At 42.7% G+C, this 576,716-nt stretch overlaps 1 protein-coding gene, 1 long non-coding RNA gene and 1 pseudogene across 4 annotated transcripts; 1 reads left to right on the forward strand and 2 right to left on the reverse strand.

The window, feature by feature from the left end:
- Window positions 1-54,067: 54,067 nt before the first annotated feature.
- OTUD7A (OTU deubiquitinase 7A) lies at window positions 54,068-421,846 on the reverse strand. 3 transcript variants are annotated; one of them, XM_078078987.1, is made up of 14 exons: window positions 421,622-421,846; window positions 236,880-237,006; window positions 209,762-209,857; window positions 207,515-207,669; window positions 144,842-145,024; window positions 139,050-139,268; window positions 107,674-107,775; window positions 103,883-104,010; window positions 102,948-103,060; window positions 83,980-84,107; window positions 81,298-81,447; window positions 58,345-58,459; window positions 58,102-58,186; window positions 54,068-55,821 (listed from the first exon to the last, which is right to left on the reverse strand). In XM_078078987.1, exons 2-14 carry the CDS (start codon window positions 236,921-236,923, stop codon window positions 54,388-54,390), a joined length of 2,952 nt encoding a protein of 983 aa, XP_077935113.1. In that variant the 5' UTR covers window positions 236,924-237,006; window positions 421,622-421,846; the 3' UTR covers window positions 54,068-54,387. The 3 variants fall into 3 exon arrangements, with proteins under 3 accessions (XP_077935113.1, XP_077935114.1, XP_077935115.1); XM_078078988.1 differs by lacking the exon at window positions 421,622-421,846 and having other exon boundaries at window positions 209,778-209,857; window positions 236,880-236,916; XM_078078989.1 differs by lacking the exons at window positions 54,068-55,821; window positions 58,102-58,186; window positions 58,345-58,459 and adding an exon at window positions 69,514-69,646.
- Window positions 421,847-436,189: 14,343 nt separating this feature from the next.
- Window positions 436,190-437,348, reverse strand: LOC118528053 (large ribosomal subunit protein uL4-like; annotated as a pseudogene).
- Window positions 437,349-449,945: 12,597 nt separating this feature from the next.
- Window positions 449,946-479,997, forward strand: LOC144382745 (uncharacterized). The gene is made up of 4 exons (XR_013450135.1): window positions 449,946-450,019; window positions 451,398-451,527; window positions 478,911-479,057; window positions 479,909-479,997. It is a non-coding gene; the product is annotated as an uncharacterized LOC144382745 (long non-coding RNA).
- The last annotated feature ends 96,719 nt before the right edge of the window (window positions 479,998-576,716 follow it).

Consider the following 576,716-nt stretch of genomic DNA (forward strand, 5'->3'; position numbering starts at 1 on the left):
AGGATTGATCAATATAATTCACCTTATTGGGGCACCTGGGTGGCTTAGTTGGTTAAGCATCTGCCTTCGGCTCTGGTCATGATCTCAGGGTCCTGGGATTGAGCCCCATGTCAGGCTCCCCGCTCAGCAGGGAGTCTGCTTCTCCCTCTCCCTCTGCCCCTCCACACTGTTTGTGCTCTCTCTCTCCCTCAAACAAATAATAACATCTTTAAAAAATATAATTCACCTTATTAAGAAGCTTTTTAAAAGAAGAAAACCAAAAATAAATTTTTAATTAATTAATTTAATTAATTAATTAAAATAGAAAAATAAATTAAAAAAGAAAACCATATGATCCACTTAATAAAAGTATAAGAAACACTTCCCAGGATTCAGTATCTGTTTATGATGAAAAAACAAATTCTCAGTAAACAAGGAATAAATGGGAATTTTCTTAACATGAAAAGGGCATGTACCAAAACAAAAACAAATAGACCAAACCACCGAGAGTTAGCAAATATTTAATTGTGAAAAACTGAACGCATCTACCCTAGGATCAAAAACAAAGCAATGATATGTTCCCTTACTACTCCTATTCAACATTGCACTGTAAATCCCAGCCACTGTAATATGGCAACAACAGCAACAACAACAACAAAAAGGAAAGAAAAGAAAGAAAAGACACATAGGTTGGGAAGGAAGAATTTGCCTTTATTTGCAGATGACACAACTGAATATGTAGAAAAATTCAAAGAATCTACAAAAAAAAAAACCCAAAAAACAAACATAAACAAAACCAAAAACCTTCTAGAATTAATACAAGAGTTTAGTTGGGGTATAAGATACAAACTCAATATACAAAACCCAATTGTATTTCTGTATTGTATTCAATTATATTTCATGTATTGTATAATAGCACTGTACAATTGGAACTAAATTTTTTTCAGGTTACCATTTCAAAAAGCACACACACAAAAATGAAGTACATAGGTCTAAGTGTGCCTAAATACATACAGGATTTGAATACTGAAAACTACAGAATATTGATGAAATAAATCAATGAAGACCTAAGTGGACAGTTACACTGTGTTTATGGATTGGAAGATGCAATAATATTAAGCTTGCAATTCTCAACAAATTTACTTATATGTTTGGTGAGATCCCAATGAAATTCTTAACAGGCTTTATTACTGATATTGGGAAACGGATTCTAAAATTAATGTAAAGGAACTAGATTAGGTAAGAGCAGGACTGAAGAAATTATATTACATGGATCCAAGACTTATTTTCATGACATAGTAATTAAAACAGTATAGTACTGGAATAAAGATTAAAAAAAAGTAGATCAATGTAATAGAATAGATAGTCCAAAAATAAACCCATGTATATTGGGCTCAAATTTAGTAACAGATAAAAAGAATCATATACCAAGACCAAATGAGATTTATCTCAGGGATGCAAGGTTGGTTTAATGTCTGAAGATTAATGAATATAATGCATCATATTAATTGACTAAAAAACAAAAGTCACATAAACATCTTGAAAATCACTTGGCAAAATTCTGCACCCTTTCAAGAAAAAAAAAAAAAAACACTCACTAAACTAGGAACAGAAGGGAACTTCCTCAACCTGATTAATGCATCTATGACACACCCACAGCTAGCATCATAGTTAATGGTGAAAGACTAGATGCTTTTCCCCTATGATCAGGAACAAAACAAGGAAATCTGCTCTAGGCACTTCTATTCAATATTGTACTGGAGGCTCTAGCCAGGGAAATTGGGTAAGGAAAAGAAATAAAAGGCATCTAATTTGGAAAGGAAGAAGTAAAATTATCTGTTTGCAGATGACATGATCTTCTATGTAAAAAGTCCTAAAGATTCCATTGTGCTAATCTTTAGGACACACACACACAAAAACCCCTTTAGAACTAATTAATGAATTCAGCAAAGCAGCAGGATACAAAATCAACACACACAAATCAGCTGCATTTCTATATACTAACAGTGAACAATCCAAAAAGGAAATGAAGAAAACAGTCCCATTTACATTAGCCTCAAAAATAATGAAATACTTAGGAATAAACTTAACCAAGGAGGTGAAAGACTTGTACACTGAAAACTACAAAACAGTGTTTAAAGAAATTAAAGAAGATATAAATAAATGAAAAGGCATCCTATATTCACAGACTAGAAGACTTAATATTGTTAAAGTGCCCATACTACCCAAAGCAGTCTACAGATTGATTGCAATTGCTATAAAAATCCTTATTTCAGAAACAGGAAAAAATCCTAAAATTCATATGGAATGTCTAAGGGCCCTTGAATAACAAAAACACTATTGAGTAAGAAAAACAAAGCTGGATGTCTCATACTTCCTGATTTCAAAACATACTACAAAGTCGCTGTAATCAAAACAGTATGGTACTGGCATAAAGACAGACATACAGACTAATGGAACAGAATAGAGAGCCCCCAACTAAACCCTCCCATATATGGTCAAATGATCTTCAGTAACAGGGCTGAAGTTACACACAAGGGATAATCTCTTCAACAAATTGGGTTGGGAAAACCAGATATCCACATGCAAAAGAATGAACCTGAACTCTTACCTTACGCCAGATACAAAAATTAGCTAGAAATGGATTAAAGACCAAAATGTAAGACACAAAACTATACAACTCCTAGAAAAGAAACATAGGGGGAAAGCTTCATGACATTGGATTTGGCAATGATTTATTGGATATGATGTCAAAAACATAGGCAACAAAAGCAAAAATAGACAAATGGGACTGCATCAAACTTAGAAACTTCTGCACAGCAAAGAAAAAGTCAATGGAATGAAAAGGCAACCTATGGAATGGCAGAAGATATTTGCAAATCATTTATCTGATGAGGGCTTAATAACATCCAAAATATATAAATAACTTCTACCACTCAACAACAACAACAACAACAAAAATAACCTAGCTAAAAATGGGCAAAGGATTTTTTTTAAAGTTTTATTTACTTAAGTAATCTCTACACCCACCGTGGGGCTTGAACTCATGACTCTGAGATCAAGAGTTCCTTGCTCTTCTGACTGAGCCACCCACATGCCCTGGGCCAAGGATTTGAATGGATATTTCTCCAAAAAGGATACACAAATCGCCGATAAGCATATGAAAAGATGCTCAACATCGCTAATCATTAGGGAAATTAAATAAAAACCACAATGAGATACCACTTCACACCTGTTGGGATGGCCACTACCAAAAAACCCCCCCAGAAAATAACAAGTGTTGGCAAGGATATGGAGAAATTGGAACGCTTGTGCACTGTTGATGGAATGTAAAATGGTGTAGCCACTGCGGAAAATGGTATGGTGATTCCTCAAAAAATTTTAAAAAGGATTACCGTATGATCCAGTAATCTCACTTCTGGATATACATCCAAAAGAACTGAAAACAGGCCCTCAAACACGTATTTGCACACCCAGATTTACTGCAGTATAGTATTCACAAAAGCCAAGAGTTGGAAGCAACCTAGGTGTCCACTGACAGATACATGGATAAAGAAAATGTGGTATATACACACAGGGGAATATTACTGTCTTAACAGAAAAAGCAAATCCTGTCATATGCTACAACATGGATGAAACTTGAAAACATTGTGCTAAGTGCAATAAGCCAGTTGCCAAAAGACAAATACTGTATTATTTCATTCATATGAGGCATCTAAAAGAATCAAACTGTTAGAAAGTAGAATACTGGTTTCCAGGCACTGGGAAGAGGAGGGGGAAGGGAGTTGTTCAATGGGTATAGAATTTCAGTTTTGCCAGATGAAAAAGTTCTAGAGATCGATTGCACAAGAATATGCACATAGTTAACAACACTGTACTCTACACTTAACCGACTGAGCCACTCAGGTGCCCCCTTGTACTATACACTTAAAAATGGTTAAGATGGTGGCACACTTGGGTGGCTCAGTCAGTTAATCATCTGACTTCTGCTCAGGTCATGATCTCAGGGTCCTGGGATCGAGCTCTGAGTTGAGCTCCCTCCTCAGCGGGGAGTCTGCTTGTCCCTCTGCCCCACCCTCCTCTCCCTCTCTCTCAAATCAATAAATAAAATCTTTAAAAAAACTGTTTAAAATGGCAAATTTTCTGTTATGTGTTTTTTACTACAATAAAAAAATCAAGTCCCTTGGATATTTGTGCAATGTATAGGGATAAAAGAGTAAATTAAAAAAAAAAAATGTGAAGAGAGCTAAGCATTTGGAGGAAATAACCATGTTTGTGGATGGGAAGGCTGAGTATTTCAAAGGCTAAATCTCCATAAATTGATCTACTGATTTAATGTAACTTTAATCAAAATCGTAATTTTTTTTTTTTTTTGGTGGAACTTGAGAAGCTCATTCTAAATTTTATATGGAAATGGTGCAAACCAAAAATAGCCAAAATATTCTTGAAGAAGTATTGGAAGAAAGTGGGAAGATTTGCTGTACCAGATTTCAAACTTATTATAAAACTATAGTAATTTTTTTTTTAAGATTTTTATTTATTTATTTGAGACAGAGAGAGAGAGAGCATGAGCAGGGGAAAGGGGCAGAGGGAGAGGGAGAAGCAGAATCCCTGCCAAGCAGGGAGCCTGATGCGGGGCTTGATCCCAGACCCTGAGATCATGACCTGAGCCGAAGGCAGATGCTTAAACTGACTGAGCCACCCAGGCGCCCCTATAATAATCCTGACAATATGTTACTGGCAAGACTGGCTATATAATTTGCAGGACCCACTGCAAAATAAATATGCTGGACCTCTTATTCAAAAATTATTAAAAATTTCAAGGCAGCAATAGGAGAATTTTAAATCAAGTGCGGGTCTCTTCTGAACATAGGGCCCTGTGTGGCTGCATAGGTTGCAAGCCCATGAATTTGGCCCTGGTTATTGGCTCAAAAATGTAAAATAAACCAATGGATCAGAATAGGGAGCCCCGAAACAAACCCAGGCATATAAACTCATTTGACTTATGACAAAAGGTGGCACTGCAGAGCAGTGTGGACAGTCATCCAAGTGGAGAAAAGTGTAGACTTAAAAAGATGAAAAGTCTGACACCAGCTATAACATGGATGAACCTGGAGAACATGACGCTGAATGAAATAAGCCAGTCACAAAATGACAAACATTGTATGGTTCCACTTACACGAGTCACCTAGAGTAGCCAAACTCATAGAGATGGAAAGTACAATGGGAGTTACCAGGGGGCTGGGAGAGAGGGTGGGGGGTGGGGAGGGGGAGGATGGGGGTGGAATGGAGAGTCAGTGTTCAATGGGTAGAAAGTTCCAGTTGGGAAGATGAAAAAGTTCTGGAAATGGATAATCATGTAGGTTGCCAAACAATGTGAATGAACCTAATGCCACTGAATTGTACACTGAAAAATGACTTAAATGGTAAATTTTATGTTATGTATATCTTAACACAAGTTTTAAAAAGATGAAAAGCAAACAATATAGCGCAGAAGAAAGTATAGAAGAGTAGCTTCATCATCTTGGCTTAGAGAAAGATCTCTTAAACAAGATCCAAAAAGCACTAATGGTAAAGGAAATGTTGGATTATTTTGATTCATTAGAATTAAGAAAATTTTCTTCATCAAATATGAAGATATTATGAAGAGAGTAAAACATTAAGTCAGAGAGTGGAAGAAGATATTTGCAATACATATAACTGGCAGAAGGCTCATACCCAGAATATATAAAGTACAATAAGAAATCAATAAGAAAAAAAGAGAACAGTGAGTAAAATGGAAAAATGGGCAAAATGTTTGAACAGGACAATAAACATATAAATGTTCCTTCACCATCCAAATTAAAATCACAGTGAGCTAGCTCCATACACCAATAAGACTGATCATACCAGGTGTTGGTAAGTATGTGAAGTCCCAGGAACTCAGAACACTGATGGAGGTATAATCACTTTGGAGAATGGTGTGGCAGTGTCTCCTAAAGCTGAAGATTTGCACACCCACGAGCCTGCAATTCCACTAGGGGCTACAAACCTACTAATATGTGTGCATGTTGAAGCCAAATGCATATGCAAATATGTTCTTAGCAATATTTGATCATAGCACCCGCTGTGGACTCACTGTTCTTGTCCTCCAAATCCATATGTTAAAACCCTAATCCCCAATGTGATGGTATTTGGAGATAAGGCTTTTGGGAAGTGATTAGGTCCTGAGGGTGGAGCCCTCATGTGGGATTAGTGCCTTACACAAAAAACAACACAAGAGATCTTGCTTCTCCTTCCTCTCCCTCCCTCTGTCAGGTGAGAACACAGGGAGAAGACAGACACCCATCTATAAATCAGGAAGATGGCTCTCACCAGAACCCGACTGCAGGCACCCTGGTCCTATACTTCCCACCTCCAAAACAGTGTGAATAAACGTTTGTTGTTGAGCCACCCAGTCTACAGTATTTTTGTTATAGCAGCCTGAACAGAGACAGTCCCCAAATGGGAACAATGGAAATGTCCGTCCATAGTGTAATGGACTAAAACAAAAAAAAAAGTATACTCACACAATGGATTTTATACAGCAGAAACAGAATGAACTACAGATGCACGCAGCAACATGGTTAAATCTTAAAAGCACGTAATATTGAGAAAAAGAAGCTAGCTCTAAAGTCACACATACTCTGCATGATTCCACTGATACACATTTCACAGACATGAACATCTCACCCTTATAGGTGTTCCTGCTATTGCAGCAAACTGATGCAGGTTCAGGTATAAATCTTCCTGGGGATGCCAGGTGGCAGAGATCCTAGGAAGGGACCGGGATTGGGATGCATCTGATCTGAGTGTTAGCTACAGAAGGATTTGCTTTGCAATAACTTGCTAAGTTGACTATTTATATTCTAAACATTTTCTGGATGTATATTATATTTCACAATAAGGAGGAAAAATAGAAGAGAGGAGAGAGATTAGGGCAAGCGTGAAAACGTACTTTTGCTGAAAAAGGAACATGGAGGAAGTGGAATGGAGATGTTTCCCCCATCCCTGGTTCTTTTGTGTATTTAATAACCTCTTGCCTCTGACCTACACAAAAAGCTCTGTGCTGGCCACCTGGACCAGACGCGGTTCTCTTCTTTAGGGGACATGTTTTCCTGCTTCTTTGTATGCAAGGTCATTTTGAAGATTTTGTTTGTTTATTTGAGAGAGAGAGAGAGAGAGAGCGCGCGTGCACACACACACACACACATGTCACAGGAGTTGGGGGGGAGGGGCAGAGGGAGAGGGACAGGCAGACCCCATCACTGAGCAGGGAGACTGAGGTGGCCCCAGCCCAGGACCCTGAGATCATGACCTGAGCTGGAGGCAGACCCTTCACTGACTGAGCCACCCAGGCACCCCTGTATGCAAGGTCATTTTAATTGGCCGCCAGATATTGTGACTTTTACCACGTTGATGCTTGATATTATTTTATTCTTGCAAATCTTCTTGAGCTCATTTCTGTGATGCAATTAAGTTACTTAGAAGTCCTTTGACCTTTCTGGGTCTTGCTTTTATGATGTGTCAGGTGGGCTTGGAGCTGTGCTCAGTCTAGGCGAATCCCTGAGTATTCTACCCAATGCCTAGTGAATCCAGGATTCCAGCGTGACTGGTGGGAGCCCTGGGTGGGCACCAGGCACAGTGCTCTCCTCCCCTAGGGTGGGCTGCACGGGCATGCGCTGAGTTCTGGAGTAGACCTCCTGCAGATCGCCAGGGCTCTCTTGCAGCAGCAGTCTCCTTTTTGGTCTCCCTGGGCTTCCAGTCCCATCTCCTGAACTCGGGGAGTCCTCTCTATGCTCCTGGGTTCCCCTGTCTGCTCTGCACCCCTGAGCGCTGTCAGGTGGCGAGCGGCCTGTCGTAGGGCTCACCTCATCTGTTTTCCACCTCCCAGGGGCCACTGTTCCTCCTCGCCAGATGTTCTGGTGCTCCCCTAGCTTGTCTGGTTGTGTTCTAGCTTCAGGAGGGAGGATAAATCCAGACTCCGCTTCTCCGCCCTGGGTGGGAGGGGAAGGCAGAGAAGGCTGGTTTGAAAGTGGCAGCAATGACAACATAGTCCGCCGACGCGAGCGATCTGGTAAGAATGAAATGTTGAAGATGCAGAGGAGGGAGAACTGGGAAGCAGTGTCCATGAGTGGAGCGTGGGGGGACATGGGTGCCCCGCTGGAGAGACGCCATACCCTGAGGTAGGACCTCCCACTCTTGGGACAGGAGAGAAGACTCTGGGCACAGTGCAGTCAGGCAGAGGTCTCGGAACTTTTTTTTTTTTTTTTTTTTTTTTTTATTTGAGAGAGAGAGTGAGAGAGAGAGAGAGCACAAGAGGGGGGAGTGGGAGAGGGAGAAGCAGACTCCCTGCCGAGCAGGGAGCCCGATGCGGGACTCGATCCCGGGACTCCAGGATCATGACCTGAGCCGAAGGCAGTCGCTTAACCAACTGAGCCACCCAGGCGCCCGAGGTCTCGGAACTTCTGTCTGCCGCCTCTCTCTTCTCAGCGGGGAGGAGGCCCGAGGAGAGAGGAGATGGCCCGGGGAGTGGAGAGCTAGCGGACCAGGGGATCCTGTGCCCATGCCACGGAGTTCTAGACCTGCTCTGCGTTTCAGACGTCAGGCTGCTGCACGTGCCCAGGGCAGGGGATCAGGACCTGCACGTTTGATCACCACGGGAACACGATCCCCTGGGCTCACCCCATTGAGATTCGCCTTCAGAAAAGGCGCTCTTTTTCTCAAGCCCCAGTGCTGGGCAAATCTGTCTGGGGCCTGCCCTGCTGGTCTGCTCAGGCCTGGCACCCCCAGGGCCTCCATCCCGCAGGCCTCTCTGCTTAACTGGCCAGAGAACAGCCCACTGGCTTGGGAGAAGCCAGAAAACCTCAGCCAGCATCTCGGTCTTGAAATTTTCAAGAACGTGTCCAGACTGAACAGCGGGAGTCTCTGCTGGGAAAATCGAAGTGACCTCAGCTGCCAGTGTCAGTCGACCACTCACGGGAACAGTTTGGACGGCGCTACCTCTCTCCCCTTTCTCCCTGGACTTCAGCACAAGGCTGTCCCTGTAGAAGCCCAGAGGATACCTACCCCCCCCCACCCCCCTGGGCCTCTGGCCTCCTGGCAGCTGGTGGCCTGGCTTCTCGTGACTCGATGCTTCCATGACTTGGGACAGGCCCAGCTCATGTCCCAGGCTCTCCACTCCCTGGACCCATGTGTCCCTTGCCAGGCTGACACTGAGGTCCTCTCAAGGTCTCTCTCTACTTGAGCGCAACACAGGGCTGTGGAATGCCCATCTTTCCTTCTCCTACCCTCGTCCAGCCTTCGAGCTCAAGACTACAGAGCCTTTGAAAAGTCCCAGTGAATGTCACCTCCAAGACACACCCACACTGGGCACTCAGCCGGCAAGGTCTTCCTGAGCCCTGGTCTGGATGCAACCCTGCCCCTGTGTGGCTGGAGGAGGGCCAACTCCCGCTGAAGTCCCGGGCTCCGAGCAGTGGAAGCTGGCCCCTGGCCAGTCCTGGCAGCCTCGGCACAGCCACCCCCTTGCTGTTCCTGTCCCTTGGGCAAGCTGGTCTTGCTCTTAGGTGACGTCCGTCATGCAGTCTTTTGACCCCAGATCACCAGGAGACACAGACCCTCACATTTCTTTTTTGAGCACCTGCTGTATACTGGAAAGATTCTGTAGGAACCGAGGGGGGCTGGAAGGATGACCGACTCGTCCTGCTCCCGAGAGATTACCATCTGCGGAGCATGAAAAACCTGTATCATCAGGATGATTGGCATACGCAGAACCTGTGACGCTCACGGAGCCAGTGCTACCGTGTGCCAGGCTCACGCTTCGCATCCATGATCTCGTCTCAGCAGGCAACTGATTATCCCCATTCTCCGGACGGGGAGAGCGGGTTCAGAGACTTAACTGCCTTGCTCAGGCTCACATGGGCAGACATGGAGCTGCTGACATGGTAAAATGCCACATCAGTGACAGCAAGGGACAGGCTTCGAGGGCGCACGGAGGAGGTGCTGTTGAGCTGGGGATGAGCAGGACTTGGGAGGAGGACAGGAAGGAAGGACAGACAACAAACAGCACAGACCAAGGGAGGTACGAATCAGGGAGCTTGCCACTGACTGAGCCTGGACCTGGTGGTGGAGGGGTTAGAGGGCAGGGGAGGCCTCTGGGTCCTGTGGGTAAGCCATCAAGGGTCATAGGAGTGTCAAAGGGACTTCTGAGTCAGGGATTGACATGCTCAGAGCTACCCTGGTGCCATAGGGCTGGCTCTGCGGGGGCCTGAAGCTGGTTATAACCAGAAATCAAAAACAGGCATGTTGGTGAGTCAGTGGCTGGGAACACACAGAGAAGCAGGCTTCTTCCCCCAGCCCTGCAGACTGGGCAGCCGCCCACGCCTCCCTGCCCCGGGACCACAGCACTGACCACGCCGACCAGAGGTAGCAGCCTTTGCTTGCCTGCCTGGGTCCAACCCAAATGCCATCAAGGAGCAGCTCACAGGGTGCCTTCCTGCACGGGGTCCACCCTCACTGTTGTGTCTAGACAGCAGACGCTCCGGTCCTGTGGGGGGTCAGGGTAGGGGGGACCGGCCAAAGCTACGTCTGAACTCTTGTTCAAAACCACAGTCAGGGCGGGCTTGTCGGAAAATATTCCTTTCCTTGAGACATGGAGCCTCTTTGAATCAGCCCAGCCACTTCCTTCCTGTGTATATCTTACGCACGCCGAGGGTTGGGGCGGGTTCGGTTTGTGCGCCTTGTTGCTTCTTTCAAGTTTTAAGTCCACGTTTTGTTCCTTTGTGAGTTGTAGGCTGGAGGGGGGGGGGGCTGGTTCTAAGGGGCCTTTGTCACTGGAAAGGACACTGGGGACGCCTTGGGTTTTCTCTGAAAGTTAAAAACCCCTGGTTGTGACAGTGACAAGGACAAGAGTCTCTTTAGGGACACACTGAGCACCCTTCACTGTGATTGCAAGCTTAATCTTAAAAAGGCTCAAGAGGCACAGAGGACAGGGAAGGGACATGAGGGACCAGGGAAGCTGGGGTGCTTGCCAAGGTCTCCAGCCTTCCAAGTCCAAGCTCTCTCCTGGACATCGCAGGCCATGTCAACAGCCACCCAATGCCTGTGGCGGCTGCGGGGCACGGTCCCCGCCCCTTGACCTTCAGAGCCTGACCTAAAAGTATCTGTCGCCCGTTTCCTGAGAAGTCAAGGGAACTTTGGCTCATTAGTTTTTCTTTCTTTTTAGGTAAACAGAACGTAGGACTTTCTCAAACTTCTATGGCTGTGACTCACAGCAGATGGTACAATTTACGTGGCCACGCCACACGCACACGTATTCACATGTATACACACGTGTGTGCATGTACATGTCTACACATACATGTATCTGTAATGGATACAATTGTCGTAAAAACATCCTACGTGTGACACACTCAGCCCCCATGTGCTGCGCCCCCCTTTTTCTGTGCGTGTGTGCAGACACGCACAGATGCATACACACATCCACGTATATGTACATCTGATACCATTTTTACAAAACAGCTCGCAACCTACGCTGAGACACACTCTGCATGTAACACGCTCCCATTTTCAACCGATCGCCTCCCACTGAGCTTATGTCTACACATTCGTGGGTCCCAATCTGATGTTTGGCAAACACTGAAAGTAAAGGAGTTGTGTTTGTGGGGCCTCCATCGTCCCGGCACCAGCCGACTGCGTCTCTCAGTTACCTCGTGTGGCAGGAAGCACAGAGCTTGGAGGTGCTTCTAGCTAATTCTTGAGGGGACATCAGGCCTGGAGGCTCCTCCCACCCCCTGGGCCAGGCCACTGTGGGGCTGCAGCGGGATGGGTAGGAGGAGTTCAAGGTGGGACAGTGTCAGGTCGCCCAGGGACCCGGGGCAGGGGCATGGGACCCTGGAGGCTCTGTTCAGAGAGGCGTGGCTGAGGGCTGCTAGAGCTCCCTGTGGCTGTGGGCCCCTGCATCTCACTTCAGGTGACAACGTTACCAGTCTGGGAAAGAACCTGAGGAGCCCTTTTTAATAGTCACTACCCTGCGGGGCACTTTGGGCAGTGATGGCGCTGAATATCCGGCTTCCGCCCCCCCGGAGCTCAGCCTGCCCAGGCTGCAGGGACCGGGGCTCAAGCCTGCCGCAGGTGAGGCCTCCTGGTGGGTTCTGCAACTGCAGGGAGGGTGGGGGTGGCCGGGGGCACAGAGTGCAGGCTGCCAGCAGCTGGGCCAGCGGTGTGGGTCACCAGCCCTGGTTTCCAAGGCCTTCTGGGGTATACTGGTTTTCCCCTGAGCCCTTACATGGACTGAGGGCAAGGGCAAGAGGGGATGAATGTTTATCATCTTTCCGTAGAAAGACAGTCACAAGGGTAGGTTAGGGATACACCCCAGCAGTTTAATACCCCCGGGGCTCCTGGGAGGCTCCACACATCATTGCCCAGAGCGGATGCCTGGCAGGGGAAAGAATCTTGGAGTGCTGGTCCAAGGGGCCGGGCAGGTGACCAGGGTGGGGAGCATGTGCGGGGCAGCTTAGGTTCCTCTCCTTTATCTTGCCTCTCTGTCTCAGGGTTTGCTCTGGGTGCCCTGGCAGCCATCTACAGCTCCCCCAGTGGGAGCGGGGTGCTGCTGGCCTAAGGGTTGCTTTAAAGCCCTAGTGTCTGTGGGATGGGGGCAGGCAGGGGTGTACCCCAGGAAACAGTCACAAGAGGCAAGCTCTGGGATCCCCCATTCACCTTAGCCCGTCTCCCTGCAGGTTTAGTAAATAAAAATACAAGTTGTCCAGTTGTATTTGAATTTCAAAGGAACAATGAATAAAGTTTTAGTGTAGCATGTCCCCAATGTCCCCTGGGTGTCTCTGGCAATACTACCGTCCAGACCCTGGGCTCTGTGGTTGGGCCTTTCGATCTGAAGTCTGCAGGGGCTGGGCCCTGAGGCTGTAGGCCTGGGACAGCCAGGATAGGCCACCAGGCAGCAGAGCCCATGTGCAGAGCAGACGTGGGGAGACCAAGCCAGGGGAGCTGGACCCCACAGGCCCTCAGAGGAGCCTGGAAAGAGAAGCTGGGTGTGCTCCAGAGGGCTTACAAACCCTCACGTGCGTATGCCGTGATTTCCTGTCACTTCTAGGAAATTTACCCCCACCAAGCTCACGGGAAAATGTCTCTGTTCCCCCAGATCCTCTTCCCCACTAGCATCCTGACCCTATGGTAGGGCACTGGTCACCAGGTGTTCTCTGTGGGGGAGCAGAAGACGTTCACCAGCTGATCCCTATGCACACCACACCAGAGAAGATGGGGCTCTCTAGTTGTCCTGGGGGGCACCTCATTCTGTCCTGACTTCTAGGACCTCAGGACATGAGACCGAGGGAAAGCAAAGATTGGGCACAAGAGGGAAATCCCAGGGATAGACACAGTCCTGACAGAAAGGCCAATGTCTTTCCTGCTCCCACACTGGGGCCAGGTAACCTGCTTTTCTCACTAATAAGTTGGCCTCAGCTATAGGAGGGACTCTAGTGGTAAAGCCCAATTTAAAAAAATTCTGTGCTGGGGTTTACAGCCAAAGGCCATTTAGTGATTGTGTTATTCAGGACTTTTTCCATTTGTAATTGCTTGAAGGTACAGTCCAAATTAGCTGCAACAGGAAAAGGAAATTCACTGGCTTTGTAACTGGGTGGTTAGCTTCAGGCATAGTTGGATCCAGGAACTCAAATTGTATCTGTTGTCTATCTCAATTTCCATCTCTCTCTCTCTGTGTGTGTCTCTGTCTCTGTCTCTCTCTCTCACTCTCCATAATTCTGTTCTGTTTCGTCCCCTTTCTGGCTTCTTCCTCAGGCCAGCACATGGTGGCAAGCTGACGATCCACAGCGTGGGCGTGGCCTTGGGTAACAAGTCAGCTGCTTACCAAACCAGAGTGTAGGCAGAACTGGTCCTTGGTGCTCAGGCTGGATACTGGAAACTTCTAACGCTGACCCCATGGGGTCCTCCTCTCCTTCCAGGCCTGTGGGAGATGACACCTCTGGTCCCTCGCAGTTAGGGGGGTCATGTGACGGGGTCTGGCTGTGCGCTGTGCACATTGTGAGCAGAAGGATCACCTGTCACATTTAGGGGGAGGCATTTTCTGGCCAGTGTGATTCTCCAGGCCCCTCTTCCCTTGCACAATGAGCAGCTAGGAGGTCTGCGGTGGAGACAGCCACAGAAGGAGAGCAGCTTGGATAGCCCACTGCCACCTGGATGATGCTTTTCGTAGAGTTGCCCAGATCTGAAGTGTACTGTGCGTGAGGGAGAAATACACCTTTGCTGTGCTCAGACTTTAAGCTTTGGAGCGGTTTGTTGCTGCAGCATACGGTGGCCTCTCCTAACAAATATACGTTGGTGGTCTGTTAGCAATTTTCGGGCCATTTTCGGGCCTTGCTTTGCAGCGAGATGGCCCCCGGTCTATTCACGCTTTCAGCGTCTTGGGATCTACACCCCTGCCTTCCTTTTCTATCAAATATTCCTGCGCTAGCTCATGGAGGCGCTAACTGGACTTCATGGCTAATGTGGGTTAATTTTGCCCACCATCCTCTTTTCTTTAAACTATAACCAAACCGAGCCTCCTTCAGGGGCCTCTCCCCTGGACCTTGGCGGCGCGGTTCCCTGCACAGGGCCTTCTCCCTAGGCGCTCACATGCCTGCCCCCGGGGGGACCTCTCCCAGCGTCTGGACCCCAGCCTGGTCTCTCGCAGCCGGCTGCACATCTGGGACTCCCTTCGGGGCTTGCCTACTCCCCACACACTGGGGGCTCCTGGAGGGCAGGTCGGGGTCCGGCCTGGCCACGCGTGCTCAGGGACTTGTTTCTGCGCAGCGATCCCGCTTCAGCAGAACTTCGCGGCCTTCTGCCTGTGGGCGAGTCACTCGGGCCCAAGACCCCGCCTCCCGCCCCGCCCCCGCCTTTGTCGGGGAGCCCAGAGCGCCCAGGGACACCCTGAACCCCACGCGCACGCAGCCGCCCCTCCAGCCGCAGATGCGGCCGTCTGGCAGGCAGCGGGAGCGGGCGGGCCGCGCTGAGCCCGCGGCCTTTCACCGTCGGGGGAAGCGGGAACCGCCGGGCGGGGGGAGCGGAAAGCGCGAGTCAGAGCGAAAGCGGCGGCGAGGTCACGGTGACCTGCCAGGGAGGGCGGCGCCTGCGGGAGGCCGGGGAGACGCCCGCGCCCCGGGTCTCCCACCCCCACCCCGTCCCCCCGCCGCTGCTCCGGGGTCCTCGCGCGCACCTGCCGCAGCGCACCCGCCTCGGCTTTACCCAGAACCTATTTTTAAGCCTGGAGGCTGGCTGGAGACCAGTTTTGCAAAGAAGGGCCTTTGATTAAAAAAAGGTGCATGAATGAAAGAAAAAGCAAGGGACATTAGCGTAGGGACCGCACTGACCACAGAAAACCCTTGATGTCTTTGCGGTGGCTCCGGGGACAGGGCGGCTAATTCACACGTAATACCACTGGCTGAATACGTCGCTGTCCCAGGGAGAGGCGCTGGCGATGAGGATGCGGCTGCCGGTTGCTGCTTGAACACCCACTGTGTGCAAGGCACTTTGCCGACCACTTTACATGCATCCTCTATCCTGACAACGACCGCAGGGGTATAGTTACTATCCTAACAACATCTCTTTTAATTGAAGAATAAGGGATGTCAGTCCTATGACCTCCGGTAGCAGATGTAGACTTGCTTGTCTTCAATTTCGTCCTTAACAGACTTTCCCAGTCACTATGGCTGTGAGGCAAACCACCCCAAAGCTTAGCCGCTTAACAATGGCAACATTTGTTTTGCTTATGAATCTGCAATTCCCTGGGGGCTCAGCAGGGAGAGCTGTTTTAAAGACCCCACCTGCCCAGAACCTTCTGTGCCCCTGGCTACCTAGGCCTGGTTTTTGGGTCTCACGCTGGCTGCCAGGGCCTACAAAGCCCCTTTGTATTGGGTCGTTCTGTGCCCTAACACCGGAGGGGACTGGAATCAGGAGGCTGAGATCCACAGAGAACAAATGACCAAATCCAAGGCATCCAAAATTACTTAGCGGTTACATTAGCTACAGGGCAGACTTAGAAAGGGGGCAAATTGGTACCAGGGGCTTCTTCATAGCATGCTCACTTTGGTTTCTGAAATGCTAGTGCCCATGGTGTGGGGCCGGCCTACAGTCTTCTGATTTACATTCAACCTCAAACAACCCCAGCTGGCCCCTGGAGCTGGAGGAAGGGGGTGAGGCTCAGAGGGGCCCTGCTGGGTGTCAGTAGCTGGGAGGGGAATCCCAGGCCCCCAGGGCCCCACCCCCCCTTCAAGCCACCCCCCCTCCACCCGTCCTGCAGGATGAGTCTCTCCATAGAATAGACCTGAATTTTATTTGTCTAGACTTGATTTTTTTCTTCTTCTAATTCATTTACTTTTGTTTTTATTCTTATATGCATGTTTTTTAAAACACAGTCCTCACATCTTATTTCCCTTTTTCTAATTTCTTATGTTGATGACTCATCTCATTTTATTAATTCCTTCTTGCTTAGTAATGAAAGCAGGCTCTAGCTGTGTCCCCTAAGTTTTGCTGGGTAGTATTCTCATCATTCCTGTCTATGTAATTGCAGTTTTGATCTCTTCTGTCACCTGACATTCATTTAGGAGGGCATTTTTTTATTTTTAAGTTTCAAGTGGTTAGATTTTTAACACTGAGGTTTGGTTTACACATAGTGCTTTTAAAAAATTAAGCTGTAGTCATTCACTTGTACATTTATTGCTTTGAGGTTTTAGACCCTCAATACACTTTCTGCTTTTTGGTATTCACTGAGGTTTTCTCTGTGGCCCAATATATAATCAATGTTTATAAATATTTCTTGAATGCTGGGAAAGAAAGAGGTTTGTTTTTATGTAAAATTTGATGTGGACATGGCTCACAGGTCACTAGCCTATGACCACAATGTAATGTGCATATCCCTCTTATGCCCAAATTATACCCAAATTATGAAGGCACAGCCCCCTCCCATGCCCTATCCCATTGACAAAGGCAAGACCCCCACAAAATATGGCCCATCTCCCCATAGGAGTGGAAAGAGTGTTGGGCACTTGTCCAGCCCTAAGCCACACTTTGTCATCTGAACCCAGCAGAGGTCCCTTTGAGCTCCAGTGTGGACTCTAAGACTTTTTCCTCAAGCATAGGTGACCTCTGGCTGTCACTCCATGGCCCAGAAATTTACCAGATTGCTCAGGAAAACTTGATTCTTTAGCTTTAGTCCTCATTTCCGACTTTAGGAGCTCAAACCCAGTCCCAGGGACCAGAGAGGGAACATCTGCCTTCTTGTCCCCTCTACCCCACCCACTCGCCAGCTTCCCCAAAAGACTCCTGGTCCCCCCACATAGACTCGTCCATTTAAAAAAAAAAAAGTTCACGGGGCGCCTGGGTGGCTCAGTTGTTAAGCGTCTGCCTTCTGCTCAGGTCATGATCCCAGGGTCCCGGGATCGAGCCCCGCATCGGGCGCCCTGCTCCGCGGGAAGCCTGCTTTTCCCTCTCACACTCCCCTTGCTTCTGTTCCCTCTCTCGCTGTCTCTCTCTCTGTCAAATAAATAAATTAAAAAAAAAAAAATACTGGCAAACCTTTAAAAAAAAAAAGTTCACATTTGTTCGGCTATCTCTGAACAAATAATAACTGTGCTGGGAGGGGAGGTGGGGTGTTGCTTTCTCCAGCAGTCTGTTAAATCAGCAGGCTTGACCATGCTGTTCAAGGTCTCCACATTCTTGTTGCTTTCAAACATACCACCTTTGTCAAAGAGCCTGAGAGCTAAGGTACAACTTCCCACCACAATTGCATTTTTGCCAATTTCTCCTGGTGTTTTAAAAACTTTTCATTTTATATATTTTGATGTCATAGCATTTCACATGGAAGAAGGATAATGGAATTATGATTTGATTTATAACTTTCATCATTAATATGATTTATATCCTTAGGCAAAATAAAACAATCTTCTTTGCCTTATTTTAATACTTTTGTTTTGGGTTTTATTTTCTATGATTAAGAAAATTTTTGATATCTGTCTGTTTCACTTGCTTGCTGTCTGCATTTACCTAGCACATTTTTGCCCACCCCTTTGCTTTCATTGCCAAATGCATATTGGATATCTCCTGTATGCTCCATGGTGTCTCAGGGCTGGGCTCTGCAGGACAGCCTGTGGCCACCGTCCTTGTGTGCATGAATCCCATCCCACACCGTAGTTTTAAGTGTGTCTCTTATAAACAGCACGTGGTTTGATACTGTTTTTTGAATTAAACTAATAGTTTATGTCCCGTTACAGAGGTATTTGACCTATCTGCATTTGTCATTGTAACTGATACCTTCGGTCTTATTTTCGCCATGTTGTTTCATGCTTTCTGATTTTTATCCTTTCTTGCTCTTTCTTTTGCTTTCTGTCTTTCATTATCTGGGTTTTGTTGTCTTTGGTGGTTATCTTCTCCTGTGTCTTGGAAGGTATCTTCTCTGCTTTTTTTCTGTTCTTAGGGTTCTTTTAGATTATGGCCTGTATTCATAAGGATGCATTTAGAAAAGATTTCTCCTCACCTGGTGTCTTAGCCACTCACTTCTTGGCCCTTAAAAGAATAGACTGGTGTGTATATCTAGATCACTGGCAGGGAACATTATTATGTTAAATGTTTTGGGTCTCAAGAAGAATTCTCAGTATTCACATTCAATTCTGTAACTAGATTCATAGTGATGATTTGGGTTGGCCTCTTCTTATAACTGGTTTGTGTGCTCACTGTCAACCTTTGACACTATATTTTTCTCATTTTTTAAAACATTAAGTTGCTTTTTACCTTATTCAACTGGAGCTATGTCTACAAGAATTTTTGGTGGTGTGTTTTCTGAGAAAGCACTTGCATTTCTAAGAATCCCTTCCGTTGTTCTTTTGCACATGAGATACAATGTAGCTAACCATATAATTTCTTATAGATTGTTTGTGACATCGGTATGTTGAAACCTAACCTCCAATGTGATGGTATTAGGAGGTGGGGCTTTTTGCAGGTGATTAAGTCATGAAGTAGAGGCCTCATTAGTAGGACTAGTGCCCTTATAAAAGAGACTCCAGAGAGTTCCCTCATTCCTCCTGCCATGTGAGTACCCAGTGAAAATATGGACATCTATGAACCAGAAAGCAACCCCTCAGCAGATACTGAATCTGCTGGACTTTGAGCCTCCAGAATTGTGCGAATAAAATGTCTTTTGTTTAAGCCATCTGGTCTATGGGATTTTTTTTTTTCTTTTACTTAGGTGTAATTCTTTTATTTTTATTTTCTTAAATTTTATTTTCTTTCAATTCAATGAATTAACATATACTGTGCTATTAGTTTCAGAGGTAGAGTTCAGTGATTCCTCAGTTGCATATAACACCCAGTGCTCATGACATCACGTGCCCTCCTTAATGCCCAAATGCACTAAGGTATTCTTGGGCTAGAAGCATTCCTTGAAAATTTTTAGAAATAACATTACTGTCTCTGCTGTTCTGTGCTGTAAAGAAGTCTGAAGCTCAAGGCATTTTTATTTTTTTATATGGAGACTGTTTTATTTCTTGTTCCTGCCTAGATATTTTGAAGGATCCTGGAGGTGGGAATGTAAAATACTATAGCCACTCTGGAAAGCAGTTTGGCAGTTTTTATAAAACTAAATGTGCTTGTGGTTTATCAATGTTATTGGTTGTTTTGTCTAACCAGCGTTTTGCCTCATTGATTTTTTTTCTATTGTCCTTCTATTTTAATTTATTGATTTTAAATATAACAACTTTATTGATTATTGATACATAATTCTCATGCCATACAATTCACACTTTTAAAGTGTACAATTCAATAGTTTTAGTATATTCACTGAACTCTGCAACTATCACCATCATTTAGAATATTTTCATCACCCAAAAAAGAAACACTATACCAATGAGCAGTCACCCCATTCTTCCATCCCCCAGCTTAAGAAAATGGCTGATCTTTTTAGATTTGCTTACTCTGGAAATTTCGTATAATAAAATCATACAATATGAGGTCCTTTGTAACGGGCTTCTTCCACTTAGCATAATAATACAAAATTCATTCATGTTGTAGCATGTATCAATACTTCATTTTTGTTGCAAAATAATATTCCATTGTATGGACATACCACATTTATTTATACATTCTTCAATCAATGGACATTTTGTTTTTTCCCACTTTTTGCCTATTATGAATAACATTGTTCATCTTATTTGGAACTCTTTCAGTGTACAAGTTTTTGTGTAGGCATCTATTTTCATTTTTCTTGGGGATAGACCCAGGAATGGAATTGTTGGGCCATATGGGATCTCTGTTTAACCATTTTAAAACCTGCCAGATTATTTTCCAAAGTGGTTACATCATTTTACATTCCTGCCAGCAGTGTGTGAAGGTTCTGATCTCTTCACATCTCTGCCAACACTTGATTTGGCTGTTTAATTCTAGCTCTCTAGTGAGCATGAAGTGGTATCTCATTGCGGATTTGATTTGTATTTCCCTGATGGTTAATGATGTTGAACATCTTTTCATGTGCTTATTGGCCATCTGCATATTTTCTTTGGTGGAATATCTATTCACGTTCTTTGCCCATTTTTAATGAGGGTATTTGCCTTCTTGTTGTTGAGCTGTCATAGTCCTTTATATATTCTAAATGTAAGTCCCTTATCAGATATATGATTTGCAATTTTTTCCCTCCCATTCTGTGGATGTCTTCTGACTTTCTTGTTGGTGTCCTTTGCAACACAAAGTAATTTTGGTGAAGTCCAATTTATCTATTTTTTCTTTCATTGCTTTTGCTCTTGCTGTCATATCTAGCCTACCCCAAGGTACTGAAAAGTTATTCTTATTTTCCTGTAACAGTTTTATGGTCTTAGGTATTTGATTTAGTTCAGTGATCCATTTCGAGTTAAGTTTTGTGTATGATATGAGGAATGGGTCCAACTTCATTCTTTTGCATGGATATATCTAGTTGCCCCAGCACTATTTGTAGAAAAGGCTATTTTTTTCCCCCTGGAATTGTCTTGGTACTACTGTCACAATCAATTGATCATAAATGTAAGGGTTTATTTCTGAATCTAATTCTGTTCCTCAATCTATATGCCTGTCTTTCAGTCAGTATGACACTGACTTAATTATTGTAGTTTTAGGATCAGATTACCAACTTCTGCAAAGAAGTCACCTGAGATTTTGATAGGAGTTGCATTGAATCTCTGTATTAATTTTGGGAATATTGCCATCTTAGCAATAGTGTTTTCCAATCCATGAACATGGGATGTTTTTCCATTTACTTAAATCACTTTCATTTCTTTTAACAATGCTTTATAATTTTCAGAGTAATTGTGCTTCTTTTGATACATTCATTCCTGAGTATTTAATTCTTTTTTGATTCTATTGTAGATGGAATTGCTTTCCTAATTTCATTTTCAGATTGCTTGTTGCTAATGTGTAGAAGAAATACAGTTGATTTTTGTGTATTGATCTTGTACCCTGCAACCTTGCTGAACTCATTTATAAGTTCTAATAGATTTTTAGTGGATCATTAGGATTGTCTACATACAAAATCATGTCATACGCAAATTGGATAGTTTTACTTCTTTTCCAATCTCAATGCTTTTTATTTCCTTTTATTGCCCAATTTCCTAGCTAGAACTTCCAGTATAATGTCAAGTAGAAGTGGTGAAAGCAGACATCCTTGTTTCTGGTCGCAGAAGGAAAGCATCCAGTCTTTCACCATTAAATATGATATTAGCTGTGGGGTTTTTGTAGACATCTTTTATCAGGTTGAGGAAGATCTCTTCTATTTCTGGCTCATTGAGTATTTTTTTTTAAGATTTTATTTATTTATTAGAGAGAGAGAGCACAAGAGCACAAGTGGGGTGAGGGGCAGAGGAAGAAGCAGGCTCTCCAGTGAGCAGGGAGCCCAATGCGGGGCTTGATCCCAGGACTCTGGGATCATGACCTGAGCCAAAGGCAGAAGCTTAACCAACCGAGTCACCTAGGTGCACCCTTGTTGAGTATTTTTAATCATGAAAGTGTGTTGGATTTTGTGAAATTCTTTTTTTGAGTCTATTGAGATGATCACATGATTTTTGTCCTTTATTCTATTGACACGGTACATTACATTAATTGATATTCAGATGTTAAAACACTTTTCATTGTTGGGCTATATCCCACTTGGTTACTATATTAGTTCTCCAGAGAAACAGATAATAGGATGTGTGTGTGTGTGTGTATTTGATATTTAAATATAGACCTAGATCTCTCTCTCACCTGTCAATCTATTTATCTATGTTTTTTGATGTTACATTTTATATATATTTTTATTTTGTGTATTCTTTAACTATTGTAATTATTTTTACTACTTTTGTCTTTTAATCTTCATACTAGTTTTAAAGGCAATTAATCCTTTACTATATATTTACGTTTTTCAGTGAGATTTTTACTTTCATATGTTTTCTTGTTACTAATTAATGCCTTTTCTTTTCAACTTAAAGAAGTCCATTTAACATTTCTTGTAAGCTTTTGCTTGTCTGGAAAACTCTATTTCTCCTTCAATTTTGAATGATAGCCTTGCTAGGTAGAATATTCTTGGTTGGAAGAGCACTGCAAAGTTTCTGCTGAGAAATCTACTGATAGTCTTATGGGGGTCTTTTGTAAGTATAAGTCGCTTTTTTCTTGCTGCTTTTAAGACTCTTTTTTTTTTTTATTTTTGACATTTGAATTATAATGTGTTTTCGGGTAGGTCTTTTTGTGTTCATCTTATTTGGAACTCTTTCGGCTTTCTAGATCTCAGTATCTATTTCTTTCCCCAGGTCAGAGAAGTTTTCATCCATTATTTCTTCAAATAAGTTTTCTGCCCTCTTTTCTCTTTCTTCAGACTGTGAATGTTATTCCACTTGATGTTGTCCAATAAGTAATCTTTGCTTAGTTTTTTTCTTCTTCTTCTCCCCCTCTCCTCCCCCTCTCCTCCTCCTCCCTCTCCTCCTCCTCCTCCTCCTCCTCCTCCTTCTTCTTCTTCTTCTTCTTCTTCTTCTTCTTCTTCTTCTTCTTCTTCTTCTTCTCCTTCTCCTTCTCCTTCTCCTTCTCCTTCTCCTTCTCCTTCTCCTTCTCCTTCTCCTTCTCCTTCTCCTTCTTCTTCTTCTTCTTCTTCTTCTTCTTCTTCTTCTTCTTCTTCTTCTCCTTTTGTTCTTATTGGGTGAGTTGCACTGTCTTGTACTCCAACTTGCTAATCCATTCTTCTGCTTCATCTAGACTGCTGTTGAATCCCTCTATTTTTCAGTTCAATTATTGTATTCTTCAGCTCTGTAACTTCTGTTTGGTACTTTCTCATATTTTCTGTCTCTTCATTGAAGTTCTCACTGGGTTCATCTATTTTCCTGAGTTCAGTGAGCATTTTTATAACCATTACTTTGAAATCTTTATCAGATAAATTACTTATCTCCATTTCATTAAGGTTTTTATCTGAGGTTTTATCTTGTTCTTCTGTTTGAAACATATTCCTCTGTTTCTTTATTTTGCTTGATTCTCTGTGTTGGTTTCTTTCTTTCTTTTTTTTTAAAGATTTTATTTATTTATTTGACAGAGAGACAGAGAGAGAGAGGGAACACAAGCAGGGGGAGTGGGAGAGGGAGAAGCAGGCTTCCCACAGAGCAGGGAGCCTGATGTGGGGCTTGATCCCAGGACTCTGGGATCATGACTTGAGCTAAAGGCAGATGCTTAATGACTGAGCCACCCAGGTGCCCCTCTGTGTTGGTTTCTATACAGTAGCTAAAACAACCACCTATCCCAGTCTTGAAGGAGTAGCCTTGTGTAGGTGATGAAACTTATCATTTAATTTTGCCCTACTTTCTGGTTGTCTCTTGAACTTCTGTGACTGTCTAGTCAGCCTGATTTATTCTTAATTTGTCCCAGTTATTGAGGCTGTGCCAACACTTGTGAGTGTTCCAGAAGGAGGGGTCTCAGTTAGCACCTAGCTTCTGGCTGATTGAAAGCTAGACCTTCAGGCAGCAGCTTTTAAGATATGCAAATATATATAGTCCTTTGGGACCACAACTTTAAATTCTGCTGGCCTCCAAACCAGGCAATCTGGAGGTGTTCTTTTGGCAAAAATTGCAAAAATTGGAGCTCCAGCTGAGTGTAAGAGTTCCTTTGTGGTAGATATCTGCAAGCTGATCTGTACTGAGGCTCTCTTTATCTCTCATAACAGTTTGTTTTTTTGTTTTAAAGTATAGCTTTTCTGATATTAATATAGCCACCCCAATATCTTGAAATTGCTCTTTACATGGGTATATTTTTTAAATCCATTTACTTTCAATCTAGCTGTATCTTTGAATCTAAAATGTATATATTATATATATGTCCAACTATACATTATGTACATATCATTTTATGTAATTGCTTTTTAAACCAGTTAAGAAAAGAAAATGAAAAATAGACATTTTATAGGATCTTTTACAATTAAACAATATAATTACATAATTATCTTTACTAACACTCCTTGTCTTTTGTGTAAATTCTAGTTACCCTCTGGGATAACTTACTTTCATCTTGAAGAACTTCCTTTAGTATTTCTTGTATGGGGGAGAGGTTGCTAGAAACAAATTCTCTTGTTTTTTGTTTATCTGGGAATGTCTTTATTTCACCTTCCATTTTTGAGAGCTTTCCTGGATATAGGTTGATGGTTCTTTTCTTTGATCACTTTGAATAGATTAGCCCACTTTCTTTTGGTCACCATTGTTTCTGATGAGAGTCAGCTGCTTATCTTCTTGGGGTTCGTTTGTAAGTGATACATTGTTTTTCCCTCGTTGCTTTCAAATTTTTCTACTTGTTTTTGGTTTTCAGCATTTTGGGAGTTCCTTGTGCTTCTTGGATGTGTAGATTATAATTTTTCAATAAATCTGGAAGTTTTCAGTCATCATTTCTTTGGGTATTTTTCCTTTTCCTTTCTCTCTCTCTCTTCTCCTTTGTTAAAAGAGAAACTGAGAAGGGGTGCCTGGGTGGCTCAGTTGGCGTCTGACTCTATTTTGGTTCAGGTGGTGAGATCAAGACCACACTCCCTGGGGAGTCTGCTTGAGGTTCTCTCTCTCCCTCTCTCTCTGCCCCTCCCCACCATACTCTTTCTCTCTAAAATAAATAAATAAATAAATAAATAAACTGAGGCACATTAAAAATTTGGAGTGTTTATTTTATTTTATTTTATTTTATTTTTTATTTTTTTAAGATTTTATTTATTTGCGAGAGAGACAATGAGAGACAGAGAGTATGAGAGGGAGGAGGGTCAGAGGGAGAAGCAGACTCCCTGCTGAGCAGGGAGCCCGATGTGGGACTCGATCCCGGGACTCCAGGATCATGACCTGAGCCGAAGGCAGTCGCTTAACCAACTGAGCCACCCAGGCGCCCTGGAGTGTTTATTTGAGCAAACATCAATTTGAATTGGGCAGCCCCAAACCAAAAGTAGTCAGGAATGCTTTGCTGACAGAAGTCAGAGGAAAGACTTTTATAAAGAGGATATGGAAGTAGAGCAAAGAAATTATTTGATTCACTATGGCTTATGTAGTTGCCTTATTTGGGAAAACCTAGTTACCTATTTGTGGTTGATTGTTCTTAAATTTCATTTTCTCGGAAATGAGTGCATTTATAAAACTAACTCTAGCTTAGGTTTTGATTTGCTTGCACAAGCTATCAAGGCAGAGAAGCCACCTCAGTATAATGGCTTCCTTGTTTATTTCCTTCTGAGACTCCCATTACAGTAGTCCCCTCTTATCCATAATTTTGTTTTCCATTGTTTCAGTTGCCTACATTCCACTGCAGTCTTGAAGCAGGTGATCATCCTTCTGACATATCACTGAAGGTCAGTAGTAGCCTAACACTACTTCACAATGCCTACGTCATTCATCTCAGCACATAAGCATTTTATCTCTCATCATCACAAGAGGAGTGAGTACAATACAGTAGATAGGGAGAGAGAGAGAGAGACCACATTCACGTAAATTGATAATTGTTGTATTTTATCATCAGTTATTGTTGTTAATCTCTAACTACACTAATTTATAAGTTAAACTTTATTATAGGTATGTATGTATGTATAGGAAAAAACATAGTTTATATAGGGTTCAGTGCTATCTGCAGTTTTAGGTATCCAGTGGGCCATCTTGGAATGGATCCCCCATGGATGGCAGAGGGGTTGAGGGGGAGGTGCTACTGTACATGTATATTGCTGTGCTTAACAGTGTCCCACATATCTTGGGGGCTCTGTTTTTCTTTGTTTATTTTTCTCTTTTTTTCAGTTTGCATGTTCTCTATCGATCTATCTTTAGCTTTGTTAAAATTCTTTCTTTTGCCAGTTTAAATCTACTGTTGAGCCTCTCTAGTGGAAATTTTATTTTCTTTATGTTACTTGCCAACTCCAGTATTTCCACGTGCTTTAAAAAAAATTCTATCTCTTTATTGATATTCTCTATTTGATGCAACATTGTCATCATACTTAACTTCTTTAATCATGGTTTCATTTTGTTCTTTGAACATATTATAATGGCCACTTTAAAGTCTCTGCTAAATCTGACATTTAGTCACTGTCACAGGCAGTTTCTATTGTTTGTTTCTTTCCTAGTGTATGGGTTTTGCTTTCCTGTTTCTTTGCATGTTTCATTACTTTTTGTTGGGATATTTTGGATAATATCTTGTAGCAACTCTGGGTACTGGTACTCAACTCCCTTAAAAGGCTTGCTATTGTTATTGGCACGTTTATTTGTTTAGTGAATGGTTGAATTATTTTTGTAGAATTTATTCCCCCCTGCTGTGTTAAGCCTTTGATATTGTTGTAATAGAGTTGGGGACAGCCTTGGGTATACCCACAGTCACTCTGTAATGACCATGGGTTTGGCAGTGCTTTTTCTGACTGTCTCTTTCTCTGACACCACCCAGCTATTATGGTCCACTAATTGCTGGCTAATTGCTATATTATTCTTAACAATTACTCTATAGACTCATCCAATCAAATTATGTCTCCTTTCAAGGAGTGGTTCTAGGTGTCAACGTTTGTTCTGATACTACATAGACTCCCCCTAGGGTTTCTTTCTCAAGTTCTCTGCTTTCCCACCAGGCAAAATCTCTGAGCCTTGGCTATTGAGGTGGGGTGGGGAAAATGATGTACTTTTCTTCAGATGATATCCATACTTTGGGAGCTGGGTGCCTGGTAGATGGGGTTGGGCAGTGACCTCTGTGTTTCTGTTTGCCTTTCCTAGTATGGAACCACCACCTTCCAAGGTGGGAAAAAGGTATTTGGGGTCCCTGTATTCTCAGTAGCACCATGTCCAAAGTGGAAAATATACCCATGAGTGGGGGCTGTGCAGAAGGGATCTCCCACCTCTCAGCCATAGTCACCTAGAACTTAGCCTCAGGCAGCTGGAGGTAGGCTAAGAAGTGCTGACCTGTCCTTCCTGGGAAGATCCTGTAGGTCTCCAAGTGGGAGCCCCAGTGAGAAAAGAGCAATGTGTTCTTGGCTGCACCAACTGGAATGGAGATTCTGTCTTCCTGAGTTGGGAGGGAGGACGGATGAAGCAGGTTTTGGTTTAAATACTACAAACTCTCACTGTCCTTACTGAGTTATAGTAGATTTTCTTGAATACATGTTTTTTTCACTGGCTATATATCCTTGGGATCACTACCCGACACATTAAGAAGTTGTTTTTTTATGTCTTGCAGTAGTTTCACTGAGGAGCAAGTCCACAGAACTCCTCATGTTGTCATGCTGGAAGTCCTTCACCTCTTCTAATATAAGAATTTAATGCTGTAAATTTCCCTCTCAACATTGTTTTAGCTACATCTTGCTTCTTTAGATAGGCTGTGTTTTCTTTTTTTTTGTATTGGTCAGGGATCTCCAGAGAAACAGAACCAATAGAATATCTATATATCTATATCATCTAACTATAAGTAGATCATGGGCAAATCCTATATACTATATCTCTATTTTGATATTCTATATCTATCTATCTATCATCCAACTATCTCTCTCTCTCTCTCTATATATATATGTATATATATATATATATATATATATATATATATATATATATATAAAGAGATTTTGTATATGGTATTGACTCATGCAGTTACAGAGCCTGGGAAGTCCCATGATCTGTTGTCTGCAAGTTGGAGACCCAGGACAGTCAGAGGCATAGTTGGAAGATCTGAGACCTGAGAGCTGATGCTATAGATTCCAGTTTAAGCCAGAAATCCTGAGAACCAGGACCAACAAGGTCAGAAGATTAACACTACAGGTCAAGGAGTCAAGTAGAGAGTGAGTTCAACCTTCCTCTGCCTTTTTGTTTTATTCAGGTCCTTGATGAATTGGATGGTGCCCACCCACGTTGGGGAGGCCTTCTGCTTTATTGAACCCATCTATTCAAATGCTAATCCCTTCCAGAGACATCCTTGCAGACACACCCAGAGATAATGTTTAACCAGATATATGGGCAACTCAGCCCAGTCAAGCTGATAGATAAAATAAGCCATCACAATTTTTTTTTTTAAAGATTTTATTTATTTATTTGACAGAGAGATAGACAGAAGAGCACAAGCAGAGGGAGTGGCAGAGGGAGAGGGAGAAGCAGGGTCTGCACTGAGCAGGGAACCCGATGCGGGACTCGATCCCAGGACCCTGAGATCATGACCTGAGCCGAAGGCAGATGCTTAACCATCTGAGCCACCCAGGCGCCCTAAGCCGTCACAATTTTTATTCAGTTCTGTGTATTTTAAAATTTGCTTTGAGATTTCCTCTTTAATGCATGGAGTATTGAGAAGTGTATTGTTTACTTTTCAGTCTTTATAGATTTTCTTGTTGTGTTTTTGGTATTGATTTTTAGTTTGATTCCATCATGGGCAGAGAACATACTCTGTATGATTGTCTCCAAATTTTAACAGAGCAGATTATTCACCTTAATGACTCCCTCACTCTTTGAATGTACAACAGAAACTCAGGTACTGTAGGAGGAAGTTTCTGAGTGAAACGTAGCTTCGTCTGTGCGAGGTTCAAGAGCTGTCATTGTGTTCTGTGTAAGCAGCTTCTGGGCTGCAGCAGGATGAAGGCAGAACCCTGGGCAGTGGGGCCCAGACCAGGCATCTTGTTATCCATGTGGGGCCTGAGCCCCCGAGTCTCAGAAGAGGGTCCCTCTACTGGCACAGTGTGTCGGACTCACGGTTGGTCCGGTTTGGTCTGCACCCTGCACACACTCAGTGGTGAGTATGGGAGTGGAGCCAGTCCTCAGTCACTGGGAGGAGCTCACCCACATGCCCACGAGGCAGTAGAAGGCTGGGTCTTGGCTGGGAGGCCTCAGCTACCTTCTGGGTTTGCAGGTGGGTCCCAGACCTCCAGTGGCTGAGGAAATCCACCCATGGCAGCCCCCTGTCCTGGGTGGCTTGGCATAGCCAGGGTATGGAATGTGAGACACAGAAGACAGACTTGGTTATGGGGCCAACTTGGAAGGGATGAACCGGAACTCGAGGAGAATGAGACAGAAATTGAAGAATCATGCTGGAGTGTCTTCCTCTCTCCCCTTGCCCCCTAAGGTACTGTTGGGGGTGGGCAGCACTTGTCACCTCTTCAGGGCATGCTGGCCCTGCTCCTCTGTTCCCCACTGGGGTGTGTGGCTGAGGTCGGTGGCCATGTGGTTTGTGTCTGGCCACTCTTGGCTCTGCCCACCTCCACTCCCTATGGCATCAGCAGCATCACTCAACATGTGTTTGTATACACGTAACTCAGTGACTCCATCTGTAGGATTGAATCCTGCAAATGGACTCACCGTCAAGTGAAAACAAATGACAAAGGGGTTCACGGCAACGGTGCTTGTGACAAAAGTCAGGAAAACACCTAAAGCCCATGGAACATGGGACAGCTGAAGTACAGCTTCATCTATTCACACAATGGCATGTGTCTGCCACTGGAAAGCAGGATTCTGTGCATCAAGATATTTTGGTATGTGCTCTGTAAGCTCCCATGTGTAGGAAAATGCTGGCCTAAGTATCCCCAGACATGCTCACACATGCCTGGACATCCAGAAGACACACGGCACACTGCAGGCAGGGGCTATGGCCGCGGGGGGTGGGTATCTGCACCCCGATTCCCTGCATCACTCGGCTTCCTTGAACTAAATCAAGATTCCATCCCCTTTAAGCCTGCTTTCCATGTCCTTTTATGATACGTGTTTAAAATCCATCCACAACTTTATAAAAACATCTCTTTGGGAAAAAATGAGCCTGGGAAGAAAGTGTGAGTTATGAGCCCTGTTTTTCCTAAAGACTATCCACTTTCACCCTACTGTATGCAAGTCATTTCCAGGAGCCACTTGGGAATTTCCTGTTTATTTACCGGGGATTCCAGACAAACCCAGACTCCAGCTCTGCACGGCACGGCCAACAGCAGCCTTGGCCCGACTTGCTGTCTCAGCTGGAGCTAAGAGCAACTCACCTCAAACCTTCCCACACTGCCTGCTCCTGCCTGCTGTGGGCTCCAGGCAGCTGCGAGGGGAGGCACCAGGTGCCCCAAGACCAAAGGGAAACCCCCTCAGGATGCCTTCTATTTTTTTTTTCCTAAAGAGAGAGAGAGAGAGCACAAGCAGCGTGAGCTGCAAGCCGAAGCAGAGGGAGAACCAGGCTCCCCGCTGAGCAGGGAGCCTGACGTGGGACTCGATCCCAGGACCCCGGGATCATGACCCGAGCTGAAGGCAGATGCTTAACCGACTGAGTCACCCAGGTGCCCCCAGGATGCCTTCTAGTAAGGGGATCTCATGAGAATTTCGGCCTGCAACTGGGAGACATGCAAAGATGACCTGTTTTTCCCCCCTTGACCTCTCAAGGGCAGAGATGCCGGCGTGCTATGGCGACAGAAACGTGCCCTCCCACGTGGGCACAAACATGTACGCCCTCGGAGACCCACAGACACCTTCACACATGGAGACACACCGCCAGGCACAGAGACACACAGGTGCTCACAGACATGGACCGACAGACACACACACACCCTAACGGACATTCACAGGTGCACACGGACACCCCCCCCAACAGACAGACAGATACACACATACCGACAGACACATACATGTACACACAGGCGCCTGACACATGGGCATTGCCTGCTGCCGGCTCTCATCGCACGGGATCTCGGCGACTTTTCTCAGACGCTGCTTGTGAGGCCTGAGGCCCCTGAAGGGTTAGTTCTGCTCTGACCGTCGACCCATTTTTCAGACCCAAGTAAATAATTTCCCACAGCCAGAGGGGAGTAGCCTCAGTGTTCCAGGGGCTGTGGGGTCCAGAGAATCTGAGCGGTAGACAGCCCCTCCGGAGCACGGAGCCATTGGGCACGTCAGCCAATGAGTCCTGGGCTGCTCAGGCCCACAAAGCCCCCTCTGCCAGGAGGCCTGCCAGGAGGCCTGCCAGAGCAGGTTCCACATTCCCTTCCTTTTCTCCCTGCTTTGCTTCCTTCACTCAAGAGAAGGCCCTCTGCTCAGGCAAGTCAGATTTGAGGACACTGGGTCATGAATTCTGGGGATGGAGTTTTCATAATGGTTTAATGGCCACATAAGTGGGGGAGGGTCCTTCTTCCACCTCTGCCCATGTGGTTGGTGAGGACACGTCCCTCAGGAGTCAGCAGGTTAGGGTTGCCAGAGAAAATACTGGATGCCCACTAGTTATAGACTGAATGCTTATGTCCCCCCCTCTCCAAATATTCATGTTACATCCTAATCCCCAGTGGGACGGTGTTAGGAGACGGGGCCTTTGAGAGATGATTAGGTCATGAGGGAGCCCTCATGCATAGGATTAGTGCTCTTATAAAAGACCCCAGAAAGCAGGCTGGCCTCTTCTGCCATGAGAAAGCACAGGAAGAAGACAGCTGTCTATGAACCAGGAAGAAGGGGCTCTCACTGCTGGTGCCTAGATCGCGGGACTTCCCAGCCTCTAGAACTGTGAGAAATGAATGTCTGCTGTTTATAAGCCACCCAGGCTGTGGTGTTCTGTTACAACAGTCTGAGTAGACTCAGACACCAGCTAAATTTGAGTGGAAGTTCAATGGAAAAATTTTTTAGAAGTGTGTCCCAAATATTGTACATGACATAACGAAACTAAAAACTGTTCGATGTTTATTGGAAATTCACATTTAACTAGGCAGCTGTACTTCATTCCTTCTTTCTAAATCTGCCATCCCTCCCCAGATCCTTCTCTCTGGAGGCTCACTTTTCTTCAGCGAAGTAGCCGACTGGAGAGAGGCTGGTGGGCCGTACGCTTGCATGGAGGCCCGCAAGCCCTCTCTTCCACAGGACGTCTGCCCCGCTAGGACATAGCTCCCGGTGTGCTCCCTCCCCACCCCGGGCACCGTTTGCCTCGCGAGCTCTGCACATGCTAACAATTCAGTCCTCCCAGCAGTGGTGCTCTCAGGTCTGTCCAGCACAGTGCTCTTGAAGCGTGCCCACTCCAGGGGCTCCTTCTCCCTCTCTGTGCTCCTCCCTCAGCAGATGTTCACTGAGCACTTCCTCGACTCCGGCCCAGACGGTGGTACGAGGCGGTGCCTGGGGAGCCCTGTCCTGTCCTCGGGGAACCTGCATGCCAGGGTGGGGCATGGGCTCTGCAGTTCACGAGCAGGGTGGTCAGAAGGTATAGAAGGCCCCCAGGAGCACCAGCTGGCCTTGCAGTTCGGCTCCGAGCCAGTGCAGGGGGAGGACACACCTGCTGGATCTGGAAGGGGCAAACCACCCCCCTACCCCAGGACTACTAACCTTTGCCCTTCATGCTGGACCCATCGGTGAATCTTTTCTTCCAGCCTTTTCCTTTCCTCCAGGAGGCCATCTTAGAGCAGGAAAGGGCCACAGGGTGTGGCTGGTGAGGAGGGGATTGAATCCAGGGCTATCCTCAGGTGTATTCCTCTCCCGGGGAGGCCAAGCTCTTATAGCTCTCTGAAGATGGTCCAGGAGGAGGAGCATCGCAAGCCCATTGCAGACCCTAATGGCTGCTTCTTGCAAACCTTTGATCAATTAGGTGGCCTGATGATCCATGCAGACCAGTGCAGCTGGCTTTAGGTCCTTGAAGGCTGGTGTGGAGATGGGGGAAGGGGGCATCAAGGCAGCTCTGGTCCTATCTTGTCAAAATCTCCCCGATGCCCACACATGTGGGTAGAGTCACTGGCTTTTATGGGATGGATCTGAGTTGAAATTTTACATAATGAGCTTTGGCCAGGCTCAGGGAAACCTCAGTGGTCTGCATGGAAGAGTATGCCCCTGTGGCTGGGGTAAGGGCACCTGGTTATAGAGGATGAGAGAACCAGAACTCATCAGAGACCACTGGGGTGGGAGGGGCCAGAGTTGAGCTTCTACCAGCAGGCCTAGCCATGGAGCTACTGAGAGTATTGTGAATGGGGAGTGCCCAGACCTCAGCTAGTCCCTGGTCACAAAGCACTTCCCCGGCTCTGTCTTCTCCTGCCTTTCCCAGCCCCGCGTTGGGCTCCCTGCTCAGTGGGGAGCTTGCTTCTCCCTCTGCCCCTCCCCCCCCCTTTTTGCTCTGGCTCTCTCTCAAATAAATAAATACATAAAATCATTAAAAAAATAAAAAATTAAATATTAAAAACAATATCTGTGCCTTTGATTTATATTTTGATTTACTGAAGTAAAAGGAGAACAGCATTCAACTAGGAAGGGTTGTGCTCATAATCAATCTCTTAAAGTGAAGAATGTCGTTCTCTCCCTTTGTACCTGCCACGGGCTATACAATGTCCTGAGAGGATTCATAATGAGAAAAATGTCGTCACTACCTCTAGATCTTACCTTGGGGGGAACGAAGGAGAAAGCACGGGCTTTTCTCTTCTCAAATAAGAGGTCTTAATTTTTCTTCTTGTTGAAAATTTTAACACAGTTTATTTTGAATGTATTGCTACGGTCTATGAATATTTGCATCCTCCCCCAAGAGTCATATGCGAAAATCCTAATCCCCAAAATAATGGTATTAGGAGCTGGAGTCTTTGGGAGTAGGGTGGAGCCCCATGATGTGATTAGCACCCTTGTAAGGGGGTCCCAGAGAGTTCCCCGCCGTCCACCTTGTGAGGATGTGAGAGGTCTACAACTCGGAGGAAGGCCTGCACTTGACTGTGCTGCTGTCCTGACCTCTCAGGCTTCCAGCCTCCAGAACTGGGAGCCATAAATTTCTTTTTTTCTTTTTTTAAAAGATTTTATTTATTTATTTGACAGAGAGAGACACAGTGAGAGAGGGAACACAAGCAGAGGGGAGTGGGAGAGGGAGAAGCAGGCTTCCCGCGGAGCAGGGAGCCCGATGCGGGGCTCGGTCCCAGGACCCTGGGACCATGACCTGAGCCGAAGGCAGTTGCTTAACGACTGAGCCACCCAGGCGCCCAAGGGAGCCATAAATTTCTGTTGTTTATAAGCCTCCCAGCCTGTGGTGCTTTGTTATGTAGCAGCCGGCATGGACTAGGACATTTATCCAAAGCATGGATTTTTGCAGCTTTCAGGTAAAGTCCAGCATTTTGTTTATATAAAGCCTATGAGAAGAGAGGCCAGAAGTGATAGTCTCACTTGGAATCATGACAGCACTGATTCAAGTCTTGGCTCACGCCCTTCCCAGTCAGGGCGTAGCATCGCCGGGCATGCCACTGGTGATTTTCCATCCAAGTTTGTTCCACAGCTGGGGGGTTTCTGCTCTAGTCATGTGTTCTTTAACATCTTGTGTATTAGCAAAATCTTCAATCCGGCCGTCTTTAGGGGCTTCTACACTAACATTTTATGGAATTCTTCTTTATAGAAATCCTTTTTCTGTACTGTCCACAAAAACTATTAAACTCAGTGTTAGTACAGTAGTGTATACTAGTAAGTGTGCGAGGAAGAAGAAAGGTTCTTGGCCACCAATGAGGAAATGTGTATTTCTACCCACTGTCTCTTAAATGCTACTTCTTATTGTAGGGGATGTATGTACAAGTTCACTCGCAGAAATGTGGTAAAGGACATTTACCTCTGTATCCTGGTGGCAAAGAGAGCTCTCCGTCTTGGGCAGCTGACTCCCCTCCAGCCGCCTGCACCTCCCAGCTTCCCATGACACAGGCTGAGGGAAGCAGAGATGTGTGCTACCTCCTTCATCTCCCCTCCCGGCCTGATGCCTGGAGCCAGAGAAGCCACAGTCCGGGCCACTACTACGCCCTAGAATCATCCATTTCTCTAAGGAACCCTGATTCCTTTTGCTGGAAAATGGTATTTAAAAACCAAGATCTGGGTGCTGGGTGTGCTCCCTGTTCTTGGGGTGTCGCTGCTTCTAGCCCCTCCCAGGGGACGGACCCAGGAAACATGTCTGTGTCCCAGCCCATTTACACGTACATACCCTTCATAATTTCTCTCTCTGGCCCTCTGTGCGCACATTGAGCTAAGCATGCATTCACACAGATATCTCAGATTCTGTGGCAGCCCCTAAGGAAGGACTCATTCCCGCCTCCCTCTGCTGATCTGTAACCTCCCTCTCCAACAGTGAGACGCCAGGTCCCGCCATCCACCGTGCGGTCACCTGTTTGTTCAATCCCAGCATACGTGGGAAGCAGTTTCATAATTGTTTATCTCGTGAGAAGCTGGAGCAGTGTTTAAGTACTGTTACTTATGTCTGCAGTCTTTCAGTTTCCGGTCAAAACACCATTTTCCTAAGTCACTTAGGTCAGCTGCTTTCCACCCTCCCCCTCCTTCCCAGAGGCCACGTCATACATTTGTAATATGGTCAGAGTCTGTGGTTACAGTCTGCATTCCATCCTGGGATCCCCCAACCTCCTTTATGTGTTCAAAATTTGCATACAGTGCAGTCGGCAATATGCAGTTCTATGGGTTTTGACGAATGCAAAGTCTTGTATCCACCATCCCAGTCCCAGGCAGAACAGTTCCATCGCCCTAAAATTCCCCTTTGAAGTCAGCCACTTCGTGATTCCCCAACCCCAGCAATGACTGATGTGTTTTCTGTCCTTACAGTTTTGCCTTTGGCAGATGTCATGTGAATGGAGTCATGCAATATATAGGCTTTTGAATCTGGCTTCTTTCATTTATGCTATAAAAAAAAACCAGTTTCAAATTCACCAAAATCTTAGTCTTGTCTTTTATCTCCCTGAAAGTAGTAAACATCACTAGTTAAGAATCTGTGAGTGGTATCTTCAGTATCTGGAACTTGTGTGGGCCTGTTTCTATTGCTTAGTGTTTCTGCTAGTTTTTATTTGTGTTGGTTTGTCTTCTTGACTGCTTGGTTATCTTTTATTGTTAGTCAGATATGTGCAAAGCTGTTTGTAGAAATACTTTGAAGGATAGGATAATGTTATTGTCTTTTTACGGATAATTTCCGATTGTTTCTGGCAGGTTCATGGCATCCAAGATCCCTTTAATTCAATTCAGGAATTGAGGTCTCCTGGGCCACTCTGATGACTGAAGCCAGGCTGTAGTCCCTATAAAGACTAATTTTCTTGCTTCTCCTAGAAAGCAATCCTTTGATCTCTCAGACTAAAGAGTGTCTCACCCCCACTACTGCTTTTATTCTTTTTTTTTTTTTTAAAGATTTTATTTATTTGTCAGAGAGAGAGAGCACAAGCAGGGGGAGTGGCAAGCAGAGGGAGAAGCAGACTCTCTGCTGAGCAAGGAGCCCCATGCAGGACTCGATCCTAGGACCCTGGGATCATGACCTGAGCCAAAGGCAGATGCTTAATCATTGAGCCACCCAGGGGTTCCTAGAGCCTTTATTCTTGATGGATCCCAAACTTTGATGTTTCCACTCTAGTAGAATTGGTAGTCATCCCTAGACTAAAAATGGCCCCAAATGTCATTCTTTGTAATCCTGTTGATAATCTGATGTCTTTTAGCAGATGTTTCTTATATTTTATGTAGCTTTTCCAGTTGGATAGATTGGTTGGATTGACTCATATTACTCAGTTCACCGTAGGAGGGGAGGCTCCCATACTTTTTCTCAGGCAAGCTCTCCAACCAAACCATCCAACTTCTCAGCTGACCTTTCAGTATAAGCTTGGCATCTGGACTCCTTCTTCACTCTGGATCACTGAGACTCATTTCCAACAGAGATCCATGAATTGGATCTGAGGAATGGTCTTGCAGGGTGCCTGGACACACTAACAGTCTGTGTTTACACCCCTGGTATGCGTGGGCATCATCCCAGGGGTTCTCTGAGGTGAATCCTGGTGGACCTGTCAACTTACCTCCCTCCTTACCTTCACAGGGACCCCGCCCAGGGATTGTTTCTCTTTTTCCAGAAAATTTATCACCAATATTTAAATTTTCAAATGGAAAAGAATAAGTATTTCCACTATTATGCCATGCATACTTTTGAGTGACACTATTGAAGGCTATCTCAGGAGTTGAAAGACTGAAAATGGTAAAGTCACTTCTTGAAGCCTTGGAAGGTGTCTTTGTCCCTTTCAGCTGCTAACAAGATACCGTAGCTGGGGGGTTTAACAACAAACATTTATTTCTCTCAGTTCTGGAGGCTGGGGAATCTAAGCTCAAGTTCAAGCAGATCCAGTCTCTGATGAAAGCCCTATTCTTGGTTTTCAGATGGCTGTCTTCTTGCTGTGTCCTCACATGGTGGTGGTGGGGTAGGTATAGAGCGGGAGACAGGCAGAAAGACTGGGAGAGGAGGCTCTCTGGCTTCTTCTTATAAGGTTACTAATCCCACCATGGACTCCACTTGCACGACCTAATCACCTCCTTAAAGTCCCACTTCCAAACACCATCACACTGGGGGTTAGGATTTCAACATATGAATTCTGGGGTGGGGTGGGGGACACAGACATTTAGTCCATAACAGAAGGGAAAGACTAAGGATCATTATAACTATTACCCTAAAGCTTTCAGATGGGGACCACCAACCAACATTCCAGATCACACTCAGGTTCTGTCCAAGGGCCCTTAGCCCTCTCATTCACAGTTCTTCATTGTCCATCCTTCAGCGTCCAGAGCTGATGGGCCTCAGTACACCTCCAGCAGTGGGTTCCCAGTGACTTTTCCTTTGAGGTCACAAAGCACCTGTCACAATGGCTCCCAGAATCACAGTTAGCCGTGGCAGGAAATAATCATGGGCATTAACCAAGAGCCTTGGGTTTTTCTCAGGGTGGGGAGGACGTGGAGAGGTGCTTCCAAAAATATTCAAATAGGCCCTAACCTTGAGGCTATGAAAACCACCTTGAAAGCATTTTTCCTCTGGTGACAGCAGTTTGTGATTATATCCATTGCATTTTCCTTTGATAGAAATACTCCTCATGGTGGTAGTCCTGAGGCACCTAGAAAAGGCTTTTTGTACACATGGTACAAAAAACATCTAACTAATGGAGTTGATTATTTTTAAGGAAAAAGTTGTTTTTGAGGTCGATGCCTTTCGTGTTACTATTCATTCCTATTTTTCAGTGGCGAAATGTATGGACTGGGTATATGCCAAAACCACTTGGTGGTGGCAAAGAGGCTGGACTTTATTTTATAATAAAGTGTCAAGCGTTAAGTCTAAACTTTTTAAAAGATTTATTTATTTATTTTAAAGACACAGACAGAGAGAGAGAGAGGGAGTACGTTCACGAACGAGTTGGTGGAGGGGCAGAGGGAGAGAGAATCTCAAGCAGATTCCCCACTGAGCGTGGAGGGTGGGGTGGCTCCATCGAATGATCCTGAACTAAGCACGTGTTCAACATCACACTGATGTCTCAGACTCAAGAGTCGAAATCAAGAGTTGGACACTACTTAACCGACTGACGCACGCAGGCGCCCCATAAACTTCTGATTTAACTACTTTTGTGGGCACCGTGGTAGGTTATAGGTTTCTGATCAAGGGTCACAAAGTGAAGCAAAATCTAGACCTGCAGAATCAACTGGTCAAGGCTTTGGATTTGAAAGAAGTAAGTTGTTGGTTTGTTAAAGACAATTTACTGATTCCCCCCTGCCCTGTATAAAAAGAAAGAAAACATTGAAAATCCTGTTGTGGATCTTCTGGCGCTCCTGATATCTAAAGAGAGGAGAGTGTAAGGTTCAACTACCCCTCAAAGCCACAGACCCAGCGTGGCGGCCCCACCACCAGGGGGCAGCACGTGGCTGACCTTGGCTGAAACACTGCTTTGCAGGTCTGTCCATCTGGAGGCAGGCGGTGTATTTTCATACAAAAATCACACACACATGGCTTCAAATTGGATTTAAGTGTGAAGGGCAGAATTAATATATATACTACTGTAGAAATTTAAAACTATTAATCAACAGATTTAGAATTAGTAGCAAATCCAAAGGAAATATTAATACCCCATTTCAGTCACTCTGAGATGGGTGTAATTCACACTTCCCAGGACCTTTAGCATGATTTCTTTACTGGCTTAAAATACGTAGAAAATGAGGGACGCCTGGGTGGCTCAGTCGTTAAGCATCTGCCTTTGGCTCAGGTCATGATCCCAGGGTCTTGGGATCGAGCCCTGCATCGGGTTCCCTGCTAGGCGGGAAGCCTGCTTCTCCCTCTCCTACTCCCCCTGCTTTTGTTCCTTCCTCGCTGTGTCTCTCTCTGTCAAATAAATAAATAAAAATCTTTTAAAAAAATAAAACATACCTTCCCTTGGGCTTTTAAAAATAAAATAAAATAAAATATAAAATAAAATAAAATAAAATAAAATAAAATACATAGAAAATGAAAAGCAGTTAAAAGCCCTCCAAGACTGAGTCTAAAAAAGATTACTTTCTGTATTTTCTTTTCCTACTATCATGTGGGTTTTTTATTTACCACTTAAATGCAGCTTTGTGGACCCTAAGAAAAAAGCTGAAAGTCCTGCAAAAGAAACAAAGCCTTTTTGATAGCAGATGAGTCGACAACCACACACCCAAACACACTTCCAGGCACAGTTTTGTTGAGGTTAGCGTTCATTGTCCCCAGAATGTATGGCCACCTCTAGATCAGACATCCCATTAGCAACACAACTGTTGACCTGTTCACCCATGGCACAGAGCAGACCCAGTGACTGAACGGACGTCAAGTTCTTTACAGATTACAGAAGGTCCCAGATAAGAGAAGGAGGAACAGTGGGGCTCAAGGGACAGCCACCAGCCAGGGTGATGGGCTGCACCAGGGACATCTGTCTGGGCACCAGCGTCCTCACTCACATTCTCCTGGTCCACACAAAGTCCTCTTGGGCCCAGCACCAAGACTTCTTCATTGTCACCCAGTAGTACTCTGCCAGAGGGACCTGTCTGCTCCATTGGTGGACTTAAGCTGTCAGGTTCTAAGCTCGTCTTTCCTGCTGCAGATGTTTGGCAAACATCATCCCTACGCCATTCACCTACGCCAGGAGATTAGACACACGTGATGTTGCCAGGGTGGAGGGTAGGTGTAGGTGTAAGCTCGGCCGCCAAGAGGAAGGGAACAGGCGGGAGGCATGAGGCGGGGGAGGGGGGCAGGCGGCACAGGTGTGTATAAATACCAGGCACTGTGCTTCGTGCACGTGCCCAACTCAGGGGTGTGAAACCGTGTGTGTGTGTGTGTGTGTGTGTGCGTGTGTGTGTGTGCCAAGAGCAGATGTCCACTCGGGCTGCTCCAGGTCGGTGGGGGCAGGTTGTAAGGTGGGAGCTCTAGCATGGGCAGCAGAAAGAATGGACAGGGTACATTCACGGCTCTGGTAACCAAAATCATTGGCCGGTAGGATTGTAAAACCATACAGTTTATGTGGGATACTGGTTGGAAATTTCTAATGTTAAGTGTGCACTCATTCTGTGATCCAGCAGCTTCGCTCCTTTGTAGCTATCCAAAAGAAATGAGAGCTTCTGTCCACAAAATGCTCACCAGGGCTCGTAGTGACTTTATTCATAGTAGCCCCAAACAAGAAACAATCCGACTGTCAGTTAACAGGAAAATGGATACACAAATTGTGGTGCAGTCACAGAACGGAATACTGCTCGGTGGTAAAAAAAAAGTTGTAAACTGACGCAAGATTGTACATATTATGAGATTCCATTTGTATGAAGTTTAAGAATAGACAGACTAAATCTGAAGTGAGCTGTACGATAGCTGCTTTGGGGGGTGGGGGGTGTGCTAGGGAGGGCAGGAGGGCCCTCTTAGGGGTGATGAGATGTTCTGTGTCTTGATCATGATGGTGGGGGTGGTAACCGGGGAGGATACATTTATGAAAAGTCATTCCACTGTACGTGGAATTATAATTCCAATTTAATTATAAAATTAAATTTTACTGTGCATAAAATACACCTCAACCAAATTAACTTTATTAAAAAACACTTGTTTGGAGGCAAAATTCCTTAGGTAACCATAGAGCGGTCACAGCTGTTCATGGAATTTGCAGATCTGAGCCACTTCACAGGTCTGGAACCCCTCGGCTAAAGGTGAGCCAAGCCCCCTTGAGAAAAGACCCTGTGTATTACCCTGGTCGTCTCTTGTAAATCTCCTCCAGATTCCCCCAAGGGTCTGTGACCTTTCCCAAGGGTGGCTGTGCCCTGGGACAAAAAGACTTGTCTGGCAAGGAAACGTCTATTCCCATCTAATCACTGGGGGACAGGAATACCTTCATCATTCAGGGTACTCGGCACTGGCTCTGAGTTGTCACCGATTTGGGGGACCTGAAAATACCATGGTGGCCCTCTAGTCAAGGCGGAGGCTTGTGGAGGTCAGAGGACAAGAAAAGTTTTGTCCCAAGCATGGATATCCATGGGACTGGTGGGTCCGTGGGCCTGACCTGTGTGTGTTTCCCATGCATAGTTGGAAGAGTTCCATTTGGCAGCGGGCAGGGGCCCCATGTTGGCTTTCCTGCCTTGAAGTGAATGCTTTTTTGGTAGGCAGTGGGATGAAGGTGAAAGTTCTGGAATTTCCCCCTGCCTACTATGATAGTAAATCAAGGGTAATGAATCGTCCATTCTGGGGGCATCTCAGAGATTGGTGGTGCTATCAGGGACTTGAGAGGTTTAAGGGAGGAGGTTCCTAAGATAGCCCTTGACCCTCTCCTGTTTGACCTACACGGAAGATGCGGGCATGCTGCCGGAAGGCAGTGGGTCACGGTCAACTTACAACTGACAGGTCCCTTCGCTTGCCGCTGCTGATGAAACACCTTTTCTGGGCACTGGTGGGAGACTTTGGTTCTCTGCGTCGATCTGTAAGAACCACCAGAAACAGTTTGCGCCTGTCCAGAAGTGCCAACAGGTGCTCTCTCCTCCTGCCGGTTTTCCTGCTCTCTGCCATAATAAACCTGGCAGAGATGCCACAGAACACCGTACCGGACCTCATTACTGACCTCATTATGCTGATTGCATCTGCCTCAGTAAGACACGGACCTGGGAGAAAAAGCTCCACGAATATTCAGGGCCCTGACACCTTGGTGAATTTTCGGGGGACCGTATAGCACTTTTCAGGACACCCCATCAAAGTGAAAAATACATCATTTTACCTAAAAAAAGAAGCATGACACTTGCTGAGATGTTTGGATTTTGAAGGCAACCTATGTGCTCTTTGGGTGTGCTTTCCCAATGCATTTATTTACCAAGGAATGAGTAAGGCCTCCAGTTGTGAGTGGGACCCCCTGGGCCTCATCCCCTAACGGACCCCATGGTGATCAAGTGTTCACGGCCAACAGCAATGCTGTAGAGAACCCCAGTGGGCGAATCACAGCACAGACTCTAGGGCTCTGGAACAAAGCCATGACCTCTGCTGCATATAACTACTCTCCTTTCTAAGAAACAGCCTCGGGAATACTGCTGGTCCTTGTAGGGATGGCACAGCTGACCAGCGGACATCAACTGACTCCGTAATCCTCAGCTGCCCATCATGGACTGGGCGCGATCTGACCCGCCCACCTATAAAGTCAAGCACATACAGTTGTAACCTGTCATCTAGCAGAGACGGTACCTAAGAGGCTGTGATCGAGAAACCCCAGAAGGCACATGTCACTTGCTTGAGCAGGTGGCTCAGACCCTGTGACATGTTCTCTTGCTTCTTGCCTTCTCTCCCTCAATCTATGCCTCATGGGCAGTTCCTTAAGACCAGATGGCTGAGCAGGCCTGCTTCCAGATGGTTCTCTGGGATGTGCTGGTTCCAGCTGAGAGCAGGCTATGAGAGATACACCCCCCACCCCCCCGAGTCTGGAGTGTCCTTGAAAGACGGTGGAGAAGGGAAATCATCCTAGTGGATGAGACTTGAGCAGAACAAATGTTTTTCACTTTTCTGGGCTGAAATACAGCCAGAAGAATTAACCTATACTAGTAAGTCTTAACAGGGGATGATCCTCCTGTCCCCAACTTGAGGACATTGGCCATGTCGGGAGGACATTTTTGATTGTCACATCCGGGTGGAGGGCATGACTGGCATCTGGTGGTCGAGGTCAGCCAGGGATGTTGCTAAACATCTTACAATGTACACAGACCAGTTCCCTTCAGAAAAGAATTATGGGACCCCAAATGTCATTAAGGGCACTGACCTATACTGGGGCAAATACTTTGATTGGTCAAGAACTGGGAAGGAACAAGATTCAGAGACTGGTGACAAGGTGGTATGGGGACAAAGGGAAGACGTCTGTTGATGGCTTTCTCAAAATGTGCATAGAGCATGAAGAAACTTGTGCCCCGTGTTTATGCTCATTAAAAGTACCCTGTGCCGAGAAGACTGTTAAGAATCAGGTGAACAAGACGGCATGTTCTGGGATGTAAGCCAACCCTTTCCCCAGCCATCCTGATATTTGCTCAATGGGCCCCTCTACAGAGACCCTGGCTGCAGGGATGGAGGCTCTGGATGAGCACAACCACACACCAAGGCGAGCCTGGACACTGTCACTGCTGTACCACAGTGCCCTCTGACCTCAGAGAGCAACACAGAGCTCATTGATCGCGATGGCCAGCCAGATCCCTGGTGGCTGGCTGCTTACGCTAGATCCCTTCCATTCTGGAGGGGAAGTGATTTCCCTTCCCTGAATAGATGTTCTGGATTCAGATTTGCCCTTTCTGCAATGCTTCTGCCAAAAATGACCATTCATGGACTTAGTGAATGCCTTGTTCACCATTATGGTGTTTCACAGGTTGCTTCTAAAGATTTTATTTATTTATTGAATAAATAAAATAAAGCTCAGCAAGCTGAGCTTCTGACGGAGCACAAATTGTTATGGAAAGGAGGCAGAGAGGTTTATCTTCTTACTTTCTTCCATGCTCGGTGTGTGTATATGTGTGTATGCAAACACACCCATGTGCAGTATATGCAAACACACGCATGCGCATGGGTCCACATACATGTATGCACGTATTCATACACACGCGTGTGCCCAGATAGACGAGAGAGAGAGAGCGAGTGTGAGTGGGGGGGGAGGAGAAGAGGGGGAGGGAGACAAAGGGGGAAAGAATCTCAAGCAGACTTTGCACTGAGCGCAGAGCTGGATGTGGGGCTCGATCCCACGACCCTGAGATCGTGACTTGAGCTGAAACCAAGAGTCGGACGCTTAAACCAGCGAGCCACCCAGCCACCATGGTGTTGCTTCTGATGAAGAATTTTGGTTTTATAGCAATGGGATCATGCACATGGAATTCACTTACTACATGTCCCACTGACCCAGAAGCAGCTGGTCTTCTAGAGCTATGGAATGGCCTACTGAAGATTTCCTTATGAGCCAGCAGGGAGACAGCTCCCGGAAAAGTGGGAGTTCTTTCTTACAGAAGGAATTTATGATTTGATTCAGCAGCTACCATATGGTGGCGTCTGTCCTGTGGCCAGGCACGCGGTCTGGGAAACAAGGGGTAGGTGTGAGAGTGACCCTTGTCACCGTTATGCATCATAACCAAGAACCTATGCTTCCCTGCCCATACCCCAAGCTCTTCTGGTTTGTGGGTCGTAGTTACCAAGGAAGGAGTGCCTCAACCCAGGCTACACAGCGGCATCACTGGACTGGAAGCTGACACTGGGCCATTTTGGGTTTCTGCACTGGCGGGGGGCGGGGACTTCATTATCCAGGAAAACTTGAGCTGCTGCTAGCCAGTGGGTGCTGATGTCTGAAATCCAGGGCGCTCTTCTGGGACCTTTATTGTACCCAAAATACAAGTTAATGGTAAACTCAGCAGGACTGGTGAGGATTTGGACCCTTCAGAAATGAAAGTTGGGGTTATCCATCAGGTAACGAATCCTAGCAAGCTGAGCTTCTGACGGAGCACAAATGGTTATGCAAAGGAGGCAGAGAGGTGTGTCTTCTTACTTCCTTCCATGCTCGGTGTGTGTATATATGTGTATGCAAACACACGCATGTGCAGTGTATGCAAACACATGCGTGTGCATGGGTCCACATACATGTATGCACATATTCACATGCGCGCGTGTGCCTAGACAAACGTATGCCGAGGACTTGCTCTTTCCTTTTGCTTCCAGTTCCCGTCAGCCTTGTCCTGGCAACACTCCTTCACTTGGCAGCTGCAGTTAGTTCCTCAGAGGGCCCTGTGGAACCACCCACCCCCGGAGGTAGCAGCCACTCCTCCGAGATGGGAACCCAGCCCTGCGGGGCTCCTCCTCTGGGCTCTGAAAGCACCAGCACCCAGCAGGGAGCCTCCCTTTGCAGAGGTCTGAGGCCAGCTCTGTGGAGCCCACCCTCTGCCCTTGCAGCTTTGAACAACCCGGCCTCTCGGCCTTGCTCCCCAGCCCAGCCCTGCGCTGAGCTGCTCTTGCTATGTGATCTCTGTGCTCCCTTTTTGTGCGTTTTGGTCTACCGATACCTGTGCGTCCAGTTCCCCAATTTCTTTTTTCCCGAGATGACACACAGACTCCTTGACTTGGTTGGGGACTTGGAGCTCCTGCTCTCGAGTCCCTTGTTTTAAGAATAGTGGCCTGGCTTTCTGTCTCCCAGTGCAGGGCTCCCACACCATCCCATACAGTGCCGACGGGAGAATCTGCCTTTCCTCTGGAATTCTCTGGCCGTCCTGAGAGAACTAGGAACATTAGGGCCAGGCATGGACGAATCTTATTGGCCTTAATGCTGATCCCAGGAGTGTGTAGAGGCCATTGGCCCAGAGAGTCCCATAGGCCCGCTGAGCGTCTTTCCTCTCCTTCCGTCCATGCTAACTCACACTGCCCTGCCCCCACTCCAACCCCAACCTCCCACGGGTGAGATGAAGACTCGTGTGTCAGATTCCAGGAGGCCGACTCTGAGTCCGCTTTCATCCTCTATGCTCCCTGCTGTCCTTTTGTTTATGTTGCCCCCTCTGGCATATACAGGCTAAGAAATATCCTGTTGATTTCATTCAGATAGAAAGTGTCATGATCCTTTTTAAAAGGAGGGAAATTTTTTCTCTTATACGATGAAACTGTGATAACTGGTTTACATCTCATCTGATTTAAAAAATACTAGTGTGAATGCATGCCTGATAGAATCCTCCCCCTCTGGGCCATAAAGCTTTTTGTAGATATTTTACCAGGAACACAGGAGTGAGCAAATAATTGGACCAACCAGTGCTTTACAAACATGTTAATTTTATTGAGTAGGCATGAAAGCTTCTCTCTGTGTCAAGTAATGGAGAAGCCGTGTCACACGGATTACAGGGCTATTTTTACTTGAAATAATCTTTCATAAAAGAAAGAAATGAAATACAGTTCTTCTATAAAAAGTGCAGTAGTCATTACTGGAAGTTTTCCAAAATGAAAGCAAGATTTACTACATATTGCAAAAATTGGTTTAGTGCTTTAATACTTAATAAAGTAACAACCCAACCACCAAAGACAGCTCTTATAACAGGTTCCTTCTCCAAGAATGGACCAGGTGGAAAAGTATATTTGCATTGAATTAGAATGAACACTCCCAGGTAGAAAAGGGCTCTGGATAACTTGGTCAAAGTAACGGGATTTATGACCCGTTTTTGCCTCAATGTTCTCTTTCGTCCACAGTAATCAAGTAAATTGGGGAAACAAAGCAACATATTTCATCCCAAAATGGGTCAAATGAACCAAAAAAAAAAAAAAAGTAAGGGAGAGAAACAGAGAAACAACATTCACTGACTCCCATAGGCCAAATGCATGTTTGAAGGAATAAAGCAATTACACTTCAACAACCCTTGATTAAAACAAGACCAACTTAATTGAAGATGATGGTGAACAGCATTCAAGCTCCGCAGATGAGGCTCTGAGCAGATTCAGGCCAGCCTCCCTGTACCTCTAGTAGCTGAGGTGATGTGACTGAGGACCCAGGCTTTATACTGAGGCTCCAGGCCATGGCTGATCTCCAACCATGATCATGGTTGTGTTACTAGTTTTGGTCATAAATTAGTGGAGACAAGCTGCCCCACTTCCTCCTGCCAAATTGTAATTCCAAATCAGGTGTTTGGATTCCATTCCATGCAAGCGGGAAGAATGTGTAGGAAGAACTTAGGCAGACCACAGGGCACCTGCCACGGAGAAAGGTTTGAGTGGATCAAGGGGGCAGCCCTGGGAGAGCCCATGTTCTGAGTATTGGCAGGAGTGCGCCCCCAAGCTTGTTAGGGCAGCAATGAAAAGGACACTGTTTATTTGGCAATTTAAGCAAAGGGACACACACGTGTGGGTCCACTTCCTGTCTGCTGGGCAGGCGCGGAGGGAGTATTATGAAGGGGACCTCACATCCGCACCATGAGGGACCCTAAAATATGGCACCCAGAGAAATGACAGCAAAAACCATGGAAGGGGGTTAAAGAGAATGACAAAGCCTTTTAACCAGGCTACAGTAGGACAAAGGTCCGATAAGAAGCTTATAACAGTATTTTGCCAACAGTATTTATAACTTAGAGGAAAACACATTTGGCCAAAGGACCTGGAAGTAAACACCAAGGTTAGGTAGTTGTGAAAATCATCCTGCAAGGGTGGGCAGTTCAGAGGAGGAACCATCCTTCCCCTGCTGGTGAGTGAGGTCGCCTGACTGCATTTGAGCCCCTCCTGCTCTGGGGGGCATGTGTTGTTTGGCTCTGTGGTGTCAAGGCTCTGTCCCTCCAGCACACGCCCACCAATGATGGGGGGGGGAGACTCAGAGGGGCCTTGGCTCTCTGCCCCTGCTGCTTCCAGCTTTGTCAGTCCAGTTACCCATGGCTGCCCCCCTTATTCTGCGTAACAAGTTCTTCTCCCTCTGCAGGCCTGCTTTTGGTGACAGGAGAATGGGTCCTGCTAGTGGTCAGATTGACTCCCTTCCCTGGCCTGGGTCATCCGCTGCCACCTGAGTTTGTTATAGGAAGGAATGCCTGTCTCCTGGGAGACACTGTGGAGGAACAGTGGGTGTCCAAAGGGCTGGTTACAAGGGACTCCCTAGAATGGTCTAGGCCCACAACGACATCATGGAGGTCCATCACAGTGGGTCTGCGCCCTGTAGGAAAACTGACCCTGCTGCAGCTTGTTCCAGAGAGCTTTCTGGAGACAGTGGGGTCTCGCAGCTGGGGGGAGGGCCCCCGGGCAGGCCTTCACAGAGACAGGAAGAAACCCGCCACAGTCAGGTCGATGTGCTCACTCTCATATCTGGCATCATGGACCGCAGGCCGGAGAAGCAGCCAGTGCTCCTTTATCAGCTACAATTTTCCCTACTTGGGGACAATAGTGGACTATGGATCTGATAAAGGTTGAAACTGGTATTATGAGGCTTAATAGTTATCAAATAACTGATTTCATTTCTTTTCTTCAACAAATATTGATCCAGTGCCTAATACGCGTCAGGCACTGCTGTAGGCACCAGGAATAGAGCAGGGGCAAAACGGACGAAAATTCCTGCCCACATGGAGCTTACATTCTACGGGGGTTGGAGGAAGGACGTAAAGTGAATGAATAATTCATATGTGCCCCACTCAAATGGCAATAAGCACACAAACAATGCACAGGGAGGTGGCAGGGAGGGGGTGTGTGTTGTCCTTTTAAATAAGTCAGGGAAGGCCTTCTTGAGAGTGACATTGGAACAAAGACTGGCAGATAGTGAAGGGGGAGGCAGGTGGCTTAGGGGGGAGAACATTCCAGGTGCAAGGAGGAAAAGCATATGCAAAGGCCCTGAGGCAGGCCCATGTTGCTGGGACAGAGCAGCTAACAACGGAGAAGGAGAAGGTCAGAAAAGTACTGGAGTGGGAGTGGTCTTTGTAAGGATTTGGCTATTTCTTCATTGAAAGTCATCCTCCACTGTTTGTAGATACTGTCAAACAGCTGGTTTTACTAACTTGTCCTCATTAAATTAATGGGTTGCTTTGGTCTTGAGCAGATTCAGCCTATACTCTTAAAACCAACTGGTACTCTTCACTTTGTAAAGAACTGATTATAGATATATGTGTGTATATATGTATACACACACATACACATATGCATGTACACACATATATGTACTAAGATGCTCTGTTGGGTGAATAAAAAAGCATAAGCCATGGGCATCCTTCTGTATATACACAACTGAGGCTGGCGGAACTCCTTCTTTTGCAAGAATCGAACAGTAAAAATGCACATTTCAACAAATGACTTTGCAGAATGAATAGAAATAGTGACATCGCTAGGACTGTTTGGTGAGAGGGGCTTCTGTGCTGTCCCTGGGGTGTTGTGTTAAGTCAGCCCCTTGGAGTAAAGCATATTCATACTGCAGAGCCTGCACATGCCAGGCATTTCGGAGGGTGCATGCAGGGCATCTCCCTCTCTCGTCTCTACTGGAGCTGGTGTGGTCCAAGAAGGACTGCTTTTGGGGCTGACTACATAACTAACAGGCCATTCTGAACACCGCTTGGAGCCGAAAGTGCCAATCTTCCAAAACATTGCACCCTGGAAGTGCTCCATGCAGCCTGGGGGGGCCTCCTCAGGGGGAGTGGGGGAGTCCCCATCATGCATGCCCTGCAGGTCTTTCTAGGATCAACTATCCTGGACCCACCCCATGTCAACCCACCGCGCTGTCAGAAACAGGCTCTGTGCTGCAGAGTAGATATGGGGGATGGGGATGGGGGTGGCTGTGGATGAAGGGATGAAATTGAGCGCCCCCTTTCTGCCCTGGAGAGCCACACCAGAACGGCGGGGGGGGGGGGGCAGTACGAGTAGAAAACAGTTTATAGTCAGGACTGAATGGGGAGGTGGTGCCCAGGGGTCTCCAGAGAGCCACCACTTTAAGGCTTTTTGGAAGGGGGTACCTTCTTTCTGGAGCCAGGAGTGCCAGCCACCTCTGGGCCTTTCCACGGTGTGTCTGCCCTCAGGTGACAGCAGAGCCAGAGTCTAGCCAGAGCAGAGGCTGCCTCAGCAGCCCAGGGGGTGATGCCACAGCGGCTGAAGTCCGGCAAGGCAGGGCTCACTCAGCCATGGAAACGCACTGTTGTCTTATTTATTAGAAGCATTGAAAGAAAGAAAAGGAAAAATTAAAAAAAAACACTGGAGGAACTTATTTTGTTAAGTCCACACCACGATGAGGAGAAAGGAATCGTGTCATAAAGAAAGAAACCCCAAACGTGCAATAGATGCCTTCAGCTTTTACTCCAGGTCTTGTAAGTAAACATGAAAGACTCATAGAAATGGAACTTAACACACACATGGGTTTGGCAAAGCCTTTTTTCCCCCTCGCACAAATTTCCCACCACTGAGAAGTACAGCCCTTTTTTTCTTAACTAATGGGAAATATATTTTGATAGGTTAACTTTATTTTTGCAAAGTAGAGTGGTTTGCAAAATAAGCTTGTAGATGCTAAGGGAGAGGGTGAGAACCATGTGCACCGGGGGTGTGGAGAAACCTTTTATCTCGCGTCACCAAATTCCTGATGGTAAGCTACTAGAACTAATGAATCATTTTGGAAAATATTAAATTTTTAAAGTAACAGATCCAAACTTTTCAGAACTCCGCTTGAGCCACTGGGTGGTAACAGGTAAGAGAAAGTCTGCAGTAACTTGGTGAGTATAAAGTATTCATTTAAGAGGAAAGGTGCAGTACCAAAATCCATGGACAGAACAAAAAAATCAAGCTTCCAATAAAAAAAGAAAAGACATTTACATATTCCCACTTTCAGAGGGGATGTGAGCAAATAGCAAAAAGCACTTAAACCCAAGAGCCCACAGTGTGGAGCCCCTTCCCACCTACAGTTACCCGTCCAAGGGGACAACCCTGTGACAACATAAGGGCGCAAAATATTGCTCTGCGGCATATTCTGGAAATAATATAAAAATAATTTCTATGGTACAGTTTAAACCTGGCTTGTAAAATTTCACCGTAACATAGCATAAAATCTACAAACAGAATACACTTAAAAACACCTTCCTTTAACAATACATTATTTAAAAAAAAAATCATACACCCAGGTAGCGCATGTGCGGGAACTGTGAAGTAAATTACTGAAACAACCTCCACTGGGGTTCAGAAGTATCTAGGATCCTTCTGGAAACTTGCGGTCACTTAGAGACATCTGACCTTCCTGGAAAGGGAAGTTTGGCCAGATCAGAAAGGAAGGCCACTCACAGGCAGGGTCTGCCATGCACTCCGAGTCCAGGACATATGCTCAGGTGGGGCTTTCAGCCTTTCCAGAATCCGGACTGGTTTTCTTCCTTTTCTCCAGTGCCTACAAGCCACTTAACCTTTCCCTGATCTACCAGGGGCCCCCAAGTCACAGAAGGATATTAGAGGACCTCTTGGCCCACATGTAAACAACACAGCAGTTTCTAATAGTTACTGTTAGCCTGACAAACTAATTTGGTTTGAGAGAACTCTGGCCAGGGACCAGGTCTAAAGAGCTCTTTTGAACAACATGGAACGTTCCTGGTATACTGGACTAGTAAGTTTAATATAACAGTAGGTTCTCTCACTGTTTCAATACTGTTTAGAGGAAGGGATCCAGATCTTTCACAAAAGGAAACAGCTATTTGTAAACGATGTGGACAAGCACCCACAGGCGCCCTGGCATGCTGAGCCACCTCGTGACCACATGAAGTTGGGGGCCTTCCATGTGCCTGGAGAAGCCACCATGGTGGTCAGTAGCTGGATCTCAGGCTTTTATTCATGGCACATCTATCCGGTGGGGTGGGGTGGAGGGGACTTTGAAATTCAACGAGATAGAACATGTCACCATTTTAAAAAAATAATACCTATGGATTACACTCCCTGGTTTCGAAGGTTCTCCTCTGGTATTACAATGGACCATGTTTATTCTCAGCTTGCCCCCCGCCCCCTACCTTTTTTTTTTTTTTAACCTGGCATGAAAAAGATAAAATATTTGCATAGCCAGTTTTGGAAATTTCTGGTTGGCTGTTTTAACATTAAAAAATTAAAAAAACACCATAAATTTACTTTATGCCTTTTTGACTTCTTGTGCACATGGGTTTGGTTTCAGAATGCACAATTAAGCATTTTCAAGGTTGGCTGTCTCAACCTTCTAAGAGTGAGGGGCGGGGCCAGAGCCATAGCCGGTGTCTACATGTGATGCAATACTTCCTGTGACCTCACAGCTTTGGATGGCAAAGCAATTGCTCAGCATGACACAAGTAATCAGTCCAAAAAGCTGCCACAAACCCTCTCGATGAGAGATTTTTAAAAAACTACTTTTTTTTTTTCTGAGTAACAAAAGAAACCCCAGTAATATGAGGGACATGGGTGTTAGTAATTACCACAAATTGAAAGTATTGTTCCGCATGAAAAGTAAAACTTCCAAAAAATTTCTCCAAGATTCTATTTAATAAATAATTTTAAGGAACCACTTATGCAAAACTTGAATAAATTACTGAAAACTCCACGTGCTGTGTAATAATTAAAAACAAAAAGGAATTACAGGAGATACTCAAACTACTATAATTCTTCAAACAAGTAAAAAAAAGTCCCCCCTTTTTTTGTTTTTTAATTTATTTTTCTTTTTTTTGCTGCTCTTTATGTCAGAGGGAAAAGCATCCTTTCTGGAGAAGGAGAAGCTAGCTCCAATGAAGAGATGGTCTACCTCCTGCATTTTCTGAGGATACACCCACAGCAAAGCTGGGCGCTATCTCCTCTCTTTCTTAGGATTATTAGAAGCGATTCTAAGGCTCTCGAAGGTTTTAAAAGTATTCTTTTGCTAGTGAGGATTTTACCCATCTTATCCGTATTTCTTGGAAACAGGATCTCTCCTTAGTGAGGCAGATTTAACTCCTCAGTGTCCTTGGCCAAGAACGGTGTTCTCCAGAGGTAATCTTGGAAGGAAGAGGCTGCATATTGCTGCTCAAAACAGGGTAGCTAAGGACACATTTTTTTTTTTCCTCAAGAAATGTAGGAGGCACCAAAAAAGGGACCGCTCAGGGGTGGGGCTGCCCCCTCAGTGTGTTATGGAGCCACAGGCAGGGTTACCCTGCCCTGTAGAGGGGACCCCAATGGGAGTGGCGCCCCTTTACCTGGCTGAACCCAGACAGATGCAGGTGGAGGTGGGGATGGGCTTCCTTCCCGGCTTCCCTCAGCCTCTTCCCTTTGGAAAGAGGCACAGGCCGGGTTTCCAAGTAGCCTAGTGTGGGGGCTTACACAGTGACCAAAAGGTCAATTCCTCGCCTCTCTCTTGGGGCACCGATGATCACTTCCTAGGGGCCCTCCGGTGATAGTTCACTGTGAAAGTGTCTTCAAAGGAGAAATGTGAGCAGGCTGTCATCTTTGCTCATACATGGGCAATTCCAAATAGTGAGTTCGGAACCTTGCTTTTTGGACCCAGGGTGTCTTTGGAAAGCTCCTGTCACCTGAGCTGCCCGGCACCGGGAGCGATCACTACACCTCACCGCGCGCCCTGCGAGGTAGGTTGTCCCGTTGCCCATCCTAGGACGCCTGCTGCTTTGATGGCAGTGTGAATGTTGCTCGAGCGGGGGGGGGGGGGCGTGGGAGGAGGTTTTGCTTATGGATGGAGCTGTGTATTCCTAAAGGGCCACCGCGGCCACCAGAGCGAGTCAGCGGGCGGCACAGTGCCTCCTGTCCTCCCGGGACTCGGGAGGGGAAGCAGGTGCGTACCCGCAGCACGCCGCCGCCGCCGCACTCCCGGGCTGCGGCTTTGCTTCTAAACCCTGGGTGGTACCGACCGCACACGTGTGACCGCTAACGGGAAGAGGTCAGTCGCCGGGGTGGGGGCGGGGCGAGGAAAAAAAAGCAAAAAAAAAAAAAAAGGTAAAACACTCCCTTCTAAAAACAAAGGGCTGCAAATTTCTTTATTTCTTATTGAGGAACAAAAATACTCTTGCAATGGCTATTGAGTTTCCACAGGTACGAGGCAGATGCTAGCTAGCACACCCACTTCCAACAGTATGACTTGTTTCCTATCCGTCTACTACCTGAGTGGCGTCAGTGTAGGTTCAGGCACCATTAGGAACGTTTGACCAAACACGTACACAGCACTGACAGAGGAGTCGCCGGCCTTCCGGTTGACCAGGGCATGTAAAAAAGACACCGACAGAATGGAAAAGAAATCCTTTATGGTAAAAGCTGGCGCGCGCGGCGCACTCAGGGCCGGGCCCCGCGCGCCTCGCGCCGCCGCCGCAGCTCCTCGCGGTAGCAGTACGAGCAGTAGTGCTCGGTCTCGGCGCGCCCGTAGAACGCGCAGTTCTCGCGCTGGCAGCGCCGCTGCGCCAGCCCCGGGCCGCCGCGGCCGCACTCACCGTTCGAGCGCGCGGCCGGCGCGTCGGCGTCGGCGAACTCCAGGCCGTCGCGCGCGGCGCCGAAGCCGTTGGTGTAGGTCTGCGACTTGTGCTCGGCGGGGCCGGCAGCCCCCGCCGCGCCGGGCAGGGCGCCGGGGACGGCGCGCGCCAGCGACTCGACCGTGTTGACGGTGCGCAGGGCGGCGGCGCGCGCCGGGCTGTAGCTCTGCGACGACAGCGAGCGGTTCTGCTGCGGGTACGTGGCGCACGGCCGCAGCCCGCCCACGGCCGGCGCGCACGCGTCGTCCCGCGCGCCCGCGGCCTGCACGTGGATGACGCTCTGGCGCGCTGGCGCCGGCGGGCTGCGGCCGGGGAGCGGTCCGCTGGCGCCCGCGCGCCGCGCGCCCCCGCCGCTCGGGGAAGCCGCGCCGCCCGCCGCCGCCGCCCGCGCCGCCCGCGCGCCCGCCGCCGGCCCGGGGCTCGGGCGCTCCTTGAGCTTGAGCACCAGCTGCGTGGGCGGCCCGGCCGGCGGGCCCGGCGAGGCGCGCTCGGCACCCGGCGCGCCCTCGGTCTCTGGCCTGCGCGGCGGCCCCTTGGCCGTGGAGGCGGCGGCGGCCGCGGCGGCGTCGCGGCGCCGCTGCTCCTGCTCGGCGCTGAAGCGCTCCTGCGCGCTGGTCAGGTAGTAGCCTATCATCTCCTCGTGGAACTGGTGCCGGTGGCTGGTGAGCAGCAGGCCGGCGAAGATGAACTTGCGCTCGCCCTGCATGGCGGCGCGCAGGATGTTGAGGCTCAGCTTCACGTCCGTGCTGTACTTCCAGGCGTCGCCCCGCGGCCCGCCGCCCTTTTCGGCCGGCGACGCCCCGGCCGCCTTGTCCGTGGGCGACGGCGTGGTCTTCTCCGACGGCGACGTGCTCGCCGACGCGCCCGACTCCTCCTTGCTGCCCTTGCGCGACTTGGTCTTCTTCTCCTTGCCGCGCTCGGGTGCGTCGCCGTTCTTGCCGTTGGCGGAGTTGGCACGGCCCATCTTGCCGTGCACCAGGCCGCCCAGGCCGCCCATGTTTTTCTTTAGCTTGATGCCCAGCGTCTTGCTGAAGCTGCCCAGCTTGTTGGCCACAGAGTCCGCGCGGGTCTTGTCCTTCTCTTTGCGCTGCTTCTCCTTCTCCTTGTCCTTGCCGTTCTTGCCATTATTGCTGTTGGAATTGCTGCACACCGAGTCCCGGTCCGAGTCCAGGGAGTCGGCCAGGGACTGCACGTCCTCCCCCACTGAGGCTGTTGGGGATTCCGGTTGTGCCAGAGGGGCCTGTAGCGGGAGAGGGAGGTCAGGGAAGGAAGGAGGTTAGAGATGAGCCGTCCCCACGTGGGACCAACAAAGGCAGACCACCCCAGCTCCCATGCTGGGGTCTCACTGCCCCAATCCAGGATGCCTTTTTGGTGAGTTCAGGTTGCTGGTAGCCTGGAACCCCGAGGCGGGGAGTTTGGGCAAGGTGCAGATACCCACCTGGCTCTGAGCTCCAGAGCCTCTCTACATTTTAGACTTAACCATGCCCAGACTCTGCCCTTCTAACCCTGGCTAGGCTGGTCTATGACCAGACACAGGTCCCAGCCGGCTTCTAGAGCGAGAGGCCTGGTAAGGATCACACTTCACCTGCATCTCTCCTACAAATGTGTCTCACCTATTCGTTCCAGGCAGGGGATAGACATCTTGCCCTCATGTTGCAACAAAAATGCTCTTAGTTCTGGGGATGACCATTTTACTCTAGGGGTTCCTTTCTCAGATTGGCAATGTGGAGTGTTAAACTGAGGATTCTGAAATAGGACCTGGGCTTAGCAGGAAAGATGTTACCATTCCCAGAGAAAGGGGACCTAGGGTGTGAGGAGGGAGCATCTCTGTGAACACCTTGGACAAGGCCCACTGTCAGCCAGTGAGGAGGGCAAGGCCAGTGTGGACACCTGGTCAGGACCATGGGGTAGGTGGAGAGCCTGAGAAGGGCGATGAGTGGAACCTGCTGCTGCCTTGTGGAGGTTCCTTGAGGGAGAATTCAGACAGCATCATTGGGTGAACACCAGGGACCTCATACTAGAAGCTGAGTGGCAGGAACTGGTGCTCACCCCTAAATGGGCTTTTCCTGGCCTCTAGGGGAAGAGCCCGGGAGAAGGCCCCATTGTTCTGTCATTTTATTTTTGTCCCTTCCCTCCCCAGGCAGGTCCAGGAGAGGGGTCCAAGAGACCTCTTGCAGCCAAGTCCCCAGAAGCAAGCAGGAGCCAGCCCCCACCACCTACCAGCCTGAAATTCCTTCCTTCCTCTTCCCACCCTGTCCTGGGTCTGGAAGGAGGTAGAGGTCTCAAAATGGTTTGTCAGTGACACAGAAGGGCAGAAGCTCAGGGGTTTGGCCCAGGAAAGGGGGGTGTGGTTGGTGCTGGCAGTGCCCATTGGTGGGAGCCCAGTGAGTAAGGAGCCCTGGCTGAAATGTCCTCGGGCTGGAAGGGTCGTTGCCAGGCCCTGAATGTGACATGGGGGCCACCATGGCTTGGCAAGGAGTCCTGCTCATTGTGGTGCTGAGCTGTGTCCCAGCCCAAGAGCCTCCTGATTCTAGATCTAGAGCTGCTGCCTTCACACCATGTGTGTGTGCTAGGAAAGAACACCCCGGCAACACTGGCATTATCCAGGCAGTTGACAGGTCACTGTGGAGGTTAAGAGGCAGGACTCTGGAGCCAGGCTGCCACCAACTGTCCCTTGTGTCCTCAGTAAAATGGGATATCAGTACCTGCCTCCAGGAGCCCTATGAAGATTAAATACAGGTAAAGGCTGGCGTATGAAAACATCCTGAGCAGTGCCTGGCATAGCCCCGTGACTGACTCTGGGCCAGGCACCGCCCTACTGCCTTCCTCCGGTCACTCCTTTGATACTGCTTATGAGTCCCATGGCATGGCCAATGGCCAAGTCTACTGGTGTCTGAGGGGGGCTTTTTTTTGTTTTTACAAATCCCTTTCACTGAGGGTTCACTACTGAGATAACAAAAACATCAATCACTTAAAGTGAATCCTTAGCATCGGGAAGCAGGGACAGAGCAGACTCTCCCTGGGGGGAAGGGGGCGCGTGGGGGCGGATAGGCCCTCTTCTCACTGCCCTCCCAGAGGACGGAGAAGGAGGAGAGAAGGGGGCGCTGAGGAATTGCGCTCCCGGTTCCCTGACTTTTCCAAGGACCCACACACAGTTTATAATTAATTCGCTCCGCTGCAGCACATCGTGTTCCGATCTCGGCTGAGATAGTTTTGTGTTGTGACTTGCCTACGGTTTTCTGAGTGGGTGTGTTTATTCCTCTCCTTCTGGAGAAAATAAAGGGACCGAAAGAAAAAAAAAAATCCCCAACAACCATCCCCTAGCCGGAGCGCGCGCCTACATAGAGCAGCAAGCACGCGTGCACACAGGCGCCGGCTAAACCCGAGCCACTTCTGGCCAGAGCCAGGGCGGGTGGGCGGCCGGGCGGGCGCCGGGGAGCCCAGCCCCCACCCGCGCCGGCGGCGAGCGAGCGGCCAGGACCCAACCAGCCGGTCGGGGCCGGGCGCACGCCAGGCTCACCCGGGTCTCCGAGGGGATCCGGATCCACGTCACATTCATGTAGCTGTGCAGAAGGTTCAGCTTGGCTTCGAGCGACAGGATCAGGCTGGTGAGAGAAGAACACCGAGTGAAACGCGCCGCAGCGGGCCCGCGCTCGCCCGCACGCACCCCGCCCGCAGGCCCGCCAGCTGTCCCAGGAGGAGGAAAACCGGGCGACCGCCGCCCTTTAGGGCGTTGGGGGAGGGACGCGGGGGAGGGGCTCACTGGGCCAGCCGGGCGTTATCGTTGTCGTCCTTCCCCCACTCCCAGTCCTTCCCGGGGTCCACTGCAAAGTGCAGAGGCAGCAGCTTGTGCTCCGAATCCGTCAGGGGGATCACGGCTGGAACAGAAGAGAGAAACGCGGTGCCAGGTGGCCCACGGGCGGGCCGGGAGGCTCCAGGCCCCAGCAGCCCCCAGGGAGGCCAGGAAAGGGAGTCCCAAGCCCAGGGGTCTCCTTAATTAAGGAAACCGAACGGAGACGAACACAGACCATCTGTGCCAGCAGGAGCGTTAAGACCACAGGTGTCAAAACCACTACTGATAGTTTAGAATACTCGGTATTTATTGTGGACATGGAAGAGCAGCTGGAGACATCACCGGCACTCTGCTAACGACTTGGGGCTGTCAGAAGGCAGGTACCGCGGTTGGGCAGCAGACAAAAAAGGCCGTGGCTGTTTCTGTAATTTTGGAGGAAGGACCCAAGCCGGGCTCTTGGTCACCTCACGGTGTACAAATTAGGCAAGTGAGGGCTGCCTGCCCATCTGCTCATTTGTGAGCTCACTCAATAATTCTGCATCAGTTCGGGGAGGGGGGGGGGTGGGTGGGAGCTCCCACAGGGAGCTCACCGGTAGCAACAACAAAATCTCATAATCTCTGGTGGTGTTAAGTACCCTGCAAAGTAAACAGCAGACTCGTGGGGAGCTAGGGCAAGCCCTTCTAGGGCGGGTCGGGGCGGCTTCCGAGGAAGTTACGTGTAGGCGGGAACTGCAGCGAGGAGAGACCTCACCCAGGGACCCATTCACCACAAACACTCCTGAGGGAAACGCCCACCTGGGGGAAGTCTTGGCGCATCTCAGAAAGGCTGGGGCGGAGTGGGGTGTTCACAGGGTTTGCCTGGATCTGCTAGAAGCTTCCGCGCTGCTGTGGGACCCAGTGCCCAGTGAGAACAGAACAGCTTGAACAGCTTGCTCCTCCCCTGGGTTTACCCTACCTCCGCCTCCTCACTCTGTCCGCCCCCCCGCCCCCCGCCCCTTGGTGGCCATGAGCCTGGTGTCATTTCCCATGATTCATGGCAAGGGTGTCACGGCAAGAACAAAAAGGCAAATAAGTAAATAAAATCTATGACTGAATACCATTAAAAGTGGACTTTCTAATAAAAAAAAATTGCAAACGCCGACTCTGCTGCCCTCCAGTGTTGCTAAGGAGAAAATATGAGCACAAATAATCCTCTACTACGATATAAAGGAAACACTACTTTGCTGGGGCGGGGGCGGTGTTTCTGTTTAAAGTGGCTGGGGACTGGCAGTACTGTGCTCTGGTTTGGTTGGTCAAGGGCAACTGGGTTCTGCCTTGACATGGCCATGACACACAGGCTGCCTCTCCCGGGGCTGAGCTGCAGGGTAGTCACACTGGGGGAGGAGGGCTGCAGGGCTGGTTCAGGACCTGCCTCCCTTGGGCCAGCCCAGAAGCCTGTCCGACAGTTCCACAGCTCAACACAAAGGCAGAGAGAGAGTTGGCCTGGCTTCCCATCCACTGGGAAGGGGTGGGGATGGCAGTGGATCCTTCTGTAGACACTTGCTAGGGCAGCACAGCTCCCTGGGGTGCTTGATAAAGCACTGATTCCAGGCCCCCATCCAGATGGCCAAACCAGAGTGTCCAGGAAAAGGAGCCAAGGACTATATTTTAATTAAGCATCCTCTGTGCTTTTTAAAATCATGAGAATTTGGAAAACATTGTCCTAGAGCAGTAATCTGTTTGGAGTAATCACTGTGGGTACACCTTGGGCAATTTGGGAATGGCTGTCCACTCCCTTCCCAGGGGAGGGGTGCTACTGGGAGGTGTCTGCCCAGCCCCCAGCACTTAACAGGTGCCTGGCTGCATGGATGGCATGAGAGCAGAAGCACCGTGGGAGGTGCTGGGCAGTGTGGTTAGCTGTGGGCGGCCTTCTCCCCACACCCCTCCCCATCCTCCTGTATGCTGAAAAGATGGCAGGGGTGAGCTTCTGACTTCCCCACTTGGAGAAGGTCTGCTTGCCAATCAGGAACACCTGTTCTAGACTTTATTTGCATGAGAACCAAACTTTTCTCACTATGATTTTGGTTTGTTTGTTCCAGGTAAACCAACTAAAGTAGTACAGATCTACATGCCCCTCAGCCTCAACTCCCTACCACGGGGCTCCTGGGAATTTTTATCCTCAATGGTTGGATTGAAACTGACTCCCTGGGCTGCCCCCTGCTGAGCAGAAGGTTGGACTCAACTGAAGTTGCTAGAGCCTGACCACCTAGCAGGGTCTTGGCAGCCTCTCAGCACGAATGTTAGTGGGGTAGGGGTCAGGTACTCAGAGAGGTTCTAGGGACATTGCAACACAAAAGGCATCTTCTCTGCAGAGCGTACAGCTAGGGCATGTGGGCGAGGGCCAGGGCTGCAGGGACCGAGAGCCCAATCCGTAGCTGCACAGTCCAGGAAGGCCTTGAGAACAGGCCCTACCTGCAAGCATTAGCTGCTTTGGATGCCTCTGCTTCCCACTTTACACATTGACTTTTCCCAATTGGAAACCTGGCCTCACCCTGTGAGATATGTAGTGATGTGACGGCTTGCCCTCTGGTGGCAGTGTCAGGAACAGCAAATGCTTTTCAAAATAAGCCAGCAAATTCTTTCTTTCCTTGAAAAGGATCTCCTATCTTTTAACCTGAAAACATACAGACACCATCTCAAACCAGCCTGGACATATTTTCAGTACTTATTTTCCAAAAATGAATGGACACTTCTGGTTTCTGTTTCCAGGAGAGTGTGGTGCTATCATTACAACAATAACAACAAGCTAGACAAACTGCAGATACACAACTTTCCTTTAACCCATTAGAGAGCAGAAGTCCCAGGGGAACCAGCTAACTCCAAATCTAAGGACAGCTGGGTGCATAAAGGAGAAATGGACATGACTTTCACTGGGGCAGATTCAGTGGGACTGCAGTAAAAAGAATTCAGCTAAAAATTGTTGATAAATTGGTAAAGGAAGAATGTAGCCTAGTGAAAGAAAGAATATTTAGAACCCTGGGGGCTACAGATATAAGGGAAATTCAAATGTACTTGTCGACCCCTTTTCATGGGACCCAACCTGGTGCTCATAAAAAGATTGGCAAGAATTCAGAGAAAGTGTCCTCCATAGATCTTTCTCTCCTATCTATACTAAAGAACAAAAGCTTAAGTTGGGAGGGCAGGGCAACAAACACTGTTGGCCTTAGGGCACTGGGGTCTTTCCCCAGTGAAGCTTGAGGTGGAAGGAGGAAATAAGAAAAAAAAAAAAAAACCCTCTTTTTCCCTGGGGGAGGGGCAGGAACACACGCTGAGCCCAGAACTATAGCTGGGGGAGGTCACTCCCTTTTCAAGATCCAGGGACACAATACCTGCCTAAGACAGAAGCTTAATTAGATTAACAAAAACATCCCCCTTCCTGCTCCCATTTTCACACCCAGGCTAACAAGCTGCAAGTAATAGCAGAAGAGGGACAAGAGTTTGAAGGAAGGGTGCAGCAAACAGCGAGAAAAACCTTCTGGCAAAATACAGCATATCACTAGTGAAATCTGAAGGCTGAGTGCACTAAGGGTAACCAAAGCAGCAATGAAACCAAAACCAACCTCAAGTCCTGACTAGACTGATGTAAACCCCACACTAAAGACCTAGCAAAAGGTAAGGCACCCTTAGTTCCAAGAATCAAAATGATGTACCTTAGTCTTTACTGTCCTACTCAAGATGTCTGGCTTTCAACAGAAAACTGCTAGCATAAGAAAAGACAAGAACCCCCTCTTCCCCAATATGTTGACAAGAGACAAAGCATTTGACAGAACAAGACTCAGATATGATACAGGTATTGAAACTCTCAGACATGGAATTTAGAATAATTGATTAATAAGTTGAATACTCTAATAGAAAAGGGGATACCATGCAAGACTTGATGATTAATTTCTCTCCAGCAGAGAGAAGAAATTTACAAGAAAGAATCAAATGGAAATGCTAGAAATGAAAAAACACAGTAAGAGAGATGAAGAATGACTTCAAGGGGCTGATCAGTACACTTTACACAACTGAGAAAAGAGTCTGTGAACATCAAGATGTGTCAATAGAAGTTACCCAAATTGAAACACAGAAAGAAAAAAAAGAGTTGGGGGGGGGTGCACAACAGAATACCCAAGAGGTGTGGGGCAATACCAGACAGCCTAAGATCTGTGTTAAGTATAATCCCAGAGAGAACCCAAGACAAGGGATATTTAAAGAAATAATGGCTGACAAACATTTCCACTGTGAATGACAAATACCACCATAGAGCCAAGAAGCTAAGGAAAAACCAAGGAGGAAAACAATACCACCACCAACACCACCAAAAATAACCCTACACTTAGAATATTTAAGCTGTTTAAAACCAAAGACAAAATCATAAAGGCAGCAAGAGGAAAAAGGCACATTACATACAGAGAAACAAAGATAAGAAACACAGCAGACTTTTCATGATAAAACAGGTAAGCCAGAAGACAACAGAGTGACATCTTTAAAGCACTGAAATAAAAAACTGCTCATCCATAATTCTATACCCAGAAAAAATATCTCTGAAACATGAAGGAGACATACTTTCTCCAACAAAAATAAAAAAATTAATTGCCTACAGAACTGCACTAAAAAAAAATGTATATATATTGCACTAGGAAATATTAAAAGAAATTGGAAATTGTTTAAGGGGAAGGAATATGCTATCAGTAGAAACCTGGATTTTACATAACAAAATGAAAAGTAAAAGAAGTGGAATAAATGAATATGAAAATAAAACTCATTTTTCTTCCTTTCAATTGTTCTAAGAGACTAAGGTAAAGAGAGATGCAGTGTATTATGTGTTTATAGCATATGTAAAAGTAAAATGCTTGACGGTAATGGCACAAAGGATGGGAGGGGGGGATTGGGAATAAACTGTCATAAGATCCTTATACAATACATGAAGTAGAATATTACTTGAAAATAGAATCTAATTAATTAAAGATGTTTATTGTAAACTCCAGGGAAATCACTAATAATGAAAAATAGAGCCATAGTAAGTCAATAGTGGAGATAAAAAGGAGCCATCAAGAAACTCATTTAACCCAAAACTCACTTATCCAACCATATGATTATTACCATTAAATGTCAATAGTCAAAAAATACCAATATAAAAGCAAAATTGTCAGAATGGATAGAAAAAGCAATACTCAATTCTACTGACTACAAGAAATTCATTTTAAATATAAAGACAGAAAAACTAATGATGTACTATATGTTGGCTAATTGAATTTAAATAAAAAATAACAAAAAAAAGGAAAAATAAATAGATATGAAGACACAGGTAGGTTAAAAGATATTCACTAAGTATAAAAAAGCTAGAGTGACTCTGTTAATGTCAGACGAAGTAGACTCCAGAAGCAGGACTGTTACCAAAGATATAGAGAAACATTATGTAATGATATAGGCCCAATTCTCCAAGAAAACATCACAGTCCTACATGTGTGCATGCTCTTAATGACAGAGCTTCAGAGTACTAAAAGCAAATATTAACAAAAATGAAAGGAGAAACAGACAAATCCATTATGGTTAGAGACTTCATCATTTTTCTCTTAGTAATTGACAGAATAAGTAGATAGAATATCAGCAAGGATGCAGAAGACCTGAACATCATCAGAGAACTTCAATGAATTGACATTTATAGAATGCAACAAGAGCAGAACACATTATTTTCAAGGGTACATGAAATATTCACCAAGATAGAACACATTCTTAGCCCACCTTACAAATTTAAAAGAATAGAAATCATAAAAAGTTTGTTCTCAGACCATTACTAAATAAAACGATAAACATATAACAGAAGATATTTGGAGACTCCTCAACTATTTGGAACTTAAACAACATGCTTCTAAATAATCCACGGGTCAAAGAGGAAGTCTCAAAGGGACTTACAAAAATAGTTTGAACACAATGAAATGGAAATACAACATATCAAAATTTGTGTGATGTAACTAATCTGTGCTTAGGGGAAAATTTATGCAACTAAAATGCTTATATTAGATAAGAAGAAAAGTTCCCAGTTTGTAGTCCAAATTTCTGCTTTAAGAAGCTAAAAAAAAAAAAAAAAAGCAAATTAAACTCAAGGTGGGGAGGAGGGAAATAATAAAGATTAGAGCAGAAATCAATGAAACTAAAAAGAGAAATAGACAAATCAGTGAAATCAAAAGCTGTTTCTTGGAAAAGACACATAAAAAACAACAAAAGATTATCCAAATTCATATTTTAAGAAGTTAGGATAAACGGTAGACTAGGCTTTTAAATGATCTTAAGCTGTTAATATTCCTGCTGGTCAGTACACGTTTATCATACCTTAAGACCACATTTTAGAATGTTGAACTTTTCATTGTTAGATGATTGTAGATTTAAATGGAGTTGTAAGAAATAATGCAGAGAGATCCTGTGTACCCATCCCCTAGGTGCCTCCAAGCTAACATCTTGTATAACTGGAGTACAATATCACAGCCAGGATATAGACCTTGGTACACTCCATTTCTCTGCAATTGTCTTTCTCTACAATTCAGATTGTATAAATTTTCCATGCATTCATTTGTGTGTGTGTATGTGTATTTGGTTCTATGAAATTTTATCACATGTGTAGATTTGTGTAATGCTCTCAATCAAGATACAGAATGATTGCATCACTACAAGGGTCCCTCGTGCTACCCTTTTATGAACACACCCACTTCCTTTCAGCACTTCATTCCTGTTCCTAATCCTTGTCCACCACTGTGACGGATGATTTTATATGTCAACTTGACTGGGTTAAGGGGTGCCCAGATAGCTAGTAAAACATATTTAGCGTATTTCTAGAGGAGATTAGGATTTGAATTGGTAGACTGAGAAAAGAAGATCATCCTCACCAGTGTGAACAGGCATCATCCATCATTCAGGACTCAGAACAAAAAGTGGAGGAAGGAGGAATTTGCTCTTTTGCTTGAGCTGGGATATCCAGCTTCTCCTGCCCTTGGACATTGATGCTACTGGTTCTTGGGCCTTCAGACTCCAATGGGAAATTGTACCAGTGGCCCCCACTTCTTGGGCCTTTGGACTCAGAACTGAAATATACCCCTGGCTTTCCTGGTTCTCCAGCTTGCAGATGGCAGGCAGATGGTGAGACTTCTTGGCCTCCAGAATTGTGTGAGCCAATTCCTAAAATAAATCTCTTCTTATATATATCTGTGTATATCCTACTGGTTCTGCTTCTCTGGAGATCGATGATTAAGAGAACCACTCATCTGTACTCCATCTTTATAGTTTGGCCATTTCAAGGATTCTACATAACTGGCATCATATAGTATGTAATCTTTTGGGATTGACTTTTTTAATTCACCATAATTCCTTTGAGATCCACCCAAGTCATTGCCTGTATCATATTCATTTCTCTGCACTGCTGAGCAGAATCCCACGGTATGGATGTACCATAATTTCTTTAACCATTCACCCAGGAAAGACATTTTTTTTTTCCCCCAGGAAAGACATTTGGGTTGTTTCCAGTTTTGGGCTATTACCAATAAAGCTACTACAAACATTTGTGTATACGCTTTGGTGTGATCATAAATTTTCATTTCTTTGGGATACAATTTTTTTCTTCTATGTCTGGGTCATATGGTAAGTGATATGTAGTCTCATAAGAAACTGCCAAACTGTTTTCTGGAGTTTTACATCCCTACCAGCAACATATGAGAGATTTGGTTGCTCCACATCCTCTCCAGCATTTGTTATTATCACTTTTTAAAATTTTAGTCATTCTGATAGGTGTGTAGTGATAGCTCATTGTGGTTCTAATGCTGAACATCCTTCTATGTGCTTATTTGCCATCTGTATCTCCTTTTCGGTGATATGTCTGTTCATGGCTTTTCTCCATTTTTTAATTTGGATTGTTTGTTATTCTTTACTGTTGAATTTTGATAGTTCATTGTATACTTTAGATACAAATCCTTTGTTGATATGGGGTTTTAAAATAGTTTCTCCCACTCTATAGCTTGTCTTTTCACTTAATAGTTGTTGTTTTGTTCATTTGTATTCTTTTTTTTTTTTTGTGGAACAGAGGTCCAATTCATCAGTTTTTCCTTTTTTTGGATCATGCTTTTGTGTCATGGCTAAGAGCTCTTTGCCTAACCCTGGGTCCTCATATTTTCTTTGAAGTTTTATAGTTGTACATTTTATATTTATTCTATGATTCATTTTGAGTTAATTTTTGTATTATTAAGACTCAGATTCAGGTTCATATTTTTGCTTACGGATGTCCAATTGCTTTATCACCATTTGTGGAAAAGACTCTCCATCCTCCATTGAGTTGACTTTGTTCCTTTGCCAAAAATCAGCTGAGTACATTTGTGCGGTGTTATTTCTGGGTTCTATATTCTATACCATTGATCTGTGTGTCTAGCCCTCAGTCAGTACCAGGCACTATGTCAGGAGCTCTATATTCATCACTTAAAATTCTTTCACCAGTTAAAGGATTCTTGTTCCAATTTTCCAGAAGAGGAAATGAAGGCTCTGGTACATAAATAACTTGCCCATGCCAAAGTTAAAGTTGTGATTTAAATGTAGGTCTGCCTTACTCCACAATGTACAGTTCTTTTTTTTTTTTCTATTATGTCACACTGCCTTTCTCTGAATTACCTAAAGTTAGTTCATTGGGAACATCTAATCTTATTCATTCTTTATTCATTCAACATTTATTAAATACCTCTCAGGTGTCTTGATGCTAGAGACACAAAGATGAATAAGATATCATGTCTGGCTTCAAGATGTTCAGGATCTGAATGATGAAGAACAGGGACCCTCCAAAAAGCAATCTTCGTTGTCCCCTTTCTCTCCCTGCTCCCACCTCCCACCACGGCCACAGCTCTGTTCTCTGTGAACAGGCTCTGGTTAGCCTGCTGTAGAGTCCCTGGGGGGACAAGGACTTTGCATTCTTGTACCTCTGGGAAAAATCAGACCCACTTTATTAGGATTTGCTTCATGAAACCTTGATCTGCAAAGCAATGGCAGTCCTTTACCTCTGACTACTACAAGAAAAGGGGTTAGTTCCTGGTGGATGAGCCACCCATAGCCTCACACTCCAAACTGCCCACTGGTTTCTGATGGGGCAAAGGTTTCTTTCCTACAGAACTTTCCCCCAGTAAAATGTCCCCTGAAGAAACTCTCTTAGTGGACGGACCTCAGGTTACCAGGAAGTTGTCCATTTTCTCTGGTCATATGTGGTACCACCAAGGACTCTAATCCTGGGGAGCAGGCTGCCCCTAGTGTTGCCTGTTCAGGCCCTTGGTGGATGGTGCTGTGTCATTGTGAGCACACCATGCTGTGTCTGTCCCTTCCAGTCTAGCCTGGCCACACTGCTGCTATCATTATACAGTTCAGGTACTTGGCACATTAAGTACCCATGAAGGCTTTCTATGAAAATCAAATGGATTCTTGGAAGGCAAGCTGAACTATGTGTAGGTAGGAGGGACTGGAGACCACGGGTGGGGCAGTGGGAACAGATTGTCCCAATGGGGAGGGTTTCTAGCACCAATATCGTTTAGAATTGTAGGCCATGGTGATGATGCAAAGCATTCCAACTTTGAGTCGGTTTTATTATTGTTTTAAAATTCTCTCTAGACAGTGCCCCTCCTTACTGTATACCCTGGGACTGGGTGCTCCCACTGACCCATCCTGGTACACCACTGTGTGAAAGAGAGAGCCAAGGAAGACTGGAAATAATCACTGTAAGAGCCCAGGAGAGTTTACACTTTGCATGGGCTTCGCTCCATTTGAAAGAAGTTAAAGGGGAACTGGTAGCAGGCACATTAGAGGTATGACACCTGGAAAAACAAACAACACTAGAAAGACGGTAACAACAAAAGGTGTCTAGTGCTTACTGTGCACATTCTACATGGAGTTGACTCATGTGATCCCAATGATCTGTGGAACCACCTTGCAGAAGAGGAAATGGAAGCCCAGAGGCACTAAGTGTCCTATCCTGTCATCCAGGTAGTTACCAAACCAGGATTTTAACTCAGGCCACTGGATTTCAGAGTCCCTGTCCTTCACCTCTGAGCATGAAGCTGAGGAATAAGGTACATTTGTGCTTTCAGTTAAAATGGTTCAGGTATGTCTGCAACATTTATAAATACACATATATATATATATACACACACACATACATATAAACTTACATATATATAAATTGACTTTTCTACTTACTGAGTGCTTCTATCTGATATGCATGTTCACAATTTTGTGAATAGCTTCAGCTGGGTCAGTGTATCTCTGAAGCCCATCTACCAAACCCAGTGTAAAAACCTGTGAGCTGTAGCAGAAAGGAGCCCAGGACTTCAGTTCACCGCGCAGCCCTACTGAGTGGGTCAAGAGAGGGAGCAGGACTGGGGATGACTTTTGTCCCACTTTCACTAAACTTCAGGGTTTTGTGAAAGTCAAAGGAGGTAGTGTATGGGGGGCGGGGTTTGGGAAAAGGCAAAATGAAAAGCTAAGTGTGATAAATCCCTCATCTAAGAGGTATCTCGCTATGGTGGAGGACTCTTGAAAATGCCTTGGGAGACGCAGAAATTTTTGAGGGCCATGGGGGAGTGCAGCCCACCCTTTGTCCTCACTCGCAGACCCCACCTCCTGGGACTATCAGGATGGGTCAGGATGGCTCTAAGGCATTCATGGTTGAGTCATTTTCCTCTTGTCTGTGACTTCTGAGACAAAGTCTGGAACAAAATCTGCTCAATGAGATGTAAGAGGAAGTCAGCTGGAAGATTCCTAGTTAAAAGCAACACAAAGGAGGGCCAGGCTCTTTTCTGACCTCCCCATGTTTTACGTGAGGATATAATGCTTGGAGCTACAACAGTCATATGACCAATGAGGGACAATTACGGGACAAAAGGCAACAAGCCAAGGAGAGTGTATAGACAGAAAGGGCCCAGGTCTTTGATGAGTGTCAGGTCCCAAATCAACTGACTGCTGGTCATCAGATTTCTCATTACATGGGACTCTAAACTTCTTTATTCTTTGTGTCATTGTGAGTGTTTTCTCTTACTTGCAGCCCATATCCTCCTGAGATGGAATCTGGTTCCTATGATGTGGCACTTTGAAGGGAGGAGGGACATGGGGAGTGAGAATCCCACTGCTTGGGGACAAAAAGTCTTTGTCTCTGTGAAGCAGGTCCAAGATGCACAGGTGAGCAGTCACCCATTGTTTCTGTGGACACAGAGCTCTGCCAACCAAGGTTGTAATGCTAGGAACATAAAACAAACACATAAAACAATCATAAGATGATTGTATTGCTGGCTATTGCTTGTTGCTTTCCGGTCATGGGTTACATGATGAGCTCAGGCTAAAGGTAGCGTGTTGGAAAGTAGAGGATGAGTGGGAGATACGGCCTGGCCTCTGCCTGGGGGGCTGGGGTCTCTCCTGTACAACTCCCTTTAGGGATAAAAGGGGCTGTGTCAGATGGTGGGTGATATCCTGCCCTTAAGGCAGATGCCAGCCCCCTGAAGATGGAGCTGGGCAGGGTACCAAGTTCACAGGTCACAGACACAAATTCTCCAGCTTAACGTTTATACGTAGATATGGTCTTTGGCTTGGTCAGTAGTCTATGGAATAAACTTGCTATAGACTGAATATGTCCTCCCAAATTCATATATTGGAACTTAACTCCTAATGTGATGGTATTTGTAGATGGGGCCTCTGGGAGGTGATTAGGTCATAAGGGTGGAGCCCCCATAACTGGGATCAGTGCCCTTGTAAGAAGAAACACAAGAGAGCGTGCTTTCTGTCTCTGTCTCCCTCTCTCTGCCGTGTGAGTACAAGAGAAGGCAGCCACCTGCAAACCAGGAAGAGGTTCCTCACCTGACATGGGATCTGCTAGGGCCGTGATCTTGCACTTCCAACCTTAGAATTGTGAGAGATAACATTTCTTTTGTTTAAGCCACTCGGTCTATGGTACTTTTTTATAGCAGCCTGAATGGACTCAGACAAAACTGGAAAAAATGCAGATTGGAATTCAGGGAATTGTACTGCCAAAGAAATGCTCAGGCTAAGGAAGCTCAACCTCTGGGCTCCTGAACACCCAGGGTGGGTGGTGACAGTCTCAGCCCCCAGTGAGTGTCCTTGGTGCATGCACCAGACATGGACCTCAGGGTCTTCTCATGCTGTCATGCTGGCTGACCAAAAAGCTTGCTCCCCACGTCCAGAAGGACAAGATAGACAGGTGCCCCATGCTTTGCTTCTCTCCCCTCTTCTGAGGGGGGTTGGGTGGGGAGCAGTGTTCCAGCAACACATGCCCAAGGACCACACATAGAACCTGTAGGTCCACAAAGAGCCCAGTGCAGCCTGATGGAGAGGCCTGCAACATGATGTGCAGATGGGGCTGGGGCTGATTCAGGAGTCAAGGGAAATGGTGGCTGGTATGCTCCTGGGGGAGTGCTCTTCATGTGCCATGGAAGGCATGGCTGGGGAGCCAGGTGTCTGGCCTGCTGTGGAGCTCAGGAGGGGACAGGGTAGGGCTCATCAGGGGGGAGATGACATCAGGGCACATTCCTGCTTTCTTGTCTCTCTAGGCCCTCGGGATTTCTAGTCAGAAACTCTCGGCCAGTTCTTCCCACACAGTTGACTGTAGCTAGTATCCCTTTGGAAGCCAAGGACAGAGCTCCATAGCCTTGAAATCCTTCCTGCAGATCCTGGCTACCTGGTGGCTCTTTGCAGGGTTTGTGGGTCAAGAACCAATGTTAAAAACAATGGCCCTTGTCTAGTCCCCAGACCCTGGGGTGCAGGGGTCTGAGCTAAAATTCTAGATGTTCCCCACACCAGTTCTTCTTCCTCTTTCTCTGTAACAAGAAGCCTTTGCAGACAGGGGCTTCCTTCTAGGGGGCTGGGCTCTGGGCTTTAGGAAGAGCAGCAAAGGAACGTGGCTCGCAGTTCAGTGAGGCTGGCTGCAGACCACAGGGGGAAAGCAAAGCTGTGCTTTTTCCTCCTACCCTGAGCTTTATCTTTCAGTGGTAATCTGCAAATTGAGAAAGTGGTTAAAGAGAAGGGAGGCTAATTGCAAAGACAATGAAGGTAATTTGCATTTCTTAGGCACCTTCTGGTTTCTAAAGCCTTCTTGCTACTGTAAATTTATTTGATTCTTATAATGTCCTATAACTGGTGGGTTGTTCCATATTTTCTCCATTATTGTACTGAGACAGGTACACAGAATGGCCAATTTATTTGGAATATGATAAAGTGACTGAGTCAAGATCACTTTATTTTGGATTACTATATTTACAAAATTATATTATAAAATTCATTTAAATGGGATACTTAATAGTCATAACATGTGAAGAGAAATTTTTACTTAACAAGAGATGGGTGCTGTTTATTATAGACCAATCCTGTAAGAAAAACCATGGTTTGTTGTCAGATAGATTGGAAAGGAAATGTTAGACTCTATTTGGTTTGGGCAATAATGAAATATAGATCGACACTGAATTTAACTAAGAGCTGTGCATCGAATACAGATTAAAAACTGCTTTCATGAACTGTTATGTGGGGTTATTCTGTTTGGCTCCACAAAATCCCCAAATGACTCATTTTTATAAATACGGTATATTGTTTCTAAGTGGCAAGAGATAAAGTTTCAAGCTGCTCTTTGCAAACACTTTTTTCCTGCAAATATCACATTTTGGGGTGTACTGAGTAAATGAACAGCAAATCTGTAAACATTGGTCTTAGTTGTCTGGAGCTGACTGATGGCTGTATGAGCATCACCGCCCATGTCCTTATTCACATTGGCATCCCCCCTCCATCTGTGAGCAGTGGGATTTTTAGAGACTGCAGTATACTGCTTTCTAGGTAGTCTGAGTGGGAGGCCTGAAGGGACAAGGGCAGAGTTCCTTGAATTCTCTGTGGCCCTCAGGTTGTTTGCACTTAGGAGGAAAAAAAGTATTTAAATAATTACCTTATATATTGATTATTAAAAAAAGAATAGCCCCGAGTTGCCAGGTGCCAGATGCTGGTTTATCTCAAGCAAGATTTGATTTGGGGTACCACTTCCTGTACCCCCCTCTCTGGGAGATGCATGTTCCCCGATGACCACCCTCTTTGGTCAACTCTCCTTTTTGGAAGGCACACCATCCAACCTGTCCTAGCAACCCTTCATCAATTACAACTGCTCCCTGGGGAGCAGGGATGGTCCACCCTTCCTCAGTTTCCTCCTCTGTCAGGTGTGGATAGAAAATGGGGGGGGAGTTAATAGTTGTCCTTGGCAAGGACCTAGAATGGCACCTGCACACAGGAAGTGCATGCAAGTCCTGGTGTGACTATGGGGTGCAGAGCCAGCCCCAATGAGAATTTTACAGAGTCATTTGAACATGTGGTGGCAGGGAAGCCCACAGGTGTCACGCCCGTGGGCCCCGGAGGATCCTCCCTGCAAGCTGAAAGACCAGGGCCCAGGGTGTCGGGGGCAAAGGACTAACATCCTCTCTTGGAGAAAGCGTGGATATGGAAGCTACCAAGAAAGGACACATCATTTTTATTTTAAGTCTTAAAATGGATTGGAAAAGCCTCGCACACTCAACTTGCCCACACCTGACCAATCTCTCCAGCCCCCAACCTTCCCTATGCAAGCCCTTGCCTCTCCCCAAGAACAACCCTGGTCTGCAGGACACAGGAAGACTCTTGCATTTGAAGGCAGCTGACCTCAGCAGTGGGTGAGGAGTGGCCCAGGTGAGGCAGAAAGAGCTCTAAGAGCAGAACCTTTCAACAGGGAAGACAGATGGGAGGTTTAACGAATGCCTTTTGCATTTTTAAGCCTTCAGGAGCTTGCACACACAGATGAGACATGCCGGGCCAAGCAGGAGGAAAGGCGTGATGGGAAGAAAGGAACCCCATGTCACAGCCTAGAATACATTTTTTCCCTGATTTTGAGGCTCCTAGAACATTGTTCCTGAGACACAAGGACAAGATGGCTGCCCACTGGGGCCTGTGATGACTGTATCTGTTGGCTTCTGTCCTGGGGTGCTGGGAGGTCTTGGGGAGCACCCTCCACAAGGTGCCCTTTGTGTGAGGCAGGGCACCATGGTGGCTGTGTGATAACCACACTCGACAGTGAGGGGACCAGCAGGTATCCTGGAGCTTGACCTTCCCAATCTCACATCTCCCACCTCCCAGCCGACTCAGACTGCAGTCTGGGCCGCTTGCTCCTGAGCTTCCAGCCCCACTGTGGTCTGTGAGCCTCCTACATTGATCTCATGCTGGAAACTGCAGTGTCAATGTGGTTTCCATGTCCTTCTCCTCGCTGAGATGCCATGTGACTCGAGGGCACAGGCTGGGACTTCGTTTCGTTGCTCCAGCATCCTGCGTGGCATGAGGGGACACTGGGGGCATGACAAAGAGCCCCATCAATGCTGGCCCTGGGCTCTCCTCCAGGCTGGGGACACTGGTGCCTGAATTTGGGGCACCTGGCATTGGAGTTCATAGTGGCTGCCTCTCAGCCATCTCTGTAGGAGCCCAGGTCACCTGGTGAGAAAGGAATCCAACCCCAGGTACTCATACCAGGTTAGCCCATTTAACCGTCCCAGTCACAAGTTCCTGGAAGGTGTGCCATACATTCTCAGGGAATATTTGTTGAAGAACATCCATGCAGCTCAGGTCCACAGGGTTGTGCAGGAGACACAGCCTGCCCCCTGACCATGGGCCAGATCTGGCTCTCAGAATGCCTGGAACCCATGGCAGGGCTTTCATGCCCTCAAACATGTAGGTGGCAGTCCTGCCCTTTGCTCTGTGGGACCACCAGTGGGTTGCCCTCTTTCCCTGGGGTGGAGTTGTGAGGATTAGCCACATTCCAAATACCTGCTGGGCCGTGGTTCAACTAGAGCTTGCAGAAAATTACTTTTTGAAAAGTCCACCATCAGTTATAATGGGCCCTAGGATCCCTCCACACAGGCATCTGGGTATTGAGGGGCCAGGGAGCTCATCTACACTTAGTCAACTACTGATGGATGCACCATCTGTTGGTCAAGAAGGTGATGCCGACAAACTGAACCAGAAATGTCCAGACTGGATAAACTGAACCCAGAGGTTCTGCTCTTTGAATGGTCTCTTGGGCTCTGTATACACCAGGCACCCTCTCCTTCTCTTCTCCACTTAGCGATGCCCTCTCACCCTCAGCCTTCCAGAGCACACATCAATTCATTCTCAGCTCTGGACACCTGGGCCTCCTCCGTGGGGCTAAGGGGGCTTCTTGCCAGGGCCAGGGCTAGCCAGTGCACATCCCTGCTTAAAGTGGGCTCTGCTGGGCTTGCCACATGGTTTGTTCTGCGAAATGCCACCTCCGCTGGGCGGCACCTTCATCTCTCCCCTCTGAGCTGAATCCCTGGGGTCCTCTTGGTCTCAAGGTTCCTCTCCATGTGACTGTGCACACGCTGAGGGTAGGTGCTGCCTGATCACTGCACCTCCCACGTAGCATTTGCACAGTCAATGCTCACCCAGATGTACTGAGCGACAGCTGACTATCTGAATTGCCCTGGGGCAATCAAATCCTTCAGTTATTGGTCATAACACTCTAGTCAGGAAGGATATCAGGACAGAGCAAAGGAAGTTCCAAAGAGAGGCGTAATGCACAGCTTGCAAGTGGGGAGCAGGTCATGGCTAGGTCTTCCTGCTGACGCTGCCCTTGCTCCATGCACCTGACTCTGGTTGGCATCTGTTTGGCAGCCACGTGTGATGTGAGAGAGAACCTCTCTGCCCCCAGCATTGGGTTCAGGCTGTGGGAAGAGACAGGCCTGATGGTGAGGGGACAGGAGAGGAAACTGGGGGGATTCCCTAGGCCATATCTCTCCCTCTGGCCTCCTCCCGTGGACCAAGACCACAGAAGATTGGCAGAAGCACACTTTGGTCTCTCACCAGTGAGCAGGCATTTTCCTTTCTACCTTCTATAAAAGTTACAGTAGGCATTTTCTTTCTCCTTTTCTTTGCCTTTAAAAAAACATTTCAAACAGAGTTTGAAGAAGTCCCAGGTAGGAGTCAGGACATCTAGTTCAAGCCCCATCTGCTGGTCGGGCCAGGTGACCTGTGCGAGTCCCTCCTGTGTGGGGCGCAGCGGGTGCTTTGGGCCGGCTGACCTTCTTCCCAGCTCCGACATGCCCTCATCCTGGACGTGGCGGTTCTATGGGGAGGGGGCAGGTCAGAGGTGTGCAAGGCACCTTCCGTTCCACTGTTTATTTCCCATTAGCTCTGGTTCTGGGTTGGAAGCCAAAGTAAGATGTCATTAAATCTGACTGGTCCTCAGTGGAAGCAGAAGTGAGTCACAAGCTTTGTAATGTCTCCACTCAGGCACCCAGCTGGGCACCCCGCAGGGCAGTGTGTGTGTGTGTGTGTGTGTGTGTGTGTGTGTGTCAGGAGAAGGGGTGGGGTGGGGGATCAGAGCTGGGTTTCACCTTCCAGGTAGGTGGCCTGGGAGGAAAAGATCTTCTATAAACATCTGGGACACTGCTGATGGGTCAAGGTCTCACATGGGAAAGAGATCCCAAGAGATCTGAGAATAAGCACAACTGTTAGTTGCTCCCAATAAACTCTGAAAATACACTTAAAATTTTTTTAACCATGTTTTATGGTATTTGCTGATTTGTGTTTAGACTTATCCATTCACTTGGGCTTGAAGACTTTCGTATGCTCATTCTGTCTGTATTAGTTTGCTTGGGCTGCTATAACAAAACAACACAGACTGCATAGCTTGAAGAACAGGAATATATCTTCTCGTGGCTGTGGAGGCTAGAAGTCCAAGATCAGTGTCAGCAGGGATTTCCTTCTGAGGCCTCTCTCCTTGTTTGTGGATGGCTGTCTCCTGCCTGTGTCCTCATGTGGCCTTCCCTCTGCGTGTGTCTGTGTCTTAATCTCTTATAAGGACACCAGTCAGGTGGATTAGGGTCCACCCACATGACCTCACTTTACCCCTCAAAAGGCCCAGTCTCCAAATACAGTCACATCCTGAGGAATAGGGTTAGGACTTCAACATATGAAGTCAGCCCTTAACAATGCTGTTGCTTCTCCCTTCATGATACGCGGGGAGACCTCAACTCAGAGCAAAGTCCCCTCACCAGTTCACTGAGGGAATGCGGGATTCAGACTGATCCTTTCCAGCTATTTGCCAGTTTCCAAAGTTATGTGTGGCACCAAGCATCCTGCAGAGGCGATAAGTGAGCCTTTCTCTGAGTATCATTATGAATTTGTGGACTGGAGAATCTTTGTCATATTTCTGCCCATTCCAGCTATGATACTCACTCACTGTCCCTCTTATCCTGGGGGAGCCTTGTCCACTCAGCCCAGGAATCCTTCTAACACCACCCTGGTGGTTTCTGAGGATGTCTTATTTTCTTCCAGGACAAGATGCTCTGGGATCTTTGTGTATACTTCCTACCCTGGATCTGGCCATGCTCTCAGACACAGGTGTTTGGGGGCAAACTGGACCTGCTTTATGCTGGGGACGGTGGCGGTGGCTTGTCCTGCATGGAAGGTGAAGAGGCTACAGGGTGGGACAGAGGGGCTTAGACAAGTGCCTCACTTGTCCCATGGGGCCTGCCAGATTCCAGATGGTTGGAAGACAATGAACATCCTTCCTATCTACGCCACCTGAGCTGGGTTTTGGTTACCTGCAGCTGAAGGGGTTCTAACAGGCACCAGGGAACCCTATGAATGGAAAGAGAGGCATGGCAGGACAGGGCCAGGGAGGAGAAAGATGGTTTTCCTGCTAAATCTCCTAAATCTCCTCTCCCTCAGCTGCCCATCCTGTGGGCAAGGACGCTAGCTGGGGTGGTGACTTTAGCATCTGCAAAATCTTCCTGTTTCCACAAAGGTGCTCTCTGGGGTCAGCGTAGCAGCCTGAAAGCACAGAGATACAGAGACTTTCTTTAAGGATGGAGTGAGAAGCCCTAGTGCCTGGCCAAGTTCTCAGTTCAGAAGGGTTTGGAAGACCATGGGTCCAGAGCTGCGCTCCTGTCTGAGAGGGTCCTGGCACAGGCCCAGTGCTTGAGGAGAGAAAGCCTCTGAACACGAAACTGCCAGGTGGCATTCAGATGTGGGGGGCAAAAGACCGTCTAGTCAGCTGCCTGGCCCCGGGTCTGGCTTGCAGCAGGACCCCCAATGCCTCCCCCTCCTGTGGGGGCACTGGCCACTGGCAGGACAGCATGGAGCATGCACCACCCTTTACCTGTGGCTGCCTCTGCACCATGAGATTCAAAAGAACTGAGTGGTGCTGCAGGACAGCCTGCTTATCTCTGCACTTAAAGAGAATGGGTTTTCTTTTATGGAGTGGGGCACTGATAGCCTCACGCACCACGGCTTTTTAGGGCATAGAGAGCCCAACAGCCAACAGTGATTTATTTCCAGATAAGGGCCCAGTTGGAAAGAATTCACTTCTGTACTTTTGCCTTTCTCCAGATATAAGGTACTCATCACTGCCGAAAGAAAGAGCACAATCCAGATGGAACTGCTAAAACATCACATTGCCCCCTGATTCAGAGCTGGCTCACCAAACCCCCACTAAACACCTCGCCCCCTCCTTCCTTTGCTGTACTCCCTCCCTACTTAGACTGCTCTGCAGCTGGGAAACTGCAGGCGTGGAGCTCAGTTTTGGTTATCAAGAGGCCAGCACAAGTCCTTGGGGAAGGCTTACCCTTAAATGAAAAGTTAAATTTTCATGAAGAGAAGGTATTTGGATGTGATGGCTGGAGTGGCAGCACCCATTTTGTGACCATGAGGATAAAACCACAGGATAATAATGGTGGAACAGGGAGAGGCTGGGAAGCTGAATCCCTGAGAACATTTAGAGCAGCTGTGCCAGCCCTGGACAACCCAATTCAGGAAGGACTCCCTGTTATAGAGGTGGCAGTGGCCCCTTTCCCCTGTGAGGCCCTTGCAGCCCAGTGCTATTCAGAACACATCTTCCCTTGGGGGCTTATAGCATGGCTTTCTGTGGTTGTTTCCATTTTCCTTGGCATTATAAAGGCTGAGAAGAGAGGCTGAGTCTGTTCCTTAGATGGGCTCCTGACCTCTCAGCTTCTCTCCAGTACCCCCAACTACCAGGCAACAGTAATAACCGAAATGCTAGGATCTGGTATTTGCAAAGAGGCCCCTGCAGTGTCTGCTGTAGGCCAGGAAAGCAGGACAGCACCCCTGAGGAGCCCGGGGGTTGGCTTCCTCTGGTGATGGCTCCCTTGACAGGTCCTCTCTATTCCTCCCACCTTCAACAGATCCTTTTGAGTGGGACACTGGGCACTAACGATGGCCAGGAAGGGATAGAGTCAAGACCTTTAGGTTTATCTTTGAAGCAACACTGAAGGATCAGGAGACAGGTCTGCCTTAGGATAGGCAATGCTGTTTCCTAGTGATTATTCGCAAGGCCACTGAGGACTTCGGTGCATGGAGGGACTGTCCTGCAATGGTCACTTCATAGTTAAGTGGGGATGTCCTTCAGTGGGGGTGAGGGGATCAAGGGCAGGGCAGGGAAGGTGAGTGGGTTCAGCATCTGGGGAGGTGGGTGTTACTGCCCTGGCTGACAGACAGGAGGTAGGCTGGGAGGTCCCACAGCAACCCTCGTGCCACACAGCAAGGAAGCAGCAGTGCCCAGGCCTTTCCACGCCCACACTCTTACAGCATGTGCTTGTTGTACCACAGCGACGCTCGTTCAGCAGCCCAGCACTTCTGCTCAGACCTAGTCTGTCCCCTACCAGCCTCTGGACATCACACACAGCCTCCAAGACTAGTTCTAACCCACCTCTCTCTTAGTCTCTCTGTCTGTTCTTCCAAACTGGAATAATTGCTCCCTTCCTGAATGCAGCTCGCGCCTGCTTGGTGTATATCCCGCCTTGTACTATGGCTTGGTGGGGTTGCCTGTCTCCCCTACAAGGTAGTGAGAGCCCTAAGGCAGGGATGCCATCATCTTTGGGGCCCCCAAACCTGAATGTAACAGGAGCTTTCCATGCATTTACTGAACTAACCCTTGGCCCCCAAAGAAATGCTGCAGGACCATTGAACTTCAGGCTGATATGAGGTACAGGGAGCAGGGTCACTGGCTTGACAAGGGTGCCACAGGGGACATATTGCTAGCAATACTTAAAGCCTAGAAGTCTGCAGAGCACTTGTGTTCTCTCCAAATGTATGAAGGTCTGACATGCTGCACAGAAGTACCCAGCCGGTGGGAGCCACTTATACATGCTTTGCTTCTGCTTGTGCAGAAGGTGGCACTGGAGTATTTGCTCTGCGGTGGATCGTGGGGCCTGGATGGGTCAACGTGCAGCGCTGGCCACAAGAGGACAGTGGAGGCAGGGACGCCCACCACTCTGAGGAGTAACCCAGTGGGCGGAGCTGCAGCAGCCCAAGGCACAGCCACACAGAACCAAGGACTAGGACCAAAACTCACCTTTGGGAAAAGTAAGTTGTGAGAGGTGAAACCACTCTCACCTCTGCAACACTCCCCTGAGAGAAGTCAAGTGACAGCCCCTCCACCTTCATCCTTTTATTGAAGGGCACCTGCATATTCACCTTGAAACACCAAAAAGCAGTATCTGGAAGGCCTGGAAGAAAGCTCGATGCCTTCTGTGAGGAGGGGGCTGGGCATCTGAGTCCCCTGCTCAGCAACTAAAGATGCCAGCCCTGGGACTTTCATCTTCCCTGACCACAGAGAGTCTCTGGACAGAAGGGCCTAGATCTTGGCTGGGATCCCAGGGCCTGAAAAAGGCCCCCCACATCGCCCAAGGGCTGTGGTAAGCATTGAGAAACCCACAAAGGCCAAAAGGCTGAGAGACTACAAAAAAGGCAGAAATGCCTCTCAGGCCTTCACGGCTAAATATTGCTTTCTGTGACCCAAGTGAGATGTCTGTAAATGGTGTGGAAAAATGATGTGATATTCCCATTACAGCTGCAGCAACCCTGCTCTCCTTTTCCTTCTGGGACTCACATCGCTGCATGATTAGCCACCACGCATTTCCCAAGACCACATCCAAAGGCAGGGACCCTGAAACCGTCAGTCCTGCCTGTCTTTTAGTCTCTTGGGGGATTCTCTGTCTAAACCAGAAACAGGAGTGACAAGAGGATGAGTTTCCCCCTCTTCACTCAGCTAGTCAGTAGTTAACACAAGAAAACAACAACCATTCCAATCAGAATCCCACCATTTCCACAGCAAAGACACATATCGCACTGATGGAAGACAGGCTCCACATGAGTGTCTGACTGGTGGCCTGGAATTGTGCAGTGCACAGCCTGTGCAGCTGGCCTGGTGAGCCTGTCTGCAGCATGGAAATGACTATTTGTGGGAAACAGTTGTAACAGTTTGAAAGAAAATATCAACATTTTGATTCAAAAGCTTACTCTAGAGCAGAGCTTGGCAAAGTTTTTCCACAAAGTGTTAGTTAGTAAATATTTTAGGCTCGTCAGGCCACACAGTCTCTGTGGCTACTACTCAACTTTGCCCTTGTAGTGCAAAAGCAATAGCCACAGATAATACATCAGTGAATGAATGTGGCTGTGTTCCAATAAAACTTTATTTACAAAACCAGGCAGTGGGCCATAGTTTGCTGACCCCTGCTCTAGGGACTTAAAAAAAATTACCTCTAAGATGAATTATATCCACATAAAATATATATACATGTGAAAGGGGAAAATAGTAAAGGCTCTTTAAGTGTGGTAGGAATTATTAATTTGCTTTGTATTTTAAATTAAAAGTTGTCTTTGACACCGTTATTTCCAATGATAACATTTATACATACATACCCATTTATATGCCATAGGCACACAAAACCCCTCACTGTGCATGGGTGTGCTCTCCATGGAGGACCCCACTTTCTGCCTCCCCGTGCCCTCCGATGCCCACCCCTGCCCTATACATTGTCTCTCAGGTGGCGGCAGGCATACCTTGTTCTCTTTGCTGATCTCTCTGCTCCATGGACACAAGGGCAGAGAAATGCGCTTGATCGTAGGCAAGAACCAGAGGAGAGCAGTGGCATCTGTTGGGAGGCACCTCCAAGGGCAGGTAAATCCCTCCGAATGGGATTGGAGCAAATGCTGTGGACAGAAATGGTGAGGGCATGTGGAGCCTGAAGGGTACATGGGTGGCATCCCTCACCACCCTGCATGATGTGGTGGGGCAGAGGGAAGGGAGGGTGGTCTCAGACCATGGCCTTAGGTGTCAGCCGCTCCATCCACATGGCAGTAAGCTGGGTGTTGCCCACCTGGCAATGGGTGAGGCTCACAGGTACCAGGGGGATGAGACCTGCAGTCCCATGCATGCCCAGGGAACCCCTCACTCCCTCCTGCCTCCATGGCAGAGGAGTGGCTCTTGTCAGGCTGTGCCCTGGGGACAAGTGGGACAGGGGTGAGGGCTTTTTGCTGTAATCTTCCCAGGGACAGCCTGTTGTCCTGAGACCTGCACAGGTGACCAAGAACTCACAATGGTCAGCAATGACATCCACTGATGACTGCCTGGAAATCCGTGTTTTTCTGAATGAGCTTCTTCCTCTCCGTGTATCCATGAAAGCATTTGTATACAGAACAAAATCTTTGTTTGCTTGTTCTATATTTTGAGAAGCTATTCTGTTGAGTCCAAAGGAACCAACCAGAAAACTCCAGAACCAAATTGTGAGTCAGATGGGAAATGAGAGATGGGGATTGGCTCCTTTAGCAACTGGGACATAATCATGTTCATTCCCTTACTCATCAAAGAGAGGGAAGAGAGACTTAAACCCTCACTGAAATAGAATAACTCCCAGAAATATCTGCCTTTGTACAGCATATGCTTTTTAATCATAAAGAACTTTGCCTCTTGGCCTTGGAATCAGTGACTCACTCACTGTATTTCTGTGAGCTGAATGCAACAACAATCAGTTCCATGAGGCTTTTGAGGAACTCTTAGGTTTCCTTCTACCCACCCTGCTTTATCCACATTGGTTTTCTTTTTTTTTGAACAATCTGAAAAAGTTTTATTTTTGTTCTTTTACTTTAAAATCTTTTATTGGAAGCAATAAGCATATATTGAGGAATGTGGGCTCCAGTATTAGATCACGTGGGTGTTAATACTATGTAATTTTCTTTTTATTTTCCTAACTGTGCAATTTTCTTTTTTTATTTTCTTTTTAATCATTATTTGATGTACTATATGTTGGCTAATTGAACATAATAAAAAAAAAAACCACATTGGTTTTTGGTTGTGTTTCTGCCCATGGGCTGAGAGGTGGGGTAGGTCCACTTTCAAGAGGGCTGTACTCTTGAGCACAGGTAGGATGGAAAGAAGCATGGACCCAGCCTTGTAGGATCTGATGGGTACAGGTTCATGTGCCCAGGGACCCCAATGAGAGTCCTGGCTCTGCACCCAGAGAGGCTGAAGACCTCAGCAGCCCCTGTTGCTGGGCTGCACAGGGAGGGAAGTGGCGTTGGGCAAGACCAATGTACTCCCAGCTCCCTCCCACCATGACAGCCGTGGCCCCACTGGTCTTCTTTGGCAGTTGTGATTTAGCATGAAGACCCTCATCCTGATTTGTAGGACTCTCTGGAAGCCCCACGACTTTTGTTAAGGCTTTGGTTTAAATTTAAGTTAGGCTGGAGGGATAAGTCACTGTCTGGCATTCGCCTAGCAAGGAGACCTTTTCAAGAAGTGAAGAAAGGGAAACATGGCGCCGAAAGGGACTGGCTCGTGTTGGTAATGGAAGTGAAGGGAAGGTGAAAACAGTGTGGGAGGGGCTGGAAATGGGGAGTTTTGTTGAGAGGCTGGGGCAGTTGCACTGGGGATGACCTTTCTGGCCCACCTTCCCTGGCCCCTCTTCTTTTCCTCCTCTTTAGGTAGCATGGCTGCCTCATGGACTTCTCAAGTGGCCTTGCCCCTCACTCTGGCAGAAAGGCTGCCCTGGGTTGGCCTGGTTCCTCCAAGGCCTTAGTCGAGGGCTGGGGCACATCGTGTAGCCTCTCTCGGCTTCAGTGTCCACCCTGGGAGGGTGTGGGGAGGGCCGAGGGAGAGAGCACATGCAAAGGGGCAGTGAAAGCCAGTGCTTGGCTCTCGGCGGGGGGGGGGGGGGGGGGGGGGGCAGGCAATAAGCAGCCCTTGCTGTCCTTTCCTTCTTCTTCTCCAGTCCCAATTCTGCCCTGTGACTTCACGCTTTCTGTCTTTTTTTTCCCTTTGACATACATAGGCTGCAGAGGGTAGGAGGGGACTAGAGTGGCTGGTGGCCCTGGGATGAGGCCTGGCACCTGGAGGGGTGTGGGCTGCCTGCCTCACTCTGAGCACATGGGTGGGGGCTGGGAAACCCTCTGGATTTAGTTCCATCTGTCACTCAGACAGATTTCTCATGGCCACCTGCCATTGACACAAAGTCTAGATGGATGGGTGGGTGACCAAGAGTAACCCCTCCTGCCACTGGGGAAAAAAAGAAACACATCAAGTCGAGGAGAAATGAGAAATACTACAATCTTCATCCATACAGAATAAGGCTCTGTAGCTTTCTGGGATCCTCAACTCGTACATTAGGCTGTCTCTTCCTTAATTGGGATGTTATGTTTTCTGGGTCATGCATCATATATGGCTGTTTTATTAATGTATCAACTTACCTTCTCCACCTGAGTCCCTCAGCATCGTATCTGCTACGACAACTATTGGTCTTCTTAATATATGGGCGAGGACAAACACATGGAACTCCTCTAGACTCTCGTACACAGGGTCCTCAGAGTTGTCCACACTAGGAGACAAAGCAAAGCAAGCCTGAGTTAGGGTGGGGGATGTTGAAGACAACACCCTCCATCTAGGTCCTAGGACCCTGCCTGTTGAGGCCCACGGAGGCCACCTCCCTGCCACGCCACCCACTGATGGCAAAAACACAAGGCCCAGCTCCTCACCCCACCCTGCGGTAGTCTCAGGGGACAATGGGAGAGAAGCTTCTGGTGATGGCTGCTGGCCACCTTTAAGACAAGATCCCCCTGGCGACAGAGGCAGCCCACCCAGAGCACATGGCAACATGGGGACTTGTTATCTGGAGGCATTTAACAAGGATGCAGTGGGGGCAGGAGGGATGGAGGCTTCCTTTTTTGGGTCATTCCTATGTCCAGCAGCTTGAGCTGAAGCCTTACTCATCAGGAGCACAAGTGTATCTGTGCACGTCAGGTGGGCTGGTGGGGTCCATTGCTACAAAGATCTGGGGCCTTTCTAGGAAACACTCCCCCCAGAACAGACGAGGGCAGTGAGAAGGTTGCCTGGATTTCAATCCTCAGACCAGGAGGGGAGCGACTCTGACCCAGGCTACTTGGGCCCTCCACAGCCCACACCCCTGAATCATGTCTGAGGCTCAGGGAAAGAGTTGGCTCCAAGAAATGCATTCACTTAGACTCAAGATATTTGGATAGAAGACTGTAGCCTTGATGTCCTTCAACAACCCGGCCACCCCGAGGGAAGAGCCCATTGAGACGAGAGAGTTAGAGCTCACAGCTTGATGGGGCCTCTGCAGCACCCATGGGGCCAGCCAAGGTGGCAGCACCCACACAAGACCCTCAGGTGGCATCTGGACTTGTTCTGGAGCACTTGGAGGATGCCCAGGATTCACTGAGGGAGGTCTGTGAGCATGGGAGCAGGCAGGGCCAGAGCTAGCAAGTGGGGCCCTGCTGGAGAATCCAGGGTGGGGGGGCCTGGGGAAACAGCTGTACGTTCATAGCCCACAGCTAACTGCTTGAATTACTTCTAGAACAAAAACTGTGACTCTTCAGGAATGCATCAACGACCTGGGAAGTTTTTTTTTAAAGATTTTATTTATTTATTTGACAGAGAGAGACACAGTGAGAGAGGGAACACAAGTAGGGGGAGTGGGAGAGGGAGAAGCAGGCTTCTGGCAGAGCAGGGAGCCCGATGCGGGGCTCGATGCCAGGACCCTGAGCCGAAGCGAAGGCAGACCTTAATGACTGAGCCACCCAGGAGCCCTGGACCTGGGAAGTTTTGTTGTTGTTATTGTACCTATTTTTTTAAAGTTTGTTTGTTTGTCTGTTTATTTATTTTTGCTGACTCAAAATGCTTCACTTTTATACTTAAAAATACTTGACAACAACCAAAAGATGACAAAAAGTTGTGCATATAGTATAAATTACTTTTTGGTTTGTTTGTTTGTTTGGAATCATTTGAAAGTAACTTGCCAGCCTGAAATCCAGTACCTTGGAAAAGTTTAGGTGCATATCCTACGAACAGAACATTCTCCTACAAAACTACAATACAGTCATCAAAATCAAGGGTACGTCCAATCACTAACACACTGATCGATCTACTCACCATGACAGACCCTGGTCACAGTCTGCCAACTGTCCCCAAAATGCCTTTTAAACAAAGACTCCAGCGTGCCGCTTTTAGCTGTGGTGCCTGGTTAGACTTCTTTGGTCTAGAACATTTCTCAGGGGTTCCTTGACTTTCGTGACTTTGACACTTTTGAAGACTACGGGTCTGGTATTCTGTAGCATGTCCTTAGTGTGGGTTCCTCTATTTCCTGTGATTAGATTGTACTGGATTATGCTGTGTCCTTCTTACAACGTCCTATCAGGTGGCCTGGGCCTTTGGACTATCCCATTATTGGTGATGACTTGGACCACTCCCCTTGGACCATCTACCAGGCTTCCCCCTACAGAGCTACTCATTTTCCCTTCATCATTAATAAACATTTTGTGAGGAGGAATTTCGAATCTATGCACATATTCTACTCCTCACCAAATCTTTATACATTTATTGGTATCACTATGGATTCCTGGCTTCTATTTCATTCAATGAGTTATAATCCATGAGTGGTGATTTTGATGCTCAGACATGCCCCGCTTGGGTTAGTGTGGCTCATTCAAGCTGTGTCCTTGTAACATAGCCCCATCATTTTTCAGAGGGCTTCCTAGCCTTCTGACACAAGAATATGGTCCAGATTCATCTTTTAAAATTTTTTTTAATTTGGGACGCCTGGGTGGCTCAGTTGGTTAAGCCTCTGCCTTCAGCTCAGGTCATGATCCCAGGGTCCTGGGATCGAGTCCCACATCGGGCTCCTTGCTCAGCAAGGAGCCTGCTTCTCCCTCTGCCTGCCTCTGTCTCTCTCTCTCTGATAAATAAATAAAATCTTTAAAAAAAATTTTTTTTTTAATTTAAATTCAGTTTAATTAACATATAGTATATTATTAGTTTCACAAGTAGAATTTAGTGATTCATCAGTGACATTTAACACCCAGTGCTCATTACATCACATGCCCTCCTTAATGCCCATCACCCAATTACCCCATCCCCCCCCACATCTCTCCTCCAGCAACCCTCAGTTTGTTCCCTAGAGTTAAGAGTCTCTTATGGTTGTCTTCCTCTCTGTTTTCATCTTATTTTTCTTCCCTTCCCCATGTTCATCTGTTTTGTTTCTTAAATTCCACATAGGAGTGAAATCATATGATAGTTGTCTTTCTCTGACTGACTTATTTCGCTCAGCCTAATACCCTCTAGTTCCATCCATGTCATTGCCAATGGCAAGATTTCATTCTTTTTGATGGCCGAGTAATATTCCATTGTATATATGTACCACTTCTTCTTTATCCGGGTTCATCTTGTACCTTCTCTGCTTCAGCCCTGGATTCAGCCATTTCTCCAAGGAGTTGTTTTTTGTTTTTTTCTTTTTTTAAAATAGTGGATAATGTTGTTTAGAAGCCAAAATATAATCATCACTTTTGGGATGTCATTGCTTCTAGACTCAGTGAATGGAGTGAAGGCACATGTGTTTTGTGTGTACACTCACATATGTACACAGATACTTTCATCTGTCATCTCTCTATTAACTTGGAGTGCACTGATACCTCCCATTCCAATCCAATACCCCAATGTTAATTCTACTCATAACTCCCTTCTCCAACAGTGAGAAACCTGGTTTCTATTTATCTAAACTATTTCCTTACTTGGTCAATCCCCCCATATGTAAGCAATTCCCCACCTCTGTTGCCACCCCGCCCCCAAGTTGTCCTCTTCACCCTACTGGCTCTGACACTCTGGCTTTGGTCCTCTGGGTCCTATCAACACCCCCACCTGCCCATTGCAGATGCTCACCTTGCTTTGCCACACTATATGGCTTTAGGACTTAATTTTTCAGGATGGCAAGAGAAGTGGATGAGGAGTATTTTAAATACACATACACATGCCAAGTCTAAACACAATGCTTGTGGATGTGCTTTTAAAAATATCCCAGATGATTATCCTGTCCAGCCACAGCTGAGAGGGAGGCTACTGGGTATGTGAGGTTCAAGTGCTTCCAGAAGCTGCTTGCTTGTCCCTGTCACACAGTAAGTGCTCACAAGCAAGTGGACAGCTGAACAAGATAATAAGTAGCACGGACAGGAGGGAACACAGAATTACAACCTGCATACTCAGAGAGAAAAATATCTCAGTTAGAAATGTGGAGTGTTATTCCTTCCGTAATCCAGTGGATGGAGAGGTCAGCACTGAAAAGAGATGAGGCATCAGAGAGTCAGATATTAATGCTGAGAAGAAGGAATGGCAAGGGGAGGGGGAGCTGAGAGCAGTTCTGGATTCTCAGTTGCACCTTCACTCCATGACAGAACACTCTGATGTCTAAATAGCTACACAGAAGGGGCCTTGCTGCAGCAACAGTGCAAGGGTTGCAATTACGAGACACCACTGTACTGCCACAGCATTCTGCTCATGCAAAATTTGAAGCAGAGCCATTGTATTTCAAACTGAAAAACCGGCCAATATTTACTGAGCACTTACTATATGCTGGAATGGTAAAAGGCACTGCAGAGGCCCTCAAGTAAGATCTGTCCCTCCATCTGTCTAGCCATCCATCCATCCATCCATCCATCCATCCATCCATCCATCCACACACACATCCATCCGTCTGTCCATCCACCCACTTGTCCATACACATACACATCCATCCATCTAACCACCATCCATTCTTCCATCCATCCACCCATTCACTTGTCCATCCATCCATCCATCCACCCATCCACCCATCTGTCTGTCCATCCCTGGTTCTGTGCCAGGGCTATAGCACAGAGTTGGGAGAGGGTGATGGAGAAGAGCCTGGAGCACGGTGACCTTTCTCCACACTGGTTGTGGGGTTGAACAGGAAAGCCAAAGATCAACTGTGAACCTTCAGTGACCCAGAAGCTGGCAGAGAAGGTCCCAGCTGCACCCTAGGGGCAGCTTGAGAATCATAATGTCCTTCCCTCCTTGCTTCTAGCTGCTTGCTTACATGTTTTAGGGAATGTGTTTGAACTGCGGGGGGTGGGTGCTTGTTCTGCACTTACTCCTCAACACCGCAGCCATGCTCCAGTACTTCTGGAACCTTGGTGTCTGATCCTGTTCTGTTGAATTCAGGCTGAGAACATTGGCTCAACAACTCCTCAGGCTGTTCTGATGTGCAAATGGGATCATTTCTGGGATGAGACTTTGGAACTGTGACCTGCCCATGTGAATTACTGTGATTGAGCCCACTGGCAGAAATCAGCTCTAGTGAAGCCAATCCTGAAAATTCTCTCCACTTCATACCCAGAGGCTTAACATCTTCTTGTGAGCTCACTGAGAAAATGTTAGACCTGGGATTGTAAACAGAATCTGGCCTTTGGGAAAAGACAGGTAAAAATCCCTAAAATTGGTGTTTACTGGTAAGAAGACTAACATGCAAGTATAACTACTTCATCCTCAAAGTGACTGTGCATGCCCCCAACAACTTCCTAATGTCTCTGTGACATAACACACACGCACTCATCACCCTCTTCTGCAACATTACCCAAGGAGAGAGAAGTCCTGAGAATAAGGCCACACCAACCACCTAGTGAAAAGCCCCTGGGGAAGATGGGGTGAAAGGTGACCAGGGCACAGGCCAGGTTGGGAGCTTCCTCCAGGTAGGCATGAAGCAAAGATGGTGGCGTGAGGTCCTGATGGTATCTCAAGGTCACAGAGGATGGTGGCAGGAGTCAAAAATACTGGGCAGATTTGGGGGTGCCCTGGCTTAAATGGCAGCCACAACCCTTGGAGACCACCCAGCAAGAGCCCATGTCATGGACAAGTAAGCCAATCTGGGTGGCTAACAGGGTCTCACCCAAGGGCAGTCACCAGGCCACACAGAGGGGCAGCTTGGGCACAGGCCTCCTAGGATCCTCCCTGTGTCCCACACCACACCTCCCATTTTGCTCAGGAAAATCCTGATTTATGCATCTGGAGTGGTTGGTACTCACCCTCCCCCCACCCCCCGGCCAATGCACCAGTTTAGATGTAAGTTGTGTAGTCACCCCATCTATGGAGACATAGTCGCTGGTTTTTGGTGTACCCTTCCATTTAAAGATATAAGATCAAGATATTTAGATTCTATACACATACATATACCCTCCTCTACCTCTAGGTGTAAGGGCATTACTATTCTGACCCTTACTCTTCCCTCTTAATGGTGCATCTCAGAGATGCTTCCAGCACAGTATGTGGGTCCTTCCCCCTCTCACAACGGCACAGCACTCCCCATGCATGTGTCACCAGCTGCATTTCTGAGTGGTGGGACTCAAGCTCCTCCCCCATGCAGGGCTCAGAGCCATGACAACACCTTTGATGAATTGCCATGTAGACTTAGGGGGCTGGAGTTGAGGAGCCAGGGCCCTGAGCAGAGCTGAGGCCAGCCTGTGCCTGCTGTGGGGACCAGGGACTGTGTCTGACTAGAGGGCAGCCTTTCAAGAGATTTCCTAAGGCACAGTGTAGGCAGCAGGGGCTCTGCTAAGAGCTATGGCCTGGGAAGCTAAGAATGAAGAATGGTTGCACTCCTGGCACTCTGAAGGGGCCAAGTTGGTCTCGGGCTCTGACAGGGGCTCAACAGCAGTCAGGTGGCTTGGGGGTGAGGACTCATCTTATTCACTGGAATCAATAAGCTGGGGTCAATCGTGTGACAAATATTTACTGAGTATCTGTGATAGGCGTAGCACCGTCCTGGGTGTGTGTGTGTACGTACACATGTATGCACACGTATGCAGGTCTAGGGGTGGAAACACTCAATTAACAGGTGATCAAATAAGAAACTACCAGGTATTAATAAACTCAATGATAAAAAGGTGGTTTCTTTAGACAGGAAGTTCAGGGAGTCACCTGATAGATGAAGAGTCGACTTTAGTCTTATTTCTAATTAGAAAAGTCTTTAAAAATTAGACCTGGATTCTACATCTTCAAACATGAGAACTAAGGATGTTCAAATGTTTTCCTGCTTGGTTTGCTGGTGGAGGTCAGAGAACTGTAAGGAATACTCATAAGAAAGCTTCCTGTCCAATGAGAGGCAAGGCCCTGGCTTTGGAGTGCCAGACTGGGGTGTGGGCACCTCACAACAGAGAACACTACTTATTTTTCCTTAAAAGACTCAAGTTCCTGAGACTGTACATCATGAAATCATTTAGGATTCCAGGTATTTCTGAAAACGGCAATAAAGAAGAAATGCAGTAAACACACTACCAAATTGGGTAAACATAGCAATGAAATTGCAGAAACAACTTCAGAGGGAAAGCAGAATGAGAAACACACAAGAGAAGTGGGGAACCAGGACACGAGATGCCCTGTGGGGGCTGCCCAGGGGTCCTCGAACTGGCCCCCTTTCCTGTGTCTCTTTTTCTCCCTGCTTTAATAGCCTATCAGCCTCCACTTAACCTGTCTCACCAAACGGAGAACAAATAAGCTTTTCACAAAAGTTATTTTTATCACAAATCTCAAGATAAGTTGTTAATTCCTGCTCTCCATACCTGTTTCACATTTGTTAAGAGCGTGGATTTATGTTTTTGGTCAGTTCTAAGTTTGGATTCTGGCTCTCTCTTGTGAGTTGTGGGACTTTGGGAACTGACCTAATTTTCTGAATCTCGGCTTCTGGATCTGTCATTGGCTATGCTAATGACGGTTTCACAGCCAGCCCTGCTAGACACATAATGTAACACGTTAAGTGTGTTCAGTAGATGACACGGCTCTAATTCCTGCCTGACAATGCTGTCTCTCCTCACTTCCTAGGAAATCCAGATCCTTTGGGAAGCCCACAGCTCCCTACTCTGGCTCCCAGCCTGCCAGTCAAAGGGGTGAGCACCGGACCCATAAGAGGAACAGCCTTTTTTCCCTGCCTTCTAATGGGTCAGGTCTGGGTGCTGGTGTCACAGGACCTAGGCAGGAACATCTCCCCTGGCTGTGTGTGGCAGCACAAATGGTCACCTCTATGTCTGCTGGTCCTGGGTTCAGCTCTGTATGTACATAGAGCATAGCAACAGGTGCCCAGCCCTGAGCTGGGGTTGGAAGAGAATCAAAAAGAACCATTGGGTTTGGCTGGCCATCAGAATATTGCAGTCTGAAGGAGGAGGCAATATAAAACATATATGAGCCCTGGATGAGGCAGGGGCTCAGGACAGGGTGATGTGCACAGCAGTGCAACATTTCTCTGGGCAGAGCACAAACAAGTGATAATTTAAAGAGACAATGCAGAGGTGCCCTCTCCCTTAGTCCTCTGAGATGTGGGGTCACAGACACAATCCATGTTACCGAAGAGTTTAAAACACAATAAAGTAAATATATCTTTTGAGAAAGTAAACTTTGAGAGGATTATAAACACATTCCTCCTTTTCCTAACCCATAGACCATTTCCCGCACAAAAATAGCTGGATCCCTTTCATGATCTTTCCATTATCGACAGCAAGTAAACAGAATGAACGTAGCAGCACCTAGAAATCTGTCTTCAGGGTTATGACTTCCCAAATTTTGAATCAGAAAGGCATTCTGGAGTTTCTGAGTTGTTGCTGAGAGTCCAACAAAACACATCAAACTTTAGGGGAGAATTTGGTGCATAAGTTACCTTGGGGAGTCAAAGATGTTCTAGAACAAGAACATTGCCTTTTGAATGGAAATATCAGTTCAAGGGAGCTGCCCTTCCTAATGGTCTCCAAGTGAGGAAGACCATGCACATCAAAGGGAATTCCTGCACGGACAGCCCCATTATTCACTCGGATTAGTTTTAATACAATAGGAACATGTAAAATTCTTGGCACAGGCTGCATACCCCCAATAAGTGTGGGAGCACAATTGAATCTTTGCCAAATCATACAACTTGTTACTATGGATCTGGCAGGATTAGGATTAAGAAAATGCTCAACTGCTAAACTTGGTGGGAATGTCTTCTGATGTGTGTGTACGGATGGGGGATGCAAGTGAGGATCAGTGAGGACACAAGTTGCCAAGGCCCCTCTCAGCCTACCTTGTCTACCCCACCTGCTCCGTTGATCTAGAACTCCTGTTTCATCTGTCACAACAAAACCTCTAGTCTACCACCTTGTGTTTGACTCTTGTTGCTGCGAAGATCAAATAAGAACATTCCACCCCTCCTCTCCTCCTGAACACAACCCTCCCACCTAGACAGAATGCATGGAAGAGTTACTGGAAGGTTCTGGAAGGTAAATAGTAGAAGATAGATTGGGAAAGAAAACTGAATTTACATTTTTTTAACCTCTGGTATTCCCAGAAGCAACATATCCTGAAACCCACAAGTGGGCACTGGTGAGGGGACAGAAGGTGTCCTCTAGTTTGAGAGTGAGGAATGGGAACTCCTAAAACTCAAGTAAAGCATAGAAATCCCCATTTTTTTCTTCTCCCCTTTCTCCCATCCTCCAACTCTCAAAAGCCACCGGGAGCCATGAATCTAAAAGAGAGGAACCCTCCTCACTGATCAGTGGAGCTGTGATGCCAAGAGGGTGGGGAGAGGCGAACCCCATTTTGTTTAATATTTTCCCCTCTCTGTCCTCTTGGCCATTTGGCCCAGGATACAGGTGCAGTTATGGAACTGTACGGCAGAGTGCTCTAACTAAGGCCCTAGAACTCTGGCTGGAGCACAGAAAATGGAGTTCTAGAGAACCGAAAAGTACCTGGAAGATCACGGAAAGGGAGAACTTGGGAAAACAACCCCATGAGGTTTTTATGAATTCCTGGACTCCCCAGCCCCCAACCCTGAGCTGTACATGTATAGGTTTGGTCCTAATTAGTATACCAAAGGCTCTGAGGACTGACTGAAGAGATTGTACCCAGGTCACAGACGGAGTAATGTAGCTGAATTAGGACTGAACTGACATTAGAACCACAGCCCAACAAGTACAAAATACACATCCTTGTAGAAAGCACATGGAATCTTCACAAAGTTAGACCACAGGCTCACCTCTTCACAAACTTTGACAACTTTAAAATAATTTAAATCACACCAATTATGTTAATAGGCCATAATGCAATTAAACTAGAATAAGTAAAGAAAGACAACAAAAAATCTGTTACACAATACACTTTTAAGTAATTCAGTGGTCAAAGAAAAGTTCTTAAGGGAAATTAGAAAATATTTTAAACAGAATAAAAATATAAATCCAACATATCGAAATTTGTTGTATGCACCTAATCAGTGCTTAGAGGGAAATTTATAGCCTTTAAATGAATGAGTTCTCAAATCAATAATATAAGTCCCCACCTGAAAAAAGTAGAGAAATTAGAGCAAAATAAAACCAAAGCAAGCAGAAGGAAGGAAACACTAAAGGTAAGACCAGAAATCAATGAAACTGAGAACTAAAAAACAATAACCAACTAAACCAAAATTGGTTTTTTTAAAAGATCAACAAAATTGATAAAACTTTAGCAAGGCTGACAAAGTAAAAAGAGAAAGACACTAACTGCTGAATTTGGAAAGAATGAGGGAATATCACTAATGATCCCCAGAGACATTAATAAGTTATAAAAGGAATATTACTAACAATGCTATGCACATAAATTCAACAACTTAGATGAAATGAAAAATTTCTCAAAAAGAAGCTACCCAAATTCACTTATTTCTACTTTCTATAAGTATTAAATAAATTGAATTTATCATTAATAGCCTTCTGAAAAGGAAATTTTTGGTTGCAGATTGATTCACTTGTGAATTCTCCAAACATTTAAAGAAGAAATATCTCTAGTTCTGCAAAATCTCTTTTAGAACATAGAAGAGATTAATGCTTCCCAATGTGTTCTCCTCCAAAGCTAGACACAGACAGTAGTATATAAAAAGAAAAACTATATTCGAATAATCTCTATGGCCACAGATGCAAAAATCCTCAATATAATATTGCCAAATTGAATGAGCAAAATAAAAAAGTTCAATACACTAAGAGTTCATCTCTGGAATGCAAGGCTGGCTCAATAGTCAAATATCATTCAAGGTAACCCACAATATTAATTAATTAACATTAATTAAAGAAGAAAACCCCCTACATGATCATATTAATTGATGTAGAAAATTTATTTGATAAAATCCAACGTTAATTAATGATAGAAACTCTTAGCAAAAGGAATAGAAGGAAACTTCCTCAACCTGATAAAAGATATCTACTAAAAACCTGCATTAACATCATATTAATGAAAGATTTCTGACTAAGATTGGTAACCAGGAGAGGATGTTCTCTCTTACCATGCCAATTCAACATTGTACTAGAAGTCCCAACTAGTGCAGTAAGTCAAGAAAAACAAAGGCATAGAGGTTGGAAAGGAAGAAAAGAAAACTAGCTCTACTCACAGATGATATGAATGTCTATGAAGAAAATCTGAAGGAATCTACCAAAAAAACCTCATAAATGTAATAAATGAGTGTAGTAATATCACAGGATACAAAGCCAACACAAAAATCAGTCACATTTCTATAAGTAGCCATGTACAATTGCAAACCCAAATTAACACACACATACACACACACACACACACGCTATCATTTACAGTAGCTCCAAATGGATTATTCAGATATAATTTTTTTAAAGATTTAATTTATTTTATTTTTTATTTATTTTTTTAAAGATTTTATTTATTTATTTGACAGAGAGAGACAGAGACAGTGATCGAGGGAACACAAGCAGGGGGGAGTGGGAGAGGGAGAAGCAGGCTTCCCGCCGAGCAGAGAGCCCAATGTGGGGCTCGATCCCAGAACCCTAGGATCATGACCTGAGCTGAAGGCAGACGCTTAATGACTGAGCCACCCAGGCGCCCCAAGATTTATTTTATTTTAGAGAGAGAGAGTGAGAGAGAGTGAGCGCACACATGAGCAGGGGGAGGGGCAGAGAGAGAGGGAGGGGAGAAAGAGAATCTCAAGCAGGCTTCCTGCCCAGCATGGAGCCTGACTTGGGGCTCAATCCCATGACCATGAGATCATGACCTGAGCCAAAATCAAGAGTCAGATACTTAATTGACTGAGCCACCCAGGTGACCCTCAAGTATAAATTTAATAAAACACATATAGGACCTGTATGCTGAAAACTATAAAATGCTGATGAAACAAATAAAAAAAAATCTAAATAAGTGGAGAGACATACTGTATCACTCCAACCCATGGAAAAAGATGTGTTAGAAGACTCAACATTGTAAAGATTTTCATCTTCCCCAAATTCATATACAGATTTAATGTAATACTAATCACAATCCCAGCAGGATATTTTTCAGATACAGATAAGCTGATTCTACAAATTTATATGGGAAAGCAAAAACAAACAAACAAACAAAAACAACCCCAAACTAGAAATACTAAAAAAGAAGAAACTTGGAGGAATGATGCTACTCAATTTTAAGACTTATAAAATGACACTGATCAACAGGGTGATATTGTCAAAAGATGGACACATATTTCAACGGAAAATAACAGAGAATGCAGAAAAAAATACCTACAAAAATAATACTAATTAACTTTTGACAAAGGTTAAAGGATTTCAATGATGAAAGAATAGTTTTTTTCAAGAAATGATATTGGAAAATTGGACATCTATATGCAAATAAACGAACCACTCATCTGTTCCCCATCATGACAGTTTTGCTTTTTGGATAATGTCATATAAATGGAATCATACGGGGTGCCTGGGTGGCTCAGTCAGTTAAGCATCTGCTTTCGGCTCAGATCGTGATCCCTGGGGTTCTGGGATCGAGCCCCGCATCGGGCTCCCTGCTCTGTGGGAAGCCTGCTTCTTCCTCTCCCTTTTACCCCTCCCCCCACTCATGCTCTCTCTCTCTCTCTCTCTTTCAAATAAATAAATAAAATCTTTAAAAAATTTCTAAGAATCTGTAAAACTGTATTTGAAAGTGGTTGTACCATTTTCTGTTGCCACCAACAGTGTATGAACGTTCCATTTGCTCTGCATTTTCACCAGCACTTGGTATTGTCAATACATTTTCTTTTCAACCTTCTAATACATGTGTAGTGGGCTTTTCATTTCCCTGATGGGGTTTGCATTATATTCTTAAAACTGAGAGGATCCTGGTTTACTCCTTGCCTCCCAAAATTGTAGTGGTTGTGTTGAAAATTGCTTGGTAATAATTCATTGTAAATGCATTTAAGACAATTCCTCTCAATAATTCATTATTGACCTAATGTTTACAAAGGTTTTCAAAATTTGAGAGGTGAGTAAAGGGAGATTCAGGGAGGCTGAATTGGAAAATGCCTTTCTGTACATTCACAGAGCAAGACAACTGATGGTGGAGGTTTAGTCTTTTGTTAGCAAGGGCTGGGATTCAAATGGTATTCCCCTGAAACACAACTGGAATTGGACTAGAAAACAGAGTCATTATTCCATTACCCACAGAACTAAAGGTGGGAAGGCAGCAAGAATCCAATTCTCCATAACAATGGAGACAGACTTCTGAGCTAAGGGACAGGGAAAAAACAGGGGACCTGAGAGACAGAAGATCTGAATTTGAACTATGGCTCTGTCATTCAGTACCCTGGACAAGTCCTTTTCCATCCTGAATCCAAGTTTCCTCATATGGTAGATGAAGATTATAATCTTTATGTCACAGTTTACCGTGATGGCAGAATGAGACTGTGTATGTAAAAATGCACAGCACATGGAAGGCAATTAGTAGATGTTAAACTAATGAGTAAATCTTTTTCAGAGCTTGTAAAGATGAAGAAGTTGAATATACTTTGCTTTGGGTTTCATATAATTGTTTCTTATTTCAATTAGCCAACCTGAACTGAATGCCAGGAAGCGGATGTCTTTCTGTCTAACCTCTTCTCTGATGACATCATTCAACTCATGAATTTAGAGTTTTATACCTAGGGAAACTACCCACCAAGGGTGAGGTAGAATAAAGACAGATTCAGATATGTCAGGACTCAAAATTTCTAACTGCAGTGCACACTTTCTTAAGAAGATACTGAGACTTGTCACAATAGATGCTCTGGGAAACCCCAGGGCTGGGATTCAGACATGTCTCGGTCTGTATTCTAGCCCCACCCATTACAAACTGGAGGCAAGTCAATTAATCTCTCTGAGCATTCATTGCCTAATTTATAAAGTGGGGATAATGTATGCAAGGCAGGTAGGTGCTCAGCAGACATTCATTTCTTCCTTTCTCTCCTCCTCAGCTGTGCCCAGCACAATCAATGAGCCATTTTTGTGCACCATTTCCACAGGACTAGGCTCTGGAGGTCAGGCCACAGAGTAGAAAATGTAGTATCCTTGGTGTAAAAACTAACAGAAGGGATTTGCTCCACAATCAGAGAGACTCCTAAAAGCCCCAAAGCGCTCAAGACTCAAAGAAATTAATTGCTAAGGGTGGAATATCAGGCATGGAGATGAGTCAGTGGGAAATCTGGGAGAAGGAACACATTTCAGATGTCTGGAATGGGCCTTTACAACACACCCTATAGGCAGCAGGCATGCCAACTTACAGAAGAAGTGTGACAATGTCTTAATAAATGTTATTTTTACTGTTGTAAAAGTACCCCTTTCCAAACACCTTCAGATTTGTGATTTTACCACTCCATACCAGTAACATCTGAGTATGTAGCAGACTGCTTTAGTGTCTACAGATCCTTCCACTCCTGTGTACTTGTCCCTTTGCAATGTGACTTTGCCCCTCCTCCCATCAAGGGTGGAGTCTACCTCTCTGCCTTGAGGTCGGCTTGACCATGTGATTTGTTTTGGCCAATGGGACATTAGTAAAGGGATGCAATCAGAGGCTTGCGAAGCCCCAGCAAATCAGGGGCTGTCCTCTCTTCCAGCCCTGAGACTGTATTGTAAGGAGCCTGGATCTCCTCAAAGATAAAAATCCATGTGGACAGAGGCCCAGGGAGAGGTAGTTCTCAGCCTCAGAACTGTGATGTGAGACTATCTTGGACTATCTAGCCCCACTGAGACCAACTGCCAGATGACTGCAACTCCTCAAGTGGCACCAGGCAATTCCAGTGAGCTCCAGAACGTGAGCAAACCCGGTGGATGCTGCCTGGCAGGGATGTTACTACCAAATGCATTTTACGGATGAGCAAAACTGAGGCTCAGAGAGCTTGTGAGACATGCCCAACATTACATGCCCAGCTTGGGACTATAACACAGTGCATTTAAGTCTGGGTCTCTGGTCAGGGTCCATCAGGCAAGGCCCTCTTACTTGCTCTCCTTTCGCGGTTGCCTTGAAACTAGATGAAGTGCCCAGAGGCCTTCACTAATTGCTGTCAGAGATTTTTTTTTAATCACTTTTGGAACAAATAACTAGGTTCTTCTGATTGCACACCCTCTTTTCCCAGAGTGTGTAGGGCCTGGGGCTGCACGTGCAAGTGGAGGATGAGCAACCAGACTTAGGGTGGAGGTGTTTCCTTATTTCCTCCCTGTCTTCCTGCTGGGGAGCATCCCTCTCCCCTTGCTCCTCACGTGGGTTCGAGCACCCGCAGGATGGCAAGGATGGTGATGGTCAGACAGGGCTATAAAAGCCCCAGCAGCAGCCCTTCCGGAGGGGTGCATTCCACGTGTGGTATCTCAGCGGGTCCCCGGAACAGCAGTAACAGTGGCAGCCCCAGCACAGAACATCTGATTTCTCTTATTTTGGCTATGGGGAAATGGCTACATTTTGATTTGCAAGCATCAGAGGGAAATCGTCCAGCACTTGTGCCCTGCTCAGAAGCACCTGCCTCTGCCTGGGCTCGGCTCTTCACTGTCGATGTCTGTGGGCGCCGTTGTCTGTCTTTCTCGTGTATCTGGAGTACAACAGGAAGCCCATACCCACCTTGCCTTCCTGGGGCCTTCCAGGGTGCCCTGCTCTGTGATCATGTACTTGGGGGCACCAGCCCTAAGCAGCCTGTCCATGGTGGCTATCGGGCTGGTAGCCTGCCCTGCCTGGATGCCAACCTGGTCTACACCCATCTCCTTGGGCGAGCAGTGGACATGCATCTCTGCCTCCAGGGTTTCTTGCCGGGGTTCTGCCAGTGAGCCTGGGGGCCAGCCGCTGTGAGTTGTACAGGAAGAAGAAAGAAAGAGGGCCAAGCTCATCCTTGAGTCTGCCCTTTCAACCTCTCCAGATACTTAACCTCGTAGTGTTCTGGGAAAGTGATGGGTTTACAAAATGACACCAGGCCAGTGTCCATGTCAGGGAGCAGCAGAATGGGGTCTGTCCCCACCTGTGCCAGTACCAGGGGCCAGAAGCTGGGCAGGGAGCAGGACAGAGAGAAGGGCCAGAGCTGCTGGAACTGCTACACTTGTCCCTCGTCCCTGGGAACCAGGTTTCCAAATGAGTCAGGTGTGGGAGGGAACACAAAGAAAGCCACGTTAGTCTTTGTAACCATCATACTTGCAAACTCATTCTCTCTTGACTAGCTCTCTCCTATCCCCAGGATGAAATCTGGAAAATCTGTGTGTCACTTCTCTTCTGTTCCATGGGCTACCAGGCCCCAGCCATGCCTCTGTTTCTCATGTCCCTGCTCCTCACTCTCTGGCTACTGTCTGTGGCTCCCCATGGGGTTGGTACAAAGTCCTTCTTGACTCTTCTTTTGGGTGCTCACTGGGCTTGGTGGAGGTCCAAATGCTGACCCTGTTTCTATGGAAGTGCTTTTGGGGGTCTTCAGGCCTTCCCACAGCTGTCTCTGCCCTCAGTTCCCTGGACAGAGGTGGTGGCACCCCAAGCTGGTGGCTTGTGACCACCCTTTTGGCCTGGCTTCTGGGGTTTACCCTTGTTGTTGGCAGAGTCCTCCTCCTGAAGACGGCCCATCTCAGGCCTCGTCCCAGGGTTCAATCCTGGTGCTCGGGAAGCATGCATTGCCCCTAGGACTCCATAACCCCCCCATGGCTCTGAGGACCTGGGAGCTGGCCAGCCTCAGCCTTCGGAGCCTTGGGGCAGACATCAGGTACCAGTCTCTAAGGCCCTCAAGCCCCAGGGATGCCTCACATCTCTCAGCAAAACGTGAGGAGGGAAACCTCTTCCCTTTGCCCAGGGAAGACAGAGGCAAGATGCAGAGGTACTGGTAACTCACGGAAAAGATGTCTCTCTTCTGGATTTCTGAACCCCAAGGGAAGGTGGGACCCCCATGGCAGGGGAGCCCTTCCTGGACGGAAGAAACATACTGGTATTCTCTGCTAGCTTGACTGCATGAGAGCGATCCAGAACGAAGGGAAATGTACAAAGACCCAGTGACAGAGACTAAAAGCTGGTGTCTCATGTATAGCACACACACGTTTACAAAACTAACATGTCAGAACCAAAATAGCCTTGTTTCTAGCAGCTCCTTGCCTCCTTTTGTGATTTACCTGCTGCTGTGGGATCTGGGTGACCAACCAGAGCCCAAACACGGCCCTGTGGGCTACAGACATCAGGACAGACACCTCTGAGCCCTGGCATGGGAGGGACCATGGGGGCAGGATTCGAGCTCTTGGAACCATGAACAATTCAGGAGAAACTAGCCATGAGGACTTGGGACACCATCTTGAAGAGAATTTCCTTGCTGTGGTCTGTGCAAATGGACGGCAAATGGGGGTACTCCTAAGGTCCTGGCAGGTGTCAGAGTCCCCACCTGCCTTGAGTGTTGTCCACCCCTTTCCAACACCTTCCCCGATGGAAGAGGATGCTGGCAGCTCATGTGATGCTTGTCTGCTCCTCAAACCTTCTGGTCCAAGTTGTAGTGGAGGGGACTAAAAAAAACCCCAAGGGATCCTGAGAGGAGGCGGGACGTTTGGAGGTGTGTGATCAGTACAGTTGGGTTGGCAGGGCTCAGCAACACCAGAGCACTCTTCTTGGGAGCTGGGCAGAGTGAGTAGCTGCGCCAATGCCTTCTGTCTCTCCCCCGTTTCCCCAAAGCGTAAGGGAACAACAGAGAACAGAGCTGCTGCCCATCACCAAGGAGGCCTCTCTGCAGTGGTCCTGCCCCGACTGAGCTGGCAAACCTGGGTCCCGTGGGAGGGAGATGGGCATGAACACCAGACACCCCACTCCTTCCGCCCCCACTCAGCTCCGGGCCCTCCTGGGTTCCAGGGAGCAGGAGCGGAAGCTGAGGCCTGATCAGCTGTGTGACCACGGGCCAAGTGCCTCCTGGATGGGAGGACTCAGTGGACACAGTATATGGTGATGGCCACATATTATTTTACCCCCTACCCCCTCACCCCCAAAGACACACTGGGCTAGAGTCAATCCACGTGCATCTATGGAGTGTCTGCCCTGTGGCAGGTGGCAGAGAGGCAACGATGAAAGGGATGCTAAGGAATTCTTCACACACATCTCAGGCATGACTCAGCATGGAAAAGCAGAGTGTGGAGTTTTCAGGACTGGACTGAGTCTTCAGAATATGTGTCCCCAAAGATAGACTTTGGTGCGGACACGTGACATTGTTAAACTAAAGTGACAAAACCACCCTGTGGGAATCGTGTTGATGGGTTTCCATACCAGAGGGCTCATCTTTGAGGGTCCTCGATATAGTGCCCAGCCTGGGAAGCCCCCACACCTGGCTGCTGGTGGCTGAGGACCCCTGAGGCGGAGGTATGGGGCCAGGACATACTGCCAACATGGGCTCTCTACTGGGGTCTGATCCCTTCTGGGATCTTCTCAGTGTCAATGCTCAGGCTTTCTTATGTTTGCCTGAGACTTTTTCTAGGGGTGACAACTTGTCTCTCGGCTTCCATTAAGTATGAACGAAAGCACACATGTGCCTTTCAACTGCTGGGGCCACAGGTTGGGTGGCTGCCTTGTTGGGCCACACGCTTTATTCTCACGCTGGGACATTTCAGTTGTGTCTGCAGGAACAAGCCGCTCCCTGCACGTGGACAGGAAGGCGCACGGCACCTCTGATGCTCACGCTGTGCTCACTTAGTGACCTTTTGCTCTCAGCGTGACTTCTTGAAGCCAGAAATTAAATGGATACTTGGAAAAAGTCCAAACCCGGCAGCTTGAGGCTTCTGAGCCAGGTGAGTGCAACAGCAGTGTGAAGGGCCTACCACGTCACACGCCCCCTACAAAGGCTGACTGTCCAGCGAGTCCCCTTCCCACTGCAGCCTGCAATGGGGAAGGGGCGACACTTGCAACCTCCGTGCCTCTACCTGCAAAATGTACGTGCAAGCTGTGTAAAATTTCCCCCAAATATCTGGCAGGGGTCCAGCCCTGCCCCACAACTCTGCCCTGTGTCCTTGAGGAGAATCTAATGTCTGAAAGCGGGAACCTTTGTATCTCCCCGAGCCTGGGGTTACCACGTGCTCCCTCGAAGAACTTCCCATGCTGGGCGGCCAGGAGATTAAGGTGAGCACCGGGGAGGGTGAGGGGCCGCACTTACCCCCCGCCTGTGCCACCGTTCTTGCTGAAGTGCGTGCGTGGCTCGCTGGACGCCAATTTCAGCAGCTCCGTCCACTCCCGCTCCCATTCCTCCTCGGTGTACAGCAGCCCTGACTGGCACAATGGAAGCCGGCTCAGGAGGTGGTGGCCGGGCCTCCTTGCCCGCCCCCGTGCAGGTGAGCCTGGCAGCCCCGCAGGACCCCCGACCCCCCGGCTCAGTGCAAGCCCGACCAGCGCCCAGGCTGGGCACGCCTGCTAGTAGCCGCTGACTCTCCCCGTTTGCTCTCAACCACATTTCTTCAGAACCCCCCAATCTCCAATTTCAATGCTGTGGGGAGGGGTCCACCCAGCAGCAAGGGTCCTGCCAGCGGGGTGTGAATGACCAGACATTAATCTGCATACACCAAACTCAGGGCTGAGCACTGAAAAGTTTAAAGAGATGATGGGCCAACTTCAGTCTGAAAGCAGGCAGATCCTTGTAGGACAGCAAAGTGATAACGTCCCCCATCGTCGGGATGGTGGGATTCTCTTTGGATTGAGAACATACACAGGAGCGGGGCTGTAGGCTGTGCCAGAACCACCTTGCGGCTACACCCGGCCTTCCAGTCACCACCAGTAGTGACCACACATAGGGGGCTGTATAATTCGTCCTCAAGCCAGGACACCTTTCGACAGTGAAGGTGGTTGGTTTTCATAATTATGCAAGGACAGGCGGTGTGAGTAGACATAGAGTCACTGTGTGCCCGGGGCTGAGCTTTTGTAATGGGCACCTCTTCAGTTGGTTTAAATGAGGGAGGCCTTCCTAGTCCCAGAAGCCATTGCTGTCTGATCTCGCAAGACGGACTTGGCCTTGGGGCCCAGCTCTGGACTCCACCTGTGGCCCATGGCTGCGCTTGGTATGGGTCTCGGGCTCTGGACACACCAGCGGGTACCAACCTCCTTGTTCTGCTGCGTCTGCTGCCACCTCCACCTCCGCTTTAGGGCTTCTCTTTCAGCTCCTGTCCTCATCATTGTGTAGAGAGCTTTCCGTAACACAAGGTCCCGGTCGTGAAACCCCCACATTCCTGCAGCAGGAGAGAGACAGGATGTGAGGACGGGGACAAGCCAGGAGGCCACTCAAACCACCACAACTTACCGGGACCAGCCTCCCGCATCTGCACAAAGATAACGCATCAGTCAGCTATTCATTTCTCACGATTAGCTAGCCATTCCCCTCTGTTCTCTTTCCCCATTTCCCATTGAAGCAAGCTGGTGAATGAAGGAGTATGCCCCTTTCTCAGAGAAAAAACAGTGGGTGAGATCACATGCTGCGTCTCCCTGGGACCCTTGGCCAGCTACTTTCAATCTCTCAGGTTTGCTTTGAGGGACCTAATGTTCACTGTCCAACTCTTGTATTTGAGTGAGAGATAGTCTCTGTGGATAAGCTGGTGACGTGTCCTCACACAGGGCCTCAAGCCAGGATGGCAATCAGACCCTGGCTTCATCTAGGCTTCACCTAGACATCTGATGTCTCAGCCCTAAGGCATCTTGACCTCCTGAGACACAGAGCATCAGTGGGAACCACGGCAAACATCTGGACCCAAGAGTAAGTACCTGTTTTGGGGGGAGGTCTTTCTCCCTTACCCCCTCCCCAGCCTGTGCTGGGTGTTGAGGGGTTATATAAGGAACATCAGCCATCTCTGAGTACATTCGTGGGACACCTCAGATGTGGTCAAGAGACCCAACAAATGGAAGAAATAGTAATGAGAAGTGCAGGTCTGGCTATGGGGAAAGAATGGGGGAATCCATCCATCCATCCATTTAATTAAATGGCATTAATTCCACTTAATTAATTCCAAACTTATTTCATAATAGGGGTGAGACACCATTCTCGGTTTTGGGAATACCCACAGCAGCAATCAGGACAGACTAAGTTCCTAAAATCTCACAGAGGGCACACTGAGGGAAGAGGAAGCAGCCATCGACTTAGCACATGGCATACGCTGTCAGGGGTAGAGCACCACACAGAGAGATGAAGCAGGACAGGGTGTTGGGCGGCAGTGGTCATGGCATGAATGGAGACATCAGGGTCTAGACTCGAGAGGGTGAAGGAGGGAGCTGAGTTGCCAGCCCAGGCAGAGGGGAAGGCAGGGGTCAGCCCCAAGGGGCGCCCATGAGTCATACTTGAGAAAGAGCAAGTGGGAAAGGTGGCTGGAGGGAGGATCCAGGGGACAAGGTGGAGAGTGAAAAGGTGGACTTTTAAATGAGCTGGGAGCCTCTGGAGAGCTTTTAAAAGAGGAGTGACCTGCACTGACCTAATCTTTAAAGACTCAATCTGGCCACGCATCCTTTCGTGCAAAGATATGCAATAAGCAGGGGCTGCTATGGGCTTTCCATCAAGTGAGGCTTTTGCCTTTTTTTACAACATAGATGAGGGAAGTGGCCATTCATGCTCCTTTTATAAACAGGCCAAGCTGATGTTACTCATCCCTCAGCCCTGCCTGCAGTGGCCTCTTGGGACTCTCCCAGGCATGGTAAGTCCAGCCTCAGTTCCCCCGGCTCCATGTTTGGCTCTCTCTTGCAGGAAGGGTCTCCTTGCCCCATAAATGTTTGCTTGCAAGCTTGGCTCTACGATTACTGTCATTTCTGTGGGTGTCCCACAACCCTAGGTCAAGAAGCATTGCTGGTCAGTGTGGCATGGCTCCTTTGAACGGTCAGGTCAAACAGCTAAACCCCATGAAAGGAAAACAAAGTCCCAGGAGGAAAGAACCACCTGGCGATGAGCTCCAGACCCCACTATGGCCTCGCCGGAGCAAGGCTGGCCCACAGGATGCTTTCTCTTCTCAGGCAGACGGGAGCCCCACTACACTCCCTGGGAAAATGCCTGTCCTCAGACCAGACCGCGGTGGCACGTGGCCTGATTTGTGGCTTTGCTCACCTGTAATGGTGCACACTGCAGTTTCTGAAGGACAAAGGCATTTCCCTTTGTACGAGGCTGATGTGTGACACAGATGAGAGATTTCTTCTTTTATGTCCTTTCCAGGTTTTACACACCAACAAGGTGAAAATGTCCCACAATAGGGGACTAGTTTATACATTATGATGAAATACGACACAACTACCAAAAACATGTTTTTGAAGAACAATAGCATGGGAAATTCACGATAGAATTTTAAGGGGAAAATGCTGGATTCCGCACGGCGAACATTGTGCGGTCATAATTTCACTGGAAGAAAAGGCAAAAGATAATATGCCAAAACATTAAAAGTGGCCACTGCTGGGTGGTGGGATTGTTGATTTTTATTTTCCTACCGTGATGAATGTGAAACACGTTTGCAATGCCAACAAACAGAAATGTGTTCGTTGTGAAATGGAAGGCAAGCAGGGACGTGGGAGCCTTTGTGTTCCCCACCACCCGTTGCCACGCCTGCAGAATGCGGAATGTTCCCCTTGCTCTGGGGCTCCATTCTCCCCCGAGCCTCTCAGGCCCCCTCCCAGACCCCATGCATTTCACCTCTGTGGGTTTTAGTCTCACCTCTGTCCACCTCTTGCTGAACAGGCCTCACTACAGGGCCGAAGAGAGGTTTGGGGTCCGGCCCTTGCTCTGGGTCCCAGCATCAACCGTGTTTACCTGGGGAGGTGAGTTTGACCAATATTCTTGGTCAAACTCGCCAACTAAGAATATTCTTATCTTAGGGTCCCATCTGTGGAGAGAGACCCTTTATTCTAGGACTCAGGAGGATAGCTGGCTCTGAGGCCTGGGTCCCTGGCACAAATCCAGTCCTGTCTGTCAAAACTGATTCGGCTCTGTGTATAGAAGGATGGATCTAGAAGGAGTAATTGAGCTTCCAGAAAGTCTGCCATGACCCCTCAGTTATTCAAATAGTGCCAGCAATGCTTGTGCACCTGCCGGTATGGGTTTTTGCAGCCTGGAAGCTCACATCTCTGCGGAAGTCTGCTGACTTCCCTGTTGTATATTTGGACTATGCTGATTTGCCTGTGATTTCACCAACTATGTCTTTTTGTCAGTCCCCAGGTGATCCCCCTGTTTCAACAATAAAAATCAACAATCCCACCACCCAGCAATGGCCACTTTTAATGCTTGGGCGTATTATCTTTTGCCTATCCTTCCAGTGAAATTATGATCTCACTATGTTCACAGTGTGGAATTCAGCATTTTTCTTCCTAAAATTCTACTCAACCTATGTCTTTTTCTCAGTACCCAAGTGATTCCCCTACGATTTATCCAAGTGATTGACCCAAAAACTATGTCTTTTTGTCAGTCCAAGTGCATGGACTGCTATCAATGTGGTGGCCCCACACCATCCAACCTAATGTACTGCTCCCCAAACTTCCTGCTCAAGCCCAACCGAGCTCAGCCCTGCTTCCAAAGATCCTGTTAATTCCTGCCTTCCTTCCATGGAGTCTCCCTACCTGGGATGTCTTCTTTTAAAATCTTTCGAGTCCTTCAGATCTCACCTCCTCCAGGAAGTCCTCTACACTATAATCTCTAATTCCCATCCCTGCCGCTCATGATTAGGCCCCTTCTATTATATCAGGTCTTTTCTCACGTGTGCTCTGTGTCCCCACCAAGCCTGTCAGCTGCTTGACCAGAAGGGCTAGATTGTTGGCTACATCCCTTGGGGACTGTTCCAGATGAGTGATGTGCATGGCTCTACTTAACATATGTCTGCCCTGAGCAGAACCAGCCTGGGGCACTGCCACCCTGTCTCTGCTGCGGAGCTTACCCAGAGAGGCTGCGTGTAAAAGGCAGTTCCCGTCCCCTGTAGTGGCCAAAGGAAGAAGCCGTTTACAGCTCGTGCACACAGTGGACCACCAGTTCAGGCGACCTGAAATAGAAACTCACTTTAGAAGAGAATCCCAGAATAGATCGTTAAGTGTTTCCTAAGTAAGCATAAACATCAGCAGATGATTTTTGAGAGGTTCTAGAGAACTTCAGTGGGAAGGTAGAGCATTATGGCTACTTTTAAATAAAATATAGATTTTTTCCCCTCTAAAATAAGAGATGACCAAATCCTCCCATTAATTAGCAAGAGGATTAAGAAACCCAAGGGTGAAGGCTTTTCTCCTTGAATCTGGGACCATTTTACACAAAAAATAAAGTTTATCTTTGTGCAATCTCCTTGAACACAGTTTCCCCTTCTGGAAGTTATTTGTTTGTTTTGCACCATCCTTTTTTGATGCATACATACCTCCGAAAGTATGGTTTATGTTTAATTTAACAGATCAAAATCATTATAGCTACTTAGATATATTCCTGTTAAATCTCATTAACACATCTTGAGACTTCTGCTTCCAGGAAGAGGGAGCAGACATACTTTCCCCTATTCTTGTACTAAGTACAACTAAAAATCCTGGACATCATGTATAAAATAACACAGGAAGACTGAAAAGTGGAGAGAAGAGGCAGACTGACCAGGAAACTTGGGATCTGAGAAACAGCATGGTAGTAGGCTCCCTGGAATTTCTTTTTTGCCCCCAAATCCTAGACCAGGTACTGCAGAAGTTGGGAACCTGGAGACACCAATGGGGGTAGACAAAGGAACCATGCTCTCTCTAGACAGGATATCAGGAAAGGGGCAGCTTAGGAAGATAGACAATAACTGCTCTATTTCAGTGAAATGCCACAGAAGAAATTGTAACTCATTATCATCCCTGCTGGCAGAGGCCAAGTGGGGAGCCAAAACTTCCAACCTTACCGGGCAGTAATGAGTCACTCACCACCCGCTCCCCCAGTGCCAGATGGTGTCAGAGAAGGCTAAGCACACAGCCAGTACTTCAGCCCTGCTGGGGGGTAAGCTGGACTCCACCCCCTACCAACTGAGAACATATGGGGAGCCTGGCCTTTCCCACCCATCTGGTGGTAAGAAGGTCCCATGCTCCCTCCCAGCAGTACCAGGAAGCCCATTCCTCCACAGGCGTCCAACAGAGCAGAGCAGAGAACCTGTGCCTCCACCCTTATCTGGCAGTTATTACCAATCTAGAATTCCAGACCTCAGATGAACCGAAAGGGAGAATCCATCGGACCTGCAGTAGAGAATACTAAAAGGATTCGGTAAAGAATACTTCAGAGTGCACAAAAGTAATAAAGGGGCTTGAAAGGGCAAGTATGTTGGTAAATGGAAATAAATATTGGCTGTTTAAAGCAATATCAGAAATGCCCTTTTTTGAGGATTAAAGTATATGTAGAATTAAAACACATGACAGCAATAACACAAAACACGGGAATGTGTAATAAATGACATAAATCCAAAAATCCTTACATTGACCAGGAAGTGGTAAAAGTGCCAACTTATGGTAAATTCTAATAGCTCGAAGGTACATTTTGGAAACTGTAGAGTAACCACTAAAGGAATAATAAAAGAATGTATAACTGACAAGCTAGTAGAGGGGAAACCAGAATAATAAACATTCTTAAATAATTCAAAAGAATAAGAGAGGAAAAAAGAGACACAATAACACACAAAAAATAAACAGCAAGATAACAGATTTAAACCAAAATATACCAGCATTTATATTAAATGTGAGTGAACTAAATACTTTAATTAAAAGACAGATTGCCAGCCTTGCTTAAAAAAACAAGTATATGCTGCTGACAGAAGACACCATAAATATAATGACACAGAAATTTAACAGTAACTAGGTAGACAAAGACACACCATTCAAAAACTAAGCAAAAACAAAGTTGGTGAAGTCCTATCGATATCAGATGAAGGTGAACAGGATAAAGAGGGATACTTCATAATGATAACACAGTAAAGTCAAATGGAATATAACCATTCCATGTCACATGGAATATTTTCCAAAATTGACCACATAATGGGCCATAAAAAAGTGTCAACAAATTTCAAAGGATTTGAAATAATTTACACTATGTGCTCTGGCTATACTAAAAATAAGCTAGAAATCAATGAGATAACCAAGAAAAGTAGTCAGCTTGGCCTGCCATAACAAAATACCACAGACTGGGTAGCTTAAACAACAGACATTTATTTCTCACAGTTGTGGAGGCTGGAAGTCCCAGATTGAAGTGCTGGCTGATTTGGTTCCTGGTGAGAACTCTCTTCTAGGTTTGCAGGTGGCCCCCTTCTTGCTGTGTCCTCATATGGTGGACAGTGAGCTCTGTTCTCTTCCTCCTCTTATAAGGACACTAATCCCATCACGGGGCCCCATCCTCACGATTTTATCTAAACTTAATTACCTTTCAAAGGCCCTACCACCAAATACCATCACACTAAGGATCAGAGTGCCCCCATATGGATTTGGGGGGGGACACAAACATTCAATCCATAACAGTACCTTAAGACAGTTTGTTTACTGAATATGGCTGTCCCCAAAAGCAACCATCCCCTCTCAACTGCTTCCTAGGTAATGAGCAAGATGAACAGGACTAGGGGTTATATAGACCTGTTTTGAAAATTCAATTCCTCCCTGGCCATTTCTGACCATGTTGCTTTTTTCTTGTCTGTAATGGCATCCCCAGGCTGGCCTGTTTAGCACACTTTGTGGGTGGTGGTTTAACCAAAAGGGAAACTAGGGGATTCAGACTTAATTATGGTTCAGTTTTATAAAAACGCTTTTGTCCCTTTATGGCTGACCTTCGTGGATGAGAGGTCAAGCTGTGATTAGGAAGTGACTGAGAACAAAGGGTAAGTTACAGGCACTGTGGTGGTGGCGTTTGACAATTTTGTGAGGGAAGACAGGAAGCAACAACCCAGCATGTGGGGAAGGAACATCTTAGACCCCAGAACATATCAGGGAGGTGGTACACTGATCACGTTTTATTTCTCAGGACCACCCAGTAGGCTTCCACAAGAAGAAAAATGCTCCCATGGGATCTCCCAAATGCCGCACATGCCTCAAATGTAACAGTATCCTTCTCCTGTGATCCAGAAGTCCCAGGTTTTCTGCCAGCATCCATGAAACCACAAAAGGCAAGTTTATTAGCTTTCAAGCAGAGTAAAATTTTGGACATCTCACAGTTCTTGGCACAAAACAGAGTTTTTCTAGAAGCCTCATAAAATACAAAGTTTATCTGGATGATAATCTTGCCAGGTAGAGTATTCTTGGTTGTAGGTTTTTTTCCTTTCAGTGCTTTGAATATATCATGCCACTGTATGGTCTTTGTAACATAGATTTTTAATTTGGGGAATGGAATATAATAGCCACCTCTTGGGGCCTTTAACTTTTTGTGGAATTTCAGTCAAATGAGAACGTTTATAACAGATATTTTCAAGAAGTTGTGAAAATATTTAATTGAATTTTTTTTTTTTTAAGAAAGAGAATTATACTAATAGGATTGGAAAGTTGGAGGGGCATTGCATTATTTACATTCCAGCAAGCCATCTGTTATTATTAAGAATTAATCTTAACAAAGGGTGTTACTGCTTTCAGTAATCAATAATGAAATATGAAGGGCAAGAACTGAAGTATTGCTGGAAGTTAAGGCCCTCAAAAGTACATTTAGTTCAGAGTTGGAGAGTTACTGTCTAACAGATTACCACATTAACAAGGCTTAATATAATAAACCGTGTCAGTAATGTGTTTGAGCTGGATAATGATCTGCTCTACAGTGCTTTTTGGTTAAGATTCAGTAACTGCATTTTAATAAGTGGTTTTACTAATATAACATAACTGTATCCTTAATTCTAAATGAAAAACATGTATTGAAATTAACACTACAAAATTAAATGGACAAGCCTCTATTAATGATGATGCTAATGCTTATGCTAACAAATTGGCGTATTCTGACCACTTGCAAGTCATCTTATTAAAGCTAAATGAGAAAGGCAATTAAGGGCCTTAACTGACTGTGCCCCTGGATCACCGGTCAGAGACATAACTGGAAATAACATGCCATCACTTGGTAACTTCTTTTTTTCTAGGTTGTGAAATAGCAACCCGTCTCACCTGACTTTTTCCAAGGCCTTTTAATAAACCTCCAGGCTGGGAGATATTAAAACTGGGTTGCCACAAAATGGAAGAAAAATGACAAGATTCTTGCTTGCATGGCATAAGAGAGTAGCTGTAACACCTGAAAGCCCAACACATTTAATGTTAAAGTGGGATGGCCCCATGCATCCTCTGAAGCTGTTCCAAGACCCAGTGGGTGCAGGGGTATGAATAGAGAAACAGGGGAAGGAATATGCTAATGAGGAGGTGATCTGCATTAATGGGCAGACCCTGTGGTTTGCCCATCCAATAGCTTTCCCCTCCCATCCTTGCTCACAGAACCCTGCTGTGACAAATTCCTTCCCTGCATTCCATGCTCCTTGCCAGGGACCAGTGTTGCTGTGGCCACATACTGTCCCTTGACCCGTGGGGCAACTACTGGCAAAGTGTTGTTCATCCTTCAAAAGGGACATAGACAGGGCCTCTCCCTCGCTTCCCTGGATGATGTGCAAGGATGTCACCAGATGCATCTCTAGCCACGTTGCACCCTGAATGGAGGCAGCACTGACCTGCTGAAGATAGGCAGAAAGTTGGGTGTACCTGGGTCCTTGAAGACACAGGGAGCTGCCAGCCCTGCCATGAGCGTCCCTGTCCCCAGACTTCCTGTTCTGTGTGGTAATGACGAATTCACAGTTGATGGTCCTGCTGGCTGGGTTAGTGTTTCCTGCTCCCTGCGGGGCTGACCATGAATCTCCCAGTTTTGTGTGGGGGTGCATATTCCCATTTTACAGACAAGGAAACAGGCTCAGGGAGTCATGGGGCACTGAATCTTAAAGGGCCCATTTCTCATCTAGGGCAAAATCAGATCCTGAGCAAAGCTGTTCTAATTTAGTTGGACGTGGCTGAGTTTGTTGGCAAGCTGGTTTCAACTTCTGTGAGCTGGTATGATTTCAAAAAATATATTCTTCCATAAGCAGTGGAGCTGAAGCTCAAGTTTGTTAGTCTGAAGTCATAGACCCAGTCTTTCTACTGTGCTTCCTGAGAAACAAGGGTTGCTCACTCTCCCTTTTCTGCTCTTGCTTGTTTCTCTCATTCTGTTTTTATGGTGAAAATTTTGAAGAGTGCTGAGGGTAGTACACCCATCACGCAGAACCAGGCCCCTTGCAGACCCTCTGTCATATTTGCTTCAGCTTGTTCGTTTTGATGTAAAAGAAGAAAAAACTAAAGATCAAGTTGAAGTTCCCTTGATGTGTTTCCCCAGTTTTCATTCTCATTCCTCCCTCCCCATCAGTACCACTACATGAATTTGGTGACCTTTACATTATATAACATAAAAACAGGTAAATTCAAGGTTGAAAAATGTGTGTCGTGCATGAGGCTTCTTCCTCTGCCTCTGGTGTCCACCTCAAAACCATGTTATTTCCTTCTTTTTTCATATTCCTTCCTCCCTCTTTCCCTTAGTTTCATCCCCCTATGCTTCTGTCTTCCCCCACCCAGCACCACTCTTTGGCATTGCCAGTGTTCAGGCAGAGTAGACTCGTCCCCTTTCTTTCCCCACAGGGCACACAGATCAGAGAGTCCACTGTTCTGACCTCTCCTTGACCTAGCCACTCTTCCAGGAACTGGAAGAGTAAGCCAGCATCATATGGCCCCTAGGGAGAGGTAGTGGCGAATGAATCCCATTGGGGTCATTCAAGAATGGGATATGAGATAATAGGCTGGGACCCTTGAAAAAATTATCATGAAAAGCAAAAGAAAAGATAGGGGGATGTTCTTTAAAAGAGGTAAAAAAAAAGATATAAACAAATGCAATGCAGAAACTTTGATTGGGTTTTGGAATGAAAAAAAAATTTAAATGAGATTTTGGGGCTAACTGGGAAAATGTGAATATGGGCTCTATATCAGGTAGCATTTGTTATTTTTCTTAGGAGTGGCAATGTTCCGGTTTCATAGGAGAATTTTAAGATACACATTTGTAATACACATGCAAATGGTTCAGAAAAAAGTTATGTTTATATAAAAAAAGAGATAAAGCAAATGTGACCTAACTCTGAAAATTGGTGACTCTTGCTGCAAGGAATATAGGTACTAATCTTTTAACTTTCCTGTAGATTTAAAAATGTTAAAAACAAAAAGAATGCCATGTGGATTTGTTTCAGTTTTACACTTGTAAATGGAGATACTTTGTTCTGGTGCCAAAGACAATATCTATGTAAATTAACTCATTTGTCTTGATTTAGTTTTAAAAAAATTGGTTGAATTCAGTTAAACACACTTTGGGGGAATCTAACTGGTACAGTTACTAGTTCCACTAAATTTTTCTCCTCTTCAATAGATGAGTTGGAATTTTTACAGTTTGGTTATAATTTTCAAATTTTTCAGAGGCACAGAACCCTGAAGCTTACAGGTGATTTCTCTGATGTGTCTCAGGTCAATCCCCTTTTGCATCCATGCAGATAGCATTAATAAATCATCATCCTTTTCAGGGCAGACATGCTAATCAATCATTAGAAACAGAAGACCTGCTCATTCCTTTCAGTTCAGAGCTATGTGCAATAATGACCAAGTGTTTCACGTTGACAACGGGGACATAATGAATTATTCACCCATAAAGCAGGCTTTGGAAAACCTACTCTTGCAGATCTGAGGCCAGAGAATGAGATACTCAAGGGCTCAGAGAGGTTGCCAGCAGAGTGGTTAAGCAGAGGGACCTTGGAACTAGATTTTCTGAGCTCAAATCTCAGTTCCACTACTTCTTAGCAGTGGGACCTTGGACAAGTTACTTTGCCTCTCTAATGTCTCAGTCCCCTCTTTTGAAAAATGGGGATAATAATAGTATTGATCTAGTAGAATTTTTATGAACAATATGTTATTCAAAACTTGGGAAGCACTTAAAACAGGGCTTGGCATATAGAAAGTACCATATACATGTTTTTGTCAAAACAGGTTCAAAACCCTGGGTTAAAGCAAGGAAGGTATTTATGCATAAACTAATGAGTGAATAAATGAACCACACCCTTTGGATTAAAAAGTACCTTCACATACTGAGGCCCTTTTGGGGGTAAGGATAGTTGCTTTTGCATTCATGGAGGAGAGGTCTAAGGGAGGCTCTTTCCACTCAGACCGCACAGAGCTGCTCAATGAGGTTAACTGGGGCACACTGAGGTGAGCATAGGAAACAAGAGGAACTATTTAGGAGCTTGTATAGCAATGGGCGTTGCAGCAATACTTTTACTGAATTTATAGAAGTGATGAGGGAGCAAAAGGCAAGCTGAGGGCAAAGCACAACCTCCCCACCCCCGAGGTGGGATATGTGTGACATTCCTCAGGCACTCCTGACTGCCCAAGAACAAAGGAAAAGGAAAAACAAATGGTTAACTGATAGAGATCACAGCCAAGCAGGACATGAGTCTCATCAGTTTGCAACTGTCTTAATGATCTATAAGAGAAAAAGCAATCTCCAGAATTTCCTAGAGACTCAATTTCCTGGAGTCCTAACATCATCTTCCCCTCTATAGGATAGAAAATCTTATATAATCAGTCACTCCTCACAAGCCCAGTACAGCCCTTTCTGCCCACAGGTTCCCCTCCTATAATAAAAACACCCTTTTTTGCACCAAAAACATCTCAAGTATTCTTTCTTGGCCATTGGTTCCTGAACCCCACTTCAAGCCACATCAGGAGTATTGGTTCAGAGTGAATTGAAAGTTGTAAAAAAGTGGTCCTTCAGTACAGATGGCTTGAGAAGCCTTGTTTAGAGGTCCCCAGAAATGCAAATTACACCCCTGAATCAAGCAGGTATCTACAAACAGCATCTTAATTTTTTTTTTTTTTTTGGCCAACATTCACTGTTGAGCTTGTAGTATTAGGAGAAAGAGGCTTTTTAATGAAAAAAGTTGAGTAAATCTAAGGGAAAAGGAATCACATTAGGAATATAAGAAAAGAGGAGGAGCCAAGCTGTCCTTACAGGTATGGAGTCCAACAGACCGAAGAAAATGACTCTTCAGGAACACTGAACTATTTCTTATATCCCTACAACCTCCCGTTGATTTTTACTTTTGTTAGTTATTCTCTATTTCTTTGCCATACTTAGAAAATCCAATTTGAAATAAGATCTCATGTGCATGTGTGTAGAACAGCAAAGACAGTGGGAGCTGAGGCTTTGTTTTCAGTCACTGGAAGAGAAGTCCCTCCCTGAGACAAGTGGGAGAGACAGATTTAAAGAGAAAAAAGGAATCAGAGAAAATAGTCCTCCTTGTCAACACTCCTTTGAAACGTATATCCAAGTCTGAGATAAAGTGTGGTAAATCCCCAGTGACCAAAAATAAATACGGAATGAAATTAGAAATATGTACCAACCCTGTGTCTCCTGTAGGTGGAGACATTTTGCCTGTTTAATCACTTCACGAGAATCTGAAAAAAGGCTTTGAGATTCTGTGCTGTGGGGAATTGGGACCAGGGAACCCTCACCCCACATGAGGTTAGGACCCTCAGAAACTACCTCCTAAGTGCAAGGATTAGAAATAATTTTCCCCCTGGCAAAGGAAGCTGAGAGGGAAATGTGTCTCTTCTAGATTGGGCTTAGCAGAGAAATAAAAACAAACAAACAAACAAAAAAACCAAAACCAACCAAACAAAGAAACAAAAAAGCCAACTTCTTCCAGACATGTTGTGGCTATTGACTTGGCTCTTATTTAAGCTAAAACTGATTTGTGGCTTGAATGCCTAAGCAAAGAAATTAAACATAAAGATTGTTTATAGGATGGTAATGTCCTTTGGGAATCTAGCATAAACAAAGAAACAAACAAATATATCACTCAACATAGTTGACAACACCCTCAACTCAGACCACCAGATTCCCACGGATAATATCCTGCTCACAACCTCAAATTACAGGGCCAACAGGAAGGCAGCCATCTTGAGAAAGACTTATAGACACAAAATTATAGATACCTACAAATTTGAAGCTAAAAACGGTCAGCTAGAGACTACAAACAAATATGCTTAAAATGTTGAAAAGACACAAAGGAAGGAAACAAACATTTCCGAAGAATAAGAGACAGATTTGGAAAACAAAAATAGGACTTTAAAATGAAAGGGGATAATATATAAGACTGTTGAATCACAGACCTGTACCTCTGAAACAAATAATACATTATACGTTAAAAAAAAAAAAAAAAGAAGATAGTAGGAAGGGAGAAACGAAGGGGGGGGAAATCGGTGGGGGAGACAAACCATGTGAGACTATGGACTCTGAGAAACAAACTGAGGGTTTTAGAAGGGGGTGGGGTGGGGGGATGGGTTAGCCTGGTGATGGGTATTAAAGAGGACACGTTCTGCATGGAGCACTGGGTGTTATACGCAAACAATGAATCATGGAACACTACATCAAAAACTAGTGATGTAATGTATGGTGATTAACATAACATAATAAAATAAAATTTAAAAAAACAAAAAAATGAAAGGGAATAATAGAAATAAAAAAACACAATCAATTTTATATTGAATTAGACAATGTTGAAGAAAAAATATATATATGAAGATAAATCAGAATAAATTATCCAGAATGCAACTAAGAGGGGGGGAAAAAAAAGAGAGAATATGAACAACAGGCTAGGAGACATGAAGAATATACTGAAAAGCTCTAACACTGTCTAACTGAAATGCAGAGGCAATACTGAAGAGATCCTGACTGAGGAATTTTTCGGAAGAAATCTACAGAGATAAAATTCACAGATTTAATAAGTCAAAGACATCCCAAACAAGAAAAATGAAATTAGTTCATTCATTGACATATCCTAGTGAAAGTGCAGAATATAAGACAGAGAAAATATCTTGAAGTAGAATAAAAAAGTAATCTTGAAAGGAGTAGCAGACTGACAGCTGATGTTTTCAAAAGAACAATGGAAAATAAGCCAATGCAATAATACCTTCAATGTGCTCCATGAAAATAACTGGCAACTTCTGTCCAGCAAAAATGTGTTCCAAAAATGGGGGTAAAAGAAAAACATTTTAAGTCTCAAAAAAGTGGAGAAAGTAAAACCAGCAGTCACCCAAGGAAATTCTAAAGGATGAACTTCAAACAGAAGGAAGAGCTAATACACATGAAGAAATGAAGAGAAACAAAAATGGTAAATATATGGGTAAGTCTAAATGAACACTGTATAAAACAATAATAATAATGTCTGATGAGATTAAAAGTATAGAATTAAAATAAATGATAATAACTTATAAATCAGGAAAAGGGGGTGTGTGAATAAAATTAAACTAGTCTAAGTTCCCTGTTTTGTCTGGGTATAGGTTAAGATGTTGATGAATCTGGGGTGCCTGGGTGGCTCAGTCGTTAAGCATCTGCCTTTGGCTCAGGTCATGATCCCAGGGTCCTGGGATCAAGCCCCGCATCGGGCTCCCTGCTCCACGGGAAGCCTGCTTCTCCCTCTCCCACTCCCCCTGCTTGTGTTTCCTCTCTCACTGTATCTCTCTCTGTCAAATAAATAAAATCTTAAAAAAAAAAAGATGTTGATGAATCTGATATGTGATTCATATGTATGTTTTATGAATTAGGGTAACCTCTCAATAATAGAAAAAGGAAAAGAATGAAATGATTAAAAAATATTCCATGCAACAAAAAGAGGGCTTATTAGGGGAGGAAAAAACCTCACATAGAAAAGGGACAAAGAGGGGCACCTGGGTGGCTCAGATGGTTAAGCGTCTGCCTTCAGCTCAGGTCATGATCCCAGGGTCCTGGGATCGAGCCCCACATCGGGCTCCTGGCTCAGCGAGGAGCCTGCTTCTCCCTCTCCCTCTGCCTCTCTCCCTGCTCATGCTTTCTCTCTCTCTCTCTCTCTCTCTATCTCTGTGTCTCAAATGAATAAATAAACTCTTTAAAAAAAAAAGGGGACAAAGAGTAGTTACATTAAAAATAAATGCATGGGTTAAAGACAAAAGTTGTTAAAGTGATTTTAAGAATAAATCGACTACATACTGTTTACAAAAGATACATCTAAAACATGGGACTACAAAAGTACTAAAAGTAAAAGTATGGCAAATTGTGCATCAGGTCAATTTTAACCTAAAGAAAGCTAGGGTAACAGATAAAACAAACTGAAAGGCAAGAAAACATTACTAGAGTTAAATAGGCTCTCTTCATAATGTTTAGCAGCTCAGTTCATGAGGAAGACATAACTTTAGTTGCTGTAGCTAATAACACAGACTTTACTGGATTTGAAAATGCATAAGAATAAGAAGAGATATGAACAAATGCACAATCACAATGGGAAATATCCATGCATCTCTCAGTAATTAAGAGATCCAGTAAAACATAAATAATATATAGACTTGAAAAACATAATAAATGACCAAATGTACATATAAAGTAATGCAGCCCATAATAGAAGACTATGTTATTTTCAAGCAGACATAGAACATTAAAAAGACAAGAAGTCTCAACAAAGCCTCAACAAATTTCAAGTCATATAGATCATGCACTCTGACTATAAAGCAATTAAGGAAGAAATCAGTAATACAAAAGTAACTAGAGGGGGTGGAGCAAGATGGCAGAGGAGTAGGAGACCTGGATTTCATCTGGTCTCAGGAATTCAGCTGGATAGGGATCAAACCATTCTGAACACCTACAAACTCAACAGGAGATCGAAGAAAAGAATAGCAGCAACTCTCTGAACAGAAAAGCGACCACTTTCTGGAAGGTAGGACGTGCGGAGAAGTGAATCCGAGGCGATATTCGGGAGGATAGACGGTGGGAGGGGGGCCTCCGTTGGCCGCTTCTAGCAAGTGATAGAGCCGCCGAGCACAAAATCGGGACTTTTAGAAGTCAGCTCCGCTGAGGGACGTCACTCCGGTGGCTAAGCGGGGGGTGGAACCCTCGCTGGGACAGTGTGGTCTCAGGACCCTCGGGGTCACAGAAAGACCGGGGGTGCCTGAGTGCGGCAGAGCTCCCAGGTATCGGAGCTGGGAAGCCGGCTGCAGAGATGGAGCCGAGGCGCGGGCTCTCAGCTCGGGGTTGTCATAAACCGTGATCCGCGGCACAGTTGGGCCACTGCTCCTCCAGCAGGGACCCAACAAGCGGCAGATCCGGGGAGACTCCCCTTCCTCCCCCGGGAGGAGCAGCGCGGGAGCACACTGCAGGGATCTGCTGGGTTTGGAGACTCCACACCGAGTTGGGTGCCAGAGATAGAAACGCTTGGTCACAGGCCGGGTGAGCACGGAGTGCTGCCGGAGACCGGGGAGATGGGAGTGATTGACTGCTTTTCTCTGGGGGCTTACTGAGGAGCGGGGCCCCTAGTTCTCAGCTCCTCCGGGGCAAAGATTGGGAGGCCGCCATTTTCACTCTCGGCCTCCAAAGCTGTACGGAAAGCTTGTGGGGAACAAAAGCTCCCGAGAGCAAACCCGAGCAGATTACTTAGCCCGGACCTGGCAAGGGCGGGGCAATTCCGCCTCCAGCAAAGACATTTGGGAAACACGGCAACAGGCCCCTCCCCCAGAAGATCAGCAAGAACAGCCAGCCAAGACCAAGTTTACCCATCAATGAGAACGGCAGAACTCCAGCGCTAGGGGAATACACATAGAATCCATGGCTTTTTTACCATGATTCTTTAGACTTTCAAAGTTAATTTTTTTTAACTTTTTTTTTTTTAAAGATTTTATTTATTTATTTGAGAGAGAGAGAATGAGAGACAGAGAGCATGAGAGGGAGGAGAGTCAGAGGGAGAAGCAGACTCCCCGCTGAGCAGGGAGCCTGATGTGGGACTCGATCCCGGGACTCCAGGATCATGACCTGAGCCGAAGGCAGTCGCTTAACCAACTGAGCCACCCAGGCGTCCCTTAACTTTCTTTTTTTTTTTTTTTGAATTTTTCTTTTTCCCTTTTTCAACCAACATCTTATCAATCCCTTTTTTAAAAAATCTTTTTTATTTTTCATTTTTTGAGTCATATTCTATCCCTTCATAGTAGTTAACCTTATTTTTGGTATATATATATAAGTTGTTCTCTCTTTAAAATTTTGGGATACAGTTTCTTCTAACAGACCAAAATATAACCCAAATCTCTAGTGTATGGCTTTGTTCTAGTCTCCTGCCTGATCACATTCTCTCCCCCCTTTTTTTTTTAAATCCTCTTCTTTCTTTTTTCAACCAACTTCTTATCAATTCCTTTTATAAAATCTTTTATAATTTTCATCTTTATAGTCATATTCCATCCCTTCGTCATATTAACCCTTATTTTTCTACATATATAAGTTTTTCTTTCTTTAAAATTTTGGGAGGCACTTTTTCGGGGCACCTGGGTGGCTCAGTTGGTTAAGCGACTGCCTTCAGCTCAGGTCATGATCCTGGAGTCCTGGGATCGAGTCCCGCATCGGGCTCCCTGCTCGGCAGGGAGTCTGCTTCTCCCTCTGACCCTCCTCCCTCTCATGCTCTCTGTCTCTCATTCTCTCTCTCGCAAATACATAAAATCTTAAAAAAAAAAAAATTTTTAAATTTTGGGAGGCACTTTCTTCTAACAGACCAAAATATGCCCCAAATCTAGTGTGTGGCACTGATCTATGCACCAGCCTGATCATATTTGATCATGTTCTGTTTTTTTTTTTGTTTTGTTTTTGTTTGTTTGTTTTTATCTTTTTCTTTTTTTTTTTCTTTCTTTCCCTTTCTTTCCCCCTGGTTTCAGGTCTTTTCTGATTTGTTTAGTGAATATTTTCTGGGGACATTGGTACTCTGTTAGCATTTTGTTCTCTCATTCATCTATTTGCCTCTGGACAAAATGACAAGATAGAAAAAGTCACCTCAAAAAAAAGAACAAGAGGCAGTACTGACTGCCAGGGACCTAATCAATACGGACATTAGTAAGATTTCGGAACTAGAGTTCAGAATGATGATTTCAAAGATACTAGCTGGGCTTGAAAAAAGCATGGAAGTTAGTAGAGAAACCCTTTCTGGAGAAATAAAAGAACTAAAATCTAACCAAGTCGAAATCAAAAAGGCTATTAATGAGGTGCGATCCAAAATGGGGGTGCTAACTGCTAGGATAAATGAGGCAGAAGAAAGAATCAGTGATATAGAAGACCAAATGATGGAAAATAAAGAAGCTGAGAAAAAGAGAGATAAACAACTACTGGATCACGAGGGCAGAATTCAAGAGATAAGTGATATCATAAGACGAAACAACATTAGAATAATTGGGATCCCAGAAGAAGAAGAAAGAGAGAGAGGGGCAGAAGGTATATTGGACCAAATTATAGCAGAGAACTTCCCTAATTTGGGGAAGGAAACAGGCATCAAAATCGAGGAGGCACAGAGAACCCCTCTCAAAATCAATAAAAATAGGTCAACACCCCGACATCTAAGAGTAAAACTTACAGGTCTCAGAGACAAAGAGAAAATCCTGAAAGCAGCTCGGGAGAAGAGATCTGTAACTTACAATGGTAGAAACATTAGATTGGCAACAGACCTATCCACAGAGACCTGGCAGGCCAGAAAAGACGGGCGTGATATATTCAGAGCACTAAATGCTATATCTAGCTAGGATACTATATCCTATATAATACAGGATACTATATCCAGCCAAGAATACTATATCCAGCTAGCCTGTCATTGAAAATAGAAGGAGAGATAAAAAGCTTCCAGGACAAACAAAAACTAAAGGAATTTGCAAACACGAAACCAGCCCTACAAGAAATCTTGAAAGGGGTGTTCTAAGCAAAGAGAGAGCCTAAAGTAACATAGACCAGAAAGGAACACAGACAATATACAGTAACAGTCACCTTACAGGCAATACAATGGCACTAAATTCATATCTATCAATAGTTACCCTGAATGTAAATGGGCTAAATATCCCAATCAAAAGACACAGGCTATCAGATTGGATTAAAAAACAAGACCCATCGATATGCTGTCTGCAAGAGACTCATTTTAGACCCAAAGACACACCCAGATTGAAAGTGAGGGGGTGGAAAACAATTTACCATGCTAATGGACACCAAAAGAAAGCTGGGGTGGCAATCCTTATATCAGACAAATTAGATTTTAAACCAAAGACTGTAATAAGAGATGAGGAATGACACTATATCCTACTTAAAGGGTCTATCCAACAAGAAGATCTAACAATTGTAAATATCTAGGCCCCTAACATGGGAGCAGCCAATTATATAAGGCAATTAATAACAAAAGCAAAGGAACACATTGACAACAATACAATAATAGTGGGGGACTTTAACACCCCCCTCACTGAAATGGACAGATCATCTAAGCAAAAGATCAACAAGGAAATAAAGGCTTTAAGTGACACACTGGACCAAATGGACTTCACAGATATATTTAGAACATTCCAGCCCAAAGCAACAGAATACACATTATTCTCTAGTGCCCATGGAACATTCTCCAGAATAGATCACATCCTAGGTCACAAATCAGGTCTCAACCGGTACCAAAAGATTGGGATCATTCCCTGCCTATTTTCAGACCACAATGCTTTGAAACTAGAACTCAATCACAAGAGGAAAGTCGGAAAGAACTCAAATACATGGAGGCTAAAGAGCATCCTACTAAAGAATGAATGGGTCAACCAGGAAATTAAAGAAGAATTAAAAAAAATCATGGAAACCAATGAAAATGAAAACACACCTGTTCAAAATCTTTGGGATGCAGCAAAGGCAGTCCTAAGAGGAAAGTATATAGCAATACAAGCCTTTCTCAAGAAACAAGAAAGGTCTCAAGTACACAACCTAACACTACACCTAAAGGAGCTGGAAGAAAGAACAGCAAAGAAAGCCTAAACTCAGCAGGAGAAGAGAAATAATAAAGATCAGAGCAGAAATCAATGAAATAGAAACCAAAAGAACAGTAGAACAGATCAACGAAACTAGGAGCTGGTTCTTTGAAAGAATTAACAAGATTGATAAACCCCTGGCCAGATTTATCAAAAAGAAAAGAGAAATGACCCCAATAAATAAAATCATGAATGAAAGAGGAGAGATCACAACCAACAGCAAAGGTATACAAACAATTATAAGAACATATTATGAGCAACTCTATGCTAGCAAATTAGATAATCTGGAAGAAATGGATGCATTCCTAGAGATGTATCAACTACCAAAACTGAACCAGGAAGAAATAGAAAACCTGAACAGACCTATAACCACTAAGGAAATTGAAGCAGTCATCAAAAATCTCCCAAAAAACAAAAGCCCAGGGCCAGATGGCTTCCCAGGGGAATTCTACCAAACATTTAAAGAAGAATTAATACCTATTCTTCTGAAACTATTCCAAAAAATAGAAATGGAAGGAAAACTTCCAAACTCGTTTTATGAGGCCAGCATTACCTTGATCCCCAAACCAGACAAAGACCCCATCAAAAAGGAGAATTACAGACCAATATCCTTGATGAACATGGATGCAAAAATTCTCACCAAAATACTAGCCAATAGGATCCAACAGTACATTAAAAGGATTATTCACCACGACCAAGTCGGATTTATCCCTGGGCTGCAAGGTTGGTTCAACATCCGCAAATCAATCAATGTGATACAATACATTAATAAAAGAAAGAACAAAAACCGTATGGTCCTCTCAATAGATGCAGAAAACGCATTTGACAAAGTCCAGCATCCTTTCTTGATCAAAACTCTTCAGAGTATAGGGATAGAGGGTACATACCTCAATATCATAAAAGCCATCTATGAACATCCCACAGTGAATATCATTCTCAATGGGGAAAAACTGAGAGCTTTCCCCCTAAGGTCAGGAACGTGGCAGGGATGTCCACTATCACCACCGCTATTCAACAGAGTATTAGAAGTCCCAGCCACAGCAATCAGACAACAAAAAGAAATCAAAGGCATCCAAATCGGCAAAGAAGAAGTCAAACTCTCACTCTTTGCAGATGATATGATACTTTATGTAGAAAACCCAAAAGACTCCACCCCAAAACTGCTAGAACTCATACAGCAATTCAGTCAAGTGGCAGGATATAAAATCAATGCAGAGAAATCAGTAGCATTCCTATACACCAACAACAAGACAGAAGAAAGAGAAATTAAGGGTTAATCCCATTTACAATTGCACCCAAAACCATAAGATACCTAGGAATAAATCTAACCAAAGAGGCAAAGGATCTGTACTCAGAAAACTATAAAATACTCATGAAAGAAATTGAGGAAGACACAAAGAAATGGAAAAACGTTCCATGCTCATGGATTGGAAGAACAAATATTGTGAAGATGTCAATGCTACCTAGAGCAATCTACACATTTAATGCAATGCCTATCAAAATAGCATCCACTTTTTTCAAAGAAATGGAACAAATCATCCTAAAATTTGTATGAAACCAGAAAAGACCCCGAATAGACAGAGGAATGTTGAAAAAGAAAAGCAAAGCTGGCGGCATCACAATTCCAGATTTCAAGCTCTATTACAAAGCTGTCATCATCAAGCCAGTATGGTAGTGGCACAAAAACAGACACATAGATCAATGGAACAGAACAGAGAGCCCAGAAATGGACCCTCAACTCTATGGCCAACTGTTCTTCGACAAAGCGGGAAAGAATGTCCAATGGGAAAAAGACAGTCTCTTCAACAAATGGTGTTGGGAAAATCGGACAGCCGCATGCAGAAGAATGAAACTGGACCATTTCCTTACACCACACATAAAAATAGACTCAAAATGGTTGAAAGACCTCAATGTGAGATAGTAGTCCATCCAAATCCTAAAGGAGAACACAGGCAGCAACCTCTTCGACCTCAGCCACAGCAACTTCTTCCTAGAGACATGGCCAAAGGCAAGGGAAGCAAGGGCAAAAATGAACTCTTGGGACTTCATCAAGATAAAAAGCTTTTGCACAGCAAAAGAAACAGTCAACACAACCAAAAGACAACCGACAGAATGGGAGAAGATATTTGCAAATGACATATCAGATAAAGGGCTAGTATCCAAAATCTATAAAGAACTTATTAAACTCAACACCCAAAGAACAAATGATCCAATCAAGAAATGGGCAGAAGACATGAATGGATATTTTTCCAAAGAAGACATCCAAATCGCCAACAGACATATGAAAAAGTGCTCAACATCGCTCGGCATCAGGGAAATACAAATCAAAACCTCAATGAGATACCACCTCAAACCAGTCAGAATGGCTAAAATTAACAATTCAGGAAACAACAGACATTGGCGGGGATGCGGAGAAAGGGGAACCCTCCTACACTGCTGGTGGGAATGCAAGCTGGTGCAACCACTCTGGAAAACAGTATGGAGGTTCCTCAAAAAGTTGAAAATAGAGCTACCATATGATCCAGTAATTGCACCACTGGGTATTTACCCCAAAGATACAAATGTAGGGATCCGAAGTGGTACGTGCACCTCGATGTTTAAAGCAGCAATGTCCACAATAGTCAAACTGTGGAAAGAGCCAAGATGTCCATCGACAGATGAATGGATAAGGAAGTGGTATATATATACAATGGAATATTATGCAGCCATCAAAAGGAATGAGATCTTGCCATTAGCAACGATGTAGATGGAACTGCAGGGTATTATGCTGAGCAAAATAAGTCAATCAGAGAAAGACATATATGACCTCACTGATATGAAGAATTCTTAATCTCAGGAAACAAACTGAGGGTTGCTGGAGTGGGGGGTGGGGTGGGAGGAATGGGGTGGCTGGGTGATAGACATTGGGGAGGGTATGTGCTATGGTGAGCGCTGTGAATTGTGTAAGACTGTTGAATCACAGACCTGTACCTCAGAAACAAATAATACATTTTACGTTAAAAAAAAAAGAAGAAGGTAGCAGGAGGGGAAGAATGAAGGGGGAGGAAATCAGAGGGGGAGACAAACCATGAGAGACTATGGACTCTGAGAAACAAACTGAGGGTTCTAGAGGGGAGGGGTGTGAGGGGATGCATTAGCCTGGTGATGGGTATTAAAGAGGGCACCTATTGAATGGAGCCCTGGGTGTTATATGGAAACAATCATGGAACACTACATCAAAAACTAATGATGTAATGTATGGTGATTAACATAACATAATAATAAAAAAAAGTAACTAGAAATATTTAATGTACTTTCCATAGATTTAGGAATCAAAAAACACCTCCAATAATTTATGGGTCAAAGAATAAATCAAAATCAAAGTAAGAATATTTTTGAACTGTACTGTAACAAAAATGTTACATTTCAAAGCTCATGGAATGTGGCTAAAATAGTAACCTGAGGAAAATTAAGAATCTTAAATGCTTATAAGAGAAAAGAAGAAAGGTTAAGAATTAATGACTTAAGTATTCATCTCAAGAAGTTAGGAAAGAAACAGTAAATAAACCTAAAGTAGAAGACAGTAATATAGATCAGGAGTCAGTAAACTTTGGCCTGTTGGTCAAATCTGGCCAGTAGTCTATTTTTATATGGACTGAAAATGAAGAATGACTTTTATGTATTTTAAAGGTGTGTGTGTGTGTGTCTGTGTGTGACAGAGAGAGGGAGGGAGGGTGGGAGGAGTATTTGTAGGAGAGATGAGGAGAGAGAGAATAAATATGTGATAGAGAGCTTATGTGACTGGCAAAGCCTAGAAATATCCCTCAGATATGAATGGGAAAATATGGCATTTTCAGACCAGCAAAAGTAGAGAATTCTTTGCTATCTGACCTGCACATTAAAACAAAACAAAAACCATAGCATACTAGCATGGAATAATGAGTCTAAATCTGTATGTACCTAATAACATAGCTTCAACGTATATAAAACAAAAGTTGATAGAATTGAAGGAGACATAAGAGAAACCCATGATCACAGGGGAGCCTTTAATACCCCTCTTTCAGTAGCTAGTAGAACAAGTAAACAAAAGCTCAGTTAAAGATAGAGAAGATCTGAACAACAAAAATCAACAAAATTGATATAATTAACATATATAAGGGGTGCCTGGGTGACTCAGTTGGTTAAGCATCCAACTCTTGGTTTCAGCTCAGGTCATGATCTCGGGGTCCTGGGATGGAGCCCTGTGTCGAGCTCTGTGCTCAGCATGGAGTCTGCTTATCCCTCTCCCTTTGCTCCTCCCCCCTGCTCGTGCTCTCTCTCTTACTCTCTCTCTCTCTCAAGTAAATAAATAAATAAAAATCTTTGAAAAAGTTAACATATATAAAACACTATATCTGAGAAGGGCAGAATTCAATTTTTTTTCAAGTTCATAGGGAATATTTTCCAAACTTCATAAAGCAAGTCTCAACAAAATTTAAATGTCTGAAATCATTCATTGTATATTCTTTGAATATAGAAGAAGTAATGTTGGAAAAAGAAAACACTAAAAAATCCCATATTTTCTTAGATATTAAACAATATACTTCTAAATAATCTGTGAATCAAAGAAAAAATTGCAAGAGAAATTAGAAAATATTTTAAATTGAATGATAAAGAATAACCTATCAAAAAATTGTAATATTCAGCTAAAACACTGTATAGAGAAACACTTACTGCTTTAGAGATGTGTAGCATTATATATCACACTGCCAAAGAAAATGTAATGGCATAAGCTTCCATCTCTTGAAGCCAGAAAAAAGAGTAGCATATCTAACCCAAAGGAAGAAGATGAAAGAAAAAAAACAAAGAGCAGAGATTACAGGTTACAGATTACAGAGAAACAGGAAATAAATGTACAGTAAAAAAGCCAACAGAGACCAAAATAGATTCTTTGAATAATTAGTACAATTTGGAGGTTTCTAGCAACATTATTAATGAAAATAAAAGGAAATTACTAGGTATCAACATTGGAAATGAAAAAGGAGGCATCATCAGAGATCCTGTAGACATCCATGCTGTTTTGGATCCAAAACCATCAAGATGGGATTCAACCCAGATATACCACTGATCCAAGTGAAGCTGCTAATGACACATGAGAAGGTTGGGAAAATTCCTTTGACCATAATATATTATTTTTTCTTTTCAAATTTTTTTCAATTCTAGTTAGTTAATATGTAGTGTACTATTAATTTCAGGAGTAGAATTTGGTGATTCATCACTTACATATAATACCCAGGGATCAACACAACAAGTACCCTCCTTAATACCCATCACCCAACATCAATGACTAAAATGAAAAGACAAATAATATGGAGCAACCAGAACTCTAGACAGAAGAGCAAATTGGTACATCCACTGAAAATTGTTATAAAGCTTAAACGTGTAAAATCCCATGACCTAGCGATATCACTCCTAGGTACATATCTGAAGAAATATATACATATGTTCGCCAAAAAAATCTATAAGAATGTTCACAGTAGTACTGTTTGTAATAAGATACTGGAGACAACCAATGTTATGGATGAATGTTTGTATCTCCCCCAAAATTCATATGTTGGAGCCCTAATCCCTAGTAGTATTTGGAGATGGGGCCTCTGAGGAAGTAATGAAAGTTAAATGAAGTCATAAATTTGTGGCCCTGATCTGAAAGGATTAATGTCCTTATAAGAGACACCAGAGAGCTTGTTCTCTCTGTCTCTGCACATATGTACTGAGGAAAGGTCACATGAGGACACAGCCAGAAGGCAGCTGTCTACAAGCCAGAGAGTTCTCACCAAAAACCGAATTGGCTGGCAGCTTGATCTGAGACTTCTAGAATTGTGAGAAAATAAATTTCTGTTTTTTAAGCCACCTAGTTTCTGGTATTTTGTTATGGCAGCCTGGCCTAAGAAACCAAATGTCCATTAACAATATAATGGATAAATAATTTGAGGTATATGTATACACTGCAATATGAGATAGTGATAGAATGAACTATAATTACACTTAATATGAATGAATCTCACAGGCTTAATAGTAAGTAAGTGAAAGAATCCAGAACCTCACACTTTCATGGTTCCATTTATATAAAGTTCACATAGAGGCCAAATAAATCTGTGCTGTTAGAAGTCCATTTTCTTGATCTGAATTTCTTGACAGGAGTCCTCGTTAGAATGTGTTCTGTTCTGCACTTAACTGTTTTCACACTTTTCCATATGTGTGTTATGTTTCGATAAGGAGTCAAAAAAAAAAAAAATGAAGGGGTGTTGAGCCTAGCTCTGGAGACTATGACGAGAGAGAGAGCTGAATGCCACTGGCACCAGAAAAGACATTTTGAAACCAAAAGAAAACGTCCAGGGGGTGAGATTCCTGAGAGCTGGTGCTTGCTGGATGAAAGACCCTTGGAAAGCCCCAGTTTGCAAATATTTCCATTCCACATTATTTTCCCCATGAAATGCAAGAGTGTTTCTGAAATATTGAAGAGGCACCTTCAATAAACACAACACTATAAAGTCTATAAAAATAAGACTAAGTCATAAAATCACTAATACGTACTGTCACTAAAATATACTTCAACATCACATTTTTCCTATTTCTACACGAGTTACTGATAGGCTGGTGTCTCATAGATCTAGCCCCCACCAATTTTATTTTGCCACTTTTTAAATCATGAAAGTTCTATTTTCTAACCATTCCTTTGACACTTTCCTCACTTTCTTTTTACTTCTAATATCTGGATTACCAAATGGAATCCCTTTTGGTGCTTTCTTTTTCCTCAGAAACAAATAAAAATGAGAACAGTGACCATACAATAGTGATAATGAATATTTTTTGATTGTACGAAATCTGCTCACTGGATATATCACATGAGCTTCACTGATCACTACATATTATGAGACTATAGGATCAGTTACCACATGTCAGAATGAGGAGGGTTTGATGCAAAGATTGGGGACTGTTGTAATTTGTGGGACCTTCTTCACTTGGCCTCCTTATCTGATGTTTCTGCTCAATGCCATCAGCAATATGACTGAGTGACTTTGCTGCTTACTTCATATTTGGCCTCTCAGAGAGCAATCCCTTAGAGATTTTCTCTTTGCTCTATTAAGGAAATCAAGAAATCATGCAATTATTATTTTTTTCTTTTCAAATTTTTTTCAATTCTAGTTAGTTAATATGTAGTGTACTATTAATTTCAGGAGTAGAATTAAGTGATTCATCACTTACATATAATACCCAGTGCTCAACACAAGTGCCCTCCTTAATACCCATCACCCACTCAGTCCATCCCCAGCCCACCTACCTCCATAAACCCTCAGTTTATTCTCTATCATTAAGTGTCTTTTATGGTTTGCTTCCCTTCTATTTTTTTCCCTTCCCCTATGTTCATCTGTTTTGTTTCTTAAATTCCACATACGAGTGAAATCACATGGTATTTGTCTTTCTCTGACTGACTTATTTCACTTAGCATAATACACTCAAGCTCCATTCACATCATTGCAAATGGCAAGAAAGAAATCATGCAATTATCTGGAAAATAATTTGTCAGCAGAAAATAGCCTGAGGGAAAAGGTTACAGTTTGCAAGGTTGTAAGCAGAGCTGAGGAGGTGTCCTGGAAAGGCCAGGGTGGGCGGCACCTAGAGCCGGGTTCTGATGGCTCTGCTATTTTATAGGCTGGGTGCCCACAGGTGAGTGGAGGTGCTTCTCTGAGTCTCCCCTTCCTTACCTGTAAAGTGGAAATCATATGAGCAGCTGATGGGAGATGTGGAGGTCATTAATACCAATACTGTACTTAGCACACTGTAGATATTACACAAATACATGATGGCTGTTATTATCAAAAGCACAGTATCGTAGCGCTTACTCCACCCCATTCCAGATGACCATATCTTTCAAGAGAGCCCAGTAAGAAGGCCTGGTTTCCTCAGAGGATGCAAAAACATGCTGTTTTGGATCTGACACCATCAAGAGCGGGATTCAACCCAGATATACTACTGATCCAAGTGAAGCGGCTAATGACACAGGAGAAGGTTGGGAAAATTCCCTTGACCATAATATATTCTACATGATTTAAGCTCCCATTCTGGAACTTTAAGCATAGGGGAATTGTCAGAATGCAAATAACAACACTGCATCTGTGGTAAGCAGACTTCTAAGGTGACCCTAAGATACCCACCTCCCGGGGAGGGATCCCCTTCCCTTGAGTGTGGGTGGGATGCCACCCCCATGATTAGGTTACATTTCCTGGCAATGTAAGGGTTTTTTTTAGAGGTCATTAGTTGACTTTTCAATTGACCTGAAAGGGAGATTATTCTGGTGGGCCCGACCTAATCAGATGACGACCTTAAAAAGGATATGGTGGTCAGAGAGGCAGGAAGTCAGAGACAGGAGAGAGAAGAAAGGAAGAGAGGGGAGGAGCGAGGAAGGCAGAGAAGGGGAGAGGGAGAAGAGAGGAGAGAGATCCTCTTGCTGGTCTTGAAGAAGGAACCTGGCATGTTATGAAGAGGGCCATGTAGGAAGCACCTAGGTCTCTAGAGCTGTCTCTATTTGCCAAGAGCTTCCCCTAACAAGAGCTATCAAGCAAGCTGGAACCTTAGTTACTTAGCTGCAAAGGTGGGGTCCTGGCAGCCCCAGGCTCCCCAGTGCTGGGAGGAAAAGGAGCAGGATGACCTAGAGAAAGCATGACCTTCTGATCCTGAGGGACACCATGACATTGATTTATATGCATAATCCTGAGCCTGTCACAGCAGGCCAGGTGAGGCGCCCTGCCCAGAGGTGGGGGGACAGACTGTAGCTTTTAGAAGCCTTTGGTAGGATTCCATTCTCATCCTCCAGAACCTCTAGAAGATAGATTTCTTCCATTTTTTTTCTGTCCACTTCATGAATCCAATGTAAATAGCACCATCTCCCCCCAATTATTAAAAGCCTTCCAACATTCTCAGCAACCTGAGGCTTTATATAAAACAGGGAAAGCACCTGACGTTTCAGGGGGTGGGAATGCTACCTGAAAAGGTGCTTATCTTATACAATTTACATAATGTTCTTGCCCAGATTCTCATTCTTACCTTCCTATATGCCACCATGTTCACTTGCTAGAAAATATGTCATAGGATTGGTCACTAATGTTGCTACTAGGCCAGGCAGAGGATGCTTTGGAAACCAGCATGTGTCTTAGATATCTCATTATCCTCAAGAACTTAAAACAAATAGTGATTCAGCCCATGAACTGCTCATCTACCTCAAATGGGGCACACCATGAAGGCATACTCGATGAGCAGGATCTGGTTCGTGTCAGATCCCAAGCAGCTTTCCTCTCCTGGGGGATGGGGGCTGCTCTCTACCTGGTGGTGGGGCATTCCGGCATCCCAGGAGAGGAGCCTCAGGGGTGTAAATTCACCAGCACAGCCAGAAGTCATCTTCCCTCTGGGAAAAATCTTGCGCATCTTCAAGTTATCTTTCATCTAGAAGGAATGGCGTATACCTAGAAGTAATCTTTCTGGGTCTGAGAATTAATGCCATCTTAAATGGGGCATCTTCCCTTCATTCAAATTTCTTCTGGAGAATGTATCACTTTCTAAATCTCTCTGTAGCCCACATAGTTAGTCACACTTGGAAGGTAACTGAATCATGACAAAATTTAGTATCTGGCTAGGGGGATGGAAGCCATGGCTTAGTGGCTTGATTTCAGTTGGCTTCCGGAAGTCAAGACTCTTACGCAGTTGAGAACATTCCTAGGACTGTCAGTCAGATGTGACCACCCTGGGAAGATGACCCAGCTATGATAAATGCCAGTGCTTTCCAACCTCTGGAGAACCAAAAATGGCTCGGTGCTATTCTAACATCTCCAGCCAGACCCAGGTTGGGATGCCCACGATTAAGGCATTCTTCATACAAGTAGTCTGATTAGGAACATGGTACAAAGTTCCTATTTCTAGCTTTGACAGAGCGGTCATTCAATCTCCTCACACAATAACTTCACTTAAGAACAGAAGACAGACACACAAACGTGGGAACTGGCACTGTGAATGGAAAAAAGCCCACAAAACTTGAGTGCCTGCAGAGAAGAAAATGGCAGGTGAACTCTGTCGAGGGAGGCTGGTGGTATTATGGGTGAGGAGCGATTAGTCACTCATTCTGCCTTTTCCAAGCAATGTTCCTGATTCATGCACGATAATGGGACCAATTAACTCGAGCTTTGTAACAGATGGTTACCACACAGTTTAAAATAAGATGTCATTTTGCTCAACACCCACGAAGAAAATAAAACGTGACAAGTCTCCAGGAGCAAGGCGAGCACATCTTGCCCTGAACGTGACCCTGTAATTCTTTTTAATATCACTGCCCTTATGGAGAGACCCCCCCCACCCACGGTCACTGATCCCCCTTCTCTGGGTCTTGCCTGTGCTTCTGCAAGTCCCTCCCCCGGGACCGAAATGTTTTTCTCTGTGTCTGTCTCCCTAGCATTTCTGTCCGGCTCCAGACCCCTTCATCTACCCGGTATTCAAGACAGAGCAGAATTGTGCTGGGGCTATGGTGGGAGCTTGCTATGAAAGCTCACCTCTCCCCAGGGATTTCTTCTCACACTGCTAACTCCTGCATCTATATCCTTAACCCGGGCCTCTCCTGACCTCCAGACTCTCATGTTCAACTGGACAGCGATGTCACAAGTCTCACCAGGATCTCTGACCTAGCCTGCCCCTCCTGACCTGTCCATCATCCCCAAACCTGCCCCTCCCCCAGGGGTCTGCATCTCCCCACGGCACTGTCGTCTACCCGCGTGCTAAGGAAGGGCAACATTCTTGGGGTCATGTTTGACTCAGCTCTTTCTGCCATGGCCCACATCCAGTACATCAGCAAGTCCCGTGGGTCCACCTTCAAAGCAGATCCTGCTTCAGTATCTAGCTTCTTCTTGTGACTTCCACTGCTACCCCCAGGGCGCTGGCTACCCCTCCTCCCCTGAACTAAAGCAGCTACCTCCTCCTTGCTCTTCCTGCTTCTTCTCTTGCCCCCTTAGACTCCATTCTCAACAGAGCACAAGAATGCATCAAATGCGAATCTAAACATGTCACTCCCCTGTTCAAAATCCTCCTGGGACTGCACCTCCGACCTACAGTTAGTCCCCAGGGCTTACAATGGTTCCCTGGGCCCCTGGCTACCATTCCCTTGCCTTCCTTTCCAACTCCTCCAACCCCTGTTCCATCTGCTCCCATGCCTGGCCTTCCTTACGTAGTGTGCAAGCCTTTGAGGCCAAGCCCCTTCTGCTGGGAACACCAGAGCCAGATGTCTCCATCCCTCCCTCCTCCCTGCCCTCCAGAGGCCTGCCTTAGTCTCCCTCCCTTCTCCTCGTACCCCCCTACCTTGCTTCCTACCCCTTCCACAACGGTCCTCACCGCCTCACTTCACGTTTATGGTCTCCCTTTTATCGTCTTTCTTCCCTACTAGAATTTAATCTCTGCAAGTGCAGGAATTTCACCTGTGTGGTTTAGAGTCATGGCCCCAGCACCTGCAATGAGCTGTTTCATGGGAGCACAGGGTTGTGTTGGGTGAACTCGTCTTGGTTTGGCAGCTCTCACACATCTCTGACTCGAAATGTAAAAAAGTGAGGCTCAAGAAGGCCAAGTAATGGGGCCAAGTTCTCCCACCTGACCTGGGACTTGGCCACGTTGGGCTGACTCAGAAGCCTTTGGAACATCTGCACATCCCACCACTTCCCTGGCAGATCTGCTTCAATCTGACTATCCTTCCATGGAGCCGAGACTCAACACCACAAGTCAAGGGGGTCCCTAAATATTTTTTGACATCTGTATTTCAATTTCTCAGGTATGCAGTAACTACTATATTACACAGACATGCCTCTGCCCTTTGGGTTCACAGGCCCGCTGAAGCATCACACACCATCTTGCCCACAGTGGTGGGCTTCTGGACAAGGTACCAGAAGACCCATGATCTTGGAGTCTTCTTACACATAAGTGAAGCAAGATAACCCGATGGAGAAATTTATGGTTTCTTGTATTTTCCATGGCAGGTAATCATTAAAGAATGAAAGGCATTTTCCCTTCATCTCTCAGGTCAGCACTTGTATGTACTGAAGACCTGTCCTTTTGTTGCTTGCAAGACTGTCATGGGGTGGGAGGAAGTAGGTTGTACCCTGCAGGGATTTAAGGCCTGGGAGAATGGCACTGTGGGTTCTGTGGGAGGTGAGGACTGGCACCCCACTCAATACAGAGGCCCCTCAAATAGATGGGCTGCCCCATGCCTTAGCAGGCACTGAGAGAGTAGAGCCAAGCCCCTGTGATGGACCAGGGGCAAAACTGAATGAAGGTCAATTTATTCCCAATTTTCTGGACCACATAAACCCCGGTTCCTGCAGTCCCAAGGGCAGGGAAAGCACCCCCCACCCTGGGACTCTGTGACAGAGATGATATTTCCTTCCCAAGACAGCTAGAATTATGCCTCGAGCAAGTGGATTTTTTTAGACATCTATATCAATCTCCCATGTATATAGTAGATGTACAACACATGTATATCAACAGCTTATCCACAACTGTCCTGAGCATTAAATTACTACAAGGAGGAATTTGCACTTTATACCTGGCAATACTGAGCAGCTTTCTCAAATCACTGTTTCATGGTAGAGCTCCATCTTCCCCATGGACATTAACAGTGGTGCCTGAACAACAGGAGCACAGCCTGGGTGGGAGAGAATAAGTCTGCCTCCTAGTGGGCCATACTCATCACCCAGATGGGTTGGGGGGCCATCTGGGGCTCACCTGACATAAGCCAAGGTCCTCACCAGAATACGGGCACAGAAAGGGCCTGAGGGATGATCTAGTCCACACCCCTGCTTGGAAGGTGAAGAAAGAAGTCAAGAGAATTCATATGGATGGCAGGCTGGGGTCAATTCTATGCTAAGGAAATGAACACATTTATTCTTTATGCCTACATTGTTTTTCAGTTTCTCATTTCCCTGTGCTAGGCAGAACCCTGATGTTCAGGCTCTCGCTGCTCCAGGGGCATTTTCCCAAAGTGGGGGGGCGGGGGGGTGGGCAGCCAACCAGCCTCCCCAAGGCTTCTTGCAGCATGGATGGGGTGCCTTCCCAGTGCTGGGTGGGGATCCCTGCTGCCCGTTCTCTCCATCCTCTTGGCATGTGACAGAAACAGTGTTGAATTTAGCGTCTTCACTTGGTAAGTTTGGGTTCTTAAAAGGTGCTTTCCAAGGCTGGATGGTTGGAGTACAATAGTACCCTTTTAAAATACAAATCCAGAAGGTAAGATGTAAGTGATAAAAATGTAACATATGGAAGAAATAACAGAAAAGACATTACAAAGAAGTAAAGGATTTTGCTAAGCATGGCAGGGTTGAAGGAGGGAGCTCTCCCGGTGCCAGAGGGGGGCGCTGCGCCCTTTACCAGGACTCCACCTTCAAAGGAAGCAGCCACCATTACTGGTGCTACCAGCCATTGTCAGGACCTAAGGTTATAAAGTCCCAGCTGGGTAGCAGTCGAGAGAAATTAGCTCACGAAACTCTTTTCTTTCTTAACCTATACCAATTCCCGCTTCTGTATGAAGAGTGAACCCTTTGTTTAAAATCTCGTATCTGAATTATTCACATAGAAGCATCTTTAAAAGAGCCAGCCTCCATAGCGAGTGGTTCAGGATTATTGCTAATCCAGGTGAACTGTTTTGTGACTGTTGATCAGTGACCGTGAGAGAAGACAGAGCAGGGCTGTGGGTGTCAGTCTTTGGGTTGCTTTTGACAGCTTTATAGCAGCTGAGGAAACAAGTCATCTGCAGTCACAACATCACATTCAGTGAGTTATTGGGAGTGCGGACCCTGTTCTCAAACCAAGCATCCCATGGGTGAGGCTCCCCTGAGTCCTGTGGCTGAGACCAGTCACCAGGATGCTCAGCACAAATAAGGCCCCACTAACCACCATCCCTTCCTTTGTCTATGTGAATTCTGTGCTTTCCTTCTTGGAGCAGGTGGATGAAGATGTTTCCTGGATTGTTCTACAAGAAATGGAAGGAAGCCAAGTATACACAGAAGCTTGGATCTGGTGAAAACACCCAAGTGTCAACTTCCTGGATGCTTCCCATTTGCCCTGCAGATCTGTGCTCTCTCTACTCTGCACCCACAGGCCGACCTGCACGGACCCCAGCAATGGGCTCTCTGCTCTTTGCCCTTCTGCTGGTGAGAGGCACTGGTCAGAGCCTGGATGGTGGAGGAAGAAGGTGGTTGGAATATTTATTTTTTCAGAATCTTTTGTCCTAGAAGGCACACCTTTTATAAGTAGCTTTCTCCATCAGCTACTCTCACTGTTTGCCTCTTTGTTACCAGGATTGGTAGGAAATGACTGGTCCTTCTGCCAATGTTAAGATTGTACCAACTATAGACCCTTCTCTTCAGTCTTCTGCAACACTCCAAAGGCTTGGGCATTTTCAGTTGTGTCTTGGTGAAGAGCTGAGATAAGCCTGATTCCCTGACAGAGCAGAACTAGTTGACTGAAGGCCTGAACACACCGTCTCTTCACCATGCTCAGTCAGAGGCTCCCCTTCCTATTCCGCTGGGAGGTGCCACACAGGAGCACCTCCAGGTGCCAGGCCTTTGAAGGGCATAGAAGTCTTCTGGACGCATGTCCAAGAAGCCCCTGAACATGTGATTTTGCAAAGATATATAATGAAAATGGTTATGAGTAAGATAGGATATTTGCTCTGTCTCAGGAAGAACCTACATCTGCTTTAGACATTTGTTTTGAACTAATTATTTTGTCCTGAGGAACTCCAAAGAAGACAAGTCTGGCTTGCTCCCCAGATCTCTTCCTCATTGGGATGTCAGAAGACACGCCAAGAAAAAGGGGGAGAGTGAAGTCAGGGTTTGTGTCTCTTCAACCTGGAGGCCGGGAAGGCTGGGAGGGCAGGAGATGACAGCCACACAAGGCACATGCCATTTCATACTCAAATGGCTTCACCGGGCCGCCACCTGTCTTCCCATCTTTGCAGGAAAACAGAAGCTCAGGGAGGTTACTAACTTGCTCATGTCCACAGGAAGTGACGGTCTCCTATTTTTCTCAAAGCCCATGGTCTTGCCTTTCATTCGACACCCACGGGAGGGTTACATGGAAACAGGAGAAAAGTAAGGCAAAACCACAGAGAGTCCTCTTTAGAGGGGGCCAGCCTAGGCAGGTTGGGTCTGGGAACAAAGGGAAAACTCAAGGGGTCTCAGCACCACACTGTCATCCACCCCTACTGGCCGGTGCTGGGCTGGAGCAGAGCTTGTCTGCAGAGCAGGGGGTCTGCTGCAAGTACCTGGAGTCTGAATTGAAAACACTTGAGTCAGACAACATGCCTCTCCCTTGCTCCCTGATCTAAGTCAGGCCAGCCTCGCTTGCTCCCTGAGCTCAGGCAACATGGGCCTGCCGGGGGCCGGCCACTCACCTGCCTGCTCCAAAGCCACCATGGTCGCCTGCTCAATCAAGTCCCGTTCGATGAAGCTCCTGAAGTCTTCGCTGTACACGCTCAGATCTGGCAGCTGGAATGTGTAGATGGGCATCTCCAGGGGGAACTGCTCATTGTTGCACTCACTCGCCACGTGGGACCGGGCCAGGGAGACGATTGCCGAGCTGGCGTGGGAAATCCCCCGGGAGAGTCGCTTTTCTGCGGGGGGGGGGGGGGGGACAACCACAGGAACTGAGTGGGGTGGGTGCGTGGCTCTGCGAGCATGCATGCACACACACACGTGCACGCACAAAGACGCTCCCACACGTGTCCACATGCACACACACACTCGCCCGCACGCCTGTCACTCTTCCTGCAGGCCTCCCTGCTGCTGAGCTAACATTACCACCACCTGGCATATGGCACTTACTCACTCTGAGTCGTGAAACCATTCAGAAAGAGGCGAGCTGCAGGTCTACTACGCAAGTACACAGCAGCATCACGAAAGATCACCAGTCTTGCTTTTTTGGGTCTTAAGTTACATCTAACTCAGTTCAACAGAGCTGCCCTGGGCTCGGCAGAAGGCCACAAGCCACACTGCTTTGTTTTACATATTCATATACTTAAAGCAAGAAGCAATTGGTTCAGGCTTTCCCCATGTGGCTTGGGTTGTAAGAGAGGTTACTTTACTAAAGGGACTCTGATAAACATATCCCACATGACGATGATGCCCCAAATACAAACATACAAAACCATCACATCTGCTTCTCTCTCTTTTTTTTTTAAAGGTTATATTTATTTCAGAGAGAGAGAGAGTGCACACATTAGAGAGAGAGAGAGTGCGTATGAACAGAGGGGAGCAGCAGAAGGAGAAGCAGGCTCCCTGCCGAGCAGGGAGCCTGATGCGGGGCTTGATCCCAGGATTCTGGGATCATGACCTGAGCTGAAGGCAGATGCTTAACCAACTGAGCCACACAGGAGCCCCTGTTTCTCTTCTCAGTTTGCCATTGACACAGCACTCAGAAAGTGCCCGTCTACTCTGGTCTTATTCTGCCTGGAGTTTCCAGCCGAAGGGTGAGAAGTTTAGTGAAGAATTCCTCTGATATACCTAATGTTGCCCCGTGAAGAAAATCATGTGATCTCAACGCCACAGCAAAAACACAGATGTCTTTGTTCTCTTGGCACTGAAACATACTTGGCTTTTTAAGCCCTGCTCTTAATAGCTAACATTTACCATAATAGAAGAAGTCTTAAATACACGATGTTAGGGGGACACTTTCTTTTTGCAATCAATATTTGTAATAATGGAGAATTCTTCTAGCAAGGCAGAACTTTTCTTTCAATTTGCTCAGGAAAACAAAATTCAAACTAGTGTTTGAATGAGTGTTGTCTAAGCCCTGTGGCAAATTCGTAAGTGTATCCACTCAGGTCATGAGGACTGCCACTTCATTTCAGATTAGCCTGCGCACTGATCAGGCTCTGCGCGTAAGCTGATGCCACGCTGAAGCATGTCCCTGCCCACCTGAGCTCACAGAAAACCCACGCTCGTGCCTTCAGCCGGAAGGAGAGCTCCCTACTTCCCCACGTGCAAGAGCAGTGGACAAAAATGTCATTAAAATCATTTTGCTACAGCAGACTAAAAACAAGAGGCTTTTGATCCTGGGGTAAGTTGGTTTTAAATTTAAAGTTAATTCTCAGAAGCCTCAAGTATCTGGGCATTAAACTGAGTGGTTGAGTCCCGCAGACAGAGTATTTTTAAAATGAGTAGTTTTGATTCATCTTCAGTTGGATTCTGAGACCATGATGACTAAGTTATTTTGTATTTGGAGGAAAGGCAAAGAGAAGTTAAACCACACCGGCCATGAGAAAGAAGAGACATGGAGCACGTAGGGCCTGGCTTGTCTACCACTGGGGATGGCCCCGTTGCTTCCTGCACTTGGTCCACATTCTCGAGAGCAGGAGCAGAGGAGACTCCAAGTCCTTCTGCCATGTTCTCCAGGTCTCACAAGCCATGCTGATGTCTCACCTCTTGCTGCAGACTACTGTTTCTGTATCTGGGAAAGTAGGAACTGCCTCACCCTTTGGGACCTGATGGAGATGGACATCAGACATTCTTTAACACCCGAGGTGCTACATGACCCCACAATCCACTGGGCAGACTCACGATGCTGCTCTCAACAGCTGGAATCTGATGGGCAGGGTCATCCATACTCCTTCATGGCTTATCATTCAGTACCTCTTTGTCAATCAATGAGATGCTATTAGGACCTTAGGAACATTGTGATTTATAGTATAATATGATGCTATTAAGCAGTTCCAAATATTAAATATTTGGAGTCTGAATGAAAAAGCCTTTTGGGGGGCACCTGGGTGACTCAGTCAGTTGAGTGTCCCACTCTTGGTTTTGGCTCAGGTCATGATCTCAGGGTCCTGGGATTGAGCCCCTCGTTGGGCTCCTCAGTCAGAGGGGAGCCTGCTTGAGGATTCTTTCTCTCCCTCTCCCTCTGCCCCTCCCTCTGCTCACTCTCTCTCTAAAATAAATAAATAAATCTTAAAAAAAGAAAAAGTCTTCCCCACCACCACCTCCATGAATGCATATATGTAATCACACACAGATACACACACACATTGATTTTTTAAACACGAACTCAGTGATCCTTCTTTTAGAGGTATAAATGAATTGTTTTACAGGAATGACCATGTTCAGAGTTATGCCCCAGAGAAATACAGATATTAAACAAAAACACAGTGAGAGGACGCACAGAATTCTGCAACTATTGACAAAACCAACTCAAACTGATCTGTGATTCAGGCCAGGGGAGGTGTTTTAACTATATTTTCTTATTTTCTGTATTCTTGATGCTCTGGCATCTGGGGTATCCCTGACTGGGGAGAGGCTTTTCTTACTAGGAATAGCTAATTCTGAGAGCAAATGACTCATAGGAAAGGAGCATGCCTTTCTTATGCAAACCAACCAATCCAGAGCCCATACTCTGAACCACCTCTTCTATCTGGTTCTTACACTCCAGCAAGCAATATGTCTCTGCACCCCAGGGCAAGGTACAAGACCACCAAAGATAGCTCCTAAACCCCAGAGAGCCTGCTGAAATTATTCAATCTTGGCAATCCTAAATCTGTTTACCCTGCCTTGCCTTTTCCAAGGAAATCAAAATAAAACTCATGGCCGTATTTTTCCTCTCCGTCCCTTCTGCCTCCTGACCAACCTTGGTGCTTCCCCATGTGGTCCTGCATAGTGTGCCATGCCACCTGCTTTTAGGGAACTGTGAGTCTAACAGCTTCCTTCATGATATTCTTTTCCATGTTTGCCTATCTTATCCTATCTGATTAAAACAAATCCTAGGTATTTTAAAAACAGGTGTACAAACCTTTTCTGAAAGGGACAGATATAAGTACTTTAAGCTTTGTAAACCAAAGCCTTAGCCAATGCATAAATGAATGGGCATTGAGGGTGTTTCAATAAAAACTTTATTTAAAAAACAGACAGTAGCCAGAGTTGGCTCATGGGCCATTGCTTGCTGACCCCTAATTTATAATATGGAGACATTCATTTTCCCTGTTAGTGCATGCACTATGATTTCAAGAACTCAAGTAAAGGATACATATATCTAATTCAGAAACTATAATTTCTAATTTTTAAAAAGTACATAGGATTGTTCAAAAAACTCAATTAATGGAATTATGTGACAGACTTATTTTTTTCAGTTACATTTATCAGGCTCTGAATCCATCAACCTCTCTGGAAGCAGAGAGGAGGGTCCTTCTAGCCTCCTCAATGGGAGGATAAAATAATGGGTTGGTTGGTTTGCTGCCAGTCAAAAACAGCAGGGGCAGCCATATATACATACATATTTAGAAAACCCAAGATATTCTCCTAGAAAAAATGATTAATATTATAAGAGAATTTCTGTAAATTACTGCATAAAACATAAATATGGAAAAAGTAAGTCGCTTTTCTCTATGTCTAAAATCTTAGAATCTGACTAAATGGAGAGGCATATTTAATGTTCTTGAGTGGGAAAACAATATTACAATATGCCAATTATTCTTAAAATAAAAATTCAATCCAATTCCAACCAGAATTCCAAGCTTAAGTTTTATATGGCAGAATAAAACCTCCAAAAATAGTGAAAAATTTTTGGAAAAGACTATCAGTGAAAGGAGTTGCCTTAACAGAAAGTATAGCATATGAACTACCAGAGTTAAGGTAACAGGATGGGTGACCGCACGGATTGACAGAGTCTGGAAACAGATCCAAATATATTTGGGAATTTAATATATGGCAACGTTGGCATTTTAGTTCAGTGGGTAAGGAATGTTTTATTCAATAAATGTGCTAGAGTAACTCACTCTTGATCCAGAAGAAAGCAAGACTAGATTCTTTCTTATTACTTATAAAAATTTCAAATCAATCAAAAGACCTAAGAACAAAATTTTAAAAGAATATAGGAACATATTTCAGTAACTACTCCAGGAGACCTTCTAAAGACCCTCTAAACCTCTCAGCCATGAATGCATAGTAATAGAAACATTTTGTGTGGCAGAATATTCTGTAAACAAAGTCATAAAGCAAATGATATACCGGGAAAGACATACACATATAAAAATATATGTTCCTAGTCTTAATCACAGAGGATGCTACACGTTGATCAGAAAACTGAAAACAAATCAATAGAAAAATGGGCAAAGTATGGGAACAGGCATGTTGCAGAAGGGGAAATCCAACTGGCTAACAAACAAATGACAAGATGAAAGTTAAAACAAGACACCCTTTTCCACCCTTCACAGCAGAAAAGCAATGTAAAGCCATTACAAAAACGTCCAGTGCTGGCAAGAGTGGAGGGAGATACCTCATTTCACACATTGCAAGCAGAAATGCGTCTGGGAAAAAAGTCCTGAAGTTATTGAATTAAACATACACAGGTCCTGGCACAGCAAATCCACTTTGGGAACACTAACCTAGAGAAATAAAAGCACTAGTATCTAAGATCACAGGCATACAGTTGTTTATTTTAGCATTGCTAGTAGTATCGAAAACAAGCAAAACAAAAAAACCCAAGAAAAACCAGAATAACCATTAATACAGGATTGGTTTAAAAATCATTGTAGGCTGTGGAATAAAATATTGAACCTCTACTCATGATTTACTGTTCAGTGAAACAAGTGCTCTGAGAAGCATTATGTGCATTTGACCCTGATGCATTTTGAAAGAGCCCAGGGAAAGCAAGGAGGAGACAGACGAGGATGTAATCGTTGGTTATTACATCAGTGAGATCTAGGATGGGTGGGGAAGAAAACGCTGAAGTTCTCTTTATATATCTTTGTACTGTTTCTTTCATCACGATAAACACATCTGACTTCTGTAATTAAGAAAAAGAATAGAGAAAATGGAGCCCGCGGGGCAGTGAGCTGATGATGAACAGATCTGGAGACCCGGGGGGAAATAAGTGAAGGGACTAGAGGTGTTTGGCTTGGAGAGACCAGGGCTCCAGGAGGAGAGCTGGCCTTTATCACGTGGGGTCCTGGGGAACTGGACTCCTCCTCCTGCTCTTTGGAGGCAGAGGGAGGAGCCGGAAACGGAAGCTGCAGTGGACGTTTCAGCTTGATGTGCGCGGAGAGCCCGATGTGTCCGCAGCCCAGGAGAGGTGATGACCTTGCTGTTCTTTGCACCCTCCACCCCCTCCACCCCCCCCCCCCCCCCCCCGCCCAGCTACCCCATGCAAGCCATGGCACTCTGGGGAAGCTGTTCCTGGCCTCAGCCCCTCACCAGGTACCTTGGGCGATGTCGTCCTGTCTCTGCAGGCAGGGCCGCTCCACCTTGTGGCCGGGCTGGGGCGGCTCTCGCTCTGGCTGCTTGGGGCACCTGCCCTCGTTGAACACATGCGGCAGGTTGGCTGTGTGCACTTGTCGGAGCTGCTCATAGTCACTCAGAGCGGCAGTCAGGTCCCAGTTTTTGCCTATGGCCAAGAAATGACAATATTAAGGATCTCACTGTAGGAAAAAAACTGCAAGAAGGGTTCCTCATCAGCACGTTGACGAATGAACTTTCCACCAGCAATGCTCGTTTTTTTCAGAGGGGTAAAGTGGCCTGATGTGTAAGTAGAAGTTCACACCTGCGACTGACGTCCATCTGAAATACGTGACTGTATTTACTCTCATCGCCTTTAGATTCATGCACACACGTCAAAACATTCTATTCCTAATTATCATGGCTTCCTCCACCCCTTTGAAAAATTAAGCTGTAGAGCTTACTCTCTGAGAGAAGCAAAACATAAACTAAATTTAAAAAATCAATAAAAAGAATCCCCAAATTTTCTTTAGGCTTTTGCTTCCAGTTTTACTTCTCTTTTTTAAGCTTAATACGGGAAAAGCAGAAGCTTGGGACGTATTCTCTGTGTAAAGCCTCAGTGGGAGGCAGACTTCAGATCTCTTGACCTTGAACTGGGGGAGATGCGAGCCGGGACTGGGGTCCTGGCCTGGGACAACTCTAAGCAGGGCCCCTGGGCACGGAGATGGGTGCCGGGTGTTGAAGGGGACTCTTTGCAACCCTAGGGGGAGCTGTTGTGGGGGCTGGAGCTCTGTGGGGCTCTAATTCTGAGTCTGAGTCAATGGCCTTCTGATGGATCCACGGAGGCATTGCACACTGCATTCGATTCATCAGGCATCATGAGCTTTTTACAGACAAAGAATTAAAAGCCTAGCTTTCATTTTAAAGAGCAAATAAAATCTTATCCTTTCCCGGTTAACTTCGAAGTGCAGGTATTAACCGTATTGACCTAATTATATGCCGAATTATGTTGTATATACAGTATCATGAGGCTTTGAGCGTATAAAATAATATCGGGACATCCTTTTTTTTCCCCTTCCACTTCTAGTGCAGACTTGATACTATCAATCATCATATGGCCATTGGTAATTTAATCACATGTTTTTTTTTTCTCCATAGTCAGCTAACAAAGATGCAATAGTTGCATCTTTGCACCATCTTAGTGGGTAAGAAAAGCAAACTAATCTATCTGGGTCACACAGCAGAAAAAAAACAGCAGGAGCTGGTGTTTTTGTAAGTGATAATAAACAGGGGGTATTGGTGTAATGCAGCTGACTATTGTTAGTAGCAAAAGTGGAGGATGGTGGTCGTGGCCATGGGGCTGGGGTGCTGGCCATGACAGGGCTGGTTTTGGGAAAGGAAACTGAAGCAGAAATGTCAGAACACACTCTCGCTCTTACACGGGACTAACAATCACAGTGTACACATCCTACCTACATGACCAAAACCTGGCATTTTCAAGTCTAGTTGTAGTGACTATCAAAGGAGCATTAATGTTCCAAGAAGACAAAGATAAGACCCTGCCTTCAGGGAAATTATGCCTTAGCAGGGGTGATGACCTGAGTGGGCACCCTGCTCTAAGGCATGGCTGGTAGGGGGCAAATGCCCAAGGGAGGGTCAAACCTGCATGGAGGAGGAAGGTCAAGGAGAGGAGAGGTGGAGGAGGAGCATTCCTGATGCCAGTTCCTATCACAAAATGCAGACATTCCAGCATGGATGTGTGTATTAGCAGTAACATCAGCATGACGAATTCTGGTTGTGAAGAGGGATGGGAGAGCAGGGAAGCAGCACACGTGGAGCCCCTGAGGAGCTCCAGGTGCAGCCAGGGGTGTCATCCTCCCCAGGCCCCAACAGGACACAGGAACTACTCTGCCATTTCACAAATAGAAAGTGACGCGTAGTCTGATTACAGCATTTAGCCGCAGTTCCTCATTTGATATATCACGGTGTTTGCATGTGGGCCCTCCAATCTGTTTTTTTCCCGCTGAGCTGCATCTCCCATGCAGGGCTGCCCTGCACACAAAATCTGGTCCTGGCAGGGCCGTGGACCCTAATCCTGCTGGTGGGGCACTGTTATGGGGAGCCAGCCCACTCCCGCCCTACTGTGCTTCTTCCGCCCAGTGGAAAGAGTCTTTCCTGCTGCTTCTGCCTGTTCCCTACCCTTCCCAGAGCCCCCCATCCATGGTTCCCACTATAAGGCATTTGGGCCCAAGTGGGAGAGCAGGCCTCGAGTTATGTGTAGCTCCAGTAGGCCAGGCTGCAGCCTCATCCTGCAGGACAAGGGTGTGTTCCCATTGCATGCATCTGTTAGAGGATCAACTCGGACCACACTGACAAGGCAGGTGTCCCACCATCGGTGAAGGACCGTACATTCTGCTTTTCTCCCCAGTGACTTCTCACTGCTGATCTTCTGGCTTGCTCATGCCTCCTCTGCATTCTCCTATTGCTGCCTCATACTCACGCTCACTTAGCTATGCACCTGACCTGTATTCTTAACCAGTGAGCATCCTGGTTCTAATTGTGCTGCACCTCGTCACAGAGATTCAATCAATGTTAAGTGAGAATGAAAATGGAAGGAGGAAGGGCGGCGGCACTGTCCACAAAAGCCTAGCTCCCAAATGCTCCCTTCAAAGATTTTAAAGAATTCCTCAAGGAGTCAGTACTTCAGTGTCCACGCATGTGGAAAGATTGCTGATGTGGGAAGAAAACAAGACAGACGACAGACACATTCATCAATCGTTTAGAGAGTCAGAGCCCCTCAAGATATGCTTCCCACTCTGTACAGTTCCCCAGATGGCAGCTCAGGAAAACCAGGAGTGTAAATGGTGATTTATAGACACATGGACCAGGGAGGCCTCAGTAGTTAGCTTGGCATCGGTGGGTTGTACAAGTTGTATCTAAAAACAGGACATCTAGGGGATAGGGATGGGGTGGGTCCCTGGTGGCCTGGAAGTAGGGTTTGGTGGTCAGAGATCACATGCATCAAGCTCCCCTTTCTTCTTTTCCATTCCAAGTCTCCAAGAGTCCTAACTAATGTCACCCAGAGTCGGGATGGCCTCACCACCACAATGGATGGGCCGAAGCCCAGATGGAATCGATAGGCTGAGTGATCATGGTGGCCATGGGCTGTGTGTGTCCCTGAAGCCAGGACACTCATCTCGAGGAAGGAATTGGTTCAATGGAACAGTCAGGAACACAGGCTTTGGGGCCTGGGTCCAGCCCTGGCTCCACCTTGTAGCTATTTCTGTGACAGTGAACATGGCATTTTACCATGCGAAACCTCAGATTACTTTTCTGTACAACTGGGGAGACTAAAATCCATCTAATGGGAATTCTTAGGAAGGTTAAGTGAGACTAGGAGGTAATGTCTGTAAAGTTCTTAGCACATGGTGCTTAGTGTTATGATCATTCATTACAAGTTTCTGCTATATCTAACTTCTATCACTTGTGATTGAAATCCAGTTAGTAAGTGGCAACTGAGATTCAAATCCAAGTCTGTTTGATTAAAACCCAAGCTTTTGAGGCTATAGTTCCCTCGAACCTGGTCTTGTTTAGGGCATCACCGCTTATGGTTATGGACTACCTTTCAGACCTCTTCCCTGCCTTGCCCATCCATCATGACCCTTGTCTTCTTCTCTTGCATCCCTCACTCTCGCCAATGTTTTCAGCTGCTGCGTCCTTAACTCTCTTCCCCACGCACTTACCTGTTCCATGTGAAATTCTTATTCAGGTGTCACTAAGTCCATCTCCTAAACACAGCAGGCCATCAGGCCCATGGGAAAACAGCAGAAGGCTTCACTAGGACAGGGACATTTAACAGTCCTTTTTATCTTACACTCTGAATACTCCATGTCCCCTTTTCTGGCTGCTTGCCTTTTCTTGCCCTTAAAACACATGGGTTCCCCCCATTTTTACTCTTTCTTTTCTTCTCTTAATTTATATCCTCTTTTTGAAGGTCAAGTCCATCTCTATGTGAATAATATTAAATCTAGTTATAATTTGTACCCTAAGCTTCAAGGCCAAATATCTAACTCTGGCAGAAACTAGTTGACTATCCAATTTCTAGTCTCCTCTAATTCTTTCTGCACAGAATGCTGATTTATTTGAGATTGCAATTCACACAGCTAGAAATACTCATTTTTCTCCTTTAGCCAACCTGAGATCTTCAAAATATGTTTCTGTTCTATCTCTCTGTGCTTACTTTGTTTCTTCTTCTGGCAATATTTCCTCCAGGCAGCAAAACAGTATGACTATATGAAAGAAGACCTCAACCCAGGGAATAAGGAAGCTGCCTGTTATTTTTTTTCTTTTTGGCTATGCCTCAGTTTGTGCTTATCACAATACAGTAGGTTTTCGGATTACTAACAAGCACAGGTTTCGTGGTAAGTACCAAAACCTCTTGTATAGTTTACCGATGAAATATTCTGTGCTTTAAACTTCTAATTCATTTGATTTACTCTTAAGAGGAACATCAAATGAGGTCAGAGCTCAAGTTAAATTTAACATATGCATTTTGGCTCTCAGTGAGGTGTGTGCTGCTTTAATTTAGCACAAAAGTATCACATTAATGCAGGGAAACTATAAAGCAGAGACACATAAGCTCAAAGGAAGATGTGAAACAGGAACTGACTAAACTCAGGGGGAAAAGCAAAAAAGAGTCAAAAATCCTTTCTGAAATGAAGTTAAATTATATGGGAGCAAAGAAAAAACAGACCACAGACAGGACCATAAAAATGAAAAATAGGGTTGGCTCAGTTGGTTAAGTGGCCGACTCTTGATTTTGGGTCAGGTCATGATCTCAGGGTCATGGGATCGAGTCCCACGTGGGGCTTCACACACACAGTCTACTTGAGGATTCTCTCCCTCTCCCTCTGGCCCTCCCCATACTTGTGCTCTCTTTCTCTAAAATCAATCAATCAGGACTCTGAGAAACAAACTGAGGGTTCTAGAGGGGAGGGGGTGGGGCAATGGGTTAGCCTGGTGATGGCTATTAAAGAGGGCACGTACTGAATGGAGCACTGGGTATTATATGCAAACAATGATTCATGGAACACTACATCAAAAACTAATGATGTAATGTATGGTGATTAACATAACATAAAAAAAAAAAACTAATGATGTATGGTGACTAACATAACATAATAAAATAAACAAAAGGAGAAAAAAATAAAATCAATCTTTACAAAAAAATGAAAAGCAAAGTGGAAAAAGTGAAACAAAAAATAAAAGCTTACAGAGAAATGGTAAATATAGAATATAGGGAAAGACATACAACATACACATAACTGGAGCCTAAAATATGAAATCTAAAATAATGGAAAAGAAAAAAGAATTTAAAAACTATTTTAACAAAGCAAACTTCTGATACAAAGATTTGATTCTATATATTGAAAGGGCACACTGCATAAAACGAAGTTGTCTTAGTTTAATCAATACCAAGATAGATCCTTATAAAATTATTGTGTCTTAAAGATAAAGAGAATTCTTTGAATATTTAAGCAAAAAATGAGGAAAATCAGGCTGGTAACATACTTGTTGGCAGCCACATTCAATGCCTGAAGTCAGTGGGGTCACATCTACAAGATACTGAAAGAGAGAAAGAAGTGTGGGCTAAAAAATCTTTATGCCCATCGAGGCTATCCTTTCATGTATAAAGGCTGCAGACAAACCATTTTAAACATGTACGAGTCCAGGAAATATTACTCAAGTGGATCTTCCTTGAGAAAACTACTAGAGGATGCGTTCCAGGTAATCAAGAGATGAATGGGGGGTTGGCAAAGAGACAGGCAGCAGTAAATTTATTTAACTGTATATCTATGAAAAAGCAAAGGTACAGATACAAGCGCAAGAGGAGAAAGTCAATAGACTGCTAAGCAAAAATGGTACAATCAACAGAGTGGTAGAAGGCAGAAAGTAGAATCAACTGACAGTTGCCTCAGATAGGCTACATGGGAGCACAAAATAATATTTAGAGTTGAAAGATCAAATACAAATACGTAAACATTTTTAATAGTACAGAGGTGAATGCCAAAAACCAGAGAAAAGATATACTACTGATTAAATTGGATGGGAAGAGACAGAAAAAGAGGAGGGAGGAGGAGGGAGATACAAGCTAATTTTATTGAGGCAGATCATAGGAACAAATATTGTCTAAAGAAAAAAAGGAAATGGGATGTTACATAAAGGTAGAACTTTAAAAAGTAAATCACTAGATAAAAAATGCAACTTTTCTAAATATCAGAAATATATTTTTAAATAAAAAGCTAGTAAAATATATTGAAAGACATTTGAAATACTTATACATAAAAATAGAAAATATGATAGAACTAAGAACCACCATATCTGTCAGAGGTCAATACCTTTAAACAGACTTGATGCAACTCTTTAAATAAGAGGATTTTCATATTATTTCATGAAGCAAAGTCTAACTATTTGCTGTATATAAGAGACCTATTGAGAGCAAAGTGATTCAGAAAGGTTGCAACTAACAGGGAAGGACAGAGGTGTATCAGGTTTACCAGGCAAAGATAAAACAACAAAAACAAAAAGCAATATAGAGGACATGATCTTACATCAAACAAAGTAAAATTCAAGCCAAAAAGCATTATTTAAGATGAGGAAGGCCACTTTATAACCCTAAAGGGTTCAAATCATAATGGAGATGTATTAATCATGCTCTTTCTTTTCTGTAGTTTTGAGGTCTTGCTGACCCAGGAGGCACTGCCCTTCTCAGGGCTATCTGATTCTTCATGATAGCAAACTACCTCCCTGCAAGTGTGCCTTTTATGTGCAAACCAGATAATCCAAACCCCTCACCCCAACCATGTATGATTAGGCTTTCACACTCAGGGCAAATGCTCCCGTCTGCTGATCACCCAGGGCCAGGTACAACTTGGGACAGCCTCTCCAGCCTGGAGCCTACTAAAATTCAAACTAGCCAATCCTAAAACTGCTTATCCTGCTTACACTGCCTTACCTGTTCCTTCCTGCAGAACCCACACTAAAGGTTCTTGCTCATATTTCCCCCATTCCCTGTGCTTCCTGACTGACCTCGTACTCCTCTGTGTGGCCCTCGTGGCATGCCTCCTGTTCCTAGGGAACTTCCTCCTTCGTGACAGTGATTTCCAGGCCTGTGTGTCTTACCAGACCTGATTAGAACAAATCTCAGATACATATTAAAACAGAAGACATAAGAAGCATGAATATATACATACTAAATAGAAAAGTAGAAACTTTACAAAGCAGAAATTGCCATGAAACACTGAGATAAACACACTACCTTTACTATTAACAAGAGAATGCCATAAATAGCAGGATAGATTATAATGTGGGAACAAACAGCCTCCAAACTCTTGAGGCCATAACAACGAAGGCTTGCTTTTTGCTCAAGCCATGAGTTGGCTGTGGGTTGGCTGAGCTCTGTCATACCTTCTCATTTCAGGATTCAGGTGGACAGAGCAGCTGGTCTTAAAAACTGACTATCAGTATGACAGAGGGACAAAAAGCCCTGGAGTATCTCCCATTAACAATCAAATACATTGGCCCAGTAGTGACCCCTCACTACTGTTCACAACGCATGGCTCAAACTAGGCACAGGGTCCCATCCAACCACAGGAGCCAGGATGGGCACTTCTCCCATGCACACACAAGGGGGGGAGGGGTCAGATTATGGTACATTGTCCTTCAACAGTGCTAATGACTAACACAGGATGTAAAATTAACATACACACACAAAAGATAGCCTTGGGATGCCTGGATGGCTCAGTTGCTTAAGCGTCTGCTTTCGCCTCAGGTCATGATCCCAGAGTCCTGGGATCGAGTCCTGCATCGGGCTCCCTGCTCAGCGGGGAGTCTGCCTCTCCCTCTGCCCATCCCCTCCACTTATGCTTGCGCATGCTCTCTCTCTCGCAAAAATAAATAAAAATCTTAAAAAAAAAAACCCCAAACCAAGAAACAAATACACCGAGAAACCATTTTACACATATCAAAGTGGTGAATGCAAAAGTTGGCAACCCCACCTGGTTACCAAGTTTGTTGGTAAACAGGCTCACTCATCCACCTGCTGCTAAAAGTACAGAATGATATAACCCCCACACAAGACAATTTCCCAGCATTCATCAAAATTACAATGCATTTATCCTGTGACCCAGGATATTCTATCGAAGCAGGTCTTTTCAAGAGTACTGACGAGCCTGATGTAGAAAAATCCAAGGTCATTTCTCTGTCCCCCATCAGAAAAGCTCTCTCTTCTTGACTTACTCTTTCTGTGGGGAGGAAAAGGGAGGGATCTAATGTACAGCATGGTGACTGTCATTCTCTTACTTCTAAGACATTGCACGCCCCTAGTCATCCTCTTATTTCAGTGGCTGCTCTACTCCTTTCCCTTTAACAGCACTTCTTCCTCCTTCATGAAATCCCTAGATGTTGTCATTCTTCAGTGCTCAGATCTGGGTCAAACTCTGTTGGGAGGTATTTGAAAGACATTTTTACTTCTGACTTAAAGGACTGTAGACTTAAGAGGAGAGCTGACCTGTGCTGTTATTCCCTGATCTTACTGACTGGAATTGCAGACATGATACCTGGAGCTGTGGCAATCATCTTGCAAACATGAGGTAACAAGCATGAAAAGGCCAATTGCTAAGAATCCTGAGTGAGGGGGAAGAAACCCTGAATAAGAATCTGGACAGATTACTGCCAGCAACTCCCCAACTAATACAGAAAAAAGAGAGAGGACAGAGGCCTACACTGAGACCTAAGTGTTAGGCATGAATCTGACAGGACACTCAGGACGGGATATAACTTGGGACTTGGAGGATGATCAAAGGTGCTCTCATTTAGGCTGAGACCTGAAAGAAGTGTGAAAGCTATTCTGGCAAAGACTCAGGAACAGGAGGAGCAGGGGGAGTGGGCTGGGAAGAGGACAGCACATGAATAAAGCTGTAAGTGAAATGACCTGGTACATTAAGGCACTGAAGGTAGTTAAGATGAATACGGGCCCAAGAGGAGCCAGGAGAGGCTGCTTGGGAAGGATGCAGGAGGGAAGATGGAGGTGTTGGGACAGAGCGCTCCTTGAGGCGTCTTGTGAAGTATGCTCTGGGGTTTGGACTTTATCCCAAGGGCAAACATGAGTCACTGAAGCATTGCCAAAGGAGTAGGGCTTGATCAAATTTTTATAGAAAAATAAAGTATTTGCATTAAAAAATTACTCTGGCTAAATAGCAGAAACTGCATTAGAATTGGGGAAGCCGGAGGCAGAAAGAACATTAGGAGGGACCTGTAGCAATACAGATGAGAAATGAGATGGCCTGGCCCAGTGACAGTGAAGATGGAGAAGAGGGGGGTTCTCCTCCTTGCTGGACTGGAGGGAGAGGGAGAGGCGAAGGCAGGTGTCTAGAATCTCGCGGACTGCTCAGGAAATGGCTGGCTGAGTTACGGTAATCCACATCTGGAAGATTACTCAGCCATTAAAAGAATGAATTTGCATATACAACTGATTTGAAGGGATTTCAGTGAAGTAGTTTTGAGTGAGAAAAACAGTATGATGACAGTGTGTGCACCATAATCACCTTTAGTGACACAAAGCAAACACAGCTCTGCCTGGTCCACATCCAGCATCATCATGCCTTAGCATCCAAGGTCAATTTTGCACACCCCTGCTGCCTTTGCACACCCTTGCTCATCCCAGGAGAGAAGTGTGAGTAAATGCTCCTGGAATTCCCTTCTCAGTAGAGTTCTGGCAACAGCCTCCAATGATAAGCATTCATGCAAGATTGATTGGAAGGCTGAGCACAGGCTGGTTTTCTACGGAAGGTTGCAAGCAGATGCCTGAGCAGAAAGCAGATGGAGATTGGCTGTGGCTTTGGGGCAAACTCCTGAGAAGCATCTGCTTGGCAATCCAGCTGCTGGGGTGGGTTGGGGGGGTGTCTTGTGATTCCTGAGGCTGCAAGGACTTCCAGTGAGCACCAGTGAACCTCCCACTGTGAGCACAGCTTCTCTGATTTCATGTGCTTTCTTTGGTTTATGAACATCTAGTTCTCTTTCCTACTTGGAATACCTAGAATGACTTCTGTCTTCTTTACCAAATGCTGATGGATACAGAATTTGGTACTGGAAATGGTTCTAGGAAAGCAGAAACACAAAGATGAGACTAGTTCTCTGATGCTGTAGAAAAGCCAACAGCTGTTATCAATGGACACTGTGATGCAAAGATGGGGTATAAGGACTGTGGTGGGTGAACCTCCCTGACTGCACTGGGGAGCATGTAGGAAAAACAGTCAGCAGTAGGACAATGAGCAGGAAAGACTGGATTTTGAAAACCGGAGAATGCTTCGTGGGTTCTGATTAACCTGGGGTCCTTGACTCTTCAGTTTCCAGAGCCTCCTGATCAGCAGAAGCAGCCCCTCCTCCCTTGACCAAGACTAGTATCCCTCCACCCATTGTCTGAAGACCTGGCAATGACATCTTCTGAGCAGGTGTGTTTCAGGGAGACATCCAATTCACCTTAAAACCCAGGTCTCTTAAAAGTTTTCAGATTCATGACTAGGAAGATGGCCTGGGAGAAAGTCCCATACACATCAAAAGAATTCTAAGGTTTTTGCCAGGAGAAATCTAGAGTGCATAGGATTAGGTTTTACAAATGTTAAACTGAGAATTGACCAAATGTGCCAATGGCAGAAGCAAAAGACTCTGGACTCCGGGAAACAAATTGAGGGTTGCAGAAGGGAGGGGGGTGGGGGGATGGGGTAACTGAGTGATGGGCATCAAGGAGGGCACATGATCTGATGAGCACTGGCTGTTATATGCAAATAATGAATCACTGAATATTACATCAAAAACTAATGATGTACCACATGTTGGCTAATTTAATTTAATAAACAAAAGGTGCAGAGTCTGGAAATGAAGGTTTGGGTACTGGGTGATGGCAAGGGGAGCAGGGCAGGTGCCACGGAAGAAGGTGTTACAAACTCCCCAACTGGAGTATGCAAGGGGCAGGATTCAAGATATGGTTTGCATATTTTCTCCCTTGCTTTGTTACTTATCTTTAGGTATATATGAATCAACTCATGCCCTTCTTCCTTCCTTGTCACATAACATAAAGTAGGCTAGGTGTGATTAAGCTCCTAATTTAGTCTTCAAGTTATAGTTTACCAAAGATGGGTCATGGTCTCAACCAGGTGAGGAATGAACACAACTCAAGATGGGTTTGGGACGTATGGGACTTTGTATCTCCTGTAGGTGGTGAGAAGTGAGCACATCTTCAGTTGTATGGGGGAACTGGCAGGATGTGATGTTATTGTGGTTGCTTGTTAATATGGATCAAAGATATGTATGGATGAGGATATGAGCAAAGGGATGGAGAGTGCTAGAGAGTCCACCGCCAACTCAGTCACTGCCTTCCCTACACTCCCTTTTTCATTTTCCTCTGCAAAGTAGGGCAGAAGCCTGCAGTGACATTCCCAGAACTGCTTTCCTGATAGGCTCCAGGTTCTAAAGGAGAAGCACTCATGCAAGGTTTGCAAGGCTGCAAGAAGGAGAAGCCATCATGCTCCAAGGCCAGCTGTGGGCAGCTCCAGTGAACCCCATACTCAGTAGCTTGTGAGTCACAGCTGCTTCTAGGAGAGTGCCTACAAAGGAGCTGCTCTGTGCTTGGTGTAGTATGTAGCAACAGCAGCAGCGTGGCCCCTCTGACATTCCTGAAGTTGACAGTGACTCCCAACTCACCTGCTTCTCTCTGTGGCATCCCTGACTTTTGTTTCATCAACCCTTCCAATGGTGGTGCAAGCCTCTAAGTGCCAGTATTAAAATTAAAATGCATCTCACTTGCAAACCTAAAGTGTCTTAGGTGTTCCTAATAGAGCTTGGCTCTGTTCATACATGTATATACATATGTCTGTCTCTCTCTGTTTAATATATATTACATATGTATCTGCAGATGATTATTTGAGCTTGGGGAAAAATATGGAAGGTTGTTAATATGGGTTTCTAGTAGTTGGTGATGATATGCATAGAATGGAGAAGGAGGGGGTAGGGCAAACAAGCAAAAAGGATTTTCTAGAAACAAATGATATGTATGTTATGATCCCATTATGCAAAATTATGTATCTGTGTGTATGTGGATGAACATATTAAAATTGAGAAAGGTAGGTGGGTCTAGAGTAGACATTCTGCAGGAATTCTGAAGGACGAGGCTATACTGGTCCACCCTATACCCTCTCTGGGGAGGAAGTTTTGCAGCCAGTTACTATTATGTGATTGTCATCTAACCCTTAATATTACTCATACCTATTTGTCCAGTTTCTTTCCTCCAAGATAGAAGGACCACGGAAGTGCAGGGGTATGGAGAGAGACCAGAGAGACTATGCAGAGGGTGGACGCTGTTCGGCAGGAGCCATCAGCCTCAGCTCTGACAGTTAATTTTTTTAAAATGAACTAAACTTTTTAAAAAATTGAAGTATAATCAACATACAGTGTTATATTAGTTTCAGGTGTACAATATAATGATTCAACGATTCTAAGCATTTCTCAGTGCTCATCTCATTAAATGTACTCTTAATTCCCTTTATCTATTTCAGTACCCCCTCCTTCCCTCTGGCAACCACCAGTTTGTTCTCTGTATTTAAGAGTCTTTTTCTGTTTGCCTTTTTTTCTTTGTTCGTTCATTCGTTTTGTTTCTTAAATGCCACATAGGAGTGAAATCATATAGTATTTATCTTTCTCTGACTTACTTCACTTAGTATTATACCCTCTAGTTCCATTCATGTTGTTACAAATGGCAGGATCTCATCCTTTTTATGGCATACACACACACACACAAACACACACACACACATACATGCCACATCTTCTTTATCCATTCATCTATGGATACGAGTACTTGTGTTACTCCCATATCTTAGCTATTGTAAATAATGTTTCAATAAACATAGGGATGCATGTATCTTTTCAAATTGGTGTTTTTATACTCAACAGTGAAAAACTGGGAGCTTTCCCTGTAAGATCAGGAACAAGAAAAGGATGTCCACGCTCACTACTTTTATTCAACATAATACTAGAAGTTCTAGCTATAGCAATCAGACAAGAAAAAAATAGGCATCCAAATTGGTAGAGAAGAAGTAAAACTGTTGCTATTTGCAGATGACATGATACTATACGTAGAAAACTCTAAAGATTCCACCAAAAACTACAAGAACTGATAAAGGAATTCAGTAAAGTCACAGGATACAAAATTAACATAGAGAGATCCGTTGTATTTCTATGTATTGATAATAAAGTAGCAACAAGAGAAATTAAGAAAATAATCCCATTTACAATTGCACCAAAAATAATAAAGTACCTAGGAATGAACTTAACCAAGAAGGTGAGAGACCTGTACTCTGAAAACTATAAAACACTGATGAAAGTAACTGAAGATGATATAAACAAATGGAAAGATATTCCATGCTTATGGAATGGGAGAACAAATATTGTTGAAATGTTCATGCTCCCCAATCTACAGATTTAATGTGGTCCCTATCAAAATACCAACATTTTTCACAGAACTAGGACAAATAATACTAAAATTTGTATAGAATCACAAAAGACCCTGAATAGCCAAAGCAGTCTTGAAAAAGAAGACCAAAACTGGAGGTATCACAATCCCAGATTTCAAGATATACTACAAATCAAAACAGTGTGGTACTGGCACAAAAACAGACACACAGATCAAGGGAATAAAATGAGTTTAACTTGGATGGAAGTCTAAATTCTATACATACAGTGTAAATAGCTCAAATATTTATAAATTTAAAACATGGCTATGGTGTATTAAATGTCAAGTCCTGATATGACTGAGAACGGGGTTTTCTACACACACGCCTCCCAGGGCTGTCCGTAAAGCAGGCATTCAGTCCTGATGTCCTGCGATTTAACCCATGTGATCAGAGGTGGGTGCGTGAGGGTGCAAAGAATAGCAAGTGTCAGGCATGAGGTTCTGGAGCTTACAAACAGAGCATAACTTTTAAGTATTTCCAAATGCTTGGGCTCTCTACACTCAGGATGCAATTCATCTAAACAGTGATTATCACAAGATGTGATAAACCATTTTCACAGTAGCTGAAGGACTATCTAAACTGGACAGTCAAAAGCTACAGGACAGGGATGGCTCCCATGCTGCACCCTTAGGAAAGCCATGGATCCAACGTGTGGGCTCCCAGTTCAGGCAGGTACCCATGGGCGCTGATGATATAAATATGAATGAGGACCGATGTGTGTTTCTTAAGAGCTGACAGAGCAAGAGGTAAAGACAGGCATGCAAACACCTGCTGTGGACCAAGGTAAGAGAAGTCTGTATGGAGAGCTGGGGGTCTGCAGAGGGGACCATGTGCCCCATTATTTGTGAATGAGGCATGGAGGTTCCCAGAAAAGGAACAGGAAGGTCAGTTCAGGGGAAGAGCATATGCAAAGGCTCAGAGGCTTGCAAAACCAGTTTCTGCCCCACAAATTGCACAGATGTGGTGGGGTTCCAGGGAGGTGGGAGCTGATCAAAAAAAAAAGAAAAGAAAAGAAATGGCCATGAAGTGGCACACAGGAGCTTTATGGGGTGATGCTTGCATGTGGAAAGTTTCTCACAGGAGGAGGCTGTGTACCAGAGACCGCGTGGGTGTTTCTACTCAGAAGGGGAGGAGGGCAGGGGAACTCCCAGGAGAGAGGGGGGCAGAGGGGAGGCTTCTGTGTCCAGGTGATGTCACTCAGCAGCACCATGGGGAGTCTGGGGCAGAGAAGTCCAAGGGCAGCAGCAGCCTGGGCTCTCATAGCCACAGGCTCTATCTTATCAATGGCCAGCAGATGCTGGGGGAAGATTCACGGTGAATGCAAAGCAGGAAGGCTCTCAATGTATAAAAAAAATCTGCTTAAGTGGGCTATGTTTAAAACAAATGGATGTGTGAAAGTTTTGAGTTTGGGCTGGCAGGTTTGGGGCGAAGGGGACTCAGCCTGCAGGGAAGAAACAACCAGCTTTGGAGCCAATACAGAGATCTTTGGCTCATTCATAAAACAAGAGGTCAGCAGGGCTGCCCCACAGAGTTTGACCCTAGAGGACCAAAGTGATACTCTCTCGGGCGGAGTTCTAAAAATACATGTTTTGATTTCAAAGTCTGAGATGGATTTTGTAAAAATATCACTTGTTTTAGAGGACAAATAGATGAATTCCGTGGCTGGCTGTGCCCAGTCACCCACCCTGCCTTGGTCCCTGGTGTCTAAGCAACACCATCCCTACCACTGCTTCCGTGGGGGTGGAGACCTGTCCCCATAAAACCTCGTGGTGCAGAAAGTAGAGCTACCTTGTGGCTCGGTCTTCTCTGTAGCCAAGCCCCCCAAGCTACTCACTCAGGCAGCAGCTGAAGCAACTTCATCAACTCAAGTCAGGTCTTCCAGCCTTTAATCTTAAAATCACATTTTACAAAGAATCTGAACACTGATGTTCATAAAGTCAAAGATAGTTAAGTCAACTGCTAAAATAAAAGATTCAGTTCTGATAATTAAGGGGTGCTCTGCTGAGATTGACGGCCACCTTCTAATTTGGGGACTGTCCACCCTGAGTGTGCATCCTCACTCTGCATTCTGTGCCTTTGATCTGCACAGTATTTAAGAAAGAAATGCACTTCATTCAGTTAATCTGTTTCAGTTAAAAATTCCTGAGGCAGCTTTTTAAAACTGAAATCAGACTGAATCCTGAAGATCTGAGAAATAAATCACGGTCTGTCTCGTGGAGGTTGGCCAACCTGGGGAGAGTCTGGTAGACACCAAGAAGAGTCTTGATTATTTGTGGTTTCTAAAGAAATCCTTCTAGCTCTTTCCATCCAATTCTACCAGGAAGCCTGCTAGCTTTCCTCCCACAGCGTGTATATACATGCTAACAATGGAGACTACCTCAGCTATGGGGTCCAGGCTTCACAAAGCAGCCAGGTTCTTCCCTGGGGAGCTGGGGGGCTCTGGAGGAAGACCGGCCCCGCTGAGCCCCGGCATAGTCAGACACCCACCATGGGCAGTTCATCAGTCCACACAACTGAGACAGAAAGGCTGTGTGGCCTCCCAGGATATTTTCTGCTTGTTCAGATTCAGTGAAATCCTGCCAGGACGCTATGTCTACAAAACGGTCCAATCATAACGATGTAAAGATCGGGATTCTGGGCAGCAGGGCCTGCCCCCTGGTGGAGAAGGCAAGGTGCCCAGGAGAAGCAGGACAGAGCTGGAGGCAGGTGCAGAGCCCGCTGTGCTGTGTAAGGCCTGTGTGTGCACCCAGCAGGCATTCAGGGGGTGCTTACTATGTGCTGCTTTAGTACGCTGGCACCAAATAGCTCCCTGATAAGGTGAGAGACTCAAACAGGTAAGAGTCCTGTGCTGTTCGGAGGATAGCATTCTCCGTCATTAGAACAGCAAGGTCAAACCCTGCGGGGGCGGGGGAGGGGGCTGCGTGGCTGCAGGTCCACGTGAGCAAGGTGGCCTGTGCACAGATTGTGCAAGGTGGGGTGTGGCAAAGACGCAGGATTTGATTTTGGGAGAGACTAGACCCTTGGTAGACTCACAAGCTGCAGAAAGAATGTTCTGACATTCTTTTTTTTAATTTAAAAAAATTTTGTGGTATCACACGCAGCGGAGTGAATGCCCAGATCCGTGCTCAGTTTGAGGACTCTGGTCGAGTGCACGCACGTGTGTAACCACCGCTGCCGTCCGGAGCTGGACCGCGTCTGTCACGCCCAGGAGGGTGTTGTGTCCCCTTCCAGCCAATGCCTCTGTGGTGGTTTCCTGCTGCTGGGTAATGAACGGTCACACAGATAGTGGCCCGGAGTCCTGTGGGCTCGGCGGGCTTCGCTGCTCTGAGTCGCACAGGGCTGCGTTTCTTTCTGGAGGCTCCAGAAGAGCACCCACTTCCAGGCTCATTCCCGTTGTGGCAGGATTCAGGTCCATGCGGCGATAGCATGGACTCTTCAGCTCCTTGGGGGCTGTCAGCTGAGCGTCATCAGCACCCCCAGAGACCACCTTGTTCCTTGGCCCATGGCCCCTTCCTCCATCTTCAAGGCAGCAATGGCGGTCAAGTCCTCTTCCCACTTCGAATCTCTCTGAACTTTCCTTCCACGTCTCTCGGAGTCTTCTGCCTTCCTCTGTTGCTCTCAAGGGCAGAAGATTATCCCCCAGATAGTCCAGAAAAATCTCTCTATTGTAAAGTCAGCTGATTAGCAACGTGCATTTCACCCGGGAAGCCCCTCTGCAGCAGGACCTAGATCAGTATCTGATTGCATATCAGCGAACGGGAATCCCGGGGGGGCATCTTTGGAGTCCTGCCTTCCGCACAGCCCCCGTTTTTGAGCTCCTTCTAAATGGAGTCACGCAATATTTACTTTGCTGTGTCCGGCCTGTTTGCTCCGATTAAGATCTCTGAGAGTCACCCATGTTGTAGCACGCACGAAGAGTTCATTTCTTTTTATTGCTGAGTAGTACTCCATCGTATGGATACACCGCACTTAGTTTATCCATCTACTTGTTGAAAGGTTTGTGGGTGGTTTTGAGATTTAGGTGATTATGAATAAAGCTGCTATGAACCTTCATGTACAAGCTGTTTTGTGGACACATGTTTCTTCAGTAAACACCCAAGAGGAGAATTGCCGGATCAAGGGGAGAGTGTATTCTTAACTTTATAAGAAACCGCCAAACTGTTTTTTAAAGTGGTTTTATTATTTTGCTCTCTTACCAGCATTTACTCCACATCCTTCTACCACTTGGTATTGTCAGTCTTCTTAATTTTAACCATTTTGGTGAGCGTGTAGTCATATTGCATTGTGGTTTTAATTTCTATTTCCCCGATGACTGATTTGAAAATCTCTTCCTGTGCCTACTGGTCATTCACCTATCTTCTTTTTAAAAAGTCTTCCACTCACTTTTATATTGGGTTATTTATATTTTTATAATTAGTTTGCAGTTGTTACTTACATATTATTTATATATTTGTAAATTATATTATATATTTATAAATTACATTATTTTATATATTTATAAATTATGATTAATTTGTGGTTGTTATTTATACAAGTACTTTATCAGATATGTGTTTTACATCCCAGTTTGTGGCTATTATCTTGAGATTGTCTTTGGAATGAACATTTTTTATTTTTAATGAAATTCAATTTATCACTTATTTTCCCTTTCATAGTTAGTCCTTTTTTTGACCTCTCTAGAACATGTTTGCCAACTCCAGGGTCAAGATTTTTTTCTTCCATGCTTTCTTCTAGAAGCTTTATAGCTTTTTTACATTGAGATCTATAACCTATCTTCAAGTAACCTGTATGTATGGTGTGAGACAGAGGGTCAACCTTTTCCTGTTCCACCTGCCCTCCCTCCCTCCTTCCCTCCCTCTCTATATTATTTTATAGTTATTCCAGCACCTTTGGTTGAAAAGACTTTTTCCTTTCCCTTAATGAGTTTTTTTTTTTTTTTTTAAACAACCTCAATTAATGGCCAGCACGGGGCTCCACCTGGACTCTTTCCTGTTCCACCATGCACTGCTTGTCTCTCCTGACCTGAGCACCACACCGTCCCGATTACTGCAGCTGGAAGTCAGGCACTGTGGTCCTCCAGCTCTGCTCTCCCACTGTAGGGCTGTCCTACCTCAGGTCCTCAGAGAGTCAATCAATCCCAATCAAATTCCAGCACTTTTTTTTTTTTTTGAGAAACTGATAAGCCTATATTTTAAAATTTCTATGGAGATGATTTATATTTTACATTTCACTTTTTAAATTTTTTATTTAAATTAAATTTAGTTAACATATAGTTTATTATTAGTTTCAGGGGTAGAATTCAGTGATTCATTGGTTGCATAACTCTCTCTCTCCCTCTCTCTGAGAAATAAATAAAATCTTAAAAAAAATAACACCAAGTACTCATCACATCAAGTGCCCTCCTTACTGTCCATTCCCCAATTACCCCATCCCCCCACTCCCTCCCCTCCAGCAACCCTCAGTTTGTTTCCTAGAGTTAAGAGTCTCTTATGGTTTGCTTCCCTCTCTGTTTTCATCTTATTTTATTTTTCCTTCCCTTTGCCTGTGTTCATCTTAAATTCCAGTTGGCAGTCTGAAGAAGGGAGCAGAGGGAAGACAGCAGCAGACTGCGGTGCTTGGACTGCGGGTCCTAAAGGTGAGGCTAGGGCTTCCTGCAGGGGAGCCAAGCAGCAATTCCTGAGGCTTGGCTGTGCAGGGTCAGTGAGAGCAGCAAGACTCTCAGGCTTTCAGAAAAGCAGGATGTTTCCTGCTGCCCATGGCCTGGGCTCAGATGGGCTGGTGGCCCTGGAAGTTCACCTGGGACACAGCAGTTATGGGGGCCTGGGGAGCCTCATGGTTCTGCAGCCGTGACACTGTCCTCAGCGGAGGCTCAGGCTCTGGCCCTGGTGAAGGAGCTCCACGGATCTGAGCTGTGGGTGCTCCTGAACATTTCAGGCAAGACCTATATTCAGAAAAGTGTCTGCGAACAACCGCCAGAGCAGTATGAAAGGGAGAGCTTCACCCAAGGTACATGACGTCAGGCGCCGGCTCAGGCAGGTGCCAGCAACGTGGCTCCGAGGAAACTCATGGCTCCCACTCAGGAATCTACAAGAGGAACCCCAGGGCTAGGTCAAGCCGGGCAACCATGCTGAGGGCCTTGACAAAGCCACATCCCTCACCTCTGTGCTTTGGGCTTTGGATAGGCTGGTGGGCTGGAAAGTAGGTCCTGCCTGACATTATCAGGCTCGCATGAGCTATCACAGCAGCCAGAAGCTTCTGTGAGCAGAGGCATGAAGAATAGGGGAGCCTAGGAGGATTGCAGGGCTGAGGAGGGTGGAGGAAAAGGCTCTGCCTCTGGGTGCAGTGTGCCGAGGATGTATGGTCAGATCAGGAGGAAGCCGAATCTTTTATATTTGTCTGCTTCTTTGCTTTCGCTTTGATTTTAGTTTTTTTTTTTTTTTTTTGTGGGAAGGATTTGCATATTGGGTGAGAGGTAGAACTCACTTTCACTCATTCACTTTCTCATTCATTCATTCATTCACTCTTTGAATATCTACTCTGTGTCAGGTGTTGGGCCATTTCACACATGACATCTTCTTGAATTCCTAATGGCAATCTTGCAGTAGTGGTATGATGAGGATGTCTGTTTTAGCATTGAAGGAAGCCAAATAGCTTAAAGAAATCAAACAGTTTGCTAAGCTCACACATGCAGAGGGAATGCCCCACCTGGAACTGAGAACATCTAAAATCCAGAGCTCACTCTCTGAATGATGACTTCCTGCTGCCTCCCATACCAGAGCTGGCCAATCTACAGGCCTGGGAAGTGGAGAAGGAAGACAAATATTGTTCCAGTGTCTCAAGAACAGGAGCTGGCGTGGAATAGTTTCATGCACATATTAAGTTCAGATTTTACTTTTATGTTTTGTGTATTTCCCAAATTACCTGCCAGTATGGTAGAAAGAGACAAATTGAATTCTTAATTTCCATAAACAGAAAATTGTACATAAACTCAAAAATTATGTGTGCATTCTTTAAAAAATATATACATACATATAAATGTTTGCAATGTTTTCAGTCCCTCCTGAAGCATTTAAAAACTCTTCCATTTCTCTTCCCATCCAGATGAGACCCTCCTACCTTGCTCTCATTGATATGATGCCCCAAGGGGAGCATCAGAGAGAACAGGGAGGGGCTGGGACACAGGATCTGAGGCACATGCAGGGGCAGGGGCTGTGACTGATCTGTAGCAGTGCACTGGGATGTGGTGTGTGCATGTGCTGTGTGCACAGGATACTATACATGTGGGGATAATACATGGGGTGGGGGTAGAGCAGATACGGGGTACGTCTGTGCTATGTGCATATGTAGTGAGTGTATGTAGTATGTGTATATTGTGTAGCCTGTGTGTGGAACGTGCTGATTCTGCATGTATTTGTGGTGAGTGTAGCATGTGTGTTGTGGTGTGTTGGGGTATAGAGTGTGTGTGGATGTATGTGTGGTATGCATGGTTTATATGGCATGTGTGTGGGGCTGCAGAGCATGTGTGGTACATGTGATTGGTGTGTGATATATATATTGTATGTTGTGTGTGCATATTGCGTGTGAAATAAATGTGAGGCGCCTGGGTGCATGGCGTGTGTGTGTGGGGGGGCATGTGCCTGTGTGTAAAGTGTGAATGCATGTGAGATATTTGGACACATGTGAAATGTGTGCCCCTGTGATGTATGTGCATGTTCTATGTGTATTATGTGGTTAGCATGTGTGCTCTGTAAAGTGTGTTTGTGTTGTGTGGGGAGAGTGCATCTGTGATGTGTGGTACATGGCATGTGTGGGGAAGTGTGTGTCGTATGGAATGGGTGTGTATCTGCGGTGGGGCATGGGCGTCCAGGACGAAGAGGGTGGTGTGCATGAGTGTGCTGCACGGTATGCACCCGTGGCAGGTACAGGTGGTTAATGTGCACTGTGTGGGGTGTGGTGTGTGTCATGGGTATGTGCTGTATTGTATGTGAGTGCACAGGCTCCTGAGGGCAGCCTTGGTTCCCCAGGTGGCATCCCAGCTATCAAGGACCCTGGGTAGTGAAGAATGTGGGAGATACACTGGACACAAAGGGGTGTACTGGGAACAGTGGCCATGCACTCAGTCTCATGAGGTGACTGGCATTTGAAATCCAAGCTGCCCTCTTCTGAAACACAGACCCAGACCTCCTGGGCAGAGCAGTTGACCGATTCTCTTCAGCAGTCCGGGCCTGCATCCTGGGTGCGGGGCTGGGGGCAGTTCTAAATGCCTACTGGCCTTAGCAGTATGGAAACTGTGCAGGTGGTGAGGGGTTTCCTGGTTGGGAAAGCCATTAGGGAGTGCTCTCATGCTCACCGACCCCATCACTGATCTCCTGCTGGGAACTCAGGCCTACAGTCATGGAACAAACGGATTAAAGCAGAGAACAATCAATTATTTTTTCAGACTCATTTTCTGAAATGGCTTAATCAATGCCTCAGGCCAAGCATTCGGTCGATTACGTGAGGAACTCCAGTGGCTATGCTTCTGAGACACGGCCACAGTGCTGTAAGGGGGAGTCCACAGGCCTTTGCTTCTTGTGAGCAGGGCCCTCCCACCGCACTTCCTTTCTCCAGCCACTAGGGAGCCTGTGCTGACTGCAAGGACAGAGATTGAGGAAGGATAAGGCTCACATTCCCAGCACTGAATTCTGTCTAGTGCCACCCTGGGGAACCCACAAGTGCCGCCATCACAAAGGCGAGAGTATCAACACCAACAGGCCTTTCTGGATACTGCTGGAGTCCAGTCCCCACTGCAGCAGAATATTATTAGGAACAAAGCTCATTTACCTCAACCAAACTTAAACATCTAGTTGTTCCAAACTGTGGAAAGAGCCAAGATGTCCATCGACAGATGAATGGATAAAGAAGAAGTGGTATATATATACAATGGAATATTATGCAGCCATCAAAAGGAATGAGATCTTGCTATTTGCAACGACGTGGATGGAACTGGACGGTGTTATGCTGAGCGAAATAAGTCAATCAGAGAAAGACATGTATCATATGACCTCACTGATATGAAGAATTCTTAATCTCAGGAAACAAACTGAGGGTTGCTGGAGTGGGGGGTGGGGTGGGAGGGAAGGGGTGGCTGGGTGATAGACACTGGGGAGGGTATGTGCTATGGTGAGCGCTGTGAATTGTGCAAGACTGTTGAATCACAGATCTGTACCTCTGAAACAAATAATACAATATATGTTAAAAAAAAAAAAGAAGAAGAAGAAGATAGCAGGAGGGGAAGAATAAAGGGGCGGAAATCAGAGGGGGAGACGAACCAAGAGAGACGATGGACTCTGAAAAACAAACTGAGGGTTCTAGAGGGGAGGGGGGTGGGAGGATGGGTTAGCCTGGTGATGGGTATTAAAGAGGGTATGCTCTGCATGGAGCACTGGGTGTTATATGCAAACAATGAATCATGGAACACTACATCTAAAACTAATGATGTAATGTATGGTGATTAACATAACAATAAAAAATTAAAAAAAAAAACCCATCTAGTTGACCTGCAACCACAATCACTGGTTTGGCTCCAGTGAGCTACACACATCCTAACATTCTAGTCATAGCTGCTGTTGGCTTGCGATGTCTAGCCCAGTGCAAATGCAGAAGAGCTTATACTTCCTCTAAATATCCCTCCTGCTAGAGCTACAGGGCTGTTGTGGAACTTTGCCTTACTATTTTACACTCTTCACTTGCAAAGCCCTGGTAAGTGTACTTTAGGCTCAGGGAGATAGAGACAAAGTAGTGCAGAGTAGGGCAGGTTTGTAGAGGTGTCCGTTTTTAACACACACATGAGCATGCACAAAGGTAGAGAGCTGGAAAAATATTAAATTCCTTTCAACATGGGAAGTCACTTCTTAATACTAGTGGTACATGGAGTTGTTTAAAATAAACTGGTCAGGAGGTAGATGGCTAACAAAATTAACTGTATTTTCTAACATGACTAGCAAAATGCAAACAAAGGTAGATAATCTATGCTCATCGTTTTGAGAAAAATTTCCTCTTGCAAAAATGTGGAGGTCACACAGTGGAATTACACACCCTGAGCAAAAGCCATCTGTGTAAACTACAACACTACAAAGATATAAAAACTGATGCCAACAGCTGTCACATTAACTATCTAATGTACAACTTCTGTTTCGGAAGTCAGCAGTCTTCTGTTCAATTTGGCAAAAAGAGCTACAATCTGGGGCGCCTGGGTGGCTCAGTCGTTAAGCATCTGCCTTCAGCTCAGGTCATGATCCCAGGGTCCTGGGATCGAGCCCCGCATCGGGCTCCCTGCTCAGCAGGAAGCCTGCTTCTCCCTCTCCCACTCCCCCTGCTTGTGTTCCCTCTCTTGCTGTGTCTCTCTGTCAAATAAATAAAATCTTTAAAAAAAAAAAAAAGAGCTACAATCTGAGGATTGGGTAGGTGATATTTACAACCACTCTTTTCCACACGTGAGTTAAGAAATAATATTTTATTTCACTATAGAATGCTGACATCAACCAGCTTGGGATTCTTTGATAGAAAAAGTCATACAAAAAAGTATAATATGCTTATTCCAATACTGGAACATTTATCAGTGATATCACAGTAAACAAATTCAAACTATACTCTGAAGTTTTGTTTCTGGAAATGGAGGACTAGGTTGTTTCAGACAAACACTCACACTGGAATAACTAGGAAACATGGCGGAATGTAAGTAGGAAGCTGTTTGATGACATTGGGGAGTACAAAGGCAGTAAAGAATTTTAAGGCTGAGATCCTGGAGGGGATGCAAGATGAGAGAGGTGAGCCTAGCCCTGGAAGCCACCTCCCCATTGTGGATACCGCCAATGATAAAAGCTATGGCCGAGAAGCTGAGAAGTTGAGCAGAGCTTTCAATAGATTTTCTGGATCTGGGAAGACAAAACCCCAAATTCAGGTCCCACAAAGAAGAACAGATCCTGGTCAACACCCCAGGCTTTCACCTGGGAACCTAGAGAGCTAGACCCAAGTCAGAGCGAACTAAGAATAGAGCATCCATAGCATGGAAATAAGTCTAGTTTCAAATCACTTAAATCCCTACTTGGCTTAAAGTGGTCTTGAACTGATAATACCCCCATCCCAGCTGTCTTGAATAAGCAAATTTAATCCTCTCTGGAAAAAAGATAAAATCACCCAGAGCCTAAAATTATATCTCAAAATTTTAATATATAATATCCAGCACTCAATTAAAATGATTAGGATTATGAGAAATCAAGGCAGGACAGAAAAATAAGAGAAAAGCAGGCAGTAGGAGAAGAAAAACAGGAGATCTAGACAATGGAGTTATTAAATATATACTTTAAAATAATTATAAATAATATGTTGAAGTTAAAGACTTTTGGCAGGGAACTGGGAAATATAAAAATAAGCCAAGTGGAAACTCTGGAACTGAAAAATAGGATAACTAAAAATAAGAACTTGGTGGGTATGTTTAAGAGCTGACTTGGTACCCATGAAAAGAGAATTGATAAACTGGAAGATAGGTCAGAAGAAAAACTCCGGTCTGAAGCAGAAAGACACAGACAGACAGACACACAGACACACACACTCAGAGCAGGGCACAAGGGTGGCAGGTAAAGGATATAAGCACAAAAGCATAATAAGCACAAGCACAGACAAAGACCATAGGACCCAAAATATGTATAACTGAGTCCCGGAAAGATAGAATATAGAGGATGGGATGGAAGCCACACTTAAAGAAGATAATGATAGAATTTTCTAAAATTAATGAAAGATAGGGGCACCTGGGTGGCTCAGTCGTTAAGCGTCTGCCTTCGGCTCAGGTCATGATCCCTGGGATCGAGCCTAGCATTGGGCTCCCTGCTCCACCGGAAGCCTGCTTCTCCCTCTCCCACTCCCCCTGCTTGTGTTCCCTCTCTCACTGCATCTCTCTCTGTCAAATAAATAAATAAAATCTTTAAAAAAGAATTTAAAAAAATTAATGAAAGATATCAAGTCACAGGGTCATAAGTAGTATGAACCCCAAGGAGGAAAACATAAAGAAAACACAAGGAGGCAATTTATAATAAAACTGCTAGAAACCTAGGATGAAGAACAAAATTTTAGAAATAGTGACGAACAAACAAACAAAAAGACATATTACCTTCAAATGAGCAATAAGAAGGTAGATAGTTGACTTCCCAATGGAAATAATGAAGGCCAGAAGAAAATGGAATGATATCTTCAAAGGGCTGAAAGAAAATAAATGCCAATCTAGATTCCTATATCTTGTAAAAGTTACCTTTCAAAAGCAAATGCAAAATGAAAAAATTCCAGATAAACAAAATCTGAGCGCATTTATTGCCAGTGGGCCACACTAAGGTAAATACAAAAGGGTGTTCTTTAGGTAGAAGGAAATGAACCCTGTCTGAAGCTCAGAGATGTGGCAAAGCATAAAGAGCAATGGACAGTTTTTCTGTGTTTAAATTGAGTACTGACTCCATACAAAATAGTATTTCTTTAAGGGTTTAAAATAGAATCCAATTATGGGACACCATTAGCATAAAAGGCAGGAGGGGGTAAGTGGAATTAAATTCTAAGTTCTTGAACCTGAAGTGTGATAAAAGTACTAATTTAAGGGAAACCACTGTCAAGGATGCATGTTGCAATCTTTGTAGTTCCTGCTAAAAGAATAGTAAAGGGATGTATAGCTAAGAAACTACAAAGGGAAAATTAAATAATAAAAATTTTGACTTCTACAAAATAAGGCAGAAAAGATAAAAAAAAGAAAAATAATAGATAGGACAAACAAAAATAAAACGGTGAGATGTTAGATCTATAACCAAATATATCCGTTATCACATCCAATGTAAGTAAACTAAATACTCCATGTTAAAGACAGATAATCAGCAGATTTAAAAAAAAATATATAACCAAATATATCCGTTATCACATCCAATGTAGGTAAACTAAATACTCCAGGTTAAAGACAATCAGCAGATTAAAAAAAAAAGAACTCTAATTACATATTGTTTAGAAAAGCTACATCTTAAATACAAGGTGTCAGAAAGGTTGGAAGTAAAAAGATAGAAAAATATATAGTGCAAACACTAACCAAAAGAAAGCTAATATAGAAATACTAATATAAGAAAAGGAGGTTTTTAATGAATCTTTAATAAAGATAGAAAGTGAAAATTTAATAAAGATAGAAAAAATATTTATAATGATAAGGGGGTCAATCCAACACAAGATTGAATGTATTTAACCTCAAAGTATATAAAGCAAAAGCTGACAGAAAATAAAAGAGGAATACACATGTCCACAATCACAGTTGGAGATTTTAATCAAGTGCTTTCAGTAACTGAGAACAGGCAGACAAAAATAAATCAGTACGGATTTAAATGCAGCCTAGTGCTGGCTCCTCAGCAACGGGGGATCTTACAGTTCACACCACAGGCATGTGGCCCTTGTGTTTCAGTTGTCGTTTTGGGTGTGTGGGACAAGGACCTGGAAGCTGGCACCTCCAGCTACTCTCCCCTTCATTCTCTGTCTAAGTCATAAACTGAATCCAAAAATGGCTCATTGTATCTTTATCAGCTGAACCAGTGTGTGTGTGTGTGTGTGTGTGTGTGTGTTAGACAAAAATCAATAACAAGAAGATAATTGGAAAACCCTCAAATTCTTGGGAATTTAGCAGAAATGTCCAGCCTTCAATATAAATACCTGAAAAGAAGAGGCTGAACTGAACATCAATAATCTAAGTTGGGGGTTGGCAAATTATGGCCCATGGCTGATTCCAGCCTACCCGTTTTTGTACAATGCATGAGCTAAGAATAGCTTTTAAATTTTTAAATGGTTAAAAAGAGAGTATGTGACAGAGACCATATGTGGCTTGAAAATAAATGTACTTACTATCTGTCCTTTTGCAGAAAAATGTTTGCCAATTCCTGATCTAAGTATCCATATTAGTTTTTAAAATAGAAAATTTAATAAAAATATAATGGAAGGAAAAAATGGAATAAGGAATAGGTAAGACAAAGAAAAATAGTGAATGATAGATCTATAACAAAATATATCAAGAATTTATAAAGATCAGAGCTCAATGAAAGAGACAACTAACAATGGAAAGAATTAATAAAGCCATAAGGTTATTCTTTGAAGAGACTTAAATTATCAATAACCCTGGCAAGCCTGATCTCTCTATATCCATCTCCACCTCTATCTATATGCAAAAGAAGGCAGACACACAAGAATATACACTGTACGATTCTATGTATACAAAGTCCAAGAACAGGGGCGCCTGGGTGGCTCGGTCGTTAAGCGGCTGCCTTCGGTTCAGGTCACGATCCCAGGGTCCTGGTATCGAGCCCTGCATCAGGCTCCCTGCTCAGCGGGGAGCCTGCTTCTCCCTCTCCCTCCCTCCCCGCTTGTGCTCTCTCTCTTTCACTCTGTCTCTCAAATAAATAAATTAAATCTTAAAAAAAAAAAAAAAAACAAAGTCCAAGAACAGGAAAAATTAACCTAAGATGTTAGAAGTCATGACTGTGGTTATTTCTGGGGAGAAGGAAGGTTTAGTGACAGAAAGATGGAAGGAAAGGGACTTCTGAGCTGCTGAAAATGTCATAGTTTTTTATTTGATAGCAATGATGGTTGCATAGGTGGTACGCTTTGTGAGAATTCATTAGGCTGTATACTTACACTTTTTATAATTTCTGTATGTATGTAATACTTCAATAGGAAATTTAAAATATCACTTTTTGTATCAAATTTCAAAGACTTTGTATGTCTTATTAGGTTTACTTTGAACCAGGTTTTGCACATTGTCACATGGAAGGTGGTTACTTAGAATATGTACTTGATTTTAAAAAGCTATTAATACAAAATTCACAATTTCTCTAGAGTTTCCCACATTCAGAAGTTACTTGGCAGTTAGCTTAGTTATTTGGCAGTTAGTCTTAGGACTCTATTCAGAGAGCACCCCCATGTCCCACCTTCCTGTTCAACCAAGCAGGTCTGTGCATTACTTTCACTGGGGCTTGTCACTGAAATACTTTGTTTTGTTTAGGAATGTAAAATACTGTTTTTCTGTTGACTTATTATCCTTTGCTAACCCAAAAGGCCTTACCTTTACTATTATCTGGTCTAAGATATTCCTAAACAGAGCAAATATATTAAAATTTTTTGTCAATTAAGAAAGATATTAATTCATAACAAAATAAAATAAGCATATTTATAAATATAAATATAAAAATATAAACAAATATGTAGTTTTATACATTTGTACCTTTTAATTAGTCTATTATGATTCACTCAGTCTAAATTTGACACCAAATTAAAAGCAGTGGTATTTATTCTTATAAGCCTGATTATTATTACTAAAATAAATCATGCATGAAAAAAAAGGAAGTATGCTGAAAGCTGCAAGATCATGACATGAGCATTAACATATCACAACAAATGTGGAGAATGCGTTAGAGAAATATCCATGACTAATTAGGCAGATGATGCATAGTCATAGAAAACAAAAAACTTTCTAAATATCAGGGGAAAAAAATGAATTTGAAACTAGCATTTTTCAAGTGCTTCTCAGTAGTCTATTGGGTTCTTCCCAGATCGACTTTGGCACATGTAGTCCTCTACAGTAAAATGGGATAAAATTACGGTGAATGAAAGGCACAAATTGCAATTTGTATAAAATATTGATAACTGTCCTCTACTAAGACCCCGTTATGTGCCATTATAGTGCTGTATGTACATTATTTCATTTAATCACACCACTATTTAGTAGCTATAAAAGCTGAGGCTAAGAGAGTCAAATTCCTTGTTCCAGCAATCCAGCAGGCCAAGAGGTTGGGGGACTAGAACTTAGACACAGAATGGTCTAGCTGGCTTCAGCCAACTTCACAGAAACACTTCAGCTACCCAACACTCCTATTGGCCCTGATTACAATTTCCCTCTCCTGCCAACAGTTGTTTCGATCTTCTCCCCATGTGTGATGGCCAGACTCCAAGACAGCCTCCACTTTCTGTTATTTATACCTTTGCGTAGTCTCTGCCACATTCTACCAACAGAATATGGCAGAAATGATGGGATGTCATGTCCAAGATTACATTATAAAATATTGTGGCTTCTGCTGTGGGAATGTCTGTCTGTCTGTCTATCTTTCTCTTTTTCCTCACTCACTCTGGGGAAAGTCAACTGACATCTTACGAGGACACTCAGGCATGTAGTGAGAAATGGAGGTCTCCTGCCAACCATGAATGAAGGATGGAGGCCTGTTGGCTACCATGCAAGCCTAGAAGCAGAGCCTCCAGCCCCAGTTAAGCTTCAGATGATTCAGTTAAGCTTCAGCCAAAATTTGACTGCAATCTCAGGAAAGACTCAGAGCCAGAAAACCATCCAGCTAAGCCACTCCTGGATTCTTGACTCTGGTGATTTAAGCATCCATAAAGCAGTTAATATGATACACTATATTAATGAAATGAAATATAAATATCATATAATCATCTTAATAGATGCCAAAAAAGCATCTGACAAAATTCAACATCCTTTAAAAATGAAGGAAAGCCTGTTATTTGTGACAACATGGATGAACCTGGCGGGCATTATGCAAAGTGATACGTCAGACAGAGAAAGACAAATACAGTTGATTCTTGAATAACATGGGTTTGAATTGTGCAGGCCTACTTATGTGTCGAATTTTTTGATAAATACAGTATAGTACTATAAATGTATTTTATTTTCCCTATGATTTACTTAATAGTTTCTTTTCTCTAGCTTACTTTAATTTTAAGGATACAATATATAATACACATAACATACAAAATATGTGTTAATTGACTATTCATGTTATTGGTGAGGCTTCTGGTCAACAGTAGGCTATCAGTAGTTAAGTTTTGGGGGAGTCAAAAGTTATACATAGATTTTCAATATGGCATGTTGGCATCCCTAACTCGCATGTTGTTTAAGGGTCAGCTCCTACATGGCATCGCTTATGTGTAGCATCTTAAAAAAACAGAACTCACAGAAATGGTGAGCAGAAAAGTGGTTGCCAGGGGCTGGTGAGTGGGAGAAATAGGGAGAGGTTGGTAAAGGATTCAAACTCTGGGTTATAAGATGAAAAAAGTCTGAGAATCAAATGTATAACATGGTTACTACAGTTGATAACACTGTAATGTATAATTAAAATTTGCTAAGAAAGTAGAACTTAAATTTTCTCATTAAAAGTTTTGAAAGAAAAGAAAAAAGGGTAAATATGTGATATGATGGATGTGTTCATTAACTTGATAGGGGAATCCCTTCACAATGTACACAAGAAAATCTTGTAATTTTATTTATCAATTAGGCCACAATAAAGCTGGAAAAAAATTCAAGGTCATAAAGATTTTCTATGCTTTTTGTTAAAGATTTTTGAGTTTTAGGTGTTACATTTAGGCCTCTCATCCATTCTGAAGCAATCTTTGATATAGGTATGAGATACAAGTATGAGATACGAATCAAACTTTCTTTTTTTTTTTGCAAATGAATATCGAATCATTCCACTGTCATTTGTTGAAATGATTATCCTTTCTGCACTCAATTGCCTTTGTATCTTTATTTTCAGTAGTCTATATGTGTGAGCTATTTCTTGATTTATCAATCCGTTTCATTAATCTATTTGTCTATCTGTGTGATAATTCTACACTCTTTCGGTTACAGTACCTTCATAATGCATCTTAATATCAGATACTGTGAGCTTCCAACATTTTTCTAATTTTTCAAACTTCTTTTGTTTTGTTCTAGGTCCTTGCATTTCTCTATGAATATTAAAGTAGCTTTAAATCTCTATAAGAAAAAGCCTGCTGGGATTTTGATTGAGATTGCATTAAATTTAAAGATCAATTTGGAGAATAGGTTGGAAGATGATGGCAGGGTAGGAGGACTCCAGGCTTGCCTCATCCCACAAATACTACTAGATAACTCTTAAGTCATCTTAAATACGCCAGAAATCAATCTGAAGACTGGTAGAACAAACTCCACAACTAAAGGTAGAGAAGAGGCCACATCGAAGAAGGTAGGAAGTGTGGAGACATGGTTTTGGAGAGAAATGGGTCATGGCCACTATGGTAGGGAGAGAACCATGGTTGCAGAGAAGGACAAGAGATAGACTAGCACATAGGGGAGCTCATGGGGAAAACAAATACCCATGCAATCGGCTTAGAAAGTGAGAGGGGCCAAATTTTGTGAGTTCTGGCAACCAGTGGGGCATAAAGCCTGGAGTTTTAAAGGTCAGCAGGCTTGGCTGAGATAGAGCCCAGAGGGCACTGCATTGCTCTTTGACAGAAGGCAGGCAAACAACCTGTGGACATACAGTGTGGAAACTGATCTGAAGAGCACCTGGGGCACATAATGGGGAGGTTATTCACTCATCTCAGAGCATATCCCAGAGAGGCAGCATTTACAGAGAGATCCCTCTGGGGACAAAGAAACTGGCAGGTACCATTTTCCTCCCCAGCCCCTTAACATAAGCATAGGGTTACCTGTGGGGACCAGTGAAGCATCAAATTTGCTATCCAACTTGTTTACACCAAGCCCCACCCTCTCATGCTCTGGTGGAACTACCCTTCCAGTCATACTTGCATCAGTCCCAGCGTAGTGGGTGCCCTCCTCCAGAAGACTGGCTCAACCCCCTGCTTAAACCATGTCTCCCAACTTAGGAGTTTTAGAGAGCCTCGGTTCTGGCAGTGGTGGCGACAGGTCTCCTTTCACAGACCAGAGCACACCTAGTGAAAACATGCCACATTCAGGCCAGGGACCAAACACTGCCCATAGCAGGTAGGGAGAGCCTCTGCAGATGACTGGCCTGAAGAATTAAAGTGGCCAGGACAAAACAGGAGAGCACACATGGCACACATTGGAGATACTCCCATAAGTGCCAGGCCCTTGGGAACAGAGAATACTACATAGCAGGGCACTAAAGGACCTCTTCTTCATACGGCCAATACCCTCAAGAACAGGAGATATAGTTGACTTTCCTAACACACAGAAACAGGCACAAAGAATTAGACAAAATGAGAAGACAGAGAAATTTATCCCAAATGAAAGAACAGAATAAGGCCATGGTGAGGGATCCAAGCAAAACAGATATAAGTAATATGCCTGATGGAGAATTTAAAGTAATGATCATAAGGATGCTCACTGGACTTGAGAAAAGAGTGGAAGACATGAGTGAGACTCTTAATACAGAGATAAGGAATAAAATAGAGATAAAGGGCTCAATAAAATAAGAAACACATTTGATGGAATGAACAGCAAGATGGAAGAAGCAGAAGAATGCATTAGTGACCTAGACCACAGAGTAATGGAAAGCAATCAAGCTGAACAAAAGAGAGAAAAGAGAATTATGCAAAATGAGAATAGACTTAGGGAACTCAGTGACTCCATCAAAAGTAATAACATTCATAGTATAAGAGTCTCAGAGGAAGAAGAGAGATAAAAGGGGGGAGAAAATCTATTTGTAGAAATAATAGCTGGGGGCTCCTGGGTGGCTCAGCCGTTAAGCGTCTGCCTTCGGCTCAGGTCGTGATCTCAGGGTCCTGGGATCGAGCCCCACATCGGGCTCCCTGCTCGGTGGGAAGCCTGCTTCTCCCTCTCCCACTCCTCCTGCTTGTGTTCCCTCTCTCGCTGTGTCTCTCTCTGTCAAGTGAATAAATAAAATCTTAAAAAAAAAAAAAAAAGAAATAATAGCTGAAAACTCTCCTAATCTGGGGAAGGAAACAGATATCTGGATCCAGGAGGCACAGAGAAACCCCAACAAAATCAACAAAAGCAGATCCACACCAGACATATGTAATTAAATTTGCAAAGTATAGTGATAAAGAAAAAATTAAGAAGCAGCAAGACAAAGGAAGACAGTACCTTACAAGGGAAACCCCATATAGCTAGCTGCAGCTTTTGCAACAGAAACTTTGAAAGCCAGAGAAAGTGGCATGATATATCCAAAATGCTGAATGGGAAAAATCTGCAGCCAAGAATACCGTAGCCAGCAAAGTTATCATTCAGAATAGAAGTAGAGATAAAGAGTTTCCCAGACAAACAAAAACTAAAGGAGTTCATGACCACTAACCCAGCCCTGCAATAAATATTAAAGGGGACTCTGAATGGAAAGGAGAGACCAAAAGTGACAGTATGAAGGTAGAAAACATAAAAGCAGTAAAAATGAATATTTCTATAAAACATCAAAGGACTCACAAAATAAAAGCATGTAAAAATATAACAACATGTACCTCAAGTGTGGGGAGGACAGGAATAAAGAGTGGGCTCAAACTTAAATGACCACCAACTTAATATAGTCTCATACATGCAAAAGAGGTTATATACCTAATGGTAACCATATATCAAAAACCACTAATAAATATGCAAAAAATAAAGAGAAAGAAATCCAAATATATCACTAAAGAAAACCAGAAACCATGAAAGAAAGTAAGATAAGGAGAAAAATCTTCAAAAGCCACCACAAAGCAAATAATAAAATGATAATAAATACATATCTATCAGTAATTACTTGGAATGTAAATGGATTAAGTGCTCCAATCAAAAGACATAGGGTGACAGAATGGATAAAAAAGCAAGACCTATCTATATGCTGCCTACAAGAGACTCATTTTAGACCTAAAGACACCTGCAGACTGAAAGTGAGGGGATGGAGAAACATCTATCATGCAAATGGATATCAAAAGAAAGCCTGAGTAGCAATACTTATATTGGAAAAAACAGACTTTAAAACCAAGACTGTAACAAGAGACAAAGAAGGACACTATATAACAATAAAGGGGACAATCCATCAAGAAGATAGAACAAATGTAAATATTTATGCACCCAACACAGGAGCACTCAAAACATAAAAACAGTTAATAACAAATATAAAGGAACTAATCGATAATAATACAATAATAGAAGGGAACTTTACCACCCCACTTACATCAATGGACAGGTCATCTAAATGGAAAATCAAAAAGGAAATAATAATGGTGTTGAATGACACACTGGAACAGAAGGATTTAACAAATATATTCAGAACATTCCATCCTAAAACAGCAGAATGCACATTCTTTTCAGATTCACATGAAAAATTCTCCAGAATAGATCACATATTAGCCCACAAAACAAGCCCCAACAAATTCAAGATCAAAGTCATATCATGCATCTTTTCTGACCACAACACTGTGAAACTAGAAGTCAACCACAAGAAAAAATCTGGAAAGGCCACAAATACATGGAGGTTAAACAACGTGCTACTAAATAATAAATGGGTCAACCAGAAAATCAAAGAAAAAATCACCTGCGGAAACAAATGAAAATGAAAACAAGATGCTCCAAAACCTTTGAGATGCAGCAAAAGTGGTTCTACGAGGGAAGTTTATAGCAATACAGGCCTACCTGTCTTCTGTGAATAAAGACAGCTTACTTTTCCTTTTCAATCTAGATGATCTTTGATTATATTTTCTTGCTTGACTGCACCAGCTAGAATCTCCAGGGAAATGCTGAATAGTAACTGTGAAAGTGGGCATCCTTGTCTTGACATTAGGGAAAAGCATTCTTTCTTTCAGCAGTAAGCATCATTATAGTTGTAGGTTCTTTTTTTGTTTGGTTGGGGTTTTTGTTTGTTTGTTTTGTTTTGTAAATGCTCTATATTGGACTGAGGAAGTACCCTTCTATTCCTAGTTTTCTGAGAGTTTTTTTTTATTAAGAATGCATGTTGGATTTTGTCAAAGACTCTTTCTGCGCCTATCAAGATGGTCATATAATTTCTGGTTTGGGGCTTGTTAATATGGTGAATTACACTGATTGATTTTTGAATGTTTTGCATTCTTAAGAGATAACCACTTGGGCATAATATGTTATCCTTTTTATATATTGCAGAATTCAAATTGCTAAAACTTTGTTGAATTTCCACATTGATCTTCATGAGGAATATCTAAGTACAGTCTTTGTTTTGTTTTGTATTAGCATAATACTGGCCTCAAAGAATGAATTGGGAATCTCCTCTTCAGTTTTCTGGAAGAGCTCGTGTAGAATTCGTATAATCGCTTCTTTATATGTGTAGTAGAATTTACCAGTGAAGCAATCTATGCCTGCATTTTCTTTGTAGGAAGGCTTTTTTCAATATAAATTTCTTGAATATATACAGAGATATCCATGTTATTTACTTTTTCTTGCATTAGCTTTGGTAGTTGGCAACTTTCAAGGGATTTGTCGATTTCATGTAAGTTGTGATTATTGGCATAGACTTGTCCATAATATTCTTTTATAATTCTTTCAGTACTTGTGCAACCTATACTGAGGTCATCTCCCTCATTCTTTATACTAATTTGCATCTTCTTTTCCTCCTGATTATTTGGCTAAAGGTTTATGAATTTTATTGATCTCAGAGAATCTGCCCTTGGTTTTATTGAGTTTCTCTATTTTTCTGTGCTCTATTTCATTAACTTCTGTTCCGCTATTTATTATTTAACTTTTTCTTTAACATCTTACTTTGGGTTTAATTAGCTCTTCTTTTTCTAGCTTTAAAAAAAAAAAGGTGGAAATTGAGGTCACTGATTTGAGGTCTTGATTCTTTTCTAATAGAGGTGGTTAGTGATATAAATTTCCACCAAAGTACTGCTTGTTTCTTCAAATATTTCTTCCTGTACCCCCACATCCCTCTTTCCGGGACTCCTATTACACATATTTTAGACTGACTATACTTTTCCCACAGCTCACTGATGCTTTCTAAATCTCTTTAATCCTATTTTCTCTGTTTCATTTTGGATAGCTTCTACTTCTTTGTCTTTATGTTCATTAATCTTTCTTCTATGATATCCAATTCACTGTTAATCCTATTGATTTATATTTCTTCTTAAACATGGTAGTTTTAATTTCTAGAGGTTTGATTTGGGCCTTTAAAAATATCTTCTATGTCCTTATTTAAAGTTTCAAACATATAGAATGCAGTTATAATAACATTTAATCTCTGTCTGATAATTCTAACATCTCTGTCAGGTCCAGGTTGGTTTTGATTCAGATAATGTCTTCTCATTATGGGTCATACTTCCTTGCTTCTTTGCATTCCTGGTAACTTCTGATTGGTTGCCAGACACTATGAATTTTATATTGTTTGGCGCTGGACAAGTTTATATTCCTATCATATAACTATTGCTGAGCTTTGTTCTGGAATGTAGTTACATTTCTTGGAAACAATTTGGTCCTTTTGGGTCCTTTTTTAAGGTTCGTTAGTGAGACTAGACCTGTTTTTATTCCTGGGCTAATTATTCCCCGTATTGCCTCTTACGGAGGCAAGACCCTTTTAGATGTTATATTCAGAGCTTTTCCAGTTTGGCTGAGGCATACAGGTTCTTTTCTTGGCCCTGTGTCTGCAGCGGGTGCTGTCTCCTCTAATCCTTCTAGTTTGTTCTCTCCCCAGCTGCACATAGTTTCCACACACACACACACATTGAGCAGCAGAAGTAAACCCTCATTAACTGCTAGAGTTCTCACTGTGCAGCTCTCTCCTATCTTGTGCTCTGACATCAAACTCTGGTCTCCTTCACTCCCTAGACTCTCAGTTCTGTCTCTTCGCATTGGGGAATCTGCCACACTCCATGTGGGTTCCTTCTTCCAATACCACATCCTGGAAACATTCTCAGGGCAATCAGGTGGGCAACCATAGGATTAACCTTGTTTGATTCTCATCTTTTGGGGATCACTGTCCTCCAGTGTTTTGTTTAATATGTATTGCCCTTTATTCTTTTTTCAAACATGAGGGTAAAGCCACTTCCTGATATTCCATCTGGTCTGGAAGCATGTTTCCTGGTGCTTTCTGTTTTAAAACACTCTATTCTGGCATTTTGACTTAGGTGGAGGAGTTAAGATGGAGGAGGAGTAGGGAGACCTTAGGTTTGTCTCATCCCTCGAATACAGCTAGTTGGCTATCAAATCATTCTGAACACTTGAGAAATCAATTGGAGGTCTGAGAGAACAAATACGCCAAGTCTACAAGTAGAAAAGTGATCACTGTTTGGAAGGTAGGAGTTGTGGAGACTTGAATCTGGTGTGATATAGCTGAGATTACAGGAGAGGGGAGGGAGCCTGCTTAGGAAGGCTACTGCAAAGCATTATAAGCAGCAGAGCACAAAATCAGAACTTTCAGAAGTCTGCTACAGTGGGGGATATGCCTGGCTTAAAGGTGTTCAGGTGGTGAAGTGAGGCAGAATCCCAGGTGTGACAGCATGGTCTGAGGATCCCCAGGGTTGCAAGAAGAATGAGTGATGCCTGAGTGCTGCAGAGTTCCCAGGCATAGGAGTGTGGCTGAGAACAGTGAGTCTAGGTGCTGGCTTTCTGCTCTGTGTTACCATAAACTGAACCGCTGCGTGGTTAGGCAACTGTTTTCTTGGGACAGGTCTGGCAAAAGGCAGAAGCATGGTGAGACCCTCCCTGGGAGGAACAGCATGGGTCCCTGCCATGGGAGTCCCTAAAAGTTGGGAGTTTTGAAACTCAGTTGTGTGCCTGAGATAAAAACACTTGGAGACAGGCAGGGTGAACACAGAGTTCTGATGGAAACTGGGGAGACAAGAGTGATTGACTGCTTTTCTGTGAAGGCTCAATGAAGAGTGGGGGGTGCAAATTTTCAGCTGAGGGCTAGAGAGCAGGGCGCAGCCATATTCATCCCACCCATCAGTAATAAAAGCCTTCAGGGAGCAAAATAGTACCACCTAGTGGAGGCCAGAGCTGCATATACCAAGCCTTGCCTCCCTGCGCTCTGGAGGTGCATCTCCACTAGGGCAAATCCACCCAAAAATCACAACAGGCCCCTCCCCCAGAAGAGCACCACAAACAACTCAATGGCACCAAGTTTACGGATCATAGAGGGCTGCAATGTTTCAGGGGAAAATAGTATCTAGCCCCTTTTGTACTTTTATTCTTTATTTTTTTATTGTAATTTTTTCATTTATTTTATTTTTTCAATTCTTTTTATCCTTTAAAAATTTTTATTTTTATATATACTTTGTGTATTTTTTACTTTTTGTTTCCTTTCATTGTATTTTATTTCTCTCTCTCTCTCTATATATATACTTTTTCTTTTTTCCTTTATTTCTTATCTTGAGATCTAGTTTCTTCTAACAGATCAAAACACACCCAGGACCTAGTTTTTTTTGTTCTGTTGTTGTTATTATTTTGTTGTTTTTCTTTCTTTTCTTTTCTGGACAAAATGACAAGATGGAGAAATTCATCCCAAAAGAAAGAACAAGAGGTAGTACTCACAGCCAGGGATTTAATCAATACAGATATAAGTAAGATGTCTGAACTATAATTTAAAACAATGATTATAATGATAATAGCTGGGCTTGAAAAAAACATAGAAGATACTAGAAAATCCCTTCCTGTAGAAATAAAAGAACTAAAATCTAGTCAGGCTGAAATTAAAAATGTTATAACCGAAATCAGTCCCAAGTGGAGGCCATAAAAATGAGGATGGGCGAAGCAGAGGAGTGCATCAGTGATATAACAATAAAATTATGGAAAATAATGAAGCTGAAAAAAAGAGGGCAAGTAAACTATTAGATGATGAAGGTAGACTTAGGGAACTCAGTGATTCCATAAAATGAAATAATGTCTATATCATAGGAGTCCCAGAGGAAGAGCAGGAAAAAGGGGCAGAAGGCTTATTTGAACAAATTATAGCTGGGAACTTCTCTAATCTGGGTCAGGAAACAGGCATTTATATCCAAGAGGCAAAGAGAACTCCCCTCAAAATGAACAAAAACAGGTCAACTCCATGACATAGCATAAGGAAACTTGCAAAATACAAAGATAGAGAATTCTGAAAGCAGCTAGGGAGAAGATGTCCTTAACCTACAAGGGTAGACACATAAGGCTGGCAGTAGACCTATCCACAGAGACCTGGCAGGCCAGAAAGGATTGGCTTATATATATAACGTGCTAAATGGGAAAAATATGCAGCCAAGAATACTTGATTCAGCAAGGCTGTCATTCAGAATAGAAGGAGAGGTAAAGAGCTTCCAGGACAAACAAACTGAAAGAATTTGTGAACACTAAACCAGTCCTGCAAGAAATATTAAAGGGGACCCTTTGAGTGAAGAGAGAGATGAAAAGTAACAAAGACCAGAAAGAACAGAGGTAATCTACAGGAACAGCAACTTTACAGGTAATACAATGGCACTAAATTCATATCTTTCAATAATTACTCTGAATGTAAATGGACTAAATGCCTCTATCAAAATACAAAGGGTAACAGAATGTATTAAAAAAAAACAAGACCCATAGATATGCTGCTTACAAGAGACCCATTTTAAACCCCAAGACAACTCCAGATTGAAAGTGAGGGGGTGGAGAACTATTTATCATGCTAAAGGACATCAAAAGAAAGCTGGAGTAGCCATATTTATATCGGACAAACTAGACTTTAAACCAAAGAGTGTAATAAGAGATGAAGAAGGACACTATATCTTAATAAAAGGGTCTATCTTACAAGAAGATCTAACAATTGTAAGTATTTATGCTTCTAACATGGAAGCAGCCAAATATATAAATCAATTAATAACAAACTTAAAGAAACTCATTGATAATAATACAGTAATAGTAGGGGACTTTAACCACCCCATTCACAGTGATGGACAGATTAAGCAGATCAACAAACAAGGGCTTTGAGTGACACACTGGATCAGATGGACTTAATAGATATATTCAGAGCATTTCATCCTAAAGCAGCAGAATACGCATTCTTTTCGAGTACACATGGAATGTTCTCCAGAATAGATCACATACTGGGTCAGAAATCAGGAATCAACTGGTACAAACAGATTGAGATTATATCATGCATAGTTTCAGACCACAATGCTAGAAACTTGAAGTCAACCACAAGAAAATATTTGGAAGGACCACAAATTCATGGAGGTTAAACAACATGCTACTAAGGAGTGAATGGGTCAATCAGGAAAGTAAAGAAGAATTAAAAAAATACATGGAAGCAAATGAAATGAAAACACAAGAGTTCAAAACCTTTGGGATGCAGCAAAAGTGTCCCTAAGAGGGAAGTATAGAGCAATACAGGCCTTCCTCAAGAAGCAGGAAAAGTCTCAAGTACACAACCTAACTTTACACTTAAAGGAGATGGAAAAAGAACAGCAAATTAAGCCTAAATCCAGCAGGAGAAGGGAAATAATAAAAATTAGAGCAGAAATCAATGATACAGGAATAAAAAAAATAGAACAGATCAATGAAACTAGGACTTGGTTCTTTGAAAGAATTAACAAGATTGACAAACTCTTAGCTAGACTTACTGAAAAGAGAAAGGATTCAAATAAATAAAATCATGAATGGAAGAGGAGAGATCACAACCAACACCTCAGAAATATGAACAAGTGTAAGAGAATATTACGAGCAACTATGTGCCAACAAATTAGGCAATCTGGAAGAAATGGATAAATTCCCAGAAACATATAAACTACCAAAACTGAACCAGGAAGAAATAGAAAATCTGAACAGACCCATAACCAGCAAAGAAATTGAATCAGTAATCAAAAATCTTCCAACAAATAAGAGTCCAGGACTGGATGGCTTCCCAGGGGAATTCTACCAAACATTTCAAGAATAATTAATACCAATTTTTCTGAAACTGTTCTAAAAAATAGAAATGGAAGGAAAACTTCCAAACTCATTCTCTGAGGCCAGCATTACCTTGATCCCAAAACCAGACAGAGACTCCACTAAAAAAGGAGAATTACAGACCAATATCTCTGATGAACATGGACCCAAAATTCTCAACAAGATACTAGCCAATGGGATCCAACAGTACATTAAAAGGATTATTTACTATGTCCAAGTGGGATTTATTCTGGGTTACAGGGGTGGTTCAGCACTCACAAATCAATCCATGTAATACACCACACTAATAAAAGAAAGGATAAGAACCATATGATACTCTCAATAGATGCAAAAAAAGAATTTGACAAAATACAGCATCTTTTCTTGATAACAGCCCTCAACAAAGTAGGGATAGAGGGAACATACCTCAAAATCATAAAGGCCATATACAAAAGACCCACAGCTAATATCATCCTTAATGGGGAAAAACTGAGAGGTTTTCCCTTAAGGTCAGGAACACGACAGGGCTCTCCACTCTCACCACCGTTGTTCAAATATAGCACTAGAAGTCCTAGCCTCAGCAATCAGACAACAAAAAGAAATAAAAGGCATCCAAATCGGCAAAGAAGTCAAACTTTCACTCTTCGCAGAAGAAATGATACTCTATGTAGAAAACCTGAAAGACTCCACCAAAAAATTGCTAGAACTGATACAGGAATTCAGCAGTCACAGGATATAAAATCAATGCACAGAAGTCTGTTGCATTTCTATACAGTAATGAGGCAGAAGAAAGAGAAATCCAGGAATCGATCCCATTTACAATTGCACTAAAAACCATAGGATTCTTAGGAATAAACCTAAAGATCTGTACTCTGAAAACTATAGTACACTTATGAAAGAAACTGAAGAATACACAGAAATGGAAAAAAACATTCTACACTCATGGATTGGAAGAACAAATATTGTTAAAATGTCTACACTATCCAAAGCAATCTACCATTTAATGCCATTCTTATCAAAATAACATCAGCATTTTTTCACTGAGCTGGAACAAACAAATCTAAAATTTGTGTGGAATCAGAAAAGACCCCGAATAGCCAAAGTAATGTTGAAAGAGAAAACCAAAGCTGGAAGCATCACAATTCTGGACTTCAAGCTGTATTACAAAGCTGTAATCATCAAGACTGTATGGTACTGGCACAAAAACAGATGCACTGATCAATGGAACAGAATAGAGAACCCACAACTGGACCCTCAACTCTATGGTCAACTAATCTTCAAGAAAGCAGGAAAGAATATCCAGTGGATAAAAGACAGTCTCTTCAACAAATGATGTTGGGAAAACCGGACAGCCATATGCACAAGAAACTGGACCACCTTTTTATTCCACACACACACCAAAAACCCTCAAAGTGGATGACAGACTAAATGTGAAACAGGAATCCATCAAAATCTTAGAGGAGAACACAGGCAGCAACCTGTTTGACCTCAGCCACAGCAACTTCTTGCTAGACACATCTCCAGAGGCAAGGGAAACAAAAGCAAAAATGAACTACTGGGCCTTCATCAGGAGTCCTTTCCTTTGCATGGCAAAGGAAACAATCAACAAAACTAAAAGGCAACAGAATGGGAGAAGATATTTGCAAATGATGTGTCAGATAAAGGGCTAGTATTCAAAATCTATAAAAAACTTATCAAAGTCAACACCCAAAAACCAAAAAAATCCAGTCAAGAAATGGGCAAAAGACATGAATAGACATTTTCCAAAGGAGTCATACAAATGGCTAACAGACACATGAAAAAATGCTCAACATCACTTACCATCAGGGAAATGCAAATCAAAACCATAATGAGATACTACCTCACATCTGTCAGAATGGCTAAAATTAACAACTCAGGAAACAACGGATATTGGCAAGGATACAGAGAAAGGGGAACCCTCTTATACTGTTGGTGAGAATGCAAAATGGTGCAGCCACTCTGGAAAACAGTATGGAGATTCCTCCAAAAGTTAAAAATAGAACTACCCTATGACCCAGCAATTGCACTACTAGGTATTTATCCAAAGGAAAAAAAAAATAGTGATTCAAAGGGGCATATGCACTCTAATGTGTATAGCAGAGAAAATTGCCAAAATATGGAAAGAGCCCAGATGTCCATCGACAGATGAATGGATAAAGATGAATGGATATACATGTATGGCTTAACCATAAAAAAGAATGAAATCTTGTTATTTGCAACGACATGGATGGAACTATAAGGTGTTATGCTAAGCAAAATAAGGCAGTCAGGAAAGACAAATACCATGTGATTTCACTCATGTGGAATTTAAGAAGCAAAACAGATGAACATTGGGGAAGGGAGGGAAAAATAAAATAACATAAAACAGAGAGAGAGAGAGACCATAAAAGACTCTTAACTCTAGGGAACAAATTGAGAGTTGCTGGAGGGAAGGAGGTGGGGGGAAGGGGTAATTGGGTGATGGGCATTAAGAAGGGTATTTGAGGTAATGAGCAATGGGTATTACATGCAACCGGCGAATCACTAAACTCTACCCTGAACCTAATAATACACTATATGTTAACTAACCTTAATTGAAATAAAAAAAATAAAACATTCTATCCTGGAAAGCTTTGTACATATTCAGAAGTATACAGAAGATTACAATGGACCCATGCGCATGCATCACCCAGTTTTAATGAATAATCAACTCATACTAATCTTGTTTCATTTCTAGTCCCACCCATTCGCCCACCCTCCAAATCTCAGCTTGATATTTCATACATCAATATTTCAGTGTGTATATTTTTCTTAGTATAACCTCCCCAGAACTAATTACCAATAATTCCTTAATATCATCAAATACCCAGTAAGTGCTGTGTTCAAGTTTCTCATATTGTCTTATCATCTTTCTTTTTTTTTAAGATAGATTTATTTATTTATTTATTTATTTTTTACAGAAAAGTCAGTTTTTTCCTTTTGGTTTTTGTTTTTTTAAATTTTTTATTGTTATGTTAATCACCATACATTACATCATTAGTTTTTGATGTAGTGTTCCATGATTCATTGCCTGTGTATAACACCCAGTGCTCCATGCAGAATGTGCCCTCTTTAATACCCATCACCAGGCTAACCCCTTAAGATTTATTTATTTGAGAGAGAGAGAGAGAGAGAGAGTGAGAGTGGGGGGAGGTGCAGAGGGAGAGAATCTTCAAGCAGACTCTCTGCTGAGCATGGAGCCCAACACAGGGCTTGATACCAGGACACTTGAGATCATGACCTGAGCCAAAACCAAGAGTTAGATGCTTAACTGACTGAGCCACCCAGATGCCCCCATTTTTCTTTTTTTTTTTTTATAGTTTGCTTGAATCGAAATTTAAGTAATGTGCATACATTTTGAATGGTTGATGTGTCCTTTAAGCCTTTTTAAATTTATAATAGGGGCTGGCAAACTATGGCCCACAGGCTGTATGTCTGCTCTAGCAAATAGTTTATTAAAATACAGTTGCACCCATTGTTTCTGGCTGCTTTCATGCTCCAACAGCAGAGCTGAATAAACTGCTTGGCCCATAAAACCTAAAACATGTATTATCTGGCAATTTAAAGAAAAAGGAAACAAACTCCTGATCTGTGGAATTTACCCCAGAATTTATTTCTTGAAGAAACCTACAGCCTAGATTTAGCTATTGCATACTTGTGTTGTCATAGAACAAGTTCCTCCATCCTTTGTATTTGCTGTCATTTGGTGACTATATAGGGTTTTGATCAGACTCAGGTTCTTTTCACTTTTAGCAAGACTTTCATAAGTGCTGTTGGTACTGCTATTAAGAGGCATGTAATGGCTGATAATCTCTTTTTGTGATATTGTCAGCTACTGAAGATCCCTGTCTAGATTCAATAGAGGTTACAAAATAGTGATATTATAATTCTATCAGCCCTTCTTCTTAAACTCAAGTATTTATAAAGAGAACCTTCCTCTCATTAACTAGTTACACAGTGATACTAAGTGTTATTAGAAGGGCAGGACAATGCTTATTTTCCTTTATTATTATCTCAGTTTTTCAAAATAATGAGTTGGTTCCTTAGCATCTTCCAAAAATTATCAATGAATTGTCTTTCAGTTCCATTACAAATTCATGTATGTAAACATATTTGATGTGTTTAGAACCATACAATTATTATACTTGTGCTTACTGATGTTTCAGTTATCACACCTCTGTCTATGGGAGCTTCTCCAGAGTGGCTCTTGTCTTTTTGATAAGACCAGGTCACATATGAAAGCTTTCCTACTTTCTGGTCACAGGGTTCCTGGCTCAGCTGACATCTTGCCCAGAACTGGAATCAGACATTTCTCCAAGGAGCCCTGACTCCTTTTATGAGAAATGATAAATGGCACCCAAAATTTGGACACTAGAGTTGCTCACTGCTTAGTTGATTGTTGTTTCCAAGACTGTAGTGAACAGATCTAGGAAATATCTATTTTTCAAATAAAATACATCGTGAGTCCATATTAGCAATTTCTTTTTTTAAATTTAATTTTATTATGTTATGTTAGTCACCATACAATACATCATTAGTTTTTGGTGTAGTGATCCACGATTCATTGTTTTCATGTAACACCCAGTGCTCCATGCAGTACGTGCCCTCCTTAATACCCATCACTGGGCTAATCCATCCTCCCACCCCCCCTCCCCTCTAAAACCCTCAAATTGTTTCTCAGAGTCCATAGTCTCTCATGGTTCATCTCTCCCTCCGATTTACCCCCCTTCATTTTTCCCTTCCTTCTCCTAATGTCCTCCATGCTATTCCTTATGTTCCACAAATAAGTGAAACCGTATGATAATTGACTTTCTCTGCTTGATTTATTTCACTTAGCATTATCTCCTCCAGTCCTATCCATGTTGATGTAAAAGTTGGGTATTCATCCTTTCTGATGGCTGAGAAAAATTCCATTGCATATATGGACCACATCTTCTTTATCCATTCATCTGTTGAAGGGCATCTCGGCTCTTTCCACAGTTTGGCCATTAGCAATTTCAATTCAAATTAAGGACTATAAAGAGGTGATGTCAGCATCATGGTGGAATAGGACATCTTGCATTTTTGTCCATTCCCCGCTCCAAGAATAATTTCCCATTCATTCATGGACAAAAGTGCCTTTGTGGCAACTGTGGGATCCAGGAGAAGTCTCACCTACCCATGTGTTGGGTAAAAGGCATGCAGACCTCAGTCCCAGCTGTGGACTCTGCCATGAACCTTTCAGCTCCTCTTGGCTACAGTTTGAGAGCCCATGTGAAACACTGTTTTAGATATCACCCATGGATGAGAGAACCTAGAAATCCAGGTTTCTAGAGGAGAAGTTCCAGCACAACGTTGGAGCAAGAAAAAACATATGGACTTGGTCACACTGGAAAAGATTAGAGGAACAGTTTGACTTTACCTGCATCATCCCTTCCCCAAGGCAGCACAGCTTAATACCAAGAGAAATCCTCTTGGTCCATGATTTCTCCCACAGGGGAGAGCCAGATTATGTACGTAAGCACCAGCTTCCCCTGCTATGTGGGACACTGCCAAGGAGGCTAACCTGATCCAGATTATTGAGTCATGAGCTGCATGACTGGGTGGTGGGAGAAGGCTGGGAGAGTGGCAGATAGGACTCTTAAGGGGCATTAAAGGGATGTGGATCCCACTAACTGCCTTATGGACTCCATCAAAAAGCCTGCCCATGAGCCACTGGAAACAGCTCACCTATGGATACCCCAACTGGCCAATGGGCACCCCGAGCACTGGTGAAAGTGAGCTTTGGCAGATGGCTAGTGAGCACACACAGAAAGTTGGCTCACATCTGCACTCTAGGAAGAGATCTGTCTGAAAACCAGAACTTGAGCTTTAGCACTGCCTTTGAGAAAGCAAAAGGGAGGCTTGTCAGCATGGCAGATCAGAAGTCATACAAGCTCAAGAATTCTGCCACAAGAGGGAGCAGGAAACATGGAGCAGGTGTATCCACAGAAGGTCTGAGAAAGCCTCAAAATCCTTAGCTTGGTTGAGGGAAGGTATTTCTCTCCTGAAGGCAGTGAGTAAAGACTGGAGGAGGTGACTGCTACTTCAAATGTGATGACAGTAATGCAAAACTTCAAGGAACATGAAAAATCAAAGAAATATTACACCACTAAAGGATCATAATAATTTTTCAGTAACTGGCCTCAAAGACATGGAGATCTTGCAACTTAGCTGATAAAGAATGCAAGACAGCTGTTTTGAGGAAACCCAACAAACTACAAGACACACAGAAAGATAATTCAACAAAATCAGGAAACAATATACAAACAAAATGAAAAGTTTAACAAAAAAAAAAAAAAGAAAGAAAATCATAAAAAAGAACCAAACAGAAATCCTGGAGCTGAAGAATACAATGAATGAAATGAAAAATGCAATAGGAAGTGCCAACAGTAGATGAATCAAGCAGAAGAAAGAATCTGTAAGATAGAAGACAGAATCTTTGAAATCATTCAGTCAGTGGAGTACAAAGGAAAAAAGGATTGAAAAAGAGTGAAGAAAGCCCACATGATTACGGGATAAAATAAAAAAAATAATTTGTAAATTATTAAAGTCTCAGAAGCATAAGGGAGGGAGAAGGAGACAGAAAATATATTTAAAGAAATAATGGCTGGAAATTTCCCAAATCAGGAACAAGATTTGGATAGCCAATTGATGAAGCTCATAGGTCACTAAACAAAATCAACTTAAAGAGATTCTCTCCAAGACACTATAATAAAACTGTCAAAAATCAAAGATGAACAGATAATCTTAAAAGAAGCAAGAGGAAAAAAAAGTGTGTAACTCATAAGGGAACCCCCAAAGGGGTGTCAGTGGAATCAGCAGAAATCTCACAGGCCAGAAGAGAGTGGGATCGTATATTCAAAATACTGAAAGAAAAAAACTTCCAACCAAGGATACTTTATGCGTGGTAAAGTTGTCTTTCAGAAATGAAGGGGAGATAAAGACTTTTCTAGACAACAAAAGCTGAGGGAGTTCATCACTGTGAGACCTGCCTTACGAGAAATGCTGAAAGGAGTTCTTTAAGGTGAAATGAAAGGATACTAATGAGTAAAATGAAAAAATATGAAAATATAAAACACACTGGGAAAGGTAGGCTTATGGTCAAATTCAGAATAGTCTAATGCTGTAATATGGTAGAGTGTTACATAGAAAGATTAAATGACAAGAGTATTAAAATAACTATAGCTACAATATTTTTTTAATGAATACACAATATAAAAAGAGATATTATGACATCAAAGACACAAAAGAGGGGAGTAAAAGGGTAGACTTTTTGTATATGATTGATGTTGCTGTTATCAGCATAAAATAAATTGTTAATAAATATAAGATGTTTTACTACATCTGTATCTTTGGGGTAAATACCCAGTAGTGCAATTGCTGGGTCATAGGGTAGCTCTATTTTTAACTTTTTGAGGAACCTCCATACTGTTTTCCAAAGTGGCTGTACCAACTTGCATTCCCACCAACAGTGTAAAAGTGTTCCCCTTTCTCCACATCCTCTCCAACGTTTGTTGTTTCATGCCTTGTTAATTTTTGCCATTCTAACTGGTGTAAGGTGGTATATCTCAATGTGGTTTTGATTTGAATTTCCCTGATGGCTAATAATGTTGAACATTTTTTCATGTGTCTGTTAGCCATTTGTATGTCTTCTTTAGAGAAGTGTCTGTTCATGTCTTCCACCCATTTATTGACTTGATTATTTGTTTTTTGGGTGTTGAGTTTGAGAAGTTCTTTACAGCAGCTATGTCCACAATAGCCAAACTGTAGAAGGAGCCGAGATGCCCTTCAACAGACAAATGGATAAAGAAGATGTGGTCCATATATACAATGGAATATTACTCAGCCATCAGAAAGGATGAATACTCACCATTTGCATCAACATGGATGGAATTGGAGGAGATTATGCTAAGTGAAATAAGTCAAGCAAAGAAAGACAATTGTCATATGGTTTCACTTATATGTGGAACATAAGGAATAGCATGGAGGGCATTAGGAGAAGGAAGGGAAAAATGAAGGAGGGGGAAATCAGAGGGGGAGACAAACCATGAGAGACAATGGACTCTGGGAAACAAACTGAGGGTTTTAGAGGGGAGGGGCATGGGGAAATGGGTTAGCCTGGTGATGGGTATTAAGGAGGGCATGTATTGCAACTGGGTGTTATATGCAAACAATGAATCATGGAACACTACATCAAAAACTAATCATGTACTGTATAGTGACTAACATAACATAATAAAAAAAAAAACTTACCTTTTACCTCATTAAAATTAAACCCTGATCTTCCAATATTAGACATGGAAGGAGAATCTCTGGTGAGGAGGTATAGCCAGCTACTGTTATTCTATATATGTGTATGATGCTTACAGCTTTCATTTAATATAAAATTAATAAATATTCATTGTAGAAAAAAAAATTTTATGTAAGCCTCATGGCAATCAGAAACCATAAAACTACAGTAAATTAATAAAACATAAAGAGAAAGGAATCCAAGCATACTACTACATAATATCAATCCATAAAAGAAGGCCACAAAAGAGGAAGAAAGGAGAAAGGGAGCTACAAAACAGCCAGAAAACAATAAGATGACATTAGTAAGTCCTTATCTATCAATAATTATTCTAAGTGTAAATGGATTAAATTCTCCAATCAAAAGGCACAGAGTGGTTGGATGGATAGAAATCAATACCCAACTATATGCTGCCTATAAGAGATTCACTTCAGTTGCAAGGATACACATAGTTTACAAGCGAAGGGATGGAAAAAGATATTCTGTGGGAGTGGAAATCAAGAGAGAACAGGGTAGCTATACTAATACCAAGTAAAATAGACTTTACACCAAAAATGTAACAAGAGACAAAGAAGGTATTATATAATGGTAAGGGAGTCAATTAATCAAGAAGATATAACAGTACTTAATACATATGCACCCAACACAGGAGCATCTAAATACATGAAACATAAACTAACAGATTAGAGGGGAGAAAAACAACAACAAAATAATAGTAGGGGACGTCAATTCCCCACTTTCAACAATAGATAGATCATCAGACAGAAAAACAACAAGGAACGCTGGACTTGAATCATACTTTAGATTTAGTTGACCTAGCAGTCATATACAGAACATTCCATCCACGAGCAGCAGAATACACACTCTTCTCAAGCACACATAAATATTCTCTAGGATAGATCATATGATAGGTCACAAAAGAAATATTAACAAATTTAAGAAGATTAAAATAATACCAATTATCTTTTCTGACAACAGTGATATGAAGCAAGAAATCAACAATAGAAGAAAAGCTGGAGAATTCACAAATACTTAGAAATTAAACAGCACAGTCCTGAACAACCATTGGGTTAAAGAAGAAACATAAAGGAAATGAAAAAGAATCTTGAAACTAATGAAAATGGAAACACAACATATCAGAACCTATGGTATGAAACAAAAGCAGTCTTAAGAGGGCATTTTATAGTGATAAATGCCTGCATTAAGAAAAGAAAGAGATCTGAAATAAACAACCTAGCTTTATACCCCAAGGAACTAGAAAAAGAAGAAATACTAAGTCCAAAGTTAATAGAAGGAAGGAAATAAAAATCAGAGTGGAAATAAATAAAATAGACATCAGAAAAACAATAGAAAGACCAATGAAACTAAGAGCTGTTTTTTTGAAAAGATAAACAAAATTGACAAAGTGTTAGCTAGACTTACCAAGAAAAAAAAAAAAGAGAGAGAACTCAAATAGAATCAGATATGAAAGAAAAGACATTGCAACTGATACCACAGAAATACAAAGAATCGTACAAGACCATATAAACAGTTATATGCCAACAAATTGGAGAACATATAAAAAAACGTGGATAAATTGCTAGAGACATAAAACCTACCATGACTAAATCATGAAGAAATAGAAAATCTGAACAGATCAATAATGAGTAAGGGGATAGTTCAGTAATCAAAAACTTTGCAACAAAGAACAGTCCAGGACCAGATGGTTTCACTTGTGAATTCTACCAGACATTTAAGGAAGAAATAACACCAATCTTTTGAAAACTTCCAAAAATCTGAAGAAGAGGATATACTCCCAAACTCACTTTATGAGGCCAGGATTAACCTGATACAAAATTCAGATAAGGACACTGCAAGAAAACCAGAGGTCAACATTCCTGATAAATACAGATGCAACAATTTTCAACAAAATATTAGCAAACTAAATTCAGTAGTTCATTAAAAAGATCATACAACATGATCATTTGAGATTTATCTCTGAGATGCAAGGATTGTTCAACATACGCAAATCAATAAATGTGATACACTGCATTAATAGAATGAAAGATAAAAATCATATGATAATCTCAATAGAGGCAGAAAAGCATTTGACAAAATATAACATCCTTTCATGGTAAAAACTTCCAAGAAATTGTGTATAGAAAGAATATATCTCAACATAATAAAGATCCTATATGATAAGCCCCATAGCTAACATTATACTCAACACTGAAAGGTTAAAAACTCTCCTTTCAAGATCAGAAACAAGGCAAGGGTGTCCATTCTCACCACTTCTATTCAGCATAGTGCTGGAAATCTTAGTGCAATCATGCAAGAAAAAGGAATAAAAGGTTTCTGATTCATAAAGGGAAAAGTAGCACTATTTGCAGGTGATATGATTATATATATAGAAAATGCTAGGTACCACCAAAAAATTGTGGCTACACACAAGCTTGGTCTCACCTTCCCACAAACTCAGTGCTCCAAGGGGAGCCCCAGACTTGAGGGGTGTCTGCTAATGGGATAAATGCAACCCAGAGGAATGAGGGCAACTGAGGACCAGTAGCTAGAGGACCCTCCTCAATTCTTGGTGCCATGAGCAAACATCCCATTCATTCAGACTATAGGTCACCCCTGAGCTTTTATATGAGTACAGCATGGCTGATCAAGTGGGCTCTTAATAATGAGAAATGGCCACTCCAATCCTGTCCTTGATCCATGTCTTGGAAGCAACCAGAGGCCGTCTGTGAGACTGATTCCCCAAAGCATGCTTGATCATGGTGGGAATTTGAAGGAATAAGCTCACTGGGAGGCTGATCCCATAACTTACTGACGCAATGTACAGGCACAGATGGCATTTCATGCCATTTGCCCATTATCCCTTGCCTGGAAAGTAGCAGAAATCTCCTTACTGGTTTAGAGATATAAACGCTAGTGCCACCAGTTGCTACCATGAGGACTGTGGCTAACTAATGATCCCCTTTCCCTCTGACCCTCATGCTCCTCATGCTTTTGGCAGGCATAGTTCTTCAAGCAGAACCATAGACAATTAGGATTTAGAAATGGGATACAATCTATTTTGCACTCTAGTCTCATAATGTTTCCTGTGACCTCCCTACTTCCCTTCAGTGCTTCTCACTGATTAAAAGGTAACTTCTCTGCATGGAACACTAGGCGCTTTGAGATGTGTCCATCCACGCAGTCTCATCTATCTCCTGCCATTTCCCCTCCAGTCATAGTCTGTGACACAGCAATACTGAGCTCCTTCTCTGATTTTTATGCTTCCATACCTTTGCAAATGCTCTTCCCTCTGACTGGAATATGCAACCTCCCTGCCTTACAAACACACACACACACACACACACACACACACACACACACACACACACACCTTTCTGCCTAGTAAATTCCTATTCCACCTCTGAGCCTCAGCAACCTATGGTATCATCTTGGACCACCCTAAGCTGACCTGGGTTCTCCTCTTGGATCCCTCATTTTGGCCATTTACCTGACTGTGATAGCAGGGGGTTGTTAAGTAATTGAGGGCAGAAGGCACAGCCCTTCCTTCTTCCACACTGGATCTCCAACATCCAGGTCAGAGGCCCTCAATACATGCTTGCAGACTGACCACATCATTGTTTTTGCTTAAGTATGAGTTCTTGATATGTAGCATCTTCCCCTTTCCTGCCCCAAATTTTTAATTGATTTTGGTTTGCATAGCTACTTTTTATCTTAAAAAATGTTTAACTTTTATGACTCCAATTCTGAGCCACAACATCAGAGGATCTTCCACCAGGGGATGTTGTTCTCTTGACCCTCCCTCTTCAACACAGTTAATTTCAGTCCACATTACTGACTGCACTGGGCGGAAGCCTCTTAGGAATGTGCACATCAGCAAAGCAAGGTGGAAGAACTCCAAAAGGTGGGGGCTATGGGATAGCCCAGGTGGAAATCTCCATTGAGAAAGACTGTCTTGGACATGATTGGCTTTCCAGAGAGGAAACATTTCATTTCAAGTAGCCAAGATGGGACAGCTTCTTGAGTAAAGCCAATAAAATAGGCCAGTGATGGTACCTGGGGTTACAATCTACCCTAATGGAAAGGAAATGAGGGAAATAAGATCTACTTCATTGATTAGCATCCCAAAAGGAAACTCCTCACACATGGTTGTAATGGATCTCAGTTTGTTTCAAGAGTATTTAAACACTCTCCCCTATCTAAAGAGAGTATGTGTCTTCCTAAACGGGGCCAGACCAGAGGAGTCATCTTGGAAGTCTGATCCTGAACAGGATTTTTTTATTTTTGGCTGTATTATTTTAAATATGTCTAGTGTAATGGCAGAGCTCTCCCCAGTGGCAGCAGGACAGCAGGGAGAGCAATGAGTGTCTTCATTATAGAATTTCTAGACTCACTGGCCAGAGCCCTTCAGACCTTCTCCTCCTCTTAATTCCTGCTTAGGATTCAAGGTCGCCAAGCCACTTTTTCGTTCCCACCCAAGGATGATCCCACTCAAGCTTTCTAATTATGCAAACCTGAAAAACTTACAGCAGTGAATTCTAAATAGGATGGCATGTGTTCAAGACTGGGCTTCAGATCTAGCTTGACTGAAGAGAAAGAATGCTCTGATTACACACACCTGGGATATCTGGCCTTGGAACACTTTTCTCATTTTAATTAAAAGAGTAACTATTCTGAAGCCTACCTCAGTTTCTTGTGTGTTTAAGTCCTGGGTCAGTGACAGCAACTGGCCAGTCTTCAGGCAGAGTCCCCTTTGGCTCCCCTACCACTTCCAATTTCATCTTGTCCACTCTGCTGAATGCTCCACAGACAACTATGTGGGTTTGTTATGGGCAGATCCCATACACAGCTGGTGGGCTAATGTGAGAACTTTACTAAACACATTCTTCTCTCTTCATCCCCTCCCCCATTTCTTGGGTGTACTCTTTGGGGCATTATTACAGTTATCTAAGTCAGCAGCTGCTGTCCCCAATTGTGGAAAAGTTTTCATAGGCCAGATGTAAATGTTAATGGAATAGCCTGTCAATATGACTGGTAAGTTACTGGGAGTTACCTCTCGTGTGAGCTGGACCAAGAAAGGACGCCAAATGCAAAATTCCAAACCATATATACTTTAAATCTAAGGGGCCCAGGATTGCAGAAGAGGTTATATTCCCCCATAAACAACTCTAAGTACTTTAGTTGTCAAATTTCAACTCAACTGGTAAATATACATGCATCTTAAAGTATGTGGACAACTTCCATATATATATTTTGGAGAATACAATTTAACTTAGTTGCCATTATTTTCCTTAACTTTGCAAATTCCACAAGGATTCTGAAGGATTATACTAGGGACATGTGAGATGTTAATTTCCAATTAATATTCTTCCTAAATGCAACTTGGCTGTTTATTTGAGGATTTTTTTTTTCTTTGGGTCGCAACAAAAGTAAGGCCTGGGTACACTGAAAGATATCTTGGTAGAGCTTCAAGGCGTAAGATTCATGGTTATTATAAAAGCATGAGAGTTGCTTTGTCTTTGAGAAGGGAATGGACGCTGTATAAACAACTCATGTGTTTGGCCACTCAAAAATCTTTTTAACTAGCTTTTAGCATTTTTAAAGTGGCCAGATAGTGTTTGGCATCTGATCGTTAGCTATTAGTTCTATTTTTTGAATGGTTTTGTGGTCTATTAAAGTAATATTTTATTTGAAAAGTTAATTAGCCACATCATAAAATGGGTTACTAAAACATCCCTTTGGTGATTAGTTAAAACTCTTTTGAGTGCATACAGCAACACAAAGTGCTGTTATCCTCTAGAAGGACAGTGGGCATGAAGATAAATTGTAGATATTTTTGCAGAAAGAACCTGGCATTGAGTGACACAATTGGGTTCAAATGCTGGTTCTGCTATGTTCTGGATGTATAACTTCAGGGAATTTTCTTAGCTTCAGCTTTCTTGCCTATAAAATGGGAAATCTAACACTTTTCTAATTCACTGTGTGTATTAAATGAGACATCACATTTAAAGAGCCTAGAGTCTGGCATATAACAATGCAACATAAATGCTAACTACTATTGTCAATGTTATTGTCTTTGATTTTAAGAACATCTAATTTAATGAGAAAATAAGTATGTGATTAATTATAAAATAAGACAAAATCAAATATATGTGACAATAGAAGTCTACAAAGTTTGAGGAATGGCAAAGAATGACCAATTAATTCCAGCTCTTGCTGGAAACTTCTTTCTCCAGATAGCTATGTCATTACTCTCTCATGCCTCAAATCTTTGCTCAGATCCTGTTTTTATTAATGAGTCCTTCTCTGACAACCCTAATTAAAAATTGTATTCACATCTATACCCCCTTTCCCCTCCCTCTGATACAGTTTTCTCCATAGCACTATCCACTAAAATACTATATAATTTATTTATGCTACTTATTGTCTGTCTCCATGAGGATGAGGATTTTCATCTGGTTGCTTATTGCTGTGTGCCCAGCAGCCAGATCATCCCACTGAGGGACTGGCATGTACTGGGTGTTGGAGGGACACAGTGAGCGAAACCTGCTATCGTCCCTGCTGTTGTGGAGCTCATACACCAACCTGGAAGAGGAGTCCAGTCTCAAGAGTGAGGCAGAGTGTGTGCAGAGAGAGTGGGCAGCACATGACCTGAGCTTAAGCTGAAGCACAGGGGTGGATGGTGTGTCTGGGGAAAAGGATGGTGAAGAATTTTACCAGAGACGAGGTGGACGGGATGGAATGGGGCCCAGGTTGAAAGGAACTGAGTGCCATGTAGAGGAGTTTATTCTACAGGTAACAGGGGATATCAAAGGATTTGGGGCAACAGAATCATTCAACCCAAACTTATTTCAGAAAGGCCACTTAGCCAACGTGCAATAGGCAGATGTGAAGGGATCAGACAGCCACGTAAGGATGCACCCTTCACCGGAGGCAGATCAGTGTGCATTTTCTCTGTCCTTCTGTCCTTCTATTCTGCTGTCCCTATCCTGTCTTTTTTTGCCAGGGTCTTTATCAACCTATGTTATTTTTTCTTCTCATTGGCTGTCCTCTGCTCTATTGTGATTCCCATCACTGTATGTGTGTTTTAAACTTTTTATTTTGAAATCAGTAATTAAAAACACTCACAAGAAGTTTAAAAAACAGTGCAGAGAGGGCCCATGGACTTTTTCACCCAGCTTCTGCCATCACCGTGTGGTTTTACCCTTAGCAAGATCACAAGGAAAAGATTTCATTCTTTGAAACACTGGCTTTTGGAAAAATCTTGACCCAAATAACTCCCACAACTGAAAGAGCCCAACATCCATGTGTAACCATAGTCTCTCCACTGGTAAAGACAGTGGACAGGTTCTATCCTAGGTGAGCTGGAGCAAGGACACTGCACCCCATCTCCCCTGCTGAAAGCAGCAGGACACCAGGACAGAATGCATGGAGCAGCTGCTGGGGGACTCAGAGGAGTATGTGAGAGCAGGCAGATGGGGGAAGAAGACCGTAATTCAAAGTACCCCAGAACTGGTGGTGAGTTGATCACTTTTTCTTCCAGTCTCCCGCATGTGAACTCCGTGCAGCCCCAAACCCAGAAGTGGGCATTAGCTCCAGGAAAAGCCCTCTAGCTCTGGCCCCAGAAGCAGAAAAGGGGTCTCTAATGTTCAGAGAGTGTGTAGAAACCCCTCTTTTGTCTTTTTTTCTTCAAAAAATTTTCTCAGTTCTCTAGTGCCCCAGAGCTGAAGCAATTTTGTGGCAGCAATGAGGGATGGCAGGAAATAAAAACTGGGAAACAGGGAAATCTTCTTCTTCAATCATGGGAGTTATGGTCCCCAGAGGTAAACCCCGTGACTTTTTTTTCATTTTGGATTTTGATTGCTTAGTTCAGACCTAAGCACAGTCAAATCGAATCTGTAGGAATGTGGGAATAAACAAAGCTCAGGGACCCAGCACTATTGAGGAGATTACAATGAAGCAGAAATTTGGGAAAGCAACCCCTTAAAGTTGTTTATGAACTCTTGGGTTTACCCCTGAGCTGTACATGTATGAATCTGACTCTAAACAGATCCCAGAGGCTTTGAGTAGTGAAATATGGGACAGACTACTGCCCAGGTCTCAGACTGGCCACTAGGTGGTACACATATGAGACAGATCCAAATAGAGTTGACCTTGGAACCACAATGCACAGAAGTCTTGGGGAACCTGGAACTTCTGGTCTGAAACCAACTGGGGCAATTTAAAACAAAAATAACATGTGCCATAATTTTAAACAACAACTATAGTCTCAAAACATAATCTCCAAAATGTTTAGAAATACAATCCAAATTTACTCAGCATACAAAAAAACCAAACAACTCCCCCCACCAAACCAGACATTTCAATAGCAATACTGAAATGAAATTGATATTGGAATTACCTGACAAAGGCTTCAGAGCAGTTATTATAAATATTTTACAACAGAAAAGGACACTCTTGAAAAATAGAGAGCCTCAGCAAAGAAACAGAAAAAAATAAAGAATCAAGTGGAAATGTTAGAAATAAAAAAAATTCAACAACCAAAATAAAAAACTCACTGGATGGGATAAGTAACAAAATAGAGCTGACAGAGGAAATAGTAAATTTATAAATAGATCAATAGAAATGATCTAATTGGAACAATAGATGATAAAAGACTGAGAAAGTGAACAGAACTGTAATGATCATGGGGCAGTTGGTTAAGCATCTGGCTCTTGGTTTTAGCTCAGGTTATAATCTCAGGGTTGTGAGACTGAGACCCAGTTTGGGCTCTGCACTCTGTGAAGTCTGCTTTTTTCTCTCCCTCTGCCCCTCCCTCTTCTCTCTCTCTAAAGTAAATAAATCTTTTTTTTTTTTTTTTTTAAGAATTGTAGTGATCTGAGGACAATAATAAACTCTAAGACTCCTATCATCTGAGTCCCAGAAGAGAAAAATGTGGAGTACAAAAATCTTTAAATAATAGCTGACAGCCTGGTTTATTATTACAAGGCAATCAATATAATCTGTTTTATTAGCAGTTTAAAGAAGGGGAAAAAAACCCACTTAATTATATCAATTGACATGGAAAATGCATTTGAAAAACTTAACACGTATTCATGATAAATCTCTCAACAAAATAGGAAAGGACTTTCCTCCACCTTATAAAGAACATCTACAAACACCTACAGCTAGGGCACCTGGGTGGCTCAGTTGGTTAAGTGACTGCCTTTGGCTCAGGTCATGATCCCGGGGTCCTGGGATCGAGCCCCACACTGGGCTTTCCTTGCTCTGCAGGGAGCCTGCTTCTCCCTCTCCCTCCCCCTGCCACTCTCCCTGCTTGTGCTCTCTCTCGGTCAAATAAATAAATAAAATCTTGGGCGCCTGGGTGGATCAGTCGTTCGGCGTCTGCCTTCGGCTCAGGTCATGATTCCAGGGCCTGGGATCAAGTCCCACATTGGGCTCCCTGCTCAGCGGGGAGCCTGCTTCTCCCTCTCCCACTCCCCCTGCTTGTGTTCCCTCTCTCGCTGTCTCTCTCTCTGTTGAAAAATAAATAAAATCTTAAAAAATAATAATAATAAATAAATAAATAAAATCTTAAAAAAAAAAAAGCCCTACAGCTATTCTACATAACGGTGAAAGACTGTTGGGGGGTACGCTTCCATCCTAAGATCAAGAACAAGGCAAGGATGCTTTCTTTCACCACTACCATTTACCTTCTTCCTGGAAGTACTTGCCAGTGCAATAAGTCAAGAAAAAAAAATAAAAGGCATACACATTGGAGTAAGAAATAAAACTATCTCTATTCAGAGACAACATGACTGTCTATGTAGAAAATCCAAAGGAATACACACACACACACACGGTGTGTGCACACGTGTGCACACATGCATGAGGGTGTATACATACACATATACCTTAGGACAAATAATTGAGTTTAGCAAGATTGTAAGATACAAGGGCAACACACAAAGATCAATTATATTTCTCTGTACTAACGACGAACAATTAGAAACTGAAATTAAAAAAAAACCAATACCATTTACAATAGCTCAAAAAACCCCTATATATAAATCTAACAAACATGTATAGGATCCATATGCTAAAAACTACAAAATGCTGATGAAATAATTCAGAGATGAAATAATAAATGGGAAGTATGGCTACACTGACTTTATTGATTGTAAGGCAAAACATAGGATTGATTTACAGATTTAACACAATTCCAATCAAAATCCCAGCAGGATATTTTAGAGAGAGACATAAGTTGATCCTCAAATTTATATGGAAAGGCAAAGGAAAGAGAATAGTTGAAACACTTTCGAAAGAGAAAAATAAGGTTAGAAGAATCATGCTGACTTTGACTCACCACGAAGCTACACTAATCAAGATGGAGAAATACTGGCAGAGGAACAGACATATTGATCAATGGAACAGAATCAGCATCAAGAATTAGCTTCCCACAGATACGTTTAGTTGGTTTTTGAGAAATGTGCAAAGGAAATTCAACGGAGGAAGGATAATCTTTTCAACAAATGGTTTTGAAACAATTTGAGCCCCGTATGTATACAAATGGACTCTAGCCCAGATATTCTTAAAAAATCCACTCAAAATGAGTCAGAGATCTAAAGTAGAAAACTTTTAAGAGACCACCTTGGAGAAAATCTTCACGACCTAGGGTCATGCAAAGGTTCTTAAACATGTCACCCGAAATATGATCCATGCAAGAAAAAATGATGAATTGGACTTCCCCAAGATTAAAAACTTTTGCTCTGCAAAGGCTACCGGCAAGAGGATAAGAAGTCAAGACACAGACTGGAGAAGAATATTTGCAGATCCCATCTCTGACAAACGATTTATCCTCAGAATATATAAAGAACTCTCAAAATTCTACTACAAGAAGTCAAATGACTCCATTTAGAAATAGGCAGAAGAAGTGAATGATCATTTCACCAAAGAGAAGATACATATGGAGAATAATAACAAAACATTTAACATCATTAGTCAGTGGGGAGATGAAAACCAAAGTGATGGAGAAATACCATTCCACACCTAGGAGAATGGAGAAAATAATAAGAAAGAAAAGAAATACCAAGTGCTGATGGGGACGTGGAGCAGCCAGAACTCTCCTACGTTGCTGGGGAAATGCAAAATGGTTCAGCACTCTGGAAAACAGTTCGGCAGTTTCTTGCAAAGTGAAACATACAGTTACCATATAAGCCAGCAAATCCCACCCCTGTGTGTGCACCGTGGAAAAATTTAAATGATGTTCACAGAAGCCCCAGTTGTCAAATACACATTTGAGAGCAGCTCTAGTCATAACTGCCCCAAATTGGAAGCAACTGAAACGCCCTTGCACAGGTAACCGGATAAACAAACTGTGGTCCATCTCTAGGATGGGTAGCACTTAGCAATAAAAAGGAACAAACTGTTGACATGCACACCTTGCATGAATCTCAAAATAGTGATGCTGAGTGAACAGAAGCCAGTTTCAAAAGGTTAGGTTCTGCATGACTCCAGTTATATGGCATTCTTGGAAGAGACAGAGCGAATATGACAGGAGCCAGAGCAGTGGCTGTCAGTGGACAGGGTGGGAGAGGGCATGACGATCAAACACAGCAGGGAGGCAGATGGGGGGTGGGGGCCGAGGTGGTTCTGTGTCTGAGACTGCTAGTAATAACATAAATCTATGCATCATTCTTAGAACTATACCCCAAAAGGTCAATTTTTTGGTATTTTCATTTAAAAAATAAAATTAAGGAAGAAAAGGGCTGACAACTCTCGTTTCCTACTTAAGGCTATCCAGATAATTCAGAGCAAGTCAGTGCTACTGCAGCAACGAACAGGATCTTTGTCGACTGCTTTTGGAACCTCTGCTACACGTGGGTAACTCCAGCAAGCATTTGGCATCACGGCTTCAAATGTGCACAATCACCCTGGAAGGTGGGTGAGGGTTAGGATTGATATACAGGAAAAACTGAGGTTAAGGGAAGAAAATAATCTGCCCTCTGTGATGCAGAGCCAGTAAGTGGCTGGGTCTGGGTTTGGCCCCAGCTCTCGCTGCCAACCTCACTCTGCACCTGCCTCTCTGCACAGCTGCTCACTTCAGGGAGGAAAAGCAGTGGGACTGTCAGGGAGGGGATCGACAATCGGCGTGCGGGGGGTGGGGGTGAGAATCGCACTTCGATTTATGTGCATCACAAACATTCGCTACGCATTTTTATTCTGAACCCTGAGTTTGTTTGAAATTCTGGGAGCTTCAGGGAAAGTTAAAATTGACACTGTTGTTGCTGGCCTATTGGCATTTTCTCAGAGCCCTTGAAGAGGTCGTTCTTAGTTTTCCATGGGATTTGAATAGTTACCTCCACCATCATACAAATGTGTAGCAATCCATATTGCTTCCTAAGTGAACTAAGGGATAATTGTGACTTAGAATAACTTAACCAAGTATTAGCTAATTCCATAAACAGCAGTTTATACATTTGAAGCCAAGAGAAATCATTTACAAATTCTCTCACACATTTGTTTGTTCTGAGAAGTTATGACAGGCTCTTCCCACCTCTCATCTTTACCCCACCACACACAAGTACACAAAAAGATTTTAAAAATACACAAAGTAAGTCCATTTTAGAGCCTGAGACAGAAATTGCACATTTTCCACGTAACAAACGATATCTACACTTAAGGTTTAAGGAGGAGTTCAGCCTTCTTGAGTATGAATTACTACCATCTATTTACTGGCTACTACATGGTTTTCCTTCGCCTAAAGTATTTTTGTCTCAGCCACGATAGAGATAAGAAATGTTCAGGTCTCCAACAAAAGTGTTCTCTTCAATGTTCTATTATTTCTGCCCTGTTATATATTTCCTTTAAAAAAGTAATTTCTGATAAATTTTGACTATCTTTAAGCTTTAATGCAAAGCAAAGCTGAACTAATAATGCCTTCTGCAGTTTTACTGTAGAGTGCTGAGTTATTGATTCCATACTCAAAATAAAGCCAAGAATAACACAAACTATTTCATCATCAACACCTTTTTTTTTTTTACTCTTAATGAGCCCAGTCCCACCACCGTCAGGTAACAAAAATCTTCTTATCTTTTTTCACCAGTTCGAGGTTCTTCTGCCCAGGAGAGTGGCATGGGGACAACAAGGCCCGCTTACCTTCCAGCAGGTCTCTGGCCAGACCAGGTTCTGCCCCCGTGGACCGAACAAAGTCTGACAGGACTGCGTCCATATCAAGAGTCATAGGATCATGTAGAAGGGCTGCCCAACACTCAGCCGAGGTGGGGTTTGGAAGCAGGCTAGAAACCATCCATCTGCAAGAAAGGAGAGAGGCGCCACAGTGCTGTAAGAGGAGAGGTAAGTGGCAAAAGTGCACGCGAGTGAGCACGCATGCAGAGAATGGAGAGCCGAAACCATTTCTGCCCGTGTGGGACAGCGGCCCCATTCTTCAGGTAAGACACTGAATAAAAATCAAACCCAGTGTCATCCCTCTGAGCATGCTATATGAGCCTGGGGGGCAGAACCAACTCCAGTGCTTCAGACCTTACATTTTGTCCATTCCAATGACAGCTGACTGAGAAGAAGGTAGACCAGCAATTGGAGGACTAGATATTTGTCCAAAGGATACAAACACAGTGATTCAAAGGGGCACCTGCATCCCAATGTTTATAGCAGCAATGTCCACAATAGCCAACCTACGGAAAGAACCCAGATGTCCCTTGACAGATGAATGGAGAAAGAAGATGTGCTATATATAGACAATGGAATATTACTCAGCCATCAAAAAGAATGAAATCTTGCCATTTGCCATGATGTGGATGGAACTATTATGCTAAGTGAAATAAGTCAGTCAGAGAAAGACAAATACCATATGATTTCACTCATATGTGGAATTTAAGAAACAAAGCAGATGAACATAGGGGAAGGAAGGAAAAATAAAATAAGATGAAATCAGAGAGGCAGACAAACCATGAGAGACTCTTAACTATAGGGAACAAACTGAGGGTTGCTAGAAGGGAGGGGGGTGGGGGGGATGGGGTAACTGGGTGATGGGCATTAAGGAGGGCACTTGATGTAATGAGCAATGGGTATCATATGCAACTGATGAATCACTGGATCCTACCTCTGAAACTAATAATATAGTACATGTTAATTAAATTGAATTTAAATAAAAAATTTTAAAAAAAGATAGGCTAGATTGTTTAAAAAAAAATCAAACACCTACGTACATATTGATTAATTTGGGGTTACTAGATTTCCAATCCTCTTCCAAGTTAACCAAGCACGCGACACTTCCACAGTGTAATGGCGTTGCCCACTACATCCCAATTACGGCTTTATCAGTGAGCCAACCCACTCCCTCGATTCTCACCCCCCTCTTGGCTCTTAGGAAAGAGTCCACGCAATCCAGACCCAACTGAAGTACCAAACCTGCTGAAATGACTGCTGAGCTATCTGTCATCTCTCCAAGAATCGTTGTAGTCATAGGAACAATCCAACAAAATTCATAAGGATGCGAGATTTCCCAGGTGGAACGGTCCCAGTTAGAACCATACAAGAGGCATCCTGCAGCTTGATCACAGAACGCACCCACCAATTTTGCTGGAAGAAAGCAACCAGCACCTGGCCTGGGAGGCTCATGCTGGGGAACCAGTGCTGGGCCAGTGGTGGATACCTGGTCATGGCTGATAAATTGGAAATGCATCCCTGGGTTTGCATACGTAAGGGGTGGGCAAACGATGGCCCACGGGCCAAGTGGGAGCTGCCATCTGTATTTGTACATAAAGTGGTACTGGAACATAGTCACATCCATTCATTCACATGTTGTCTCTGGTTGCTCTTCACGTGGCTGAGTTGAGCAGTTAAAACAGAGACCACAAGGCCCACAAAACTAAAAACATGTATGAGCTGGACCATTACAGAAAGTTTGCTGAACCCACTGTAGATTTTATACTGATATAAAAGCCCATGGAAAATGTTATACTGGTATAAAGTAAGCATCTAATTAAGTATGTAATTAATTTTACCTGATGTGGGGTGGATTTAAGTCCCATGCTATTGATGAGTGTCCTTGTTCCTTCTTCCCAGATAAGCACTCGGATGCTCTGCTCTGGGGGCCAGATTCTCTGACAGATGATGCTACTTCAGAGCCAGGCTCGCTGGCCTAATCTGACCCGCCACTCTGACCAGCTGTGACATGCTGCCTACCCTCTCCAAGCCCCTCTGTGCATTTGTAAGACTGGTGGAAATAAGCTTATCTAAGGTTTCCGACCATGGGGAGGGGGGATCAGGCAGGGAGGTGTGCAACCTCAGAGCTGTTCACTGTTTTTATGCCATCTTGCACGTGGCTCTCATGTGGGTGAAATTTTTAGTCGGTGTTGCTAGAAAGTAAGAAAATTCTTTGACCTGATGTATACGGTACCAATTAGGAGATTGCTTTCTTCCTTCTCTCCGTGGACTGGAGCCTCGACTGGGAGGGGTCTTCTTTTGTCACTCTTCCTCCTGGGGGACAAATCAGAGAATGAGAGCACGTTATTCTCATTTGCAGGCAGAAGGTGAAAGCTTTGCTTCTTGTCACATGAGGCTGCATCTGAGGCCAACTGTTTGCGGCGTGCTGCTGCCCTCCTGGGCCCGACAGGCACCTTCCGACCGGCCAACTATCGGCTCCTGTATTCATGGGGGCTTCTGCAAGGGAGGGGGCATCTCAGCTTTCCTCATTTTAGCAAGTATCTATATTTCAATGAGTATCCTGTTCACAATACAAAGCTGTTTTGTTTTTTATTTTTTTATTTTTTAAAAATATTTATTTTAGAGAGAGAGAGAGCAAGAGCATGAGGGTGAGGGACAGAGGGAGGACAGAGAATCTCAAGCAGACTACCCGCTGAGCACGGAGTCCGATGCAGGGCTTGATCTCCCGAGAGATCGAGTCAGACGCTTAACTGACTGAGCCACCCAGGTGCCCCTACAGAGCTGTTTTAAACCTTACTACGAACACCGTATTAATACACTGAACCTTAGCTGTTTTTTTTTTTAATTGTGAAAATATACTCATAACATGAAATTTACCATCTTAACCTTTTTGTACAGGTCAGTGGCATTAACATTCACACTGTCATGCAAACATCCCCACCGTTATCTCCAGAACTGTTTCTTCTTGGCCCACTGAAGCTCTGTCCCCATTAAACACTCACGTCCATTTCTCCCTCAACCCCAGCACCTGGCCACCACCGTCTGACTTTGTTTCTGAATTTGACCATTCTAAGTGTGTTGTATAAGCAAATCATATGGTATTTGTCCTTTTGTGACTGGTTTATTCTGCTCAAGCATAACGGCTTCAAGGTTCATCTGTGTTGTAGCAGGTGTCAGAATTTCTTTCCTTTTTAAGGCTAGTCTTGGTCCTTGAGTGCTGCTGTAACACAATACCAAGACTGGGCCGCTTAAACCACAGACGTTGATTTCTCACCATCTGGAGGCTGAGCAATCCAAGATCAAGGTGTCAGCAGAGCTGGTGTCTGGTAAGGGCCCACTTCCTGGCTTGTAGATCGCCACCTCGTTGCCATGTCCTCATGTGACTGAGAGAATGAGCTCTAGTCTCTTTTTCCTTCTCAGAAGGACACTAATCCCATCATGGGGGCTCCATCCTCATGACCTCATCTAGACCTAAGCCCCACCTCCTAATACACCACATTGAGGGTTGGGGCCTCAACATCTGAATTTTGGGGGGACGCCCAGATGCAGTCCACAACAAGGCTGAGTGATAGCCCATTGCATGGATATACCACATTGTGTTCATCCATTCATCTGTAGCTGGATGCTTGTGTTGTTTTCACCTTTTGCTTATTGGGAGTAACTGAGTCTAAATCACTTTTCCACTTTTACAGGTAGGTCACCATGCTGTGACCACGACAAGCTTTCACCAGTGTTAAGAGTACAGGTTTATGCCCACACCACCTCCTCTGTACCTTGTCCTCCATGCAGAGATCAAAGAATGGGGTTAAAATAATTTTTTTTGCCACATTAAAATATAAACATTTGCACAGCAAGATGTTACTCGGCCTATCCCCCTGAAGACTCCTTTTTTTTTTATTATTATGTTATGTTAATCACCATACATTACATCATTAGTGTTTGATGTAGTGTTCCATGATTCATTATTTGCATATAACACCCAGTGCTCCATGCAGAACGTGCCCTCCACCAGGCCAACCCATTCTCCCACCCCCTCCCCTCTAGAACCCTCACCTTGTTTTTCAGGGTCCATCACCTCTCATTGTTCATTTCCCCCTCCGATGTCCCCCCCTTCATTCTTCCCCTCCTGCTATCTTCTTTTTTTTTCCTTAACATATATTGCATTGTTTCAGAGGTACAGATCTATGATTCAACAGTCTTGCACACTTCACAGTGCTCACCATAGCACATACCCTCCCCAATGTCTATCACCCAGCCACCCCATTCCTCCCACCCCACCCCCCACTCCAGCAACCCTCAGTTTGTTTCCTGAGATTAAGAATTCCTCGTATCAGTGAGGTCATATGATACATGTCTTTCTCTGATTGACTTATTTCGCTCAGCTTAACACCCTCCAGTTCCATCCACGTCGTTGCAAATGGCAAGATCTCATTCCTTTTGATGGCTGAATAATATTCCATTGTATATATATACCACATCTTCTTTATCCATTCATCTGTCGATGGACATCTTGGCTCTTTCCACAGTTTGGCTATTGTGGACATTGCTGCTATAAACATCTTGGTGCACGTACCCCTTCGGATCCCTACATTTGTATCTTTGGGGTAAATACCCAGTAGTGCAATTGCTGGATCGTATGGTAGCTCTATTTTCAACTTTTTGAGGAACCTCCATACTGTTTTCCAGGGTGGCTGCACCAGCTTGCATTTCCACCAACAGTGTAGGAGGGTTCCCCTTTCTCCACATCCCCGCCAACATCTGTCGTTTCCTGACTTGTTAATTTTAGCCATTCTGACTGGTGTGAGGTGATATCTCATTGAGGTTTTGATTTGGATTTCCCTGATGCCAAGCGATGTTGAGCACTTTTTTATGTGTCTGTTGGCCATTTGGATGTCTTCTTTGGAAAAATATCTGTTCATGTCTTCTGCCCACTTCTTGATTGGATTATTTTTTCTTTGGGTGTTGAGTTTAAGAAGTTCTTTATAGATTTTGGATACTAGCCCTTTATCTGATATGGAAGACTTTTTTTTAAAATTTTTTATTGTTATGTTAATCAACATACATTAGTTTTTGATGTAGTGTTCCATGATTCATTGTTTGTGCATAACACCCAGTGCTCTGTGCAGAACGTGCCCTCTTTAATACCCATCACCAGGCTAACCCATCCTCCCACCCCCCTCCCCTCTAGAACCCTCAGTTTGTTTTTCAGAGTCCATCGTCTCTCATGGAAGACTTCTTTTTTAAACCTAATACCCCCACTGCCACCAAGGCCTCATAGTCATGCAGTGTGGTGACACGGGAGGATGGGCCATGGGGATACGGGTTCCTGGCCAGCTTGGCCACACTTACCCCACTTGCCCCTGCCACCTCTTCTAGTGCACTGCTGGGCCCCTCAACCTTCACGAACCAATGCACCCACCCTGCCTGGTTCTATTGGTGTGAGGTTCAGGGGGGCCACATCCTGGCTCCACAATCTGGCAAATACCTGTGCATCTTGGCCCTTGGTCCTTGGCCTCCCCTGAGGGTCTCACCCTGTGAACAGGTGAACAGGTGTGTCAAGCTGTTTTCGCTATGACTCTGCCTTCGGAGAGGCAGTGCAGCATGGGAGTAGAAGCTGGGCCCTGGAATCAGTCTCTTGGTGCCGAAGTGGCCCCATTACTACTTCCTGTAGAGCCTCAGGCCTGAGCTCAGGCCCCTCCCTGCACAATACAGTGCTTTGACTAGGTGAGTAAGGACCCTTTCTGTTAAAATATCCCAGGGTTTGAAATGTCTCAAAAAAGAGAGAGAAGCAGAGGTTTCCAAATGCTATGTGAAAAGTGATGAAAAATAACACTGAGAGATTCCTTCTCCTCTGTTATTCCTACCTGCGTCTGCGTCTGCCACTGTCGGCTTCCGAGCAGCCCACGACAGACTCACTGTGGGTGTAGCGTCTCCGTGGTTTATGCGGCGGGTAGAGTGCACACCTGAGGGGCAGCAATGTTCCCCTAAGTGCTTGAGAGACGGGTCTTAACAGGCCCTATGGGGGATGGCCAGCGGCCAGCCATCTTCCTGGGGCCACCTGTGTGCCTCCAGGGAGGGCTGCACTCTTGGCTCTGGTCACACACCCCCAGGACTGTGGCGACTGTCTGAGAATGAGAAGAGTCACTACACAAGCCTGAATACCAAATCCCTGGCTAGGCATTTTCCTAAAACCCCATTTTGTTGAACATCTTCTGTAGTGAGTAGGTATTCTTATTCCTCTTTACTTGTGAGGTTATAGAGGTTTGGAGAAGGGGAGAGCTCTGGGGGGCACTGCTGGGACGTGCCGGGTCTCCCCGTGCAGTCCTCTACGTCTTGCTCCAAGAGTGGTCCATGACCCTTCACCTTCCCTTCAGGCAGCAAGGCAGGGCCGACCATGAGCACGAAAGCACAGAGGCCCTTCCCACGCCGATCTCTGTGTCCCACAGCAGTCTGGCCCGGCCTGGCCTGCCCCTCTTCCAGCCCCTGGCTCCCTCGCTCCCAGGCCCTGGACCCCCTGAGGTCACACTCCGGGGAGAGCTTCCTGTATACTCCCAAGTGTGTTCTCCTGGCTGGCTCTCACTGAGAATGTTCCTCATGTGGTTCCCATCCGAGTTCTGCCTCCCTGTGACAAGGCTGTGTGCCTGGCCCCTGTCCAAGCCCCAGCCGTGCTCGGTCCCAGCGGGGTCCCCTTAATTCCTGTGATAGCGTAAGATACCATGCTACCCACCCACAGACCAGAGGGGACAAAAGCCATTGCCACAGGTCTTCCTAAAGTGCGGATCTCTGTGGCTCTGTGTCTCTGTACTGGGCTCTGGCGCGTCCATGCACCTGTACACGTGTGCACACACACACACACACACACACACCACACACCCACACGTCAGCTGTGGAGGGCTGGGGGAGGGGCTCATCCACGTGGGGAATCACATGAGGCGATTCTGACGGGGGCTGTCCTATTCCACACTTTGGGAAATATTGCCAAAACTGAAATATTGCTGAATGCACTGTCACATATTAGGCTTTTGTTCTTTATGAAATAGGAAGGCTAATGTCAAGTTTACAAGCTTTTATAGGCTTAAATAACCAAATGAAGCAAAGAACCATCCACCTTCCTAGAAAGCACTCCATACATTTATGTAAAAGAACTTTGTTTTGATAAGTTAGTTTAAGTAAATATGGGCATGACTATGTGACTTTGTTCCCTTCCCCTCAAGAGGCTGAGCAGGGAAGGACCCTCCTTCTTAGCTCGGCCACATTCTAAGTGCCAACCCTGACCAGGCTGATGGCTGATCTCTATCAGACAAGGCAGGGTTTACGGGAGATTAAGTGAATTACATGTCTGTGAAAGAGCTCTGTAAACAATTATGGGCTATACAGATATTTAAGATCATCCTCTTGTTATCAGGGGGTCAGACCCAGGGCCTCTGAGACAGTGATTCTCAAAGTGTGTTCCTCAGGCCAGCAGCAGCTTCCTCTGGGAACTTGCTAGAAATGCCCATTCCCAGGCCCCACCCAGACCTGTTGAATCAGAATCTCTGCAGGGAGGCCCTGCCAACCGGTTTTACATGTCCTTCAGGGGGTTCTGCTGTGTGCTGAAGTCCCAGAAGCACTGTTCTCAGAGCTGTGAACTTAGGTTGCCAATAAACATTTCGAAAAGAGGTAAAAATAATGACACAGCATCAGAACAAACATGGTCACATTTTTTTCCTTTATAATTGTCTTCTCTTCTGTTGATTTCTACCTCCCCATTTCCCTAACCAAAGTTTTATTCCCTTCCTTCTTCAGCTGAAACACAGAATTGGCCAAATTTTCAGAACTCAGGCCTCCTTTCAACCAACTTCCTGTTCCACACACCGCCCCCCCCCCCCCCCCCCGCCCAGACCTCCCTCCAGGGCAGTTCTGGCTGCTGGTCCAGGACCTGATGCCCAGCCCCTGCTGAGACTCTGCTCTCCTTCCCAGTCTTGCTCATAGTCCCCATTCCCCACTCGGTGTTGTCCTCTCTGGCCATATTAACCCTGTTGCACAGGCTCATGCAGGGTCCCTGTCTCCCTGCACTTAGGGCTACTGCTCTTAGACCTCAGTCCCCTGGCTTGGAATCACTAGAGTGTTCACGCTGCATGGGTCTTCTGACTTCAATCCCACCTTCTCTCCAGTACCTGAGGTGGCTGCCTTCATCTATCATTCAAGCAATGAGCATTCATTGAGTTGCTATTCTGTCTAGTTGCTATTCTAGTGAGTGTGTGAGACTCAAACACTGGGCACCATGAGCAACCTGGGCTCCCCCAGGAGCTTCCCAGGGAGCAGAGAGAGAGAGAGGCAGAAACAGGTGCAGGCCTTAGAGGCTGCTGGATTTGGGCCTAACCAGACAGAACACAATTTTAGGAAACAGGTGCAGCAGGAGAAGACTAAAATTGCATCAGGATCGATTTTTCGTTAGCTTCATTTCAGTGGAGCCTAAAGAAAACACATCTCTATTTTATTTGTCTGCAGATGTTATAACCAGAGACTGGAAGGTGGCAAGACGGGATGGATGAATCCAGACTGGGAGATGGAGGCAGAGGTTAGCGGTCTGACCACAGGGGACAGACAGAGGAAGATCGTGGGGAGAATGAGGGCCTGAGGGTTATTCTCCACCTCCAGAGCCACAAACAAGCTAGTCAATGCCTTGTATGTCATTGTATGTAACATCCATTTATCCCAACACAGGGATTGCTGTCTGAGCACTTGAATCCAATTCGTTCTCCTTTCTGCTCTCCAGGCTTCACAGTACCTGGCACCCAGCAGGACCAGGACTAGGGTGAGGAAGCTGAGGTACTTGCCAGGTGCAAAACTTAAGGGGCTGCAAAAATCTCAGAAATCTAGATAAACAGCAGTTTGGTATAACATTAAAAAAAATCAAAGTGCAAAAATATTCTTGATGAACAAAATATCAATATTTTAAATGAAGGCAGGATCAGTATGACTAACTCTTCCTTTTGCCTTAGGCTCCAAATGGTGGGCAATCATGGGCACACATCCAGACTTTTCTGGTATCTCTGAAAAGACTCCTTAAAGCATAATCACAGTACCACCATCATACCCTAAATTAACAATCCTTCCTGAATGTCATTAATATCCAGTGTTCAAATTTTCCAAAGATCTCAAATGCTACACATGTACATATTTTTAATTGTTCAGTTTGTTGGAACCAGGATTCAAATAAGGTCCATGCATTGTAACTGGCTGATAGGTCTTTTTTTAATTTATAGGTTTTGCCTCCATCTTCTTTTTCCTTAAGTTTGTTGAAAAAGCTTGATCAAGTCTATTAAAAACAGTTTATATATAGTTTTCTCTCTTTTCCTTAATGCTTCTGGAGTTTGAGTCTTAATTTAACTTTTTTTTCTCATTGCCAGATTATAGAGAATTCACCCATGTTTTCTTCTACGAATTGAAGGGTTTAATTTTTTATATTTAAAATTCTGATGCAGTTGGAATTGATCCTGGTGCATCAAGTGAGGAATGGATCCAATTTTATCATTTTCTCTATGTCTTTCCGACTATTCCACCACCACTTACGGAAAAGCCCATCAGTGAGTAAGCCCCACTGATTTCAGATGCTTCCCTTATTATATACCAAGTTTGCATATACAATTGGGTCTATTTCTGTATTTTTCTGTTAGATATATGCCTAGGAATTCATAAAAGGTATCCTTTTTTCCCATTATGTATGTTAACTGGTTATCATATTAATAAACAAAGCTATTGATTTGTGGTGTTAAATTTATATACTGCTATTTTTCTAAATTCCTAATGTTTTTAGAAAATTTTCCATAGTTTTTCCAGATATACAAGCATATCAAATGCAAACAGAGATTGTGTTACCCTCTTAATTTTCAACTCTTAAATCTCATTTTCTCTTGCCTGAGTTGACTAACTCAGTATAATAGTAAATATTAGTAGAGGTAATGGGATCTTTGCTTTGCTCCTAAATTTAGGAGGAATAATTTTGGTACTTCCACATGGAGTAAGATGGTGAGTGCTGGCTTTTGAACTCTGTATGTATGGTCACATACCTATACATATGTTTAGAAAGTATCCATATACCTTCGGGATGTCTGAGGGGCTCAGTCGGTTAAACGTCTGCCTTCGGCTCAGGTCATGATCCCAGGGTCCTGGGATCCGAGTCCTGCATCGGGCTCCTTTCTCAGTGGGGAGCCTGCTTCTCCCTCCACCTGCCACTCCCCCTGCTTGTGCTCTTTCTCTCTCTCTGACAAATAAATAAAATCTTCAAAGAAAAAAAAAAAGTATCCATATACCTTAATGAGTGGTCTTATCATGAATGGATGTTGACTTTCACATGACTTTTTTGTTAAGATCTATTAATATGAAAAATTCTATTAATGGACTTAAATACTGAACCATACTCATATTTCTGGAATAAACCTTCTTTAATCATTCATTGGTATTTCTTTTTTTATGTGGCTTTTGATTTAGTTTGCTAATTTTTATTTAAAATTCCTACATTGATGGGGCGCCTGGGTGGCTCAGTCAGTTAAATGTCTGACTCTTGATTTTGGCTCAGGTCATGATCTCAGGGTCATGACATTGAGCCCCATGTCAGGCTCCACACTGGGTGAAGAGTCTACTTAAGATTCTCTCTCTCCCTCTCTCTCTGCCCCCTCCCCCCCATTTGTGCTCTCTCTTTCTCAAAAAATAAAATAATAAAATAAAATAAAATTCCTACATTGATATTAATGCATTAGCTTGATACATGGTTTTTATTTTTATATGCAATCTTTGTCAAGTTTTACAGTCAACATTATATACACAAAACAAAATTAGAAGTTTATTTTCCTTCTCAACTCTCTTGCAATAACCCAAGTAGCATTGGGATCATTTGATCTTTGAAGGTTGGGCAGATATTCCCTGTGAATTGATCTGTTCTTGAGGCTTCTTTTGGGGTAAACCCTTTTACAACCTTCTCTATTGTTTTTCTATGGAAATAACTCTGTTTAGACTTTCTACCTCTATAGGATTCAATTTTGTTAGATTGTATTTTCCTACAGATCTATCCATTTTATCTTGGATTTCAAATTTATTTGAATAGAGCTGGACAATGAAAGCCATTCTTCCCATGGGTTTGAATCCTGTCTATGTCTAAATGAGGAAAGTAACTACTACTTGCTGGGTGCCCACAATGACAACTTGTTGGGTGCCCATGATGACAACAGCTGTACTGAATGTTGTATGGGCGAGTTAACTACCATACAGACAACAACTCCATGAGCCAAAAAGCTTTGTTTCCTTTTATTGAAAAGCAGAGAGCCCAGTGGCAGCCCTACGATTCTCACACAGACCCACTTTGATTCACAGGTCACCACTCACCTTCCCTTTACGATGGTACAGGTGTCTTCAAATGCTGTCAAGTCAAAATGCCTGGTACTTTTGAAATACCCTATGTGCACAGATGCATGATGGGAAGCGAAACATTTCCTTAGTTGACATTCAATTATACCTTTTAATGATTTTCTCACAGTATGGAAAGATGGAAGAAAAGTCTCTCCTAAAATTTTTATTTTGGGGAATAGTAGTGAGTATAGGATCTCCTGAGGTTTTCTCTTGTGTGCACTGAAATAATATGTGGGGAGCCTGGGTAGTGCAGTTGGTCAAGTGACGGACTCTTGGTTTCGGCCCAGGTCATGATCTCAGTGTCCCGAGATCGAGCCCTGCATCAGGCTCTGTGCTTAGTGTGGAGTCTGCTTAAGATTCTCTTCTCCCTCTACCCACCCTACCTCTCTCTCTAAAATAAATAAAAAATCTTTGAAATAATAATCAGTGAAATATCTAATTCTTCAGGGTTCTTAATATGAAAGCAGGTGTGCAACTGTCATCATGCTCAAGGCTCATGGTCCCCAAAGATTTACAGACTCTTCTTTCCATGCTACTCCTACCTTGAACTCATATTAAAGACTAGGCAATTCTTAAAGAATGCACAAGGAATAATAACCACTAATATTGACAATGTATATTTGAACACGGAAGTTAATTTTTAAGGCCATGACATAGACACTCATTGTGACTTGTAGAGAACAGCTACATCCTTGCACCTGTGTAATGTGCCTACAAGAATGATCATGTTCCGAGGGAAGTTGGATGTCAGAGGCATTATCTCATCCTTGCAAATCTGCAGCAAAGCTTCCCTGCACAAGTCTAAGCCTCCAGCACTGGAATTCTTTCAAGACTCTACTCCCTTGCTTTGATGGATTTATGTTTTTATTCTCCAGGCCCATAAATCTAAGCTGTCACACTGGAATAAAACATGAGTCTGAACCAGACCAATGTGCCATCAACAAGGGTTTAAAAAGATCTCACAAATCATAATCAAGTTTATATTTCTACTATTTATTTCATCATTTTATTTAGCTCCTCTTCTGGGAAAAGACATGTTTCCTATCAGGTTAAAAGAGCCTAAAGGGTCAGACCCCCTCTGTACCCCTCCCCTTGTTATCATGACAGGAGAGGAACACTTTGAACACTGCGTCTAGGTCCTGGGCTGCTATCTCTGCCTGTTTGTCTCCTTTTCTCTCTCCTGGAGGGCAGAGTTCATATTTTATTTGCCTTAACATCACCATAAGCTGAAATATACCAGGCGCTCAATAAATCTGCTGAGTGAATGAATCAAATGATATTGAAAATATTAAATCCAACTTCCTACTCCATTTTGATGGGTAGACATGAAAATAACTGTAATTCAACTCAGACTGGGATAAATATTATACTATTGTTTATGTGAAAAATCATTAGAATACTAGAGAGGAACAGTTCTTTCTGACCAGCAAAATGAAGAAGGCCGAAGGTAAGATGAGTTTTTTAGAAGGATTTAGGAAGACTGAAAAGACATTTCAAGCTGGATGAGCACCACAGACAGAGACCAAGAGGCACAAGAACACATTTGCATGTCCAGGGGCCAGTTGTACAAGGAGCAGGAGAGACAGTGGGCACAGAGACTGTAGGTAAAGGTTAGGGTCAGACCCTGTGGGCTATCAGGATAAGTAGCTGGACTGTAACATGACGCCAGTGGGAAGCCACTGGAAGTTTCTGAGGAGAGAATGGACATGTGCTTTGGGAAAACAAAGACAAAAATTTGGTAACAGTGAAAAATGGATCAAAGGCACATAAAGAAATGGAAAGGTACTCATTCATTTTCTTAGATGTTGCCCATCCTATACCCATTCCTCTACTGCTGGTAGAATCCTGGTTTATCATGTAGCAGTGGAGAACTCTTGATTTTCAGAGAAGATTGAATTCTAAGCAGCAGGGGATGAATCAAAATGGGCCCAGACCAGTCATTGCTAATCTTTTCCACTTGACCTGGGATTCATCAGTTTCGACGTAGCCATAATGAATGATTCAGGTCCATGTGATGGATACAGAAGTCAACTGCACTGAGTTTATGAGTTTATGGTTGGGTTTAGACTTACCTGATAGAAAGGGATAGGCTTACTTACAATAGTCTTTTCTTATTTTTCCTTTCCTAAGCAAGGAAATAATATCTGCAAGTATACCCATCATCTTAGGACTATGGGGAAGAAAGCCAGAGGACAAGACCCAACATGCAAAGATGGTAGAAAGCTTATCCCTGATGGCATCAGTGAACATTTGCACCAGACCTAGACTACCCCTCTGGACTTCTGATTATTTTTCTCATATAAATACCTATTTGTTCAAACCAAGTAAATCAAGTACTTGGTTACTTGTAGCTAAACTTATTCCTAGTTGGTACATGAAGGTAGAATAATTCAGATGTCAGAATTAGAAAAGAAGTAACAGAAAAAATCATAGGCCAATGTCATTTATAAACATATATGTAAAATAAAAGATTAGGAAATGAATCCAAACTGTAGGAAAAGACATAAAAAGACAAGACCATCTTGGCCAACTGAGTTCATACCTGCAGTGCCCCAAGCAGTAATCCAACCAGTGGTTTTGTTCATCTGCATAACTAAGTGTGGGTGTGCGGAGGGAACACACTGACCAGGGAACTCAGCAGATGTAGATCTGCCTGATTTGGTTCCTCAAAGGAGGAATTTTGCCAGCCCTAGGGTTTGGTTTGCCCACACCCAGGCAAGGAGCTGAACCATAGCCCCCACTGTGGGGAGTTGTGGAGAGTGTCTTCCAGCCCCATCTGATCACAAGGGCTGGGGATGACTCCTGGAAGGTGGTCAAAGGTACAAACTTTCAGTTATAAGGTAAATAAGTACTAGGGATGTAATGTACAACAAGAGGACCATAGCGAATACCTGCTGCCTGATATACGGGAAAGGTGCTAAGAGAGTAATCCTAAGAGTTTTCATCACCAGGACATTTTTTCCCTTTTTTTCTTTCTTTTGTTTTTATTGTATCCATATGAGAAGAATGATGTTAGCTGAACCTACTGTGGCAATCATTTCACGATATATGTAAATCACACCAATCACACCAATATGCTTTAAACTTATACAGTGATGTGTGTCAATTATTTCTCAATAAAACTGAAAAAAAAGTAATGATCCCCAACTTCTAAGAATTATCCTACCTAATAATGAAAAGTTTAGGAGCAATTCTGTCAAAGTTCAGAACAAACCCATGACTAAATATTAGAATAAATATGAGCATTTTAAATGGCTGGAACAAGATCAATGTACAAAAATCAATATCTTTTCTACATACCAACATTAGCCAACTAAGCATGGAAAAAAAATTAAAAGATCATTTTATATTAGCCAACACCAAAAAGAAATTCCTATAATTACCTAGGGATAACACAACAAAATGAGAGAAACATTTTTGTTTTTATTTTGGTTTGCAGAATACAATCTTTGTTGAAGAAAAATAAATGGATAGGAAGACTATATTTTTAAGATGACAAATTTCATATTTATAATAATCAATTCCAAGCAATCCCAACAGAAAGTTTATGAAAGTTAACAGTTTCTAAAACTTAGAAGAATAAATAAGCAAGAAATTCCAAGGCAATTTTGAGAAAGACCAAAGTGGATGCAAAAGTTTGTCCTATCTCATATCAAACATAAAAGCACTGGGATTAGAGCAGAGTGGCCTGGGGGCAAACAGAGTCACACAGACCAATGGATGAGGGCAGGCAATGCAGAGACATGTCCCTATGTGTGCATGTGTGCATGAGCATGAGAGACAGAGAAAGAACTAGGGGGAGGAGGAAGGAGAGAGAGAGAGAGAGAAAGAGAATGAGGAGGAGGAGGAAGCAGAGAGAGAGAGAGAGAAAAGGAGGGGGGGGAGGAGAAAAGGGAGACAGGAAGAGAATTTGATATATGAATGTGGCAGGCGCTGTTAATTCTCTATCTAATACCCATTCTCCTTGTTAGTTCACAGCTAGTTGCTTTTGTTCCTGGCTGCAATGTACTCAGCCCCATCTAATAAGTCATGATTGGTCTAAGCCAATCAAGGCAATTCTGATTTCTGCATCACCAGCTTTTCTTGCAGCTGAAAGTGTCCAGATAACCAGTTTCTTCTCTCTCTACAAGTAGCCCCAAAATTGCAAAAAAAGAAATCTGCTGGGCTACTTTAAGTGAACATTTTGCTTTTCTAACAAAAGGGGCATGCAGAGAATTCCCTATTCTCACCTTGAAAGGGATGCAAAAGGGAAGCTATGCCTATGATCATGAGGGAAATGTAAAGAGAACTTGAGGGGCGCCTCGTTGGTTCAGTTGGTGAAGCATGCGACTCTAGATCTCGGGGCTGTGAATTCGAGCCTCACATTGGGTGTACAGATTTCTTAAACTAGAATTTTTTTTTTTTTTAAGATTTTGTTTATTTGAGAGAAAGTGAGAGAGACCACAAGCCAGGGATGGGTGGAGGGCGAGGGAGGAGCAGACAGGAGTCTGCTGTGGGGCTCAATCCCAGGATCCCGGGATCATGACCTGAGCCGAAGGCAGCCGCTTAACCGACTGAGCCACCCAGGCGCCCCTAAAACTAGAATCTTGAAAAAAAAAAAGAAAGAAAGGTGCTGCCCTGACATCACCAAGCAGCCACCCCGAGGCTAGCACTGACTCCGGACTCTCTGTTGAGTAAAAGAAGAGATATTTTCAATGAAGCCCCTGCTAGTTAACTTGCCTGTCATTTGAGGTTGATAGCATGGCTATCTGACAGAATGATAACCGCGGGGAATTTCCCAAATTTGTGGAAATCCAGGGCAGGGAAAGGACAATACTATAAAATAAGTAGGCAGTACATTTGGAAAAAATAAAATTAGACCCCTTACATCCTATCATTTGCCAACAAATTCCACATGAGTTAAATACATATAGATAAGAAATAAAGCGATAAACGCACCAGAGAAAAGTGGAGGCAAATATGCTTATGACCTTGTGGTAGGAAAGAGCGCTGGAGGACCTGCTTGAGATTGACCATATCCCGTTCCTCTTCCTCAGGGCACACATTTCGAGATTACATTTCCTGGTCCCCATGCAGTTGTGTGTGGACAAATGACAAAGTTCTGGTCAATGGAACCTGACATGGAAGTGATGTGGGCCATTTCTAGGACTGACCCTAACCTCTCCCCCCACTGGATCTTCCACTTCTCTCTTATCTCTCATTTGCTAGCTCACTAGAGAGGATTCCCTGGGAAGTCTGAGACCCTGGTGGGAGATGAAGCTACTGCATGGGAGTGTGAATCTGGGCTTTCCATGCTACACACATTGAGCTGACATGGCAAGAAATAAGGCTGTATTGTTTCAACGCACTGGGATTTGGGGGGAATGTTTGTTGTAGCATTTAGCCTGCCCTAACTAATACAGGAAGACTTCTTAAGGCAAAAATGCCCATAAAAGAAAAACTTGATAACACTAATAATAGCCAAAGCACAATCAATAAACAGACTTCTGAATGACAAAAAATACCATAAAAATGTTAAGGAGAAGACATGAAAAATATATAATGAATAGGGGGTTGGCATTCGGAATAGATGATGAACACTCCCAAATGATTAAAGACACATGGACCCTGGGGTGCCTGGGTGGCTCAGTCGCTAAGCGTCTGCCTTCAGTTCAGGTCATGATCCCAGGGTCCTAGGATTGAGCCCCACATTGGGCTCCCTGCTCCACAGGAAGCCTGCTTCTCCCTCTACCAGTCCCCCTGCTTGTGTTCCCTCTCTCACTATGTCTGTCTCTGTCAAATAAATAAAATCTTAAAAAAAAAAGACGCATGGACCAATAAAAAAGCAGCAAATTACATGAATGTGCAATTTAAAGGAGCCTAAATGACCAATCAGCATGTGAAAAGATAATCAACCTTAGTTAATAAGGGAAATACTAAGGTAACCATAAGCCATGCCTACCCACCCTTTACCCAGAAGACACCCAGAAGGCTCCCTTAAAAAATTAAGTTTGAAAACATGATTCCTGATGAGATGAATTGGGTACTTTTTTTACACTACTATGGGGGTGGGGAGCTATATCGGCTAGCAATGAGGTCAATTGAGGACATTTTCTTTTTCAGTGTCTAAATTTTTTTAATGTGCATACCCTCTAACTCTACAGTTCTGCCTCTCAGTATCTTCCTTAGAGTCAACCTTGCTCTATATAAGGATGTTCCTTGCAGCACAGCTAGAAATATAAGAAACAGTTGTTTGTCAGTAGGAGGATGGCTGAATCAAGTATGACCCATCTAGAACACGACCAATCACATGGGTGTTAAAATGGAAATTTCTCTAAGGCACATGAGAACATCTATGTATTATAGTGTGATTTACAACTGCTAAAAGGAGAAAAAATCCCATGTGGACAAGTGTCTGAAGGAGGTACACCTGCTGACTCTAAAGACCTCTCAGCAGTGTGGGGCTGTGGGAGGGAGTGGAGTGGGGTTTCTACTTCTACTTAACAGCCTTCTAAGCTCTTTGCCCTTGTGCTCATGTAAGACACTGTATCTTAAGCATCATTGTCCACTGAAGCTATTGAATAAGATAAGCAAGATACAACAGGGGGCTGCACTGAAGTGTGGAAGCAGAAATGAACAGAAAAAGAAGAGAAAGGTCCAGTTTGGTTGGCCATGTGTTGGCAGTTGAGAAGGAAAGGAGATGGTGTATAAGGGCATAAACCTTGGAGAAAGGTAGAGCCAGTTTTGAATTTTGGCTCTGCCATTCTCTGCAAGTATGGTCTTTGGAAAGCCACTAAACCTCTTTGAATCTATTTCTTCATCTATACATGGGGAAGATGCTACATCTTTCTCAGAATTTTATAAGGTTTAACGGAACTTAAAGAAAAATCTATCCATCCATCCATCCATCCATCCATTCATCCCTCTATCTCTCATCTATCTTTGCCCTGTCATAATGATGGACACAGAGCAGAGCCTCAATGACTACTACTTTATCTTCACCCCTTTTTCTTTTCCCATTATTCCTTTATTTCTCCATTTCTTTAAAAAAAAAAGATTTATTTATTTATTTATTTGAGAGGGAGAGGGAGAGAGAGAGGGAGGGGAGGGGCAGAGGGAGAGGGAGAATCTTAAGCTGCCCCCCTTCTGAGTGCAGAGCCTGACTCAGGGCTTGATCTCACAACCCTGAGATCATGACCTGAGCTGAAACCAAGAGTCAGATGCTCAGCTGACTGAGCTACCCAGTCACCCCTATTTTCCCAATTCTCTAATCAACTGCTGTTAACTGCGCCCTTGCTCTATACTAGGTGCCAAAGATACAACCCCAAATCAGATATGGTCCCTGCCTTTGAAGAATATTGAGGTTAGTGGCCTAAAAATATTAAAGAAGCAGTTACATCACACAGTGGTTAGTGCTATTAGAGAGACAAGATGGCAGAAGCTCATGGGCAAGGAAGCTGCTCTACACTGGAGTGGAGGAGAGAAAGACAGTGACTCTGAGGAAGTTATCTCTCATCAGAAAACCACTGTAGAACTAGGAACTGTGTAGGTTAAGAGGTAGAGGGCTGGTCTCTGTGTGGGTGTGGGGTGGGGGCAGTGTGGACAGAGTCAAAAAGATAGAACAGGATGTGTACAAACCTGGAGGACAACAGAGCAACAAGGACTTATTCCAGAAACATAACTAAGTTTACAAAAATTCATACAACAGAGACCAAAGATAACCTAAATAAATGGCAAGATGTACTGTTTGCATGGGTTGTAAGATACAGTAAAGATATCAATCATTCTCACATTGATCTATGAATTCAATGCAATCCTAATTAACTTTCCAGCAAGATTCTTTGTAGACGTGAGCAAGCTGTTTCTAAAATGTATATGGAAAGATAAAGGAGCTAGACTGGCCCAAACAATTTTGAAAAAGAAGACAATGTTTGAGGATTCACACTACCTAATGTAAAATGCATTATAAACCTACACTGGTGAAGATAGTAGGTATTGGACAAAGGTTAGACACACAGATCAATGGAATGGAAAATAGGTAACAGCTTTTCACAAGGGTACAAAAGCAAACCAATGCAGAAAATACCAACTTTTCAACAAATGGTGCTGAAAAAATGGACATCAATATGCCAAAAAAAGAAAAAAGAAAAGAAAAAGAAGGAAATAAAGGAAAGACAAAGAAACTCAATCTACATATCACATAATATATAAAAATTAATTATAAATGGATCACAGGCTACATATACATGTGTATTGAGGTGTCCATTTGCTAGTGTGCATATGTATGTGCTTGTATATGTGCATGTATATGTATGTGTCCCTGTGAATCTATTCATGTGTTCAGGAGTGTGTGTGTGTGTGTGTGTGTGTGTGTGTGTGTGTGTAAGGGGTGAGGTGGGGAAAGCTGTCTAAGAGACATTTGAGAGAAATACCAGTGGGCTGCACATTTACACTTGGAAGTTTTCAGCATGCTTACAGTAAGTGAAACAAAGGGAGCCGATGCCATAGTTTTTTCTATTAAAAATTATTTAAATTTCACAAGTACAGGACAATTTCAGCTTTTGGAGTTTCGTTTTATTGCATTTTATTTATTTTTTATAGGCCCATATTAGTTGAATATCTATACATGCTAGTGACTGGTACAATTCAGCGTGTTTTATCTAAATGTCTATCTTTCCAAATAGGATAGGCCAGTTTATCTAGACAAATAAACAAACCAAAGAAAAAAAGAAAAAAAAAATACCCCTATGGATGACATTATCTTAGATGACTCCAAAAACTTTAAGTAGATAACATTGAGATAAATGGATTTTTAAGAACACATCCAGCTTTCTATAATTAATTATCTGGCAACTTTGTGACCCAAAGTGTTACTCTACTAATTGTTCTTCTTGAGTTACCTGGGTTTTAAACTTTAGTCACTAGAAACACCTGCCTTAAGGTACAAATTCGTACCAGTATGCAAACAAAACTAGGACAATGTACTTCTACTCCCTGGTTCGCATTGCTTCATCTTTGAAAAAGGATAGCAGTTCCTATTTTATGTGGTTGTGTGGCAGTTATGTAACACGGTGCTGGGCTCACAGGGAGCACCAAAAAAGCTTAGGTATGATTATGATTGTTACTATCTATTTACTTCTTTGCCAACATGTTCTTAAACGAATAACTTTGGAAACCTAATAAAACCCTCTGGAGTACCACTCTTTCAAAAATTTGCTTTTGGTAATTTTTGTATCATATTAAAAGAATTTATAATTTAAAAAAAGGTGTTTCTATATTGAAATAGATGAATATGAAGTTCAAGTTTATAGGATCAGCTGTTTGAGTCAAGAAAGAAAATGCCTCTTAAAGCAGAAAAGATATATGTATGTCCACACTCCCCTGAGGAAAGAACGCTGAAACCAACAATTTCACCCAAACACTAAGCACTGGCTTGAGACTCAATGAGAAGCATTGCAGCTCTGGAGGAAACAGTCACAGCAAGTCTGAAGCAACTGATTTCCAACAAAAAAAATTCTTTTGCCATTGGTCAAGAATGGAGTATTTTTTTCTGAACTGCACACTGTCCCCACAAATAAGCTGCCTCTGAGTTCAGCCCCCTCTAATCAACTGTCAATGATGTAATCACAGCTGCCAGAAAAGGGGAACCAACACGGAACAGGAATCAAGAAAGGAAGATTATCTTTTTAAAAAAAATATTTATTCATTTATTTTTGAGAGAGAGAGAGAGCGCGCGAGCAAGCATAAGTGAGGGAGGGGCTAGAGAGCGAATCTTTAAGCAGACTCCCTGCTAAGTGTGGAGCCCAACGTGGGACTCGATCCCACAACCTATGAGATCGTGACCTGAGCTGAAACCAAGAGTTGGACACTTAACCTACTGAGTCACCCAGGCTCCCCGAAAGGAAGATTATCTTAAAGATTATTAAAGAATGGGGAAGAGGGAGAAGGAAGATGAGAAGCAGAGAAAGAAATGAAGGAAAGCTCAGTTGAGAAGCACATCTCCAAGTACAATCAACATTATACATTTCATCGATGTTGTATCAGTTAGCTATTGCTATGAAACAAATTACTCCAAAACTTAGTGACTTAACACAATGTATTTATTGTGTCACAATTTCTATGGTTAGGTATCAGGGTGTGCCTAGCTGGGTTATTTGACTCCATCTTTCCTAAGTTGTAACTAAAATGTTGGCTAGGGCTGCAATCTTGCATGGAGGCTCAACCAGGGAAGGATCTCCTTCCAAGTTCACTCATGTGGTTGGTGGCAGATTCATTTCTCGAGGGTCAATGAACTAAGAATCAATTTCTTGCTACATGAGATTTTCCACTGGTCAGACTGCAAGGATTAGAGAGAGTATGTGCATGAGGGAACTTCCAGTCTTTTGTATCCTGATCTTGGAAGAGGCAGCTCATCATGTCTGTTGTGTCCTGTTTATTGGGTGCTATTCACTAAGTCCAGGCCCCACAAAAGGACAGGGAACAACATAAGGATGTGGTTGTCAGGAGGCAGGAATGATTGGAAGCCATGTCAGAAGCTGCCTACCACAGATGCCCCTGCAGCATCTACATGAGGGCTCCAATTCATTGTGCAAGCCAAAAGGCAGCATCTTGCGATGGTGCTACATGATCACTTATAATTTGTCAGCCATCATTTTTTTTAGATAATTGTTACAGAAAAATTTATTCTAAACTTGAAAAAAGGCAAAATGGTGATTTCTTGAATTTTTGATATCCTGCTAAAACACTGACTTATTATAAGCCTGTTTGATCCTATTCTGAAACTCTTGAGAAGTGTCACAACTACTTATCCAACAATTAACAACTGATAAAGATGCAGAGGGTCTATAGCTCTGTAAAATTAGAGACTAACTTGCAGAAATTAATAAATTATTATGATTTTTATTGCCCTCAGTTAAAATGTAAACCCCAGATAAGGTATTATTTTATTGCCCTCTAGAGAGTCAGCTTAACTTAGCATCTTATTTCTGTATTTCTTTTCCAGTTGACTTTATAAATTCTAGTTCCTCAAATGTACTTGGAGCCAAACCAAGTTTGCTTTTTTCTGTAACAATTATCTAAAAAAAATGATGGCTGACAAATTATAAATGATCATGTAGCACCATCATAAGATGCTGCCTTTTGGCTTGCACAATGAATTTGAGCCCTCATGTAGATGCTGCAGGGGCATCTCTTTTTGCTGGTTCATTATCAATGAGTAAAATTAAGTTTTGTATATGCTAACAAATGATTTTGTGTGAGAACTGGGCTTTGCATGTTCTAGGAATACCCACAAGGTACAGAGGAAATTTAGCAAAGCACTGGAAAATGATCCCTGTAGAAACTGCTCCCCTGGCATTATCATAACTGGCCAACCCACATGCTTACGTTCGTGGTGGCACAATGTCCATGTGGATAGCAGTCCTCTCTGGTTACAGAAGATTCAAGAACTGCCCCTGAGTATGTAAGTCCCTTAAGAATTGATATTCATTCTGTCTCACTGGGGACTGTGCCTCTTTTATATGGCTCAGCACCTGGGCTTTGAGGAGGAGGCCATGAAGCAGAGTCCCGGTTACTAGGGTTTCCTGATTGGTGATGCCAACAAGCCCACATTGAGGTACACACACTGCCATGGGTCTACAGAAAAAGCCACATACATAAATCCTACCCATGAAGGTGCAGCTAACATGGAGAAATATGTTGACCCAGGAAAGAAAGATCTAGAATATGATACACTATATACTTTAAAGTATCAAAACCTAAATGCTCTCTCTGAATTCCTCTGGGAGACTCAGTCCACACAGATTCTTGGAAGACCACAAAGAGACAAAGGACACAACTGCATTCTAGAAGATTCTATGGTTTGAAAGGAAGCTATAGGGGTGGGGGAGGTTCGGATCACATGGAAGGGATGCAGAGGTAAGAATAGTAATGACAGGGCATCTGACCTTGGCAGGGAGACTGGATCTAGATCTGAGTGAGTAGGGAAAGCCTGGGCTGTGGCTCTCAACCTGAGCCTGGGTACCCCTGGGGCACATCAAGTTTTGTCAAGGGGACATAAGTGTGGAACACTTTCAAACAATCAATCTTCAAATTCTCACGTCTGTATATAATCTATCCTAAAATTCATCTGTGGGTAAGATGTCTGCCCTCCAGGTTCTTCTTTCCCATACCCTACATCGCTCTGGAGTGGAAACCTCCAGATGCCACACAAAGGGACAGCCAATGAGTCTGGGCACATAAAAAAAATGTGAAAAACAGACCAAAACACCAGGTCTCCCCAGGAGCCTCTCTGTCATCCATCTCATTAAGAGACTCTTCTCGGATATATTTATTTTGTATTTAATTATGCTGTTTTGATTATCTGTATACTAATCAATACTATAAACAGCATCAATAGCAAGCCCCATGGAATATATTAACATATGTATGTGAATATATATAGGTCTGTGTAACAAACATACACAAATATGCAAAAAACAGGTGACAGAATAATCAGTGAGTGTCTTTCCTTTTCTTAGTGAATGTCTTTCTAGAAGAAAATTATGATAAAGTTTTGTGGGGAAGGTGGAATTTCTATTCCTATTTCTATATGAATTCAAGGAGGAAACAAAATGGTATAAAATTTCAAAGTGAAGGAAGAATCCATGTATTCTGTATTTTGGATGGGTGGTCTTATATTTGACTGTGTATATTTTTATATATTTATTTATTTTTAAAGATTTTATTTGAGAGGAGAGAGAAAGCAAGCACTTGTAGGTGTATAAAAATATATACCCCGACTGTGTATATTTTTAAAAAATGATAGGTCTGAATAAAAAGTACAGCATAGGAAATATATTCAATAATATTTAATTGTAATAACAGTATATGGTGACAGATATAAGTATACTTATCACGGTGAGCACTGTGTAATGTATAGTGTTGAATCACTATGTTGTATACTTGAAACTAATATATTATATGTCAACTATACTTCATAAAAAAGTGACGTATCGGGGTGCCTGGGTGGCTCAGTTGGCTAAGCGTCTGCCTTCGGCTCAGGTCATGATCCCAGGGTCCTGGGATGGAGCCCCCATGTTGGGCTCCCTGCTCAGCAGGGAGCTTGCTTCTCCCTCTCCCTCTGCCACTCCCCCTGATTGTGCTTGTTTGCTCTCTCTCTCTCTTTCTGTCAAACAAATAAATAAAATCTTAAAAAAAAAGTGACATACCTATGCTGTTTTAAAATGTCATTATTTACAATATGCTAGAAATGACATCTTTGTCCCTATTTAAATTTATAATGCAAAATGTTAAATGTGCACTCAGATGTGCACCCACAAGCACAGGATGTCAAGACTAGCTGAGGGACTACCTGGGTCACATGCAGACCTACCTGTGAGTATCAGAAGAAAGGCTTGTGAACACAGCCAGCTAGCTCCCACAGTTTCTGGAGCAAAACTGGGTCCCAGGGGAAAAGCCTCTGGTCTGATGGAAAGGCCAGGAGGGGGTCTGAGGGCCAAGGAACGACGGCACAGGAGGAAGCTCAGGTGGGACTGGGGTTAACCAGCCCTGTCACCCAGCTGGGAGGTAAGATACAGCTAGTGGCCAGTCTCATTTCTCAGTGAGTCTCAAGTGCCTTTGGTGGGCACAATGAGCTTTAATTCTGGGCACATAAAAAAAATGTGAAAAACAGACCAAAAATAATAAATTACAGCTTTCAGGGCTTGACCCAGGGGATACAACCCCACCCACCACAAAATGACCTCCAGAGCTGCACTATGCTATTTCACAGTGCAGTTGTTCATAATAACTGAGTCAAAGTGTGTGGGAGGACAGGGGAAAGGGAGCTGAAAGTCACTGCTCACTATGAGCTACGCATGTGCATCCGCCTAGGCCCTCACACTTACAACCATGATTTCTAGCATTCTTACCAGGTGTCACAGCTCTGGGTACTTCTCATGAATTAACTCACTTTGTCCTCACTTGAGCCCTGTGTGGAGGGTACCACCATCACCATCCCCATTTCAGAGATGAGGAAACTGAGGTCTACAGAGCTGATCCACACGTAGCCCCCAGCCTGGCCTTGGTGTAACTCAAGCTCTATGGATGGAAACCACATTGGCACATCCCTGGCAGCCCCAGTGGACAGGAAACCTTAGCTCCATCCTTGGGAGAGGAGTGGCTGAAGTGTTGCTGCTCACCCTCCTCCGCCATCTGCAGCTCCCACTGCTCAAGGAGCAAGTGTGGATTTCAATGTGTTTCCATTTAAAACAGTTCAAAGAAAACATTAGGACATTGAGAGGGACAGCCCCATATTGGGCCTCATGGGCTTTGGCGTTTGCTCTATGCAGCTCTCTTCTGCCATAACTGTGAGAGTGGACCCTGAGGGTCAGGAACGGGTCTTCTATGTGGAATCCCCAGTGCTGAGTGCTGCTAGATGCACCAGTAGAAGAATGAGGGTAGAAGAGGGAGGTGCCCTTCAACACTCAGTACCTGGAACCAAGGGAAACACCATCCCTGTCAGATCTACCCAAGAGGACTACTGTCCCCACTGGGCAGATGGGAAACTATGGCCATCCAGCTAGAAAATGGGGAGTGAGCACCGGATCCCAGACCCTAGAACCAGAGAGGCCATGGGTTAGGGTTTCACATAGATGGAAGGACAAACCTGTCTCACCCAGCACACCCATACTTTTGCTCCACATTTGACACCAATGAGCAGAGCCTGGTTGCCCAGGGAGACATCAGGCCCCGGGTTCTGCTGTCCTTCTCACGGCCTGGGTGTGCCACCTAGCCCCGGGGCTGCTCCAGGACCCATATTCCATCCTTCCTGGGGAGGTTACAGCTCACTGTGTGTGGGCGTGATGTGGAAAGACATGGTGCCATGATCACACCTGCCACAAAAAAACATGAGCTCCTGGGACCCAGGTGGGACTTGGTGTGACTCTCGGGGCAATGCCTGCAGGACCCCCAGGAACAAGGAAGTAAAGCGAGCATGAAGACGGAGACTCAAGGACTGACCCAGGGCCACCAAGGAGGTCCCCCTAGGAAGGCCCAGGACCTGAAGCCTTGGGGAGGGGCTTCACTATAGGGGGCTTTTTTCCTTGGCTTCAAGCTGTTTCCATGTCAGTCTCAAGCATGCAGGTTAGGAGTATGCTACTCATTTAAGACCAGATAACTCAGGTTTCTAAGTGGACAGAATTTCACAGAATGCACTTGAAGAACAGAAAAAAGGCAGCCCTGATATTTCCACCCACACAGTCAAAAGACACCCAAGTGATTTCCTCTGTGTTTATGCAGAACTGCAGATTTGATCTTTAACTGTGCTTCACTCAACCTGTAAACTATTATGTTGCCCACACCACTGTCCCTTCTCCGAGGAGCTCATCAAGGGGACACAGAGACAGGCAGAGGATCCCTGGCATGCGAATGGCTAAAAGGGAGGAAAACAGAAGGAGGAGGTGGTGAGCCTTCTGGGGGACTTCGGGTTGGTGCCCACGCAGAGGTGTTACCTCCGGGTCTTCAGGGCCCATTCTCTGCCCCAGCTAACCTCAGGCTGGCTGGGCTGGCATCACCCAGAAAGCAGGAGAACAGGTGACACGTCAGGGCCATCCCTCAAGCTCAGCCTAGCAAGCCATAAGCTAGGAAACATGCTGGATACAGCATGCATGCTTCCAGAAGCCCTGCTTTATGAAAGCCAGCCCTCGTGGGGAAGAAATCTAAGCAAGTAACATTTTCAGAGGAAGCATTTTTCAGATACTCTAGCTAAAAATGTTCTCCAAGGGCAATCTTTTTTTTTTTTTTTTTTTTTTTTAAGACTCAGCCTAATCCATGCCTGTGTGTAGCTCAAAAACTAACATGTATATTCACAAGCTATTTTCTTGGTAGAATTTTCCAAAGATTCTCAAAGAAGATTCCAAGGCAATGGAGCCCAAATAAAGCCATAGTGACCTGATCTAAACAGAAAGAAACCTAATCATCTTCAAACAATCAGTTGCTAGTGACTGAAAGGCAAAACTGTCAGCAGACTAGGGAGATCCAGGCCTAGCCAGGGGAAGGAGCCACGCAAGGAAGAGTGTTAGAAATAACCAGAATGGCGGAGTGGACGCCATTAGGGTGCTATTCACTGACGCATGCTTCCTGTTGTGATGATGTCGCTTCTCTATGCTACCTTCTAACTTTAGGGACTTAAAAATACGACCACTCACATCCTGGGGTACCTCTGCCCCGTCATTCAGGTTTACCAGCATTTTCTGCCAAAGGTCTTGTTCAGCTTTTGGGGATTACAGGAGATCTCGGGAGTGAAGCAGCATCCGGAGGCACGCAGCCTGTCCTTCTGCCGCTGTTAATAATTAATAGCTAATACTTGGTGAGGCCAAACGTGGGCTCCATCCCTACCAGACACCCCACGCAGTGGTTACTCGTTGCCTCCTAATTTTAATCATAAGGACACTGAGGGTTTATGAGATGAAATATTTGCTCAAGGTCACCCAGTGAGTGTGTGTCAGAGACGGGATACATACTAGACATGCATCCAGACGGTCTCATTTCAGAGTCCTTCTCTTGACTGCTTCAATATACTCCCTCGTGTGGCAGCTCACAACCGTGGAAAAATGAAAAAAATAATGAAACCATTCGACAGGGAAGGAAGACCGTGGTGCTGATGAACTGATTAGTTAAAAATCATAATACAACCTTCAGTGGATGCTAAAACGGGTGAAAATGAGCTAGACAAGAGAATGTTCACCTGGTCTCAGAGTTCACCCCAGTGATTACTTATTAATTACAAGGAATAAAATAACAGTAACTTTATAAAGGACAGCACTGGAAGAAACCACCTGAGCCAGGTGAACAAACTCGTCCTCACCAACACCAGGTCACACTGACATGCTGAACCCACGGATGTGATGTAAACACACAAAATGTAGGCCTGGACCTAAGCATGAAGAAACAGCCAGACAAATCCAGACTGTGAGACTCTCCTCGAAACAAATGGCTTAGGTTCTTCAGAAATGTCAAAATCACAAAAGATAAAAGCAAAAGCAGTGTTTGGCTTCGATTTAAAGAGACATAACCAAATTCAGGGCATGATGCTTAACTGAATGCTAGATAGGGGAAAACAGCTATGAAGAATATTTTGGGGACATCCAGAGGTATTTGAATAGAAACTATATGTTGGATAAGATTACTTTATCAGTGTTAAATTCCTCAGTGATAACGGTGCTACCATTTTGAAGAAGAAAGCCTATGGATGTAAGAGATATTTCTCAAAGTATGTCATGATGTCTGCAACTTACTTTCAGATAATTCAGAGAGAAACACTGAACACACACATATATAACACACATGAGTACATATTCCATGTGTGTATATGTGTGTGTGTGTTTGTGGGTAAACAACTGGTAAATCTGAGTGAAGAATATATGAGTGCTCACTTTCCATTTTTAATAGATAGGAAATTTATCAAAATGAAGAGCAGACAAAAAAATAAATGTTTGTTCAAGGAGTCATAAGGCAAAAGAATTGCTATGCTATTAATCAACTAGATAAAAACAGCATTTTAAGACAAGAACTAAGAGGAAACATTAAAAAGGAAAATATGTGAAGGTGAAAGACTACTTTTGTTTAGATTACTCTTATAATACTTTACAAATCAATCACGATAGCAACAGAGGGCAATAGAATTACTTCATAAATTTTGTACCAGTATTAGTGTAAATCAAATCACTTTTCTGTTGTTCACTACAATCTTTTTTTTTTTTTGAGAATAATGTTTATCATTCTAAATGCAAATTCTAGTGCAATATGAAACTCATTTCATAATTCTTTCTCAATGGATTTCAGGGAATAAATAACCCTATCCTTGGCTTTAGATCGGATTTCAGGCAATTTGCTCCAAGGACCAGTACAAGTTGGTCTGCTGCTGGAGCTGTTGACTGCACGTGCCCCCGTGGCACAGCTGCTAGGGGCCCAAGAACATGGGACTTACTCTGCAGACACCGTGATGCTCTGAGGTGTGTGGCAGTCAGGCATCCAGGGTGGCACGGCACCGTCCCGGCTGGAAATGGCCCATTGTTGCCCCCGTAGATGGTGTGACACTGCAGCCCCTGAGAACCCTGGAAAAAAGACGACAAGGATAAAAAAAGAATGTTCATAGTTCACGAAAAGTGAGAATTTAAAATTTAAGTTCTAAGGATATATTTTTTTATATTTTAAAAGTTAAATGTAAATATTTCAAATTTAAAAGTGATTTTAAATATTCAATATGAACTTGAAACGGTCTTGATAGTGAAGCCCACATCCCCGAATCCCCCTTCTTAACACACCATCCCACTCTTTAATTTTGAAATGAGCGCGGGCATCTGGAGGTAGGTCAGGATAAATGGGAAAAGTCCCCCAGTGGGTGACACTGTGGGTGAGAACACACGAGACGCTCATGCGCTACGCTGATGTTCCAGGAGAGGTGCACAGAGCTTCCCAGAGGGCCTCGCACACCAAAGCCTGACTTCTGACATTCCATGAGAATCTCAGGTGGCGTGGTCTATGAGGAACCCTGAAGTTAGGAAGCTATTCATAATCGCCACCTGGACCATGGGGAATCTAGGCGGTCATGGTGATCACCACACCCCGGTCCTGGCAGGGTGCGTTGTGCTCCATACGAAGGGCTGGGTGTCATGAACAGCACTGTGAATGGAGAGGGTCCCTGTTGACCACACCTCAGTCCAGGTGGGTACACTTTGCTCCGCAGTATCTTGACTCCTGAGATCCACTCACATGCAATGTGGAGTTTTCTTGCAGGCGTCGGAACCCTAAGATGCTCTTAAGCTTGGAGGCCTGTGAGTTCACAGGTGAGGGGAGGGAGCTGGGTCACATCTGTGCACTCTACACAGACTACCACATGGGGTACTGGAACCTCGCTTTCCTATTTGATCACACCCAGGCTCTGGGTCAAGTCTGAGGATCCTGCCTGTGTCTATGGAATGTCTATGGTGTGCCCTGAGGCCTGGGATGGTATGCCCTGTCCCTGTAGTTCCTAAATACCCTGGGGCTCCAGACCCCTGGCTGGCTTCCCCTTTGATATCTCCCACCCAGATGGAGAAATCACAAGTCTTCATAAGCATCACTGCTTTACTTTCAACATTTCAAAGCTAATGCAATCACTCTCTCTTTTTGGTGTTTTTTACCTTTTACTAAATATATTTTGGTCTTGGGCATCCCTTCCCACCTTGAATTCCACTCTGCTACTTGTCTTGTTGCTCCTCATTCTTTCCGTAACACTGCTTGTAATAGTTTTGCCTACGCCTTATATTTTTACCTCTTTAGGCCATTTTTTTTCAGCTGTGTCTTATCTGATACCTTATAGATAAAATTTAATCCTTTACTCAATTTCAGTCCTTCACTCCAATATCTGTCCTTTAACTGGGGAATTTAACCTGTTCTATTTTTATTTTTTGTAGCATTAAGAGTAGGGTAGGGAGATGACTGGTATATTTGGACCTTTCCCCATCATCTGTTTTAGTGCTTTCTACTTCTCAAATTTTATGGTGTTATTTTCTTTACTGCCTTCAGCTGACTTGATTAGTCTTATTTTTCTTGTAATATATTTTTTAGAAGTTATATATCTTATCTTTCCTTCTAGTGTTTGCCTTTAATTTGTTACACACAGGTGTCTTAATTTTTTTTTTATCCTGAGAATTGATGAACAGATACAACCTTTAATTTCCACACAAGATAAGACCGTTAGTTCAATGCAATTCCCTTCTCTTCCTTTGCTATCTGTTATATTTTGTTAAAATCATTTAAAAAAAACTCTGAATTGCTTTTAATTTTCATGCTTCTAGTTTCTTAGGGATCATTTCTTAACAATTGCCTTAAGCTTCATGGCTACATTGTTAATTATTACAACATGTAATTGTGTTTCACTGTTAATTATTCACAAATAATTTACATATCTCTTGTTTCTCCTTTAATTTTTTATTTTACTACAGGGAGTTTTTGAGTAGCTCTTTCAAAATTGTTTCGCAGATAATACATTTTCTGAATTCTCAAATAGAAATGGGAAGAGACGATATGTAAAAGAATGAGACTCCATAGTCAAAATAATCTTGATAAAGAAGAGCAAAGTTGGAAGTGAAATAGTTCCTGATTTCAAAACTTACTGCAAAGCTACAGGAATCAAAACAATGTGGAATGCATGTAAAGAGACATATGAGGATTCTATCTGGGATAGAACGGACAGTCCAGAAATAAACTCTCACATCTATGGTCAAATAATTTTCAACAGGAGTGCCAAGACTATTCAATGAGGAAAGGACAATCTTTTCAACAAATGGTGTTGGAAAAACTGGATATCCACAGGACAAAGAATGAAGCTGGGTCCTTACCTAACACCATATATAAAAATTAACTTGAAATGGACCAAAGACCTACAAATAAGGGCTAAAACTATAAAACTCTTAGAAGAAAATTAGGAGAAAAACTTCGTGATGTTGGATTTGGCAATGATTTCTTGGGGATCAAAGCTCAAGCGACAAAATAATTGGACTTCATCAAAGTTAAAAAAAACTCCTCTGCATCAAAAGACACCATTAACAAAAAAAGGCAATCCACAGAATGGGAGGAAATATTTACAAATCATATATCTGATAAGGGATTCATATCCAGAATATATAAAGAGCTCCTACAATTCAACATAAAACCCAAACAGCCCAATTCAAAGATGGGCAAAGGACCTGAATAGCCCAAAGAAGATATACAAATGGCTAATACGCACATGGAAAGATGTTCCATATCACTAATCACTGGAGAAATGCAAACCAAAACCACAATGAGATACCCCTTCACACCCATTAGAATGGCTATTATAAACTTTTTTTTTCAAAAATTACAAGTGTTGGTGGGGATATACAAGAACTGGAACTCAGTGCATTGCTGATGGGAATGTAAAAAGGCCTCTAAGGAAAACAATACAGTGGTTCCTCAAAAAATTAAACATAGAATTCCCACATGATCCAGCAGTTCCACTTCTGGGTATATGCCCACAAGAACTGAAGGCAGGGACTCGAATGGATATTTGCAGAATTATTCGCAATAGCCAAGTGTGTTGGGATAGGCATATAAGGGGCGGCTTTATTTCTTAGTCTTCCTGAGAGCTTTAAGAGAAATTTTCTTTCCAGGAAATGAGTTTTAATTCATATACTGATCACCAATTAGTCTGTCAATCAAGAAGATATACAAAAAAGCCTCAGGCCTGCTGGTAGGCAGTTTTGTCCTGTTCTCTAACGGAATCAAAACTTGCCACATGTCCTGGCTAAATTTTCAGGAAATTTACATTCAGGAAAAGCCTGTGACAACTTCTATAAATAAAGGGGAGATTTTCTTTTTGTACCATCAGATATTGTAAGCGCAAAATATGTCCATAACAAAGGATGGAAAGGTCTGGTAGGTCGAAGTGCTTTTCAAAATGCAAGTTCCTCTAGAGGGAAATGCAAGAAAATTTCTAGTGATTGAAAACTAATACAGATCAGAAACACAATGAAGAGAGGGGAAAGGCTATCAGCCAAAACAAAGGGAAGGACCAATGCTTTGTGGGAAGTACTGTCCTAGGAGAACAATAATTTCTAAAATAAAATAGCTATTTCAGTTCTGTATCTTGGTTTCCAAAGGTGGAATGTGGCTAGATTGCAGACATTATCATAATAAGGCTGGCGGTGCCTTTCATGACGGCCCCCGACTGCAGACAGAGGGCCTGGGAGTGTGCTTGGAAACCGAGGACATACCACATGTTTGGAAGCTTCTAGATGAGAGCCTAGAATAACTCCCACATGAAAGCAGAAAGACAATGTCCCTGCGGGATTCGCCTCCCTTTGCCCCACCTCTACTCTGTTGCAGAGTCCCCTGGAAAAACATCCGGGATGACCTGGGATTGGTACCCGCCGAGCCCCCTGCCAGTGGTGTGCAGTCCTGGGAAGCCATTTCAACCACGGGGCTCAGAGGGTTCCAAGGCTCCTGGTGAAAACTGACCGGGACAGGCATCTGAAAATGCTCTCGGGACGTGAAGGGGCTCACAACCGTACGGGGACGCTATTCTAAGGTAAAAAATGCAGGCACATGGGGGGTTGAAGATGAAAGAAGGCCTGCTATGCCCCAGGTTTGGCTGCTAAGAAACCTCAGGAACAAAGTGGGTAGCATTCATCCAGCAGGGGGGCCAAGGCTGGTGGTGGCCCAGCGGCTGCCGGAGAGACTCCAGGGACCCAAGGAGGTGTGAGAACGGCTTATCGGGCACAAGAGCTCTTTCTGGACGACCCAGAGCCTGATCTTCCTGCTCCTTCTCTTGTCTCCAATGCCCACCTGGATTTTGTTGTATTTTTTCACCTGGTTCCCTCCCTGCTACTTATCCGAATGCCCCTGACCCTTCACAAGCCAGGGTCCCTTCGAGCCCCATTCCCCTCAAGAAGCCTTTGCTGCTCATTCAGCCAGCAAACCTTTGATGAGCACCTACTTTACCAGGAGTTGCCGGCAGTAGGGCAGAAATAAAGCTGGCTGGTTTTTGTCCTGGTGTACCCTGCGGCCTGAAACAGGAGACAAGCAGGAAAACCAATACCTGCCGATCATCGTGACCCTGAGTCCAGGGGAAGCCATGGTGCTTTGTGCCACCTGCCTCAGGGGCCAGGGGACTTTCAGACAGAAAGAGACACAGCCTGGAACGGAAGTCCTACAGAATTCTCAAGAGAAGTGGGGGACAGAACGAGTGTTGGTTGAGGGCTTATTCTGTGTCACCCCCTGGACGAGTGGTTGTAAATCCTCTCAGGTAATCTCACAAATACAGCTGAGGAAAGGGGCTCTGGGGGACACACAGTCCTGTCCTCCCTCTGCCCCCAGGAGGGCCTCCAGAGGCCACTCTCTCACCCCGTGGCCTTGCCTGGCTCTGCTCACTCATGGGCCCGCAACCCATCCTTTACCTGCACATGCTGTCTGCTCTGCCATCAGATGTGGGAGCCGTGTGCCCACCTGGAGAGCCCACTGGGCAGCTGCAGAAGAGGAAAGCTCAAAGAAGAGCTAGCCAGGGTGGCTCAGAAGGGTGGGTTCAAGCCTCCTGCTGCCGGCCGAGGAGTGCCTGCCACCCCGGTGAAGCACAGGACCCAAGGAGGTGATAGGTGATCCAGGGGACAGCAGCCTCGGTTGCTTGGAAGGGGTGGGTGTCTGGCGTCTGGGCCAACTTGGAGGGCCTGGAGCCAGGTGGTGGTAGCCCTTGAGAGCAACCATAGCAAGAAGAAGAAAAAAGGAGGGAAGGAGAGATGGGAAGTGTTGCTGCTCTGTGAGAGGGTCTCTTATCATGGGTCATGGGGCCAGGCGTCCACTTACTCCTTCTCTGGGGAATTGTCATTTCTAAGATCGTGTTTACGTTTCCCAAGAGGAAGAGGGGGCCATTACCCTCCCAGGCTTCCTGATCCCACAGCTGGCCCCACTCCTCAGATCTAAGATGGATGGTCCCTTTTCTTTTACCGTCTTCTTGCTTTGAATTTGACCTTCACATGGACTCAGAGGCCCAGTGGTGGTGGGTCAAGGTGACGCCAGGATTTCAGAGTGGGACTTCTCCCTCCCCTTTGCCCTGACTGCGTCTCATGGAAGCTCCTTCTTGCCCTTGACCATCATTTGTAAAGGACATTCCCCAACCTTTACTGTCAACCAGTAAATTTTTTGTGGATGATCTGCAATTACCCTGTTTATCTATTTACTGATATGTGATTCAGTGAATATCACTAGACTGGATGTCCCATGCAGGCTGGGACCAGTCTTCCTGAAGCCTGGTGCACAGAGGAGCCAAGCATGGGACAGCGCAAGGAGGCCGGGGGGCCTGCTCTGCGTCCAGAGCTCCTTCTAGTACACCTGACTCCTTTTCCGGTGGGTTCCATCAGGGCAGAAGACATCATGACAACCCACAGGCACTCTTCTCTGTAGAATCTGAAATAAATTTCCTCAGCTCTTTAGAACCACGGCTACCCCCTGCTCCTGTCCCAGCAGGCTCACGAAGCCGGCATGGATCAAGCTGCCCTCAACAACTTCCCGTCCCTGTAACACTCGAAGGCATCTCCCATGGGTGCATCCCAACTTCACATTTCACTATTTATTATCTTGAAACGTCCTCTACTTTCATCACAGGCAGGTGTCTTGCTTTTCTAACTCCATCGGCCAGCAGGGCCAGAGTTTTATCCTCACACAAAACCTCCAGGGTGCAGAAGGCGTTCTGGAAACAGTAATGAAGAAAGTCCCCGACTTCTAATGAGAGCAGTCAGCCTCCTTTATGAGGGTCTCATTCCAGTGGAGGCCACTCTTCTCCCACCAAATGGGCTGTCAAAGCTAGCGACGTTGGCCGTTCCCCAGCCCCGCCTCCCTGAGTCACCGCAGAGCCCCATCTTACAACTCCCAGAACAGGTGAGTCAGCCTGCCCAGGACAACACAGCAAAGTGCCCAGCTGTGACTCCTGGCCCCTTCACTCACTCTGTTCCTGCCCTTCCAGGTTGGCCATGCCCATGGCAGTTTCTTTTAGTTCTGAAGGTGGCAATCTACAAATGCTTTATTAGCAGAAGGAAACAAACAAGCTTGAGGCATGGGTGTGTGTGTGGGGGGGAAATCCTCCTTTCCCCTCAAGGGCATCATTAGACCAGGAAGGCAGGTTAAAACTGGATGAGAGTAGACCCCAGGGCATCAAGCAGGTTGGAATCCAACAAACGTGATCTGCGTCTGGGCAGTATAAGCAGCCAGACCTTGAACTCCTCTTACTTCTCTAGAGCTGCCTGGAGTTGGGCAGGTGCGAGGCCACGCGATATGCAGCGCTGCTCCACCTCAGGAAACTGGACACTGTGGCCCAATTCCAGGATAGTGGCAAATGTCACATCTGCTGGTCTCTGGGGCCTAGATGTTGCCCCTTGTCACCTAGAAGTGAAGCCCTTCAGCCCCTAATTGCTTCCCCTTCCCGGGTCCAGGAGTGGGACAGGACCTACAAAGGAAAAATGTCTGAATACCTCCCCCTCCCTTAACATAAGATTCCTTTTATTCCACAGCAGTCCGGAGAGCTCAACGGGAGCCAAGCATGGGGGTGTGTGTGGGGGGCACACAGGGTCCTTGGCTTCCCACTGGGGAGGGAGAGACCAAGGGGCTGCCTGAACAGGGAACAGATGGCACAGCTCCTGAGGTGGGATGTGGGAGAGCCTGGGGCGGGCGCTGAGCCAGACACTGTCGGTTCCATTAGTTCTGTGACCTCAGGGGAGTTGCTTGACTCCTGCGTGCCTCACCTGAAATGGGGATAATAATAGGACCTACCTCATAGGGAGATACTCGGTATGAAATGGATTAAAACTGAATACACATCTTTGTTTTCATGCACAGCTCCCTTCTAGGCTCCATCGGACATGGGCACCTGGCCTTTGGGTCCCTCCTGCCACCTCCCCTGTGCTGCCCAGTTCACTTCCTGGGCAGCTCTTCTCTACCAGCTGGGAGAACTACACCAGCCCCTGTCATCCCGAGCCTAAAGGCCCTGCTTTCCTCCCCTCTGCCTGGATCTGGGAGCAGGACTGGATGTTTGGGCCAGCCAGCCTTCTCATCTCCCTCTCCCCCTCCAACCTTCTCTCTGGGTAGAGGTTAAGTGAGCAATGCATTACTTAGGCCCTATGCAAATTAAAGTTGAGACTCCTCCTTGTAGGAGATTCCCAGCCTGCAAGCACTTCTCTTCAGGGAGTTCAAAATCACCTCCCCTCCTCAGTGGAAGGCACTGTGCCTAATGGTGTCTAATGACATCCAATGGCATTAGACTGTGGAGTCAGTGCTGAATGCACTTAGGAAAATGCAATGTTCGTAGCACGTCACAACCTTACTGGATGGGCTGAGCTCTGGCTACATTAGTATTCTTTCTCCACCTATAGGTTTAAAGGTAAATTAGGGGGCGCCCGGGTGGCTCAGTCAGTTGAGTGTCTGCCTTTGGCTCAGATCATGATCCCAGAGTCCTGGGATTGAGTCCCGCATCGGGCTCCCTGCTCGGGGCATCTGCTTCTTCCTCTCCCTCTGCTGCTCCCCATGCTTGTGCTCTCTATCAGATAAATAAATACAAATCTTTTTACAAAATAAAGCTCAATTAGACTCCAAGTGGCACTAAGTGAGCAGTGGGCTAGGCCAGTTCAGGGTCAGGCGAGCCTGGGAGCTGGAGACAGAGGGAGGCCAGGCATGAATGGGCAGGGCTGCTTTCTCCTCTTCTGGGGTGAGAAAGCCCACTCATAAGCAGGATGATGGCCCACAGGGAGCAGAAGCAACATTACAGCATTGTCCTCCACCCAAGTCAGAGCCTAGCACTTAGGTAGGTGGATCTGGGGAGCTTAGGTGACTGAGGTGCCAGGCAGGCTGTGACTGTGATTTGGGGACAGGATGGCCAGCACAGCAGTCTAGAAGCAGACCTGACTGGATGCAACGCCATCTCAAGACTGATCTGGGGCCTGGCACCTCCCCAGCGAAGTCACCCACTGCAGGGAGGGTCCTGCAGGACCAAGCTGTGCCTCCATGTGGCCACAAAGGCCCACGGTCGCTAGTTTTAGGGCTCTGGAAGCAACAGCAGACAAGGTTTTGAGAAGAATCAGAACTACATCTGCTTGAAAGTGAAGAGTTTTCTGTTTGACCTTGAAGCAGAAAAGAACTTTTTTGAGTGTCTCTGATGTGCTAGCCACATTCCATTTGCTTCATCCTTACATTTCACCACAAATCTACACCGGAGGGGCAAGCATGCCCTCTTTAAATACCACCTCTCCTATGCCCAGAGGAGCTGAGCAACCTGCCCAAGGTCACACTGCAGTAAGTCACCTAGAATCTGAAGAGCAAATCAAAGCTCCTGCTTTAACATTATGCCACTTCTTGAAATGCGCAGAGATGCTAATGATGCTCTTTCTCTTCACTTTGTGAAGGCCCTGTCACCTTACTCCCCATGTTTCCTGGAGCTCCCAAGGTATTTTGCGCACCTGGAAGGTCCTTCCCTGATAACCAAGCCCAGAGTCCTGCTACTGCTGCTCAAGAAACAAGCTTTACCTGAGTTTCCCACAACAGCAGCTAAACGTTCTTTCCTAAGCTCTCGCTCCTCCACTGGGGATATTTTCTATTTCGAAATGGTTGAAATTATGCTATGACAATTTCATCTCTTATTCAAGATGAAAAATTTTTTTTCATATCAGCAATGAAAATGGTCTATTGTTCTTCATTTTTGTTGTTTTTGTTGTTGTTGTTGTTGTTGTTAAACTGGGAAATCTTCACATCAGAGCTAAGCAGCTGAAACATGTTTTACTCTAATACCCTGGCATTTTTCAACTTTTGGTACCTTGCGGTTGTTTCTCTAGTATTGTGACCTGTTGATGCTTCTGTTAAAAGGCAGACCGGGAGACCAGGCTCCTCATGGTGACCGTCCCAGAGAGGCCCCTCCTTCAGGCCCCCATCCCATCACCTCCAGTTCCTCTGCTTCCAGATGACCCAACCCACCCTGCACTGAGCAGTGGTTCTCCAAGTGGGGTATCTGGACTGTAGCATCAGCAGCACCCAGAGACCTGTTAGAAATGCAAGTTCTCTGGGGCACCTGGGTGGCTCAGTCGGTTAAGCATCTGCCTTCGGCTCAGGTCATGATCCCGGGGTCCTGGGATCGAGTCTCGCATCGGGCTCCTTGCTCAATGGGGAGCCTGCTTCTCCCTCTGCCTGCTGCTTCCCCTGCTTGTGCTTGCTCTCTCCCGCTGACAAATAAATAAATAAAATCTTAAAAAAAAAAAAGAAAAGAAATGCAAGTTCTCTGGCTCCACCTGGACTTGCTGAATCAAAACCCCTGGGCATGCTGCCCAGCAATCTGGGTTTTCACAAGCCCTCCAAGTGGAGAACCACTGAGCTGGAGGCTAGACAGAACCTGGGAATGACCTCCCCCAACAATCCTCTCCTCTCTTTCTTTGCTTGCAGTCTCAGGAGCTCATTCTTTCTTGTTTCCCAAAAGACCCACTTTCTGCAATTATCCCTTCACTCCCCCATTCCTGCAAGCTCTTCCTCTCTACTTTTTCCTCCCAGCTTGTTTCAAACTTACTCAGGAGTCCTCTTCTTGAAAAAGCATCTTTTGCATGACCTCCTGTCCCAAACATTCAACTCCTTCTCTTCCTTCCTACCTATGTTACCTTGGCAACTTACCTTTTTGAGCATCACAGTCTCTAGGAGTAACAGTACCTATTAAACAAGCTGGTTCTAAGAGTTTAATGAAATAACATTAGTAGAAGGATGTGCTATGAGGGTTAATTCTAAGAGGCCTGGAATTAGCTTGAGCTGCTTTGCTGAAGTAAGAGATGTGCCTGGTCAAAATATAAAATGTGACTAATATTGCTGTCTTTTACTCATGGAGCCCAAGTGAGTTCAGGGTAGGCTGTGCTAGTTTGTTAGTATCATTTATTGATAATAATGAAACTAATGGCTTGTATTAGTTTCAGTGTGAGGATGGGGTGTGTAGGATAGGGAGGGGGAGAGGGCTCCGATATTGGGGCTGGTCTTTTAGTGATAATGTGCTTACATGACCACTAGGGTATAAGAAGCTCCAGCTAAACTTCTTTTGGGCTGTTTAGTTTGGGTAGGTTGGTGGTTCAGGGAAAGTACATCTGGTATACCCATGCAGAAGGAGGACAACTGCAGGGGGCCTGTGTAGACCTTGGCCTCTCCAAACCCCTTGCTGATAGGCAGTCTTTGGCTATGATGTAGGTCCTTACCTCTGTGTTTTTTGCTGTATCATATCCTTTCTCAGCAATAAACTGTAGATTCATAAGCATTGCCATTTGGAGCCCTGCTAATCTTCTTTAGCAACAGAACCCTATCTGGCTGCCACTATTACTATAGGCAACATTACGGCTATCTTTCCTTCTGCACTGTTTTCAAACACAATTCCTTGCTGAACTGCTCACAAGAATTGTTGGCCCTTGGTTTCTTCATCACTTACTCCATTCTATGCACTCCCCTATCCTCTACCTAAATCTGGATCCCATCCTTACTACCCAGTTGAAATCACAGTCACAAACGTCACCACCAAGTCATGGCCCTTTCAGCTCTTAGTTAACACAGCTGGCCGCAACTACTCTCTTGGACTATTCTTTATACTTGATACCATCATTCTTTATGATCTGATTATTCCTCCTCTTCCCACCACTTTAGTTTGTCTCACTAATTCCTTTTTCTGACAAACTATGGGTATTCTCCTAGATCTATCCTTGGCTCAGCTCTTTCCTTCAGATAACTGATCATACTTATTCAATGTTCATAACCACCTATGTTCAGATGGCCCCCAAGTCTCTCTCTCTAGTCTTGCCTTTTCTACCCTTTGGTCCACAACTCCCTGATGGTATGTTCACATGAACATCTCACCGGTACCTCAAAGTCATTATAATCTATCTTCCTTGAAAAGCTCCCTGTTCACCATGTCAATCAAGACTTAAATATTAGATTCTCCCTCAACTTTTCCCTCTTTATTTCAGTGGGTCCTTTACGTGTCTTTCTCTGTGAGTCAGTCTTTCTTTCTTTTTCTCCCTTTTTCTCCATGTCTCTCACCCCTCCTTTCTTCTCCCCAGCTCCAGCAATCACACAATCCTGACACTGATAGAAAATGCCCTTCTGCTTCCCCTGTCCGTTTTCTTGATGCCACCATCACTGGGTTGCCTGGCTTCATGCAGTGGTGTAACAGGATGGCTTGAAGACTCTCCTCTGACTCAAAAGTATGATGAGAAAGAGAATATCTGCATCACAGTGTCAAAGTATCTCCCACAAGGTATTTATTAATTACAAATGGTAACTTTGCATTACAGAAACTTCGCAGAAAAAACCTTAATCAAGTGATGGAGGTTAATGAAATAAGCTGAATATTTATTTGTGTTCCCCCTCCAAAAATCATGTTGCAACTCTAAGCCCCCAATGTGATAGTGTTAGGATGAGGGGCCTTTGGGTGGTGCTTAGGTCATGAGGGTGGAGCTCTCATGAATGGGGTTAGTTAGAGCCATTATAAAAGAGACCCCAGAGAGCTCTCTTGTTCTCTTTCTGTTATGTGAGGATCTTAGGAGAAGTGGGCAATCTGCAATATTCCTCAGGAATACAGATGCAAAATCCTTAAGAAATATTAGCCAATAGGTGGCGCCTGGGTGGCTCAGTCGTTGAGCGTCTGCCTTCGGCTCAGGTCATGATCCCGGGTCCTGGGATCGAGCCCCGCATCGGGCTCCCTGCTCCGCGGGGAGCCTGCTTCTCCCTCTCCCACTCCCCCTGCTTGTGTTCCCTCTCTCGCTGTGTCTCTGTCAAATAAATAAATAAAATCTTTAAAAAAAAAAAAAAAAGAAATATTAGCCAATAGAATTCGGCATATATAAAAATAATTATACACCACGACCAAGCAGAGTTTATTTTAGGAATTCAAGGCTGGTTCAAAATCTGAAAATCAATTAGTATAATCCACCATATTAACAGACTAAGAAGAAAAATCACATGATAATATCAACTGATACATAAAAAACAATTTTTGACAAAATTCATCCCCTTTTCCTGACAAAAATTCTCATAGAAATAGGAATAGAAGGGAACTTCCTCAGCTTAAAGAGCATCTACAAAAATCTACAGCTAATGTTATACTTAATGTTATACTTAGTGGTGAAAGTTGCAATGCTTTCCTCCTAAGATTGGGAACAAGACAATGATGTCTGCTTTCATCACTCTCATTTAATGTTGGTGTGATGTTCCAGCCAATGCAATAAGGTAAGGGAAGGAAATAAATGATATACAGATTGGAAAGAAAGAAACAAAAATGTTGCTATTTCCAGAGGACATGATGTTCTATGTAGAAAATCCCAAGGAATCTACAAAAACTCCAAGTACTAATAAGTGAGCACAGCAAGGTCACATGACAAAAGATCAACACACAAAAACCCATGTATAGGTTTAACTCTATGTTAGCAATAAACATGTAGACACTGAAATTAAAAATACAGTATCATTTATAATCACTCATTAAGGAAATGAATACTTAGTTGTAAATCTTAGTATAGGACTCATATTCTGAACACTACAAAACACTGATGAAAGAAATCAAAGATTTAAATAAATGAAGAAACATAATGTGTCCATGCATTGGAAGACTCAAAATACTAATGGTGCTAAAATTCCTCAAATTGATATACAGATTTAATGAAATTCCTGTCAAAACCCAGCAAGATTTTTTGTAGACATAGACAAGATCAATGTAATACACTTACAGGGGAAGGCAGTGGCAGTGGAATAAGAATAGTTAAAATGATTTTGAAAAAAAAAGAATCCAGAGGGAGAGATCAATCTACCCAATATTAAGGCTTACCACATAGCTACGGTAATCAGACTGTGGCATAAGTGGAGGGCTAAACATGCAGATCAATGGAAAAGAACCCAGAACCCAGAAGCAGAGCCACACAGATATGCCCAATTGATTTTTATGATGGATAATTCAACACCCAGTGGTTATTCTTTCCCTTTCCATCAGAGCTCTAGTGTCTGATTTCTAGAAGGAAATTACTTCCTTCTTAGACTTCTTTGCTCTGACCAATGAGAACAACCCTTCAGACATGATTTGGCCCACAGGATAGAGAAGCTCAATGCCTTGATTAATTGAGACCCATTTTGTCCCATTCTAGTTTCTGCACCTTCAGAAACTCATATGAAGTTACTAGTTAAGCAACGGCTTTTGCTTCTGCTTAAACAGCTGTTTTTTTGTTTGCTTTTTTGATTTTTACCTTTCGATGTAAACTCACCATTCCATTTCTTTTTTTTTTTTAAGATTTTATTTATTTATTTGACAGACAAAGAGACAGTAAGAGAGGGAACACAAGCAGGGGGAGTGGGAGAGGGAGAAGCAGGCTTCCCGCTGAGCAGGGAGCCCGATGCGGGGCTTGGCCCCAGGGCCGTGGGATCATGACCTGAGCCGAAGGCAGACGCTCAATGACTGAGCCACCCAGGTGCCCCTCACCATTCCATTTCATCAGTACTAATTTTCATTGTGTTAGATTGGGCACACCACAATTCCCGCCTATCAGAAGTCATCTTAACTCCTTTTGGCTCCCAGTTACCTGCTTCCCTGTGTATGTTTGCCAATTCCTGTCCCTATAGCATTTTAAAATGGCTAGACAGGAAGGAAGGCATAGCCTTTTAACAAACTACTAAAGACCAATTTCTAGGCTTAACTAAACGACTAACAGATAATGTGTTCTTTGTTTATAGTAATTGACAATGGTGAATCCTATCTCATTAAATTGACATCCAGGCTACATTTTTCCATTGTTATTATAGGACTGTCATGATGAATTTATAAGCACAGTATTACAGCTTGAAGGGGCCTGCGAAATAATCTAAAATCCAACATCCTCATTTTATAAATGGAAAAAAACAGATTCAGAAGTGAACTGACTTCTCCAAGATTAACAACAGGTAACTAACAGCTTAGTGATTTGGATCCAAATATTCTGATTAAAATATGGTTCTTTGTGTTTTTAACCATTACATTATGCTTCCTCTTTATCAAATGAATTACCAAAAATCAGATGTTTGATGTCTCTGGTCCTCCCCTACAAAATCTCCATCCAGGAAGAAAGGGAGGTAGAGCCTAGCTGGGCGCTACCAACAGCACTTCAAGCTGTGACTGTTCACCAGATGCCCTCTTTTCTTCTAGTCCCCTGTCCCAGAATAGTATGTAATATGGACATTACTGCCATAATTTGCAGAATCAAGTTTCTATCCCTCCTCTTAAAACTCCTAAAAAGTTTTTATGTGCAATATAAAAAAAAACCAAAAAACAAAAAACTGAACTAATTGAAAAACAGAGCAGATTAATGGTTGTCAGAGGTGGGGGTGGGAGGTGGACAAGATGGGTGAAGGGGGTCAAAGGGTACAAATTTCCAGTTGTAAGATAAATAAGTTCTGGGGATCTAATGTACAGCATGATGACTACAGTTAACAACACTGTATTGTATATTTGAAAACTGCTATAAGAAGGTAGATCTTAGAAGTTCTCCTCACAGGAAAAAAATGTGTAACTATGTAAGGCGATAGATGTTAACTTTGTGCTAACGATTTCTTTCTCTCTGTACATATCAAATCCTCATGTCGTACACCTAAAACTAATATAATGTTATGTATCAGTTATATCTCCAAAAAACTGACAAAAAGGGTTTATGAAAATTCTTGGGGGTACTATCAGAGAAAAATCTCCTGGATATATTGTTGATTTTATACATGAATTTTGCAACACATCTGTAATCAGCACCTGGTTTTTGGGATAGTCTACTTTATCTTCTATTTCTATACATGGTGTGGGGAAATGACCTACTAATTTTCTTCCTGATTTATACTAAATGATGCTAACAATTTATTAAACACTGTTTTCCCACTGGATTACATGTGAGAGCATGAGGTCTGGTTTGCCATATGGCACCCAACTGCCTCATCCTGAGTTAGTACCAAGGCATGCCGTGCACCTCGCATGTCAAATTTTTATTCAAGACAGTATGGAATGCGCCTTCTACTTCTGAAATATTATTTCAAAGAATTGTGATATTTGTTTAAAAATTGTAAGTTCTAAATAAATGACAGCATATGCATAAAGTAGAACATATAAAGACACTGAATTACATTCCTGAAATTTTAAATGCCATAGGGAAATACTTAGTGACTAAAAAAATCAAGAGAAAACCACATATATGGCATTGCCTTAAAAATGTAAAAAATGCATTTATTAAAAAAACCAAAAGAAATTATGGTAACATATTATAATATAGCCAAATCTGCCAATCGATTTCTATATCATTCTGGGATTCCTGTCTGACTTTAGAAGGCCTCCTTGGGCAGTCTGCTAAACTTTCGCTAATATTTGTATAATCTGACTTTTTACCCTACATTTAGATTTAAAATTCATCTGGAATTTACTCATCTACATGGCATATTGTTGGCATCTAATTCTATTTTCTTCCAACATCATTGATTAAGACAATATTTATTTAATAAGATAACTTTTCCTGCTGAGTTATAGTACATCTATACTTCAATCTGCTTGTATAATTCCAGTGATTTTTATTTATTTTTTTTATTGTGGTGCCAGTGCTTTATTCTTTTGTCTGGTATAGCTATGACATACTTTAAGTATATAACATAAGTCCCTCTTGCTATTCTTTTCCAAGCATTTCTTGCTAATATTTGTGAATTTGGGCTCAGTAAAAACAAAAATCTAGGGTACTGATCAAAGCTGTATATTATATATTAATTTCAAAAGGATTGATGTCTTCAAATTTTGTTTTCTTATCCATAAGCAAGTATATCTCTTATTATGTAGATTTTTAAGTCCTTTAATTAAAAATTCATACTTCTCACGCTTCTTGTTTTTAGTATGCATTCCTATAGCAAAATGCAAATAAAATATGTACAAAGTAGAAAAGAGATTGGGAAAAATTAAACAGACTTCCTAATGTACAAAAACCTTACACAGATAATAGAGAACAATAGTCAGAGGACAGTAGGCAAAAGCCATTCTTGTAAAAGAGGGATGGAGGACAGCTGATAAGGGTAAGAGGGTATGCACCACCTACCACACATCACAAGCAATGAAGGAAACGCAAGGCAAAACAAAGTACTTTTTTTTTCTGATGAGATTTGTAAAACTTAAAAAGAATCTCAAACACCCAGTGGTGGCGGAGATGTGCACTTCACACATGACTGATGGAAGTGTAAATTGAAAAAGAACGTGCCAGCATATACTAAGCATCAAAATGCACATGCCCTTTGAATCACACTTTTAAGATTTTATCCAACAGAAGTTAAGAGTTCTAGTACAGCAAAAAAAAACTATATATAATAGGTTCTGCCACCCCCAGCATTATTGTGACAGCAAAAGTCTGAACATTATCCATAGGGGAGTGAGTGTTGGTATAAATTTTGCTATAGCCACACAGTATTGTAATGAGCATGTCATTCTGAAGGTTTACACCTTTCTTCCTTAAATCGTGTTTTCTTGGCAGCTTTCCCCTTTAAGGCTGACTTACACTCAGAATCAAAGAAATCATCCCCCAGCTCTGAGTCTCAAAGGCTGGGTTTTCTTAACTCCTTAGTAAGAGTTTTGTCTTGAAAGCCAGGCTTATTGGAGACAGAGAAAGCAATCAAGTAATTGTCTGAATTCCAATAGTGGAGCTTTCCAAGGCCTTTTGAGGGAAACGTACATCAGCGACTAAAGAGAACTTTATTAACTGTCAGGGACAGGGAGGCCCCAAGACTTCAAGATGAAGGGGTGGAAAGCCCATTGCTTCCAGTGACTCTGGCAGGGAGAAAGTTGGGGGAGGGGCACCAGGAGATACAGGCATCCTGTGCTCTTTCTGGGCCAAAGAACCAGGTGGGGAGGATTGCCAAGAAGATAAAGGAGCAAGTAAAAGCAGCAGTGGGATGGAAATTATATTATACTTTGATCTTTTTTTGTGATTATGGGAGAAGATCTGTCTGAATCTAAGCAGAATGCAGCAGTATAATGGGGTTTTGCAGAAAGACATTTATAAGAGAGAGAGTGAAGGGAAGGGGGAGACAGGGAGAAAGAATGAGGGGAAAGAGGGAAAGAGAGAGACACAGAGGAGGAGACAGAGGGAGGGAGGGAGGGGTGGGGGGAGGAAGGGAGACAGAAGCTAAAGGAGAGAGTATGGACTGATACATGAATACATATTCATTTATAATAAATACAAGGAATGAAAATGTTATCCGTCATAAGCTTTTGAGTGACAGGATTATAGATAACTGGTACCATCTTTGCTCTTTTATGTGTTTTCTGAATTCTCCCTAATATAGTCATATACCACTTTTGTGATCAGAAAAACATAGACATTAAAACAAACAAAAAGGCATTAAGGCATTTAAATCATTTTGCTATTCATCACAGAGAAGTCGTTTTTTTTTTTCCTAGTCAGGCTACAACCAAACTAGCTGAATGATTCCAAACCTAAATCCACAACTGAATGTGTGCCCCAGGTACATATCTTGAAAAACTAGTACCTGCAAATGAAGTGCCAAGACTTGAATTTTATTAAGCTGCACTGTCATGGGAATATATATGCCTGAAAAGTGGGATCTGGCTCTCAGAGAAGCAGATTCCCGCCGCAGGCCTGTCCTCCCACCATCATGTTTGGTGTCTATGGATTGGCCTCCAGCAATGCACGGTGGTGCAGAGAGGTAAGAGCAAGTCCTCAGGCTGGGGGGAGACTAGAGGGAGAAATCAGAGGACAAGACTAACATCTGGGCAGTAACAAAGAAAGGAGCACCTTCCCCAGTTTGTGGTTCAGGGCCCCAAGATGCTCACCTGTTCTGGGAGGTAACACTATAGAAAATCACTGGGTTTACTTCTTGGGCTGTGGAGCCAGCGCCCCTGTCTTGCTAACAGTGGGCTGTTCTGGCTGTGGCCTTGTAAACACTGAGTAAGAGAAACACAAACATGAAGAATGCGTAGTTATCCTTGTAAAATCCTTTGTTTACTTCTTTGATCTAATCAACATGGGGAAATAGGGCTTCAAATGAGAAACCTTGAAGATGAAAAAGGACCTCAAATGTGGACACTTGACCATCATACTTGCTCCAGAGTACTGGTTAGCAAGTGAAGTCCTCAGTGTCAGAACAACAGAGTATCGATTACAATGATATGGCTGCCCTTGAATACAGCCAGCCCGTAAGGATGAAATAAGATAATTTAACAAAGCGAGATTCCAGTTCCAGGAAAAGATGAAATAGACAAACTTTCACCTATTCTTATTACTAGAAACAGCTTAAAACTGGGTTTTCTATACTAAAACAAATAATCAGACAAAAGCAATAAATAAATCTAGGAATTCTGAAAGGTAGAGAGTAAAAGGCAGACTGGCTAGGGACTCTGGGGCCTGGAAAACAACACAATGGTGAGGTCCCTGGGTTTCCTTTAGACTGGATGCTGGGCAAGCAAGCAACTTGGCTATGCCAATGGACACTCTAAAAAGCAGCCTGCTCTCTCTGGCCAAAGGACAAGAAAGAGGCAGCCTAGCAGGATGGAAAAATTTTAGGCAATGACCACACTACACTAACCAAATACCATGGAAAAAAACTGTGACTCTACCTCACCCCTCAGTGGGGAGCCTAGACTTCCACCCTTGTTGGGCTGAAATGAGACACCCCTATCTCCCCAACAAGGGTGGTGTCAGAGAAAGTCGAGAGGCAGGCCTTTCATCCTTGTTTGGTGGTAAGAAGACCTTCTCTACCTACACTGTCAGCAGTAGCTATATGGGGAGGCTGAAATCCCATCCCCATCCAAAAGTAACAAAGCATTCTTCTCTTCTCTACCTAAGTACTGTCTGTAGAGACCAAGTGGGTAACAGTATGAGGGATTTCCCCCTCCTTGAAGCCAGGGGAGTAGCAGCTGAAGCCCAGTGGGAAGCCTGGACTTCCACCTCACCCCAGAAGTTACAAGGTGTCCCTCCTCACTTCCCTAGGGTGTCCATGGAGGTGGAATGGGGAAGTTGGTCTTCCATCCCCACCTGGAAATAACGAGGTGGCACACTCCTTCCTCTGCCACCCTGTTGTCCAAGGAAGACTGCTAAAACAGAAATTTTAAATAGGATTCAGAATCTCATAACAATATGCACGGTATAACTGAAAATCACTCATCACACAAAGAACCAGGAAAATCTCAACTTGAATGAGAAGAGACAGTCAATGGATGCCAACATCTATGTGACACAGATGGTGGGATTTTCTGACAGAGGTTTTAAAGCAAATATACAAATGCTTCAACAAGCAATTACAAGTATGCTTGAAACAAATGAGAAAATAGAAAGTCTCAGCAAACAAACAGAAGATATAAAGAAGAACCAATGGAAATTTAGAACTGAAAAAAATACAATAACCTAAATGAAAAACTTACTGGATAGGCTCAACAGCAAAATTAATAGGACAGAGAAAAGAATCATTGAACTTAAAGAAAGAACAATAGAAATTACCCAATCTGAACAACAGAGAAAATAGAAAAAAATTAAGTGAGGCTCAGGGACTTGTGCATATAGCAAAAGACATAAAATTTGCATCCTCAAAGTCTCAGAAGGAGAGGAGAAAGAATCTGGGGCTGAAAAAGTGTTTGGAGAAATAATGCCTTAAAGTTTCCCAAATTAGGCAAAACACACAAACCTACAGATTCAAGAACCTGAGCAAACGGGAAACATTATAAATCCAAAAAAAAAAAAAAAAAAAAATCTATGCCAAACACAAAATAATCAAACTCCTGGAAAAAAAAAAAATCTTGAAAGCAGAGTGAGACAAATGACATCTTACTTAGAGTGAAAAAACAATTTAAGTGACAACGGATTTATCAGAAACCATAAAGACTAGAAGGAAGTAGAATAACATTTGTCAAGTGCTCAAAGAAAAGAACTGTCAACAGTTCTATATCGTGCAAACATACCCATCCGGATGAAGGGGAAATTAGGACATACTCAGATGAATAAAATCTAAGAAAATTTGTCGCTAGGAGACCTACCTTAAAAGAATGACTAAGGAATTTCTTAAAATGGAAAAGAAATCAACAATACCAACAACAACAACACCCCCCCCCCCAGCTTACAACATCAGGAAGGAAGGAAAAAACAATGGAAAGAGTAAAAATTTGAGTGATATATTTTCCTTCTTTTCTAAATTATATTCAGTGTTTGAAGCAAAAATTATAACTTTGATGTGATGATTCTTAAAGTACCACATAGAGGAAATATTTAAAATAAGTATAAATAGGAGAGGGTAAGGGACTTAAAAGGAGGTAAAGTATCTATATTTTATTCAAATTGGTAAAATATCAACACCAGTATACACACAATGTAATACGTGGAGAAATTACTAAAAAACCAAAGAACTGACTCATACTGTGTGTTCTATAACCACAGTGGAATCAAAATTGGAAGTCAGTAACAGAAAAAAAATTTAAAAAGCCTTTGAATACTTGGAAACTGAACAACAGACTTCTAAATAATCAATAGGTTAAAGAGGAAGTCTCAAGAGAAATAAAAAAAATATACTGAATTGAAAGAAAATAAAAATACAACATAACAAAATTTTTAAGACACAGCTAAAGTACTACTAAAAGGTAAATTGTTACAGCACTAAGAGTAAAGCCTCTAATCAATAATCTAAGCTCCCACTTAATGAAACTAGCAACGTAAACACACAGCCAGCAAAAGGGAGAAAATAATAAAGAGTAGAAATCAATAAAATCGAAAAGAGCAAAACAATAGAGAAAAATCAATAAAACAAAAAGCTGGTTCTTTGAAACCATCAATAAAATCGACAAACCTGTAGCAAAACTGACAAAGAAAAGACACAAATTACCTATAATGAGAATGAAACAGGATATTGCTACAGATTCTCAGACACCAAATATTACAAACAACTGTATACACATAAGCTTGGTCACTTAGATGAAATGGACCAATCCCTTGAAAAGCACAAACTACTACAACTCACTCAACATGAAATAGATAATATGAATATCCCCCTAACTATTAAAGAAATTTAATTTACAATTTCAAATCTTCCTAAAGAGGAATATCCAGGATCACACTGTTTCTGAAGAATTTTGAAAAATACAGCCACATGCTTAAAAAGAACGCCAATTCTATACAAGCTCTTCCAGAAAACAGAAAAGTAACACTTCTCAATTAAATTAATAAGCCCAGCATTATCTTAATACCAAAATCTAAGAAATATACTATATAAAAAGTAAATAATATTCTTAACAAATATAAACACAAATATTATTTATATATCATAAATAATATATAAATAAGTATGATAAATAATAAACCCTACTTGGTCATGGTATAAAAAATACATATGTGTATGTATGAAATTATATACATATAAAACCAAGTCAGATTTACTCCAGGGATGCAAGTATGATTCAATATTTAAAAATTTATCAATGTAATCAATCATATTAACAGGCTAAAGAAGACAAATCACACAATTACATCATTCATGACAAAAACTTTTGGAACATTAGGAATCAAGGGGAATTCCTTCAATGCGATACAGAATTATGCAAAAATACTAGAGCTAACATAGTTAGTGGTGAAGGGCTGAACATTTTCTTTTTTTTTTTAACTTTTTAAAAAAATTTTTTTTTAAGGTTTTACTTATTTGCGAGAGAGAGAATGAGAGACAGAGAGCATGAGAGGGAGGAGGGTCAGAGGGAGAAGCAGACTCCCTGCCGAGCAGGGAGCCCAATGCGGGACTCGATCCCGGGACTTCAGGATCATGACCTGAGCTGAAGGCAGTCACTTAACCAACTGAGCCACCCAGGTGCCCGGGCTGAATGTTTTCTAACTATGATTAGGGTCAAGGCAAGATTTTTCTCTCGCCACTTTATTCAGCATAGTACTGGAAGCCCTAGCCAGAGCAGTAAGACAAGACAAGGAACTAAAAGACATACAGATTGGAAAGGAAGAAATAAGCTGTTCCTATTTGCAGATGACATCACCGTCTACATAGAAAATCCCCCAAAGAAGCTACAGAAGATTCCCAGCATAGGTCAGTTCAGCAAGGTCACAGGATACAAGATCAATACACAAAAATAAACTGTTACTCCTATATGCTAGCAATGAACCCATGGACACTGAAATTAAAAATACAATACCATTCACAATCACTCAGTAAACAGATGAAATACTTGGGTATAAATCTCACAAAATGTGTACAGGACTTGTATGCTTCAACTGTAAAACACTGATGAAAGAAATAAAAGAAGATCTAAATCAACAGAGAGACATACTGTGTTCAAGGACTGGAAGACTCAACATTGTAAAGATGTCTCCCTAAAATGATGTATAGGTTTAATGTAATTTCTATCAACCCCCAGCAAGATTTTTGTAGATATAGACAATATATTATATAATTGATATGAAAAGACAAAGAAACTAGAAGATCTAAGCAATTTTGGAAAAATAAAAATATTATGGGATTAATCACTCTGCCTGAATTGAAGACTTATTACACAGCTGTAGTTTATTATATGGCTACTAGATCAACAATACAGAAGAGAAAACCCAGAAATAAACATACACAGGTACACCAATTAATTTTTTTTTTGCTTTAGCTGCATTTTTAAACAGCTTTATTGAGATATAATTCACGTACCATACAATTATCCCATTGAAAGTGTGGAATTCAATGATTGTTGTAATATTACGTTATTTTTTTAAATGGTGGAAATAAATACGTAACATAAAATTTGCCATTGTAACTGTTTTTAAGTGTGCAATTCAGTGGCATTTAAAAAATATGGAGCACTTCAAGAATTTACATGCCATTCTTGTACATGGCCTACAGTCATTTTCTCTGTATCACCCCTAAGTGCATGTAGTGCCAAAGCGAGTCCTGGTCCACTGATTTTTGATAAAGGTGGAAAAGTAATCCAATGGAGGAAGGACAGTCTTTTGGGCAAATGGATATCATTTGCTGATTGCATAGCCATTGGCCCAAAAAAAAAAACCAACCCAAAACAAAACAAAACAAAAAGCCTCAACCTCATATTTTATACAAAAATTAAGTAAAAATTGGGGCGCCTGGGTGGCTCAGTCATTAAGCGTCTGCCTTTGGCTCAGGTCATGATCCCAGGGTCCTGGGATCAAGCCCCGCATCGGGCTCCCTGCTCAGCGAGAAGCCTGCTTCTCCCTCTCCCACTCCCCCTGCTTGTGTTCCCTCTCTCGCTGTGTCTCCCTCTGTCAAATAAATAAAATCTTTAAAAAAAAAATTAAGTAAAAATGGGGATTACAGTTTCATATGTAAAACACATACCTATAAAATTGTTAGAAGAAAAAAAAATTGGAGAAAACCTTCAGGATGGAGGGCTTGGTGACAAATCAAAAGCCAAAAATCAATAAATTGGACTTTATCGACATTAAAGCCCTCAGCTCTGGGAAGGACCCTGTGAAGAAGGCAAAACGACAGGCTGGGAGAAAAGGTTTGCAAACTACATGTCTGACAAACAACTCCTAGCTAAAATATATAAAGAATCTCATCATTCAACTCTAAAAGACAAACAATCCAATGAGAATGTGGGCAAAAGCCCCAAAGAGGCTATATATAAAGAAATGCTTTTATCTCTGCTCCTGTAGACAGTATGTAAATGGAGCACGAAATGATTCAAGAGCAGCACCCCAGGCCCTGCCGCCAGGGGAGGCTTGCAGATGCAATGCAGAAAAGACTGCAGAGAAGGACACCAACAAGGGATCAAGGTCATGGTGGCCCGTACTACAACTGGGCCTTTCTCAGCAACAGCTGGACAGAGACACCATGAAACTTCACAGAGACAGGGAAAGGGACTCACAGGAACCTCTCAGCACTGCTGGCACCAAGGCATAACCAAGAGGGGCAGACAAAGCCAGCCCCAGCTGCTCAAAGCACTGAAATCTGAACTTGAGCCAATCGGAGCTGACATGGAGACTTTTTCTTTTCTTTCTTTCTTTCTTTCCTTTTTTTTTTTTTTTTTTTTTTTTGCGGTTATGGCATCTGCTTTCCAAGAGTGCTACATGGAATGAACAAGGTCCCTGGTGGTCCCAAGTGCCCAGGTCATGGATTCCATGATGTGTGTTAATGAGTGTTGTATAGGCGTGTTGTGCCAGGCACTGGGGAGAGAGACAAGGTGTTCTTGCTCGCTTGTGTTGGCAGGTTTCCGAGAGTTTAGCTCAGTTACTTCATGGCGCTGGTGCCTTGGCATCCATTTTGTTTGGTCAAATGGTCTGCAGGGCCCCTAACTGACACCAGCCCCCTCTTGCAAGCACATGTCCTAGATAGCAGTCTGCAGCGTCACAAGCAAATGCAAGTTCCTGATACGACTTCTCCAACAGCCCTTGTGATAGACACTCTCTGCCATCTTCCAGGGCTTCCCCTCCTGTGCCCCTTAGATAAGACCCCTGTGGAACTGAACAAAACCCTGCTCTTTTTGGTTTGATTGGAACAATCTGGCCTTATTTCAGCATTCCCTAAAGCATTCCAGCCACCAACCCTAATATGAACCCATGAGCCCCAGGTCCTGCTATTTTCTCTCCCTTTGTCTGCACCCTTCCTCGACCTCCCCTTTTGGCCCCTAGAAGCATGCATGTACTTCCTCCAGGACCTGTGAGTAACGAACTCTATTTCAGTTTCTCTTGTGGTCTTTGCTGAATGTGACTTATCATCTGCCATCCTCTGGCTCCACTTAACAAATGTTAATTTAACAAAATTAAAATCATGACACAGTAAATAAGGGAGAAAGAGTTAAAACGGCCAGGAGCACCTCTCGAGAGGGGTGAAATATAAAAGTGGGTCAGAGAATGCCCAATACCTCAATTCAGAAGGGTGTGGCGAGCAAGGCAGAGGTCCCCCTCAGGCACGGCACGCCTGGAAATGGACCTTGAATTAGGAAGGAGGGGTCAGCTCTGCACTTCCTTCCACCCACCCCAAAATGAGCTGGTGCTACACACGTGTTGGCCTTGTGTACTAACCATGTCTTTTATTTTCTGTACTTGATGCTTTGACATCTTGGGGCCCTCATAACCCTGAAGTTTGGGACAGCCCTTCCCAGAGTTAGCCAATTCCTAGAGATAGTCAAGAACTCACCCTCAAGCGTGCCTTTCATGTACAAACCAACCAATCCAGAGTCCACACCCCAACCACTTCCTCTATGGAGGCTACTCCAAGCCACCATCCACCTGCCATGATCCCCCAGGACCAGGTACGAGACAACCAGAGCCAGCCGCTATGCCCCAGGGGCCACTGGAATTACTCACATTAGCCAATCCTAACCCTGCTACCCTGCCTCACCCATTCCTGCCCATGGAAACCACAACAAATCCTCTTGCCCACGTTTTCCCCTCACTCTGCCTCCTGACTGACCTTGGCACTTCCCTGTGTGGCCCCCTGTCGCATAGTGTGCCCCCTTTTCTTGGGAACTGTGGTTAACAAACTATTTTTTGAATGGCAGTCATTTCCTGATCTGTTGGCCTTACTATGCCTCAAACTTTCTATTAATACTATATTCTAAAGCAACTTGTACTTGGGATTATGACAGTTAAACTTCACATACTCAGCCTCTTTTTTATAACATGATTCCATTCTTCACAAGATTTTTGGTTGCTCCTCCAACAAGTTAAAGGGGATCCTTTTGAATATTGATAAGGAAATTAAGCCAACTCCCCAGACTGGTCTCCAGAGTGTGCAAAGAAAGTCAGTGCCTGCCTTAGAGAGTGAAGTTCAGTGGGGCCAAGTCTTGCCTGGTACACAGGGTGAGACCCAGCATGGGGAGCCGTGGGGGATGACGCTAGGTCCAGAGCAGAGTTTGGGAATGCTGAGTATCCCACCCATTCCGTCTGTAGTTCAGACGAGGTCACACACACAGTGCCACGGTGACCAAGACAGGATGAGAATGCGCAGTAAGGAAATGAGCCTCAGGCTCAATGTTAACTGGCTGGTTTGTGAGCTGATGAGCGTTTGATTTTCCAAACCAGTAATGGGACAAGTCCATCATGCAAAGGTGTGACGGAGGAAAAAGGCTGTTTTTCCAGCAGGCCTTTGACTTCACGGGTAGGCTCTCAGTTACTCCTTCAGGGTATAGACCAGGATGATGTCATTGCTTTGTCTACACTGCAGCCGGTCTCCTGGAGCTGGCCTTACTCAACAAGCCGTACAGGGCCTCTGGCTACCATGACATCTGAGCATCTCACTTTCTTCCCTGTGCTTTAAAGCACACTGCCTCGTCCTAAATCCCCTGCTCAAAATTGTTTTTCCTTCGTTTTTCCTCCCTCTCTCTTGCCTTACTTCTTATCACTAATCTCCATAATTCTGCCAACTCCACTTGCTATAAATCATTTTGAAGTCACCTGGTTCTCCAGGGGGAATAAAATCTAAATTGCATGATGATATCTGTAATACCTACAAAGCCTTGAAAATAGGAAAATACAAACTCAAGAATGGGAAAGCTTTTACCTCTCTAACACTCCTTAGAACGAGGTATTTTTCTTCCTAGCAAAGTTGCAAAACTCCACTCATTTTAAGCCTGAGAATTGATCCCATGGTTGGCACGGAGGTTTAAAGGACATATGAGAACAATACATGTTTGAGACAACTGGGAATAATGCACTTTGTGTCATCTCCGATTGGGGTGCATCAGCTACATTCTTTGAGGCTCTCCCTGTGGGTAAACTCTGAGTCACTGGGAGGCCACGGACCAGGACAGTGGCCCTAAAGGGGATTGTTCCTCCCTCCTTCAGCGGATGGGTATTGTGTTTCTCTCTCCATCTCCTGGGCAAAGACTTTTTGAACATTTACAAAGGTATGGCAAGGAAGGACAGCTATGCAGCAGGGCACATGGTGGGGTCCTGCCCAGGAGGCCCATCTGGGACACCTGACATGAGTGTGACAGATAGTGGGTGCTAAGTAGGAGTTAGCTGCCCAGCTAAAGACTCCATGACATGGGGAATGTAATCAAAATGTAACTTAATTTTTGTCTCCTTCTGACCTCCTATTTTCAGGAGGGAATTCAGCTGAGGAAATTCAGAAGAGTTGTTTTTTCCACTGGATGGGAATCTGGAATACCCCCTGACTTACAAACACAGTCTGCATCCTAAGTGGAATGAATTTTGTCCACCGTGTTAATTACACCTCCATCTCTCAATCTTCATTTAAGGTAAGCCTTCTCTTCCTGCCCCTCTAAGCCTGGCCTGGGGGCTCTTGCCTGCTATAAGGGGTGAGCCCTGGCATAGTTTGCTAAATTTGAGGCAGGGGAAGGGAAGTTTGAACTGAGGGTACCCCAGACCCCACCTTATGCCCCTGGGCCTGGCAGAGCTTTTCAACTAGGAAACATCATTAATAGGGTGAAAGGCAAACCAAAGAAAGAAAAGTTCCCTGACATCCACAGAATCGCGAAAGAAGTTAATAAGAAATAGTTAATCCAACAGAAAAATGGAAAGATATCTGAACACTTCAGAAGAGGACACCTGAATGGCTAAGAATCAATTAAAATTTGCTCAGCCTCATCAGTTGCCACAAAAATTAAATTAAAATCACAATTAGATACCTGCCAGATCTAAAACCACTAAAACAAACAAAAAACCAACTGTTGGTGAAGATGTGAAGCCACCGGCCCCTTCCTCCAGGGCTAGTGAGAGTGTAACTGGTTCAGCACATTCGGAAGACTACTTGGCAGCGTCTACCCAAACCGATCACACATACACCCTTACGACCAACAATTTCGGCACCTGGTATATACTCAGCCACAATGTGTACACACATACACCAAAGCATTTGCAAAGTATTTTCATAGCAGCATTACTCACAAAGCTAAGAACGAGAAGCAACCCAAATGAACACCAACGGGAGAATGGATAAATCGGTATATCTGCACACATGGACAAAGAGTATATATAAGTAGCATAGTATGAATGAATAACCTGCTGCTACATACAACACACTATTTCATTCATCACATGAAGTTTTCAAATAGCCTACAGCCTAGAAGTCACAACAGTGGATAGTGTGGACTGAGAAAAAAGGGGGTGATGGGGAAAAACACAAGGGGGCAGAATGGATTTTTTGGTCTGAGTGGTGATTACAAGGGATATTTGCATTTCTATAACTCATGAGACTGTACATTTTGATGTGTGTTTTTCTGTAGGTACGTTATATTTCAATAAAAAAGATGGGCAATAAAAATCTGTTAACCATAAAAGAGCCCTTATGTAAACCTAATAAATAGGCTCACGAAGGACTTCTCCTATCCAACATCTGTCTACACACATTTTTGAAAAACAGCCTTCAAGGCACGTAGCTGGACATTTGCTAGCATGCTATTGGTCATTTCACTCAGCCTGAACACTTTTATCCACATCAGCAAACCACAGTCTGCACCTTCCTCCAAGCCCTTCTCCCCACAGCCAGATACATCTTTAAAAGACACAAATTGTATCACATCATTCTCTGCTTGAAACCCACCAACAGCTTCCCACTGCATTGGAATAAAATCCAAACTGTTTCTCAGCCTTTAATGTCTTTGTCTCTCTGTCCTGCACGACCTGCTATGCCCACTTCTCCGGGCTGACCGGGCACCAGGGCTGTCCTGGGTCAGCACTTCGGGTCTGTCTCCCCGCACGTGCGGGGTACTTTCCACACCCTTCCCTGCACTTGTGACTGGCTTTGCTGGAAGAGCCTCCCGTGCTTCCCAACCTTTTCCTTTCATGCCAAGCATCTGCATCAATTTCCCCACTGCTGAGAAGCCTTCTTTACTCCGGTCTAAACTGCCCTCCCCTTTATTTTATCACCACACTAATTACTAATTCTGGAGAACTAACATCATCGGTAATAACATTACCCAGCCATCCATTCATCTGCCCACTCAGCCTGTGTGTGTGCCCTCTGGAGAATTTAAGTTCTGGGAATTTGCCTGTTTGGTCTCCCTGGGACCTAGCACACAGCACAGTTCAGGGTCATAGCTACTCAGTAAAAGTATGTTGAAGAACGTTAGGAAAATTATAAAGGCAACTAACCATTCAATGTATTCCTCTGCTTTACACGGAGCATTGCCTCCTAAACTCCAAAGCGAGCCTGTCTTGAAGAGTTCATTGCCATTGCAACAAAATTGCACTGAGTTCTTCCTGGCTCAGCAGTGGTACTGAGGTACACTAAGACATGGACACTGCGCACATTTTAGTGGTGGAGTGAGACACAGATTACCGCAGTTCATATTGGTTTGTGAGGAAGTTATATAATTGTAAAAAATATTATGAAAATGAAACCAATCATTTTTTTGGGGGGGGTGTCAGAAACCCAAGAAACAACCAGAGGAAAAGCATTTAGAAAGGTTTACTGGTAACTATTCTGACCTACTAATTTTTTTACAATGTTGCTTAATTAGGGAACCCGGGTGGCTCAGTCGGTTAAGTGACAACTCTTGATTTCAGCTCAGGTCATGATCTCAGGGTTCTGGGATTGAGCCCCGCAGTAGGACTCCCTGCTCAGTGGGGAGTTGGCTTGTCTCCCTCTCCTTCTGCCCCTCTCCCTGCTCTCTCTGTGTCTCTCCCTCTCAAATAAATAAATCTTTAAAAAATATTGCTTAATTATTTTAATAATGCAGTTTAACACCTTTATTCTGTGGTCTGAAATATTACATTGTTGAGATGCACCTGCAGAGAAAACAGACTAAACAATCCTGTATGAAATGTGAGTGGGCACCACCCTCACAGGAAGAAACAGGGCAGAAAGGAGCAGGGATGAGCAAAATGTTCACACTTGGATCAACAAGAGCGCCATGAGAATGTCCTGTGGGAAAGAAAGGACGTGCACTCTGATGGTGCTCAAAGACCTTTGCCACTGATCACGAGGACACGCTGGACGCAATGTGAGGACCCAGCAACGAGAAACACTGTTAGGAAATCTGGTCTATCGACTTCAGTGGAACATTTTTCAGATATTAAAAATTATCTAGGGGCGCCTGGGTGGCTCAGTCAGTTAAGCGGCTGCCTTTGGCTCACGTCATGATTCCAGGGTCCTGGGATCGAGCCCCACATCGGGCTCCCTGCTCGGTGGAGAGCCTGCTTTTCCCTCTCCCTCTGTCTGCTGCTCTGCCTACTTGTGCTCTCTATCTCTGTTAAATAAATAAATAAAAATCTTTATAAAAAAATTATCTAAAAAATGAAGACAACCAAATGGCATGTTCCCTGTGACACACTTTGTTTTGTTTTATTTTTATTATTTTAAAAATAATTTTATTTTTTATTTATTTTATATATATATATTTTTAAAGATTTTATTTATTTATTTGACAGAGAGAGAGACACAGCGAGAGAGGGAACATAAGCAGGGGGAGTGGGAGAGGGAGAAGCAGGCTTCCCACCGAGCAGGGAGCCCGATGTGGGGCTCGATCCCAGGACCCTGGGACCATGACCTGAGCCACAGGCAAAAGCCTAACCGACTGAGCCACCCAGGCGCCCCTTTTATTTTTTTTTAAAGATTTTATTTATTTATTTGAGAGACACAGAGATAGTGAGAGAGATAGCGAGAGAGAGCATGAGTGGGAAGGAGAGGGAGAAGCAGGCTCTCCCCCACTGAGCAGGGAGCCCAATGTGGGGCTCAATCCCAGGACTCTGGGATCATGACCTGAGCTGAAGGCAGATGCTTAACCGACTGAGCCACCCAGGCGCCCTGTTTTGTTTTGTTTTAAAGACAATTTATCTATTTATTTAAGAGCAAGTGAGAGAGAGAAAGCATGAGCTGGGGAGAGGGGCAGTGGGAGAGGGAGAAGCAGACCCTCCGTGGAGCAGGGAGCCCGATGCAGGGCTGGATCCCAGGACTCTGGGATCATGACCTGAGCCGAAGGCAGACGCCTAACCGACTGAGCCACCCAGGGGCTCCTCTGTGATGCACTTTGTAAAATCTGCACATATGGACACAGAGAAATCTAAGCAGGTTACTTCCCTCTGAGAGCCACCCGGGGGCCTACACCATTTCACATGAACCATGAAGATGGCAGAATAAGTCGCATATACACCATTGTGATGTGGTGCAAATGGCTTTCTTTGATTTAATGTTGCCTACTTCGCTTTACATTTTTTTCATTTTGAAATAATTCCACACATACAGAAAAATTGCAAAAACAGGACAAAGAATTCCCATTTACCAATATACAACTAGACACCCCAAATGTTGAAGTTTTATATTTATTTAATCATTCTTTCTATGTATGAGTTTAACCTAAAGATCCTATTCAAGTTTCACCCATTGTCCCAACAATGCCCTTTGTTGCAAAACACTTGTTTTCTGGTCCAGGATCCCACATTGTATTTCGTGTTTATGTGTCTAATCTAGTTTTTAAAAATCTGAAACAGCTTCTCAGTGTTTGATTTCATGACCTTGCCATCCTACTTAGGTATGGAATGTCCCTCCATTTGGGTCAGTCCTGTGATGCCTCATTATTAGCGTCATTGTACATTTCTGGCAGGAATACAACAGAAGTGATGCTCTGTCCCCAGCCCCCAAGCACCAGGAGACAACATGATGCCTCCTGGGCTCTATTTGGGCTCATCCCTGATGATGCTGATTTTGATCTCTCGCTTACATGAGGATCTGTCTGGTTCCTCCACTATAATGTTACTATGTCTTCATTTGTAATTAATATTACCTTGCATGGAGACACTCTGTGTAAATATTCTACATCTCATTGAATTTGCCTCCACTGATTGGCACTCAGTGATATTCTTGCCTACAACAGTTAAAACTTAGGTGGTTGTCAAATGGTGATTTTCTAGTTCCTTTCCTTCTTCTACACTTATTAGCTGATATTCCACTATAAGAGAGGTTTTCCTTACCCCCTTCCTATTTATTTCTCTATTTATTCCTTTATTTACATTAGTACAGACATATGCATTTTTCTTTACTAAGAATCATTATCTATTTAATAAATAATAACTTGTTGCTATTATGATTAGTTTGAGGCTCAAACTGTCCCAGTGTCACCTGACTTGCCCCCATCGCTCTTTGACGAAGTGTTTTTTCCTGAAGTTCTAGTTACGTAAAAAACACCATGCTTCTCTGACTCTCTTCCCATGGCACTCCCTATTTCTTTGCTGGATAATTCCTATTGCTCTTTATTAAAGAGCCAATTTAGTAAGTCTCCCCAACTTCTCTTACCCTCCCTTCTCAAATCTTGCTATGACCTCAATACCCTCAATGCTTCTCTTCCATCCCGTACCCTGCCCACTTTTTAGGCTTACGCAGTGGGGTCTGTGACTTAAATTTCTTTCTTACCCCTGTAAAGAACCTATCTGGTCCATATGAGGTGCTCAATAAATAAATGTTTGCTGAATAAGTGAATAGGGAAAACACAAAACAACAGTGGAAACCCTCTTATTCTATACAACTTGTAATTCTACAGGGTTCTATATATTTTATCAAGTCTCATAACTTTGTTGTTGAGATCTTCCATATCCTTGCTAAATTTTTTCCTGTTGTTTGAAGTTACTGAGAAAGCCAGATTAGTCTCTCACTACGATTTGCATTCTTCACGTGCTGAGACTTGGGGCATAATGTTTTAAATTCCCTCTTCAGTTCTGGTCCCAAGAGATTCCCTTTCTCAATAACGTGGATGTGTAACATACATCTCAAAGAAACACATCCCACACTCAGCTTCAGAGAGTCTGATATTTCTTTGCAAATCAACCTTCCTGGAATCTTCCTGTCTCTGTTCAGGGCAAGCTCATGCTTCCCTTTCTCGTGGCCAAACACTGCAGGAGTCACTGCGAACATTTTCTTTCCCACTCCACATCTGGCCCATCGGCAAGTCCTGTTGGGTTCTAAATACAATTTGAACACGGACCTGCCTGCTTCTCACTGATTCCCCTGCCCCCATCCTCATCCAAACAAGGTCTTTTCTCACCTGCATATTTATTGCAACCGTCTCCTCACTAGTCTCCCTGCACAAAAAGGCTGACCTGACCCCCTCCAGTTTCAAAACAGCAACTACAGGGATCTTGCTAACCCTAAGTGGGGTTAGGGTTAGCAAGTCCCCCTGCCCAGGACCCTCCAATGATGTCCCATCTTACTTAGAGGAAAAGCCAGAGTCCTACAAGGCCCCATAAAGCTTCTGATGACGTGGTGCTTGGTTCCACTCTGATCCCATCTGCTTCTCCCCCTTCTCTCCCCACCAGCCACACTCTTCCCGGATGTTTCTTCTTCCTGGGACAGACATCCCTCTCCCGCCCTCGGCTCCATCCTCTCCTCCTCCAGATCCTCACCTCCTGGTGAGGCCTCCCCAGACCCCCTTCTCTAAATGCTCATTTCCCCTTGTGGGTCTTCACTGCTTCAAATCTCTGTTCTCTGCTTTACTTGTCCCCTTCAGCACTGATCACTCACAATCTATACATTACACACATATATTTTTTGGTCCATTTCCCCCATTAAAACATAATTTCCATGAGGACATGGAGTTTTGCTTGTTCACTAATACATAGTGCCTGGCCCAAAACAGGTACACAATACATCCTTTAAAAATTAAATTGAAATGCAATCAGTTCTACATCTGAAAGAGTGCTTCTAACTTCTTATTGCCCTTTTCTAGCTAAAGGAACAGTTTTCAGGATATCTAGTGCAGCATTCTTTGGAAATCTATGGCGTGTTTTCTGTCTAAAAGGAAAAATAGGTGGACTTGGGCTGCTCTTCGCCTATTAAATCAGGTTGAAAACCTGTCAAGGTACTGCTCATCTCTAAGCAAAGGGAATCCAACAACATCATGTTAGGGACAATCAGACAGACCCATCTGTCCTTTTTTTTTTTTTTTTTGCTTTTAAGCTTAAATACTAATACATTTTGTACGCAGAGAATAAGAAGTATAGCTGATCCTTGTAAAGGCTTAATGACAATACAGATGTTAATGATAAATAATTAAAATATTCTAAACAGAGAAAGAATTGTGGAGGAGTTTACAGCTACTCACAAGACACTACCAGACAGGTGTTGCATGATTCACCCACATTTTACAGACCGTTTCAGTAACGTCCTTCTGTGTCACATCCAATAAAGTGGCTATTTCTATATAATCAGTGTATGTTATCTTGAGGTAATCAGGGTGCAACAGTCCAGAATTAGACAGCAGCTAGTTTTACAATGGGGCGGGGGAGAAGGTATGAGAACAATATCATTAGGTTTAAGTGAAGTCCAAGTCGATGCTGCTTCAAACGCACATTTGGTAAGAGCTCCGGGCCTCTGGGCCACCACTTGTGTCCTGCACAGTCAAAATAAGTGGCCTCAGGTAATTTCTTCCATTTTCATGTTCCTGTTCTTTTCTACATCAATATGCCTTTTGTGCTCTCCTCCCTCAGGGCACAATCTTCAGGTGCAGTTAGCCTCTGAAAGCATTTTTCGAGAACACAAATTGAAAAATCAAGTCAAAAAACCTTACTACACATTTTCTCCAGCGTTCTCTGTGAAAGTCACTAAGAATTTCGTCGAACACAAGATAAGGTAACGATTTCTAGATCAATGTGACCATTACTTGGTTTCCTTTTTCTGCCCATGAAGTTAACATTTTATGTGAAGTTACTGAAGGACATGGAAAGAATCATGTGACCACCCCACAGAGAAGCCAAGCCCCGGCCGCCGAGCACAGCGTGCCCTGATACAGAAGTAAAGGCAGATGCTCTGCACTTCAGCCTCCACATCGAACCCGGGGTTCCCTGAGGTCATGGCTGGTGTACTTGTCATCAAATTCCCCACGTGTGACTTGAAGTATGTGCTCAATAAGTCTGCTGACTGAGTGAATGAATACATAATGGAAGAAGAAGAGACAGGACTTGGGGATGTAAACAGTTGTTAGACCCCAGTGGGTGGCCTCAACCTGTGGGAAAACCTCATCCTTCGTTCCTTGTGTGGATTCTGGGCGTTTAGCCCAGACATACTCTGGGAAACAAAAGGCTCTGTGATCTCTCTGAAGTCAACGAAGGGAGGGAAGAAAGCGGTTCACCCCCAGAACCCACGGCAGGAACGGGGGGTGGGTGTGGGCACGGGGGTCTGACTGGTAGGGAAAGGATGGCCCCAAAAGCACACCCGTGCCTTCTCACCTCAGCCACCCTGGAACCGCTGTGAGGTTTCTGGGGCTGACGCAACTCCCCACTGGAGAAAACCTGGCTGCCTGGCTCCCCACAAGAAGGATGTACAGATTACACAAAGCTGCTTGGTAGATGTTCACGGAGTTCTCAGAAAGTGGGCAGCTCCTCATGGAGGCCCACTAGCTCGCTCCAAAAGCTCCCGTGGCTGGAAAGAGCAGGGGTGCGAACATGCTTCTGAACGCACTTGCAGCTTGGATGCACGGCCGCGTGGCGAGGTGTGACCGCTGGAGCGGTGGCCCTACAGGGAGGGCCGCGACAGAATGAGGCCTGCAAGCTGCCACCACCCAGGGAGCATGAGGACACCAGACAGTTAAACTTTGCTCCAGAGCCTTGCGATCTTCTCAGAATGTTTTCCTTGTGATTCCTTGTGGTTATTATTTTTTTTAATCACCTAAATCACACACACCCGATTATGTGTGTAAAAACTTATGTGGGGGCAAAGAGTGAAAACATTCCTGATGGCGGAGGGAGCCTACAAGGAGCCTGTCCAGGGTCCACCAGCAGCTGTGGGTGGGGGGCTGCAGGACACTCAGGTGAAAAGGACCCCAGTTCCACCGTATCCACTCCTAACCTTACGGGTGACAAAACAGGCCTGGGCAACATGAAATGACACCCCAGGGACAGGAGTACGCATGAAGGACCCAGGGCTTTCAGCTGGGGGTTGGTCATGGAGCTCTGGGTTCCTGATCCCACTGTCCTGTCAGCTGGGACCCCAGCCCCTGGTCTCCTTGACAAAGCGTGTATGAGAATAGAGTAGGAAAGATGCTGCTGGTCAGCGGCCCCTGGAAGTTCCTCAGTGCTGCTGAAGAGGGAGTTGGCTTGTGTTCCCAGGACAATGAGTCCCACGGTGGGAGGCAGGCCAGTCCGGGATAAAGGAGGCAAGGAGGCAAGGACCAGGGGCCCAGCCAGAGAGGAGGGGAGACCCTGCAGCCCCTCAGAAGCCCATGATGGCCGGGTGAGGCCAGGAGGCCATGTCAGCTGCCTTCTCCTCTCAGATCCCTCGGCCTGGCCTGCAGAGCACAATTTACCTTTGATGGTGGTACCAGTGTTACTGAGGACACAACACACTCCACCCCTCACTTGTACGACATCGTGGCAGGGGTTAGGGGGGTTGGAGGGACAGGGAACTTCAGCTAAGGGACCAGCCTTGCAGAAAGAAATGCTGGTCCTGCCTCCTTCTGGACCTTTCCTTTATAAGCATATAATTAACTTAGCAAGGTTATAATTAAGATCATGTTACATATAGTCTTGGGTGGCTTGCTTCTCATAACCACGGCTGTTTTCCCATGCCGGCAGACAGAGCTCATTCATTTCCCCCTGGCCACAGAACTTTCCATTGCGTGGATGTACTAGGATTCACTGAGTTGCTCCCTTGCCTTGGGCTTTGTCTTATTACAAAACAAGAGTGAAATGGAGACCCTTGTCCAGGTGTCTTGGCCTGCACAGGCAGAAACAGCTGTAGGAAAGATTCCTGAAAGTGGAAGTGGTTGTTAAAATGGAATTAGATGTTAGGGACGCCTGGGTGGCTCAGTCGGTGAATCATTTGCCTTCAGCTCAGGTCATGGTCCCAGGGTCCTGGGATCGAGTCCCAAGTCGGGCTCCCTGCTCAGCGGGGAGCCTGCTTCTCCCTCTGCCTACCACTCCCCCTGCTTGTGCTCTTTCTCTCTGGCAAATAAATAAATAAAATCTTTAACAAAATGGAATGAGATGTTAAATTAGACACTAGCACATGGTCCTTCGTGAATCACACGGAAAAAGAGTGTTTAACTGAGTGAGGTGATGGATGTTCATTAAACTTACTGTGGTCATCATTCCACAATACATACATATAGCAAATGCTTATGTTGTACACCTTCTACAATGTTATATGTCAATTATATCTCAAAAAAACCAGAGAAGATAAATTGCACTAAAATTAAAAAAAATATCATATGCCAACTTACCACCACCCACGAACCGTGTGAGTGTCTGTCTCCCACACCCTCGCCAAGACTGGGTATCTTCAATCTTTTAGATATTTGCCAACTAGGTGAACAAAATGTGGTACCTCCGAGTTTATCTTTTTTTAATTTGCACTTCTCTGATTATTCATGGATTGACAAACTTTTCACTTGTTCACAAGCCATTTTTGTTTCTTCTGTGAACTGCCTGTGTATATCTTCTGATTAATTTTACTTGTTTATTTTTCTTATTGATTTGAGGTGCTCTTTGTGTATTATGGATATTAAATTTTTCATTAATTTCTTATCAGCGGTTGCTTATCTTTTCCCTTTTTATGATCACTTTCACCCATGAAAGTAGAGAATTTAATTAAATAAAATCTGCCTTGTTTCTCTTCTACATTTTGTAAGTTTTGTGGCTTGCTTAGAAAGCCCTTCCCCCAAAATAAAGGCTATTCTCTGATATTTCTTTTTAATAGCTCTTGTAGGGTTGCCCGCCCAAATGCTCATACCTTAATACATCTGGAATGAACATTTGTATGTATAAGTGTTTAGGTAGTGAATTGCTTCCATATGGATAACGAAGTGTTACTTCATGGTCTAGTTACATGGTCTACCTTTTCATCACTGATTTAAAATACCACATTTATCATACACTAAATATGCCTTTGATGCAATCCTAAGACAAGGAGTAGGTGGTAAGAGCTTTGGTGGGGCAGGTGAGGGCTTCAAGGAACTGAGATTCAGTTTCTGTTGCTCACAGAATGGGAACTCACGTAGAAGCTAAGGCAGGTGGTTACCTGTGAACACCTGAGATGGTATCTTCTACAGTCATATGACAAGGGCTCGCTTGGATGGCGTCATCGACCATCCTTGGTCCTAAGACCAAAGGGAATGGAGTGACTGACTTTCCCTGAAGGACTGTTCTCTGGATTATGGTTGTTCTAAGACTGATCCACACATAGCTGCCAACCCCAAGGAGGCCACAGTTTTCAATGCCCCTCTTCTCCAAAACGGGATGAGCCAAGACCAGGAGAAGAGTAGATGGTGTGGTCCCTGCTGCGAAGCACTGGGGCCAGGTCAAGGGTAAGGGGCCCTTAGAGCCTCTGCCCAGTGGAATTCTAGAATTTCTATGGCCAGTGACTGCTACTTTTCCCCCATTTTAGGAGTGCTCACTGTGGTTATGCTGTTCTGTTCCACCACTATGTGCAAGGGGTGTGGGGAGGTGTGTGTGTATGTGTGTGTGTGTGTGTGTGTGTGTGGTTTAGTGTGGTATGTGTGGTTGTGTGTGTAGTATGTGCAGTTGTGTGATTGTGTGTGTGTGTAGGGGTTGCTGGGTGCCAGCTAATTTGCCTTTTAGTCCACAGGTCTTCAGAGTAAGAGAAGCAAAGCAACTCCTGGATGGACATCATATAGATTTCTGTATGCAAATGTTGAAAAATTACATTTATTTTACATTAATTAGTTAAATTAATTATGCAAATGAAAAAATTAAAAACAGAAATCCTTGACTTTGAAGTTGATGGGACTTTAGAGTTGTCTCTCATGGGGAGCAATTACATTTGCTATTTGTGTGAAAAGACTGAATCAAATATTTGGTGACCAGAAAGGTGGGCTGTGGTGGACATTAAAACTGTTCACTAATATCCGAGTTTCTTCTACTTCTGGGACTCAGAAGAATTGTACTTGCTGGCTTCCCTGAGGCTATACATGGAAGATATATATATATATCTTGGCCAATGAAACACGAGTGAGGTGATGTGTGTAATTCTGAGTCAATACATATAATTGTTGGGCCTCAACTCAGCAGTCCTTCCCTTCCTCCTGTCACCAAGCCTGGTGACATTCCAGATGGCAGTTGCTCTGTCAGCCTGCGTGAGAGTGACATGAAGCAAGCTCCTAGCAGACCCATGAAAATAAACCTCCGTGGGTGAAGCCTCTGAGATTTGGGGGCTGTTTGTTACTGTATCTAACTTAAGCTAATTGATATACCAAGTATTTCCATTCATCTCCAGGGCTTCAAGTATCTCTATACTGATGATTCTCAGATTTATAATTTTAGCTCAGTCCATACCCCTTGGGCTAGAAACTTTTTATTTCCATCTTGAGCTCCTTTCTCTTCTCTCTCTGCACTCTTCTCAGTAACTCTTGTCTCCTAAAATATCATTTATGCATCAGTGTCTTCCAAATTTCAAATGCTCCAATTTAACACCTCTCCAGGACACTGTACTTCATTCCCGCATGGTGCTTGCATTAGCCTGGACTCTTGAAACTGAATACAAACACTGTCCCTGTCTCCTGAATTTTACTCTTAAATCGACCAGTATTGCCTAATACAAAAAGGACCTTTGAAAATGTCAAAGCACACACACACGCGCACACACACACACACACACACAGTGAAAGAAAGTGTTTACATTTTCTTTCCTCACATAAGTAGCAAGGCTGGAACAAATGTAATAATTAAAAAGAATAACCTGTACAGTATATATAACTAGGAAAGAAAGGAAAGAAGGGGAGAAAGAAAGGTAGATCCAGCTTTATAATGTCAAACAGAAAATGCAAAAATTGAAAACAGAACGTTATTGTATATCATCAGTAACCTTCTTCAACAATCACAGCTGAGAAGCAAGCAAAAACTGAAACCAGCCATGTTCCTAAGACATATATTCCTCAAGGAATACACCCTTGAGGACACTGCTCATGGAAGGCCCATGAGTCACCAGGAAACTGCACTGGGAGTCCCAGTAGCTGCAATGAGTCATGGCACCCACCAGCCAAGAGCAAATTCTGAAGGAGATCTGAATGTGAGGAGCCGATGGTGGCAGGCCAATGCTCTCTTTGTCAACACTTTGGAATGGGAACCATTTTCAAGGAAAGTTGTCTTAATCTAAGATGGAAAATGGCAACAGTAACAGAAAAACACCCTTGACCTGTCTCAGTACATCTTATCAAGAGACATGGAAAAGGTCTGAAATCTCCACTTACCATCTCCCATCAAGCTTATTTTGACCTGTAATCAGAATGGTGAGGCCAACTGTGATGGAGATGGGAGGCTATGGGTTGGGGCCATGCCATCTTGGGCTGCCTCCAGGAACACCATGCTAGGTCCAGGTGCTTGCCTGCTTCCCTATCAGGTCTCAAATCCATCATTTCCCCACCTTTAGCACAATATCCTGACCATCCAAAATCTCCCACCGTGGTATTCCATACTCTTGGTGGGTTCATCCCTCCACCTCACCCTCATATCCCCACCTTTCCCATCTTCCCACAAGATAACTCCAGCAGCTTTGTAGGGCTGCCTCTGTTTTGTACAAGTTCCTGCATACTCCTAGGTCCATTTTTAGGCTCTCCAGTTCTGTGGTGCCTATCCCACATATGAATACCATATACTTACAGTCACTATTAATCTAAAACTTTGATTTCTACTAGATAATCTACCCTCCTTATTCTTCTTTCCACTTGCCTTGGTTATAGACCTTCTATTCAATAGAGTTTGTTAAGTTCCATGAGAAGTCATGCTGAAATTTGGGGATTTAGATAGCATCTGGAGGTTGACTTGTAAGGAACTCTCACCCCAATGCACCAAGTCTTCCTATCTAAAAATGAGGTGTATCTCTCATTCATTCTCCAACCTGGTGCCAAGTAGCTTCAGTCTGGCCATTCCTCCAAGACTGTTCTTGCTAAGACCCACAAGACAGCCACATTTCTAATTCCATGGGCTTTTCATTCCTCATTTCATTAGATCTGTGTGTAGTGTTCAATGCCTTTGAGGAGGCCTTCCTTGAACATTCTCCCTTATTGCCTCCATAACACTTGCTCTCCTGATTTCCTACTACTTCTCAGCCTTCCCCTTCTCAATCTTCTTTGCTGGCTTTTCTCTAACCTGTAAATGACACATTCCTTGGAGCCCCACCCTGAGCTCTTGCTTATACTCTCTCCATACATGCTTTTAGCACCCATGGCTTGAAATACCATCCAAATGCCAACAATTCCCAAATTTATATTTCCAGCCCTGAACTATCTTCTGAACTTTACTTCAGTCTTGTCAATCTGACTACCTACATGACATCTCACTTGAATATCTCAGTTACCTCAAACCTAATGAGACTACAAACACATTCTGCTCTCCTCATTGGATTGGCCATTCCTCCAGTTTTCCCCATTTGTGAAGGGTCTTTTTTTTCCCCATCTACTTAAGTTGATCAAGCCAGGATCCTGGGAGCCATTTTTGGTCTTCTTTCTCCACAGCCAGTGAAGTTGTTAATCCATAACTCATGTAAAGTCCACAATTTAATGATGGGATTTCTACCTTCAAATGACCTTAAGTCCACCTGCTTCTTTCCATCTTAGTCTCTACCCATCTGCCCCAGGCACCCAGCACAGAGCAGCTGGGGTGACCTCCTGCTTCTGCTCTTGGTTCCCACCCCCAATATAGCAATATATAGCACATAGCAACCTGCATGATCTTTTAAATTGGATCATGTGTATAACTAATGAATCGTTGGACACTACATCAAAAACTAATGATGTACTATATGCTGGCTAACTGAACATAATAAATAAGTAAGTAAGTAAGTAAGTAAGTAAATAAATAAATAAATAAATCGGATCATGCATTTCCCTCACCGTAAATTCCAAAGTGGAATTTTACATATGGAATGAAAATAGAAGCTCCCCTCCATGACCTAGGTCCACTTGTGATCTAGCCCTGCTTCTCCATCTCCCTCTACGCCACTGTCCTTCATCCATTATGCTCCTCCCCACCCCACCTTTCTTCCCTCAACCGCTCTAAGTAGTCTTCCTCCTTGCTTGCCATCCTTCCTGTACTGACTTGCACACATCCGTCAGGTCCTATGTCATTTGCTAAAAGATTGTCCCTGATTAACTTACCTAAATTAAGTCCCACCTGTTTTTTCTCATAGAACATACTTTTCTCCTTTACTGCTTCACATTGATTGCAACTATGTGCACGTGTGTGTGTGTGTGTGTGTGTGTGTGTTAATATCTTTATCCTTCATTACACAGGAAGCTCCAGGAAGGGTTGGGTCATGTCTGCTAATCTCCATTGGGAACCCTGCAGTTGGCACAATGCCTAGCACACAGGCACCTACAAAGTGCCAAATAAGCACCAACATATCTGTTTATCACATAAATAGATAACTGAAGTTTGTAGCTCTGATGCCCCATAGTTCAGCAAAAACAGATGGACTGTTGGGCCTGGGTTGTGTCATAGCTCTGACATTGACTGTCAGGAGAAAGAGGAGATAACGCACTGACGTCAGCGGCCAACAGTCACATTCACAGTGACTCACGTGACATCGAAGCTTGCTCTCAGACTACCTGGGAAGGCACTTCATTGAGTGCTCAGAACAATGGGTGAGGATAGGAGCTTACTGAGTGTGGCCCTTTCATGATTTTCCTTTTAGAGCTAAAATAATATAACAGATCCAACACCTAGTTTACCTTCAAGGACATTCCTTGTGGCACCTGGAGAAGCAAACAAACAAAAATAAGTGCAGCTAAAATTGGGTTTTATTTTCATTCTCCACTTTCAGATTTTAATCCCCCATTTTCTGTACCCTTAATCCCATCTTGCTCACCTTCCTGGTGGAAGCCTGCTCACCTGCTTCCCCCAGGATTGCAATCTCGAGCACCCTCCCATAAGCACAGCTCACACCCTCCCTCCTGTAAACCATGCTTCCAGTTACAGCCATCCATCCACATCTGCTCTATCATTTCCCTCTTCCTTTGCTCATTCCTGAGGCCCCTGCTGGTTGTCTTCTACCCTTATTTCTTTCACCAGGTCTCAAGTATGCTTTATTTTTCCTTTACTCCCTCCCCCATAATATTAGTAATCCCTGCTATGGACTAAATGTTTGTGTCTTCCCCAAATTCACAGGTTGACATCCTAATGGCCTCATGATCTTAGGAGGTAGGGGCCTCATGACCTCTGTCCACCATGTGAGGACACAGCAAGAAGGTGGTGTCTGCAAACCAGGAAAAGAGCTCTCACCAGAACCTCACCCATGCACCCTGATCTCAGACTCCCAGTCTCCAAAACGGTAAGAAACAAATTTGTAATTTTTAAGCACCGAGGCTATGGTGTTTTGTTATAGAAGCTTGGACAGTGAGATATAATCCTTCGTGTTTACAGTTCTTGCCTTCCATACAGTATTTGACTCTTCTTTCCTTCTCCAGACTGCCTGTCATCTACTGCCTCTGAGCTGGCTCTTCCCCTTGTCTCACTGCCTTACTGCAGACCTCTATCACACCTTCCTTGTGAGAGTTCCTCCGTCCATTCCCAAGGCTAAAATACCCTCTACGTATTTGGCTCTGAAATGTCTACCTTCCAGCAAGCAGAGCGATTCAAATTCAGCTCATTTTTCAGTTGTCCGCTGGGAAATTTTATGTCCTGGAGCACAAACTAGAGCAACCACACTAGACAATGCAGGGTCAAGCACGACTCCTGCCAAGGGCGCAGTACAGATCAGGCTTGGCGGGGGTGACCTGGACTCAACCCCAGCACTGCCATCTCCTAACTGTGTGACCTTGGCCAGGATTCTTAGGCTTTCTAAAACTTGGTGTCATCTCGCACATGAGAGTGTCATGGGACTGCTATCATCATGCAGCGCTCAGCCACGGGTAGGCAGAGAGTGGGCCTTACAGGGTCTGTGGGCAGGACAGTGACGGCAGGCATGAAGGAAGGGGTAGAGATGCCCACACGTAGTTCAAGCTCAGACATGTGATATTTTCTGCCCTGGAGGAGAATTAAGAGGTTCACTGATCAAGTTACTGAAATGTCCAAGGAAAGAATAAAAAAATATAAAATATACTTAGGACTGAATCTAAGGTCCCCTTTCTCCCTAATGGTTGCAATTTTCTCTTCAACCTAAGGATTTCACAGTAGGTGCATGACATCAAGCTGTTGGGCTAGTGCATCTGTGGCATAATTTGGTCAGGCTGTGATGCAAGCCCCAGAAATTGATTTATCAGTTTAAATACCATTACTATTTGAGGGGCGCCTGGGTGGCTCAGCCAGTTAAGCATCCCTCTTGATTTCAGTTCAGGTCATGATCGCAGGGTCCTGGGATCGAGCCCGCTGTCGGGCTCTGTGCTTACTGGGGAGTCTCCTTGAGGATTCTCTCTTCCTCTCCCTCTGCGCTTCCCCGCCCCCTCCTGCTCACGCTCTCTCTAGCACTCTCTCTCTCTAAAGTAAATAAATAAATCTTTAAAAAAATATTACTATTTGATGTTTTAGCCAAATGCAGTTAGATCACACCCTTTTTTATCCTTTTCTAAGGGAGATCCCTTTTTACATTTCTATAGAGCTTTTCCATATTCAGAAGTTGGGGGATATATTCTGATTTTGCATTTTAAAGGAGTAAGATAAGCAGAGATGTTTATAGCAGCTTATTCATAACTGCCAAAACTTGGAAGCAACCAAGACACCCTTTAGTAGGTGAATGGATAAATAAACTGTGGTACATTTAGACAATGGAATATTATTCAGTGCTAAAAAGAAATGAGCTATAAAGCTACTAAAAGACATGGAGGAAACTTTAAATGCATATTGCTAAGTAAAAGAAGCCAATCTGAAAAGGCTACACACTGTATGATTTCAACTATGTAGCATTCTGGAAAAGCCAAAACTATGGAGACAGTAAAAAGATCAGTGGCTGCCACCGGGAGGGTTGGGGGGAGAAAGGGATGAACAGGCTGAACATAGAGGACTTTTAGGGATACTATAATGGTGGATACATATCATTACACATTTGTCCAAATGCATAGAATGAACAACACTGAGAGCGAACTCTAATGTAAACTATAGACTTTGAGTGATTATGATGTGAAAATATAGGTTCATAATCTGGTCGGGGATGCTGATAATGGGGGATGCTATGTGTGTGGGAGGGGGCAGAAAGTACAAGAACTCTCTGTACTTCGCTCTCAATTTTGCTGTGTACCTAAATCTGCCCTAGACAATCAAATCTACTTAAAAAAGAGTAAGATAAGAAATTATTCCCAATGAAAAGATAAGTAAGCACATAATCCCATGAACACAGCCATTTCCCCTCCAGTACCCTTTCTTGAACACGCTGTAGTCCTCTGGGGAGCAGAATCCCAAACAGGAGGAGGTGAGCCAGGACAGGAAGAGTATAGGCCAGGCCAGACTCTTTTCTCCTGTCTTCCCTGAAATTTCTTCTTTGAAATTAAAATTGCATCACAAAACAGAATAACCATCCCCTCGGACTCTCTCCTGCTCCATGGCCAGTTTCCTATGGCCATTTTCTTTACGTGTAGACACCCTGTACTGTTACAGAAAAGTCGCCACTGACTGGTATGCGGGCGCAGAGCTGAAACTGACTGCGAGCCCCTGGGCTGGAGGGAACTCTGAGAAAAAGGAGGCTGAGGGATGCCCAGAATGGCCCAAGGGGAAGCCAGAGCTGCGACAGCGTGTCCTGCCTCCAAGTTAAATGTGCTTTCAATTATGCCATGCTGCATACTTATGTCAAGGAGGGGATAAATTTAGTTGTATAACTTCAGCTTAATAAGCCACTGAGACATACAATTCATGTTAGAAAGCTATTCGTAACATATGGCTAAAATAACCAAGGAGTTGAGTCTTGGAGAAGAGCAGTCCAGTACCTGGAGAAGGTGCTACACACATTCCGAAAGCAGATTGAACCAGCATGTTTGTTTTCTTTCATAAAGGTGGCTCTACCAGCTACAGCACTGTCCTTTGTAAAATACTGTGGGGCAATGTTCCATTAATAAAGGTAGATGTAGTGCAATGGCTGCATTTTGTCTTTCTTTCCATTTCCCGCTTCCTTCTCCTGGGGCTTTTTCTCACAGAAATTTGCTCCCAGGGTTACCCTCCATTTCCTGAGCTGCATTTTCCTTTGGGTATCAGTCTGTGTGTTTTGCTATGGCTGCAATAAATCCTACCCAACTGCAGCCCACGTGTCCTCCTTGCAACTACAGGCACGGTCTAATTGTCCTTCACATAGCAGCCCAAACACAGCCAGTAGAACCTGCTCAGTCTGCTGTGAAAGGCTCCTCAAGTGTATTTGGCTTGCCATGGAAGGCTCTAGAGTCCAAGTTTCAGACCTGACTCAGGATCCTGCTGGCTGCATAAACCTGGCCAAGTGGGTGACCTGAGTTCATGTTTTACCTTTTTGGATTGTTGCAAGGGTGAAATGAGGTCAACACAAAGGGCTCAGGGCAGATGGTGCTGATATGACCCACCCTCCCAGACTCATCATGGGCCACTTGTTCTCTGGGCTCAGGATACTCTTCCTGCCCTCATCCTTCCCCCCACAACATTCACATCCTGCTCCTCTGCCCAGCATATTGTTATCAGCTCCTCAGAATTCAACTTAAATACCACTTCCTCCAGAAAGCCCTCCTGGGCTGCACACACCAGGTCAGGGCAGCCTCTTGCTCTCTACCCTGAGCGTACCCTTGACTCATCAGGGAGCAGACACTGCATCTGCCATGTTCACCACCGTCTCTTCAGCATGAAGAAGAGCCCAGGCAAACCAAGTGCTCAACACACATCTGCTGAATAAATTAAAAGTCACGGCTGGAACGGTCACCCTGGGAGTCAACTGTAGATAGGATACTGTTTGAGTGCTCTCAAAAAGAACTCAGGGCTCAAGTCTCAGCCACGTGTAGAGGAAAAAAAATCAGAAGTTGAGAGAGAGGGGGAAACACCAGCAGGCCATCCAGACCCAGAGCATCCAGAGGAAGACTGAAAACCACAGGGTTCAGAGACAGGACAAAATGGAAAAGTTGATTGCATTTCAACAAGGGCAGAGGACAGCATAAAAATGCCAATTCTTTCAAAATGAATGCAAAACTGGAAGGCAGTGTCAGTCAGAGTTCTGATGTCTTTTGGGGAACTGGATATAATGATTTTGAAGTGTGAAGGAAAGAACTGATAACAATAGTAACAACATTAATAAAAGAAGTGAGCATTTTTATACTTGTGGTGGCAGTGGGTGAGGGTATAAAAAAAAAGTCAAGACTGGCCACAACTTGCTAATTACAGACGCTGGATAATGGGCACATGGGGATTCAATATATTTTTCTGTATACGGTTATAGATGTTCAGTATTTTCCATAATTGTTAAAATATTAAGTAAAATGAGGTCAGTAGGAAACAAAAAGGAGGCATTGTCCTAAACTCTTTACATTTATTAACACATTTCTAAGAGCAAACAAGAAAACTGAAGAACGGAATAATAGTAAGGGAGGGTTTACTTCCCCACAATGCTGAGCTAATCGATATATTATGACTCAAACGTGTGCCCCAAGTGGCATTTCAGTTCCCAGGGAAAAGAGTGGTCCATTTAATAAATGCAGCTGGTAGAAAATAGACTTACACCCCACCCCCACGCCTCCAGAAATAAATTCCAGATAAAGATTATGAATGTTAAATAGTTAACTGTAAACATATTACAAGAAAAATGGAATAAAATGTTTGTATGACTTTGGCATGAGGAAGACCTTCCTAAGCAATGCAAGATATCCAGAAATTACAGACAAATAATAAAAATATTTAGCCACATAAAGTTTTTAAATAAGGCAGAAAAAAATATAAAATGACATTAGTAGACTTAGTAAAATAGGTGTAACATATGCCTGCAAAACAGTAAAATCCCTCTAAACAAAGACCTGCTATACACTGTTAAGATAAAGATCACACAGTGACCCAACAGAAACTCAGACAAAAGACATGAACAGGCGGTTTATAGGAAATAAAATGCAGAAGGCCAATAATGCATGAAAACGATGTTTGTGTGAGCATTAGTCATGAAGAAACAATGCAAACTGCCAATGTAATAGAATTTTCAGGCAGACTGGCAAAAAAACCTAGTGAGGACATCTGGAGACAGAGGGACTATAGGGAACTCTGCACACCTTTGCATTTTTGGTGGGAATGTGATTTTCTGAGCTCTTTTTAAAAAGTGATCTAAAAACATTGATTCAAATTCAAAATAGAAGAGCTTAGAAGTCCCATTTTGGGAAATATTGCTTACAGAAGTAAGTCAATAGTATATTAGAAAGTGTTCAGTGATATCAAATTAGAATTTTTGAACTGGCAGAAACTGAGAAAATCAGAGTGCTTCTCAACGAAGAACAATTGGATACATTGGATGTGCTCTTATGCTAAAAAAATGAATCAGATTTGATTTGTTGATCTGGAAGGACATCTGTGATGTATAGTTTACCGAGAGGAAGCTTCAGAGTTCCATGTATTGTATAGAATCACAGACATCTGGTTGTAAAAACAAGTACAAAAGACTCTTCTGTACTTACAAATATGAGCACAGGTGTAGCTAGTAATTTCTATATAATATCTATTAGCCAAGGGAAGTATAAATTGGGGGGTATTATTAATATTTTCAAACTGATTTTTCATTCTTTCACTGGCTATAAAAACTTCTATTACTTTTGTGACAAAAAATTAATCAAGAGCATTTTTGTAAAAGGTGACATTTTGCCAGGGAACCCAAGGGGGTGGAGGGAAGAATTTCAAGGAAGAGATAAGTGGTTAAGTAAGAGCCAATAAAGATTGAGCCTCAGGCGAGGTGGGTGAGCCTGGGTACCCCAGGAATAGGCACAGAAGGCGGCGGGGGTGTGGCTGGGGATTTGGGGTGAATGATGGATTCCATGGGTCAGAGGCCCCTGCTGGACTATTATTTCCTATCTCGGTAACTAGCATCTTGACTGTAAAGGGGTGGGGAAAAGAATTTGGTTGAAGATGAAGACCTGAGTATGCATTCAGCCAGAATGGAGGGAAGGGGGGATACCAAGCCCTGCCCTTGGCCCCCACCATCACCCCAGCCCCAGCAGTCTGTCACAATTTCAGGCAGTCCTAAAGCATTCCTATTGAGCAACACAGTGAGCCCGAGAACAATCTGTGAGGACGATGGGCTAACTAGCAAGTATCAAGCTTTCCTGGGAGGAAAGGACCAGTGACCACCTGCTGGCTGGGGCTGTTCCCAAGGCGCATGCGTGTGCCCCCTGCTGCCCATCTTTCTCTGCGATGTAAAGCATGTGAACCCTGAAATCCAGGAGGAAATAGGAAGCATAACCCCAAAATAATTTTGTCTTCTGGGACAGTACGTGCAAGCATAACCCCAAAATAATTTTGTCTTCTGGGACAGTACGTGCATGTGGACCCGGCAGCCTGACCCTGGTTCCGAGAGGCCCAGAGAGGGCACAGGTATGATGCGGTGGGTATCAGGTAGGCCCACACCTGCAACATTTATACCTTGATGCTCTGACCATCTGGGAATGGAAAATGCAAGAAGTCTCCCTAGGTTTAAGACTATTCAAATTGTTCCTCTGATGAGGATTTTAAACTTCTATTGACATCTCCCGGCTCCCTTAAATCACTCCTGCACTGTTACCAAGCTCTCACAGAAGACACGTTGACTCTGATCAGGGACTGTGTGTAGTGGTCTCTAGGGAGGCTGCAGACCACTCTCCACTGGGTGGGGGCTTCAGAAAGGCTAGGGACTTACAACACACACATTCCTAAGGGGCAGCCCAGACTTATCAAAGGGGAACTTCTGAGTGTGGGGTCTGGGAATATGTGTTTTTACAAGCACCTGAAGTATTTTTATCCCACTCACATTGGATCAAATGTCTTTGGAAATCATTGAAATACCTTATCATACTGACAATGTATTGAAAACCAATGTAGGAACCTGATAAACACCTGTACTTGGCTGATTTCTATAAAAAAGACAATTAGAGGTTCAGTGTCTTTTAGTCATTCACTGTTGTCAGTCTAATACTTAAAATGATAGATTCAGTTTCCCACAAAACTGAATTTTCACCTATGTCTGTCCCCTCCCTCAAACAAAACAACCCCCCCCCAAAAATCCCCAAACAAATTAAATGGAGTATATTAAAAGTGTTCATAGGGCATTGTAAAATCCAGGAGGAAGATAGTTACAGCATCGGCTCACCTTAGACTTTGATTTGTTAAACCTGCATGCTGTCATTTCTATGGAAGCATGAAAATAAGGAACACAAGGGCATATAATTTTCAAACAACTATAAGGGAAAAAATGCAATTCCCACATTTGTTCACCAGTATCTTTTGAGTTCCTACCATGAGTCAGTCCCTATTTAAGGAGCTTGAGATGTGTCCGTGAACAAAACAGGCAGAAACCCCTCATGAAGTTTCTTTTCTAAAAGAGGCAGAGAAACAAACACATGATACCATGATCAGGGCATGCATAGGATGACAGAAGGTGACTAACTGATCGGACGGAGACGAGATCAGGGTCAAGTGTAGGAGGAGGGCTGAGGGTGTAATTGAGGACACGTTACATGGGGTGGTCATGGCTCACCTTCACTGAGAAAGTGATTCTGGAACAAGGACGTGGAAGGGGTAAGGGGGTGAGCTGGGTGCATGGCCAGGGTGAGAACAGTTCACCCTGGGAGAGGCTGGAGGGGCCCTGACCTGTCAGAGGAACTGCACATGGACGGGTGAGTCTGGAGTACATGGAGCAAGGGTGGTGGTCTGAGCTGAGGCCCATGTAACGTGAGGGGAGCAGGCCCAGCAGGCTGTGAGGGTCCCCCTGAGTACCACGGCATTCACGGCTTTCACTGTGTGAAACGAGGAGCCGAGACACAGGCTTTCGAGCTGAGGCGTGGTATGATGGAGCTTCCATGTTAAGAGGCTCACTCTGGCTGCTGCTTAGTGAGCAGATGGTCGGGGGAAGGTGGGAAGTGGGAGGAAGGAGAGAAGCAGAAAGATGCGTCAGGAGGCCACTGCCTTATCCAGAGGAAGGAGGAGAATGGTCTGGGTGAGGCGGCGGCAGTGGGGGTGGTGAGAAGTGGCTGAATTCTTGATGTATTTTGAAAATCGATTTTAAAAAGAATCTGAAAGAAGGCAATAAACAAGAAGTGGGGAGCAGATGTGAAACAAGGAGAAAGCACAAAATAAGATGGGTAGATTTAAGCCTAAATGTGTCACTTAATTAAATTAAATGTAAAGACGCCAGATGCTCCAGTTAAAAGCAATAAACTGGCAGACTGAATACAAAAATTCAACAATACCCTCTTTATAAAAGACAGATATCTAAAAGGTAAAGATACAGAAAAGATAAAAATTGAAAAGGTAAGAAATGTACTATGCAAATTATAATCACCAGAAAACTGGTGTAGCTATGTTATCAGACAGAATAGATTTGGGGGAAAAAAGCATTTACTAGTGATGAAGAGAATCACTTCATAATGATATAATCAGACATAATAAGAGTAGGGACATAAAAGATTTGAACATACTACTGACAAACTTTATCTAAAGGACATATAGAATTATACTCCCAAGAGCTGCAGAATACAATGTGGAATCTTTACAGAATATTTATCATATTTGAGGACATAAAGCAAATCACAAAGAAGTTCAAGGATGAAATCAAACAGACGATGTTCTCTGAACATACTACAATTAAGTTAGACAGATAACTAGCAAATCCCCATAAGTTAGGAAATTTAACACATTTCTAAATAACCCATAGGATTTGCTTCAACATAATACAGGATGTTGGGGTGGCAGTAAGCAAGGCATAGAAAACACAAGACTGGACACAACTTGATAATTATAGATGCTGGGTGATGGGTACATGGGGATTCAATATACTGGTCTGTGTACATTTATAGATATTTAATATTTTCCATAGTTAAATGTTCAAAAATGTAAGCAAAATAAAGTCGGCAAAAAAAAAAAAATCACTAGGAAAAATACAATAACCCAAGAGTGAAAGAAGAAATCACAACTGAAATAATAAAATATTTTGAACTAAATTATAATGAACAATTTCATATCAAAATTTGTGGGGTACAGTGAAAGCAATAGTTAAAGGGAGTTTTATTGCTTTGGGGTGCCTGGGTGGCTCAGTCGGTTAAGCAGCTGGCTTAGGCTCAGGTCATGATCCCAGGGTACTGGGATCCAGCCCAGCATCTGGCTCCCTGCTCAGTAGGGAGCCTGCTTCTCCCTCTGCCCCTCCCCCCTTTCATATTCTCTCTCTCTCTCAAATAAATAAATTTTAAAAAGGGGTTTTGTTGCTTTAAATGTACATGCAAGAAAATAAGAAAGACCAAAAATTCATAGGTCAAGCAGCCATTTCAATAGGCTAGAAAAAAATCAGCAAAATAAACACAAAGAAATTAGAGGGAAGACAATAATCAAGATCAGAAATGCATAAAACAAAAGCAAACAGATGGTAGACAGGATCTATCATTAATTTTATGAAAAGAATACTACTACTGATAAACCTCTAATATGAATACCTATGCAGACTGGCAAATACAGACAAAATGGCCAAATACCAAAAAGAAAGATAAAACTCAACAAATTGACTTTAAAAGATAGAAAACCCGAATAGTTCCATAACTGTTAAACAAATCAATACACAAATGTTTTTTTCCTTCTAAAAAAGGACCTCCAGGCCCACATCGTTTCCTCAAAAATGTACCCAGTCTTATAAAATTTAATCTGGGTACAGAATAAGAGGGTATAATCCTCAACTCATGTTATGAAGCTGGCACATAATCTTGGTATAAAAGTGTGGCAAGGGTAATAAGAGGGAAAGAAAAAAAAATACAGGGTAATTTCAGTCACAAAGATTGATGACATACACTTATTACATATCATGGCAAACTTGGGCTTATCACAGGAATGGATGTATGGTTTAGCATTATAAAATCAACTACATCAACAGATTAAAGGAGAGAAATAAATAAAAGAATCATATTTCAATACATGAATGCAGAAAAAAACATTTTAAAAGCCCGACACTCATTTAAGATTTTATAAAACTTAGAAATAGAAGGAAATTTCTTTAACTTGATAAAAGGTTCCTTACAAAGAAAAAATAGCACAAATAATATTCATATTTGTAAAATGTCAAAAGCTTTTCCTACCACAGTAAAACAATTAGATCCAAACATATAAATAATTAAATTACATACTAATAGCCTACATTAAAGCTGCAGTTAGAACATTTATTTCAATTAGAAGTCAGAGATTGTCACACTCATTAAAAAAAGCAAGACCTAACCCTATGTGATCTTTTAAATATAAAGACACAGGTAGCTTGAAAGTAAAAAGATGGAAAAATATATACCATGCAAATTATGAGCACAAGGAAGCTAGAATGACTATACTACCATCAGACAAAATAGACTTCAAGGAAAAAAGTATTACTGGTGATAAACATTTCATTATGATGAAAAACACCAATTCACCAAGAAGCCATGACAATGATAAATATGTATAAATATATAACTTCAACATATATAAAATAAAATATATCATTAAAAGGAGGTAGACAGACAGGCAAATCTACAACCATAGTGGATGATTCACAATCTCTTTCTCAAGGAATTGCTAGAACAACCAGGTTAAAAAAAAATAGTAGTAAGGATATCTATATCTGAACAACAGCATCAACAAAAATTACCCAGCTGTCATTTATGGAACACTCTACCTCAAAAACTGCAGAGTATCAATTCTTTTCAAGTGCAGAAAGAGCATTTGTCTCTTGGTGAATAGGCCATATGCTGAGTCACAAGACACATCTTCATAAAACTCAAAATGCTGAAATAGTACAGAGTACGTTCTATGACAATAGGATTAAATTGCAATCATTACCAATAAGGAATCAAACAATTCTCAAATATTTGGAAACTAAGTTACACATATGTAACTAACTCATGTATCAAAGAGGAAATCACAAGTAAAGTTAGACAACCTTCCAAACTGGAAGATAACACATAACATATCAAGATGGGATGAATGAGAAATCACAGGGAAATGAGAAAACACTCTAAACCTGAAAATACTGAGAACATATCAGAATGTTGCTGATGCAGAAAAACCACTTTGAGTGAAATTTATGGTATTAAATGCATGTAAGAAAGGAGCAAATGCTTAAAATCAATGATCTAGGTTTTCACCTTGAGTATTTTTATTTTTTTTATTTTATGTTATGTTAATCACCATACATTACATCATTAGTTTTTGATGTAGTGTTCCATGATTCATTGTTTGTGCATTACACCCAGTGCTCCATTCAATATGTGTCCTCTTTAATACCCATCACCAGGCTAACCCATCCCCCCACCCCCCTCCCCTTGAGTATCCTTTATATGATAAGCAAATCAACACCAAAATAAGTAGAAGGAAGGAAATAACAAAGAGCTAAAATTAGTGAAAAAGAGAAGAAATAAGAGAGAGAATTATAAAAACTAAAATTTGGTCCCTTGGAAACGTTAGTAAGATTGATAAATATCTAGCAAGATTGATGGGGAAGAGAGAAAGGAAATAAAAGAAGGGACAGAACCTCAGTTTCTGGAGACATAAAAAAGGATAACAATGAAATACTATGTACAGTATAATAATTTAGAAAATTTAGATGAAATGGACACAACTTAACTAAATGAGCTGTAAGATGAAATAGAAAATCTGAACAGCATATTTTATTCTGAATCTGTGTCTGTTATGGGAATTGTATTCATTATGAAAATATTACTTTAAAAAAAGACAAATGATTTCACTTACAGATTTTACCAAACATTTAAGGAAGGAATAATACCAAACTTACATAAACTCTAAAAATAGGGAAAAATGAGAAATACTTCCAAACTTATTGCACAAGGCCAGCCAAAATTAGAGAAATTACCAATCAATAACCTTCATGAACACAGACATAATCATTCATAACAAACTACGAGTTAAATCCAGCAACACATAAAAAAGAATCATGTACAGAGGTTCCTCAAGAAGTGAACAATAGAGCTACCCTATGACCCAGCAATTGCACTACTAGATATTTATCCCAAAGATACAAATGTAGTGATCTGAAGGGGCACCTGCACTCCAATGTTTATAGCAGCAATGTCCACAATAGCCAAATTATGGAAAGAGCCCAGATGTCTAATGAAAGATGAGACAGATGAATGGATAATGAAGATGTGATATATATATATACCATATATATGTGGTATATATATATATATATATATATATATATATATATATATATGGTGTATATATATAATGGAATATTACTCAGCCATCAAAAGGATGAAATCTTACACTTACATAAACGTGGATGGAACTGGAGGGCATTATGCCGAGTGAAATAAGTCAGTCGGAGAAAGACAATTATCGTATGGTTTCACTCTTATGTGTAATATAAGAAATAGCACAGAGGATCACAGAGGAAGGGAGGGAAAACTGAATGGGAAGAAATCAGAGCAGGAGACAAACCATGAGACTCTTTTTTTTTTTTTTTTTTTTAAAGATTTTATTTATTTCCTTGACAGAGAGAGACACAGCGAGAGAGGGAACACAAGCAGGGGGAGTGGGAGAGGGAGAAGCAGGCTTCCCGCCGAGCAGGGAGCCCGATGCGGGGCTCGATCCCAGGACCCTGAGATCATGACCTGAGCCGAAGGCAGACGCTTAACGACTGAGCCACCCAGGCGCCCCAAACCATGAGACTCTTAACAATAGGAAACAAACAGGGTTGCTGAAGGGGATGTGGGTGGGGGGGATGGGATAACTGGGTGATGGGCATTAAGGAGGACACGTGATGTGATGAGCACTGGGTGTTATATGCAACTGATGAATTACTGAACTCTACATCTGAAACTAATGATGTACTGTATGTTGGCTAATTGATTTTAAATTAAAAAAAAAAAAGAATCATGACCATAGTGTATTCCATAAATGCAAGACTGGGTTACAATTCAAGAACCATCAATATTATTCACCATACTAAGAGAAAAAAGAAAGAAACAGATGACTAAATTCAACAGGTATTCATGATTTTTTAAGAAAAAATCCTGCAATCTTAGAATTAAAAAAAACTTCCTCATTGGATACAGTACATTTATAGAAAAAAATCCTACACCTAACATACTTCATGGTGAAATATTGTATTTTTCCCTTTGTGGTTAGGAACAAGATTAGCACATCCAGTCTTTTTTTTCTTTAAGGTAGGCTCAACGCGGTGCTTGAACTCATGACCCTGATATCAAGACCTGGGCGGAGAGCAAGAGTCAGTTGCTCAACTGACTGAGCCATGCACCTGCCCTGCACATCCAGTCTTAATACTTGTAGAGGAGATCTTAGCCAGTATAAGGGAAGAAGGTTAGAAAGCAAAAAGTAGAAGTTTCTTTATTTGCAGATGACATGAATATCAGTGTAGAAAATTCCAAAATCTCTACAACTAATAAGTGCACTTAGCAAGACTGAAAGTTACCAGGTTGATATACAAAAAAATCATTTGTATCTATATATATTAAGCAGTAAACAGTTCGAAAGTGAAATTAAAAGAAATCAATTTACAATGGCTTTGAAAAACATGAAATAATAAAGAATAAATTTAATAGAAGATGCCAAGGCTTTCTACACTGAAATGCAAAACTCTGCTGAGAGAAGCTAGAGAAGACATAAATAAATGAAGGGATATACACTGTGAATTCAACAAGTTAATATTGTGGGTCAGTTCTTCCAAAATTGATCTATAGATTCAATGCAATTCTATTAAAAAATTCTAGCAGGCCTTTTTGTAGAAACTGACAAAATGATTCTAAAAATTAAATGAAAATGCTTTTGACCCACAATATCTAAAATTATCTTGATAAAGAATAAAGAATAGAACTTCGAGAGTTACTATGAAGCTACAGTAGTAAAGACAGTTTGATGAGGGTATGAAGGTAAATATGTAGAGCAACAGGGCCAGAGTCCATAAACAGACCCACAGATATGCTAAGACACCTCAGAGGTGAAGGGGAAGACTTCACAGATGATGCTTGGAAGAGCTGCATTTTCATACAGAAAAAGAATGAACCTTAATCCTACCTAACACCACACATGAAAATTAATTCAACATGGACCACACAACTAAACATTAAAGCTATAAAGCTTTTAGAATAAAACAACCTAGGGGGAGGTAAAGATATCTTAGGACATAGAAAGCAATAATCATAAAAGAAAAAAGTCACTATGCTAGACTTTATCAAAATTCAAAAACTTCAACTCATCAAAAAGCACTATTTAGAAAATAGACAAATCATAACTAGGAAAAATACTCATAAGACATATACCTGACAAATGACTTATTTACATAATCTTTTAGAAACTTCTATGACAATAATGAAAGGACAAACAACCCATTCTTTTTCTTTAAATTCAATTAGCCAACATATAGTACATCATTAGTTTCAGATGTAGAGTTCAACAAACCCATTTTTCTTCAACTGTCCTGCCAATTCAAGTGAATCCAATAAGCCTTTCTGATCACCCACGAAGGACATGGCAGTGTGCAGGGGAGGGTGGAGTTACAAAGGCTGTATTTTATCACCTTCTTTTCTTAAAGAGTTAATCTCTCAGGTACATTGATGGGAATACTAAAAAAAATAGACAGTGGGACCTTTTGGAAAAAAAGCGTATTTTTATTAAAAAAATAAAATGTCTTGGTTTGTGTGACTTTTCAATTTTCCTTTTTTCCTTTTTTTTTTTTTTCAATTAAAGTATAGTTGACAAGCAAGGTTACATTATTTCAGGCATCAACTCAGTGATTTGACAATTCTATGTTTGTTATGCTATGCCCACCACAAATGTAGCTAGCCTTGTGTAACCACATAATGCTATTTCAATACCATTGACTATATTCCCTATGCTGTACTTTTCATCCTCTTATTAATTCCATAACCAGAAGCCTATACCTCCCACTCCCCTTCACCTCTTAACAACCCAATTTTTTTTTAAGGGCAAAAGATTCCAATCTTTTGGAACTTCAAAGGAAGATCTAGAAATGGGCAATAAGTGCTCAATATACTTAGTTATCAGGAAAATAAAAATTTAAACCACAAATAGTTATCACTTGATACCCACTAGAATGGCTAAAATTTAAAAATGTGAAAACATCAAATGTTGGCAAGGATGTGGAACATCCAGAACTTTCTTATAATGCTAGAGGTAGCACAAAAATAATGCAATTAATTTGGTAAAATATATGGTAGTTTTCTATAAAACTAAGCATACACCAACCCTATGATCCAGTAACTCCACTCCTAGGTATTTATCCAAGAAAAACGAAAACATGTGTCTACACAAAGACTTGTATAAGAATGATCAAAGCAATGTTATTCACAATATCTCAAAGCTGAAAACAACATGTTCAATGTTGATCAACAAGAGAACAGGTAACTGATTTTTGGTATATTTTTACAATGGAATACTTACTACTCAACAATAAAAAGGAATGAACCACAGATACATGAAGCCACATGGATGAATTTCACAGAAGCTGGAAATAAGAGAAATCAAAGTGTATAGTTCCTTTCACAAGAAATTTTAGATTTGGCAAAATGAATCTATACTAAAAAAATTTTAGAAAAATTATTGCCTTTGGGGGTATTGACTGGGGCAGAGCACAATGAAACTTTCTGGGGTGATAGAAAATTTCTGTATCTTTTTTTTAAGATTTTATTTATTTATTTGACAGAGCAAGAGAGCGAGAGCAGGAACACAGTCAGGGGGGGTGGGAGAGGGAGAAGCAGGCTTCCCACCGAGCAGGGAGCCTGATGTGGGGCTCTATCCCAGGACCCTGGGATCATGACCTGAGCTGAAGGCAGATGCTTAACGACTGAGCCACCCAGGCACCCAGAAAATTTCTGTATCTTGATAGATGTTTCATTTACATGGGTATATATATTTGTCAGATTTTTTGAATTATGTAATTAAAATGTACATTTTACTAATGTAAATTTAACTCAAAAATACTCCCACACAAATACCAAACTATATAGCTGGTTTATTCTTTTCCTTTGGTACTTAGTAACAATTCTGATAACACTTCCTGTATACTTTAGATTGAGCAATGAGTAAATGTATTAAGGGTATTGAAAGCAAGGTGTCTCACTACTGGTAAAAGGAGTTACAAATATGGAACCCATAATGCAGGCTGGAGTTGAAAGTATCAATATAAACTCTTATTTTTTTGATAGATGGATAGTTACATATATATATATATACACACACACACACACACACACACACATATATATGTATATATATATCTGCTTCTGCATTCATTCTGTTGTTTTGGTTGAAGTACATGGAGAAAATTGGGTCACATTTTCAAAAATTCTAACATTTACTTTGAAGCTCAATTTTATCACTGATAACAAATACTATTAATTGTTTTCCTTTAAGTGGCAGTTTCACTTCATCATTTTTGAGAAAGTATCTGTTAAATAACAAAGTTTAAGTAAACATAGATCATCAGTCATTCTTTCAAGTAAAAATCCTGCTCCATGGAAACAGTGGCTATATAACCCAACTTACAACTCAAAACAACTGCATTGTCCTTTGTCTCAAGACCACCATCAGGGATGCCTGGGTGGCTCAGTCATTAAGCAGCTGCCTTTGGCTCAGGTTGTGATCCCAGGGTCCAGGGATCCAGCCCCACATTGGGCTCCCTGCTCAGCGGGGAGCTTGCTTCTCCCTCTCCCACTCCCCCTGCTTGTGTTCCCTCTCTCCTGTGTCTCTCTGTCAAATAAATAAATAAAATCTTAAAAAAAAAGAGACCACCATCATATGCAGCAGAAGTACTCAGAATATTAAAATGATTTGTATTTAAGAAACAAAACAGATGAATGTAGGGGAAGGGAAGGAAAAATAAGATAAAACAGAGAGGAAGGCAAACCATCAGAGACTTTTTTTTTTTTTTTTTAAGAAAAAGGCAGACACTTAACGACTGAGCCACCCAGGTGCCACCAGAGACTGTTAATGACAGAGAACAAACTGAGGGTTGCTGGGGGGGGAGGTGGGTGGGGGGATGGGCTAGATGGGTGATGATATTAAGGAGGACATTTGTGATGAGCATTGGGTGTTGTATGTAAGTGATGAGTCACTAAATTCTACTCCTGAAACCAATACTACACTATATGTTAACTAACTTGAATTTAAATTTTAAAAAGTTTGTATTTAAGGATTTATGCTTAATAAAATTAATAATTTGTACTGTTCCATCAGGGACATTTCTAAAGGAAATTAGCATTTATTTTTATGCAAAATGATAAAGAATACAATAACTACTGGTATATTTTGATGCTGCTGGTTTGATTTGTGTTGTTTCTAGCAGTTTTATCACCACTGTTTTTTGTATAGTCCGTGCAAATGTCAACACAGTGAAAAAGGCAAATAACATGTTAATATTATTATAAAAATAATTTTGACCTTGTGGATCCCCTGTAAGCTTCTCGGGGAACCCAAGTGTCCGCCAACCACACTTTGAGAAGTGCTGGGGTAAGGGTATGAAGGCGGGAGTCCCGCAATAACTGGCTGATTTCCTTACTAGTCTCACAGGAGGGATACCTGGCTGGCACACAAGAAGATATGTAGGTGTAAGAGAAATCTGTTTAAGGAGGGGTGGGTTGGGAGACGAAAGGAGGTGGCAGGAAGAGAGAAAGGAGAGTAAGGGAAGATGGCCAGAGGAAAGGACAAGGGGCATAGGATGGGGGAGGGAGGAAGAGCCAGTAATATGTGGTTCCAGAAGCATCAGCAAATATAGGAAGGCTTCTTGTTCTATCCGAAAATGAGCAAGAATGCTACAGGGCAAAAACTTCCATGGGCCTTTCCTGTCAATTAGTATCAGATTGAGGCATCATTGAAAGGAAAACCTAAAATTTGGAGTCTTTAAACAACAGCACTAGTCTCGACCATCAATAAATCTTCAAGTGAGAATGATGTTTTAACTGAAATGCTTCCCAGTCTCACCTGTTGGCTTGTTTTCTGGCCAGTGTGGACTGAGGTGTGTCCCGGGGTCAATCAGTAACAGTCTGGCAGCCAGGGAGCAAGGGGGCTGGGGGTGCGACGTGGCTGGTATTGTCTGCTATCTGCTGCGCATGAGGATCCGCTGCCCAATCAAAGGGGTCATGGTGACATGCACCATCTATAGAGTCAGGTCACACAGCAGGAGGGCAAAGCAGAGGACTCCAGGTCTCATCCCCGGTGGGGACTGTGCTGGAGATGAGCAAACCCTGCCGCTTCCCCTTCTCTTGACTTCTTTCCCTGCCCAGGAAGCTAGCTGTGTTTGTGTGCAGAGGAGGGCCCGAGGGCGCCTGCTTCCAACCAGCAAACCCCTGACCAAGGGCCTCATGGTGCCTCTGTGGCTTTTTTTTTTTTAAACACAGGAAAACTCTTTGACAGTTTACCTTTTTCCTTTTTTATAGTTTTATTTTTTATTGTCACTTTCCATCATTATTTTATCTCCCTCTTTACCTGCTAAATGGGGAGCATAAAGTTCCAGTGCAAACAAAGCTGTGAGGATAATCAATGCCTTAAATAAGCCCCCTTTCTGCTTCTCAGGTGCCTTTTGGGGCCCCAGAAATGCCTAAAAAAAGTCTTGCCACTGGGATCTCAAAGAAAGCTGTCAAATCAGTGCTGATACCAAAGGCCACTGTCCTTGTTCACAGGACAACCCATGGGCCTCAGTTCTCCATCTACCAAAGTTGTTGCAGGTCAGAGCAACAGAAGCAGGCTGCTCTCTCATGTCCTCCACTCAGTCCCTTCTGAGGACACAAATGCATCAGACCCCACTAAGCCCAACACACATGCATACTCCATTTTTAAAAAAATTTTTATTTATTTATTTGACAGAGAGACACAGCGAGAGAGGGAACACAAGCAGGGGGAGTGGGAGAGGGAGAAGCGGGCTTCCTGCGGAGCAGAGAGCCCAATGTGGGGCTCGATCCCAGGACCCTGGAACCATGACCTGAGCTGAAGGCAGACGCTTAACGATTGAGCCACCCAGGCGCCCCGCATACTCCATTTTTATTAATCCTGAACCAGCCAGAGTTCTAGAATAACCTGTGATTATGCAAGATAAATGAATTCAATGAGATTGGTTAAAGTTTACCAACATTTGAGATTTTGACAAAACCTCTGGCTCTACAAGGCAGCTACTGCAGGCCTAACTATTGTCCAGCACCCCTCTTGCTTCTAAGAAGGGTATGCACAAGAAAGTATTTCAGACAATGTGCTGGCTATATGGAAGCCGTTGCTATTGTTCTATGTTATAGAAATGATGGTAGGAGACCGTTCTTGTCCTGAAAGCAGACTTTTCCAGCTTCCCTCAAGGAGCAACTGTAATGCCGGAACAGGGGGGAGACTGAGCAGAGACAGAAGGCAGGGGCACATATTGCATGAAAGTTCTTTACCCTCCATGCCTGTCCATATGAACCTAACCTCACTGCAGTATTATATTCACTCCTGTACCCCATCTCCTGCTCCTGCCTAGGGCAGAAGCAAATCTCCTTAATGTCCCATCTCCAGGCACTGTCCCAGGTGCTGAATCTCTGGGCCTTTGGAGCAAATGTGGCCAGGGTTATAATTCTTCCATGCCAAAGCCTGGGCAAGTCACTTAACTCCTGCTTCTGCAAATGGAGGATAGGAATGTCACCTTCTTTACAGGGTTACCAAAGAGATGAAATAAGACAACATATGTGAACATGTCAAGGGTGCTTGGCACAGAGGAAGGATGTGCTAGAGGCTAGACCTTACTGCATCACTTCTAGTGCCGCTGGCTGCCCCTGCTGCCCATGGAACACGATGGTCCAGGGAACACATGCAATATTATTTCAAAGAACCTCAGGGATACACACAAACATGAGACAGACTAACCAACAATGTAAGAAGGAGTTTGGGGAACCCGCCTCCAGGACATTACTGGCCTGTTGAACATTTTCCTTGGAATTCTACCATGTTCCTGCCCCTGAAAAGACAGTCTCTGCCCCAAGGCATAAACCTAAAGTACTATAAAATGTCAATTCAGTTTCTAAATGTACTTACAGATCACTGTAATCTGGGCAAAATATTATCCACATGATAAATTAGAATTTAATGAGGAAGATCTTTAAACTAATTCTGTCGAATGCTCTGAGCCTTTACAAAACAAAGACATATCCTCTGAAATAAATGTGAGAATGTAAATCAGCTCCCACAAATACTGCTGACCCACTGATGATCCTTAGGACAGACAGGGCAAGCATTGTGCCTGACCCCAAAGCAACGGCCAGATTCCAACTGGAAGCAACTGCAAACATACGCACTACCAAGTGGTTTGAAGTATTTTAATGGAATCCACAAAAATTAATGTCTTTGATTTTTACTTTATACGAATCCAAAAAGGCAGGTTTTGTATAATTTAACGTTGGCAAATTATCAAAATGGATTGAGGTCCTAAAAGGTCATGCTGTGAAGTTCAAAAAACTACTTCAAGATAGCAACTTCCTTTTCAATCTATCTAGAAATGTGGGAATGGCAGAGTATAATTTGGGTAAAGAAAAATACCATAATGTTGGTCATACAAAACAAAAAAGAAAATCCCACAAAAAACCCCAGGAAATAACAGCTCCTTTCCTGCCCAAGTGTGCTATCATCTCCTTCTGAACACATGGCCAGGGATGAAGCTGCTATGCAGGTCAGGAGATTCGGATGGTCTAACGCTTCACTGACTTCCACAGGACTTGGGTCCTTTACCAATCTGGGCCTCCAGCTCTGTGAATTGTATGTACAACCAGACAAACTCTACAGAATCCATCCCTCCTTCACATTCTCTCTTATGACTGTATTTTATAAGCCTCTTGCATCTGCACCAGAGCCGTGTTCCCCTCTATGGTATGCGAATGCTGCTCAAAGCAGAGTGCAGACATGTAGTTATTTATAAAGACTAGGGATTTCACTGGAACATCACACAACTAAAATGCTCTAAAAATATACACCAATCAACAATTCACCCAGAGTTGGGGAGTTTTCTTGATTCAGCTCAAGCCTTCCCTCTGAGCTCCAGACCTGGCACTAACTGCCTCTTTAATGTCTCCACCTGGATGAAGCATAGCTATCTCAATTTTGGCATGACCCTGACAGAAATAATCAAATCCCTTCCCAAACCTGTACCCTGTTCAGTGTTCCCTATATGGAAAAAAATGGCAAAGCCCTTCCCACAAGGCTTCTGGATGAATAATGGAATGATCTGGAGGAGATCTTAGAGGTTCTGATTTAGCCTGGGCTTCATCCCCAGTGATTTTGATGTAATTAGTTTGGGATGTTGTCTTGGCATTGAGATTTCTTTAAAAGCTGCCCCTCCCCCAGGGTCGAGAATCACTGTTCTAGATATTTTTAATTCCCAATTCTCTAATGCGTCTATTACTCCTCAAATGAATGGGCCTTCAATCTTAGAAAGCTCTCAACTGCTACAACCTTCCAAATAGGGTCACTGTCACTATGGTCTATATGAATGAGGTGCCTTTAGGGTCTGTGCAGTCTAGTAGCTCTGCCTCTTCAGCCCCAGGGTCACCCAGCACTATAGACTCTCTTGTAATGCTGATGAGTTCTGTGTGCATATTCAAATCATCTGTGCCCTTTAGAAGACACTGATGCTCAGAGATTCTGAATCAATTGGGTTGGAACCCACTGATACATTTTTTAAAAGTTCCCCAGCAGATTATGATGTGCAGCCAGGATTAAGTACCACTTATTTAGTAGGTTGGCAACTATACCAAAGAGAATTACTAACTTCTGCAAGGTATCCAATGGCCATGTGTGCCCCTGTGTCTGCCACTTCTCAGGACCTCCATTTTGCTGAATGTGTCACTTTTCATACTTCACCCTCCTTCTTGCTTCTCTAATTGCCTAGTCTAACAGACTATGGTTCAACATATAGGCCATGATTTTTCATATAGGATTAATGCCTGGCACATCCTCTCCTCCACTCCACTCCACTTATTCTGCACTTTACTAAAGCATCTAAACATTGCTGGGAAAAAATCTTAATGCTGATGACTAGACTCTCTTCAAATTTATACCATATACCTCAGATAAGCACTCAAAACTTCCAAACTGTTATATTTCCTCAGAAATTTCACTTTCCCACTCTCCAAGATGTCGATTTCATAGTTGTCCATTCCTCTCAAATCTTCAAAAACCTCTCTCCTTTCAGGCTCATCTGGTGACTCTGCCACCTAATCTATGTAATGGTTTGTGGAGAACCTTTTGATCTTTCCATCATCAATTCAGCTTCTGTACCATCATCCTTCACTTTCCTCTTACATTAGTACCTCCCTCTGTATGCTACCCTCTTCACCTACTAAAGATTACTAAGGGATGAAATCCTCCAAATATCCCATTTCCACTGCATCATGAGTGGATGATTTGATTATGCTTTCAAATTTCTCATCCTGAAGACAGACTTAATATCTTCCTTCAGCTCCCTCTTCTTTTCCTCTTCTCTTTGTGGCAACAGTCTTTGAAGATTTATCTGTACTCTGTCACCAAATGCTCAATTCTTTACCCTTCATTTTGTAAATACATTTGCACTGGGAATAGAATTTTAGATTTTCAGGTATGTGCTTGAACGCACTGAAGTTATCAACCCATGACCTTCTAGATCCCAGGGATGCTGTTCAGAGACATCCATGTTCATGGATCAGAACATTGTTACTATCGTTAAGATGACAGTAGTTCTCAATTTGATGACCAGATTCAGTGCAATCCCCCACCAAAATCCCAGCTGGCTTTTGGCAGAAAATGATAAGCTGATCCTAAGGTTAATTTGGAAATTCAAGGAACCAAGAATAACCAAAACAATCTTCAAAAAGAGAGGATTCACATTTCCTGATTTCAAGATTTACTACAAATCTAAAATAATCAAGACAGTGTGGTATTTGCATAAAACCTTACATTTATGGTCAACTACTTTTTGAAAAGGATGTTAAGACAATTCTGTGAGGGGGGAAAAGTCTTTTCAACAAATGATGCTTGGTTAACTGGATATCAACATTCAAAAGAATACAGTTGGAGGCTTATCTCACACCATACACAGAAATTAACTCAAAATGTATCATAGATCTCCTAAAAGTAAGAGCTAATACTATAAAACTCCTTGAAGTAAACACAGGAGTAAATATTTGTGATCTTGGGTTAGGCAGTGGTTTTTAGGTACAACATCAAAATTACAAGCAACAAATTAAAAATAGATAAATTGGATTTCTTCAAAATAAAAAAATGTTTTTGGTTCAAAGGACACCATAAAGAACGTGAAAAGACAACCCCACAGAATGGAAGAATTTTTGCAAATGGAAGATATTTGCAAATCATGTATCTGATAAGAGACTTATACTGGAATATATAAACACCCTTGCAACTCAGTTATAAAAAGACAAATAGCCAATAAAAATATAGCAAAAGATTTGAACAGTCACTTCCCCCAAAAATGTATACACATGGTCAATAATCACATGAAAAGATGTTCAATGTCATTAGTCATTAGAGAAATGCAAAACAGAACCCCAATAACACTTCACACTTACTAGGATATCTATAACCAAAAAGACATGATAACAAGTGTTGACAAGGACGCAGAGAAATTGGAACCCTCACATACTGCTGGTGAGAATGTAACATGATACAGGCACTTTGGAAAATAGCAGTTTCTCAAAAGGTTGAAGGTAGAGTTGTCAAATGAACCAGCAAGTTATATACCCAAGAAAAATGAAAACATACTTGTATATGAATTTTCATAGCAGTATTATTCACTATAGCCAAAAAGTAGAAACATCCAAATGTTCATCAACTGATTAATAGATAAGTATGTGGTATCCATACAATGGAATATTATTTGCAATAGCAAGGAATGAAGTGTTGATACCTGCTACAACATGAATGGACCCTGAATATATTATTCTAAGTGAAATAAGTGAGTCACAAAAGATACTATGCATTATATGATTCCATTTGTATGAAATGTCTAGAATAGGTAAATTTATAAAAACAGAAAATAGATTAATGGTTGTCTAGAACTGGGGGGGCGATTGGGGAGTTTTTGCTAATAGGTATGGGATTTCTTTTGGGGGTGATAAAATGTTCTAAAATTAAACTGTATTGATGGTTGCACAAATCTGTGAATAAACTAAAAACAAATGAACTGTATATTTTAAATGGGTGAATCTTATGATATATGAATTATATCTCAACAAAAATAGTTTTTGAGAAAGTAACAGTAACAACCCAATGGAGAGGTCTAATTTGGCAGCAGCTGGTCGTGGTATGGTGGCAATGGTAGTGGCTTCTGGGCATGTACCTCAAACCCTCAAGGAGGGGAACCTTCTGTCTGCCCACAGGAGCTGAGCTCACAAGGGTCTGGAGCAAATAATCAGGTTTCTTTTTTTCTCTCTGACCTTCCACTACTTGACCTCTGACACAGGTGAAGTCATGGGAAGTGTAAAACAGTGAAGACATACTAAAGCCCTAGTTTTCCAATCAGAGGACCTTGAAAGAAGCCAAGAGAGTCAGAAAATGTCAGGAAAATTGTAAAGAGGAAGAGTTCAAGAAAGTAGCCCCATAAATGATATATGACCTTCTGGCTCACCTCCAAGCTGTGCATGCATGGATAACCCTGATCAGAACAGCAAAGACTTTGATAATAGAACTATAGGATTAACCTCCATCTATGTCCCACACTTAACACTGAGTGGTGCATATGCTGGAAAGATCCAAATAGCATTGTAAAGTTTCTGAAAACAGACTTGACATTAGAACCACATTCCAATGAAGAAGTGCCAGAACTTGAAGCATGAACTTAAACTGGGTTGATTGCCTGCTAAAACAAACAAACAAAAAATTGACATTCACCTTAGAATTAAACAAGACCCACAGATGTAGTGAAAAGAAGGGCCATATGCACCCCAATGTTCATAGCATCAATGTCCACAATAGCCAAACTGTGGAAAGAACCGAGATGCCCTTCAACAGATGAATGGATAAAGAAGAAGTAGTCCATTTATACAATGGAATATTAATCAGCCATCAGAAAGGATGAATACCCAACTTTTGCATCAACATGGATGGGACTGGAGGAGATTATGCTAAGTGAAATAAGTCAAGCAGAGAAAGTCAATTATCATATGGTTTCACTTATTTGTGGAATATAAGGAATAGCATGGAGAACATTAGGAGAAGGAAGGGAAAAATGAAGGGGGGGGAATCGGAGGCGGAGACAAACCATGAGAGACTATGGACTCCAAGAAACAAACTGAGGGTTTTAGAAGGGAGAGGGGTGGGGGGATGGGTTAGCCTGGTGATGGGTATTAAGGAGGGCACGTATTGCATGGAGCACTGGGTGTTATACGCAAACAATGAATCATGGAACACTACATCAAAAACTAATGATGTACTGTATGGTGACTAACATAACATAAAAAAAAAAAAGAATTAAATAAGACCCAGATATTCATATCATATTCCAGCATGTAATCCAAATTACTTGGTATATGAACAACTAGGAAAATCTCAACTTGCAAGAGAAAGACAATCAAAATATGTCAACCCTAAAATGACAAAAAGTCCAGAATTACCAGACAGATGCAGCTAGTTAAACCATGATCCTAGAAGTGAGGACAAACAAAGACATGGAAAGTCTCAGCAAAGAAGTAAAATATACAAAGAAGAATCAGATGGAAATTTTAGAAATGAAAAATATAATAACTTAAACAAAAATATTGATCAGACGGGCCCAACAGCAGAATGGAGGTGACAAAAGAAAGATTCATTGGCTTTCAAGAGAGATTTATAGAAATTGTCTAGTTTGAACAGAGAAAAATACTGAAAGAAAATCAAGAGATTCAGGCACCTGTGGGGGGGTGGTATTGATCATTTGTGTTATCAGAGTTCCAAGAGAAGAGAGCCTGGTGCAGAAAAAAATATTTGAAGAAGTAATGACTGACATCCTCCCAAATTTAGTGTAAAACAAACTTACGGGTTCCAGAAACTCAAGGAATTCCAAACAAAATGAAATCAAAGAAATTCAATCCCAGGCACATTATAATCAAACAGCTGAAAACCAAAAACAAGGTAAAAATCTTGAAAGCAGCCAGGAAAAATCACTGCATTTATGAAGAGAACAATGATTTGAATGACTACAGATTTCTCATCAGACATCTCAGAGGCACAACATTTTTAAAGGATATAAGGAAAGAACTGTTAACCCAGAATTCTACATGCGGCATAAATAACCTTCAAGAATGAAGATGAAATGCAGATACTCTCAGATGAAGGAAAATTAAGGGAATTAGTCACTAGAACAGCTCTAAAAGAAATGCCGAAGGCAGTTCCTCAGACAGGAAGAAATGACATGAAAGGGAAACTTAAAACTTCAAAACAGAGAAGCAATGGAAATGACAAATATCTGGGTAGATTGTTCTTCGTCATTTCTAGAACATATCTATAATGATTAACAGCAAAAGTGACAGCACTGCCTGATGGGGTTTTTAGTGGATATAGATGTAAAAATAAGACACCTACAAATAAAGGTGGGGAAGTTGAGGATCTATATGGTTGTAAGTTTCTACATTCCACATAAAGTGGTAAAATATTAATTCTATACAGAATTTGAAAGGTAAGTATGAATACTGTAAGTTCTAGAGAAATAAAAATTATACAAAGAGATCAAATAAAACATAAATTAAAATGGGAAGTACCAGAACTTGAAAAAAATATACTAAAATACTAAAAAATATTCAAGTATTTCACCAAAAGACAGGAAAAGAGAAACAGAGGGACAAAAGGAGAGAACAAAAAGAAACCAAATAATAAAATTGTCAACCTAAATTCAAACATATCAATAATTACATTAAATGCAAATGGTTGAAATAACTCCAATTAAAAGACATGGATTACTGGAATGGATTTTTTTTTAAAAAGATCCAATGACTCGCTCTCTCCGTGTAACTTGAAAAATAATGACAGGTAGGTCAAAAGTAAATGATGACAAAAATATACTATGAAAATATTAACTGAGAGAAAGCTGGTTATACTAAAATCAGATTTATTAACATCCCAGATACAATTGACTTCAAAGCAAGGGGAATTAACAGTGATTAAAAGACATGTTATGTAATGATAGAAAATTCAATTTAAAAAAAAAAAAGAAAATTCAATTTACCAAGAAGACATAACAATCCCAAATGTGCAGGCACCAAAAACAGAGCTTCAAAATATATGAGGCAAACACCACTTTAATATAGTGCAGCAGTTTCTTATAAAATTAAACATACACTACACGTCACCCAGTGATCCCACTCCTGGGAATTTATTTGAGACAGAAGGAAACATAGTTCCCCCCAAACCCTGTACAGGAATGTTTACAGCCACTTCACCTGTGACAGCTAAAAGTGGAAACCTCCTAAATGTCCTTCAAAGGGTGAATGAATAAACAAATCATGGTACCCCTGTACAATGGTACACTATTCAGCAATAAAAAGGAATGAACTATTGGGGCACCTGGGTGGCTCAGTCAGTTAAGTGTCTGACTCTTGATTTAGGCTCACAATCTTGGGGTTGTGAGATCGAGCCCCGCTTTGGACTCTACAATCAGTGGAGACTCTGCTTGAGATTCTCCTCCACTATCCCACTCTCATTCTCTCTAAAATAAATTTTTTAAAAAAGGAATTCTGAGCGAAATAAGTCAATCAGAGAAAGACATGTATCATATGACCTCACTGATATGAGGAATTCTTAATCTCAGGAAACAAACTGAGGGTTGCTGGAGTGGTGGGGGGTGGGAGGGATGGGGTGGCTGGGTGATAGACATTGGGGAGGGTATGTGCTATGGTGAGCGCTGTGAATTGTGTAAGACTGTTGAATCACAGACCTGTACCTCTGAAACAAATAATACATTATATGTAAAAAAAAAAAAAGAAGAAGAAGAAGATAGCAGGAGGGGAAGAATGAAGGGGGGGAAATCAGAGGGGGAGACGAACCATGAGAGACTATGGACTCTGAGAAACAAACTGAGGGTTCTAGAGGGGAGGGGGGTGGGGGAATGGGTTAGCCTGGTGATGGGTATTGAGGAGGGCACGCTCTGCATGGAGCACTGGGTGTTATACGCAAACAATGAATCATGGAACACTACATCAAAAACTAGTGATGTAATGTATGGTGATTAACATAATTAAAAAAAAAGGAATGGACTATTGATTCACATAACATGAATCAATCTCAATTGTGCCATGCTGAGTGAAAGAAGCCAGCTGACAGACTGTATAATTTCAAATATATGACATTCTGGAAAAAGAAAAACTTAGGGACAGAGAACGGACAAGTGGTTTTCAGGGGTTGGGCACAAGAGAGGGTTGACTGCAAAGGGGCAGCGTGAGGGAGTTTTGTGGAGAGATCAAACTGTTCTGCATACCCCTTGTGGCAGTGGAGATGAATCTATATGTGTGCTAAACTCCTAACTATATACAAACATAAGCCGATTGTACAAAAGGCTAAGTTTGGAAACAGGATTAAAAAATTTAAAAGCCTGTAACAGAGAAGTATCAAACTAACAAAAACTAGGCTTCCACCTTAAAAAACTAAAAAGAAGAGCCAACTAAACACAAAACAAGGAGAACAAATGACATAATGATGATAAGAATACAAAGCAATGAAATAGAAAACAGAAAAACAAAATAAAAAAATAAAAAATTGTTTCTTTGAGAATATTAACAAAACTGACAAGTCATTAGCCATGCTGACCAAGAATTCAAAAGAGAAGCCACAAATTACCAAAATCATGAAAGAAGGAGAGGCTACTAGTACCAAATCCACAGATATCAAAAATATTATATGGGAATACTATGAACAACTTCACACAAAAAAATTTAGAAAGCTCACATGTAATGGAGAAATTTTAGATATACACAAATTACCAAAGATTATACAAAAAGAAAACAGAAAACATGAATAGACCAATAAAAAGCAAAGAAACCGAATTAGTCATAAAAAATCTCCCCACAAAGTTAATCCCAATCCAAAACAGCTTCACTGGTGCACTCTATCAAATATTTAAAAGAAAAATAATGTCAATCCTTCACAAACACTTTAATAAAGTCCAGGAAGAGGGACCACTTCTCAATTCACTCTCTGAAGTCAGTATTACTCTGACATCAAAGCCAGATGTAGACATCCCAAGGAAAGAAACTACAGACCAATATCTTTCATGAACAAAGTCATAAAACATCCTTAGCAAAGTATGAATAAGCCAAATTCAGCGACATACAAACATTTATATGGCATGACCAATTTGGCTTTATCCCAACAATTCAAAGTTGACTTAACATCTAAAAATGAATAAATGTAATACAGCATATAACAGAATAAAGGACAAAAAATATAATAATCTCAGAAGATACAGAAAATGCAAGGAAAGCATTTGAAAAAATCCAGCATCCCTTCATGGTAAAAATTCCCAGCAATCTAAGATACAAGGGTACGTCCTCCATCTAATAAAAGGCATCTTTGAAAAGCTGGTAGCTAACATCATGCTTAATGAGAAAAGCTGAATTCTTTGCACCTAAGATCAAGAACAAAGCAAGGAAGTCCTGCTCTTGCCCCTTGTAATCAGCAATGCCCGGAAGGCGCTAGCCCAGAAGAAGCACAACAACAAATTAAAGACATCCAGACTGGAAAGACATCTAAACTGACTGTGCTCACAGATGACATGAGTTTACATGCAGAAAATTCTAAAAAATCCACAGAAAAACTAGCAGAACTAATCCATAATGTAGCAAATTCAGAGGAGGGTAGTTACTAAAGGGTGAACAAGAAAATTTCTGGGGAGCTGGTAAGGTTCTCTTTCTTGATCCAAGTCCTGGTTTATTCAACTGCCTATTTGTCATCTCCTTCAGATGTCTCACAGCATCTCAAACTTAATATGCTATAGATAATTGATTTTACTCCCAAATCCGCATCCATTCCCAGCTATCCATCAACTGTCTCCCTTCCCACTACAGGACACCATGAGTCACCTGATTGCTCAAGTAAAACACTTGGAATTATCCTTGATTCCTTCCTCCCCTTACACCATATATATAATCATCTGCAACTCCAGTGGGTTCTACCTTGAGATACATGGTGAATCCACCGGCTTCCCTCCACCTCCACTACAACACTTCTTCTCCATCTACTATCATTTCTTGCTTTAATAAATGCATAGCCTCCACCAACAACTTTTAAAATGATTCATTGGGATTTTTAAAATTTTAATTCCAGTGTAGTTAACATACAGTGTTATATTAGTTACAGAGGTACAACATAGCGATTCCACACATCACCTGGTCCTCTAGAAAACTTTGTTTTAAGTAATCATTTTGATTAATTGGCTAATTAAACATTTTTCTTTTCAAAAAAATAAATAAAATGATTTCATTGGAACCTTGTTTCTTCCCCCTCCTTACTCCCTTGCTTAAAAGTAACCAACAACTTCACAATGTTCCAAGTTAAAAGTCACTGACTCAGCTCCAAGAACCTTGGAGCAGATGCTCCTCTCCAATTTCCTCTTAAGCCTCTCCCACGGGCCATGTCAGTCCTGTGCTTGTCCTTAGGATTTGCCAAACTCTATCGTGCCTTGGCGTATTCATCGATGCTCTCTTGCTGCCTGGACTCTAATATATTCTCCATAACGGCATCTTGTTCAGGACCTTTTTCTCACTTTCCACAATCTTTAATAACATTTTTTAAGTGTTGACTTATTTACTTGTATATTATCTGTCTTCCTCTGCTAGACTAAAATTGCATGAGGGCAAGGTTATTCTTTTTTTTATTCACCACTATGTGCCTTGCTTTTGTATAATGCCTCACAGGTAGCTGGCATGGTGTTTATTCATGCAAGTGCACAGTGAATAAAGGAATAAATCAATAAATCAAAGAGTATTGGGGCATACTCAGATATTACATCCAATGATTCTTCATGCATTGCATATACCAGGGGTTCCAAAACTTTGCCACACATGAGAATCACCTGGGTAGCTTTTAAAAATCCCAATACACAGGGGCACCTGGGTGGCTCAGTTGGTTTAAGTGTCCAGCTCTTGATTTTGGCTCAGGTCCTGGTCTTTGGGTCCTGGGATCGAGCCCTGCATTGGGCTCCATGCTCAGTGCGGAGTCTGCTTGAGATTCTTTCTCCCTCTTCCTCTGTCCTTCCTGCTTGTGCTCTCATGCTCTCTCTCTAAAATAAATAAATCTTTAAAAAAATTCCAATACACATTTTAAATCTTATACCTATTATGTCGTAATGGTTGGGGGTTGAGAGCCAAACATCAGCACTTTTTTTTTTTAAAGATTTTATTTATTTATTTGAGAGAGAGAGAGCAGAGCACAAGAGAGAGAGCACGAGTGGGGATTGGGGGCAGAGGGAGAGGGAGAAGCAGACTTCCCGCTGAGCAGGGAGCCCGACACGGGGCTCCATCCCAGGACCCTGAGATCATGACCTGAGCCAAATGAAGACACTTAACTGACTGAACCACCCAGGCGTCCCAACATCAGTACTTTTGAAAGTTTCCCAGGTCATTCTGATATGCAGCAAAGTTGGGGGATCACTGACACATACCCTTTAAAATAAAAGCATGGAGTAGTAAAGTCTTCAAAGGAAAAACATAATCCTTGCATTTACATCATGTATGTATGAAGTTAAAATGGCTCCTGCAATGTACTTTCTAAGCCCAAACACCATAAAAATGTGCTATGCTAGGTTCTAACCATGGTAAATATTGACTACCACTTTTCTTTGTTAATTTGCATTGAATTCAAGAAGTAAGTCTGTATATAATGTCAAGTAATATGATGTAAGCCCTTGTTCCAATACGAATAATGTTGAAAGTGGTGTTTTTGCTGTAGTATTTTCTTTTTTTTTTTTTTTTTTAAAGATTTTTTTTTTTATTTATTTATTTGAGACAGAGAGAATGAGAGAGAGAGAGCACATGAGAGGGGGGAGGGTCAGAGGGAGAAGCAGGCTCCCTGCCGAGCAGGGAGCCCGATGCGGGACTCGATCCAGGGACTCCAGGATCATGACCTGAGCCGAAGGCAGTCGCTTAACCAACTGAGCCACCCAGGCGCCCCTGCTGTAGTATTTTCAACTCGTAGCTGATTTTATTGCTTAATATTTGACACCACATGGCCATTATAATTACATGTATATACATATGTGAATTCCATAAATATTTAATTAACTATTATTTGGCAGGCACTCTGCTCCATGTTATAGAATTCAGGAAACTGAGGATGCAGTTTTACTGATATAACACATTTACATGTTGACAGTTCTAGATGATGAGTGAGACATGATTTGACTGAATTCATTATCTGGTTGGTGTACCCACATCTTTCCCACCCAATCCAGTTCAACTCCAGGTTGCTCTACTTACTATCCTATATAAATTTAGGTGACTTTGCTAATCTTTGTGTTTCAGTTTTTCATCCAAGAAGTGAGAAGAGGGGCACCTGGGTGGCTCAGTCAGTTAGGCATCTGCCTTCGGCTCAGGTCATGGTCCCAGGGTCCTGGGATTGAGCCCCATGTTGGGCTTCCTGCTCAGCAAGGAGACTGTTTCTCCCTCTCCCTCTGCCTGCCACTCCCCCTGCTGGTGCTCTTTCTCTCGCTCTCTCTGTCAAATAAATAAATAAAATCTTCAAAACAAACAACAAACAAAAAACAAAAAGTGAGAAGAGCAAGCTGGATGCTAGAGCTTTTGATAGGTTTAAATCACGTGACATAAGCAAAGTTATACTATCTAATATATACATGTTTCTAGTCAATCAACAGAGGCTCATGTACATAGGCTCTCTGCCTTCCCTGCAGCATTTTTTTAAATTTTTATTTTAATGTTATTTTTTTAAGCACATTTTTTTATTATGTTATGTTAATCCCCATACATTACATCATTAGTTTTTGATGTAGTGTTCCACGATTCAATGTTTGTGTATAACACCCAGTTCTCCATGCAGTACATGCCCTCTTTAATACCCATCACCAGGCCAACCCATCCCCCCACCCCCCTCCCCTCTAGAACCCTCAGTTTGTTTTTCAGAGTCTATCATCTGGGAGAGGCAATTTCTAATCTAACAAAGTCTGATCACCGGCATCTTTAAACCCACAATACAAAGAAATGATTATCAGCAACTCCACTGTTTAACTGTCAAAAAGAAAACTTTGCATTAGTCCTACTGAAACGAAAGTATACGCATGATGGGTAAAGGGCTGGAAGCAAGGCCAAGAAGAGATGAACCGTACACAGCCATACATTATGAGAGAGCATAGTGAGAGGCTTCTTTTCTGCCCCAGACAGAGCCTTCTCAGTGGTGCCCTGCAGAAACAGGTCCTGGAGTTAGCGGCGGCACAAAAGATGTCAGCCTTGGTGGAGGGCTGCCCATACTGAAACCATGTTGGCCATACTGAAAACCATGAGTCAGCAGGAAGTTCAGGTTAGCACAGGTGCTCTCTGTAGCCTGGGAATAGATGCAAGCAGGCTGCCTGCTGCCTGCTGGGTTGGGGCCAGCCCTTAGAGCTCCTTAGCCAGCCCTTGGCCCTCCCACACCTCCACCTGCAAGTCTGTGCCCAGGAGTCTCTCTCCCGGCTCTTCACCACCATGTTAGATGTCCTTTATCATCAGGATGTTCCAACACCTTGAAAAATACTATCCTCTGAGAAGGAGAAAAATAGAACTAAGAAAGACCAACCTGGAAGACAAGTGCATGGCCATCTGCGTGCAGCGAGCCACTTTGGCTGGAATCTGCCACCTGGAAATAAAGCTCACGCCTGCCAACGAGGATGTGGTCATATCAGGCACAGAAAGGAATAAGATGTATTTCCAGGAGGGCAGGTCTCAGATACTCACTGCTAGTTGCTGATTACAATGTCAGTCTCCATATATTACCCAGCACACATTTTATGGAAGCTTCAGAAGCGATCCTGGGTGTTCAGGAGAAACTATCAGCCCCGTAAATGAATTTGGGGGAGGAAGAGATATTTGCACTGAAACAGCAAAAAGCTGGTAATGCTTTTCTTCCTTATTAAGTGTCAACCAACACAGGAGGACCGACGGACCACCCAGAGCAGTATCCGAAGCTGTCTGCAGCCTCCTTGTGGGGTCAGGCCATTCTACCCAGGAAGGATGGCCTAGGTAACCTTCTCAGTAGGATGATTTTGATTAACAAGAGTATCATAAATGGTGATGCTACTGGAAAGAGAGACACAACTCCATATACAAACACAATTGTCCTCTCCTCTGTCTTACATAACGCACGTGCATACATGCTCACACATGTGTCTGTGTACACATACATACACCTTTCCTCTCATTCAACCTTTAGCAACTCCGAAGTTCTGGAGAGTCTGACTAAATAGTCATCACCCTTATTTGCTTTCTTGAAGACACAGCTGCTTAAAAAGATAAAATGCCAAAATATATGGGCCCAGTTACACTTTGAAGATCACCTGGGTGGATTCATTTAAAATAACCACGTACTGGGGTGGAGCAAGAGTACGACACAGGAGGAGTAGGAGACCTGGATTTCGTCTGGTCTCAGGAATTCAGCTGGATAGGGATCAAACCATTCTGAACACCTACAAACTCAACAGGAGATCGAAGAAAAGAATAGCAGTAACTCTCTGAACAGAAAAGCGACCCCTTTCTGGAAGGTAGGATGTGCGGAGAAGTGAATCCGAGGCGATATTCGGGAGGATAGACGGCAGGGGAGGGGCCTCCGTCGGCCACTTTAGGCAAGTGATAGAGCCCCGGAGCACAAAATCAGAACTTTTAGAAGTCGGCTCCGCTGAGGGACGTCGCTCCAGTGGCTAAGTGGGGGGTGGAACCCTCGTGGGACAGTGTGGTCTCAGGACCCTCGGGGTCACAGAAAGACCGGGGGTGCCTGAGTGCAGAAGAGCTCCCAGGTATCAGAGCAGGGAAGCAGGCTGCAGAGAGGGAGCCGAGGTGCGGGCTCTCAGCTCGGGGTTGCCATAAACCGTGATCCGTGGCACAGTCGGGCCACTGCTCCTCCAGCAGGGACCCAACAAGCGGCAGATCCGGGGAGACTCCCCTTCCTCCCCTGGGAGGAGCAGCGCAGGAGCGCACCGAAGGGATCAGCTGGGTTTGGGGACTCCACATGGGGTCGGGTGCCAGAGATAGAAATGCTCTATCACAGGCCAGGTGAGCACGGAGTGTGGCCGGAGTCCGGAGACTGACTGCTTTTCTCTGGGGGCTCACTGAGGAGCGGGGCCCCGAGTTCTCAGCTCCTCCTGGGCAGAGATTGGGGGGCCGCCATTTTCACTGACGTCCTCCAAAGCTGCACCGATAGCTTGCAGGGAACAAAAGCTCCCGAGAGCAAACCCGAGCAGATTACTTAGCCTGGACCGGCAAGGGCAGGGCAATTCCACCTCCGGTAAAGACATTTGGGAACCATGGCAACAGGCCCCTCCCCCAGAAGATCAGCGAGAACAGCCAGCCAAGATCAAGACCATGAGAACGGCAGAACTCCAGCGCTAGAGGAATACTGCACATAGAATCCATGGCTTTTTTACCATGATTCTTTACTCTTTCAAAGTTAATTTTTTTTAACTGTCTTTTCCTTTTTTTATTTTTTGAATTTTTCTTTTTCCCTTTTTCAACCAACATCTTATCAATCCCTTTTTTAAAAAACATTTTTATTTTTATTTTTAGAGTCATATTCTATCCCTTCATAGTAGTTAACCTTATTTTTGGCATATATATATATATATATATATATATATATATATATATATATATATAAGTTGTTCTCTCTTTAAAATTTTGAGATACAGTTTCTTCTAACAGATCAAAATACACCCTAAATCTCTAGTGTATGGCTTTGTTCTCGTCTGCTGCCTGATCACATTTTCTCCCTCTTTTTTTCTTTTTTTTTAAATCCTCTTCTTTCTTTTTTCAAATAACTTCATATCAATTCCTTTTATAAAATTTTCTATAATTTTCATCTTCACAGTCATATTCCATCCCTTCATCATATCAACCCTTATTTTTGTATATATATGTTTTTCTTTCTTTAAAATTTTGGGAGGCACTTTCTTCTAACAGACTAAAATACACCCAAAATCTAGTGTGTGACACTGATCTATGCACCAGCCTGATCATATTTGATCATATTCTGTTTTTTTTTTGTTTTGTTCTGTTTTTGTTTGTTTTTATCTTTTTCTTTTTCTTTTTTTATCTTTTTCTTTTTTCTTTCTTTCCCTTTCTTCCCCCCCGGCTTCAGGTCTTTTCTGATTTGTTTAGAGTATATTTTCTGGGGACGTTGTTACCCTGTTAGCATTTTGTTCTCTCATTCACCTTTCTCCTCTGGACAAAATGACAAGACGGAAAAAATCACCTCAACAAAAAGAACAAGAGGTAGTACCGACTTCCAGGGACCTACTCAATACGGACATTAGTACGATGTTGGATCTAGAGTTCAGAATCATCACTTTAAAGATACTAGCTGGGCTTGAAAAAAGCATGGAAGTTATTAGAGAAACGCTTTCTGGAGAAATAAAAGAACTAAAATCTAACCAAGTCGAAATCAAAAAGTCTATTAATGAGGTGCAATAAAAAATGGGGGTGCTAACTGCTAGGATAAAAGAGGCAGAAGAGAGAATCAGTGAGATAGAAGACCAAATGATGAAAAATAAAGAAGCTGAGAAAAAGAGAGATAAACAACTACTGGATCACGAGTGCAGAATTCGAGAGATAAGCGATACCATAAGACGAAACAACATTAGAATAATTGGGATCCCAGAAGAAGAAGAAAGAGAGAGAGGGGCAGAAGGTATATTGGAGCAAATTATAGCAGAGAAGTTCCCTAATTTGGGGAAGGAAACAGGCATCAAAATCCAGGAGGCACAGAGAACCCCCCTCAAAATCAATAAAAATAGGTCAACATCCCGACATCTAAGAGTAAAACTTATGAGTCTCAGAGACAAAAAGAAAACCCTGAAAGCAGCTCGGGAGAAGAGATCTGTAACTTACAATGGTAGAAACATTAGATTGGCAACAGACCTATCCACAGACAGTCCTTTCTGGCCTGATATATTCAGAGCACTAAACGAGAAAAATATGCAGCCAAGAATACTATATCCCGATAGGCTGTCATTGAAAATAGAAGGAGAGATAAAAAGCTTTCAGGACAAACAAAAACTAAAAGAATTTGCAAACATGAAACCAGCCCTACAATATTGAAAGGGGTCCTCTAAGCAAAGAGAGAGCCTAAAAACAACATAGACCAGAAAGGAACACAGACAATATATAGTAACAGTCACCTTACAGGCAATACAATGGCACTAAATTCATCTTTCAATAATTACCCTGAATGTAAATGGGCTAAATGCCCCAATCAAAAGACACAGGCTATCAGATTGGATTAAAAAACAATACCCATCGATATGCTGTCTGCAAGAGACTCATTTTAGACCCAAAGACACCCCCAGATTGAAAGTGAGGGGGTGGAAAACCATTTACCATGCTAATGGACATCAAAAGAAAGCTGGGGTGGCAATCCTTATATCAGACAAATTAGATTTTAAACCAAAGACTGTAATAAGAGATGAGGAACGACACTATATCCTACTTAAAGGGTCTATCCAACAAGAAGATCTAACAATTATAAATATCTATGCCCCTAACATGGGAGTAGCCAATTATATAAGGCAATTAATAACAAAAGCAAAGAAACACATTGACAATACAATAATAGTGGGGGACTTTAACACCTCCCTCACCTAAATGAACAGATCATCTAAGCAAAAGATCAACAAGGAAATAAAGACTTTAAATGACACACAAGACCAAATGGACTTCACAGACATATTCAGAACATTCCATCCCAAAGCAACGGAATACACATTCTTCTCTAGTGCCCATGGAACATTCTCCAGAATCGATCACATCCTAGGTCATAAATCAGGTCTCAACTGGTACCAAAAGATTGGGATCATTCCCTGCCTATTTTCAGACCACAATGCTTTGAAACTAGAACTCAATCACAAGAGGAAAGTCGGAAAGAGCTCAAATACATGGAGGCTAAAGAGCATACTACTAAAGAATGAATGGGTCAACCAGGAAATTAAAGAAGAATTAAAAAAATTCATGGAAACCAATGAAAATGAAAACACAACTTTTCAAAATCTTTGGGATGCAGTAAAGGCAGTCCTAAGAGGTAAGTATATAGCAATACAAGCCTTTCTCAAGAAACAAGAAAGGTCTCAAATACACAACCTAACCCTACACCTAAAGGAGCTAGAGAAAAAACAGCAAATAAAGCCTAAACCCAGCAGGAGAAGAGAAATCATAAAGATCAGAGCAGAAATCAATGAAATAGAAACCAAAAGAACAGTAGAACAAATCAACGAAACTAGGAGCTGGTTCTTTGAAAGAATTAACAAGATTGATAAACCCCTGGCCAGACTTATTAAAAAGAAAACAGAAATGACCCAAATAAATAAAATCATGAATGAAAGAGAGATCACAACCAACACCAAAGAAATACAAACAGTTATAAGAACATATTATGAGCAACTCTATGCCAGCAAATTAGATAACCTGGAAGAAATGGACGCATTCCTAGAGATGTATCAACTACCAAAACTGAACCAGGAAGAAATGGAAAACGTGAACAGACCTATAACCACTAAGGAAATTGAAGCAGTCATCAAAAATCTTCCAACAAACAAAAGCCCAGGGCCAGATGGCTTCCAAGAGGAATTCTACCAAACATTTAAGGAAGAATTAATACCTATTCTTCTGAAACTGTTCCAAAAAATAGAAATGGAAGGAAAACTTCCAAACTCATTTTATGAGGCCACCATTACCTTGATCCCCAAACCAAAGACCCCATCAAAAAGGAGAATTACACACTATATCTAAAACTAATGATGTAATGTATGGGGATTAACATAACAATAAAAAAATTAAAAAAAAAAAAGGAGAATTACAGACCAATATCCTTGATGAATATGGATGCAAAAATTCTCACCAAAATACTAGCCAATAGGATCCAACAGTACATTAAAAGGATTATTCACCACGACCAAGTGGGATTTATCCCTGGGCTGCAAGGTTGGTTCAACATCCGCCAATCAATCAACGTGATACAATACATTAACAAAAGAAAGAATGAGAATCATATGATCCTCTCAATAGATGCAGAAAAAGCATTTGACAAAGTACAGCATCCTTTCTTTTTATTTTTTGTAATTTTTTTTTTTTTAAGATTTTATTTATTTGTGAGAGAGAGAATGAGAGACACAGCATGAGAGGGAAGAGGGTCAGAGGGAGAAGCAGACTCCCTGCTGAGCAGGGAGCCCAATGCGGGACTCGATTCCAGGAATCCAGGATCATGACCTGAGCCGAAGGCAGTCGCTTAACCAACTGAGCCACCCAGGTGCCCCATACAGCATCCTTTCTTGATCAAAACTCTTCAGAGTATAGGGATAGAGGGTACATACTTCAATATCATAAAAGCCATCTATGAAAAACCTACAGCAAATATCATTCTCAATAGGGAAAAACTGAGAGCTTTCCCCCTAAGGTCAGGAACACGGCAGGGATGTCCACTATCACCACTGCTATTCAACATACTATTAGAAGTCCTAGCCACAGCAATCAGACAACAAAAAGAAATCAAAGGCATCCAAATCGGCAAAGAAGAAGTCAAATTCTCACTTTTTGCAGATGATATGATACTTTATGTGGAAAACCCAAAAGACTCCACCCCAAAACTGCTAGAACTCATACAGGAATTCAGTCAAGTGGCAGGATAGAAAATCAATGCACAGAAATCAGTGGCATTCCTATACACCAACAACAAGACAGAAGAAAGAGAAATTAAGGAGTCAATCCCATTTATAATTGCACCCAAAACCATAAGATACCTAGGAATAAATCTAAGCAAAGAGGCTAAGGATCTGTACTCAGAAAACTATAAAATACTCATGAAAGAAATTGAGGAAGACACAAAGAAACGGAAAAACGTTCCATGCTCATGGATTGGAGGAACAAATATTGTGAAGATGTCAATGCTACCTAGAGCAATCTACACATTCAATGCAATCCCCATCAAAATACCGTCCACTTTTTTCAAAGAAATGGAACAAATCATCCTAAAATTTGTATGGAACCAGAAAAGACCCCGAATAGCCAGAGAATGTTGAAAAAGAAAAGCAAAGCTGGCGGCATCACAATTCCGGACTTCCAGCTCTATTACAAAGCTGTCATCATCAAGACAGTATGGTACTGGCACAAAAACAGACACATAGATCAATGGAACAGAATAGAGAGCCCAGAAATGGACCCTCAACTCTATGGTCTACTAATCTTTGACAAAGCAGGAAAGAATGTCCAATGGAAAAAAGACAGTCTCTTCAACAAATGGTGTTGGGAAAATTGGACAGCCACATGCAGAAGAATGCAACTGGACCATTTCCTTACACCACACACAAAAATAGACTCCAAATGGTTGAAAGACCTCAATGTGAGACAGGAGTCCGTCAAAATCCTAAAGGAGAACACAGGCAGCAACCTCTTCGACCTCAGCCGCAGCAACTTCTTCCTAGAAACATTGCCACAGGCAAGGGAAGCAAGGGCAAAAATGAACTACTGGGACTTCATCAAGATAAAAAGCTTTTGCACAGCAAAAGAAACAGTCAACAAAACCAAAAGACAACTGAGAGAATGGGAGAAGATACTTGCAAATGACATATCAGATAAAGGGCTAGTATCCAAAATCTATAAAGAACTTCTTAAGCTCAACACCCAAAGAACAAATGATCCAATCAAGAAATAGGCAGAAGACACGAACAGACATTTTTCCAAAGAAGACATCCAAATGGCCAAAAGACACATGAAAAAGTGCTCAACATCGCTTGGCATCAGGGAAATCCAAATCAAAACCTCAATGAGATACCACCTCACACCAGTCAGAATGGCTAAAATTAACAAGTCAGGAAATGACAGATGTTGGCGGGGATACGGAGAAACGGGAACCCTCCTACACTGTGGTGGGAATGCAAGCTGGTGCAACCACTCTGGAAAACAGTATGGAGGTTCCTTAAAATTTTGAAAATAGAGCTACCATATGATCCAGCAATTGCACTACTGGGTATTTACCCCAAAGATACAAATGTAGGGATCCGAAGGGGTACGTGCACCCCGATATTTATAGCAGCAATGTCCACAATAGCCAAACTGTGGAAAGAGCCAAGATGTCCATTGACAGATGAATGGATAAGAAGATGTAATATATATATACAATGGAATATTATGCAGCCATCAAAAGGAATGAGATCTTGCCATTTACAACGACGTGGATGGAACTGGAGGGTATTATGCTGAGCGAAATAAGTCAATCAGAGAAAGACATGTATCATATGACCTCACTGATATGAGGAATTCTTAATCTCAGGAAACAAACTGAGGGTTGCTGGAGTGGAGGGTGGGGTGGGAGGAAAGGGGTGGCTGGGTGATAGACATTGGGGAGGGTATGTGCTATGGTGACCGCCGTGAATTGTGCAAGACTGTTGAATCACAGATCTGTACCTCTGAAACAAATAATGCAATATATGTTAGGAAAAAAAAAAAGAAGAAGAAGATAGTAGGAGGGGAAGAATGAAGGGGGGAAATCGGAGGGGAAGATGAACGATGAGAGAGGATGGACTCTGAAAAACAAACAGAGTTCTAGAGGTGAAGGGGATGGGAGGATGGGTTAGCCTGGTGATGGGTATTAAAGAGGGCACGTTCTGCATGGAGCACTGGGTGTTATGCACAAACAATGAATTATGGAACACTACATCAAAAACTAATAATGTAATGTATGGTGATTAACATAACAATAAAAAATTTAAAAAAATAACCACGTACTTGTTCACTCAATCAATAACCGTGTGATGGAGCCTATTTTAGGGGTTCTGCACTTACCAGTGAACAGACAAAAGTCCCTGCCCTGGTGGAGTTTATATTCTTGAAGGCAAGACAAATGACAACCAACAGGCATGAGAACTACAAGTGAATTCAACAACGAGTCTGTAAGTGCCATGAATAAAACAGAATAAAACATGAATAAAACAGAGGACCCCGCGTGCTGTGCAGGATGAAGGTGGGGTGGGGGAGAGCCAGTGAAGTGAACAAACAGCCTCACCCAGAAGGTGACGTGGTCACAAAAGTTTAAAGAAGATGCTGTGGTTAGCTGTGCGAACATCTGGGAGGAAAACATTATTTGAAAAACTCATTTTTTAAGCAAGAAAATGTGATTTTTTTTTTTAATAGAGTACACCACCCTTCTAACTCAATCCTAACAAACAGGCTGTTCATTCAGCGGGGCAAAGACTTGCTCCTGGTTGCCTACAGGAATAATTTTAGAAATGGTTAATACAGCAGGGCAGGGAGCAAGAAAGAGAAGAATATAAGTTTGGGAGCCCCTTGATTTCTCAGTTTAGTTGTTTGATTTCCAGCAGCAGTGCATTAAAAGTTTAGTTTCAGTACAGAAGTCACACAATTAATATTTGAGGTAAAACAAACTTAAAAACCCCCGGAAGAATGCTTCCAGAGGAAAATGTGCACGTGGGTGGATACAACATGTCCCACAGCCACTCAGACATAGACGCTTGCCGTCCTACAACACAGAAGAGCTAGAGTCAGGGTTCAAGGGCAAGCAGCGCTGGGGTGGCCTCTGACAGCTGCCCCAGGCCACGTCTCCTTGCCACACCCACAAGCATAGCTCCCAGCAGGGCCTGAAGCCCCCCTGGGCATGGCAGAAGCTTATTCCATAGAACACTTCCAAAGTGTGCCTTGAGAAAATGACAAACCTACTTTTAAGCACTTGGGCTTTGCAGGAACGTTGGAAAAGAGCCAAGCCCACAGTGGGGTTTTGTGATGAGGTCACCTGGAGAACACAGACTTCACATAAAAGTCTCCTGGCAAACCAGGCAGGTCTGGTCTAGAAACTTAAAAGCTAACACACACACACACACACATGCATGCACATACACTCACGCAAACATGCATGCACACACACATTCACAGAGGCACGCATACACAGTCACACACATGCACGCACACACACACACGCATACACACACTCACACACACACACATGCATACACACACTCTCACACACACGCATGCATACACACACATGCATGCATACACACACTCTCACACATACACAGGCATGCACACACACACCCAGGCATGCACATACACTCACACAGACATGCATGCACACACACATTCACAGAGGCACGCATACAGTCACACACATGCATACACACACTCTCACACACACACACGCATGCATACACACACACATGCATGCATACACACACTCTCACACATACACAGGCATGCACACACTCACACACACAGGCATGCGCATACACTCACACAAACATGCATGCACACACACATTCACAGAGGCACGCATACACAGTCACACACACAGTCACACACACACGCATGCATACACACACTCGCACACACACACATGCATACACACACTCACACACACATGCATGCATACACACACTCTCACACATACACAGGCATGCACACACTCACACACACAGGCATGCGCATACACTCACACAAACATGCATGCACACACACATTCACAGAGGCACACATACACAGTCACACACGCATGCACACACACACGCATGCACATACACTCACACAAATATGCATGCACACACACATTCAGAGGCACACATACAGTCACACACACATGCATGCACACACACACGTGCATGCACATAAACACACAAACATGCATGCACACACACATTCACAGAGGCACGCATACACAGTCACACACACATGCATGCACAAACACACGCATGCATACACACTCTCACACACACACGCATGCATCACACACTCTCTCACACATACACAGGCATGCACACACTCACACACACAGGCATGCATCCACTCACTTTCTGGCAGAGTTCTGGAACATGCTGGAGCTGTGTGCCTGAGGACATCTCTTCCTTTGCTCACCTTCCTCTGAGACAGCTAGCAGTTCCCTTGCATTGGTGGCCAGGCTGGTTTTGAGGGCACCCCTGGCATTTGAAACCCCAACTTGGGCTTCCTGGCTCCGAGCAGCTCCTGGCGGGTGGCTTTCAGAACCTGGGGTTCTGGCTGCCTGCTAGCTATGTGCCTGGAGAGCCTAACAGCCCCAGTCACTTCCATGGGGCGGGGCTGCCTTGACCACCTCGTTGAGTCTGGCTTGGGTTGGACTGGGGCTGGCTTCCTGAGCTCCCTGATAGAGTACAGGTCTTGCTCTCCCTAAGCTCAGGAGGTGTGGGCTCTTCTCACCGTGGTCCCTCCTCAGGGGGCTCCAGAACCACCTGGTGAAAAATGGCAGCCATTTCACCTTTCCTTGAGTCCAGTTTTAAATATTTTATTTATTTTAGAGAGAGACAGAGAGCATGAGTGGGGGGAGGGGCAGCAGAAGCGGGGGTAGAAAATCCCAAGCAGATTCCTTGCTGAGTGCAGAGCCCTACGTGGGGCTCCATCCCAGGACCCTGAGATCATGACCTGAGCCAAAATCAAGAGTCACACACTTAACCGACTGAGCCGCTCAGGCTCCCCTCCTTGAGTTCAGTTTTAAAATCACCATCAACTACAGGAAATGCATTTTATAGGAGGGTCAGGGAACTTATACATGAAATAGAAACTACCCTCACTACCCTTTAGGGCACATGTATTTTTTTCATTCTATTGTAGCTCATTAAAAAAAAAAAAGTGCTGGTTAAGATCTACCAAATGGATTTCAGGCCCTGGGGGTCTCCTACAGGGTATCAAGTCTGACTTGAGCTGATGAGGGGTTATCTGCTGACCCAGCTGATGCCCGGTGACAGGAAGGAAGGCCTGAACTGTACCGGAAAAGGGGGACAGAAATGAACGAAAGGCCCCCAGAAGCCAGTCCCTCACTCTTTGTTACAGACTGAATGTTTGTGTCCCCAAAATCCACATGTTAAAATCCTAACCCCCAATGGAAGGTATTAGGAGGTGGGGGCCTTTGGGAGTTAAATTAGATCATGAGGGTCAAGCCTTCGTGAATGGGATCAGTGACCCTGTAAGAGACCTCACAGAGCTGCCTCACCCTTTCCACCATGCGAGGCTATGACAAGAAGTCAGCCGTCTGGGAGACCGTCTTCCTCAGAACCCGACCATGTGGGTGCCCTGATCTCAGAATTCCAGCCTCCAGAACTGTGAGAAGTAGAAGCCACCCAGTATATAGTACTTTGTCATAGCAACCCGAACTAAGACACTCCTACTACATGAGTTTGTAATGAGGCTGAGAAGGTTCTCCTGAGGGCAGGGGTGGAGGCTGCCCACAGCTAGGAGCCCAGCTCCCAAGCCAGCAGCAGGCCCCGGAAGACTCAAGTGGATGAACAAATGAATGCCTTCAAGGTAGAGAAGTAGTATATCCTCCACTTAACAGCATTTTTGCTGACTTGAACTTCGCTGACCAGGGATAATCAATTGATTTTTTTATGCATAAAGCATTAGCTAAGGAAAGACAGCATTTCAAAGTTGGGTTTTGTGCATATATATATTTTAATGACCCTGAATGTACTTCTTTATAAACACGGTGACAGGTAACACTAAAGGTGTATTATTTGTGAGGACATGTTATAAGTGGTTACCATGTATTCTTTTATATCATTGCCCCTACTTACCTTATAAGATACGTCTCATCACCCCCAATTCACAGATAAGGAAAGTGAGGTTCAGAGAGGTGGAGTCACTTGCTCACGGTCACACGGCTGGTGTGAAACCTCCCAGTCTGGCTCTCAGATCTACACTAGTAATCACAACACAATCTATCAGCCTTGAATGACAGTTTGTTATATGATAACGATTTGTCTGGTCCTTATTCTAGGTTCCTGGGAGGTAACCTCTAAATCCTTGGGTTTTCCTGAGTGATGGGAGTCTTTGTCACGCATGGTGGGCCCCTTGGATCATACTTGCCTTTATGCTGACAAGATGACTCAGGATAGGGGCTGGCCAGAAGACCAGGCCACGAAGACCAGCCACCTGATTAGGGGGTTGGGGCTTTGAGCCAGGAGTCAGCCAAACCTACCAAGCTCCTGGGAGGAAAACAGGCTGGAAATTGAGTTTTATGTGGCTGATGATCCAGTCAATCATATCTTCACAAGGAAAGCCCAACAGAAACTGTGGACACCATGGCGCAGGTAAGCTTCCCAGCTGGTGAGTACATCCCTATGTTGGGTGGGTGACATGCCCTGACTCCACAAGAAGAGGTCACAGAAGCTCCCAGGCCTCACCTTATATGTCTCCCCATTTAGCTTGTTCTATTTGTATCCTTCATAATAAAACTGTAATTTGTAGTCAGCTGGTCAGAAGTGCAGGGGGCCTGGGGAGTACCCACCTTGTGCTTGGTGTCTGAAGTAAGGGACTGTGCCCCTAACCTGTGGGGTCTCTGCTGACTCTGGGTGGTCAGCATCAGAATGGCACCACAGGATTGCACAGCCACACCCAGCCATCTGATCCAGAGAAGGAGGAATCCAAGGGAGGAAACTTCAGATAAAATCTGTTGAGCATTAATGGGGAAACTGACCAAAAAAGGAACCCTTTCAGAGATGTGTCCTAACACTGCTGGACTGCAGGAAAAGAAATGCCTCCAGTCCAAGCATAGTGTTACAGCTTTACTGTGGTCAGCCTCCAGCAGGGACATCCTCCCATTAGAAGCGCTTGGGACAGTGGCAGTCTCATCAACAGTGGGGACTTGCTTTGCTCTACTAAAACTTCGACCAAATTAAAGTCAAATGACCATAAAACTTAGGAGCACTAAGGAAAAAGTCTTGCACCTCTTGTGCACCAAACAGCTTTGCAATGTGCCATGACTGCTGAGGTCTGCAGAATCTGAAGGGTCCTTATAGCACCCTTCAGGGAATGTGTGCTTTGTAAGCTGAAAGCTTAACATCAATTTGTCCCTAAAAGTGGTCATTTAATTTTCCAGTAAATGGAACTGGGCTTTAAGTGTATACTAGGAGAGCTTGCTATTTAATAGGTTCCTATTGTTAAGCCTTTTATGAAATGGAGCATCTTCTTATAAAGCCATCTGACCTCTTGTCTTAGTTCCCCTGGGCTGATGTAACAAAATACCATAGACTGAGCAGCTTATATTCCACAGAAATTTATTTCTCATAGTTCTGGAGGCTGAAAAGTCTAAGATCAAGGTGACAGAAGACTCAGTGTCTGCTGAGAGCCCACTTCCCAGTTCATAGATGGTGCCTTGTCTTTGTGCCCTCACAATGCAGAAGAGGCAAGGGAGCTCTGTGGGGTCTTTTCTGTAAGATCACTAATCCGGTTCATGAAAGCTCCGCCCTCCTGACCGAATCACCTCCCAAAGGCCCCATTTACAAATACCATCATACTGGGCATTAGGATTTAACACATGAATTTTGGGGGGATGCAAACTTTCAGCTGATAGCACTCTCTTAATGGCTAGTATTCCATAGGTTCAAGGTAAATGTCTAACCATAATTAAATGTGATCCTTGCCTGGGGGGTGCCAGGGCACTTGTATGGTCCCCGGAGGGGCTGCAGGGTTGTTGAGGTCTCAGTTAGAGCACCCGCGTTGGCCAGGCCATGAAGGAAGGCCCCTCCTCACCCCCCGTCCATGAAAGAGGCTGGTCTGTACTGCACAAGGCGGGACAGAGTGTGTAGACGGCAGCACCCGAAGCAAGGGTTTGGTGCCAGTGCAAGCTCTTCTGCCCTTCGGCTGGGGTCTGCGGGTAGCCAGACAGGGGTCCCCACCCCGGATGCACACTAAGCAACATCTCACAGCAAGCCCTGGAGTAAGTGGGAGGGGAGGGGTGGGTTCTGCATAAAGGGGGTGAAGCAGAGGCGTTCTGGGGCCAGACCACTCTGGCAGCTGTACGCTCAATGGCCAGAGGCAGAAGCCAGGTCAGAGGACAGTTGCAGCTCTAAGAGCAAAGAACCCCAACCTAAGGTGGTAGAGACCGAGGCAAGAAGGGGGACAAGCATCGGGAGGTGAAGCAGGTAGCAAGGGCGGGCACTCTTGGTCATGAACAGAAGGGTGGCAGAGGAAAGGAAAAAGGAACCCAGGACTCCTCCCCAGTCTCCGGTTTGTGTCTTGAGGTGGGGTATGGAGAGGAGAGCTCTTGGGGGCCACGCAAGAGGACTCCCTAGGAGGGGCAGACTGGGAAGAAAGGGGGCGGTTCTTTGGCGCAGTGTAGGACAATGGAATCTAAGGGTGTGCGTCTTAGGAAGAGGCCTGGGCTGGAGAGATGGACACGATGGAGCCATTAGCAACTTGGAAATGGCAGAAGGAGCAGACATTAAATCTAAGGACAAGAGTCCAAGAATATGCAAAGACAGAGAGACACAGAGAGAGACAGAGAGACAGAGAAATACGAAGGAGCTTAGGGGCACACCAAAGGAGCTTAGGGGCAGTCCTAGCCCCGTCTGCAAGGCTCTTCTGCAGGAGCTCCGGGAGTTATGTTCACAAATAAAACCACAGGGAATGACAACTGATGAGAAGAACTATGTCATGGGGGGATGGGTTGACTGGGGGGTTTCATTTGCATCCCCCGAAGTGATGGGAAGGACTGGGACTACCAAACTCACTCACCACAAATTACATTTCAAAAAGAAAAACAGAAAAGAAAAAGATGTTTCACTTATCTAACAAATGAAGCTCAAGTTGAAGATGCCAAGCACCACACACAGCGCACTCACCAGCAAGAAGCAGTGTTCTACCAACCAGGAGGTGGCCCTATCCCTGGGCCTGCTCACCTTATGTGTGTGGGTGTTTGTGTGGACGAGGGGTGTCCTGGCAGCTGAGGAATGCACACATTATACACACACACAACTGTAGGGAGCATTCCTTTCTTCCTCTGCCCTCCCCCTCCGCTCTGAAACCAAGAGTCATGCTTTCACTATTCAGTTTTGCAATTTAAACATGGTCAATGAAACGTAGATCATGGTGGATGTGAATTTGGAGTAAAAAATGCAATGTTTCAGCACCGGAAAAGGAGAGCTACACAGACAGGGACATCTGGGGAAACAGCTATATCTTAAATGGATAAAATCTACTCGGAGAAAATAAGAATTTATTTTAGGAATTTTTAATACATTTAAACATTTCATTTCCACGGAAGAGTTGGAGTCATTTTGAAAAAAAAGAAAGAAAAAAAAGACTCTTCCCTTTCTAACTCCCTTCTAGATTCACTGTCAAGGTCTAATACTGCGTGCTTTCCTAAGCCAAGTGCACTGACGAACCCGGGGCCAAGTGCGCCCCCTGGAGTCTCTGCTGTGACTCAAAACCACCACCTGGCCTGGACCTCCTAAAGGCAATCCCCAAGAGGAGTAGTCATGACAGAGCTAATGCAATCTGAAAAGTAAGTTTCATCGATTTAAGCTTCCACTCCCGGTCAGCTAGGCAACATATGCATGTACCCACATTTTTAGAGGCTGCATGAGAAACCCTTACTTTTCATAAAGCAAACCTGTTATATTAGAATTATCTCACAGGTATAATAAAGCAAATCACATCATATAAATAGCATTTGTAATACAAGAAAAAAAAATGCACCATTCCTGCAAATGGGGTAGGTCACGGTAAAGAAGCAGGTAGAAGAAGAAATCTGCTCCTGGCTAGGGCCTCTGAATATTGAAAGCAGATGTCTGATTGGGTCTGAAACCACAGGAAAAGATCTCCGTGTATTGTCACACCTTTTTAAGCACAGATTTGGGTTCTGGGGAAACTTCCAGGACATTAACCCCGGTTGTCACTGTCAACCTCTGGTTACCAGAGCCGCCTTTTTTTTTTTTTTAATTTAATTTAATTTTATTATGTTATGTTAGTCACCATACAGTACATCATTAGTTTTTGATGCCTTCTTCCTGGACCACCGCGGAGGACAGGGGGAGTAGGTGAGGGGGACGTGGAAGTTGGTGTGGGGGTCGGGGCTACAATGCAGACACTCAGTGGGAAAGGGCTTGACCATCTCAGATCTGTCATTGGGAAGATGAGGTTTGGAATTCACGCTTTCAAAGGTTCCTGCTGACCCGACCTGCCAGGATTGGGAATCACACATCCCACTGACCGCCAGTAAGGGCCTTTGAAGTATTCTCAGTGCGGCCCAGAGGTCTCCACAACCAGGGCTAGGATGGAGCAGCACAATGTGCTGTAATTCACCCCTCGGGGGTGGGGCAAAAGTGCCGCACTCAGGCAGGAGAATGCCTGGCGTGGTTACATAATGACCATGGCGGAAGCAGGCAGGCTCCAGGAGCTGTAATTAACTCTCCAGAGCAGCCCCTCTGCTTTTGGAATCACTTAAAAATAAAGCAGCCATGCATCAATTTAGCTCACCCCATGAGATTTCCTGCTGTTTCCTTCACTTCTAATACCATACACATAAACACTTAACATTCCAACTAGCTCCTAGCTTTTATATATGTGTATATACATATATAAAATGTGTATACACATATACACATATGAGTGTGTGTGTATATATATATATATAATTCTTTTTTTAAGATTTTACTTGAGAGGGGGAGAGAGAGAGCGTGCATGCATGAGCGGGGGAGGGGGAGAGGGGTTGCGAGAAGCAGACTCCCCGCTGATCAGGGAGCCAGACATGGCGCTGGATCCCAGGACCCTGAGATCATGATCTGAGCCGAAATTTAAGTCAGCTGCTTAACCGACTGAGCCACCCAGGCACCCCTATATATATATAAACTTCTTAAAGGGGCTTCTGCAACGTTAAGAAACAGTTACTTGTCTTTTGAAAAACAGGGGTGTGATCAACCTCACTCTGGATTAAATTCCTGAATTAAACTAACAAGCAAAGAAAACCTAAAACAAGGCTCACTTACAGGCAGATACCCTTGCAAGGACGTAGGAGGTGCTGGGAGGAGCTTGCAAGCAGGACTCTGAACCTAGGCCGGCCAACTCTGCCGCCTGAGCTCTCGGTGCTTCTGGAAGGTGCAGGTGGCCTGGAAAGGGATTAAGCAAGGGCCCTCTCACAACCCTCTTAGTGACTAAAGAAAGTCACGCAAGCATCTGTTGTGGGGAGATCACAGGAGCTAAACAAGAAGAGGAGCAGCTGAGAGGAGTCTTCCTTAGTAAGAAGGTCTACACCAACAAAGAGCTCCTCCAACTGCCCTCCATGCAGGAGCAAGGGCAAAGGAACTTTCCTACATGAATATTCCACCAAGTGTGTTTGCTACCTCCATCTCTACAGAAAAGATGGGCCAACAGTAGGTTTGATGGCTGAAAATGCTACCCACTGTCACTCAATTCCTTGCATTCCCGTGTTCTAAAAAGTTGGCAGCTTCTGCAAGCTTTCCACAGGGAAAGAATGCACTGCACTGACATTCTGGATCTATTAGCACTTACATTTTTCATGACAAATTTAAAAAAGTAGGTTATACACTGGCCTTTTGTTTGGTTGGTTAATGTTGATAATGCCCCTTGTGGAAAACTGTGTTTTTTTAACAGGATGGGGCTATTCCTATTGTCACAGCAATGTCCCAATCACGTTTGGTCTTCTCCAGTGTGGCCCTGCCAACCCTCCCACCAAGAGGAGGGGTCCTTGATTCTGAGTCAGCTCATAACTGCAGGATCAATAGAACACAGCAGACACACATGATGTGGCTTCCAAGGACAGGTCTTATAGGTGATGGATCCTTGGTTGCATGTGTGCCTAGAGCCCTGTGACTCCAAGTAACAAAGACCCTGAGGCCACCATGCTGTCAGGAAGTCAGGCCACATGGAGAGGCCCTGTGTTGGTGCTCAGTTGGCAATCTTAGCATCTGAGCCATCCAAAGCCAGGCCTCAGAATGAGTCTTCAGATTATTTCAGTCTTCAAGTGTTTCCAGCTGGGGCCTCAGACTTCATGGAGCAGAGACAAGCCATCCCCAACATGCCCGGTCTTAATTCAAGATTGATAAAAAGGTTCTTTGAACTCCTAAGTTTGGGGGTCATTTGCCATGAAGAGAAGTAATCAGAACACTGAACTGGATCAGCTGGGGTATATTGAAGCTGTGCAGGGTTGACAGCTGTGCTCTGACCCCTTCCCTCCCAGGCACCCCCAGCTTTGTGAGACCATGCTTGGCCAGCTCTCTCCCCTGCAAGGCATGGTCTTGTAATCTCACTCACGCAAATATATTTTAAAGCCTGACTATGCCAATGTGTACATCGTTTAAAAGCAACACACACCCCAGGTCTATCCTGGGTCAGCTAGCACCAATCTCTTCTCCCCTTAAGCTCTGCCAATGAGCACTTGTTGTGACTGCCCCCCGGGAACCCAGTGCCTGGCAATGCCTGGACCCCACACAGCGTTTCCATCCTCAGGGGTGCTGTCTGTGCTCCAGCCCCAGTGGGCCACTCACCTCACCCAGCTTGAGGGCGATTTATTGTCATTATCCTATTGAGGGGAATTTTACTGCTCCCAACTCTTTATGACAGATTTTAAACAATGGACAAACATCTTCCCATATAAATCTATATATTGTGCTTTTCATCATTTCCTTAGGAAAGATTCTTAAAAGTAGAATCGTGGAACATTACGCATTCGTTGTAAGGACCCTGATACATACTGCTAGGTGGTTTTCCAGGGCCCAATTCCTAGTGAAGTTGAATAGAGTTTTAAACCTCATTGGTCACTTTTATTTCTCTTTTGCAAACTGTCTGTCCCAGTCCTCTGGCCATTTGAGGACATGTGTCTTCTCACTGACTGGTAGGGGCTCTTCTGGCATGCCTTCATTTGTGAGGTACAGTCGCCGAGCCCGCTCCATGCCCCTGCACTGTGCTAGGTGCTGGAGAGGCTGTGTGGACAGGCAGACGGTGATAACCCAAAGGGCCAGAGGTCACAAGGGCAGGAGAATGACTGGCAGAATGGCAGTGACAAGAGGAAGAAGGTAATTCTGGAAATAACTTCTCAAGACTTCATGATGAATTGTCTGTGCTGAGAGAGAGTTAGGTGTTACACGTGACTCTAACATCTGTGCACAGCTCAGTAAGGAAGAAGTCATTTGTGGACATGTGGGAGCCTGGAGGAGAAGCATGGCGGACGGGAAGGGTGGAGAGCTCCCTCAGGCACCCGGCTTAGGTGGTGTGAGGCACTGACAGGGAGAGGTCCCACAGGCAGCTGGCAGACTGGCCTGCAGCTCAGGAGCATGTTCTGCCTGGATGTGTAACTCTGGGGATCTGCACACAACTGGCATTTAAAGCCATGGGACTTGAGACCCCCAAACAAGAGCTGAACTAAAAGACAATAGGACTCAGGGCTGAGGCTTCAAGCTTCCAACAGCAGGTCAGGTAGAGAGGGCAATAAGGACCAGTGAGCGAGATGGGAAAGGAATGGCCACTGGGCTGAGGAGTAACCAAAAAGCCGTGGCATTCTGGAAACCACAGGAGAAGAAAGCTTAGAGAGGACTAGGAAGAAAAGGGGTGCAGATTTCCCTGGCTGTGAGAAGCCAGAGGAAATGCTTAATCAGAGCTTAGCCCAGACACTTGCTGTGGGCAAGTGTGGAGGGGGCAATATCCCCACATCCTGGGGCGGGATTTTCACAGCCACGCAGGAATCCCACAGCGGAGGTTCCTCAACACCCTCTCAGGGGCTCCACAAGGTCAAAGCTGTATTTGTCTTTTCACTGTGTTGATACTAATGGTGCAAAAGCAGTGGTGGGTGGAAGTACCAAGTACCATTAGTCTTTGGATTCCTTACCACCAGTCAGAGTTACAGAAACAAAAACAGAACAGAAACAAAATCAAAAACAAACTGAAAACAAATTAACTTAATGGTGTCCCTGCACTCAAGCCATTTAAGCCACGAATTAGCTGCGTGACTTTGCACAAATGACATTAACAATATTATGCCTCAGTTGTCCCACTTATAAAATGGGGCAAGTAGCATCTTCCTAATAAGGCTGATCGGAGGATTGAATGATACACATAAAGCACACAAAACAAGGGCTGGACATATAATAAGCACAAATTTAATATTAGCTACTATTACTATTTTTTTAAATGTTATTATCTAGTACAGCAAGGTCTCTATCCACCAGCAGTACTTCTTTCTAAATCTTCCTGGACACTTAAGGCAAAGAGGTCTGGAGTGTGGCCAGGATATGTTGTTACTGGAACCTCCTCTTGAGTGCATGAGCCAGACAGAAGGGGGGGTGAGCGTGTGGGAGTGAGTGTGTGACGCTGGGGTGTGTTGCAGGGGCTGTGGGTGTGGTGGTCAAAAGCCGTGCACAGTGCCTGGGTGACAGGTGACAGGTGCATGCCTCTCTGTGAGTGCAGTGCTGTGCTGTGTACCACTGGGCCCCATCATTTCCCCTCATAGCTGCATGGGGTGGCTGCGAAGAAATGTCCCCAAGAAGGAAGGCAGATTTTGAGTCCTAGAACAGAGGTTTCCAGTATAAAGATATTGCTGACTGGCTCTGAAATGGGGAGATCTGGGAGGCCTCCCTCAGAAGCTCTGATGGGGCAGCTCCTCAGAATCACGGCACCCCCAGAGCTCTGACGAGCCCTGTAGTGATATCAGAGACAGAGTCCAGCCATCTCAATCCATCTCGCTATGAGTGTGAGGCCTGTTGTTTTCCCAAAGAAGACTTTGAGAAGGGGAAATGTTTTACATCGAAATATCACTGTTTAGCTCTAGAAATGCTTCTCCAGTGGAGAAACCTAAGGAAGACTGATTAGATCTTGCAGGTAAAAATCCACACAGAGGTCAATGACATGCACAGATGTGCCACGTATGCCCCACAGGGACAGTGGGGCTGTTAGGATCCTGCTCCAAAGAAGTTGCACCTGCATTTGATCATGGAGAACTAGTAGCTTAATCTCAGTGCAGGATGTCATATTTCTAAACCATATGTGATCACCTCACTGGAGCCATGAAAAGGCCCTTGATGGTTGTGAGGGAAAGAACAAGAAGACAGTACATATTTGTCGGCTCAGCAAGTGAAGGTAATGGTTAACTTGAAAACTAGTTCTTAAAGGAAACAGGAGAGTATTTGATTCTCTAATAGGAATTACAGATTTTCCAAATTTTTGGTGAAGATGTGTACTAATCAGCTATGGAAAAAATGTCCACTTAGAGAAAACATACATCTCCTACTCTGCATCGGAAAATTCACAATGGAGGGCAACCCAATGACTGTAAGGAATGCGGTAGGCCTTTGGACGAGGGGGCAGCCTTAGACCACAGTGGGGACTTCATGTTGGGGAGATACACTGTGACTATGATTAACATGGCAAGGCATTCAGTGCACATCAACAACATGCTGAATGTCAGGGCATTCATATTGCTGAGAAATCCTCTGAATGTGATAAATGCGGGAAATTCTTTAGACTTAACTCAAGCCTCACAGTACATCACAGAATTCATAATGGTGAGAAACTCTTTGAATAAAAACAATGCGGAGGCTTATAGAAATCCCAGGCAATGTCATACATATCATAGACTTCACAGCAGTGCAAAATCCCTCCAATGAATAGAATATGGGAAGGTCTTTAAATATGGTTTGCTCCTTAGAAGAAATCAAGGGGTTCATACTGGCCTAAGGCCCCAGGAATAAATCTCATGCAGGGTAGCGTCCAGTAATGGCCCAAGCCTTATCCAACATCAAAGAATTTGTAATATGCTTTATTTAACATGAAAGCCTACTGTTATATAATTACCTTGTAACTGGCTACTTTGTTGAATGCTCTCATAATTCCAAGTCATTCCACAATGCCAGACCCTGAGTACCACTCAAGAATTAATTTTTTGAATAACTGGCTGAATGAATGGATCCTCTTAAATCTTCTAAGTAAATTATCATATTGGTTGCGAAGCCTACTAGTTTTGTCTCTATCTTTCCAATATTTATACCTATTTTTTTCTCTTCCTTGTGTTAATGCATTAAACCATAATTTCAGATGCTGAGAAACAGGAGAAGATTATACCGGTGTAACTGATGAGGCTATCATGCCAAAGGACTCTTTGGGTGGCAGTTACAGAAACCCACATGAGTGAGCTTAAGCAAACAAGGGGAGGGCAGATGCTCCAAGGCCAGAAGAGATCTGGGCTTCAGACTGGACAGGTGCTATCAGGTATCCAAACGGCTACTGATGGCCATAGACAACAACCTAATCCCTAGGTTATAGATGATGGTTCCAGAGATGACTCTCCTGAGGAACCATTTTCAAAGTCCCAGAAAAAAACACATTACCCTTTAGGTACCTCTCTTTGGGGTTATCCATAGCCCACAGTTGGAACTGTGTTGGCCCCACCTTGGGTAAGGCACCTGCCAATCAACTGTGATAGTGGTAGAGGGGTATGGGGGGCCAAGGCCGTGTCTACACAATGCAACAATGTGAGTGGTGAGGGAAAGGGCATCACAGAGGTCTTGAGAAAGTGACCCCAAGGCTCTCCACAGCATAGAGCAAATATCTGTACAGTTCACTGTAGTTTACAAAGAACACCTCGTATTATCTCAATTGCTGCATCCTCCAATCAGGGTTTCTTTTTAAGGCCCACTGTATGCATGAATAGAATGAGGCTCAAGGAGGATCAGTGGCTTTTCCAAGGCCATATAATTACTAAGTCCAGGGACCCAAACTCCAAATTCTATCCTCTCTTCAGTCTCTCTGGCTGTTGTCATATAGCTATTACCATAATTTTATACCTAGTTAGATCTCCAGCATCATTAAAGTCTTAAAGAGGCTGGTAATGAATTTCAATTTTGTGATACTTTCAGGGGGGATACACCCCATTAAACACTGTGTAATGGATGCCCAGAATATCTACCAGCATTTACTATAAGCAACACTAAACATCTCCAAGCCACGTCTTTCCTCACATGGGGGAGAAACTAAGAGAATCTGCTGAGGAATTAATTTGTAATCAGAGTATGTTCAGCCTCATGTTCAATCAAATGGGAAAATTTTTGTTTCCTTCCTTACTATGGTATCCCCCAAGAAATATGATTGACCTCAATGTGTCTGAAAGTAATCCCTCCCAAAATTTCAGTGCTCTAAATGTCTCTAGCACTGTTAATTTTAGAAATAAAAAATGAAGTCAGGCAATTTTTTACATGAACCCTCTGAGCTGAAAAGATGTAGCAAAAGGACAACACATCTGTCTTAGTCCATGACTATATTTCCCAAACCTCAAATTCTTCCCACAATTAGTTTGATGTTACTGAGGCTTAACACCACATACCTCAAAAATCCTGGACCTTTTTGCTCATGCCCTAATTAATTCCAATTTCAGCAGATGGCACATCCACAAGAAACATAACTGTCTCTGCAAGAAAATGTGTAGCATACACCTTCGCTGATGATCACCTAAGAACAGGGAATTGTACCATGTGACACAAGGAGCCTGGGTCATTTCTTTGTGCTGATGCGGTTCCCTAAACCCCCACATTAAGTCAGCTGCCCTATGGCTCGCCCACGCACACAGCTGCAGGCTTCCTCATGTCCACTTCTTTGCTCCAATCTTCCCTTCAGCAATAGCTTTAGTCTTTCTAGCATAAATTATTTCAGCCTCTAATTTTCCTCTACTTATCAGATCCATCTACTAATCTGATCATCACAACTGGCCCCAGAGCACAGCAACACAGAGGAAGGTGGCTCAGAAGCAGATGGGGAGAAGGGAGCAGAAAATGCCAATCCTTCTTATTCTCATCCCCGTCACAATTGTATCTGCAAAAAGATACCGGGGGGCGGGGGGAGAGAGAGGGAAAAATCTGAAAAGCCAGTGCTGTATTTTAGCCCACCCCCCTTGTTCCACCTACCCGCTTCTTCCATCACCACTTTCGTGCAGTGTGAGCTACGGGGTGCCGACACTGGCATGACCAGTGCCCACAGGGTCTCAGGATTCTCGATAGCTGGAGACAGGGTGAGGATATGGTTTAGACTCCACGCAGGTGAATCCATCTCTGGATTCCAAGATTCTGCCATGTGGAGGTATAGCCATCACTGCCCTATGAAGCCAACACTGATGGGAGCATGTCACTCGTCCTGATGTACCAGGGACGACAGCCAAGAGCTACACCTCTGATGCATGCCTCCCACCCCACGGCAGGCGTCAGAATCCCAGCAGCGCCTCTGAAAAAAAGGTGGCTGGGCCCACCCCCCAGAGATTCTCAGTCAGTATAGCTGGGGTGGGGGGAGAGAGAGTGTGCATTTCTACCAAGTTCCCCTGTGATTCTGACGCTGCTGGTTGGGGGCCGCGGTTGGGAGAACTGCCCTGTTGTATCCCTGAGCCCTCGTTTTATGCATGAGAACCCTGAGGCCCTCAAAGGAGAGGTAATGCCTGAAACCCAGTCCCCTCGATTCAAAGGCCAGAGATCCTTTCACAAGAATGAGAGGTTAAGAAAAAAAAAAAAAGGAGGAGGGAAGGAAAACTAAATAGATGACCTTAAGAAAAAGAGGAGAAAGCACAAAACAGCTCCCTGAAATCTGAGTGTGTGGAAGGAGGGGCACAGGTTCACCCCGGAATCCTGGGGGATGGAAGGATTTCTGGGGCTGCAACTGGCCGGGGACCCCAGTTCCGGCACCCGCCATGAGCTGCCTTCCTGCCCGCTGATGACCCCACAGCACCTCAGACATCAGAAGTGCCTCCTGTGGCCTGCAGACCCCCCTGGGCCCACCCACCTTGAGCACACTAACAACAGCCTCCGGATGCCCCAAGCCTGCAGGAAGGCATAGCCCCGTCACACAACTACCAGAAAGAAGGTCTCAAGGAGACAGGGTCAGAGGTTGAGGCCCACTTTCTAAGTCAGGGTAAGAATTTGACAATTGACACAACTACCGGAGTGATATTTTTTCCCAGAATATTCATGGTAGAAACAGTGAAGGGGCAGCAGTGTTGAGTTCTAGGCCTGACTTTACAACTGTCACCTCACGTGAGTTGCTTGGTCTCTAGAAAGTTGGACTTTGTTACATATGGAAGGTGATTTTCAAAGGAGCTTCTCGGGGATCTTTCAAATTTTCTATTGCATCATTCTACTTTCTTTTTTGGGTTCCTTGCTATGGCCCTCTTTGTGAGTAAGAGGGTCGGAGCGATGCCTACATTCTATTTTGTAGAATAGGAAAAGCTTAGTTAACAAAATGGGTGTTCATGCCATAGGCATGTGAGGAGGGAGTGAGGTATAAAAGGTCCCAGACTAACCCCAGCATCTAAAAGGCTCTCTCGTCAGCTTTGGGCTCACTGGTCTGACACGAGTTTCTATAATCTGCCAGGAAGTATACTTTATGTTCATTGGCCTTCAAGAATATTCTACACAGCTATCTGCTCGCCCCTTTTGAAATACTGCCTTCCCAGGGCTTTCCTGCCACCACCCTCTCCGGGTCCTCCTCCTTCCTCACCAGTTCTTTGCAGCCCTGCTGACAAATGTCCTGGGATGCAGGACTCCGCCTGGACTGCTTCTAGTCTCTGTCTCCACTTACATGCTCCCTAAATGCATTCTGTGAAGGCCCTAAATAGCATCTGTACTTGCAGAGGAGGCCAGTCACTGGAACTCTCGACTTCTACATCCAACTGCCTGCCTGACATTCCCACTCACCTCAAACCCAACATCGCCTGGACAGAACTCTTGATTTCCTACCCCTACACCCTCCCAAACTTGTCCCTATTCCCTTCTCTGCCTAATAAACAGTACCAGCATCCTCCCAGCTTCTAAGCCAAAAATCTAAGCCTGCCTTATTTCTTCTTTTTCTTGGCCCCACACCCAATCAGTGGGAAAACCCAGCACATGTCTCACATCTCTCCACCTCTTGTTATCTCTCTGCCATCACTTTATCTACTTTATAGCATCTCTTGCCTGGCTGACTGTCTTCCTGACTGATATCCTGCATCCACTCTCCCTAACTACAATCCAAGCCCCACCCAGCAGGAGGTGGTTTCTTAAAATGCAGAAACCAAATTTCACCACCCCAATTTAAGCCCTCCCAACAACTTCCCATCACGTTTGGGCCAAAATCCAGGCTCCATGGCCAGGCTCACAAAAGTTCCACCGGCTCTGGCCCTGCCTCCTTCTCCACAGCATCCAGCTGCCTGGCTTCGCCACCTCATTCGGGTCCCACCTTGAATGGCTTCTCTTCTGAGACCCTCTGCCAATGACTCAGGCTGAAGTAGCCCCCAGTCCCTCTCTACTACATCATGCTGTTTTAGTTCTCTGCACAGTGGTTTTCATTGCCAGACATTTTCTTGTTTATGAACATATGTGTGGTCTGTCTTCCCACAAGAACATAAGCTCTGAGAGCTGGCCTCATCTGCTTGCCCACCTCTGCAGCCTCAGAGCCCAGGGTCGTGACTGACCTCCAGGAGTGCTTGGTAAACACTCCTGGTCAATGGGACCTCAGCGACTGAGCTGTGACAGGGCATCATCAGGGAGCTCTTCCGTGCAACCCCCAGGCGATAGCCCGGGGGCCAAAGGGATACAGGCTCCTGCCAGGCTGTCTTGTCCAGCATGCCTGGGAATTCTAAGCAATCCTACCATGTGGTCCTGCAAGATCGATGTCTTCTTCACCACCATCCACAGAAAACACACATACCTCGACCCAAACACAAAGTGGTGGATGGCATGTGGACACTGAAAATGACCACAAAACCAGCTCACCTTACCACCCCCACTATCTGTGACGATGCTCAGGGGACCTGTGCTGCATTGCTTCCTAACTCTTCCCAGAACCTCCCCAGGAAGTGGCCAGGAATGTCCTTTCTGATGGACAGGGCAGAGCCTGTCCTTATCTCCCTTGCTGGCATCCGGGGGGGGGGGGGGGGTCCTTGGTCTCTTCAGCTCCCGTGTTCTGGACAGCTGCTGGTGGCTGTCATCTGCCTGGATTGCCCAACCAGAAGTGAAGAAGGCGTGGAAGCAGCTGGAATGTAGGGGGCAAGCGGGGAGACCAGGGACATCCTCTTTTTTCCCTCCAGCCTCTATGGCTTCCCACTGGGCCAGAGGGTCACTTCCTGCCTGACCTGGTCTCCCAGCGGCTTCTCTGCTCACAGAGTCTTCCATCACCCTTCTATGGTCCACTGTCACCTTCTTCCTAGAAAGCACCGCTACTCATGCATGTCTCTGCATCTTATGAGCCAAAACTAAACATGGTTCCTTCTCATCCCCTGTTATTATTAAACCACAGTTCTGGAAGGGGTAAGGAGATATCATTTTCTTAAGTCTTCCTGTTTTTGTGGCCAGAGTTACCAGCGGAAGGTTTAGGGGCAGGAGACAGCACATTTTCTCTGTTATTTATAAAAGGCCATTCGATTGCTTTCCAATGCATGCTTCTCTGATTAAAAATAATTTGGAGCATCTTTTCATTTGCTTTTTAGCCTTGTGATTTTCCTGTTATGTAAAATGCCTGATTATATACTTTGGCTGTTTTCCCATCTGGGCTCCTCTTGGTTGTTGATTTGGAAGAGCTCCTTGCATATTGTTACTTGGTATTGCTGATGTTTTCTTCCAATTTGTCATCTGTCTGTTAATGCTATCCGAGGTAGCCTTCATTGATCAGAAATTCTTAATTTTGATGTGATCAAATTAATTAATTTTTGCTTTATAATTTGTGCTCTTAAAGTTTTATTTAAGAAGTCCTTCCTAGGGGCACCTGGGTGGCTCAGTCGTTTAGCGTCTGCCTTCGGCTCAGGTCATGATCCCACGGTCCTGGGATCGAGCCCCACATCGGGCTCCCTGCTCAGCGAGAAGCTTGCTTCTCCCTCTCTCACTCCCCCTGCTTGTCTTCCCTCTCTTCGCTGTCTCTCTCTCTGTCAAAAAATAAATAAAAATCTTTAAAAAATAAAAAAAAGAAGTCCTTCCTATACCTAAATCTTCTTCAACTAACTTTATAGTGTTATCTTTCACAGTGAAGTCTTTAACTTTTGTATGTAGTGTTTGGTAAGGATCCAGTTTTATTTTTCTCTACAGAGAAATTTACCCTATATGGAAAGTTTCTATATAAGCACTTTCCCTATTGATTTGTGGTTCTACCTTAACATATATTAAGCTCCTGTCACATGGAAATCTGACTCTGAGCTCCCTATTCTGTGATACAGAGTTATTTGCCAAGACCACAATCTTTAATCACTATAGATTTGTGGTATGCCTTAATATCTGGCAAAGCAAATTTACACTGACAGCTTTATCTTTAAAAGGATTATTTAATAACTCTATCTCACCATGCAGAAGGCAATGTGACAATCTCAATAATATAGACACATATTCTGATATAAAATTGTCACTGATTTTTGTTGAGTGCCAATCATTATTGGTACAATATAGGGGGATTGTAGAAAACTATAAATTGATAAACAAATGATTCATTCATTGAACGTATCTTTATTAAGCTCCTACTAAGTGCTAGCTGGCATTATTCTAAAGGCTGAGGATGGCACAGTGAGACAATTATCATATGGTTTCACTCATATGTGGAATATAGGAAATAGCACAGAGGACCACAGGGGAGGGGAGAGAAAACTGAATGGGAGGAAATCAGAGAGGGAGACAAACCAAGAGAGACTGGACTCCAGGAAACAAACTGAGGGTTGTGGGTGGGGAGATGGGGTAGCTGGGTGATGGGCATTAAGGAGGGCATGTGATATGAAGAGCACTGGGTGTTATATGAAACTAATGAATCACTGAACACTACATAAACAACTAATGATGTACTATATCTGTTGGCTAATTGAATTTAAATTAAAACAAACAAACAACAAAAAAAACCCCACATGCAGTCCCAATCAAATACCAACAGCATTTTCCACAGAACTGGAACAAATAATCCTAAAATTTACATGGAACCACAAAAGACCTGAAAAACAACAGCAATCTGGAGAAAGAGGACAAAGCTGGGCATATCACAATCCCAGATTTCAGGATATACTACAAAGTTGGAGTAATCAAAGCAGTATGGTATTGGCATAAAAACAGACATACAGATCAATGGAAGAGGATAGAGAGCCCCAAAATAAACCCACACTTACATGGTTATATGCTTAAATGATTAATTTTCAACACAGGAGGCAAGAATATACAATGGGGAGAAGACAGTCATTTCAATAAATGGTACTGGGAAAACTGGACAGCTATGTGTAAAAGAATGAAAGTAGGCCATTTTCTTACACTATACACAAAAATAAACTCAAAATGGATTAAAGACCTAAATGTGAGACATGAAAGCATAAAACTGTTAGAAAAAAAACAGGCAGTAATTTCTCTGACATCGGCCATAGCAACATTTTTCTAGATATGTCTCCTCAAGCATGGAAAACAAAAGCAAAAATAAACTATTGAGACTACACCAACATAAAAAACTTCTGCACAGCGAAGGAAACCATCAACAAAACAAAAAGGGAACTTATTGAATGGGAGAAGTTATTTGCAAAGGATATATCAAATAAGGGGTTAATATCCAAAATATTTAAAGAACTTACACAACTCAACACCCAAAACACAAATAATCCAAACAAAAATGGGCAGAGGACTGGAATAGACATTTTTACAAAGATTTACAGATGGCCAACAGAAACATGAAAAGAGTCTCAAGATCACTAATTATCAGGAAAATGCAAATCAAAACCATAGTAAGATATCACCTGATACTTGTCAAAATGACTAGAATCAAAAGGACAAAAATAACAAGTGTCAGTGAGAAAAAGGGACACCCGTGCACTGTTGGTGGGAATGTAAATCGGGGGACCCACTATGGATAACAGTATGGTGGCTCCCCCAAAAATTAAAAATAGAAATACCCTATGATCCAGTAATCCCACCACTGGGTATGGACCCAAAGAAAATCAAGACGCTAATTTGAAAAGATACAGGCACCCCTATGTTTACTGTAGCATTATGTACAATAGCCAAGATATGGAAGCAACCCAAGTGCCCATAAAAATAAAGATGCGGTATAAATATATAATGGAATATTACTCAGCCACCAAAAAGAATGAGATCTTACCATTTGCAATGACACAAATGGAGCTAGAGAATATCATGGTAAGTGAAATAAGCCAGACACAGAAAGACAAATACCACATGATGTCACTTATATGTAGAATCTAAAAATCAAAATGAAAGAACAGAAAATAAAACAAAGACTCTTCAATACAGAGAACAAAGTGATGGTTGCCAGAGGGGAGGTGGGTGTGGGGGGGGGGGAAGGGAGAAACAGAGAGGATTAAGAGATACAAACTTCCAGGTGTGGAGTAAATGAGCCATGGGAATGGGAGGTGCAGCATGAGGAATCTAGTCAGTAATACTGTAGTGGTGTTGTCTGGTGATGGATGGGGAGTGCATTTACTGTGGTGGGCAATGGGTAAGGTGTGGGGTTGCTGAACTGATATGTTGTACACCTAAAACTACTATAACATTCTATGTGAACTATACTTCAATTAAACAAACAAAACAAAAAACCCTCCAGTTTGCAAAGTGACAACAGTAAGAAAAAAAAGAAAAGAAAAGAAAGGGAGGGAGGGAGAGAGGGAAAAGAAAAAAAGAAAAGAAAAAAGAAAAGAAGTCCTGCCTTTATGGAACTTATGTTTGAGTGCTGAAAATCAGGCAATCACCTCTGTATTCTTAGCAGCCGCCCTCCCCCTCTCCCCTTGCAGCCAACTGTCTAGGGAGTGCCTTGTCCCTTCAGGGCCCCGGATAGGATCTTCCTGAGTGACTATTTCATGAGAACAGGGCCCATCCTAACCTGCAAATGCATAAAACATTATTGTTTCTCCTCACCTTTACACACAACCCAGATATATAAATTAATTTACTCAAGATTTATTTAAAAATAAAGTCAATGCGATTAGGGTAAGGGAAATAACAGGTAATTTCTTTTATCTCCACAGTTTACTTATTGTTCTAATATTGACTAAAGATTTGTAAAATTGAAGATTAAAAATGCATGCTGCCATAAATCTTTTAAACAGTAACAAAATCTAGTTATTTTTATTAAGTTCTTTAAGATTGAAAATGAGATTATCTTCTGCAGAAAGCAATTCAGGACTAAAAGAAATCTAGACAAATTCAAATCTGTGCTCCCATTCTGATCCTAAGATGAAGAGTTAATGCAGTTCTTTTGAGATGAAGTGATAGGCACAGACTTTTCCCTAGGAAATTTCTCTCCCAAGCCAATGGATCATCACAGGATGACTGAGGTCTTCATTCTACCCGACGCTCATCTTAAGGAAGGTTGGCTGGAGTTTCAAGCACCATGGTGGATGCACCTTCATTCTGCTCAGAAACAGTCTCATAAACCCAGTTCAGACACCCTCATCGGTTTTAGTTCCCTAATAGCAGAGAGCTCACCTGGGGGAGTTGTGTTTATGATGCTCCAGAGAGGTGTGGAATGAGAGAGAATTGAGGTGGGAGGAGGAGAAAACATGAAATGTGCAGCTACCAGTTATGAGCTGAATGTGCTCTTTACTATTTCTGGGAGGTGAAAACAGTGGGCTGGAATCCCTGTTAATTTCCTTTGTCCTGCCAGGCAAGGCCCACTGAGCGTGGTGCAGAGTGGGATGTGGGAGTGTGAGGCTCTCGCTTTACAGATCACTGGGGCTGGGAGCACAGCTGGGTGACTTGGAGCACACTCTGACCTCTCCGGACTGCAGTTTCCTCTTTGTGAAGTGAGAAGCACACTCACAGGTAAACCTCCCAGGGCACAAAGGACAATGAATGTGTTCATGCGTTTTGAGTGCTTCCCTGGCACCTGGCGTCCAAGCTTTCTTGGAGCCTGGCACCTGGTGTCCAAGCTTTCCTGGAGCCTGGCACCTGGGAGAATATTCTGACTGCTTCATCTCCTGGAACCCTCATGAAAACCCTGTGAGGATGGTGCATTGTTCTTGTTTCATAGCAGGCTATGTTGAGGTGTGGAGGGCTTGCCCAACATGCAATAAGCTTCAGAGCAGGGACCACCACCGTGTTTACTGAATGCGAGTCTGCACGAGTCAGGGCTCTCCAGAGACACAGAACCTGAAGAGGGTGTGTGTTTGTGTGTGCATATCTGTGTCGACCTCCATCTATGTATGTATCTATCTCTGTATCTATCTATCCACATACCCACCTACCTATCTATGGAGATGGAGACTGATCTGAAGCAACTGGCTCGCACAAGTGTAGGGCTTGGCAAGTCTGAAATCTGCAGGGTAAGCTGGCATGTTGGAGACCTGGGGAAGAGGTCACACCCAAGGGCACGCTTCGGCTCACAACAAGGGCAGTCTGAAGGCAGAATTCCTTCTTCCTAGGATCACCTAAGTCTGTCTCCAAAGGCCTTCAACTGATTGGTTGAGGCCCACCATTAAGAAAGGTGATCTGTTTCACTCAGGGTCTACTGATTTAAAAATGTTAATTACATTTGGGGCACCTGGGTGGCTCAGTTGGTTAAGTGTCCAACTCTTGATTTCAGCTCAGGTCATGATCTCAGGGTCATGAGATGGAGCCCGACATCAGGCTCCACGCTCAGCAGAGTCTACTTGAGATCTTCTCCCTCTGCCCCTCCCCCCACTCATGTGCTCGCTCTCTCTCAAATAAATAAATAAAATAAATCCTAAAATGTTAATTACATTTTTAAAAACACCTCTACAGCAACATTCAGATGTCTATGACCCAAACCTGGATAGTATGGCCCAGCCAGGTTGACATAAAACTCCCCACTGCGGTCTCTATGATTGTTGGACACACCATTCATGTAAAACAGCAATAAGAACAAAAGTAAGCTGCCAAGTAAACTATGACCTCATACTTCTGTATTACTTCTAGTTTTTCTTCTCTACTTGTATTTAGGCAGAGGTTTCTTTCAAATATCACTCTGGTGCAAACACAGTTCCGATGGGCAAGAGAAGGTGGACTTGTGGTCATTTCTCGGTGATGAGTAATCGTTCCATTAATATAAAATCTATGTGCTGTTGCTGTTCCCGTCTTCCCGTGCCATCTCTCTTTAACACAATCAAGGGTAACCTTCCAAAGACATTTTAACTGGCACCTCAAACTCAACACACGCAAAGCGGCAACACCACAAACTGCCGTGATCAAGTTTGCACAAACACAGGCTGCAATGACCAGTCACAGTCGCTGCTTAGACCTGGGTGGTGGCACAACTCGCCAAAATTTGAGGGGTGATAACATGTGGGGGAGACGTGAGGCGTTGCACTGATTCCTATTACTACTGCTCCTGCACTAGAGACAGAATCTCTAAAGGTGGCCACCACCCCACCCAGGACCACACTCCTTACCCTGGGGTTGGAGAGTCTGCAGACAGCTCTTCAGTCCCCACCCTTGCCCTCATCCTTGTTTCATTGCAGCCCATCTGGGGTTTTACAGCCTCTGTTTCCTGAACACAGAGCCCTTCACAATAGGCACTGTCACTCAGGCATCCTCCGTGGGAAACAGAGGACAGAGGAGGTGGAGGATGGTCAATGACAACTTTGGGGACCATGGATGTTTTTGAGAGCTATTTATGCAGACTCACCCAATGAATGTGAAGCAGCTTCCTGGGGTTGGGGTGGGGGGCAACAAAATCACCCAAATTTACCTAATATATTACCTTTTTATGAACAACTCTTAATTTCTAGCTGACATTTCATTATTTAAATGTATGTCATCTCCCTTATAAACAGGCTGACCACACAGCTCAGTTTTCCCGAGAGAGTAAATTATGAGCAGTGCCTCTTTCCCTCTCCAAAGTGTCCCATTTTGGACCATCCCAATCTATAAAGCCAGAAACTCCTAAAGCCAGGATCAGTTCACGGATATACCTTGGAATCACCTCACTATATTCTCAAAGGACTCATAGTTAACGTTTTTAATTATATGTAAGTTAGACTCTGAAAGCAAAAGGCTCTCCTCCCCATTCTTCAACCAGCTCCAAAGTTTACATTTGTGGTTGTCTGGTGTTAGGACTGAAGGAAATGGCTCCATGAGTGAAAGCCTGAGTTTGGATGCTCTAATCACACTCTGTTCCCTTACAGGGGGAACCTGAGCTTGGTGGGGCCACGGCTGCACAGGGCTGCACCGCCATGGCCATTCACTGGCACAGCTGGAAGGAGATCTTTGCTCTTCTGACCCCCAGCTGAGCACTCCTCCTCTTTGTATCATAGCCGACCATGCTTCTTAGGCTCAAGGCATTTCTGGGGTATTTTGGTTCAAAGCCAGTCTTGGGAGCCACCCATGAGAACTTTAGTCTGATCACCCTGGTTTTCTACTCCACATCACCCCCAGGGAGGTCTTCCTTGCCTAGCTGTCTGAAACCTCACTGGGCTCCCTCCTCGCCTCCCGTGGCTTTGCTCTCAGTGTCCTCTCTCTATGGCCTGTCTCCAAGGTCAGAGGACAGTCTCCAAGGTCAGAGGACAGCCTTGCCCTGTTCTCCACCACCGCTGAGCCCCCAGCACCCCCATGATGCATGAAAAGCCCTACCCCTTAGGTTATAGCTGTAAATCACAATTATACTTGGAAGTCAGCTACCTGCCTTATGACCCACATTCTCTCCCAAACTTGGATTTGGGTTAACAAAAGTTAAGGTAAGCTAGCAAAATCAGAGATTTGCTCCTACTGCCACTGTCCTTAGGAATAGTCCACATGCATGAGATGGTCATGGAGACAATGCAGGTTGGGTTCCAGGCCACCACAATAAAGTGAATCACAATGAAGTGAGCCAAATGAAGTTTTTGGTTTCCCAGTGTGTATAAAAGTTACGTTTACACTATACTGGAGTCTATCAAGTGTGCAATAATAGCATTATGTCTATAAAGGTAATGGACATGTTTTAATTAAAAATACTTCATTGCTGCTGGTGCAGCCACTCTGGAAAACAGTATGGAGGTTCCTCAAAAAGTTGAAAATAGAGCTACCATACGACCCAGCAATTGCACTACTGGGTATTTACCCCAAAGATACAAATGTAGGGATCCGAAGGGGTACGTGCACCCCGATGTTTATAGCAGCAATGTCCACAATAGCCAAACTGTGGAAAGAGCCAAGATGTCCATCGACAGATGAATGGATAAAGAAGATGTGGTATATATATACAATGGAATATTATTCAGCCATCAAAAGGAATGAGATCTTGCCATTTGCAACGACGTGGATGGAACTGGAGGGTGTTAAGCTGAGCGAAATAAGTCAATCAGAGAAAGACATGTATCATATGACCTCACTGATACGAGGAATTCTTAATCTCAGGAAATAAACTGAGGGTTGCTGGAGTGGGGGTCGTGGGAGGGATGGGGTGGCTGGGTGATAGACACTGGGGAGGGTATGTGCTCTGGTAAGTGCTGTGAATTGTGCAAGACTGTTGAATCACAGACCTGTACCTCTGAAACAAATAATATATTATATGTTAAAAAATAAAAAGAAGAAGAAGAAGATAGCAGGAAGGGAAAAATGAAGGGGGGGAAATCAGAGGGGGAGACGAACCATGAGAGACTACAGACTCTGAGAAAAACTGAGGGTTCTAGAGGGGAGGGGGTGGGGGGATGGGTTAGCCTGGTGATGGGTATTAAAGAGGGCATGTATTGCATGGAGCACTGGGTGTTATGCACAAACAATGAATCATGGAACACTACATCAAAAACTAATGATGTAATGTATGGTGATCAACATAATAAAAAAATAATAAAATTTAAAAAATACCTCATTGCTAAAAAAGTCTGATCGTCTGAGTTTTCAGTGAGTTGTAATCACTGATCACAGATCATCACAATAGTAATGAAAAAGAAAAATTGTGAGGATTACCAAAATAGGACACGAAGTGAGCGAATGCCATCAGAAAAATGGTGCTGACAGACTTGCTGGATGCAGGGTTGCAACGAACCTTCAATTTGTAAAAAAAAAAACAACAAAAAACAACACGGTTAATGTGTGGAGTGCAAGAAAGCAAGGCATGCCTGTATTTCTTCCCAGCATGTCTGCTAGGGCTGCCATAACAAATCATCACAAACCTGGTGGCTTAGACAACAGAAACGTATGTTCTCACGACTCTGAAGGATGGATGTCTGAGATCATAGTGTTGGCAGGTTTGGTTTTTCCAAGGCATCTCTCCTTGGCTTGCAGATGCCCTCTCCCTGCGTCCTCCCCTGGTGGTTTCTCGGTATGCATACAAACTTGGTGTCTCTCCCTCTTATTATAAAGATGCCAGTCACATTAGATTCGGGTCCCGCCCTTATGACCTCATTTAGCCTTAATTACCTCCTTAAAGGTCCTGTCTCACACTGGGGGCTAGGCTTTCAACATATGAACTTGAGGGGAAGGGGGGAAACAATCCAGTCTATGACAAACATGACCTTCCCAGAAATTCTGAGACGGAGGTGGTCACTGAGCTAAAGATGGTTCCCTGAGCCACCTGCTGTCGTGCACACAGTTCATGATTTCATTCAGCAAGTGCTTACTGGGTGCTACCTGACACCCTGTGTGTAGCTGCTGTTCCAGGTGTCCAGGGTGTGGCCGACGGCATGTCAGAGCAGACTCCCATGCTCTTGGGTTGGGGGTTATGGGCAGTGGAGGAAAACACACATACTGTATTAGAGCAGCTTCTGGTGCTGGTGGGTATGATGAAGACCACCAGACAGGGTTAAGAAGAGAGGTAGGGAGTATTAGGCCTGAGATTTGATTTTTCTGCTGCTCACTGCAACCATCTGTTAGGGAAGAACCAAAACTTCATAGAGGATGGCCAGAAGGAAAGTTGCTACAAGCCCACAAGTGCCAAAAGCAGACAATGAGACTTAATTCATCCCAGAAAGACAACTGGTTACCCCCAGCACAGGAAACAACAGCACTGGCCTCTGTGTTCTGTTCCCTGGACCCTATGGCCCTTGAGGCCCGAGGGAGGCCCAAAGGGATGCAAAAGTTTTAAGCTGGGAGTGAGTTTGGGGTGGTTCCTTGAACAGAGAGGCATCCAGAGTGGCTGGTGTGGACCAACAAAGAGGAGGGGATGGAGAGGCACCTGGACAGAGACAGAAGGCCAGGCTGTGTGGGCCTGCAGGCCTCAGGGCATGGGCTTCATTCTGAGCATGATGGGGAGCTGCTGGAGGGGCTAAGCAGAGGAGAAGCACAATCTGATATGTGTTACTGAAGATCTCTCTAGCCATGGTGGGACCTGGAGTAGGAACAAAAGCATGGGTCAAGTCCAGTGAGGTAGGAAAGGCGGTGTGCTTGGGCCAGTGTGGCATCCCGGGCAATGGATGGACATGCTGGGTTTAGGGCAGTCAGGGGGTCAGAGCTCATTGACAGGGATGTGTGATCACGACAACCAGAGCTGATATCAGCAACCACCTGCTGAGTAATAATCCACAGCCGACACTGGTGATTTGCACAGGCTGTCCCCATTGACCCAGAGAGCAGCCCCAGAGCTATGCTTTCATTTTCAACTTGCAGAAGAGAAAGTATAGTCAGAGAGAGAAGCAAGACGCTCCATCATCTGGCCCCTGAGTGGTGGGCTTGGGCTGGGATCTAAACCCTTCTGGCCCACGCCAGTTTCTCCCAGTGCTCTGCTGCTTCTAAACTCGGGAGGTGGGGCTTCCCTTCAGCCAAGGCGTCACAAGCCCAGGGAGGCCAGAGGCCCAAGGTGAAGGATGGAGAGCCACTGAGTCAAGGATCTCTTTACAGGCAACCCAAAGCTTCCTTCAGGTCAACCAGGGTACTCATGTTATATTCTGGGCACAGGAACCACACTTTAGACACAAAAGCAAGGAGGGTGTTTATTATAACAGAAACTGCAGACAGTGAGTAGGCTGACAGGAGGTGGTTACTCAGAAATCTGTCCTTGATAGTAGGAGCACATGTACCATCTGTGGCTGGGTGATTGCTAATGACACAAGGTACCCAGTGTGCCCTGAAATCTCACCCTGAACGTGAACATGACAGTCTTACCAGGAGTGCTGGTTACCAAATGGGGGCTTCGGGTATGAGACCCAAGGGGCCCTGCCTCTTGTGAATGCTGAATGTCTCACGGAGGGGCCTCCTGCTGTTCCACAGGACTTGCAGGGTCTGTCAAGCATGCTATCACAACAGTGGTTTGCATTCATGTGGCATTTAACACCTTATAACGAACCACCCATGGGGGTAGACCAGGGATGCTGAGCCTCAAGCCTATTATCTTCCCCAAGGTTGGGAGTCCCTGGGGCTCTGTGGGGCCGTCAGGAAGTGTGTTCAAGGCCATAGTGATGCAGCCAGAGGGACACAGCAGCTGGCTCACCCAACGGCCGGCCCCTGGTGGCAGCCTGAGCTCTCCATGGCCCTCCCTGAGGTCCCACATTCCTGCTGCCTGGAGCCAGGTCCAGGGCTGAGTCCTCCTTCCCCATTCACGCGTCCCTCATGACATCGTAACTTCAAGTTCCTCCTGTCTTTCAGAGAAAGAAACTGGGAAGGTAATCCTACACCTGCTTCACAAGCCAAGAAAAATGAGGCCCGGGAGGGTTCTTTGATTCATCCTAAGACTCCTGACCAGTGGGTGGCCCAGCTCTCTGCTGATGGGAGTCACAGCGTCCATAACAAATCCACCCTTGCTGTGGGTTGCCTGGAGTCCCTGCCCGTGTACACAGGCACTCTCGGGCACCCAGGCTGCGGACCCCTCCATAAGTCCTGAGGAAGAGTCTCAGAACCTCTAACTGCTGAGCTGGAGAAATGAAAAAACCAGGCAACAACAACCACTGAAAGAAGACAAACACACACACACACACACACACACACACACACACAGCTTAGTGTACAGCATTATCCAGCAGCCCCATTATTTAAAAAGAACAGAATCAGGTTTCCACAAATTGTTCTGGAAAGCAGATAGGGCCAGAAATTCCACACTGTAATTAGTTCTTCTAACGAATGATCGCTGGAGCATTCACCACTGAACGCAAGCAGGACAGAGCCTTGGCAGGGCCCATAGGTAGGGCTGAGTCAGTCTCATGCTCCAGGTGACCGGAGGCCAGGTGCAAGGACAGATCCCCAGGCTCTCAGCACGGGCAGGTGCTCACCTTTCACTAGGGCTGGCCAAGCCCACAGGACGGGCAGGAACACGCAGGAGTGGCCCCGACGCCACTGTCCCTGCCCCGAGCTCTGGGCTGCCTCAGGAAACAGAACTCCGATCCTTGCCCTTTGGGTGCTCAGCACGTGGAGGTCCCATTGGGCCAGCCACGGGGCCTGGCTCTGGGCTGCTACCACCCAGGCCAGTGGGGGCATGGCACCACGGATACATAAGACATTTTCTCAAGGTACATAAAATTGCATTTTTGGAGAAACAGCAACATTTTTAAAGTTTTACTTTGTTTTTTAAGATTTTAAGTAATCTCTACATCCAAAGTGGGGTCCGAACCCACAACCCTGAGATCAAGAGTTGCATGCTCCACTGACTGAGCCAGCCAGGGGCTCCCAAAGTCTTTTTTTTTTTTTTTTTTTTTAAAGATTCTATTTATTTATGTATTAGAGAGCAAGAGAGAGAGAAACAGCATGAGAGGGGAGAAGGTCAGAGGGAGAAGCAGGCTCCCCGCTGAGCTGGGAGCCTGATGTGGGACTCGATCCCAGGACTCCAGGATCACGACCCGAGCCGAAGGCAGTCGCTTAACCAACTGAGCCACCCAGGCGCCCTGAAGTCTTTTTTTAAATCAACCAACAGGAGGAAATATCATCTACTTTGTGGGTGCTAAAATTTTCTGAATATAAAATGAGTCGTGTGTGTGTGTGTGGTGTGTGTGTGTGTGTGTACAAGAATATGAAGTTCACTATTCAATTGCTTTCAATCCACAATTAAAAGCCCTGAGAAATCAGAATGGCTTTAAATACTGAACCTATGCTATGTGTCTAATGGTTCTTTATATAAATATGAAACAGAATAAAATAACATAAATATACACATCTATGTTATATGATAATAAACATAAAACCAAAGACATATAAATACATAAAAAATCAGTTGCACAGCAAGATGCAGGATGCTGTGTGTGTGTCTATATATTACACTAAAGCAACACTATGTTCGGGCCACAGAACTTCCATGTACCAACAGTGTGGTTCTCTTCTACTGTTGCTAGCTTTTACATGAAGTCACAAAATAAAACAGAATAATATTCAACTGCATATTAAACTTAATTATGCTGATATTCATATTAGAAGTAACTATGTATGGGGTAACCTTGATGTTATTAAAATTCAGTCCTGCTGTAGCACATTTGAAATGCAGGGGATAAGTAGGCTGAGGTACATTAACATCTTACATCCTTTTTAATGGATTGACTTATTATATAGGAAATAAGAGAGGAAGTCACCGTTGGTTCTTTGAAAGGCAGTCACCACTTTTTGATACAAAAATACTACATGGACTATTTCAGGTCAAAACCTTTCAGGCCTCAATTGAACCCCAAATGGGAGTCAGTGCAAACACTGCTGGGGGTGGGTGGATTCCACAACTTTCCAGAGTGAGAGGGGTCCCTTGAAATCACCATCATGAGGCTCTGTCCCAGGCCTCCTGGTGCCCTTTCAGCTGAGGGAGGGAAGCAGGATCAGTGGATAGGCCTGTCTGTTTACTTTTGTGGGTAAGACTTCATTTAAGCAGGGCATTCCACAGCAAGTGAAAATAATACAGCTGAAAACCACTAATTCACACAATCAATAATCATGTTCTAGAGAAAGAGACAGAAGCTCAGAGTGGCACAAGTCGCCGGGTCACTTAGCAGCCCACTCTAGATTGGGGGATGGCATTTTCAAATTTGCAGGCCAAAAATATCTTGCCCTCATTTGGCCCTGCCTGTTGCTCAGGGCACAGGAATAAAAACATCTTTCCACATCTGTCTGCAAGATCACTTCAAAATCCTTAAGAAGAACCGTGTAAAAATGTCATTTTTCTTTTATTTCTTCCCCATTCACAAAACATTTCTTTAAAATTGTGCATCTGGGGCGCCTGGGTGGCTCAGTTGGTTAAGCGACTGCCTTCGGCTCAGGTCATGATCCTGGAGTCCCTGGATCGAGTCCCGCATCGGTCTCCCTGCTCGGCAGGGAGTCTGCTTCTCCCTCTGACCCTCCCCCCTCTCATGTACTCGCTCTCTCTCATTCTCTCTCTCTCAAATAAAAATAAATAAAATCTTTAAAAAAAAAAAATAAATAAATAAAAATAAAATTGTGCATCTGGGGGCACCTGGGTGGCTCAGTGAGTTAAGCGTCTGCCTTCGGCTCAGGTCAAGATCTCAGGGTCTGGGATCGAGCCCCGCATCGGGCTCCCTGCTTGGCGGGAAGCCTGCTTCTCCCTCCTCCCTCTGCCCCTCTGCCCGCTTGTGTGCTCTCTCTCTCTCTCCCAAATAGAAAACCTTTTAAAAAAATAAAATAAAATAAAACCGTGTATCTTAAGCTTATTTCTTATAGTCCCGACAACACTGACAGCTCAGAGTCCCTAGCAAGTATGCCCCTGACACACCTCCTTTCTGTGCTCGTCTTCTGGAGGACACTGGGGGAAGTATGCACCCTTTTTATTTTTTCTTAATATCTATCTATCAATCTATCTATCCATCCATCTATCCATCCATCTATCCATCCATCCATCCATCCATCCATCCATCCATCCATCCAGCTATCCCTCCGCCCTTTTAAAGCCATCTTGTCTCTCAGCTGGCTGGAGCTTCACAAGGAACAAAGACTCCATTTCTTTTCCATAGGTGCTACTGAGCCCCATGGCTGAAGTCACAGCATTTTAATTGAAATTGAAGGACTGGCTGTCTGAGGTCTGTAGCCTTTTTCTCAGGCAGTTTCTGGAACTGCAGTGAGTCACATGAGTGCCCTCCTCTGTGAGGATCTTGAGAGCAACATTTCCATGCAGTTGATGTCCAGAGCACATCTGCCCTAGTGAGGCCAGGACCAGGGCATAAACCCATGGGAATAACCCCCATGAGTAGACTCTTCAAGATGCACTCTCAACCCAGAGTGGTATAACCCAACTCAACACGTCTGCCTAAGGAACCAGAAGCTTCCCCACCGTTGCAGATCAAGGCAGTGACAATGAGTGACAATCTTAATCCCCTGGTTGGAGGGTGACAGAAGCTTTTCTAAACTCCAGTGGATTAGAGTGTCGCAGGGGTAGGAGACAAATGTTATTCAGTCTTGCTAGAAGTGAAATGAATTCATTCAATCTAATTAAATCATGGTACAGTAGGTGGCCTTTGCCTACATTCACTTCTAAATTCCACAGGATAGTTTCCAAACCCTTTTAGGAGCAGACCCTTTCTTCAGATGAAGTTGCACAAACATCATTTCAGGATCTAAAAAATGCAGAGTGGGTGGTGAGAGAGGTGCCCTTCTCCCTGCATTCCTCCCAAAGCATGCTGGAGATAGCCCTGGGATGCGACCTCAAGCACAGCTCTCATGGGGCTCCTACTTTTACGGTATCTGGCAAACATTCAGGCCCCACCCGACTTTCTGAGTGAGAATCTCCCCAGAAACCTCTTCCTTCCTGAAGCTCAAGGCTGGCTCCTCCTCCTGCCTTGCCCCTCTCTGTCCCAGAGACTGTCCAGGACAGGACATCAGGATGTTGCAATGCCAGGAGTCACATCCATCTCGCCCTCCCTCCTGTCCTCCCTCTACTTCATGACAATTCTCAGGGCTGTGCAGTGACCTGGGCTTGATTTCAGAAATGGAGCTCAGTCGTCAAGGAGACCTTGTGCATCCTGGGGTGGGGTGGGGCAGGGGTGGAGGAACTGGCGGACCCCCACCTACAGAGAAGCAGTTGTAGTGAGGGCTCCATGAACACGGCCCCTAGGGCTGAATGTCACCTGCAGACGCACACACCACAAGGGATGAGTGTGAGCCATTTCAACCCAGCCTACCTGGGAAAAGGTCAAGCCCATGGTTGTACAGACCACTTTGGTTCAAGGACTGACTAGCTAATTTTGTTGAAATCTAGAATTGTTCACAAAATGCACAAAAGCAACTGGGAAGGGATTAATAGACATCAGAAATACATCATTGCCCAGAGCCCCATGTTGGGAGGCCTGGGAAGAAGACAGGCATCAGAAAGCAGCTTTGTGTGGCGGCTCCTTGGCCCACAGGCATTCTGACCAAAGAATCAGAAGCTGCCCATGAACGGCCCTTGACCTTTTCCTACCCCTAAACTGAGCTGAAGAAGGAAATGCTTCCCAAGAGCACCTGTTAGAAGGTCCACGACTGCTGCACCCCTCATAGCTCCTGAGGAGGAGTGGGGTCCAGGATCAGTTTGAAAGTGGGAGGTGGGCTCCGCAGAGGCTCTACCAGCCCTGACGCTGCGTGTGCAGGACTATTAAGCCTGGTTTTTAATGAACTGAAAAAGATCACGCAAGTGTAGGCTATCTCGTAACCTAGAGAGCACGGGCATCTTAGCAATGAACCTGCACTGGTAGGTCCTTGCAAATACAGGCATGGCACAGGACAGGCCTGGACTCCTCCTGCCTCTCCCCTGGGGCCTGCTGCCCTCGCTGAATGCCGGGAATGACATTCAAAGGCCTCGGTGGGGAGGAAGGGCAAGACACAGGGACTAGGCTGGTGTCTGGGAGGCTGGTGCTCAGCACAAGGTGCATCGCTCCCTACTTCTCCCTTCTCTGTTTGCAATGGGCAGTGATGACTGCCTCTGTCCATACAGGCACATGGCCAGAGAACATGGCAGCATGCCTTCCAAAGAGAGGCCTGCGACTTACCAAAAGGTCACCTGAAGCAAGAGGCACACGCAGGAACTAACAGTTATATTTGGCAAAATCCAAGAACTAATTCATCACACTCATCACCTTAAGAACAGACGTGTGTAAAGAGAGTAAAGGGCTCTGGAACAGGAAGAGGAGGTGTGGTCTCAACCCGAAGTCCCCGTGAAGAACGGCCCCTGTGGGCTTCCTCTAGGAGGCTGACAGCTAAGAGACAGCTTGGGGTCTCTTGAGATCTCCCTCCTCCAAAATCCAACAAAATGAACAACAATTGTCTACATTTAATTAATGAATACAAACCAATTAAAATACACCCTCAGCTACCAAGATTGGCAGGGGACCCGCAGGAGGTGAACGTCTCCGAGACTCTCTGGCTTCCCAAAACTGCCCAGACGTCCTATTATTTCAAACAAATTCTGAGAAAGTTTCTATGTGACAATATACCAAAACACTTTAAAAATTTGGAAATTTTCTACAAGCTCAGAATGGCATTCCAACTAATCTATCGTGATCGTGACCATAAAACTATAGATTGCTTTATGCAAAACTACCGTTGGCTTCCAATCCCTAAACCCTTTGAGGTTATTCTGTCCAGAGAACTAGGATCATTTTCTGCTACTAAGAGTCTGGTTAAGATTTCTGCCTGTGTTAAACCGTTTCCTGAGTCCCCTTCAATCCCAACAGCACAGCACGTGGCTCATCTTGCAAGAATCAGCGCATCTCTGGGCAGGAACTTTCCCAGGGCTCTCACTGATGTGCCTTTCAGGAGTTCCAAAAACCATACGTGCACCAAGGAGAGATTTTTTCCTGTGAGTCAGTAAGTCTCTCAATTCTCTCAGCAACACATTTAAGAAGAGACTATCACTATCCAAGCCAACCTCTTAAATGCACTGGAAAATGACTCAAAGTTCCATTTAGTTTGTTAAATATACTACACTAGGCATTTAAGGCCCCTGTGACTCAAAAGACCTATTCAAATTTTCACTGACACTCCAGCCTAGTGAGGGGATGAGCACTCCCAGAGCCCCCACAGTGACCACTGCCAGCTTGCGGCCAAAGGCTAGTAACCCACCTACCACTCCATCAATATCAGTTCCTATGCCTCCTGTCCTAAGATCATGTAGAAAAAAGCAGTTCCTTTTATCAAAATATGTAATAAACAAAAGTGACCACAGAGCGTCTTACGGTCCAGTATAAAGGTTAAACCAGGAGAAGCGAGTTTCTCCTGGAAAGCTCCGGTTGCTGTCCTAGCCCTGCCTCTAGGGAGCCAGCCATGCACATGTGGCTGGCAATCCTGACAGATCAAGACGGCAAGCGTCCACAGAGCACACAGATACTGTCACCCAGCACTATGGGGAGGTGCGCTCACCTACTTTCCAAGAAGGGGGGGGGGGGCTTTGGCCCCTTGTGCCACCCAACCCCACATTTCCTTCTCTCGCTTGTAGACCCGGCAATACTGTGGGTCACTTCACTTCTGTTCAATTCAATTGTCCTTTACTTGCCCATTCCTATGTGCCAGGCAAGGTACTAGACTTTTTATAGCATTGTCTCATTTAATCCCCCTCCAGGCTCAGAAGGGTCAGTAACATCATTCCCATTTTGCTGACCCAGCTGAGTCTCAGAGAGGCTAAGTAATGTGCCCACAGTAGCTACTGTTCAGACTAGGTCTCCCCCCCACTGAATCCCAGGCTCTTCATTGCTATTGCCCTAGACACACAGTCCAGTAGGGAAAACAAGTGTGTGCACACACCCTCACATGCACATACGTATACAAACACTCACATGCACACAACTTGTGAATGTGAAAAGATGTGTGACAATGTCTGTGTGAGTTCCTATGAGTTGCTACAAGTCATTATGGTTTATGGATATGTTTCATTTCTGTTTTTAATTCTAAGTTCCTATTATTAAGCTCTTACATAATGCTTTTTCTGAGTATCTCCAGATTTCACTCCGATTTGGTCCAAGAGATGCAGCAAAAAATGAAGAAATATTCCCAATCTCCTATCTGGGCTTAAAGTGACTGGGGTGCTGCCATGGAAAAGCCACAGCTCCAGTATTGACAGATCCTAGAGCAAGAGGCTGGAAATGCCCACCGTGGACTTGGCGAGGTTGGGAGGCCTCCCCTGCACTACAGCTGCGCTCAGGAACGCCTGCTCCCCCAAGAAGGTTTAAACATGAGCAGAAAAAAAATTAAAATTAAAAATAAATAAATAAATAAATAAATAAATGTGAGCAGAGCCCATTGGAGTCGGACTCCCAGTAATGAACGTGCTGTATTTGATGAGATGCTTGTATTCTCAAAAAAGCAAAATGGAGCTAAGATCACAGAGCAAAAAGCCAACAAAAAACACTGGGGAATTGCCTGGGACCCCATAGGAGGTAGTCCATCTCATGATCTATGTCATTTCACCTGAACGCTTCCCAAAAATTTAAGGGGAAACCATCCAGTTCAGAGTGCTCGTTCTACCAAGGTGCTGTTTTGGTATTTAACAGTCCAGAGACAATTTCCCTGCCTATAGTTGCCATTTTTATAAGTTTTTAAAAATTAATAATAGGTGTCATTTCATTTGTCTGTTGACACCTCAAAACATGCAGTACTTTTGCATAAGGAAGGAGCTGCTATAGTCTAAATGTTGGTGTCCTGCCCAAATTCGTGTTTGAAATCCCACCCCCCAAAGATGATTAGTATTAGGAGGTGGGGTCTTTGGGAGGTGTTTAACTCATGAAGGTAGAACCCTCCTGAATGGGATTAGTGTTCTTACAACTGAGACGCACGGAGCTCCCTCTGTGTTCCACTGTGGGAGGACACAAGATCTGCAACCCAGGAGAATGCTCTCACCAGAACACAGCCATGCTGGTGGTGCTGTGCTCTCAGATTCCCAGCCTCCAGAACTGAGAGAATACAATTTCTCAGCCCCTTAGAAGCAGCCCAGTGTGGTATTAAGACAGGGTCAAAAGAAAGAAAATCTAAACACATAATATTTTGTTCCATAATTGAGACAATAAAGGCTATGATATTGTGATTTATAAGAAATACATATTTGGTCATTCAAATGACCAAAAAATTTCTCAAGTGTATTTGGTCTTTGTCTAGGGTTCCTGGCTCACAGCTCCTAAAACCTTAGGAATTTCTTGTGATTAGGCAATAAAGGTGTCTTTTGTTATGTTAATGTAGGTAGCTTTTGAAAGGGAGGGGAGAGCGGGCTGGTGGTTGAATCAGTCAATGGCCAAAGATCTAGTCAACCTTGACTATGCAATGAAGTCTTCATAAAAACCCAGGAGGATTGGGTTCAGAGAGATTTCATGTTCATCAACACATGGAGATGCAGGGAGAGTGGTGCACCCAGAGAGGAAGCTCCCTGCCCTTTCCCCATACCCGGCCCCATGTACCTCTTTATGTGGCTGTTGATTCCTATCTTTGATCATATCCTTTATTTATTTATTTATTTATTTATTTATTTATTTATTATTTAAATTCATTTAATTAACATATAGTGCATTATTAGTTTCAGAGGTAGAGTTCAGTGATTCATCAGTCTTATATAATACCCAGTACTCATTACATCACATGCCCCCTTAATGCCCATCACCCAGTTATCCCATCCCTTCACCTCCTGCCCTCCAGCAACCCTCAGTTTGTTTCCTATGATTAAGGGTCTCTTACTCTTTGTCTCCCTCTCTGATTTGTCTTGTTTTATTTTTCCCTCCCGTCCCCTATGCTCTTGTTTTGTTTTTTAAATTCCACATATGAATGAGATCATATGATAACTGTCTTTCTCTGATTGAGTTATTTCACTTAGCATAATACCCTCTAGTTCCATCCATGTCATGGCAAATTGATCATATCCTTTAATAAGCTGATAAATGTGTTTCCCTGAGTCCTGTGAGCCACTCTAGCAAATTAAAGGAACTCAAGCAGGCGGCACCTCCAATCTGTAGCCAGTTGGTCAGAAGGACAGGTAACAGCAGCCTGAGGCTGGTTACAGGCAACTTAAGTTAGGGGCGGGAGCAATCTTGTAGGACTGAACCCTTAAACAACAGAATCTGATGTTATCTCTGGGAAGACAGTGTCAGGATTAAGTTGAGTTCTCAAACACCTTGTTGGTGTCTGAGAATTGTGTGGTGGTGTGTGTGGAGGAAACTCCCCACACTGGAATTGGGTTTGGGAACCCCAAAAGAAATGCCTGTATATGATGGGGTAAATGTTTTATACCAATAAAAACGTTTTATACCAATACAAATTTTCAGTTAAAACATAATTCGAGAATTGCCAAACCATCAGCAAGGTACCAGGATAAATTTTCAAAGCAAAGAAAGCATCTTCTTATTGAAAAAAACTCTGCCTCTCTGTTACATGAGCCCCAAGGTAATGCATACATTTCTTGAAGTCAAGTATTAACAAATACTGTCAAGTATTAACAATAACACCTGTCGCATTTTCCCAGCATGCACCCCATTCAGATGAGCACTTTCAGGAGCATGAACTGGGAAAAGCTCAGAAAACAGACTATTTGGAAACAGAAGAAGGTGTCTGACCCAGAGGTCCAACATGAGCTTTGTTGTGCTATCCTTCTTGACCGTACCGTCTTTTTGCTCGGAACCAGCCTCAAGATCATCATCCCCATTTATCTAGGACCTTCCTTTATGTTTTTAGAAGTCAAAGTATAACACTTTCCTTTTAAGAGACACCAAAGTGTGGCACTGGTTTCTCTTTCATGTTTTTCGCTGTTGGGACAGCATGACCCAAGGCCTTGCCAGGATCTGCCCACAAGGGTACTCACATCAGTGTGAGAACAAACAAAAGACACACATTCCCTCCTTGTGCCTCACAACTGGTGGGCAGCTGTACTGACCTCCTTCAGCAAACCAGGTGCCCAAGGGAGCCTGGCTCTAGTTCCCCTGGGCTCCACATCCATTGGTTGAGGCCTGGGCCTGCTTCCATTTACAACACTTAACATTGTCTTTTGTTTTTTGACAAAAGACTTTGAAGTAGAACCAGTGTCACATTTTTAAACTTTTTGCACAATTAACCAAAGTGGAGACTGAATGAAAAGCAAAGCCAAAGGAAGTCAAAGGACCAAGAGATACATGGGGGAGAGCAAGATAGACACCAACAGGAACGAAAGCAGGCATAGAGTAGAGGGCAGAAGACCAGGCACAGTCGATGGAGGACATGCCCAGCACCAGTTTCCAACACCAGCATTCCACCAAATGAGATTCACATCTGACCTCAAACTAGCTTAAACCCTGTTTTCTATTCCCATCTCAGGTGCTACCATGGGCAATTCTGAATCCCAGCTCTTAGGAAGTAAAGTATATCCTACGAGAGCCACACCTTTTGCTTGCTGTCTACCCAATACCCATCCCCCTCCTTCTGCCTTACCATCCAAACCTGATTTTGGTGGTGGTGGTGGTGAATGTGCCTGGCCTCAGGTGATGGATCTTGGTTAGCGTAAGCCGGTGGTGACAACAGTGTTTCCTGCATTCCCTGCCTCCCTCTGAGCTAGTGGTAGCAACGTGACCCAGTTCTGGCCAATAAAACCTAAGCAAGAAACTACCTGGCAGACTTCCAGAAGATCTTTGCAATCCTGATAAAAAGGAATCAGATAGCAGTCAGCACTGGCCCCTTTTTCTCCCTTGAACTAGGACATAATGCTTAGGGCTTCGGCAGCCATCTTGTGGCCATGCAGTCAAGAGCATTACGGAGATGTCAACCAGATGGGGGTCAAACCTCTAAACCAAATAGTAACCTTGGGACTCCTCCTTAGGTGTGAAGCAAGTCATTAGCTGGTCGGTTTTCTGTTACTTGGACCTGAACCGGTTCCTGATACATTTGTTGAAACATCTTATTTATGAATATCAGTAATTCAGTGATAGCATCTATAATAACTCCTTTCCTGTGTATAACCATTTTTTAATCTACTAAAAACTTCCACAGGGTTTATTTAACTGGACCCTGTTACCAGGCGAAGTGTGTTTTCCCCATTTCTGAGATAAGAGCACAGACTTAGAGAGGTAAAGTGGTAAGTCCAAGGGAATCCCAGCCAAACCCTCCCCAAGGCTTTCCATGGAATCACTGTGATGCATCCAGGTTATGAAGAAGAGCACAGTTCATCGGGCAGCAGGAGAAGGAAGGCCATTGCAGGAGACAAGGAGGGTGCACCTCTGTATGTGGCATGCTGGCCTGGCCATGAGCCCACATTCAGAGCTCCAGGGATCTGGGACCACTTACACAGAGGGTATACACAGGACAATGGGGGGACAGCAAAGCCTCGCTGAAACTCCACCACTGTTATAAACAGTGTGCCCCCCAAATTCATATGTTGAAGCCCTAACTCCCCCTGTGATATATTTAGAGATGGGGCCCTTGGGAGGTAATTAAGGTTAAATGAGGTCTTAAGGGTGGGGCCTTAATCTGACAGGATTAGTGTCTTTATGAAGAGGAAGAGATACAGAGATTGCTTGCTCTCTTTCCCTCCCCCCACACAGAGGAGACTCCCTGCAAAAACCCAGCAAGAAGATGACTGTTTGCAAGCCAAGGGGAGAGGTCTCACCAGCACTTGATCTTGGACTTCTAGCATCCAGAACCATGAAAAAATAAACCTCTGCTGTTTAAGCCGCCCAGTCTTGCCTTATGGCAGCCCAAGCGGACTGATACGACCTCAACAGGTGGTTGCAGTGGCCTGTACGTTCACTGCTAAGTGAATCATTTTTGTGATGGTTCTGAACCAACCTTTGGAGGCTGGGTGCTCCAAGGACTGACTTGGTCCCTTCTGGAATTGCTCACAAATGCCAGTCTCTTAGCTCTGCAGCATCAGCCAGCTCAGACATTCATGCCCAGGGAGCTCTGAATCCTAAAGGATACCCAGCAGGGTGAGGCCAAGGGCCCTCTGATGAGAAAGCCCCAAATCCATCAGGCTCAACCATGCTGCTGCGGTCTCATACTATGTGCCCTTGGAGAGAGCATGCCTTGCACTTGCCTTTAGAGCAGGGTCTGAGGGTTTCCTATTGAGGAGGGAGGGCAGAGCAAGTCGAAAACACATTATACACAGATCAAGCACTGCAGGGGCGGGGGCACCTCATGGATTCAACATCCTGTCTCAGTCCCTACCATTAAGAGCAATTTAAATTACATTTAGAGGAAAAGATAATAATATTTTCGGTCAGGGAGAGACAGTGATGGCTGCAACCAGGACAGAAGAATTGGGAAGAGGCAGACAGAGCAAGAGATGTTTGGGGAGATGAATTATGGGGACCTTTTGATTGATTTGTTGTGTATGTGTGGAATAGGATGGTGCGTGTTGTGTTTGTGTGGTGTATTTCTGTCTGCAGTGTGTGTGTGTGTGTGTATGGTTTGCGTGTGGGTTATGTATGTGATATGTGATATGTGTATGTGCATCATGTGGTGTGTGCGGTACGTGTGTGTGTGGTGTGTGTATCTGTGATGTGTGTTGTGTCAGGTAGGTGTGTATATGTGGTGTGTGGTATGGTGTGTATGTGTGTGTTGTGTGTACTGTGTGAGATGTGTGTATGCAGTGCATGTGTGATACATGGTATGTATTGTGTGAGGTACATGGTATAGGGGGTGTGTGGTATGTATGTGGTATGTGATGTGTGGTATATGATATGTGTGTGGTGTGTGTACGCGTGTGTGGTGTGTATGTGGTGTCAGTGTGTTAAGTGTATGGATGGTGTGTCTAGTGTGGTATGTGGCATGCATATATATGTGTGGTATGGTGTGTGTGTATAGTATGTGGTATGTTAAGAGGTATGGTGTGTTTGTGGTGTGTGTGTGTGGTGTGTGACCTATGGTGCATATGGGATATGTGTGTGTCTGTGGTATGTGGGGTGTGTGTGTGTGTGTGTATGTGTGTGTGTATGTGTTGGTATGGTATATATATGTGTGTTATGTGTGGTATGCGGTGTGTTTGGGGGTTTGGTGTGTATGTGGGGTGTATGGGTGGTGTGATATATGGTACGATGGTGTGTGTGTGTGTCTGTGGCATGTGGGGTGTGTAGTGTGTGTGGCATGTGGCATAAAGTATGTGTGGTGTATGTGTGTGTGGTGTGTATGTGTGGTATATGTGTGGTGTGTGATATATGGTGTGTGTATATTGTGTGTATCTGTAGTATGTGGGATATGTGGTGTGTATGGTGTGTGCTGGAGTGTAATATGTAATATGTAATGTGGAGTGTGTGGTATGTATGCGAGGTGTGTGTGGTATATGGTATATGTGGGTGGTGTGTGCATGTCTGTGGTATATGTGTGTGCACATGTGTGGTGTGCATGTGGTGCATGCATGTGTGTGATATGTAAGTGCCGTGTGCATGTCTGTGGTATATGTGTGTGCACATGTGTGGTGTGCATGTGGTGCGTGCATGTGTGTGATATGTAAGTGCCGTGTGCATGTCTGTGGTATATGTGTGTGCATGTGTGTGGTGTGTATGTGGTACATGCATGGGTGTGATATATAAGTGCCATGTGCATGTCTGTGGTATATGTGTGTGCATGTGTGTGGTATGTATGTGGTGTGTGTGTGTGGTATGTATGTGAGGTGTGTGGTATATGGTATGTGTGGGTGGTGTGTGCATGTGTGTGGTATGTGTGTGTACATGTGTGTGGTGTGTATGTGGTGCGTGCATGGGTGTGATATGTAAGTGTGGTGTGCATGTCTGTGGTATGTGTGTGTACATGTGTGTGGTGTGTATGTGGTGCGTGCATGGGTGTGATATGTAAGTGCCGTGTGCATGTCTGTGGTATATGTGTGTGCATGTGTGTGGTATGTATGTGGTGTGTGTGAGTGTGTGGTATGTATGTGAGGTGTGTGTGGTAGATGGTATGTGCGGGTGGTGCGTGCATGCGTGTGATATGTAAGTGCCGTGTGCATGTCTGTGGTATATGTGTGTGCATGTGTGTGGTATGTATGTGGTGTGTGTGCATATGTGGTACATATGTGTGTGGTGTGTGGTGTGTGCGTGCATGTGGTATATGTGCGTACGCATGTGTGGTATGGGCGGTACATGTGTGTGTGGTGTGCATGTGTGTGTATCTGTGTGCATGGTGTGTGGGATCTAAGATGTGATATGTGGGGCATGTGTCCAGTCTGTGTGTGGCAGGAGGTGACAGAGGCAGAAACAGTGGGAATAACAAGATTCTCTACACCCGCACTAGGCTCCAGGCTCTGATCTAAAGGGCTGCACATGGTGGCCCATCTACCCTCACAACAATGGCCTCACTGTCCTCACTCCACAGTGAGGACGCTGGGACACAGCAAGAGCCAGCCACCTGCATGGTGCTGCAACTGGCCAGGGCCCCACCTGCAGGCAGTGTGAGTCGGCCAGAACATGATGTCCCCTGGACTGAAGCAACGTGCTTCTTCCCTACCAGCCTTCCAGGGCTGCACACAGAGATGTGGCCGTGCATTCTTTCATTCACTCGGGCATTCATTCCACCCCCAAAAGCTGCTGAGATCATAAACTGGGCCGAAGGGTATTTGGGTACACGGCGCCTGCCTGGGGCAAGCTTTCCAGTGGCGGGGGGCGGGGCAGGGAAGATAAGCGAAAAAACAAACAAAAGGAAAAATACCCCAATGGCAGCAGTAGCAATAAACACATGCTTTGGGTGCAGACTGACAGATGAGCAGATGACTCTGGGAGGTCCTGTGCAGAACATGGGGCAGGGATACGAGGGCCACTCCAGGCAGGTGGCTGGGACTTTAATGGTGAGAAGGATGGAGCCACAGCCCAAACGAGGAGCATGTCCCACCTGGGAGGCAGGATGCCTACAAGGACCAGCCTTCTGAGGAACAGAGACAATCAATCCTCATCAGCAACAGGGGGCTGGCCCGTTGTGTCCCAGCACGTGGACTATGGGGTGAGAAGAGTGGTCCTGTCTTCCATGAGCTGGAGGGAGACATGAAGGGTGACTAGTATCCTCAGAGTAGGGTGACAGCCACCATGGGAGCAAAAGGTCCTTGATGACAGCCTGAGGACCAGGACAGAGGTGATCCACAGGAGGCCACATCTTGTAAGCAGGGCTGTGAACAATGCTTGCAGGTGTCCATAGGGAAGTGGGGTGGGAAGGGTCCAGCTCCAGGGCTTTTAGCAGGAGAGGAATCATGTGGACAAGGCTAGGGACTAACCACTGATGGCTGATGGCTGTGCAGAGCCCCTGCCGCTCCCCCAAGGTCTGGAGGAAATCCAGCCTGGACTTGTCATCTGTGTCCTGGGCCTCAGCATGCTGCATTTCAGGTGGGCCTAGAGAGAGCCTGGGAAGTCCACTAGCCATCACTGATCAGGCTCATCACCCCCTTCCTTCCCACCGATCAACGGAGACCAAGGAAAGTTACCACGGGACCCCACCCTCTCCCCTTCCACCTGTTCAAGGGGAAAATGCACATGAACCTCACTTGCTGGAGAAAGTGTTCTGAAGAGGAACCAGAAATGGATTTTTCCCCCCCAAATCTCAGCAAAGGTAGAGCTAGAGAAGTTCATGACTTAGAGGACTTCCATGGGAATTCCTTTTATGACTGTGTGTATCCTGTCTCAGGATAATAAAACAATCCTCCCTTTACTTTATCCACGCATTCCTGGACCCAGCCTGCCATCCACACTGTGCTTCTCCCATGAACTGCTCTCAGGCTTTCTCATGCTAAGCACTGGAGAAACCCACATGTAGGCTTGAGGCAAACACAGACGCGGTCTGTTCAGAAAAGCAGGTGGGAAGGACTTGGTCAAGGGCTGCACTTGGGCCATGTGCTGTGATGCTCACAGGAAAGTTCAGGCCAGGATGGGAAAGAGTCCAGATAGGAAAGAGAGAGCAAAGCATGAGAGTGAGGCCAATTCAAGGAGGGGTTAATAAAGGGTCTCTGCACAAAGGTGGGGGCAAAGGACCACTGAGACCCACATGGGAGAATATAAGGCCCCACAGACAGAGAGAAGCAGGAAAGAGCTACGTGGACCATATGAGTGGTGACCTCAGGAAAGAGGGGAGGAGGGGAGTGAACACCCCACCACATTCCTGCCAGACTTCACTCCTGTCCAAACCCAGTGGAAAGCCAGAGACCACAGAGCCCCCTGAGGAAGCCCATGGGGGGCAATGGAGCAGGGGGAAGGTGGGTCTGAATCTGGAAGAGCAAATGCAGACCCTCGCCCAGCCTCTGGCAGCACAGTTATCCCTGAATGCCCTGTAATATGTCCCAGGAACCTTGGAGCATGCACAGTCCTGTACCTACCTGTGCCCAACTACCCCTCAGTCTGGGAGTGACAAGAAGGGCTGGTGGGTTTGCACCAGGTCTCACACCCTCTCCAGATGCAGCTCCATAGAATCGATACTTATTGGCGACTTGCACCTCCTACGATCTCCCACACGGGTAGAGAGCACAGCAAGGCAGTCCAGAACACTTGCAGGATCTTGGGTAAATCTTCTCCTTCATTGCACCTCTTTGCCAAGTCCTGGCAGACTACGGCTACACTATTACTGCAATACGTTTCATTCAAGGGGACAAAGGCACACCCTGGAGGTCAAGGTCTTTTCTCAAGATGAGGAAACTGGGCTCAGAGCAGTGAGGTGGTCTGCCCAGGAGACAGAGCTATGGAGGGAGAAGCCAGTCGCTCAGCAGGACTCCAGCTCCACGCATTCTTGCAGGACTGATGGACACAGCCCCGCCTCTCATGGCTGCACGAGGAGGTTCTGGGTGAACAGCTTCCCGTCTGAGGGCTGGAGACAGACGTGAACAGGAAAGAGACCCCCTCAACGAGACACTTGCAGAGTGTGCTCATAGGAAAGAAGGCAGGTATCAGAATGCTGCTGGGGCCACAATGACAGGGCGTCAAGGGCTTCCTGGGATGTCCACAGGGGCCCAGACCCCGTGGATGTTCCACAGCCACCGTGGGAGGCGTGGGAAGGAGGGTTCCTGCCCAGGGAGCCACAGATACCTGAGGCAGGACCAAGTGTGGGCTTGTAGGCAGGATGTAGATCCCGGGAGATTCTCACACTTCGGGTGGGAGAAGCCTTGGATGGGGGTGGTTGTGAGCGGAAGGGTAAAAGGATTTGGCTCACGGCATTTAAAAATCACTCTGGTAGCTGTGTGGAGCAGATGCAGAGAGAGCAGTCAGGAGGTTAGGCTGGCGCAGGATATACTTTGAGGCTGAAGCAGATGAGCTTCGGTGAGGGACTGCGTGGAGGGCAAAGGAAAAGGACAAGCTGACAACTATCTGGGGTCTGGGGCCCAAGGGAGACTATGAACTGCAATGGGAGAGTGAGACCTTGGTGAGTCGGATGTGTGTTCACGTGCCCACGTGTATGTGTTGGCGTGTGCGTCCACGTGCATGCACACACATGCAGATCTGTGGCATGTGTGTGCGTGTGTGAGCAAGCCTGTACAAGTACACGGTGTGAGTGCGTGTGCAGACCTGTATGCATTCCCGTGTGACGTGTGCAGGTGTGTGCGTGCGTGTGTGAACATGTATGAGTGTATGTTGTGGTTTATGTGCACTCGAGGGAGTGTATCATTAGCACTTGTGTTTCCTGTTCCTTTGAGGGAGACAGGACACCAGAACACAGTGTTGCCATATAGAGGAAGGTGGGCACAGGGGAGCAATCAGCCCACAGATGTCATCGAAGCTCAGGGCATTAGAGAGAAGAGGGCGCAGCTCTGCAGTCCTGTAGCCGCCATGTGGGTCGCAGAGAGGCCAGGAAAGGGGAGTGAGCTGGGGCAGGGGGCCCAGAGGCTGGGCAGCAGGACAAGGGGGGTGCTAAGGGGTCAGCTCCACTCTCTGGCCAGTATCTGGACAACACAGCCCAGAAGAGACCTGAGAGGAGGAGCAGAGCAGGGATGAGGACGCTGGGTCCCACTGACTCATACTCCCAGTCTTCACAGGGACAGAGAAGCACTGGCCTGAGTCCTTCTGAGCTGGTCCTTCATCCATGCTCACAACCCCAGGGCTGCATAAGCCACTCACCTGGGGACCAGTAACAATGGTACCCTGAGGGTGGAACCCCAGATTCAGTACAGCCTTAAGCTTCCCCGAGTTACCAGACTCAGTGCCCCATCAAACCAGAATGTTCCCCCGACCTTTGCCCCTGAGGAAGCCCATCTGTCTATGCCTTCAGCACTCTCCCTGGAGGCCCCGTGCCCATGACTCTAACCTGCAGAAATCAGGGGGTTACAGCACCAACTGGCCAAAGGCAACACCTTCCAGAGGGCCACCCCAGCCGTCAGCGATTGTGAGGCAATCTGAACGTAAAAGGGGCACAATTTAAATGACAGACAGTTTCAACTTATGATGGTTCAACTTATGATTTTTTGACTCTATGATGGTGCAAGTACTGTACTTCAAATTTTGAATTTTGATCTTTTCCTGGGCTAGCGATAATGCAGTACGATCCTCTCTCATGATACTGGGCAGTGGCCGACACGCCCAGTCAGCCACACCATCACCAGGTCAACAACCAACACCCTTACAACCAGTCTATTGCGGTACAACCATTCTGTTCTTCACTTGCAGCAGAGTAGTCAATAAATTACATGAGATATTCAACACTTTATTATAAAATAGGCTTTGTGTTAGATGCTTTTGCCCAACTGTGGGCCAACGTACGTGTTCTGAGCACATCTCAGGTGAACCAGACTAAGCTATGATGTTCCATTGGTTAGGCGTATTAAATGCATTTCAACTTAGGCTATTTTCAACTTACGAAGTGTTTATTGCAATGTAACCTGACCATAAGTCGAGGAAGATCTGTACTCTCCCTCATTTGCAGCTGCCCTTCCTGGAAGAGAGAAAAAACAGCCTTGGGGGAGATTTTAGTGACAGTAATAACAGCCCCCAAGGAAATGCAAGCCCTTAAGCCATTTTATGGGCTGATTAAAAGAGCCAGATTTCTCTCTTTTGTGCCTGAACAAATTCCAGAAGAACTGCCTCATCAAAGGCATCAAGAACCCTCGCACTGCGCTGATGGCTGAAATGAAAGGCATCCAAGAGGAAGAACAGCCTGACCAGCTGCCATAAAGCCCCCTCCCCTGCTCCCACGCCCGGCTGTCTCCAATCGCATCACCCTTTACTGTGGCACCATGTGGGCGATCAACCACCAGTGTGAAGGCTGGATCCGTCAACTGTGTGGCAGGCTTCGCATGTCTGAGCCACAGCATTGTCATGGACTATGAGGCTCAGCTCTGTCCACAAGACACGGGGCCCTGAGCCCCATAGCAACCACCTTAGTGACCTCTCCACTTGGTCCTCAGCGCTCTGCGCCTTAACCTGCAAGTGGTAGCCTCCTCTAAAACGTAAGAGTTTGGCTGTCATTTCCATAGGCCACAAAGCTCCTGTAGACACACACGGATATGAGGCCTTGCTACATCACTAGGGCAACCCTGAGACCCCACACCTTGGTCCTCAAGGCAGGAACCTTCTGGCCACTTTTAGAACGTAACCCCAAACCAAGAGAAAGTGGGAAAAATGAGTTTGGTGCAACGCTTCTCAAATACTGGGGGACATGAGAATCACATGTAGTGTGTTCTCCATACAGATTCCCAGGTCCCATGCCAAGAGGATCCCATTGTGCAGGTGATGGTGCAGGCCAGGGATGTGCAGGTCTCCAAGTGCCCTCCCATGCTGATGCTTGGGTCCATGGACCAGACACAGATCGATTTACTCATCATCCATCATAGCTAGCCTTGTATACAGTTGGAGCTCAATAAATTGTTGCTTAAAAAAAGAATAGAAAAGGAAGTAATTCTTAATAATGTGCACCATATGACAATGATTTCCCACATGACACATCATGTAGCTTTTGAAGAAGCACTATTCTATTTTGCCAAGAATCAGTAAATTCCACATTTCACGTACTAATTTTCCCATAAACACAGGCCTGAAGGAGGTGTGTGGGACTGGGGGTAAGGAAAGTTTGAGGAAATTTGGATTCCACTTGAGAAAACTATTTATTTACTGCAGGCCTTCTCAGAGCCTTTAGTATGCTAATGGGCAGTGCATATCTTTAAAAACAAATGAGAGCATCTAACATTTCCCAAACTTATTAGATCAAGGAATCTTATTTATTTTTCAATGGAACATATTTTAGCATCATGAAGCAAAATTGGGGAAATCTCCAGTTTCACCATTTTACAGAGCTTTTTAGTTTCCAAAACACTTCTGTGAATATGGACCTCCTGGAATATCCATGTCCAATTCCTGCCTTTGGAGTCAAGAGGCTGCATTCCTGTTTAGTTGAGAATGCCTGAAAAGATTCCTTACTGGCAAATCTGAAAAGCAACCAGAGGAATGATCATATTGCCTTGGTTTTAAGACACAGGATCAGTCTGATAACAGCTTGTAAAGAAAAAAAAAAAAGCCGTGAGAGTATCAATCCCAGCTAATACCCTGGTGGTGCATACCCACCGTGGTTCATTTCACAGTCACTGCAGGCCAGCTGGGGCTGAGCCCCAGAACCCCCGACTCTGAGCTGCAGGCTGGTGGGGCAGACAACCCCAGACATTACCCATTGCCATGCAGAGTGCAGGAGAGCTCTGTAGGATTACACTCCAGCAATTAAGTATCCCAACCCAGAAGTGACACATGTCATTCTTGCTGACAACTCATGGGGCAGCATCAGCCCCCTGGGCAGCCCCGCCCGGTACGTTGAGATGCTCATTACTGGACAAAGACAAAGAGCTGGAAAGACAGCCAACAACAACCATGGGTGACAAGCTTGCTGCAACCATCATCATCTGACACATCCGAACTCCAACAATGTGAAGATGTAAAGGAGGACCCGAACTTTTAAGAAAATGGTATTTTAAAGGTATGCTGAAGTTCTAGCCAAGCTTACTGAGTGGTTCATGATTGCACAGGTATGAATCCGTGCGCATACTGGCCAAGCGTCTTTCCAGGCATCAGATTTTAGCAGGAGGAAGCAACATGCCTGAGCAGAGAGGTGTGGATCAGAAGGCTCCCTGCACAAGCACTCTGCTACAGGAGCCAGGAGCCCCTTAGCTCCTCAGCCCCTAATGTGGGTGACCCCTCACATCTGTCCTCCGTCTAATCATCACGGCCATCCCTCAAGGGCATTAGGGTGATATACAATCATCCTCTCTCACAGATGAACAAACCCATCTATCCAGCAAGGAACCAGCTGGAGGTCACTTGGCTAATGTGTACCCAAGGACACCGAGTATCTAGTGCTTCTGGCCCCTCTGCCACTGGCCTTCCCCCGCGGCCCACGAGGGGATGGCACAGTCTATGGGAGTTCATTTTGAGAAGATCCTCAGAACCTGGTCTGTACTGGAAGGAACCTAGTTGGGTTCACTCAGAAAACAGAACACCAGGATATGAAGAAATAGGGAGACAAGCTAAGGTCCTCTCCCACTGGGCAAAGGGACAGCATTCCCTCCCCCGAATCCTATAGGCAGCTGTTCATCAGCGGTAACATGATGCACGATCTGCAAGAACAGTGAATAGGAAGCTTCCCCAGGGATCGGGCAGGCTCCCTCTCCCTGCACAGAGGACTGGGGCTTCTTCAGGGAGAACCATAGCTCCCCCATTTCTAGGCCACAGGGCAGGTGGCAGTTGATGTTGTTAGCCCTGCTCCTCCCCCCGGCAACAGTGACTGACCAGGGGTGGTGCATGCCCCGTGTGGGCCCCCACAGGCCTCCCGGGGAAAAGCTGCTCCTTGCTGAGGCAAGGACGCTGCTTTGTGCACTTAGCTACTGTCCTACCTCAGATCAGAAGATCACGAGTGACGTGCCTCTGGAAAGTCTACTCATTGAATTAATCGAAGGTAACGTTAAGCCTTGGGTAGTGGGTCTAGATGCAGACATGCCCTTTTGGACTACACAAAGAAGATATTTTATTCCTTCCTTGTAAGGCCAGAAAAGAGAAGGGGAAAAAAAAGCCATCTCAACCACAACTCCATTTTTTTGTGTTTTTTTGTCTGTTAGTTTTACTTAACTGATCCTATTGTATTAAAGAAAATTATTTTAAAAATTAGAATCATGTGTTAAATGTACATTGAGATGCTTATTACTTGAAGGAATCCTAGAGTAAATCCTTTAGCAAGCAGATATCCACCAGAACTCAATTTATATGTTAGATCTGTAACTGACTTAAGTGCTTTTTTTTTTTAATATATAAACAATGAAGCAAAGAAGTGAAATGTGAAAGATCAAAACAACAAACATCTACTAAGGCAGGTGCTGAGAGAGGTCAGGGGAGGGTCCACCCAGGTGGAAATGAGGCCACCACCTCAGGGAGTCATGGTAGGCAATGGCCAACAGGGTCCACCGACCCATCCACTCTCAGGAGGGACGCTTTAGAGGGGACCTGACCCTGAACAGCAAGAAGGCATCTGTCACGTGACAACACATTTAAAAAGACAAATAAACAAAAATTCCCCAAACAATGCCCGAAACTAGCTCAGCTCACAATGACAACAGAACTGCAGAATTATATTCTCAGAACTCAAATCAGAATAAAATAAGAAAGTGATGCAGCTCTTGGGCATGTTTCTGGACTGAGGCTGGGAACATCCTCGCTTCTGTCTGGGAGCAGGGTCTCCCTGGGACCCCAGGATGGTGGTTTTTCCAAGCCCTACTTATCTCAAGGTCACTCAGGCTGTTATCCAATTTAAGTCATTACATTCCCTCCTCTTTGTATTCAGACCATTCTAACTCATTTCCCCATCACCCACAGCTTACCAGTGAGATTTTGTTAGAAGTCTGGAGAACTTTTCTGTTGTCAGGATTAATAAAAGAACGGAATTCTAAGGAAGGCAGTTCCCATTTCGCAAATGAGAAATCGAACACCAGGAGATAAGGTGCATTTTAGTCACATTTTCCTGTTGTGTCATGCTCCATCCAGAAACTTAGTATAATTTACAGACTAAAATGAATTCTATACAATGAGTGTCTTTCCTTTGCTGATCTATGAAAAGCCCAAGGTTTTTGTTCTTCTGTGGGCCCCACAAGTCAGGACACATGAGTAGTTTCTGAAAGCATGAGCTGGTTCTGGATGGCAACCTGCACTTTCTGGGATTTTGGTAAGTCCTGCCCACAGCTAACAAGATAGTGCACTGCCCTACCCTCTGGTTGAGGGCCAAGTGGAGCCACCACCCGCCTGCCAAGCCACACCCCCTGCCTGGGTCACAAAGGGTACCGCCTTATTCACACCAAGCTGTCACCCACCTGGCAAGTCAGCACCTGCCTGCTCATCTGTATGTAGAGACACCATGTGGGGAAGCAGCAGCCTTGACACCAAACATTTTAACACAGTAATTCTATGCTGTGTATTTATTCTTAGAAAATAAAAGGACAGGAGCAAACAGAAGTATGGAGAAAAGAAGATGTTTGCTGCATTTCTGTTTATAAGGAGAAAAATGAAAGCTAACATTTTATGTATTCATTTTTAAAGATTTTATTTATTTGAGAGAGAGAGAGAGAGAGCGAGAGAGAGAGAGAGAGAGAGAGAGAGAGCATGAGTGGGGGGAGGGGCAGAGGGAGAAGCAGACTCCCGCCTGAGCAGGAAGCCCATCAAGGGGCTGGATCCCAGGACCCCAGGATTATGACCTAAGCCTAAAGGCAGACACTTAACCAACTGAGCCACCCAGGTGCCCCAAAAGCTAACATTTTAAACAAGAGGATGTTGAGGTTGTCCCTGGTGCTGTTAACCAAGCATGTCTGGCTTTCCTCCTTCCAGGTGACTGGTTGGTGACCTTGGCTTCCCCACCCCTGGGCATGAGGCCAATGGCCTTGCTCCAGCTGATGAAGAGCAGGCAGAGATGCTGTGCTATTTCATGGTTGTACTCTCTCCCTCGGCCACCTGCAATGTGTTGTGAAGGGGCTGCTCCATCATTCTGCATCCCAAAGGCCCTTGCTGACCAAGGACGGACACAGAATGGGAATAAGAAACTTTTGTAAGCCACTGAGATTTTGAAGTTGTGGATTATTAAAGCATAAAAGAGTATATGATGATTGATACAGAAATGGGTATCTACCCGTGGGCTGCTTTTGTAAGATGTATTAATTTATATAGATCTAGCCTCAGGGGTTGGGCAGAGAGTGGTAAGGACACTTTTATCTGAGGTTGGGAAAATGATGAATGAGTCATTAAAACGATTTCCAGTGAGGATCTGGAGGGCAGATCCTGCAATTAATAAGGGGTACAAGGCAGAATGTCATTCGTGTGGGGGGCAGTCACTGTTAGCTAGGTTCGGTGATACAAGAAAGAGGTGAGCTCAGAAAAGAACTGGCTGATTTGCAAACAGTAATGAAAGTAGACAGAATCCATAAATTTAGGGATCCATCAAGTTGGAAGATGAAACAGCTTCTAATTTTAAACAATAAGAGATTAAACCAAGGGTGGGATTTCAGCTACAAAACTAAATTTTAGAGGCAAGGATCTAATGAAGGGTAGAGCCCTCACTCTATTGTTATAAATCATAGACAGATTAAAAAATCTAGCAATACTTTTTAGTTGGAATAATGGCTTAAGGGAAAAAAATAAAACCTAAAAACTAAGGGTAAGACACTTCTGTGGAAGCCTGATAGGCTGAAGGAAGCTGCCAATGAGTTGAGTAAGTACTATTTTTACAAACTTCTGTAAGTCTAAAATTATCTGAAAACAAAAAGTAGAAAAAGAAAAAAAAAAAGACCTCTAAATGATGATACAAATCCACATCTATTAGCTCACAAGGATATTTAGCAAATGTTCAGGGAAAAGGAAAATATGACTAGCCTGATACATACCTTTCTATAGCAATAAAAAAATAAAATCATTCCAGATAGACACCAATAGTAGTTGTTTGGGAGACTGGAATTTGGGGATTTCAATTTATTTTCTTTTGTTTATTTGTAAAGTCTTTTATGTGCATAATTCAAAAAAATTTTTAAAGATTTTATTTATTTATTTTAGAGAGAGAGAGCATGCTCGTGAGCACTCTAGTGGAGAGAGGCGCAGACGGAGAGGGAGAGAGAGAAAAGCAGACTCCCCGCTGACCGGGGAGCCACAGCTCGGGGCTCGATCTCATGACCCCAAGATCATGACCTGAGCCAAAATCAAGAGTCGGACGTGCAACTGACTGAGCCACCCAGGTGCCCCCATAATTCAAAAATTTAATTTTTATATAAATCTACATTACTTATACATTATGTATAAGTATATATAATAACATATTACACTGTGATTATTAAGATTACAATCACAGTATTTATGGCTTTGTGATTGTCAGATATCCACATTTTTTTTTTTTTTTAAGATTTTATTTATTTATTTGAGAGAGAGAGAGAGCACAAGAGGGGGGAGCGGGAGAGGGAGAAGTAGACTCCCCGCTGAGCAGGGAGCCCGATGTGGGACTCGATCCTGGGACTCCAGGATCATGCCCTGAGCCGAAGGCAGTCGCTTAACCAACTGAGCCACCCAGGCGCCCCGATATCCACATGTTTTAAATATCTGTTCTCCTTTCCTCCTTACCTCAATGCCGTGAAGTAGGTACCATTCACAGGGCAAACGATGAAACCTAAAAAGTTGAATAAAGCTCTTGCTCTGAGTGTCAGATACAAAGGTTCATTATAGAAAGCTCACTCCCGACTCACTCCACCCTCAGTCTGGTTATTGGCTTCTGTTGGCAACCCCTGAATATATAATATCGTAGGCAGCAACAACAGAAAGTGAATGACAGTACAATACAGGCAAGCAGGCAATCGAGTCTATCAATTAAAGATCATTTTCATTCTTGGCTTTATCTGCAGGTTCCTTGAGGTTAAGTTCGTTACTCAACTATTTTTTGAGCTTTGACATATGCACTATATCTTGCCATTCTTCCAGGAGCAGCATGATGTTGATGTGGCCACGACCATCAGCACGTACGGTGTGCCAGGCTTCGTGTTAGATGACTCACAGGTAGTTACTTATTTTCCTCTTAATATCACTCCCTGAGGCAGATACTAATGGCAATCTACTGTCTGTCTCTATAAATTTACTTACATGTGGTCTTTTGTGACTGGCTTCTCTCACTTAGCATAATGTTTTCAAGGCTCATTCGTGTTGTAGCCCATATCAGTACTTCAATTTTTTTATTGCTGCATACTATTCTGCCATATACCGCAATATACAGTATACCACATACTACATTTTACTTATCCATTCATCAATGTATATTTGGGTCGGTTCTACTTTTTGGCTATTATAAAAAATGCTAATGAACAATCATGTACAAATTTTTGTGGAGCATAGGTTTTTATTTCTCTTCAGTATATACCTGGGATTGGAACTGCTGGGTCATATGGAAGTTCTACATTTAACTTTTTGAGTTCTACATTTAACTGTTTTTCAAAGAGGCTGTGCCATCATACATTCCCACCAGCAATGTGCAATGGTTCCAATTTCTCCACCTCCTCACCAACACCAGTTTCTCTTGTGGTTTTGTTTGTTTGGTTGGTTGTTTTTTTGGTTCTGGACATCCTGGTGCGTATGAATCGGTATCTCATTGTGGTTTTGATTTGCACTTCCCTGATGACTGGTATGTTGAGCATCTTTTCATGTGCTTGTTGCTCATCTGTACCTCTACTCTGGAGAAATGCGTATCTGAGCTTTCTATCTATTCTTTTATTGGGCTCTTGTCTTTTTTTTTTTTTTTAAGAGAGAGTGAGAGAAAGTGCACGTAAGCAGGAAGGACAGAGAGAGAGGGAGAGAATTTTAAGCAGGCTCCATGCTCAATGTGCAGCCTGAATTGGGGCTTGATCTCACAACCCTGAAATCATGACCTGAGCTGAAATCAAGAGTCAGACGCTTAACCAACTGAGCCACCCAGGTGCCCCTACTTGTCTTTTTATTATTGAGTTATAAACATTCTTTATATATTCTGGATAGGAGTCCTTCATCAGATTTGATTTTGCAAATATTTTCTCCCATTCTGCCTCCTTGAAGGTATTGTTTGTGGCACAAAGGTTTTCAATTTTCATGTGGTCCAATTTATTTTTTTTTACTTTAGTTGCTCTTGGTCTTGGAGTCATAGGTAGGTAGCTCCTTGAAGTGAGTGAGGGAGCTGCTGGGGCCGATGTGGAGACTTGGGAGGAAGCCAGCCAGCATGGAGAGAGAATGACAGTTACACAGCAGGAAAAGGAGCTGTGTCAGGGAGACACAGGTTTGGGCTCCCCACAGCACTGACTTCTTGAGCCAGCATGCCCTGAGACCCAGCTGAATCTGACTGGGATTCCTCAGGACTCCAGGGACCTGCTTTCCAGTGCTGTCCAATTTCGGGTATTTTCTGGCTAAAGGACAAAGAAGCAACAACAACAACAAAGAAAACAAGAAATATGACTAGCGTACCCCGTTTAGAGGTGAGAAATAAGAGGCTCTGAGAGGGTCAGGTCACAAAGCAGGTGCCATATAGAGATTGGGATTCAAATGGTGGCTCATGCCCCAGCCTGGCTTCCCAGCCTCTCTGTGGGCAGTGAATGAGCATCACAAACAAGTAGACAAGCTTCTCTTCACTTGCAAAAGACTCACGGAAAAGTCTGTTTAAACAGCACACTGTGTCAGTTGTCTGAACGCTATTACATAATAAAGGTCAGGAACGACAGGGTTAGAAGAGACTTCATCCTAAATCCAGAAGGCCAGTGGCCTTTTTAGGGGCAGTGCTCATGCCCTGCTGGCCAGGCCAGTCCAATCGCTCAGAAAGGAAGAGCAGGCCATTGGGACCAAGGGGACAGATCCTGGGGACAATGCAGTCACACAAGTGTCCAGGAAATGCATAGTTGCAGATGGGATGTCAAGGTCGTGGCAAGACTCCTGCCCTAACGGAAGCCACCGAAATCTCCATAAACCATAGCTAGTCAAGACAAAACTCAACTTTATAGATTTTCTGAATGGAAACTCTGAAATACCTTGTTTCATATATAAACTAAAGAGAGGGAAATGGGACAAAAATCTTGGTCAACGGATATAGATTTCATGTTGAAAAATACTAGTTCAAAGGACGTTCCAGCCTGTTTCAAAGACAAAAAATAACATACACAGAACACCATTCCTGGGACTTCTCTCCACCACCTCTGTGTCAGTGACCTCCCACTAATCTTACTAAACTGGGCGTCTAGGGTGGAGACCATTTTTTCCACATATAACCAGTAAATCACGGCCAACTTAAGCAAAATAATGGATCTGTATATTTGTTTGTCAAAATGCAAATTCCCACCAAGCAGAGAAGATACATTTATTTTAAAGGAACTAAAATGACTTATTACCCTGCTTTCAAGAGTCATCATATTTGTGATTTCAATATCCATAGGGCAAAGAATAGGGGAGCATGAAGTTAGCAAAGACGTTGCTTCCAGAAGGTCCCCTTGAACCTGATAGAAAATATCTCAACTTACATTCTTCTCAAATAAATACAGATGAGGATTTTGGCCATGAACTTAATTTCTCTGACTGCACATATATCTTAGAACCTAAACGTCTTAGAAGCCCAATTCATGTGGTTCACCAGAGGATGAAAGAATATTGAACTGTCTGGTCACGGGCTGTCATTAGCAGCCTAAATCACATGCTGTAAAATGTTTCCAAAAGGCAACCTACTCTAAAAATATTAAACTATACGGGCGCCTTGGTGGCTCAGTCGTTAAGCGTCTGCCTTCGGCTCGGGTTGTGATCCCAGAGTCCTGGGATCGAGCCTGAGGTGGGCTCCCTGCTCAGCGGGGAGTCTGCTTCTCCCCCTGCCCCTCCACCGCTCATGCTTGCTTGCTCTCTTTCTCTCTCAAATAAATAAAATCTTTAAAAACATTAAACTTTAACATAAAAAACAGCTAATGCCACAAACTGTGATGTCATTAATCTGAAATTCTCAAAGAATCCACTCATTCATTCATTCATTCATTCATCCACCCATCTAGCTTTACATATTCATTGAGCATCTTCCAGACAGTCTTAAAAGCTTGCTGGGTAGGCAAAACCTAAGACACAGTCCAAGGCATGAAGAGTATGGTAAGGACAGGATTATGCAGTAGTCTGCCCATCTGCTGGGAGTACCAACAAAACAGGGCACCAACACAAGGCCTTTGTTCTGTTTCTGGAACAGGTCTCTTCCTGCTCAGGATAGTGCTGTGCGCTCCCTAGCTGGGCTGCCTCCCGCTCAGCATCTGGACCTTACCTAAGCCTCTCGGCAGAGAGGCCTGACTTAGCCACATCTCACCTCTGATTCTCCATCACTTCACCGGCTTCATTTCCATAGCAACACTCATCACCTGTTCATGAATGCTAGCTCACCAGGTATACCCAATCCCCTACAGCACACAGAGCATCTGGTAGAGAGTATTTTTCATTAACGACCAAAAAAGTAAATTAATTAATTAAAAAGGAAGGAAAAATGTGACAGCAAAACAGAATTTGTAAAGTTCAGAGAAATGTTTCTTCCCTGTAAGAGATGGCTTTCTAAAAGATTGCTCTAAGGGTAACAAAAATATCATGAAAAACTCTGAAGAGCCCTCATTTTTCAAAACATTTTCAACTCAGTGACTACTGATGCTTCTGCGAAGAAACAGGACATGACATACTTACATGGCCTCTCCCTTTTCCCACCCAATGATTTTCCTAAGTTATATTACTATTTGTAAGGTTTACATCATTTATACTATGTGCTGCCACAATAATTCACATGGGGAGCCAATCTCTCTTTTTTTAAATATTTAAACAGATATCAGGTTCACCACTCATCGTATACCAAGCTCGGTACTTTTATTCACTTCTATTTTGGCTGTATTTCAAAGTTCAATAGTTTTATTCAAAACCCTTATTCAAAAGGGCTCACAGCAGCTAAGCGCTCTGATTTCTGGCATGCTTGAGAATATTTGTCCATGGTCTCTGTCTTTACACTTTCGGCAATTTCGCTAAATAAGAAATTATTGGGACATCCATTATTCCACTCAGAATCCCTCAGTATCCTTTCAGAAAGTGTAGCTTGATGGAGGCAGAACCCAAGTTCCACCCCACCTATGTCCCTTACCTTTTCTGCCTCAGCGCCAGGTGAAAAGCACCAAGGAAATCAAGAAAGACACTATGACTCATTATCATTCTTTTGTTTTTCTTTTCTCATTTTATCAATATTCCCGATTTCTCCCACCCACCCAGCCCCTGGCCACCACTTTTCTACTCTCTTTCTTTTTTTAAAGATTTTATTTATTTATTTGACAGAGAGAGAGAGTGAGAGAGAGCACAAGCAGGGGGGAGCAGTAGGTAAGGGAGAGGGAGAAGCAAGCTCCCCACTGAGTAGGGAGCCTGATGTGGGACTCGATTCCAGGAGATCATGACCTGAGCTGAAGGCAGACGCTTAACCGACTGAGCCACCCAGGCACCTCTCTACTCTGTTTCTATGAGCTTCTAAATATATATATATATATATATATATTTTTTTTTTTTAAGATTCCATATGTAAGTGATACCCTGCAATACCTGTCTTTCTCTGGTTTTGAGGAACCTTTTTGAGGAACCTCCATACTGTTTTCCTTGGTGGCTGCACCAATTTATATTCCTACCTAGAGTACACAAGGGTTTCTCCACATCTCTGCCAACACTTATCTCTGGTCTTTTTGATAACAGCCATTCTAATGAGTGTGAGGTGGTATCTCATTGTGGTTTTGATTTGCATTTCTCTGATGATTAGTGATGTTGACCTCCTTTTCATGTACCTGCTATTTGTATATCTTCTTCAGAAAAATATCTTTTAGTTCCTCTGCCCATTTTTTAGCTATTGATTTATGTGTATTATATATTTTGGATATTAACCCCTTATCTGATATATGATTTGCAAATGTTTTCTCCCATTCCATAGGTTGCCTTTGCATTTCCTTTTTTTTTTAAAAGATTTTATTTATGTTTTTGAGAGAGAGAGCGAGTTAGCACACGCAAGCTCAGACCAGGGGAGGAGCAGAGGGAGAAGCAGACTCCCTGCTGATCAGGGAGCCCCACCAGGACCCTGAGATCATGCATGACCTGAGTCAAAATCGAACACTTAACCGACAGGGCCACCCAGATGCCCCGCCTTTACATTTTCTTAATGGTATCCTTTGCTGTGCAGAAGCTTTTAGTTTGATGTAGTCTTACTTGTTTATTTTTCTTTTACTGTTTTTTTTCTTTTGGTGTCAAATCCAAAAAGCCACTGCTAAGACCAATGTCAAGGAGTTTACAGCCTACCTTTTCTTCTAGGAGTTTTATGGTCTTTAGGTCTTAACATTCAAGTTTTAAATCTACTTTGAGTTGGTTTTTGTGTTTGTTATATAAGACAGGAATCCAGTTTTGGTCATTCTTTTTAATGCGTACCTAAATGCCATAATTCCTTGTGAATGACAGAATCAAGTCTGGCCTGAATATTTACACAGTTTTCTTTTACCATATACTTCGTTTTTTCCCTTCTTTTCTAAAACTCTTTGTTAGGAAATCAAATTCTGGTGATACTGGGTTCCTTTTGTGTAGTTTCCTGAGGCTGTCCTCGCTGATTGTTTTTTTTCAATGAGGCTTCCTGTTTTGTGGCTTCTGAATTAGTCTTTGTGTCCGTATCATTTTCACTTTTTTCTCGTCTGCTTTCTTTTGCCCATGCATTCTGCCAGCTTTGGCCTTGGTTTCTTCTGTCTCACTCACTCCTCTGAATCTTTTATGCTCAAATTATGCCTCAGAGATCATGTTGCATTTTCTTCAAGAGTCTGAGAACTTACTTTTCTAAACTCCTGAACTGGTCTCTGAGCCATCTGCATTTTCCCTCAGTCTTTTGCTATACTTTTCTTTTACTCTCTTTACCTTTCAGATTTTTCTGTATGCTAGCTCTTATTTATTTATTTATTTACTTGCTTATTATTTTTTCTTCAAGTATGATTGAAACACAGTGTTATATTAATTTCAGGTATACATTATAAGGATTCAACAATTCTATATATTTATCAGTGCTCATCGAGATAAATGTGCTCTTAATCCCCTTTAGCTAGTTCTTTGGTAGTCCTTCATCGTCTCAGAATGAAATCAACTATTCATTGAGAGGGATAGTGTGGAGTAAACTGGGGGGGGGGTGAAGCTGAGAAAGTGTAAGGCCTTGATTCAAATTTGTCTGCAATATTTTCTCACCCATCTGCACACTCCTCTGTCCTGGGAACCTGTCTCCTTGAGTTTTCGGACTGCAAGGGTAGGGCTGGATAAAAACCAAGCATTTATTGCCATGTGCCCTCTGGGTGGAGATCTGTCATTGCTGCCTCCCACACCTCTCTCTCCTATTCACCTTGGGTGGGTCCCTAAACCAGGAGCCAGATCGGGTAGGGCCAGGTCGGCAGGGCACGGTCCCTTCTTCATTGCCACGCCTCTGGGTGTCTAGTGGCATTAAAATGGCTCCACCTGGGCAGGAGAGAGTGTTCACTCACTCCTGCACTGGCGTCCCTGGTCTGTAGTACCTGCTCAGTAAACATCTGCGTTATCTTCAGTTAAATGAAGAATCACTGTGCCAACAAGTAACCCAGATGAAGAAAACCAAGGAGACTAACAGTGGAGAGGAGGACACGACCAGCAAGACAGCAAACTGGGAGACAGTAGCAGGAGAGCCTGCAAGTCAGTTTAGATGCACGAAATCACCCCCTCTCTTCTCCAGGATGGGGCAGGGCTGGCTGATGTGTTTGTACTTCCCACAGCTCCAGAAAATTCTGGCTCAGGCTTGGCCTGGAACTACCAATACAATAAGGGAAGGATTCCACATAGGGAGGCTTTTCAAACACTTTATCCCTCATCCATGCCAGCTTTGTTCTGGAAATTACACCCTGAGTAGACGGAGGAAGCTTTCACTCTTGGTTCTGTGTACTGGAGAGTGATAGCTGCAGGGATGGAGACCACCATGGAATGACAGGAGGACACTAGAAGTTAGGCTGTCACCATAAACATGGCAGACGTTCCTGACCTTTGCCAGGTACACATATTTGTAAGCATTAGGGAAGCAGGAGCATTGATACCTCAAAGTTCATCTGTGTGGACCAGTGTCCACTGGCCTGGGGGTGGCCATCCCCCCTTGCATACCATCCTCTTGTAGTTCCAGAGATCCTCTAGCACAAGCCAGGGAGGCAGAAGACACCCAAAATGACTCTGGCACAGGGCATGTCAGCCTGGCAACATGGAAGCTCAAAATCAGAATCTAAGCAGACTTACAGCAAATAAAAAGGACTGTTCCTTAACACTTGAGTTGGCTGACTGAGGTCCAGACACACTTATCATAAAGTCCTTAAAGCCACTGCTCAGGGCTCCAAGTGACCCCAGCAATCTCTCCCTCCAGGGAGCCACTTCTTGACCTTCTCTTCATCCTCCCCCCAGCCCCCTGCCTGGGGATCTCACTCTCCTTCTTGGTTAAAGGATTAAGGGATTTTTCCAGACATGACCCAAGAGGCCTGGATGGCTCGGGAGGGGACGGTCAGTCACATCACCACCATCTGCGGCTTATTCAAGTCTTAAGTGTCTACATTCCAGAGCTGCTATTTCTTGTTCAGACCTGCCTTGCTTTGTGTCTTAAATCAAAATCTCCAAAAAGGCAAGAGCTTGCTCTTTGCCTATAAACACTTCTAGTAAATGATTTTAAATGTGATGTTCATAAAGTGTGACAACAAATACTAGCAGAGACTCAAATACGCTCCCTTATCTATGGTCCTTGAGAAAATCCTGATAGAAACAATTATTTTAATGACAACGAAAAAAACAAAATAGGTGACGAATTAATGACGTGTGAGCCCTCATATCTGAGTCACACCCAAAAAATGGAAAAAAGAAATATCCCCTGCCCTCTGAATGTTTCAGTCGCAGTGGAGGAAGAACAGGGAGGATGTCAGTTTACGTTGTTAGAATGTCTTACATCCTACAAAGTGCTTTCACATGTCTTCATGCAAATGTGTCTCACAATGAGCTTGGGGGGTACTATCTTCATTTTACATGAGAAAACGGAGACTCCAAGAATAAACTTTGAAAGATTCAAGAAGGCTGCAAAACAAAATAACCAATGTCAACACTGAAACTGAGTAGATTGTAGCTTAGTTTTTCCCTCTGTCCCAGAATGAAAGATTGTGATTAAAATAATTTCATCCGTTGCTCCTCTACTGGCCTCCCAAACATACATCAGCGATGCCGTGAGGGTACACAAAGGTGTGAGCCACTTACAGAATCAAATAGGGCATAAACGCTTCCTGAACATGTCCTGTGCGTGGCACTGTGCCAGGTGTCACCACAGGTAATTCACATAGTCATCACCTTCACTCAGGGATATCTTCATTATTTTACCCATAAGGAAAGTGAATGTGAACAATGTTAACATTATCTACTGTATCACTTTGGAGCAGGACCACAAAAATGTGATGGGTACAAGTATAGGCTGTTAACTACAAAGGTACAATAATCAAGGTCATATGATATTGGCATATGATACACAAATCAATCAATGGAAGGGAAGAAAGAAGCCAGAAACAGACCCTTACTTCTCTGACCATTTGATTTTTCACAGAGGTACCATTATAATTCAGCACAGATAGGATGGTCTTTTCAACAAACGGTACTAGAAAAATTGGATCTCCAAATAGAAAAAATATAACCCTCAACCCCTACCTCACCCCATACGTAACAATTAATCAAGATGAATCACAAATCCCACTGTAAAAGCTAAACTAAAAACTTCGAGAAGAAATATAGGAGAGTATCTCCACAGCCTGGAGTAGGCAAAACTCTTTTCAGGACACAGAAAGCAATAACCATAAGTAATGCTAAGTTAACTTCATAAAAATGTGAAAATTCTGCCTATCAAAAGTCACAACTACAACTCAGCAATGTAAAGACGCACTAGTAAAAAAATGAATAAAAGAGCTGGACATTTCAATATCACCAGTGACCAAGGAAATGCAAATTAAAACCACTACGCTCCTACTGTAATGTCTTGAAGGAAATAAGGCCGACAGTACCAAATGTTGGCAAGGATGCCGAGCAACCAGGTACCTCACACCTTACGGGCAGGAGTATAAAATGGTTTGGTGGTGTTTTAGAAACCTGCTCTAGGATCCCATAATTCCACTCCTAGGTATTAACCTAAGAGAAATGGGGGGCATCTGTCCACAAAAAGCCTGTATCCAAATGTTCACAGCAGCCTTATTCATACCAGCCCCAAACTGGAAACAGCCCAGCAGTTCAGCAACAAGAAAGTAGCCAAACGGCCCCTGGCACGGTGAAACAATGGAACATACACAGCGATGAAAAGGAACAAGCCACAGATAAAGCAACAACATAGATGAATCACAGAAACATTAAGCTGAGGAGAGATGAATACCTACTGCCCGATTCCTTTCACAGGAAGTTCTAGAACAGGCAAAATTAATCTCTAATGGAGAAATCAAAAAAGTAGCTTCGCCTGGAGGGCACTGGAGGTAGGGCAGGAGAGAACTTGCTGGTGTAAGGTTAATATTGCATATCTTGATAAGGGTATGGATTACAAAAGATGTAGACATTTGTCAAGACTCATCTAAAAGTATACTTAAATTTTATGCATTTCATTTTAATTAAAAAAAAAAAAAGAAAAACAGTTGGGCTGCTAGGCTGAGAACCCCCTCCCTCCCAACTGAACTAGAGGTATTCACTCATCCTGCCCCCTCCACTGGTGCATCCTTGACCACCCCAGCGTTGAGTGATGGGGAGCCAGGACAAATCTATAGAGGCTCAGGGAACAGTGACCTGAAATAGAACCTAAAGGGTTGGAGTCTATATAATCCCCAGGAAGGAATGAGTGGTCCCTCGATCTCCAGACAGGTATGCATCCTTTTTTAATTTTTTAAAAAGATTTTATTTATTTATTTGAGAGAGGAAGAGAGAGAGAGCACAAGCAGGGGGAGTGGCAGGCAGAGGGAGAGAGAGAAGCAGGCTCCCCGCTGAGCAGGGAGCCTGACGCGGGGCTCAATCCCAGGACCTCGGGATCATGACCTGAGCTGAAGGCAGACGCTTAATATACTGAGCCACCCAGGCACCCTGACAGGCATGCATCCTTAATACTTTTTAAAAAGTCTGCTAGAATACACACATAACATAAAATTTACCATTTAAACCATTTTTAAGTGTACAGTTCAGTGGCATTAAGTACATTCACTTCACTGTGCAACCATCACCACCATCCATCTCCAGAACTTTTCCATCTTCCCAAACTGAAATGCACTCATTAAACACTAACTCCCTGTTGCCCCCTCCCACCGCCCCTGGCAAACACCATTCTAGGTACCTCACTGAGTAGAATCAGATCATATCTGTCCTGTGGTGACTGGTTTATTTCACTCAGCATTATGTCCTAAGATCCATGTTGCAACATAGGTCATAATTTCTTTCCTTTTTAAGGCTAATACTCCATTTGATGTCTATACCTCATTGTATTTATTTGTTCATCGGTCAGTCAATGGACACTTGGATTGTTTCCCCCTTTTGGCTACTGTGAATAATGCTAGGAATATGGGTGTGCAAATATCTATCTTTTGGATTCTCTGCTTTTACTTCTTTGAGGTATATACCCAGAAGGAAGCTTCCTAGATAATACGGTAAATCCTTTTTCTAATTTTTTGAGGACCCACCATACTATATTCCATGGGAGTTACACCATTGCACCATTTTATATTTCCACCAGCAATGCACAAGGGTTCCAATTTTTCCATATCCTGGCCAACACTTCTCCCTCCTTTCTTCCCTCCCTCCCTCCTTTTCTTTCACTTTCTTTCTTTTTTTTTTAGAGCAAGAGTGAGTGGGAGAGGGGCAGAGGGACAGAGAATCTTAAGCAGGCTCCATGGCTTGATCTCACGACCCTGAGATCATCACCTGAGCCAAAATCAGGACCCTGGATGCTTAACTGACTGAGCCACCCAGGTGCCCCCCTTCCTTCCTTTTTCTTTTTTTCTTGCTTACTTGCCTGCCTCCCTCCCTCTCTTCCTTCCTTCCTTTTTGATAATAGCCATCCTAATATATGTGTGGTAACATTCTTAATACTTTTTAAAGAAAGAAGCAATTCTATGCTTCTTCTATGCTTCTTTCCCAGAAGAAAAATAGAGGGCATATTTTACATTATGATTTCCCAGCAGAGTACTGAGCTTCATAGCTAGGAACTGAGGCAAAGGAGGTTCGGGTAATTAAAACAGGGGCCCTGTCTCCTCAAAATGCCTGACTCTAATAAGTTCCCTTGTATATCTGCACACAAAGTTTGGCCAATACTGTATATATTTGATGCAAGTACATGGATAACTCCTAGTCATTAGAAACCAAAGAGATTGCATTGTGTTTAAGCATTAAGGTTAAGAAACAGAAAATATTTATAAAAGAAGCAATTTCCACTTGGAAAAATCTTTATTCAGGCTTAATGGCTGAAGAAACATACTCAAAAATTGAACAGAATTACAGCAAACATTTTTCCCTTCATATCACATCAAAATTGTAGGAAAATATCCATTCAGCGCACTAAAAGACCAATTCTTAGCAAATATATATTTATGTAAATTAACCAACAAAACATATTTAAGTCAATTCAAAAATGTAATATTTAGAACTTTTTGAAACTTTTAGAACTGGGCCAGACTTAAATAGTCTCAAAATTCCAGAGATATTAGCAATTATCAAATTTCTTACTTTTGCATTTTGAGTGAATAAAATGGCCCATCACAAAGAATTATTTTAACCTGTATCCTAAGTCAATTTAGTTGGAAATTGTAGAAATCGGAGAGTCAATCACAAACTTGGTAATAGCTAGTTCAGTTTTCCTAACACATGAAGAAAATGACCCTAGAAGCTGCCACTTTGCTTTTGGGGAGTGCACCCCGACTTGTCCCCATCCAGAGCCCCACATTCTTTGGATTTACAAATGAAACAGGAAGGCCATGGAGGGCCTTCATTTTAGCTGTTTGTAAACTGCCTCTAATTCTTTTTTAATTTTTATTTTAATTCAATTTAGATAACATATGGTATATTATTAGTTTCAGGGGTAGACTTTAGTGATTTATCAGTTGCATATAACACCCAGTGCTCATTACATCATGTGCCCTCCTTAATGCCCATCCCCCAGTTACTCCATCCCCCCACCCACCTCCCCTCCAGCAACCCTCAGTTTGTTTCCTACAGTTAACAGTCTCTTATGGTTTGCCTCCCTCTCTGATTTTATGTTTTTTTTTTTTTTTTGACTTGGCATTAAACGGTATTTGGCCTTTACAGGAGTAATACTCTTCAGCATTGTTTTTTACCACAGTTGTAGTTCTAATGACTTCCAGCACCCTAAAACTAGCCAGAAATACAAATAAGAGTCAGGGGCATTTCCTTCCCCAGGGTTGAAACAAATTCTAACAGACATAAGAACATTGTTCATAGCAAAGTAGTTCAAGTTCACGGTGTGGTTTTGCCAGCTGCCTGGAACAGAATGAACAGGGAAGGGAACAGTACACAGGGAGCTCTAGGGACCAGCATTGCTATAAAGAGAGACAGCAGGATGACCTCCATAAACTCTCTCCCAAGCAGACCTCCTTGTGTTGCTATCTGAAACTTCAGGGTGTTGACAGAGAAATTCTATTATGTCTTCTTCAGGCAAATCATCTAATCCAGGCACTACAGATAATGTCAGAACCAAGCTTATCACGGTGGATCATTTAAGTAAAGCAGGCAATGGATAAACTCTGTTTCTACTTATATATCTGACCCAGGAAGTATGTAAAAAATATTATGTATCCGTAGTGTATGGACACTAATTTAGGCAGCATTCTAAAAGGATAATTGCAAATAGGACCGAGGTGCGAATGTGTGGATGAGTAAGAAGCTTTTTGAATAATTAGATGCTGGCAAGACAAATGAAGTGAGATCACTGCAAATAGAAAGTGTGAGTGGGCATTGAGGGTGTGGGGCTCAAATCGGCACCGGGAGGGGTCTAACCCCTGCCCAGGGGTTGAACACCCTGCTGCAGGCACCCATAAGAGGAAAAAATAAACATTATACAAGGTCTGCCATCATGTGCACCTGCTAGGAAAAGACAGCTGTCCTATATTAAATAAAACAACTGCTACGGAATTTTGACATTTTCTCTAACTTCTTTTGCTTTTATCTTGAATGAAAATGAGCATGGTTCAAAGTACGGGAAAAAATATGGAAAAAAGTGAGGGTTGCTAGATAAAATAGAGAAAGTCTGCTTAAATTTGAATTTCAGATCAACAATGAATGTTTTATGTAAGTATGCCCCATGCACTATTTGGGACAAACTAAAACTAGAACATTATCCATTATTTATCTGAAATTTGGATTTAACTGGGCATCCTGTATTTCTATTTGCTACATCTGGCAACCGTAGAGGAAGCACAAATTTGTTTGACCTTCCTAAAACCCTCTCTGCTGGTCAGCGTCTAGAATGCTAAAACAGCTTGGAACAAGGCAGACCTGTCACTGAGTTGTCACTGCAAATGGTGAGCAAGAGGCAGCCAGGACTGGCCATCAACCACAACAAATACAGCTACTCTGTTTTTGTCAATTCTTTTAAAAGATTTTATTTATTTATTTGAAAGAGAGAGAGAAAGAGAACACGAGCAGAGGGGAGAGGGAGAGGCAGACTCCCCACTGAGCGGGGAGCCCCACGTGGGACTCAATCCCAGGACCCTGCAATCATAACCAGAGCCGAAGGTGGACGCTTAACTGACGGGAGTCACCCAGGGACCCTTGTTTTCATCAATTTTTAAGATTATATTTACCTCTTTGTTCTCCAAACTGCCCTATTTTTTTAGACCCAGATTTAAATATTATGTATGTGAGTTTAGGAGACTAACTCAATAGTTAAAGTATTTCCCCATGACCACACCACTGCAAAGCCAAAAAAAAGCCCCTTTTGTCCCCCTCCCCTCCCCGCCGGAAACTCACCACTATTACATAATTTGCCTCTTATTCAAGACACATGTTTCAAGCAAATTCCAAAGGTGATAAAAGGTTTAGATACTCTCTCTAATGCATAACTATAGTACCGATGTAGATGTTCACAATTCTCTCTGGGACGAGCCATTTTAGAACCTGGAAGGGGATGGTTGCATAACTTAATTACTTTTTGGTTCTTCTGAAGTATTTTTTTCCCTCCTGTTGGCACTTCTCATAAACATATTATTTTAGATTGAGAATATCTAAAAATTTTTTTACAGTGCAACATTTAATTCATGATTCCTTTCACAGAAATGCTAAGAATATTATCCCACCTCATTTTATGAGGCATACTATGATGATACCAAAACCAAAGACACTACGAAAAAAGTGCCAACATCTCTCATGAACAAAGAGAGACAGAACAAACCCCAACAAAATATTAATAAATATAATCTACTGATATATAAAAAGAATTATACACAACAACCATGAGGGCTTTATTCCAGGGATACAAGGCTAGTTTGATACTCAAAAAATCAAGCAATATAATCCACAGGCTAAATATTAGAGCCACATGATCATATCAATGGCCTCAGGAAAACATCTGACAAAACCCAGCATACATTCATGATAAGAATCACTCAGCACACTAGGGATACGAGGCAACTTTCTCAAACTGATTGGGCATCTTTGAAAACCCTATAGTTGCTATTACAACTAATGGCCAAATACTGAATACTTTCTCCCTAAGATCAGGAACAAAAGAGGATGTCTACTCTCACCATTGCTATTCAACAGAGTATTAGAAGATCTAGCAAGCCCAGTAAGGCACGGAAAGGAATTAAAAGGCACAGAGACTGAAAAAGAAGAAATAAAGCTATTTCTAGATAATGTAATAGTCTACCTAGAAAATCTTAAGGAATCTACAGGAAATCTCCTAGAACTAAATGAATTCAGCAAGGTCACAGGATATAAGATCAACATACAAAAAATCAACCCAGTTTCCACGTACTAACAAAGCACATATGGAAACAAAAATTAAACCACTATAGTTTAAAGACATTCAAAATAAAATGCTTAGGTATAAACTGAGCAAAACATATATGGAATTTATGGACTGGAAATTACCAAAAAAAAGGGATCAAAGAAATCAAAGAAATCTAAACAAATGGAGAAACATACAATGTTCATGAGTTAGAAGACTCAACATAGTTAAAGATGTTGATTCTCTCCAAATTCCTTCTGGAATCTCAGCAAGGTGTTTTTGTAGACATAGACAAGCTTATTCTAAGATATTTACAGAAAGGCAAAGAAACTGGGTGGGCGAGCTGAAATAATTTTGAAAAAACAGAATGAAATGAGAGGAACCACTGCACTCAACCTTAAGGCTTACTATCATACTGCAGTAATCATAAGGCACTGAGATATTATTATTAGAAGGACAGAAACACATCAGTGGAACAGGGTTCAGAAAACAAAATGAAACAAGAGATAGATCTATACAAGTGCAGCCAGCTGATTCTGACAAAGGTGAAAAACAATTCAATGGAGGAAAAAATAGTCTTTTCAACCAGTAGTGCTGGACCAACTGAACATCCACAGGAAAAAAGAAATTGAAATGTGACCTAAACATCACACCACACACACACACACACACACACACACACACACACAAATGAACTCAAATGGATCGTAAGTTTAAATGTTAAATGTAAAATTATGAAATTTTGAAAATTATGAAATCCTATGAAGAAATCATAGGATATCTTCAGTACCTAGGTCTAGGTGAAAAGTTCTTAGACATGACACCAAAAGTTGAAAGTCATAAATTGTCCTTCATCAAAATTAAAACAAAACCAAAAACCTTTGCTCTGCCAGAACACCCTTCAGCAGAAAGGAAAAGCCTGGTCATCTCCAGCTCAGGAATTGCCACCCCAGGGGGTGAGGCTAGAGACCACGCTGTACACAATCCTTACCTCTCATTCAACCCACCTAATCCCATTGGCCCCCCACTCCTCCCCAGTGATCTGGAGGACCCCCCACTTCCCCAGTGATCTGGAGGACCTGTCCCCACTTCCCCAGTGATCTGGAGGCCCTCCTCCTTCACAGTGATCTGGAGGGTCCCCCCTTCACAGTAACTGGAGGACCCCCACTCCTTCTCAGTGATCTGGAGCCCCCACTACTCTTAACTGACCTCTAGGGCCCCTCTTATAATCCACATAACAGCCAGAGGGACCTTTGCCAAATGCACCTCTGACCATGATGCAGTCCTTATTGTATCGTCTGAGATCCCGAAACATCAGAACAGATGTGATGGACTGGGGTGAACCACCGGACAGCTGGACTAGGGTGGGGGTTCTACAATGCCGGTGAGCTGTTCTCCCAGCCCCTGGGTCTGGGGCACTCCCACAAGAGCAGCTGTGGCTCAGAGCATACTTTTAAGAGCAACACTGAGGCAAGGGGCATCCTCCCTCCACCCCCTCCTTCTGGGCCAGCGGCAGCCATAGGCCTCAGTGACTGTGGCTTCCTACAGGAGGGGGGGCTGGCCTCAGCAACCGGATGTCACCACCACACAGTGACACAGCCACCAGAAGGTGGCCACTTTGGGGAGCAGGACCCTCTTGTTCATGTTCCTCCTCCTCCTTCCATTGCTTGCTGGCAGGACTGTAAGCATACTGAAGGTTCTTGGACCAAATGAAAAAGAGAACTTAGGGTGACCAGCAGGATGAAACGTAATTTTAATCTGAACTCTAAAGGGAATAGATCCTAACTAGACGCTCTAATACAGTGGAGCCAGACAGAGCCTTCCAAAGATGCACCTCCTGCCTGAAGCCTGCACCACATCCACTCAGCTCGGGTGCAGGAACACGGGTGAGGGCAGGCCTGGGGGGCACAGTGCATGGCTGGACACCTCCTCCCAGATGCGATGCCTGAGGGGAACTTTCCATTGCCATGACCACGTTTCACAACGTTAACAGCAAATCAATGTGAAATTCAGGGCAGGTGGTTGGACCGAAAGTGCAAGGAAGAAGCTCTACCCTGGGCTTCTGCAGCCCGATCACTAACATGCAGAGTCTCGTCACTGGACTGAGGAGCTGACATGTGTGAGGGGACGGAGACAAGCTCCACGGAGGTGTCTCCACTGCAGGACTCCCTGGTCCAAACAACAGCATCCACCCGTGTGACAAAAGCCCTGTGGGGCATATTTGGGATGAAAACCCTCACATCAAAGCTGGGATTCTTAAATAACCTTAAAAATCATAATCACTTTCTGGGGAGATGCTGTGAGGGGGTCACGTATAGAGACACAAAACATAAATGACACAGTTAAAAAGTTGCTTTATTTATCCATTCATCTGTTGATGGACATCTTGGCTTTTTCCATAGTTTGCCTATTGTGGACATTGCTACTATAAACATTGGGGTGCACGTACCCCTTCGGATCCCTACATTTGTATCTTTGGGGCAAATACCCAGTAGTGCAATTGCTGGATCGTATGGTAGCTCTATTAGAATGGATAAAGAAGATATGGTATATATATATATATATATATATATATACACACACACACACACACACACACATATATATATGGAATATTATGCAGCCATCAAAAAAAGAAAACGAAATCTTGCCATTTGCAATGACGTGGATGGAACTGGAGGGTATTATGCTGAGCGAAATAAGTCCATCAGAGAAAGACATGTATCATATGACCTCACTGATATGAGGAATTCTTAATCTCAGGAAACAAACTGAGGTTTGCTGGAGTGGTGGTGGGTGGGAGGGATGGGGTGGCTGGGTGATGGACATTGGGGAGGGTATGTGCTATGGTGAGTGCTGTGAATTGTGTAAGACTGTTGAATCACAGACCTGTACCTCTGAAACAAATAATACATTATATGTTAAAAAAAAAAAGAAGAAGGTAGTAGGAAGGGACAAATGAAGGGGGGGAATCGGAGGGGGAGACAAACCATGAGAGACTACGGACTCTGAGAAACAAACTGAAGGTTTTAGAGGGGAGGAGGCTGGGGGATGGGTTAGCCTGGTGATGGGTATTAAAGAGGGCACGTTCTGCATGGAGCACTGGGTGTTATGCACAAACAGTGAATTATGGAACACTACATCAAAAACTAATGATGTAATGTATGGTGATTAACATAACATAATAAAATAAATTTTTTTTTAAAAGTTGCCTTATTTACTTGAAAAAATAAACTTTGGGAATTTTTGTTGTTGCTGCAGCTATTTTGTTTTTTGCTCTTTAATGTGGTCAGATGTGAACTAAACTGTTTGCACAAAGTGAAATCTCTTTTGATAATAGAAATATTACCTCTTTTGGCTGGTATTCCCCATTAACACTTTCAAGACACAGGCAGTAGATTCTGAAATAATCTTCCAGGACATTATTCAATGAGAGCTCAAAGAGAGCTTACTCTCCAGACAACAGCAGTCTGTTTTCAATTAGAATGAGCAAAAGTAACATTGAACCTTTGGAGGTCATCGAGCTTCCTTCAATGATAGACATACCTTGAAGTTAACCAGATGGTTTTTTGGTCTATTTTTTTTTTCTTTAAAAAAATCAATAGTTTTGGAAAACCCATTTTTAAAGTTAACTCTCAGGTTTCAGAAAATACCACACACGAACAGGAAACAAGATCTATACTACCACCAAATGTTCTTCTCGAAGGTTTAGATTCCACATGACCTGATGGACTACATCCCATTACCCAAATTTCCCCAAATGATGTTTTAGAATTCATACAAATGAGCACATCAAAGGGATACCCAAGGTTAAGAGGTTCGTGTGGTTTCATGCTGACAGGACAGTCTGCTGGGCAGTCACGTCCTGCTGCCGAGGAACATTCGCCATCATCTGTGCAAGATGGGGGCTGGAAAGGCGAAGCGCCACCAAGCCCAAAGGGGCCGACTGCTCAGGTAAACGTGTTAATAGTCACTGTAAAATAAAGTGCCACCTTTATTTGTCTGCTTGGTAAAGAGTGGAGGGGGCTGTGGAGTGGCAGCATGTCATGAGGTTTGCGGCCAGAAGACGTGAGCCCGGACCCCCTTTCTTCATCATGTTGAGACACCCCCTGCCCACAGGGGCAAAGGACTTAACTTGAACTTCAGTTTCATCATCTCTAACAGGAGGGGAACACTGTCCCTGCTCCTCCTCGCTTCAAAGGGTATGAGAGGTGATGCGGTCGGAAGCCTGGCTTCAATCTTGAAGTGCCAGGGAAATGTGACTCACGGGAGTGGAAGATTTCCTTAGCTCTGAGGGCTGTTCTGAAACATATCTTAATACAAGATATAGCCTCCAGAGCCTATGTGACAAACACACAGTGACAGTTTGGCAGTCCGCTCAGCCTCTGCCCGTCTACAGGACCCATTCCTTACCCCCACCCAGAGTAGGTTTATCAGGGCCAGGACATGCTCTGTCGGTGGGTGACATCATCTGAGCATAGTGAGAAAGTTAACTGAGTTGCACAAGCCGATGCGGGAATAAAAACTCATTCAAATGCGGAATTTGCCTCTACAAAAACCGATTCTCTTCTCTCAGATTTCTAAGAATCATTGCTTACTAAAGTGCCTTTAGAGTCTTGCTTGACCCAGTATCAACCCCCATCTGCCATTGTTAACTTTATTTACTCTACCTGAAAAACCTTGCTTGCTCGGGCTTCTACCTGACTGGAAAGAGTGTCGTATTTCTGGAAAGCTAAAGTTATCTTGTATGCTGAAGCTAGGAATCCCTGTGACCCAGCAATTGCTCTCCTAGGTATGCGCCCAACAGGAAGGCATCCAAATGTTCAGCAAAAGACATGTGCTTAGAAGAGTCCAAACTGGAAGCTACCCCCATGCCCATCAATGGTGCATATTGTGTATTTATACACTGAGACTTAATGAGATCCAGCAAAGCACAAACAAGCCGCACCAATCTACGCTGTGAGAAGTGATGACAGCGTTTACCCCAGGTGGGCTAACCTGGGGTGCTGGCGTGTTCTGCATCTTGATCTGGGTGCATACATGGTATGTTTAGTTTGCGAACATTTACCAAGCTGTACACTTATGATGTGCACCTTTCCGGGGTGAGGTCATGCTTCTATAAAAAGATGTAAGCCAGGGAGAGAAAATGGTTCTCTTATACTGATCCTAGGACTTGGTTTTTCCTACCAGTCAAGTAGGCAGGAGGACAGATTTTCCTCAGCCAGTGCTGAGGGTGAGTCCCTTGCGGGCCCAGCAGGTACTCAGCCCTCTGAGGGCTGGTTTCAGCAGAGACTGTATGGGGTGTGTGTGTGAGGGGGGCAGGGTAAGAGGACATCCTGCAGGCCAGAAATTAAGGCATGCTATTTAACTAGATTGCAAATGCACTCTGAATTCTGACAAGATTCGTGACTCCAAATTTACGGTGACTCACCTGTGATCTCGTCAAAACCGTGACAAAACCCTGACCTACTTAGTGCTAGGAAAGTGCCTGTAAATGACATCGCTGCTTCCCTGTTTCAAGCAGATCTCTCATGACTTAAGAGCAGAACTGAAGAAAACCCCAAATTCACTGCATTCCAAAAGATGGTTTTACATTGGTTACTTGTCCCCGAAGATCCCAAAGGCTAAGGCGACATGCATGGTAATCAATGCCTCAGGTACCCCAAAGGCGAGGCAGAGGGTGTGGGTGAGACACTGCTGGGCATGAGCCCGGGGTCCGCATGTCCACCATCACACCCCTGCTATGCAGACCTTAGTCCCCACTGCACAGAGGAACAGGAGAAAAGCCAGCCAGGCCTGGCGGCCGGAAGACTGCCTCCCCGCGACCACCCTCTGAGGGGGACAGCACCCTCGAGAAGTACCTCAGACACTTGGAAACAAACCTTTCACCCATCTCCTGGGGGGTTGCTCTTGGGAGCTTTCATCTTACATGTGACAAAAATGTTTTAATCTCAATAAAAACTCCAATCAAGCCTTCACTGATATCGTCTCTTTAAAACATGTTCTGACAGTGATTTTTTTTTCCACCTGTGCTGTGTCTCCAGTTCTTCCTTTAAAAACTTACAACTTTAAAATGGAGGTCTGTATCATTTCCACCTAACAGAGTTACGGCAGGTAATGCCCATGTTTTCTGCAAACATCTGCGGCAGATGAGCCCTTGCTGAGCTTGGTGAGAATGCACAAAACCTAAATGTGTCAATTATTCTTTTTGGCCTGCTTACATATACATATATATATAATTACATATATATATTTTTTTCTCTTCTATGACTCAAACCAGATAGTTTAAGGACTGGCAGAGCTTGCCAGTCACACAGGGTATGAGGCCTGGGAACGCCCCTCCATCCTGCGTGGGATGGGCTCTAAGCTCTGCACCCGGTCTTCGATGGCACGGTACCTCTCAGCTAACGCACACAGCCGCTGTGAGGACTGCCTCCCCACCCCCCCACCCCCAGGACAGAAGGGCCACAGCCTGGGGCAAGTGGAGACACGCACTGGACTTTCAAACCAGAGTTTATTCATACCCAAAGTTCCAATGATATATTCACTTTGATGGGGAATTTGAAAATCAGGGGAGGATGATGATGACCCTTAATCACTCATCATTTGAAATGCCTTCTACAACTTTCCTATAAATAAGTCAGTTTCTTGCCATCCAAATGCCTTCCTATTCCCATCTTACTGCTTACTTTAAAATAATAATAATTTTGGGGCGCCTGGGTGGCTCCGTCGGTTAAGTGTCCGACTCTTGATTTTGGCTCAGGTCATGATCTCAGGGTTGTGAGATGGAGCCCCTGCACCAAGCTCCACACTGGGCATGAAGACTGCTTAAGATCCTCTCTCTCGGGGCGCCTGGGTGGCTCAGTCGTTAAGCGTCTGCCTTCAGCTCAGGTCATGATCCCAGGGTCCTGGGATCGAGCCCCGCATCGGGCTCCCCGCTCTGCGGGAAGCCTGCTTCTCCCTCTCCCGCTCCCCCTGCTTGTGTTCCCTCTCTCGCTGTGTCTCTCTCTGTCAAATAAATAAAATCTTAAAAAAAAAAAAAAAAGAAGATCCTCTCTCTCTCCCTTTCCCTCTACCCCTCCTCCCCTCTCCCTCTCTAAAAAAATTTTTTTTAAATAAATAAAATAAAATAATGGTAATTTTAAGAAGCAGGGTTCTTGAACGAGTTGGCTCCCCCATCTTGCATGGCACCGGCCATTCCCTCACTGGGCCTGGACTGTATACACCCATTTTCCTGATGTCTATACACATCTTGTCCCACGCCCTAAGCCTATCTCAAGGAGAGGTGAAATGAAAGAGGCTGCTGAGCCTTTTGCTCCGTCCCAGCCTTTCCAGTAGCTGAATGGATACACGTAAGCATGTGACAATCAGCATTGCCTTCTTGCTCCCCTGCCCCCATGAAGCTGGCTGCATTCTAGCTCTGCATGACGTGCCCCATGGGGACAGGGCAGGAGACTCCCTCTCAGCATGGGCCCCTCTTCACAGATCCTGAGACCTCAGCAAGCATGGACAGGTGGCCCAGTTGGTGGAAGGCCCACGATGGAGCCAGCCTGGGGCATCCTTGACTGCCCAGTGCTCTCCCTACCAGGCCCCACCTCGTGCCTCTGGAGATACCCCTGCCCTTCCTGCACTTCCTACACCTCCCCCAAGACCTTCCAAGACCCCACGTTCTAACCTGGCCCTAAACACAGATGAGGAAAGGCCTATACAGGTCTGGAGAGGTCAAGTGCTCTGAGTGCAGCAACAGAGGCTCAGCAGACCCCATGGAGGAGGAGGAAGACGAAGAGGAGATATTGTTCTGGGGGCTCCAGAGCACAAGAGGGCCCACAGACCTAGGACTGCATCCGAGGTGGTTCTCAGCACCGTGGCCCCCAGAGCGCAGGATCCCAGGTATTCAGCTGTTCTGGGGGCTCTTTCCTCCTGAATCTAGCTGCTCCTCTCTCTGCCTCGGACTGGCTCGGACCCACTAGAAGTCCTGATCTCAGGAATCTGACCCACACAACTCCTTCCTGGTTGGCTGAGCAACTCCTATGAGGCCCAAAGCAGCCACTGAACACTGTCGGGGGCGCAGACTATCTTTTAGCTTTCTTTGCTGGAGGTTTGGAGAAAGGATGTGGCATCATAAAGTCTTTGAGCACACCACCACTGACGAAGTTGAGAAAGCTGGAAGGAGCAGGTATGGCAGAGGCCAGAGAACAACTGCCAAGGGGACCAGCTGAAAACCAAGAGAACAGGAATAAAGGGAGAGCTCTGGCCATGGCACTCGGGAACAGAACCGGGCAGGAAGTGTGGCTCTCCCGGCCGTGGGGACCCGACATGCTGCGCTGGACCGATTCGCCCGCTTGACCTGGAACACGTCCCCAGCGCCGCCACGGAGCCCCGCCCTCGGGGAGCCCTCGGTCACATTCAGTTGACGCAGGGCCATGTGGCCACAGAAACCTCAGCTTAAGAGGAGTATTTAATACTGTGGAAGAGGCTCAAGAAATCACGCCAGGTGAAGAGGAAAACAAAACTGGATGAAACATCCTTGGCACACGTGGTTATCTTTTCCAATGGGTATTTTTCCAAAGAGTATTTTCTACTTTGATGAGGGAGAAAATGTCGAGACAGAGTGTCTGCTGAATGAGTGAGGTGACAGGGAGCCAAGGGCAGCACACTTTCGCCAAGATGAAATGTAGGCATAGAGTCCGTAAAACGCCGCGAGTTGCCATTCCTGGCATGGAGGGGGCAGTGGAGAATCCCTCTCACGCTCCCCCAAGCCCCGGTGAGGAAGCTGGACGCCCGGTGGGTCTGCCGCCTCTGTCATCTTCTGGGTGGATCGGGCAGCATGGAATGAGTGCTGAATGCAGGGTGTGTTCAGACTACAGAGCAAACTCAAGATGTGACAGGGGGACACTTGGAGACATGTTACACAAACTCATGACCACTCCAAACCTCCTTCCACGAGTCAATACAGGCAATGGGTGCTCTGTGCTCATGAGACAATCCCGCCTCATTCCCAACACACAGAAGAAGAGCCGCCTGAGCAGGACCATGGCGAACACCTGCCCGATGTGAGTACAGACAGAAATGAACAGCGTACAGTAACATGACAAAGGGCAAGACGAGTGCTGTCCAGTGCTACATACAACTAACGGTGTCCCCACTCGATTACCAGGAGAAGGGGGCTAGTTGTAAAGACTCCAGGTCATAGTGACTTGGTAAGAGTGCTACGCTCCAAAGAAGTAATAAAGTGACTTCAGACCCCAAATCTACTGTGTGCATGTTTTTTTGGGGGGGGATGAGGTACTGCAAGACTTTTGGGGGCACTAATGGTGCAAGGGAGTGCAACATAGGTAATTACCTTCTTTTGGAAATCTAAAGAGTTTTTCATACGCCATGACCATGAAAAGCACCATCTACCATAAGGGAGGCGCCCCATGGGTGAGATTTGCCTTTGTGAGCTAGGACCGTAAGTGTAGAGTTCCCAGGAAGGCACATACTCTGTGATGTGAGGGCATAGTTTAAAGGTTCAGTGACCGAGGGGCAAGCTGGGAAAGGCCTTCAGAAGGGAAACCATAAAAGGTGTCATGGGAGAAGTAGGGGTGCCTGAAGGGCAGGCTCTACAGGGCACCTAGGAAGGGGCAGGGAAGCCAGCATCCTAGATCAGAGCAAGGCAGCCAGGCACTGTGGTGCAGCTGCGATAAGGGCAGCTGGGGTAGACCAGTCTGCCCTGGGGACAGTGTCTAACCTTGAACTTAAAGTAATAGTTTCCTAATGGTAGGCAATACTCTCAAATGTTCTGTGTGCTTTTGTTTTTTTTTTGTTGTTGTTGTTTTTTAGTTTTCTACAATCAAGCTTGCAAAAGAAACCTCAGTTGCATATCATCTGCACAACAGGGTCAAGAATATTCCAGCCATCAAGGCATGGATTGCCTTCCTCCTTTCTCTGCACTGACCCAGCACTCACCTCCTGAAGCACTACGTGCTCTTTGTAGAGCTTTGCATTTTCAGTCTTGCTGATATGATAAAAAGAAGCAAACAAGTAAACTTCCAGAAAATACAACACACTCAGTTGCAAAGGGTCAGCCAGCACTTTGCCTCTGAGCAGCTGACGGAGTTCCCCAATGCAACCAGTACTGTTCCAGCCACGACCGAGCACTCAGTCAAGAAAGTGCTCACTGGACTTTCCTAGGTCTGTCCTTTGGTGGCTCTACTTTTCAAGCTGTTCCCAACTTTAGGGCAAGCCACCCATTCAACACACCCACAGTATCTGTGGCGTGTGGCTAGCTCTCTCCTGACCCCCACACTGACTACATCCCTGTCGCATACAAAGCATTTCCACAGCTCTCACCACAGGCTGCATGACTACAAATAAAGGGCAGAGGGTCAGAGGATCCTCAGCTCAAACAGCCCCCAGAGCCACCAAAACCATCAACCCAAGGAGTTAACACACAAGATGGCCCTGGGCTCATAGCAGCCCTGGAGATGGGAAAGAAACAAATACAACCTCCCTGGCCAGATGTACCCACCCCAAAGCCAAGCCAAAGATGAGGCTGTAATCAAGTGAGAAAATGCAACAAGCAGCAGCTCCCCAAGAACAGGGACCAGCAGACCCAGCAAACAGTAGGACCAGACACCCCCATGGCCATCACGATGTTCAGGTAACAGGTTATCACTCACAAACCATAACATACTGTTTTAAGTGATGGAGTCAAGCATTTTTGAAAGTGATCAAAACCGTCAGTAAACAGTATGACACTTTTTAAAAGACGAAGGATGTGGGACTTGAAGGGAATTCACGGAAATGAGTAATACAGAAACAAAAAACCAAGTGGCCGGGTTTTCTAGTGAACTGACATCCATCAGGTGAAGGACAGATTCATGAAGACTATCCAGAATGAGGTATAGAAAGCTAGAAGAAAGATAACGTGAGAGAAGGCTTAAAAAACAAGAATGGAACAAAAAGGACCAATAAATGAGTATCTGGAAAAGAAAAGAAAGGAGGGAAGCGGTAACAGGCCATCTTTGAAGAGCTAGTGGTTAATAATGTCCTAGAATTGATGCCAGCCATGAATCATCCACAGGTGGGGAGGCCCACAGAAGCCACTAGATGGACAGCTCATTCTCTTATCTTCCCAGGAATCCAAGGAAGCTTCCGGAGGGCTACATTCTCCAAGATCTCATTCTGATTGGATAGCTGAGCCTAGGACGCTGTCCTTCCCAAACACCCGGTATATTTTTCTCTTTCTCCACATTTGCAACAGCACAGTGGTGGTGTGGATCATTTCAACTGATTCTTGGGTGCTGCTGACTTCTTGTCTCCACAGGGATGTGGGGCTCAGCCCTGCTGGCTTCTCTGAAGTCAAGGTCCACTGGTTACTCATCCCCATGACTGACAACCCCTGTGGACTCTATGAACCAGTGGGCAGGCAGAGAAAGAAGAAAAATATTTAGAGATTCAGCTTACTGTCATTGTGTGCATGGTGGATGTCCCTGCTAGGCAAGTGAAGACAGGGAGTGTGTGTGCTCCCCTCCTTCTACACCACATGGCTGGCAGGGGCCACGGCGCAACAGGCTGAAGGAGCTGCACATAGGACAGCCTGCAGTGGGCCTGGCTGGGGCAAAATCCTCACCAACTCACACTCCTTAGGATTTAGGACTGCCTGATTTTAAGTGTACATGGCCTTAGCAAGATGGAGAGACTCTGCAAAACTCTGCAAAATTTAATATAACAACTAAAATGGAATGTTTATAACAAACAAATATATCTTAGATTACTGCAAGTAAGCTATTCCAAAATATACTTAAGTCAATAGATTTGCATGCACAAAGAGTTTATAAGAGAATGCAAAATGTTCACAAGCTTCAATCAACCCAACAAAGCAAGGGCCCACCTCCTGGGTGTAAAGAACTAATTGGGGTGTTTGTAAAGACAGTTTGTGCTTCATGAGATATATGACTAGTAAACTGTGTGCCCTCCTACTTGGCTCACCCTGAACAGGAACACCTGCCTCTCACAGTGGCTATGAAATTCAAACTAAATAATGTCAATAAAGCACACGACAGTCAGTGACAGCTACTCTTGCTGCTTAGGGATTACAGCATTACTGTAGTATTTATTAGTGATTACAGCAGGAAGTATTCATTCAAGTCTTTATTGATTAATGTCCAAAAGGCCATGCAGATTTCCAAGATTCAGGCGGTTGGTCAGTCCGAGGCCACTGAGACACAGCAGGTGTGGGATCAGGCCTCAGAGGCAGAGGAGGCCTGGGCCAGATGTCCAGTGCAGTACCTGTCTGCATCCATTCTCCAGGCTGCTGTGCAGGGCAGGGCCCTGAGGATGCTAAATCTCTAACACAATAGCTTCTCTACTCTAACAGTAAGGCTTTTGTGCAGAAGTGCTCTGGAGTCCAATAAAACCTCTTCTTGGAAAAGGAGCCCCAAAGTTACAAACACCAAACAATGTTCAGCTCCCATGAGAAACTGTGACCTGTTTCTCTAACTCAAAGGACAAGGAGTCCCCCCAAATTATAAGCAAAATCCCTCAGCATCCACACAACCAAGAGGAAGGCAGCAAATACTCGACAAAAAGTCTGCTCAGAGCCACACCCAACTTAACCAGGAAAATCTGGGGAACACAGCCCTACTGGGCAAAGAAAACCCACCTGGCAAAAGTATATTCCAGACCACAAACTTGAATCGAGTCTGCACCTGTCCCAGCTCCATTCTTCAACAAAGAGCTGCCCATACTAAAACACGACTAAAACCACAAAGTAACCAGCAAAGGACTCAGACCTAGAAATGGGGATGGAGAAGGAGGGCAGATGCAGTTGTGTGAGGAAATACTCATAAGGAAATAGGTGAAGAGCCTTTGTAGTAAAATATCTCCCATAGTCTGTTAGTTTCCCTATTACTACTATAACAAAATCACTGCAAGCGTGGTGGCTTAAAACAAAGAAAGGTCCTTGGACATTCTGGAGGTCAGAATTCTGAAATGGGTCTCACTGGGCTAAAAGCAAGGTTCTGCAAGGCTGTGTTCCTGCGGGAGGTTCCAGGGGAGAATCTGCTCCCCTCTTCTGCAGTTTCTAGAGGCTACCCCTGTTCCTTGGCCTGTGGTCCCCTTCCAGGAACCACATCACCCAACCCCTGTTTCTGTCCTTACATCTCCTTCTCTGACTTTGACCCTCTTGCTTCCCTTTGAATTACAACAGGTCCACCTGGATAATTCAGCATAATAGCCCCATCTCAAGACTCTTAATCACACTGGCAAAGTCCCCTCTGCCATATAAAACCACACATTCACAGGTCCTGGGGACTAGTACATGGACATCCTTGGGGGTCATTATTCTGCCTACCTCAGGAGGCAACCTTTTTCCTTGCCTTTTCCAGCATCTAGAGGCCACCCACATGCTTTGGCTCCTGGTCCCTTGCCTAAAAAGTCTTTCTCACACTGACACCTCTCTGGCTCTCCCTCTTCCACTTTTAAGGACCCTTCTGATTACATTGGGCCCTCCCAGTAATCCAGAATAAGCTCCATATTTTAAGGTCTGTTGATTAGCAACATGAATGTCATATCGAAATTTATTTTTTCTCAATTCCAATTCTCCTCTTCTATGTAAAGTAGCATATTCACAAGTTCTGGGGATCAGGATGGCGACATGTTTGAGGGACCATTATCCTGCCTATCATACTCTCCTAAAAAGATTTAAGAAATCAAAGAAGATAATATAAACCAACAGAAAGAGAAGCAGAGCTTGGGAAAGAAATGGAAAAATAAAAAATAAAATAAATGGGCTATGGATGAAAACCACACTAGAAACAATTAAATAACAGAATGAAAACAATCAACCAAAGAGACAAGCAAATGAAATATGAAAGGACATGAAATATCAAGTTGATTAAAGAGATGACAGATAGGACACAGAAGAAACAGTACTTACATAATTAACATTTGTGAATTATTAACAAAAAAGGTCAATGATAGAATAAAATAAAACTTCTGAAATAAAGTGTCTTATGTGCATCAACTGAAAGGGTATATTTTGTTTAAAGGAAAGTGACACAGAAAGATCAGCATCCAGAAACAGCCCCATGAAATGACTGAACTGACAGAATCATACGAACAACTAGGCTGAAAACAGGATGAGTTCAAATTTCTCCGCAGTCATGCTCAGTGCTGAAAGACAGGAGCAATATTTCTATATAGTTTTAAAGGGTTAATGTGACTCGAGAATTTTATAGTCACATAAATTTTCAAGAGAACTGGTTTTTTTTTTAGTTTTCAAGAGATACTTTGAAACTTGCAAGAATTCTGCAGGTGGGTGTCATGAGCCATGTGGGATGGGAACAGGGTGTCTAAACAAACTCTATAATGAACTTCAGATCATTGAAAGAGGAATGGAAAGCAAGCCCTTGAGCATTCCTCTAGAATTCCTGATAAAAGCAGTGATACTGTGTGATCCTCAAATGCATGTAAATATGGTACTAAGACCATGTAACTGCACAAACTAAAGTTAACTAAGAGGGCAAACGGTGTGCGTGCGTCTTGGTGATGCAAGGGATTCTGACAACAAGGTAGGAGAAGTGGGGTGGGGGGAGGCCTGAAGGCAGTGTGACCATGCAATTTCCTCCTCTTTCAAAGCAGAAGGGAGCTGATACCAACTCTAAACACAAGGTAGTGAGCAAACCTGTATCCCGGTTTTCCCTACCTTTACAGGAACTGAATGAAACTACAGCTGCTCCCCAAACCTGCATCCTCTTCCTCCTGGGCACCCCGCTCACCCACATGGTATATGCCCAGGGGACAGAGGCTAGGCCCTTCTACAGGAACCACCACCCGAGAGGGCCACTGAGAAATCTGGGTCTGTGCTGGTAACCACAGGCTGACCTTCCCAAAACCAGGAAAGAGATGTTTTAGGAACTTTCACACTCCAAGAAATAAGATATTTGGCTTAAATTCAGTAAATCCTTCATTATTAAATAAAAATAAAATTTAAATGAGTGCTTATGATTTTACTTATATGTGGAATTTAAGAAACAAAGCTGATGAACACAGGGGAAGTGAAGGAAAAATAAAATAAGTTGAAAACAGAGAGGAAGCAAACCATAAGAGACTCTTAAGGGTTGCTGGAGGGAAGGGGGTTGGGGGGGAAGGGGTAACAGGGTGATGGGCCTTAAGGAGGGCACGTGATGTGATGAACACTGGGCGTTATATGCAACTGATGAATTACTGAACTCTACCTCTGAAACTAATAATACAGTGTATGCTAACTAAGTTTGAATGTAAATAAAAAATTTTTTTAAAATTAAATGAGTGCTTTTTAAAATAGCATATACTACAGACTAAAAATGTAATAATCTCCTATATGACCAAGTGAGAAAAAAGAGAACAGAGAACAATGGGTACTGCACGCTCCCATGTGTTTAAACATGAAACAAACAAAAAAAAGATGTTCACATACTTAGACATTCACAGAATATTTCTAGAAGGATACACAGGAGTAATTAATAGTAGTGCCTCCTAAAAGAGAGATTAGGGTCTGGGATCTGAAAATAACACATTGTACTATATATTCGTTTGAATTCTTTTAACTTGTACAAATACTAGCTTTTTCATAAAAAAAAAAAAAAAAAAGATTGAATAGGCAAAGGGAAAAGAAAAGAGCAAAAAATAGTATGGTCTATTTTTACGCATAATATCCAGGCTTCCACCTTTCTGTAAGCACAGGAAGCATGGTGACGCTGGGGGCAGGACTGCGGAAGTTCTGCATTGGTTTTATCTTTCTATATTTCAGTACTTCTTAAGGAACATGTTTTACAAAAAGTTTCCCCAAAATGGATGGTTATAATGGGGCGCCTGGGTGGCTCAGTGGGTTAAGCATTGATTGGCCTTTGGCTCAGGTCATGATCCTGGTGTCTCTGGATCTAGCCCATGGTGGGGTGGGCTCTGTGCTCAGCAGGGAGCCTGTTTCTCCCTCTTCCTCTGCCCCTGCCCCCGTTCGTGCTCTCTCTAGCTCGCTCGCTCTCTCTCAAATAAATAATCTTTAAAAATAAATAAATAAATAAAACAGATGGTTATACTCAAAACACCAAGAACAAAGTGGAGTTCACTCAGGGCCAACTTCTCAACTCTCCCTCCCCTGACACATTAATTAAATTCATCAATAGTCTGTTTAAAAATTAATGTCAGTGATGTACACTGAACAGAGGTTTGAACGATCCTTTGGTGCACTCCCTCATAGGAAAGCACACAAGTGAATTCTGGTGGATGCCCGAAGGAAGGGTCCAGATTGCCCTCTCTGGCTTCGGAGGCTATTTTCTGCCTAGAGCCACCTGTGAGCTCATGAAGGTGGTTGCAAGACCCCTCTGGAGCTCCTGGACGAGCCCCTCCCTTCCCCAGAGGCACCTGACAACCGGCCTCTGTAGTCCTTGCAACATCCCTGTGAGGTGTCCCCTCTCACTGTCATTCTAGGATGAGGAAACAGAGGCTCAGAGTAGTAAGGACCCTCGGCAAGTTTCCCGAGATTCCCAGCAAGAGGACAGGACTTTCCCCCAACCCCACTGGGAAGGAATTAATGCCCAGATGGCTTGAGCTCAGTCTTGACTAAAGAGGGGCTGGGAGAGAATCCAAAGGAAGCCAACAGGTCCCCCAGACCTGATGTCACCTGTGAGGCAAGGGTCAACTGTAGGGACCCTGAGGCTGGGCAGGGTTGGACTCAGCCAGGGACTCAGTGCAGGAGAGGTAGCACCAACAAAAATAGAACCCACTGCGCCCAGGCCCAAGCAGAGCCTCTCCTAGACTCCAGCCCCCAGGGGTCCCCCGGGCTGGAGCTGTCTTACTAGCCTGGCTAGCCTGGGAACTCAGATGCTCCTCTGTGGACACTTAAATCTACATCCTCCCCTGTGGACACTCTGGAAAGCAGAGCATGCTGGGGATGCAGGATCCCACAGAAGTATCTGGAGAGAGCAAGTGCAAGGCCACTGGACCGTCAGGGCAGGGGCTGACATGGACCCACTCTGCTCAGTGCCCTGAGTGTGGGGGTCCATTCAACAGACACTCATGGGGCTGGCCTGGGCCCAGTTCCTGGAAATACTCAGGGTAAGCAGAGGGGTCAAAAATAGACTCCTCAAGTCTCACCGGCCCAGGGATTTGGGGAAAACAGTAATCCACGGGGAAGATATGGGATGGTCCCAAAGAAGGAGTGGCAGCCTCATGCCCACGTGGTCCCCCAGAAATGACCTGCAGCCTGCTTTCAGCCCACAAGTCTAGCTGCACCAGCAGCAAACATCTGTGGGACATTCTCTATGAGCCACTGGGAGTCACGTGATGACAATGCCAACATTAAAGAAATGCTTCTTATATTTGAACAGTCGTACACAATTTACAGAGTACAGCCTCATGTGCAGATGAAGAAACTAAAGCTGGGGTTTGAAGGGCTCTGGCTCCCCTAACATGCCTGGGCCGTGGAGCCCTGAGGCCCCTGCCCATGCTCTCCCCATGTGGTGCCTTCGTGTGTGGCCTCCCCACCACCCTGGTAGCTGCCCAAAGATGGTGCAGTATCCCAGTCTTCCTTCTGTCACCCGTGCTCAGCCCAGGCCAGCACCCCAGGCCCTTGGAGGAGTTCCCTTGGGGCAGCCAGATGTCCATTCCAGAGGCGCTGTCTCATGTCCTTTTCCGCTGGTCATGGAATGCCACCAGGAATCCAGGGTAAAAGGCCACTGCCTGCTCCTTGGGCCACGTGAAGAACTGACGGGTAGGGCCATCAGGAACCTGGGGGTCTGCCCTGCTGCAGGCTTGGCAGCCCTGTGAATGGAGACAGGTCGTCCCATCACCCTGGGGAGCAGACAGCCGACACGCTTTCCTGATCAGAAACTGTGCCCGCCCCTCCTCCTGCCTGTTAGGAAGAGTGGGACATGAAGAGCACACACTTTGGGGGCTGAGGGGGGGGTGGACCAGATTCTGGACTTCTCCACTGCTCCTTAAACACTTGACTTGCCCCTGTCTGGTAGCCTGGCACTCCTGTACACAGAGAACACGAGGTTGCATTCCTTTTCTTGGTAATGCCACCCTTCATTCCCCCCAGGGTACCACACCTGGCCTCCTGAGCCCAGGGCAAGTGCACCCTATGAGACAAGGAGGAAGGACCACGGACTTCTCATTCTGATAAAGGGCTTTTCAAGCAGCATTTATCTGTGAGCCCTCACTTTATCATCATGGATACAGTGGTTCAGTTCCTTCTTGGGCCACTTCTGCTGGAGAAAGAACACTGAAAGGGGACAATGACAGAAAGGGCTAATTACTTGAAAGAAAAATTTCCTCACAGAGCTTTATCCAAAAGTGTCGTTTCCCACTCAATACCTTGGGGACAGACCTGTACATCACAGTGGCACAGCTGTGTTACCACAAGTCAGGTCGATCCCACTCTCCTGCCGAACTGAAAGAACATTAAGGCAGGTGATAAGGAATCTCGTTCAGTGGCAGACGGTTGAGGTCCAGGGGGCCCCACAGCCCCATGGGGACCCTTTAGAGCAGGGAGATGAGCTCATCAGAGAGGCAGAGACAGGCAGCAAGAGGGCAGGGGACTGGCGTGGACAGCGCAGTCGCTGGCCCCAGTCTGCAGGAAGTGGAGCGAGGCCCAAAGGAAGAGTTAGCCCCTTGCTCTGAGGAACGGATAGCAGAGAACACTTCGTTTTCCTCTGCTCCTCTGCAACCCAGAGAGGGAAAAGCGAGATTGGGAGGATATTTTTTTAAAACTCTATAGAGTGGGACGCCTGGGTGGCTCAGTCAGTTAAGCGTCTGCCTTCAGCTCAGGTCATGATCCCAGGGTCCTGGGATCGAATCCCGCATTGGGCTCCTTGCTCAGCAGGGAGCCTGCTTCTCCCTCTGCCGCTCCCCCTGCTTGTGCTCGCTCTCTCTCGCTGACAAATAAATAAATCTTTTTTTAAAAACCTCTAGAGTATAATAATTTGTCTTATCAAACAGATATACCTAATATTCCCTAAGACTGCATAGAGTATATGCAATACATATAATGGAAAGGAGCGCCTGGGTGGCTCTGTTGGTTAAGCGTCTGACTTCAGCTCAGGTCATCATAATCTTGGGGTCCTGGGATGGAGCCCCTGGTAGGCTCTGTGCTCAGCAGGGAGTCTGCTTGTCCCTCTGCCCCAACCCCCACTCCTGCTTCTGCTTTCTCCCTGTCTCTCTCTCAAATAAATAAATAAAATCTTTAAAAAATATAATGGAAAATATGAAACTATAACTCCTCTTAGAATGTACCCTCTGCTGAATGACAAGCAAGTCCCATGACAGTCAATCAGTAAATAATCTGGGCTTGGTTTAATTTGCATGCTAGCAAACTGGGGGCTCAGTTTGGGAAATGTTTCAAGTTTTACATGAGCCACATTCTCAATGCTTTTGAACTCATGGGAGCTAAACAATTTTGGAAAGAATAGTTAAATGTCTAATTTTAATTCCCACAGGACTCTCAAATGCATTTAGCAAACACAAGTTGAGAGCCTCTTCTGAACAAGGTACCTCAGAGATGTCTTCCACGAGTTTACTGGTCAGAAGGAGGAATGCTGGCCACACAAATCATTTCTAAGTACGCATACTTGTTAAAATGCTCCGTATTGTCCTCCACCTGAGAAATGGATATACATATTTCGAAGAGACATCCGAATTTTCCTACCTGTTTGTTCTCTCTCAGCAATGAGTTGTGTTTTCTTTGCCCTGATTAGTCAGCACTTAGAAACAGGAATTATTTTGCACAGAATCATGGAATTAATGGGATATCAGAGATCAGGCAGCTATATTTCTTCACTTGACATGTGAAATTAGACCTAGGGAATGTGCCCAAAGTGGAGGCTAAAGCAAGAAGGAGGCCACCTCTGGGCTGGGAGTTCTCTCCTCAGCAGGCGGGACTCATCCTTCACCAAGGCAGATGGCGAGCCACACACAGACACTCACTCATGTCCATGTTTGTAGCCTGGCCCTCCAGTCACTCCGTGGGGATGGAAGGAGTCTAATTTAAATGCAACTATATACTAATCTTCTACTAATGAACCCCAAATGTTAAACCACAAAATTTCTCCTCCATGTTGACCCCTCCCGAGCGGGGTCCTGAAGCCTTAAATGCCCTTTGTGATAATGCATTTCTGAATACACTCCCTGCCAGACTGCTCACAGGATAAATCAGTTTATCTTTATTTTTATTACTGAAGGATAGTTGACATACAATGCTATATTAGTTTCAGGTGCACAACATAGCGATTTGACAATTCTATACATTACTCAGTGCTCACCATGGTAAGTGTAATCACCATTTGCCACCATATTATGTTATTACAATATTATTGACTATATTCCCTACGCTGTGCTCTTCATCTCCATGACTTATTTATTTTATAAGTGGAAGTTTGTGCCTCTTAATCCCCTTACCCCATTTTGCCCATTCCCCCAACCCCCTAGGGATAAGTCAATTTTGGCAGAAGAAACCTAAGGAAATCCTGTCTACCTCATCCAGTGCAGGCAGAAGACCCTGAAGAGATGCCCGGGCTGATAGCACACACCACACCTGATAACCCACAGTTAGCTGGCCACTTCCAACCAAGTGGACCTGAGGACTTAGTTCACAATCAGCACCTCAGACAAGACAGACTTCGCAAAGAGAATAATCAAGGGATGTGTATGTGAACTGCAGTCCATCCCTGCATTTCCAGGCCACAGATACCCAAGAGATTCAGTTTGGCCTTTCAATCTGCCTACCAATAATTGTACATCCATGGTGCCAAGTTAAATAGCCACTGAGCTTTCACTCAGCCCAATAAGTGCCAGGGCTCGCAAAGGAGCGACTTCCTGCCACATGGGCCTGCATCATCCCCGAGGTGGCACAGAGACCTCTGGGCTAGACCCTTCACCACTGCCAGTGCCAATGATGAGGGCTACTCCATGGTCTCAGAGCCCAAAGACTTGTTCTGGGAACACCAGCAGGTCCTACAAGGGAGCACTTTCAGGGTGGGGAGAGTGGTGTAGACACTGATCTGGCTACACACTCCCGTCAGGGGTAAATGCCAGGCCCAACCGCGCTGGCAGGATCGTAAGTCATAGTCACTGCCCCTCATTGACACTGATGGACACAACTCCACCTCTGGAATGCTTTTCTCTTTCCTCTCCCCATCCCCAAGTTGTTCATGCAAACAACCAATCTTTCATCAACTCCAAGAGTAAGAAAATGTGCTCTGTAACCATCCGATGAGCCCTTGGGGGCTCAGCAGCATCCAAGGTATAGGAGACACAGCCCAATTTGGGGGAAGTTTGTGATTTATTTGGATTTAGAGGAATTCCCTTTAGTATTTTTTAAAGATTTATTTTAGAGGAGAGAGAGGACAAGCACGCGCATGCACACCAGCTGGGGGAGGGGCAGAGGGAGAGAATCTTCAAGCAGAGTCCCCACTGAGTGTGGAACCAGACACAGAGCTTGATCCCACAACCCTGAGATCACGACCTGAGCTGAAACCAAGAGTCAGATGCTTAACCCACTGAGCCACCCCAGGTACTCCTCCCTTTAGTATTTTTAACAGAGCTGGCTCACAATTTTAGATAAACTGTAAGAATCACTAAAGCCATAGGAAGTCATCTATCCTTCTTACCCAGGCTTCCTTCTTCCTCTACAAAACAAGACAAAGCAAGTTCATTCAAGCAATGCCTTGAGTTACAAGTACAAACTATAAATCCATCAAGAGAAAGAAACCAGGCTAGCGATGAGTGAGACAGACATACTCCATCTCCAATTCCTTTTATTGGAATTGATGGCTCCTTAGGATTTAAGAACTCACTGCACACACGCCGACCTGCTCCTCCCCCTGTACGAGGGCTGGAGCAGATATTCTCCCCCAGCTGCCTGGGACTGTGCCCAAGGTCACACAGATCATCACCCCATCCAAGTCAGAGTTGGCAACTTGTCCCATTTATTTTTACCACTTAGTGGTGATTCTTTTAAGAGATAGCATGATGTTATTTAAAAGACTGGCAAAAAAATCCAATTCTTAAATTTTAAAAAGAAAAAAGTTAACTATGTATATCTTGGATGTGGAAAGATCTTTTTTTTTAAAGATTTATTTATTTATTTGAGAGAGAGAGAGTGTGTGCGCACACGCACAAGTTGGGGGGGGGCGGGGAGAGGGAGAGAGCTCAGACTCCGTACTGAGCGCAGGGCCTGATGCAGGGCTCAATCTCAGATCATGACCTGAGCCAAAATCAAAAGTCGGATGCTTAACCAACTGAGACACCCAGGTTCCCCTGGAAAGATCTTTTTTAAAGGCATGAAATATTACACTGCAAATGTGTTGCCCATACTTCAATAATGCACATTTTTTTCCAAACTTCAAATCATCACTAGAAGAACTGTGGGGAAATGGATTGTCACCATGGCCTTTGGACCCCCAAGATAAAGGGGTATAATTCAGCTTGCGGGTGGGGGTGGGTTGCAGAACAAGGGGCACTTCATGTCCCAGGACATGGTGCATTGTGTGGTCTCTTGCATGACAAGGACATGCCAGGCCAACCCTGAGCTTACTTTAAGAAGCAGGAGAGGCCCATGTCATGGATAATTCCTAAAATGGAAGCACAGAGATGACTAGGGTAAATCACGGGTGTGTCAGCCCCAAGGGCAGCAGAGCAAGGTCTTCCCAGAAGCCGCAAGGCTCCACTTGGGATAGCACCTGGGGTATCTGCTTCAGCTCCACACATCTGCCTTCTTTGGGGTGAACTCCTAAGCTCTTGTCTCAGGAACTGAGAAACTTAATCTGATCTCACCAACGGGTGGGTGGGTGGTTTAGTCACACCAATCCTTAGTGCCATGTGAAACTCCACAGTAATCTAATAAAACAACTGAATGAAACACCAAACAGAAAAGGAAATTAATTTCAAAGTTCTCATTTTATATTTCATAAAAGTCAATACAACACCCTACTCATGCATATTCATTCAGACATCAAATTTCCATTATATTTATAAGGAAAACTATCTAAGAGTAAACTAAGTTCAAATAGAAAATAATTCCCTGGAAGGAGACTCAAAATCCTTCAAACCTAGAAAATGAGTTTACTCTAGACTTATCTGCTTAAACCAAGAGAGATGCCTTTAGAATCTGCATCAGCAGCAATGTGCATTTCACTTCTCAGAATGTGAGCTGGTGGAGAGCACAAATCTGTAATAGCAAGGGCTGGGGTTTCATGGAAGAGAACGATTTTACTAGACAAGGCCGTGGAGACATATGAAGCTAGCTCTCTCCTTTTCCCGCAAGAAGCTTAGAGCATGACCACGCCATGCATTGTCCAGGGTGGTGAGCTGTGGCTGATGCAGGTGGAAATGTAGAGTCTTCACCCAGTTCCTGGTCAAGAGATATAATGCACAAGCCAGCCAGCTAAACACACCGCCACAACACAGGCCGGTAGTAAGGCGGCGTCCAGCCCATCTCTCATTTCAGAATTTAAAAACTTATTATCTCAACCCACTTCTCCAGTCTGTTACTATGAACGATAAAGAATCTGTCCCCGAAGTGCGGCGAAAGTGACTCCTACATTACCTGCTGTCTCATCTGTGTGAAGGCCATCTTATTCTTGGGTTGACATATAGACTATTTGGGATACGGCAGTATAACCAAGGGCAAATAAAACTCTACCTCCAACTTTCAAGGATAAAATATTTTCAAATTAGATTACTAATAGGAACTAGCATGTTTTATTTCCACTTAAATGCCTGTGGATCTCAGGGCTCTCTTTGAATTGGATGCATTGTGGTCATCCTCAGGGATGGACATCCTCTATGAGGATGAGGTGCCACCTGTTATTTTATCTAGTGGCACATTCCCCCCTGTAGCCATTTAGAGTGCTCCAAGTGAAGAGTGTGGTTCAGCACAAAGCTGAAAAATTATTCCTATTTGCCCCTTTGAAATCAATAATTTGGTTTTACATACATTTTTGATGGAAAAAGAAGTATCAAGAAATACCCAGCCATAGCATTTAGAGAGTTCTCTAGTAGAAAATCTATTCCCTTCTAAGGTATTATGTGTCCCTTTTGCGTGTGGGTGCCATGAGGGACCTGGGGAAGAGGGAGGAGTATCTGGTGCTCAGTACCACTCTAGACACCGCAATGATCATCGACGCCATCCACCCATCCCAACTGAGCAAGATGACCCTCCATTCAGGAGCTCAGTTCCTGCAAGGAGAAACCTCATAGGGAACTTAGTGATGAGCAACCTGCATACACTTAGAGTCAGATTAAGCACATTTAAGCAAAAAGCACAGTTGCCTCTTTTCTCCTGTTTTCATTTTCTACGGGAAAAGAAATGTACTGTGAATAAACATTTCCTTCATTCCATCAGAGAAACCCCGAGGCCAATAACCCTGGCAAGGCAGGGAAATAAATCTTGTGGGAGGTGCCACACAGAGTCCCGGGTTTTAAGTCAACAGGAATCAAACCCAAGAAGAAACTTGACAGGGGCGCCTGGGTGGCTCAGTTGGTTAAGCGACTGCCTTTGGCTCAGGTCATGATCCTGGAGTCCCAGGATCGAGTCCCGCATCGGGCTCCCTGCTCGGCAGGGAGTCTGCTTCTCCCTCTGACCCTCCTCCCTCTCATGCTCTCTGTCTCTCATTCTCTCTCTCTCAAATAAATAAATAAAATCTTTAAAAAAAAAAAAAGAAGAAACTTGACAGGAGGTTGGCGGCATTTCCCCTGGCTGTCCTGGGTGGCAGTCATGTCCTCACCAGGACCAGCAGTTCCATGAGGCCAGCAGCTCCGCCCCCCCCCCCCAAGCCCACACTCTCCCTTCTGCAATTTGAGAAGGCATGGAGTCTTCAGATTAGAACCAACAGCCACTTTCCAAAGACAAGGAGCCCTTCAAGTGAGAGCAATCTCAATGCCTCTTTGAGGGAGGCCAGAGTTCTCTGGAAGCCACAACTTCTGGCAATTCAAGTAATTTGCCCATCCTTCCTTCAGTTTCCACCCCTTGGGTGACAGGCACACAGAGGTGCGGTGCACAAAGCACACACTCACGTGCGTGCACACCGCCCCCCCACCCTCTACCAACTTGGTCATCCCAGATCCTCTCCCAAGGTGGCTCAGGTAAAGTGGACCGCCAACCTGCGTTTAGCACGCCCCCTGCTGGCCCTGCAGGAGCTGACTCAGCCTTTAGTCTCTGGGCCTAAGACACAAGTAAATGACCTTAAGATCCAAAGGGAACAAAAAGAAAATCAAGACAATTTTGACTTCTTAGAAACGGAAGACATGATACTCTAAGCATACAAATGGGATGAAGAGTCTTTAAAGTTCTTGTTTTTGAAATGTTTTAAGCAATAAATGACGAATACCTAAAGATTTAGTGGAAACACATTTCTATTTTTACAAGTACTGCAGTGAGTTAAATTAAAAAAAAAAAATTACAATGAATATTTTCACAGGTCTGCAGGTTAAAAAAAAATGGATATGTGGCCACAGTGGTTTCACAGTCTCAATTTCTGAAGAGTTCACAGCCCGGAGCCTGAAAGAAACAATTTTCATACTATTTCACCATAGTACTGGGAATACTTCAATTATAGAAAAATCTCAGCCATGACTTAAGAGCTCAAGTTCTAACGCAACTACATGCAGTAGGACCAATGTCACCAAGAAGTCGGAGAAAATTCTGCTACCAGGCTTCCTGTCTCATCCAGTCGCCGTTGTGAATATATTTGGCAACTGCAAGAGGTGTGGGGCTGTGAACACACTGCTTGCTTCAGTGGGAGGTGCATCTCCCCTTCTCTACAAGGTGAGAACAGACCATTCAGCTTCTTGACAACTCCACTGCTGGCCTCCACCAGGGCTGAGGGCCCCAGCACTTACTTCCTATGGAGACGCCTGCCATACCAGATCCAGGCTGAGACCCACACCTGGCAAGATTCCATGAAGCAATGGGTTCCATCCATTGCCACCCTGAACGTCACCCTAAAGTAAACCACTGCTTCCCCGTTTTCGTCGCTCCACTCCAGGGTTTCAAAGCTTCACATTCTTGACCAGACTCAAACTTTAACATGACATATGGTATTAACTTCCTTACAGACCCAGTACGATCACACTAATAATTTAAGCATGCTTATTTTAAGCAATTAGGGGTGGTCATTAATTATTAAATACAAAAATGTCAATACTTTTGTCCCTTATTGAATATCCTTTCGATATGATAGGCTTAAGTAGATATTCAGATTGTCTTGGGAACTTGCTTACTTTTGTTCCCATAATAATCAGTACTAATGGAACACTCACACACACAATAATGATGGCTTGCCGCTTGCAGTTAGGGGGGAAATTCCTGCAGGACTTGATGTGCTGTGCAGGTAGGTCTCCAGCCTCTGCACTCTCTCCACTCTCCCTGGGTGTTGAATTGGCCTAGAGGATGGTGGGACACACCAGCTGCTATAGTAAGAAAATGAAAGGCAGGGAGGGCCCTACAGAAGCTGCCACTCAGTTCCCTAGGGCAGGCTGCTCCCAGACCCATCCTGGAGGGGGTGGGGGGTGCTGATTTTCCTGAAGCGATCAAGGCCTGTAAAAATTTAGGCCACACTGTCCACCTTTTCCTGGACACACCATGTGCCACATCAAATATAGTATCTTCTAAAAAAAATTTTTATCTCACAACTCACTTTCATTTATAAAGATAAAGCAAGGCAACAAGCATGTAAGTGTCATGCATGACACTTTCCCCTGGATCCTTGTGGTGTGGATGAAGCGATTCCCAGATCCGCTGGGATCTAACAAGTTTCCTTTCAGCTACTCCCAAATCTACTGGTTCTCAAACCAATAAATAAAAATAAAAACCGTTTTCACTTGTGTAATGCTGTTGAGTTTAGAAAGCAAAGGCAAATCCATTTTATTACAAAGATTCTCAAAGGGCTGCAATAGCTGCACCGGGAGGAGGGTACACTTGAGCGGTTGTGTCCAATGAAGGAAAGTTTTTGTTAATGATGACATCACTGACATCTCTCAAATTTAAAGGAGCACTTAAAGCACAGCAGATGCAATTTTTTCCCCTCCAGTGAGAAGATACCAGGGAAGGCCTCCGGGTTCACAGCCAAATTGCATTAACGGTTCCCCTGCTGACCAGCCAGACCCAGCGGAGCAAGCGAGCGAGCTGTGCGCCCGGCCACAGTGGCCCACGCAGCCACAGCCCGGGCACCCGGCTAGCGGCCTCACGCGCTGCTCCTGGGCCCCGCCGTGCCCGGGAGTCTGCCGCCGCCGCGGGACCCCCGGCGCGCCCACACGGACTGGGGGGCCGGTCCTCCCACGCCTGTCATCACGTTCCAGTGCAGACAGCTAAGGGGCCCGGAGGAGACGCCGGCCCGAACCCAGCCGGAACGCCGCGCCCTGCCTGGAAGACGCGCGCCGGGCCGGAGCCGGCGCCCGCGGCGCCCGCGGGGTCCAGAGCGGAGCCCGCAATGCAGCGCGCCGCGAGCCCTGCGCGGGGCCTGCGACCCCCGCCCCCCCCGTGCCTTCGCGCCTTGGCCCCAGGGTCGCCCGGCCTCTGCGCCCACCTGCCTATCCGCGAAGCGCGGAGGGACCCCGCGCCCGCGCTCCAACAGCGCACCTGCCTGGTCCGCGGCCCCGGCCCCGCGGCCGCCAGCAGCACCGCGGCCAGCGCCGTCTCACCTGCCGCGCCGCGCCGCTCCGCTCGGCCAGTCTGCAGCGCCGCAGTCGCCGCTACCCGACTTCCATTTTCTCTCGCTTTAAAGGAAAATCAGATCAGCTGTTTAGCTCGCGCTCCGGCTCCGCTGCCCCCTCCCCAGCTGCCGCTCGCGGTCCCGGGGGCCTCTCCTCCCCCGCCTCCTCCCGCGCTCTGCTCCGCCCCTCGCGTCCCTCCGCTCCGCCCGCGGCCGCGCGCAGCGCCCGCCTCCCGGCTCCGCCCGCAGCCGCCCGGCGCGCACCCTGCCCTGACGTCACCGGCCGCAGCCGCGCCCCGCCCCCGCCTCTCGTGAACGAGCGCGCGCCGCGCGCCGCGCCCCGCCCCCGCCCCGCCGGGGCCGGCCTCGGAGCGCGCGTGCCCGCGGCTATGACCCGCGCCGCGGGCCGGGCCTCGGGGAAGAATGTACTCTTCCCCCGCGCAGGAGTGCTCGCTCTTCGTGGTGCCCCTTGGCACTGCCTCGGGGACTGCAGGAGAAGCTGCTTAAATAGCCTGCCTTTGCTTTCTCCACCCTTGCCCTGTGTGCGTCCACCTTTCTCATTTCTTCCCCCTGCTCACTCTTCCCAAACTTTTCTCTCACCCATCCCGTCTCGGCTCCATTTCCAAACCCTGCTTGGCCAATGCGTCACTTTGATGCAAAGTTGCTCCTTCTGCTTCCTAAACCGGTGTTCTGACCTTTCCCCATTTCTTGCCTTCCTCTTAATACTTCTTCATGCCACCACTTCCAATGGTTCCTTCGCCGATACCAAGGCCTGTCCACTGCTTTCTGTTCACTCTCACATCTCCTCTCGGTGTAACCACGCCCTTCCTTCCAAATAATGCGTTATGTTACAGGTTAGTTAATACCATCCTCATGCCTTTTTTGACAACTGTTATTTTACTTAGTTTAGGACTTTTTGCTTAGTTTTGAACATTACATATATGTTTAGTAATTGTTTAGTACTTTGACTTTTTGAATTGATATACAGTAAAATTAACTTTTGGGGGAGGGAGGGGCTTAAAAATTTGTTTGGATTCTTGTAGCCACCAACACAATTAGGATACATCACCCGAAGAATTCTGTCTTGTCCTTTTATAGCCACACCCTCCCCAAACTCGAATACACAACCGTTGACATAGTTTTGCCTCCATCGCTGTAGTTTTGCCTTTTTGAGAATGTTATGTACATGGAATTATGCCATATGCAACATTTTGAGTCTGACTTTATTCATTCACCATTATGCTTTTGAGATTCACCCATGTTGTTGTGTGTATCAATAGTTCTTTTTATTTTTGGATGCTATCCCATTCTTTGTACCAAATTTTGTTTATTCAACCATTGAAGGATATTTGGGCGATTTCCAGTTTTTGGCGATTGTGAATAGATAGTCTTCAAACAGTTGTACGCAGAGTTTTGTATGCACAAAAGTTTTCAAATTAGTTGGGTAAATACCTTGGAGTGTCAATGGAAAACTTATTTAACATTATAGGAATCCTACAGTTTTCCAGAGTGTGTACACCATTTTCATAACCACTAGCAATGTATGAGTCTCACCTTCCTGCATCCTTGATATGATATGATATGATATGATATGATACGATATGATATTGGATATATATGTATGTGTATAATTTACACAGCAAATATATATACATATATGGCATTTTCATAGTTGCGGAGACATATGTCATTGTCATTTTAATTTTCAATTCCCTAGTAAAAATGATGTTGAGCATACTTTCATCTGCTTATCTGCTAGGTGTATATCTTCTTTGATGAGGAATCTGTTCACATCCTTTGCCGATTTTTAATTTGGGTTTTTTAATTTTCTTATTATTGAGTTTTAAGAGTTCTTTGTATATTTTGGATAAAAGTACTTTATAAGATATGTGTTTTGCAAATATTTTCTGCCAGTGTGAGGCTTGTTTTTCATTCTCTTAACAGTGTCTTTTGCAGAGTAGAAGTTTTTAATTTTAATAAAAGTCTAACTTAGCATTTTTTCTTTCAAGAATCATACTTCTGGTATTATATCAAAAAATCACCAAATCCAAGGTCACATAGATTTAAGTATGTTTTCTTCTTCAAGTTTTATAGTTTTACATTTTACATTTAGGTGTATGATCCATTTTTACTTAATTTTTGTGAGGGTATAAGGTCTATGTCAAGATTCTTTTTGGGGGGGTGCCTGGGTGGCTCAGGTCATGGCCCCAGCGTCCTGGGATCGAGTCCCACATGGATCGGGAAGCCTGCCTCTCCCTCTCCCACTCCCCTTGCTTGTTTTCCCTCTCTTGCTGTGTCTTTCTGTCAAATAAATAAAATCTTTAAAAAAAAAAAAGATTCTTTCTTTTTTTTAAAGATTTTATTTATTTATTTGAGAGAGAGAATGAGAGAGAGCACATGAGAGGGGGGAGGGTCAGAGGAAGAAGCAGACTCCCTGCCGAGCAGGGAGCCCGAAGCGGGACTTGATCCCAGGACTCCAGGATCATGACCTGAGCCGAAGGCAGTCGCTTAACCAACTGAGCCACCCAGGCGCCCCAAAAAGATTCTTTTTTTGTTTTGCATGTGGATGTTCAGTTGCTTCAGCATCATTTCTTGAGAAAACTATTCTTTCCCCACTGAATTACCTTTGCTCCTTTGTCAGAGATTAGCTGACTATATTTATTTGCACTGATGCATATGTTTATTCTTTGACCAATAATATCAGACTGTCTTGATCACTATAGTTTTATAGTAAGTCTTGAAGTTGGGTAGTGTCATTCTTCTGTATTATGTTGGCTATTCTAGCTCTTTTTTCTTTTTCATATAAACTTTAGAATCAATTTGTAGATATCTGCAAAATAGCTTGTTTGGATTTTAATTGGGATTCCATTGATCTGTAGATCAAGTTTGGAAGAATTTACATCTTAACAAGATTGAGTCCTCCAATCCATGGATATAAAATATCTATCCATTTATTTAGATCTTCTTTAAATTTTTCAGCAATGTTTTATGGTTTTCTGTATAAAAGTTCTATACATATTTTGAGTTATATGTAAGTATTTTTTGGAGTTATTGTAAATGAAATTGTTTCTTAATTTCTAACTTTAATTGTTTATTGCTGGAATAAAGGAAAGCAGTTGACTCTTGTATATTAACCTTATGTCTTGTAACCATGCTATTCTTGCACCAGGAGTATTTTTGAGGATTCTTTGGGATTTTCTACATCGAATATTGTAATCTACTAATAGAGACAGCTTTATTTCTTCTTTTTCAATCTGTGTAGATTTGATTGTCTTTTCTTGTCCTCTTGAACTAGCCAGGACTTCCAGTATAATGTGGAATAGGAGTGATAAAAGAGAATATCCTTGCTCTGGGCCTGATTTTAGGGGGGAGCATCCAGTTTCTCACCATTAAGTATGATGTTAACTCTAGGTTTTTTTGTGCATATTCTTTATCAAATCAAGGAAGTTTCTATTTCTAGTTGAAAACTTTTTTTTTTTTAAATGAATGGGTGTTGAATTTTGTCAGATGCTTTTTCTGCATCTATTTATATGATCACATGATATTTCTTATTTAGCTTATTGATGTGATGGGTTACTTGTTTGATGTTTGAATGTTGAGTCAGTCTTGCATACCTGGGATAAATCCCACTTGGTTGGGGTGTATAATTGTTTTTATACAGTGCTGGATTCATTTATTTGAGAACAAGAGTGAGAAAGAGCATGAGCAGGGAGAGGGGCAGAGGGAAGGGGAGAAGCAGACTCCCCACTGAGCAGGGATTCCCTGTACAGGACTCGATCCCAGGACCCCGGGATCATGACCCGAGCTGAAAGTAGATGCTTAACCGATCGAACCACCCAGGTGCCTTGCAGTGCTGGATTCAATTTGCTGTTTTGTTACTGAAGATTTTTATGTCTATGTTCATGATAGATACTGGTTTGTAGTTTTCCTTTCTTGTAAAATCTGTATCTCGTTTTGAAATTAGGGTAATGCTGGACTCATAGAATGGGTTAGGAAGTGCTCCCTCTGCTTCTAGCCTCTGGAAGAGATTGTAAAGAATTAGTATAATTTCTTTCTTAAAAGTTTGGTAAAATTCACTAGTGGAGCCATCTGGGTCCGGTGATTATTTTGGAAGGCTATTAATTATTGATTCAATTTCTTTATAAATACAGACTCATTGAGTTATCTACTTGTTTTTGCATGCATTTTGGTAGTTGTGTCTTTAAAGGAATTGGTTCATTTCTTTAAAATATTCACATTTGTGGATATAAAGTTGTTCATTGTCATTCTTTATTATTTTTTTCATGTTCATGAAGTCAGGAGGGAAGAAATCTCTTTCATTTCTGATATTGTTACACTGTGCCCAATATCTTTTTTTCTTGGTAAGTCTGGCACAGTTTTACAAATTTTTAAGGTCTGTGCAAAGAACCAGCTTTGGTTTTTTAAAATTTTCTCTATTGTTTTTCTGTTTTTCATTTTTTTTAAACCATCCCCCCCCCCCCGTAACCATCATTTCTTCTCTATAGTTGAGAGTCTGCTTCTAGGTTTGCCTCTCTCTATCCTTCTTTTCCCAAGTTTTTATTTAAATTCCAACTAGTTTACATACAGTGTAATAATAGTTACACTACAATTTAGTGATTCTTCACATATAACACAGGTGCTCATGCCAACAAGTGCCCTCCTTAATACCCATCACCTATTTAACCCATCCCCCACCCACTTCCCCTCCAGTAACCATCAGTTTGTTCTCTATAGTTAAGAGTTTGTTTCTTGGTTTTCCTCTCTTTTTTCCCCCTGTATATTCATTTGTTTTGTTTCTTAAATTTCACATATGAGTGAAATCATTTGGTATTGGTCTTTCTCTGACTGACTTCGCTTAGCATAATACTGTCTAGCTCCATCTACGTTGTTGCAAATGGCGAGATTTCATTCTTTTTGATGGCTTAGTAATATTCCTCACATCATACACAAAAATGAATTCAAAATGGATTAAAGACCAAAATGTAAGACAGGAAACTATTAAAATCCTAGAGGAGAACACAGGCAGTAACCTCTTTCACATTAGCCACAACAACTTCTTATTAGATATTTGTCCTGAGGCAAGGGAAACAAAAGCAAAAATAAAAAGCATCTGTACAGTGAAGAAAACAATGAACAAAACTAAAAAGCAACTTACAGAATGGGAGAAGATATTTGCAAATGGCATATCTGGTAAAGGGTTAGTATCCAAAATCTATTGGATACTTGTAAAACTCAACACCCCAAAAATAAATAGTCCAGTTAAAAAATGGGCAGAAAACATGAATAGGTATTTTTCCAAAGAAGACATACAGATGGCCAAAAGATCTGTGAAAAGATGCTCAACATCACTCATCATCAGGTAAATACAAATCAAAACTACAATGAGATATCACCTCATACCTGTCAGAATGGCTAAAATTAACAACACAGGTTTGGTGAGGAAGAGGAGAAAGGAGAACCCCCTTGCACTCTTGGTAGGAATGCAAACTGGTGCAGCCACTCTGAGAAATAGTATGGACATTCCTTAAAAAGTTAAAAACAGAACTACTCTAGATCCAGCAATTGCAGTCCTAGGTATTACCCAAAGGATACAAAAATACTAATTCAAAGGAGTACATACACCCCGATGTTTATAGCAGCATTATCAGCGATAGCCAAATTATGGAAAGAGCCCACATGTCCATCGACTGATGAATGGATAAAGAAAATGTGGTACACACACACACACACACACACACACACACACACACACAATGGAAGACTGTGTTTTTCTTCTCTTTTATGATGCCTTGTAAATTTGAAATCCATACATAATGTATTGGGTAATGAGAACTGAGGTAAATTGTCCTCTACAATGAGGATTGATGTTAATAAGGGTACCTCAGGCTTTGTTTTATGGCTGTGGTTGTAGGTATCAGAGGCTTCAGATTCCTCTATTGTCCTTGTTACTGTCTTCTCTCTTAACTTTGGGCCTCCCTAAGGACTCCTCCCCAAAGAGTCTGTGTTGTGCAGCTCTTTTATCTGTTTTCTACTGTTAGTATCCTGGAACCCTGTCAGTGTAGTGGTAAGGTATGGATGAGGGGGAGTTTTTCATAATCTTCCAATTATATCAAGTCTTTTAGCATACATGTTTCCCTGCCCTGTGACCTTGACAGGTGTTTCTTCTTCTGTGGGTTTCCCTTCCCCCATATCTTAGGTAAGACAGGCAGGCTACAGGGGATAGATTGAGAGGACTATCCTTTTTTATGGTCATGAGACAGGGCTCCAATAAAAGCTTTCCCCCTGGAAAGTAGGCCTGTTTTATGGAAAAGGCTCTGGTATATTTCACAAGGCTTAGTCTTCCTCTCCCTGCTAATGCCAAAAGGGAATCTTCCTTGGACCTTCATTGTGAGAAGCTGGCAAGGGTTCTAGAGGTAATGTCCATGAAAGTGTGGGAGTCCTCCTAAGATTGGGCCCCCAAGAGTTTCTCACTTTCAAACTGGTCCATACTCTGCCTCTTGTAATTTGTCAAAATTACCAGTTAGGTGTTCTAGCAGTGTGTAGCCTCAGTAGCTTATCCAGGTGAGCAGATCTCAGTGTGACTTTCTAGATTCACCTGTCTTTTCAGATTTCCAGGCGGTGGTTTGTCCTGCAATGCCAGTTTTCTGAGGGGTCCAGGAAAAGTCATTGCTTTTCATTTGTCCAGTTCTTATTGTAGAGACAACAATGATTTGCAAGCTCTTTACACACTGAAGCCCAAACCAGATGTCTCCCTATCATTATGGTGGTAACATGTATTTTCCTAATGGTTAATGATGGTGAGGCTCTTTTCATGGGCTTGTTTGCCATCCTTCTATTCTTTTTGGTGAATTTTCTGTTCAAATCTTAAATTCATTTTTATGGGATTATTTTATTTCTGTTAAGTTTTGAGGGTTCTTTACATATTCTGGATACAAGTCCTTTATCAAATATATGATTTGCAAATATTTTCTTCCATTGTGTAGCTTATCTACTCATCTGTTAAGAGGTTTTTTTTCATAAAACAAACATTTTCAATTTTGATGAAGTCTGATTTAGAATTTTTTATTTTATTTTATGGCTCAGATTTTTGGTGACATATTAAGTACTCTTTGCCTAAATCCATGTCACAAGTATCTTCTATGTTTTCTTCAAAAAGTTTTACAGATTTGCATTTTACATTTATATATATATGTGTGTGTGTGTGTGTGTTTGTATAATCTATTTTTCATTAATTTTTTAAAATAGGTGTGAGGATTAGGTACAGGTACATTTTTTTTTTCATGTAGATACCTAATTCTTTCAACAACATTTGTTGAAGGCTTTCCTTTCTGCATTGAATTACCTTTGCACCTTTGCCAAAAATCAGTTGTGTGAATTAATTTATGTATTTTATGTTGCAGTGATTTATATATCCTTTCACCTTCTTTGATTACTATAGTTCTATATTAAGTTTTAAAATCAAATACTGTGAGTCCTCTGACTTTGTTCTTTTCAAAAAAAATTTGGCTATACTAGTTCCTTTGCCTTTTTTTTTTTAAGATTTTATTTATTTATGAGAGAGAGCACAAGAGAGAGCCCAGGAGGGGAGGAAAGGGAGAAGCAGGCTCCCACTCAGTGGGGAGCCAGACGCTGGGCAGGCGAGCCCAATGCAGGGCTCAATCCTAGGACCCCGTGTCTGGCAGACACTTAATGGACTGAGCCACCCGGGTGCCCTGTTTCTTTGCCCTTCTATATAACTTCAGAATCAAGTTTATCTGTATCTACAAAAACACTTGATGGGGTTTTGATGGGAATGGAGTTAAATCTGTAGATCAATCTGGGGAGAATTGATATCTTAAATGTGTGTTTCCCAATCAGTGTACATAGTTAGTCTATTTATTTCTTCTTTGATTTCTTTCATCAATGTATGGTAATATCAAGATCCTTCGCATGGTTTGGTAAATTTCTTTGTAAGTATTTCAAAATAATTTGTTAAAGGTATTGTGAATTTTCAAAAATGCCCATTTCCATTGTTCATTTCTATTATACAGAAATATGATTGACTTTTGTGTGTTCACTTTGCATCCTACAACTTAGTATTTCTAGGGGCTTTTTCGTGGATCCCTTTGGATTTTATGTATGGATAATATATTTTGTTAATAGGAATAGTTTTCTTCTTCTTTTCCAGTCCATATGCCATTTTTTTCCTCACTAATTGCACTGGCAAGAACTTCCAGTAGGAAAATGAATAAAAGAGATAAAAGTGGACATCCTTGCCTTATTTTTGATCTTTGGAGGAAAAAAATCAATCTTTCAACATTAAGTATGATTTTAGCTGAAGGCTTTTGTGAATGCCCTTGGTAGGGGTTGAGGGGGTCCCTTTTAGTCTTAGTTTGCTGAATGTTTGTGTTAATAAGTGGACACTGAATTTTGTCAGATGTTTCTTTTGCATCGATTTGGACAGTCATGTGGTGTTCTCCATTAGTCTGTTAATATGGTGGATTATGTTGTCTGTTTTTGAATATTGAACCAGCCCTGCATTTCCAGGATCTATCCAGCTTTCATAAAGTGTTTTTTTTTTTCTTTTTTATGTTTGTTGGAATCAATTTGTCAGTACTTTTTGAGCAATTCTGCCATCTATCTTCATGAGGATATTGGTTTGTTGTTCTCTTGTACTATCTTTGACTATCTTTGACTTTGCTTTGGGATCAGGGTAATGGTAATCTCATAAAAATGTCCATTTTCTGGAAGTCACTGTGTAGAATTTGTACTGTTTCTTCTTTGGTACTTTCACCAGTAAAACTGTGTGTACATGAGGGTTTTTTTCCAAAGGTTTTTAACTACAAATTCAGAGTTTTGTTATACATATGGAACTATTCAGGAATGCAGATACAACTTTATGAATTTATTCTCTTGCTCTCCTTTCTCTGCACAGTCTTCTTCATTCTGTCCAACTTTCTGGGGCCTTCCTTGTTGGTCTTCCAGCCAGAAAACTAGGACTCTAATCTTTCCCCCCTGCCACACACTTCCCCCAACTATATCTCCATTCAGGGCCAAGTTGCAGGAGTATAACAAAAGTAAAAAAAAAGCAGTGGAGACATTCTACACACTCCGGAAAACACATATCTTCTAGTAAGAGAGAAGGTCATCTATATCAGCATTTTAGGTGCCTGCCTGGCCTCATTGCCTCTTCTGCCACCATCACCATGGTGCACTATTGCTTGATGGTTGGGGTAGGAAAGAGGGGCCAAAAGAATTGTAAAATAATCCCCATTTCAAAAGAATGAAAATAAATCATTTCATGTGAGTGAAATAGCCTAGAGGGTGAGGAAACAAGACATATCTTCTCGCATCCTCAATGTGTTGGAAGGGACAGAGATGTGACCCTGCACTATAGTCATCAGGTGTCTCTTTGACCCTTTGACCCTGGGCACCCAATGAAAACTACCAGGTGAGCAGAGGAGAGTAGAAAAAAGTCAGCAACATAGATTTGAAATCTCCCGAATTCCCTGATAAAAACAGAGCAACTAAGATAATAAACTGAAAACACTTGAGTAACATATGCAACCAATTTAGGAGATAAGATAATCTCACAAATACCAGTGTCAGAAAAGGGTTGGGACAAACCATCAAGAGATAATACCCCAGTGCAATTTTAGAAACTATGTGAGGATTTGAAGGAAAGATAAAGGAAAGATAAAGGTGGCCTACAGTTTAAGGTAATTCCTTCTATTTTTTTTTTTTTTTTTGTACTAGAAGTGTTTATCATGCATGACTTTTTAAAACAGTCTTATTGAGGTATGATTGACCTCAAATAAACTGAACACACTTAAAGAGTTTAATTTGACAAGCTTTGACATATGCGTATAGTCAAGAAACCATCACCATGACCAAGATGATTAATATTTCCATCACCCCCAATTTCCTTGTGGCCCTTGGTAGTCCCTTCCTCGTGTCCTCCCTGTTCTTCCCTCTTCTCTCCCAGGCAACCACTGGTCTGCTTTCTGCTTTCTGGTGTTGACACATTAAAAAAAATACCTCTTCTGTCTTCATTGAATTTGTTTTTCTCATTTAATAGGTAATAGTTTTCCTAATGTTAACCCATACACTGTTAGATCTCTTTTACTAATGTTTTGTTTAGGATAATGGCATCTCTGTGCATGAATGAGATTGGACTATATTTCTTTCTCATGATCTCCCTGTTTTCAGTATCAAAGTTATACTAAATCCATAAAATTAGCTGGAGGATATCAGGATAGGCTGGGTTGTATGGCATAACAAAGGAGGGCTAAAAATCTCAAGGGGTTGAATGCAACTATAAATTTCTGGCTCTTGCTACATCTCAGGGCATCTATGCTCATCCTCTCTGTCTTCCTGTATGCTGCCCTGTGCCCTAGGAGGGTCATCTGTATCAAAGGGCTTCCTTACTCTCTGGCTTCCTGTTGAGTTTGGCCAACAAGGAGCACTGGCAAGAGAGGAGAGGGAGAAAATCAAATAAGGATGTTCCCTATCTGTGGGATTGGCACAAGCTGGCAAACTAGCATAATCTAGCCTAATTTCCAAGAGTGTAAAACTTGCACTCCACCAAGTACCTGAAATGAGGCTATTTGCATAACATTCATGTCTACTCTGGGAAGTGAGGATTCTATTTATTTGGAACAATTTTCCATACTTCCCAGGACATATCTGGCATAATATGCTATTAAGCCCATCTGGGGACTCATTTTTTGTTGTTGCTTTTCATTTGTTAATTTTTACAGTGCAAATACTGTGCTGGTTCATACATATATGGTTAAATGCATTTTGCCAAATGTATAAACCCATTTAACCCACACCCCTATCAAGAAATAAAACATTTTTATTGTCCTGGAAAACTCTTTTTTCTAATTAAAGATTTTATTTTGCCCATCCTAGGTCTTTTGCATTTCTTTATAATTTGAGAATCTGTTTGTTAATTTCTACAGTAATACTGCTAGGATTTTTATTGGCGTTGCCTTTAATTCTACAGATTACTTTGAAGGAAAAAATGTCATCTTAAATATATTGAATCTTCCAACCCATTAATATGATATATAATATATTTATTAATGTTTTCTTTAATTTCTTTCAAAAATGCTACAGATCTTTCAGCATACAGATCTTACACATATTTTTTAAAAATTTACTATAATTATTTATTTCTAACTATCCCTAACTACTGTAAGTGGTATATAAACATTAATTTTTCAATTGAATGTTATTAGTATAAAGAGTACACTTGATTTTGTATATTGACTTTGTGTACTGCAACCTTGCTAAATTCACTCATTTTTATTTTTATTTTTTTCTTCTTGTCATGGATTTCTTAGGATTTTCTACAAAGGTGATTGTGTGTCATTTGTGATTAAAGGCAATTTTATTTTTTATTTCCACTATTTATGCTATTTCTTTTTTTTTGTCTTAATACACTGGCTTGAAAATTTAGTATTATACTGAATTAAAGTGGTAAACATATATTTTGCTTTGTTCTAGCTCTTATGAAGCCATACCCAGTTTACTCATCCCTCCTTTCCCTCTGGCAACCATCAGTTTGTTTTCTATATTTATATGGAGTTTCCTCAAAAAAATTAGAAATATCATCTGATCCAATAATTCCAGACTTTGTATTTCTTATTATGTAAATTTTTTTACCTTACAAAGAGTTTCATCTCAGTTGAATTTGTTTGCAAAAAAAAGAGTTGATAATATTTCCTTACTATCTTGTTTATGTCTGTAGGATCTGTAGTGATGTCTCTCTCCTTACTGATATTGGTAATTTTTGTTTTTTCACTTTTTTTGTCTTGATCTATCTCACAGGGGTTATCATTTTTAAAATCTTTTCATAGAGCTAGCTTTTCCAATTGTCCATTTTCTGTTTCATTGCTTTCTGCTCTTATCAGTATTGTTCCCTTCCTTCCACCTCATTTAGATTTTATTTACTCTTTTTTTGTAATTTAAAAAGAACTTTATATAATATAAATATTTAAACTGATACATATTATTCTAAATACATACTTGGCAGCAATCCCCATATTTGGATATATTGTGCTTTCATTATCATTCATTTTTACTTCTTTTATGAGTTCATTTTGGACACATGAATTACTGTAGTTCCCATACACTACAAACTCAGTTTCCTCTATTATTAACATCTTATATTAATATGGAGCATTTCTTATAAATAAGCAGATATTGATATATTCTTTTTAGTTGAAGTCCATAGTTTATTTATTTATTCTTAGTTCCAAGATCCCATGTGACCACAGGATGCCACATTATATTTAATTTTCAGGTCTCCTTAGGTTTCTCTTGCTTGTGATAGTTTCTCAGACTTTCCTTGTTTTTCATGACTTTGACTGTTTGGAGCACTGGTCAAGTATTTTATAGCATGATTCTCTATTGCAACTTGCCTGTTTTTATTTTCCCTCCCAAATAGAATGGGGATATGGATTTTTAAAGAAAAAGCACAGTGATAAAGTACCATTCTCATTATATCTTATCAAGGGAATGTAATATCAACATGGTTTATCACTGTTAATGTTGACCTTGATCACCTGGCTGAGATAGCATTTGTCAGGTTTCCCCACTTAAAGTTACTGATTTTTTTCTCTCTCTTCATACTGTACTTTTTGGAAGAAATTTATTATGTACAGTCTACATGTAAGGAGTGGAGAGCTATACTTCTTTGAGGGTAGAGTATCTACATAAATTATTTAGAATTCTTCTGCACAGAATATTTTTCTCTTCTCTTTCAATAATTAATTCATTTAAGTCTGTGTGGACACATGGACACATTTTATATGTTTGGCTATAATCCAAAACTATTTTGTTTCTCTAATTGTTCCACTTTGGCCATTGGGAGCTCTTTGTGTTATTTTTATGAATAGAATTTTGTTTTCTTATTGAGGAATAATTGAAGTACATTAAAGTACATGTACTTAAAATGAAATTGAAATATAACATACATGTACTTACAGTCAGTTTTGACATAAAAACATACATCTATGAAACCACTACCACAAATAAAATAACAAATTTTTCATTACCCCCAAAATTCTCCCTCCACCACTATCTCCATGCAACCACTAATTTCATTCAGTCACTGCATGTCAGTTTGCATTTTCTTGAATTTATATATGCATTTACAATGTTCATTTTACCTTGCTTTTTTCACTCAGCATAATTATCTTGAGATTCACTTGTGTTGCATAAGTTACTGAGTAATATTCCATTGTATAGATATTCCACAAATTATTATCCATTCACTTGCCCAACTCAAAATGGGCATTTATTTCCAGTATTTAGCTATTACAGATAAAAATGTTATATACATTTATCTATAGATCTTTGTGTGATCATATGATTTTATTCCTCTTGGATAAATAATCATAAGTAGAATGTTGGCTCATATAGTAGGTGTATGTTTAAATTTTTAGGAAACCAAATTATTTTCCAAAGGACTAGTATCATTTTATATTTCCACCAGTGCATGAATATCTCAATTTATTCATATTCTCATAACACTTGGTAAAGTCAGTGTTTTTTAATTTTAATTTTTATTTGTTATAACATTTAGTAGTTCTAATGGTAAGGGAGTGGTATCTTATTATGGCTTTAATTTATATTTTCCTGAAAAAATAACATTATTAGGCATATTTTTATGTACTTATTGGCTATTTATATTTTTTTATTTGTGAAGTGCCTGATCAAATATTTTCCTTACATTATTATTAGTTTGTATTTTGTTATTGTTTTGTAAGAACTCTTTCTATCTTTTGAATACAAGTCCTTTGTCATACATTTTTGGAAATATTTTCTCTCAGCTTATGGCTTGCCTTTCTAATTTTCCAGTAATTTTCTTTGCTCTCTGGAGAGCAAAACTTTTTTATTTTGGTTAAATTCTATTTACTTATGCATTTTTGCATGCATGTATGTATTTATATTTTACAATTTTACATTTTGTGTTGCATCTAAGAAAACTTTCCCTACCCTAACACCACATAGATTTTCTGTTTTCTTCTAGGAGTTTTATAGCTTTGGGTTTTCATTTTAGGTGTATAATCCATTTGGAGTTCATTTTTTTTATGGTGTGAGGTAATGGTTAATGTTTATTTTATTGCTAGTAGTTTTCCAATTGTTCTAACATCCTTTATTCAAAATATTTTTTTCCACATTTAATTGCCTTGGAACCAGTGTCAGAACTCAGATCTGTTCTATACACATAGGTATAGACTGTGTTCCATTTATATTGATGCCAGTGCCACACTGCCTTGATTAGTGTTGTATTATATGAAGTCTCGAAGTCAGATAGAGTAAGTATTCCAAATTTTTTTCTTGTTTAGTTTTATAAAAGTCTATTGTATTTTCATATAAATTTTAATATTAACTTGTCAATTTCTTTTAAAAAGCTTTCTAGAATTTTATTTGGAATTACATTGAATCTATAGATCAATTTGGGGATATTTGATATTGTTTTTTTCTCACTGTCTTTGATCAGGTCTTTATTCAGAATTAGCTGTCCAAATTATTTGACTTTTATGGAATAAACAAATGTAAGTTTTTAGGCATCAGACTTCTTGTCTTTCGTGGTGTGTTTCTTTTCTGCAGCCTTCTTATCAGCTGCTGGTTTCTTGGTAGCTGCAGACTTTTTTCCCACCAAAGGTTTCTTCTTCTTCACACCAGTAGCCTTCTTTCCTTTCTTCCCTACCACAGGCTTCTTGCCTGGAACCCCCTTTTCATCTGATTTGGCTTCTAAGTTTGCTGCTGCCTTATCCATCCACAGTTTGTAATTCTTTGGCCTTGTGAAGAATGGTGTTCTGGTGCATGGCCTTTGCATATGGGTTTAGCTTCAACATGATTCTCAGGTTCTTCAGTGGATTCTTCTTCAGGACTCTGCCATGAATTTTCTTGCGTCATGCTCGGAGGGCTCTTTGAATCTCTGGGCTTTTCAAGATTCTGCTAAGGTCGGTATTAAGCATCTTATGCATGGGAAGGTTATAGTTACTCTTGAGGGAGGCAGCCTTCCACCAAGTGCCATACAGATCATCTTAACTTGTGGAAAGCTCTTTCAGTCCAAATGCGGAAATGTCCCACATGCCCACCAGGAGCAAGTTTCAAAATCTTCAGTTTGCTTACATTAAGTAAAGTAATTCCAGGGATGTTTCTGAAGGCCTTGATGATACTGTTGTCTTCATTGTAGATGATGCAGGGTCCCCTGCACTAGAGACAATGATGGTTTCTCGTTTTGCCCTTGCCAGCTCTCATTCGCTGTGAGGCATAGATCTTTTTGATATTCCTTTTTGATACATAGACCTTTTTTATATCATTCCATTGATATCATAGACCTTTTTGATATCATTTAAGTTTCTTAAGAAGCAAAACAGCCTCCTTGGTCTTCCTGTGGCCTTCAACTTTATCTTCAGCCATGAAAGGAAGTTCAGGAACTTCCTCAATAGGATGACCTTTAGACATGACCAGCACTGGTAAGGCTGAGGCAGCCAGGGCAGAGCAGATGGCATATGGCTTCTGTGTTGTGTTCACTCTGTGGTGCCAATGGTGCCAGGTTTTGGTTGGTGCAAACATGCAGCCACCACGACACGTATTTCCAAAAGCATCCTGGCCTTTTTAAAGTTGGTTATTATTATTTTCTTTATAAAATAGCTTTATTGAGGCACAACTGACATTATGATATGTATACATTTGAAGATATGTTTTAACATATTAGATATGTTAATTAGATATGTTTTAACATATGAATACACCTGTTAAACTATCACCATAATCAAGGTTTTTTTTTTTTAAAGATTTTATTTATTTGACAGAGAGAGACCCACAGCGAGAGAGGGAACACAAGCGGGGGAGTGGGAGAGGGAGAAGCAGGCTTCCCGCGGAGCAGAGAGCCCGGTGTGGGGCTCGATCCCAGGACCCTGAGATCATGACCTGAGCCGAAGGCAGACGCTTAACGACTGAGCCACCCAGGCGCCCACCATAATCAAGATTGTGAATATATACATGTCATCCCCTCAAATTTCTTCATGCCACTTTATGATCATTCGCTCCCTCACGTCTCCAGTCTGCCCCTATCCATAGACGACCACTGATCGACTGTCACTATACACTAGTTTGTGTTTTGTAGAATTTAAATAAAATTCTGTTTCTTTAACTTGGCATAATTATTTTGAGATTCATTTATGTTGTTGCATGTATCACTAGTTAATTCCATTTTATTGTTGAGTAATATTCCATTGTATAAATATACTGCAGTCTGTTTATTCAATCATTGGTGAGGATTTTGGACTTTATAGGTTTTGGCTTTTATAAATATAGCTGCTATAAAAATTCATGTACATATTTTTATATGGATATATATGCCTTGATTTCTCTTGGGTAAATAAATACCTAAGTGTGAAATGACTGGAATGCATGGTATATTAATTAATTGATTTTCAGATGTTAAATCAACTATGCACTGCTAGGATAAATCCAAACTGGCCATGCATTTGCTCTCTTTCACATGTTGATTCAGTTTGCTTGTATTTTGTCCAGGGATTTTGTGTTTATATTCACAAAAGACATTGCTTTGTAGTTTTCTTTTCTTGTAATGTCTTCTCCTGGTTTTCATATCAGAGTAATTCTGGTCTCATGGAATGAATTGGGAAGTATTCCTTTCTCTTTGATTTTATGTAAGAGTTTGTAGTTTATGTAGAATTAATATTATTTCTTGCTTAAATTCCTCAGTGAAGATATTTGGGTCTGGTAGGCATTTTTTCACTTGTTTGCTTTTTAAGGATGTTGAGTATAATTTTAATTTCCTTGATAAAGGACAATTCATGCTATCTGTTTCTTCTTGAGTGAGGTTTCTAGTTATATATTTCAAAAAGTTGCCCATTTCATCTAACTTGTCAAATTTATTGATATAAAATTGTTATTAATAATCCATATATTTCTTTGAACCTATAGAATCTGTAGTAATGTCACATGTTTCATCCTTGAAGGTAGTAATCTGCACCTTCTTTCCTTCTGATCAGTTGGCTAGAGGTTTATCAGTTTATTGAGTTTCTAAAAGACCTGACTTTTGATTTCATTGATTTGTTTTTTTTTTTTTTTTTTTGGTTGGTTTTCTGTTACATTAGTTTCTACTTTTAAACTTTTTTTTTTTTAAGATTTTATTTATTTGAGAGACAGAATGAGATAGAGAGAGAGCATGAGAGGGGGGAGGGTCAGAGGGAGAAGCAGACTCCCTGCTGAGCAGGGAGCCCGATGCGGGACTCGATCCCGGGACTCCAGGATCATGACCTGAGCCGAAGGCAGTCGCTTAACCAACTGAGCCACCCAGGCGCCCCCATTAGTTTCTACTTTTAAATTCCATTTTTTTCTGTATATATTCTATTATGTTTGCTCTTTTTTCTTACTGGTGGACTCTGTGGTCATTGATTTGAGACCTTTTCTTTTTCTAACATAATTGAAGTGGAAGCCCACAAATTTGACATGTTGCATTTTCATTTGCATTCATTTCATAATACTTTCTAATTTCCATTCTGATTTTTTTCTTTGACCTATGTGTTATTTATAAGTGTGTAAATTAGTTTCCAATATTTAGGAATTTTTTTCCCTCAGAGATATTTCTATTATTGATTTCTAGTTTAATTGCTTATGGTTAGAGAACATACTTTGTTTGACTTAAATCCTTTTGAATTTATTGAGACTTGTTTTAGAGCCCAGAATATGTTCTATCTTGGTTAATATTGTGTCTGTTGCACATGAAAAAAATATTCTAATGTTGGTTATTGGAATGTTCTGTATGTCAATTAGGAAAAGTTGGTTCAGTGTATTAAAGTCTTCTGTGTTGTTACTGAGTTCCTGTTATTTGTTCTATGAATTCTTATTTTTATTCTCATTTTTAATAATCTTTTATTCTTATTTTTAAGTAATCTCTACACCTAATGTGGGGCTTGAATTCAAGATCAAGAGTCACATGCTTTACTGACTGAGCCAGCTTTGGCGCCCCTCTATTAATTCTTAAGAATTAATAAATATTAATAATTATTTAAATCTCTGACTGTAATAATAGATTTGTGTATTTCTCCCTGCAGTTCTATTGGTGTTTACTTCAAGTATTTTGAATTGGTGGTTGCATACATATTTAGGATTGTCATGTCCTCTTTAATTGACCCCTTTATCATTGTGAATTAAGCTTATTTTTGATAGCAATATTCTGTGGTCCAAAATTGACTACTTCTGATATTAAATGAGCAAATTTAGTACTATTTAATTATTTTTAATATGATGTACAATTTTTTATCCTTTTTCTTTTAAATGATTTGTATCTTTGTATGTAAAATGCAGTCTCTTTGTCTCTCTCTCTCTCTTTTGTTTTTTTTTGTAGACAACATACAGTTAGATCTTGAACATTTTATCTAATCTGCTAATCCCCAACTTTTAATCAGAGTGGTCAGACCCTTTAAAGCTAGTGTGATAATTGGCATAATTAACTTTAAATCTTGCTCTTCTTTTCTGTTTATCTCTTCTGTACTTTGTTCCCCTTTTTCCTATTTCTTCTTAGGTAAAATGAGTGTTATTTATGATTCCACTTTAACATCTGTTGGCTTATTAGTTATAGCTCTTTATGTTATTGTTTGGTGGTTGCTTTAGGATTTATAGAATACATCTTTAACTTACCACAGTATATCTTCATGTGATCTTATAACACTTCAAGTAGAGCGTAAGAACCGTACAACAGTATATTTTTTAGTTATCCTGGCCTTTGTGCTATTACTGTTATCCATATGATTTTATATATATTATAAACCCCACAGTACATTACTATTACTGTTGTTCAAACAATTTTCTTTTAAATAGATATAAATAATAAGAAATAATCTTGTATATTTACCTAATGTGGTTATCATTTCTGGTCTCTTCATTCTGTGTGTAGATCCATATTTCTATCTTTCTTCTGCCTGTTGGATTTCCTTGTTTTGTGATAATGAATTATTTTGGATTTATATGTCTGAAAATGTACTTATTTTTTCTTCAATTTTGAAATGTATTTTGTCTGGATATAGGATGACAGTTTTTACTTTCAGTGCTTTAAAGATTTTCCCTGTATTATTGCTTTCCTTGTTTTTGTTTTTGTTTTTTTAATGAGAAATTTATCATCATCCTGATTTTTGTTCCTGTGTATATGACAAGTCTTTTTTCATGTCTATTTTTAAGATTTTCTCTTCATGAGGTGTTTTGAGCAATTTGAAGTTTTGTTTTTGTTTTTTTTTTAAAAAAATTTTATTATTATGTTAATCACCATACATTACATCATTAGTTTTTGATGTAGTGTTCCATGATTCATTGTTTGTGCATAACACCCAGTGCTCCATGCAGAACGTGCCCTCTTTAATACCCATCACCAGGCTAACCCATTCTCCCAGCCGCCTCCCCTCTAGAACCCTCAGTTTGTTTTTCAGAGTCCATCGTCTCTCATGGTTCGTCTCCCCCTCCGATTTCCCCCCTTTCATTCTTCCCCTCCTGCTATCTTCTTTTTTTTTTTTCTTAACATATAATGTATTATTTGTTTCACAGGTACAGATCTGTGATTCAACAGTCTTGCACAATTCACAGCGCTCACCATAGCACATATCCTCCCCAGTGTCTATCACCCAGCCATCCCATCCCTCCCACCCCAAACCCCACTCCAGCAACCCTCAGTTTGTTTCCTGAGATTAAGAATTCCTCATATCAGTGAGGTCATATGATACATGTCTTTCTCTGATTGACTTATTTCGCTCAGCATAACACCCTCCAGTTCGATCCACGTCGTTGCAAATGGCAAGAACTCATTCCTTTTGATGGCTGCATAATATTCCATTGTATATATATACCACTTCTTCTTTATCCATTCATCTGTCGATGGACATCTTGGCTCTTTCCACAATTTGGCTATTGTGGACATTGCTGCTATAAACATTGGGGTGCACGTACCCTTTCGGATCCCTACATTTGTATCTTTGGGGTAAATACCCAGTAGTGCAATTGCTGGATCATGTGGTAGCTCTATCTTCAACTTTTTGAGGAACCTCCATACTGTTCTCCAGAGTGGTTGCACCAGCTTGCATTCCCACCAACAGTGTAGGAGGGTTCCCCTTTCTCTGCATCCCCGCCAACATCTGTCATTTCCTGACTTGTTAATTTTAGCCATTCTGACTGGTGTGAGGTGGTATCTCATTGAGGCTTTGATTTGGATTTCCCTGATGCTGGGCGATGTTGAGCACTTTTTCATGTGTCTGTTGGCCATTTGGATGTCTTTGGAAAAATGTCTGTTCACGTCTTCTGCCCATTTCTTGATTGGATTCTTTGTTCTTTGGGTGTTGAGTTTGATAAGTTCTTTATAGATTTTGGATACTAACCCTTTATCTGATATGTCATTTGCAAGTATCTTCTCCCATTCTGTTGGCTGTCTTTTGGTTTTGTTGACTGTTTCTTTTGCTGTGCAAAAGCTTTTTATCTTGATGAAGTCCCAATAGTTCATTTTTGCCCTTGCTTCCCTTGCCTTTGGCCATGTTTCTAGGAAGAAGTTGCTGTGGCTGAGGTCGAGGAGGTTGCTGCCTGTGTTCTCCTCAAGGATTTTGATGGACTCCTGTCTCACATTGAGGTCCTTCAACCATTTGGAGTCTATTTTTGTGTGTGGTGTAAGGAAATGGTCCAGTTTCATTCTTCTGCATGTGGCTGTCCCATTTTCCCAACACCATTTGTTGAAGAGACTGTCTTTTTCCCATTGGACATTCTTTCCCGCTTTGTCAAAGATTAGTTGACCATAGAGTTGAGGGTCCATTTCTGGGCTCTCTATTCTGTTCCATTGATCTATGTGTCTGTTTTTGTGCCAGTACCATACTGTCTTGATGATGACAGCTTTGTAATAGAGCTGGAAGTCTGGAATTGTGATGCCACCAGCTTTGCTTTTCTTTTTCAACATTCCTCTGGCTATTCGGGGTCTTTTCTGGTTCCATACAAATTTTAGGATTATTTGTTCCATTTCATTGAAAAAAAGTGGATGGTATTTTGATGGGGATTGCATTGAATGTGTAGATGGCTCTGGGTAGCATTGACATCTTCACAATATTTGTTCTTCTAATCCATGAGCATGGAACGTTTTTCCATTTCTTTGTGTCTTTCTCAATTTCTTTCATGAGTATTTTATAGTTTTCTGAGTACAGATCCTTTGCCTCTTTGGTTAGATTTATTCCCAGGTATCTTATGGTTTTGGGTGCAATTGTAAATGGGATCGACTCCTTAATTTCTCTTTCTTCTGTCTTGTTGTTGGTGTATAGGAATGCCACTGATTTCTGTGCATTGATTTTCTATCCTGCCACTTGACTGAATTCCTGTATGAGTTCTAGCAGTTTTGGGGTGGAGTCTTTTGGGTTTTCCACATAAAGTATCATATCATCTGCAAAGAGTGAGAGTTTGACTCCTTCTTTGTGGATTTGGATGCCTTTTATTTCTTTTTGTTGTCTGATTGCTGTGGCTAGGACTTCTAATAGTATGTTGAATAGCAGTGGTGATAGTGGACATCCCTGCCACGTTCCTGACCTTAGGGGGAAAGCTCTCAGTTTTTCCCCATTGAGAATGATATTTGCTGTGGGTTTTTCATAGATGGCTTTTATGATATTGAGGTATGTACCATCTATCCCTATACTCTGAAGAGTTTTGATCAAGAAAGGATGCTGTACTTTGTCAAATGCTTTTTCTGCATCTATTGAGAGGATCATATGATTCTTGTTCTTTCTTTTGTTAATGTATTGTATCACGTTGATTGATTTGCGGATGTTGAACCAACCTTGCAGCCCAGGGATAAATCCGACTTGGTCGTGGTGAATAATCCTTTTAATGTACTGTTGGATCCTATTGGCTAGTATTTTGGTGAGAATTTTTGCATCCATGTTCATCAGGGATATTGGTCTGTAATTCTCCTTTTTGATGGGGTCTTTGTCTGGTTTAGGGATCAAGGTAATGGTGGCCTCATAAAACGAGTTTGGAAGTTTTCCTTCCATTTCTATTTTTGGAACATTTTCAGAAGAATAGGTATTAATTCTTCTTGAAATGTTTGGTAGAATTCCCCTGGAAAGCCATCTGGCCCTGGGCTTTTGTTTGTTGGAAGATTTTTGATGACTGCTTCAATTTCCTTAGTGGTTATAGGTCTGTTCAGGTTTTCTATTTCTTCCTGGTTCAGTTTTGGTAGTTGATACATCTCTAGGAATGCACCCATTTCTTCCAGATTATCTAATTTGCTGGCATATAGTTGCTCATAATATGTTCTTATGATTGTTTGTATTTCTTTGGTGTTGGTTGTGATCTCTCCTCTTTCATTCATGATTTTGTTGATTTGGGTCATTTCTCTTTTCTTTTTGATAAGTCTGGCCAGGGGTTTATCAATCTTGTTAATTCTTTCAAAGAACCAGCTCCTAGTTTCGTTGATTTGTTCTACTGTTCTTTTGGTTTCTATTTCATTGATTTCTGCTCTGATCTTTATTATTTCTCTTCTCCTGCTGGGTTTAGGCTTTATTTGCTGTTCTTTCTCCATCTCCTTTAGGTGTAGGGTTAGGTTGTGTGCTTGAGACCTTTCTTGTTTCTTGAGAAAGGCTTGTATTGCTATATACTTGCCTCTTAGGGCTGCTTTTGCTGCATCCCAAAGATTTTGAACAGTTGTGTTTTCATTTTCATTGGTTTCCATGAATTTTTTTAACTCTTCTTTAATTTCCTGGTTGACCCATTCATTCTTTAGTAGGATGCTCTTTAGCCTCCATGTTTTTGAGTTCTTTCCGACTTTCCTCTTGTGATTGAGTTCTAGTTTCAAAGCATTGTGGTCTGAAAATAGGCAGGGATTGATCCCAATCTTTTGGTACCGGTTGAGACCTGATTTATGACCTAGGATGTGATCTATTCTGGAGAATGTTCCATGGGCACTAGAGAAGAACGTGTATTCCGTTGCTTTGGGATGGAATGTTCTGAATATGTCTGTGAAGTCCATTTGGTCTTGTGTGTCATTTAAAGTCTTTATTTCCTTGTTGATCTTTTGCTTAGATGATCTATCCATTTCAGTGAAGGGTGTGTTAATGTCCCCCACTATTATTGTATTGTTGTCGATGTGTTTCTTTGCTCTTGTTATTAATTGCCTTATATAATTGGCTGCTCCCATGTTAGGGGCATAGATATTTACAATTGTTAGATCTTCTTGTTGGATAGACCCTTTAAGTAGGATATAGTGTCGTTCCTCATCTCTTATTACAGTCTTTGGTTTAAAATCTAATCTGATATAAGGATTGCCACCCCAGGTTTCTTTTGGTGTCCATTAGTGTGGTAAATGGTTTTCCACCCCCTTACTTTAAATCTGGGGGTGTCTTTGGATCTAAAATGAGTCTCTTGCAGACAGCATATCGATGGGTCTTGTTTTTTAATCCAATCTGATAGCCTGTGTCTTTTGATTGGGGCATTTAGCCCATTTACATTCAGGGTAACTATTGAAAGATATGAATTTAGTGCTATTGTATTGCCTGTAAGGTGACTGTTACTGTGTATTTTCTGTGTTCCTTTCTGGTCTATGTTGCTTTTAGTCTCTCTCTTTGCTTAGAGGACCCCTTTCAAGATTTCTTGTAGGGCTGGTTTCATGTTTGCCAATTCCTTTAGTTTTTGTTTGTCCTGGAAGCTTTTTATCTCTCCTTCTATTTTCAATGACAGCCTAGCTGGATATAGTATTCTTGCCTGCATATTTTTCTTGTTTAGTGCTCTGAAGATATCATGCCAGTCCTTTCTGGCCTGCCAGGTCTCTGTGGATAGGTCTGTTGCCAATCTAATGTTTCTACCATTGTAGGTTACATATCTCTTCTCCCGAGCTGCTTTCAGGATTTTCTCTTTGTCTCTGAGACTCGTAAGTTTTACTATTAGATGTCGTGGTGTTGACCTATTTTTATTGATTTTGAGAGGGGTTGTCTGTGCTTCCTGGATTTTGATGCCTGTTTCCTTCCCCAAATTAGGGAAGTTCTCTGCTATAATTTGCTCCAATATACCTTCTGTCCCTCTCTCTCTTTCTTCTTCTTCTGGGATCCCAATTATTCTAATGTTGTTTCGTCTTATGGTATCGCTTATCTCTCGAATTCTGCCCTCGTGACCCAGTAGTTGTTTATCTCTCTTTTTCTCAGCTTCTTTATTTTCCATCATTTGGTCTTCTATATCACTGATTCTCTCTTTTGCCTCATTTATCCTAGCAGTTAGTGCCCCCATTTTTGATTGCACCTCATTAATAGACTTTTTGATTTCGACTTGGTTAGATTTTAGTTCTTTTATTTCTCCAGAAAGTGTTTCTCTAATAACTTCCATGCTTTTTTCAAGCCCAGCTAGTATCTTTAAAGTGATGATTCTGAACTCTAGATCCAACATCGTACTAATGTCCGTATTGAGTAGGTCCCTGGCAGTTGGTACTACCTCTTGTTCCTTTTGTTGAGGTGATTTTTTCCATATTGGCATTTTGTCCAGAGGAGAATAGATTAATGAGAGAACAAAATGTTAACAGGGTAACAACGTCCCCAGAAAATATACTCTAAACAAATCAGAAAAGACCTGAAGCTGGGGGAAAAAGAAAGGGAAAGAAAGAAAAAAGAAAAAGGAAAAAAAAAAAGAAAAAGAAAAAGAAAAAGATAAAAACAGAAAAAAAAACAGAACAATACAAAAAAAAAAAACAGAATATGATCAAATATGATCAGGCTGGTACATAGATCAGTGCCACACACTAGATTTTGGGTGTATTTTGGTCTGTTAGAAGAAAATGCCTCCCAAAATTTTAAAGAAAGAAAAACTTATATATGTACAAAAATAAGGGTTGATATGATGAAGGGATGGAATATGACTGTAAAAATGAAAATTATAAAAAAATTTTATAAAAGGAATTGATAAGAAGTTGTTTGAAAAAAGAAAAGAGGATTTAAAAAAAAAAGAAAGAAAAAAAAAGGGAGAGAATGTGATCAGGCAGGAGAGTAGAACAAAACCATACACTAGAGATTTAGGGTATATTTTGATCTGTTAGAAGAAACTATCTCAAAATTTTAAAGAGAGAACAACTGATATATATATATGCCAAAAATAAGGGTAACTACTATGAAGGGATAGAATATGACTCTAAAAATGAAAAATAAAAGTGTTTTTTAAAAAAAGGATTGATAAGATGTTGGTTGAACAAGGGAAAAAGAAAAATTAAAAAAAAAAAAAAGACAGTTAAAAAAAAATTAACTTTGAAAGACTAAAGAATCATGGTAAAAAAGCCATGAATTCTATGTGCAGTATTGCCCTAACGCTGGAGTTCTGCCGTTCTCATTGATGGGTAAACTTGGCCTTGGCTGGCTGTTCTCGCGGATCTTCTGGGGGAGGGGCCTGTTGCCATGGTTCCCAAATGTCTTTGCCAGAGGTGGAATTGCCCCGCCCTTGCCGGGTCCGGGCTAAGTAATCCGCTCGGGTTTGCTTTCGGGAGCTTTTGTTCCCTGCAAGCTTTCCGTACAGCTTTGGAGGCCAAGAGTGAAAATGGCAGCCTCCCAATCTCTGCCCCAGAGGAGCCGAGAACTCGGGGCCCTGCTCCTCAGTGAGCCCCCAGAGAAAAGCAGTCAGTCACTCCCGTCTCCCCGGTCTCCGGCCGCACTCCGTGCTCACCCGGCCTGTGACCGCGCGTTTCTATCTCTGGCACCTGACCCCGGGTGGAGTCTCCAAACCCAGCAGATCCCTGCGGTGTGCTCCCGCGCCGCTCCTCCCAGGGGAAGAAGGTGAGTCTCCCCGGATCTGCCGCTTGTTGGGTCCCTGCTGGAGGTGCAGTGGCCCGACTGTGCCACGGATCACGGTTTATGACAACCCCGAGCTGAAAGCCTGCACCTCGGCTCCGTCTCTGCAGCCGGCTTCCCTGCTCCGATACCTGGGAGCTCTGCTGCACTCAGGCAACCCCGGTCTTTCTGTGACCCCGAGGGTCCTGAGACCACACTGTCCCAGGAGGGTTCCACCCCCTGCTTAGCCACCAGAGTGACGTCCCTCAGCGGAGCTGACTTCTAAAAGTCCTGATTTTGTGCTCGGCGGCTCTATCACTTGCCAGAAGTGGCCGACGGAGGCCCCTCCCCCGCCGTCTATCCTCCTGGATATCGCCTCGGATTCACTTCTCCGCACGTCCTACCTTCCAGAAAGTGGTCGCTTTTCTGTTCAGAGAGTTGCTGCTATTCTTTTCTTCGATCTCCTGTTGAGTTCGTAGGTGTTCAGAATGATTTGATCCCTATCCAGCTGAATTCCTGAGACCAGACGAAATCCAGGTCTCCTACTCCTCCGCCATCTTGCTCCACCCCTCTGTTTTGAGCAATTTGATTATGATGTGCCTTGGTGTATTTTTTTTCATGTGGCTTGTGCTTGGAATTTGTTAAATATCTTTGATCTTTGGCTTTGTAATTTTTATCAAATTTGAAATGTTTTTGGCTATTATTTCTTCAGATACTTTTTTCTGCCCTTTTTTCTGCCCTTCTCCCTCTATGAATACCATTTACACACATATTAGACCACTTAAAGTTTTGTTCCACAGCTCATTGATGCTCTTTTCATTCATTTATTGTTTTTTTTTTTTTTCCTCCTCGATGTGTTTGTTCTTGGATAGCTTCCATTGCTGTGTCTTCAAATTCACAAAATCTGTTTTTCTGCAATGTCTAACATGCCCTTAATTTATATAGTGTATTTCATTTTTCATCTCAGGCTTATCATTTACGTTTTTAGAGATTTTATTTGGGTCATGTCTCTATTTAAATTTTTTTGAACACCTGGAATAGAGTAATAACAATTGTAATGTTCTTTTCTCTTAATTCTAATGTATCTTTCTCAGATCATTTTCCTACTTCTTTGCATGTCTGATTATTTTTAATTGTTGTATGACATTGTGATTTTTGTCCTGTTACATGATGGACTTTTTGTATTCCTACAAATATTCTTTTTTTTTTTTTTCTTTAAGTAGGCTCCATGCCCAGTGTGGGACTTGACTCATAACCCTGAGATCAAGAGTTGCGTGCTCTACTGACTGAGCCAGCTAGGTATCCCTACAAATATTGTTGAGCTCAGTTTGCCATTAGGTTACAGGGAAACAGTTTGATCCTTTAGGGTTCTGCTTTAAGATTTGCTAGACAGGATCTAGTGTTCAATAAGGAGTTTATTATCACCTATAAGTGAGGCAAGTCTGTTCTTACGATTCTACCCAATACCCTATAAATTATCCACCAGTATGGTTGGGGGAACAGATATGATTTTTAGCCCATGTGAGTGCAGGCACAGTTCCCTCTGATCCTTTTAGGAGGCTCTTTCTACAACCTCTGGTAGTTTCTTCACATGCATGCCTTGATGATATTCTGCTGACCACTCAAGGACTTTTTGCAGCTCTCTCCTCTCTGGTACTCTGTTGCATGTACTCTGTGTCTCTTGCTCTGGAATCTCAGTTCTGTCTCCTCCATTCAAACAATCTTCTGGGCTCTGCCTTAGTTGTACCTCACTGTGTTGTAATCTGGAAACTTAAGGCAATTGTAGGGGGTTGCTCCTTTCATTTCCCATCTCTCAGGAATTACTATCCTTTGCTGTCTCATGTCTAGTGACATAAAGCCATTGTTTCATTTATTTTATCTATTTTTTCTTTAAAAAAGTAGTTGTTTCATGCATGAAGGCCTTTTGCTCTATTTTATCTGGAAACTTAAGTTAACTATTTTTATTTCCAGAGATAGTCCACCCTGCCCCATTGTGTGGACTCCTTTGTCATTGTGATCAGTCACCCCAGCTTTCCCTTTTCTGCTTGGCCTCCTTCCTCAGCCCTTTCCTTGACCTCAGATCCTGGTAGAACTTCCTGCAGTGATAGGAATTTCAATGTAACTCTGTAAAATCCATGTTCTAGTTTACAACCTTGACTAAGTCCCTCATGTAGCCCTGTCATTAAAGGTATCTATTTATTTTTAATTAAAACTTTTTTTCTGGACTGTAAGGTACAGAAAGAGCTTGTTCAGGAGATCACATGAAGAAGTTTGTGGTTAGAATATTGGCAGATGTGGTGAAGCATGAGGTGCATGCTCAGCAGCAGATCCAGTCCTCATGAGAAGTCAGATGTTCATTCAGGATCCCACAGAAAATTTCCATAATGTTCTTATAGAAGTAGTGTGTGTTAAGCCCCTGAGTGTATCTGGACTTTGGCTCAATGTCAAGTCTGGTGTATCCAGGGTTGCATGGTCCTATAGCACAATGTTCAGGAATCCTTCATATAAATGCTTCTCACAGTGGCAGCAAGGACTTAACTGCACCTTGGGATCCCGTGGAGTGTCGAGAATGTTGCCAATGGTTCAGAATGATGTCTTCTGTGAGTACTCATTTTGTAAACATGATTTCTAATATTCCCAACCATGCAGGATATATATCACTTCCCCTGTTTTCCCAGTGAAGAAATAATGACTCAAGGAGGCAAAGTGACTTGCTTTGTCTCAACCAGTGGGTTAGAGTCCTGCTTCAATGCTGATGTGTCTGATTTCATTCCTGAATATCTTTCAGTGTACCATCTAACCCATTCTATTCATACCATTGATAATGTAATGCTTTCTTGTTTTAAGTCATGAAGTAGCAGAATGGGTCATTGTTATGAACTGCACTGTGCCCTCCCCATCAAATTCCTATGTTGAAGCTCTACTCCCAATCTGGTTGTACTAGGATATGGCACTTTAAAGGGGTAATTAAAGTTAAATGAGATCATGCGGTAGGACCCTAATCCAATGTGACTGGTATCCTTATAAGAAGAAGGAAAAACACCAGTGATGGACACACAGGGGAAAGGCCACATGAGGACACAGTGAGAAGGTGACCAAGGAGAGACAAGCCAAAGAGAGAGGCCTCAGGAGAAACAGTCCTGCTGACACCTGAATCTTGGACTCCCAGCCTCCAGAAGGGTGAAGCAAATAAATGTTTGTTGTTTGAGCCCCTCCATCTACAGTACTTTGTTATGGCAACCCAACCAGAATAATACAGTCCTCAACACCAAAAAAAGTCAGAATCAAAGATTTCTGCAGTCCTTTGCAAAATCTAACATTTTGTGGATTGAGGATGTTTGACTCTCTCATCAGTTCAGATCTCTTGACTACACAGATCTCTTGACTTCAGATCTCTTGACCCTCATGCCAACATCTTATTTAGTAATTCAACCATCCCACCAAACCCCAGGGAAAATGTCTGTTGCACCTTCTGGGAACTGTGTTTGGAAACCATTTTTCTCACTTTGCTGAGGGTCCCTACTGAACAGTGATGGCCCAGGTTTCTCGGGATAGGTGAGTACAGAATAGGGCTTCTGATATGGCATTTTCTGCCACAGGAACCAGTATGGGACTGTCCCTAAGAGCATCCTTGAGTCCGAGTCAAAAGCCCCAGATCCAAGCAGCTAGAGGAAACCCTGAAAGACTGATATGGTGCCGTGGTGCTTTGTAACAACCAGATTAGTGTGTGAGGCACACATGGTCACACATAATGCCCCAGAGAGGTGAGGGTTCTGTGCCTCTGAAAACTCACATTATGGACTCAGGTTTTTATTTGTTTTTAATATTCTAAGTACTTGTGATATTTCCCAAATTCCATAACTTCATCCACACTTTTCTTGATCCTGGTATTCCTTCCAAATATCAGACTTTGTCAGATATTTCCTTCAAGCCAGCTCATTAGCATGTACCTTCTGTATTTCTCTCTTCCTCTTGTAGGGGGAAGGATGGTGATTTTGGCCATTCAGTGCCGGCCTGAAAAAGCACAAAGGAGCTGTGGTGTGTGACTTGAGGGCAGAGTCCAAAACACCCTCTACCAACTGCAGTAGAAATTCCTTCTTTAGGTGAGGTGAGTAAACTCCACACATCCCACGGTGAAGAGGCAATCCCAGCCTGGAGCAGTGGTAGTTAAAGTAGAAACAATCCAGCTTAAATTATTGTATCAGTTTAACTCTGAAGGAATAAGAGGAAAAAGAGATCAATATTGATATCTTTATTTAAAGGGAGTGGAGGGCTGAGGGCTGCATGTACGTGGGCAGAATGAGGAGGTTAAGAAGACCTGGATCCAGGTAAATCAGCCATTGTCCCCAGCTCTGTCCACACCAGTCTCTGGAAGCCCTATATAGGGATCGTCCAGAGAGGCCCTGAGAATGCCCTTCAGCCTCCACTGTGCCTATTTTTTCCTGTATGTTATGGCAGGATAAGGAGGGAGACAAATGAGGAATGCACTCATGCTGTGTGATTAAATTCCCAAGCAAATATTTCCAAGTCTCCCCATTTTCCTCCACACAGATCCCCCTGAACCATGCTGCTAGAGGGATCCTCAGGGGAGCTGCCACAGCACTAAATGCCAGGACTGAGCACTCCAGAGACCACATCACAGGCTGCTCCCACATCTCCTGGTGAAACCCATGGTCTCCTAAGGCACCCCAGCCTGTGATCTTCAACACCTCACAGTTCAGCCATTATTAGCATCACCAAGGAATCTGATAGATGCAAAAAACCCTTTCTAGATGGCATTCAAATATTTACATGTGCAGTGGGGTAATATTTTATAGAGAAACAACAAATTCTTTTCCCACAGTACTTCCAGGCATCCTTTGGCCTTAACCCAGTGAGGCATCAGCCAGGGTACATAGTGTATACCATGCACAGCAGAGTGGGTGGGTGGGGGGACAGAGAAAGAGGGTGGGGTGGGGGGGGAGAGGGAAGAGAGAGAGAGAGAGTTTGTATTACACAATCTTTTAACATCTCAAAATTAGACTTTTGAAAATCATGTCTGAATCTATAGTCTGAGATGAAAGCATTTTGAGTTTCAAAATTTGGGCCCTGACAAAAAATATGTGCTCATTTTGATTCAGTTTTTTTTCTCATCCTGAGGAGTTGATCAAGTTTTCATGGGCTGGAGAGGGATAGAAGAAGTTAGAGAAGAAAAGGGGAAATGTGGAGTCATGAAACTCTGAGCAAGATCCCAGGGCACTCCCCCAGAAGTCAGAGCCCTAGCAGAGAGAGCAGGCGGAGATGACCAGAAGGCACAGCAGAATCCAGATGACTCAGGGAATCTAGGAGTATAGAAGACCCCACTTGCTTGGAAAATCTCTGAGTGCCTTACCTGCAGCATAGACATGGTCCTGGATCTATGGTCACATAGGCTATTGGATACATACAAGCATCACAGAACTCCCTTTTACTCCAGAGTTGCCTGAGAAGCAGGTGTCAGGAGTACCACAGAAAGGTACCCCACTCCTACTCAGTCCCTGAGGCTCCAGAATGGCATAGGCTTCGGGGGGCTACTTTTAGGTCCCTAAGTGTAGCCTAAAGTAGGTGGGAGAAGGTTGGACAGAGGGGGCCCTGCATTGAGAAGTGAGAGGTGACCAGCAGCCTGCACACACCAGACTAGCTATGGAGATGTACCTCTCAGGGGATGGCAGACTGAAGGTGATATAACAGAGGATAGACACCCATCCCCACCCAGCTCTGAGGCCATGGCACCAAGGAACCGTATAAAACACAGCCACAACCTGGCGGAAGATTGGAAGAATGCACGCGTGTGTGTGGGGGGTGTGTGTGTGTGTGGCCTGACTTGTCTAAAATTTCATTTCTGCCACCAGTGGAAGTGGGCTTAAAAAAGAAATTATGTCATATAAACACAAATCAGCATTTCTTGAAAACTTCTAGATTCATACCCTGCTATTCCATTTTATTTATCTTTTAGAGCAAATTTTAAGCACATAATAAAACAGAGATATAGATGGGAGAAAGCTTTATTGCCACGGATTTAAAGTGCAAATAGATGTAATCCTACCTGTAGTTGGAAAGTTGTAAATGTCATTATTGAGTGAATATTTTACTGCTATGGGAACCGCCAAAAAAACAAAGACAATAAAACTGCCACTTTTTTATTCCTATGACAAAAACATACACAAAAATCATAAATCCATTAGATTTTCAAATCACAGTAATGTTGAGAACAATTTTCTTCTGTGCCTATAAAACTCCAGATAAGAAATGATCTCATATAAAGGAATAGGTGATAGCAATTCACCTCCTTTGGTGTGCAGCTTGGCATGAGTGTGGCAGCTCAGAAAGAACTATCTATGAAAGCAAAGCTTTAGTTAAGAAGGACAGGGTTAGATCAAAACCACCTATCCTATGTGGGAAGGGATCCCTATTGAGAAGCCCACAAATCACTAGCAAAAAACGAAAAAGAATAATAGCCATGAATTGAATTATGACTGTGTATTGGGAATACTTTACATGTCTTAGTCACATAGTTCCAACAATGCTCTGCCCTGTGAGAGGCCTGAACCAGGCTCCATTTATTATTACCAGACCCCTCAGGTGTCCCCACTCTAGCAAAGGGCCATGATGATGTTTCAGGTCCCCAGGTGTCACTGTCACCTGAAAACTGCCCCTGCACTTTTATGTTCTCTGCAGACTTGCATGCCATGGGCCTGGCCCAGGTCACAGCCTGTAGTCCAGCTTCTGGGGGTAGAGAACAGGAATATCTGAACCCTCCTGGCTCCTGCCATTGAAAGCAAGGCCCTGCCGCTCCAAGACTACTATTCCAGCACAGTCTCTGTAAGACAGCTTAGGCTGTCATAACAAAATACTATACACTGGGTAACTTAAAGAATAGACATTTATTTCTCACCGTTCTGGAGGCTAAAACTCCAAAATGAGGGCGCCAACATGGCCAGGTTCTGGTGAGGACCTGCTTTTGGCTTGCAGATGGTCACCTTCTCAGTGTGTGCTCACATGGGAGGAAAAAAAAACAAGCTCTGTGGTGTCTCTTCTTAGGTGTCTCTAACCCATCATGGAACCTCCACCCTCATGATGTCATCTAAACCCTAATCACCTTCCAAAGGCCTCACCTCCTAATACCATCAAATTGGGGGTTAGAGCTTCAACATAAGAGTTTTTGTGGGATGCAAATATTTTGTCTTTAAAAATCTCCAAATATAGGCAAGGGTTTCAGTTGCCCAGTAGTCACAAAACAGATGGGAAAGACCCCAATCCTTATTCATCACAGCAAGGGCTGCTCCCTGGGTTATTTAACTTCAGAGGCCAGGATCTCATCTGGCATGTGATGCTGCTTCCAGGGAGCATTGAATTGTTAGAAATTCAGGGAGTGTTGGGAATGTCAGCATATTGGGGGTGTTGGGAGTGTTGGAAATGTTGAAAATTTGGGGGGTATTGGGAGAGTTGGGGATATTGGGAGTTGTGGGAATGTTGGAAATTTGGGGAGTATTGGGAGTGTTGGGAATATTGAGAGTGTTGGGAATTTTGGGGGTGTTGGGAATTTGGGGAATATTAGTGTTGGGAATATTGGGAGTGTTGAGAATGTTGGGAATGTTAGGAGTGTTAGGAATGATGTGAATTTGGGGGGTGTTGGGAACGTTGAGAATGTTGGGAATTTGTGGAATATTGGGAGTGTTGGGAATCTTAGAAATTTGGGCAGTATTGGGAATGTTGTGAATTTGGGGGGTGTTGGGAATGTTGTGAATTTGGGGGTGTTGGGTGTGTTGAGAATACTGGGAATTGGTTTAATAATGGGAGTGTTGGGAAAGATGGGAGTGTCAGCAATATAGACTCTAATCCTCAGGGTGTTCGGGTTTCCTGCTAGTGGTGGACTTCTGCCATCAGGAAATACCTCCATAGCTTAGGAGTCCTTAGTTGCAAACTTATCCTTTCTTACTGGCTCCCTTGCAACTGGGACCTGAGGTGCCAGTAGGCATTTCCCATTCCCTGACACATAGTGTGCACTCTCACTTCGATGCCTTTGTATGTGCTGTTCTCTCCTCCCTGCATATCCTCTCCACCTCATCTTCCTGGCAAATTCTCACTCACTTCGAAGCACTGGTTCAAATACCTCCTTGTGAAGGCTTCCACAACCCACTAGGCAGTGAAAACATTCATAATTCTAGCAACTTACTTTTATTATTTACTGCTAGTATTTTACTATAATTATACATTCTTTTTATGATAGTCTGAGCTCCTAAAAATCTAGGCATTTGCTCTATATTTTATTCCATGGCAGATGCTACTGGTGCCCTGCCTGTGCCAAAGGCTGCTTGCTGCATGTGCCTGAGGTTCTCCTCCTGAGCACTTGTGTTCTCATGTTGGGAGTATACTTGGACTCACTCACGGACAAGCCAAGAATAGCAGCCTTCAACCAGAGAAGTTTGTGAGGAGCTATGAGTGAGAACCCAGCAACTAGCCTTGGCTGGGATGACTCTGAACATGTTCATAGCCTCATTTCATAGTTGACTTCTGAGGACTCCAACTTAGACAGGTCCCAGAGTTTAGTTCAATGCCTGACTTCAATTAGGTTCTTAATAATGAATAAATCAGCCCTGAAGTGGATCAGAAATTCATTCATTTATTCATGCATGCAATGAACATTTCTGGAGAACGTATCAGGTTTTAGAAACTGTGCTAGATGCAACATGATGTACCTAAATGATCATTTTAAGGAATCTAAATTTTTTTTATGAACATATAATTATTATTTGTTTCAGGGGTACAGGTCTGTGATTCATCAGTCTTGCACAATTCACAGCGCTCACCATAGCACATACCCTCCCCAATGTCTATCACCCAGCCACCCCATCCCTCCCACCCCCCACCACTCCAGCAACCCTCAGTTTGTTTCCTGAGATTAAGTGCCTCTTATGGTTTGTTTCCCCATCTGGTTTCATCTTGTTTCATTTTTCCCTCCCTTCCCCTATGATCCTCTGTCTTGTTTCTCAAATTCCTCATATCAGTGAGATCATATGATAATTGTCTTTCTCTGATTGACTTATTTCGCTTAGCATACTACCCTCTAGTTCCATCCACATTGTTGCAAATGACAAGATTTCATTTTTTGATGGCTGCATCATATTCCATTATATATATATATATATATATACACATATCTCATATATATATACACATATCTCATATCTTCCTTATCCATTCATCTGCTGATGGACATCTAGGCTCTTTCCATAGTTTGGCTGTTGTGGACCTTGCTGCTATAAACATTAGGGTGCATGTGCCCTTTCAGATCATGCATTTGTATCTTCAGGGTAAATACCCAGTAGTACAATTGCTGGGTCGTAGGGTAGCTCTATTTTCAACTTTCTGAGGAACCTCCATACTGTTTTACAGAGTGGCTGCACCAGCTTGCATTCCCATCAACAATGTAGGAGGGTTCCCCTTTTTCCGCATCCTCGCCAACATCTGTCGTTTCCTGACTTGTTAATTTTAGCCATTCTGACTGGTGTAAGGTGGCATGTCATTGAGGATTTGATTTGTATTTCCCTGATGTTGAGTGTTGTTGAACACTTTTTCATGTGTCTATTGGCCATTTGGATGTCTTCTTTGGAAAAATGTCTGTTCATGTCTTCTGCCCATTTCTTGATTGGATTCTTTGTTCTTTGGGTGTTGAGTTTGATAAGTTCTTTAGAGATTTTGGATACTAGCCCTTTATCTGATGTGTCATTTGCAAATATCTTCTCCCATTCTGTCAGTTGTCTCTTGGTTTTGTTGACTGTTTCCTTTGCTGTGCAAAAGCTTTTTATCTTGATGAAGTCCCAATAGTTCATTTTTGCTCTTGCTTCCCTTGCCTTTGGCAATGTTTCTAGGAAGAAGTTGCTGCGGCTGAGGTCAAAGAGGTTGCTGCCTGTGTTCTCCTTAAGGATTTTGATGGACTCCTGTCTCACATTTAGGTCTTTCATCCATTTTGAGTCTATTTTTATGTGTGGTGTAAGGAATCTAAAATCTAATGCAGGAAATAATACAAGCAAATACATAATCTTACTAATTACCAATTTTAGTATAACAGTTACCCCCAAATTTAGCATCTTAAAATAACAAACATTTATTGACTTGCACAGTTTCTCTGGGTCAGGATCCTGGTGAAACTTGACTGGGTACCTCTTATTCAGGGACTCCCATGGGGTTGCAATCAGGCTGCCAGCTGGGGCTGCATCAACCAAAGGCTTGGATGGGGCATCCACTTCAAAGGCAGCCACTCACATGGCTGGCAAGCTGGGACTGGCTGTTAAAAGGAGGCTTAGTTCCTCCGTGGGACTCTATAGTGTACACATAGGATTCTAAGTAACCAAAAAAAAAAAAAAAAAGAGTCCTCTTGGCTTTCAGCTTTGCTGAGTCACTCTTTGGTACCTTGAGTTCAGCAAGCACAATGAGCAGCATTTTATATCTTTCCCTGGCTGATCACTAACTAGGGGGTTAAAAATTCCTTACACATATAGAAGAGAGGGTTAGAGGCACAGAACCCTCTAGCTCTTCATTTCCTGGGGAAGTTAGTATTCCTTGGAAAGCCAGGGAGGAGCCCTCCTGGTGCTCCATCCTTGCTGTGCCAGCTCTGAGCCCAGAACATGGCTGATCATCTGGTGGTAAACAGTACAAAGTGGTTAAAAATGTGGGTGCTGGCTTGACTTTGGGGAAGTTATGTGGCCTCTCTTTACCTCATTTTCCTTATGTGCAAACTGAGGATGATAATAGTAGCTACCCCATGAAGTTGACTAAGGATGAAATGGGTTAACACCCATGGAGCACTAAGTGCCTAGAAAACACTAGACAGAGGTGACCTTTACTACCTCCCTGCTGGCCCTTTTGCTTTCAGGCAGAATTCTGCCACTGCTGTGATAAAAATCATTCAGACAGACATCCCTTAAAAAATTAAGTATCAAATTACTGAGTTGATAAAATATAAACAAAGTAATTGATGTTATGGGCTTCACAATTGTGTTTTCAGGTAGAGGAAGTGGGTCATGTGTCTACCTGAAAGCACAATTATTATGAAGCCCATAATCAGCACACACAGACACACACACACACACACACACACACACACACACACCTGCAGCAGTGTGGCAGGCTGTCATGTGCAATAGAAGTGGTCAAATGAGGTAGAATAGAATGTTCCTTGGGATCAGAAGCTGGGTCCCTGGATGAGGCACGTACTTAGTGTTTCAGCAGTGGTGAAAGAACACAGAGACCTACCAATGGTGTTTTGGGCACAGGAACAGCACGGACAGAGGTGTAGAGGGAAGGGAGTTAGCCAGGGCTGTCTGGGTCCCCCCTTCTCAAGAAGAGAAGCTGTGGTAACCACCCCTGAAGAGGCTCCTCCAGTGCTCATTGGGGTTTTGGCCCTCATAGGTATCTTCCTTGAACCTATGGAGATACCAAAATAAAAAGTGTTCTTGGATTAGATGTCCAGCCTGCCTTGAGCCAGGACTGGGGGCAAATGAAAAGTAAGGCTGAACTGAGATGAGCAGATGGCATTGCTGAAGAAGTCAGATATCTAAAAGGCTGGGAGTGGGGTGGGCAGGCAACAAAAAGGAGAGCAGGAACCCAGCTCTCCAAGAGCAGAAGCCAGAGGGCCATTTTGGTTTACTCTGAGGAGCAGACTTCTTTTCTGGGCTTCCTGGTATGTGGGGTAGCAGACAATGAAAAACCAGTAGGGACAGGTTAGAGTGGTGGGTATGGCCTGAGAGACAGATTGGCACAGGTGAGGGGGTGGGGCTTGAGACCATAGCGCCATTGTAGTTTTAGGAATTGGGATGGTGTTGGTGGGCTCAGAGGGGACTTTAGTGGTGTTGCTCCAATGCCTCCATGCAGGGAAGACAGCTGGGGCTAGAATAGGACTGTGGCCAGGAGCCTGATGGAAGGGGAAAATCTGGAGCAACATCCTGAGGAATAGTGCACAGGGCACTCTCTCTGAGTCAAATATTCTTCCCTTCAGCATGAAGTCCCTGCTCCAGTCTGTTCCCAGTGGCTGATGCTCATCCCAGATGCTTGGTAGCCACTGCTATGCTCTGTCTTTCCTCTTTCCCACTCACTCCTTCTTCTGGGAAGATGCTGGCTCAGCCCCCAATGTGGTCTTTGGCTTGGGGAGATGGGGAGCTGCAGGCAGCACTCTGGCTGTCCCCATGGACCCTCTAAATGGATGTTGGCTTCCACCCTGGGTCCATTTCCTCTGAGCTTTGTGCTGTTGGGAGGCCATGGCTCTGTAAACTCATGTTTTTTTTTTTTTTTGGCTGAAGCTGATAAAACACTGGAGTTGGTTTTAATTTTTGATGGTGTGGAGGTTTGTAGACGTGCTCCAATGGTTCCCACCACTCCCATTCTTCTCAATTCAAATTTCTCTGTGGGCAAAGAGAGGGCCAGGGAGGTAGATCTGCACCCTGTCCCCAGGCTTTTAATTCAGGAGGCTCAAATGGATTTTCTCGCTGAGAATGCTAAACCTCAACAATAGTGGGTATAAGCTATTTTCTGTCAAGTCAAAGATGAGTTTTCTTCTTAACCCAGCGTTCTCTGACAAATGGGGACTTGTTGATTTTATCTCTGGATGTGTTAATAAGGAGACTCTCCCCAGTTGCAGGTGAGACCCAGCTCTGCCAGTTCTGTGCTACACTCTCACCTGTGTTCTCGTGAGGCTAGCTAGGCTAGGCTTGGGACCAGTGGGGGAGGGTAAGAAGCCTGGGCAGCTCCCCAAAGCTTAAACTCCTAAAAGTGGGTATGGGCTGGTGGGATGGAGCTTACCCACTGTTCCTCATTCCACTTGTTTTCTTTGTTATTTTCCTTGTTATTTCCTTGTCTATTTTCTTCTATTTTTATCTTCTGTTAAAATTATCTTTTGGATATTTTCCAAAGATAGGTATATGGTTTATAGACTTGTGGCAGACCTTCCAGACTACAGCCAACAGATGGTAGACGTGATGATGAAAGCAAGATGGAATCCTGATGACATTTTTGTTCTGGTTCCTGGACCTCTCAGCTTTATTAGTCAATAATTCCCTCTTGACTCAAGTTAGTTTCATTTCAGTTTATTCAACAAAATAATCCAGGCTATTACTATACACACACACACACACACACACACACACACATGAATTATCCTGCTAATTAAATACATAGACATTGGTCAAACTTCTAGTATTATTACAGAACAGTACTAGATGCAGGAGGAGATGTGAATTAATATAATATCCATCCATTCCTCTCAAAGAAGTTATATTCTTGTTGGTGAGGCAAGACATATTTCAGATTACATAATACAAGATTCAAGTAGCAGATCAATCTAGGAGAGGTGATCAGTGCCAGAATATGAATCTTTAAATAATGGTCTTTTCTCTTTGGGTTTTAGGATAACAATGGCTAGTTCCAGAGAGTGAGACTTAAAGGTCATTTTTCACTTAAAGTATTTACCGAGGTAGGAGAGACTCAAACATCCTCATTTTTTCTGCTGAAGAAATGAGATCCAGGGTAGAAAAGATCCAGGCAAGATTTACTGTAAATTGTTAGCAGATCTGGGACAACCCTGGCCTTCTTATTCCATTAAAGTGTGGCACCACTCTGCTTTGCTTTAGGCTTGGATTTTAGCTGTTCAGATATAATCCAAGTACCCTGATGTAGGTATCCAGCTATATCAATGAGAAAACATTGCTGAACATTTATATTTGCAATTATCATCATCATCATCAAATAATTACAAAGTACTGAATTATGCAAATTGAGTCCAACTCTACATTACAAATTTGCAAGAATATTAAATCAATTATGATCATTGTATTAATTTGCTAAGGTTGCCATAACAAAGTACCACAGGCCAGATGACTTAAACAACAGAAATGTATATGCTCACAGTTCTGGATGCTGACAGTCTGAGATTGGAGGTATTAGTTTGTTGGTTTCTTCTGAAGCCTCTCTCCTTAGCTTGAAGATTGTCACCCTCTGTGTCCCACATAGTCTTTCCTCTGTATGCATCTGTGTTCTGATATCTTCCTATAATGACCTCAGTCATAATGGGTTAGGGTTCATCCTAATGACCTCATTTTAACTTAACTACCTCATTGAAAGATTCTATCTCCAAATCAGTGACTTCCTGAGGTACTGGCTTAGGACTTCAACATATGAATTTTAGGGGGGGAGGGGACATAATTTAGCCTGTAACAGTCACTTAAATTTTTCAAGACAATATAAAAAGAAATAAAAGAATATTAAGCATCATGAGAACAAAAGTTTCCAAACTTAAGGGGAAAAGTCATGGAGACTTCATCTTGGGCCCATGTATTACGGTGCTTCATATGCTGAAGCTTTCACCCCTCACAAACAAATTGCCCTCCCCCATCTGACCTAAATCCTTCAAGCTGCAGCCTGACACTCCTTCCCTCTGTCAGCCTCCAGTCAACAAGAACTCTGCATCATCCATTCATAGATGCTCAGGAGCACAAGAAGGTCATAAGGCATCACATAGCTGAAACCATGATAGACCACAGAGCATGTGAGACCCCTTATTTCCTCTCATATGTTTTTGTTGTTTTCAGGGAATAGTAATGTACACATTAATTAATGTATGTATAAAATTAATAGATTGTATATTAATTATGTGCTGATATATTAATAATTTATAATATAATTAATAATTATAATTAATATTACTTATAATGTTTTAACAATTAATATATAATTATTAATATAAGTGTAATTATTATGTTTTCATATTATATTAACATAATATATCATGTTATATTAATATATAATTAATACTTTTATTTAATATATAGTAATTATATATTACATGTCATATACATTAATATGCAATATATTTTATAGAATATGTAAAGTTATATGTTAATATATAATATATGATACTTTATGTTATTTTTATTATATCATATATAGTTACAATTTATATTATATTATATATAGTAACATATAATTATTTTATATATCTAATAATATATTAATATGTTATATATAATATGTATAACACATACCAATATATTATATATTAATAATTAACATTATTATGTTGTGTTTAATATAAAGATATTGAATATTTAATATACTTAATATCCATAAATATATTACTATATATTTATATATGTATATATTAATATACCACATTTACTATATTGGCATATTAGCATATATTAATTTTTAATGTATGATTATTATGATTAATATATACTATAAGTTATATATTATAGTATATAATTACTATATATCAATCATGTAGCCAGGTCTTTAAACACTATCTCTGTATCCTTGAATGTTACTATGTTAACTATGAACATACATTTGACCCTGGGTGGGCACTGAGCTTTTCTGAGCCTCAACTTCCCTATTTTCAAAATGAGGACAGTATCTGCGTGCCTCTTAGGAAGAACAACTGTGGCAATGGTGGATGTGACATAGGATGAAATCTGTAAAATGCAAATCACACAATAAGGATGATTGCTGACCCAGAGGTTGCTGATATGGAGCACTTGGCAATGCCAGGGCTGTGTCCCTGCAGAATCATGGCTCCATTTGTTACAAAGGGATCATGATAGGTACCACTTGCAGACAGCGTAGAAACTCTATAAGGAAGATTTATAGTTTGATTAAATTGGGCATACAACCACGTCTTGCTCTGTGGCTCCTAAAAAAAGTATCAATTATCTTACATTTTCTTTGGCTGCTTGTGGGGAAGGCTGCTCTCAACACTTATGCCACAATGAGGTGAGTGACACCAGGTAGTTTTGTTTGGGAAATTAGAACCTTGAGGTTTGTAATAAAAAAAAAAAAAAAGATAGAGTGGGAGGAAATGTGTTAGCAGAAAATCTCGGAGAGAATTGGTAATTTCCTTGGCTGCTCCCAAGGCAAGTACTTACAAGCCTCTACACCTTCCTCTTCCCTGAGCAATTCAGCAGAAGATACAACATGTTCATTTGCCACCAGGGAGATCAATTATATGAATTCCTAACACAGAATAGAAATGAGGAAGGTGGGAAAAAAAAGAAATGAGGAAGATGGGATTTAAGCTCAAAAGTCTGTTGAAATGGAAATCTCTGAAGAAAAATTATGTAAGAGGGTCCCACTGTTATATTACCAAATATAGTACTAATATAAACAATAGCCACTGGCCTCTGGTTGAGGTCTGTGCGCAGACACTGATGAGGCCCATTTCATGTGTTGCTTCTAGTCCTGAGATTGTAGTTCCATTGTTGGAACAAGACATTTGAGCTCACATAGGTTACACACCTTCCTGGATGCCTCTGCTTCCCCAGCCACCATGTTAAGTGCTAGCTTGAAGAAGGGACAGACGATACCCTGGGTCTAAATGGGGAGAAACTGGAACTTTTCACTGGTGTTAGAATTATTTGGTTTGTTAACTATTTTGTGTTGAATTAAAAAAAATAATAACTTATTTAATTTAAATAAATACTATTTATTATATGCATATTTGATTTCAATATATAAATGTATACATATTTGTAAGCATTTAAAATACTTCATATTTGGTCATAATATATTTTATAAGATAGTCACAAAGCAAAAGAGGCAAAAAATAGTATTCACCAGTTACATCTGCATCTTGACCCCAAGCCCCGCCCCCATGTTCTTTCCTTATTGGTGAAGTTGATTGTTAATGTCCATTATTCATTATGCTTTGCAGAAAGGAGAGAAGGAAGACAAGACTCTCTACCACCACCTCCTGTGCCCAAAACATGGTCACCACCATGTGGGAAATATTTTGGCTATATAGTATCACACATTAAGTACTAACTTTATAACTTTTCTATCACCTTCCTCTCTATCAGACTCTTCTTGAGCATTGCAGAACCTGGGTTCAGGGAGGCCAGAGTCAGAGCAAGTGTATGGGCTGGATGCAGTGCAGGCTTCCAGAGTGGGAGAAACTAAGAGCAAAATGTGATGGCAGCCCTGTTAGAACCAAGAGGACCTCCAAAAGCCTGGCAATAGCAATTGCCATTCAGCTATTGAGAAAGGTTTAAATCTAGTATCCACAAAACACTAACAACCAAGGCTGAGTGGGAACATGGTTTATATTCCTGACACCCAAATATATTGACTCTACCATGTGGAATATTCGGGTCTGGGAGAACATGTTGCTCACCTATGCTGGTTGAGCTGGTCCAGTAGACCAGTCACATGGAAACAACTCATAGCACATTGTAGGCAAGGCTACTCATTCTTGATATATCCATCTAGATCAAATAAGCAATGATCATGTCATGAAGGGGGACTTTTTGTCCAGTGCATTGGGAATTGTCAGCAGGCCTCAAAAAGGTAAGGTGACAGATGGCATATTTCCATAACTACACATCACTGCTTAAAATTTATCTCTCAGTAGAGAACTTCAAAAAGTAGATTTATTTAGAGATAATTTTTCTGTATGACTGTATGTCTTCTGCTATAAAGAAATAACATCAAATGCAGCCTATTGGTACTGCAGTAGAGAAACAAACTATTGGGGGGGGTGGGATTCTGAAAATCCAGATTTTGGGATTGGTTTGGGATTTTGAAAATCTAGAATGGAGAATAGTTTGGGGGGGGGTTGGGATTCTCAGATGAAAGAAGAGAGAGCTGGAACCCCCTTTTTTGAGAAGTATCTGTCTGCACCTGCTTTATCTCATCCTCACAGTGATATTTAAAGGAATAGAAGAGCAATTTCATGCTAATAGCATTGGACAAGAAAGCCCTATCTAGCATGGCACTTTCCTCAGGTTGGGTTGTGAAGAAAGTATTCTTTGTTGCAGTCAGTTCATTTATATTTTAAACATCTGCTAGACTATGGCGAAATGACTCCCTCTTAATCATCACTATCGAGAATGAATAAATATATGCATTTATATTGCACACAGTAATTGGCTGCGAAGCATTCAGCAACCCTTTCATTAGGATGATGAGATCCAAAAATAGATGCCAAGTATGTTTATTGGAAACTAATAGACCCACCTGAAGAGTAAAAAATTCCTATAAATGCAGTAGTTTGCAGAGATGTGTGTGTAGGGTGCACATGTGTGCACAAGCATGCATATGTGTTTTCAAGGGAGCAATGGGAAGGAAGAAAGCTAATAATTCATTCTTCTATCACTTTAAGTTCTTTGGAAGGAAAGATGCATATTCAGTGTAATTCACCTCCTTTTGAGTCGGTTTCTCTACTCCTTCCTCTAATGTTTGAGTTTAAGCTCCTACTGAGTAGTCTCTGGTTCTGTGAGCTCCATGATGGCCTGTAGACATCAGTGGGCTCCCCTTGTGTGCCATATAGGAAGTGCTGCACCATTGTCTTGCTCCTTTCTGCATCTCAGATTAGGCTTTGATTAATTATAATTGTATATTCAGGGCTCTCACTTGGATCTTACTAAGAGTGATATGGCAGTAGGCAGGATTTTGGGTTCCATGACCCCCAATCCTCACCATCTGATGTTACACCTGTGAATATGTTACCACAGCAACAATAACAACAACAACAACAACAACAACAACAACACAGATTCCAGTCCCTGGACATGAGGTGCTTCTGTAAGAAATACCTAAAAATATGAATGCAGCTTTGAAATCAGGCAGTGGCCAGAGGCTGGAAGGATGTTTGAGGAGCCTGATATTAGTGAAGGTCTTGACTGCCTTGAACAGATTGTTAGCAGAGATATAGATGTTAAGGATTCTGGTAGCAAGGACTCAGAGGAGGTGAAAAGCTTTGTACAAAAACCCCAAGTTCCCTCAGAGGATGCCTAAGCATCACAGACAGACTGTTAGAAATATGCACTTTAAGCCTGCTGCTGGTGGGAATGCACAGAGTGGGCTTGGGGAATGCTGCACCTGAAGGCTCAGAAGAGCGTGAGGAAGTGTGATTAGAAACTGGAGGACGAGGATCCCTATTATGTACTGGCAGAGAGCTTAGTGAAATTGTGTTCAGCAGTTATGCAGAAAATAGAAATTGTAAGTGACAAACTTGGTCATCTAGCTGAGGAGATTCTCAATCCCAGTGTTAAAGGTGCAGCCTGTTTTCATCTTACTGTTTATAGTAAAATGTGAGAAGGGAGAGATAAATTGAGGGAAGACCTGCCAAGCAAGAAGTGAAAAGGACCAGATGATTTGGAAAATTGGCAGTCTATCCAGATAGCAAAAGCCACTACAAAGGAAAAATTCACTGTCAGGAATGTATCCTCTAGAGACAAGCATAGTATGACTGTTCAACTTTTTGCTAGTGCTTCAGAAGGATCAAAAGGCGTGACTTATGAAAAGGTGATTATTCATTCCGTGACACAAAAGACTTTTGGAAGAGATTGAGAATGTGTGAAGTCAGTAATTTCAACAAATTCAGGAGAAGAAAGTGCAAAAAATTAACCTTATTGTGTCCATGACAGTGAAATGAGTGAAGCCCACAGTACAAATTTTACCAAGCAGAACTGAGGGTCCACTCCAGACCAAGACCTATCTCTTTCTCTCAGTTGTCCTGGTTTTGGTTCCTTCCTTGTGCTCATAATGCTGTAATATGAAAGACTATGTGCAAATAAGAGAAACTGAAATCAAAGCAGAGCCAACCAGAACTAAAAAACTCCATCATAGCGGAAGGAATTTGAGGGAGCTTGATGCAAAAAAAAAAAAAAAAAAAAAAAGAGATGATTTGAGATATGTGTCAAAGGATCACATTTGCCTGCAGACTCAGGAACCTGCGGGTACTGGTGATCTCTTGCATTTCCTAGGATTTGAGCCTGGTAAGTGTAAGAAATACACATCCACATCTTTTTGCTTTTTCTACTTCTCAGCAGTGGGTTCTGCCAGGAAGGACCTGGGGGCTTGCAAGAGACAAAGGCTCATTCTACTGGTGCCCCGTGAATCATCTTGGGATTGATGCTGTCTGCATAGTTGGGGCTTGTAATGTGTTTCTGCACCTCCTGAGATGATTGTATGGTTTCTTCTTTTTATTCTGTTAATGTGGCAAATTATACTGATAGATTTTTGAATATTGAACCAAATTTACATTCCTGTGATGAATCATACTTGGTTATAATGTATTACACATTTCTATACTATGCTGACTTTGACTTGCAAATATTTTTTTGAGGATTTTTGTGTTTATGCCCAAAGAGATATTAGGATAATATCTGGCCTCTTGGTAAGGGGTGGAGGGTGTTTCCTACTCTTATTTCTGGAAGCTATTTTATAGAATTAATATTATTTCTGCCTTAAATGTTCATGGAATTTTTTTTCCTTTGGAGAAAAAACCTTTCTGTTACAAATATTTAAAAATTCACTTCCTTTAATGGATATGAAAGTATTTGGGTTATTTACATCTTGCCTGAGTTTTGGTACTTTGTGCCTTCAATAATTGGTCCATTTCATCTAAGTTGCCAAATTTATGGGCATAGAGTTATTTGCAGCATTCTTACATTAGTTTATTTATGTCTGTGAGATCAATATTAAAGCCTTTCCTTCATTTCTGATATTGGTAACTTATGTCTTCCTTTTTCACATTGGTCAATTTGTCCAGAATATTCATTGATTTTTATCTAATTTTTTTTCATTATCATTTATATCTGCTTTAATCACTATTATTTCCATTACTCTCCTTGATTTGGGTTTAATTTGCTCTTCTTTCTCCAGTCTCTTAAGATAGAAGCTTATGTTATTGATTTCAGATTTTTCTTCTTCTAGGATATAAGTACTTATTCATGTAAATTTCCCTCTAAGCACTGCTTTGCTATATCCCACAAATCCTAATGATTTTCATTTTCATTCAGCTTAAAATATTTTAAATTTCTCTTGAGACTTCTACCTGACCCATTTGGGTTTTTTTTTTTTAAGAAGTGTGTTGTTGGGGCACCTGGGTGGCTCAGTCGTTAAGCATCTGCCTTCAGCTCAGGTCACGATCCCGGTGTCCTGGGATTGAGCCCCCGCATTGGGCTCCCTGCTCAGCAGGAAGTCTGCTTCTCCGTCTCCCACTCGCCCTGCTTGTGTTCCCTCTCTCACTGTCTCTCTCTCTGTCAAATAAATAAAAAAAACTTAAAAAAAATAAGTATGTTGTTTAATTTCCAAATATGTTGAGATTCTCCAGCTATCTTTCTATTGATTTCTACTTTAATCCCATTGTGTTGTTAAAATAACTATGTATGATCTCTGTTCTTTTAAATTCAAGATTATGTTCTATGACTCAGAATGTGGTCTATCTTGGTGACTGTTTCCATGTACTGTGAGAGTAAAGTCTAGTATGCTGTTGTTGGATGGAATGTTCTAGAAATGTCAGATCAAGTATATTGACAGTGTTGTTCAGATCATCTATATTCTCACTGATTGTTTTGCCTGCCTATTCTACAAATTATTGACAGAGGAGTGAAGAAGCCTCCAGATATAATTGTAGAGTTGTCTGTATTCTCCTTTTATTTTTTTAAAGATTTATTTATTTATTTAAGAGAGAGAGGGAGAGAGTGTGAATGGGGGGAGGGGCAGAGGGAGAAGGAGGGAGAGAATCTTGAGCAGACTCCCCACTGAGCATGGAACCTGACGAGGGGCTCCATCCCACGACCCATGAAATCATGACCTGAGTTGAGATCACCAAACACTCAACCAACTGAGCCACCCAGGTGCTCCTATAATCTCCTTTTAGATCTATCATTTTCAAGCTCTGATGATAGTACAGAAACATTTAGAATCTCTATACTTTCTTGTAAAATTGATCCCTTTACCATTATACAATAGACCTCTTTATCTCTGATAAGATTACTTGTTCTGAAATTTACTTTGCTGGATATTAATGCAGATACTACCAGATTACACCGATACTTGGGTTCTTACTTTTTTATCAATCTGAAAATTTGTCATTGTATTGACTTCTTTAAGACCATTCACACTGAAAGTGATTATTAATATAGTTGGGTTAAAATCTAACATCTTGCTGTTTTCTATTTGTTTCATTTTTGTTTACTTCAATTTTTCTGCCCTCTAATGGCTTAAATGAACATTCTTATAATTCTATTTCATTTTCTCTATCAACTTACTACTTAAACTTCTCCTTAAACATTAGATTTACCATATACATTTAAAAATATTCTGAGTCCACCTTCAAATAATATTTCATTGCTTCACATTTAATGTAAGGAAACATAACAGTATATTTCCAATTTTTAGAGCAGTTGTAGGTTCACAGCAAAATTCAGCAGAAATTACAGAGAATTCCCATATAACCCGTAGCCCCACATATGCACAGCCTCCCCTGCTACCAATCTCCCACACCATTGCAATACATTTGTTACCATTGATGAACCCACACTGACACATCATGATCACCCAAAGCCCACAGTTTACATTAGGGTTCATTCTTGGTGTTGTACATTCTATGGTTTTTGGCAAATGCGTTTTTGACATGTATCTACCATTATAGTATCATACCGAATAGTTTCAGTGCCCTAAAAGTCCTCAGTGTTCTGCTTATTACAACATACATTCTTATTAGGCTTTTCATCTTGAGATAGTTCACATAAAGTTTAGTACTGAGATCCACATTCATTTGTAGGAAATTATTCAGAGATCCTGTGTACCCTTTACCCTTCTTCTCCCAAATATAACATCTCGTAAAACTATGGTACAACATCACAACCCAGGAAATTCATAATGACACAGTCTACTGATCTTATTCAGATTTCCTCAGTTTTACATGTATTTATTTGTGTGCGTTTCAGTGCGTGTATTTAGTTCTATGCAATTGTCTCACATGTGTAGTTCATGTATTTACCACTTCAGTTAAGATACAGAACAGTTCCATCACAAGTGTCCTTTATCTTGCCCTTTTATTACAACACTCACTTCTCTCCCAACCTGACCCCCCATTCCCTGTTATCCTGGCAACCACTCATCTGTTCTCCATCTCTCTATTTTTTTCATTTAAATAATGTTGTATAAGTGTAATCATATAGTATGTAACCTTTTGGAAATGGCTTTTTTTCACTCAGTGTAGTTCTTTGGAGATTCATTCAAATTGTATATGTATCAATAGTTCATTCCCTTTTTTATTGCTGAGTAGTATTCTATGGTATGCTTATATCACCATTTGTTTAACCACTAACCTGTTGAAGGACATCTGCATTGTTTCCAGTTGTATTTTTTTTTGGCTGTTATTAATAAAATTGCTATCACATTTGTGTAAAGGTTTTCAATGAACATAAATGTTCATTTCCCTGAAACAAATACCCAAGAATGCAACTGCTGGGTTGTATGGTAATTACATATTTGCTATATAAGAACTACCAAACTGTTTACCAGAGTAGCTGTTCCAGTTTTCATTCCTTCCAACAATGAATGAGTGATCTAGTTTCTCTGAATCCTTGCCAGCATTTGATGGTGTCACGTCTTTGTTTTAGCCATTATGATAGTTGTACAGTGATATCTTATTGTAGTTTCATTTTGCATTTCCCCAATAGACAATGATGTTAAACATATTTTGTGTGTGTGCTTATTTTCTATCTATATATTATCTTCAGTGAAATGTCTGTTTATGTTTTCCTGTTCTTCAAATTGGGTTGTTTATTTTACTGCTGTGTTTTAAAGAGTTTTTTACATATTATAGATAATAATCCTTTGTTGAATATGTTTTGCAAGAATTTTCTCCCTGTCTGTAGCTTGTTTCTCCATTCTTTTCACAGGGTCTTTTGCAGAGCAAAATATTTTAGTTTTGATGGGGACCAATCTTTAATTTTTGTCTTTTATGCATTATGCTTTTTAATGCCTAAGATGTCGTTTCTAGACCTAGATTCTAAATATTTTCTCCTATGTTTTTTCTAAAAATTATGTAGTTTTAACTTTATGTCTGTGATCTATTTCAGGTTTATTTTTGCATAAGATGTGAGGTCAAGGTCAAAGTTCACTTTTTTGCCTATGGGTGTCCAATTGTTCTTGCACCATTTTTTGGAAAGGCTGTATTTCTTCAGTTTAGTTGCTTTTGACAAGAAAACACAATATTTGTCAAAAATTAATTTAGCAAAAAAATTAGTTTAGCATCTTTATAAGAGTGTATTTCTGAGTTTTTTATTTTGATCTACTTATACATGTCTGCCTTTCCACCAATACTATACTGTCTACATTACTATAGCTGTATAGTAAGTCTTAATATTAGATACGGTTTTTCTCCCACTTTATTCTTATTTTTCAAGATTTTTTTTCAAGATTTTATTTATTTATTTGATTTACAGATAGTGACAGAGAGCATGAGTGGGGAGGAGAGGGAGAAGCAGGCTTCCCGCCGAGCCGGGAGCCCGATGAGGGGCTTGATCCCAGGATCCTGGGATCATGACCTGAGCTGAAGGCAGATTCTTCACTGACTGAGCCACCCAGGCACCCCTCAAGATTGTTTTTAGCTATTCTGGGTTTTGTGCTTGTTCATATAAGTGAATAATACTGTTTATATCTACAAAAACCTTGCTGGGATGCTAGTGGGAATTATATTAAACCTATAGATTAATTTGAAAGATCTTTATTATGTTGAGTCTTCTAATCTATTAACATGGTACATCTCTTATTTAGGTCTTCTCTAATTCTTTTATCAATATTTTTCATTTTCAACATTCAGATCCTGTACATTTTTTGTTGAGTTTATACCCGAGCACTTCATTTTCTTTGGTGTGATTGCAAATGGTTTTACATTTTATTTATTTATTATTATTTTTTAAAGATTTATTTATTTATTTTAGAGAGAGAGAGAAATCATGCACAAGTGGTGGGAGGGGCAGAAGGACAGAATCTTCAAGCAGACTCCCCACTGATCTGGGAGACCCACACGTGGCTTGATCCCATGACCCATGAAATCATAACCTGAACTGAAACCAAGAGTCAGACGCTCAACTGACTGAGCCACCCAGGAACCCCTGGTTTTACATTTTTAATTGCAGTTTCTGCATACCCCTTTTTAGCATGGAGAATATGATGGTTATTTTTGTGTTGATATTATATCCTGCACCCTTGCTAAACTCAGTTCTTATTTATAGGTCTTATTTTTGTATATTTCTTTAGATTTTCTATGAAGACAATCATGTCATCTGCAGCTAGAGGCAGTTTTATTTCTTCTTTTCCATTCTGCCTGTCTTTTCTTTCCTCTTCTTAATGCAATGGCTACAACTTTCAGTTCTATGTTGAGTAAGAGTGTTGAGAGCAGATACCCTTGCCTTGCTCCTGATATTAGGGGGATAACATTCAGTTTATCATGATTAAGTACCATATCAACTGTAGGTTTCTGTAGATGCTCTGTATCAAGTTCAGGCAATTCCCTTGTATTCCTACCTCGCTGACAGTTTTTATCATGTATGGGTGTTGGATTTTGTCAAGATTTGTTTGTTTGTTTGTTTTTTGTCAATCCTCCTTTTTTAGCCTATTAACATGGTAGGTTTTGTTGCTTGATTTCAAATATTAAATCATCCTTACATTTCTGGGATAAATCCCACCTGGTCACTATATAAAATTCTTTTTATAAATTTTTGTATTCAATTTGCTAATATTTTTGCTGAGGACTACTGCCTCAAAGTTCATAAGAGATATTTGTGTGTGTGTGTGTGTGTGTGTTTTCATACTGCCTTTACCTTGTTTTGGTAACAACCCCTTAAAATGAACTGTGAGATATTCCTTCTTCTCCTATTTTCTGGAGAAGATTGTGTAAAATTGTTGTCAGTTATATAAACATATGGTAGAATTTGACAGTGGAATCAATGGAGACTGTAGTTTTCTTTTTTGAAGGTTTTAAATTATATATCATAGGGGCGCCTGGGTGGCTCAGTCGTTAAGCATCTGCCTTCAGCTCAGGTCATGATCTCAGGGTCCTGGGATCGAGCCCCGCATCGGGCTCTCGCTTGGTGGGGAGCCTGCTTCTCCCTCTCCAACTCCCCCTGCTTGTGTTCCCTCTACCACTGTGTCTCTCTCTGTCAAATAAATAAAATCTTAAAAAAATTATATATTATATAACCTCTGTTATGGTTACAGGACTATGCAGATATCTGTTTTATGGTGATTAAGTTTTGGTAATTTGTGGCTTTTGAGCAGTCAGTTCATTTCTTCTAAGTTGTCAGATTTATAAGGGTAAAATTGTTTACAACATTCCTTTTGTATGTTTTTTTCTAAGATTTATTTATTTATTTGAGAGAGAGAGAAAGCACACACAAGTAGAGGGGTAGGGGTAGAGGGGGTAGAGAGAGAGAATCTCAAGCAGACTCCCTGCTGAGTGCAGAGCCCAATGTGGGGCTCAATCTCATGACCCCGAGATCATGACCGGAGCCAAAGTCAAGAGTCAGGGGCTTAACCAACTGAACCACCCAGGTTCCCCCACTTTGTATCATTTTCATGATTGCAGGATTCATAATGATACCCTTTGTTTCCTGGTACTGCTTTGTGTCTTTTCTGATTTTATTTTTGTCAGTCGTGCTAGAGGGTTATATCAATTATATTAATATTTTTAAGGAAGCAGTTTTTTGTTTCATTAGCATTTTCTTATTATTTTCGGTTTTCAATTAATTTTAGATCTAATCTTTATGATTTCTTTCTTTCTGCTTACTTTGGGTTTACTTTGCTCTTCTTTTTCCAATTTCTTTTTTTTTTTTAAGATTTTTTTTTTTTTTTTAATTTATTTGAGAGAGAGAGCACAAGAGGGGGGAGCAGGAGAGGGAGAAGCAGACTCCCCGCTGAGCAGGGAGCCCGATGCGGGACTCGATCCCGGGACTCCAGGATCATGACCTGAGCCGAAGGCAGTTGCTTAACCAACTGAGCCACCCAGGTGCCCTTCTTTTTCCAATTTCTTGATGTAGGAACTTAAATTATTATTTTGAGAACTTTCCTCTTTTCTTTTTTTTTTTTAAGATTTTATTTATTTATTTGACAGAGAGAGAGACAGAGAGGGAACACAAGCAGGGGGAGTGGGAGAGGGAGAAGCAGGCTTCCTGCTGAGCAGGGAGCCCTACACGGGGCTCGATCCCAGGACCCTAGAATCATGACCTGAGCAGAAGGCAGATGCTTAAGGACTGAACCACCCAGGCGCCCCAACTTTCTTCTTTTCTAACATGAGCATTTCATGTTATAAAATCCATCTCAGATCTGCTTTAGTTGCATACCACCTATTTTGATATATTTTCTTTTCATTTTTGTTCAGTTCTATGTTTTTTTTTTTTAAACTTTCCTTTGGACTTCGTCTTTGATCCATGGATTAAAGTTGGGTTACTTATTTTCAAAGTGTTTAGATTTTTCAGTTGTCACATTCTATCTTCAATATTATGATGCTTTATTAAAAATGTAAGAAACTTACAACTATGTAATTCTTTTTACTCCTCAGTCTGGAGTTGAGCTCCTCCAGGGAGGAGCTGTAGTTGTAGTTAATTTCAGTTTACTATGGGTTTCATATAGTTTGATGATAAGAATCAGGTCCCTCTTTCAATTACGAATTGGGATCCAAGACTCTGAAGATCTCTCTTTGCTTTCTTGCTCATTTCTCCAGCTTCCCATGATTTGGAAGAACTCTCTATTTTACAGTCTTACCCCTAGCTTTTTACACCATAGGATCCCCCCACCTCTCTCTTTCTCTTTGCCCTCTTACCCCATCCCCAGCCTCCCATGTACCATTCTGTATTTGAGATTAAACGTTTGAAGGAAAGAATTGATGAGGTGTGTAGATTAGCCTGGTTTGGGTGCTTTTCTTGATTCTAATCCATCATTATGGCCTACAGGATCCTTGAAGGTTTTGTTGGCTCTCCTTATCTTGGCCACATTTTCTTTATTTATGGCAGGTTTACTTTTCTTCCTGCCATGCCCCAGAGATAAAAGCAGCTACAGAAGACCTTACCTTGAAAGGGCTCATCCCTTCCTGGAATATAGTGCATTTAGACTTCTTTGCATTTTTAGGTCTCTAATGGCTATCACATAGGATGATTTTGGAATAAATTGGGCTTTTATCATTGTTATATTGTGAGCAACAGCTTATAAAATCCCCATTACTCTGTTTAACCAGCAGAACCCCTCAGCAGCCTATATGTCACCTGTGGTAACATACAGCTCCCATAGAGATTGGGAGCTTGTGGTTTGGTTTCTGATAAGTTTGGGAAAAAAATGTTACAATGTCTCCCCTATGATTTTGTCACTAATCCTATCCATCTTTTCCAAAGTGCTACTACCAGAAAAAGATACTTGTCTCTATCTCACAGGCAACCCCACAAATCCAGTGAAATCAGTTATTCCAATAGATCGAGTAGTTCCACCTTCTCTCTCATTCAAGGCTCAAATCTAACACCTCGAATCTGGAAACTCATGTAAGTGTTACCTAGGTTACCATCTCTCCATCCATAAATAAGATTACAGTATTAATCCGCTGGTCTTGCTTCACAACTTGGACTGTGTAGTGCTTTCGCCAAGATAAGCACTATTCTGAATACTTTAGATATATTGACTCTTTAGGTAAGAACACCTTCCATTTCAACAACCTTATGAAGCAAGCGCCATTATGATTCCCATTTTAAAGCACAGATACCTTAAGGGGCTTGGCTAAGGTCACATGCTAGAAACTAAAGCCAGAAAGTGTTGATCCAAAGACCATGCCCTTTATCTCTAAACTATTGCCACACACTGCCCCAGCTCTTTCCTCTTTCAGACATTAGGCTGTGATAGTCTCTTTCCAGCCTCCTGCTAGCTTGCTGTGCAGTCTCTTTATTCCCTTCTGCACCTAAGTTGCCTGCTAAAATTCTGTTTTAGACTAACAATTTTTAAACTGTTACAACTCCCTAGTAGTTCATGTTAACTTTAATGGATAACAAACAGGATTAAAAAAAAATAAATCAGAATAGGGGTGCCTGGGTGGCTCAGTCGTTAAGCGTCTGCCTTCAGCTCAGGTCATGATCCCAGGGTCGTGGGTTCGAGCCCTGCATCAGGCTCCCTGCTCTGCGGGAAGCCTGCTTCTCCATCTCCCACTCCCCCTGCTTGTGTTCCCTCTCTCACTGTGTCTCTCTCTGTTAAATAAATAAATAAAATCTTTAAAAAAATAAATCAGAATAATATAGTAAAAAAAGAAAATATTCTACTCCTCACAGACAAGGGTATGTATTGTTTTGTGAAAGTTGGTTTCAGGTGTGTGTGTGTGTGTGCATGTGCATGCAGATGTGTGTGTGTGTTTGTGTATATATTGGGATGTATATATCAAGAAATAAAATATCTATCTTAATGTGTGTTGTGGTTTAAAAAAATGTAGAAAAACACAGCTGTAGGCCAAGAGGGGTCAGAATATATCCCCAGGACCAACTCTAGCTCCATGTAAATTTCTGTTTTCTTATCATTTCTGACCCCATTATGTCACTTAAGAAATTTTTATTACCTTACAGTTATAGTTAATCTCCCATATTCTCTCTTTAATCTTCATTGCTTTGCCTTTTGCATTAGGTTTATAAGCCACTTGGAATTGATTTTATGTATACTGTGAATCAGATATGCATTTTCACTTTTTGATATAAATATTTCATTATGCTGATGACATTATTGGAAAGGCCACACATCTCCACCATTCTTCAGTGGCAACTTTGTCACAAATCTAGGCTTTCTATTATGTTCCATGGGGTTTAAAAAAAATCTTTATGCCAGCACCACCCTGTCTTAATTATCAAAGCTTTATATTATGTCTTGATATCCAATAAAACAATTCCTCACATCTTGTTCTTCTTGAAAAGTATTTTGGCTATTCTTGGCATTTTGCATTTCCATAAAAATTGGAGAATTGGTTTTCAAGTGCCATGGTGGGGAAAACTATAGGCATTTACCTGAGATTGCATGAAATTCACAGGTCAAGTTGAAGGAGAATTTACATTTCAACAGTATTCACTATTCCAAACTCTGAACAAAGTATATTCCAAACTCTTTTTATTTCTGTTCTCTCTCTCTCTTTTTTAAAGATTTTATTTATTTGAGAGAGAGACAGAGAGAGCACGAACAGGGGGAGGTGTAGAGAGGGAGGAAGAAGCAGACTCCCTGCTAAGCAGGGAGCTTGACACAGGGCTCAGTCCCAGGACCCTAAGATCACGACCTGAGCCAAAGGCAGACACCAGCTGGGCCATCCAGGCACCCCTATTTCTGTTCTCTTTAATGTCTCTCAATAATTTCAGAGACTTTTAAAGATAAGTCCTGCAAATTTTTGTTGGATTTCTTTCTAGGTAGTTGATAATTTATGCTATTTTCATTGAGGTATGATTGACATACAAAAGAGCTGTACATATATGTTTTGATGAATTTGAAGATAAGTATATGCCCATGAAGCTGTCCCTATAAACAATGCCATAAACATAACCATCACTTCTAAAAGTTTTCTCTCCCTCTTCTGTGTGTGTGTGTATGTATGTGTATGCATGTATGATAAGGTCATTTAACATAATATCTACCCTCTTAACAAAGTTTCAAGTGTACTATACAGCATTATTAACTATATGCTCTCAGCCTGACGTTGGGCTTGATCCCACGACCCTGAGATCATGACCTGAGCCAAAACCAAGAATCAGATGCTTAATTAACTGAGCCCCCAGGTGCCCCTCTCATTTTTCAATTGGATTGTTTAATCCATCCTTCCTTCCCTCCCTCCTCCCTCTCTCCCTTGCCCCCCTTTCCTATTGAGTTGTAGGAATCCCTTATATCTTTGGATATTAATCTTTATCAGATATATGATTTTCAAATATTTTTCTCCCATTCTGTACATTACTTTTTCACTTTGCTGATTGTGTTCTTTGCTGTGCAGAAGCTTTTTAGTTTGACGTAGTCCCATTTGTCTATTTTTGCTTTTATTGCCTGTGCTTTTGGTGCCATAAGCAAGAAATCATCACCACAACCGATGTCCAGAAGGTTTTTCTCTGTTTTCATCTATGAGTTTTACAGTTTCAGGTTGTTTGTTTAAGTCTAATCCATTTTGAGTTGATTTTTGTGTATGGTGTAAGATAGGGGTCTAACTTCATTCTTTTGCATATGGATATCCAGTTATCTCACCACCATTTATTGAAGAGACTATTCATTCCCTATAGTGTATTCTTGCCCTTCCAGCCTTGGTGAAGTTCAGTTTACCATAAATATATGGATTTATTTCTAGGTTATCTATTCTGTTCAAATTCCTTGTAATTGTGGGATACAAAATTAATATATGAAAATCAGTAGTTTTCTTTACACTTTACAATGAAGTATCTGAAAAGGAAATCAAGAAAGCAATCCCATTTATAATCACAACAAAAAGAATAAAGTACTTAGGAATAAACTTAAGCAAGGTGCTGAAAGACTTCTACACTGAACTATAACACATTGATGAAATAGACAAATAAATGGAAAGACATCCCATGTTCATAAATTGGAAGAATTAGTATTGCCAAAATATTCATTATGTCCAAAACAATCTGCAGATTCAGCGCAACTCTATCAAAATTCCAATGATTTTTTTTTTTTTTACAGAAATAGAAAAGACAATCCTAAAATTGTTATGGAACCATAAGAGACCCTGAACAGGCAAAACAATCTTGAACAAGAAAAACAAGGCAGGAGGCATCACACTTCAAGATTTGAAATATACTACAAAACCACAGTAATCCAAACAGTATGGTAATTTTTATAATTAATGCTATTTTAAATGCTTTTTTTTTAAAGCTTATTTTCTACTTAAATATTTCTAACAGATAAATATTTTTCTTCTTTACATGAGCCCTATGCCCTTATCAAGCTAAAAAATTAAAAATAATTTCATAGAAATTTCTCCAAATGTCTCATAAATGTCTTTTTACAATTGGTTTGTTCAAATTAAAATTTCAAAAGATACATGCATTATGCATTTGTCTGATATGTTTTTGAAGTTTATTTTTTATTTTATTCTATAACAACCCTCCTACCTTTATTAATGTCAAAAATTTATTGGTGAGGTCGTCAATTGTCTTATAGAATGTCCTGCATTTTCAACTGGCTAATTCCTTATTGCTGTCATATAATGTTGTTCCTTGCCCACCCCCATCTTCCTCAGCCAATTTCACGTAAGTTGGCTTGATTTGATTACAGCTTAACTTTTTGGGGAATAATATATTGCAAATGCTGTGAAGTTCCTGTGGAATCACATCAGGAATTGTCCTACTTTTAATAATGCTAAGATTGATCTCTTTGTGTGTTTGTGGGGTATTGGACTGATCTGTCCTTTATAAAGTCATCTATCAATCTTTCACATAAAATTGATTTTGCATTTGTGATGATGATTGCCCAGATCTGCTATGGACTGAATTGTGCTCTCCCCATTCATATGTTGAAACTCTAACCCTAAAGGTATGGTATTTGGAGATGGGGCCTTTGGGAGATAAATAGGTTTAGCTGAGGTCATGAGGGTTGGGCTTTTATAATGGAATTAGTGACCTTATAAAAAGAGACAACAGAACATGCTTTCTCTTTCACACTTGCATGTGAGAACACAGCAAGAAGATGGCTATCTACAAGCCAAAGAGAGAGGCCTCAGAAGAATTCAACTCTGCTGACACCTTGATCTGAAACTCCAAGGCCCCAGAACTGTGAGACAATTAATTTATGTTGTTTAATCCACCCAGTCTGTGGTTTTTTAGACAGGATCCATCATTTCATTAGAGGTTGCAAAATTGTGAAATTCTATCTTACAATTGTTTTTTCTGTATGTATCAGCTGGCTTTTTCCTATAAGAACTTTCCTTCATCATCTATTTGGTTATGCTTAAATACAATTCATGCAGGAAAGGCAGGTTAAATGTTTGATTCTTTTACTTTATCCATTTTAGTGGTTATGAGTTGGTGCCCCAGCAACTTCCAATAGTGACTTATGAGGTGTTTGATTTTTTTTTTTTTTAAACTTTGAGTGTCATTACCGATGTAGTTTTGGAATGTAGGTAAGGTCCAGAGCCGAAGGCCAAGAAGAAATTCTTGAGATATCTTTGGTGCAAAAAGGTGATTTTATTAAAGCATGGAGACAGGACCCGTGGGCAGAAAGACAAGCTGCACTGGGGTTGTGAGGGGTCACTGATTATATACTTGAGAGTTGGGGGTAAGGAAAAAGGGAGGTTTTCAAAAGGACTTTTGTATGCTAAAGAGGACCTACAAGATACTGGAGGCCTTGCCATTCATTGTCAAGTTAAATTTGTTTTTCCCTCTAGTAAATCATTAGCATTAAGATAGTTGGGAATTTCCTTGAGGAATGTTATACTCTGCCTATCACAGGTCCTTGTCAATGGGCTGCAGGTTATAAGGAAATTTTATTTTATTTACATTCCCTTCTACCTTTGTTTCCCACATCACTATGGATGGGTGGGTGATGTTAGGGCTCCAGGGAATTGAGTCTATGGGTCTCTGGAAGTTAGACTATTGATAAGAATGGTTTTTTTCTTGTAAATCACTAAGACATTTGTAAATTGAGGGAGACTCCTGTCTTGCTGGACTGTGATCTCTATTAGTGAACCATTTGTTTTTTTCCTTCCCTTAGTTTTAGGGCTGACGGTCCTGCAGGAGGAATATCACACATATCCCACCTGGGAAGGGAAGTGGGGGGGGGGGGGTGTCAGCTTGTGCTTTGTCCTCAGCTTGCCTTCTGCTCCCTCATCAATTACAAAATAATTATTTAGTATTTGTACAAATATAAATAACTATAGTGATTTTACTTTTTGATGTTCAAATTATCTCTCATAGGCTTTCAGATTGGCTTCTGTGTTCTTTTGGCATAGATTTATCAGTCTTTGATAGCTTACTTGCTTTCCAGCACAAAAAGAAGTTCCAGCTTATTCTTGTACATTTTCTGTTTCAGAACTGTTGTCATCCATTTCTCCAGACTTCTGGTTCATTCTTTATGGTAAATGACAGAGACCACAATTTGTGTGCCAGAGGTGCTCATTTCAACTGTGTAGTCATTGCTTTTAAGCCTTTGGTGGACAGAATTGAGATTTTTTAAAATAATTTTTTTAAAAGATTTAATTTATTTATTTGACAGAGAAAGAGAGCACAAGCAGGGGGAGCAGCAGAGGGAGAGGGAGAAGCAGGCTCCTGCTGAGCAGGGGACCCAACGTGGGGCTGGATCCCAGGACCCCAGGATCATGACCTGAGCCAAAGGCAGACGCCTAACCGACTGACCCACCCAGGCACCCCAAGAGATTTTTTTTTTTTAATGACAGACACAAGACATGGGTTTGTATTAATATTTACAATTCAAATATAGGCCTATAGGATTTTTACTTAATTTCTTACTTAGATTAGAAATCTTGGTATTTTATGACAAGAATAAGTTTTTGCTTTGTTATACTGTATATTTACATATATATATAATCATGTCAAAATAATACTAATATTAATATTAAAAATTATGCTACTGAATAATATTCTCTTATAGTTCTTTTACTTTTATAAAATCACTATATATCACTAAGGACATACAATGAAAATATTATGGTTTGGAGTCACAGGAAACAGTTCTTCCCTCAGGGTTATATTATCACCTCGTATACAGTCAGGACCAATCATGTTGGTCCTTACCGATGGACGTTCTGGTAGCTTGCAGTCTTTTGCTGTTGTAAATAGTTCTGCAACAAATAACCTTGTGCATATTTTGCCAGTATGTTTTAGGAATAGATTCCTAGATATTGGATTCCTGGCTAAAAGATACAGATTTTTTTTCTTGATTTTGTCCAATTCTCCTCTATAGGCACTGGAACATTTTATATTCCCTCATTAGCTGATTGTGAGTGTCTTTGTCCACACTCTTACCATTAGAATATATTGTTAGACTCTTGGGATTTGCCAATCTGATAGGTAAGAAATAGCATCCCAGTATAGTTTTAATTTGCATTTTTTAATCATGAGCAATCTTTTTTTATGTTTTAGGAAACATTTGCATTTCTTTTACTGTGAATTGTTTCTTCATATTTTTGACTATATTTCAATGGGGCTGTTTGTCTTTTTCCTCCAATTTTAGGAGCAGTTTTTGTTTGTTTGTTTTTGGGTTTTTTTTGAGCGTTTTGATATTAGGCTCTTAACCCTTTGCCTGTGATTAAGTTGCAAATGTTTCCCCCAATTTGTCCATAGTTTTATTATTTTGCTTATGGTTTTTTTTTCTTTTCATGCATTTTGAAATTTTAATGTGGTCAAGTTTATCAATCCTTTCCTTTCTTGCTTCTATAATTTGAGTCATACTTTAAAAACTTCTTCCCACTTTCAGGTTATGAAAGCTATCACATGTTTTTATGTTTCTTGTTTTATAACTTATATGGTTTTAATTTTTACATGCATATTTCTGATCCATTTAGAATTTATCCTCGTTCGAGTAATGGATCTGTCTCCTTTTTTTTTTTTTTTTTTATGTGGCTTATAATTTTCCTAACATCACTTGGTGAAAAGGCCACCTCTTCTCACTGATCTTAGATATGACCTTTAATAAATATTCAATTTCCATTTGCATGTAGGTGCATTTCAGGATTTTCTATGGTGTTCCACTGTTTATTTATATACCAATACCATGCTATTTTAGTCATAGATGCTTTATAATGCATTTTTATATTAGGAATAGTCCCATCCCTCTGTTGCTATTTTTTTCCAAGAAAAACTGAGCTGCTCTTGCTTGTGTATTCACTTGCATATAATGTGTAAATATATATACATATATATATATACACACACAAATGTATATATAATTATTATATTATGTTATATTGTATTATATATAAATGTATATATAATTATCATATATATTATATTTTATTATATTATATATCAAATTAAAAGTAAACATTTACTTAGTTTTGACAACTTTCTGATTTTATTTCTTCCTATTTAACAACTTAATATGTATTAATAGTTGTTCAAGTCAACCTTTGTGTTCTTTCAGAGTTTTTTTTTTTAATAGTTTTCCTCTTTTAAGTTTTGCACTATTTTTTGTTAGGCTAATGCCTAGTATTTTATTTTTTTATATTGTAAAAGTGTATTTTCTTCCTTTACATCTTCTAACAGATTATTATTTGTGTATGTGAAGGCTAGTATAAATTTCATTGTCTAACTTTTTATGGTTGGCAAATAGAAGTATAACTGATATTTACACTTTTTTTGTGCAATCTATCAATCTATTCCTTTGAATTTTTAGCATCTTTAGGATTTTCTGTATGACAGTTCTATCATCTACAGGTGATGACAGTCTCACTGTTCCTTTTTAACCCTTCTTTATTTCTTTTTCTGGACATATTTCACAGGTTGGAACTTCCAGTATGAGCAGATCCACCTCTTGTTCCTTTCACTGAAAGGAAAGCTTTCAAAATTTCTTCATTAGGTATGTTTTGTGACGCTTTCTTTGTAACTATTGATATACTCAGTGGTGGTGAAATACAGTGATTGTCTTTCCAGTGTAAGAGCAACCTTGCAATCCTGAGATAAAACTAATTTGGTCATGATTTGTTCTCCTTTCTTATGTATTGGCAGATCTAAATTTCTAATATTTTATAGAATATTTAGTTAGGTACATAAGTGAAATTGGCATTTAATTATCTTTCCCAATTTGAGCTGGAAATATTGTGATATCTAGATTTTGCTGGCCTCATAAAATTATTTGGGAATTATAATTTTTATGTTCTGAGACCATGTCCTATTGGTGTTATTTCTTTCCACAAGGGTTTGGTAACACTTGTTGGTGAAGCCATTCAGACCTGCACAGTTTTCGTTGGAAGGCTAATGAATCTAGACACAAGTTTTTTTTGCAGTGTTATCCATATTTTTATCCTATGTCAATTGTGGTAGGATGCATTTTTTTAGGGACTTTTTCATTTTATTTAAATTTGCCTCTGGTGGGGAAGGGGACAAGAAGTTGTTTACTCCCTTTTTTGGGTTCTGATTATTTTTGTCCATTCTTTTTATTACAATTAGTCTTATCAGAATTTATCAGTGTCATTATTGTTTTCAAAGAACAAGCTAATTTTCTGTATTACATGTTTGCTTTTTTATTTTACTGATTTCTGCTCTTTTATTTAGAATTTCCCTCTGTCCATTTTATTTAAAATATGAAAGGACATACCATGTGCACAGATTAGAGGACTTAATATTGTGATGCAATCCCAATAAAAATTCCAACAAGTTTCTTTATTTTGTGAAACTTGGCAAGCTGATTCTATAGTCTATGCAATATGTATGACCAAACCCAAAGAGAAATGTCAGACTGGGAAAAATATTTGCATCTGATATACTAATAATAGGCAAATGATTATATTATAGACAAATAATTAGTTTCCTTAATCATTCTACAAGTCAATGAAAAAAACCCAACAAACCAATATTAAAACATGCAAAGGACATGAATAGTCAGGTCACAGATGAGGAACAATAAATGAGTCACAAATGTAAGAATAATATTCAACCACACTTACATTATTCAAACTGAAAATTAATAAAGTAAAAATGTATTACAGAATTACAACAAAAAAATGATATACCTACATATATAAAGGGAAATTTCAATAAGGCAACTAGACTAAAAATTAGTAAAGAATACTTGAATGGCATAATTAGCAAGTTTGACTTAATGAGCATATCTAGAACCCTGAACCGAAGAGAAGTCTGAAATTTTAGCAAAGTTGGAAGATACTAGACCACAAAGCCAATCTCAGTGAATACCAAGGAGTCTATTTAATACAGATAATTGTATCTAATAAGTATTCAAGATGAAAATCAATGATAAAATGTAGCCAAAAAAGCCATATTTCTTTGGAAATGAAAAAATGCATTGCTGAATAATTCAAGGGATAAGGAAATCACAATGGAAATGATGAAATATTTATGAGTAAATGATAAAGAATGAGTATGTATCAATATCTGAGTGATGCTGCTAAAATGGTGATTAGAGGAAAATGTAACTCCAAGTGCATCCATTAGAAAAGAAGAAATTTTTTTTTTTAATATTTTATTTATTTATTTGACAGAGAGAGAGACAGCGAGAGAGGGAACACAAGCAGGGGGAGTGGGAGAGGGAGAAGCAGGCTTCCCGCGGAGCAGGGAGCCCGATGCGGGGCTCGATCCCAGGACCCTGGGATCATGACCTGAGCCAAAGGCAGACGCTTAACAACTGAGCCACCCAGGCGCCCCAGAAAAGAAGAAATATTGACCATTATTGAGCTAAGTTTTCAAAACAAAGACTGTAAGAAGAGAATAATCACAAGGAAAGAGAGGAAAGTACAAGAGAAAAGCACAAGAGGAAAGCACAGATAACAGTGAAAGAGGAAGCAAAAAGCATGAAGGTGGTCAATTAAGCCAAGAGCCCCAGAAAGACTAATAATAAACTAGGCATCTGGAAAAATTAATCTTTTTTTTTTTTCCTTTTGGGAAGATTTTTAAATTGCAAATTCAATTTTTTTACTTGTTATGGATCTATTTACATTTTCTACTTCCTTTTGAGCTGGTCTTGTTAATTTATGTCTTTGTAGGAATTTATTCCTTTTGTCTGAATTGTGTAATTTGTTGGCATAAAGTTGTTTATAATATTCCCTTATAATAATTTATAATAATAATAGTAATAATAATTTCCTTTTCATTTCTGTAAATTCACCAGTGACTTCTCTTCTGTATTACAAGGTTTTCCTAATTTTCCCTTATTTCTTGATCAGTTAAAGGGTTAGCAATATTTCAGTCTTTTCAATCTTTCAGTTAACTGATATTCTCTATTGTTTTTCTTTTGTCTATTTAATTGATTTCCTTTCTAATTTTTATTATTTCTTTCCTTCCTCTTGTTTTAGGTCTAGTTTTCTTCTTTTTCTAGTTTTAAATGCGAAAGTTTAGAAAATCAACTTACATCTTTCTTCTTTTCTAATACAGTAATTTAAAGCTATAAATTTCCCTGTAAGCACTGTTGGCTGTGTCCCATAAATTTTGAGATGCCATGGTTTCATTTTGTCTGATATTAATATAGCCACTCCAGCTCACCTATGGTTACCATCTACATAGTATCTTTTTCTATTCTTTTGTCTTTAACTTATGTGCATCTTTGGATCAAAACTATATTTTAGATCTTAATTTCTTTATATCCAATCTAAAAATCTCTGACTTGATTGGAGTGTTCAATCCATTTATGTTTAATGTATTTATTGATATGATTGGATTTACATCTGCCATTTTGCTATTTAATTTTTATTTCTCATATCTTTTTATTTCCTGTGTTGTTTCTTTACTGAATTTTTTTTTTTTTGGCAGCAAGTAGGTACTTTCTATTTCACCATTTTAATTACTTCATTATCGTTGTTTTCAGTATATTTTCAGTTTTATTTTATCAGTGGTTTTTCTGGTGATTACATTATGTGTCTTAATTTATCACAACCAACTTCAGATCAATGCTAATGTAATTTAAGTATAATGTAGATATTTTCTTCCAATAAAACTCTGTTTTCTCTCCTCTTTGTGCTATTATTACCATTTATATTACACACACATATGTTAAAATTCAACCATCAATATAGAATTATAATTATTTTTATGCAAATGTGTTTTAAATGAGAAGAAAAAAAGACATACTGTCATCTACATTTCCTTATGTAATTACCTATACCACTCCACTTTATTTCTTCATGTGGATTTAAGTCACTGTCTGATATCATTTCTTTTCAACCTGAAGGACTTTTTTAGTATTTCTAAGGAAGATCTTCTAGCAATGACTTCTGTCATTCTTTGTTTATCTGGAAGTGTCTTTAATTCATATTCATTTTTGAAGGGTAGATTTGTTGAATACAGAATATTTGGTTGACTTTTTTTCTCTTTCAGCCCCTTGAATGTGTCATCCCACTGCTTTCTAGACTCCATTGTTTCTTATGAGAATTCTTATCAGAATAAGATATTGACTAATTGTAGTTTGCCTGTACTTGAACCATTTTTCTCTTGCTGCTGTGAAGATTTTCTCTTTCAACAATTTGATATCATTTATCTAGGTGTGTATTTTTTCAGTTTATCTTACCTGAAGTTTGTTGTACTTAGATGTGAAGATTAATGTTTTCTTTAAATCAAATTTGGGATGTTTTTAGCTATTGTTCCTTCAAATATTTTTATGCCCCTTTCGAGCCTCTTCTTTGAGGCTTTGTTCAATTTTTTGTTTTAATTCTCTCCGTCTTTAGGTTGGATAATCTCTACTGCCATATCTTCTGGTTTGCTTATTATTGCTTCTGTCAGCTCAAATGCACTGCTGAATTCCTCTAGTAAATTTTTTGTTTCAATGACTGCACTTTTCAACTCTGAAATTTCTATTAGATTCTTTATAATTTCTGTATCTTTATTTATATTCTCTATTTGATAAGCCATCACACTTCTCCTGTATTCTTAAACATAGCTTCCTTTATTCTTTGAACATATTTGTAATAGTTGCTTTGGTGTCTTTGTCTGCTGAGTCTAACATCTGGACTCTCTAGGCAGCAGTTTGTATTAACCACTTTCTCTCCTGTATCTTGAGCACTTCCTTGTTTCTTTGCCTGTCTCCTCGTTTCTTGTTATTGTCACTGAAAACTGAACATTTTAGATGTAACAACACTGGATCCTGTTTCCATCTTCTCTTCCCAGAATTGCTGTTGTTCCTGTCCTATACACATTTTTTTTTTAACTTGTTTACTGACTTGTCTGGACTAACTCTCTAGGTTGGTCTCCCCACACAATGGTATACAGTTGAAGAAGTCTTGCTCATTAAAACAAAAAAAAATCTTGTGTTTATTTGTTTGTTTGTTTTTTTTTAATTTTTTTATTGTTATGTTAATCTCCATACATTACATCATTAGTTTTAGACATAGTGTTCCATGATTCATTGTTTGTGCATAACACCCAGTGCTCCATGCAGAACGTGCCCTCCTCAATACCCATCACCAGGCTAACCCATCCTCCCACCCCCCTCCCCTCTAGAACCCTCAGTTTGTTTTTCAGAGTCCATCGTCTCTCATGGTTCGTCTCCCCTCCGATTTCCCCCCCTTCATTCTTCCCCTCCTGCTACATTCTTCTTCTTCTTTTTTTCTTTCTTAACATATATTGCATTATTTGTTTCAGAGGTACAGATCTGAGATTCAACAGTCTTGCACAATTCACAGCGCTTACCAGAACACATACCCTCCCCAGTGTCCATCACCCAGTCACCCCATCCCTCCCACCCCACCCCCCACTCCAGCAACCCTCAGTTTGTTTCCTGAGATTAAGAATTCCTCATATCAGTGAGGTCATATGATACATGTCTTTCTCTGTTTGACTTATTTCACTCAGCATAATACCCTCCAGTTCCATCCACGTCGTTGCAAATGGCAAGATCTCATTACTTTTGATGGCCGCATAATATTCCATTGTGTATATATACCACATCTTCTTTATCCATTCATCTGTTGATGGACATCTTGGCTCTTTCCACAGTTTGGCTATTGTGGACATTGCTGCTATAAACATCGGGGTGCACGTACCCTTTCGGGTCCCTACTTTTGTATCTTTGGGGTAAATACCCAGGAGTGCAATTGCTGGATCATATGGTAGCTCTATTTTCAACTTTTTGAGGAACCTCCATACTGTTTTCCAGAGTGGCTGCACCAGCTTGCATTCCCACCAACAGTGTAGGAGGGTTCCCCTTTCTCCGCATCCCCGCCAACATCTGTCATTTCCTGACTTGTTAATTTTAGCCATTCTGACTGGTGTGAGGTGGTATCTCATTGAGGTTTTGATTTGGATTTCCCTGATGCCGAGCGATATTGAACACTTTTTCATGTGTCTGTTGGCCGTTTGGATGTCTTCTTTGGAAAAATGTCTGTTCATGTCTTCTGCCCATTTCTTGATTGGATTCTTTGTTCTTTTGGTGTTGAGTTTGATGAGTTCTTTATAGATTTTGGATACTAGCCCCTTATCTGATATGTCATTTGCAAATATCTTCTCCCATTCTGTCAGTTGTCTTTTGGTTTTGTTGACTGTTTCCTTTGCTTTGCAAAAGCTTTTTATCTTGATGAAGTCCCAATAGTTCATTTTTGCCCTTGCTTCCCTTGCCTTTGGCGATGTTTCTAGGAAGAAGTTGCTGTGGCTGAGGTCGAAGAGGTTGCTGCCTGTGTTCTCCTTTAGGATTTTGATGGACTCCTGTCTCACATTGAGGTCTTTCAACCATTTGGAGTCTATTTTTGTGTGTGGTGTAAGGAAATGGTCCAGTTTCATTCTTCTGCATGTGGCTGTCCCATTTTCCCAACACCATTTGTTGAAGAGACTGTCTTTTTTCCATTGGACATTCTTGCCTGCTTTGTCAAAGATGAGTTGACCATATAGTTGAGGGTCCATTTCTGGGCTCTCTATTCTGTTCCATTGATCTCTGTGTCTGTTTTTGTGCCAGTACCATACTGTCTTGATGATGACAGCTTTGTAGTAGAGCTGGAAGTCCGGAATTGTGATGCCGCCAGCTTTGCTTTTCTTTTTCAACATTCCTCTGGCTATGCGGGGTCTTTTCTGGTTCCATACAAATTTTAGGATTATTTGTTCCATTTCTTTGAAGAAAGTGGGTGGTATTTTGATGAGGATTGCATTGAATGTGTAGATTGCTCTAGGTAGGATTGACATCTTCACAATATTTGTTCTTCCAATCCATGAGCATGGAACGTATTTCCGTTTCTTTGTGTCTTCCTCAATTTCTTTCATGAGTATTTTATAGTTTTCTGAGTACAGATCCTTTGCCTCTTTGGTTAGATTTATTCCTAAGTATCTTATGGTTTTGGGTGCAATTGTAAATGGGATCGACTCCTTAATTTCTCTTTCTTCTGACTTGTTGTTGGTGTATAGGAATGCCACTGACTTCTGTGCATTGATTTTCTATCCTGCCACTTGACTGAATTCCTGTATGAGTTCTAGCAGTTTTGGGGTGGAGTCTTTGGGATTTTCCACATAAAGTATCAGATCATCTGCAAAGAGTGAGAGTTTGACTTCTTCTTTGCCGATTTGGATGCCTTTGATTTCTTTTTGTTGTCTGATTGCTGTGGCTAGGACTTCCAATACTATGTTGAATAGCAGTGGTGATAGTGGGCATCCCTGCCGCGTTCCTGACCTTAGGGGGAAAGCTCTCAGTTTTTCCCCATTGAGAATGATATTCGCTGTAGGTTTTTCATAGATGGCTTTTATGATATTGAGGTATGTACCCTCTATCCCTATACTCTGAAGAGTTTTGATCAAGAAAGGATGCTGTACTTTGTCAAATGCTTTTTCTGCATCTATTGAGAGGATCATATGATTCTTGTTCTTTCTTTTGTTAATGTATTGTATCACGTTGATTGATTTGCGGATGTTGAACCAACCTTGCAGCCCAGGGATAAATCCCACTTGGTCGTGGTGAATAATCCTTTTAATGTACTGTTGGATCCTATTGGCTAGTATTTTGGTGAGAATTTTTGCATCCATGTTCATCAGGGATATTGGTCTGTAATTCTCCTTTTTGATGGGGTCTTTGTCTGGTTTTGGGATCAAGGTAATGCTGGCCTCATAAAATGAGTTTGGAAGTTTTCCTTCCATTTCTATTTTTTGGAACAGTTTCAGAAGGATAGGTATTAATTCTTCTTGAAATGTTTGGTAGAATTCCCCTGGGAAGCCATCTGGCCCTGGGCTTTTGTGTTTTGGGAGATTTTTGATGACTGCTTCTATTTCCTTAGTGGTTATAGGTCTGTTCAGGTTTTCTATTTCTTCCTGGTTCAGTTTTGGTAGTTGATACATCTCTAGGAATACATCCATTACTTCCAGGTTATCTAATTTGCTGGCATAGAGTTGCTCATAATATGTTCTTATAATTGTTTGTATTTCTTTGGTGTTGGTTGTGATTTCTCCTCTTTCATTCATGATTTTGTTGATTTGGGTCTTTTCTCTTTTCTTTTTGATAAGTCTGGCCAGGGGCTTATCAATCTTGTTAATTCTTTCAAAGAACCAGCTCCTAGTTTCGTTGATCTGTTCTACTGTTCTTTTGGTTTCTATTTCATTGATTTCTGCTCTGATCTTTATTATTTCTCTTCTCCTGCTGGGTTTAGGCTTTGTTTGCTGTTCTTTCTCCATCTCCTTTAGGTGTAGGGTTAGGTTGTGTACTTGAGACCTTTCTTGTTTCTTGAGAAAGGCTTGTATTGCTATATACTTTCCTCTTAGGACTGCCTTTGCTGTATCCCAAAGATTTTGAATAGTTGTGTTTTCATTTTCATTGGTTTCCATGAATTTTTTTAGTTCTTCTTTAATTTCCTGGTTGACCCATTCATTCTTCAGTAGGATGCTCTTTAGCCTCCATGTATTTGAGTTCTTTCCGACTTTCCTCTTGTGATTGAGTTCTAGTTTCAAAGCATTGTGGTCTAAAATAGGCAGGGGATGATCCCAATCTTCTGGTACCGGTTGAGACCTGATTTATGACCTAGAATGTGATCTATTCTGGAGAATGTTCCATGGGCACTAGAGAAGAATGTGTATTCTGTTGCTTTGGGATGGAATGTTCTGAATATGTCTGTGAAGTCCATTTGGTCCAGTGTGTCATTTAAAGTCTTTATTTCCTTGTTGATCTTTTGCTTAGACGATCTGTCCATTTCAGTGAGGGGGGTGTTAAAGTCCCCCACTATTATTGTATTGTTGTCCATGTGTTTCTTTGCTTTTGTTATTAATTGCCCTATATAATTGGCTGCTCCCATATTAGGGGCATAGATATTTACAATTGTTAGATCTTCTTGTTGGATAGACCCTTTAAGTAGGATATAGTGTCCTTCCTCATCTTATTACAGTCTTTGGTTTAAAATCTAATTTGTCTGATATAAGGATTGCCACCCCAGCTTTCTTTTGGTGTCCATTAGCATGGTAAATGGTTTTCCACCCCCTCACTCTCAATCTGGGGGTGTCTTTGGGTCTAAAATGAGTCTCTTGCAGACAGTATATCGATGGGTCTTGTTTTTTAATCCAATCTGATAGCCTGTGTCTTTTGATTGGGGCATTTAGCCCATTTACATTCAGAGTAACTATTGAAAGATAGGAATTCAGTGCCATTGTATTGCCTGTAAAGTGACTGTTACTGTATATTGTTTGTGTTCCTTTCTGGTCTACGTTGCTTTTAGGCTCTCTCTTTGCTTAGAGGACCCCTTTCAATATTTGTTGTAGGGCTGGTTTCGTGTTTGCAAATTCCTTTAGTTTTTGTTTGTCCTGGAAGCTTTTTATCTCTCCTTCTATTTTCAATGACAGCCTAGCTGGATATAGTATTCTTGGCTGCATATTTTTCTCATTTAGTGCTCTGAATATGTCCTGCCAGTCCTTTCTGGCCTGCCAGGTCTCTGTGGATAAGTCTGTTGCCAATCTAATGTTTCTACCATTGTAGGTTACATATCTCTTCTCCCGAGCTGCTTTCAGGATTTTCTCTTTGTCTCTGAGACTCATAAGTTTTACTATTAGATGTCGGGGTGTTGACCTATTTTTATTGATTTTGAGAGGGGTTCTCTGTGCTTCCTGGATTTTGATGCCTGTTTCCTTCCCCAAATTAGGGAAGTTCTCTGCTATAATTTGCTCCATTATACCTTCTGCCCCTCTCTCTCTTTCTTCTTCTTCTGGGATCCCAATTATTCTAATGTTGTTTCGTCTTATGGTATCATTTATCTCTCGAATTCTGCCCTCGTGATCCAGTAGTTGTTTATCTCTCTTTTTCTCAGCTTCTTTATTTTCCATCATTTGGTCTTCTATCTCACTGATTCTTTCTTCTGCCTCATTTATCCTAGCAGTTAGCGCCCCCATATTTGATTGCACCTCATTGATAGCCTTTTTGATTTCTACTTGGTTAGATTTTAGTTCTTTTACTTCTCCAGAAAGGGTTTCTCTAATAACTTCCATGCTTTTTTCAAGCCCAGCTAGTATCTTTAAAGTGATGATTCTGAACTCTAGATCTGACATCGTACTAATGTCCGTATTGAGTAGGTCCCTGGCAGTCGGTACTACCTCTTGTTCTTTTTGTTGAGGTGATTTTTTCCATCTTGTCATTTTGTGCAGAGGAGAATAGATTAATGAGAGAACAAAATGCTAGCAGGGTAACAACGTCCCCAGAAAATATACTCTAAACAAATCAGAAAAGACCTGAAGCAGTGGGAAAAGAGAGGGAAAGAGAGAAAAAGGAAAAAGAAAGAAAAAAAGAAAAAAAAAAGATAAAGATAAAAACAAACAAAAGCAGAACAAAACAAAACAAAACAAAAACAGAATGTGATCAAATATGATCAGGCTGGTTTATAGATCAGTGCCACACACTAGATTTTGGGTGTATTTTGGTCTGTTAAAAGAAAGTCCCTCCCAAAATTTTAAAGAAAGAAAAACTTAAATATATACAAAAATAAGGGTTGATATGATGAAGGGATTGAATATGACTGTAAAGATGGAAATTATAAAAAATTTTAAAAAAGGATTTGATAAGTTGTTTGAAAAAAGAAAGAAGAGGATTAAAAAAAAAAAAAGAAAGAAAAAAGGGAGAGAATGTGATCAGGCAGGGGAGTAGAAAAAAACCATACACTAGAGATTTAGAGTATATTTTGATCTGTTAGAAGAAACTATCTCAAGATTTTAAAGAGAGAACAACTTATATATATATGCCAAAAATACGGGTAACTACTATGAAGGGATAGAATATGACTTTAAAAATGAAAAATAAAAATGTTTTTTTTTAAAAAAGGGATTGATAAGATGTTGGTTGAAAAAGGGAAAAAGAAAAATTCAAAAAAAAAGAAAAAAAGAAAAAAGCAAAAAAGGCAGTTAAAAAAATAATTAACTTTGAAAGACTAAAGAATCATGGTAAAAAAGCCATGAATTCTATGTGCAGTATTCCCCTAGCGCTGGAGTTCTGCTGTTCTCATTGATCGGTAAACCTGGTCTTGGCTGGCTGTTCTCGCTGATCTTCTGGGGGAGGGGCCTGTTGTCGTGGTTCCCAAATGTCTTTGCCGGAGGCAAAATTGCCCCGCCCTTGCCGGTCCGGGCTAAGTAATCTGCTCGGGTTTGCTCTCCGGAGCTTTTGTTCCCTGCAAGCTTTCCGTACAGCTTTGGAGGCGGAGAGTGAAAATGGCGGCCTCCCAGTCTCCGCCCGGGAGGAGCCGAGAACTCGGGGTCCGCTCCTCAGCGAGCCCCCAGAGAAAAGCAGTCAGTCACTCCTGTCTCCCCGGTCTCCGGCCGCACTCCGTGCTCACCTGGCCTGTGACCGCGCCTTTCTATCTGGCACCCGACCCCGGGTAGAGTCTCCAAACCCAGCAGATCCCCGCGGTGCGCTCCCGCACCTCTCCTCCCGGGGGAAGAAGGGGAGTCTCCCCGGATCTGCCGCTTGTTGGGTCCCTGCTGGAGGAGCAGTGGCCCGACTGTGCCGCGGATCACGGTTTATGGCAACCCCGAGCTGAGAGCCCGCGCCTGGGCTCCGTCTCTGCAGCCGGCTTCCCTGCTCCGATACCTGGGAGCTCTGCCGCACTCAGGCACCCCCGGTCTTTCTGTGACCCTGAGGGTCCTGAGACCACACTGTCCCGCGAGGGTTCCACCCCCCACTTCGCCACCAGAGTGACGTCCCTCAGCGGAGCAGACTTCTAAAAGTTCCGATTTTGTGCTCCCTGGCTCTATCACTTGCCAGAAGCGGCCGACGGAGGCCCCTCCCCCGCCGTCTATCCTCCCGAATATCGCCTCGGATTCACTTCTCCGCACGTCCTACCTTCCAGAAAGTGGTCGCTTTTCTGTTCAGAGAGTTGTTGCTCTTCTTTTCGTTGATCTCCTGTTGAGTTTGTAGGTGTTCAGAATGGTTTGATCCCTATCCAGCTGAATTCCTGAGAGGAGATGAAATCCAGGTCTCCTACTCCTCCGCCATCTTGCTCCGCCCCTTGTTTGTTTGTTTTTTAAGCCAGGCTTCCCAGCTGTTACTCTTGAATCAGCATCATTTAGTGATTATCCACTGATTAGCCAAAGTTTGTGCTTCAACATTTTGAACAGTTGGGCTAGTGGTTCTGAGTCTAAGTTAGGGGACTACACTGAATGTTCAGGAACTCCACAAGTCTGCTGGGGCTCTGCCAGGCATTCTTATTTCTCCTTTGAGTACCACACCAGTTAGAGATGGGAGTCTAGTCAGGGCCCTTCCCAGTTTTGTCTGATACATTTCTTGATAAATATTTTTGAAAACATGGCTGCCTAATCTTCCATGACATATTGTTTTTTAAATTTCTCTCTTAAGCTCAGTTTTCAATATTTTATTTTATTTTTTTAAAGATTTTGTTTATTTATTTGAGGGAGGGAGAACACAAGCAGGGAGAGTGGGAGAGGGAGAAGCAGACTCCCAGCTGAACAGGGAGTCCGATGCAGGGCTTGATCCCAGAACTCTGGGGTCATGACCTGAGTTGAAGGCAGACACTTCACCAACTGAGCCACCCAGGTGCCTCAGTTTTCAATATTTTAAATAATATTCAGACAGGCTTTCTTTTTCTTAAAACTTGATTTGTGTTTGTCTTTTTCTTTTTTTAAGCCTGGATTCTTATAAATGTTTACTGATTTCTTGTGGTCAGTCTCAGGAAGCCATAATTCTGATGAAGCTCCTTCAGATGTATCCTCCTCCCCTCCCTCCCTCACCCTCAAAGTAAGTAAATAACTCAATCCTTCAGGTCCATGAGCCATAGCTTATACAACTCTTTTAGTATTTCTTACTACTCTACCCAGTATTATATTTGCTTGTGTCTTACCCTCCCTAACCACACTATAATGCCCATGGAACAGAGGACCATCTCTTATATTTCTAAGATTGCCTTATCTCTAGCATAAAGTCTCACACATAGTAGGTACTTGATACATGTTCAGATAAATGGACATTTAGCTTGTTGGAAAAGCCATACTTGCTCTTGGCCTCCCATTCCTCATACGGGCCATAAGGCCCCATGTCTCTGAAGCCTTTTGTGTCTCTGACATTCTCCAGCTTACGTTTCTTGGGAACATTTGTGGGCTATTAGTCATCTTATGTAGAACAAGATATATCTGTCACTTCTCTGCGAAACCCTCCCTCTAGCAAGATTTATTTTAAGAACTGTGTGAAAAGAGAAAACTTTACAGGCAACCCTGTGAAAATCTAGTCATTTATCAACATGTGGGATCAAGTGCCCTGAATGCCTGTCTGGCTGCCTCTGGTCCTGCCCACCTTGGTTCACCTCTGAGGTACGGTTCTCCTCAGTGGGCCGGCTGGTTCTGAGTCTGCCATGAAGCTGTGTGTCCAGCAGAACACCTTTGCTTCCCTTGCTCTCGGGGGCCCCTGGCCATGGTCAGGTGTAACTTCTCTTGAACAACATGGCTGAGGAGCATACATACCACCTCACTGAATCCTCAGGGCCACCTTATAAATCACTATGACCCCATGGTAGATGGGAAAACTGAGGGAATAACTACAATATGGTCAACTTAGGCTTTGAGCTCAGGCCATTTGTCTCCACATTCAAGCTTCTGACTGTTAGACTGAGCTACTCTGAACAGCAAGATCCACTGACATTCTCTGGAAATAGCCGTGAAGAGGTTGGTGGTCTGCCATGGCTGCAGCAAACCTTCAGTGAGTTTGGAGTTGGTGGGGCCAAAGAGCTTTAGGGCGAGAACCAGAGCTCTTTGAGGAGATGCAGGAGTAGGTTATCATCCAAACCTAGCTAGGGACAGGCTCCTCCCCATACACCACCCTGCCAAATGGACAGAACGTGGCATGCTGGCACTCCATCACAGTTGGCCTGTTGCTCATCTTTGGCTATTGGTAATCTCTGATGCCCGGAACAGCTGGGGACCACTCGGCCTCAGTTTCCCTAGCTTGGAGCTGAGGTGTTTGGGCACAAGGAGCTCTCTACCTTGCCAAAGCTCTGAGGAGGTGAAGTTCTCTTTTCAGTGCTGGAGTGAAACAGAAAAGCAGCAGGGTGGCTTCCTCCTCCATTCTCTGGGACAACACATGTCGGGTGAGAAATGCTGGGGGCTTGATTTGGAGCTGCCACGCACACAGCTCTACGGCTCCGCGCATCAGCTGGGAGCATTCACACTGCATCCTACTGAACACCCCCATCAGGAGTTTCTATAGCAACTTTCCAAGAGGAATTTCCAGGGCTCACAGATTCTGTCACAGTAACCCAGTGAGGGAAGAAAGTGTGGGGTGCATGAGGAGGTGGCAAAGGATCCATATACACAGGTAGAGGCCTGGAGAGCAGAGCGAGGTGTTATCCACAGAAAGCAATAAAGCTGAGTGGTCAGGAGCTCAGGGATCACAACCCATCTGCACCAGCTCCTTAACAGCAAGCAGTTCACAAGTTTTCCTTAAGCATCTGGCTTTAGATAATAAAACAAGTCTCAAAGTGGTCCTGAGGATTAACTGAGGGAGCACTGCAGGCTTTTCATTTGATCTTTCCTGAGAATTAGGGCAGGACAAGCCAGGAGTTTGATTCCAGTGGAGGGCTGCCTGTGGGTGTCTGTAGAATAGAAATGAAATTATGCAAGCAGATGGCTTGCTGAAGAGACAAAAATATGGATATAAAAGCATTCTAGCTATGGAGATGCTAATTTTTTTGACTTTTAATAATGACACAATTTCGGATATCAAAGGTGTCTTCTAGGTTTTAGATATGTTAAGACCCACCCCCCCATAAATCCTTTCAACTGCCCCAATTCATGCATAAGCATTTGAAGGTGGAGAATCAGACCACATGCCTCTTAACATGCAAACATTGAGCATTAGCACTTTAATCCAGCAGTGCATCCGTATTGCAGACTTACTACATACCCAGTGCTGTACTGTACTCTCTGAGGAGTAGGGAATAAATACACAGAGAGCTCTGCCTTTCAATTCATAGTAACCAGAAGGGGAGATAGGGCACATTCAACCACAACAGGAGTGCCAGCCTTGTCCAGAAGAAGACAGAAGTGTCTCTGGACCCCAGGAAGGCTTCCTGGGGGCAGAGGGGTTTCAGCTGTTTACTGTGGAGGCAGAGCTGAGTCTGAAGATGGGCCCCTGGAGGAGGGCAAATCAAACTCAAGATCACAAGAGCACAGGAGCTTGACAAGTTGAGGACAGTGGAGGGCGGAAGTTCAGCTGTGGGCTGACCCCTTCTGCAGGCACTCCCTCTGAGCCATTACCAGTAAGCCCCTGACCTGCAGATCTCATCTTTTCTCCCTAGTAGAGGGTAATATTACCTCCTTTATAGGCTTCTATGGGATTATTTAAATCAAGAATTCAACCCAGTTCCTGGCACACAGCATGTGCTTAGGTTATAAGAAAAGCAATAAAAAGTAAAAACTGCAGAAGTTGATAGGAAGAAATAATCCTGTGTTATAATATTTGGAGATAAAGCTAAAGAGAGTATGTGAATGAGGGTGTTTGGATGACTTCTCTGCTTTGAGACATTGCTCTAATTCTCTAATAAAGCTTCATTTCTCAGCTCCCTCAGCCCCACCATATACTATTCTGCCCTGAGACAACCAGCACATGATGCACTCGGAGCCCTTCCTGAGGACGGACATCAAAGCAATTTTTTTTTCACAGTAAGAAGTGCTAGGTAAGAGGCCCATTCTTTGTAGACAGATGAGTGAGACTATCTCCTTATCCCCTCAGACTGCTATGGATCATTTACCTAAGTAGGCATTGGGGAAAATACAAGGAGAGGATGAATTCTATCTTTGAGGGGTCCAGTATTGGATCAGACATGAAGGTATTGATCAGAGGGGTTGCAGAGGTTGTACACTATGGTCCAGATAGCATAAATGAGGCCAGCCTATTGCTGCTTCATCCCATTGGGATCCCTTTGAACAACACCATGCCTCTTCCCTAATGGCAGACACCCATCATGCTCCTTCAGGAGATTTCCCCCAGACTCCTGCTTCTGCTCTGTTCCTATTTCAAAGAACATCCCCTGTGGTGGCCCTCAGCCCAGGCTGACAAGTATGAGTGTGAAACCCAGCAAACATCTCCACATAGGATTACTTTGAGGCATAATGTACATTCCAGTTTCCTTTATTAAAGAAAAAAGTATTCGTGACACTTCTTAAAATGGTGAGGCAGGGGGCGCCTGGGTGGGTCAGTTGGTTAAGCATCTGCCTTAGGCTCAGGTCATGATCCCGGGGTCCTGGGATCAAGCCCTGCATTAGGCTCCTTGCTCAGTGGGAAGCCTGCTTCTCTATCTCCCTCCCGCTACCCCTGCTTGTGTTCTCTCTCTCTGTGTCAAATAAATGAATAAAATCTTAAAAAAAAAATGGCAGAGCAGACTATTCAGGGGGACTATTGTGATAAGTATAGTGGCCAATGGGGTTTTGCAGTAGGGGAGAGAGGTGGGGGCTCAACTCCAAACATGAGGAAAAGTGGGAATTTATAGCCAAGGAGTAGGGTGGGGGTCACTGGATAGAAAATTGCTAAGAGAGGGATTAACATAACAATAAAAAAAATTAAAAAAAAGAAAAAAAAAAGAAAATTGCTAAGAGAAAACATCAAAGGTAAAGAGGATTCTGGCTAAACTGACTTGACAGGATTCTTGCTGAAGACAGGATTCAGACTGATCAGACATCACCTGGGAGATGGTGGCGAATGAAGAACCTGATCACAAACTGAGGGTGATCAGGTATCAAGGGTAGGGGATTCTGACTAAGCCACTCAGTAGGATTCTTGCTAAAATTGGCTGAGCAAAGTTGGGGCCTAGTTGGGCAGAGGATTCAGAGGAGCTTGATTCAAGTTTGGCCAGGTAAGGACTCTTGGTTACCCTGTGGGATCAAATCTGAAACTACTTTCTGTGGGACTTTGCCTGAAATGTTACCCTTGCTCAGCCCGTCCTGTTCCCTGCCCTGCTTTTCCACCCTGGCTTCTGGTAGCATTTTTTTTTTCACAAATCTCTTTTACAGAATCTGTCACCTCAGAGTCTGCTCCTGGAGAATGCAACCAAATGCAGTTGGCATGGAAGTGTCCCAGGATGCAGAATTCTAAGGATAGGATTCTGAGGTTGGATCCCATCACTGGGAGTGGATGGTGTGTTGATGGCTGTGATTAACCTGAGGTGAATTGGGACAAGGTACAGTTGGAAAAGGATGGTTGGTGTGTGCAGTAACTCTGGTATTTGGGAAACAGGGGAATGGTGACCAGAGGGACCATGAAATTGGCTGATTGGTGCTGGTGCTTTGGATGTATCAAAAAGAAAAAACAACAAACTTAAGTCAGCCGATTACTGACTTAAGGCACTTAAGGTAGCTCCAATCGTAGCTGGGACAGATGTGGTACTCTTACTGGGATAGATCAACATAGGTTCGATGTATGGTGTGCAGCTATTGATCTGGAAAATGCAACCTTTTAACAAAATAGACAATTTTAAAAAATTTTTTATTTAAATTCAGTTAGCTAACATATAGTACATCATTAGTTTCAGATGTAGTATTCAATAATATATCAGTTGCATATAACACCCAGTGCTCATCACATCACCTGCCCTCCTTATTGCCCATCACCCAATTACACCATCCCCTCACCTACCACCCCTCCAGCAACCCTCAGTTTGTTTCCTGTAGTTAAAAGTCTCTCATGGTTTTTCTCCCTCTCTGATGACTTCTCATTCAATTTTCCCTCCCTTCCCCTATGATCCTCTGTGCTGTTCTTATATTCCACATGCGAGTGAAATCATATGATAATTATCTTTCTCTGACTCATTTCACTCAGCATAATACCCTCCAGTTCCATCCATGTCGATGTAAATTGTAAGTATTCATCCTTTCTGATGGCTAATATTCCATTGTATATATATACCTCATCTTCTTTATCCATTTGTCTGTCAATAGACATCTCGGCTCCTTCCACAGTTTGGCTATTGTGGACATTACTGCTATGAACATTGGGGTGCAGTTGCCCCTTCGGATCACTACATTTGTATCTTTGGGGTAAATACCTAGTAGTGCAATTACTGGTTTGTAGAGTAGCTCTATAAATTACAGACTATTTTTAGAGCAGTTTTGGGGTCACAGCAAAATTGAGGGGAAAGTACAGAGATTTCCCCTATACACCCTCCCAGCCAGCCTCCTCAACTGTCAACATCCCACACCAGGGTGCCAGTTGGAGTGAATATAGTCACTTAACCTTTTTTTTTTTTTACATCCCCTTACCCTCTATCATTTATATATAATTGTCTTAAATGTTTCCTTTTATACATTTAAAACCATATAAGACAGTGTTATAGAGAGTGGCACATTTTTGCTTCTCCTGTCAAACATAATTTAGAAACTCAATAGAAGAAAGAAAGTGTATGTATTTACCCTTGTTTTTGTTGTTGTTGTTGTTGTTTTTTACTCTTTCCATTGTTCTTTCTTTTCTGATGTCCCAAGATTCTTTCTTTTAACATTTTCTTTCTGTTTAGAGAGCATATTTTAGTCATCCTTTTAGGGAAAGTGTGCTTTTGAAAAATTCCCTTAAATTTTCTTTATCTGAGAATGTCTTGATTTATCTCTCAGTTATTTTCACTGGGTATAGAAATATAGATTAACTACTTTTTTTTTTAACTTGAAAAATGTACCACTTCCTTCTGGTTTCTAATGTTTCTGATGAAAAACCTAGCCATTCAATTTTTTTTTCCCTTGTAGGTAATGTGTTGTTTCTCTCTGGCTGCTTTTAAGATTTTATTCTTTGTCTTTAGTTTTCAGAAGCCTGACTATGATGCATCTTAATGTGCATTTTTTTGAGTTTCAAGTTTGAGGTTCTCTCAACTTCTTGAATCTGTGAATTTGTCTTCTACCAACTTCCAAAAATTTTTATCCATAATTCTTTGAATTATTTTTGAGTTCCACTATTTTCCTCCTTTTCTCTCAGTACTGCAATGACATAAATATTAGATTTTTGTTATGGTCCCACAACTCTGTGAGGTTTTGATCACCTTTTTTTCTTTAAAGATTTTATTTATTTATTTGACAGAGAGAGACACAGCTAGAGAGGGAACACAAGCAGGGTGAGTGGGAGAGGGAGAAGCAGGCTTCCTGTGGAGCAGGGAGCCCAATGTGGGGCTCAATCCCAGGACCCTGGGATGATGACCTGAGCCGAAGGCAGATGCTTAATGACTGAGCCACCCAGGAGCCCCGAGAGTCTAAGTCTTATCTAAACCCTCTCTTTTAGATGGCTTCAATTGACATGCCTTTGGTAGGGGAACAGCAAGGATTTGCCTTGCTGCAGCTAGTATATATAAGTCCAGGTCCCTTACTTGGCCTCTGTTAACAGTCAAGTGGGGAAGAGATTCTTCATCACTGCAGGTGGATTGGCTCAGTAGCTTCCACTGAAATCATCCTGGTTGTAGCGATGAGTGCCTCATCACTGTTCCTGATGTGGCCCCCACTGACACCAGTGGGGAGTGACCTTCTTATGCCTGGGTGTTGGTGAAAGTTTTGACTCTCTACCAAGCATCCTCTTAGGCACCTCAGGGTGGGTGGACACCTCATCACTACCAGATGGGAGTGGAAATCCAGGCTTTCCACATGCCCCCCACTGGCCCCACAAAGGGAGAGGCACTCATTGTTCCCCGGAGATGAAACATCCAACTCCCTACCCTGCCCTTCTGATACCAGCCTGGTGTTGGGAAGGAGGATTTGGCACCTCATTCAGCCTGGTGAGAGTGGAAGTCTGGATTTCCCCCTCAGCCTTTACTGGTGTAGATGTGGTGAGGCCACAGCCTCTTCTGCTCTATATGTCTGGAATTGAGTGATTGTTGTCTTAAAGTTTTCTGTCTTTCTGGCTGGTTCTTTCCTGAACCTTTGGCTAGAGAGAAGCCTTTTGTTGTATTTTTTTTTTCTTTCTTCACCTTTTGGTGTTTCTGGGTTGCCAGCTTCATTATCTCCAAGCCTTGGATATACAGCATAAAGAAATCCCAGCAAATTCACGATCATATTGTTTTCTTAGTCCTGATATTCCTAATACATCTGCCTTCTCTCCACCTTTCAAAGCCTTCTAATGTTTGTTGACACAAAATGTCCAGGGTTGGGGTGCCTGGGTGGCTCAGTCGGTTAAGCATCTGCCTTCGGCTCAGGTCATGATCCCAGGGTCCTGGGATTGAGCCCCATGTCGGGCTCCCTGCTCAGTGGGGAGCCTGCTTCTCCCTCTCCCTCTGCCTGCCGCTCTGCCTACTTGTGCTCTCTCTCTATCTCTCTGTCAAATAAATAAATAAAATCTTTAAAAAAATGTCCAGGGTTTTTAGTTGTACTTAGTGGGAAAAATTGGGAAAAGTACATCTACACCATCTTCCCAGAGGCAGGGTCTCAGGAAGATGTTTAAAAAACATTTTATCCAGTTTTATAGAAACTTTTCCATGTAAGTATTGATCAGAAAATTACTTAGTCCATTATTACCAACAGAACTTGCAACCATTACTGTTTTTACACAATTTTATAAAGTGGTTTTTATCCTTCATTCATTTTTAAAGATGTGGGATTGGAGAAGGGTTATAACATGTATTCAACCAGTCATCATGAAAGGGAAGCCTTTATTCAGCATATACTGAATATTCTAGGAATTGAAGATCTAACAATGACTATGAAAGAATTATTACATCTAGGAACTTACAATCTAGGGGGTGGTTACTGACCACAGTTAAAGTGACAAAGTAGAATGTGACTTCTCCCTGAACAGCTCTGCACTCAGAAAGAACACCTAAACAATTATTGGGAGTAATGGAAATTCTCCTGGGTGTATTAGTCAGATTTCTTCAGGGAAACAGAACCAATGGTAGATTCTATCTATATCCATATCACCTATATCTATATCAACTATATCATAAAGAATTGGCTCACACAATTATGAAGGCTGATAAGTCACAAGAGCTACAGTGGGCAAGCTGGAGACACAGATGAGTTGATGGCATTCTTCCAAGAGCTAATGTTGCAATTCAAGTCTGAAGACAGGAGAAAGGCTGATGTCCCAGGTGAAGGCAGTCAGGCAAGAGGAGTTCCCTCCTACTAGAGGGAGGGTCAATATTTTTCTTCTATTCAGGCCTTCAACTAATTAGATGAGGCCCACATTAGGGAGGACAATCTGCTTCACTCAGTCTACCAATTGAACTGTTAACCTGTCAGAAACACCCTCAAAGACTGACCCAAAATATTGTTTGACCAAATATTTGGACACTTCGTGGCTCAGTGAGAATGACACTATATTAACCATCAAAGCAGGTAAAGTCTCTCTGAAACAAAGACAATTAAAAGTGGAGAAAAGCTGAAGGCCAATGGGAGTGGAGAAGGAAGAACTAATGCAAATAACCTGAAGGCAAAGTGAACCCAGTCTACTAGGTGAGAAGAACATATAGGTGAGTGGTTTGAGTAGTACTCCCAAAATTCATGTTTACTCAGAAACTCAGAATGTGACCATATTTGGAAATAGGGCCTCTACAGATGTAATCAGTTATGACGAGGTCATATTGCATTAGGGTGGTCTCTAAATTCAGTGACTGGTGTCCTTCCTTCTATGGAGAGAGGGCTGTGGAGACCCACAGACACAGAGTGAAGGAGGCATGTGAAGATTGGGCAGAGACAGGAGAGGTACAGCTACAAACCAAGGAAAGTCGAGCATGGCCAGAAACCACCATGCATAGGAGAGAAGCCTGGAACAGGTTCTTCCTCAGAGCCAACCCTGCTGACACTTTGATTTCAGACTTCTGGCCTCCTGAACTGAGATAATAAATTTCTATTGTTTTAAGCCACACTGTTTGTGGCAATTCATTACGGCAGCCCTGGGAAACTAACACAGCAGGTATTTTTGAATGACTTGAGCATAAAGTGCACAGGGAGTTAGGGAGATGGAGATGGATATTAGGACAGAAAGACCACAAATGGCCTCAGGAGCCGCAGAAGGATGTTTAGTCTTTACTTTGAGACTCAAAGGAAGCAGATAAATGAATTCCAATAAAAGAGTAAAACAATAAGATTTATGTTTTATAAAGATCCTTCTAAGGCTGTTGAGTACCTGAGACTAGAAGTTGGATGCCCAGTAAGAAGGCTACTGTGGTTTAACTGGTTAGAGATGTTGGTAGCCAGAATTTTGCAGCACAAGTAAGAATACAGATCTGTAAATGGACCAGCAGACAAAATAGAACTTAAAACAGCAAGTTTGGATGGGTGATATTAAAAATAAGGTCAGTTTCCTGGCTTGGGAAATTCTTTTGATGGTGGTGCCATCTACTCTTTCTTAATCCTTCTTCTTCATACATCCTCTCCTGTCCTTTTTCCTTAGTTATTTACAATACTTATTCAGCATCAAATATGTTTTTGAATGTTAAAGGGACCTGGAGAAGCCTGGAAACCATAAAGGCTTTGCATCCCAAGAACTCCCTGTCTTCTGAGGCAGAAATTGTGAAAAATCACAATATCAGATCACAACAAGATCTCTCATAGCGGGGGTCACAAGACTACAAGTGAGGATGTGTCCAACACTTGGTGCAGGACAGGGCTGGGTGACAGAAACCAAAAAAGGAACATCTGAACAATGAAATAAAAGATGTATCATGAAGATCATTTTTTTAAGAGGGAAAGAGAGAGAGTAGTGGGGAGGGGCAGAGGGAGAGGGAGAGAGAGAATCTTAAGTAGGCTCCACAGCCAACATAAATCCAGATGCAGGGATTGATCTCATGACCCTGAGATCATGACCTGAGCCAAAATCAAGAGTTGGATGCTTAACCAACTGAGCCACCCACGTGCCCCGAAACTCATTCTTAATGATGAGAGACTGAGTGCTTTATCCCTGAGATTGGGTACAAGGCAAGGATGTCCACTCTCACAACTTCTACTTAGCATTGTATTAGAAGTCCTAGCCAGTGCAAGAAGGCAAGAAAAAGAACTACAAGCAAATATATTGAAAAGGAAGAAATACAGCTGTCTGAGTTTGTAGATGACACAGTTACCTATGTTGAAAATTCCAAAGAATATACAAAAGTACTCCTAGAACTGATGAATTTAGAAAATTATTTTTAAACCAAGGCAATATGTGCTGTTTTTGATTTCGGAAAATTTACATAGTACTCCAACATATTAATATCCTGTGAACTGCAAAAAACTAAATACGTTTATAGCCGTGTTATTGGTCACCAAAATGGAAAGGGGAAACAAACTTTACAATTGTGAGAATGTGCAGATGTTCTTATTCTGGCAATATTGACCCAGATGACCATTTAGTATCTGTCCCCTCAAATGCCTCACAACTCTGGAATGTCCATTGTGACAAATGTGTCAGCACGCAGCATTTCCTAAATTCTCACATGTTCCTTACTTTCTGCTTTTTCTGGTGGACTGGGAGTAGGAAGCTGGTCATAGAAAATGTGCCCTCCCTCCCTTGTCTGACCAAAAACTTGCAGCAATCATATCTACTGCCAATCCAGCTATAGCCTTGGCCTCTGCCTCCAAGGCAGCCAACTGAGGATTGACTTCAATAAGATCCAGTGTCAACAGTAAATACCCAAAATATAGGATACAAAGTCAATACACACAAACCTATCAGCCTTCTGCATTCCAGAAATGAAACAAAATAAAGCAAAACAACAACAAAATGATATCATTTAAAACCAGTCCGACAAAATAAAACAGTTATTACGACTAACAAAGCATGTATAGTATTTTCACATCAAAAACTACAAAACAATGATGAAAGAAGCAGGTAGACACACATAAATATTGCCAATTGACTTTTGATGACACTGCAATGAGAAATCAATGCAGAAGGATATTTTGAGCTGATTTATAGACAAAGGACACACTGTAAAACAGCGGAGAAAGGATAGTCTTTTCATTAAATCATGTTGACTCAACTACATATTCATATAGAAAAAGTTAATCTTGACTCTTTAACCTCATATCATACACAAAAAACAACCCCAAATGGATTTTATATCTAAATGTGTAAGTAAAATAATAAGGCTTCTCAAAATAGCATAGAAGAATATGTTCATGACCTTATGGTAAGCAAAGATTTCTTTAAAAAAAACACCACAAAGAAAATTAAGGAATTTTTAATTTATCAAAATCAACAACCTCAATTCCATTAAAAAGCTTATATGAAGCAGAAATGTTAGAATATAAGAAGATATTTGCAATACATATAAGAATCTAAAATTTATAAAGAACTTTTACAGATTAATTGGTAAAGGATAGAAAATCTAATTTTTTAAAAAGTAGACAATAAGCTTGAATAGGCACTTCATTAAAAAGCCTATCCAAATGCCTCAAAAACATAAGAAAAGGTGATGAGTTTTATTAATTGACAGGGAAATGCAAATTAAAACCATAATAAGATACCACTACTTCCCCCACCCACAAAGTGGTTGAGTGTGGAGGTTGTGTTGAAATCTCTCACACACACATTTAGGAATGTTATTCTTTGGCAGTATCCACTAGACCTAATCAAGCAGTTACACTTGCGGGTATATATACCCCCCACAAATGCATTAAGAGATGTTCATACAAATGTTTGTAGCAGAATTACTCATAATAACTGAACACTGGAAATAATCCATATATCCAATGGTAAAACAAGTAAATACATTCTGGTGAAGTCATATAATAAAATATTTTACTTATTATTTTTTTTTAAAGATTTTGTTTATTTGACAGAGAGAGACACCGTGAGAGAGTGAACACAGCAGGGGGAGTGGGAGAGGGAGAAGCAGGCTTCCCGCGGAGCAGGGAGCCCGATGCGGGGCTCAATTCCAGGACCCTGGGATCATGACCTGAGCTGAAGACAGATGCTTAATGACTGAGCCACCCAGGTGCCCCAATGAAATACTTTAAATCCATGAAAAATCATAAACTGCCATATACAACTATGTGGATGAGTCTCCCAAATGTAATGTTGATAAAAAGAATCCAGACACAAAAAGCATATACTATATGATTTTATTTATATAAAATTCAAAACAGATAACAGTAATCCTTAGTGGCAGACTAGAGATGGATACCTTTGTAGGGTGGGGTGAGGCATTGGGGTTGGGTACCAGAAGAGCCTCTGGTGTGTTGGTAATGTTGTATTTCTTCAACTGTGTGTTGATTACCTGAAAATGTTCAATTTGTGAAAACTCTTTGAGCTGTAAGTTGGATTTGTGTGTTTTTCTGTATGCATTTTATTCTGCAATAAAGAGCTTATCTAAAATGTATTATATTCTGATTTTTTAAAGTACAAGAATTACACAAATTACATATTAAAAGCTCTCTTCCTCACGACCAGCCCCACCCTACCTCATTCCATAGACATAGCCAAACTGGTCTCAGCATGGTAAGAAATCCCAGGGATTTAGGGACCTCAAAATTTCCCAGGTAAATATGAAGCATTTTGAATAAGGTTCATTGTTGTGTTTAAAATCAATACTAGGGGGCGCCTGGGTGGCTCAGTCGTTAAGCGTCTGCCTTCGGCTCAGGTCATGATCCCAGGGTCCTGGGATCGAGTCCCCACATTGGGCTCCCTGCTCGGCGGGAAGCCTGCTTCTCCCTCTCCCACTCCCCCTGCTTGTGTTCCTGCTCTCGCTATCTCTCTCTCTGTCAAATAAATAAATAAAATCTTTAAAAATAAATAAATAAATAAAATCAATACTAGGAAAATTTATCTTTTTGGTTGCTATTTTAATTGAATATTTAAAAATTATATTTCTGGTTCTGCTTGATTTGGTGATTTTTCCAGTTATTTTAGTTTTTTTTTTTTTTAAACTACTTTGGATTTTTTAAATATCCCAAAATAACATAAGCTAATGGCAACAAATCAAAGTACAAATGTTTAAAAAGAAGAAGCTAATAATTCCCTCTTCCTTTCCCTTCCCACTCCTGTGTGTAGTTACCCATACTTTTCTCTATTCCCAAACAAGCAAAATATATATATATATTTATAGCCTCTCTCCCAATTTTTTACACAAACGGGATTAAATCAACTACTTACACTTCAACTTACTTTTCTGCTCAATTAGGGTATGGTAAGTACATATAGAATTAATTTATTTCAGTAGAATAGTATTCTATAACGTGGCAGATTAGAGAATGTTACAAATGCTCTACTAATCCTTTCACTGAGTGAGGAAATCTAATGTCTCTCTCCTTAACATCAGGCTAGACTTGCTGACTTGCCTATCAGTAGATTGAGGCAAAGGTCAAGCTCTTGATCTCTTGGAACTCTGGCGCCGTGCTGTAAGGAAGGCCAAACAATTCTATGGAGAGACTCATGGGAAGATCCGATGTTCCCAGCCACAACCTGGCTAAGAGCTGGTACCAACTCTCTAACCCTGGGAGTGAGTGATCTTCAGAGCCTTCCAGAACAGCTGCTGATGTCGCACAGAGTAGGGATATGTTGTTCCTGCCATGCCCCCACCAAATTGCACATTCATGAGCAAAATGAATGATGCTTATTGTTTTAAACCAATAAGCTTTTGTGGAGGTTTGTTACAAATGAATAGATCATCAGAATGCAAAAGAGGAAAAAAAAAAAGAAACTATCCAGATATCTTAATTTATTCATTATGAAACCATTTCCTTATATAAAAACATTTCCCCTGTTTTCAGGGTTTACTCCCCCCCCACCAACTGCTAATAATCCTGCAACAAGCATCATACAGTGAACACTACTACCACAGGATCTGTTTACTGTATTTGATCCTTTTATTTTGTGCTGTTGGTTTTCTTCAAATGTCCCATGGTTTGTGTTTTATGGTGCATGGTTAATAGAAAAGACATAATATCTGGGGTGTTTCTAAACTTTCAGGCTTGCTGTGCTGCTTGTCAATCCTCCCCATTCTATTTTTTTCTGATGCTTTTTACTAGTGACAGATGCTGACTCTCTTTCCCACACATTAAGAAAAACATTTAGTTTGGTTTTTAACAAAATCAACAGGATGAGTCATGACATTCTTTAAAATTTAATCTCTCTTTTTAGAACTCTTTGAATTGCCATCATGCTACCTCCAGCCTTTGCATGTTTTAGGAAAAATAGTGTAAGCAGCAAAGGTCATACTCCTTTGGAAATGATTTTTGAGCCCACAAAGCCAAGTAGAACTTAAGAAGACAAGTTAAATATATAAAATCATTCTTCCTTTTACCTGTGCACACTCAGGGACAGATGCAAGATTGGGCATGGAGCCTGGGTAAGGTCACTTTAATTTTGTGTTCTATATACTTCTATTTTCTTTTGTTTTTTTCTCCAAGAAGTGAATTCATGTTAACTATGTGACACCAGTTTTGATGAGTGTTTTTTTTCTCCCCACATCACCAAGCAAGTCTCCAGCACCAGTTGGGTGTCCTACAATTCAACTCAATTCTTACACCATCTACTTGGAGACAGATCCCACAGGTTAAGGGCTCAGTCCTACCTCAGACACCAATTATAAGTCCAGATTGTCACCTGTGCTATAGACTGGAGGTTCCAATGATCCCATCTCTGGGTTTGAGTAATTTGCTAGAGTGGCTCACAGAACTCTGAGAAGCATTTCACTTACTGGATAATGAGTTTATTATAAAAGGATATGATTCAGGAATAGCCAGGTGGAACAGATGCATAGGGCAAGGTATGTGGTGAAAGTGTGAGGAGCTTCCATGCCTTCTCAGTTCAATAACTTTCCCAGAATCTTCAACCTGGAAGTTCCTGGACTCTGTCCTTTTGGGTTTTTATGGAGGCTTCATTACATAGACACAATTGATTAAATTATTGGCCATTGGTGATCTATTCAACCCCAGCCCTTCCTCCCCAGAGTTTGGGGTTGGGGTGAGGCTGAAAGTTCCAATCCTCTATTCATGGTTGGTTCCCCTGGAACCAGCCCCATCCTGAGGTGCTTTCCAAGAGTTACCTCATTCATATAAACTCAAATGTGGTTGCAATGGGTTTGTTATGAATAGACACATTTATCATTCTTATCACTTAGGGAAATTCCAAGGATTTTAGGAGCTCTGTTCCAGAATCAGGGATGAAAAGCAAATTTGTACTTCTTATTATAAGTCACAATGCCATATGAGTGTTGTGTAATTTTTTTAGAAAGGTAAAGAAGGCACTGTCTATACCTCAGAACTGTTATAAAGGACCCAAATTAAATTATATAATAACTTCCGGGCTCTGGGGCATAGTAGATGCTCAGAAAGAACACTATTTTGTGAATTTAAAATGCTTTATGGAAGTAGATCAAGTGAGGTGATGGGCTCTCAGAGCCCTGTGCCCTTCTTTGAATCATCAAAGATTTGGCTAGGCTGGAGATTGTAATGAAGGTAGGCAGGGCTCTAGTGGGTCAACACACCCTCCCTGTGTTGAAGAAGCCGCTAGGCTGGGTGGTCGAGGTTGGGCCTTCATGATGGAAACAGCCTCACACACTCACCCTCTGCCAAGCAGGTGTCAATTCACTCAGTCCATGACCCGGGCATGGTTCCCATGCACACCTCTCTCCTCTCCTGCCCCTGTCTCATCTGTGTCTCCATAGCTTGGCCACCTGTGTGCCCTGCTGGGGATCTACTCCCTGCTCACCTCCTTGGTTCATTTGTTCTCAGGGGTCAGGCTTGCACTGTCTGTGGCTCCAAGTCTGAAAACAATGGTTTAGGATATTTATCCACTTTCCACTTGAAGGGAAAGCACAGTATTGTTACTTGGTCAGAGCCAGAGGTGACACATAGGCTTCACTGGCTTTCCAGGTGTTCCCACACAGTGAGAAGAAGGGTCCTGGCATGGCCTCTACCTGCTTTAAGTCCACCTGAAAGTCAGGATGAGTAGATCACTTAAGATCTCAAAGGAAGAATGAAAGAGGGAGCTAAATGTTCCCAGAAAGCCTCAGTTCTGGTGCACTGTCTGCCTTGGGTCTGTCTGCTAGGGTATGGAGGAGTAAAAAGCACCTTTGCTCAGCACCTGTGCCAAGCCAGGAACTTTCTCGTTGTTTGGGAAATTGCTTTTATCATTTCACAGATGAAGAAGCTGAGACCCACAGGCTGAAGTCTGGTGCTGCCCAGTTTTCTGGCTCAGTGGGCATCTGCTTTTGGTAGCTGCTTTCTGCTCCAGGGCTGTGCAGTTTGGAAGTGTAGATGGCAAAAGCCAGACCCAGAGTTGCCAGATAATTCCTGGAGTCTGAAGTCTGCAATGCCCTCTGTAAGGCTTTTTGAGCCAATATCCTTAATACCTGAGCAATTCTAGAGACCCCGATCCCCTGGCCTGGGAGGAGGTTTAGGGCTGGAACAAAGCCTGGCAGGACTTCTGGTCCTTCATTTTGGGAGACTTGAGCAGCACATGCAGACTGAAATCCCTCCTACAAATGGCGTGTGACCTGGGCCTTTAGGAAGAGAAGTCCCGGCAGGCCCACTCGTTGCCAGAGCTCTGTGAAGAGTCTTCCGGAATCCGTGTCCTGCCTTCCAGCTTTTGCTTCCCAGGTGTCTCTGGCTTTCCTGCTCCCCAAGTGCCACTGAAGTCACTGGCAGAGGGTCCCCCAACTACTCACTGAGGGCTCCTGCTGGTGCCGCTAGAGCTGAGGGTAGCACAGAGATCCCATAATTACGGCTTTGATGCTGGGGATGGAGAGGTGCAGGGCCCGCCCCAGAGCACAGCAAGCCTGGGCTTCCTGCCCTCCAACCCTGTGGGCCGACGGAGGGCTCACCCTGCTGCAAAGAGGCAGCCGCTGGGGGGCGTGGCCGAAGAAGCGATGTCTCTGACAGTTTTCACTCATTTGTCCAGGGACTCCGCAAACATTTGTCAAGCACTAGCTCTCCCTTACAAGGGTGCCCGGCAGGGGGCCAAATCACTTTGTCCTGAAGGGCAAATCATTCTCTGCTTTAGTCTGCGTGTTATGATTTTTTTCTATCAGGGAAAGCAAAGAATTGCATGAAAATCATTCAGATCTGCTTGAAGGCATTGCCGCACTTGGCAGAGTCTGGAGCTACGATTTTCCTTTGGGCTAGATCTGTGGACATAGAGTGAAAAATCTCATCTGGAGAGGAAGGTCAAAGGCACGTAGATCGCTTAAATGGTTGCTTTGTGGCGCCACCTAATGGCTAAAGGTTCAAACTACTCCTATTAAAGCACCTCAGAGTCAGGGGCCAGAAGGCTGGGGATTGGGAAGGGTGGAGGCAGAGAGGTCAGGAGGCAGATGGTTTCCTGCTTTCTGGGTTTTGAGATCAGAGAAGAGCGCATGCACCAAATGTCATTACGGTCCAAGGACCCATCTCTGATTCTTCCCCTGAGCTACCCCGCTACAGCCATTTTATTAGGCACTCACACCGCTGGTGGAAATGCAAAGCGGCATACCCTAAGGCGATAATCGGCAATATCTAGCAAAATCACATGTGCTTTTTGCCCTTTGATCTGTATTCTAGGAAACCATTCCAAAATTACTCTGGCAAAACAAAACAAAACAAAACAAAACAAAAAACAACAGCAACAACAAAACCCCCAAATAAGGTATAGACATGCCACATACTGCAGAATTATTTGTAATAGCAAAGGATGCAGAATGGCTCCAAACTCCATCACAGGACGCCGATGACTTAAACTCTCATCCGTCCACACAAAGGATACCAGCCGGAGTGGTCTAGGCTTTGCAGCAGTAACAAACCACACTAGCCCCCCGTCTGGGGCAAGGCTGACCACTGGGCCAGAGGGGAACAACAGCACGGCCCATCTGGAGCAGGTGGTTAAGGAGTCTTCCAGCTCAAACTTCATTCCTCAAAGCCAGCTTGGTGTGCTGCCTTGGTGTGCCCACCCCTGTGTTCCCAGCGTCTGTGTCTGGCATGTTCCCGCCATGTGCCTGGCATGCAGTCTGTGTACCCAGCACTTTGCCTGGTGGTGTTTGCTCAGGTCTGTACGCCCAGCAATGTTTGCTTGGTTTTGCATGCCTGGAACATGTGCCTAGCGCTCTGTGCCTGGCTTTGGGTGTCCAGCACTGTGCGTTCAGTACTGTGCATCTGCCGTCGTGTGTCCGGTGTGTACGCCTGACTTACGTGCTCGGTGTTTTGTTCCTGGCATGGGCGCCGGGGTCGTGTGTCCTGTGTTGTGTCTGTGCCTGGTGTGGTCTGTCCGGTTTTGCAGGCCCAGTTTTGTGGGCTTGGTGTGTGTTCCCAGAATTACACATCCCACAGTGTGTGCCCAGCATTGCCTCGCATGCCTGGCATGGTGCTCCAGGGATTTGGACCCAGAACCGTGTTCCAGGAGAGTGTGCTTAGCATCATGTGCCTGGCTCTGTGTTCCCAGAATTTTGTTCTTGCAGGATGTGCCTGGCATTATGTGACTGGCACGCAGCTCAGCCTTGTGAGCTCAGTGTTGTGTCCCCAGAGATTGGGCCTGGTCTGGTGTGTCTCCCAGGACGTGTCTGGCGGGCGTGCCTGGCACTGTTTGCCTGGGGTTTTGTGCACGGTCATGTGCCAGAGAGCGTATGTCCACCTTGTCTGCCGCTGTTGTGCGCCCGGCACTGTGTTCCTGGAGCGCGCGTCTGGCGCTGTGCACCTGGCATTCTGTGCGTGCTGTTGGATACGGGCATCTGTGCTTGACGACGTGTCCCTAGCATCGTGTTCCCTGCACAAGTGCTCAATGCTGTGCACCTAGTGTGTGTTCCCCGTGTGTAGGCCTGGCAGGTGCCCGGATGGTGTGCCTAGTGTGTGGGCACGGCACTGCGTGCCCCGTTTGTGCTTCCAGCATGTGTGTCTGGTACTACTCTCCCAGAGCGTGTGCCAGGCTGTGTGGCCCCGGGTGGGTGGCTACCGTGGTGCATCACTGCCGTGTGCTTAGTGCTTGGTGCTCCGCAGAGCACACTTGGCCTTGTGCTTTGCTGTGTTACTAGCACGTGCTTTCTGTGTGCACCTGGCACTGCGTGCCTGGGGTGTGTGCTGCCGGTGTCTCTCCGGAGTATGTGTCAGCTGCTCTTCCTGGTGCGAGAATGACACGTGTCCCCAGCGGGTGTGCCCGTGTGTGTTCCTAGCACTGCTTGACGGTACGTGGTTGGTGTGTATGTCTGATCCCGTGTGCCTGGCGTGTGGCTGCCCAGTGTGTGCCCGACATACGTCCCCGGCGTTCCGTGCCCCGTGATTACGCCTGCTGTATTTGCCAGTGTGTGTTCTTAGCCCGTGTGCTGGCACAGGTGCCTACTGTCGTGGGCCCAGCCTGGCGCTGCAAACTTGGCATCGTGTGCCCAGTGTCCAGCAGCTCCATTGTGCCGTTTACTTCCGAAGCACCTGAAGAACGGGAGCTGCCCGCCTGGCTGCAGGCATCGGTGTGGGGGACCCGCGCCCAGGGCAGGGTTCAGGGCCGTGCCCGGACCTTGGCCCCCATGACAGCTCTGTGCATCACCCTCCACCGAGTGTCTTGTTAAGGAGCTTCTGCTCAGAGCTCCCCTAGGTTAGCTTCTTTGAGGGATCAGCCTCCCCCTCAAAGACACCCCATTATTCTGGGGAGTCCCAGCAGGGAAGGGCCCCCAGCGGGCAGCTGGCGCAGGCCTTGTCTGCTGGGCCTCGTGAAGCTGCACATCGAGCCGTGTTCCCAGGAAGACCCCGTACCCCTGCAGGCTCTGCCATCCAAGCCAAAATGCCAGAAGACCTACTCCCCCGTTCTGTGTTGCCCCTGGTGCAGCGTGACTTATGCTCCCCATTTCACAAATCTTTCTTTCAAATCACCCTTCCTCTCTGCCTTCCCTTTCCCATGGGCCACAGATGGAGTTCTGGTGGTTCCTTCGTGGGGGGGCCCCCTGCTCCCCCTCAGACCCCTCCTCCTCTCATCCCTAGCCCCCTCAAGGGCACGTCTGCTGACCCAGACATCAGCTTGGACAGGCCTCTGGTTCCCTAGGGGGACGTGTGTCCTGGTGAAAACCCCCAGGGAAGGGTTAGGTTCATAGACCCTGTGGAGAGCCGCAGCAAGTCCAGCTCTGCAGGCCCAGCCCCCTGGAAGAGAAGCAAAACCGAGCGTCAAGAGGAGGAAGTGCCTGACAGCGCATCAGGCACAGGGAATGGGGCGTCCCCTCCTGCCTTAAATAATGCCCAAGGGCTCGGGTCGGAATCCTGAATGTGACCGGCTCCTGATGCAGCCACCAGGTGGCAGAGTTCTCTCGGTCCAGGGAAACCATCCTGCATCACCCTCTTCAATAGCTGGACAAGGAACCTTTGCCTGTTGCCTGAGGGCTCGCTCAGACGCCTTCTGCGTGGAGATGGAGATGTAAATTCAAAACACGTAACTCTGACCTCCATGCAAAGAGAAGAGGTGGATTTCATTAAAAGCAGGGAGAATTTTAAAATGTATAGATTAGCACAAACCCAATTGTATAACAAGCATTTAGAAAAGCATTGTTGTTTTCTTGTGCTTTTAGACTATCAGAGAGCAAAACAATTAACTCTGCCTATTGGATGCTTTAATTTTTATTTAATGTCTTAAAAATCAGGACTTTGTTTCCCTGCTGGTGGTTGGAGATGTGCAGTCTTCCCACCTCTGGGCAAGTAGGGGCTTGGTGAGCTGCATTCTCTGCCACTCTTCAACTGAGAAAGTAAACCAGAGACAAGCCCTCCTGAACTTTCCAGGACAGTTCTCCAGGTTTAAATGAAAGCCTGATGTAGGTGCTGTTGTCTGGGAGCTCACACCTACAGGACCCCCTGCTCTCCTGACTCCACAGCCCTTCCTGCCTTTCTAGAAGCTGTGCTATTTTCCTGTCTCATTTTTGCTTTTCAAAGATTCCTTCAAATTCCTGACATGATGTTATTTTTCTTTTTAGTGGTGTTGTATATGCATTTTCATCTCATTTCTAAGGATATAGAACTGAAAAGGAGACAGGACATGTGTCACCACCATTGCTAACTTACACTCACCCTGTAAGGGCTCGTTCAGTACCCTCTTTTCTTGGAAACCCTGTACCCTCCCCCCCCATCCCCCAGGGAGCTCCTCACTGGCCACCCTCTGGATCCCAGAGGCCAGGAAACATGCATTTCTCTCCAAGGCATTGCACTTTGGTTTGGCCTGTGAAAGTGCCCTCCCAGAGGGCAAGGATGGAGACTTGTATGTTTTGTTTTTGTTTGTTTTTCTGGGCTAGCAAAAGTGTATGGAGAAAGGTGGATAGAGAAGACTTTGTTGTTCCTGGACAAGTGACAGAGAGTGTGAACCCTTGATGAAAGATTTCAGAATTTTCCGTCCAGAGGGAAGAACCAGGACAACTTCCAAGGTGAGTCCTGCAGCCTCACGGGAGCAGGAAGAAGATGCAAAACCAGGGCAGGCCTAGCACTTCCTGGGAAATTGTTGGGAGGAATAAACTGGGCAACTCACACTGGGGCTGGTTCCTGTGGCTTTGGTGAGCTTTGAAAATCTGAAGTGATAGTGGTACAGCAAAGACAGATAACAAAGATGACTAAGTACAAAAGAGATGTTGATTCCCATATTCTATAGAATTTTTGGGAGAGTGAAAGGGCCCGAGGATCTGACCTGGAGAAGGTATTTCTCAGAAAGCAATAGCTACTGCAGAGGATCAAAGAAAGGAGACAGCAGTGGCTTTTGAGGGATCTGGGTTTGCTATTCTGGCCAGTGCTATTCCCGATGGAGCAGCGAGGGAAAGTTTGGGCATGCATGTCAAATGAAACCTCATATTGCACTTTGCTGCTATGTCCATTCTTTGCCTTATCTGGTTTAGCCTAAGGGACCAAAGTATGCCAGCCTCCTGCAGCCTCTGGGTGAACTCACTGTGCTCTTATTACCATCCCCCATTGCCATGAACATAGGGAATGACAATTTCAGGAAACAGTTTTTATGACCCAGCGATTGTACTACTAGGTATTTACCCCAAAGATACAAATGTAGTGATCCAAAGGGCACCTGCACCCCAATGTTTATAGCAGCAATGTCCACAATAGCCAAACTATGGAAAGAGCTGAGATGTCCATTGATAGATGAATGGATAAAGAAGATGTGAGATATATATATGTGTGTATATATATATATATGTGTGTGTGTATATATATATATATATATAGAGAGAGAGAGAGAGAGAGAGATGAGATATGTGAGGAAAGGGACCTTTAGTCCTGTGATCTCTGCAGGCATACCTCAAAGATATTGTGCGTTCAGATCCTCACATGTGTCACCGTGAGTACAGATCACAGTACTGAATGTCCCTGTCCTCAAAAATGCTGAGTCTCAGTATAGATAACTGTAGACACTGGAAGGCTGGCTGCAGGGATCTTATCATAGACTGGTTGTCACTCTCTTAGTCTCTCCACCCAACCATCTTTTATTAATCGTGTCTTTGAGCACTGGGTGTTACATGAAAACAATGGATTGTGGATCACCACATCAAAAACTAATGATGTATTGTATGGTGACTAACATAACACAATAAAATTAAAAAAAAAAAGAATACACAATTTCAGAGCCTGACCTACAAGTTAAAAAATCAAACAACTTCTATTTTTTAAAGACTTATTTATTTATTTGAAAGGCAGAGAGAGACTTAGGGAAGGGGCAGAGGGAGAGAATCTTCAAGCAGACTCCCCCCTTTCAAGAAACCATTTTGTTTGCTCATCCATAAGATGAGCATCTATTACATTTTATTCTGTTAAAATTTTATCATGAAATTGCAGCAATCCAGTCACATCTTCAGGTTCCACTTCTCTACTGATACCAACTCTTGTTGGGTCCCCAGACCCAATTCCAATGTGGGGGGTACCCCCCTCCCAACAAAACTGAGCAATTCTCAGACACCAGCATGGTATCCGAGAATTCAACTCAGTTCTGATACTGTCTACCCGGAGAGAGCATCAGATTCCACAGGTTAAGGACACAATCCTACAAGACTCTTCCATCTACGACGCCCCACTTTAGGATGCCAGTCCCAAGCCCCAGGCTGTTACTTGTGCTTCTGACTGACCTGCTACAGATTGGAGTTCCAATGACCTCCTCCTTGGGTTCTTTCAGTTTACTAAAGCAACTCACAAGGCTCAGGGAAACATTTACTTACATTTACTAGTTTATTAAAGGATATGATAAAGGATACCAATTAACAGTCAGATAAAGAGCTACATGGCATGGGGTATGGGGTAAGGGTGTGGAGCTGCTATGGCCCTCCAGGTGTGCTGTGCTGCTCTCTCTGAATCTCCATGTGTTCACCAACCCTGAAGCTTTCTGAACCCAGTCCTCTTGGTTTTTTATGGGGAGGCTTCATTATATAGTCACGACTAAGTCATTGGCCGTTGACTGATTCAACCTCCAGCCCCTTTATCCTCTGCAGAAAGTGGGTGGTAGGACTGAAAGTTCCAATTCTATGATCGTAAGATTGGTCCTCCTGACAAGCAGCCCCAGCTCTTGGGTGGGGTCCAAAAGTCACCTTCATTAATAACAGGACACTCATTTCACTTTTATAGCTCTGAAGCATTTTCAGAAACCGTGGATGAAAACCACAGTCATTATATTATAAGTCATCATATTACAATTTCTAATTCTAGTTCTTTTGGTATTTCTACCACATCTGTAGTTACTTCCTCCACTGAAGACTTGAAGCTTCAATTTGTAAAAAACACAATATCTGCAAAGTGCAATACATTGGAACACAATAAAGTGAGGTATACCTGTACTCATGGTGACACAGGTGAGGACAGGGACTTTCAGTCCTGTGATCTGTCCTGATGGTGATATATGTGAGGTTAGGTATTTTCAGTGCTGTGATCTGTATCTGAGGCTAAGAGGACAGATTGGGTCTTTGGAGAGTTCCTTGTTAGTCTGAATGGTTTGATCGCTCTTTCACACTCTTTGCTATACTAGTCTGGGGTATTCCTTAATCTTTACTTGCACTGAAGAACAATTATCTAATTTATAATTCAGCACACTCTTATAAGTGAGAGTGAGATGAATAACACCATTGTTTTGTTTTGTTTTAGTTTCTGCTATGTGCCAGACAGTGCTGTAACCTTGGAATTTAACTAGTTACTTTAAAATGTGTCTGATGTTGGTGTCTGAATGGTGTTTGGGGAGTCCAACATGCAAATCTGCCATGTGCCCAAGAGTCTATGCTGAGCAGGTGGCAGATTCAGTGCAGAAGATTCAGTGCATCATGGACGCAAAGAAGTGTTTTGCTTCTTCTAGATAGTTCATAGAGGTAATAATCTTGATCTGAATTTTGATTGGGGTTAAGGACTTATAAATAAACAAGGAAGGTTTTTCTTTCTAGGCAATGGGAAAAGCATGTGTCAAAGTATGGAGGTGAGACAAGCTGTATATTTTATATGGCAATGTAGTATTCGTTTTATAGGCAGTGATTTGGGGAATGAGTGCAGGCAAGATTAGAAAAGATGGATAGGAACCAGATCCTGGAGGACTTGGTAGGAGTTCAGATCACGAAAGGGTTTAAGTCTTTAGGTAGCTTGATTGATTTTATGTCATATGCTCACCAATCTATATGCAAATGGGCAAAGATTATAGGTAATCACCATGGAAATGGAGACCTGCTGCTGGGCCATTGCACTGGACCAGCAGAAGATGAGGCGGGTGTGAAACAGGAGTGGAAAGCAGATAGTAACGTTAAGTCTCCTCAAAACCTGGTTCTTGATTGGTCAGGGAAAGAGAGAGAGAGGGAAGGGTAGCTGAGGCTCTCAGCATGCAGGGACAGGGAGTCCAGCAGAGCTCAGATATCTAGCTAGCTCTTCCATTGCCTGATTCATCTTGAATTCATAAAGCTTGTCCCATGTCTTCTTATCTGAGACATCTTCTGCTTATGGATGAGAGCAGCGAGGGAACTTTTTCACAGCTTGTCCTAAAGGCTACCATTAGATTGTAGTATGTCAGCCTAAGGCTCATAATCTCATTAATCTGGAAATATTGTCGTACAAACAGAGTGCAATATTAAGCCACTTGTACAATTTCATAGTTTGACATTAATGAATGTATCTGGGAAACATTCACTTAGCACCATGCCAGGTCATATTACATAGGAAGGATTAAGGAAAGAGATGTGTCAGGGGGTATCAAAAGTATAAACCAGTGGAGGAGATAGATTTGAAAACCTAGATATGCCTTGGTTTAGTGGATCCCTTCCAAGCTGTTCTGTTGGGTTATAACTGAGAGGGGAATAAAAATGGTCCAGAGTCAGGCCTTGCCTCCCGAAGTGTTATGGAAGGAACAGGAATGCTCTGGGTCTCTTCAGGATTGGATGTCCAGGGTTTTCGCTATGGCCTGTTCCTTGGGGTCCCTGGTTAAAGAATGCTCACCTCAGAGAAATGCTGGCTGCCCAGGGACACAATGATGAGACCTCATAATAAGGGAAGAAATGCTGACAAAATCCCAGCTACAGACACGCAGGGGACCTTGGCTGGCTATGGTTTTAGTGATCAGCCGAATAGCCCTAGAAAAGTCATTAAGGAATTACAGGCTGAGGGTTAGCTGAGAAAAGGCAGGAAATTGAATGAAGTCAGTGGGTACAGTGAGGCATTTTCTGGCTGTCTGCTCAGAAAGGTCTTTGAAGGGTAGCACATCAGCATGTCAGAGATGAAATTGGACCCTGAAAGCATCACCTGCAAACAGCCCATGAAAAGGAGGCAGCTTTCGAAATATGCACTCTTCCTGGAGACCTCTCTTTTCTGCAGCAATATTTGTGGTTAGCTTGGAATCCAAGTGTTCCAATCCAGGCAACCTACAGTGTTCAGAAAAGATACTCGAGAGTTCACTTAGGGGATTGCAGACCCAGGTGTGCAAATCAACCAAATCACCAATACTGACATGTGCCCCCATCCTGGAGCCCAGGACAGGCAAACATGTGGTCCGGTCCACCTTACCTGACGCTAGACTCCCAGAGGGAGCTTGGTCACTGCACCTCGTGGCCTGTGACTCTCCCCAGAGGACACATGCATGACCATCCCTGTCCAGGGAACTATACTCACATCTACCAACAGAGAAAGTTCTCTGCCCGTACAGCCACTGGAAATGAGAAGGTTTCAGGTGAACCCAGGATTATAGAAAAACAAGGCTTTGAGGCTATGTTTCCCAGGCCTTCTGGGAGGGGCCGTGTATATATATGCGTCCAGCAGTGGAGGCTGGCTACCTCTCCAACTGCCCGTTGCTCCTTACTCCATCTGGCTCTCCTTTATGCTCCACGGACTTTCCCTTGTGCTCACAGCTTTTCCCTTTGACTGGACCCCCTTCTCTGTTACAATGTGTCAAAGCCACAGCCACTACTCTGTCCAGGTGAATCTAGGGGGGTCTGCTCTCTTCCCCCTAATTGAGCTTCACTGCAGCCTTGGAAACAGTGCGGAAGCTCTTCAGGGAGCTTACATCTGGTACTCCCAGCCCTGAATTTGCTCCTGTTGAGCACTCTCCCAAGTGTTGACAGAGAGTCAAGAATGGCCAGAGCAGATCCCAGAAAGTTGTGTGGGATCAGCCTAGACAGAACAATCATCCTAGAACAATCATCCTAGGCAATCATCCTAGAAAACAACCCTTCCCTGGAGAAGGAGTGTAAAACACAGACATTTTGTGTCAAATCTAATAGCTGAGGAACTCTGTAAAGCTGCTTGGAAAAAGGCTGCCGTCTATGCACACGTGAACACGTGGGTACCAGTGTTGTGTGCACGGGGCTGAAGACAGTGTTCTTTTGTTTTTCCAATTACCTATTAAAGATAGTAAAGGACAATATTAGTAACAGAGGATTATAGAAGATCAGAAGTGGTGTCCTCAAGCTCACAGTTGTGACTTGACCCTAGAGGCCAGGGAGACTAAAAATCTGAGGCACAGCTGTGATGAGGTGAAAAGGTGACAGGACTCGCCTTCCAGCCTCCTGAATCGTGCTGTCAGTCCTGGGGATGCCAATTCCCACAGGGCTACATCAGCTGCTCTGGGAAGTTCGTTTCCTCTGCACTCTCTCCGAGACAAGTTCTGCACAGGCTGCTAAGCAGGGTGATCTGGGTTGCACTGAGGTGCACATTCCTTCCAGCCTGCCAATGCAAACTGAACTGATTCCAAGGTTGTTAAGGAAGCCGGACATAACTTGAAGTTCTATTGAATTGAGTCCTTTTCTGAAGTAAAGAACATTTAAGTAGATTACAATTTGATATTCTTGGCCATTTTCTGTTGGCTGATGGAGGGATGAGAGGAAGTGAATAGTAGAGTCGCTTCATGGGGTAGAAAATGGCTTGTTCGCTGTGAATTGTGCAAGACTGTTGAATCTCAGATCTGTACCTCTGAAACAAATAATGCAATATATGTTAAGAAAGAAAAAAAGAAGAAGAAGAATGTAGCAGGAGGGGAAGAATGAAGGGGGGAAATCGGAGGGGGAGAAGAACCATGAGAGACAATGGACTCTGAAAAACAAACTGAGGGTTCTAGAGGGGAGGGGGGTGGGAGGATGGGTTAGCCTGGTGATGGGTATTGAGGAGGGCACGTTCTGCATGGAGCACTGGGTGTTATGCACAAACAATGAATCATGGAACACTATATCTAAAACTAATGATGTAATGTATGGGGATTAACATAACAATAAAAAAATTAAAAAAAAAAAAGAAAATGGCTTGTTTCCGGCTCATATGAAGTTTGATGGCTTTTTTTTTTTTATAATTTTTTTCTTGTGGTAAGAAATTTTTTTTTTTTTTTTTTTAGATTTTATTTATTTATTTGACAGAGAGAGAGATAGTGAGAGCAGGAACACAAGCAGGGGGAATGGGAGAGGGAGAAGCAGGCTTCTTGCTGAGCAGGGAGCCCAATGTGGGACTCGATCCCAGGACCCTGGGATCATGACCTGAGCTGAAGGCAGACGCTTAACGACTGAGCCACCCAGGCACCCCTGATGGCTTTTGAAATATGATTAGGCAAGGTGTAAATGAAGCCTGGGCACATGTTCAATGCAAAAGCAGCCCTTTGCAAATCTGTTACATACCCAGAACTGAGCTGTGTTCTTGGAACATAACACTGAGGGAGGCATGAGCATCGACACTAACAACCTCCCAGTGTTGCTACAATAAAAAGATACATCTGCATGTAGATGCACTGTAAAGTGGAGAGCAGTGGATACTTCCAGGAGGCGGACGGATTTGAGGAAAGAAGTAGGGAAGAGGCAGCTTTAGACTGCAGCCTGAGGCAAACCAGATAGGGCGTGGGGCAAAGGGGTCAGAGGCCACTGGAAGGCAGTGCCTGATAGAAGTGGCTAGAAAATGAAGGGGGACAGACATCCGGGCCTCAAGGGGTGCAATGCTTTGAAGACAGGTGTAGGGTAGAAAGAGAAAGAATATGGTCAACGTTTAAGAAAGAGAACTCCAGCAGCAGTAGGGGGTTGGGGAACAGGGTTGCTATCATTGCAAGGGTGTGGAGGATTTTGTGTAGCGATGCAGGACTGAGCCTGAGCCTGAACCTGGCTGTGTAGAAAGGAGGGTTGGGAATGATGGGCATTTCTGGGGCAGAACAGACGGGACTGGGAGGCAGTGAGGAAAAGAGTTTGGGACACATTTGAGATCCTAGCTCCGAGGCTGGGAGAAGGATGGCATCTCTCAGTGAGAGATGGCAGAGGCAACAACTTTGGGAAGAAAAAGAATATTTTCATTCTTTTTTTTTTTAAGATTTTTTTTTTGACAGAGAGAGAGAGACAGCGAGAGAGGGAACACAAGTAGGGGGAGTGGGAGAGGGAGAGGGAGAAGCAGGCTTCCCGCTGAGCATGGAGCCCAATGCAGAGCTCGATCCCGGGACCCTGGGATCATGACCTGAGCCGAAGGCAGATGATTAACTGACTGAGCCACCCAGGCGCCCCTTGAATATTTTCATTCTTTTACTTTATTTTAGAAGAATTAGACTTATAGAAAAGTTGCAAAGATTGTACAGAGAATTCCCATAAATCCTTCACCCAGCTTCTCCCAGTTATTGATAATTGTACAATTATCAAAGCCAGAAATTTGACACAATGCTATTAACTGAACTACAGACTTTATTAAAATTTTACCATCCAATGTGCCTGGTTTTTAGTTTTCTGAGCTAAGGTGCTACCAGAGAAAGTCTGGGTCTCAGGGGAATAAAATATATGATGAAACCTTTGCTTTGTCTTTTCATCATTTTTTTAGGCATGCATCATATTTGTTTATTATTAATATAAATATATTAAATAGATAAGATAATATATAATAAATAAATAATATATATTACATATACTAATACTTATATGTAAATATTTTAACTTGCTTAAATGTAAATATTATATAAATATTTTATATAATATATATTATGAATATTTTATGTATTTAATATATATAAGTATACATAAATACATACATATTTAAAAAATATATTTGTATTAAAATATTAAAAATATATTTTATTTCATTTTCTATTTTATTTTTTTGAGTTTTTTTAATTTATTTGTCAGAGATTGAGAGAGCACAAGCAGGGGGAGCAGAAGATGGAGAGGGAGAAGGAAGCTCCCCGCTGAGCAGGGAGCCTGATGCGGGCTTGATCTGACCTGAGCAGGGAGCCTGATGCGGGCTTGATCTGACCTGACCCTGGGATCATGACCTGAGCCGAAGGCAGACGCTTAACTGACTGAGCCACCCAGGCTCCCTAAAAATATATTTTAAAAATATATAAAATGAATGGTGTCTCCCCTCCTTTCCACTGTCTCAGAATTTTTTTTAATTGCAAGAGTCAAATCCAGCTATCTCTAGGGTAACAATTGTCTTAGTAAAGTCAGCTAACTAATGTCACTGAGCACTTCCTATGCACCCTCACAGCACTGTCTACTCCAAGTTGAAAATAATATTTTATAGCATTCCATCTTTTATGTAAGAAAGAGGGAGAAATAAGAATTTATATTTGCTTGAAAATGACAGTGGTGAGATAGACAAGAACAGGAGTAGAAGTGAGACTTCTCATTGTGTAACGTATTAAAGTGTTCTGAGGGGCGCCTGGGTGGCTCAGTCGTTAAGCGTCTACCTTCAGCTCAGATCATGATCCCGGGGTCCTGGGATCGAGCCCCGCATCGGGCTCCCTGCTCAGCGGGAAGCCTGCTTCTCCCTCTCCCACTCCCCCTGCTTGTGTTCCCTCTCTCGCTGTATCTCTCTCTGTCAAATACATAAATAAAATCTTAAAAAAATAAAGTGTTCTGATTTGGTTTTGAACCTTGTTGAATATATTATTCACGCACATGCACACACACACACCCCCACATACTTCAGTAACTTTCTCCTACACCTAGTGGAGATCCACATCCCTTAGCACAGGCTAGGGGAACTGTATAATCAGGTTGAGACCTGATCTCCACCTGATCTCTACCATCCTTTTAGATGGGCCTCCCTTAACTAACTGTTCAGCAACTTGAGCTGTATTCAGTTTCTTGCCAACCTCAGACCCTTCCAGGATTCAGGACCTACCTGGAATGTGTATCACCCTTTTCCTTGTGACAGCTGGGTCTTCTCAACTTTCAGGGTGCCATATACATGCCACTCAAAAAGAACGTTGCTGACCAAGTCATACATAGGAGGTTGTCTCCTATCTTTCTCTGTCCTTACCACCCCATGGGCTACATCCATGAAATACTCTGTACATTTTGTAATTTCTCCATTTATTGTTAGTTTCTTGTTCATCTATCTTCCTACCAGTTAGTCCAAGAAAGTAGACATCATTTATTCTGATTAAAAATTTTAGACATTCTATATATTTCTTGAACAAATGGCATTTGTTAGTTCTCTCTTTTTTCTTTCTTTCTTTCCTTCTTCTTTCTTTCTTTCTTTTCTTTCTTTCTTTCTTTCTTTCTTTTCTTTCTTTCTTTCTTTCTTTCTTTCTTTCTTTCTTTCTTCTTTCTTTCTTTCTTTCTTTCTTTCTTTCTTTCTTTTCTTTTTCTTTCTTTCTTTCTTTCTTTCTTTCTTTCTTTCTTTCTTTCTTTCTTTCTTTCTTTCTTTCTTTCTTTCTCTTTCCTCCTTCCTTCCTTCCTTCCTTCTTTCCATTCTTTCTTTTTCTGTCTTTCTTTGTAGTGTCTTTATCTATTTTGGTATTTGGGTAATACTGGTCTCATAGAATGATTTGGAAGCTTTCCTTCCTCTTTTATTTTTTGGAATAGTTTGAGAAGAATAGGTATTAACTCTTCTTATTAACTCTTCTTTAAATGTTTGGTAGAGTTCACCTGTGAATTCTTCTTTTCCTGGACTTTTGTTTGCTGCAAGTTTTTGATTACTGACTGAATTTCATTGCTTTTTATTGGCCTGTTCAAATTTTCTATTGCTTTCTGACTCAGTTTTGGGAGGTTTTATTTTTCTAGGAATTTATCCATTTTTTTCTAGGTTGTCCAATTTGTTGGCGTAAAATTTTTCATAAAATTCTCTTACATTCCTTTGTGCTTTTGTGGTGTCAGTTTTTATTTCTCCTCTTTCATTTTTTATTTTGTTTATTTGATTCCTCTCTCTCTGTCTCTTTTCAATGAGTGTGGCTAAAGGTTTATCAAGTTTGTTGATCTTTTCAGAGAGGGAGGCAAACCATAAGAGACTCTTAAATACAGAGAGCAAACTGAGGGTTGCTGGAGGGGAGGGGAGCAGAGGATGGGCTTAATGGGTGATGGGCATTAAGGAGGGCACATGTTGTGATGAGCACTGGGTGTTATATATAAGTGATGAATCACTATATTCTACTCCTGAAACCAATATTACACTATATCTTAACTAACTAGAATTTAAAAATACTTAAAAAAATAACTTGTTGATCTTTTCTCAAAACCAGCTTCTGGTTTCATGGGTGGTTTGATTTCTATTTCATTTATTTCTGCTCTAATCTTTATTATTTCCTCCCTTCTACTGGTTTTGGGATTTGTTTGTCGTTGTTCTTCTCTTTTAGGTGTAAGATCAGTTTGCTTATTTGAGATTTTCTTGCTTCTTGAGCTAGGCCTGTATTGCTATAAACTTCCCTCTTAGAACCACTATTGCTGCATTCCAAAGATTATCAACCACTGTATTTTCATTTTCATTTGTATTCATGTATTTACTGATTTCCTCTTTGATTTGTTGGTTGACCCATTCATTGTTAGTAGCATGTCATTTAACCTCCATGTATTTGTGCACTTTCTAGTTTCTTTCTTTTGGTTGATTTCTAGTTTCATAGCATTGTGGTCAGAAAAGATGCATGGTATTACTGATCTTTTGAATTTGTTGAGATTTGTTTTGTGGCCTATTATGTGATCTATTCTGGAGAATTTTCCATGTGAACTTGAAAAGAATGTGTATTCTGCTGTTTTAGGATGGAATGTTCTGAATATATCATTTAAATCCATCTGGTCTAGTGTGTCATTCAAAGCCAGTGTTTCCCTGTTGATTTTCTATTTGGATCATCTGTCTATTGATGTAAGTGGGGTGTTAAAGTCCCCTACTATTATCGCATTAACATTGATTACTTCTTTTATGTTTGCTATTAACTGCTTTATATATTTGGGTGTTGCCATGATCAGTGCATAAATATTTACAATTGTTATATCTTCTTGTTGGATTGTCCCCTTTGTGATTACATAGTGTCCTTCGTCTCTTGTTACAGTCTTTGCTTTAAAGTCTATTTTGTCTGATATAAATATTGCTACCCGGGCTTTCTTTTCATATCCATTTGCATGATAAATGCTTTTTCATCCCTTCATTTTCAATCTGCAGGTGTCCTTCATTCTGAAATGAGTCTCTTGGAGACAGCACGCAGATGGGTCTTGTATTTTTTTAATCCATTCCATCACCCTATTTTTTCTGATTGGAGCATTTAATCCATTTACATTAAAAGTAATTATTTATAGATATGTATTTATTGTCATTTTGTTACTAGTTTTGTGGTTGTTTTGTCCTTCTTCTCTGTTCCTTTCTTCTCTTGCTCTCTTCTCTCCTGGTTTGCTGGCTTTCTTTAGTGATATACTTAGATTCCTTTCTTTCTATTTTTTTGCGTATCTATTACCAGCCTTTGACTTGTGGTTACCATTAGATTTATATTTACCATCTTATGCATTAGCAGTCTAGATTAAGTTAATGGTTGCTTAATTTTGAACCCATTCTTTACTCTTCTTTCCCCTCCATGTTTTAGGTACATGTTGTCATACTTTACATATTTTTATTTTGTGAGTCCCTTGACTGAATTTTACAGATATACTTATTTTTACTGCTTTTAGTTTTCTTACTTTTCTTACTACTACTTGCAGTTTTTCCTCTCCACTCTAAGATTCCCTTTTAACATTTCTAGTAGGGCTTGTTTAGTGGTGATGAATTCCTTTAACTTTTGTTCGTCTGAGAAACTGTTTATTTCTCTTTCTATTTTGAATGATAGCCTTGCTGGCTAGGGTATTCTTGGCTGCAGATTTTTTTTTTTTTTTCCATTCAGCACATTAAATATATCATGCCACTGTCTTCCAGCTTATAAAGTTTCTGCTGAAAATTAGCTGATTGCCTTATGGGATTTTCCTGGTATTTAACTGTTTTCTTTTTTCTTGCTGCTTTTAAAATTCTCTCTTTATCATTACTTTTTACCACTTTAATTACTTTGCATCTCAGTGTGGCCCTCATTGGGTTGATTTTGTTGGGGGCCTTCTGTGCCTCCTGGATCTGGATTTCTGTTTCCTTCCCCAGATTTGGGAAGTTTTCAGCTATTATTTCTTCAAGTGAATTTTCTGCCTCCTTTTCTCTCTCTTTTCTTTTTGGGATTCCTATGATGTGAATGTTATGTTGGTTGATGATGGTGACACTGAGTCCCTTACTCTATTATTATTTTGTATTATTATTTTTTTCTCTCACATGCTCAACTTGATTGCTTTCATTACTCTGTCCTCTAGGTTGCTGATCCATTCTTCTGTTTCCTCTAATCTACTATTTATTCCATCTAGTGTATTTTTAATTTCATTTACTGAATTCTTCATCTCTGATTAGTTCTTTTTTAAATTTTCTATCTTTTTGTTAAAGGTCTCACTGAGGTCCTCCACTCTTTTCTCAAGTCCAGTATCTTTATGACTATTACTTTAAATTCTCTATCAGGCATGTTACTTATCTCCATTTCTTTTAGCTCTCTTGTTGTGATTTTGTCCTGTTCTTTCATTTAGGGCATATTCCTCTGTCCCCTCATTTTGTCTAACTCTCTGTGTTAGGAAAATCAGCTGAGTCTCCTGCTTATGAAAAAGAGGTCCTGTGGTGCCCTGCAGTGCAGTGTCCCCTGCTCACCAGGGGTGTCTCCTATGTGTGAAGTCTGTGCCCTACTCCTGTGGCTGAGCACTTTTTCCTTCAGTCTAGTTGTTTGCAATGGCTCTTTTTGCCTGTTGTGGGCAGTTTTTGGCCCCTGTGGTTTAGTGGTCCATCTGGGGACACCTTGGGCTTGAACCAAATCAGACCAAGTATTTGCCAGAGATGCAAAGGCACCAAACTGAAGGGTACTTTCCCTGTGTTGTCCCCTGAGAAGCTTTTGTTGGTTTGTGGGGCCTGTAGTTAGACCAGCAGTCTGCTCCCAGCCCACTGCTGGGGCCACAGTCTGCTCTGTGTGGTTATCTTTCCCTCTCCCCGGGGCAGGAGTCACTTTGGAGTGGTGCTGGCCTCTGTTGGGGCTGCTTGCACATTGTGAGGCTTGTGGCGGTGCTTCAAATGATCTCTGGCCATGAGTGTATTGGAGGGGACAGATCTGCTATGGTCACAAGAGCAGGACCATGGTATTAGCAAGGTTTGTGTGCCTCTCCTCTGTGGGAGTGGACCTGCAGCTGCTGGGACTGAGGGAGGCCTGCCTGGAGGGGGTGGATCTGCCAAAGCATGGGGATATTTTTGGAGGCGGGGGGAAGGATGCACAGTGTTAGCAAGTTAGGCAGTGAGTGTCAGTGCTACACTGTTTCCTGTAGGTGGCCATGTGTTTATGCTGGGGGGCGGGGGAGGGAAATGGTGTCCGCTGGCTCCCTTGTTCCTGGATGAGTCTCTCAATGATCCTTGTTCCTCCAGCACACAGTCTGAGATGAATAAGTAAATCCTCCTCTTGTATGCCCGAGGTATTTTCCAAACTGCTGCTTCTATGTTGTATGTCCTTGGGCTGTTTTTTGTGCTGCCTTTTTAAGGGCAGGAACTCAGTTTCCTCTTGTCCTCCTGGCTCTCCCAGAGCTGACTGGGCCCACTGATTTTTAAAGTTCCAGGTTTTAAGTCCTGCTGATTGTAAGAACTCACAAAATTTGACCTGTCTGATTTTCAAAGCCGAATGTTACAGGAATTTCTCTTTCCTGTGCTGGCTCCCTGGTATGAGGGTCTGTTTCTCTTCCCTCTCTACCTTTATGGTGTCCTTCCATCCCATGGACAACAGTTCTGGGAGTCCATTTTAATTCCTTACTGCATCTCTGTCCTTCCTACCCTCTTCATTGTGGCATATTCTCTACATTTAGTTGTGGAGTTTGTTCTAATAGTCTTCAGGTCATTTTCTGGGTTATTTACACTGATGTGAGTGTTATTTAGTTGTATCCATGGGATAAGGTAAGTATACGTTCCTCCAAATCAGCCATCTTCCCTGACATCCAGTCACCTGGTTTTTAAAAAAATGCAAAGGCAGATTTGTGTAGAAAAGATAGTTATCCATACATGTTTCTTAGAAAATTATTTTGTTCATATGCAGAAAAATGCATCTTGACCATCATCTGACGTCTTAAAAATTAATTTCAAATGAACCAGAGACCTAAACATAAATCATAAAACTATAAATCTTCTAGAAGGAAATAAAGGAAACAATCTGTAGGTGCAGCAAAGAGCTTTTAGGTATCAGCATTGCTTTAGCTGCACCCCACTTATTTTGATATGATGTGTTTTGATTTCCTTCAGTTCTATGTATTTTCAAATATTTTTGAGACCTCCTCCTTGACCATGGATTATTTAGTGTGTTACTTACTTTCCACAAGTATAGAGATTTTCTTGTTGTTTTTCTATTATTGACTTCTAGTTTGAGTCTGTTATGGTTATAGAATACACAATTTGTATGATTTCAATTCTTTTGTATTTGTTGAAGTTTAATTTTTGGCCTGGGATATGATTTTTCTTGTTGAAACTTCCAAGGGTGATTGGAAAAAAATAGTATTATTCTATTGTTTGGTGGAGTGTTCTATGTGTGTCAATTACATTCTGTTGGTTAACTGTGTTGTTCACATCTTGTATATTCTTACTGTTTTATGTCTAGTAGTTACAATAGTTGCTGAGGTGAGGGTTTGAAACCTCCACCTATTATTTTGCATTTGTCTATTTCTTCTGTCACCTCTATCAATTTTTGTTTCATGTATTGTAATGTTCTGTGGTTTGGTATGGACACATTTAAAATCATTATGTTTTCCTTGCAAACTGATCGTTTGATCATTATGAGGTGTCCTTCTATGTCTCTGGCAATTTTCTTTGCTTTGAAGTTCACTTTATTAGATATTAATAACCCAATCCCGATTTTCTTTTAAAAGAATACTAACATTTACATGTTGTATTTTTTCCTCTCCTTTCATTTTCAACCTCCCTATGTAGTTGAATTTGAAGTGAATTTCTTGTATGATGTTTATAGTTGGACCCTGCTTTTTAAAAAATTCACTCTGACAATTTCTGTCTTTTCTTTGGAATATTTATATCATTTCTATACAAGGCAATTATTGATATGTTAGATCTCAAGTCTGCCATTTATTTCCTCTGATTCTCATTGCTTTGTGTCTTTTCTTGCTTTCCTGTGTATCATTTGAACACATTTTAGGATTCTTTCTGTTTTATTTATAGTCCTTTTGAGTGTATCCTTTTGTATATTTTTCATTCTAGTGTCTCTGGGTAGTACAATATGTATACATGACTTATCACAATCTATTGGTTTTCAACATTTTACCACTTAGTGTTAAGTTTGGAAACACCAATTGCATTTAGGTCCTTTCATCTGCTCCATTTTTAAATATCATTGTCTGGAAAGTTAGACGGTGTTATAATTTTTGTTTCAATCATTAAATAAAATGTACAAAACCCATAAGGAAAAGAATAGTCTGATACATACTTACATTTTTGTTTTTTCCTTGTTCCTTCTTCCTTACTGATGCTCCAAAATATCTTCATTTATCATTTCCTTCCTGTTTGAAGAACTTCCTTTAGTTAGTTTTTATGAGTAGGTTTTCAAGTACCAGTTTCTTATTTTTTCCCCTCATCTGAGGATTTTCATTTTCTCTTCACTCCTGAAGAATAGTTTCATCAGATATAGACTTCTTGGTTGACAGTTCTTCTCTTTTAGCACTTGAAGAATACTTTGTTGCTTCCTTCTATCTCCATGATTTGGGTTCTGATGAGAATTGTGTTGACTGGTATTTTCCTGTTGATAGTGTATTCTTTTCTTTGGTTGCTTTCAAGATTTTTATCTTTCTCTTTAATTTTTGGAACTTCATTAAAATGTATCTTGGTTTTCTTTCTTTTTTTTTTTTTTTAAAGATTTTATTTATTTGACAGAGAGCACAAGCAGAGGGAGAGAGAGGGAGAAGCAGGTTCCCTGCTGAGCAAGGAGCCTGATGTGGGACTCGATCCCAGGACCCTGGGATCATGACCTGGGCTGAAGGCAGCCGCTTAACCAACTGAGCCACCCAGGTGTCTCTTGGTTTTATTTCTTTTGGGTTTTCTCAACTTTTTGGAACTGTAGGTCTATATTTTTTGCCAAACTGCAGAAATTTTCAGCCATTTTTCTTCAAATGCTCTTTCTGTCCCACTATCTTTCTCCTCTCCTCTGGGACCTTGATGGTATTGATAAGGAAAATCTGTGTCCTAAGATGGCCGACAGAGCCAGTGAGAGAGTCCCAGTCCTTGCTCCAGGGCTCTTCCGGGTTCTTCTCCCTGCTCTGCTTCCTGCGCGCACCAATCCGGGTTCTTCTCCCTGCCCCACTTTGCGCTCGCGCCAAAAGTGCCAAGTATGCGGAAGTAGAAGTGTATAAATTGCCCCCTTTGTTTGTGCTCGGGGCTCAGACCTTTGGAGACTGCTGTCCTCTGAGCCTGCTGACATTAAATAAACCTCCTATCCTCCAAGATCTCCGGGTGTTGCTTGGTTCTTCCGTTGGGCGATCCAGTCGAGGTTCTGTAACAGTATGATTGTTGTATTCTTTGTTATTTTCCTACAGATCTCCGTGGCTCTGTTTATTTCCTTTCAGCATATTTTTCCTCTGTTTATTCATATTTGGTGAATTTTATTGATATGTTTTCAAGTTCACTGATTCTCTTCTCTGTAATTTCCATTTTACTATTGAGTTTCTCCACCGAGGTTTTTTCCCACCTTAATTGTATTTTTCAGTTCTATAATTTCCATTTGGTTATTTGGTTTCTTTGTTGAAAAATTCTGTTTTTCTTTCATATGTTTCAAGAGAAACTGTGATTGACTATTGAAGGATTTTTATGATAACTGCTTTAAAAATTCTTGTCAAATAATTCCAAAATCTGATTCATTTTGCTGTTGGTGTCAGTTGATTGTCTTTTTTCATTCAAGGTGGTTCTTGGTATGACAGGTGACTTTCAACTATATTCTGGCTATTTTGTCTGGCTATTATATTAGGAGGCACTGAGTTCTGTTGAAATCTTTTATCTTAGTTGGCATGCTATCACACTATATAGGTTTAGCATGTGGGTCCCAGTCTACTTTTATGGGTTGTAGTTCCAATGGCAGTTTAATGTTCAGAGACTTCACAGTGTTATTTTCATCTGTTTGGTTTATCTGGTGCTCTGAGTGTTCCACTGTGGTCTGCTGGTGATGTCTGAGGGGCAGAAGATATTTCTCCAGGTAGGGAAGTCAGGTATTTTTGGTAAGGGAAGGAAATTCCATGTTGGCATGGCACCTTCACTTCCCTGGTGTATCTGGGTGAGGGAGGACAGTCTTGGTCCCACAGGGACAAAGAGGCTGCCAAGACCAAATTGCTTGCTGAGATTGGGCCCTCTTTGTTTTTTCTGCATGTCTATCTCTGTGCCTGAATTGAAGAGATAATTGGGCAATTTTGCATAAAATTAATCTTACATATACTCCATGACCCAAAGTCTTACTCCCATGTATCTATCCAGGAGAAATGAAAATTTATGTTCACACAAAAGCTTGTATGTGAATGTCCTTGAAATGGTGAACGCATAATTAATCTATGATAAATCCATCTAGCATAACACTTTTTAGCAATGAAAAGAAACAAACTATTCATGCATACAAAATTATGGCTGATTCTTAAATGCATTTTGCTAAGTGAAGTAAGAAAGATTAAAGAAATGACCTATTGTGTAATTCAATTTATATGACACTGGAAAAAGCAAAACTATAGAAAACTACAGATACTATAGAAAACTATAGAAAATTAAAGCATATCAGAAATTGTCTTGTATTGGAAGAGGGAGTTCATATACGAAGGTAGCAGAAGGGAGCTTTTGAGATGAGGAAACTGATATTAAACAGTTGATATGAAAACCTGGTGGTTGGCACAAGACTATTCATTTGTCAAAATCTATAGAACTATTTCCATAAAAAGTGAATTTTATTCATGTAATATTTAAAAATCAACCAGGATGTAGGGAAAAGGTTGACTCTAGACTATGATGAATGAATTAAACTACATTATCAATGAATTACATAAGCACACTGAGGGGAAAAGGAAGAAACATACCTAAGTTCAAAAGGCGGTGTTTTGACTATGGCTAAAGACAAAAAGAACTGCAAAAAGACACTGTACTCTTGTTGGCATATTTATTTCCCGGAAGGATTGGGTTAAAAATTCTGAAACTACTTTGTGCACTTGTGTTGAACAAATAAGTAAATATAGAGAATGAGGACTATATCTCTCACTATATTTCTCACATAGGAAAAAAATCACAGATAAAGCAAGAGGGAAGTCTAGAATGAATTCTATGGTGTTGCATTGAAGTTGGAGGCTCAACATGGACATATAAATATATATATATTTATATTTATATAGGTAAATATATACATATGTTATATATAAATATAATATATATAACATATAAAAATTTTATATATAAATATAAAATAAAATATAAATACTTATATTTATAATATATTTTATATATATTTATATTTATATATAATATTTATAATATATAAAATAAATAAAAAATATTTATATATATACACACACACACCTAAATACACACAGGTAAATAAATATAAAAATAAATATCGATATATAGATGTATATATGCATGAGTTAGTATACTTACATTTATTTCTTTATCCACTGAAATTAGATGCTATGTCATGCCAGTAGCATTAAGCATACTTTGTGTCCAGGTCTTAGTTTCTAGATAAACTTCATTCTCCAACATTAGGAGAATGTGGCTCTTTGGAGAGGCAGTTGATTCCAGGCAGGGAAAATACATGATGAACCTAGAATATCTTGTAGTGCCAATTAGTAAGGAGGTGCTAAAATAAAGCAAAACAAGAAAACAAAACAAAAACAACAAAAGATGGGGGCATATCAAAGAGTACAAAAGCTAATCTAAAAGAGCTCTTAATGTCCAAAGAACAATGACCAAAGAGCACTCAATGAACAACTTTAGCTAAAAAATAAATAATGATAGCATTGAAATGTAACCTGAAAAATTAAACACTCATGAGTCCATAAAAATATAAATGTGTAACTGAATAAATAAATAAGTAAATATGTAAGTAAGGGAGAAGAGATAACTCTTACCTACATAAGAATTCCAATTAGTGGGGCAGAGCAAGATGGCGGAGGAGTAGGAGACCTGGATTTCGTCTGGTCTCAGGAATTCAGCTGGATAGGAATCAAACCATTCTGAACTCCTACAAACTCAACAGGAGATCAAAGAAAAGAATAGCAGCAACTCTCTGAACAGAAAAGCGACCACTTTCTGGAAGGTAGGACGTGCGGAGAAGTGAATCCGAGGCGATATTCGGGAGGATAGACGGTGGGGGAAGGGCCTCTGTCGGCCGCTTCTGGCAAGTGATAGAGCCGCGGAGCACAAAATCGGAACTTTTAGAAGTTGGCTCCGCTGAGGGACGTCGCTCTGGTGGCTAAGCGGGGGGTGGAACCCTTGCGGGACAGTGTGGTCTCAGGACCCTCGGGGTCACAGGAAGACCGGGGGTGCCTGAGTGCAGCAGAGCTCCCAGGTATCGGAGTAGGGAAGCCAGCTGCAGAGATGGGGCCGAGGTGCGGGCTCTCAGCTCGGGGTTGTCATAAACCGTGATCCGCGGCACAGTCGGGCCACTGCTCCTCCAGCAGGGACCCAACAAGCGGCAGATTCGGGGAGACTCCCCTTCCTCCCCTGGGAGGAGTGGCGCGGGAGCGCACTGCAGGGATCTGCTGGGTTTGGAGACTCCACCTGGGGTCGGGTGCCAGATAGAAACGCGTGGTCACAGGCCGGGTGAGCACAGAGTGTGGCCGGAGACCGGGGAGAAGCGAGTGACTGACTGCTTTTCTCTGGGGGCGCACAGAGGAGCCGGGCCCCAAGTTTTCACTTCCTCTGGGGCGGAGATTGGGAGGCCACCATCTTCACTCTCCGCCTCCAAAGCTGTACGGAAAGCTTGCAGGGAACAAAAGCTCCGGAGAGCAAACCCGAGCAGATTACTTAGCCTGGATCGGGCAAGGGCGGGGCAATTCCGCCTCCGGCAAAGACATTTGGGAACCATGACAACAGGCCCCTCCCCCAGAAGATCAGCAAGAACAGCCAGCCAAGACCAAGTTTACCGATCAATGAGAACGGCAGAACTCCAGCGCTAGGGGAATACTGCACATGGAATCCATGGCTTTTTTACCATGATTCTGTAGTCTTTCAAAGTTAATTTTTTTTTGTCTTTTTTTTTTTTTGAATTTTTCTTTTTCCCTTTTTCAACCAACATCTTATCAATCCCTTTTTTAAAAAACATTTTTATTTTTATTTTTAGAGTCATATTCTATCCCTTCATAGTAGTTACCCGTATTTTTGGCATATATATATAAGTTGTTCTCTCTTTAAAATTTTGAGATAGTTTCTTCTAACAGATCAAAATATACCCTAAATCTCTAGTGTATGTTTTTTTTCCACTCTCCTGCTTGATCACATTCTCTCCCTTTTTCTTTTTCTTTTTCTTTTCTTTTTTTAAATCATCTTCTTTCTTTTTTCAAACAACTTCTTATCAATTCCTTTTATAAAATTTTTTATAATTTCCATCTTTACACTCATATTCCATCCCTTCATTATATCAACCCTTATTTTTGTACATATATAAGTTTTTCTTTCTTTAAAATTTTGGGAGGCACTTTCTTCTAACGGACCAAAATACACCCAATATCTAGTGTGTGGCACTGATCTATGTACCAGCCTGATCATATTTGATCATATTCTGTTTTTTTTTGTTCTGTTTTTGTTTGTTTTTATCTTTATCTTTTTCTTTTTCTTTTTTCTTTTTCTTTTTTCTCTCTTTCCCTTTCTTTTCCCCCTGCTTCAGGTCTTTTCTGATTTGTTTAGAGTATATTTTCTGGGGACGTTGTTACCCTGTTAGCATTTTGTTCCCTCATTAATCTATTCTCCTCTGGACAAAATGACAAGATGGAAGAAATCACCTCAACAAAAAGAACAAGAGGTAGTACCGACTGCCAGGGACCTACTCAATATGGACATTAGTACGATGTCAGATCTAGAGTTCAGAATCATCATTTTAAAGATACTAGCTGGGCTTGAAAAAAGCATGGAAGTTATTAGAGAAATGCTTTCTGGAGAAATAAAAGAACTAAAATCTAACCAAGTTGAAATCAAAGAGGCTATTAATGAGGTGCAATCAAAAATGGGAGCGCTAACTGCTAGGATAAATGAGGCAGAAGAAAGAATCAGTGATATGGAAGACCAAATGATGGAAAATAAAGAAGCTGAGAAAAAGAGAGATAAACAACTACTGGATCACGAGGGCAGAATTCGAGAGATAAGCGATACCATAAGACGAAACAACATTAGAATAATTGGGATCCCAGAAGAAGAAGAAAGAGAGAGAGGGACATAAGGTATATTGGAGCAAATTATAGCAGAGAACTTCCCTAATTTGGGGAAGGAAACAGGCATCAAAATCCAGGAGGCACAGACAACCCCTCTCAAAATCAATAAAAAGAGGTCAACACCCCGACATCTAATAGTAAAACTTACAAGTCTCAGAGACAAAGAGAAAATCCTGAAAGCAGCTCGGGAGAAGAGACATGTAACCTACAATGGTAGAAACATTAGATTGGCAACAGACCTATCCACAGAGACCTGGGAGGCCAGAAAGGACTGGCAGGATATATTCAGAGCACTAAATGAGAAAAATATGCAGCCAAGAATACTATATCCAGCTAGGCTGTCATTGAAAATAGAAGGAGAGATAAAAATCTTCCAGGACAAACAAAAATTAAAGGAATTTGCAACCACGAAACCAGCCCTACAAGAAATCTTGAAAGGGGTCCTCTAAGCAAAGAGAGAGCCTAAAAGCAACATAGACCAGAAAGGAACACAGACAATATACAGTAACAGTCACCTTACAGGCAATACAATGGCACTAAATTCCTATCTTTCAATAGTTACCCTGAATGTAAATGGGCTAAATGCCCCAATCAAAAGACACAGGCTATCAGATTGGATTAAAAAACAAGACCCATCGATATGCTGTCTGCAAGAGACTCATTTTAGACCCAAAGACACCCCCAGATTGAAAGTGAGGGGGTGGAAAACCATTTACCATGCTAATGGACACCAAAAGAAAGCTGGGGTGGCAATCCTTATATCAGACAAATTCGATTTTAAACCAAAGACTGTAATAAGAGATGAGGAAGGACACTATATCCTACTTAAAGGGTCTATCCAACAAGAAGATCTAACAATTGTAAATATCTATGCCCTAACATGGGAGCAGCCAATTATATAAGGCAATTGATTACAAAAGCAAAGAAACACATCGACAACAATACAATAATAGTGGGGGACATTAACACCCCCCTCACTGAAATGGACAGATCATCTAAGCAAAAGATCAACAAGGAAATAAAGACTTTAAATGACACACTGGACCAAATGGACTTCACATACATATTCAGAACATTCCATCCCAAAGCAACGGAATACACATTCTTCTCTAGTGCCCATGGAACATTCTCCAGAGTAGATCACATCCTAGGTCACAAATCAGGTCTCAACTGGTACCAAAAGATTGGGATCATTCCCTGCCTATTTTCAGACCACAATGCTTTGAAACTAGAACTCAATCACAAGAGGAAAGTCGGAAAGAGCTCAAATACATGGAGGCTAAAGAGCATACTACTAAAGAATGAATGGGTCAACCAGGAAATTAAAGAAGAATTTAAAAAATTCATGGAAACCAATGAAAATGAAAACACAACTATTCAAAATCTTTGGGATGCAGCAAAGGCAGTCCTAAGAGGTAAGTATATAGCAATACAAGCCTTTCTCAAGAAACAAGAAAGGTCTCAAGTACACAACCTAACCCTACACCTAAAGGAGATGGAGAAAGAACAGCAAAGAAAGCCTAAATTCAGCAGGAGAAGAGAAATAATAAAGATCAGAGCAGAAATCAATGAAATAGAAACAAAAAGAACAGTAGAACAGATCAACAAAACTAGGAGCTGGTTCTTTGAAAGAATTAACAAGATTGATAAACCCCTGGCCAGACTTATCAAAAAGAAAAGAGAAATGACCCAAATCAACAAAATCATGAATTAAAGAGGAGAGATCACAACCAACATCGAAGAAATACAAACAATTCTAAGAACATATTATGAGCAACTCTATGCCAGCAAATTAGATAACCTGGAAGAAATGGATGCATTCCTAGAGATGTATCAACTACCAAAACTGAACCAGGAAGAAACAGAAAACCTGAACAGACCTATAACCACTAAGGAAATTGAAGCAGTCATCAAAAATCTCCCAAAAAACAAAAGCCCAAGGCCAGATGGCTTCCCAGGGGAATTCTACCAAACATTTCAAGAAGAATTAATACCTATTCTTCTGAAAATGTTCCAAAAATAGAAATGGAAGGAAAACTTCCAAACTCGTTTTATGAGACCACCATTACCTTGATCCCCAAACCAGACAAAGACCCCATCAAAAAGGAGAATTACAGACCAATATCCTTGATGAACATGGATGCAAAAATTCTCACCAAAATACTAGCCAGTAGGATCCAACAGTACATTAAAAGGATTATTCACCACAACCAAGTGGGATTTATCCCTGGGCTGCAAGGTTGGTTCAACATCCGCAAATCAATCAATGTGATACAATACATTAAGAAAAGAAAGAACAAAAACCATATGGTCCTCTCAATAGATGCAGAAAAAGCATTTGACAAAGTACAGCATCCTTTCTTGATCAAAACTCTTCAGAGTATAGGCATAGAGGGAACATACCTCAATATCATAAAAGCCATCTATGAAAAACCTACAGTGAATATCATTCTCAATGGGGAAAAACTGATAGCTTACCCCCTAAGGTCAGGAAAGCGGCAGGGATGTCCACTATCACCACTGCTATTCAAGATAGTATTAGAAGTCCTAGCCACAGCAGTCAGACAACAAAAAGAAATAAAAGGCATCCAAATTGGCAAAGAAGTCAAACTCTCACTCTTTACAGATGATATGATACTTTATGTGGAAAACCCAAAAGACTCCACCCCAAAACTGCTAGAACTCATACAGGAATTCAGTCAAGTGGCAGGATAGAAAATCAATGCACAGAAATCAGTGGCATTCCTATACACCAACAACAAGACAGAAGAAAGAGAAATTAAGGAGTTGATCCCATTTACAATTGCACCCAAAACCATAAGATACCTAGGAATAAATCTAACCAAAGAGGCAAAGGATCTGTACTCAGAAAACTATAAAATATTCATGAAAGAAATTGAGGAAGACACAAAGAAACGGAAATACGTTCCATGCTCATGGATTGGAAGAACAAATATTGTGAAGATGTCAATGCTACCTAGAGCAATCTACACATTCAATGCAATCCCCATCAAAATACCATCCACTTTTTTCAAAGAAATGGAACAAATAATCCTAAAATTTGTATGGAACCAGAAAAGACCCCGAATAACCAGAGGAATGTTGAAAAAGAAAAGCAAAGCTGGCGGCATCACAATTCCGGACTTCCAGCTCTACTACAAAGCTGTCATCATCAAGACAGTATGGTACTGGCACAAAAACAGACACATAGATCAATGGAACAGAATAGAGAGCCCAGATATGGACCCTCAACTCTATGGTCAACTAATCTTTGACAAAGCAGGAAAGAATGTCCAATGGAAAAAAGACAGTCTCTTCAACAAATGGTGTTGGGGAAATTGGATAGCCACATGCAGAAGAATGAAACTGGACCATTTCCTTACACCACACACAAAAATAGACTCCAAATGGTTGAAAGACCTCAATGTGAGACAGGAGTCCATCAAAATCCTAAAGGAGAACACAGGCAGCAACCTCTTCGACCTCAGCCACAGCAACTTCTTCCTAGACACATTGCCAAAGGCAAGGGAAGCAAGGGGAAAAATGAACTATTAGGACTTCATCAAGATAAAAAGCTTTTGCACAGCAAAGGAAGCAGTCAACAAAACCAAAAGACAACCGACAGAATGAGAGAAGATATTTGCAAATGACATATCAGATAAAGGGCTCGTATCCAAAATCTATAAAGAACTTATCAAACTCAACACCCAAAGAACAAAGAATCCAATCAAGAAATGGGCAGAAGACATGAACTGACATTTTTCCAAAGAAGACATCAAATGGCCAACAGACACATGAAAAAGTGCTCAACATCGCTTAGCATCTGGGAAATCCAAATCAAAGCCTTAATGAGATACCACCTCACACCAGTCAGAATGGCTAAAATTAACAAGTCAGGGAACGACAGATGTTGGCGGGGATGCGGAGAAAGGGGAACCCTCCTACACTGTTGGTGGGAATGCAAGCTGTGCAGCCACTCTGGAAAACAGTATGGAGGTTCCTCAAAAAGTTGAAAATAGAGCTACCATATGATCCAGCATTTTCACTACTGGGTATTTACCCCAAGTAACAAATGTAGGGATCTGAAGGGATACGTGCACCCCGATGTTTATAGCAGCAATGTCCACAATAGCCAAACTGTGGAAAGAGCCAAGATGTCCATCGACAGATGAATGGATAAAGAAGAAGTGGTATATATATACAATGGAATATTATGCAGCCATCAAAAGGAATGAGATCTTGCCATTTGCAATGACGTGATGGAACTGGAGGGTATTATGCTGAGCAAAATAAATCAAACAGAGAAAGACATGTATCATATGACCTCACTGATATGAGGAATTCTTAATCTCAGGAAACAAACTGAGGGTTGCTGGAGTGGGGGTGGGGCGGGAGGGATGGGGTGAGTGGGTGATAGACACTGGGGAGGGTATGTGCTCTGGTAAGCGCTGTGAATTGTGCAAGACTGTTGAATCTCAGATTTGTACCTCTGAAACAAATAATGCAACATATGTTAAGAAAAAAAAAAGAAGATAGCAGGAGGGGAAGGATGATGGGGGGGAATCAGAGGTGGAGATGTATCATGAGAGACGATGGACTCTGAAAAAGAAACTGAGGGTTCTAGAGGGAAGGGGGGTGGGAGGATGGGTTGGCCTGGTGATGGGTATTAAAGAGGGCACGTTCTGCATGGAGCACTGGGTGTTATGCACAAACAGTGAATCATGGAACACTACACCTAAAACTAATGATGTAATGTATGGTGATTAAGATAACAATAAAAAATTTTTAAAAAAAGGAAAAAAAAAAGAATTCCAATTAGTAAACGCAGAAGAAATGAAAAGAAGAAATGAGGAAAATCCCTATTAGAATACTAGAGTTATAATTGCCACATGCAAAATCCATTGATAAATACGAAATAATGGGCAAATTTTAAGCAGAAGATATATAATTTTCTAAATATCTGTCTCCAAATATCTAGTAATTGCAAGGAAGAAAATGGTAGGTTTACACTGGAGATACCTGGTGGATATTATCTTAGCCATGTGATAAAAGTTAATATAACTAAAAATAAATAATTGACATCATGTATCCCCTGACCCTCTGTACTAGAAGGGAACACCACTTGTTGGTATCCTTCCTATTAATTAATAAACTCAATATAATCATGAGAAGATATCAGAAAAGTCAAAATTGAGGTACACTCTACAAAATATCTATCCAGTACTTTTCAAAAGAGTTTCAAGTTTCTAGGTTCTGAACGACAAGGAAAAATGGACAAATTATCCCAAATTAGAGAAGACTAAAGAGTCATAACAACTAAATGCAATGTGATATTCTAGGTGCATCTGGAACAGAAAAAGACATTAGTGGATAAATTAGGTGAAATACAATCAAATTTACCTCAGTTACTAGTTTTTACCTATATTAATTTCTTACTGTTGATAAATGTTTATGCTTATATAAGTCATTAACACACATTGTATATATTTTTTTGTTTGTGTGTTATTGAGTTGAATGAGCTCTTTATATATTTTGGATATTAACACCTTATTGGATATATAATTTGCAAATATCTTCTCCCATTCAGTAGGGTGCCTTTTCATTTTGTTGATGGATTCCATCTCTATGTAGAAGCCTTTTAGTTCAATGTAGTCTTGTTTATTTTTGCTTTTGTTTCCCTTGTCTTTGGAGTCATATAAAAAAAATGCTACAATTATGTCAAGAAGTTAATCATGTATAATTTCTACTAGGAGTTTTATGGTTTCAGGTCTTCCATTTAAGTCTTTAAGTCAATTTGAGTTAATTTTTGTATATGATTTAAGGTAGTGGTCCAGCTTCATTCTTTTGCATGTTGCAATAACACACAAACCAACAGAAAAACAATCCAATTACAAAATGGGCAAAGGCGTGAAACAGACATTTTTCCAAAGAAGACATACAGAAGGCCAACAGGCATATGAAAAGATGCTCAACATCACTATCAGGAAAATGCAAATCAAAACCACAATGATATATTACCTTATACCTGTCAGGATGGCTAGTATCAAAAAGACAAGAAATAACAAGTATTGTTGAGGATAGGAAGAAAAGGGAGATGCATTGTTAGTGGGAATGTAGATTGGTGCAGCCACTGCGTAGAATAGTCTGGAGGTTCCTCAACAAAGTAAAAATAGAATTACCATATGATCCAGCAATACCACTACTGGGGATCACTCCAAACAAAGCCACTGATTTGAAAAGACATATGCACCCCTATGTCCATTGCAACATTATTTACAATATCCCAAATATGGAAACAACCTATGTGTTCATCAATGTATGAATGAATAAAGAAGATGTGGTATATATGTAGAATGGAATATTACTCAGCCATAAAAAGAATGAAATACTGCCAATTGCAACAACATGGATGGACCTTGAGGGTATAATGTTGAGAGAAATAAGTCAGACAGATAAATACAAATACCGCATGATCTCACTCATGTGGAATCTGAAAAACAAAATAAATAAAACAAAACCCAGTCTCATAGATACAGAGAACAGATTGGTGGTCCAGAAGGAAGGGGGATTTTTGGGGTATAAAATAGGAGAAGGGGATCAAGAAGGACAAACTACCAGTTATAAAATAAATAAATTATGAATGTGTAATATACAACATGAGGAATATAGTCAATAATATTGTATTAATTTTGTATAATGACAGATGTTAGACTTATTGTGGTGATCATTTTGCAGTGCATACAAATGTAAAATCACTATGTTGTATACCTGAAACTAACATAATATTGTATGTCAATTATACCTCACTAAAAATACCCTTCAGAAGGTTCAGTTTTATGATAGAGGGGACGTACCTTCATGAATTTTAGTTCCAGGACACATATCAGGTTCTCACAGTGAGAATTGGAGAAAAATCCCCTTGTGGTTTCAGCAGAGGAAGGGGAAAGTAGCAACTTTAAAATATGACAAGAGCATTCTGTTCTTCTTACAAGCCCTGCCCTTAGAGAAACTGTTTTTTTTCAGAACCTAACTGACTTGAGGGAAGGGAAATAGCCAACTCCAGTGCACTTGATCTTTTCTGTCTCACCTAATGGGGGAACCATGGAAAAGTGCTTGTGAAGATCACACTCCAGGGGCACAAGCTCACCAAAAGACTGAGATGTAAGTGTAGGACTATAGTATGCCTCCTTCACATCTGCCACTACATCAATAGGGTCCTTGTATAATAACAGAGGATTACAAGTATAAGAATTGCCTATTACAGACCTTACTTAAGAAGAAGTCTCCAGGGGCACCTGGGTGGCTCAGTCAGTTAAGTGTCTGTCTTCAGCTCAGGTCATGATCCTGGGGTCCTGAGATTGAGCCCCGCATTAGGTTCCCTGCTCAGCGGGGAGCCTGCTTCTCCCTCTGCCTCTGCCTCTGCTCATGCTCTCTCTTGCTCACTCTCTCTCTCTCAAATAAATAAAATCTTTAAAAAGGAAAAATGAAGAAGTCTCTAGGATACCAAAAGACAACAGGAAAGACAAAAACAAGGAGACTGGAGGAAATTATAGCCTCTGAGTCTTACAGAAAACAGCAAACACAGCTAATTCCTAGCTTGATAAACATAAAACCTCACACAATGGCCTACTTACCTCAGTTCATTTTACCTAGTACATCACGTCTAGCTTTCAACAACAACAACAAATTACAAGACATGCTAAAAGACAAAACACGCTGTTTGAAGAGACAGAGCAAGCATTAGAACCAGATTCAGATATGGCACAAATATTGGAATAATCAGACCGAGAATGTAAACAACTGTGATTAATATGCTAAGGTCTCTAAGGGAAAAAGTGGACAATATGCAAGAACAGATGGTAATATAATCAGAGAGATGGAAACTGCAAGAGATAATTGAAAGGCAATACAAGAAATAAAAAAACCTTTGTAACAGAAATGAAGAATGCCTTGAACTCATCAATAAACTGGACATGGTTGAGGAAAGAACTAGTAAGTTTGAAAAATATGTCAATTGAAACTTCCAAAACTGAAATGGAAAGAGAAAAAAGGAATTTGAAAAGACAGAACAGAATGTCTAGGAAGTGTTAGACAATTACAAAATGTATAACATATGCAGGGATATCAGGAGGAAAAAAGAACAAAGAAACACGAGACTGAAGTAATAATGGCTGAGGAGTCGCCAAAATAGACACTAAAACACAGATCCAGAAACCACAGAGTATGCCACTCAGATAAATACCAAAAAATTTACACCTAGATGTATTATAATCAAACTTCAGAAATTCAAAGACAAAGAGAAATCTTGAAAGAAGCCCAAAGTAAGTTTTTGATGTGGTGTTCCATGATTCATTGTTTGTGTATAATCTCTCATGGTTCGTCTCCCTCTCCAATTCCCCCTCCGCCCCTCATTTTTCCCTTCCTTCTCCTAAACAATGAATCATGGAACACTACATCAAAAACTAATGATGGGAGGGTTCTAGAGGGGAGGGGGGTGGGGGGATGATGTATTGTATGGTGACTAACATAACATAATAAAATAAAATTTAAAAAAAGCTCTCATACTGCTATATCTAATACTAGAGTAGGTATTCAATCAATGTTTATAAGTTTATAGTGTTCCATGATTCATTGTTTGTGTATAACACCCAGTGCTCCATGCAATACACGCCCTCCTTAATACCCATCACTGGGTTAACACATCCCCCCAGTCCCCTCCCCTCTAAAACTGTAAGTTTGTTTCTCAGAGTCTATAATCTCTCATGGTTCGTCTCCCCCTCCAGTTTCCCCCCCTTCATTTTTCCCTTCCTTCTCCTAATGTCCTCCATGCTATTCCTTATCTTCCACAAATAAGTGAAATGCTATGATAATTGACTTTCTCTGCTTGACTTATTTCACTTAGCATAATCTCCTCCAGTTCCATCCATGCTGATGCAAATGTTGGGTATTCATCCTTTCTGATGGCTGAGTAATATTCCATTGTACATATGGACCACATCTTCTTTATCCATTCGTCTGTTGAAGGGCATCTCCAGTCCTTCCACAGTTTGGTTATTGTGGACATTGTTGCTATGAACATTGGGGTGCATGTGGCCCTTCTTTTCACTACAGCTGTATCTTTGGGGTAAATACCTATTATTGCAATTGCTGGGTCATAGGGTAGCTCTATTTTTAACTTTTTGAGGAACCTCCACTGTTTTCCAAAGTGGCTGTACCAACTTGCATTCCCACCAACAGCTTTGTAAGAGGGTTCCCCTTTCTCCACAACCTCTCCAACATTTGTTGTTTCTTTCCCGGTCCATTTTTGCCATTCTAACTGGTGTAAGGTGGTATCTCAATGTGGTTTTGATTTGAATTTCCCTAATGGTTAATGATGTTGAACATTTTTTCATGTGTCTGTTAGGCATTTGTATGTCTTCTTTAGAGAAGTGTCTGTTCATGTCTTCTGCCCATTTTTTGACTTGATTATTTGTTTTTTGGGGTTGAGTTTGAGAAGTTCTTTATAGCTCTTGGATACCAGCCCTTTATCTGTAGTGTCATTTGCAAATATTTTCTCCCATTCTGTGGGTTGCCTCTTTGTTTTGTTGACTGTTTCCTTTGCTGTGCAGAAGCTTTTTAGCTTGATGAAGTCCCAAAAGTTCATTTTCACTTTTGTTTCCCTTGCCTTTGGGGATGTGTCTTGAAAATTGCTGTGGCCAATGAAGAAGAGGTTACTGCCTATGTTCTCCTCTAGGATTTTGATGGATTCCTGTCTCATAGGTATTTCATCCATTTTTATCTTTGTGTATAGTGTAAGAGAATGGTCAAGTTTCATTCTTCTGTATATAGCTGTCCAATTTTCCCAGCACCATTTATTGAAGAGACTGTCTTTTTTTCCATTGGATATTTTTTCCTGATTTATCAAAGATTAGTTGGTCATAGAGTTGAGGGTCCATATCTGGGATCTCTATTCTGTTCCATTGATCTATGTGCCTGTTTTTGTGCCAGTACCATTCTATTTTTTGGAAGAGTTTGAGAGGAATAGGTATTAATTCTTTTTTAAATGTTTTGTAGAATTCTCCCCAGGAAGCCATCTGGTCCTGGACTTTTGTTTGGTGGGAGATTTTTTTATTACTGATTCAATTTCTTTGCTGGTTATTGGTCTGCTTAAATGTTCTATTTCTTCCTGTTTCAGTTTTGGTAGTTTATACGTTTCTAAGAATTTATCCATTTCTTCCAGATTGCCCAATTTGTTGTCATATAATTTTTCATAATATTCTCTTATAAATGTTTGTATTTATGTGGTGTTGGTTGTGATCTCCTCTATCATTAGTGATTCTATTTATTTGGGTACTTCCTCTTTTCTTTTTTGATAAGTAAAATTGAGACTAGCTTTAGGATGAATATTCTTTGCGTAGTTGCTATAGATTTAGATTTATGTTTTCTGTTTATGAATCACTGAAATAGAAAATCATTGTCATAATATCAGAGAATCAGTGAGTCATGGGTTTTGAATATCTATGAATCATGGGGTCTGAAATCTGCTGAGTCATGATATTTGAAAACTACATTTGAATGCTGACCTAGATTTGTGTTGACAGAATATTAGGATCACAACTGTGGAATCCCACAGTTGTTCTTTCTGAAAAGTTCAGCTTTTATTCTAATATTCTGTGATGGCAAATTCACAAATCCTGAGAAATTGAGTCACAGAGAGTCATAATGTCTCAAAGATGCATCTGGGAGTGCTGGAGCAGTCCTCAGGCAAGCTGTGAATGTGCTTGCAGATTGAGAATATTTGTCTGCCACAGCAGAAATACCCATTATGAAAGGAAGTACCTGGGGCAACCCAAATATTCAGTGCTGTGAGAAGGAGGGAAATACAAATGCTTTATTGTGTATTTAACCACATATCAGCTGCTTATACATGTCACTATCTGAAGTGTGTGGTATTATCCCCATTTTAGGGGTGAGGAAACCAAAGCTGAGCTGATACATGCCAGAGCCAGGACTTTACTGGCACATCAGTCAGAAGCCTTGGGCAGGACAGCAGGAGGGAAGCTAGAGGCTCCTTTAGCAGTCAGCTTCTATCTGGCTCTATCTGGTCAGGGTCCCATCCCAGGTGTCGGCAAAATCTCTTAATCACTTCCCTCTCTGTCCTAACAGAATAACAAGAGCAGATGTTCAACCAACTCACAGGGTTCATTAAGGTCCCATGTTGATTTATCTAAGACTAAAGTACCCACAAATCCATACTCTTCCCTTGCTCAAATCCCAGTGCTATTCTGGGAAAAGATATAGGAATGGATCACAAATGTGTCTGCACATTAGAATCATCTGCTGATCTTTAACAGGTCCTAAAGCCCTGGCCATCCCCAGACCAGCTAAACCACAATCTCTGAGGGGTAGGACATTGGCATTGATATTTATTTTTTAACTCTCCAGATGATTGCATTGGGAAGTGATTTTGGGAACCATGGGTTTATTCTGTTATTCATGAAAAGCAGTGGTTTCACCCAAATAAGAAACAAATAATCCCTTTATTTTTTTAAATTAAATTAAATTAAATTAATTTATTTTTTTATTTTTTAAAAGATTTTATTTATTTATTTATTTGAGAGGGAGAGAGAGAGAGAGAAACAGCATGAGAAGGGATAGGGTCAGAGGGAGAAGCAGGCTCCCCGCTGAGCCGGGAGCCCAATGTGGGACTCGATCCCAGGACTCTGGGATCATGACCTGAGCCGAAGGCAGTCGCTTAACCAACTGAGCCACCCAGGCACCCTAAATTTAATTTTATTATGTTATGTTAGTCACCATACAATACATCATTAGTTTTTGATGTAGTGATCCATGATTCATTGTTTTCGTATAACACACAGTGTTCCATGCAGTATGTGCCCTCCTTAATACCCATCACGGGGCTAATCCATCCCCCCAACCCCCCCTCTAAAACCCTCAGTTTGTTTCTTGGAGTCCATAGTCTCTCATGGTTCATCTCCCCCTCCGATTTCAAATAATCCCTTTAAAAAAATTACTGAAGCCAAATCCCAAATCCAGACCAATGAGATCTCTGGGAGATTCTCATGAGAATATCTGGGGAAGCCTAGGCTGGGTGATTTTCAAGAGCTTCTCATACCGATAGAGGGACCATCCCGGAAGCTCAAGTCATGAACCCCCAGAACTACATAATCCTTTACTACAATTTTTTATACCGGGTTGTAGAGTTTTCTTCTCGATGGTTTCACCTGTGTGTCAACAAATCACTGATTTTTGCTAAAGTAGTGACTTTCAGTCACTTGCAAGTTCTAGAGATGACCAAGCATCTCCATTTGCCCAGGACTCTTCTGGTTTTAGCACTGAAAATCCCATATCCCAAGAAATCTTGTAGCCATAGACAAACTAATATGGATGTTCACTCCACTTGTGATCACAGCATTCTGATTATTTATTTTCTTTCTGGATTTCCTGGAATGGTTTCTCTTCAGCCTCCTAACCAGGGCTCATAAATAAACCACCACCATGATTTATGTCAACCACATAGATCTCTGAGCACATTCCCCACATATATCCTGAGATGTCATCTCAGCCTTCAGTAGCTCCCATTCTCATCACACAACTACCCGCTTCACTTCGGTTTCTTACCTAAAACACTCCTTGGACCCTGATTTAGTGACACCTCTAAGTCAGAATCCCACTCCCCCCAACTCTGCCTCCATAAGTCATGTTAGGGGACATGGCTCCTCTCCATGTGTGGCTTGTAGCCATTTGGAACTCAAGTGTGAAATGCACTCTCAAGTTCTCTCTTCTTACACTTGAGTCTCTTTAGTCAAAGTTGAAGGTCACCTTACCTTCTAGAAAGTTAAGAAAGCAAAACAATAATTCAGTTGGGTTGTTTTTCTTCATGGAACTGATTTGCTCACAGTACATCATGTAATTGAGAGTATATCTTAAGAATTAATTTAAGAAAATAGGAAACAGGAATCTTAGCTATAGGGTGGATTCTTCAAAAGAACCCAGAGAACACCAAACAACCATGCCTCACAACAAGATCAGGAACACCAAGTTGCCCACCAGGAAGACTTGAATTGAAAGGCATCCTGTCTCCAATACAGCTCTGACCCTCAGCAGCAGAAACCTGGAGGCCTCCACTCAGTGTTCCACCGGTGGACCACTCAGCTAGATGCTATTTACACACTCCTCTCTATGTGGATCAGCTTTCCTTTGTCTACCAAGGCAAATCTCCTACTATCATTGCCAGATCACCTACTTCAAATTCCAGAGAAGACTCTACCTTATTCAATTGATATCCATAAAACCTGACAAGGAAAATCTTTTCACCTTAGGCCACTGACTTTTAGAGTGGTTACCTCAGGTCTTCACAGGTCCATAGTGTGTCAGCTGTGGACTGAGAATTACCTAACCTGTTCTTTCAGTAGGGGCTATGGATGCAGCAGTTTATCATGGGAGCAATGAGAAACCCTATGATTACATGCCTAGTAAAATGATAAAATCTTAAGGCTGGATGAGTCCATGTGGAAAATGAAATGCAGTTCTAGCCTTTTAGAGATGAAGGAAAAGTGCTATTTACAGAAGTCAGAAATTTTTGGGTTTGAACCAGAGCTTGTTTTTTACCAGTCGACCTTGTGCAACTTACATCACCTCTCTTTATCTCATCTGTAATATGTAATAGAAGAATACTTGGCTACTGTATTTGTCATGAAGATTAATTTATATAGCCCACCTAAGCCCCTGGCACACAGCAGGGCCTTCATAACTACTAGCTTCCAACATGGACTCAGGCACTTCACTCTCCTGCCTCTTTGTCCTCAGCCATCAGACCGTAACGTGACACAGCACAAAAAGGGCTGTTCAATCAACAATCAGTTCTGCTTTAGATGGAGTATAAGCTGGTTGGATTTGGATGCTCAGCAGGCCTCCATCAATCTCAAGTCTCTTATGTAACCCAAGCACATGATCAGAGATCTTGGACCTTAAACCTGAATCATCAATCTCAGTGGTAATGGGATATAGAAAAAAATGTTTTTCCCTGGAAGATCACTAAAAGGTCATAGTCTTGTCTTCCTCTAATAGATTTCTGTCATATTGTATAGTAATGTTCAGGTGGGTGGCAAGATTACTATCCTCCTGAGAATAACAGTCATCTCTGTAGGTATTTTACCCAACTCTCCAACTTGGCTCTGAGTTTCTCTAGAAATGACCTTTTAACCACTGGCCTCTAATTTTTAACTAGTTTTACTTTGTAGGACCACGGATGAAAAAATGAACTCAACCATATTCCTCAGTCTTTCGCACATGCACCATCAGTCTTCTCTGCAAAGCCCCATTTGTGTTATTTCATTCATTCCTTCATTTATTTGCTCTTTATTTATGTGATTATTAATTTCCCCCTTCATCCATCATCTTTCATTCCCATTCTACTCTTCACCCTGACCATCACAATGTACACACATTGTATTTAAAGAAAGTTCTTTCAAACCATTTTTATACATTCACTTACATATATGTGATATTGAGTTATTTGGTGTGCATGTGATGAATGCAGATATTGCTTTATTTTATTAGCCATACATACAGTGATATATGTAAGCCTTATTCATTACTTCATTACTGCTGCCTAGTTCTGTACCATGTACAAGTACATTGTTATCCATTTCTATAAGGATGGTTACCCATGTTATTTTCAGCTCCTCACTCACATAACCAAGGCTGAAAGTCTTTGTATCAGTCTCTGTGTACATCACTGATACTTTCTTCAGGGTATATGCCCCTGTGGAAAATGGCCAGGTCAGAAGGTACATACATACATAATTTTACAGGATTGGCCTCCAGATGGCTCCACCAGTTTTCAGTTTCCAAAGTAAACAAGGGCTCCCATTTCCCCAAATGCTTAATAACACATTAACAAATTTTCTAATTTTCATCCTTCTGATGTCAATATGAAAATATGATGTTAAATTTGTAAATGTCAAATTACTAGTGAGATTAAGCATATACTTATTCAGTTAGTAGGTATTCTGCCTGGTTTTCCAACTGAAAAGCTCTCCCACATGTCTTGCCCCCCTTTTTTCCCCTACTGGATTGCTGGTCTTCTCCTTGATGATTTTCAGGAGTTCTTTGGATGTTCTAGATACTGGAACGAGTAGAGCTCAATTTGTCATCCATATGTTTACTTTATCTTTGCTAAACAGAAATCACAAATTCTGAATGGGTCAAATCCATAAATTTTTCCCTTTATTGTATGTGATTTTTGGATCTTAATTAAGAAAGACTTCTTCACCTGAGTTCACAAAGACACCAAGTCTTCTCCCATTAGCTTAATAAATTTATTTCATTTACAGAACTTTAACCTATTCAATGCCATATATATATATATATATATACATATATATATATAGTGCTTGGTGTAAGATAGGAATACAGCTTTATTTCTCTCTCTAGGTAGTCAAGCTATTTACCCAACACCACTTAAGTAATAAGAACATTCTTACTGATGGCTATTGTAACCACTATCATATACCATACCCTTAAACACATTCTTGGCTCTGTCTGGGCTATATAGGTTATTTTATTGCTCTTGTGCCAGAAGAAAGTTTTGTAATATGTATTATTTTATGGTAGGATAATCACCCCATCTTGCACTTCACTTTCAGAGTTTGCTTAGGAAGTTATAAACTTCTAGAATTACTTTTTCAGTTTTCTCCTAATAAGATAATTATAAAAAATAAAACATGGTTATTAGAAAGAATCTGATTGTGTAGACTAATATCTAGCAAAGTTATTCCCAAAGATTAAACATGCAAATAAATAAAATATCAAATGAAGGGAAATTAACATAAAATTACTAGAAGTTTGTGTTTTTTTTTTTTTATTAAAGGATTTTTCTTTTATTTTGGTGTGGTCCTGATAGTTTAATTTTTCTTTTGTTTCCCTTGCTAAAGGAGACATATCTAGAAAATGTTTCTATGGCTGATGTCAAAGAGATTATTGCTTATGTTTTCTTTTAGAAATTTTATGGTTTTAAGTCTCACATTTAGGTCTCTAATCCATTTTGAGTTTATTTTTGTGTATGGTATAAGAAAGTGGTCCATTTTCATTCTTTTGCATGTAGCTGTCCAGATTTCCCAACCTCATTTGTTGAAGAGACTTTTTTCTATTGCATATCTTTTCCTCCTTTGTTGAAGATTAATTGACCATATAATCATGGGTTTATTTTTATTCTGTTCTATTTTTTGTAATACCTCCAGTTTTGTTCTTTTTCAAGATTACTTTGGCTATTGGGGTCTTTTGTAGTTCCATGCAAATTTTAGAATTATTTGTTCTAGCTCTGTTAAAAATGCTGTTAGTATTTTGAAAAGATAATTTTATTACTTATCATAAGCCTTAATTATATATACACCCTCCACCACAGAAATCTATATTCTAGGTTTTTTTTTTTTTAGGTACATTGTTCTTTTTTATTGTTATGTTAATCACCACACCATCATTAGTTTTTGATGTAGTGTTCCATGATTCATTGTTTGTGCATAACACCCAGTGCTCCATGCAGAATGTGCCTCTTTTTTTTTCTAATTTTATTATGTTAGTCACCATACAGTACATCATTAGTTTTTGATGTAGTGATCCACGATCCATTGTTTTCATATAACTGTTAGTATTTTGATGGGGATTGCTTTAAATCTGTAGATTACACCAAAATGAAAAGCTTTTTCACAGTGAAGGAAACCATCAACAAAACAAAACAAAAAACCCACCATCCACCAAATGGGAGAAGATATTGACAAATGATATATCTGGTAAGGGATTAATATCCAAAATATATACAGAACTTATACAACTCAACACCAAAAAATCAAATAATTCAATTAAAAATGGGCAGAAGACAGGAACTACACATTTCTCTAACGAAGACATCCAGATGGCCAACAGACACATGAAAAGATGCTCAACATCATTCATCATCAGAGAAATGCAAATAAAAACCACAATGGGATATCACCTCACACCTGTCAGAATGGCTAAAATAAAAAACATAAGAAACAATATGTGTTGGTGAGGGTGTGGAAGAAAAAGAACTTTGGTGCATTGTTGGCAAGAACGCAAACTGGTACAGCCACTGTGGAAGACAGTATGAAGGTTCTTCAAAATATGAAAAATAGAATTACCCTATTTATTTTTTATTTTTTTGATTTTATTATGTTATGTTAGTCACCATACAATACATCATTAGTTTTTGATGTGGTGATCTGCGATCCATTGTTTTCGTATAACACCCAGTGCTCCATGCAGTACATGCCCTCCTTAATACCCATCACCGGGCTAACCAATCCCCCCTCCCCCTCCGCTCTAAAACCCTGTTTGTTTCTTGGAGTCCATAGTCTCTCATGGTTCATCTCTCCCTCCAATTCCGCCCCCCCGCCTCATTTTTCCCTTCCTTCTCCTAATGTCCTCCATGTTATTCCTTATGTTCCACAAATAAGTGAAAACATATGATAATTGACTTTCTCTGCTTGACTTATTTCACTTAGCATAATCTCCTCCAGTCCCATCCATGTTGATGTAAAAGTTGGGTATTCATCTTTTCTGATGGCTGAATAATATTCCATTGTATATATGGACCACATCTTCTTTATCCATTCATCTGTGGAAGGGCATCTTGGCTTTTTCCACAGTTTGGCTATTGCGGACATTGTTGCTATGAACATTGGGGTGCATATGGCCCTTCTTTTCACTACATCTGTGTCTTTGGGGTAAATACCCAGGAGTGCAATTGCTGGGTCATAGGGTAGCTCTATTTTTAAATTTTTGAGGAACCTGCACACTGTTTTCCAAAGTGGCTGTACCAACTTGCATTCCCACCAACAGCTTTGTAAGAGGGTTCCCCTTTCTCCACAACCGCTCCAACATTTGTTGTTTCTTTCCCTGTCCATTTTTGCCATTCTAACTGGTGTAAGGTAGTATCTCAGTGTGGTTTGATTTGAATTTCCCTGATGGCTAATGATGATGAACATTTTTTCAGGTGTCTGTTGGCCATTTGTATGTCTTCTTTGGAAAAGTGTCTTTTCATATCTTCTGCCCACTTTTTGACTTGATTATTTGTTTTTTGGGTGTTGAGTTTGAGAAGTTCTTTATAGCTCTTGGATACCAGCCCTTTATCTGTAGTGTCATTTGCAAATATCTTCTCCCATTCTGTGGGTTGCCTCTTTGTTTTGTTGACTGTTTCCTTTGTTGTGCAGAAGCTTTTTATCTTGATGAAGTCCCAAAAGTTCATTTTTGCTTTTGTTTCACTACCTTTTGGAGATGTATCTTGAAAGAAGTTGCTGTGGGCGATGTCAAAGAGGTTACTGCCTCTGTTTTCTTCTAGGATATTGATGGATTCCTGTCTCACAGTGAGGTCTTTCATCCATTTTGAGTTTATCTTTGTGAATGGTGTTAGAGAATGGTCAAGTTTCATTCTTCTGCATGTAGCTGTCCAATTTTCCCAGCACCATTTATTGAAGAGACTGTCTTTTTTCCATTGCATGTTTTTTCCTGCTTTGTCAAAGATTATTTGACCATAGAGTTGAGGGTCCATATCTGGGTTCTCTATTTTGTTCCATTGGTCTATATGTCTGTTTTTATGCCAGTACCATGCTGTCTTGGTGATCACAGCTTTGTAATATAGCTTGAAATTGGGCAACATGATGCCCCCAGCTTTGTTTTTCTTTTTCAACATTTCCTTGGCAATTCGGGGTCTTTTCTGATTCCATACAAATTTTAGGATTGTTTGTTCCAGCACTTTGAAAATGTCGCTGGAATTTTGATCGGGATGGCATTGAAGGTATAGATTGCTCTGGGTAGCATAGACATTTTAACAATGTTTATTCTTCTGATCCATGAGCATGGAATATTTTTCCATTTTTTGTGTCTTCTTCAATTTCTTTCATGAGTGTTTTGTAGTTCCTAGAGTATAGATCCTTTATCTCTTTGGTTAGGTTTATTCCGAGGTATCTTATGGTTTTTGGTGCTATTGTAAATGGAATTGTTTCTCTAATTTCTCTTTCTACAGTTGCATTGTTAGTGTATAAGAAAGTAAGTGATTTCTGTGCATTGATTTTGTATCCTACCACATTACTGAATTGCTGGATGAGTTCTAGTAATTTGGGGGTGGAGTCTTTTGGGTTTTCCACATAAAGTATCATGTCGTCTGTGAAAAGAGAGAGTTTGACTTCTTCTTTGCCAATTTGAATACATTTTATTTCTTTTTGTTGTCTGACTGCTGTTGTTAGGACTTCCAGTACTATGTTGAACAATAGTGGCGAGAGTGGGCATCCTTGACGTGTTCCTGATCTTAAGGGAAAGGCTCTCAGCTTTTCCCCATTGAGGATGATATTCGCTGTGGGTTTTTCATAGATGGATTTTATGAACTTGAGGAATGTTCCCTCTATCCCTATACTCTGGAGAGTTTTAATCAGGAAAGGATGTTGTATTTTGTCAAATGCTTTTTCTGCATCAATTGAGAGGACCATATGGTTCTCCCTCCTCTTATTAATGTGTTCTATCACATTGATTGATTTGCAAATGTTGAACCACGCTTGCATCCCGGGGATAAATCCCACTTGGTCGTGGTGGAGGATCCTTTTAATGTATTTTATTGGATTCTATTAGCTAGGATTTTGTTGAGGATTTTGGAATCCATATTCATCAGGGATATCGGTCTGAAATTCTCCTTTTGGATGGGGTCTTTGCCTGGTTTGGGGATTAAGGTAATGCTGGCCTCATAGAATGAGTTTGGGAGCTTTCCTTCTGTTTCTATTTTTTGAAACAGCTTCAGTAGAATAGGTATTATTTCTTCTTTGAATGTTTGGTAGAATTCCCCAGGGAATCCATCAGGCCCTGGACTCTTGTTTTTGGGGAGGTTTTTCATCACTGCTTCAATCTCGTTACTGGTTATTGGCCTATTCAGGTTGTCAATTTCTTCCTATTTCCGTCTTGACAGCTTATAGGCTTCCAGGAAGGCCTCCATTTCATCCAGATTGCTCAGTTTATTGGCATATAGTTGTTGATAATAATTTCTAATAATTGTTTCTATTTCCTTGGTGTTAGTCGTGATCTCTCCCCTTTCATTCATAATTTTATTAATTTGGGTCCTTTCTCTTTTCTTTTGGATAAGTCTGGCCAGTGGTTTATCGATCTTATTAATTCTTTCAAAGAACCAACTTCTAGTTTCATTGATCTGATCTATTGTGTTTCTGGTTTCTAATTCATTGATCTCTGCTCTAATTTTAATTATTTCTCTTCTAATGCGTGGCTTAGGCATTGTTTGTTGTTTTTTCTCTAGTTCTTTAAGGTGTAGAGTTAGTTGGTGAATTCAGGATTTTTCTATTTTTTTGAGTGAGGCTTGGAGGGCTATGTATTTCCCCCTTAGGACCGCCTTTGCAGTATCCCATAGGTTTTGGACCGATGTGTTTTCGTTCTCATTGATTTCCATGAATTGTTTAAGTTCTTCTTTGATTTCTTGGTTGACCCAAACATTCTTGAGCAGAGTGGTCTTTAGCTTCCAAGTGTTTGAATTTCTGCCAAATATTTTCTTGTGATTGAGTTTCGGTTTTAAAGCATTGTGGTCTGAGAGTATGCAGGGAATAATCTCAATCTTTTGGTATCGATTGAGACCTGATTTGTGACCCAGTATATGGTCTATTCTGGAGAAAGTTCCATGTGTGCTCAAGAAGAATGAGTATTCTGTTGTTTTAGGGTGGAATGTTCTGTAAATATCTATGAAGTCCATCTGGTCCAATGTATCATTCAAAGCTCTTGTTTCTTTGTTGATTTTCTGCTTAGATGATCTGTCCATTGCTGAGAGTGGAGTATTGAGGTCTCCTACAATTAACGTATTGTTATCAATATGACTCTTATTTTGGTTAACAGTTGGCTTATGTAGATGGCTGCTCCCATGTTGGGGGCATAGATATTTACAATTGTTAGATCTTCTTGTTGGATAGACCCTTTAAGAATGATATAGTGTCCTTCTGTGTCTCTAATTACAGACTTTAGTTTAAAATCTAGTTTGTCTGATATAAGAATTGCTACCCCAGCTTTCTTTTGAGGTCCGCTGGCATGGAAGATGGATCTCCATCCCTTCACTTTCAGTCTGGATGTATCTTTAGGTTCAAAATGAGTCTCTTGTAGACAGCATATGGATGGGTCCTGTCTTTTTATCCAATCTGCAACCCTGTGCCGTTTTATGGGAGCATTTAGGCCATTCACGTTGAGAGTGATTATTGAAAGATATGAATTAATTGTCATCATGTTGCCTGTGAAGACCTTGTTTTTATAGATTGTCCCTGTAAATTTCTGTTGTATATCACTCTTGGGGTCTTTCTCCTTTATAGAACCCCCCTTAATATGTCTTGCATGGCCGGCTTAGTGGTCACATATTCTTTCAGTTTCTGCCGGTTGTGGAAGCTCTGCATCTCTCCATCCATTCTAAATGAAAGTCTTGCTGGATAAGGTATTCTTGACTGCATGTTCTTCTCATTTAGTACCCTGAATATGTCTTGCCAGGCCTTTCTGGCTTTCCAGGTCTCTGTGGATAGGTCTGACATTATTCTGATGTTCCTCCCTCTGTACGTAAGGAATCTCTTCCCCCTAACTGCCCTTTAGATGGTTTCCTTCGTTCTAAGATTTGCAAGTTTTACTATTACATGCTGGGGTGTTGGCCTGTTTTCCTTGATCTTAGGAGGGGTCCTCTCTGCTTCTAGGACTCGAATGTTTGTTTCATTCCCCAGATTAGGGAAGTTCTCAGCTACGATTTGCTCAAATACGTCTTCTAGTCCTCTATCTCTCTCCACTCCCTCCGGGATTCCAATTATTCTGACATTGGAATGCTTCATGGTGTTACTTATTTCTCTGATTCTATTTTCATGGATTCTGAGTTGTTTTTCCCTGGCCTCCTCTTTTCCCTTTTTATCTATTATATTGTCTTCCAGGTCGCTTATTCGCTCTTCTGCCTCAGTTACCCTAGCTGTTAGATTATCTAGATTAGATTGGATCTCATTGATAGCATTTTTAAGTTCTGCCAATTCACCTTTTATTTCTGCCCTTAGAGACTCTATGTTGCCATTAATTGATTTCTCCATTCTAGCCATTGTCTTCACAATTGCTAGCCTGAATTCCATCTCTGACATCTTGGTTATATCTGCATCCATTTGTAAGTCTGTGGCATATGTCATAATCTCTGAGTCTTTTCTATTTTGGGGACTCGTCCTCCTAGTCATTCTGTTGATGGGTGTTTGAGGGAATGTATAGAGTCCAAATTATTGACCAGAACCCAAGCAAGATGCACCTGTTTTCTTGGGACCTTAGGGTTGCTGGCCTCTTGTTTTCCCAGCCTGTCTTCTGCAGGTGGGGCCTGCCACGCTGTTACTCAGGCAACCCTGTTTGGGCGGAGTTGCCCTGCACCCCTGTGGCGGGGGATGCGCTCAGTCAGAATCAGTTTTTTGGGCTTTTGTTCTCTGGTGCCTTTCCCTGGCGGCTTTCTGCGTCTCTTCCATGAGTCAGAGCAGAAGAGACGGTTTCCAACCCTCTGCCTCAGAGCAGAGAGACTGCAGTCTGTTCTTTAGTGAGCTCTCCAGGCCACACGGTCTCCGTTTCTGTCCGTGCTGCTATAAACTGCAGCGTCCGGTTGTGCACCCCTCTGCAGTGCTCCCAGTCCTGCCTCCAGGTCTGAGCTCCTCTCTGCCCTTTGTGCTTCTAAAACCGCCGGCCGCTCCCAGTTCACGCACGTGTGACCCTGCCACTCTGGGTTTCCATCCCAGGGGCTGCAGTTCACAGGCGCTACCTGGCCACTCCGGGTTTCCAACCCGGGGGCTGCAGTTCACCCACGCCACCCTGCTGCTCTGGGTTTCCACCCCGGGGGCTGCCCTAAAGTCCTTTTCCTGCCGCTGCCGGTCTCCTAGTCTGTGCCCGTCCGCAGCGCACGAGGATGTCACTCACCGGTGGTGTAGGATCCCCACGGCCAGGCACCCTCCTGCTGCTGTTTATCCTCTGATATCTGCCTGCGGAATCACGGCTCCCCGCTTCGTACCTCAAAACCAACCGCCTGCAATATTCTGTTTGTAGAGATCCAGATCTTCTTACATCTCAGGCTGGTTTCGTGGGTGCTCAGAGTGGTCTGGTAGATATCCAGCTCAATTCTGGGGACCAGTTGAAATAGGGTCCCCTACTCCTCCGCCATCTTTCCCCCAGAATTACCCTATGATGCAGTAATTGTACTACTGCATATTTACTAGTAGAAATTGAAATCTGAAACAAAAGAATCTAATTTGAAAGAAAGCAAAAACACTAGTTCAAAAAGATATATGCACTTCAATGTTTATTGCAACATTATCAACAATAGTCAAATTATGGAAACAGCCCAAGTGTCATTGACTAATGATGGATAAAGAAGTTGTGGCATATATATACAATGCAATATTACTCAGCCATAAAAAAAAAAAAAAGAATGAAATCTTGCCATTTGCAATGACATGGGTGGAGCTAGACAGTATAATGCTAAATGAAATGAGTCAGTCAGAGAAAGACAAATACCATATGATTTCACTCATATGTGGAATTTAAGAAACAAGACAAACAAGCAAAGAAAAAAGCAAACAAAAAAACAAACTTAACTATAGAGAAAAAACTGATGGTTACCAGAGGGGAGGTGGGTGGAGGATAGGGGAAATAGGTGATGGGGATTAAGAGTACACTTATCTTGATGAGCACTGAGTAATGTGTAGAATTGTTGAATCACCATATTGTACACCTGAAAGTAATATTACACTGTATGTTAACTAATTGGATTTAAAATAAAAACTTAAAAAGTAAAAATAGTAAAATAAATAAATAAAGTATTTTTCTTTTGAGCATCACAGATGGAGCCTACATTCAAAATCCTACTAAGTCAGAGTAAAGAGAAAAAACATAACATCGGTGTGAAATGACAAAGCAAATAAGATGACATCAATTAAGAATTATTAAAAAATTTTAAAGTGACAAAGTGACAAATGGTGTCTGAATTGCCAGTTCAGACAGCTGTGTATATGGGGAATAAAACCAATACATATAACAGAGGATATTGCATCCATGGAATAAAAACAGGGTGCCTTTAAAATATATTCAGAGAATAAAAGTTCATAAAAATTAAAGATATAATGGGAAAACAATATATACAATAGAAGGTCTGGAAGATAAAGTGGCATTGCACTATTAGAAAGTAGAACATAGGGGAAAAGATGGTAGACGAGTAGGGGACCCTATTCCACCTGGTCCCCAGAATTGAGCCGGGTATCTACCAAACCACCCTGAGCACCCATGAAATCAGCCTGATATGTAGGATGATCTGGATCTCTACAAACAGAAGATCACAGGTGGTTGGTTTTGAGGTATAAATCGGGAGGCTGTGATTCCGCAGACAGATATCAGAGGATAAACAGCAGCAGGAGGAGGGTGGCCGTAGGGATCCTACACTGCTGGTGAGTGCTAGCCTCTTGCACTGGGGACCCTCACAGACTCACAGTCTGGTAGCAGAGGGGAAAGGATTTTAGATGGAAACCGCAGTGGTGGGGCCATGTGTGTGAACTGTGGGCGGCTGGTTGTTTTAGAGGCACAAAGGGCAGAGAGGTGTCCTGACCTGGAGGCAGGGCTGGGAGCACTACGGAGGGGCACACAACCCAGGACACTGCAGTTTATAGCAGCACAGACAGAAACAGAGAGACTGTGGCCTGGGGAGCTCACTGAAGAGCAGACTGCGATCTCTGCTCTGAGGCAGAGGGTTGGAAACCGTCTCTTCTGCCCTGACTCTCGGAAGAGACGCAGAAAGCCGCCAGGGAAAGGCGCCAGAGACAAAAGCCCCAAAAAACCGGTTCCCACTGAGCCCATCCCCCACCACAGGGGGGCAGGGCAACTCTGCCCAAACAGGGTTGCCTGAGTAACAGCGTGGCAGGCCCCTCCCCCAGAAGAGAGGCTTGGAGAACAAGAGGCCAGCAACCCTAAGGTCCCAAGAAAACAGGTGCATCTTGCTTGGGTTCTGGTCAATAATTTGGACTCTATACATTCCCTCAAACACCCATCAACAGAATGACTAGGAGGACGAGTCCCCAAAATAGAAAAGACTCAGAGATTATGACATATGCCACAGACTTACAAATGGATGCAGATATAACCAAGATGTCAGAGATGGAATTCAGGCTAGCAATTGTGAAGACAATGGCTAGAATGGAGAAATCAATTAATGGCAACATAGAGTCTCTAAGGGCAGAAATAAAAGGTGAATTGGCAGAACTTAAAAATGCTATCAATGAGATCCAATCTAATCTAGATAATCTAACAGCTAGGGTAACTGAGGCAGAAGAGCGAATAAGCGACCTGGAAGACAATATAATAGATAAAAAGGGAAAAGAGGAGGCCAGGGAAAAACAACTCAGAATCCATGAAAATAGAATCAGAGAAATAAGTGACACTATGAAGTGTTCCAATGTCAGAATTATTGGAATCCCGGAGGGAGTGGAGAGAGATAGAGGATTAGAAGATATATTTGAGCAAATCATAGCTGAGAACTTCCCTAATCTGGGGAATGAAACCAACATTCAAGTCCTAGAGGCAGAGAGGACCCCTCCCAAGATCAAGGAAAACAGGCCAACACCCCGGCATGTAATAGTAAAACTTGCAAATCTTAGAAAAAAGAAACCATCTTAAGAGCAGTTAGGGGGAAGAGATTCCTTATGTACAGAGGGAGGAACATCAGAATAATGTCAGACCTATCCACAGAGACCTGGAAAGCCAGAAAGGGTACTAAACCTAAACTAGACCTGGCAAGACATATTCAGGGTACTAAATGAGAAGAACATGCAGCCAAGAATACTTTATCTGGCAAGGCTGTCATTTAGGATGGATGGAGAGATGCAGAGCTTCCAAGACCAGCAGAAACTGAAAGAATATGTGACCACTAAGCCGGCCATGCAAGAAATATTAAGGGGGATTCTATAAAAGAAGAAAGACCCCAAGAGTGATATACAACAGAAATTTACAGGGACAATCTATAAAAACAAGGTCTTCACAGGCAACATGATGACAATTAATTCATATCTTTCAATAATCACTCTCAACGTGAATGGCCTAAATGCTCCCATAAAACGGCACAGGGTTGCAGATTGGATAAAAAGACAGGACCCATCCATATGCTGTCTACAAGAGACTCATTTTGAACCTAAAGATACATCCAGACTGAAAGTGAAGGGATGGAGATCCATCTTCCATGCCAGTGGACCTCAAAAGAAAGCTGGGGTAGCAATTCTTATATCAGACAAACTAGATTTTAAACTAAAGTCTGTAATTAGAGACACAGAAGGATACTATATCATTCTTAAAGGGTCTATCCAACAAGAAGATCTAACAATTGTAAATATCTATGCCCCCAACATGGGAGCAGCCATCTGCATAAGCCAACTGTTAACCAAAATAGAGTCATATTGATAACAATACATTAATTGTAGGAGACCTCAGTACTCTACTCTCAGCAATAGACAGATCATCTAAGCAGAAAATCAACAAAGAAACAAGACCTTTGAATGACACACTAGACCAGATGGACCTCATAGATATATACAGAACATTCCACCCTAAAACAACAGAATACTCATTCTTCTCGAGCGCACATGGAACTTTCTCCAGAATAGACCACATACTGTGTCACAAATCAGGTCTCAACTGATACCAAAAGATTGGGATTATTCCCTGCATATTCTCAGACCACAATGCTTTAAAACCGGAACTCAATCACAAGAAAAAATTTGGCAGAAATTCAAACACTTGGAAGCTAAAGACCACTCTGCTCAAGAATGTTTGGGTCATCCAGGAAATCAAAGAAGAGCTTAAATAATTCTTGGAAACCAATGAGAACGAAAACACATCAGTCCAAAATCTATGGGATACTGCAAAGGCGGTCCTAATGGGCAAATACATAGCCATCCAAGCCTCACTCAAAAGAATAGAAAAATCCCGAATTCACCAACTAACTCTACACCTTAAAGAACTAGAGAAAAAGCAACAAACGGTGCCTAAGCCATGCATTAGAAGAGAAATAATTAAGATTAGAGCAGAGATCAATGAATTAGAAACCAGAAACACAGTAGATCAGATCAACGAAACTAGAAGCTGGTTCTCTGAAAGAATTAATAAGATCGATAAACTACTGGCCAGACTTATCCAAAAGAAAAGAGAAAGGACCCAAATTAATAAAATTATGAATGAAAAGGGAGAGATCACAACTAACACCAAGGAAATAGAAACAATTATTAGAAATCATTATCAACAACTATATGCCAATAAACTGAGCAATCTGGATGAAATGGAGGCCTTCCTAGAAACCTATAAGCTGTCAAGACGGAAATAGGAAGAAATTGACAACCTGAATAGGCCAATAACCAATAACGAGATTGAAGCAGTGATGAAAAACCTCCCCAAAAACAAGAGTCCAGGGCCTGATGGATTCCCTGGGGAATTCTACCAAACATTCAAAGAAGAAATAATACCTATTCTACTGAAGCTGTTTCAAAAAATAGAAACAGAAGGAAAGCTCCCAAACTCATTCTATGAGGCCAGCATTACCTTAATCCCCAAACCAGGCAAAGACCCCATCCAAAAGGAGAATTTCAGACCGATATCCCTGATGAATATGGATTCCAAAATCCTCAACAAAATCCTAGCTAATAGAATCCAATAAAATACATTAAAAGGATCCTCCACCACGACCAAGTGGGATTTATCCCCGGGATGCAAGCGTGGTTCAACATTTGCAAATCAATCAATGTGGCAGAACACATTAATAAGAGGAGGGAGAAGAACCATATGGTCCTCTCAATTGATGCAGAAAAAGCATTTGACAAAATACAACATCCTTTCCTGATTAAAACTCTCCAGAGTATAGGGATAGAGGGAACATTCCTCAAGTTCATAAAATCCATCTATGAAAAACCCACAGCGAATATCATCCTCAATGGGGAAAAGCTGAGAGCCTTTCCCTTAAGATGAGGAACACGTCAAGGATGCCCACTCTCGCCACTATTGTTCAACATAGTACTGGAAGTCCTAGCAACAGCAGTCAGACAACAAAAAGAAATAAAATGTATTCAAATTGGCAAAGAAGAAGTCAAACTCTCTCTTTTCACAGACGACATGATACTTTATGTGGAAAACCCAAAAGACTCAACCTCCAAATTACTAGAACTCATCCAGCAATTCAGTAATGTGGTAGGATACAAAATCAATGCACAGAAATCACTTGTTTTCTTATACACTAACAATGCAACTGTGGAAAGAGAAATTAGAGAAACAATTCCATTTACAATAGCACCAAAAACCATAAGATACCTTGGAATTAATCTAACCAAAGAGGTAAAAGATCTATACTCTAGGAACTACAGAACACTCATGAAAGAAATTGAAGAAGACACAAAAAGATGGAAAAATATTCCATGCTCATCGATCGGAAGAATAAACATTGTTAAAATGTCTATGCTACCCAGAGCAATCTATACCTTCAATGCCATCTCGATCAAAATTACAGTGACGTTTTTCAAGGTTCTGGAATAAACAATCCTAAAATTTGTATGGAATCAGAAAAGACCCCCAATCGCCAAGGAAATGTTAAAAAAGAAAAAGAGCTGGGGGCATCACGTTGCCCGATTTCAAGCTTTATTACAAAACAGTGATCACCAAGACAGCATGGTACTGGCACAAAAACAGACATACAGACCAATGGAACAGAATATAGCACCCAGATATGGACCGTCAACTCTATGGTCAAATATTCTTCGACAAAGCAGGAAAAAATATGCAATGGAAAAAAGACAATCTCTTCAATAAATGGTGCTGGGAAAATTGGACAGCCACATGCAGAAGAATGAAACTGGACCATTCTCTAACACCATACACAAAGATAAACTCAAAGTGGATGAAAGACCTCACTGTGAGACAGGAATCTATCAAAGTCCTAGAGGAGAACATAGGTAGTAACCTCTTTGACATCGGCCACTGCAACTTCTTTCAAGATACATCTCCAAAAGGTAGTGAAACAAAAGCAAAAATGAACTTTTGGGACTTCATCAAGATAAAAAGCTTCTGCACAACAAAGGAAACAGTCAACAAAACAAAGAGGCAACCCACAGAATGGGAGAAGATATTTGCAAATGACACTACAGATAAAGGGCTGGTATCCAAGAGCAACAAAGAACTTCTCAAACTCAACACCCAAAACACGAATAATCAAGTCAAAAAGTGGGCAGAAGATATGAAAAGACACTTCTCCGAAGAAGACATACAAATGGCCAACAAACACATGAAAATATGTTCATCATCATTAGCCCTCAGGGAAATTCAAATCAAAACCACATTGAGATACCACCTTACACCAGTTAGAATGGCAAAAATGGACTGGGAAAGAAACAGCAAATGTTGGAGAGGTTGTGGAGAAAGGGGAACCCTCTTACAAAGCTGTTGGTGGGAATGCAAGTTGGTACAGCCACTTTGGAAAACAGTGTGCAGGTTCCTCAAAAATTTAAAAATAGAGCTACCCTATGACCCAGCAATTGCACTCCTGGGTATTTACCCCAAAGACACAGATGTAGTGAAAAGAAGGGCCATATGCACCCCAATGTTCATAGCAGCAATGTCCGCAATAGCCAAACTGTGGAAAGAGCCGAGATGCCCTTCAACAGATGAATGGATAAAGAAGATGTGGTCCATATATACAATGGAATATTTCTCAGCCATCAGAAAGGATGAATACCCAAGTTTTACATCAACATGGATAGGACTGGAGGAGATTATGCTAAGTGAAATAAGTTAGGTAGAGAAAGTCAATTATCATATGTTTTCACTTATTTGTGGGACATAAGGAATAGCATGGAGGACATTAGGAGAAGGAAGGGAAAAATGAAGGGGTGGGAATCAGAAGGAGAGATGAACCACGAGAGCCTATGGACTCTGAAAAACAAACAGGGTTTTAGAGGGGAGGGGGGTGGGTGGATGGGTTAGCCCGGTGATGGGTATTAAGGAGGGCATGTACTGCATGGAGCACTGGGTGTTATACGAAAACAATGGATCGTGGATCACCACATCAAAAACTAATGATGTATTGCATGGTGACTAACATAACATAATAAAATAAAAGAAAATTAAATTTAAAAAAAGACAGTAGAACAAAGCAACAGATGAGCTTTAAGAAAAATATATCGGTCTGGGAGGGCCAATATCCACATAACTGCTGTTTTTAAAAATGAGAACAGATAAGAAAATAATGATGAAATAATACTACAAAGTTTCTCAGAATTTAAGGGCATGAGTCTCCAGATTGAAAGGTTCTACTGAGCATTGACACAATGTTGGAAAGGGAATCACAAGAAACCAACCTCTGACATTTCAGAACACTGTGGAAAGGGGGCAACAATATGTACAAGAAAATGGTGAATACAAAAGATAAGTCATTAAAATGACCTCAGACTATAAACAATGCCTTCATATTCCTAAAGAAAAATTATTTCCAATCCAGACTTCTATACAAACTAGTCAATCTCATATGAGATAATGTAGATACTTTCAGGAAATATGGTCTCAAAGTGTGATTGCCATGCATCTTTTTTAAGAAAAATTTGCTCTACTAAAATGTGACAGCAATAACAGAAAGAGGAAATCATGAGATCTAAAAATAAGTTAACTAATTCAGAAAATAAGCAGAAAGAATTTTTAGGATGATGATAAGAGAAATCTCTAGCATGACAATTGGACAAGAGCATGATTTAACCAGATTGAAGATTGAATGGGAAGAGTCTCTGCAGAAAATGGAAAATTATTACTGGCTTGGAGGTATTGGGAGATACACTCTTTTTTTACTGGGAAGTGAAGTATTTATTTGATATGAATTTAAAAAGAAAAAAATAAGAAAAGGCAATTTAACTTAAGATTCAGTGACAAAAACACTACAAATAACTATAGAGGACTAAATATAAAAACCTAGATGAGGCGGAAAAATTTTTAGACACTTAAAATACTAAATTTTGTGCCAGGAGAAAGAAAAAGCTGTAAAGACCAATAACCAATAAACATATTGAAATGGCAAATTCTCCCCTTGTTGACTGAGACAGTATTACACAAGTAAACTCTACCAAACTCTCAAGGAATACAAAACCCTTATTTGCAGAAAATAGAACTTGAAAACAAGCTTCCAAACTCATTATATGAAGTCAGTTAATAGCCTTGGTACCAAAACAGAGCAAGTGAATTACAAGGAGAGAAAATGACAGACTGATTTCACGGGTGAACATACATTCAGAAATGAGAACCAGAATGTTAGCTAATTAAACTCAATAGTGTATTTTTAAATTAACAAAACAAAATGGTTATGTAGAGTTTATACCAAGAAAGCAAGGGGCACCATTAGAAAAGATTCAACATCAGATTATTTCATTATCAGAAAATCTACCAGTGCAATTTACTACATGAATACAGTAAGAAGAAAATCATGTGGCGTTCTCAATACATTTTTTTAAAGATTTTTATTTATTTATTTGAGAGAGAGCGAAAGTGAGAGATCACAGAGGGGGAAGGAGAAGCAGACTCCCTGCTGAGCAGAGAGCCCAGTGGGGGGCTTGATCCCAAGACCTTGAGACCATGACCTGAGCCGAAGGCAGATGCTTAACTGACTGAGCCACCCAGGTGCCCCTCAATACATTATTAAAAAGCATTTTTTAAAGTACTGTGTTTTCCAGAGTGACTGTACCAGTTTGCATTCCCACCAACAGTGTAAGAGGGTTCCCTTTTCTCTGCATCCTCACCAATATCTGTTGTTTCCTGAGTTGTTAATTTTAGCAATTCTGATTGGTGTGAGGTGGTATCTCATTGTGGTTTTGATTTGTATTTCCCTGATATTGAGTGCTGTTGAGCATTTTTTCATGTGTCTGTTAGCCATTTGTATGTCTTCTTTGGAGAAATGTCTGTTCATGTCTTCTTCCCATTTCTTGACTGGATTTTTTATTTTATGGGTGTTGAGTTTGATACGTTCTTTATAGATTTTGTATACTAGCCCTTTTTTCTGATAATTTACATTGGAAAAATAGAAAAAGAGACTCAACAGACAGAAAATAATAACAGATAAAAAAAGAAAATAATAACAAATAAAAGAATATAGCAAAAATGCCAGATAGGAGATTAGCATATAAAAATGAATTTCATTCCTCTAATCAGCAATAACCATTAAGAAAATAACATCATAAGATTCAATTTACAATAGAAACAAACTCTGTAAAATATTTAGGATAACCCAGCCAAAAAACCCAAACAAACCCCAAACAAACCATGAGATCTGTATGGAGAAAAAGAATCACTCTTTTAAGGATTGTTTTTTTTTTAAATTAAATTTTAAATTTTGAGATCATTGTATATTCGCATGCAATTGTAAGAAATAATAGAGAGACTCTATATGGTGTGGCTTTACCACAGTTTATTTGACCATTTACCCACTGAAGGACATCTGGGTCATTTCCCATTTGGGGTTATTAAAAATAAAATTACTATGAACATGCATGTACAGGTTTTTGTGTGAACATGAGTTTTCATTTCTCTGGGATAAATGTCCAAGAGTGCAATTGCTGGGCTATATGGTAATCATATGTTTACTTTCATAAGAAACTGCCAAACTATTTTCCAAGGTAGCTGTACCATTTTGTATTCCCACTAGAAATAAGGGCTAGTTTTTTAAAATATAAGTGCAATTAAGGATGTGTTAATAAAACTACAAACAGTATGAAACGATACAAATATGAAAGTCCCTCTTACTTCATTTCTAATGACTATAACAAATACCTACTAACTGCTACCTGACTGGCTTCCAGAACTTCTTACCCAAATGAGATTATATTATATCTGTTAGTAACTTTCCTATGTAGCTTCTTGTATATATTTCATTATCTGTAAGCACATATTGATCCCATTCTTTTAAATATGCCTCATATTTTAGTTTGTGGATTTGCCATCCTTTATTCAACCTTTCTCCTAATGATGGGCTTTCAGGAGTTTTATTTCTTTTGTTGTTGTTGTTAATATAAGCTATACTGTAATAAATATGTTAAAGATTTTATTTATCTATTTATTTATTTATTGGGGGGGCAAGCAGACTCTGCGCTGAGCACAGAGTCGACATGGGGCTCGATCTTACAACCCTGAGATCATGACCTGAGCCGACATCAAGAGCCAGAGGCTTAACTGATTGAGCCACCCAGGCACCCCTAAGCATTTTAAGCATAAATTTTAAATGTATATATTGTTCACTGTATCCTAGGATGAATTATGAAATTATTGTGTTAAATAGGATGCTAATTAAAACTTGGTTAGACATTCCCAAATTTCTCTCCTAGCAGTTGTACTCATGTATACTCTCAACAACAGTGTATGGGAATGCATCTTTTCCTAAACTTCCCCAGGCTTTGGAATTTATCAGAATTCTTGATCTTCCCTGATTTGACAGGCTAAATATGGAATCTCAACTTCAAGTCATCATTGAAAGATCATGTTTGAAGGCTTCCCCTTATCCAGTCATACAGAGAAAATATAGAAGGGAATGAAAACCTAAAAATGTACAGCTATGCTTCAAGACAGAAAAATTGTATCTGTGGCTGAGAAACCCTGAAAAGCAGAAGCTGGGTTGCTGATAGAAACCTCTGGCTCTTGGGAAAAGTGGAAAATGATCTATCTCAATGCTTAAAATGAGAATCTCCTTCGATCTTCCTTGTTCATGAAGGAAGTGGGGATTAGGCACTGCGGAGGTGGAGGACCCTGACATAGGCTTAGCTTTCTTCTGACCTTGGGATGTCCTGTGCAATGTCCTCAGTTTTGCTGAGAAACATGACTTTAGACTCAGTAAGTAAAATGCCATTTTGGATTGAGTGTTCCAAGGAGGGAGGTATTGTCAATTGTAAAATTGTTAGATACAACAGGATAAGGAAAGAAAGACAGTCAGACAGACAGAGACAGAGAGAGAAATGAGCCTATGTAACAAAATTCCATAAACACATAAGGAATTCTAAAACTAAGACAATCAACTCTCCTCCCAGAAAATATCATTAAATGGAACATATATCCACTGAAGAAAATAATTAAAATAATAGCATCATTAAAATAAGCAGGAGGAACAACTAGTTCAGGACCAAAGTGGAAGAGATGCACTTCTCCCTCTTCCTCCAGCTAAGTATAGCTAAAACCCTAAACAGTATACAAGCAAAATAAGATTCTGTGAAAGGTGGAGAGAAAAAGATAAATCAGCTGAGGAAATACGTCAGAGACAGATAAATACCATATGATTTCACTCAAATGTGGAATTTAAGAAACAAAACAAATGAACAAAGGAAAAAAGAGAGAAAGAAAAACCAAGAAGCAGACTCTAAAGTATAGAGACCAAACTGATAGTTACCAGAGGGGAGGTGAGAGGAGGGATGGGTGAAATAGGTGATGGCGTTTAAGGAGTATACTTGTTGACATGAGCACGAGGTGTTTCATGGAAGTGTTGAATCACTAAATTGTACACCTGAAACTAATATTATATTGTATGTTAACTATACTGTAATTTAAGTAAACAAACAAACAAACAAAAAACACCTAGGGACCTGGGGACAGAGGAATAACACAGCAGTGAGTTCCCTGGATTTTCTTTTTGCCTTACATATCCCAGACTGGATCCTGGAGAAGCCAGCATCTGAGGATAGCCAATGAGTTCAGACAAAAATAAGTCAATAAAAGCTTGCTCTCTCTAGCCAATGGACGAAGAAAGAAGACCCAGCAAGAGAGAAAATATTTAGAAAACATGCACACACCCACCTTCATCAGCAATGGCCCAGTGGAGAGCCTAGGCCTTCACTGCCCTTGACTGTAAGTGGGCATGGCTGGAGTCCATCGCCCCCCTCCATCCCATCAGAGAAGGGGTAGGCAGTTGGAACTTTTGCCTCCACACACAGAACTAATAAGTCTCCTTTTCATGGTGTCACTGGGAGCCATGTAGGGGCCCTGGGCTTCTACCACCACCCAGTGGTAAGGAGGATCCTTCCACCACACAGTTCCAGAATGCCCCTCTAGCTCCAAGCCTGGGTGTTTGTTTAAGACTCTCAGAGATAAAGAAAGGAATATGATTATCAAAAGAACAAAAAATTATGAAACAAAGCAGGCAAAAATGAAATAAGATCAAGTGGACACAATGAAAAATAATGAAAATGAACAATGACATTTACAGAGCTTCAACTGACAAAATATATCTAGACAATGAGTGAATTAGAATTTAAAACTGAAGATCATAGGATTTACCATCCAAACAGAGACACTTTGGAAAGTGAAAGGGAACAACATGCGTGAACCACTCTAAAGCTAATAGAGTCAATCCTCTGCCCCAGCGGTCAGCAAATTGGGGAATACAGTCCACCTACCCGTATCTCACCTTGGAGTCACAGAGGGAAGAAAAGTTAATGAAAGGACAGGCTTTAAAGAAAGGAGACAATAAAAGTCTCCAGTATAAATCTGGCTGGAGTTTCAGAATAAAAGACTGGAGAAAAAATGGTAGAAAAGCAATTTTAGAAGAGGTGGTATCAGAGAATATTTTCTAAGGCAAGGAGATCTCAAATTAAAATTTGCTCTGAGTATTGTGCAGAATAAGTGAAAATATACACAGCAAGGCGTCTTCCAGTGAAAGTGAAGATTATATCTAATAAAATCTTTGGAAGAGAAAAGACAAAGTAGGTACTTAAAATGATACAGAATAGTGGTGGATTTTGTGAAAACAATTACCAGAACCCTGTGGAATAATATCTGCAAAGGGCTGAATGTAAACAACTATTAAAGTAAAAAATTATAGGCAATTAAGATATTTTTTCCAGGCCTCTGAGAAGATGGTGTAACTAGTAGTATTCATTTTGAATCTCTCCAAATCCCTGTGAACACACATAAGTGGGGATAGCAAGACCCAAATTCTGTAGACAACCTCTGAAATAGAGCTAGAGAGTCCAGTATTCCTAAGAACTCCAGAACACAAGATCATGAAGCAACACACTACCTTCCAAAAGACAGGCATGGTGTCAGCTGAGGAAAACAGTGGGCCTTTGATGGGTCTGACACCTTCAATATCACCACCAGGCAGGGCAACTTCATGGGCACATGACCAGTGCAGATGCACAGGACCTCACACTCAGAAGGGCTCCAGCTTGGAGGTTGATGATTGGCAGTTGCTGTCTTAATGATTTTTGAATTTGTCTAATGGGATAGTGGAGCTTACATTGGGAGTTTGGAGACTTAGCTCATGTGTGGTCCTGCTTCCCATGGCCTCCCTGCCGCTCTTGGATGGGTTCTCAGCAGTCTACCTACCCGCCCATGCCCAAAGACCACAACCACCTTCCACCCCAGCTGGGACCTGGCACAGGATGCAGGCAGTCTGTGAGGTGAACCACAGACTAGGGCTCTGGGTGCATCTGAGGGCCTCACTCACCCTCCGAGTATCTCTATGCTCAAGCAAATACAACATGAAATAGCAAATAAAAACCACCATGACAGGTTGAGAAAGAGAGATCACAGAGAAAAAGAAAGAGCCTTTTCTTTGGTTTTTAAACAAGAGGCTCTACTAAATTATGTGGTAAACCTTGTCAATGGTTGCTTTCTAGAAATCCCAGCAGGCCAGCTTTTGAAAGCAGCTGAACTGGGGGTGGGGGGGGGGTGGGGTGGGATTTGCTCACTCTTAAAGCAAGGAGGGCACAAAGATTTCAGTAAGATCTGAAAGGACCAGCACAGATTAGGTCTTACAAACTCTCAATAATAATAAGCAAATCTCCCTTCCAAGACAAAGGCCCACACAGAAAGGAAACTGCTAAGAAAATAGTCCAAATTGAACTGGATAGGGACAATAGAAGCAAAGGGAAAAGAGAGTCCAGATTATAAGTGGGGGAAGAAAACAGTCAGACTCTTTCAGAAAGCAGGATGTCGCATTTTCCAACACTTCTCAAAAGCAACCAAAGAAGTTATTTGTATCAGCAATCAAGGTTCAGAGAAGCAGAACCACCAGGATGTGTGTGTGTATGTGTGTGTGTGTGTGTGTGTGTGTGTATGAGTGTGTGAGAACTAGCATAAGGTCAAATTCTGGGAGCCAGTTAAGCAGACTTTGTAAGGCTGGTGTCCTTGTACCTGATGCTGGAATCTGAAGTTCTCAGGGCAGGTGATCAGGACTGGGAGATGCATGTATGTGGTGGGGGGGAGCAAGAATTAGCCAGAACTCACAAGCATATACTGGAACCTCATAAGAATGGACTGAAACCTGTGTTGAATCTTGTTGCCTTTGAAATTGGTGCTATGGGCATCATGCAAAGCTTCTTTGCCATGGAGCTAAACATATTCCTGGCCCAGGAGTTGGAGAAGTTGAAGGAGGATCCAGG

Source organism: Halichoerus grypus, chromosome 8, assembly GCF_964656455.1.
Source record: "Halichoerus grypus chromosome 8, mHalGry1.hap1.1, whole genome shotgun sequence".
Taxonomy (NCBI): domain Eukaryota; kingdom Metazoa; phylum Chordata; class Mammalia; order Carnivora; family Phocidae; genus Halichoerus; species Halichoerus grypus.

Bases quoted from the DNA above. Each gene is read 5' to 3' on its own strand.
- OTUD7A (XM_078078987.1), bottom strand. From the start codon at position 236,923: ATGCCTGACTGCCACACACCTCAGAGCATCACGGTGTCTGCAGA. The intron at 58,460-81,297 runs GTATGCCTGCCG...CTTCTGTTCCAG, and splicing joins AGATCAGCAAAGAGAACAAG to CCGTGATCCCCCTGACGGAT. The intron at 55,822-58,101 runs GTGAGCCTGGCG...CTCCCGCTACAG, and splicing joins GGATCCCCTCGGAGACCCGG to GCCCCTCTGGCACAACCGGA.